Source organism: Molothrus aeneus, chromosome 13, assembly GCF_037042795.1.
Source record: "Molothrus aeneus isolate 106 chromosome 13, BPBGC_Maene_1.0, whole genome shotgun sequence".
NCBI classification, from domain to species: Eukaryota; Metazoa; Chordata; class Aves; order Passeriformes; family Icteridae; genus Molothrus; species Molothrus aeneus.
Window position 1 is genome coordinate 4120746 of NC_089658.1, and position 576716 is coordinate 4697461.

The 576716-nt window shown below is 42.7% G+C and overlaps 11 protein-coding genes across 14 annotated transcripts; 5 read left to right on the forward strand and 6 right to left on the reverse strand.

Annotated features, from left to right (window-relative positions):
* The first annotated feature begins 6555 nt into the window (after positions 1–6555).
* On the forward strand, positions 6556–69941 carry PEAK1 (pseudopodium enriched atypical kinase 1). 2 transcript variants are annotated; one of them, XM_066558541.1, is made up of 7 exons: positions 6556–6651; positions 23140–23230; positions 33089–36354; positions 42553–42669; positions 44455–44651; positions 51839–52587; positions 62594–69941. In XM_066558541.1, the coding sequence occupies exons 3-7, from the start codon at positions 33200–33202 to the stop codon at positions 63746–63748; spliced, it is 5373 nt and encodes a 1790-aa protein (XP_066414638.1). In that variant the 5' UTR covers positions 6556–6651; positions 23140–23230; positions 33089–33199; the 3' UTR covers positions 63749–69941. The 2 variants fall into 2 exon arrangements, with proteins under 2 accessions (XP_066414638.1, XP_066414637.1); XM_066558540.1 differs by lacking the exon at positions 42553–42669.
* Positions 69942–87027: 17086 nt separating this feature from the next.
* On the forward strand, positions 87028–108846 carry TSPAN3 (tetraspanin 3). The gene is made up of 7 exons (XM_066558829.1): positions 87028–87181; positions 97932–98123; positions 99150–99224; positions 102662–102763; positions 103084–103236; positions 103490–103573; positions 107900–108846. The coding sequence occupies exons 1-7, from the start codon at positions 87119–87121 to the stop codon at positions 107990–107992; spliced, it is 762 nt and encodes a 253-aa protein (XP_066414926.1). The 5' UTR covers positions 87028–87118; the 3' UTR covers positions 107993–108846.
* Positions 108847–117063: 8217 nt separating this feature from the next.
* Positions 117064–173841, reverse strand: PSTPIP1 (proline-serine-threonine phosphatase interacting protein 1). The gene is made up of 16 exons (XM_066558513.1): positions 173633–173841; positions 167456–167690; positions 150981–151081; positions 146914–146988; positions 136390–136424; positions 135355–135461; positions 133422–133484; positions 132323–132421; positions 130625–130670; positions 129755–129834; positions 127344–127442; positions 126748–126844; positions 123461–123542; positions 121889–121959; positions 120588–120685; positions 117064–119055 (listed from the first exon to the last, which is right to left on the reverse strand). Exons 2-16 carry the CDS (start codon positions 167486–167488, stop codon positions 118924–118926), a joined length of 1218 nt encoding a protein of 405 aa, XP_066414610.1. The 5' UTR covers positions 167489–167690; positions 173633–173841; the 3' UTR covers positions 117064–118923.
* Positions 173842–173948: 107 nt separating this feature from the next.
* On the reverse strand, positions 173949–185126 carry RCN2 (reticulocalbin 2). Of its 2 annotated transcripts, none has more exons than XM_066558515.1 (7): positions 184991–185126; positions 184768–184873; positions 181790–181986; positions 179194–179295; positions 178375–178471; positions 176548–176690; positions 173949–174747 (listed from the first exon to the last, which is right to left on the reverse strand). In XM_066558515.1, the coding sequence occupies exons 1-7, from the start codon at positions 185090–185092 to the stop codon at positions 174595–174597; spliced, it is 900 nt and encodes a 299-aa protein (XP_066414612.1). In that variant the 5' UTR covers positions 185093–185126; the 3' UTR covers positions 173949–174594. The 2 variants fall into 2 exon arrangements, with proteins under 2 accessions (XP_066414612.1, XP_066414611.1); XM_066558514.1 differs by having other exon boundaries at positions 179194–179307.
* Positions 185127–189477: 4351 nt separating this feature from the next.
* SCAPER (S-phase cyclin A associated protein in the ER) lies at positions 189478–330744 on the forward strand. Its single transcript, XM_066558860.1, has 32 exons — positions 189478–189529; positions 191334–191409; positions 193795–193912; positions 200341–200411; positions 205461–205658; positions 214127–214227; positions 214676–214792; positions 216689–216849; positions 222916–223178; positions 223593–223811; positions 225404–225574; positions 226035–226110; positions 226921–227038; positions 227361–227472; positions 227934–228074; positions 230434–230589; positions 230713–230855; positions 234332–234413; positions 234528–234680; positions 235839–235946; positions 248871–249007; positions 252146–252211; positions 260768–260894; positions 278060–278175; positions 286464–286587; positions 293589–293818; positions 297422–297577; positions 307127–307364; positions 310322–310471; positions 326030–326221; positions 328697–328748; positions 330309–330744. Exons 2-32 carry the CDS (start codon positions 191347–191349, stop codon positions 330401–330403), a joined length of 4254 nt encoding a protein of 1417 aa, XP_066414957.1. The 5' UTR covers positions 189478–189529; positions 191334–191346; the 3' UTR covers positions 330404–330744.
* Positions 330745–332240: 1496 nt separating this feature from the next.
* Positions 332241–335558, reverse strand: ISL2 (ISL LIM homeobox 2). Its single transcript, XM_066558972.1, has 6 exons — positions 335495–335558; positions 334315–334504; positions 333862–334121; positions 333468–333751; positions 333212–333382; positions 332241–333080 (listed from the first exon to the last, which is right to left on the reverse strand). Exons 1-6 carry the CDS (start codon positions 335550–335552, stop codon positions 332964–332966), a joined length of 1080 nt encoding a protein of 359 aa, XP_066415069.1. The 5' UTR covers positions 335553–335558; the 3' UTR covers positions 332241–332963.
* A 9107-nt stretch (positions 335559–344665) lies between these two features.
* ETFA (electron transfer flavoprotein subunit alpha) lies at positions 344666–374415 on the forward strand. The gene is made up of 12 exons (XM_066559152.1): positions 344666–344723; positions 350391–350540; positions 352287–352368; positions 352476–352558; positions 354014–354113; positions 355312–355422; positions 356824–356925; positions 357738–357806; positions 358793–358875; positions 370108–370173; positions 373425–373505; positions 374318–374415. The coding sequence occupies exons 1-12, from the start codon at positions 344685–344687 to the stop codon at positions 374354–374356; spliced, it is 1005 nt and encodes a 334-aa protein (XP_066415249.1). The 5' UTR covers positions 344666–344684; the 3' UTR covers positions 374357–374415.
* A 161-nt stretch (positions 374416–374576) lies between these two features.
* On the reverse strand, positions 374577–459314 carry TMEM266 (transmembrane protein 266). The gene is made up of 12 exons (XM_066559150.1): positions 459256–459314; positions 432157–432257; positions 431072–431177; positions 428957–429145; positions 418794–418948; positions 414120–414193; positions 404986–405042; positions 403119–403257; positions 401547–401662; positions 392691–392877; positions 382953–383003; positions 374577–375596 (listed from the first exon to the last, which is right to left on the reverse strand). The coding sequence occupies exons 3-12, from the start codon at positions 431083–431085 to the stop codon at positions 375037–375039; spliced, it is 1542 nt and encodes a 513-aa protein (XP_066415247.1). The 5' UTR covers positions 431086–431177; positions 432157–432257; positions 459256–459314; the 3' UTR covers positions 374577–375036.
* A 268-nt stretch (positions 459315–459582) lies between these two features.
* Positions 459583–480765, forward strand: NRG4 (neuregulin 4). 2 transcript variants are annotated; one of them, XM_066558462.1, is made up of 7 exons: positions 459583–459788; positions 463801–463961; positions 464930–464984; positions 468925–469018; positions 476491–476640; positions 480359–480438; positions 480531–480765. In XM_066558462.1, exons 3-7 carry the CDS (start codon positions 464975–464977, stop codon positions 480545–480547), a joined length of 351 nt encoding a protein of 116 aa, XP_066414559.1. In that variant the 5' UTR covers positions 459583–459788; positions 463801–463961; positions 464930–464974; the 3' UTR covers positions 480548–480765. The 2 variants fall into 2 exon arrangements, with proteins under 2 accessions (XP_066414559.1, XP_066414560.1); XM_066558463.1 differs by lacking the exons at positions 480359–480438; positions 480531–480765 and adding an exon at positions 478053–478093.
* A 908-nt stretch (positions 480766–481673) lies between these two features.
* FBXO22 (F-box protein 22) lies at positions 481674–489678 on the reverse strand. The gene is made up of 7 exons (XM_066558461.1): positions 489537–489678; positions 489315–489447; positions 488489–488576; positions 487968–488063; positions 486937–487101; positions 486440–486605; positions 481674–485393 (listed from the first exon to the last, which is right to left on the reverse strand). Exons 1-7 carry the CDS (start codon positions 489638–489640, stop codon positions 484964–484966), a joined length of 1182 nt encoding a protein of 393 aa, XP_066414558.1. The 5' UTR covers positions 489641–489678; the 3' UTR covers positions 481674–484963.
* Positions 489679–489825: 147 nt separating this feature from the next.
* Positions 489826–536665, reverse strand: UBE2Q2 (ubiquitin conjugating enzyme E2 Q2). The gene is made up of 13 exons (XM_066558636.1): positions 536260–536665; positions 520820–520924; positions 514214–514318; positions 512531–512587; positions 510349–510489; positions 503937–504021; positions 498520–498580; positions 496350–496440; positions 495965–496023; positions 494649–494697; positions 493676–493771; positions 493172–493238; positions 489826–491441 (listed from the first exon to the last, which is right to left on the reverse strand). The coding sequence occupies exons 1-13, from the start codon at positions 536443–536445 to the stop codon at positions 491410–491412; spliced, it is 1134 nt and encodes a 377-aa protein (XP_066414733.1). The 5' UTR covers positions 536446–536665; the 3' UTR covers positions 489826–491409.
* Between the last annotated feature and the right edge of the window lie 40051 nt (positions 536666–576716).

The window sequence follows — 576716 nt, forward strand, 5'->3', positions numbered from 1 at the left end:
AATTCAATAAGATTTCCTGATAACCTCTGTGGTACATCCAGGAGTGGTTTTTCCTGTGGGAGGGAATATTTGAGGCTGGCAGCCACAGTTTTAATGTTAGAATTGTTTGGATGTGGGCCTGCACTTGGAGCAGAAAATCCACTGCCATTTCACAGCATTATTTGCTGAATGGAAACCAGGGAATTGACATCACCTATTCAAGAGCAGGAAAAATGGCATTAACAGCAGGGTGTAATTTTTTTTACAGTCCCAAGCCTTCCTTTGTTTGCAATTTTAGCTTAATATACTCATGATACCTTGAAACATGGGTATGCATTGAGATGGGGGTTTGAAATTGCTTTTGTGGTTGTTTCTGGCTTATATAAATGTATACATTCTCTAAAGATCAAAAGTGACTGGAAAAGAGGATTTGGAAGAGATTATTCATCAAAATGGTATTTTTTTGGAATACATTTGGGGGAGGGGGCAGGAAGAGAAATTTCAAGCTTGGTGTCTCAGACTTTGCTTTTGTTCAGCTTTCTTGGACAAAGAATGTCTCATTTTAACCAAAACTTCTAATAAGCCACTGGAGTGAATATATGCTAACAAAAGTAATGTCAAGTGTTTCAATAAAAATCTCTCCTGCTAGTTGATCACAGAAGCACAAACTCTGTGGTTATTCCATTAATTCCCCTGAGAGATTCCAGGGTGCTTTTTCAAGAGCAGATCTACTTTTTTTATATTATTCATTGAAATATATGGATTTAGTTTAATATTTTCAGGTCTGTGTTTTTAATTTTTTATTTGCATATAAAATTTATAAAGTTAGATTATGATAATGCTGTTTCCAGTGTTTCTGAAAATACTTTTAAAGTCTGCCTTGCATAATCTGTCAACTCAAATTATTACATTTGCATCTTTTTTTCTAGAGCCTGTGCAATTAAAAACACTTAAATTATGTTTTATCATAAAGTTCAAGGGAGAAGATAAGCTAATTTGTTCATAGCAGTTTTGAAATCCTGCTTAATACTTTTATTTTAAAATGTTCTATTAGGATTGAAAGGAAAGTGTGGGAAGAAAATGGCAAATCCCAGTGTAGAAGCTGTAGAAGTCTTGTCAGAGTGCTTGAGAAGCTTTAAATGGTCTTGTTTAGTTAAACAAGGAATTAGGAATTTGCTTAGGGAAGACGTGGGCTGGAGGTTGTATAAAACAGAATCAGAGAGGTCAGGGGAGATGACAGCAGGGCTGGGATGTGATGGAGAGTTAAAGGATTGAGGTTCTTGTGCAAACGTGGAGAAAGTGATTTCCAGCATTGCTGGGACTCTGGGAGACTTGAAATAGTTCAGTTCATGTCACAGATTCCTCAAATTTACACGTGTACAAGCAGTGTTTGGTGGCAGGTGAATGTTGTCTGTAGTTATTTGTTACCTTTTAAACAGCAACAACATAAGAAAAAAGAAAATGTTTGTATTAATCTAAACAGGAAAGTAGGAGTGGTGTTCCTTGAGTATTTTGTGTTCATTCTTGAAGTGAATTTGCTTTATTAAGAATGTTTTATAAGAACATTTGGAGAAATCTGGGAGAGAATTCTCTGTTAGTACCCAAAAGTGAAGGTTGTGCCATTCTTCTGCAGAAACAATTCGGAGCAGAAAAATGCCCAAAGCAATGAAAGGCCCAGGATTTGTGCCATTTCTCAGCCCTGCCCTGCCCAGTGCTGCAGCAGGAGCTGTCCCATCAGGATGGAGAGCTTGGTGACAGCAGGGATATCTGCCCACAGAAGGGAACAAGGATCTTTAGGAGGGTTGCAGGGAAAGATGGAAGCTTAAGGACCAGCTAATGAAAGGGATTGCAAAGCATGTTGTATTCCAAAGCTTGTAATGCTTGTATCATGTTTAAAGAAAATAATTCAAACCCTACAACTTCACCAACATTCCTCCTTCCCTTTGCACTCCCCTCACTTATCTTTTGCCAAGAGCTGCTGTAAGGAAATACTTCTCTGCATTTCTCTTGTTCTGTCTGTAATAATGGTGAGCCTGAAACCCTTTCTGCAGTGGCAACTTGCCGTACTTCAGTAAATTGTGGCTTTTGGCAGATAAATAGAGTTGGTAAAATTTTTTTTGATCCCCAAAACCCTCATTTATCTTCCCATTAAAAAATATATATACATACATATATATATATATTCCATCTTCCATTCTTCCTCTTCAGTCTGTAAAGAACAGCATATGATGTGGTTTCTGTGTTGATTTTCTTGATGATTTTTAGCCTGTCAAAGACCTTCTGTCTCAACAACTTTGAAACAAAGATTTTTTGAATAGATGAGAAAGTGCAGCTGCCAGATGAACCGACACAAGAAACTGGAAGGGGAGGATCTTGCAGATGGTTCTAATAAAACTGGGCAAACAGCAAATGGGGGCGGGGGGAGAGGGGGTTGAAATGCAAATTGCAATCCCAGTGCAAGTTTTGGGGTTAGTTTGTGAGAGAAAGTTGCATAAGCAGCCATTTGAGGCTTGGGCACTGGGGGCAGTTTATTGTTGCTCTCAGTTTTTCCTGTTGCCACGCTGCTGCCAGCTTCTCCTTCTCCTGTGTCCGTGCTGCCACCTGAGCTGGGGTGGCTGTGCCAAGAGCCCTCCTCTGGAAAGCCCCATTCAGCTATTCACAGGGCTTTCAGGAACATGAAATACCAATAACCATTCAGCTATTCACAGGGCTTTTAGGAACATGAAATACCAATAACCATTCAGCTATTCACAGGGCTTTTAGGAACATGAAATACCAACAACAGGCTAGGTTTTCAGGAGCTGCTGGGAGAGGAAATTGTGCTTGTTGGAGCACAGAGCAGTAAAAATGGAGCAGAGGCTTGTGTTGCTTCATTGTTCCTGCCTCTGCTATCCCAGAGCCAAAATTGCATTTTGGCCAAGCCTTGATAAACTCTGTGTTTGAAGTTTGTACTACATGATTCATTCATAAGGATGGAGGGTGACTCCATCCTTAGTAGTTGTAATTTCTGTCTTTTCTGCTAATTTTCTTCTCTTATTCAATGGTATTGGGTCTCCAATATTAGGCCAACAATTAATGAATAAAATTGCAGTAGGAGAGATGCAGATGAGGGCCTGGATAGCCTTTGGTGGTATCAAATTCAATCACTACTTCTTGACATGATAATTTGGGGTTCTTTAGTGGTTCTTCGGGCCAGAAAATCTTACTGACACCTCATTTCCAAAGCCAAAACAACTAAGTCTTTCTTTTTTTTTCTTCCTCTTGCTAATCTTTCCCTTCTTGAATGAAAGGAAGAGTGTTTGAGAGCATACAGGCTTTCAGCTCACACAGCAGCCCTTGGGGATGTGTCTTCATCTTGCTGTGTCAAAAGCTTTTCAAATCAGTAGTTCGGGAGCAGCAAATCCTTCCAACGCATGAGTAACAGATACTTGTTTTATTTAAGAGTCCTTAAGCATGAGCAAGTCATTAAGTACTTCCTTTCTCCCCATGAATCAGTTCTATTTTAAACAGTCATCATGTATTTAATATTTTTTTAAAGTATCAGAAGTTCTGACTTTTAAACTTTTCTGGAGTCTCTCGTGTACCTCTGTGAATTTGTATTAAAAACAAATCTGTCAGGAGCTGCACATTCCCTACACTGATGCATTCCCTTTCCCTTTCTCCTCCAAAAGTGGAAATGTTGTGTGTGCAGCATTTCTTTGCCCAAGGAGACAATTTGGAAGTGAAGCAATTATTGCTCTGAAAGCAGAGCACATCTCTCCTGGTCAATGGCTGTGTAATGCCACCTCAAATGCCACCACCTGAGTGGCCTCAGGAGCTCAGCAATGTCCCCCTGGGGGCTGGGAGTTCCTGGGGGCAGAGTTTGCTGTGCCAGGGGGTCCCTGCAGCCTCCTGGGCAAAGCTGCCCTGCTCAGGATGTGTGTGGGATTCCACTGAGGGGATCTCATGGTTTAATGGAATGCTTTGCTCGTGGATATTGACCCTGTGATGTTGTCATGCTTCTCTGATTCAGTCCATTTGGAAAGAATCTGTTTCCCCTCTTTTTACTGTATCATGCAAAAAGGATAACAAACATAAATATTTATAGTTGGGTATTTTTGCAGGGGTTTGTGTCCAAGATACAACATGCTGAGACATTAAACAGCATAAGTGTTGCCAGAATCCTACCAGCCTGGCAAATCTGACAGCCAGCTGAAGGCCAGGGTAAGCTTTTATGATAAAATCAGGCCATGTACTGAATGCTAAAGCATCACCAGTTGTTCACAGCTCAGGAAGAATTCACTTTCAACCATCATGAATAGGAAAAATCTTTCCCAAATGAATGGTGTGTGAGGTGTGTGCAGGGATGGTGTGTGCAGGGATGGTGTGTGAGGTGTGTGCAGGGATGGTTTGTGATTCATTTGTTGAGCATTCCTGCCCTTTGTGCTGCAGGGACAGCAGAGGGGACCGAGTCACATGGCAGCTCTTCACACGGGGCTTCTCCTGCCCCAGCCTCCAGGGAAAGCCAAGGGAGATGCAGGGGGACTCATCTGCAGCATCATTCACTCCACCCATGTGAATTGCCTCTTTGGAGCAGCTGCTGAAAAGAATTGCACATCATCTTTATTAATTAACTTCAAATGTTTTAAATCAATCTGTAGTACTGGGCACGGGAACAGAAGTGAATATGGAGTGGCTTGAGTCATTTCTTTTTGAGTGCTAGATTGTGTTTTTCAAGTCCCTGTGCTGCTTACGAGTGCAATGACAGCTGTATCTGTGATCTCTGTGCCACCTGTTGCCTTAGCCACCATTTAATGTGCACTCTGCTGGTGTTGGAGATAAAATGTTTTCTGTGACACCTATGAAACACCTCAGTGATCCTCACAAGCCACAGGAACACCAGATTTATATCCAGCTGTGGCAGTGAGTCTCTGCTATCTCCAGCTGTGCAGCTCCACAAGTGAAGGCAAAGGGCAGGGACAGCCCTTTGTACTGCTGGGCAAAGCCTGCAGAATTTTAGGACAGAAGTACAAACACCTGCATGCAGCTAAAATTTAAAAATGCATGTAACTGTTGATATTTTATTATATAGCTACAGCTCTGGCAATGTTTCCTGGCTTGGAGCTCCCTATAGAGATGTGCCAGGGGCGCCCACAACTTGGGAGCAGGTTCTGCAGGCTGGTGGGCACTAAAGGAGTAGAAAAGGAGTAGAAATCCATCTAAAGGAGGAGAAATCCATCCCCCCTCCTTCCCCAGCCAGCTCCTTGAACTGCAGCATCCTGCCTGAATCCACAAAGTTCCCAGTCTCTTGTTCTTCTTGCTAATAAAAAATCATTTTGGAAGGGGTTAAAATTTTACACAAACAATGTTTCCTTATGCTGAGGCTTTAAATAATCTTTCATTGTGGCCATTCCATGCCACCAAGTGTTGGCTGATTTCTTCAGGGCTCTTTTCTCTATTTCAAAGCACTTGATAATATGCAAAGAAAAAGTTTGCTGCTGTGTGAGGATCTCAGAACTATGAAGGATTGTGGTGTTCCCTTAACATTCCTTCTGGAGGCTTTGCAGGGCTCAGTTCTCATCCCTGTTCTTCTCCTGCATCCTATTTCTGCCTAATCCCATCTGCAAAAGTAAATTGGTTGGTAACACTGGGTTAGGAGAAGATTCAATCTTCTCCATCCAGAGGAAGCTTTCTCCTCATCTCTAATATCTCTATTTAGATAATGAGCCACAAGTTGAAGTCTGATTTAGTGGTGATTCCCTTACCTGCCTTCAATGCCAGGATGTTCACCCTTCTCATTAAGTCCATTGTCAAGCACATAATGTGTGTTTTCTCTTTGGATAATTCTTATTCATCTCACTTGTTGCTGCTCATCTGCAGAGCTATTTCAGAATCTTCCTTTCAAATGTCCTAAAAAGTCCTTTTGTGGTGATAATCGTTGTCAAGGAGTTCTGGTTGTGCTGCTCAGTCTGTGCCCTCACCAGGCTGTGTTTGCTTTGCACAGAAGTTTAAGTGCTTTGCTCCTTGTTATTTGTGGCTTCCCTTACACAAATTATTTGTGTTTGCTTTCTTTCTGCCAACTTTGTCACCCACAAACGTGTTCACACTTGAAGTCACAAGAAGCAGAATACCAGAGGAGGGGAAAAACCAACCCCACAAACGAAACCCCAGGAGATCTGGACAGAGCTGTTTCCTTGAATAAGCTCTGCTCCTTTTCCCAGGAAAAGTCCTTCAGTCTTCCAGTGGGTTCTAGAGGCTGTTCCTCAGCCTGTGCCTCCAGTCTGTGTTCCTTTCAGAGCTGCAGCACTGTGCTCCTGGGGAGTGGGAAAGAAATGGGAACCTTAAGGACAAAAGTCTGGGGTGCCAGCTATGCAGCCAGTATTCTGAAAAGAATTCAAATGTGTTTTTTGTAAAAAAAAAATGCTTTCACAGCATTGAAGAGATCAGGAGGTCACTCAAAAAAATTTACAATAAATCAGATTTGAAGTTTGTTTGAAATAATCTTCTTGTCTGTCTTTCACAGAAAATGTTGCTGCCCTGACCAGCAGTAATGAAGAGAAGGGGGTGAAGTCAATTTGTCTGGACAAGTGGGAAGTTTGAAATTTTCAGCAGGATTTATTAGCAGTGGCTGCAGGAGGTTTTGCCAAGCCAGCTATTGACATGAGAATGGATTCAGTGCCTCAGACTTAAGTGGTAACTCATTTTTCTGCCATCTTCTGATTTCCAATACAGTACAGCAGGGTAATTTATATTATAGATGATATTGTTTTACTACTACCAGAGTTTAAATAGACAATCTTACAAGAGGCAAACATGATTTTGTCAGCTTCATTCATTAGCAAAAAGTTGAAATTTTAGTATCTGGTGCTTTATTCAGTAGTTGAAATTTCTTCCTGTGGTTTCATCCCATGTGATCATCTTTGAAAAACAAAAAGAGTTTTATCCATTACTTACTGTCTTCCTACCCAATGTCCAGCAAAATGCAGTTTGGAACAGGGTGTAGATGTAGCTCTGTCCCTGTTTTTTGTTATATTTCAAGTCCTTTGTGTGACTCCTGAAACCTGTTGAAAGATACACTAATTTGGCACACTAGGAAGTTTTCTTTTTTCTCCTGACATTCAATAATTCTTCAAAAATCTTTTTCCATTTTCTTCTTTTCTTTGCTCTTCTTATTTACTTATCTTTTTCTCTGCCATTCATAGGTGGGTATTAAACTTCTGAATACTTCTATGCCTGTTCTCCTGAGGTCAGTCAGAAATACAAAACTGTGCTACTTTTTAAAGTTAAATTGGGAGCAGAAAGACCCCCCCAGCTCTGTCTTGCTTCCCATTTTGGGCTCTGTGCCTTTGTAACAGTGTAGAACTGGCCACTAATAACAGAAGCTTTTAAAAGGGTGGAAGGGAATTACCATATCTTTAATACCACACCAAGATGATGTTTCCATGTCTTTTGAGGCAAAAGAGTGAAAGGAGGTGTTTGTGCTCTCCTCAAAGCCTCACTAAACCCCAGCTCAGGAGAATCTGCCTTAGTTTGAAAACTGTGATGTAACTGCATATATCAAAAATGACATCTCACCACATTCCTTTCATTTGTCATGAACAAAACAAAGGAAATCTGTTATGTGCTGTGGCTTTGTTGGAAATGCTTATCTCTTACTCTACCCTCTTTTATTTAGAGGGAGAGTGAACAGATCTGACAGTGGTTTTATGTGACTGATGGTAGAAAAATTAGACCAGCATTTCTGAATCTCACAAATATAGCTGTTCTTATTTACCAGTCCAGGTGAGGTATTCACTCCACCCCTGTATCATAGGCTGTGTTAGAACTTCAATGGGAGAGCAGCCGGTGCCCCAGAAGGATTCTGTGAGGTTAAGGGTGGGATTTCAGAAAATGGTCAGCATTAAGGTAGCAATTCTGTCTGAAATCCACACTGCTGCTGTGTCTGTTGTGAGAGCACAGTCAGAGCAGCACTTAGGAGCCTTCCAGCCAAGAGCTTAGAGCTCAGCCAGTGCACCAGGTGCTCAGGAGGCTGCCAGATTCCTCCCTCACTGAGTTCCCTTCTTTAGGAGTTGTCTGGTTTGTTGCCAGAGTTGTTTCTATACTGTGTCAGTGTCCTCTGCTGCATTGGCAGGAAGGGAGGGCTTGCAGATTCCATCTGTCTGCAGTGGTGACAAATGAAGCTCAAAAAGAACTTAAAAGAAAAAATGTTTTTCTTCTTTCAAGTTTTCAGATTTACTGTGCTCTCCTTAGTGCTTTTTCTCTGGTGCTCCCTGTAGCCCAGCAGTGTTTTCTCTTTGAAGGTGTGCACAGATCCTCAGATCTGATTCACTCATGTGTCTAATGAGAACAAGAAAAAGACAGTTCCAGCTCTCATGTCTGTTTTGCAAAAGTTTTGGAGCTGGAGCACCTCACTGGGATGTTTGGTTTCTGTAGGGCACTTCAGAGCCACAAATATGAGCAGCACAAGGTACAAAGCAGCCCTAGTCACAAACGCTTGCCCATTCTTACAAAAGAAAATGCACCACCCTGGCTTGTCTGTGTGCAGGCAGTCAGGAGGGGATACAAACACATTCTAACCACCATCATTAGAGGAAACATTCCTAGGAAACTTGAAGGTGATGTTTTTTCTGCTCCCTTGTACATCCCTGCCTGGCAGAGCAACTTCTTTGTGCATCCAGCCTTTGACAAAACAGCACTAACTGTAAATCTGCTGGGGACAAGGACTTCAGCTGAGCAAATAGGCTCCCATAATTGTTTCTGCATTCAAATTACTATTATTTAGCTGATAAAAGTGACAATCAGAGGCCCAGAAACAGGGAGAACAATGCTATGGGATAGATTCCTCTGCTGGCACAGGAAGATGTTCATCAGCTGAACACCAAGGGGGTTTTGCAGTTGAGGGAAGAGCTGGGTGGGATGAGGCCTGGCAAGAGCCAGGGATTGCTGCAGGGCAGGTAGGTCTGCATCTCCTTCCTGCATCTCCTTCCTGCTGGAGATGCTCTGGAGTGGCCTAGGTAGGAACTGATGGAGTGCACAAATTCTTTCTGTCTCTAAGAGCAGCTGGAGGATGTTGCCTGGGAGGTGCTCTTGGCTCAGGGATTTTACATGGGAGGGTTTTCTCTCAGCTTGAGAACATTTTTTCCGCTTGACTCACTGACTGAAATCTGAATGAGTGATAAAATTTCTAAAAGTAATGTTGAATTGGTTGGAAAAATAAAAACTGCATTTATCATCAGGAAGGAAGGACAAAGTAAGGGGAAAGATTCAATGAAGAGGAAGTCACCACCTTCCCAGGAACAATGGGAGGCTGTGGGCAGCTCACACACCTCAGCCTGCCTGGCTCTGCAGCCACACTGAGGATTCTTCTGAGGCCCTGTCAGGCTCTTGTCCCACACACAGGACCCACACACATTCTGTGGGATGCTTTCATTGAGAAGGCTGCCCAGGAACGTGTTTGCAGAGGTTCCCTCACTGTACAGAGCTCGAGCCCGTGTGTGCATGAAAGGAGACTGCCCACTGACTCCTGCAGAAGCCATTCCTTGCCAGGAACAACAGCAGCCTTTGTTGCTTCTCTTTGGCTTGGCACAAAGAGCAAGGAAGGAGCAGAAAATGCTGGCACTGAAGAGGAGCCATATGAGCTGCAGATAAAGTGAGGTATCTGCAGGGACAGGCAGGGGCTACTGGCTTAGATGGATTTTTAGGATAATAACCATAATAACATTCTTTTAATGATCTTACATTTCTATAGTGCATTTCCTGTGTGCATTCCTGAACAGTTTTCCAGACTCCAAGTGCTGTATCATTTCTGTGTGCTTGCAGTTTGGAGAAGCTCTGGGCACAGAGCTGGGTGTGCTCCCTGCAGAACAGGCCAGCTGCTTCCCTCTCAGGGTAAAACAGGCAACACACAGGGGAACATTTGAACTGCAATTGCACATGCACAAAAGAAAGATGCAAAATTGAGGATATTGATCTCAAAATCAGAAGCTGAAGATACTGAAGGCAGGATCTGTTGGAGTTGGGGGTTAAGGAAAAATTACTTTTTTTCTTCCTGAGACCTGGCTTGTTCATTTGTCAAGTTCAACCAAGCTTTTCCAGCTGAGGTTTTAATGGCTGAAGGCTGATTCCAAATGGAAACATTGACAGACTAAGCAACAATAACTTAATAATACTTTTTCCATGTCTCTATATGCACTTCTTTCCAGAGGGCAGTTCAGATTTTTCACGCTTGCAGTGTCTCTGTTTTCACTTGGACTTATCTCTGAAATGTGCCCATCACAGGTGTGTTAAAAATTCTGTCCTTGTCAGTTTAGCTGATAGAAGGCAGCTAAACTGACAAGGCTGTGGCTGAGGCTGTGTTTGCTTGGATTCATGCTGGTGTGATGGCTGGAAATTTCAAATAAACAGGACAAAATGGAAAAATTATCCTGTAATTGTGTGGGGCTCCTGGTCTTCATTTTGGCCATGCCCCTGTAAGTTCCATCCAAGCAGATCTGCTGCTGGGGATCTTGTAGCTCCTTTTGAGATGGGATGGCAGATTGCTTATTGCAGGAGGAGGGAATTTTCAGTGGCTGGGAGGTGAAAGGCCTTGCTTATGGTGAGGTCTCTTCATTTGCTCAATATTTGTAACAAATTCACTTTCCCTGAATTTCCATCATGTAAAACTTGTGTCTTTTACTCTGTCATTTCTTTTATCAGCTGCTCAGTTGGTGATAATTGCATTGTGTTTTTCATATTGGTTTCTTTCATTTTTCTCTAGTCTGTTATTATGTGATGTGGCCTTGGCAAGAAACACATTCCCATTCTTCCAAACAAAAAAAAAAAAAAAATCCCAAACCAAAAAAAGAAACCTGCATACAGTTCAGACCCTGCTAATTAAGAAAACTATGAACTTCTAGGTGAAAAAGATAATTATCACATTTGAACCTGCTGCAGGCAGTAATCATTTCCATGGAATGCAGGTAGTGCCACTGTGCCAAGGTTCTGGGCAGTGCTGGATGCCCCTGGGTACTACAGCAGCCACCTCATCCAGGGAGCTGCTGCAGCAGCACTTCTAATGCCCCCTTTAACACAAAATAATTGGAGTTTTGGAGGCTTCTCAGATTCCAAAGGTTTCTTCACTTTATCCAGAATGCAGCTTTTCCTCTGAAACATCCATTTCCCTGGAGCTGGACTAGATGACCTCCAGCCACCCCTTCAGCCCTGATGAACCTGTGATTCCTTAACCCTCCCCAGGATGTCTGAAAATGCACTCAGAACCAGCTGCTGATGATGCACAGTCTTTGTTCCTTTGCTCTTCCAAAGAGGAGTTCTTTCAGCCCAATCATCTCTATCTTAAATATGAACATTAGCATATCTATATTTTAAGCAGGAATACTTCACAGGCAAATAGGCAGGGCTTTAAAGAGACTTCAAAATATTTCCAAAAATACCTGCCTTGCTTTCTTTTTCAGCCTTGTCTTTATGTATCATTCTCTATATGAGTTAACCTACTTTTTTTTGCTAAGCTTTTATTTTTGTTCTGTTGCTTTCCATTTCTGGTGATATAAATTCTGTGTATTCTCTTGGGGAGAACTGCAGGTTACACTTTAACTTGCACTGTGGTGGCAGTGCTTTGTGATTTACATTACAGTGGCATTCCAAAGATATTTCACAAAATTCAGACTTTCCCTGCTGAAGGAGTATGGTCGGCCATGTGCAAACATAACTGGGATTGTTTATTTTCCCATTACTAGATAAGAAGGTGCAAGGACAAATAAAATACAAAATGAAAAGAATCCCTATTCTGGATTCTTTGGATTCCTGCCTCCCCACCCCGAAGTTTGGAGAGCACTGCAGGCTGCTGAGGTGCCATTATCTGCTGCACAGCCCTGCCCAAGCTCTAACAATTCCTAAATAGTTCTGTTCCTATTTTACTGTGCTGCATTGCTGTTCTTATGAACATCTTTGCCAGGTTAAAATACTTCAGATTCTTCATGGTGATTTCTTGAATTAGTAACTAGGAATAAAAGTGCCACTTGATAAACAGTAGTGACACCTTGTTTTCTCCTATCAGTGCAGCTGTAAACCAGTCAGAGGGACTGAATCTGTCCAAAAATCCCTGTTTCCAGGGAAAGCACTGCTGAAAGTGGAACTGAGACAGACAACTTTCTCTTGTTGGGAATGACTTCCTCTTTCAGTTTTTTTTGCTGACAGCACAGTTCAGGTACCTCACAATCTAAACATGTATTGTTCCATGCAGGAGGAGAAGTGCATCAGCAGTTCTGACTTACAGACATTTCAGACTTCTTGAGCACTATCTCTGCTGTCCCCTCCTGTAATTGTTTCAGATATATGCACAGTCAAATCAGGATATTTGGTTTTCGGCATAGAACTGTTTGCTTTCAACATTCATATAAAGCTTACTGAGGAGGATATACACACACACACCAATTTAAAGATGCCATACTCTGAGAAATAAACAGGTATTACTCCAGTAATGCCCACTGGAGCAGTCTGGGGTGTATTTTATTACATCACTGTTGTGATTTCAGTGTATTTAAGTTTAGGGCTTTAAGTGAGTGAATTTACAGGTATTAAATGGATCAAAATTTATGAGTTTGCCTTGTTAATGTAAAAGACATTTCTTCTGCAGCTAAAGAAAGATGGCACCAAGCTCACTGAAGGAAAAATAGTCCTTGCCTGACTATGACTCTGTGCTACTGATTTTCAAGAGTTTAGCTGATAATATCCATTAAGCTTGATGCTGGTGATGGATACAAAAATTAACCTTGAATATCTGGTAGTGACATACTTGAGTCTTGCATCAGTCAGTATTCAGTTAATTATCTAAGTATCAGTGCAAAGAGAGCAGGCTCCAGCTGGCTGTAATTAGGGCTGGATTGTTCCATGCCTTCAAGACAATTTTTACATTCATGGGATCTGCAGCTTTCTGTTGTCCTCATTTCCTGCAACATAAAAGCACTTGTGTGTCAAAGAATGAAAGGGGGCAGAGAGTGAGAGAGGCTGTGCAGATAAATCTCATTAACATCCCTGACAGTTTGGCTGAGAAATAGGCATTGCAAGATCTAAATAATTTTTTTTAAAAAATAAAGATGGAGAACAAGCCCCAGGAGCCATAGACAGAAAGTGTTATTTCACTTGCCCGGAAGACAAGGTGGATCTTTAGAAAGCACAGGGGGTTTTATAAAAGCTGAAATCTGCTCTGTAAATTTTGGTCTTAATGAGAGACCAGCAGGCTGTGCAGGAGGAAAGTTGGATGGCAGCTGAGGAGTGTGTGACAGACAGTGGGTGAGGTGCCCTGGGATGCAGCACTGCCAGTGCCAGAGGTGCCAGCCCCTTGGTGCAGTGCAGGCTCTGGGCTCTGCCCTTGTGCTGCTGAGTTCCCAGCTCTGCAGTGTGCACTGCCTCCCAGGGATGCCCTGGCTTGGGGAGACACTCCTCAGCTCCCTTCAGCTCTCAGGGCATCATGACCTGTGTAGCCTCTATTTCAGCTCATGAGCAACACTGGCAAGTTTTCAAATTATTCCTCTATTTAGGGAAAAATAGCCTTCTGTGCAGTTTGCATGTAAAATTGCATGTTGGTATTTCAGTGGGATCCAGTGGGGAAGGTTTGTGCCAGCAACTGGGCAGGGGGGAAGGGGCAGTCAGTGTGAGCCCAAGAACTTCAGGACAGGATCTGTGCAGGCCATGATGCTGCACAAAACCTGCTGCAACCTCCCCTGGCACTTCTGGGGAGCAGAGGGAGGCAGAGGCCCAACAGCCTCCCATGTTGGTGCTCACTGCTGATGTCCTTCCCTCCCTGGTCTGACAGAAATCCACCCTCCCTCCCCACCCTCAGTGGAGCTGCTGCAGTTTGAAAGCTGGGGCTGTTCACAGGTGTCATGGAGGTGAGCATGGCCATCTCATTTTAGCTTATGGAAGGTAACAAAACCAGTAGTTGATAGGGAAAGGTGTACAAGTTAAATTCCTTCTTTATTGGATGCAGATTAAATACCGTCCCAAGCAGTTGCATGTGTGTTTCTGTTCAGGTTGGCTCTATGCAGGCATCCCCAACAGTGCTGTGCCAGGTACCTGAGCTGCATTTAGCAAATGCTTTTGCCACGTGGTCATAGAACTGCAATACTGAGCTGTGTCTGGGCCATCCTGCAGTGCCCTGGCACTGGCTGAACACAGACAATCTGTGTGTCACAGCACTTCACTAGGGCAAGGCTGAAGTGTGCAATATACACCCAAGAAAATAATTTTATTTTGTGTGCTGAAAAACACTTTGTACATTTTCTTTTGTGCACTTGATTATTAATAGAGAATCAATGTTTTGCTACTTGGACAAGAATGCTTTACTTACTGACCTTCTGTGAAAGTTTCTATGCTCTGAGTATAGAGTTTAGAATCACAGATTCTGCTGATTGACTGAAACAAAGTCTCTCAATCCTCAGTATCTCACTAATTTCCTTGAAACGTTGCTATGACAGCTGTGCAAAAGCAGCTGGACAGATAAGAAAGTGATACCCAGTGTGTAAGGACAGCCCTGCCTCACTCAGCCACACAGCAGAGCCATGGTTTGATGTCAGTGATTCAGCCTAGGGATGAGCTGTGAGCAAGGGCACTTGGTGGGCTGCTCTCCCCCATTACAGAATCAGAGAATTAAGGTTGAAACTAAAGCTCCCCTGCACTCTGTTCTTCCTTGTTGTGAGGGGCCCCCATGTGAGCCCAGGGTGTGAGGAGTGGCCTCAGCAGTGCCCAGCACAGGGGGATGGAGGTCACTGCCCTGCTCCTGCTGCCACAGGACCTGGGGCCATTGGCCTTGTTGCACACCTGGGCACATCTGGGTTCATGTTCAGCTGTGCCCAGGTCCTTCCTGCTGGGGAGCTTTGCAGTCCCTCTGCCCCAGCCTGTAGCACTGCAGGGAGTTGTGAGCCAGGGACAGGACTCAGCTCTTCTCCCTGCTGAACCTCATAGAGTTGGCCTTGGCCCATGGATCTGGCCTGTCCTGGTCCCTCTGCAGAGCCCTCCAGCAGATGAACATTCCCACCCCACTCAGTGCTGTCTGCCACCTGGCTGAGGGTGCCCCCAATCCCCCCAGGCCAGCCCTCCTCCTTCCCTTTAGCCTGGGTTAGCACTTGGTGGCCAAAGGACAGGGAGGCATGGGGGAAGTGCCTGAAGTCCTTTCCTCCCCACAGAAACTCCCTTTCCTCAGTTTGATTTCCAGCAGGGGACACAGAGCCACAGGCTCCATTTTGCATGTCTGTATTTCAGTGGTTTCCAGAAAATCTAAAGATATATTTTCCAGGAAATTAAGAGAATTCAGTTATGATGGCAAAATGTTAAAGGTACAAGTTGCAGCAAAATTCAGGAGCTCTTGAGAAGCTCCTCCACTCTGATTTGAGGTTCATGAGGTGATTCATCCCAGAGACCCTGCCTTCCCAACTGCCTCAGCTCATGCAGAAGTTTAAGCCTGTGTCTATGTTGCAACTTCAGCATAAGGGATAATGGTTCCTAATTGTTGAGTAGCACATTGAGTGCATAAGTGCTGACCTCTCTCTGCAGCACTGTGCCACAGAAGGAATGGCTTTCGTGTTGAAACCCAATTGGAGTAGCTGTAATGCTTCATGCATCATTTTAATGGCACTCTCAAAAAGCCTGGTATCTCCGTATGTCATTATCTCAGACTCTGCAGTTGTTGTTTCTTATTTAAATGTCCTATCTCACTTGAGATTTAATGTAATTAGAACCAGCCTGTGGAAAAATCTTTTTCTATTATGTCTTAGCTATTGTTCCAGTCAAGATGGTAAAGCAAATCAAACAGGATATAATGAAAATGATAAAACCATTTGCAAGAGGCAGTTTTCCTGAGGGAAGCAAAAGGCAGCACCACTTTTCATTTTGCTTTGTAATTCTAAACATGGCATGGGCCTGGAGTGACTCCACAGAGACCTGTCCAATACACCTGAGAGCCCAGACAGGTACAGCTGGCAGGAATCTGCCTTGGCTGATCCAGCAGGGAACCAGAGCACCACAGCAATAAGCTTCTTCCACTGTTACTGCTGCTGTCCCAGCCTCTTCAGCCAGCACTGGGTCTCCTTGCCAGCCAGGGTGTGTGTGAAGGAGCTGGGCCTGCAGTAATAAACATCTGAGATTGTTATTTTTTCCTCAAGCTGCAGCATCCTGGCTGGGGAGGGTCATCCAGACTGTGGGGTCTGCAAAGGCACTGGCACCCACAGCTTCAGTGGAACACAGGTCTGCAGCAGGAACTGCTGTGTCTCCTGTGGAAGGAGAGGAAAAAGTGGCCAAGGCTTTCTTGGTCTGGCTTGGAGGCCACATCACAGCAAGGCAGGAGCCCTGACTGCTGTCTCTGCTGGGTGATTTCTGAGCAGTTCAGGTGTTACTGTTCCACATCTCTTGGCTTTTCTATTAGGTTTATCATTTGACATCAAAGCTGTTTTACAATGTATTTTCTCTTTTGTGCACAAGCCACTTGTGAGCAGGCTTTTGTATTGTCAGACGTGTTACAGAAATCCATATTCATTCCCAGCAGTATTGATAAATTCAGCTCTGGGAGGCTCTGATGCAGGGCTGTGTGCCAAGGCCAGAGCTGGACAGGCAGTGCCTGCACAGAGGCTGCCAGGGCTCTCAGCCCTGCTGGGTCAGAGGGGATGTGTGGGATTCACATTCTCTGAACCTGAGAGAAGCAGACAAGAGAATGATCAAAACAATTCTTATCTCATTGGCTGCTCCTGTGTTGTGCCAGAGTAGAAAGCAATATGGAGATTGTTTACCCACAGTGATGGTGATTTGTTTCCTTGGCCTGTCAGTCAGCAGTCACAAGATTCTGTGCAGTTGAGTTGAGTTGGGTGCTTGTGCAGATTCAGTTTAGATGTAGTGTAATATAGTATAGAATAATATAGCATAATAAAGTAATTAATTAGCCTTCTGCTATCCATGGAGTCCTCCTTGTCTTTCTCCCCCTTCATTGGGGTTGCCTTGTTTCCCATAGGGATGGATCCAGTGCCCATGGCACAAAGCCTCTGCTCCAGGCAGTGCTGCTGCTCTGGTCTTGGCCTTACCTGGGACCATGGGCTTTGGAGTGCAGAGTGCAGCCAGCTCAGTCTGTCTTCACACAAATGTCAGAAGCAACAGATCAGGCTTGTTTTTCAAAAGCCATTGATGTAAAAATTCAAACAATCAAAAAAATCATTAGGCTAATACCTGTAAACTATTGCATAACTTCAGATGTAATGAAAAAAGAAAATCTACCTGGAAAAATTCTTTTGTTGTAGGTTTCTGGGTTTGGTGCTGACTAATTTATAGATCACCTGTGCACAAGTTTTCCTCTTCTGTTACCTTGATCTCTTTGGAATTCAAGAAACAGTAGTTTCTTCTTCTCCCCTTCTCCCTGCTCCTTTCTTGTAAAGAAATGATTAAATACTCAGAGTACAAATGCTGCACATGAATATTTATAAGAACTTTTATAACATTTAGCAAGGCAATGCTTCATGGCTGTCTCTTTCTGAATGCACATAAGAAAGTGCCATAATTTCTTCGAAGCTGCACTGAGTCCTTATTTGCTACTGGGTTGGCAGGAGCTGGAGGCTCCTCAGGGCTGCAGTCACTGATGATGACAGAACACAGAAACCATTGGGGTGTTTCCTACTTTTCTGTTAAAGCACTTGGCTTGTGTTTAATATCTCATAAGAACACATTTTTCATGCATCATTTACATTTAAGTTGTAGAAAATTGCTAGGTAGAAATCTTGTAACTGGCATTGGATAAATACCTGATTCCTGTGTTGATCCTTTGGTCTGGGAAGAAACAGAGTTAAATGTCTTCTGCTTGGAATACTGACACTGTGGGACAATTGAGTAGCCCTGGAGCACACTGTGCAAAGCACTTGGAGGGTCCTCCTGTTAATGCAGAAGTGCTTTAGCCTCCACTTCTCAGCATATTGTCTCTCTGGAGTAGGGCATCCTGTGCATACCTAATTGCCTGTGTAATGCCTCAGAGTGTTGTCACACACCCACTTGTAAAAAGCAAATGGAAACTAGTAGCTCTTAATAGCAGATTTATCCCCTTGACATCCTGGAAGAATTTAGATCAGATTAAGCACAAGAGGAGAAAGAAGAAAGGCTTTAGGAATAAGCAAAAAGGAGAGAGGGTTAGAGTTGTGATTTGTTAAAGCTGAAGATAATTTTAGAAGTGGGTTTGGAAGTCCCTTGCTCATAATCCTATTGTAACCTTTCCCCTTCTCCCTTATAGACTAATTGCCATAAAGTGCATGTTCTCATGTCCACAAGGTTACTATAGGAATTGGAGACTTGCAGTGTTTTTTAAAGCTGGAGTGCATGATGTGGATTGGAAGTTACCTGTTGGAGCTTGGCACAGCATGTGTGGGTCTGTGTGAGGGGCTGCTGAAATGCCCCCCATGCTGGCAGACCCACTGGGGGCAGAGTGGGAATCACCCCCAAGCCAGGGCTGTGGCACAGCTGTGACCAGAGCTGTCACCTCCTGTGGGTCTGCCTACTCACCCTCCCCACTGGCCTCTCACAGGCTGCTTTCTGTGGGGTGGCCTTTAAACCATCCCCACTTTAACATCTTTCACTGGATCAGCTGGCTAAGTTAGTTCTTCCTGGAATTCATTAATAGTATAATATTTCTGTTTTGTAATCATATTTTCTCAGATTTAAGTCCCCTTTCATCTGGTCACACTTACTTTAGCTTTCTGCCTGGGATGTGTGTGTCTTCTGTAGATCTCAATCTGAAGATGTCAGAATATCCCAATGGATCTGATACTTGTGATTTCTTCCCTTTTGTGTGTGTGTTTATAAATATGTCTAATTTATACTTCTCTGCTACAGCACTATGCAAACTATAGAGATGTATTTTTAAAGAAGGCACCATTTATGTGACTTTAAACCCTGAACTACTACTGTACTTAATTTTCAGATAGTGATTTTGATCTTCTTCCCAGATGTTTTGGGCACAGTAATTATTAGAATTATTTTCATCATTAGCAAAGGACAATTGAAGGAGACTATCAACAAACAGTTTTGTTTACATTTCAATTAAAGCTGTACACTTGTGGCATTACATTTATCACCAGATATTTCAATAATGAAATTGAAAGACAATAATGCTCTCAGTTGGGCTTTACTTGTGCAAAACTTTTGAACCTGATGCATGACCTCTGAGCATGTCAGAGTCAGAACTTGGTTACCTCTGTAAGAAAAGTGTGTACTCACCTGAGAACTCCTGAAGTGTGTTTTGCAGCAGGCATAATTCAGGATCTTGGGAAGATGCTCCCATGTTTGCATCTACAGGAAACAAAGGTATTGTCCACATTGGTGTGGAGCAGCTCATCAAATCCAACCAACCAGATTAAACAAACTGTAGTCCTTGGATACTAATATCTACAAGAGTTTTCATATCACATTTTTCATAGGGAAGATTGAAATTGCATTTCCAAAAAAAATTATGTAGTATGACAGCTCTTCCTGATTTATTTCTTTGCAGTTAATTTTCAGTAAAAATGAAGCATGCACCAGGGAATGCATAGGCATAACAAGTGGTAAAATTCCAGGGACCTTTAGAGACTTTGATCTGTCTCTGATCCCTGGCATATTACAGGTTTGTGGAGATTTGAGGCAAATTTATTTTATTACTTCTACAGAGCCTCAGACTGAACTCTTCCATCATAGCTTGTGAGACAAAGGCCTTGACTCAAGCAGGGAACTTGCTGCTGGAGCTTGGTGTGTGACTGCAGAGCAGGGGCTGCAGGATGTCCTGGAGCTTGGTGTGTGACTGCAGAATGTCCTGGAGCTTGGTGTGTGACTGCAGGATGTCCTGGAGCTTGGTGTGTGACTGCAGGATGTCCTGGAGCTTGGTGTGTGACTGCAGAGCAGGGGCTGCAGGATGTCCTGGAGCTTGGTGTGTGACTGCAGAGCAGGGGCTGCAGGATGTCCTGGAGCTTGGTGTGTGACTGCAGAATGTCCTGGAGCGTGGTGTGTGGCTGCAGAGCAGGGGCTGCAGGATGTCCTGGAGCGTGGTGTGTGGCTGCAGAGCAGGGGCTGCAGGAATTGCTGCCACGAGGGAAGGGAAGGGAAGGGATCTGCCTGCCCCTCCTTCAGCCCAGGCATTAATGATGCCTCACTTCAGCAGGCAGCCATCTCATTATCTCTGTCAAGTCTCCTCTGCCCTTTTCCTTTCCCGTTCTTCTTTCTCCAAGTTTAGCAAGTAATTAAAAGAGTACAGTGGCTGAGGAGTGAAAAGGGAATTTTTCCAAATGCTGTTCCTTGTAAAGTGTAATCCATCGCCCACACCTCCCAGGGCAGTGATTGAAGATCTCCTCACATTTGTCTTACTTGAGATTTAAGCAAAATCATCTGCTGAGCATTTCAGTCTATCCATGTGCATTACAATCCATCCAGGCTCCCTGAAAAGAAAAATGGGAAAAAAAGACATGGTTAATGTCCTGGGCTTTATGTGGAGAGAAGAGATTTCACATCGGGCACTAGAGGCAGAGGCTCCAGCCTATCTCCTGACTACACAGAGCTAATTAGCATGGAGAGCCCGTCCTTTTGTTGGATTAGCTCAGCCTTGGAAGGGCTCTGGGCTGGAGCAGCAGTGCAGGGAGCTGGGGCTGCCTGGCTGTGGCACTGCCTGGGGCTGCACTGTGTCCTGGCAGGGCAGGGCAGGGCAGGGGCTCCTCTTGGAAGCCCCCCAAAACCCAAGCCTTGCTTTGGCACAGCCACAGGTGAGCAGAAGTTGTGCAGAGCTGCTCCTCACAACCACTGTCTCTCCACTTTTCTCTTTACTCTTCCTGTTCCTGCAGTACCATATGGAAGTAAGGAAATTACTTTGCTCTCTACAGAAAGGAAGAAGAAACAAGTATTTTTATGTAGCAGAAATTTTTGTATTAACCTGTAGTTTGAAGAGCTGCACAGCACAGAGCAGATCTGCTTCAGTTACTCAGCTCTGCTGTATGAAGCAATCAAGAGGCCAATCCTCCACCTGTATCCAGGCAGCTGATAAATCTCCCATTATTAACTTCACCTTTTTGATTTTTTTTTTTTTTTACATACATAATTCTGGCATCTAAACAACTCCTCTGCCTTTATTGAGTTTGACATACTGCAATTTCTCTCAAAATTAAGGCTTTGGGATCCCTGTTCACATACCAGGTTTCAACAAAAGGCTTTATAAAACAGCTGGCTTTAAAAGCTGAGTGATTGTCAGATGAGAAATGATTTGTACTTGAAACAGTCATAGAAGGTGAAGTTAGTAGTGACTCATTTTCTGGTTATGCCAAAAAATATTTCTGCAATCACTGAAATTCAAAAAATTTAGCATTTAATCTTTATTCACATTACTGAGACTGGTTTTTCTGTTGAATAACTGCTGGATACTATTGCAAACAAAAGACTTGCTTTTTAAAACAGCTTTAAAATAAACCACCAATTCCTTGTGTTTGAAAAACCATGTTGCCTGTCTTCCTTGTGCCTCTGTATATCGTCTTTGCAGATGCTGGATTTTAGTGAGGGATAAATAGATAACCTGATTAACAAGTATACAAAAGGCTAAATTAACTTTTAAATCTAGTATATTTTAGTTTCGTTTTTCTATGTTGTTACTGAGAAACCAAAATGATGAAAATGCAGTGGATGTTCTGTGGGTTAGGCCTGGCTATAGGTGACAGGTTTGAAACTGGGTGTAGGTAGCAGGATGCTCTGTATTAATCTTTGTCCTAAAATTAGTCAGGGGTTTTTATGAACAGTCTGAAAGAAAATGTAAATAGGGAGAGAGGGAGATTTGAAAGCAGAGATGTGCACTGAAAAAAAAATGGAGGAAATACATTTTATTCATTATGTACAGCTGTAAACTGGGAATAAAAGATTTTAGGCCGGGGTTGCCTGATTGCACTGAGAGAAGTGAAGCTGCTGAAAAGCTTGTGGAAGGCGTGAGCACATCATCATCATCATCATCGTGAGTTCTGGCTAACAGTCTGGGCTGCAGAGGGCAGTGCCTGGCCTCCAGGTGTGCAGGGATGTGCTGCAGCAGTGGAAGGGCTGTGCTGGTGGTTGTCCCCAGGGTGGAACACTGTGCCCAAGGGTGCTGCTCACAGTTCACAAGTGGCACTGGGGGTTACAGCTTTGGGCAGCTTCGTTCCCAGAGAAGGCCAGAGAGCTCCATTTATTCATGTTTGTGTTTGAAAATAGCAAAGTAGAACCAGAAGTGCTGCTTGAGTAGGGGGAAAGGGATGAGTAAGGCAGCGTTGATGGCTGTCACAGTTACCATGGCAACCCCTTGGCCACCGGTCGGGATGCCATCCCTGTTTATGTAACCATCACAGAACATATGCCACCACCACTAATTAAGCCAAGGTTGAGCCCAGAACCTCGAGCTCTGCCATACCTCTTTTTTTTCTGTATAAATTGCAGGGTTAAGCACTACAGGGAGCGTGGGGTCTCCTGTGTGACCATCCTGGGGACACCTGGCATCACCTTCCCCTCCTGGGCAGCAAGGAGGTGGCAGCAAGGCCAGGCTGTGCTCCTGAGCAATTCCCTCAGGCAGTGGAATGTGCTGGTGTGTCGTGGCCAGCCCCTGGAGACTGAGCCCAGGAGCTCAGAGGGAGCAGGGACAGAGCTTCGCTGCTGCCGTGCAGCTTGATGCTGCTGCTGTGGCTTTGTCTCGCACTGGTTCTTGTTATAAACAATTTACTTCCAAATGCCACAATGTTGCACATGGCAGGAATAAACCTCCCTCAAGACCCTGCAAGAGAGCAGGTAATAGCAGCCTGTCCCATTTCACTGGAATGGCAGTGACAAAAGGTAATTGCCCTGGGCTTGGTGTGGCTCCTGGTTGGCTTGCAGCAGCCCAGTTTGCTAATAAAGTATTCTGTCATAAAAATCTCGTTTGAAAGGCAAGGAATTCAGATGAGTGTGGTTCTGCTTTTACCTTCAGATCCCTGTGGACTGGTATTGAGTCATCTCAGCAGTACAAGAGTAGAAAATTCACATTGTTTTTTCTGGCTACAAAAGGCTTTGGATTCTCAGGATTCTGTCAAGCACAAGTAGGAAAATTTGTGTCTGGCAATCAGCTCCTTTAGGAAAACATTTCTATCTGTAAAGAAGAACAAAAGAAAGGGAATTGAATGTTGGTGGTGATTTTCTTTCTCTTTCCTTTGCTAGAGCTCGTTTGCTGTGCTTCAGCTTTGTTGTTTCCTGCTGTGTCCTGCTCCAGGAGCGAGCGCTGGCCGGGCTGCAAGTTCGGTATCCCCAGGTACGATCAGCAGCGCTGCGGGCCGGCCCGACCGGGCAGGGGCTGCAGGGCCGGGCTGGGCAGGGGCTGCAGGGCCGGGCTGGGCCGGGCTCAGCCCTACGGCCCCGAGGAGCCACCTCTGGTGCCAGGCTGGGCTGAGCCCTGCGGCTCTGCTGGGCCACCTCCAGTGCTGGGCTGGGCTGGGCTCAGCCCTGGGGCTCCGAGGAGCCCCCTCTGGTGCTGGGCCGGGCCGGGCTCAGCCCGGCGCCTCTGCTGGGCCACTTCTGGTGCTGGGCTGGGCCGGGCTCAGCCCTGCGGCTCTGCTGGGCCACCTCTGGTGCTGGTGCCGGGCTGGGCTGAACCCTGTGGCTGCTCCCCGGGGCCACTTCTGGTGCGGGGCTGGGTTGGGCTGGGCTCAGCCCTGGGGCTCCGAGGAGCCACCTCTGGTGCTGGGCTGGGCCGGGCTCAGCCCTGCGGCTCTGCTGGGCCACCTCTGGTGCTGGGCCGGGCCGGGCTCAGCCCTGGGGCCCTGAGGAGCCACGTCTGGTGCCGGGCTGGGCTGAACCCTGTGGCTGCTCCCCGGGGCCACTTCTGGTGCGGGGCTGGGTTGGGCTGGGCTCAGCCCTGCGGCTCTGCGCTCACCTCTGGTGTTAGGCTGGGCTCAGCCCTGTGGCCCTGAGAGCCACCCCTGGTGCTGGGCTGGCCGCATGCAGCTGCCGGCTCTGCCGGCTCTCCTGCCTGCTCTGCCGCCCGGAGCACACGGGCAGCGCGGGCAGCGATTTCCCGCCTGGAGCAGCCCGCTCAGGTTCATGCTTCCCCTTACTCCTCCTTCAGCACTGGCTAAAAATTACAGTGGTTTACACACTTGATAGGTATAAACATCTGTCTGTGAAAATGCAGGCTATTTCTTTTCTCATGGAGTAAATTGAGCAAATTCCCCAGCTGCAAAAACCAGTCATTGACTGTAAAGATAAAAACTAACACAGGATTTCTGTTGCATTTCCTTTCTGATTCTGTCCTTGATTGTATTTAATGATGCCTTCACTGCATAGTTTTCCATGTGTGGATTATTTTAAAGTATGGAATCAGATTTGGGAAACTAAAATAAATTACTGGGTTTTGCTGAGGTTTTTTTCCTGCCCTACATCTTGTCTCTTTTGGTAGCCTAAAAAGCTGATTACTGACTGTGGGATACCCCGGCTTTGGCTGTTAGTCCTTTTCTGTCCCCATGGAGGGCAAGGGCTGCACACAGAGCCCCCACGATGTGCCTGGAACATGGGGTGTTGTGGGCTAGCAGGCACAACACTTAATCATCAGAATAAGGAAAAAGTCAATTCTTATTATGTATGCCAAAAGCATCCAATGCCAATACCTCCTAATTCCTTTTCTGAATTTCATCTAATGCTGGTGCTTTTTATCCCTAATAACATTCTTATCAGTGGTGGCTTGCCATTTCATGGGAATGGATTTTAGGCAAAGCATAAGTAGAATAAGCAAAGAAATTATCTGTTGTAAACTTCAACACTAGTAAACATTAATATCTTTAACCTTTTGACTTGGAGCTCATCATTCATTTCATTGCTCTGGCTTATGAGTGCAGATTAAAATTTCTTGCATTCATCTTGCTTGGTGAAGTAGCTTATTGGGATGAATAAATGACACCCTAATTAGAAGAGTAGCCTGAGTGAGAGTAAGCTGCTGGAACCAGCTTTGATGGTCAAAAAATTACCTGTAGCTAGTTTCTCAAGATTATCAAAGAGGCCCTCAAATTAGAATGTCTGTCTTTGATCATAGATGTGAGGAATGAGGCAAAATGAGTGCACCAGGCAGATGGCAGGGGGAGGAGATGGTTGCTGTGGAATGGAAAACTGGAGGAGTTTTTACAAAGATTCAGGCCCTTTCCAGGCATTGCTCTACCACATAGTGAATGAGACTGCAGTATAGGGCTTATTTTTATTTATATTTTCCACCATAAAATAGTAATGTATGTGTCTTTAAAAGTTAAATTGATTAGGTTATTTTTAAAGAAAAATCCCTCTTCTATCATTCCTCTGTAACCTTACCCTGATTTTTCTAGCCTGTAGTATGCCAAGCTTCAAACAGTACTAATCTTTAGTAATCTCTTTCCACCTGGCTTCCTTACCTGGCTGATTCCCACTGCCTGTCCTGGCTGTGACTGTGGGTTTGTCCTGCAGGACCTGTGGGTGTGGCCCAGCCCCTGACAGGGTCAAACATGAAGTCACAAAAGGTACAAATGGGATGGCCCAGGACTGAGTGACAAGTCTAGGACAGAGTGACAAAGTGTGGGAGGAGGAGAGGAAGGCCTGACCTTACCTGGGAGATGGTGGCATCTCAGTGCTCCTGCACCCTGGGGTGATTTTGCTGGCTCAAGCTGAAACCACAGACAAGCAGGATCTGCTAAGAGGAGGAGCAGTCAGCCCCAGCCCTCAGCCTGCCCAGACTGCTCCAGTGGCCAGCACGGGAACAATCTGCTAATGAGCAAATCCTCTTCTCCACTGAAAGGGTTAATGCTGCTGTCAAACTCTGAAATTGGGAGCTTTGGGTTCACCCCACCTCGTACAACTGTCATGGCTCATCCCATGTATAAATGTCTGCTTGTTCCTCTGAATCCACTGACCCCTTGATCTCAGTGCCAGCTTCTTTCAGGAAGTGTTTTATGTGGAATAATTTTCTTTTTGGAGATGTAAATATGCTGCATTGGGTTTATTGCTTTTTTTTTTTTTTTGAGACAGACACTAAATGGGAACACCCAGTCTGTCTTCTTTATGTGACAGATCATTTAATATACCATTACATTATTTTATTTGTCTCAATTCTGAACTAAACTATCCTAATCTTTTTGTTTCACTGAAGGGATGAAAAGCTTTCCATATTAAAATATTTTTGTGGCTGTTTTATGCAGCATTTCTTCCTGAGAAGTCATAAATAGAACTGAGTGCAATACTCAGTAAATCATGTCATTGATTTTCTCACACAGAAAGCATGTAATCTGCTGGTTGCCTGGCCTTTGCTGTGACACCATTTACATGCCCTGCCATTAGGAATTGGAGAGAACTTCTTAAAAGCTTAAAATAAAATTGTGCCATTTCTTTTTTGCCCATTGGTTCATGGTTTGGTAGGAAGAGCAGGTTTCCTTCCCAGAAGTGATGATGAAGAGCAGGTGCCTTTACCATGTGCTGTACTGATGCCTGGTCCTGATAAGGGGCTGTAATTTTGCACAGCTCAGCCACCTGGTTCCTGAATTTCTCCACAATTCTTGGCTCTGCACAGTCCAGCCCTGCTGTGCTGTTGCTGTAATTTATGGGTTATTTTTAATACCTCATTTTTTTATAACGGCTCATGGCAGTTTATTTTTAAACTTAATCCTGCCAAGTCTTTATTTAATGACTCCTAAGGTTCCCGGGGGGGACTGGGACCACTGGAGGGTGCCCCCTGTGCTGCAGCCTCGGTGTTGTAGCTGATCCTGCCCTGGCTGTGAGCCAGCCCCTCCCTCCTGAGTTACCTGCCCTGATACTTCCCTGTGTCTTTGGTGCCTGTTTAGTCACTTCTTGCCCATCCTTTCCAATGCTGTTTTGTATTTTGCTATCCACAAGTTATTTGCTAAACTGAAATGGGGGTTTTGGGGCCTTCTGGGGGTTGGCACTTGTGGGTTTTGCTGCCTCAGGTGTTCAGCACTCAGATCTTTGGAGCCAGGGTGCAGGAGTGCAAGGGAGAGAAGTGAGGCAAACAGAAGTTGCAGAATTGCTGAACTCCACAATCCAGGGGTGATCCACCCTGTTTTCCTTCTCCAGCTGTGCTCAGCAGAAGGATAACCACAGCTGTTCCCAGCTCTCTGACTGTAAGAGCACTATAATGTTTCTCAGGTATTGCTTTTTTGTTTATTGTGAGCAGCCTCTGGAGAGGTTTGGTAAAGTTCATTCTTCTCCACGAGTGTTTGCATGTGCTTAAACAAAAGGAAAAAGATCAAAGGGCAGAATTTCAAGTGAGCCCAGGAAGGGTAAATCAAAGATAATTAGATTGGTCAAGATACACTCTTACAGGTGCACTTCTAAAATGCTGTGAAGGGCTTAATTCTCATAGTTTTCCTTAAATAAAGTAGGGAGTAACTGAAATGCAATGGAATTGAGGATGCTTTTTTGAAATTATAATTATTGTGCTTTTTTCCTGTCAGCTGATATGCACACCCATAATTTGCTGCTAAATCTTAGAATGTTGTACAGCCATTTTCAGAAAGCAAACAATTTATAGTTTGGCTTACCTCATTTTTTTAAAAGTAGAAAATAAAATCGATTTTCCATGTAAATAAAAAAGTATTCCTAAAGAATATACTGTACTGCTGTGTCTGAGTGATCATCATTATAAGAATTTATATATGTCTAAATGGACCAAATAAATTTAAAATTTTATTAATGCTAAATTATTTCTTTTTTCCAAAAGGAAAAACATCTCCAGTTTAGAATGTCAAGAATTCTTATTATTGGAACACATAAGAGTCCCTTTTCAAATACCTGCCTTGGCTGGCCCCTCAGCACCAAAGGGCAGAGCTCGGCCTTGTTACAGCTCTGTGTGTTCCAGTGTGGTGATGCAGAATCCATTCAGAGTACCTGGGCACATCCCGAGGATATTCCTTGCCTTTTCCTTGCTCTGTGGCATTATCTCTTTGGGTTAGGTAAATTGCAAAGAAATGCCTGTTTTCTTCTGAAGCATCACAGATTGTCTAGCCCTGGGCAGGTTTTTTCTCCAGTTCGTTGGTTATTTCCATCTGGTTTTATCCTTGCAAGTTTTAGGGAAGAAAAAAAACTCCCATATTTAAGATTTTCCTTCACTTACTTAGTATTTTGAAATACTTCTGTCATTTGAGCTGTTTTTAAAGAAGAGAAAATACAGTGGGAAACATTAAAACAGGAAAAAAATCCTATCTGCAGCAAGATAAAACTTCTTTTTTAACAAAAGTGGTAATGCCCAGCATTTATGGAAATGTCCATCTGTGCTCTCTGCCGGAGTCAGAGCTCTGGCTTGGTACTGCAGTGAGCTGATATTTAGCAAATATCCTTCACTTTGGGAAAAAGTAGTGCCAGCCCATAGTGCTTCTTGCAGTCTTTAGTTCCTTGGCTTTTCCTGGCCCAGGCTGAGTGAGGGGAGTGCTGGACACTCCCTGGGAGCATTCCCACAGCCACTGCCCCCCAGGCAGGACCTGCACGAGGGTCGGTTCTAAAACAGTCTCTTAAAATGTTTATGATTGCATTAAAATTTAAAAGAAACAGAAATCAAATCCTGGCAGAGAATAGCCATCCCTTTTTCCCTGCTGTGTGAGACTTGCACTGTTGTTTATGATGATCAGTGACTGTCCAGATGCCTCTAAGTGGTTCAGACAAACCACAAAGCCGTGGTGGTTTTGTGGCCTTTGGGCACTCCCATATAGGAAGCCCAGGTTGAATTCCCACTGCTGATTTTTTCAGTCTGAGGACAGGCCTGGCAGTGGGGAGAGGTTTGTGGTTGTGCAGCAGCCCTGACTGGACTGGTGCCCAAGAAGGCTGATCAATGCAGTTTATTCTGCAGCATAAAAATTGCAGCCCCATTGTCAGGGCCAGCAGCACTAAAGGTAAATGGGTTTTCCCTGGAGGAGGACAAACCAAAGGAGCCCTGTGCCAGGATGTGGTGATCCCAGAGGAGACCAGAGGGTGCTGGTCCCAGCTCAGGAGTCTTTCAGTGGGGGGAGATTTCTGCAGCACACAGCATTGCAAGCACATGTCTAATAGGTGCATTCATTTTCATATGCTCTTCATTGAGCAGGCCTGATTAATTAGTGCGTGTCACCATCTGGTACTTACAGAGACTATTCATTTTTAAAATGTTGAAATTGTAGGGAATGTTGCACACCAATTAAGTTCTTTTTAATTGGATTATTTTAGTATAAAGTATTACTGGAGAAGGCCTTCATTGTGATTCAGCCAGCATGCATCCAAAGGAGACCTGCCAGCCTGAAATTACCTAGAACAAAGGCAAAATGCCTGAAATGCATGTTTATTACTATCTTCATGCACTCAGCAAAGATGATGTCAACAAATAAAAGCTCCACAGAGACATTTCTGCATTGCTCTGCAAGCTTCCTGACACGAGGGTATCTCAGCTGATCCCTGCTTCATCTTTGCACTGCAACTCCAAATCTGTCATCTTCTCCCTCTGACCTGAAAACTGAAATATGCTTTTTCCTTCCTGACTGCTTGATACCAACTCAACAGGGCGAGGCTGAGCCCTCCTGTGCACAGCTGTGTACCTGCTGGAATGAGGGGCATTAGTCTCACATACCCAAAGAATGATTTGGCCTTTAAGGTTGATAAATAATCTGTGCTGACTCAACCATTTAGTGAATGAAGTGTCACGATCTGCTGTTGGGAGCAGAAGTTGTCTGTCTGTGGTTGCTCCTGATACTGACTCACTGGGTGAATTTTAGTTCCTTAACGTCACTGCACTGCAGTGGTTCCCTCTATAAATTGTGAATAGTTCTGTTTACCAACTTACATAAAAGGCTTTGAGATACAGGGATGAAATGCAGACTGTTGATGTCACGTATTTGCTATTAATACTTTCTTTACAAAGCTGATGCTGTTTTGTAAGTAACATCTTGTCATTGCCTTGATTTTGCATGGATTGAGCGTCTTCAAATAAGTTTTGACATCTGAGCTACTCATTTCAGAACAGCCAGGAGCTCTGCAGGGTGCACATTCCTGTTCCTTAGCAGGCACATGGAGTGTCAGTGGAAGCAGGGAAGGTAGGGAAGAAAAGACAGCAGGTCAGCTGCAGCTGGAGAGATCTGAGGCCTGACTGCCTGGATCTCTCATTGCCCTGCTTTGTTTTGGAGGTAGTGTAGGAATCCAGCAATGTCAGGGTGATTTTTTCCTTGTCTTTGTGTGCATTTTCAGTCCCTTCGATGGCCTCTGCTGCCCCCTGCCAAGCTGCAGCTGGTGACAGCCATGGAAGCAGCAGCCTACTGAAAGATTTCATTTCTCTTATCACTCCTAATTACTCTCACCATAATTACCACACATGATAGAGAATCTGTAGTTGAAAAAGGAATTCTTTTTAAAGGAGAAGAAAGCAGCAGAATGATTGCTTTTAGTTGTCCTGCAAGGAAGAAACTGACTTTTTTTTTAGAATGCAAATGCTTGCTTCAGCATATAAAGGTCACTGTGGATTTAGTTTGAAATAGCGTAGGAGTGCTTCTGATTTCAAAGTACAAAAGTAGCACAGTGTTGGAATTGTTTTGGTTGTTTTCTTAAGATCCATTTCCTCTGGTTGGAAGGTGGCTGTTTCCTCTGTGGTGCAGCTGCAGGCAGTGTCAGGGCCTGTGACAGGAACTGCTCGTCCTGCTGTGCCCGAGCCAGTTGCAAACCCAGCTGGGGTTCACAGACCAGGGAGTCAGTGGCTCTTCTGTTCCAGACTGTCACAAATCATCCTGGGGTCAGGGCTGTGTTCAAACCACTTCTATTGGCTGTTGGAGACCAAAAGAGCTGGGACATGTACACATGGCTTGTATATACTGTGTGCAGGTTCCCCAGCTGCATTTCCACAATCCCAGGTGTGTGATTGCTGAGGGGAACTGCTGCAGGCAGCACTGCTGGCACACAGGGTGGGGGTTTGGGATGAAGGACAGGGCTGGAGTTGTTACTCTCTCTGGAGTTGTTACTCTCTCTGTGGTTCTGCTGAGTTTCCTGTAGTTCCCATTCTCAGGTTGAGTGTAACCCTTCTCTGGCTTAGAGGAAGTGCCAGCATCAGTGTCAGGGCAAAGGAGAGTGACAGGTGTGACACAGGCAGTGGTGTCATCACGTCAGGATGTAGCCCCAGGCAAGTGGGCACTGCAGAGCTTCCTCAGTGCCCCCCTGTTCCTGGCAGGAAATGCCTGGAACACCCTAAAACTGCCTGCCTTCTGATGGCATTCTAGAGCGAGTGCAGCTTATGCAATTTCAGAATCACACGGGTAAATTTTAAAACCCACACACAAGCACAAACCTTTTGTTTAAATTGGTTGCTCAAAGCTTTTATGTGATGGAGAAATATATTTTTCAAGAAAGCATTTCGTTTAGATTCCCATTAGTGTAACTTTACTCCTTCTGCTTGTTAAACACATGAAAACAGGGAGCTAACCAGAGTATAAAATTCTTGTACGTGCTCTCTCTCTGGTTCTAGGAGAACTATTTCTTAATGTAATTTTTCTGCTTACAATATATGGCCTTGCAAAGTGTTGAAGCAACAAAACTTGAGAGAGATCAAGGAACATACAAAGGCATTTTACTCTGTATATGTAAGATAAAGTCTGAAAGTTTGGGCAGATCTCAGTCTGGCAGAGTTTCTATCTCTTAGGTCATACAGAGAAAGCTTTTGGCAGTGGCTTTTTGGCAAAAAGCTTTGTCTGGAAACATATTTAGTCAGCATATGAAATGTGATAGCCCTGGTAGCACGGCTGTGTCTGCAGGCACTAATAGAGTTAGGCTTCAGCCCCATCTGCTGTTGGATCAGGATGGCTCTGTTGCTTTGCCAGCACAGGCCAGCCCTTGCCAAAACACAGAGCAGGACGTGAGGAGACTGACAAACCCCTCCTGGTGTCAGCTCTCCTCATGATCCTGTGTTGGCCACGCTGATGAAAGGCAGTGGTGCCTGAGAGTTCCAGCACAGCCTCCCTGGTGCTGCTCCCAGCCCAGCTCTGTGGGGGCTGCAGCTGGACCTGCAGGGGGGTGGCCCTGCCCTCTGGGTGTACCTGGGGGAGCAGCAGGGATATCTGCACCACAAGGCCTGTAAGGATAGAGCATTATTGATTCCCAGTGCCTGTGCTTACAGAAGTAGCAGTGGACACAGAGATCCTTTCCCCTCAGTGAAATGTCTCTGATAATTTGAGTTATGCAACAGTGACGAAGAGAACAGACTTGCGGATTTGGCTCAGGAGGCTTAAAATCTTCAGGCATTAATTCATGAAACTCTCAAATCCTGGATACTCTGATGACTATAAAGCACAGCAGATTCGTGTTTGATTTTTACTTAAGGCTGATTGTTTCAGGAAATAAAAAGATTCACTTTGAAAGAGATTTTCAGTTCTTCTTCAGTTGTTATTTCTGGAGGGGTTAGGTAGAAAAGCTACATGTGAAACAAATCAGGGACTCAAAATCCTTAGCTTTGTTTTGAGGATACCAGAATGGTTTATTGCCATTGTGGTAAGCAAAAGGAGAAAAAACACTGACTTTCTAGAAAGATTTCCACTGTATTGTTATCTGACTTTTGCAGGACATCAAAACAGCCTATCTGTTCAGCCAAAATACCTCTCCAGTTATCACTTGACTCTGATGAAAAAAGTGCTAAAATGGCAGAGTTTGGGATTGCTTGAACACATTTACTCACTTAAGCTGAGCTTGTTCACATTCAAAGCTAGAACAAATTATCTCAATTGCATTTAGGAGAGTAAACAGACTCTTACTCTTCTCTCTCATGTCTGAGTAGTTATGGTGAAAGGGTAATGTGTAGTAATCTTTGGGTTTATATCCTCTTCCTGCATTTGTTTTATTGGACAAAATTAAAGGTCAATGGTCCTGAACTAGTCAAGAGAATTACTCTAAATTCTCAGTCATTGCCATTTTTCCCTCCCTCTGCTTTAGGTAACATAGGACTTAACTGGCAAAGTTTTAATTCTTTATGTATGAGAAGAATGATAGTTGCAATTTGGTTTTGCATTTCAATTATATAGTTTTGTAAATGAAGACGTCAGCAAAAGGCTACTTGCCCCTTCTACATTATCCCTAGTGTGAAAAATGTAATGATCAAGCAGATTTTCCCCCATTCTCATCCTCTCTGTGTTTGGTGTTCTTGCAGCATGATCACTGCTCCGGGAAGTGTCGGTGCCGGGTGAGTGGAGCAGAGCCCATGGAGGAGACTCCTGCCATGCACTGAGCAGCAGGGCTTCAGGCACAGGGCTCTGGGAAAATGTCTGCTTGCAACACTTTCACTGAGCACGTCTGGAAACCCGGTGAATGTAAGAACTGCTTCAAGCCCAAGAGCTTGCACCAGTTACCCCCGGTGTCAGAGAAGAAGCCGCTCTCCCATGCCAACCTGAAAGCCAATGCGAGCCAGAGCAGCGGCCAGCGCCCGGGGAGGGGCAGCGGCAGCTTCCGCCCGCCTGTGGCCAAGAAGCCGACGATAGCAGTGAAACCCACCATGATGGTGGCAGAGGGGCTCTGCGGGGAGCTGGCCACGCTGGAGCAGTGCGAGAACAAAGCCCTGCCCGGGGGGTGGAACCGCAACAAGGCGGTGCTGAGCAAGAAACCACTGAACAATAACAATGAGGAGGAGATCGAAGGTTACAGCCATGTTCCCAGGCCGTATGGCAGCAGCGAGGGCGTGGGGAAGGTACCCAATAACAATAATAATGGGCTGACAGAAGTTCTGAAGGAGATTGCGGGTTTGGATACCACACCTCAGCTCACTGGAAATGAAACAAACGCGAGAGAAACCTTCTTGGGAAGGATAAATAATTGTTACAAAAAATCCTTAGAAAGGAAGATCCCTCCAAGCTGCATGGTGGGTGGAATGAAGGACTCACAGAGTAAGCATGTTATTCTGAGTGGAAGCACTGAAGTCATAAGTAATGAAGGTGGACGTTTCTGTTATCCAGAGTTGTCTAGTGGAGATGAGAGTGAGGATGACACGTTTTTTGGCAGCATGCAGGAAGAGCACGAGAGCTGGGATGAAAGTGATGAAGAGTTGTTAGCAATGGAAATCCGCATGAGGGGCCAGCCTCGCTTTGCTAATTTCAGAGCTAACACCCTGTCTCCTGTTCCGTTCTGTGTTGACAAAAAATGGAATACTGTGCCCCTTCGGAACAAGTCTCTGCAGCGGATCTGTGCCGTGGATTATGACGACAGTTATGATGAAATTTTAAATGGTTACGGGGAAGAGACTGTGATTCTTTATGGGCAAGAGAGCATGCAGAGCATGGTATCTTCTGATTCTACATCTCCTGATTCTTCTTTGACAGAAGAGTCTCGTTCTGGGACAACCAGCAGTTCTTCCCAGAAGCTCTGTAATGGAGGGTTATCTCCTAGCACTCCTCAGGATCTCAAAGTGATTGAACCAGAATATGAAAGTCTTTGTGACAATCAACAAGTGAAGGACGTGCCAAAAGCACCCAGAAATGCTCTGAAAAGTCAGGAAACTCACAAGGCAGTCCTTGCACTTCGCCTGGAGGAGAAAGATGGCAAAATTGCTGTGCAGACTGATACGCAGGAGAATAAAAATTCTTCAGATGTTGCTGGTCAAGCTGTGACTATTAATTTGGTGCCTGTGGAGGAGCAAGCTAAACCTTACAGAGTGGTGAACATGGAACAGCCAGTGTGCAAGCCATACACAGTAGTGGATGTATCAGCTGCCATGACCAGTGAATGTAAAGAGAACCAGACTGAAACCTCAGAAACCAAAAAGGCATCATCTAACCCAAGCTCACCAGTAACCCCAGGCACACCTATTGCATCCTCTGCAGCATCACCTGTACGTGTACATGCCAATCTGAAAAAATCCAGCGCGATCAGATACCAGGAAGTGTGGACTTCCAGCACTAGTCCAAGACAGAAGATACCTAAGGTGGAACTGATTGGAAACAGCTCAGGACCTTCCGTTCCTCCCAGGAAGACAAGCCACAAGTCAGCTCCTACTTCACCTACAGCTACAAACATTTCTTCAAAAACCATCCCAGTGAAGTCTCCCAATTTGTCTGAGATAAAATTCAACAGTTACAACAATGCTGGCATGCCACCTTTCCCTATTATCATTCATGATGAGCCCACTTACGCTAGGAGTTCCAAAAATGCTATTAAAGTTCCCATTGTAATCAATCCAAATGCCTATGATAACTTGGCAATCTATAAAAGTTTTCTAGGGACAACTGGGGAGCTGTCTGTCAAAGATAAAACTACAAGTGTGATAAGCCATACCTATGAAGAAATAGAAACTGAAAGTAAAGGCACCGAAGCCATAGGCAGCAAATCCACTGAGTTGCCCCAAGCAAAGGGGGCAGCCAGTAGCTCTGAGTGCAGGCTGGGCTCTGTGGCTCAGAAGGTCCAAGAGTTCAACAGCTGCCTCAGTAAAAGCCAGATATCCCCACAGAGAAGTCACAGTGCTGAACACAGCTCCCCCCCCAGAGTTCAAAAGGCAATGCAAGAGCCTACAGCAAAGGCAGATGTGACCCCAGACGGTTCTGTCGGCAGCGGGGGTGGCAGAGAGAACGCGAGCACGGTGCTCTCACAGATTGTGGCTTCTATCCAGCCTCCACAATCTCCTCCAGAAACACCTCAGTCTGCTCCCAAGTCCTGCAGCGTAGAAGAACTGTATTCCTTACCCCCTGAGGGAGATGCTAGTAAAAACACCCTGGTACGACCCAAATCTCTGTTTACATCGCAGCCTGAAGTGGAGTCCTCCAAGATGGAAAGCACTGCCATTAAAATGCAGAAGGATCCTCTGTCACAGCCAGCTGCCACTCCCTCTCCAAAGGCAGCGCGAGCCACCCCGGGCGCCACCAGTCCCCAGGCAGAGCAGGCCCCGCCATTCCCCCCTCCACGCTCCACCTCCTCTCCCTACCATGCCAGTAACTTGCTGCAGAGGCATTTCAGCAACTGGGCCAAGCCCAACAGCCCCACCAGGTCCACAGAAGCCGAGTCCATCCTGCACTCAGAGGGGCGGCGCCCCGATGCCAAACCCAAGCGCTGGATATCGTTCAAGAGCTTCTTCCGCCGCAGGAAAGCTGACGATGAGGAGGAGAGGGAGAAGGACAGGGAGAAGGGGAAGCTGGTGGGTCTGGATGGAACTGTGATCCACATGCTCCCCCCGCCCCCAGTGCAGCGGCACCACTGGTTCAGCGAGGCCAAGTCGGAGTCGAGCGAGAAGCCCTCGATCGTGTTCATGTACAGGTGTGACCCTGCACAGACCGAGCCCCGGGCTGAGCTCCCAGCCCAGCCTGGGCTGGACTCTGCCATCGCAGAGGCACTGGCCAAGGACAAGGGGGAAACACAGGAAAAGCCTCCAGAGAGCTCGGAACAAAACGCAGCCAGCCATTCCTCACCACCTCAGGCTCCCAAGAAAATCCCCAGGTACCACTCAGCTGTTTTAGTCACTTACTCTGTTGAGAGCTGTCCTGTATATGCTGCTGAAAAGGGAGACACTAAGGAATTTTTTTACATTAACACCATTTTTTCAAAGTATATTTATTTTAGGTAACTTAGAGAGTATTTTAAAATCTTTCTGCTATGTTAGATAGCAGAAAAGATGTAAAGCATTTACTAGAAGCAGTACCTGATATTTAGAGTTTGTCTTGCAGGCTCACTCATGTGTCACAATAGTCATGTTCCATTGGATCAGATCCATTCTCTTGAATTTCTGCTTTAAGAAAGTGTTTCTGTGTTATGGGAAACTTGAGAATTTCTCAGCAGAAATAGGAGGCAACTATTGAGAAGTACAATAGAAATGCAAAGATCTGTGACTCATGGAAGGTGTTGTGCTAACCTTACCTCACATGCCCAAGAATTCAACAGATGCTAATTAACCACACTGCAGCATCACTGCAGCACTCTCAAAATAAACCTTGTAAAAAGGTAGTAACAGAATTAGGGTACCTACAAAATAGTGTTATGTCTGTCTTGCAAGGCCTTAGCAGTGACTGTACTTTGTCACCTGGCACAGTATTAGATCCAGCAAGAGCTGGTCACATCAGTTGCAGTCAGTCATGTGGGCAGAGTAGAATTCCCTGAGTGCTGGACCACAGCTGTGGATCTGTTAGAATTTGTCCTCCAGTGTTATTACACAAACCAATTCCAAAGTAGCCTCAAACTTGAATTATTTATTTCTTTATAACAACAACCTAATGGGAGGAAATAAAAAATTTTGTGAAGTGTGAGCCCCGGAAAATGTATCATGGCAGTGATTTTGGTTTTCTTTCTCCATATTCTGTACAAGAAAACTGCAATGTTTTTTAGCTAAAAACAGTTTTAACCTAATAGAAATCTCTGTGTGAGCATAGTCAGAGCTTACCATGGACTGACTGCCCCTTGTCCTAAAGGAAAATGACTTGTTTTCTTCCTCCATACAAGACAAGTGCCAGAATAGTGCAGTCTCTAGATTTGCCCTAAATGAATTGGTGAGAAGTAGCTGCCTTTAGAGGGCAAGTTAAAGGATTGCAGGAGTTTGTTCCTTTACAGGAATCTGGTTTCCCTCTCCTGTCTCTGGGGCAAGCTAGGGAAAGTGAGGTTGATTTTGGTTCCAGTGCCATCAGGAGCTTGCCTTGCTCCCAGCTCTCAGTGCCCTGCTCCTGTGCTTTGGTGAACCAGGGCAGAGGTCCAGGAGAGAAGGAGCTTGGCAGTCACTGCTCAGGCACAGCAGCTGCCTCTGTGGGTGGTGAGAGGAGCAGCCTGCCAGGGATCCTTGCACTGCCCTGGAGATGGTGCTGTTGGGATGTGTCCTGTTCTCCTTCTGCCCTTCCTTTTGGAGGTGGTGGGTCACTGATCTCTCATTCACTCATTCCAAAAAGCATGTTTACTCTTCAGTTTTCTTCAAGTCACAAGGATGTTGGTCAAAATCATATCTCAGAATTTTCCCCAGTGAAAACTGGAATTTCCCAAATGTTAGAATTGGATTTTCTTCTTTCTGACAACATTGTTCCGTGGTTTCTACAAATTTCAAAGAAAGTACACTGAGGTGCTGAGTTGTGGGAGCACTGGGCATTGGGTAGCTTTATGCTTCAGTTCTTATATTCTTGATGCCTTGAGTTATTTAGGGTTTTTTAATACTTTTTAATGTTGTTAATGAGACCAAGTAAAGCCTTATAATGCCACATAATGAAGGGTTTTATTGTTGTTTAAGGGGTTTGGCTTTCGTTTTCAATATCCTGGTGGGTGAGAATCAGGAATTCTAAATGCCATTTTTGCTCAAACAGGAGGCATAACCCATGAGAAGCTTTGCTTGTTTTGTGTTAACCCTCCAGGTATTAGTACAAGGTTAGCTGTAATTCAGGCTAAAATATGTGCATGAAAAAGATGTTTAGAATGTTCAGTTAAGCCTGCAGAGGCTTAGAGGAGAATGGATGACCTGAAGATAGCCATCAGTGAACAGGACACTTCCCTAACTCAGAACGCCAAGAACAGCAAGCTCTCTGAAAAAACAAACTGATGCCCTGGAAAATAAGATAAGCTTTAAAAATGTCAGATTACTGGGGGGGTCTCAAAAGCAAATTTAATGAAGATCCAGTATTTCCTTACTTTGCAATGGATTACAGAGCTGCTAAAGATTGATAACACAACTACAAAACAGCTGAAGGTATTTCAAGTTATCACTAGAAAGGTCAGTTTTCCCTTTGAACAGCACTTGCAAAACTCTATCAGTTTTTCAGAAACCTGAAAATGATCTCTCATACAGAGGAACTTGGTTTTGATTTGTCAGTGTGGTTGTTTCTGTTTGATGGCAGGATGCAAATATGCTAGTTCAAAAGGAGCTGGCAAATAATGATATATTAAATTTACTGGAATTTGTAGATAGATAATTTTTGCTAAAAATCAGCAGTCATGTCATTTTTATCATTAGTTAAAATGTGAGAACACCTTTAGTTCATGAGCCAGCAGTTGTTCTCAGGTGCAAAACCTAAAACTGACCAAAAGATACCATGGTATTTCTGGCCTGAGTCACTGTAATTGATGAAGGTGGGACAGCACAGCTGCAATCCACTCATCACAGGCTGAATAGAAAGACCCTTCAAAGGCTTTGTTATCTTATGGATCAGAGTGTTCCTATTGGAGTTTCACAAGGTAAAGGTTTCTCTCCTCATTGAGACATCACTGCTCATACCCAGCAGCAACTTGTTAGATTGAGACATTTCCTCAAAGCAAAGTGCAGCCCAGTGCTGCTGCTGCCTTGGCTGTCTTCATAAAGCACATCAGAGCTGAACTAATCTGAGCTGGGCACAGCCATCTCCATTTCAGTTACAGGCTAAACTCAGGAGTTTCCTTTCACAGCTGCAAGTCAGCCATAACTTTCCTTTATGGGATCTTTGGGCCAGCCTTGGATGAAGTGAAGATAAAACTCTGTTTTTCCTGAAATACTTCCTTCAGGTAGTGAGGTCTGTATATTGATTTTGTTCTGGTTCAGATAAGGAAGCATTTCTTCATAGCTAAATTTGTGATCACCAATCTAAGATTGTGTTAGTTATTGCAAAGGGATTTGATCTCATAACTGATAGATCTGAGCTCTGTATAGAGGAATATGAGTGTTGTGACAGATCACTCACTGGAAACAATGGGAATCACTGTTCTACAACAATGTAGCCATACATTAAGATCAGGATTTCATCCAGAGACAGGCAGGAATAACCACCACTGCCACATTCCACTTTCAAATTGTGTCTGATCCAGTCCTGCAGATTCCACAGCTGCTTCAGAAACTGCTTGGGAAGATAAGAAAATTTGTGAAATCACAGTAGGGCTCTGTTTAAAACAAAGTCCTTCCCTGTTTGGAGGGCTTCTGGTATAACTCTTAGGGTGAGGGTCTCACATGAACCCAGAACTGTTTAGGTACAGCCCAAGTAAATTGATGAGCATTTTCAAGGATGTTCTAGATGAAAAGAAATTCCTTGCTTGAGCAAGTCTACTGAAATGGGAGAAATTCTCCCTGAAAATTTAAGGTGGATCATCTCTTCCTTCTTGTCAAATCCATGTTAGGGCTTTTCTTATCTTGGTGTCAGCAAGCTTTATCTACCTTACTCAGCAGTGCTTAGCAGTGCTTTTAAAAGTATTAACTAGCTTTCTTCTACCATTTCATCTATTAAAAACTTATGAGGTTTTCCTTTAGAACATTTTCCAATTCTAACAGAATTGGAAATTCTGCATGTGCATTAAGCAATAAGTTTGGTAACGTCATAAGTTTGGTTTTATGTGAGAACTTGTAAACACCAAGAACTGTTAAAGATCCAAGTAGAAGGGCCTTTACCATTGATTATTTTATAAATTTAGATTAGGAAATGGTAAATCATGTATTATTGTTCTTAACTCCTCTAATACAGTCTGTAAAATGGAAAGACTGAGAACCTAAAATGGATAAAGAAAAATATCTTCTTTATAATGCACAGTTAATCTGTGAAAGTCATTACCATTAAGTTTCAGTGACACTAAAGAGCTTAACAGAATGTCTTTACTGGATTATCAAGTGTACTCCCTTTATCCGTGCAAACATCGCATTATACGAGATCTAAAAAAAAAAAAATTCTCAAGCTTCAGGACTAAGCCAGCTTCTCAATAATCAGAATTAGGAATGAACTTCATGGCTTAGTAGTTTCAGGTTGTCATTTGAGAAGTTTGTTTTACTTTCCTCTTCAGTGACAGTTGATGGTGGTGAGGTGGGACTGAGCTGCAGGAGCCACTGGAATGTTGGAATGTTTTCTGTATGCACAGTGCCCTGTGACTGAGACCTGGGCTCTGCCTGTCTCTGCCCAGGGCTCTGCAGGAGTGGAGTGGGCAGTGTTCTGAGGAGAAGTTCCTGGGCAAGGTGGCCTCTGACCTCCCTCCAGCCATTCACCTCTGCATTTTTCCTCAAGCATTATTCAGTCAGTTTAGGCTTTATGTTTGCTTTATTAGCTTAAACGTGCAGGGCCTGAGGGCATCTCAAAGCGTTCTCTTTGAAACTAATACAGCTACAAATTACACAGTTGGGTTTGTGTGTGTGCAAAGCAAAGTCCTCTTCCTTGTCATCTCCAGCTGTGCAGCTGCCATTGATGGCTGCTGTGTTGATGTCCACTCGGGGAGGAGATCAGAGTCTGTGCTGGCCCCAAGGCCACATCTGCTTTTCTCTGTCTCTGTCACTTATTCCTGCCACTGGGATTTATGTGCTGTCTTGCACAGAACTGTGTTCCCTCACCTTTACCTCTGGATCTGACCCTATTTCAGGATACACTCTCACAATCACTTCTTATGAGCCTTCCACTTTATCTCCCTCGTACTCATTGCTGTTTATTAATCTCCCTAATTGAGCAGGCGTGCTCTGAATAGAGGAGAACACAGGTCACAGAAGAGCTGTGATTCCAGTGTCCTCACCAAAATTAGCACCCTACACAGGCAGCTTTCTGCATCCTGCTGTTCCTAAAAGACTGAGGCGAGTTAGACCACATCATCTTCTGGCTATCATCCAAAAACCATGCAGGAGGAGAGCCTGAAGGAAAGAGAGGCATTTGTCCCTGCAGAAAAATAACACTTTTAAGACAGTTTTGAGCCTGTGCACACGTGAATGACAAGTATATGAATTCAGTGGGGTGTTGTCTGATGGACAGTCATTTTTATGGCAAGTTTTTTTGCTTCACATAATCTCAGCTACTTAGGAAAACAGACACATTCTCTGCATGCAGAGGGCTGCTTCCTCCACTAACTGAGTAGTTGTTTAGCTTCAGCCACTTGTGCCCGAGGAGCAGAGTTCTCTAAGATAATTAATTTCTATGAAGTTTGTTTTTGAAATAAAAAAGGGAAGAGAAAAAAACTTGGACAGAGGAGGCTGCGCCCACTGTGCTAGATGCTAAATATGTGCTCTTATGCAAGGCATCAAAGAATCCATCCTGGCAAAATATCTATAAATATCCCAAATAAGGAGATAGCTGTAAGTATGACTTGTTACCAGTAAGCAGATAGAAAGTTACACAAAATCAGGTTTTAATGGTTCTAATCTGAGAGAACTGCCTGTTTGTCAGCTGCTCCTCTTTCCTCGAAAAACCAGCCATTTTAACTGTTTAGTTCATGAAGCAGCTGGGGATGTGGTTCTTGGAGCTCCCTGAGTGAGGATGGTTCCCTTTTTATTCCTCCTGTGTCCTGCCAGCACCACTGAAGGGCTGACATTTGCACTGTGTACACAAGCTTGATCTCTCTGTTCTCAGCGTTAAGATACTGGGAAGCATTTCCCCATGGATTTCATGACCTGACCTCTAATTGCTATGGTTTAAAATGTATTCTTTTGAGGCCCTGAGTACAGATTTGAGATACTCTCTAACTCTTAACAATAGGTTAGTGTCACTTCCTGAAGCTCCCGATGAGAGCTGAGCTGTGCTTTTCCCGGAGCAGTGGGATGAGTGAGGCCATAGCCCATTCCAGAGCAGTGATGCAGCCGTGCCCTGGCCCTGCAGGGAGGCAGGGCAGGAGTTAAGGAGGCAGGGCTGCTGTGCTGGCTGCTGGCAGGGCCCAGCCCCCGAAGGTAAACACTAAGGTGCAGTAGGTGTATCACTCTGTGCAGAGTTCAGCCCTCTTGCTCACAGCTTGCACAACTTGTAGCACACCAGAACACTGTGGAATCAATGGCTCGCCAGAGTTTCAAGACATGATTAAAAGACTCAAGAAGGCCCTGAAAGAATTTCCTTTAATGGGGAATTGTGTGAGTGAGTACAGTGGGTGAGTTGGTATTTTTTTTTCTTTCTTCCTTTCTAGCTGTTGGTTTACTTTGGCAAAATGCTTCTGAGCTTAGGTTTAGTGTATGTGCATGCATGTGTCTGGTTTGGAGAATGAGTATGTTCTTACCTCACCAAGTGATACTAAAAAGTTACTTTGAGATGTGATAATTCCTGGTTTGTGGCAATGACAGAACTGTGAAGCTATTAGAACCTATTTCTTCTTAAAGAAAACATTCCTGTTGAGGAATGCAGGTATGTATATTATTTACAGCAACTACAAGCCTTCAGTTCAATTATCCTGAGAGCCTTGTTACTGCTTTAATTTTATGTCTGCTTTACTCTGAAATTACTGAGGTTAACTCTTTAATGTGGATATATTTATGGCACATGGAATGTTCTTCACACCATTCCTATGCATGGTACTAAAATGGAACAAAAACTGGTACGCTGATTAAAGATTACATCTTTTTGAACTGATGCCATTTTTTCTCTTTTACTAACAAGTTCTAATGAGTTTGGTTTGTGTCAGCCTGCAGTTAAAATTCATGAGTCTGAGCAGAAACAGCATGTGCTCACTGCACTGTCCTGGGTCTTGTCATGTAGAGCATTGGCATGTTGGAACCTTTTACTGGGGATTGCTACAAGATTGTGTCCCAGGATTTTCAGGGGGTTGGCTTTGGTATAGACAAATACCTTTAATTTATTATGTTAACTCTTTGTGAAAGTTCAAAATCCTTATCACAAAAAATAAGTATCTCTACAGATACATGATGTGCTGATTGTTTTTTGATGGAAGTGTGTTACTCCTGTCCCTAATGGAAGTCACAAGTAGTTCAAATTCTTTCTGTTGTATTTGATCAGGCTGTAGTAATGAGAGCTAGCAAACAGCACATATGCTCTTGAGATTTGGCCTCTAATGAGTATTTGTTCCTGCAAGTGAGAGAACATAAAGGCATGGAAATTTTTTTGCTCTGACATGTTTTTGTGCCATATTATTGATAATTGCTGTTATATTTTCAGTATGATTGTGGGGTTTTATTAAGTCTCGGCTTTTTTTCATGCATATAATGCATCATTTTTAAATTATACTGCAATAAATATATCCATGGAAACCAAGTAAATGCACAATTTTCAGAGTTCTGTGCTGTAAGTCATCACAGTGTGATTAAAACTTCATAGCTAAGAGCAGGCACGGAGGAATGTCTTCAGTGCCTTCTGCAGTTGGCCTAATGCAGATAGATTTTAATGGTGGAGAATTTTATATGGGAAAGAGATTATTGGCCTAAATGAGGTCTGCTTCCCAGAGTGTCGGTTCCCAAAATCCTACCAGGATATGAAAATGTATCATTGAAGTTTTATGCCTTTATTGGGACTTAATCCTACTTCCTATACCCTATTATATTTGTTTGAGGCACAATTGCTTGCACTGGCAAAAAGCACCCTAAACTCTGCTGCTGTCCTGAGTGCCACTCACTTTACCCAGAATCATGCCTGCATATTTATGAGCGTGGATGTTGATGTAGTCAAGCTGTAAAACATTTTATTGTAGCTTTTATATCAAAGGCATGAACTCTTATATGCTATATATTATTATAATCATGATAATAGTAACTACCATGTTACTATTTCAATCACGAGTTGTTCCTTCTCACTAAGGAAAATAAAAACTGTAGATGACTGTTCTTAGAAAAGGAGGGTGCAAGAACTTCCTTCTTTCCCAGCTGAGCTCATCCCCGCAGGTGTGCCCAGGCTGGCTGTGCAGGTGACCTTGTTGTGTCTGTTTCAGTCAGGTGCCCGAGGAGCCGGCCCTGGAGGAGCTGTCCCCGCGTGTCCCCAGGGCGGTGTTTGTGAAGCAGGACAATGGGGGCAGCGCCTCCGTCATCCCGGCCTCAGCCTCCCGCGGGGCCCTGGGCCAGGAGGAGAAGGAAGAAGCTCCAAATTCTCCTGATCTGAGTACCTGCAGTGCTACCTACAGCAACTTAGGTGAGTGGACAGGAACTGGATCTGATTTTGGAGACCTTTTCAGTGTGTGTAGAGCCTTTTCGTCTAAACAGCTCCATACATCTTCATAAGGGTGGCTTTTAACTGCTTAATATTGATTTACAGAAAACAAAGATATATAGTCTCATTCAGAGGTCATAGCCAAGAAAGTGAAGATTCAACAAACTCAAAGGTTTGTTTTCCCGTAATTTAAAACAGTCTTTTAATTGCCCTTAGTGATGAATATCTCAGATGATTTTTAAAATCAACATTGATTTATCTCTTTGGAGGAATTTTTGTCAAAGAGGTTTAAAATACAGAGCAAGTTACCTAGTTTCTTTAGAAGGAATAAATAAAATTCAGTATTTTTCTAAACTTCATCAAAAGATAGGGCTTTTTATTTTAGAGCATCAATAACTGCTAAAATATTTGTACCCATTTCTTGTTGGCTGAAACTGTTCTTATCCTGGTCAGAGAGTTCAGTTTTGGTCCTTCCCAATGAGATACAACTGTCCTAAAGGTACTACTCAAAGATTACTGAATTCCTGACTCCTTAAGAGATCCATGGATGCAGGGCTTCTCTGGAAGATAAGGGAGCAAGATAAAGCAGCATCTCCCAGTGCACAGTATCAATATCATCAGCCTGATTTTCTAAAGCATTTTGATTTGCAGTACTGTGAATTCAGGGATACCTAGAGCCAGGTTTTCTAGAACAACAAAATATCTAATTTATTTACATTCCAGGATATCCCAATACAAGTTTTTTGAACATCCCAATCCTGTACACAGCAACTCATTAACCATTTGGCCAAGAGTAAAGTGATTGTGTTGAGATGGCTCATGAGTACAGAGAGTTTGGCATGTCCACACAGGTTTCAGGGATCAAGGACTGAACTTTAAACCCTCAGGTGCACACATTCCTTAGACATTCAGTGAAAGTGTTGCATTTTTTTGCTTAAATGTGAATTAGTGGTAAGCTTATTAGTGCATTCTGCTATTTAAACATTAATTAGGTATTGTTTATAAAGCATAAGGAGGAAAAATATCCTGTCCAAGTGTGATGCTAACATCTACCAAGAAATTCTCCTCTAAGGAGGAGAACTAAAATCTGTATCTTTATGCTGAATTACTCATAGATCTAATGAATTATTTTCAATTTAGTGAGGTATGTATCTGTATCTGTATTTGCTGTATTTAGAAGACAGGGACGTTGCAGACAGAATCCTGGCAGTTGAGGTCTGGCTGCATCAGAACTGCCTGTACCATGTTTATCCTGTGCAGCAAAATACCATCAACACTGGAACAGCTTGCTCAGAGGAGTTTTGGAATCTCTGTCTGTGGAGATATTCACAAGTTCCAGCCCAACTGGAGAGGATCTGGACAGCCTGCTCCAGCTGACCCTGCCTGCCTGTCCCAAGAGATCCCTTCCATCAATCCTGGCCTGTATTAGTGCTATTCCTAAGTTTGAATGTTTCTTTTTAAAACCATAAAAAATTCAGCCCCTTAGCAATTTATTCAAAACCTTCTCCTCACTGTGGGTTCACTTGGAGCTGTGCTGTCTCCAAAGTTCCCTTTGGTGTGAAAGGGTTAAGTTATCTCTGGGGCTTGCCTGGCTCTGGCTGGGAGAGCTGCCTGCTGCTAGGAGAAATGCTTCCCTAAATGGCACTGAGCTCCCTGGCTGCCCTTCAAAGGCTTCCTGCTTTATTCAGGCAACCTCACTTTCAAGTTCAGATGGCAACAGAGAGACTTCTAGGTAGGGACAGAGAATAATCCCTACTTGTTTTCACATCTTGCATCACCTGGGCAGCAAAACCTTATCTTTTATAAAATTAACAAATACTGGTATGTGAAACTGGAAGAAAGGATAAAATGAGAAGTTACATCACATTTGACTCTTGCCTCAGCTGCAGTTAGAGCTGCCTGCTACAGTTTGGAGTTTGTAAAATGCATCACGTGCACATCCCAATTTGCAGCATTATGCACAAGGTTCACCTTTTAAACTGATCTGATACATATTCTGTGGTTTTTATTAAAAAGCAGATAATATGGCTCTACTCTGATAAATAGCTAATCTTCAATTCTGACATGTCATGATGCCTTAGCACTCATGAAGTGTCATGAACAGAAATAATTGCAAGCCTTGGTGAATTTTCACCTGCAGTCAGGTAATAGTTTATGTCAGGTACTGCCCTCAAACATATTTGGTTTGGCCTCCCAAGAGACAAACGTTACAAAGCAGAGGATTGTCCTCCAGGAGTCAGGTACAACATAAAAGAGTTGGGCTTTTATGATGATAGGATAAGGTGTGTTCCTGGCTTGTGGGAATCAGAGGAAACTTGAGTAGGGGGAGAGAGGTTCTTGACTGCCATGGTCACAGTCAGGCTCTGGTGCCCACAGTTTAAGAAGAATGTTTTAAAAATTGCACAGGCTCTAAAGAAAAGCTTTGCAAATGGCTGGTATTGTGGCAAGCACTTCATAGGGACTAATTCAGAATCTGAATCCATTCAGCTTATCAAAGTAAGAGTCTGGCTTGATCATGGTGGGGCTGCTCATGTGGTGAGCAGAACTGCAATAGGGGGACCTGTGGTATCAACAATTTAACAAAATCCAGAGGCTGCCACTTGAATCAAGATGAAGAAACAAATGTTCAGATGTGTAAGGGAGGGCCTGGATGTTTCTTTTGCAAGGGGTTCTTTTATTGTTACAGAAGTTAATTCAGGTAAGCCCTGTAACTGATGATAAGGAAGACAAAGCCTTTCCTTTACAAATCTTTAAATTGTTCTGTCTTTGTCTGAATTTGTTGGGGAAATTGACTTGATTGAATTTGCATGGCTGTAAGTAGATTAAGGTATTCTCAGTATACTCAGGATAGTTTTTCTACCATTGAAAAAAAGAATAGGTTATTTCTGCCACTGAAAAAAAATAGCTTATTTCATTATCAGCTGGTTTTTTCTTTACACCTAAAGAAATGGGGAAAAAAGGAGGCTGAGTTTCTAGGCTTTGTGACTGCTGACACTGGAAAAAAATCCCAATCACAGTGTCTGCCATGGGGCATTGCCTCAGTCAGTCAGTTGGACCAGGGCAGAAAACAGTGCTTTAGCCAGGCTGTAAATAAAGTAATGAGATCATTGTTGATGAAAACAGACAGTTCAGTGACAGACAGTGATTATAGCATCAGTCTGGTGCATTTTGTGTAGTACATAATTAGCACAGGTAATGTCTAAGGTGGTGCAATGGAGGGTGGGCAGCAAGACCTGACAAGTCACCAAGCAAACAAAGTGAGACTTCTCTTACTGCATCTCCCAGGAGACCTGTGCCAGTCTCAGGTTACTGCTGAGACACTGCACATGCACCACCGTGTTACTTAACAAATGTTACCTTCCCTTTCTCTAACATCTCTAATCATTCTGGTAAGATTTTCACTATTCAATGAACACTGCATGTGTAAAGAGTGGAGGATTTAGTGCAAATCTGTACAGGGCAGTTTCATAGCATGGTGGTGTACATGCACAGCATTTATTGGAGCTGGGGCTGTGAAGCATGCTGGTAGCTTTTGCTGTGGTTGGAAGGTACTTGATGCATTTGTGGGTTTGTTTCATGGTTTGGTTATTTTTATCAGCCAGCATAAGTGTTTATTAAGGAGTGATGTCAGATTTGATAGTTTCAGCAGCTAGCATAAATAGGCTGCAATGCAAAGTCTGATGATAAATTAGTTACCCAGAAAAATTAAACTTAAATGCCTTTCTCAGATGTCTTTCAGAGTTTCAGAACTCTGCATGGTGTCTGGAGACTTAAGCATTAATATTTAAATAGTGTAGTGAGATTCTCTAATGGAAGATCTTATTGAACTGTAGAATTATTTAAAGCTCTCTAGAAATCTGCTGTCTGTAAAGAGTTAATTTTTTTTCTTTCATTGAGCAGTCTGGAATCCACTTCAAAGATCTCTCAAAGTGGTAGCCTAATATTGTCCCTATTCTTCCTTTTCATTTTGCCTCCCAAGAGTGTGGCTCAGGCTGAACTTGCAGTGTTGGAGAGTCTGTGCAGTAGGTAAGGCAATGATGAGTTTAAACATGCAAGGGGAGAAGGAAAGGATAGACAAGAAAAAGAAATTAATGCTCTGCTGATATTTCTGTGCAAAAGGACATTCTTGTGCCTTTGACAGGGACAACATTTAAGAGGATCTTTTTCTTGCTGGGCAATGATTTTATAAAAATTGGCCCTGTAGTTCCTGCCATGCTTGGGGAAAGCTGAGCTGGAGACTGGCCCAAGAGCTATGAAAGAAATGTACAGTGCTGGAACTCAGCATAGAAATAGTGCAGACAGGAAACTTTTCAACTGGATAATACAGATGGTTAGATTTCAATATGGAAAACTTGTTCTTGTGGGAAGAAACCACACTGTAACATAGCATGTTATACAAACTCATTTTTTCTCAGCTGAGACTACTTGAAACAGTAACTACAGAATGACTTGTACATTCAGTTCTCTGGAACCTGCCACCCCCTCCAGACATCTGAAAAAACAACTTCTGGTTATGAAAACCTTCTCCAATTCTGTTTGGATGTCACAGTGCCAGTAGCTGTGCAAAAGCAGCCCTGGTTGCAATCCCAACTCTCACCTCTGTGTGAGTGACTTTTGGAGGACAGAGTCATTAAAGCAGACAGAAAACAAGAGAATGGAGCAGTAGCACTCTTATAAATCTTACCTTTCCTGGAGAGAGCTGCTGCTGCTCAGGATGTGCATCTGGCCCTGTTTCCCTCTAGCAGCTGTGCATCCTTGGGTTAGCAAGTCCCAAAGCAAGGCCCCTTAGCAAAGTGCCTCCTGAGCAGTGTCTGTAAAACCCAGCAGCCAGGCTGTCCCAGCAGAGTGGGGAGCAGGCTGAGGAGGAGAAAACAGGCAAATGATCTTTAGCACAGAGTGTTGCTGGGGAGAAGTACATAGGTCACAGGTTTTGTAAGACTGAGCAGCTGCAGAAGGGGACACATGTTTGCATGAGTAAGAGAATTGGGTATCAAGTAGAAATAAACTTGTCTCAGGATTAAGCAAAAGGCATCTGGATGTGTGTCTGGCACACAGACATCAATTCTACTTCTGACTTGGACTCATACCACACTTCACCTCTGCAAAAGGAACTTCAGGACAGAGCTCCTGTAGTGCCCAGCTGGCAGCAGCATTCGATGCTGTGCACAGCAAACACTCACTGCAATACAAAGGAGCAGGAGGGTCCCCCCAGCCCTCCAAGAGTTACATTTCTTTCAGCAACCTTTACAATGATTTGCAGTCTTCCCTGAATATCAGGTATGTACAAAACTGATAGAATTTCCTGCTCAAAACTTGTTTTTTTAAACATCGGAATAGCCAGACTTATCATTAAATCCATAAGGCTCTTCTGAGGCTTTCTGGAGCTTAAACAAAAGATGGGGATAGAACTTTCATTTGGGATGCTGTCTCCTTGGAGTGACTGACAAGAGAACAATTGTTAAGAAAGCAGGGTGTGAGGCTGTTTTGTTTGTGGATACATATAGAAGTATGATCCTCTCTGATTTTCTGAAATTAGGAGACGTATTTCAGCATTCTATCCCAGCACTGCAGGGTTTGGTACATCCTGGCCATGTGGATTTCGGGTTCTGTAGTGTTCATAAAAACTGTAACAACCTCTCTTAGCATGCAGAGGAAGCCAATATTTCTTTTTGCAAACTGCAAATTCATTAATTATTAATTATGGGTTGAAGTGATGTAATTCAGATCTGAATCTTAGATCCCCCTAGTCTTCCAGTTTAGTCCTCTCTTTACAAGATTTTGTGGGCTTGGCAGTGTAAGGTTAACAGCTGGACTCTGATCTTAAAGGACTTTTCAGCCAAAATGATTTTATGATTCAGCACATTATAAATAGTCAAATAGTTATAGTGTCTGTTCCCTTACTAGAAAAGATGCTCAGCTGCAGTTATTCAGAACATCCATTTCAGGTCTGCTGTTTTCAACTGTCAGAGTTGGCTTCCTACCTCACCATGACAGTCAGTGAACCTCCCAGGAGAAGTAGAAAGCTTATAAAATAATTTCTCTGAAAATAGCAGTTGATTGGAAGGATCTCATCTTGATATGAGTAACAACAATTTAATTGTCCCAGAGCAATGAGCTGGTCTTTTGTATTTGTGTGTTTATTAGTTTTTATTCTCCATTATATTATTGTCATTTATTATTCTGCATTTCCAAGGACTCTGGCACTTATGAAACATAAATGTCCTTGATAAAAGCCATCCACAACACATGACAGGAAGTTTATCTTCCCTGGATCCACACAAATGTCTGAAACTAGAAAATCCCAGCCTGTGTGTTTGTAACTTGCCATTTAGAATCTCTTGAGTAAAGCCAGGTCTGGTTATCTCTGAATGTAACATTGCCAGCAAAGGTACCTGTGGCAAGTTAGGAAGGGAAATGCATTAGAGAAGTTACAGTCAGGGGGAGGGCACAATTTTAATTGCAGGGTAGAAACTACTTCTGTCAAATTATGATCCTGCTCTTGATGGCACACACGTGTCAACTTGAGTGAAAGTTAGCTTGACTTCCTTGATTTCTCTGTGTGAATCTGCTGGGGCAATCGTGACTGCCTGATGTGACCTCCAGAGTATCTAAGCTGTTATTTGTGTCTGGCAGTTTCTGGATTCCATTCTGAAATAGGATTTTCATGTAATAGCATTTCCCAGTTGTTTCATGGACTGTTATCCACCCTTAGTTTTAGCACATTTGAATAGAAAATAAGAAATAATATTACAGTCAGTTGACTGCAGAAGAAATTATAGGACACTGGGTGTAATTGCTGAAACTGGACTTGGCCAAAGTGTCAAATGGAGGGGCTTGGTTTTGCTTGCAGTTCTTGTCCTTGGTCTGCTGGATGTAAAATGGCAACTCTGCTAGCACTGAAGCTGATTTCAATATAAATGCCAAGGTCAAATCAAGACTGGCTGGATGTAATTAGGTATATATGATGCTGATTTGGTCATTTACTTTCTAATTAGTTCATCTTTTCATATATGTATCTAGGGGTTTTTGAAATGTTGGGGGGGGGGCAGGTCCTAGTCAGGTTTTTGGGAGTTTTTTGCCCTAAACTTCTTTTCAGAGTGCAATCAGGAGCACAGGAACAGCACATATGAAGTACTTTAATCTTCTCTCACTATTATCTTATTCCACAGGGCAGTCCAGAGCAGCTATGATCCCTCCAAAACAGCCCAGGCAACCCAAGGGAGCTTTGGATGATGCCATCGCCTTTGGAGGGCTGGCAGACCAGGAGACAGTGAACAACTTGCAGCCAACACCACCTCCACTGCCAAAGAAAACAATTTTGAGAGCGAACACAGAGCCAACTCCCCGAGACCTCCAGAAGCAGGCTCTGGAGAACAACCTGTGCATCATGGCCAACCCCACCTATGACATTGACACCAACTGGGAAGCGAGCAGCGCCTGCTCCTCGGTCAGCCTGGAGCTCAAGGTCCTGGACAATGAGTCAGGAGATTCCTTGGACAGGCCCTCAGAGAAGCTGAGGGCGGCCACCTCGGCCACGAGCAGCGTTTCCAGCCTGGCCACCGGCAGCATCAAGGAGCGCTGCTCCACCAGCATGGAGTCCCTGAGCGGGCGGCGCCTCCCGCAGGCCAGGCAGGGCCAGGGCGTGCAGAAGCCGCAGAGACAGGCGCTCTACCGGGGCATCGAGAACAGGGAGGAGGTGGTGGGCAAGATCCGCAGCCTGCACGCAGACTCGCTGAAGAAGCTGGCGCTGAAGTGCGAGGATCTGTTCATGGCGGGGCAGAAGGACCAGCTGCGCTTCGGCGTGGACAGCTGGTCGGATTTCCGGCTCACCAGCGACAAGCCCTGCTGCGAGGCGGGCGATGCCGTGTACTACCCTGCCTCCTACGCCAAGGACCCCCTCAACAACTACGCCGTCAAGGTAGGAAATGCACAAATGCTCACCCATTGTCGGGGTAGGAGGGGCTGCAGAAATGCTAACCCATTGTCAAGGTAGGAAATGCAGAAATGCTAACCCATTGTCAAGGTAGGAAATGCAGAAATGCTAACCCATTGTCAAGGTAGGAGGGGCTGCAGAAATGCTAACCCCCTGTCAGGGTAGAGGGGCTGGAGTGTTGGGGAAGATGAAACAGGAAAGCCTTATAAATATGATTGCCTGGCAAAAGATTTTGAGAATATGGAAACTATAAGTGAGATTGAAATGAAAGCAAGCTTTGAGATCCCTTAGTTACTGAACAACGGGAAAACAATGGTGTGGCCGGCTGAAGGTGATCCCCTTTTGATGAAACAACACCCTCTGCTTGCAGGCAGGCCCAAGGGTCAGAGCAGACCCTACAGCTTGGCAGAAGGGGTCCAAAGAGGAGTTTTTAGAGTTTAAAATGTAACACAGTATGGGAATGTAGTTATTCTTATAGGTTGTATGGAAATGCTATAGGGTTTGTATATTGTACTAGATTGGTTAGTGAGAATCAGAATATTGAACACAGAAGATGATTTATTGTATTGTAATGGGAACTTCGCCCTCTTGCCTCTTACCCCTTCTACTCTCTTACCCCTTTTACTCTCATACGCTTTTGCTCTCTTGCCTCTCTGGTGCTCTTACCCTCTCATCCTCTCTACCCCTCTCTTCTCTCAGGCTCTGAGCTGTGGCTGGCAGCTCCCAGCAGGGCCCTACACCCAGGCCCTTTGCAATAAACCCCAAGTTCCTGACCTGGCTGCAGAGATCTCTCGTCTCTGTCTGTCCCGACTGTGCTACCCCCGACGCTCCTACACTGGAGCAATGCTGACCCATGTCAGGGCAGGAGGGGCTGGAGCAATGCTGACCCATGTCAGGGTAGAGGGGCTGGAGCAATGCTGACCCATGTCAGGGTAGAGGGGCTGGAGCAGTGCTGACCCACTGTCAGGGCAGAGGGGCTGGAGCAATGCTGACCCATGTCAGGGTAGAGGGGCTGGAGCAATGCTGACCCATGTCAGGGCAGGAGGGGCTGGAGCAATGCTAACCCATGTCAGGGTAGAGGGGCTGGAGCAATGCTGACCCATGTCAGGGTAGAGGGGCTGGAGCAATGCTGACCCACTGTCAGGGCAGAGGGGCTGGAGCAATGCTGACCCCAGGCACTAGTGGCAAACTGTGACAGCAGCCACTCTCTGCAGCACATCCCATAGTGATAGGGCTGCTGCTGGCAGAGGGTAAGAAGGAAGGTTCCCAAGATACAGGCTCTTCTTCTGTCCACACCCATCTGTGCCATTGGTACCTGCTGTTTAATTGCATGTTTTTGTTGCAGCTCTAAAATGACTGAAAGAAAAATCAACACATCTTAGTCTTTACTATGGTCACTGCTTAATGACATTTTGAAAGAAAAGCTGTGTTCTTTTAATGTGTGCCAGCGATTTTTTGGAAACTCACAATAACAAAATCCTTTGATTCACCTGCATGCAGAGGAAATTAAATCATCACTCCTAGTTAGGAAAGGTTTCCTAAAAAATTGAAAAGTTCTCCATTTTCAGAGCCATGTAATTTTAAGTGTAAATTCTAGGGCAATAGACCTTTCTGTTCCCATACAAGGTCTTAGGTTTTCACCAGTGCTCGTTACCAGCCTTTCAGAAGCTCTGCCTAGCCATCAGTGTTTGCCTTATAAATTCTTCAGCTAACACATTAAAGAAATAAGATTTACTAGATTTACTGCTAATGTATGAGTGCCTAGCTGGCGGCTATCTCACTAGATATTGTTATTTCATGGGCTTTTATATAGGTAGTTCTTTCTGAGTGCTGTAACTCTGCATCTCTCAATGCTTATCTGGTAGGAAGATAGTGAGAAGGACAGCTGAGACTCATAGCACTGTCAGGCTTCCTGTGTGACCTTGAGTAAATCACTGAACTTCTGACTCCTCCTTGTTGAAACTAAGATAAAACATTTATTGCCTGACCCAGATGTGTGAGGCCTGAGCTGTTATTCCTTTGATTTCACATTCTCACAAGGGTGGTGCTTTACAGGAACCAAATGTTGTTACCACTCCTACATGACTGTTTACAAGATATAAAAAACTGAAAGGTAAGATTGGTGAAGCTAATATGTTTTTCTGAGACCTGAAGAGGTATCTTTTTAATGCAGATATCTGGGTCTAACCATTTCTATGGTGTTAATTATTAAGGACTTCTTATTGGAAAAGATGTGAAATGAAATGTAGATGTGTTGGAGCTGCCATGTGCAGTGGTACAGAGCAGGCAAGGAGAGCCAGCCCATGAGCCTACCTGCAGTCAGCTGTGCTTCACAATCAGCATTGGCATTGCTCATGGCTGCCTTGGAGGGTTTTACTTTAATACAATGATGTAAAATGATTGCTTCTAGGGCCCAAAGTGGTATTTTTCTTTATTGGCAGGTTTGAGTTATCACTAGTGTGATATCTCTTTGCACATCACAGATGTGCCTGTACAATATTCCCTGACAGGCAAGACCTGTGCCATTGGTCTGTTATCTCCTGTCCTCCAAAATACATTTCCCTTCTAGAAATCCAAAGAGAAAAAAGAAAGCAGGGTAGCATGGTCAAATAGGTGCTAAATTTTTTTTTCATAATTCAGATTTCTTAAAAATAGTTCTCTGACTAACAAGGCCTATTGCCTGGTAATAGATGTGAGTGAAGTATCCACAAAACATCCTTGAGGCAGAGGTCACCAGGAGCTGTTGTGCTGTTAGGATGAGAGGAAAAGTTCCTCTTGAAAATACCCCCCTGGCACTTACTGTGGTAGAGGAAGGTGTTGGCCCCAAGCTGATCTTTGACTTATAAGCCATCAGTCCAGGATCAGATTTGTCCAAAAGCTCATAACCACAGATTGCTGTTTCATTATACAGAGATTTGGGAATTTAGCTTTAACAAATATGCTAGTTCTTACTGCCATGGGTGTATTTTGTGTGAGCCAAATTACAATAATCTGCCTTCAACAAATAACCTATGTCTTCCTGCCACTTTAAATCCCTTGTCCCCAAAACAGGGTGGAAAAAGCAGTGAGATGAAAATTGCTGGTGTGCCAATTGAATCCAAAACAGTCTTCCTGTTATATTGGATCAAGTCTTAGAAATACACTTTGAAAGTGTATATGGAGCCACATCTCTGGATGGTGTAAATTAATGTAGCTCTTTTCAGTTTTACAGAACTACCCAAGCAACACTGGCTAACAATTCAGACAGTTCTTAAGTTTTATGATTTTAATATTAGATCTGAGAAACAACATCATAATGAGATTTTTTTAAATTATTATTCTCTTCGTAGAAAATCAGAGATTCACCCCCAAATAGTGCTATACTCTTGATACCTAAATTTGCATTTTAATATTCTATTTCCAAAAATATAATTACAAAAGCATTGTTAAAAATTCAGCTTTGACCATTTAACTACTGCTGAATTAAATTTAGAACAATTAATGATTTGTAGAGGTGAATATACCAGTGCACTTTTCCATTCTGGTGGTTTCACCAGTAAAAGATGCTCTGATAAATTTGGTGGAGAACGAGCACAACTTGTTCTGTTGGGGTGGATATGAGAGGAAACATTCATAGGGGTGTGTTGTTTCACAGCACTTTATTATGCTTTTTGCTTCAACTCTCACCTAATCTGCTAGTAAACAGCCAGTGCAAAAATAGCTGCAGGAAGCCATGTGGAAATTATTTTGACTGAAACATTAGAAATAAAACCAGTACATAAGTCGTGATCAGAAAAGTAGGTTTTCAAATGGAAAAATATAAGTTCCCTTTCATGAAAGGTTTCCATAAAATTCCAGCCCCTGAGGTGTTTTTCTTTCACCTAAGTGCAGTACCACCTTCTAAGTTGTTGGTACATCTGGGGCAATATGGATGAACATTCCCCTGAAACCACAGTCTTATCAGTAATTCCAAATATGTGGTGAAAAGGTTACACCAAAGTAAAAGCAGCACAGAGCACCAGCTCTTTGGGCACAACAGATTGGGTGAGTTCTGTTCTCAGTGTCCTGACACAAATCAAATAAGGCACTGATGTGGTAGGGACATCTTTTATTAAAAGATAAATAAATAAATTAGATTACTCAGAAGGAGTAACAGACACTATGACTACTGTGTCAGTGCCATAAACTGGTTCCACTTTCAGAATGAAACTCTCAAAGCAGACCTGTCCAGTGTCACAGGCTGACTCACAGAAGCCATGATTCAGAGTGCAGACAGAACAACAGCCATAAAACCCAGCTGGCTCTGGCCACAGGCACGTGTGGCAGTGCTGGTCAGGTGGGTAACAGCAACTGCAGAGGTGCAGACAGCTCACAAGGAGCAGTTCAAATTTATTGCTTTGATTGCTGCAGGGCAGCAGAAGCTCTCCTAGCAGTAAAACCCTTGGATTCCTGGTAATGTTTGTGTCCCAGGTATAGAACAAGGAATGCAGAAGTAAGCAGCACTGGGCTGAACTTGGTAGTTTCATACTGCAGCTGACAATTACTTCCTAGTCATGTTTAGTTTGTCCCAGTGTGCTAAGGTGGTTTTATTTGGTAATGCAGTTTCCTAGTGGAGCTTCCTGTCAGAAGGTTAAAGGCTGTCCCAGAACTTTGTGCTTCAGATCAAAACAAAGCAATGTGCATTCAACTTCCAGCCCATTCCCAGTTCAGTCACAGCAAAACAGAATTCTGTGTTTTGGCACATCATTAAAAAGTCAAAGCTCTATTCCAAGGCCAGATGAAGAAAATGAGGTCAATCAGAGATCAAACTGGCCTCCTTGGAAAACAAGGTTGTGCCAAGAACAAGCTATCAATTTGGGATTAGCAAGCTTTCATTCTACACAGAATTTCATTTGCAGTTGTCCCTCTGTGCAATCCAACAAAGTGGCACAGATGGTGCAGTCTTTGTGATCTTCTGTGTTTCTCATTTTCAGTGCTTGTAAATTCATTTCCCACAATCCTGGTGGTGCTGTGAGTTCACTGCTGCTGTGTGAAATGCACGGGACAGAGTGGGAATGAGATTCCCTGCTGGGGAAGGGAGAGTCAGCTGATGGCACTGTGAGCCACAGCACTCATAAAGGAAGAAGAAAAGCTAACACAGAACATTTTGTAGAAGCTCTGAAATGTTCAAATCCTGCATCTTGGGCTGGGAGCACTGAGGAAAACTGAAATGGCAGGGTATAAAGAAACCTGTCCTTGTCCCTATAAAGGTGACAGATGTTTAGTTCATGTGGATGCATTAAGGAAAAGATACATGATGACAGTGCATTCCAGTGAGAAGGAAGTTGGATACTTTGCATTCCTTCCTACTTGTACTCTCCTTTTTTCTCATTGCTTTCTTGCATCATATGGAAGGGGTTTTCACCAACATTGCTTCATCTTTTGAGCAACCAGCTCTTTATCAGCTCATGAAATAAGGCTGGCCAAGCCCTTATCAACACCTTCCTTTCAGCTGTTATCACATACCATATCTTCATAGCTCAGCTGGATGTATTTCATTAAAGCAAATAGTAAATGACTCATTGATCCTACTTTCTGTGTTAGTGTTTTAGTCATAGTATTTTCACCTTTTCTTCCTGTGCCAAAAACCAGGTATTCAGCATGTTCTGTATGTAAAAGGCAACAGGATTGCCATCTTTTTGAGTAGATGACTGGAACAGAAAAAAGCCTTTAAAAATGCAAAGGAAAATAGGCTATATATTTTTTCCCAGCTTTGACACAGAATTAACCATCACAAGCAGAAAAGCAGCTCTGTGTGCACTCCTTTAGCAATTCATCACCAGCAGTTGAAAATACTTGCTAGGGGGGCCAATAAATTTCACAATTTTTTCCCTATTTTTTTTCAAATGTAAATACTGAGTCCAACTCAAACCATTTTGAAAGTTTAAAATCTTTGTCATTCAGATGGTAGTTTTAGGTGATAGTGGAGTTACTCCAGTACAAAAGGCTTGGGTGAGAATAATTACCCATTGATAGTATTAAACACCAGTATTTACTGCTCTATTGCAAAATCATAATATAAAGTAGACTTCTGAGTAGAACCTGCAATGTAAAAGAATCTTGCAATGTAAAACCCCAAGACTTACCTGAAGAGAAGCCAGACACTTACAGGAACATCAGATTACTGCAGGTCTGTCTTCTAGAAACTGCTTTATGAATTCAGACAGGTGTCTGATTTGTTATCACACTCTGAGTTTGGGTGCTGCTTTCCCTTCCCAGCTTTCCCTTCCTCCTGACAATTGCGGAGTGCCCAGTGTACAGATTTTAGTGTTTGTGTAGTCAGCAGTTTAATCAGCCTGAAATAACCCAGCTGCCTCTTCCACTTCTCACTTCATGGTGTTTGTAAACAAAAAGCAAGAAGCAGAAAACACATCTCAAATCAGATCCCAGCTCTCGTGTCTTTGTAGATACTGAATGCAGGTTCATGTACCCATCTACTTCTCTGTACTAAACAAGAGGGCTGGAAGTGTCCAAAAGCCATCAATGTTGGCCATTTGTGGGATTAGAGATTTTTTTCCTATATTGGTTAGATTCCTTAACAGCACAATAAGGAGGGAAATTCTCTTTTAATGAATGCAGTCATTTTAGTATCAGTTTTAATCATTATTCTATTTAGTATTTAATGTCTGGTTCGTTGTTAACTTAAATTCTGTTTTATTGATATAGAGAGGAGTCTGAAGCAAGACCTCATGAAATTTAAGAACTGATTTTGGGGAAAGTTTAGCCCTGCTGTGGCTTCCTGCTTTAGAGTGGACAGTGCTCTGAATGTTTTGAAGCACACATGGAGTTAGTAATGTAACTTATTCTTCCTGCAAAGTGTTCTTGGACAGTTGACAAAAGGATCCTGCAAAGAGGATCATTGGACACAAAGCTTTGTTCTGCTGAATGCTGGAGCTGCAATACTGAATTCATTATAGGTACCACTCTTCAGAAAGATCTAATACATGGGGAGAATCCAGAAAGAGCAACACAAATCAGAGGATTAGGAACAAAGATAGGAGAAGTAAGGGCTGGGTATTTTCAAAAATAAACAAAGATGGGAAAAGTTGCATTTTCCCCAGTTGTAAAGGTATCATATTCAAGGATGGGAATCAGGAATCAATTTGTAGCCAATCAGCAAGGAGAAGGGCTGTCACTTTAATTTGAAGTGAAGTTGATTTAGGATTGAATAGTGGAAAGAAAAATTAAGAAGATAGAGAAGGAGAACTGCTTTGGGGTGGGTTTAGTAGGCTGGAGAAGTCATCTCAGGGATGACCAGACAGAGGAGACTGGCATTGCAGGCCACTGGCTCAGGGAAAACATCCTCTGCACCAACAGCTGGGTGCCTTTGGCCAGCCATTCTAGATGTGCTTGGCCAGCCATTTCTAAAAGAGAAGAAAGCACCACCACATCCATAAAGCATGGATGAAAGTGTGCTTCTGTACTCTCACAGGTCTGGGGTTGGCCATGCTTACTAAAATGAGGGAACCAAAGCTGATTTTGAGAGGTGCAGATCCTATCTCCAGCTTTACCTGAAATAGTAGTAAATTTGAGAATATTCTCTGAAGTAGGAAAAAGAGGCTGCCTAAAATTAGAAACTAGGGAAATGTCTTGGTTCCTTTGCTTTTCTTTTCTTGTTGGCAAGGAAAAATCTTTTCCATAAACTTTTAAAAAAGCCTTATATTCACCAAACTGAGATGTGTATATTGTTTTCAGAGCACATACTTTGTGGATTATATTTTCCTAGCAGAATATCAATTTTAGCTGACTGGTGGCACTAGAAATCCTCTGTGGATTAAGAAATAGAGTGCAGTAGCTAAGGCCAAGTGTGGTTCTCAACATTTTTTATCAGCAAGTAAACTTGACTTTAAACTCTTTCAGAATGAGGTTTTTTGTTGGTTTTTTCTTATTAGGTCACTTAAGTATTTTTAAAAACTGAAGGCTGAATTACAACATGCTGAACCTTTTCTGCAGTTGGAATTGAGTATTCCCTTGGCTGGCTGTGCAAGAAAAAGGCCATGGACTTGAAGGGCATAGAAGATGGAACAATTTTGTTTTCCTTAATAGCTCTTCTCCCAGTCAGATTTGATACACACCATGTGTATAAATTCAACACATATATATCAGTCTGTCTGTACAGCTTTTCTAGTTCTGTCTTCTGTGCAGTATTAAGTATTTAATCAATCTGGGGACTTCAATCTCAAAGACAATCAGCTAGCATTTTCTTTTTCTATATAATTCAAAGGTTATTGCTATATCTTTGCCTCTATAACCCTTGAGAGGAGGGACCAGGGGGCACACGAACAACTGAGAACTCATTTCACCTCTAACAGGGTAAAATACATTTGAAAATTTAAGTGAGCAAAAGCCACTGTATAAACAGGGTAAGGATCAACATTTCCTCTCATAAATAAAATAAAATTGACTAGAAAATGGGTTTTTCAAATCAGTTTTGTGGGTTTGTGGCAGCTACAAACAGGCAGTTTTCGTGTACATAATGAGTAGGGAAATGTGAGTGCTTGTGAAGTATGGAAATATGCAGAGTCTCAAAGATAAGAGGACAATCAGAATGCTGGTACAAATTTTGTCTGGGTTCCTGTAGTTATCTGACAATGCAGTTTTCTGATCAACTACCATAAAAGATTAAATCTCACATTTATATTTCTTAACCACATAAGCATGTAAAATATGAAAAATTTATGTGTGTGTTACTGAAAGATAGGTTTATAACTTAGCTGCAGAAGTTCTGAGAAGGGGAAAAATGAGAAACAGGAAGAAAAGTCACCTAATGCTTACATTTGGGGCTGGGATGAGATCCGGGTTTCTTGGTGGTGGTGACTGTGTATAACAAGTGCTGACCTCAGTTATCTGGCTTTCCTTGGTTCCAGAGATGAGCTAAGGGAAGCTGTAGCTTCATCTGGAGAGAAATGACTTCCTCCTTTTTTCTTCTCTGAGCTTTGCACTTAAAACCTGTTGGTGCATTACAGCAAGTGAATATTTAGACTCTAACCATGTAAAAGATCAAAACATACACCTAACCTTACATGCTGTGAATGATCTCTCTGAATTTAGTAGAACAAAGGTTAATATGCAAAGGTCAAGACAGCTGAGTCTTTGTAATTTTAATCAGTTAATGCCTTAGAAGCAGAGGCCCTAACAGGGCTTGTCCAGTGACTTCTGTCAGAGGTTGGAGCTGCCAGTTGTTATGGGAGTGCAAACAATTCATAAGGATAATTACTATGTTGATAATGTATATATCAATAAGATACTTCTGGACATAAATACAGTATATATGGCAAAAAACCAAACCATATTTTGGATCTTGATAATTGATTGAAAGCAAGTAAGGTACCATGTTCTACTGATTGTCCATTCATCACCTGAGCCAAGTCTGCCTGGCAGCAGCCTGTGCATGCACACCTGCCCCCCTCAGTGCAAACACACTGCACTGCTGCAGCTCATGGATTTCAGTTCCACTTACCATGGGCAAGGAGCAAACATCAGTCACCCAGCTGACAGGGCTTGACTTGTTATGCCATGCTCACTCAGCCATGTGCAAATGTTTGGTCAAATACTTTATGCATATTTCTTTGTATCCCCTATTGCTATTGATTATTTTTATCTTGTTCAAGCTTCACACAAAGCTGAGAGAATAAAATTGGAATAAAATGATACAGGTAAACAAATAACTGTAAAAAAAGCTTTGCTGTGCATTTACCATGTACCAGCTGCTGTTCTGATTAAAAACCAGAATTGTATTTTCCATTGGATCATCTGTGCAGATGCCTGCATGTATTGCTCTGCAGTTGCTTACTAGCCAGTGAGAACTGTTTGGGTGCCTTAAGACAGTCTGCCAAGATCAGTTCATTAAAAAAAATGTTCGTTGATTGTGTTTAGACCTAGACTGGAAATCCCATCAGCAAAGTACATATTAAAAAAAAATACAGAATTTAGGAATTAAAGAATGATGTCCGTTGTGTTTGTTTTCCCCCAGATCTGTAAGAGCAAGGCTAAGGAGTCCCAGCAGTATTACCACAGCCTGTCCATCCGGCAGAGCCTGGCTATCAACTTCAACATCCAGCAGGACTGTGGCCATTTCCTGGCCGAGGTGCCCATGCGCCTCCTTCCCTGGGAGGATGACGACGCAGCGGACGTGGAAGAAGAGCGGGAGGAAGAGGAGAAAGAGCCTGAGCAGAAGAACAAAGACACTGCCTGCAGCCCAGAGGCCTCGTGCAGGGACAGCCCCAGCAGGCAGGGCACCCTGAGCAAGCCCCGCAGCCGCGTGGTGGTGATCACGCGCGAGGTGCCGCAGCTCACCGTGGCCGACTTCGTGCGTGACTCCGCGGCCCGGCACAGCAAGAGCCCCGACCTGTACGAGAGACAGGTCTGCCTGCTGCTCCTGCAGCTGTGCCTGGGCCTCGAGCACCTGAAGCCCTACCACATCACCCACTGTGACCTGCGCCTGGAGAACCTGCTGCTGGTTCACTCCAGGCCGGGAGGCAGCCCCCTGAGCCCCGAGGCCACAGAGCCCAATCCCAACACTGCCTGCCCGGCCAGATTAATTGTGAGCAACTTCTCCCAGGCCAAGCAGAAGAGTCACATGGTGGATCCTGAGGTCCTGCGGGATCAGTCCCGCCTGGCTCCAGAAATCATCACTGCAACGCAGTACAAGAAGTGTGATGAGTTCCAGACTGGCATCCTCATCTATGAAATGCTGCACTTACCCAACCCCTTTGATGAGAATCCAGAGCTGAAAGAGAAGGAGTACACTTGTGCCGATCTCCCCAAGATTCCTTGCCGTTCCCTCTACTCTCAAGGGCTTCAACAACTTGCCAGCTGCCTGCTGAATCCCAACCCTTCGGAGAGGATCTTGATATCAGAAGCCAAAGGAATCCTTCAGTGTCTGCTTTGGGGCCCACGTGAGGACTTGTTCCATGCTCTCAGTACATCTTCCAACCCCTCACGGAGAGATGCTATACTTCAGAACTGGCTCGATATAAAAAGGACGCTGCTGATGATCAAGTTTGCAGAGAAGTCCTTGGAGAGGGACTCTGGAATTATTCTGGAAGACTGGCTTTGTTGTCAATATCTGGCTTTTGCCACTACAGACTCACTTCATCGCATTGTGAGACTCATGAAGCAGCACTAGTTGTAGAGCCTGTTGCTTTTCGTGAAGCATCCCCACCTCTGCCCCAGCCCTCACTCCAGCCTGCGCTAGGGCTCACACTTTGTACAATTGTTACAAAACAGCCTAGACAACAAAGCCAGCAACTCTGAGCAAATAGGTTCTAATTGGAGAAATTGCATCCTGTACCAAGTATGACAGAAACTTTACTTTTTTGCCAGGCCTGCTAGGGATTGATCTCATACACGACTGCATTTGGATCAGACAGTATGTAACTTGATTCATATCTGGCTGAAAAGGAGAGCAAGCTTTGATACCACTATTTCTACCACTACAGTAAACAAATTGCCCTCCCCTTCTGGGTAGTTTCTGTCATTTCCTACATAGCATTGATTAGTGAATAGCAGTGACCATAAGCAGAGATGGATTCGTGGTGAATGTGAGATGAATTATCCACCATGCCACAAAACACTCATTTGCTTTCACTCCAAATACCACACATTTCCTCTCAGCTTAGTCAGTCCCCCACAAGCAGGCTGTGTTCCTCTTTCCTTTGGTCTCAACCAAACAGGTTCTGATCTTTCTCTTACACTTTACACCACCTGTACTTTCCTCCCCAGATGTGGTTTTCCCACTGAGCATGGCAAGTGTCAGTGAGCAGTAAGCACCTGTGTTCAGTCCTCTTCCCTCCTCCTCTGCCTCATTGCCTACCCATATCCTTTCTAACCATTCACAATTTCATCAATACTGCCTTAATCACACCATTACCCTTAGCTTGAGACATGTGCATTAAAAAGCAGCATATGCACACTTTATCTATCCTATTTCCTAGGCAACTTTCACCAGTCTGAACTGTTGATGTACTGTAGCCATAACCACATTTATACAAGAACAATACAACACATGGTAGACCCTTGAAATTCCCCTTCCATTGCAAAAAGCACTAAAGCCTGACTTGAAATGGATGGGACATACATAACCTTCTCTGACAATCACTGCTATGAATCAGGGACGAAAATAAAAGCCACCTCTTCTGTTTTGGTTTGGTCTGCTCTTGTCACTTATGCCATACTGCAAAGTGAGACTGAAATTGGCTCTGCAGGTTTGTTGGCAGGAGATAGAAATGTTTAGAGCTTGTCTGTGTAGCTAACAGGCAACATGGAGATACTTTCACTGCAGACACAGTTCTCTGAAGGGTAAGAACAAGGGTGCAAAAACACTGTTGTTTAATTATTGAGGGAGCTGCTGAGTTTGGCAGCCATGACCAACAGCATCATGATCCACATTTCCTGCAGCAGTGCTTGGCTGCCCATCTCTTGCCTGTTGTAACCAGTGTTTTCTAATGTTGCTATAGACAACACCCTAAAAATGGAATGTTGTCAGAAGAGCTCAAAGAGCATCACAGACAAAGTTTTGGACTAGAGCAGGAATTAGTGAGGATTGAAGAGTCAGAATTTTTAAAACCTCAACTTGAAGGAGCTTTTTCACTTTTCGAGGCCACTGCTGACTTCCTTCTGTGCCCTAAGAGCCATTTCCCATGGAACCTCTGTACAGACAATATCTTTGCTCAGTATTGGTAGGCTAGGAGTTGTTTTCCAGGTTGCTCTGAAGAATGGATCTGGATGCAGAGGGAAAAGCAATCCTGAATATTCTGACCCGGGTGATGGAAAGCAGACAGCCGTAGTTATGAGCCTGTGCTTCTCTCCTATGGATCTATGTGCAATTCTTGTATTATTTTTTAAAGCTGTACATTACAGTGTTCACTTTACACACCAGCCTTTACCTGATGCTAGATCTGCAGCCCCTTCCTTTACTTTCCTGGCACATAAATGCACAGATATCCATGTGTTCTTTTTATGGATTGATGTTCCATTGTAATTGTTAAAACTGTGAGGAATCAATTCACTTCAGCCTTGAAACAAATAGCCACTTTATACAACATATGCATTCTTGGACCACATGCATGGAAACTGAACAAACAGTCCTGCAGGCTTAAAGTCAGCGAGAGTAGCTCTGGATGCACGGCGCTCATCGAGGGCTGACGTGTCTGTGATTCTTCTCTGGCACCTCTCAGAGCTCAGCTCAATGGCCTGTGGAAGCCTACATTGATTGTGCCCTAGTATAGACTGTCTTCGTTACCTTTCTGAAGATTTTTTTGAAACTTCTGATTGTTCTTTTGTTTGATTCACCTGTATCAGTGAAGGATCAGGCAAGGATGAGGATAATATATTTTAATGTGATATGTATGTTTTTCTTTCTCTTTTTGGCAAGAAGGTTAGGATGGTGGCATTGATGCAGAAAAACAGGACAGTGCATTAAAAGCCCAAGTGCAATGTATGTAGTTGAAGTACTTCCTCTACATCAGGAAAGAAAGTTTCTGCACTACTGCTGAGCAGCTTGTAGAAGAACCTTTACAAAGAATCTCCTGTTCAGTGCAGCCCTGCTTCATCTGGACACAGGAGGGCAATGCTCCCATAGTTCACATCCACCGAGCATGGCAAGTCACTTGTGTACTACCTACTCTAGCTATTAGTGCCAGTGTGCTGAGCTGCCAGTGGGGCTTCTTGTTCTCTGTGGTCTGGTTTTGTGTCTGTTCCGTGGTGTGTGTGTGTGTGCACCTGACTTCCCAGCTAGCTCACATAGGCATAGGAATAACTCTTGGACCACTTGGCATTGCAGTGGGGCAGTCCCTGGATCCTCTGGGTGTTGCCATGTTTAGGGACACGTGTTCCCACTGTCACTGTGATGTCAACACGCACATGCAGAGTTGGATTTTGAATGTTGTACAAGCATAGGTATTAATGCAGCTGGTCCAAGGCCTTTGTATCTCTAGCTATCTAACTTCAGTTTGTATCTTTTGTGATGCACCAATACTCATTTTAGCTCTGCAGTATAACCAAGCATGGATAGATGTTCACTACCAACCTCTTTCTTGTGCAGCACTGGGTAAACTTTAGCAATTTTTAATGTTGTGTGGTTTTTTTCTTTAAAAAAGAAAGAATGGCCAATGTAATCGAACCTGATCTGGCCTGAGTTCTTCCCTGAGGAGCTTGAGGCTGACTTTGCAGATCTGCCCATAACTGATGATTGCAACTGTGTTTGTGGTGGTTCTCCATCCTGGCACCAGATTGTGCCACGTAAATACACGAGAATGTATGCATTAAACTGATTGTAAACAAATCCTAAGAATGCTACAGCATAATTGCTAAGCAAAAGGAAAAAAACCCGCTCTGTTTGTAACAGGATCCTGTGTATGGCAGGAACAAAACCCCTGGCTGTGCACATTAGAACGTACTTGAATATGTGCACAGATCTTGAATTTTTTTTAGCAATGTCGCACTTTCAGTTGAGCTCAAGAAATAGGAAGAGCTGCAAATCTAAGATAACAGTATTGACTGTAAATATATATTTTTCTATTAATAAAAGCTGTCATTCAAATATTTTTAACATGAACTCTAAAGATTTTTCCAGTGGAAACTAATTTCTGGAAAAATCAAATGCTTGTTTGAAGAATTATGATTGAGTGGTTTCTGATCCTTTTAGAGCCATTAAAACCCTCTCTAATATTACAGAGAGAGCACAGTGATTGGATTCACAATATTTAGTGCCTTGTCAAAAACCTGAAATGTAGCTGGTCAGTGGGTGGAAATCTTATTCTTTTCATAATACCCCTAGAAATATTACTGCCCATATAAAGATGCAAAAGACTTACAAAATTAAATGCTGTACTTTGCATGATACTGGGTTGATCTATTCCATAAGATTTGTGTGAACGGGTTCCTTTAAGTTGCTTGTAGTACAGCATAAACCTGAAGTAACAAAACTGTGGGCTTTCAAATTTGGGATCTGGAACAGGGAGAATACCAGTGGATACCAAGGCAGTTGTTGCAGCCTGAGCAGGCACAGGAGAAGCCTCTTGCTCTGACAATCTCTGCAGACACTCGGTGCTGTGCTGGCCAGGGGGGTCTGTCTGGGAGCAGTGGGGAGGGGGGAACGTGCTGCTCCTGCTGCACAGCACCCTGGGCTGTGGTGGGAAATGCAAACCTCTGTTCCAACAGGAGTGCTACAAGAACTGCTCCTGAGGTGACATGGAAAGTGGGTTCGTTTTGTATTTCTTAAATGGGAATTACTAATTGTCTGTCAAGCCTCAGACCTGATCCAGTCAATATGCATAACCAGGTGAATATGAAGAGACTCTACTGGTAAAAGCTTGCCTATAAATTTGTAGGAGTGAGGGAATCCAGAATTTTCTTCTGGAGCCCCTGGAATGTCCAAATACAGAAGCCTAGTCTCACTTCAGTATTCAGACTGATGAATTCAGTTACTCCAGCCAGGATACCATGTTGCTGCCCCACAGAGAAGAGTGCAGGTAGCATTTACAAAAATGTTCCACCTTAAATCTTTTATTCTCCACACATCCTACCCAGAAAGTATGAATGGATCATCTTGATGTGTTAATACAAGAGAATTCCTACATGTTATAGAGAAAAATATATTATTTAAATAAAATATGTGTGTTAGGGTTCAGCTACCTGCAGAATGTATTCAGTAGCTTCATACTGTAGGTCCTTAATTTTAATGTGTATTTGCTGCTGAAATAAAATGTATCTGGTTCTGAATTCTTGTGCTGAGATTCCCATCTAAATTAATTTCTTTTTTTTTTGTAATAACAAATCCTTATGTAAATATAAAATAAATGATCCTGTTTTTATTTAAATCAATTTTAAGTTTTCTGAGAGATACAATTGAGACTGAGTCAGACCTTGTAATGCACTTTCTTTTCCCCCTTTCTCTAAATTGACTGTTTCTCAGTACAAACAGGACTTTACTGCATGACTAGACCATCAGTTTTATTCTGATTTTGCAGAGGTGGTGCTGGTTCTGCTAAAACTCCTGTAAGACCTGGAGCACAATCAGAGCCCTCCAGCCAGCACAAAGATGTGATTGTGATTCAGTTATGCAGTAAGATAACATCAAAGAAGTACGGAACAGAATTTTAAATACCTCTATAAAAATACACCTGTGGAAATATTCTGTAAACAGTCATGTGGATTACAAAGACTTCAAGCAAAGAATACACAAAAAATACTTTTCAAAAAACACTGGGGAGGAATTTCGTAAGGGCACCCTCAACTTCAAAAGAAGGAGCAAGTCTTTTTCCCTGCTGTGTTGCAGAGAATTTCTGGTAGACATTTGGATGGATTTTCTTACTCACCTGGATGCAGTGTTAGAAGGATGGGGATTTTGAGTAGGTGTAGAATGTAATTCAGATAATTTCCTGTAAGTCTCCTTGCATTGGTGCTCCACTCAGAATTTACCTGGAAACCACAGAATGCTTTCAGATCAAGCAGAGTTGCCAGTGAGAAATGAAATACTCAACTTACCTGTACATAAGCATTTTACCACTCTACAGAATTTGAGAATTTGGTTTTTACTTCAGACTATACAGATTTTTTTTCCATAAATTTAAGGGGAAGATTTCAGGGATTTAGAAGAGGTTGGACCTTTTTTTTTAATATGGAAGAAATATTTGTTCATAAATATATATATACATACATATATATATATATGAGTGCATGTGGGCATGTTTTAATATATATGTATGTATATGAATTTTTTATCCCAAAAGTATTCTTTGCCCCTTTTTGCTTGAAAAAATATATATATTATATATTGTATATATAATATATATTTTAAGAGTGTGTAAATTTTAATATAGTAATTTCATAAATAACACCTCTTCAAAAACTACTCAAAATTTCTGTTTCCTTGTCCTTTGGATTGTTGGTATTAGAAAGTTTTGCTGTTGAAATCCTTGGGTTTTTTTCTTTTAAAACTTAATTATGCTGAGCATTTAAGAATATGTTCTTGTTTTTAGTAAAAGGGGGAAATTTATTTTTAAATTGGGGATTCCAAAATCAGCTAACTTTTATAAATGGGATTTCTTTAAATGCCTTGAATAAGGGAATTTCTTTTAATTTCTTTTTTCAGTTCCATTCTTGTGGGTAATTTGTATTCGGAATTCCTGGTTGCATTGCTTTATCTGGTGCTTCATATTGATATTTACACATTTTTATATAAATAAGTATATAAACTTCAAGCCTTCCTTTGTGATCAGGGGCAGTTACACTCTGGTTTGCTGTGGTACTTTGCTGTGTACTCCGTGGCATTCATGTTACTGTGTAAATAAACTAGTTTTATTACACTCCAAATCAAACTTGCTGTTGCTTCATTTTCCCCCTTCCCAGGTAATGAAACAAAACCATGTCTTTCTGAGGCAAATGCATGTGGCCAGTGCAGCTGAGGGTTTTATCCACGAGCAGCTGGGTTGGCAGCAGCAGTGCAGGTGTGGCAGGTGCCCACCTGGGCGAGGCCACAATCCCGGCTGCAGGAGCTGCCAGTGCTCGGACACTGCCCCAGCTCCCACCTCTGGCATTGCCCCAGGAGCCTCACCATGGCTGGCACCATTTCAGCTCCATCTGGCAAGTGGCAGCAACAGCTCAAAAATGAACTGGCCACCAGTGGCTGCTGTTGATTGAGCCAGTGTCTTGTAAGGCCTGCTTGGAGAGAAGTGACTTGGCACGTTAATGACAACGGCCACGCTGGGGACAACCCTTGGTACGTGAGGAGCTGAGCCAAAGTTAGAGATTTCCCTAGAGTGGACAGGGTTTAAATGACCTGCTGTGAAGGAATAAAATTACTCTTAAGTCAAATTTTTCCATGCAGGGACAAAGCAGGAGGATGCCTCCAAGGCAGTCGTCTGCGGTGGAATTCATTGTGTCTGATCTGTTACCTTGAAGCATCCGACCTGATGGAGGGTCTGTGGGAAACAGATGGGATAATGTGCATCTTCTGCAGTGTGCAGACACACTTCAGTGGCACTGAGATCAAACAGCTCAATTTTGTACCCACATTTGACAGGCAGCAATGGTAGCTGCAGATGCTAATTTATTAGCATAGAACAGATGACACCATAGACGTCAGAGCAGCGCCGTGCCTCTGCATGGCAATCACACTGCTCACAAATACTCTTGAAAGAAAAATAAAAACAACCCAAAAAACCAGCCTGCATATTGTCCCCACTGTCACAGTGGCTTTGCACAGGTATGTCATCATTTCAATGATCAGAATTAGTTGAAGTGTAACTACTACCTGCCCTTCACATTTATTCCTTAGACACTGTATGAAAGCCTTTCGAAAACAGTTTAAGCTATTGTCCTTATCCTTTTGAAAGTACAAAGCTAGCTGACTCCAAAGGTGTCACACATAAATACACAGCACATTTCACAGCCTGACAGATACTTTGGCTTTGCCAGAGTAATCCCTGCTCACTTCAACAAAATGCCATGGACTTCAGCTAAACAGTTCGATTATGCCATTTAGGTCAGTGGCAATCATCACTCTGCAGGGAAAAGATATACAAAAATAGACTGAACCCTTGTCAAGACATGATAATTATACTAGTTTAACTAAAATCTGTTTGAAATTAATTTAGTTCTGTTAGTGCAAACTCTCTTGTGGGTGTCCTTAAGCAGTCGCAGTCTGGCGTTCTCATTTCAGCTTGTGCCAGACATGAACACAAGTGGAACAGATGCCTGGTTTCAGCTGATGCAAAAATGTCTGTATCAGATTCTTCACCAACTCAGAAAGTCACCCAATAGTAGAGCTATGTTCTAATTGATAAACCTTTCTTTTGTAGAAAGCCTCCCTGCATGACTGGAGCTCTGCAGGCTGCTGCTTTTGCCCCAGTTAATGAGCTTCTGTGGTGCCCCACAGGAATCCCAGCGTCCTCCTTGCCCAGAGGTGCTTTTAACCAGGCCTGGTGGAAGCAGTTCCCAAGGCAAACTGCTCTGCAGAGAGAGGCTGGAGTTTCAGCCTTCAAATCTGCTGCACTTGGTGCTGTCGCTGCTGTCTCAGGAGGCAGCACTAGAGCCTGGTGGTTAGCTCATCCCCAAGGAAGATGGGGGCAGGCTCCTCGCCATCAGTTCAGTGCTCCAGATGAGCAGAAAGTCATTGTCTGGCAAACAGACACCAGGGGAGTCACTGGGACAGCAGCTCAGAGGCTCTGAAGCAGATTTGCTTGTGTAAAATCAGAGAACTCAGAGTAATAGCTACTAAAGGTGCATTTTCTATTACATCTCCTGTTCTCACCCTTTGTTTTGTTGTCATTAGAGTGTTCCTTTTGTTACATTGCAGCTGGCAGACTCAGAACATGCACAGAAGGAAGCACTGGAAGTGATAGTAATTTAAGGTAAAATCACAAAACTATTTCTTATCCTCTGAAAAGAGAAGGATCAGGAATGGGGGGGTTTCTTGCTCAGGTAATTATCTGTCTGCTCTAGCAACAGATCCACAGAAAGCTCCTTCTCCAGCTGCTGCCTGGTGTTTTACAGGTGCTGGGAGGAGCCCATGCTCTCCTGCACAGCCCAGTGAGACAGGACAGCCCCAGGGGCAGAACTGGTGTGCAGTGGGGCTGGGGGGCACTTACAGATCTCATGTCAGATGCCAGGTTTTGCCTGGCTTCACTGGAGTCTTAATGGTCCAGATAAACTGCAGTGAATAGCAGATTACCCTTAAAAAACATGAAATCCCTGCAGTGTATCTACAAGAAGCAAGCTATTAACTTTGCACCTCTCCAAAGTGCAGAAGGACATAAATGTTCTTGTAAAGAAAATGAAGAATTAAATCAAGGTGATAAAATTCTCCTGGTTCCTACATGGGCACTAAATTTGAATCAAGTTACTGTTGGAAATGGGCCAGAGGTCTGCCCATGTAGAGCCACGACTGCAACCCTCAAAAGAAAAGGAACTTCCCATAACCTGTGAGCCAGACATGCAGCTTCTCTTGGCCAGGGAAGAAAGTCTCCTTTGAAATTCTTTCCATTTTCATTACTGGGAAAAAAGTTTTATATGCTCTGCTACATTAGTCCTTATGTATTTGTGTTTGTACATGAGTAATTGCTGAAGCTGCAATCACAGGACACCAGGGTGTGCTTCAGCTTCAAACAAGAAGACCCAACAGAAAGTCAGAAGAGGTTGTCAGATACTACATGACAACTGTTTAATGGCATTGGTTACAAATGTTTAAATGCCACCCAGACCCAGAGCTTGACCATCTGCACTGAGAGAGAGAGGGTTGCAAATGGTGTAGCCAGAGCTCAGTGGAGCTGTGCCTGCCTAATAACTCTAAGAATCCAACCCCCAAATCCCATTAGTAAGTTTAAATAAGTCTCTGGAGAAAAGGTGTCAGATTTACCATAGACCTGACTCTGGAGTAGTCTCTCTGCTGGGCTGAGCCTGTCGCCAATGGCTGACACCACGGGCTGTGCATCTTACAGGCTTGTACCAATAACAATCACCAGCAAAAACAACATTTCCATAATACTTTCTTTAATGTTGCATGCCTTTGTAAGGCTCTCTTCTCTTATCCCTCTTCCTCTTTTTATTTTTTTCTCCTTTGATTGTTTTCCAAATTTTCCCTGTTAGTTATTAAGTAAATGCCAACTCACTGTGTATTTAGTAATCAGATTATCTGCTAATACCTGCCTAAAGCAGTCACCATTGATTAAAATAAAGAGTGGTCATTATGTTATTTTTAATACAAATTATTTATGTCCTGAGGCCGAGATTGAATTAAAGGAGAGATCAAATTAATGAGGGATTGAATTAAATTAGAAACATCTGATTGCAATATTTCCTATATCTCCAAACTGCCAGAAGAAGACAGTGGTATGGCTGTGAATTTATGTTATTTCATGAAAAACATCAACAGCTTGTTTTAACTGCCTCTGTGTGTGCCTTACCATGGATACAGCTGGGTAAGTGCTCAAAATCCACAGCAATTTTCAAAGAGGATATAATGCAAAAGATTTAATCAGAACATGAGCCACAAAATCTCTGCTAATTTCTTGTTTCACACAATGTAGGCCAGATTTGCAGGCACTCTGTTCACCCACTGCCTCCCCCGCAGACATGGGTGCACACAGCCCCTGAAAGCAAAGCTCTGGGCCACCCTTTGGATGCAGGCAAATTTAATACATTCCTTCAGTTATTAAGATTGCTTTTGAATCATTTTATCTTTTCCACCCTACCCAAAGTGTCTTAATGAGGGATATGATGTGAAAACCCTTCCCTAGCTTCTAATTTGGACATATTAGTTCTAAATAGCTCAGGGAATGAAGATTTCAAGCTTGCTCTCTACAGGGAGCAATCAGTGAGCTCAGGACGTTGTCTGAACTGAACTGAGCTCCTCAGTTTTAAAAGTGGTCTTTCTAATCCTGCTTCTTATCCTACTAATCATCAACAATCCCATTGCCATTCCTGCCCTGAGTCTGACTTCATCACAGCAGCACTTGTGTCGCCCTGCATTTCAGTCATTTTAGTGAGACTCTGAACTGCTTGTGAGAGATGCTTTAAGTGGCTTGATTGATTGTTTATCTCCCAAACTTAAATGCTAATTACAGAGCTGAGAAGATTGCTTTGTCTTTATTGCCATACTTCCACATAGAAATATAGAAAATTAAATTTTTTATGATTTCAGTGAGTTCCCTTTATACTTTGATCCAATGAGTGCAGAGGACAGATTATTCCTTCCAGTGTGAGAGACTGCTTTACAGAAGCAGTAAGCCAATCAAGAGAAAAATCTTGGCAGATTTTGGAAGTTGTGACCTAATTCTATCCTTCACTGCATTTCCTCCCCTCTCCAAAACATCCAAAGTTCAAAACAGCTGCCCTTATACAGAACAGTTCTTCTCTCTACTGAAATAGGTCACTTACAGAATAAAGGCCACAACTGCACATAACCCTCTCAAACACAGTCCAGAGTGCTCCCCCCATGCATGGCTGGGCTCTAGGATGCTCCACATCTCTGGAAAAGGCCTTCTTTGTGGGAAATGCAGCTGGGTTTTACATCCAAGGCAGAATGACTTTTCCCTGCTGATTTTAAGAATCAATTGCAATTACAGTCAGAACAAATGCCCAAGTTCATTGTGCAAGTCCCCAGATCCCAGAGTCAGAGAATGCCCCTGCCTATGGCAGATCCCTGCCCAGGGAGGCTCCATTTGGGATAGAGATGTTCATTTTGCCAAGGTGCATCTTTTGCTCTGTGGAGGTCTGAGTGTAAATTAAGAAAGCTCCACTGCAGGCCCCAGAGCTAGGCTGGCTCAGGACAGCTGAGCCCTGCTGGTGGCAGGCAAAGGAACAGCTCTAACATGTTCTTCCATGGGTGCTGTTTATCAAATGGTGAAGCAGCATGACCATGAGCCTCAGGATATCTAAACTGTTTGGTGACAGCTATAAAAATTGAGAAGTTAGAAGCTCTTCAGAAAAAGGCAGCAGATTCCTGGCAAAGCTCCCATGTGGTGGGACCCACAGTTGGAGGTAGCAAGGTTCAGTGGCTGGACACTCTGCAGCCATTTGCCTCACAAATCCAGCATGCTCAGGAATGGCCTTATTAGTGTGCTTCAGAGGGACTGTTTTTACAGGTGGAAATTTCCAAATCCAATGTTTTGCTTCTCTTTTCACTCTGTTTTATTGTTGGGGTTTTTTTTTACCCTAACTGAATCAATGACAGTAGTGTAGCATGTTCTCCCTATTGCTTATATATAAGTATAATTTAAAGACCTAAACTAATGTATGCCTTTCACTATACAGAAATTCCCAAGGGATTAAACCAACAAAAAATTAAGATTAAAATATGAGCTTTCAAATGATGAAATATGTATATCTTCAGTGGTTTACAAAGCTACTGGCTTCTATATTTACAATAGGGTTCACCCTTATCATATTAAATCTCAGTATAAGGCTATATTTTAACATTCAGCAAGTCCTGTACCCTTCCAAAATATCCTCACAGCCTCCTTGCAGGTTTCACAGTCGTGCAAGTTCATCAGAAAGCAAAGGTGTTTGGAAGGAGATTTGAAGCAATGCAGGATCACTGTCAAATGTGTGATCTCTGAACCTCAACCCTCCCTTCCTGCTCAAACACAGACATCTGTCTGCTCCAGCAGAACAGGGCATCAGCTAAACTGCTGGCACTTCTCTCTTTCTCACATACAATACTGACTGATTTTGTAACCAGTCCACTGTGCTAAATTATAAGAAAATTTTCTCTAAGGAATTAACAAAGTTGCCACATAAAAAAAAAAGAGCCTTAGTAGCACAATTCATTCCTGCAGTATTTGTGTGGTTACTGCTGGAGAAAGCCTTTATATGCTGTATCCATACTCAGACACATGATCCTTTTGCTGAGTCCATGGGCTTTTCTACTGAAAAAAGGAGATAGGCTTTTTCAGTGGTAAGGTGATTCAGAGATCCACAGGTGCTGAGGTGATTGCCTGACATATGTGGGATACAGAGGATTATGGGTTAAAAACATGATATTCAAGACAATTACCTTGAGTTTAAGGTTAAATAGAACTGTACTGAACCTTATAGTACTATGGTATAATGCAGTGGAGAATTAAGCTTCCAATCTTTTTACTTGCTCAATGCTTACAGGAAAACTAAAACCTCTTGAAGTCCAACTGTTTCTGTAATAAGACTGCTCAAAATCCACGTATCCACAAATAGTTAAGGCACCCAAGAATGATGCTTACAACTGGGTCATCCATGTTAAAAATAGAAACTGTTGTAAAATAGTTGGTAATTGTTAAGCATGTACTGTTAGTTTGGTTACTATATTGTAAAAGGGGTTAAAAGGGTTATCAGAAATCTGGTATTCAAGGTACCATAACACACCTCAGTAAAGTGCATCACCACCAAGGGAAAGCCAGCCTGGACAGAACTGCAATGGCCAATTGAGCGCCTTAAACCTTCATGCAAATGAAGGATCCAAAAAGAAACCAATCCAAAGGGACAAAAAACAGGATAAAAAGGGGCATCTGACCCACTGAATCTCTGCCACTCCACCTGGAACATCAGGGCCATCGCTGCTGAGCAGCCCCAGGGCTGCAGCATCCTTGAGGGAACGCTCCTGCTCGGCCCCCCTGCTTTAGGCCTTTCTTTTCATTTTAATAAATGCTGAAATCACTTTAGTACCAGGAGCCTGCTCTCGTTTTTAACAATCCAGTTCATTGGTTTTGTGGAAATAAACAGCAACCACCACCACCCTCCACCACCCCCAGCCAAAGAGCCAAGCAGGCAGGTTCTGCTGGGTTTGTTCTGTGTCAGTGACTGTGGTCCTCCCAGGACAGCTGTGACAGACAGGACAGGCAGGGACAGTGGCAGCAGCAGAGAGGCACAGAGTGAGTGGATGTCTCAGGCAGGCAGGAAGAGGGGCAGCCAAGAGAGGCTGGCTGCCAGGCAGTCACCTCTGTGCTGGCTGCCTGCTCTGAGCCTGGCACTGAACAGTGAGCCCTGTCCCTGGAGCCCTTCCCAGGCAGAAGGAAAGCCTGCCTCTGGATAGACGTGAGGCCACAGCAGCAACCCTCCTGCTCCCTGCACAAACAATGGCCATGTCCTAGGGTGGATATTATATTCTGTGCCTTCAAGACTGGCTCTGAAGAGAGAATGTTTTGTTTTGGTTTTGCTATCAGCCTGCTCCCCCACGGCTGGTGGGACACAGAGATGGGGCAGTACATGGATGGTGCTGCTTTGCTTTTTGCTTGGCTTTCTGCTTTGTTCTTGCTCTTGCTTCTGCTTTGCTCCTGCTTTGCTCTTGCTTTTTGCTTCTACTCATTAGTTAGTTTAGCTAGGCACTCTGAATTTTCCCTGGACTGTTTTTCCTTTCCCTTTTTTGGAACCATTCAAACCTGCTCTGGACTGGGACCTGGGAAACACCTGGGAAACACCTTGTGGCTGCAGCAGCTGCCCCAGCACCGGAGGGACTGATAACAGAGAGACCACTCCCAAGAGAGACTTTCTGAATTTGTCATCTTTTTCAGAGCGGTGAAAGAGTTTTGTCATCTGGTATTGTTCATTTTATGTGCTGGGGGGTGCTGTGCCTGTTAAATAAACAGGTTCTTTCCATTTCTCTCCAAGGAATCCTTGCAAACCTGTCAGGGGAAGGGGCTGTGTGGGTTTGCTTTCTGGAGGGGCCCCCTTTGGAGGTTTTCTCCCAAATTTGCCCAAAACCAGGACAGGCAACAGCAGCCAAAACCTGGGCACATGAAAGCACATTTGTGAGGGAGTTGTATCTGGCAGGGAGGACATCAGGAGCAGCTCTGCTGGGGGATGTAGCTGCCCCGCTGTCTGGATGTAAATCCCTGCCTTGGGATCCTGCTGTGCACGAGTCACCAGATGGTGCTCTACATACAGACTTGAAAGTTCTTTATCTTAATGTGGGAACTTCTATGGCCTTTGAGGAAATAACGATGTTATTTTTGTGAAGCCTTTCCTTTAAAGTTTCATTTGCATCTTAGTCTTTTCATGTCAAATAGGTTTTTTGTGAAGCTGTTTATTCGGAACAGCTTTGGTGCTGGGATTTTTGAGACAGAATTTACAGGCATGAGACTTCCATCCAGGTCTGCTGAAAATATGGGAGTAAAATATAAGCTGCAACAAGAAAATATTTAGTCATCTAATTTTTACATCACTTATTTTGCCTGCAATGGGAAATAAATATAAAGAATCTTCTGCACCACAGTGGATATGACACCACAGAAGTGGTTCCATGTAAGAAAAGAAATCCGAGGACGTGGTGAGGATTAAATAGTAGGTGGAAAAATTTTCAGATTAAAATAGCTACAGCATAGTAGAGCATTCTTATCTTCTAGATGTATAATGCCAAGTGTATCCACTCATCTTCCTACTCATCTTCCCTCTGAAATCCTATACCCATCCTGCTTCAACTAATAGTTTTAAGACAATTAACAGAAATACTGAGAATATGGATGCCTCTTTTTCTTTTTCATCACCTCTTAAAAGAGGATTCATGTCATTCAAGTATCTATTAGAAGTCACGTGCACTACGACTGACGATCGGGACATCAGCAATTTATCAGAGCACCCATTTGATTTTCTCCTTGAAATGTTGGGAACCGCCCAGGAGATGGCAGCAAATGAAACTCCGGGGGCAGGAGCTCCGGGTGAGCCTGCGAGATGCTCAAACCAGCGCCCCATTCCCAATTACACCGGGTTTATCTTCTACCCAGCACGAACTCAGCTCATTAATTTTGTTCTTTGCAGAGCGGCAGAGAGAACAAAGCCGCATGAGACTTTCACAATGTTGCACTCAATCGGCGGGTAACGTAAAAATATAGTAGCACTTTAAAGCTACTTGTCATTTTCAGAAAATTTATAATTACTCGAATCATTTATTTCCCTACATGAATGCTATTAAAAATAGTTTCACGGGGAGCACAATTTGTTATGAAGTGAAGGTCAATCTCATTAGATCACTGTAGCAGGGAACCTAATAACATCCTGGCAGAAATGAGGTATCTCATTACAGAAGTTGTATTTTGTTTGAAATATTAGGTCATCATTAACTGAGCACTAAAATACACATAATATTGGATGACATCAATTATTCCCCTGAAAAACTGCCACATACAGAGGTGGTAAAACAATGATGAGGGTACCACACAAATCTTAACATTTTCTACCTTTTCTAGCTGGATTCACCTACTTAATATCAGCTTGGTTTGCTGCTGCTTCTGGGTACTGAGCCACAGTTGGGTTGCTGGAATTATACAGAAAGCTGGTTTCAGACTGTGACACTGCAAACTACAAGCAGTAAGAAAGATGTTTAATTTTCCTTGTAACAGCTGAGTAAGCTGCCATCCAGGAAATAACAAAATTTGAAAGGAAAAACAATTCAAAACAGAGAGAGTACAGAAGTAAACATTGCTTTTAGAAATACAAGAGAAGGAGTTACTTTCCCTTTAATTATCTTTACCCATTTGGAAAGTACCAGTTGGTTTTTCTAGGCCTTTCATTCTACTGGAATCACAGCTGAAGGTATGGATGTGTTTGAATACTTCTCTGGAGCTGGATCACAGCATTAACACCTGGCAGGATCGTGCTGGGCATCTGCTCCAAGCCAGTCAACAGTACCCACAAAGGGATCACAGATGATCCATGGGAGGGAGCTCAACAGTTACAGAAACCCTGCTTTCAGAGGCTTCAGACCTCCATGGCATCAACTAAAGACCACAACACACCTGAGGCACAGCAGCAGCCTCAGGAAACCGTGGGCAAAGCAGAAAAAGAGGTTATGCTGATTTCCCAGCACCATGAAGTGCATCCAGGAAAGGTTCTGCATCCATGGAGTGCGTGCTGTAACAGCAACACCCCTGTCCTTTCAGCAGAACAGGTTTAACCACGGGTACTGTGCAGAGGGTGTGGTCAGAAGGTGTGTACAAACACACACACTCGGCCTGGAGCAGCTCACAGCAGCTACAGATGGCACTGAGACAACACTTTGGTGTTTCTGTTTTGCAGAAGCAAAGGCAGCCCTGCTGGTTTGGGATTATAGCTTGGGTTTTTTAAAAATTGCCAACTGGAAGTTGGGATTTTTTTTAAAAATATTGATCAAATTTCCAGATAGAAAAATGCTAGTTACAAGAATGAAATATTTTAATTCTATTTTCAGCTGCAGATTATGAACTCAGACAGTAGTGCTTGGCATGTGAGGCAGGGAGGCCCCACAACATCTTACAGAGACACCCCACATCCCTGTGCCCCCAAGGCACATCCCCAGGGTGTGCCACCACATCACCAAAATGAAGTCCTACCCATCATGTAACAGGGACACAGGGACAGGCATGTTGGATGATGAGCCCATTGTGCAGTGCTTACAAAGGAAGTCTATTTTTTTTTTAATTTTACTTTCTGCCTGTCACTGACTTACTATATTTACATCAGCTTTAAAATTTTCTTTTTTATCAGTTTTCTATGTGAGACACTTTCTTAGTAGGTAAAACACAAACATAAATAGCTACAGCGAGATAATTGTAAATTGGCTTGAAGAAGGTGCTGCAAAAGGGAAAAGGCAATGCAGGAATACAGATCATGTGCAAGAACAGGCACAATGCTGTCTATAGAGCACAACAGCTGATAGAAAATGACCTTGACAGTTGAATTTAGAACAAAAAAGCAGCAAGCAAACAGCAAAGGATGTTCAGGTAAGATGAAACACTTTAAGGTTCTTGGAGGGTGAAGTCTCAAGAACACTTCTGCTGAAAGCAAGTGAAAGTCCACACCTGCCCAGTGTTTCTGCCTGTGCATGGCCCTGAGAGCTCAGCTTGTGCACTTTCTCCTGAGGACCATTCAGTGAACAGAGTGCATAAAAATACAACCTTCTTTTGCCTGAGTTATTTTTTCCCCCAATCTGCTGCCTCCACTTGGTCTCCATGGTTACACAAATACTTCTAGGGGTACCTTTGCTCCTGTCATGCAAAGAAGGTTGAGGGAGAATGGAGAAGCCAGCAGAGGGCTGCTGAAGCTGACACTGCTGCAGAAAGGGAAATCTCTTCACAGGATGCTCTGAGATTTCACAAGCCTTGCCTTTCCAGCAGGTGTGATTAAAGAAGTGCCCAGGCCAGTGCCCTGTGCAGCAGTGGCAGCTGTTTGTGGATGGAGCAGTGTCACCCTCTCCTCCAGCAGTGCCCTGGTGCAGCAGAGAGGATGCAGGGCAGTGCAGACAGGAGGGATTTGCCTCTGCTGCCACAGAAAAGCCATGGAACACTGAGGCCATTTTCCAGGAGACAGATCCTGAAAACTGAGCTGACTGGAGCTGGCAGAGAACTCGTGCAGAAAATGTAATGATGGGGGAGCCAGGAGGGAGAAGGTGCTATTTGTAATTTGGTGCAAAGGACTCCAAAGAACAGAATGGACAGTGCCATGATTTCTCACTTTTTCTTAGAGCAAAAAATGGATGAACTACACAGATTCAGCTCCTCTCCAGCACCAGAGTGGACTTGGAGGCCAATCTACACCTATTTCTTAACAAAAACAATGCTAATGTACCTCTGGGGAAACTGCCAATGCCAGTGACATTTTTCTAAACAGAACTTCTCACCTTTTGTTTTTTTAACTATTATAGCAGTCCTTTGGATCTATATGCAGAATTGCTGCAGAGTTTGTCTAATATCAGACTTTTAGCTTCCAACTGCTTTTCTGTGATACTTCTCAAATCTGAAAGGTCTGCCTGCAGCATGCCAACCCTTAGCATGACACAATGACTGCTATCAAATATAAATATAGAAATAAGTAGAGATTAGAGCACACAAACATCCTTTATGTATTTGAACAAGGATACATTATTATATCTGTTCATGAAAATTGTATTTAAATGCAATGTATATATCTATTAATTATTAAATATTGTATTTCATGTAGGTTAATAGATGAAAAAGATAGAAAGAAAATACAATTAACTAATCTCAACCTATGTTTTTCCACTTCCTCAGTCATGAAGAATGCTCCTCATTCCTTTAGCATCCCTTCAGTGGCAATAAAATGGACCTTGCTTCCAACATTTGATCATTACGAGAAGTCCCCAGTGCTCAAGCCCATCAAAAAGTGAAGAAATGCACAGAGTGACTCCTATGAGATCATTTACTCCCAGTGAAGAGCAATTAATAGATTGCAAGTCATGACTGGCATTCCTGGGAAGCACAAAGTCAGGTGGGTGGGATCAAAGTGGTGAGAGATCTCTTCTGCTCCAGAGCACAGCAAAGACTGGATTTCACACTGCTGCCCTCCCTACCTTACACTGACAGTCCCAGTTCCCCCTGTATTCACTGGTTTGCAATACTGTGATATGGGTGCTCTCATTTTCTAACTGTACGTCCAAATACTGAAAAGATTGACTGGGAAAATATTTGTCAGGTAATCAGTCATTTTTACTATGCATCCTTCAGTGTTCATGGACCTTTCCAGGCTATTACACACTTCAAAGAAGCTTATGATTACCTCCTCAGGAGCTGGAGAAAAAGCATGAGCTCATTCTCTACTACCTAATTCATTCAAATGGAGCTAACTCATTTTTATAACATTTGCTAAATTGTTCGTCCCAAAAGCAAGAATACACTTTTACTTTTGCAATGCATGCCTGCAAATGAAAATTACTTCTGCTATGGAATTTTCTACAGGCCTTGCTAGATGAGTGATTTATGGCAGTTCACACCCAACTGCACCAATGCAACATGCACTGTGTCCACAGAAATTAACTCCTGGTGTTTAAAACTTCTGAGAGTTGAATTGGGCATCATTAAACTGGAGGTCAGACTACATCATTATTGCATTTTCTTGCACATTTGTTTTTGCTTTTCTGAGTCTACAAAACAGCTTCTGCGGCCACTTACCTTAACCAGGCCACCCAGGCAAGCTGCCCAGTGTGTGCCACTGGGAGCAGAGACTGAGCCCTGGTGAGGTGACCACGGGCACCCCTGGGCCATTCCTGCCCTGCACCCATCCAGCCTCTGATCCTCTCCCTCTGTCAGAGGCTGTGGAAGTGCAGGATATCCTTGTACTCATTTCTGGTACATCTTTCTGAAAATACTGCTATGATGACAGTCACAAGTGGTGGAATGCTGAATAAACATTCTCTGAGGAATTTTAAAGAGGTTTAAACTGTATTAAAAGCAAAAGCATATCTTGGCAGTCAAGCTACCTGTCCACATCAAGAAAGGTGGAGATCTAAGCAGCAAAGCTGTGCTGGAGACAGTTCAATCCAACTCAGTTAAGCCAGATACTGAAACTGCAGCCAGTGTTCACAGTACTTGTTCCAACCTGCTTTCCAGCAAGCCTTGCTACCTGCTCTCCTGGGAATTGCCTTGCCCCACCTCACTTCAGCAAGCCATCCACCCTTCCTCCTCTCTGCAGAGAGCTAGAATTCCCTGCCTACCCCCCCATGTATGGAGGAGGGGCAATTTCTGATGGCATCTTACTATTCACCCCATTTTCCCCCTAAATGTCACTTGGCTGGTGCGCCACGCTTGGCACGAGATGCCAGCACAGGCCCACACCTTATCCCAGACAGAGCCCGTGGACTTGAAGTCTTAGACTGACAATACCCAAAAGTTTTGCACGTGTTCTCCAAAGAACCAAGAATATTTCCCTGCACAGGAGCCTGCAACGACCCCACCCTGGCACCCACCAGCAGCCAGCACTCTATGCATGAGAGCAGAAAGGCAGCACTGCAAAGAAGAGTGCCAGGCACTGTTGTATTTATGTGTTTTTCAGGAGCCATGCTTAGAGGAACACTTGGCATTTATCTTTCAGGCAGTGTGAGTCCAGCCCACACAAACCCTGTGCCAGATCAAGGCACTGCAGTCTCCCCACTCCTCCTCTCTCTCCACGAGTCCCTGGTGATCCCTGGATGCAGAACCTGCAGCCCCACCACAGCCCCTTGGATCCCCTCCAGGCACAAAATCCTGGCCCTTCCTTGCCAGCTCTCAATGTCAAATGAAAAATAAGAACCCCAAGAGTCTCTACTGAACACCAGTTCCTATGAATCTATTAAAATTTATGTGAGATATATCTATCTATCTAATCTATCTTTCTCTACCTGTGAAGGCAGAGGGAATTAATACAGAAAATCACATAAGACTGTTAATTTCAACGTTGAAATTGTATAAAAGCATTGTACTACAATCTTTCTGTGAGTTTTTAAATATCATTGATCCTCTCCCTATCAAGTCCCTCTTTAAAAGGCTTTCCTTCTATCAACTTTTAATGGCTTTTTTGATAGTATCGTCTATATAGGCTTTTAAAAATACCATATGTCACAGGATTGTAATATAAAGCGCATATAAACAGCACATAAAAAGCAGAAATTAGAAGATAATCACACCCTAAAAGCCATAAATTCAGTGCAAAACCTCATTAATTGTGCAACCAACTTTAAGCATATCTTCTGGGTATATAAATTAATTTTTAGTGTCAGAAAATGGTCTGATAACACTTGCAAGATTGGGAAGTTTCATCCATGAACATATAAGGACTTGAAATGAAAGCTGAAAAAAGACTTAGTATCTCCATGGTATCCAGAACTGGGTCTGGATATAACTTCCCAAACTGTAGGAGGAAAAAGAACTAACTTTGCTACCATGGAAACAGAACAGTGCAATATAACTGGTTGTTACTTGTCTGCCTTTACAAGACCAATTGCTAAAATGTTAAGGCCTTCAATAACATGGGTAGTTTTGCTTCCACCTGAGAAGTAAATCTGCAGGAAAGGACCAAGAACAAGCTCACCAAACAAGGGGGAGCACCCCAGGAATGACAGCATTTCTAGGAAAAGCAGGGGATTAGAAAGGAGAAAGAGAGGAAGAGGAAGATGGAGAAAGAAGATATCCTGGTGCATGAAGGAAGAGGGGAGGGAGGGTTTGGTTCGATTAGTGAGGCAGAAAAAAAAAAGGCCATTAAAATGAAGGGCTAGATCTTGGCCATGCTAAAATAAACTTTATGATAAATTGGGCAGCAAATCCTGGATTGGTGTTACTGCTCCTAGAAACCATGCACTTCCTTAATTTCTTAACTTACTTTTCCTTCGCTCTTCGCTGGAAAATGCCGCCCTCTTTGGATGCGTCCAAAGCACCCCAACAGTTACCACCGCCTGCATTTTCCCAACAGTTTGTTTGCAACATGAGCCGCAGTGTTTTACTTTACTGGGAGCATTCCTTCTCCACAGTAGACAAATGTCCAGGCTGTAAAATGCTGGGTGTTTCCCTCACGGAACACCCGCCCTCCCTGCCTGCCGCCCAGCTCTGCTGCCCTCGCAGCCCCTGAGGGCACAGGCCCGCCCATCAAACCTCCCCTCAGGCGGCCGTCGGGCATTGTGAAATACAAAGCTGTGTCTCGTGTCAGGTACATACAGGCAATGTGTGTATTTGTGATTGCCATGTGTGGAAACCGACCATGGGACAGTTATAAAGACGAATTCTAATAATAACTGAAGAAAGTAAAGCATGGAAGAAGGCCTTTGAACCTATCTTTTGTTCGCAATTAACCATAGTTGATTTAGGAGCATTTGAATTAAAGCGTTAAGGATGTTGCTCTTTGCTTGTAGTTAAGCCTTAAAGAGTTTTGCAATAATAACTTTTTGAAGTATAATTTTAGAATATTGCTGGTATCCTTGGAACTATAGCACGGAATACCTGCCCTCCCCGCCTGCCGCCCAGCTCTGTTGCCCTCGCAGCCCCTGAGGGCACAGGCCCGCCCATCAAACCTCCCCTCAGGCGGCCGTCGGGCATTGTGAAATACAAAGCTGTTTTTGTCACGTACATACAGGCAATGAGTGTATTTGTGATTGCCATATGTGTGGAGACCGACCATGGGACAGTTATAAAGACGAATTCTAATAATAACTGAAGAAAGTAAAGCATGGAAGAAGGCCTTTGAACCTATCTTTTGTTCGCAATTAACCATAGTTGATTTAGGAGCATTTGAATTAAAGCGTTAAGGATGTTGCACTTTGCTTATAGTTAAGCCTTAAAAAGTTTTGCAATAATAACCTTTTGAAGTATAATTTTAGAATATTGCTTGTATCCTTGAAACTATAGCTTTGGAATATATATAAAGGAAACTTGCTTATCTCAGGCCTTAACAAAACAGAGAAAAGCAGCTTGAGAAAGGAAGATGAAAATCAACTCAAGGATTTATAGTTTCGACCAAGGGAAGCTGGACATCACTGTTATGAGATGTATAGTCCTTGCAATTAAAAGGTGGACCCACATCTGGGGAGCTGGACTTCACCAGATAGGATTTGTCTTTCTTCTTTTGGAAACCAGACCACCACCATCTGGGGATAATCCTTTTTGGGATACATCCTGAGAAAAACTAAATCACAATAGTGTATAGAATTGTGACGTAAAAATTGGAATAGAAACTGCTGAGAAAGCTTATGAGTACCCCTATAAATACCTGTAAGCCTCAAATATTGGTGTGCGGTTGGAGGGAAAACTTCCCCCACTGTACCCAGCACTGTATTGCTCATACTTTACCATATTAATTAATAAATTGATTGCTGCTTGAATATTGGCCTAGTCTAAATAAGCTTCTTATTTATAACAGCATCTTATTTCCCTCAGGAGCCGAAGGTCTCCAGAGGATGTCACCGGCTTTACGGTGCTTTTTGAGGGAGGATGTGAATGTTTAGAGTTTTTTATCACCTGTTTTAGTACCGTAAGGTAGTCGGAAAATTATCGCTTCAGGCGCTGAACGAGAAGCAGAGGCTGTGTTTGTTCCACTCGGCTGCCTGGGTTCCGAGGCTGGAGGACAGCACCAACCTCCCCCTCACAACAAGGCGCTATCGGGGCTGCCCAGGCGGTGGCTCCGGAGGGCGGGACCGCTTTAAGGGGGAGCGGTTCGCCATCTTAGGTGCCTCCGCCCCCTGGCGCCACGTGACGCGAGCGGCCGCCATCTTAGGCTGCCCGCGCGGCCGGGCGGTCACGTGCGGCGGCGCTGAGGGCAGCGGGGCCGGGCCGGGCCGGGGCTCTGCGGCGCCATGGGGCAGTGCGGCATCACCTCCTCCAAGACCGTCCTCGTCTTCCTCAACCTTATCTTCTGGGTGAGTCCGGCCGCGCTTCGCCAGAGATGGCGGCTCCGGGGTTCCAGGTCGGAGCCTGGCCCCGAGAGCGCTGCGGGCCTCGCTCAGGAGCCGGGAGCCCTCCCTCCCCGCCACGGGCCCGCATGGGTTCAGTTCATATTTAAACTTTTTATGTTTAACGGGCGTTCCGAGCCGCTTCGCGGGCTGTGGGGGTTCGGAGCTGGGTGCAGTCCCTTCCCTCGCAGTCCTCCTGCCGAGTTCCAGGCTGGGGGAGCTGAACCCGGCCTTGAAGGTTTAACGAGCATTAGGGATCCTGGGGTAGAGGCTGTTGTGTAAGCGCATGCAGCTTTTCTCTTTTGCATTATTGAGCTTCTGAGGTCTCTGGCAGTTTAATTTGTGTAGCCAGGTTGGTTTTTGTAGCTTTTTTGGCCATCTCGGGTTGGGCTGTCCGCGGCGGGACATCCCGAGCGCTCAGTGTGGGCACCGATCTCTTCTGAGGCTGTAACACAAAATCAGGACATAGCTCTTTATCTATTTATACTTCACGTATTCCTCTAGCATTGTCGTGTGTATGCATCGCTGAAACTTCCCACGGCTACAGTGACAGTAAGACAAAAGCTTACAAAAGAAGGACAGGAGGTTGCTGTAAGTGACCTTTTTCAGGATGGACAAACAGGCTCTAGCTTGGCATTGTATTCGCTGTAATAATTGGCTTGTCAGAACAGCGTAATTCTCAAATAAATCATAATTAAGAATAGTTTGTAGATTTTTAAGAATTCCCTTTGTGCGTTTAGGTACTGCGTTATTCCTGCTCTAATCCCAGCTCCAGGAACAGAATATCTGTTGTCCCAACTGTTCGAGATTACATCTTCGAAAACGTAATAGTGGGTAACAAGCTGTTGGACCATAGAAGTGTAGCTATATATAGCTGCTTCATTTACTATTGAAAGTCATGAGAAATCTTACTAGCGTTACAGAATGACTGTTCTTGTCTGAATTTTTACAAAGGAATCCTCCTTAAGGGTGCCTGGAAATGAATCATGGTCAGGGAAAATTCATATCTGTGCATTCTTTCCGGCATTTGCCTATACAGCTCTTCTGGGAGAGGAGCAGGGAAGGTGAGGCATATTTGGCCTTAAGTGGTGCAGATTAGGAGTTTGTAATTCTGGCTGAGGTGCACAGGCTCCATTCTTTATCTTTAAAGTAGTGACATCAATCTCATTGCAGCAGTAACGTTGGAATCTGCTTTGTTGGGTGTGGCTTTTTGTTTCATGCATACTTGCAAGTGACATTTTAAAAGCTCTTTAACGACTCCTACATCATACTTAAAAGTTTTTGACTGGGCACAGTTTTTGTGGGTTGCCTTCTTAATGGCACCTTGAAGCAGGTTTTTCTGTAGTTGCTGATATAAACAAGGCTCTGTTTGGAGTAAATGAGCACAAGTTCCATGTGCAGTTTCTCCTCTGCTCCAGAAGCTTAGTGATAGGTATTCTTCGTTGTCTGCTACATTTAGCGATTTAGCTGCATGTTGGAGTTTGCAGTTACTCATCTCATACAGTGGTGGGGTCAAAGGTATTTTGTGTAATGCTGAACTTCGTGCTTTACAATTTTTGGTTACTTTTTTGAGACAAACTTGAGTTAATTTAAAATGGGCAGACTGTATTTAGCTAAGATGTACTTCACGTCAAATGAAAATGTCATCAGTCTTGTGTTCCATAAACCACCTCCAGCCGAAGAAGTCAGCAAGTGCTGATAGCTTTTTGGCAGATCAGCGACTGGGTTGCTTGTGTTGGAACAAGCTTGCAGCTCATCAGCTGCATGTAGAATGAGGCAGGCTTTCTGAAAGTGAGTTACAGAAAGCAGTGGTGTTCCCTTCTTTCACAAGGTAGAGTCAATAGCTCATTTGTTGACTGAGCTGTGCATGTTAACATTTGGTGCTCTTCTGGTTGGCAATGTAAGTGCTTCTGTGCTCTTACAGAAATCTCGTGCTTGTCGTGCTGTAGTTCCAATGTTGATAATTAGATCATTGGGATTTCCCGAGACTTGGCAGTAGACAAGTGCCTAGAATTGGTCAAGTAACTATGAAATCTCCTTTGGCTGCTTTTGTAAATTTACTCTCTCTCTTTAAGGTTTCATATACCAGTCTTATGTGTTATCACTATCTTCATGGTCACCTGTAGGAACAGCAAGTTGTGACTACACCGTGGGTTATAACTTCCCCCCTCAACCCGGGGTCTCTTGCTTGTGGGAGGATGTGAATGTTCAGAGAGATTTTATATCTGTCTTATGACTGAGATGTTTAGAAAAGTATCAGTGCTGTGAAGAAATAGAGATATGCTTGTTATGCTTTGAAGTCTTGGTTCTAACTTTTAGGAATTTCTTTCAAGTCTGAAAGTGGCAGATCAGACCTTGCTGACAGGTGACAACTGCTTGCCACCTACAGCTACTGATTGCAATTCTGCAAGTTCATCTCACTTTGAAGAGCCTTGTGCTACTTGTTCAATTTTCGTTGACACTGTAGAAAGTCATTTATTGTCTTGTGAAAGCATTTTTCTACTGTGTAAAATTCTTACATTAACTATACTTTCCTACGTGTTGGTAATACTGCAGGATTTTTATTTCTTAATGAAAATAGGCTGTGGAAGCTGTCTAAAAGCAGGGCAGGTACTAGTTTATCATGCAGAAAGCTGAATGGACCTCACTCACCTTTCCACATTTTTGATGTGGTATTTTGACAGTTCAGCTCAGTTGTATTTGCAGGGGTGTTGAGCATTGAGTGCATCTCCTGTAGGTGCCCATGTTGCCTTTTAAATACAGTTCTGTAAGAAAGCAGCATCATGACTGTAGTCATAAAGAGTAGCAGAGTGTAAATTTTGTGTGGCACACGTGCTTGACTTTTGGGTGATTGTCAGAGAGTGTTGAAGGTCAAAAATACTTGACCAAGACATGCATTGATGTGAAGGATCAGTTAAAACTTGCCCTCCTTAGACCAGGGAGTACTGATCTGGTTAATAGTTTCTTAGTGTCTCATTTCTGTGAGTTAATTTTGGGGTAGGTATGATTAATGGCAAAGGAAAGCCAGTCCTTCAGCTGGCAAAGGAAAGCCAGTCTTTTACCTTAAGTTTGCCCAAGATTTATTTGCTCAGCTGGTGACTTCATTTAGGGGATGCTGAGCCCTTTAAGGAGGGGTGTTGCATAGGAAGTCATTGTGATGTGAAAGACTATGCAGCTCAGAAGTAATGTAACTTCTAGTACATATGTCTTCCTAAGCAGCAAGATTTTTTTGTTACCTTGATGAAGTGTAGATAATAACTAATTACAAAAAAAAAAAATTATAGTAAGGTATTTGAGAAAAGCATGTTCTTCAGGACACCTCCTAATTTTAAGGTCTGCATAATTTTGAAAGAGAAAGAAATATATTTACCTGGAACAAATACCTAAAGACTGCTGTCAAATGTGTTTATTTGTGTGCCCTTAATTTAGGGCTTCATGGTGTGACTTGCATAATTCAGTTGAAACCAGTGTGAAGAGGAGATGAAGACAAAAATGCTAAAGAAATGTTTTCAGTCTTAGTTTAGTTCATAGGAAAGAATGATAAAATATTCAGAGTTCCATGTGGTCTTACTTCAGAAAAGGGAATCTATTTTATATTCCCAAGGAATCTATGTGCTTTGACAGCCTGCTCTGCTAAAATAGTGCCAGATATCCTGTGCTTGCTGAGGTTTTTATCTTTCACCTCTGTCCTTCTCCTTGAGAAAAGGAATAAGCTCTGCTTCTTCAATACTTGCAACTCAGTAGTTGCAAACTGTTTAAGTTCTTGTAGTATTCAGCTGGCTTGAAATCATTACTTTGACAGTTCATTTGACTAAGCTGGTATAAAACATTCTTGGTATGATTGTTTAGAGATTGTAGAGCACAAATACTTTCTAGATCTGTGCTCACCACAATGCAGTGGCCAAAGTATGGGGAAATGGAGGATTTTCTTAGAGGAGCTGCAGCAGTCAATGTGTATGTAATATGTTTAGGGATTTCTGGTAGAAAAAAAAATAAAATGAAGCAATGGGAAAATTCATTCAAATTTAGTAATAGAAAGGAAGATTAGAGTTCACTTTCTCACACATAGCAATAAGCCCAGTAATTTCTCCAGTTTGTTGTGAGCTTGAAAATAGTCACTGCTCTGGACTTCAAAACAAATTTCTTTAGAGTTCTTTGGTGATCAAAGACTCTAATTGATAATTAATCCAAAAGGTAACTTCACTGGGATTACTTGTCCAAAGCCCTTTTGTCTTGACAGACCGTTGCTTCTGGATGTCAAAATGTAACATTTTCTGCTTCTGCCACTATGGTAGTGTGAAGAGAGTGTGTTCTTCAGGATGCTATAATAGTTTGGAATCTTGTGCATTAAAAAAAATCAGTTCTTTTAATTAAAAATTAAAGATTTAAAACACACCAGTGTTGTTCCCTCTGAGTAATTTTTCTTACAATATTTGAATATGAATTTTCAGATAGCAAACGTGGGCCAGGTCCTGAATTTTAGTATTAAATACTTTGATTTGCTTTTAAGCAACATGGTAGTGTCATTCATGTTTCCTTACAGGATGAGTTTCAAGTCTTTGCCTGGGATTTTTCAGGATTTTTGGCATCTGGACTTGAGCTGAAAAGGTCTAATACCTAACAAAGCCAAGTTGCAAAGCTAAATGCGATACCTTTGAATAGTACAAGGAAACTGAAATATCACTTTACCTGAACTTTGACGCACAGAGCGATCATCGTTGTTCTCCTGCAGAGCAAGGAACCTGGGAACAGTGGAGCACAGCTCGAGTTACAGCCCTGGTGACTAAATAGGTGTAAAAGAATGGCTGTGTTGTTACCTTGGCTTCTAAAGAGGTAGAATACTCACATGCTCCACATCTTGAAGTTAGTGGCACTTGGAATGTGTAATGCTGAATGCAAAATCAGCCTAGCTCAGCCTTTTGCTTTTGCCTGAAAAGCCTCGGGATGTGAGGTGTCCAGGCCCGGTGCTGCAGAACTGAAAGTGGCTACTACAGACAGAGCAGTCTGGCTTGCTTGAATTTTACAGGGCTTGCTTGTTTTCTAAGCCTTTAACATAGCTTTAACTGTGTTACAGAGCTGAATGGAATTGCTGTCTTTCTTCTCCCAAAAGATTTTGTAGGACAGAGCTCAGTGTTCAAGTTAAATTACTACTGTTGAGAACAAAGATAAGAGTGTCAGGAAACCATTGGGTTCTAAACTGGTTATGCATCAATTTCAGGAACCAGAGGAAATATCAAGTATGGGTGTGGGTTTGTTTGGGAGGGGAGTGGAGAGAGAGAGATACACAGCAGTGAAGTGCTGAAAAGACTATAAGAGAAATAAACCCCAGAGAGATCCTGTTGAGCCTCTGAGGTTAAGGAAATAAATTTTGAAGAACAGAAAACAAAGGAAGACTTCAAAATTTTTGTCATCCCCTTCTTTTTATGACAGTAATCAGGCTATGAGTACTCTAGTGTTGGAAAGAACCAAAAATGTCTGAAATACCCTAGAAGTCAAATAATGGAGAAATGTGGAAAAAACCCACTTATTTAGGTACTGTTCTAAGAAGCCCAGAAATCTGGAGGCAGACCACAATACCAGTGTTCTTGCTTGTGGGTAGGAAATGTTCAGGAGTTGGTATGCATAGACAAAAGCAGCATTAGAAAGGATGAAACTGATATAACTGGAGACTCTTAAAAATCTGTCCTGGAATACACATGTGCTTTGTTTTTCAAAAAATCTGTTAGAAAGGCAGTGAGAACAAAGATACACTCACATTTAACATGAGGAAGGCAATAGACATGGTGGGAAAATTGTCCTAGGATAGGATCCAGGCAGAAAAGCTGAGTGTTTGTTAGTGTAGAAAGCTTTTTTTCTCACGTTATCCCTAGGTTCTTTTTATCAAAGATGATGTAGATGATCTGTCAGAATATATCAATGGGTGCAGTTAACAATCCCATGCTTGAAAGATATTTCCCTAATGGAATGAATAATTGGTTTGGAGTGGTGTCTGTGGTGCTGCCAACATTCACCAATCAGCAGTGGCAAAGCTGGCAGCAGTAGGAAGGACACTTTTATAAGAAGGTGTCCTTATCAAAAATGTGAAATACTCTTCTTGCCTAAGAGGAGCATTCACACCTTGAATATCAGGTGTGGTTTCTCCTAAGATACAGTACTTTGCTGCTACCTTCATTTTCTTGTTCAGAGAGTATGTGTTTTTCTGAAAACAATGGATAAAACATAGACTCTGAAGGGACAAATACTGTTTTTTGTCCGAGTGAATTGAAACAGTACCACAAAAGAAAGGCAGAACTTCTGTGTGTTCTATTAGGGTCTGTCCCAAAGTGAAGAAAATTCCACAGCAAGATGAAGAGTAAAAGTATGAACATGTAAGTAGAGTTGATCTGATCTCTTTGGCAGTAACATTATTAGGGTAGTGTTAGGAGGAATTTGCTTGTAAATGAAGCTGCAGTGTCCATGGTTGATAAATAAATGATCAGTGGAACAAGTTTAAATATCTTACACTCATTATCCTAGGTAGCCACAGTTCTGGCTTTCAAACTGCTGTAGTGTGTGAGCATTACTGAAAACATGAAAACTGTTCTTGGTGTGTGTTTGCAGCTTACTTGGAAAACAAACAAGCGAACTAAACCCCTGAAGCTGTTGCAAGCTGCAGCTGGCCAGTGTACAGCCTTGTACCCCTCAGGGCTTGTGGGAGGTGAAAGTTGACTTGGAGAAGTAGCCATGAGCTTAAGAGGCTGTGTCACAGCAGCCCAAAGACTGCTCAAAGAACCTCCATTTCTAACTGGGCTTTTCCAGAATGTGTTGAGTGATGCTTATCATTGTGTCATTGGATCTTCCAGTTTTCCCTCCAGTTCTGTGCATAATTGTTGACCTTTTAATAACTCCACAGAGGTTCCAGCCAAAGCAGTAAAATCAATCATTTTCTGAACTGTGAGAGGTCTGTGTGTCTGTGAAACTTGCTTCTGATGAAAAGGATGTTGAATTGCTCAAGCCTTTTGCAATGAGCTGTGTTCATTGACTGTACTTTTATATCAGTGTTTTTAAAGGTTTATTCATCCTAAAATAGGAGTGTGCTGCTTTAGGCTCAGAACCATGAGTTAGATGCAGACAACTGTAAAAGGATGTGTGAATGCTGAATAACCAGTCATGTCCCTAGAGCATGCATGCTACCTGGCACAGATTCAGGAACTGCTGCCATCTATTCAGAGCATTGAGCAGATTAAGTTGGAGAATTCTTCCTTCAAGCCCTGTTTATCAAAGACTTGTTTGAACTGTGTGCAGTTCATATATTTGGCTTCCATTTAATGATAGGAAGTACATGATTGTAAACACAGTAGCTTTATATTTATTTGTCTTTGACTTGAGCAAGGTTGGACTTTGCAGATTTTCTATTTACTCTGCAGGATGGTAAGCATTGAGATCTAGGTTATTTGATAATTTTTTTTTTTGTAAGCTATCCTTGTGTCTGTATAGACTTTGAGTTCCTTAGATGGTTTCTATCTTGAGATGGGTGGTTTAAGCACATGGTACTATTTTGGGTGGTTTGGGGGGGGTTGTTTGGTTTTAGGTGGGGGAGAGTCAGTTGGTTTGGGGTTGTTTTTTTTCTTTAGAAAACACATGTATTCAACTTTGTACTTGGTTTGCAACAGGTAATAAATGTGCATTTAACTGGTGCAGCCCTGGTCAACATAAACTGCATACTTTGTGTGGTTAGAACTGTCTTCTCTGTCACAGTGTTTATGTTATTTATATCAGTGGATGACACTGTCCTGTGTGCTGAGACCTCCTGCTGGAGCTGCTGAGCTCTGAGGAGGGAGGGACCTCGGGCCTGTGCAGTCCCATTGACTGAACACCTCTGAGCAGTCAGCACAGGGACTGTACCTGACTTCTGGCTTGGTTTCACCTCAAGTCACTCCTCTTACACCCTCCTAAGATGCACAGTCCAGTGATGCAAGCTAGAAGGTAGTAAGAGAAAATCATCAAAAGGTGGGCAAAAAGGATTGCTTCAAAAGCCTTTTCTCATCCCACCTAAGGCACTTGAGATCTCCCCCTTGCTGACATAGAGCAGGCTGAAATAAACAGTCCCGTGGTTGTGATGTGAAAGGAAAAGGGAAGGGAGGTCGTCTCCAACTTGTTTATGTAAACTAACCTGGTAGTGTTGCTGTTTTCGTTGTTCTGTGACAGACTAAGTCCTGCACCTGTTCAAAAACAGTGTTCAACTGTGATACATGGGGAAGGAGTTTTAGTCTTCACAGCTTTTTAACCTTGTGCAAGCTCCAGCAGGTACCTCTGCTCTCAGGACCTTCCCCCACTGCACGTTACTTGTTGAAGAGGTAACAGCAGTAACTCTGAGGAGTATGGTCACTTTATCATGGGGGCAGTGTCTGTTTCAGAAACACCAGTTCCTTGACATTGTTCAGAAGTAAACCTAAGGCCCAGTGCTGTCCTGCATGATTAGTCATTCTTGTACCATGTGTGGAAGGGATTTAATGAAGTATTCAAGCCAGGCAGCATTTAATCTGTCTAAAGGCTGCAAAAGCAATGCTTGTTAAAATGCATGTGTTTCTTGAAGTAGGGAAGGAAAGATAACACCTGTAGACAGATTTTTTTTTTTTAAGGCTAATCTCCTTTTACTTCAAATACGTGCATTCTTCAAATGCATGTGCTTATGTAGTTTATGATCCAGATTTTTCTTAAACAAAGAGGAAGCCAATTAAATTCCAACAAAAGAAGGACAAAGGAGTTCACAAATGGTTCTGATTTCAGCTTTGTGGTATATGTGGATGCCATCCACAGCTGTGGGTTTTCATCAGCTACCTTGTAACATACCATATTTCTATCAAGCATTTTAGTTCTTAGAAATAGGGGATTACATCACTGGCCTGCCATTCACAGGCTTCATTGCTAGGCAACAGTTAATGTAATTCCATTGTTCAGTGACACTACTTTGAATCTTTGCTTTGTGTACAGAAAGTGTGTGTCTGCATTTTGCCATGTTGTACCTAATATGGCAGGGTTTGTACAGATGGATTAGCATTTCAACATCTTCTGTGCAAGGGGGTGATTCTTCAGTAGCTTGTTCACTCTTGTTTGGAAAAGATGTCTTGCTCTTGGTCTTTGTGACTGAATTTTCAGTTTTCCTTCTCCTTATATGTACATAGCACCTTTTATTGGATGAATGTGAGCCTCCTGGATGCCTTTAAGATTCCTGCAGAGTACACAATTCTGCTGCAGAAAGAGAGGTGGGGAGGTCAAATGTATTGCTCAAATCCATGCAGATGATGATACTTTTGAGCTGGCTCTTAATATCTTTTTCTTTAACATAGTGTTTCTGTAGCAAAGTGCTGCAGGGAATATTCCATACATAAAGTAATGTTCTGGTAGTGGTTGTGTGCTATTGTTTTATAGAAAGCAGTTGCAGTAATGTTGCAATACATGTGGTATGTAGTGGCAAACAGGGCTGAAATCCTGGGTACCTTTTTGTCTTGGGGCTCCTCTTGTTCTGTGCTACACTGAACAGGCTTCCCAAGGAGGGCTTCCAAGACTTGAGCAGCCTAGTCTGAATTCATTGTCGAGCCTGCTTTGTGCAAGCAGCTGGGCTAGATTATGTCCTCCTAGACTGCAATCTGGAGTGAGTCTCAGACTGTACACCAGCACAATGCAGCCTTGCAGTACTACAGCTCCTGGAAGCTGCTGTATGTGTGCCTGCCCTCCTCTTCACTGGCAGGGAGGAGGGGGTAGGTGTGAGGCCAGTGAGTGGGAGCACTGGCTGCAGGCAGCCTGCAGTGTTCTCCCTCAGACTGGAGCTGCAGTGTGTCACCTGCCAGCTGAGAGAGCTCGGTGTCCAGGGGATGGATTGGTTTGTAATAGGGACACCACCCTTCACAGGAGAATGAAATTCCCCAGCTCAGCCGAGCCATTGGCACCTTCTGGGTGCATTGTTCTAGCTCGGCCTTCTACTGGGGCATTGGAAAAGCCTCTCATGAAACATTCAGATTATATTGTCCATCACTGCAAATTGATATTTCGTTCTGCAGCAAGTGTGAGGGTGGTTGGGAAGGACATTGGTAAAGCACAAACTGATAAGGCCCTTGTATTTAAAAATAAATGTGTTATTTGGCTCCTCAAGCAACAGTTGTCTCTCTTTCACTAACTCTGCTCAGCCTAAAGATAGGGAAGGTATTGATGTCTGGGGATCCTTGTAACTGTACGGGAGGCAAGGTCATGGCAGATGGATGTGAGAGCTGTGTGTTACTGTTTAAATGTGTATAGTTAGAGATTCATCCTACAGGGCTTATTTTGCAGTACCTTTAAGTTGACTTTTTGTTTGTTTAAAAAGGACCATTTTGTACAACAATCCTTCTGAGAACATTGATTTTGCAAGTTTATGGTACATTTCTGTAGGCAGTTGCTTCTGCCTTTTAGTAGTTGGTGGTTTGCATTTGTTTCTGCCTGCTTTCTGGTTGGAATCAGATTTTTCCAGTTCTGTGAACCCTTCAGAAATGCTGTTGTTTCTAGCAGTTCATCTTTCTCTAGCAGAGGCTGAAGTTCACAAGGTGTAGGTCTATTTTATTGTAACAGTAAGTCATAGATAGTAACTGGCAACATTTCTGAGGAATGCTACTTTATGGTGTTTGTTAAAATAATTGTTACCTTACTGAAGGAAGGGCTTGGGTGCTCCAAGGAATTTACCATGTTTTTGTGCCTGTTGTAGGCAGCAGCAGGCATCCTGTGCTACGTGGGAGCCTATGTGTTCATCACATATGATGACTATGATCACTTCTTTGAAGATGTCTACACACTAATCCCAGCTGTTATCATCATAGCTGTGGGAACGCTGCTTTTCATCATTGGGCTGATTGGGTGCTGCGCCACCATCCGAGAGAGCCGCTGCGGCCTGGCTACGGTGAGTGCACAGCTCCTGCAGAGCCTTGGCCTGGTGTATACCTGCCTGCCTTCTCTCTTAATAAACTCCTAAAATATTACTTGAAGTTTTCTCTTTATGGCCTTAAAAGTTATCTGCTTCATTTTTTTAGGAATGTCTTACTTAAATTTTCTGTTCTGAATAAAGGTGTTAAATTAAACAGTTGTAGCAGCAGAAGGCGTCTCAGTTTTACATTTTTTAGAACTGTGGTAATCTCATTAAAAAGTGTAGAACCATATGATCAAGTCATAACGGTTTTTAAATCTCACTTTTATCTGTTGTGGTTGAAAAGCTGAATTGGAGGGAGAGAAGTGATTCAGGAGCCTTCTTGCTATAAGTGTCTTGTATCAGGGTAACTAAGGGTTGTCATAAGGCCTGATCATTTTCTTCATGGTTTACTTGGGGCACTTGGTTGGCAGTATTTTATGCCCTGTGTTTCCAGGTATTTGAGCTGTAATTTTGGCTTGAAAACTAGGTAGGGAAGAGGAGAGGCTGTATTTGAATTGTTCCCACAGGAGGGTTTGGGGCTTCTTTTGTTGAGTGCTGTGTAGACTTCTTTAAAAGTGCTCTTAAATACAGCAAGACAAATGCATAGCTTCTGTCTTTTCCAGTTGTCACAGAGCTTAATCTGAAGAAACATTCCCTTAGTCCATCTACCACTCTAAGTAACTGCCTGGGTAGCCTCTCTGATGAGACATTCCTATTTATCTAACAAAGAAAATTGAAAGAAGCACTTGATTAAAGACCTGCAGTATGGTATTTTCAGTACTAATGACAGCTGGACTTGCCTGACTGGGCAGCTTCTTATTACTTGGTGAAGCTGTGAACACTAAAGTTTCTTGAATGAATTCTGGGCTCATTTGGTCAATTTAAGTGCCTGCATTAAATTATCTGTTAAATCAAGACCTTGCAGCAAAAATAACTTTCAATAGAAAAATCTACATGGAGCCTTTCATTAGGTGAATGAATGAAACTATTTGCACAAACACTTTTGATTGTATTTTGCAGTTTGTGATCATCTTGCTCTTGGTTTTTATCACCGAAGTTGTGGTCGTGGTTCTTGGATACATTTACAGAGCAAAGGTAAGAACTTCTCAGCTTCAGTAATGTTTTGTTGTGAATTCTGACCATAATACAGAAGTGTAATCTTTACTGTTTGATTCTGTAGAACTGTTAATGGGTGTTTAAAGGATTAAAATCAGACATCTGAGTGGATTAATTTGTGATACCAGATCCTTAACATTTAGAACATGAATGCAGAGAGCTATCTTGTAGGCAAAAGATTTCCTACATCATTAACAGTTAAACAGGAGAAGGGAGTCACAGTAATTAATACCTTTACATTTTTCCAGATGGTCTTCTAGTTCGTTTATGCTTTGACTTTGTGAATGACTGAGGCTATGCAATGTTTGAACATGGGGCATATTTTTTTGATATGCAGCAACTTCAGGGTTGTCATGTGTTTTGGTGTGCAAACTAACACTGCATAATAATAAAATGAAATAGATTGAATGTGGGTAATGTATGCTTTCCAGCATTACTCAGGTTGTTGACAGGGATTATAGCTAAACAAATTACAACTTTCCCCATTGTTTGTTTAATATAATTAAGAAACAGGACCAGAAAAAAATGAAATTAGATGTGTTTCTTCTAGCATAATATATGATAGAAATATATTACATGGTTTAAGGGATGCCACAGAAGTCATTTTAGCTGTGATGTGGAGCATGTTTGCAGTGTAGGACACTCAGGGATATCTTACCAGCAAGCTAAACTACACTACCATTTCTTTCTTTGGCCTTTTGTGAACAACACAGGTTCAGCATTCTCTCCTCCTTGCCTTCTCCTGCTGTCCTGGAACAAATGGGGAGACAAATGGGGAGAGCTTGGAAGTAAAAGTGGTGGTTTTGCTTGGGCCCCAGGGAAGGCTGCTTGGAGCCAGCAGTGACCACACAACCTTGAAGTGTTTGTGTCAGAGACCTGGTGCATGACACTTAGAACAGGCTGCTTCAACAGAAGTGCTCTACTGGCCATGCTTGAACTCACAATATGTTTTCTCATGCTTTGCATTTGATTTCTGGTATCTTGGCAGTGAACTGAGATGATCTTTGGGGATTCTTAGGTTTGTAGTGGGAGTAGGCCTTAGAAGCCACTGAGGAAAGCACTGCAATTCCAGGGGGGTAGGAAGTGGGCTCTTACATGTTGATCTGAATGGCTTTCTTCTGTTTCAGTACTTGCAGAGGAATTCTTTAATATGTGCAGGAATTACCATGGATGTGATCTGGACTAAGCAGTAGTCATCTTACTGTCTTCCATGGTCCCATCTTGAGTGGACTTGCTCTTTTTCAGTGAGCAGTATTCACAGCAGATCCGTGGATCAGCCTTGCCCAGCTGTGTGTTCCTGTTGCTTCTCTTTTTTTTGGTTTGCTCTCATGCAGTTTTCACTGCAGTAGGTAATGCAGGGCCAGAGCTTGGGAGAAGAGGGAAGGTTGTCTGGTTTTGGTGGCAGCCTGTTAAGCTGTTTGTGGAAGTCAGTATTTGAAAACTGAGCCTTAAATCTTTGGAAAGGACAGACAGGTTTTGTTAGTAAAGATGGCAATTTTCTAGTACCCTACAGTATCTAGCATCTTAAACTAATGTTTCAAGTGCAACAGAAATAAACAGAAATAAATTTATTACCAGTGAGCTGGGAGGGGAAGTCTGCTTAGCCTTCTGATTATTTTTGCAGGATAAATAAGTCAGCTTTATGCTTTGTTAATTTTGGCCTGTTGTTTTTGACACGGTGTTTTTGCATCTGTGGGAGCCTTGCTTTGGTTTTTCTAAAGGCACCTGAATCATGTTAGAAGTACTTTGTGTTCACCTTACAAACTTGCAAACAAAGGAAAGATTAAAGTCACAGCAGTTGTAACATTGGGCATAATGCTTCAAGGAAGTGGCACTGTGCTTTCTTAAGATACCATTATTGATCTTTAAATTGTTTAATTTTCCAGCACACCTCTGTAAACCTGTATGCTGATCCTATTCAGACTCTTTCAGAACTGTGTGAAACGTGCCCAGGCTCTGCTGAGATGGGCTGAGCTGCTGCAGAGCCTTCCAGCATTGCTCCTTAGCTGGAAAAGTCAGACTTTTTGGAAGTGCCAGTAGGGATTAAACAGGCTTGGTTGTTTGAGGACCTGCAGGTTTTTTTCCTCTGGGTGGAGGGCTTCATTCTCTTCATTTTTCACTAAACCTGCCAGTTAACTAGAGCTTGAGATTTCTCTTTGGATCTTATGGAATTTGCATGGTTTTCAGGCATAATGTTGCCCTGATTGAACTGCAAGCCAAATGATGCACAAACAAGCACTTAAATAAATTATTTCAAAATGTATATGACCAATTGAACAGCTGTTTTGTTACGAGTTGGAGTTGTAAATCAAATTAGTTAAATCATCAAACAATTGATTTTGAACTGGTCTGAAACGAGTTGCCTATGCAGGCTAAATTGACTTTTATGCATACCTATCTTGAAATAAGCAGCATTCTTGAAGAGGGGGTGGTGGTGGAATTCAGCTTGTGCTATTGCTGCATAAAAATCTTCCATTGAAGTATTTAAAGGAATGATGTGTTGACAAGACCTTCCTACTGTAGCTTGCAAATGTGAAGAATATGCATGCTTAGTGCTCAATCCTAAAATTGCATTCCTTGCACATAATTCCTGTTGAATGTGATAGAAAAAATCAAATCAGAGCTAATCTTAAAATTGCAGAAATGTTTATCTATGCTAAACTGTGTATTATTTAAGTAATAGTTTACAGTAATATATAGTATTTAAAAGATTCTAGTAAGATTTCCTCCAAATCAGGCATCATAGAATGCCTTTAGAGGGAACAAGTGATGATTCTTAAGTGGCATCCATCTCTAACACATGTACTTGACAGCATCTTGACTCAGTTACAGTAGTTCTAAAATCTCTTGCAGTAAATGTTGCTATACACAATGTACTGCTCCTTGGGAAGCCCTGGAGACTGGGGCTGAACAGAGAGCCTGGTCACTGTAAGGTCAGCCAGAAGGCATCTTTGAGAATTTATTTACCTGTGCTTCAGCCAGAAGAGTGGGTGGTATGACTTAGTACCTTTTGATCCCAATATCCTCGTAGTTCCAAGGGGAATGAGTTAGCCCAGATGGTTATAATGGTTTTGGTTTGGGACCTTGAAGTAGAGAATGGAGTGCATGTTCTTATGGACAGCCCTTAACTTCATGAAATCTCTTCCATGGTGCCACAGGACAAGTGTGTTCCTTTTCTGAGAGACAGGGCAAGATCTGGAAGGTAGCTGCCTGGATTTTCCTTCTCCTGTAGCTGCAAGCTGGCAACATCTTAGCAAAAATCAGGGTTGAACTTTAGGGAGCTGTACCACTGAGTTATGGTGATTTCAGGTGATGGGGAGTTACCTTGAAATGCTGCAGCTGGAAGCAAAATGATGTTCCCTAAGCTGTGCTACTGTGCTGGTGAGCTAATGCAGCTGCTTTCCTGCCCCTCCTAGGTGGAGGATGAAGTTGATCACAGCATTCGGAAAGTGTACAATCGATACAACGGCACCAACCCCGACGCAGCCAGCCGTGCTATTGACTATGTACAGAGGCAGGTGAGACAGCAACACAGGCCAGTTTTCCACTCCTTTCTGTCCTTAAAACACAGGTGCTCTTGCTCTGCTGCTTGTGCAGATGTCCTCCCTCCACTCTGACAAGTCTAGGAAATTGCTGAATAGACAACAAATAGTTCAACTTTGTTAAAATTAATATTACTGCTGATGGGGAGATACATTTTTATATAATTAGCTATCTCTCAATTTGTGCTTGTATTCAAATATGTAGTACTTAAGTGTTTTTCTGCAATGGAACATAATATACTTGTCTTCCTGGTATTGCAGTTAGAATTGAATTCTTTACCTGTCTGATTTTCCAGCTGCGCTGCTGTGGGATCCATAACTATTCAGACTGGGAGAATACTATCTGGTTCAAACAAACTAAAAACAACAGTGTGCCCCTCAGCTGTTGCAAAGCAGCCCTCAGCAATTGCACTGGCAGTTTGACCCGCCCCATGGACCTTTATTCAGAGGTAAGGCAGCCACAACGTGAACTGACACAGCCACAATTCATTTTCTTTAGGAGAAATAAAATCTTGGGTGTATTTGCTTTAACAGAAAGTAGATGTAGTTAATCCTCTCTCTCCTCTTTTCATCTCTAATTTTCATGTAATTACTTTTTTTAGTATTAGGATTATCTTTCTGCCCTGTGTGATGCTTTTGGGGTGTTTTGGTGTGTCTAAAGATGGTTGCCAGATTGATACATAAGAAGCCTACTTGTTTCAGGGGTGTGAGGCTCTGGTTGTAAAGAAGCTTCAGGAGATCATGATGTATGTCATCTGGGCAGCTCTAGCATTTGCTGCTATTCAGGTAAGAGAATGTTCTTTATTTGTTAGCTTCTTTTAAATTAGATCTGAACTTCAGTACAGATAACTACAGGTATGCACATACAGATATTACCCTTTAGTACAGAACTTCCCACTGCTATGGGATATATTCTGTTAGAGCTGAACAGTCAGTGTTATATGCAGTAATCAACTCTGATGTAAATGGTAAATTATTTCATGAAAACTTAATTATCTAGGTATTAAGTATCATAAATGTCCTCTGATGGCATTTAACACTCAAGGAGTTTGCATAGTGTTTAATTTCCAACTTTTAAATAGTTCATTTTTCATGCTGTTTAAGAGGTACATTATCTTAACTATGCTTCATGGTGTATAAATAATGTCAGGACCACACAGAAGATACACAAAGGTTTTTGATAGTGTGCTCTGCTCATATGCAACTGAGCTTTGCTGTGTGTCTTGGGCTTTGGACTTGAACAGAGAGGCTCTAAACTGCACACTCTTCCATGAACCTTGTTACAGTTACCCTGGCCATAAAAAAAGGTAACTGAGGAAATAAACTAATGTGTGTATTAGTATTTATTAAATTTTAAGGAAGAAAAAGACTAGAACTGTCTCCCAAGCATATTTGTAAAATTGAAATTTTCAATGCTCATCACCTGGCAGACTTAGTACATTAATAACATTCTTTTCAGACTGTGCCTATGTTATGGTCTCTGAGCAATGTAGTACATATGCTGGATCCCAGGAGACTTAAAAACTAATTTCAAAGTTACTTTAGTGCTCTTAATAGCATTTGAATTCAGAAAACATACCTGTCAAGTCTGACAATGTAAGCACTTTTGTTTTCAAAAGCAGCCTTTGAGCTGGAGTGTGTGTTTGAAGGTAAATAATCTTTTGCAAACAGTCTTGTGAAAAGAGAGTTCCCTCTGTGCTTCAATATTACAAGGATGTACTCATAGTACTGTATACAGTCATGTTGAATGTTCAGACCCAGACTACTTCAGCTCTGGAACTTCAAATTTGGTGAGATCTGTGCTCAGTCTCCTGAAGGAAAGGTATAGTTTCAATTGTTTTCCTTAAAACTTTAGTTGTTAAAGTAATACTTGGTCTGCTTGAACAATGAAATGTATTTGTGTACTGAAAATTAATGTCTTACCACAACCATAGTCACTCTGACCAATTTTTATGTCAGGATAAAAGTGTATCTGATGAAACTGGCTGAGGAGAATCCCAAGAGGAGGCATTATTCTTAGTTCTGGAGTTTGCAGGTTGATGAACAGGCCTGCCCCAACATGCAGCACAGTTAGAATCCTTTCTGGCCCTGGCCCAGAGTTTGACACATGCTTGCAGTGCCACTGTGGCTGCTTGCACCCTTCTGTTCAAAATGTTCTATTATTTATCTCCTGAAGTTTGAGACAAAACTTCTGACATCTTTGTCTTTGCCATACAGAATTCAAGTATGTACTTGGCTCAGTTCTCAGCAGAATGGTCTGTGGGCTAAGTGAAAGGGAGATAGAATGGAAACTTCAGCACATGGCTGCAACTTGGGTCATACCCTGTAAACTTAGAGGAATGATTATGTTTTTCTTACCATTTGTAAATTTTGCTACCTTCCCTTTGCTGGCTGCACAGTCCCCTCTGAACAGATTATTTTGTTATGCAATGAGCTGTTCAAAGTTCATTACCTCTGGTAGCCTATAGTCAACAAATTTAACCTTCAGTAATTGCTTTAAAATTAAAAGAGTGAGAGGAGTATTTTTGCAAGGTTTGAAATTTATTAACAACTTAGTCTTTTCTGCATAGAAGCAATTTTTGGTATGTTCATGTTTCAGTTACCATGGGGATCTTCCAGTGTGCAATAATTCCCTGGTCCCAGCCACAGTGACAGCACAGAACTATTAATAGCTAGGAGCAAACTGAAGGGAGCAGAGACACAGCTTTTGTGGCTGGTGATCATTTACAAAGGGCACCTGTATATACAGCCAGTGAGTTTTTGTACAAAACTGGTTTGAGGAAAGATTGAATGTCGTTATTGCTAGCAGGCAAATTAAAGCCAAAATTAATAAAAAACCTAAACAAACCTCCTGAATGAAGGAGGTGTTTAAACTTCCTTGAGTGCTGTTGAAGAGGAGGATGGATGGATCCTTCCTCAACACAGATGTCTAAAATAGCAGTTCACAATATTAAATAGCAACCAAAGAAACAGACTCAGATGCCTTGAAATGTTTAGAGGTGCTTGCATTTTTTTAATGACATAATACCTCAATGTTCTCTACAGACATTATTTATGTGAGTCACTTTGTTTATAGTGAATTCTAGGAATATGCTCAGAGACCTCCTAAAGGATATAAATGGTTTAAATAGTAACTCAGAAGTTAATTGCATGGGGTTTTACTGTAGTACCTGAATGTTTGAGATTTCACACAACTGTATAAATTAAATATCTCCAGGGAGTCATTGAACAGGGTTGTCTTTGTGCAAATAGCTGTAAATGTGCTGGATCTATTTTTATTCACTTGATGTACATGGCTAGAATGAATTCTAGCAGAAGACTGAAGGAGGTGTTGCTCTGCATCACACTTCTCATTTTATCCTGCTTGGAACAGTAGAGACATTTTTGTACTTGCAGACTGTGAGCCTTCTTGAGAGTTCTGTAGCCACTGGCAGCTCCTATAACTCCATTTTACAAGTGTAACTGAAGTGGGTTTAATTGTAGATATTCCCTCCTCACTGAGAAGGGCTGTGTCCATGACCAGTCACTCTCCCATGTGACTTGTTTCCTCTTGCTCTGACACAAATTTATGAACCTAAGCACCCTGATGATGTCTCTGCTTGTTACAGAAGGGCTTGACTGGATGGCCCTTAAAGGTCTGTCCCAGCCTAAACCATTTCATGATTCTGTGCTAATATATTTAGGAGTCAGTCTGTGAACTGGAATCACCTGAGTGAAGAAAGGTGCTGTTTTTAACAACAGCTCAAGTACCATCTTTATATGCTTTTTAAACCTGAGCTGGTTTCTGCTATAGATCCAAAGCAGATAATGCACTGCAGACAAAGAAGAGATCTTTACAGCTTGTTTCTTTCCAGGAAATTAAAAAGCTTATACTAGAATTTCATCATGCCTCTTCCTAACCACTGCATATTTAGACTTAGCGTTTTTCACCATTCTGTTTTCAGTCTTTAGTTTTCACCATTCTGTTTTCAGTCTCAGTACCATTCAGTACTCCAGTCTACTCCAGTACTCAGCAGACTGGAGTACTATAATGTGTGTACCATCATTTAGTTTTAAAACATGTTACACATCTGATGTTTGCATTGGCCTGTATTTTTAAAAAGTCAATAATTCTCCTTTTGTCCCAGTACTACTTTCACTGGGCTTTTGCTGTATCAGAGAGGAAATTCTACACTTGTGTGCTCACCCATTTCATTCTAGTTTGCTTTCTTGTCTGAGGGGATTTTTTGTGGTGTCTTTTTGGAGTGGGTTCTGTTTTTAAGAAATCAAGTTGTGTTCAGAGTGGTGCTTTACAATCCAGAGATACTTCAGGAGGCTCCTGTCCTATTTGCATCTGTGAATAAACTTTCATGCATACAACCAAATCAATACAATTTCACACTTTACCAGAAGCTATTGCCAGTTATTGTAAACCACAGAACACTACCAACACTATTGTAAACCACCAACACTATGCTTGCTATTTTTTAGTTGGTACAGTCTTATTCTACCTTCAGATGCAGCTTCTTTAAAATACCATGCCCTGTATCCCTGATTATTCACATGGTTTAAGTCTTGTAAGTGGACACAGGGTGATCATACCCTAAATCATGGTAAGCATGCCAGCACAGTTGTGGTATTATGAATTTTAACATGTCTAAAAGGGAATTATTTGCCTTAGATTTAAGCTTTCTAATATGACATGTTCACAGAGAGATAGTTCCCTGAAATCTCTTTCAAAAGCCCATTCTCATCATAGCAGTTAAGCTGATACATTTGAGTTGCGCTTGAATTTTCTATACCAGATACGGTATCTAAAAATCTGTACCTTTCATTAAAAAGCATTAGGAATTTCTTCCATCTGAATCTGAATTACTGAGGCAGAATACAAGTGGCTGACAAAAAAAAGGTCTTGTTTTAGATGTCCAGGGTAATCTTGTAAGAAAATGAGGCTGAAATTTGTGGCCCTGGGAGTTGGCAGCAGCAGCCTGCAGCAGGAGGCTCTTTCAGGAAGGGTGGTTTGTTGCCATTTGTTGGTTCCAGTCTTGAAGCATGCTGGCAGTCTGTGCTGAGGCTGAATCTCTTGAAGCATCTCCCTTGTTCTCAAGCTTGTTCTCTGTTTTTTCTCCCCAGCTTCTGGGCATGTTGTGTGCCTGTATAGTTCTATGTAGGAGGAGTCGGGATCCTGCCTACGAGCTGCTTATTGCTGGTGGAACCTATGCCTAGAAGAGAATTCCAACATGCAGTTCAATCTTCCCCCAGTTCCCTGGAGGGTGAATGGGCCAGGTTTACTTCCATAGCTTTCTTGCCCCAGCTTATTCCAAGCACACCTTTCAAACATGAGGGCAGCCGCACTGTGCACTGGTGACGGGCAACAACAGCTTTACACAACCCATAGAATTACCTGTGACTTTCACTGTTTTAGCCAGCTATTCATGTATCTAAATGTTTTAGTATGCTAGTAAACTTTCTAATTTCAGAACCATTTGCAACTTAAGTGTAATTTGGTTGATATGAAAGTCAAAGGATGTGTGCCTACTTTGGTAGATTACCTCTAAGCATTAACTGGCTGATTCTTGCATATATAGAGAGAGGAAGTCTTAAACCTTCACTACATGAAACTTTTCTGGCCAAAGTTGTACAAAGGAAGCCAGCTGTATTTAATTTGAGAAGAAAAAAATGTTTTAATCTTGCCCCTCACCAGTGTCACTTTTAAAAAAGAGGAAAATACTTAAGTCCTGTATACTTTATATATAAAGAAATTGTAGGGAAAAAAAAACCTAACCAATTTTAGGATTATGTGACTGCAATTTTGACCTTCAGAGATCCAGTCTTTCAAACATTAGTGGTTTAAAATACAAGCTGGCTTTTCAGGAGTATAATGTATGCACTACTGTTCTATAATGAAATATTTCATTTTTCTATGAAGAGCGTTTTATGTGTTGAGTGAACTGTTAGACTGTAGACCTTCAATTGGTTTGGAAACAACGTAGCCATGTAGAGTAGCAAAGTAGTATGTGAAAGTGATCTCAACTGTAAATAATAAACCTGATTAAATAAATCTCTGTATATCCTCCCTATCAACATGTCTTGTTTTCTTTTTAAGATTCCAGTGTGTTTGGTTGAATGGAGTCTGAGTGTGCTGGATACACAAACTGTGTGAAAACAGTTTTGGGTGGCTTGGCTTCAATAGATCTGTATTTATGGTTTGCTGGAAACCTGATTGTATTGTGTTTGTTCTTTTTATTTGAAACAGTAGCAGTGAGACACAGAACAACAAACGTGGCTGAACTTGATGGAAAGTTAACATCTTGTGCATACAATTAAGGAAGAATCTTGCCTCCAAACAGTGGGTAATGAATAGCTTTACTGTAACTGCTGTATGTTAATTATGTTTTAGTGTGTCTTGCATTATTCAGATACTTAGTCACTGCACTGCCCTACTTTCAGTGTCTTCAGGTTCTTCCTCCTTTGCAGAAGCCAGGAACGCTCAGAATTTTTACCAGTTGCTTATGTACTAAGCTGATGTGCTCGGCTAAACTGACCTCAAGATAATCGTAAGTAACTAAAGAAACATCACTCAGAAAAAGAAAATTCTGATGTGTACACACTGTTGAGGCCAGCGTGGTTTATTGGGGGATTTTTCTCAGTGCTGTTAGACTGCTGTAGAAATGTACCTGTGGAATTCTGTTAACTTCTAAAGGTGGGTTACAAATTGTACTCCCTTGGGACTTAGATTTTCATTCTTAGTACAGCATGTGCCTCAACCCAGAAACCTCCTGACTGTGGCATCAGATTTCCCAGATGTGGCAGCAAGCCTGCTCACTGCATTTGATTATCTTCATATTATATTGCAGATTGTAAATATGGAACTAATAAGATTGAGATGACCCTAGCTTGGAAAAACCAGTGTGGAGAGGTTGTATGACAGACCTGTGTTGCACAAAATAAGGCTCAGGATGCTTAAAAAAGTGGTCAGCTCTTACCAGCTGCAAGGCAGAAAAAACTCCAGTCATGAGCCTACATAAGCCCCTTGGAAATGAGGATAGCTTGGGGGAGATAACAGTGCTTGTTAATCTGGCTGGAAGACATGGATTTGAAGTACAGATGACTTGACAGTACTTGCATGTAAATGAAGTCTGTTTCCTCTTTAAAAAGCAGAATATTTGTCTGGAATGTGGAAACTACTCAATATTTTACAACTTTTTTATAGTCTAAACAAAGCCCAACTGAACTTCTAACTGCAGTGGATTAGTTTTTTCTAGGAACCTTCAATTCAAGTGACCTTTTTGAATTGCACAGTTTGTAGTTGGTCTTGGATGTGTGAATGAAGTTTCAATGGTGTTTGGGTTTTCTAAAATACAAAATCCAACTTCACACATCCCCACACTCCTCCCAAAAAGCCAACCAAACACAGACTTGCAAGGGTCTAGTACACCACATTTTGTGTGGTTCACTGAAGCTGGGAACAAGTGGTGTAGGTCTGTGCCTTCCCTTACTGAACAAAATGAATAAATGTTTTTATTTATTCTTGCTTGCATTAGGCAGGAGTGTTGGTGTGGCTGTAGTTTGGCCTTCCTAATTCATACATTCCTATCTGGCAGTTCATTTTAGGGGACAAGGGCTGATTTAGTTTCATTATAGCTCTTTTTTTTCCCCTTGATTCCTTTGTCTGGTTTTTTAAGTTCTTGTTTTAATTTCTTCTTGGCTTTCTTTTAGCTGAGGAGTCTGAGAGGGCTCAGACTGCACAGGAAATCGTTCAGACTGAGTGAATCTGTGTGTGCTGCATGGAACACACAGGCATGGAGCTCTCCTGCAGCCTGATCCACTGGGGTTTACACAGGAAATTAGAATTGCCTTCAGGGGTGGTTTTAATTGGGTTCTGTTGTTCTCGCTGCTGTTAAAGTGACTTAAGTACATTGCAGTGCAAGTCCTGTGCTTTCCTGCCTTTCAGCACCCTAATAGGAGGCTCATGAGAATTGGAGGGTCTCATTCAGATTGTGGTTTAGTAAAGTATGATCATCTCTATTTAGCTTATTAAACAGAGGAGAGGTGGTCTAACAAGCTCAATTTAACAAATTTAGTGAAAAAAGAAGTTTCTGCCTTGATAGCCAAAGAGGATAGTTCATGAGATTCTTCAGCGCTACAGTTTCAGATGAGATTTGAGATAAGTACTTGTGATAACAGTATCAGTGATAGCCTTCAGAGGACAGTTAGTGAATCTTGTAACTGACTTAATCTCGGGCCTGAGACAAATCCCTCCGGAATGCATGACAAGTCTGCAAGTGCAGTGGACCTTTGGCGTTCTGTGTGCTGTGTCCTGCAGCAGCAGCACACTCTGGGGTGACTGCAGTGCTTGGAGAATGCCACCTGAGCCTCTACCCTGCCCCTTGCAGTCTTTGCTCTTAGGTGCCCCCCCTACTGACTGGGGCAGCTGTCCTTGCTATACATAATAAACTCGGTTTTACTTCTTTGGGCCTCTCATAGCTGATCTGTTCCCCTGGAGCTGCATTGAGCAGTTGGAAAGCTCTCTTGAGGGCAGCCTCTTTTAAACCATGATGTAAGCTTGGGCTTTTGCTAAAAGGCACAGTGCAGACTTCCATCTGTGCCACATCTGAACTGATGTGAGCACAAAGCTTCCTCTGCCAAACTGCTGATGTGATGCAGTGCCTATAAAGTGGTTGCTGTAGGCCGTGCCTGGCTGTGGGAGGGTAAGGTGCTGGCAGTCTTGGCCTGTTTCCCACTGTCCTGCAGATCAGTCTCCTGTTCCTGGACTGCTTCAGCATGGATCTCTCATGTCTGTTGTGATAACTGGGCTTGCTATTTGTCAGTCTCAGTTTTGGGACTGATTAGGAGAGAGCAAACTGATTGGTAGATAGCAGAATTATGTTGCTGCTGATCTGTTGAAAGTCAGGGTATGATGTGATTTTGATGGGGCAGTCACAGTTTGCTTGTGCCCTACACAGCAGTAGGTGTAAACCTTGCCCTTCTACTGCCCCATGGAAGGATTATCTGCAACAAACCCACAAGATAGTCCTGAGGTAGTCCTGTAGCAAGTTGTGTTTCCTTCTGTATGCCTTAATACAAGGTTTGGTGTTTAGGATAATGCTAAGTAGCAGGACAGTTGTTCCTAGGTGGAGGAGGAGGTGCTGGGGAAGCACAGCTGCTCCATGGCCATGTGCTGCACCCTGGACATGTTTAATGTCCTGGCAGCTGCCCAGGGTGGCAGAGGTAAATGTTAGATTTGCTCACCCACTCCTTTATTTCTTCAGTCTGGCAATTGCATTCACAATGCAGGTTTTGTGCTCACAATACATATTTAGTCCAGGCATATGCCTTTGATTTGGTCCTTGCTGTGGCTGCAGTAATCCCTGCTGGATCTGTGCCTGGCAACAGATGTTGCTTCTTTCAGTATCTGCACTCCAGGACAGGAGTTCGGTTGTTCTGTGTGGGGTTACACTGTAGATGAACATGAAGTTTATTCAACATTTAAAAGCAGGCTAGAGTTTGTAGATTAAGTGTGAATGTGAACTTAAACCTGCACAAGTGAGAGTATCAGAGCTCCTATATGGGGACCTGAGACTTGAGCAGTGTGGGACCATGGAGTTGTTCTTGTTGGCACTCCAGAAAATAGCTTTGCCTGCATTTGGATGTGTGGTGCTTCAGCTACCAGCTCTTTTCACTAAATGGGCTCCTGCCCCATTTCAGAGAATAATCTAGGCATTTTTCAACATAGCTGTCCTGTCAGACCTTTGCTAGGTCAGGCTGTGACTGAAGAACTGGAATGCACTTCCCTCATGCAAATAAAACACTTAGGCAAACCACTGGAGTTGTGGGGTTTGAGAGTATCTAGGATGCCTTGCATGCACAAGCAGTCTGCTCTAGAAAACCACTTCTGAAATGGAGTTCTGAAGTTTTTCTCCCAGCTGGCCAAGGGAAGCAGCAAGCTCTGCTCCTGCCTGAATGAGTCTGCCCTTGAATTGCATTGAACAAGTCTGTCACACATGAGTGTGTGCAGGGGTAGTGTTCATACATTCTCAGCTGAGAGGAGGAGAAGGATAAAGCCCCTGTGGCAAAGGTGGCATTGAGTCCTGTGCCAGCCTTCACCAAGCACCTCACAGGCAACAGGCAGGACTCAATTCCCAGTACACACTGCAGAACTAAGCATTCCTTGGACTTCCAGCCCTGCAAGAATGCCCCATCCTTGGGAAGCATGCTTGGTGCAGTAGTCTTGCACTCTGTAAAGTGTTTTTGCCCTTCGAGTGCAATGGCCATTTTGAAAGCTTAAATCCAGCATTTATCCTGATAGCTTTGTTTCCCCCTGTACAGTAGCACCTTCAGCATTGAGAAGTGGTGCACTGAGGATACATTACAGACACTGAGGAAACAGAAGTTAAATTTAGAACTTGTGCTGATAAGTGCTGTGGTTATGAAAGCTGGCACAGGATTCTGCAGAGCAGGGAGATGCATTTCTCCAGATGCTTTCTCTCCCTCTTCGGTTTTGCATCCTCCCATGGCTGCTGAATTGAGCAGTGACCTAGTGAAACCTTTAGCTGCCACTTAGCGGAACAAAGTCACTGTCGCTTCAGTCTCCCTTCCTCAGCCAGGGCTCAGACACAAGAAGGGCTGTGCAGCCTTTCTCTAAAGACAAAGCACTTCTCACGTCTATCAGTGCATTGAAAGCTTTCCCATTCACACTTAGGTTAGCATTCTTATCCTTGCGAGGTTAAAGTTCACCACTTTCCCAAGAAGTTCCTCCATGGACTGTTCTCGGCTTAAAAATGCAGAACAATCCTTCTTTGGATGCAGCTGTTGAGCATTTGTGTCCTTGCAGAGTGGAGGGGAATGCTCTGAACTCCCCCACAGGCTCCCTGCACTGAGTTGTGAGCGTTATCTCATGTCTGCACCCCCTTCCTCAGAGCCAGCCAGTCCTGTTACAAAACGAGCACTGTGTACACAATAAAATTTGTCCTTTTGTACGAGATTTTCCATTGCAAATATTGATCCGACCACCACCCAATGCTCGCTTGTTTAGGCTGGGTCTGAGATTGAACAATCACCAAAATGCTGAGTGTGCCAGGAGGATTTTCAGCTCGGTGTCAGAGTGGATTACTACAAGCCCCCCACGATGACTGGGGAAGTTGAGGGGTGAGGTGCGACTTCTCCAGTCATACCTTTGCTTCACGAAGCCACTGATTTATTCAAGAGTTTAGCCTGGGCTGCTTGAACAATCCAAGTGTGTAATCCGACACGCAGGAAATTTCATTCAAGTTCAGGCTGGAATGTCTTGGGCTGTGCTGTGCGTCCATTTACCCTGAGGCAGAGGCAAATGCCTGCGTTTCAAAGACCATTTCAAAGCACCACTTTCGCAGCTGTAGCTCATTCAGCATTGCACCCATTAACACACTGGTTACTTCTCTTTATGTCTGCCTTGATTTGGTGTTCGGTGGAATTCTGGTAAGGGCAGCAAAGCTGGGATACGAGTGCTGGTTTAAGCTTCCAAATCTGGTTAACAATGGCTCTTTTAGATCTGGTAAGTAAAATTCCTCCTGCTTTCAAACATCCTCTTAGGGTATGTGTTCCCACTTCACCTCTGCCCCCAGCTGTTTTTGTACCCTCAGTCCTCAGGATGATATGTGGAATCCCTGGTTATAAACTCGAAGCTCTGCTCCAAGCTGAGTTCTGTTGCCTGGTGATTTTGGATGATACTGTCTTTCTCCATAGAAATTTCAGGGATGTCAACTCTGATTTCTGCCGATTTTGTTGGGAGTACACAGTGATTTCTGTTAGAGTTTTCTATCTAAAAGCGAAATTTAGTCTGTGTTTTCAGTCAGAATAGAACAACTCAGTAAAATTGCCTTTGGGCCAGTGTATGGGACAGAATGGCTGCAGCCACATGTCACCCAGCAGTGATAGGCTGCAAATGTGCTCTTAATGGTGCCCCTGCAGCTTTGTGCCAGATCAGGTGTCAGCCGTCCTTTAGCAGCTGGCAGAAGGACAAGTTGAGCCCTGTACCCCGTGGAACTGGCTAATTTGATGGAAATATGATTATCCAGCTATTCTAGAAACAGATCAGATTTGCACCGTGCAGGATCCAGGAGTGCACAAATCTGGGGATAACTGTGGCTCTGAGCAAAATGTGAGCTGGCTGCTGAATTTAGGTAATTGCTAACAAAGGATAGATGATGGCTAACAGTTTGAGTAGTTCTTTGCCCTCTCAAGTGAATGCAGCATTGGCATTTTGTTAATAACATAATCACAGGCAGGACACTAATTCCTGTCCCAGAATCTCATTCTCCATACAAGCATTCTTCCCCTACAAAATCCAGCCCATCAGCCCTTGTAGTCCCTCAGCAGCCAAAGTTGTGATGCAGATAAGACTCAGCATCACAACTCTGTTTCCTGTCTTGCTCACTAACTCTGAGTGGAGTTCCTGTGTAAGGACATGGGAAGTACTGGTATTTGTGTGGCTGCTGACTGCTCTTGTGTCCAATGCCCCAGCCCTGCAAGCTGGAGAACAAGAAAGCCAGGGGAAAGAGATGGTGCTGAGCAGTCCAGGCTGCAGTTCAGGCCTCTACAGTTTGTCCTGTCCCTTGCAGAGTTGTTGCCACTCCATACTGGAGGTGAGCAGTGACTTTCCATACTTTTTTGGATAGCACTGATGTAGAGTCCCCTGTGCTGCACAGTTGAGCCACAGCACTGTGATACTGCCAGGAGGTTCTGTGGTACCCCAGAGTGTGTGAGTTACCCACCAGAGCTGAGCTAGGTGTTCCTCAATGCCCACCCAGGCTCCTGTCAGACACCCACCTGGTGCTTGGCTGAAATGATCTCCTCTTGGATCCATGTGCTTCCACTTCAGCTGCATTCAGTAATCAGTGAGGGATGAGCTGCAAATGGGAGAATATTACCTCTGGAGAGGAGGCTCAGACCATGAGTTCAGCCCTTGAGACAGGAAGGAAGCCAAGGTAAGAGTTCCACTGTTTATGCCCATCATCTGTTACCACTCTGGCTGATGTGTGCTGGGCTTGTTCACACTACAGAGCTCAAGCCAGGGGTCCTGGGGGAGGTGGCAAACACTTCAAACCTTGATCAGTCACTGTGCTCCTGCTGTTGCTACATGCCCACCTGGGAAGAGGTTGATTTCTTCCTCTTAGTTGCCTGGTTGTTGGAAATGCTGGAAGCTGGTTGGCTCTATGGATCACTGAGCTTGGCAGGAGGCCTGGCTGTGTTGGCTGTCCAAGAGCTGGGTCTCTTGGATCTCTGTTTCTAGTCTGATACTACTTTGTTGTTGCTACTGGCTTGTGGGCTCTTAATATGCAGAAATCTGTTCTGTGCAGAGATGGACCTTGCCCTACACTTGCAGACATTTCCTAATTACATGTGGTTGTCATTGGTTAAATGTTATTTCATACAGGTTTTCCTGTTCCTCTCCTTAATTGGTAGTAAATGGTAAAAGAAAACAATACACATTTTGACTTTAGTATAAGAATGCCACTGGAAAGAGCCCATTTCAGCTTCCCACCTTAGCTGAAAATTGAATAATAACTTGATTGTGTCAGTTTTATTGCCCAAATGTTACCAAACTGGAGAGGAAATGTTAATAAGGGCAATGTTATTAAGGCAGTAACCTACAACTGACCTTCCTGCTTTCCCTACTGATGGGGGTGGTAGATGGATGACACCTAAAATGTGGCTGTTCTCAGAGGGTGTGGGTATTCCTTGATATCTCTGTTCTATTTGTGACAAGTGCTGCCATGCAGATAGGGCAAACTGAAGCATTTGGCTGATAAGTAGTTCCAAGCCATATCTAAACAATGTGAAGCAGAGGATTCATGGGAAAACACTGCTGCTGCTTTTTCATTTCCTGAATAGTCTGGAGTTAGCATGTGGAACCCAAATGCTGTGACACTGGGGAGATTTTGAAATACCTATAGCCTCTTGCCATTCAACAGTGTTTACTTGACAGAAGAAGAGACTGGTAGAAAGGAAATTGGTATCCTGACTTTAACAGCAAAAATATGGAATGATCTGATGTGAGAGAAACAGCAGGCACCGTTCCACCAGCTGTCCATTGGTGATGCAGACCATGTGGTCCATGGAAGCAAAGATGATCTGCAGTTGGATCTCAGGGCAATCAAGAGCAGGCCCTGCAGTGCCTTGTGTGAAGTTGGGCCCCCAGGGAAATGAGCAGTCCTGCAAAATCTCTGTGTCCCACCCACATCAGCGGGGAAGGTGCATCTCAGTGGGTTTGGGGTTTTGGGGTTTTTTTCTGTTTAATTAAGATAATCTGCAAAATATCTATCTAAATTTCTTTATTTATTGGCTCATTACAGTCTTCTTTGTGGAAGATTGAGTGTTCAAGAAGTGAATACATGAAATCTCTTGTGCTTTTGGTTTCCTCTCCTGCTGTAGCTAAGAAGGGATGCTGTGGTTGTTGGGCAGCCTGCACGAGTGCTGTCCTTTGTGTCACCTGAGGTGTGTCACAGAGGCCTCTCCTTCCCCTTCAGCCTGGGCAGTGCTGCTGCTCTCACTCTGCTGCCTTCAGTGCCATCCCAGCCCCTGAGCCTGGGCTAGTGCCAGGGGCTCATGGCCCTCCAGCCCTGCTGTGGATGTGCTGGGGGAACTGGGGAGAAGGACAAGGGCCTGTGCAAAGCACTGCAGGCAGCCAAAGGGAAAGGGCCTGGAACTTCTGTTCCATCCTTGAAGGCAGAATTCAAATAAGATACTGCATGTACCTCTGACCTTCACTGTGTTTCATTTCAGAAAAGATTGCATTGACCATTACACCTTTTCCTTTTGTCCTGATTTCTCTTGTCCTTTTTGTATGTCTGAGCTAACAGTCCCTCTCTCCTCCATGCCTTTCAGGTAGCAATAGGATTAATTTTCATTGTCAGTTTTAAGGCCTGAAACCTTGGCAAATGGTCATTCTGACCCCAGAAATAGTTTGCTCTGATTCAAATTAAATCACCAGGTTTAAATTTTTTTAAACTATCTTGAAATACTGAAAAGGGAAGAATGGCAGAAACTATCCACCAATCCCTTGTACAGTACAGTAACAGTTGGAAACATTCTTAAATAATAAATTAGAAAGACTGATAGAGCTGAAATCTGTGAAATACAGTGAACCTGCACAGTGCAACACCTCTGAAGAGGTTTTGTTGCAGAATGAGCACATTAGAGGTGACTGGAAAGGCCCAGGGTGTCCCTGTGGCAGCAATCACAGAGGTGCAGAGGCTGAGGCAGCCCAGGGAGCCAGAGCAGCCTGGGCAGGAGGGGCTGAGCAGTGGAAGGGAGGGGAGGCTGCCCTGCTGACATTGCAGGGGAGGTGATTGGCAATTCTCTGGGGCTCACAGGAGAGGAATCAGGGCAGTGCAGCACTGCTGGAGGCTTGGCTTAGCTGCTGTTTGTGTTGTTGGATTTTTAAACTTCATAATCCCAGAGAGGTGTTAGGGAAACCTTCCAGCCAAGGAAAAAGCAAGCCTTGGGCCCATCATCTGTCCCAGAATGCAGAGCAAAGCAGAGCCCATGGCTAGCATGAATTCCATTGTGTTAGGAGATGGTTGTGATGGGGAGTGCATCAAGTTTTCCTACAAGGGATGTGTCCTGGTCCTTCAGGTGCTCCTCTCTGGGTGCATTTGCTGTTTTTTGTATTTTCATCCGTGACTGATAAACCATCCTCTGTCAAAAATGCCAGCATGGCCTGTGCATGGGGAGAAAGGGATCCATGGCAGAGAATGTGGCTGTCATGACCATAAGGGTGGCTCCCAGGCTGGCTGGGGACAGTTCTCCAGCCTGCAGAAACTGCACTTGCTTCTGTGATCTTTCCCTTTGCACAGCTGAGATCTGGGTGGGATTTTCCTCCCAGGATCACCAAGCTTTGAAACACTGCTGGCAGCACAGTGTGCTGAGTGACTGTGCCAAAACATGCAAGTCCTAATCTCTCAGAGGAGGTTTTTCAGATAGTGTAGGCCAGGAGAATAATGGCATGAAGCAGGAGCAAGGGAGAGAAAAGCATGGTCAGTTGGTTATTTCCTGACTGGTGGTTGTAGAAAACATTATTATTGGGATGCTCTTGAAGGTCCTGAAGCAGACCTTGTGTGCTGATTGTTTTCAGTAATAGAATATTTGTAAAGTCTGAGGACTGGGGCTCCTTTTCATCAAAGCTTTTCAAGGTAGGAGCCTGGCACGAAGCCCCTCTGGCCGTTCCTTTCTGCTGTCCACCAGCCGTCGTCGTTCTCCGCGATGACAATCACCGTGTCCCCCTCACTGATGTCCAGCTCATCCGTGTTCTGAAAGGAGACAGGGAGACAAATGGGACAGCCTGACAGCACAGGGGGGGCAAGAAGTATCTGGTGGGGTTTTTTAAATCCTGCTCTTCATCAGCAGTGCTGGTTCTGAAACACCACACAGTGAGGGATTAAGCATTTTGGCTTTTTCTTTAAAATGCTCAGATTTCCCCAGCCTCCGGGGTGCCTCCTCCTGCACAACCTGATGCTTTTATCACTGGGGAAGTCCAGAAAGGGTTAAACACCACTCTCCTAAAGCAGCTCACCATGACCTGCATAGTCTGCAGGTGTTGCTAAATAGAGCACAGCTTAATTCCTAAGGGGGGTAACAGTGCCTCTGCTAATCCCTGCCTGAAATAGGTCTGTCAGTTCTTTTAGCAGGGGACAGCAGTGACCAGTGGGGGACAGTGACTCTTGGACAGCAGTGACTTTCATCCCCAGACAAATGCAGTAGTTGCAAATAAGCTCTCCCTGAGCTCCCAGGCAGCCATCAGTGTTCAGTGGTGCTGTCCTATTTTCCATAGGAAACCACTTTGCTGCCTACAGTGTAGAAAACAGAAAACAGCATAAGGGAGGCTTCCAGAGATGTTTGAGGTGTCAGCTAAAACTGAATTTAATGCACCTGAGTCGGTAAGAATGGACTCAAAAAATGAGAGGCCTCAGTGTACAATATACTAAAGGTAGTAACAGGCTCTTTTCTCAGCAGGGAATATCCCTGTGTGGCACAGTTTTAAGGGACTCCTGCAGAAATGAGGAGATCCAGTAGTCTCCTTAGGGGAACTGCCATTAGCAGTTGAGGTGCTTTCAACTATGCTTGCATGAAATTTCATGTAAATAATAAAAGAAAGTTTAAAATTAAGCAAAAAACCCCAAACAACCCAACATCGAATAAAAGATGTTGGAATACTGCTGTACCTAAGGGAAAGTGCTCCTTTTGAGCTTTTTCTCTGTTTTCATAATTTATCTGGCATTTATCTATTTTGTCACTGTCACATTTCTTCAATGTTGGTGGCAGGTCCCTTGGTGTGAGGCTTTCTGCACTGAGACATGAAACATCCTGGATGCTGTTTCTTCTGCTGATCTAAAGCCAATAAAAGGAAACTTTAAACTGACATGTAAAACAGGAAGGGCTGGAGTCCAGCTTCTGGAGTCCATCTGAATTAACAAATATTTATAACCAGTCCATTCACAACCTTTTACTAATGGTATTCTGCCTAGTTAGGACTGGAGTCAGGGAGAGTTCAATATCCCAGTTCAGGATGTAGATTGTTCTCTTTAAGCTGGCAGATGAACCACATCCACTGTGATTCTGCAGCTTGCAACATGGAAGTACAGGAAGGAATGTCCCTTATGGGATTCTGCCCCCTCCAGCATGGAGAACCAGTGTGCTAAACTGGAGCAGGACAGACCATGTCCCTGGCTGTAAGATGACAGTAATATCTCCTTCACACAATTTACACTTCCAGGATGTTTCAATCAGCATCACTTATTTTAAATGTGACTCTCTGAAGTGTTCATTTTGAGGCCTTTTTTACCTGGGCTGTGTAGTCATAAAGCACTCTGTAGTCCTGTGATGATGTGATCTCAGCTTTTTCATTTACAAAGATGGATGCATAGACTCCTTCTGTTCTCTCTGCAAGGGGGTGGGGGAAATAAGAAAGAAATACCCAGCACAGAAACAAAGAGTTCAGTTGCTTACAAAAGCATGGGATCATATGCAAGACTTCACAAATACAAAGCTTTCTGTTCTCTCCCTGCCTGGAGATGCACACATATAGAAAAGCTGCTGTGAGCTGTAGGTAAATCTTGCACAAAAACTGTCCCCCATTGATGGGATGACAATACACCCATTGAACTTTGTGGGAGGTCAGAAACTAGCTTCAGCCTCAGGTCGGGAAAAAGGTTTCCCCTGGTAAAACACAATCCAAGTCATCCAAGGAGGGAAACACTGATTAAAATGGTTTAACAAGTTGCTACTGGGGGCATAAAATTCTAGCAGTTCCCTGGCTCACATAAGACTTTCCTTTTCTCCTTGAGAAAAATGGGAAATACTGAGCCAGTGGGTCACCAGACATTTTCCAGGGGGGTTTTGCAGTTCTCACGTAGCTATTTGTCATGGACATCACTTTTTTTTGCAGATGTTTTGTTTTAATTCAGCTTGTTGTAATTAGGGAAACTTCTCCTTTCTTCCCAGCATCTGTCTGGGGGCTTCCCCTGCTGAGCACCAAGAGAGAGTCTGGGCTGTGCTTCTGGGTGCCCAAGCAGGCAGGGCTGGCAGAGGCAGTTGATTTTAAAGCTGTTTGAAAACAACTTTTTCTTTTGGTAAGAACTACAGTTAAAATGCTTTTGTTTAATATCAAATCAATAAAAATGTCATAAACTGTTACCTTTTACATAGTCAAAATACTGTGTTTTAAATATCATCTGATAAATTCCTAGTTATAAGGATTACAAGACAGCAGTGTAACTGTGAGGTGAGATGGATATTTGTATTCACAAGCCATGTACCTGGTGTGTTAAAAATTGTATGTATTCTGTGGGGCTTTTTAGTGGTAGTTATGGTACACAAGGAGAAAACTAATAGCTATGTCAGACTGCTGCTCTGAATGTACAGGTTCCCCCTGCCTAGATGGAAGTTTTGAAGACTCTGTGGATTATTTGGCACTTTAAACTGGGAAATTTGTTAATATACATCCAAGCAAAATTAATTTCCAGACTACTCTTGCCTGCCAACATGTGAATATCTGCTGTAGACTTCTGCTCCATGTCAAAGCCTGGTTTAGCAACACAATCTAAAACAAACACATCTGGTAAACTGATTTCCTGCAGAGCATACCCAGAGGAGGGGCTGAAGGAGTGGCAGTTTCTGTGTTGTTTTTGCTGCTCCCATGCAGTAGTCCAGAGAATCTGCAGAACCAAGAGAAGCCAAAACCAAAATGAGTGAACAGGCCTGGGTATGAGCATTCCTTCATCTCAGCTCTGACTCAGCCTTCCCTCCATCTGCTTCACAGAGTAGATGTCATCTCTTCCCATGGCCTTCTATTTTCTTTTATGCTATAGATATATTAATCTTCCTTTAAAAATGTGTTTTTAAAAATGCAGCAGACTATTGAACCATCAGCCTTCACTAAATTGTGCATGAAATGCAGCAGATAATATTTTTTTGTTGAGCCAAAGGCTCATGGTGTGAAACTCCAATTATTCCACAATGTTAAAATGATGAAAATTGTCAGTTGCTTATAGGAGATTAACATCTCTTTGTGTTTGAGGAAAACCCTGATACAATTTAAAATACAGAGCTTGTGTAACAAGCCTTTCTAAAAGCTGTGAGTTTAAGTGAATTTTTATTTTAATCTATCCCTAGTTATTTCCTATATCACAGCTGGGTACTGAAGACTAAGCAAAGTGAGAAAATGGATTAGGATTCTCAAGCAGAGATAGAAATAGCATTGCATGCTTAAGGCATATTTAAAGGGTCTGATTTTTCAGCTAGTGAACATTCAGTTTTTCTGGAAAATGGATTTCCTCTCTCAAGATTTCCTGAAAGACTCAGGCTGAGTCTCTCCAGGCTCCTTGCCCATGCTGCTCACAGTTGTGCTCTGAATGGCAGGACAATTGTCTTATGTAACTGCACAGGATGCAGCACTGAATTCATTATTAGAGAAGATCCAGTTTCCAACTGAAAAACAAAGCCCTGTGTACAACCCTGAGCAGCTCCCTGGCAAGCCTGGACCACATTCCAAATGGGAGATCACTGCCTGCTCCTTGTCCTTGCCATGTCACAGGGCTTGTTAAATTTTAAATCTCTTCTGCTTTAACTGTGATGCCCTCCCCACTGTGAATTTGCCATTTTAGTATAAAATATTTAAACCAATAGAGGCACCATGCTCTTCTGCTGTTATGACTGCATCCATGTTCTAACATTTACCAGCAGAAAGGGATCAGAATGAGGAAAATTGCCTCCCTGATCATCACAGTTTTTCCATCCTGTGTTTTCCCCCTTGGATCCTGACAGAGCAGCTCTTTGTTCTGTTCAGCTGAGTGGTGCTGTAAGCATGGAGGAATGGCCCCAAAGGAAAGCTCTTCCAGCCTCTGCTCCCAGCCACATTCACCTTCACCCTCCCTGGAACAAACTGGTTTTGTTGCCCTGTGCCCTGACTCAGTAGCAAAGAGGAAACTCTGGCTGCTCCCCCCTGCTGGCCCAGTAATTGTGGGATGAACTCATCCCCTGTCCCTCCTCCCACTGGAGGGACGCCAAGATCACTCCCACTGCATTTCAGTACCTTCACTTCTTGTCTCAAGTCACACTCACTGCTGCCTCTTGCTACTCTGGGGGAAGCAATGGCTTCCCAGTGGTGTTTAGTGCCCAGGCAGGGCTGCTGCTGTGGGAAGGGACCTCTGGCCTCACCTCTTGATCATGCCACAGGCCGGGCTGGGGCTGGGGCTGCAGCTGCGCTCCCGGCTGTAGTAGCTCTCGTAGCCTATGGCATCTGCACAGGGCAAGAAAAGCAAAGTGTTCAAACAGGAACCACTGAGAAAACTCTGTTTGCTCCCTGCCACAATGTGCCCTGGGGCTGCTGGAGCAAACTCAGGGCAGCACCTGCCTGCCCTCACCTGGGTTATAGATGGATAATGAGATGATTGGCTCTTGCAATTAAGGGCTAACTATTGTGTGAATATTAGGAGAAGCTTTAGTGATGTACAGTTATGTTATTGTAGTTTAGATGTCCTCTGTTCTCCTCATAGTTCCCTTTCCCCCCTGTATTGTTGCCATCAGACAGCCAGGGCTGTCTAGCACAGGTAAAGGAAGGCTGCACAGGTGTCCCTTGCATGGGGCAGGTGGGAATGGAAAAGCCTGGGGGTGCATAGGGGGTGGGCATGGCAACATCTGACCTCCAACCCAGTTACAAAGCAGTCTCCATTGATAAATGGCACAGAAGAGCTGACAGACAGACTTTGGGAAGGGCCAGGGCTGGCTGATGGCACCCCCAAGGGTATAAAAGACTGAGCACCCATCTTGAAGATGAGCTGGCTGCATGGTATGCATGAGGGGCAGTTCCCAGCACTGCAGCTTTTTCCTAATGTAGTCCTTTGTTGTCTTTTTGTTAAGGTTTAATAAACCTCTTTAAATTTTCAAAGTGAGCAGTTGTCTGTCACACCTGGAATGAGGCTGGAGCAGCTCAGGGGAACTGAGTGGTTCCAGTGGCTGTGAACAGCCATGGCCCTGGTGGCCAGGCACCCAAGGCCCATTCCAGGATCTGTGACTGCCCTAATGAGGAAGGCAGTTTCCTCCATGGCTCTTTCTTCTGTGGCCTCAAAGCTCAGGATTTAAGGGGACAGAGTATGGTCACTGAGTGCCCTAAACCGTGTTCATGACAGAATTTGCTGCAGCGCATTTTGTTTCTTCTTTCCTCAGTCAGGAATTTTTGCCGGAGCTGGGGATGTTTCTGAGTGTTATTGCCTGCAGCAATAACGAGCAATTTCCTGGTGTTTGCTTGTGTGTTTCCCCACCTTTCATACCTCCCCCATCCACCTCCTGAGAGCTTATTTGCTGTTTACCCAGAGATATTTGGGTTTTGTTCTCTCAAACACATTTAGATTGCAGTTCCTTCGCTCTCCCCTATGGTGTTGTTAAGGGTGAAATTCAGACTGTTTCCAAGTGTAACTTTACAGATGAAATAGTTACAGAAGGATTTATTTGTCAGCTCAGAGCTCCCGGTGCAGTCTCACAGCTGGTGGCCACACAGCCTGCGCCAGTGAGAGCCAAGCAAACACGAGTGAAGCCTGTGATAGTGTTTTATCTCAGCCCTGATAGCAGCACCTTAACAAAGACATTAGACTGGGGCTAAAGGTCCTGTTGACATTCTCACACTGTGTCAGCCAGGATACTGAGCAGAGCAGGCACCCAGAGCTAGAGAGTGTGAAGAATCCCTACAAATAAAACTCACAGTAATTAGGGAGTTTTCTGACCAATTTAAGGGTCTCCTGTTGCCCTTCTGCATTGTCACTTTGGTGCAGTTTCCAGTCTAGAGGGCATTGTAAGACTGGGTAGGAAAGGAAGGGAGCAAGACCATCAGGAAGGTTTGGTCAGGATGAAGGTCTGCTGCCACACAATGCAAAATGACACCTGGGTTTCCTCCTGCCTTTTGCAAATAATAGCACAGATCAACAGCTCACCACGTGCTACAGTGCACACTCATTAGCCAGAACTGTGGAGAAATTGGGATATTGCTTCCAGAACATTTTCTGTAATTTTCTAGAAGGTGACAAAAATAAACAACAAAAAACCAAGTCAGGTTTTTCTTTGCCTTTCATAAAGCTCTCAAGGGTTTTTTCCACCTACTTCTTACTAGAAATGACTCTGACATGGCCAAGAGCTTTTTGTAGAAATTTCCTAGGTGACTGGAGAATGACAAATCTTAAATAGAAAAAATCCCCAAAAACCTAAACCAAGAAACACCAGCTGAGAATTACACATTTCTTAGTATACAGAAGTGGTTTTATACTGTTGCAAGGCACAGTTCTCCTTTCCACCACTGAAAATGTAATTTTTCCTGGATAAATTCTTTTCAGTGAATTTAAATCCCCTATGTGAAGAAGAATAAACTATAGCAGCAAAATGGCATCCAGTGCACTAATATCAATATACTAGTTTAAAAAAATTCCCAAAATCCCATTTTTTAGCCACCGTAAGAGTAATGGCAAAAAGGCTGAGTGAAAAGCAGGCCTCAGATAGCTCAGTGCTGAGTTAGTGGCAGCACCCAGCTCTGCTGAAGAAGAGCCTGGGGTGCAATTCCTGCCAGCTTTGAGCTCTGCAGTGAAATCAAAGGGGTGGAACTTGTTCTGGTAGGAGATAATTATCCCCAGGGATCAGGCCCTGATTTTGTACCTGTACAACTCCTAGCATGAAGGGCTTTATGTAACTCTCTTGTGTTGTCTGTTGAAGTACAGGTGTGGTTTGTGTCTGGCCATGTGACACATCTGACAACTCCTTTCCTGCAGGGTGTTTGGAGAACTCCTACCCTGGAGCAGCAGGTTTTCATTCTCCACCTGCTCTTGCCTCATGCTGGGTCAATCTCCATTTCAGACCAGAGGTTTTGAGCACTGAAGTCAAGGAAAAAGCAGCTTTGGCTTGAATGGCCAGAGCCTGTGAGCCTGACAGCAGTTCCCTGTGCTGGGACAAAGCCAATTTCATTCAGAATTTCTCCCAGCCAAAGTCTTGGCTTATGCAAACTTCCAGAGAGCAGAAAATTTGTTATTCCCCATTGGGCATGTGGAACAGAATAGAAAACTTCTCTGTGCTGTAAATGAGGAGGCAGCACCTCTGCCAAGGGGACACTGGGGTGCAGTTACTGGTGAGGTGGCTCTGTCTTGTCACACTGCAGGAAGTTGAAGTTGCCATTTCTGCAAGGCAATTTGCCACCTCCTTAGCAGTGTCAATTCAGCTGTACTGTGAAATGAGCCTGGCTCCAAAGCCAAAACAAGTTTTTTCTTCCTTGGAGGGTTATTTTTAATCTGGATCATTCTGCTATCCCACTTAGAGCATCACTCAGGCAGTGATGGCAGCACAGTGTGGGGGAAGTGAGCTATGGCAGGTGGGAATGAAAAGTTGGAGCAGGAATTCCTCCAGCTGGTTTCACCTCCAAAGGACGTGTACTGCACAAGCCATCTGACAAGATCAGTAGGAATAATTACCTGGAGGTTGTGTTCCTGTCATTTTTGTCTTAATAAAGTAGTCTATGTCTGACTCTACAACACAGTTCTCCAAGCTGACCCGAACCTCTTCGTACATCTACAAAACAGAATCCAAGAGTTCAATTTAACTTTTAACATTTCACATTGAATTAATAAACAACGCTATTGTAGTAATTGTCCCCTTAAGAAACACTTTATATTTGGTAGATGTCTGACCTGGCTGCTCTTCAGCCTGCCCCCTGTACCAATATTCTTGTAAACACACCTATTTGTGCTCTGGATGGTCTTTAAAGAGAGCAGGACAAAGGCAGTCCAGAACTCTTCAATAAAGAAATTAATAGCAGGAAACAGCCATTCAAAGTCAAATCTAGTGTATTCTTTACATCTTCCACTTTTGAGGCCATGACTGGATGCCTTTTTTGAAATTGAGTCAGAGCCCAGGTACACTGAGCAGTGTTTTGGGAGCAGGGAGCATTTCCCAGCACACCAAGGAGTGCCACCAAGTGCCACAGCCTGCCTGCATGCAGACATGCATCTGGATGGCATCTGGGAGAGCAGGAGGGAGACATTTCCCTGCAGGGCAGGGCGGGCTGTACCTCGTCATCCTTCACACACTGCAGGGACAGCTGGTTGCAGTGCACCCACAGCGAGTTGCGCAGGATCGTGATGCGGTCGCACTCCTGCAGCTGGAAGACCTATAGCAAACAGGAAACGTGATGGAGCTTTGTGGTATTGAGTTCTTGGTTCTGCAGGCTGGGACAGGGCTGGGGATGCAAACCTGTGCTGAGGGCACCATGGTAAAGGATGTTTTTTCAGTTGGTGGAGAAACTACATCTACTGTTCATGCTCAAAAATTTGTTCTAATTGGTTGCACCAAATTCAAGTTCTATTTTAGAGACAAAAACAAAGCAGGGGAGAGGATTCCGGATCTGGATTTGACTGCTACCTCTGCTGTTGAGGATTTCAGAGGCAGGGTCCTGTCTGCCCATCACACTGAAATCTGGATGTTTAACAGAGCAGTAGAGTACTGGCACAAAAGGATTGTATTTATGTTAGAGGTAGAGGCAAAACTCAAAACTATCCACCTCTGCCATCTAAAATGCTGCTGTAAACTTTTCTCTTTTGAAAGTACTTGGGGCTCTCTGGAATTGACTATCAAAGGTTACTTTTGTGGTAAAGAGAAGACGATTTTCTGTCTTCAGAGTTATTCCCTTCCTTTATCTGTCTGGCTTCCTCATGTTGCTGCACTGCTTAGGGAGAAGGAAGGGAGAGAGAGAAGTGTGAACCGATTTGGGGGAAGAGGCAGATAAGCTCTTTCTTTAAAAACTTGAAAAAAACCAAATCACCCTGATCTCTACGTTGTACTGTTAAAAGTAGAACAAAGTTTTGGTTTTCTATGAGGTGTGAAAATCTCAGATGCTTCCAGCCATCTGTCTCCATCTCTATTTGCTAGTAATTATGTCCAGAACACCACAAATGTATACAGCATTCAGCAGAACACTCAATTGGGTATGCTTCCTGCCATCTAATGACTTACCAAGTAAAGAAACCCAGAAAAAGGAATCTGTCAAGGAAGCAAGCTGCTGTGGGGTCTGGTTTCTGAGAGTAAAGGTTTTAAAGAGAGCCTGCAAGGTGGAGGATGAGTATTTGGATGCTCGTTCTGAACAGAAAGCCTGTGGCCCTCGAGGCTGCTGAAACAGCACCAGAGCCAACAGGGAATTTTCCAGATAAATGGTGCCCTGTCAGGAAATGCAGTTAATCCAAGGAGGAACTGTAGTGACTCTGGCCTTTCAAGCCCTTGTCAGCACCCAGAAAAGCACAGAAAAGCCAGAAAAGCACAGCTGGGTGCTGTGTTTGACACATCCCTGGTGCTGCTGGAGAACCAGGGCATTCCAGGACAACGTGGCACAGCCCCTGTGACAAAGGCCACCCCAGAGCTGCCACTTGCCAGGCAGCACTTTCAGGCTGTGGTTGTCCAGCACTCAGTTACAGACCCAAGCAACCCCAGCACTTCCAGATTCCCCACTATGCAGCCACAAGTGTAGGATTTTAAGCTGCTTTTTGTACTAATTGCTAGTTTAAAAAAACCCCAAAGAGTATCAGTTCTTCTCTCTACAAGCACTTTTAAAAGAAGGCACTGAAGATGCCCTTGCTTTATGAGTGGCTGTTTGGATTAAGCAGTGGTCACAAGCTCTGTGGGCTGGCCAGGATTTAGCTATATGGGACAAAAAAGAGTGTGAGGTTGTGGAATGCTTCACTGGTTTGTTGGCTTTTTAAGAAGAGAGAAAATATGCATCTTTGGAAGACTAAGGCTTGGCATAATATCTGTGGAAATGTCTGTGCCAGTTGTGGGGCTTTTCAGTCCTCTCAGATAGGGAATATTTAAGAGGAAGCAGGGAACTGGAAATGTATCCTCCTGGCATTTTATTTTATGTGGAAATAAAGCCTGCAACAAGTAAATATAGCAAACTTTAGCAGATGGGCAAATGTACTTGAAGAATTACTGTGATCAAATGAGTGGCTGATTTGGATGCCAACCAGTTCCTGTAAATTGTTGTGCAAAACTTAATAGCCAAGTGCAAATCTCCTTGTCCATCCTCAGTAAAATGGAGACAGAGACTTCTCTACCACTGCCTTTCAACTGAAAGATTATTTCATTGCAGAGGACAAATATTCTTGCAGGTGAATTCAAAGTGCTATAAACATGAAGAGTGACTGGGGTATGTACCAGTTCATATATTGCTCCACCTCTCCCACCTCTGCACTTATTCCTCTCCTTCATTTTTACATAGCTGTGCTGACCAAGCAAGGAGAATGTCAGTGATACAGGAGCAGCTATGTCTAAACAAACTCTAGTTTTTGCAGTAATTTTGCAAAGACCTCTGTTGGAACTCCACATAAAGCAAACAGCAAAACCCTTGGGATGGCATTTCAGGCCTTAGACTGAAATCTTCCAATGGGATAAAATAAAGAGTGTGCAAACACCTCTGCAGAAGTCAATGTTTACCTCACAGGTTTTGATGTGTTCCTGCTCCCACTCTGTCCTGACCTTATCCAGCTGCTCAATGTTCTGCTTGTAAACGTTCTCTGTAAACACAGAACACAAACCCAGCAGTCAGGGAAAAAGTGATACAGCCTTTTTCTCTTTCCTCCTATTGAGCCTTTCCTGTAATTTCCTATACTTCAGGCCTGTGGTTTGCTTGAGTATCACAAGGATATGTGAGCTTGGGACTGGTGGGGCACAATAATTATTGGGTTTTTTCTTTGTAGCTGTATACTAGAGTAAGGATTCTCTCAGTATGGTTTGCAGGTCAGTTATAAACTGTATGGTAGGGATAACACAATTCAGAGATGAAGAGCCTGGACCTTGCTTGGGCACTGAGCATCCTGAGGCCCTCTCCATTCCCAGCCAGCCAGATGAGCCATGTGATTTGGTGGAAGCTGTTCCATGGCGAGGGAGGCACAAGCCAGAGCTCCTGAGCCAGCTCAGGTTGTGCTGGCCTGTCCTGCTGGCCATACACACGTTTGTGGCTGCACATCACTGCTGTGCTCATGCCCATGGGCATGGGGGATGGGATTTGGGCTCTCTCAGGGCAATTTGAGCTCTACTGTGCTTTCAGACTTGCTTCAAGAAGAGCTTTTCTTCCCTGGTGGAGTCCCTAAAGGAAGTCTTCTGTAAATTCTTTAATGTAAACAGGACACTGGCATTTCCACAGAGGGGAGTGTCAGTGACTCTCAGGTTGCTGCTCTTTCATTAATATTTGGGCAGGTGACTCTGGGAACCCTGGCAGCCTGGGTGATTTGGATGTGCTCTATCAAAAGCCTGTGCTGGTAGATCTTTGCTGAGAAGACTCAGTTCAGCTGCAAACAGCATCACCTGCTTCATTTGCTGCATCTCTGCATTGCTTGGCTTTGTTCTGGCTCTGAAACAGAAAAAGAAACACCCCAAATTAACTCCTGACATATTTTTGCTTCTGCCCCACTTTGTTGTGCTGCCTGCTCTCTTTTCCCCCCCTAGGGGAAAGGCTCTAACTTTCAAGAACTTCCTGGCTGTCCCCCCTTCATGCACAGTTCTGCTGAATGGAGAAGGGACCAGGATTTCCCAGGTGCAGCCACAGGTGCAATGACTTCAAGGGAAATCTTTCTATTCAAACATCCCTGCCGGAGGAGCTCAGAGCCAGGGTGATCCAGCCTGAAGCTGTGCCTGCTGGCTGAGCTGTTTTTTCTCAATTGTTTGATGTGCTTCTCTAATAGATATTTATAAGCAGAAATAAATGGCAGTTAAAATTCTTCATCTTTCAAGCTCCTCATGTAATACTCAGATGAAAAGCACACAACTTTTAAAATGCTTTGCAAATGCCAGATTATTTCCCACAACAACTCAGAAGCCTAAAAGTGAAATTCACTCTAAGTAGAAGTCCTCTGTTTTAAAAACCTGCAGCTTTCAGCAAATGAGAAAACAGCCATCAGTGACAGGTCTGTGCTCTCAGGTCCTTCTGCACAGATGGGGTGACAGCACAGTAATGCTCTGCTCTAGACATCAGGGCCATGCATTCTTCCTCCTGCCCTTGCAGACAAGGCTCAGGTAGGGGCTCTTATGATCATATTCCTCACCACAGCTGGCTGGGAAATGTGGAGTAAGCTGGGAATAGAAGTTTCATTCTTATTTGCTTCCTGGCCCAAACTGTTTGCAAATGCTGAGCAGAATTAAACAGCTTGAGCTGCCTCTGTGCATTCCCAACGTGCTGGCACGTTCAGGGAAGAACTGGCAATGGAGCACCCTGGGATCCTTCTGCATGGAAGGAGCTGGGTCAGGTTTAGCTGCCATTGGAGCTGTGAAATGTTTGGTGTCATTTTGGCAGGGCCAGGATTCCATCCCCTCTTTGCAGCTAAGCTGCAGGGGTTTGCTTATCAAAGATTAGGGAATGCTGGAAATAAAATGTAAAGTTCTGATGCTGTTTTTAGAGTCTCCACACAACCAACTCCCTCTCCTTGAGATGATTTTTGATCCTTTTTGCTTACACTGCACTGGTTTTTATCGAGCCAAAGGGAGTTCATTTATTTTGTTTTCTCCATCTGTTTCACTGTAAAATGTTCCCATTAAAAGTTAGTGAATTGTCAGCTGCAAGTATCAAGACGATGCAATGAAGGACTGCAGTGCCTTAATTTCCAACGATTTATTTTTGAGTCTGTAAATTTAGTTGAAATTAAACTCACCATGAGGAGGAAAATGTTGAGGAAAAAGATGCATTTTAATGTAAGATGCTACACCTACTAATTGTAAGAGACCAAAAGGCAAAACTAACTGCATGACATATTTTTGACTTGTTTCTTTTTTGTAATGAGTAATTTCAGAAAAAAATCCCATTCAGTTTCCTTTCAGGATTCATAGAGCAATTGGATCACAGCCTGGTATAAATTAATTAGATAACTTCATCCCTTCCCAGAGGACTCTTTGGGGTTAATTTCAAAACAAAGCCCCTGGCATCCTGTAGAATGGATTAATTGTATTCTCTTGTACCTGGAGAAGGTAAACCCCCATTTTCCCCCTGGACAGCTGTGTCCTCTCAGGTACCTTTTCTGTTTGCTTGGGGTTGCCTGTGGCGCTGGTGCGTTCGAAGGACTGCTCGGCCTCGTCCGCCTCCCTGCACTTCTGCTCGTAGCTCTTCTTGGACTGGTGCAAAGAGATCACACATCAGGCTCTGCCTGGGGCAGCAAGGCTGGATTCCCCCCAGAGGTGCTCCAGCCACTTCCTCCTCTGCAGTCTGGGGCAGCAAATCAGTGCCCAGGGTGGGCAATAGAAAAAAAATCCCAATGGCACCGTAAGGAGGCAGAAAAATAGAACTGAAACATTGGAATGGGGCTGACAGCACAGATTGAATCCTTTTCCTGCAGCCCTGAAATTATTTGCTTTGTACAACTGCAGGGGTCAGGAGTGCGCAGGCTGCTCTACCACCACTGGTGCCCCAGGTATCTGCCCAGGAGCCAAGGAGAGACGAATTTGGGATCCCACATTCCCGGGGTGCCTGTGGGGTGGGTTGTGAGGTGCTGCCTTGGCCATTGCTCCAAGCTGTGAGGCAGAGCCACCACCCCACAGGCAACAGTCTTGGGGTAGTTCTCAGAAGCAGGAGAAATCTTTATTTGCACCAAACATCTCTGTATCTTAGAGATGCACTTAGAACCACCACATTTCAAAAAAAAAAACAAACCCATTTGTACACCTCCAGCTGTAGCACTGACAGGTCTGCAGCTACTTTCCTTTAGAGGCAGTTGCCCAATGGAAACCAGTCCCAGCTGCCTGTAGTTGCTGTACCTGCAAGCTTTCCAGATGGAGAGGATTCCTCCTGCCTACAAGATTCCCCCACTGTTCTTAAAATTGTACTTACACACATTGAAAAATTACATTTACTCCTCTAAGCACCCTTGCCTAGAGAGAATGAAATCCTGTTTGATCTGGGGCACCATTCATCCTGCATTAACCTTCTGGAGACTTTTCAGTGGGTGCAGCAGGGAAGATCAGCTTCCTCCTCACAGCAGGAATGACACCTTCCCTCCCTCACTCAGCCTTGCACAGTCACACAGCTTTGACCTTTCTTTAAATAGAGGTACATGTGATACAGATTTTCCTGGAGCCAGTTTGCATCAGGAAAGCTGCCCAAGCCCTCCCTGCTTACCTCCATGGTTTTCTTATAATGGGACAGTTTGCTCTTCTGCATCCTCTCCATTGCAGACTCGTACTGTAAGAAACACACACAGGTCAGCATTTCTTGCTTTGGACTTTTCCTCCCCTTTCCAGCAGCAGGATTAGGAGAACCACAGTCAGGGCCTTTCTATAGCCACCTCCCTGTGGGCAAAATTACTTCACTCTGCTTTTGTAAATGACTGGTTTCTAAGTGATACAGAGAACATCAAAGTGCCAGGTAAAAAAATAGTCCCAGATAATTCTGCTTCAGTGGTTTCCATTAATAGCAGAGAGGATGTAGATCTTCATTGTCTTCCTTGCTTTTTGTTTGTTTGTTTGTTTTCTTAAAGAGATGAAATGCTGCAGCACCCAATCACAGGGGGCTCTGCCAGCAGAGCTCCTTTGCTGCTGCCAGAGCTTGATCCCACATCTCTGCAGACCAAACCCCTGTCTCACCCACAGGAGCACAGGTAGTTGTCCATTTTCAATCCAAACAATTCCTGTCTCTTGTATATTCACTGCTTCTGGCACCTTTATGCTGAATGTGATTTGATTTCCATGCTGGAGTCATCAGGGCAGGGTTGGGAGGACAGTGCTGGATTCTCTTCCATGATTTTAGCTGGGAGATGCCCAGCTTTATGTGACAGTGAGATATGCTCCTACTGGCAGGGGATGGCTTTCCTCAGGGGGACTTTTGGTCCTGTAATCTTTACATTCTGCTCAGGCAAAACTCTCTCCAGGGCTACCCAGATGCTTGTTTCACACTGGGCACAGTCCTGGGGCAGCTACGGTACAACACAAATCACAGCATTTTGGGAGGCTACCAAAACTGCTGACACCATCCAGCATGTCTAATGCTGGCTTCCTCACATGCTGGACAGAGAAAAAAGCTTATCTAAGACTCCAAAGCAGTTTTTCCTTTTTTTTTTTTTTTCCCTAGGCCCCTCTATCTGTTCCCAGTTGAGTTACAGGCTTACAGCTGTCAGCAGGACAGAGCCTCTCTGCACATCCCAGTGGCAAAGGGAATGGGGACAAACACTGATGAACCTGGTGCCCACTGTCTGTCTTTTAATGCCTCATTTAGTTCATCAGATCACTGTCAACCTCAGATCTCAATAGTAGCACTGGTTTCACCCACTTTCATATTCAGAATTCTTTGCTATTCCAAGTTCCTGTGTGTCAGGGGCTTGGAGACACACGATTTTTGTGGCACTGGGTACTGGTTATATGCATTTTCACCTGTTTAAAATTAGCAAAGAAAGGAATATTTATTTTACTCCTCCATCACTCCATGCTGTCAGAGTGAAGGGATGGTCCTGTCTTTGTCTTCAACCCCACAGACCCAGTGAAGGTGTGAGAGTGGTCCCTGCTGTCTCTATTGAGAGCTATTTTTCAATAGACTTAGGGCTTGATGAGGTCAAAGGGGATGAAATGGCCATAAATATACTCAATTTTTTTATTATATAACATCAACTAGATGCTACTTATTCCATGTATTTGCAATTCAGCATATATTGCTGTTGCATCCAGCATGACATTAATTTGCTTTCATGTTTTAAACATTTGTGTTACGCCTTTAGCTCGTGTTGGAGATTGTGCAGGGTCATATCAAAGAAAACATCAGCAAGGGTATAAAAAAAAGAAAAGGAAGGTTTAAGTTCTTACAGAAATAATAACAACAGCATCTGCAGTTACACCAGAGAGAGTAAAAGGGACTAAAGTCTCTGGCTCCTGAGTTCAGAGCATTACTTTATTTCCAGCTGGGATCAGAAGGAGATTTTTGTTCCACAGTTAGTCTATAGGGGGAGCAGGGCATGCTGGTAATGCTTTATGATCTTTTGCACAACTCCCAGCCTATGGCTGGAGACAGGTCATCAGCACAGCCCACTGACCCAATCTCTTTCAACATTTCTCTAGTTTCTCACCTTTTTTCTTTGCTCCTTCTGCCTTTCTCGGAACTCCTCTATTCCTTTCAGTTCTTCCTTCAGCATTACTGCCAGCTGGATGTGAGAGTTTCCAACATTTTCAATTTCTAAAGCAAATCAGAATTCATATTCAGTCAGTGGGAAAGTCTTTAAAGATAAAGTCACATTTTTTAGGAGATGTTTCTGTGATGTGACTGCTGTATGATTTGTCAGAAGCACGGCAGCCTTAAAAAAGGTTTTTGTGTTTCTGCATGCCCTGACATCGCTGAGGGCTCAAGAACAGAGTGAGTTTCTTCATGGCCCCATTTACCCCAGCTGCCCCCCATTCTTTGGGACTGAGGGTCAGGGGTTGTGGTGCAGAGGGAGGGAAGGAGCTCTGGCCTCCATCATCCCTGGGTGTGCTTTGGCCTGGGTGTGCTGCTGGGCTGTCCCTGCTCTTGGGAGCTGCTGCCAGCAGTGGCCAATCATTAGATGGTTGCATGCTGAGAATTTCCAAGGATTAGCCAAGATGGATTGAATTTCAGAGCACCTGGCTGGTGCTGTTTGAAATGGCTGGGAACTGCTCTGCATTTCTCAGCTTCAGTGCCTCTGAAATGGAACCCTGCATTTTCCAGAAATGCTGAACTCCCCCACCCAGGCCCTAAAAATATCTCAGTCCAGCAGCTGCTTTTCAAGAGGGACTTTTGGTGTAAACAGCAGGTGCCAGTGACCAGGTACAGTGTCCTATTGGCTCTCATGGTGCTGCATTTTGTGTGTGTGAAAGGGTTTCATTAAGCCTTGGGCACATTTAGGAAGCTGGTTTGCTGTCAGTGGTTTGCAGAAGAGGGGACAGAGTTCCTATCTTGTGACTGGATCCAGATAAAATTTATGTGATGAACAAGCCATTTTCTTTACCCCCAGACTGAGTAGGCACCCTTTTCCTCCCCTCTTTGCACCACAGCTTGTGAAAGAAAAGCTGGGAATGGTGTGGGGAACAGGATGGACACATTGGGTGCCTGTGTTTCCCAGGTCAGAAGGGAACAGGGAAATACTTACGTTGCTTGAGCATCTCAAACGCTTCCTTCAGTGTGCTGTGGGGCAGAAACAAGACACTGTATTAGTACTGGCTTCTAAGGGTGGATTGGGAATCCAGGGAAAAAGGTTTCCCTCAGAACCTCAAAGATCCACATAGAGATAAAACCCGTAATGGCCTCGTAATAAAAGCTGACCATGCTAACAAGCACAATAGCATCAGTCTGCTACCATCAGGAAACGCAATAAAATGCTCCATGAAGCAGGGAATTGCACCTCTCCTTCTGTGCACCCTCTTCCTCAGTCATACTCTGTGGCCGTGAATGTTTACAACAAAGAGAGAATGTTTTCTCTCTTTGCACCTCGCAGGTAGATACGAATGAAGCGCCGGGGGAAATGGGGGTTTTTGGAGCAGTAACCTGAGGGGTGCAGCGACCCCTGAAAGGTGAAGTAGCCTGAAGGGTGGAGCGCTGCGTGCGGCCCCATTCCCGTCCTCGGTGCCCGGTCCTGCGCCGCAGCAGCGCCCGCAGCGCGTCTGCCGAGCACCCCCGTGCGGCACCGCTGCTGCTTCCCATCCCTGCCCTGTGCATCGCTCCTGCTTCCCATCCCTGCCCCGTGCACCGCTGCTGCTTCCCATCCCTGTCCTGTGCACCGCTCCTGCTTCCCATCCCTGTCCTGTGCACCGCTCCTGCTTCCCATCCCTGTCCTGTGCACCGCTCCTGCTTCCCATCCCTGTCCTGTGCACCGCTCCTGCTTCCCATCCCTGGCTGTGCACAGCTCCTGCTTCCCATCCCTGCCCTGTGCATCGCTCCTGCTTCCCATCCCTGCCCTGTGCACCACTCCTGCTTCCCATCCATCCCCTGTGCACCGCTCCTGCTTCCCATCCCTGGCTGTGCACAGCTCCTGCTTCCCATCCCTGCCCTGTGCACCGCTCCTGCTTCCCATCCCTGGCTGTGCACCGCTCCTGCTTCCCATCCCTGGCTGTGCACCGCTCCTGCTTCCCATCCCTGCCCCGTGCACCGCTGCTGCTTCCCATCCCTGTCCTGTGCACCGCTCCTGCTTCCCATCCCTGTCCTGTGCACCGCTCCTGCTTCCCATCCCTGTCCTGTGCACCGCTCCTGCTTCCCATCCCTGTCCTGTGCACCGCTCCTGCTTCCCATCCCTGGCTGTGCACCGCTCCTGCTTCCCATCCCTGGCTGTGCACAGCTCCTGCTTCCCATCCCTGCCCTGTGCATCGCTCCTGCTTCCCATCCCTGCCCTGTGCACCACTCCTGCTTCCCATCCATCCCCTGTGCACCGCTCCTGCTTCCCATCCCTGGCTGTGCACAGCTCCTGCTTCCCATCCCTGCCCTGTGCACCGCTCCTGCTTCCCATCCCTGGCTGTGCACCGCTCCTGCTTCCCATCCCTGGCTGTGCACGGAGCTGCGGGATGTAGCCACACTGCCCCAGGATGGGGACACTGCGGGACACAGCCACACTGCCTCAGGATGGGGACACTGCGGGACGCAGCCACACTGCCCCAGGACAGGGACACTGCGGGACGCAGCCACACTGCCCCAGGACAGGGACACTGCGGGATGCAGCCACACTGCCCCAGGACAGGGACACTGCGGGACACAGCCACACGGCTCCAGGATGGGGACATGAGAGACAGCCCCAGACCAATGTCCTGCCTGTGGCCAGCGCAGATGCAGCTCTAGAGGCACCAGAGGTACCGGCACAGATGCGATGAGAGGGCACAAGGTGTGTGAGAGGCTTTTCCCGCTGAATAGATTCCTCCAGCTCTGAATGTGCAGGCTGGCAGGGCCTTTGCATACACAGCAGCCAGGGCTGGGTGTGACTTGGAAGATTTTCAGATCTGGAAATGATCTCCTCAAGGCCCAGAGTTGTTCCTGGAAGGAATCAGTGCTGGGCTCTCCATGGAGCCCCGGTGTGCCCCAGGCAGAGCCCAGGGAAGAGCTGGTGAATGAAGAGCCCCAAATCTCCCCAAATCTCTGTACCTGGAGAGCCCAGGAGAGGCTGCTATGAGTTCTCAGCCACGTGCACCCACAGCTGGGCAGGGAAATCTGCATCTCCTGGGCCATCCTGGGAGCCCTACAGGCACAGGAAGGACCCTAATTGCCCTGTGTTAATTGTGGCTGGACATCTGTTTGCTGATCAAACATTCTCCCAGCAGGGAGGCTGCCTTGCCAGGAATAAGAAAAATGCACAAATGAGGGGAAAGGTTGGGCCTGTCCTCATCAAAAACTGCCTGGAAACCCATTCCAGATCTAAGTTTGTAGAAATGTAAGGAAGACTTTCAGACAGAAAAGAAGAGCTGCTTGATTTTTTTATCATGTTTCAATTAGATTGTGGTGAATCTCCTGAGATAAGCCAGGGAGAACATTCTGTTTTGATTTTTAAATGGTTTCCTAACAATACTTAGACATTTGAAGTTTGCTTTGTAAAATTTAGTCTGGTGTGAAATTTTGATGGAAACTAAATTTTCACACCATAAAGGAAACAAGTAGCATTAGTTTCAGCTAATTAAAAGCTTGGCAGTAAAAGACAAGCTGAATATCAGCAGCAGAGATAACTTTTCCTAATGGATTATTTTGAAAAAATAAATATATACAAGGAATAAAATTTTCTTTTCCAGTCACTAATTTCCAATAGGAGGTGGGGAATGTACTAACAACTTCATGCCTGAAACAGTTAAATACTGGAATTTAAAAAAAACCAGAGGGCAGTTGCAAACTGGACATACTGTTTGCATTCTGTGTTGATTTCTCTTTCTCAGAGACTTTTTTCCCTTTGTTCTTGATGATTCAAGTTATGCAAAAACTGACAGAATTGCTGCAGTAGATAATGAAGAATAGCACTTTCTCAGTTTTTATCAAGGACAAAGGCAATTTGCTGCTTTTTTGGTTTCCAGGCCCCGGAGCTCCCAGAGCAGTTCATGGCCACAAGGCAGCCATGGAGCTTTCTCCTTTTGCTGGCTCTCTCTAAGGCCAGGGGTCTCTGTGCAATAATGCACCTGGCTGTGACCCAAAGAGGGATCCATTTCTCTCCTGCATGGTCTCTAATGGCCTTTTCAGAAATCTCTGGCCTTTTCTTCCTTGTGTGAAGGATTTGTCCAGCCAATTCCATAGCTGCTGACTGCTGCAAGTAGGTTGAAATAGACTTCAGCCATTTTCTTCCTTATTTTTATAATAATTTTCTAAAATCAGTTAATTGGATCCTTACAGGGCTTAAAGGGCCAGCAAATATGTCATCATGCCAAATTATACACTTGGGTGAGAATAAATCAATCAAATTTTGACTTGTGGATCCATCAGGACTCCCTTTATGACTCCTGGGCTGCAGCAGCAGTGCTGTAGATTTGCTCCTGGATGTTCTGATTATATCAGTGAAATATTTCAGTGCCTCACAGGGTTTAATGGAAGTGACTCCTGTGGCTGATCTATGAATGAGTTTTAATTCTGTCTGTGCTGGTGTGGATGTACAGCACCTCTTACTGATTGCTTCTGGGTGGGTTTGGCTTTCCAGTGGGACTGATATGGGCTTTACTCTGAGGCATCCAAAGTGAGGACATCTCACTCGCCTGGACACTCTGAAAGTCTTTCACCCTCAGTAGATGCTGCTGCTTAGCATTCTGGTGCTAATTGATTTTTTGGGGTTTGTCCTGTGGCTAAATTAGAAAACCTAGGGTTGAAAACAATTCAAGCACCACTGAAAATTTGATTTTTTATTTATTTTTTTTTAAAGTTGTTCACTTCTGAGATTTTCACATACATTCTGGAAGACTGTTAAATAAACCACTCTGGCTAAAGCCAGAGCTTCAGCCTTCCCTTTGGGCACCCCCACGTGGAGAATCCCGCAGGTGTCTCCTTGAAAATAAGGCTGCACACAAATTCACTCTGTGTGTTTGTTAAACGACTCCCTGTTGTACATTTAAAGATTGGATTTGTCAAAATTAATTCCGGAGGAAGCAGGAGTGCCTGACTGGAGAGGAAGGGAGCAGGCAGAGCCCGTGCAGCAGCCTGGGGGGGGTTTGCCATCTAGTGGCTGCGATGTTCTTACAATGTTCTCAGTCTTGCTTTGGCTTTTTGTGCTTTTTGTGCTTGTTGTGCTTTGTTTGTGGACCTTGTTTAGGCTGAAACACTGAGCTGTGCTGGGCAGTCCTCTGTGCCACGGGGACCATCAGGAATTACTCCCATCTGCTTCCCAGCCATCAAAAGCAGAGTTTTGTTTCACCTGAGTGTAATCAGCAGAGCCCCGTTACTGGCAGGGCTTGGGTGACAGCTCTTCTCACCACGTACACTCTTGCACCACACTGTTTCATCTGTTCCAATTTTTTCAGCCTTAAGCTTGATAGTTTGGGCATTTTTTCGCCAGTACTTTGCCTTTAGACCCTGGGTTAACTGAGTCATTTAGAGAGTCCCTTTCTATCTTGCACACAGGAAGGTAAAACAGGTTCTTCTAACCGGAAAACCACAGATGCTTTTTCATTTTCTTTCTTTGCTACCTTTGCTTGGTGAATAGAAATGTGAAATAACCCCACCTTCCTTTCTGGGAGGTTTCTATTTTGACATTGGTACGATCTATAACGTTCAGTTGTTCTTGCAATTTTCAAAAATACCTTTAATGAAACTGAGAGGAGTCTGTGCCAGATGAGCCCTACAGAGAGCTCCCAGCAGTGCTGTCCCCCCTCAGCCCCAGAAATGTGGAGCCCAACAGCAGAGCTGTGACACCCAGCAGTGATAGTCCCCTCTGAGGCCACCCTCAACATCTGCCTTTCCTCCTGGCACACAGGAACACCCAAAAATTGTTGTTTTACCAACAATTCCTTCTGTGAAGCCCCATGGGGGTAGCAGAGTGTGGGGAGATGCATCTGAAATCATCTGCTCTCAACTCATTCCCACCTGGGGCTGTGTCTGCACTGCAGAACAGAAATGAAGGGGAGGAGTTGTGCTCTTTGCTCTTTAGGAGGTTCCTGAGCACAGCCCAGTCCCAGGCCAGGCTCACAGCACTGTCTGACCTTCTTTAGTGGGCACAAGGCAAAATCACTGAAGAATGAATTTTGCCAGGGCGTTTCTTGTTCTCAGAGGAGCTCTAAACAGAAAGGCAGCAGCCCTGGGCGCAGCTGGAAGGGCTGGTGTCAGCTCCCTGACAGCTGGGCTGTGATGTGGAGCCACAGGAGCTGTTCTCAGCTGCTCAGAGGCTGCACTGGGCACCAGGCTGGGCTCAGGGACAGCTCTGGCATTTTGTGGCTTTCATGGAGGCAGCAGCAGCCTCTGTGCAGGGCTCCTCTGGTGCTGAGGGGGTTCACATCCACCTTCTGCTGCTTGGACATCCCCAGGTGTGTGTCAGGAGTGCCCTGAGCTCAGGGAAGGGGCTGTGTCCTCACTCGCTCCAGGGCTGGGGGCACACACATCACCCCAGACCTTCCTGGGGCAGGGGAGCAAACAGGAAACATCTCCATGTTCCCTCTCCTCCCTGTAAACCTGACATAAAATTAGATCCCTTGTGGCTCCAGAATGAGCTGTGCCATCCAAATCAAAGGTTAAAACAGTCAGAACAAATTTTGTGCCTTTAACACAAGACTAAATTTCCTCACATCTCTCAGAAAGAGAGCAGCACTGCTCAAAAATGCCTGTCCTCATCAGCAGAGAGCTTATCTAGATCAAACTGAACAGGGACTGAGCAGAGGCTTAGGTCCATTTTCATAGTCCTGAAAGTTCAAAGTGCTAGTGTATAAATTCTGGGTGGGTTCAGAACATTTGGGTGGAGAATAAGCAACCATGGAAGGATGTGACCTTCCACACTGACTTTTAGCTTCAGTTCAAAAATGCCTGCTTTGTGTGGAGTAATACAGAGGATTTTGTATATTAAGTGACAGATGCACTATTTTTATCCACAGGAAACAGCAATTGGCATTTCATTACAGATGCCCTCACCTCCCACTCACTGAAATGTTCTATTTCAGGCACCACAGAGAAGAGCAGAGCACACATGGGCTTGAAGGAGCTACCCTTTCCTGAGGTCCTAAGGAGGTGGTAGTAGAAAAAAGGGATGAAAAATGTAGGAAATCATATACATGAGAAGAGACAAGCAGAGCAAATGACAAAAATAGCTGTTGTCAGCCTAGGCAGAGTTTAACCAGCTAGTGTGTGTTTGCATCAGTTATTTTACAGAACAGAGTTCCCAGAGGGCCTGGTTTGGCTGAAGCTGAGCCTGCAGCTCAGAACTGGGCTCTGGAGCATTTTCTGCTTTCCTGTTGCTGTGCTGAGGAGCTGCCCAAAGCCACTGCATGGAGATTCCCAGGCACCTTGCAGCCAGAAGGGTGATTCCTCTTAAAGGCACTTGAAGCTCTGCTGAAAATCATCTCCAGTGTGAGAGGCATCATTGCTGTGCACACCCCCAGGAACAACTGCAGCTGTGATCTCAGTCTGTAGCTTGGCTGAAAATCCCAGTTTCTGTACAACCCCTCCCATGTGTGCACCACTGAGAGTACAAATACTGCACTTTAAACTTCAAAGCCTGTAGTTCTTTCTCCTCTGCTGGATATGGTATAAGCTGTCATTTGCCAAGAAAACGTGGCTGTAGGTTTGTCATCACCTTTTTATAATTTCTTTTATGAGTAGAGACTAGGAAATGGTGATGCAGATTTAATTTTTTTAGCTTTAAAAGTGGGATACCAGGCATACATTGCTTTACCTATTGACTCAGTGGATGCTAAAATGTTTCAGGGCTTCAAATAAGAACAAGAAAACAGTGGAGGCTATTCCTTAGAAAGGTGCTACTGGTGTGGCATCCTGTGAACTTACTGATTGCTATGGCCAGGAGATTATTTAGAAGAAATATCTTTATATGCTTGCCCTGTTGTTCTACCCTTCCCTTGGGACCCAGTGTTGGGGACAGAATATCCAGCTCAAGGCGTTAGTCTGAGCTTGTGTGATCCTTCTTGCAGCCTTAGATTGAAGTGTGTGCATCCTTCTGTGCCTTGGAATGGCCAGGGCCTGTGGCAGGTGCTGAGTGAGAGCTGTGCCCTGGCTGGGGAAGAGGGAAGGAGTTTTTGTACCCCTGCAGTGCTTTGGGAAGGAGCAGCAGCCTGTGCAGTGCTGCTGCCCTTTGGCTGTCAGCACTTGGAGGCAACTTTGACTCCTGAGCTGGATTTGTTTGCTCTGTCAGTGGTATGCAGCACCAGCTGCTTTTAGAAACCCCATCCTGGCTTTTTCTGGAAATAAGAAAAGGTGCAGTGTGTCTGCCCTGCTGGTTTTGGTGCTGTCAGACACATTCTGACCTCTGGGCTCCCAGGGCCAATCCTGACCCTGCTGTGCACAGGAGCAGCAAGCCCTGGCTCAGTCACTGCTGCTGACACTCAGGACAGGCCCTGTCCCTGCTGGCCCTGAGCTCAGAGTGCTCCCACATTCCTGCCCTGGGCACTCCTCAGAGGACACAGCCCCTCTCTGTCCCTGGTCACTGCTGTCACTGCTGGCGCTGGCCCTGCATGCCTGGCCTGGGGCTGTCCCTGCCAGGCTTGGGCAGAGCTCTCCATCAGAGGGGCTGGAGCCAAGGGAACACCCAGGGATGCAGGAGGATACAGGGATATCCCAGGGATACAGGAGGGCATCCTTATGGCTGCTGCCACCTGCAGCCTTCTCCAAGCAAGAGAGAGTGGCCCCAGAGTTGCTGCTACATTCCAGTGAACCCTCCCTACAATCTTTGGAGTCAGCAGCATATTCCTTCATCTGTGTCTCTGGTGAACAAAAAAGGGCAGTAGAATCTATTTATACATTTAGCTGAGTTCAGCAATTGCTCCAGCTGAAGCAGAATCTGGGGAGTGAAGGAGCAAGCCTGAAAAAAGGTTGAAATTATTTTTTTCTTTGATTCAAGCATAAAAGCATTTAAAATATGGGGGAGGCTTGGGAGAGAAGTGTTTTCTGCAGCAATGGCCACTCCCTGGTGCAGTGTGCCATCACCTTCTCCAGGCTGCTCTGGTCCTTGCCATTTACTCATTTGCTTATTCTCTGTACCTTGTTTTGTGCTACCCTGACTGTGCTGAAATATCAACCTCAGCCTTGCAGTTGTTTCTCTTAAGGTCTTCTGGGAATGTTGTCCTACTGGAAGGTTTGGGGTGTTTGTTGTGGATGCAATTTTTATGTTCCCTTTATAGATTTTTTTGAAAGGATATCAGGTATCCTGATATTATGGGAACTACTGTGGTGTGAATTTCCCAGGAGAAGTAACAGAAAGCCTCAGTATCTGAGATATTTAAAAGGTAGCTAAATTTAAGACTAGAGGATAATAATTTTGTATGAGCAAGAAAATGACTGAGTAATTTAAAATTAGTAATTCCTGCTCCTCTTCCATACATAGCATGGCACAGGAAGGTCTGCAGAAACACCCTGGAAGCTACTTTTATCCTGGTGATTGTCAGATGGAAGTTTTAGGTACACATACATTGGACTTTAAGAAATACTGCTACCCAAAGCTGCATTTGAAGATGTGAACAGCCCTGCTCAGCCTATCAAGTACTTGTAGCTCTATCAGGACCTAGTATGCTAGATGAAAATAGGAGTCCCATAAAGAGGAAACTCTTGGAAAAATGCACTGGCACAGTTGCAGCATAGTCCTTTCAAGCTTTTCTTATTATAAGGAGTACATAGATTCCCTCCCTCAAGTCTCCCTGGAGGACTGACCTTGAGGGCAGAACTGCTGCCAGCAATCAATGTCATAGAAACAGAAATTTCACACTGAGGAGAACACACAGACGCAGAAAATTCAACCACTTTAAGGTATCAAAACCAAACACTGCATTTTCTTGTGTTGTTCCAACCCTGGACAGGCTTTAGTTTTCTCTGAATTTTGTTTGCCCTAGACAAATGCCCTTCACTATCTGTGTAACTCCTTAAACAATCAGAGGATGCTGGATGACAGAAAGTGTCCTCTCTGCTTCAGACCAGGCACAGTGAGACACTTGCTCTGATAAAAGCATCAGAGCAGAGCTGCTCTCTCCCTGGCCAGGTGTGGGTTATGGAAACAGTAAATCAGCCCCACAGCACAGCTTGGTTTGTGTATTCAGCCTTCCCTCCATGCCAAGCTATAAAATTGCTGGATCAAAGTGGAGCTGGGCCCAAGTCCGAACTTCCCCCAACTTGAGGGGAACTTGGATCCATATCCCAACACTGGGACTTGGCTCTGCTTCTAAATCAAACTCTCATAATCTCTTGAGGAAAGGCAGACCCATGAATTGTCACTGAGCTACAGAAGGGCAGCCCAAGATGCTTGTTGCTGAACACATTTGCTCTGCCTGCCCTGTGTTGCCACTAAAGGAGTTGAGGTGAAGCCTTTCTTTGATCCTGGAATGCTGATCTTGGCCTTTGGGTTGAGAAAAACCCATCCATTCTTAACCTGATGCTTTAATTTCAGAATATTTCTTCTTTTCCTTCCTTTTCCCCCATGAGGTCAGTGAACTGAGGCACCAGGAAGGCAGAAGGCATCTCCTGGCACTGAGGCATCCCTGGGTGCTGCTCAGGGGCCAGGCTGGAGCCCTGGCAGGGAAAGCCTTGCACACTCCCTGGCATTCCCAGCACTCGGGGAGGCCCAGCAGTGCCTGTGCCAGCCTTGCTGTGGCACTGCCTGCCATGGCAGGGCACAGCTCTGGGGTCAAGCTCTCCCATAAAACATGGACAGAAACCACTTGCACTGGGAGTGATAAATCAAGGTGAAAAGGAGACTGCAATTAAGGAATGAGCTATGGGGAGGAGGAGGGGAGCAGGCCCCAGGGATCAATAGAGCTGGTTTGTGTTTAGATTGAGGTCTTCTCTTTCAGGATTGTCTTCTGTGACCCCTCATCTTCATCCTCTGCCACCTTATTACTTGTTACAATAATGACAAAATGTCTCATTATTGCTGCTGCCATCAATAATAGCAGCAGTTTATCAGCAGTGTTTATTAAGTTAAATTCCATACCAATATCTATCTTCCCTCCCAACACAATTTATACATAATTTAAGATAGTAATAGAGGAGACAGAGAAAAATATATGTCATCTTAGTGTATTTCAGTAGTCCCATTGAATTATTTCAAATTAGGTCCCTTCAAAGAGATTTACATTTTGTATTCCTATGGTAAGCCTTTTTTCTGCTGCAGAAGCTGATTTTTGGGGTCTTTGTATTTGTTCTGTCACAGTCTCTCAGTGTTCACCAGCTTTCCAGAACTGTCAAGCCACCATCCCACCATCCTAAACATTTCACAACCTTTTCCATTCTCTTTTTTCCCCTTCACTTGGTCTGCTTTTGGAAGCAAACATTAAACATTAAGAATCTTTAAATAAAAAAAAAAAAAAACTCAGGAAAGGACCTACTGACAGTTTCTAAATAGAAACTATTCACAAACAGTGAATCCCACTGTGAAGGACTGTGGTGTTTCCCCACTTCCCTGGGAAGAGCTGTGTAATGCACTGAAATGAGTGGTTGTGACTTCATCCACAGGCAAAACACAGGAGTCTGCTATTTCTTCCAAAATAATTTTGTTTGCAGTAATAATAAAAGAATTCCTTACTTGATTTCTGTTTGTCCTCCTGCTTTTCGGGCTATTTGAACCAGCTCTTTCCCATATCTCTCTTCTGCTTGTGCTCTGTTAAAAGAAAAACTTACTCAGTTTCTCTTAGTGGTACCAGGATCACATTTACACAAATCCTCTAATTGTATTTGAGGTGCAAAACATCAGAAATGCAACTTAGTTGATTTCTCTATCTCCTCAATCCTAGTGCTGTTAGTTAACCTCTGAAATGCTTTGGGTAAGTTATTTCTGGAAGAAATGAGACAAAAATGAAGCCCCTCTTCATGGCTTTGATTCCTGTGGAATGCCATGTTCAGCTCTGCCCCCAGAACATGAGTTCATGGGAAGAAGGAGGTGAACAGAGATGAGATGAAGGTGTTCATAACAGAACAAAAGGAACCTAAAAATGATGGCTGACTCAATCCATGAAAACACCAGCTGTGAGAGCAGTGAAGAGCAGGTTCCAAAGGATCCATTCAAGAGATGTTGGGAATAAATGGGAGCCAGGGGTAGCAGGAGTTTTTCCATCCTTTGGAAAGATGAGGCACTGCTGGAAGGGCTGCCATGGAGGCTGAGGACAGAGGAGCCCTGGTGGTTGTGTGGTGAGGCTGGGGCAGCTTTGTGGAAGGGACAACCTCACCTAATGGGGAACTGTAACTGGTGACTCAGGACAGTGGCTCTGTTTCTATGGTTAATAAAGAAATACAAATATTTCCTTTGCTTTCCCTTCCCCTAGCACTGGAGGAAACTTCTATTCTCTTTTAAAACAGTATTTGTACTAAATGCGTTACTTCCTTTCTCCTGAGTGCAAGACCAGGGTGGAAACAAGCTGTCAGTCTTTGAGTAGCTGCTAAAAACTATGGAATGGTCAATAATAAATAATGAACAGAGAGCCTGGTGCTAGCACCTGGGGGGAGGGATGATTTTGTTTAGGGTCCAGTTCTCAAGAGCAGTTTCAAAGCATTTCAAACGGTTTTGGCCTGAAACTTGGCACCTTAGAGAAACATACTCTTTGTTCAAAAAACGAATTTGATGTGGGTGCAAGGCCCCACAACCCTGCTGGGTTTTAGTCCCATCAGTCTTCCCACTTGGCCAGGAGGTGCTTGGTCTGCCTTTGCTGAGTTCCAGCAGTTTGAATGCTGCTCTTGCAGCTTTGCCCCGTGGCAGCTGCTGGGGTGGGTTCCTGAGAGGGTCCCATGGCCCCTCCTGCTGCCCCTGGCTCTGGGAGCAAATCCCCATCTGCTGGAGCTGAGGCAGGCTCATCCTGGGACTCTCCCCAGCCCTAGGAGATGTGTCAGGCACTGGAGCAGCACTGCTGGCCCTGCAGCAGGAGCTGAATGTGCCTGACCTCTGCCCATGGCTCCCGCTGCATGTGCTGCCCTCCTGCACTCAGAACTGCTGAGTTGCACTGGAGTCTTCCTACATCACTGCTGGCATTCCTGTTAGAGGAACAGGGTGCAAAATATGGTGACAGGCCATGCAGAGGCACCACTTCTTTTTCATGTTAGATGAGTGAAATTCCATCAAAATGGAAATATGCTCCAGACACATAATGCTGCAGAAGAAGAATAGATTAATTGTCTTCTGATTTCAGTATCAAGAAACACTTCTGAGTCAGAGGCTTTGCTTAGTGCCAGTGCCTGTGCAGCAAGAGAAAATTACTCCAGTAATTACTCCCACTTTGCTTGCTCAGTACACAAGTATCTCATGGGAAAAAAGCATGGCCAGCTTTTAAGCCAGTCCCAGCTCCTGAAACCTCTGCATGGTTGGGACTGGACTAGCCCAGGGTCAGATGAATTTCACAGGAGGCTGACACCATCTCTTCACATGTGCTGCTTGTCCCACTTTACAGCACTCCTGCACACAGCTTCTCGGTTTCCCTGCAGCCATTCAGAGATAGGACATACTTTGTGTTTTAACCCTGGGCTTTGTTCTGGAATACAATTGCTTTCTCACTCCCAAACCTCTTAGGCCTTTCTCTGGGCCAGTTAGGGGATTTGTGGTTGGAAAACTGATGGAGTGTTAGTGTGGCCAGGGCCAGGGCAGCTGGCTTCAGGGCTGTGGGAGCCCTTGTTGAAATTCCAAGGTGAAGCACATGGTATGGGCAGCCTCTAGAAGAGAGATTCATCCCATCCTTTGATCTTCTGCTGGGTCATTCCTATGAGTGACGTGAGACTGAGCTGAAACAAACATCTGCCAGCAATAAACTGGAAATCACATCTTTGACTCAGTGCCCACTTCTCGTCTCCTGTTCCTCCCCCCAGCAGGCATGTACCCACACAGGCACACACACATACACACAATCTCTGCAGTGTCCTGGGATGTGAAAAACCTCATGGAAATACTTGCAAAATGACTGTACATGTATTTTTTCTTCTTTACAGAAAGAGCTTTGTGCCTCCACCATTAACCAGGAAAAACCTCATCCTGCAACTTTCAGAAGCCTCTGCAATATTTTGGAAGGAGCACAGGCATGTGCAGCATCCAATGCAGAACTGCACTGCCCAAGGCCTGCAGTGCACTTCTGAGCTCTGTAGGGTTTGATATTGTATTTGCAGAGAGCCCTGTTGCAGGGAGGAATAATGCATCTGACTCCATGTTCTCAGAAGGCTCATTTATTATTTTATCATCTATATTATATTAAAGAATACTAAACTAAACTATACTAAAGAATACAGAAAGGATACTTACAGAAGGCTAAAAAGATTATAATGAAAACTCGTGACTCTTGCCAGAGTCCCAACACAGCTTGGCCCCGATTGGCCAATGAGTGAAAACAACTCACAGCAGAATCCAATGGAACAATCACCTGTGGGTAAACAATCTCCAAACACATTCCAGACAAGCAAAACACAGGAGAAGCAAATGAGATAATTATTGTTTCCTTTTTCTCTAAGGCTTCTCAGCTTCCCAGGAGAAAAATCCTGGGTGAAGGGATTTTTCAGAGGATGTGAATGCCACAGTATGAGGCCCAAAGGAGCTGTTTTAAACACTTGCAGCTAAGCTGCCATCAGGCAGATGTGACTTCAGGATGGTGTGATGTGTTCCAATACCACAGTCTTCCACTGGTAGTTGAGAAAAGCAACTTAAATAGCTTCAGCTTTTGATTGGAGACTTCACAGGTGGTGAAACGGCCACCTTTGAGTCTGACAACTCACACCCCCTTGAAAGTACCAGGGCTTTAAAATCAGTCTTCAGAAAACCACCCTAAACCCAAAAAACTAGATGGGGACAGCATGGGAAGAAAAAGCAGGAAGGCAGAGCAATATTCATAAGGGGACAGTGCTGAGATGAGCTGCTCTGAGATGCCTGCTGGATAAATAATCCATATTTGTGTGGTCTTTCCTACATGTCACACCTGAGTACGTGTGTGCTTCGTGCTACATGCTGAAACTGCTGAAACCACCTAAAAACAGAACCAAATTTCAGAGCTGTTTTTCTAAGTCACAACTACAAAAATGAATGGCAAAGGAGCCAGAGAAGCAGTGTGATACATATTTTCTCACCCATAAAATTGTCAGCTGTCCATAGTTGCTGTTGAGAAGCAGCAAGAAGCACATAATCAGGAGCATGAACTACAACATCGTTACTCAAAGCCTGCTAAGGTTGGTGTACAACAGGGGCTGGTTTGGGTGTCTGGGTAAGGCTTTAGGTAGCATTTTATGTAGCTTTGTATTTGAAAAAAGGTCTCATTTTTGGCAGGAAACTGAAACAGTGCCTATGGCAACTGCATGTTCAAAGAGAAACAAAAATGTGCAAGTCATTTTTGCCCTGCAAAAGGGGAAACTTAAAAATGTTACTTGTGAATGTAGGTGCTACTATGTACTTCTGGACCCATAACGAGGGGTCTTAGTGGAGCTCTGGGTTTCTGACTCTTTCAACCTCTTCCCTTCTCAAGTCTTTGAGATTTTTATTGGTCTACCTTCACATCACAAGGCTGGGATTCAAATTATTCAGGCTTTTCTATGTAAGCTCCTAACAATACCAAACTGAGAAACAGCCTGCTATTCCCTTTGGATGCCAAATGAGACAAAAAAAGGAGGCTGTTCACAATCTGATTTTCATACCTCTGCTTGAGCAAATCCTCCACATCTTTGCACATCTTCTTCCCCTCCAGCAGCCGCTGAACGAGCACCTCGTAGCCAGTGTGGAAGGTGAACTCCTTGCACTGAAGACAGAAAGAAAAAGTAATAGCTGTTCAGCACATGAGTTCCTCTTACCTTAATTCTAATTCTTATTCCTTAATTCCTGTTACCCTGTTTCTAAAAGCAAAGGTCAGAGTCAGCTCAGTACCAATATCAGCCTGTGGGGCGGTGTCTGTGCCACCTGGTCAGTGGTGTTTTCATAGCACAGGCAGACAGGATTTCTGTGTTCTGCTCCTGCTCCTCCCACTGCCTCACAACAGGATCAGGACAAGCCATTTTTCCACAGGGAGCCTGAGTTAACCAGTACATAGTGATAATGCTATTGAAAATGTAGTGGTGAATGTTTTCTGAGCTTTATGTTACAGCATTATGGTAAAATCACGGGCTGTGAAACCATAAAGAGAATGAGTGTGTTCCTTCCCTCAAGCAGTTTATCTACAATACAAGCCCTTACATGTGAACTGAATGCAGTTTATACATCCATCCACTGTCCCCATAGCAGTTACCATTTAATAAATGGGTTACTTTATTGCTTTCCACCACCACTGTGAAGAAGACAGCTGTTGAAGTTTTGGTACTTGGAAAAGATCCTCTGGCAAGCAACTGCTGGGCACTTGAGCTTGTGCCTTTGCTTCCTTGTTGCTGGGACTGGAGAGGAGCAGGGGAGCTCTGGGGATGAGTGGAGGTGGTTGATGGCAGCCTCCACCAGGTGAGGTGCTGCTCACACAGGCCTTGGGGCTTCCCAGGAGATTTGCAGATCTAGGAACAATTTTTTTTTGGTTCTTCAAGAGCTAGGATCCATTTCTGCAGACAATCCCTGTAAACCTACAGGCTGTAGTAATATTTCCAGTGCTACAGTCCATTGTTAAAGCCATCACCCCTGAAGAAACAGGATCTCAAGCCCCAAAACATTCGTTTTCCTAATGTTTCCAAGGGCAATTTACACACACATCACAGGAAGGGATCCTGCTGTGAAATAAATGAGAAGCAGCAAGTTTTGCCATTCAGAGAGAAAAGTAGGAAAGGTTCTTGATAATACCCAGGCAATGGACTTAGCACTTCCCCCCTCTCTCTTTTTTTTGAGGACATTCCAATGGCAGAAAGCATCACTGCTGTAAAAAAATTACCATAAATGGGTCCCTCTGCCTGGCAGAAACTCTGGTCAGATGCTCCACAACCAGCTCACACCCCCAGCATTTTAATTGTACATTTTCAGATGCAATCAGCTATCTCTCATAGCTGTGTACACAGCTTTCTTGTCCCAGAAATGCTGCCCATGAGGTAAGTGAAAATATCCTGTGGGTTGGTATCACCACAGCAGTCAGCCACTGCCACAGGCAACAAAGGCAGTGATAAGCTCACTGTGAAGTTAGTCTGCCTTTCTGTTCAATATCTCTCTTTGTTCAGTAAATGCTAAAACTCAACTGGTGCCTTCCCCCACCTCTTTTAAACTGGCACAGTTGTTACACTGAAAGGATGACAAATTCTTTATGTCTGAGAGAATGCCTATTCAATTCCCTAAACAGAGAAGGCAACCCTAACTTGTTATCAAGCCAAAACCATGCACACAAGCACAGCAGTGTGCTGGGGGCAGCCTGATGGGCTGAGTCCACTGGGAATTTCACCAGACCCCTGGAAACATCACTGCCTGCCAGGTTCCTCTGGGCTTTGCTCCCCTGGCTGGCCCTTGTAGAGAGATTTGGCTCCTAAGGAGAACTCCTACTTCAGACACTCAATCTATCTTCATTTTGGGGGGCAGTCCTCTCAAAATTTGCTTTCTTGTCCTCCTCTGTGTTCCCAAAGAATGTGGAGTCCTGTTTCAGAAGCAGCAGGGTCAGAAATGCAAAGCAGGGCGCAAAGGGAGCAGCTCTGGCTGTGCCCTGAGCAGCTCGTGCCGCCTGCCCGGGCTGCAGAGGGACAGGAAACGCACAGCCAGGGTGAGACACAAGTGTGAGCTGCTCTGGTCACTCACCCTGGAGCTCTGCTTCTTAATTTCCAACCACAAGGGAGCCATGAATCACTCAGGCCTCAGCTTACTCGCACAAATGTTTCCCTTTCATTTCAACAGCTCTATTTCTTTTTTCACATGTTGTACAACTGCATCTCCTCTCAGTCTCTCCTTGCATCCAAACAAACCTCCTTTGCCCTTTCCTGACATTCTGCTTTGTCATCCCATTGGTTCCCATGTGTTGTTATAGCACTTCTTCAAGGCTGAATAAATCCCTGTTGGACAAGGATGATGCTTTACCACTCCAGTAAAGACCAAGTGATGCTTTGTACCATGGCATTAATGTCAGCTCTCAAAGAAACACTTTTGGTCCATCAGAGGATTGTATTTGCCTTCTTTCACTATCAAATCATAGCAGTGGCACTTAAATGAGCCATGATCTACAGATATATCTGCAAATCTCTCCTCTCCTGCTCTTTTATTCAACAAGGTCTCAGAGTATATTGGATTTTTTTGCTACTGATCTCTTACTCCCATTTTGTACTTTGAAACTTTGATTTTTATCTGTTTTCTGTTACCTCACTCTTGAAGGTTATCAGATACCTCCTGCAAAATATTTCATTCTACCTTTTTGTTTCAAGCACAGCTATTTCCAGCCCATTCTTCAGGTCTTATGGCAGGATCCAGCACCTCCCCCAGATCAGTGGCTTTGCCCATTTTAGAGTTCTTCCCCTGCTTTGTCTGTTCAGCCCTGTTTTGTTTTTATCTAGTGTCTTAAGGATTTCCTGTGTAGCACCATAACTGACCCCACATTTTCTTTGTCAAGACAATCAGACAGCAAGATTGGATCTCATTAAACAACTGTCTAGCCTTGCTAAGCTGTCTCGCCTCTATTCTATTTTCCATTTACCATTTTGTGTTATAATTAGCACTCTCATGGAGTGGTTTTGCAAAAGCTGTTAAGCTGCACTAGTCAGACAGTGCTTGGTACTTCTCAGAAAGGATTTTGCTATGATTCTAAGAAGTAATGACTAGTCAAAGAACTTATTTTATATTTTTTAGAAATTAAAAAATGCTTTAATTAGATAATAAATATAGGCATTAAATGTGTAAAACCTCATTTGCTTATACTAAAATCTAGTTGTTTGGAAGAGGGCAATTTGACTCACCACCAGTAATTTCTCTCATGGCCAATAAAGGGATTCTGCTTAGTCAAAGCCTGTGTGGCTGTAAAAGAGGATTTAATCCTTGTTGCTAAAAAAGATTAGTTATTCCTCGTTGTCCAACAGGCCTATAATTACCAACAAGAAAGTGCTTGACAGGGATTTCAGTGTTGTGAGCAGAGTTGTGTTGTCCTGAAATTCACCCCCGAACTCTGCACGTGTGCTCTGCTCTCTGCCTGGGGATTTTCTTCTTGTTTTCTTCTTGAAGATCCCCAGTAAAGGAGGGGCAGCCTTTCCTCCCCCCTGCCCAGTGACAAAAGTTGCTTCCCTCCAGTGCAATGAGCAGCACTGCTCCTTCAGAGACAAAAGAAATGTGGAGGGGATTCTAGGACTGGAACCTTATAAACTACCCTATAAACCCTTATAAACTACAACTTCTGTGCTGTAGTTAAAGCAGAACAGTTTTTCCTAGAACACTTGAAAGGAGCCATGGAAGTCTGCAAGCAGAGTTGATGACAGTGAGCACACTGGGATACCCATTCTTCTTTCCCCTGAGGATGAACAATGCTGCTCCCTCCCATCAGCATCTTCCTGTGAGATCTGTGCCTTGAGACTGTGCCCTGTCCCTCCTGGTACAGGTTTTCCCATGGGTAACCACCCAGGCAAATGGGGGGAGTTAACTGTGGCAGAGATGATTCAGGGCTGGCTCTGGTTCCTGCAGCCACCAGGGAGAGGCTCTGAGGATTTTGCTTTGGTTATGAAAGCTGCAAGGGAAGACTGGCAGTGTCAGTTCCCTGCCCAGGGGGTAGGAAACACCAGGATTGCTGGGGGGTGACATAATTTCTTCTTACCTTCTGGTGGCACCAAGGTGAGGAACCTTGTGTCTAACTCCCTAAGGATCAGCCTTATTCCAGAACATTCCTCTAAGCCTCCTGCTGCTGGGTGCTCAGAGGGAACTGCAAGGCTTTTTGAAGTACAAGAGTTCACATTTTGAAGTGAAAAGGCTCCTATTGTAATAATATCAAGGAGGAAAGACTAAAATGCTGTCCTCATTACTGAAGCAGCTCTCAATAAATAGCTTTTCCAATGGACTGAACTGAAGCAAAACGATCCAAACCCATGCACAAAGCACTCATGGCATATCCTGCATGTCCAGCTGGTGATGGTCTGCAGCAAAACGATCCAAACCCATGCACAAAGCACTCATGGCACACCCTGCATGTCCAGCTGGTGATGGTCTGCAGCAAAACCATCCAAACCCATGCACAAAGCACTCATGGCACACCCTGCATGTCCAGCTGGTGATGGTCACAGTGACATGAACTCATCAGGCCCTTGTGGCCGTGGTGAGGCAACTCTGGGCTTTTCTGCAGTGGCTGCTCTCCTTGGAGCATTCCTAACCATGCTGGCACCTGGCTTGCTCACCCAGGGCTTTGTTTAGAGGCGTTTTACATAGCCCAGCTCAGAGCTCTCCCTGCTCCTGCAGGATGAGCCAGCTTGGCAGCACCTCAGCATCTCCCCAGGGCAGCCTGTGCTGCTGAGGCTGTGTGTCCTGTCTGGGGAGTGCCAGAGCTCCACCTGGGCTTGCTGCAGGGCTCTGGGAGCTGCAGGGCTCTGGCAACTCTGCCTCTCAGCAGGAAAGGGCTCATCCCAGCACCTCCAGCATCTCCAGCACCTGCTCAGCTGCTCTCTGTGGGGAGCCGGGTGCAGGAGGGAAGAGGGACAGTAACCCCAGGGTACAGCTGGGCAGTGGCACCACCCTGATGGGCAGGAAGGGCTGGAAAAGGAAAATCTCCACAGCAGACACTGGGTGCATTGCTCAGTACCCAGCAGGACAGTGCTGAGCTGGTGTGGTGCTAAACAGAGCAGAATCCACCCCCAGTACCTGCTCTGCCTCTCAGGGGGGCTGGCACAAGCAATGACAGCCACAGCAGAGCTCTCAGGGCTTCCTTCAGCCTAATCTGCCCTCATTTAGCAATTATTTGAAATGTATTATCTGCTAATATTAAAAAAAAAGCTTTTAAACCCCCTCTACTTTCTCCTAAATTTCAAAATATTTAGTTATTAAAGTTCGTTCCTCATCTGGTTCCTAATGATATTTTTCCAAAGCTTGTATCAGAGTGTTCTCACATAGTTGTGGACTGAAAATGCTAAATGCTGCTACCTGATCCAAATAAACTATTAATACAGATATTCAAAGAGAAAAATAACTGAATCTGTTATGAGTATGTTTGGAATTTTTCTCTAAATCAAACTGGTTTTGCATTCATATTTGTTTAGTTGTAACAGTTTTAGTAAAACAAAAACTTAAGATCCACTTTTCCAGAGTTAAAAAGGAAATAAGTACTGGTGTGAGGAGGAAGTTTAGTGAGAACAGGGCACAGTGAAGTTTTGAACAAGCATCATTTTGACAATATCTTTTTCAACTGTCAGAAAGAAATCCTTTCTATCCACAGTGATATCACACATGATATCTCAGTCCTGGACTGAAAGTAAGTTGTTCTGACTGAGTTAAATCAATTAATTGTATTCTTGCATCATACCACTGGGTACTGGCCCTGAGTGTTTCAAATCTTGTTCCCTTGATCTGCCAGTCTCCTTGTCAAGTGCTCTGCCAAGGGCTTTGTATGTGTAGAGGAGCAGCAAACAGACTTAAACATGACTTAGAATCTCCAAGTACCTTGGACTGGATATTTCCAGTCAAGGTCATGGCATGGCCTTTCACTGTAATTCAATCACTTGTTTTATGTTTGGTGGTTTTTCCCCTGGTATACTTTAAAATTTCATAGTGTTTTTAGAAATATACTCCTGGTACAAAGTGTTTTGGGAAGTTTACTGCTGCCCTTCTGCACGTGCTCTCCTGGAATGAACAGGACAGCAGTGAGCACCCTGCTGTGTGCGTGCTGAAATCCCAAGTGCAGCTCTTATCTCGGGGTGCCTTGCTGTGATAAGAGCTGCTGTGCTGCTGCTTCCTGTTCCTGTTCCTGTTCCAGGGCTGCCTCCCAGCTCTGCTGCACCACAGGGGCACTCAAAGGGCCCTTTGCAAAACCAACCCCAGCTTTTCAGCCTGGCCCTCCTCTGCGTGGCCCTGGGCAAGTGCCAGCAGCTGAAAAGGCAGCTCAGCATCCCCACTCTGAGCCGAGCACACTCAGGTCACCATGCCCAGAACAGAGCGGTGCCACATCGGAAACCTCTGACCAAAACCTCCTCCCCTGACCAGTGCTAGGTGTGATGTGAGGCCTTTTTCACACATGGTCATGTCATAATCAACTGCTTAGTGGGTTTAAAAGCCTTTGCTCATGCTGTACTGTGTAAGAGTTCCTTCTTCCTACTGGCTGAAATCAGTTGGAATGGATGGGAATGTGATGGGTGCTTGTGCTTTCCAAGACTGACTGCAGAATTTATACGAGCTTAAAAAATCTATTTTTTTAAAGTATTGATGTTTTTTCCCCACATAAGCAGAAAAAGCAAGAAAGAGTAGGTGGGTTGAAGCTGGCTGTACAAGATTTCTGTCATTTCTTGTAAATTCACTCTTTGTGTATCAGAAACATAAATGTTTGCTCAGGATGTAGGTAGGGACATTTTGGTGATAATTCCACGAGTTGACTTGGGCATTTTCCACAGGAGCTTAGTTTGCAGTTTTGCTGCAGTCTGTTACCTAAATCTGACATGCAGTACCTTTCATGGGCAGCAAATGGTATTTATTGTCAGAAAATAGCAGAGAGGTGAACCTTGAATGGGACCTTCAAAAATTAAAGGGGAAACCACTGCCTCTGCAGCATTCCAATTGCTGGGCTGCTGGACTGCCTCCCCCACTGCCCCTGTAGCAAGATTCTCACCAGGCTTCAAACCTGCAGCAGCCAGGATGGTCAGAGGTAAAACTGAAATTGAGATCCATAAACTGTACAGGAGCAGTGCAAATGACACTGAGCAGAACAGTAACTCCTCAGTGGTCTTTTGCTCTTGACCCTGTGGGTTTTCTCTGAGAAGGAAATGGTTGATTTCGAGTTCTGCTGACATAGGAATTTGCTCCTCAGCTTCTTGAGCCCTCGCTTGTGGCCACATTTCTCTTCACAGACAAAACCAAGGCACAATTCTTCCCAAGAATATTTCTGGGTTTCACATTCTCTGAACCTCAGAGAAAGGAAAAACAATTCTTATAATTTGCTGTGCCTGTGTTTGTGCCACAGTAGAATGCAATGTGGAGATTGTTTACCCAAGGTGATGGGGTTTTGTTTCCTTGGCCTACCTGGGCCAAGCATGTGTGTGTGTGTGTGTGTGTGTGTGTGTTGGGACTGTTGCTCATGAGATTCTGTGCAGTGTGTGCAGAGTTGAGTGCTTGGCAGTTTAGATTCAGTTAGCATTCAGTTTAGATGTAATGTAACATAGTGTAATGTAGTGTAGAATAATATAGTATAATAATGTAATTAATTAGCCTTCTGATATCAATGGAGTCCTCCTCATCATTCCCTCCTTTGTTGGGGCTGCTTGCAAATATTCTACTCACGCTCCTCACTGGCATTCTGGACTGCTCATGTGTTACGTATTAGGCATTCTTACAGTCACAGCATATTGTTTGGCTCTCTTCATGTTTTAATGCCCCCTGATTTGCACAGATCCAAAGTGATGCCTGCCTCACTTTTGCAGGTGGTTTGCTGGCTGGCAGACTCATGGCACAGAGGGAGCAGCCTTGGAAAGTCCCAATTCCAGTCTACTAAAAGGACTCTGCTTGTGCTTATTACCTCTGTTTTAAGTTGTCTTCTTAATAATTTGATTAAACATTGTTCTGAGTGCAGTTCAGAGCCCCAGTGCTCCTGTGCTAGCAGAAGGAGCCAGCAGACAGATATACATCACAAGAAAAACCATGACAAAAACCTAGGAATCCATTCAGGAAATCCATATAGAACAAACTTCTGGAACACCTCCGTGAGGGGGATAATAAGAAATGGGACAGGAGGCAGCAGAATCCCTCAGCAGTTTTTAATGGGAGCTTGATGTGGCTACATGACACAGGTCTGAGGTGGCAGCATCCCTTTGTATTTTCTCCATATGACTTCAGACAACAGCTAAATCCATAATTAAAGTGGCTTCTCCTTGGGAGCCAACAGAGAGGCCAGAGTGAGAATTTGCACCTGTCTTTCAGAAGGCACAGCACTGTTGTCCTTCTGAAACATGACAGATAAACCTGTCAATGGTGAGATCAGATGTTCCTTCAGTTTCCTACTAAGTAACATTAGCTACACAAGAGAAACTGGAAGAAAAATGAGGAGAAATAGAATCTTACAAGTAGAGGATACTTCTGTTTTGTTCAAAATAATGGTCAGAGATTACTTTTGTTTCTATTCCTCTTTGGTTCGTCCACTTCCAGTTTCCTTCTCTGTTATAAGAGGGCTCCTCTCCTTCTACAAGCACTGTGAGCTCAAACCCAGACCACAGTGAGTGAAACTGAAACAGCCCTGACCTGCTCAAGCACAGAGATAACTGTCCACCAGGTCTTACAGAGCCACTGGAACCAGACCTGCTTAGGTAGTACACTAATTTATTAAAAAAACTATGTGTCTTTCCCCTCCTTGTCTTAAAAGGCTTAGAATTGTTTCCTGTCAGTTCTGAAAAAGGCACTTCATAAAGTCACTGCTGAACCTATGCTCCCTTTGTTACTGGTGTCCCCTGGCACATGGGGAAGGGTAAAACTTCAGGAAATATTCCCAGGCTCTTGCTGTAGAAGGGGAATGAATTCAAGATTTACTTCACTTCTTAGTAAAGATTATTTCAATATCTACATGTTACCAATTCCATTTCACAAGAGATCTTCGCCACCTAAATGATAATTTTCAACATATCCGCTTATTCGACATGATGCAACATTCTTACACTCCATTAGAGTCTGATTGAGACACCCCTGCCACAGCTCCACACCATCCCCCACGTGCTGCCTGTACAGGGAAGGGGAACTGCATTTCAGTATCTTTCTCCAGCTGTTTTATGTGGGGCTGAACCTGGTGGCAGGAGGACTCCAGGCTGCAGGCAGCGGCTGTGGGCAGGGAAAGCTCCAGTTCCTGGTCCAGAGTGTGCCTTCCCCTGCAGAGCTCCCAGAACCAGAGGGCTTTAGGAGCCTCTTCTCCTCCTCCTCCTCCTCTCTGCTTAGCAAATGCACCTTCATTCTCCATTGTCACCCTGGTTTTTTAAGATTTTCTAAGCCTTCTGATGTTGACATTCTTGTAACAAACTTTCTCACACACTTTCTGTAAATAACTCATTGTTTTGCATTCCTTTATGGAGGAGGAGAAAGTTGATGGACTGTTGGTTTGTCCAGTGTCATTGGAGAGGTGGCACTGTCACCCTCCAATCCACTGTCACTCTTGGAAAACTATAAATGTTGGAGTCAGAAAGTAAACTTCCCTTTTTTCTTCACCTTGAGAGCAGTGGTGTGAGCTTGTGTTATTTCACGTCCTATAGCAACACTCCATCTCCAGAGAAAGCCTTTACCAGGTGAGAACTTTTTCATCAAAGCCCAGCTTCATCTTCCAAACCAGCACCCCTACTTCCAGTAAAGCTGTGTTTTCCCACAAAAAAAGACTCTGTCAGAAACCCATGTCCTAACCAAATGTTCATCCAGGCTCTCTCAATGGCAGGGCCCTCCTTTCCTTCTCCTGGTGTTCCTGGGGATTTCCATCCCACTGAGCAGCAGCCCCAGGGCTGTTTGTCAGTCCTGGTTTGTTCATTACCCTTCAGTAATTACAGCACCCACTGCAAGGAGCATCGAGTGATGAGACTCAGAGCTGCTGACCACCTACTTTCCTTTTTGTCTTTGTCCCCACCTTTTATTTTTTATTTTTCTTTCATGTTAGGAATACATTAGGCCTGGACAAATCGAGAGCAGCACAAAATAGCTTCTGGATTTGAAAAGCTCTTACATTAAAGGGAAAAATCTTGTGTTTATTTATTCATTTGCTCTGAATGAAACCACAGGAATTGGTATCTCTAAGCTAGCCTGAGCTGGTACATTTTCACTTAATTCCCAAGACTGTTGCCTTTCATTTCAAGCAAAGAAAAAGTTGCATGAGGAACTATGGAACTTTTCAATTCCTCAGTCTTGTTCAGTGACATTTTTCTACCACTTTAAAGAATTACTAAACTCTGTGTACAGTGAGGGAATAATTCTCTGGGGAACTGAAAAGCTATTGGGATCCAGATGTGTATTTTCAATGTGGGCTTTTTTCTTCACCTTGACACCTTGAGCAAGGTTGAGTGATCTCCATGCAGAGCTGTTCCCCTAGCCCTCACCTCATCTCAGCCCCAAATCCCCAAACTCTTACTGAACAACACAGCAAGCTTTGTACATTATTGAACTCTGGCTGCTGAGGAAAGTTTTATTACAAAACCTAGATTAAACTGGAGATGAAACCAGTGTTTTCTGTGCCAAATGCCCACTGGAATCTACCTTGCTGTGGCAAGGCAGGAAAATGAAATCAGATAAAGGTCTTCTTGAGCTAAAGGAGCTGAAATATAATCAAGCAGCCTAACTTGCCTTCCATACAAGTATGCAATGAGTGTTACTGGATTGAAATTCCAAGTGTTCCCCTGTGCCTAGGAAGCAGCCCAAGTTCAGTGTCTGCAGCCAGTGACTGAAGAAAGAGAGGCAGCTCTGCAGGAGCGTCAGGAGAGTCAGCCCAGAGGGAGGAAAGGGACAGGCTGTGAATCACCCAGTCCTGCCAGGAAAAAATCTGTTGAAATGAGATTCCTAGGGACACTCTGAGATTCACCCTGGAGAAGCTCTGGGTGGGAGGAGAGGCTGAGGGCTGGCACTGCTCAGCCTGCAGAAAGGGGCTCAGTGTGTTTAAATTCCTGTGGGAGGGAGCAGGGGAGATGGAGCCAGCGCAGGGGCACCCAGCGACAGGGCAAGAGGGAACAAGCACCTGTGGAAATTCAAGAAGTCCTGTTTAAGCACAGGAAGGATTTTGCTGAGAGGTTGTAGGGGGATACAGTATGGGTAAATGAAGGTGGTATACAATGTAATCTTATTCCCCAAGGAGTTGCAGCTGGACCAATTACTAAAGATTAGGAGCAGGCCTGATGTTAACAGGCCACACCTGTAGCCAATAAGAACAGTGGTATAAAAGAGTGGATTGGTGGGGTCTGGAGTCAGATGGCTGCTGCAAGGACCAGGAGCAGTCAGTGCTTAGAGGAGCTGCCTGCGGGAGACATTGAGGAGGTAAGAAACTCTGATGATATGGAATCCTTGCACTATAATGATAATAGAACTCTTGCTATATAAGACAAAAATAATAGAACTCTTGATATATAAGACAATAGGAGGTGGTGAGACACAGTATCAGTTTGCCCAGAGAGGCTGTGGAGGCTCCACCTGTGGAGATGCTCTGAGCTCCTACTGCAGTGACTGGGCCTGTGCTGGGTGAGGTGAGGCTGGAGATGTCAGAGGCCCCTCTCAGCCTCAGCCACTCTGTGACTCTGCCTCACAAAATGCACCTCAGTGGGCTGCTCTAACAAGCCAGAGGACACCCTCTGATCTCTGAGTGAGGCTCCATTTCAAGCTAGGTGTGACAAACACTCTGTAAGTGGTGGTGGTTAGATGTAGCTGTGTACATGTGGGCAGAGTCCATGACTCATCTATTCCATATTTAAAATACAGACTCATGGCACACTTAAAGTTGGCAGAAATAAGAATCCTCCCCTTCCCTGAGCCCAAGTAAAACCAACCAACTTTTGCAGAGCAGGATGGATCAAAACAAACCAGATACAGCTGTGTAAAAATATTAACAAAGTTGTCACAGTGACTTAATTCATCAATCAACCAATTTTAATATTCAAACCTCTCAGTTGCAACATGGTCATCAGAAAATTATAATAAAGTGTATTTAACTGTCTAATTATCTCAGTCACTGACCCAAAATGAACTCTCTGTAAATCCATTCATCTAGTGTTAGTTCATTTGAGCTTCATTTTAGCTGTTGTGCTCAGCTCAGAAGTGACTTGTGAAACACCAGTGTTTCCATAGCCACAATGACTGCTCAGGTTTTCTACTTGTAATTTCCTCTGGTTTCAATGACTGTTGTGATTGCTCCCCCTCCACGGGTGCTTCTCATTGCCTCAGGGAGCCAATGTCTCTGAGCAGCTGGGGAAATGGAGGAAGAAATTACATGTAAAAAAAAGAGTAGAGCAGCCTCTTCTGTGGAGATGAAGTCGACCTCACAACAAACACAGACATCAGCTGGGCAACCAGTCCAACTTTTCCAAGCTGGTTCCCCCTTTATTCCCCATTTCCACACATCCTGCAGCAATGCCTTGGCCTGGATGTGACCAGCACTGTGGCCATGCCTCTGCCTCTGGAGCTCAGGGAGTGCAGGGCCATGGCCATGGCCCCACCTCTGGAGCTCAGGGAGTGCAGGACAGGCTGACAGCAGATCCCACCTGTGTGCTGCTGTGCAGGGAGATGATTGATCTTAACCTGCCTTGTGTCAGTAGGGCCAGATGCAACTGGTGCCATGCCATTCAAATCAAACTCAGTGGGACCCTCTTGCAAAGCTGGGATGCCAGGCTGGAAGGTTTGCCAGCCTCATCCCTGCCTGTCCAAGCTCAGCCTCAGCCAGCAGGAGCCTTCCCAGCTCCAGTTCCTCCCAACAAACCTGCCCAGTATCACTTCCTCCTCACATACCTGCTGCAAAACAATGGGCCCTGCAAAGCTCAGCCTCTACAGGAAAGCAGGGTAGCTCCTGCTATATAAAAATACTTCCTATATTGAGTAAAACAATTGATGTTGTATTTCTTCAGCATGTTGCCTAATAAGTTTAGGAAATAGCTTTACTGTGACTTTTATCACCACAGAGCTCTTGTTCCACAGTTAAGAGTCTCATCAGAAGCTAAATTATTTGTGAAGCTAATTACATCTTTTTTGGCATATATAACAGACCATTGTGTGAAAAAGCTGAAGTAGAAGTTGAGAAGCTCATCTACAAAGTCAGCTTCACACTGAACCTGAGGCTGAACATGGCCTGAAGCCAAAGCCAGAGACATTAAAGATCTTTGTAAAGTCCCTGCTCCTGGAGCACTCCCATGGCTCCCACAGCTGCAGTGTCTGACCACAACCACAGCTCCACAGGCAGGGATATGAAAGGACCAGCCCACAGCAGGGCAGGGAGCAAATCCCCCCTGCTCATGTTCAAGGCCTGCTTCATGTTTCCTGGCCTGCATCTCCCCCACACTTTTATATGTGAGCTGTGAGAATTCACAAGCCCCAAGCTCATTCCACAGCTGAGAAGGAGCAAGCATTTCACACTTCGAGCACTTATTTTTAAATCCTAAGTACCTTAGGAGCCCATGACACGTTTTCAGAATTGACTTGGCTGCTTGAGTTGGATTCAAAGCTGTGTGAAGGAACAGATTTGCTCCCACTCAACTCTGGGCACTTTGGAGCCTGCCCCAAAACCAACCAGCTCCTCTGGAAGTTTTCCTCATTCCCTGTTCCCAGGTGGGTATGGCAAAGCCAGGAAGTGGTACCAGTACCTTCCTATCTCTTGGCCAGAAATAGGTGCGTTTCAGGGGCTGCAGCTGCAGTTTTGAGCAGGAGGATGGAGGGAGACTAAATAGAAGGAAAAGGCAATGACAGAAATTGCAAAGGAAAAGCAACAATGAATGTGAGAACAGAGAATGAGACTCAGAAAGACACTCTGTGAGTGAGGGGGAAAGATTTTCTTGGATAGTGGTTTTTGTAACAAACAAAATTACTGTTGCTCTGCCTGTTAACATAACCCCATTAACATGGAACATGCTGGTGCCACACACACACTCTCCTTTAGCACGGGAATTTCCCTGCCTGTCTCATGTGATGCTGGAGAAGTCAGGTAACATCTGCCAGGCTTGTACAGCAGCCTAGCAGAATATTAATCCATCAGCAACTTCCCTGCACTGGCTGTCAAACCCCATCTGAATTTCCATCTCACTAACATTTTCCAAAAAATATTTTCAGAGGATAGAAAACTTCTGCTAGGAAGCACATTTTAGTGCAGACTTTGAGCAACTGTCCCTTAAACCATTACAGAGAGTGTGGAGTATAGAGAAATAAAAACTGTAATTTAAAAATCCATGGGTTTTTTGCTCAGGCCATGCTACAAAGAAAATGAAAGTGAACTAAATGTGGAAGTTTTAGTATAGTACTATCACTGCTACATTTATATGGAAAAGAGAGGATAAAATTTAAACCTGTTATGAGGAGCAAGTTGCTTTTCCCTGGAAGACAGCACAGCCTGTTCTATGAACAGGGAGAACTTTGGAGAGGGATTCTCTGCTTGTTGGGAGAGATCTCCTGCTTTAAGGGTTTCTTTCCATATTTTACATTGAGGCAGGTCCTGAGGAAACCCCTGCTTATCCAAAAGTTTCCTGATGGTGGAGCAGGGAGCAGCTGTTCAGGGTGAGGCACAGGGAGGGGTGCAGCAGTCAGAGGTCAGGGCTCTGTGCTGAGGCACCCACCAGGGGCAAACACCTTCTGGGTGTCCATCAGAAAGTTTCTGCTCAGTGTACAGACCAAATACAGGACATAATTGCTCGCTGAAGCAAACCACATGAATACATTTTCCTCTCACAACAGAACCTTATGAATGCAAAAATATTTGCTGATCTTGTGATCTGGGGGGCATGCTGCACGCTTGTGCTGTGTTGTGCAACATCCTGTAAGTTTTCACTTTTAAAGACTTACTGTATAGCTATAGCTTCTATCCTGCAACCTGATACATTTTTGCCCTCCTAATCAATCTGGGCAGTACATTTCCAGCCAAAAAATATGAAATCCAAAGATGCTTTCCTTTAAATAAGGTGTTAGCTTCAAAGCTAAGCAAGGATTTGAGTCATGGTAATGTGACTAAGCACAGGGCAGAAGTTTAGGGAAGAAGAGCCATGAAGAACCAGCCTGGCCAGATTGTCAGCTGGCATTAATCACCCTCACACTACTGCCATAGCTTGATTGATTCTCCCTGAAGACCAAGGCGTTGAAAAGTAACTACCCCAAATGTCCCAGCCCTAAAAGTCAGCTGGTTTGTTTTCCTAGGAAGCTCAGCAATGCAAGGGCTGGAGCTCCCAGGGCAGCCCTGGCCCCCAGCTGTGTCCCACCCTGTGCACTGCACTGTGCAGTCAGAGGGTGCAGAAATGAGGAGAATCTCACATAGCTGTGGTCATGCACAGTTAGTCCCAACATCAACAGCGACTTTCGTATTTCCTCATTGTATTTTTATTCTTTTTAACTGTTCAAATCTAGTCCTGCAAAGGGGGTGGGGAGGGCTTCCTGGAAGTGCCCAGAGGATGGTGTTTCACTGAAATGTGTTTTTGCCTCTGTCCTTCTGTTTTCTACCAAGAGAGGGTTTACCCTGAAGCGTGGGTGGAGAGAAAGTGAGCACAAGCAGAAAGAATTCATACAGCTTCATGTCTTTCTTTAAGTCAGTCCTTGATGCTAAATAACTGATTGCCCAGAAAAGAGGCAACCACATAACATCCTGTTTACTCAACTTTCATATGATAGAATTTTGATTTTGAACTTTCATTCTCCAATTGCAAGAGAAACTCAGATTATCACAGAGAAATTACTAAGGTGCTTTTACCTTGTAACTGCAGGGAAAGAGCTTAAAAACAGGGAGACCAAAGGGATTCTCAAACAAAAGTCAAATAACAGGTATGGAGCAGATCTCCTCGTTTCAGTATTTGCTGGTTTAAGGTCAGCTGTGAGGGTTTCAGCTATGGAGTGTCACTGCTGGTCCTTTCTGACCTGTGCTGCCTTGCAGCTCCTGGGCTCTGCATGCCTGGGAATGCTCCTGGCAGCAGGGTGGGAGCCTGGAGGGAGCTGAGCAGGAGCATTTTACTCACAGCTGCTGGCTCTGCTCTTCAGCAAACAGGAGGGAATTCAGCTTATAATTAGCAACAGCTCACCTGGGAGCCACTTGTAGAGCTGAGGACACTCACTGCAAGCAGGTTCTCACTGTGACACAGACAAATCCATGTCCCTTTCAAAAGAGGCTTCTGGCCCTAGCACAGGAGCTGGGAATGTCAGTGGTTTTATGGGGACTCGATATAGTCTCTACACTGCATCCTTCTACCCAGGATCAAACACACTACTAAACACTATGTTTTTGCTTGGAGACAAATTTGGATTTTTACTAAATTAAATTGAGAACAGAGAACAGCATTAAATTAGTTTAAACTATATATAGAACCAAGTTGTATTTAAAAAATATTAAAATACAGATACATTGAATACAGGAAACACATAGTAAATGCTCACTTACCCAAAAAGCATCTTTAAACTGCAGCTGGGTCATTATTATTGCTGTGTGGAGGGGTAGGAATCCTTCAGCAAGTCTGTTGTGGGGTGAGAGTGGCAGCAGGCACAGCTCTGAGCCTTGTCACTGCACCCCAGCCCAAGCAGAGAGTGCAGCACATCCACAGACCCGTCCCTCCTGAGGTCAGGCTGGTGCCAATAGCATGGGGCTGTTCCAGGCAGCTCAGAGAAATGACCTGTGGCTGTGAGGGACAGAGGGCAAAAGAGCTGTTGCTCATACACAGAGACAGGCTCAGCACCCGCACCCCAAACCTGTTTCTCTTCTGGTAAACAGTTAATATTGAAATGAGGAAGCAAGGAGATGTCAAATGGTGTCAGGCTGCTCCTTGCCATGGGTGTGTGTGAGCGGGCAGGAAAAAAAATAGAGGGGAAAAAAAGGCACTAAGTTCAGTAATATGATTTGATCAGCTGCAGGAAGAGAGAGGACAATTACAGTGCAAAAGAAACCAGCACAATACAAAGAGACAAGCTATTCTCTAATGCTGTGGTCTTGCAAAGAAAAAGAAGCAAAAGAAACATAGGTGCCCCATTTCTGCAGCACCTTCTGGGGCTAGCTCTGCACATGGGAAGCTTAGCTCAAAGCTGCATTTTGCAGCTGGAAAGGCTTTTCAGGACTCAGGTTAAATTAAGAACCCTGAGAATTGTGCAGGTGTCTGCACACATTTCGATACCTGGATGTCGATGTAGAGAACAGTCCTGATTTGCATGCCCTCACATAAATGTTCATATGAATATGCAAGATATGTGGAATTTAGAAGTAAAATCCAAAGTCTTGAAAAAGAAGAGAGCTAAGAGTTTGTTAGCACCAGGACCTGAGCAAAGCCTCACAGACCAGTGAAGGAGCAGCACCCAGACCACACTCAGCACACTGCTGACACCAGGTATTTCAGGCAGCTCCTCAAATCAGCTCCTCCAGTTCTTATAACACAGCTGCAAATACCTGAGCACAGGGTAACACTTCTAAAGCTTCCCTGAAACCCTTTCCAAAGCACCTGTCCTCCAGGTGAGGTTGCCTCTGTTCACCTCCTTAGGACGTTTTAAGCATTCTTAAATACTCACTTGCATTTTTGGGGTGTAGGAAAAGAAAAATAGTCCTGTGGTGGTTGCCTATGTGAAAGCTGTCTGTCCCCACCAAGAACACATCAGGACTTACTGATTTCCAGCTGACTGACTGACACTGCTCTGGGTGCTGCTGTTCCCTGCTGCCCCCAGCAGCAGCCCTGGGCAGATAATTTCCGAGTGGGGAACTCTTGCAACTTCCCTGGGCTCCAGCAGGACTCGGGGCTCTGCTCAGAGAGCTCTGCAGCAGCTGGGAGCTGCAGTCACCCCATCTCATTCCATGGGCAGTCTGTAGCTGCTGTTTAAAAGAATTTGCAATGTCCCTTCCTGATGGTCTGAAGAAGACAGGGAATGTGCAGGGACTTTGTGAAGTGCAAGCAGAGGAGGGCAGACGCGAGTCTGGAGGGTCAGAGGTGTAGCAGGAAGAAATCATGATTGCATAAGAGTGGGAGGAGAAATGTGAGGATTCACTTGCAGACAGTGTTGAGGAGAAAGGAGTGAAGCTTTCTTCCAGAAGGGAAAGTTCCTTGAAAAAATGTATTTTGAGGGCATGGGCACTAGTCATACTTGATCTGTATCGAAAAAGAAAAGGATCTTTTTAGAGAGTTTTATCTCAGTCCTTCCAAACCCAAATGTTTCCTGTTACTATTTCCAAGTTACAGCTGTGTTTTGAAACCATCTTTGCTGCTGTTGGGGTTCATAAAAATAAACTGAGTGTGTTTTAGCCCTCTAAAATGTTACACTTCTTTCCTGTTATTTTTAGTTTGGCCTCCAGCCACAAAGCCAATTATTTGACTGAACCTCACATTGGGCTGAGCCTGCATCCATCCCACCCAAGAGCTCTGGTGCAGCACAGTCACCTCCCAGCAGCTCCCAGCTCTCTCTCTCTCTTTCCAACACCATCAGCATGGGCAGCTCACTGTGTTGTGGGTTATAGCTGATATTTTTGTCTGACGTCCGGGAGGAATGATGAGGAGGACTCCATCTTATCAGAAGGCTAAATAATTACTTTATTATACTATATTATTCTATACTATATTACACTATATTAGATTACATCTAAACTGAATCTGCCAAGCACTCAACTGCACAGAATCTCGTGACTGTCAGCCGACAGTCCTGACACACACACACTTGGCACTGATAGGCCAAGGAACCAAACCACCATCACTGTGGGTAAACAATCTCCATGGTGCATTCTACTCTGGCACAACACAGGAACAGCCAATGAGATAAGAATTGTTTTGATCATTCTGTTCTCTGCTTCTCTCAGGTTCAGAGAATGTGAATCCTGCAGTGGGTGAGCTCCTCAGACCAGCCCAGAGCAGGTCTCCAGGCCGGGTGCTTTGATGAGTTGTCAGAGCAGCTGGTGTGAGTCCCAGCCCTGGCTGTGATGAAGCACATTTGGGTTGATTTGGGTCCCTGGCCCAGGCCCTGGTGGCGCTGGGTTATGTCCATGGGCGCTGCACCGTGCAGGGGTGGCTTTGCAGGGCTTTACAAGGGGGACAGGATTCTGTATCCCCTCTGCTCCAAACAGGAACAGGCCATCAAGGCTGTGGTGGCTAACAGCTGGCCTGAAGGCCTCAGTTACACATGATCCCGATGTTATAACTTGTGAAAAATACCTATTTTATGATTGGCTTTTTGCAAATATTAAAATGAATATTATATGTGTTATGTTAGAAAGTTATGCTGTATTAATTTTTTTAAGTAGTGTGTTAAATATAGTTTTAGGTTATAACATAATGTTAAAATAGAAACTATGCTAGGTAAGATACTGTTTTTAAAAGAAAGGACTTGCAGTAAGATAGCAGCCACAGGACACCTGAATCTTTCAGAGAATTTATTGCTCCATTATCAGAAGAAACTAACTTCTTCCTGCCTTGCTCAGCCCTGAGATGCTGTGAGTGTTCAGAGGAAGAAGCTGACACTGCCCTGACAGAATTCTGTGTTTGAATGGAATTTATGCATCATGTATGAGGTGTATGAATATGCAACAGGTTATTGTTTTTAAGGGTTAATCCTCTGTTAACGTGTGTCCTTTTTCAGGCTTATGTTGCCCAGAAAAAGGTACCCAGACGTCCATAACTCTTTGTTTCTATTGTCTCATATTGTCCTAATCCAAATTGTCCAAATTATTATTACTCCAATTATATTGCTATTTTTATAACCATTTTATTACCGTTAAACTTTTAAAATTTTAAAAAGAAGTGATTGGCGTTTTTCACAAACTGAAACACAGCTAATGACGGCCATGATGTACCCAGAGTGCCGTGGGCTGCCAGGGAGGGTCCCAGGCCGCTGAGGACACGAGCAGTGATTGGCTGGCTGGCTGGGTGGTGATAGGATCAGCCAATCAGGATTAAGCGCGCAGACCACCAGCGCCATATTGGAGAACGGCGCTCCAGCCAAGCCGGCTGCTGTGCCTCAACCTTGGGGAGCTTTGTGATGTTCCTGGCTCCAGCGTTAAAGGGATCTCAGCCTGACCTGACAGGCTCACTCGGAAATCCAGCAGTGCCAACAAGGAGCCTTAAGTGGAACTCTTTCCTGACAGCCACTGCATCTCCTTCCACCCATGCTCTCAGAGGTGTTCTATTTGATAGCGCCAAAACCACAATTCCTGAGGGGTTTTCCCCCCAGTAATTACATTTTTTGGCAGCAGAATGTACCATTTGAGTCCATTCTGTAGTAAAAAGTGAGGATAAAAACATTAATTCTTTAAAAATATTGTTTTAAAACCCCTCAAATTTTCTCATTCTTTAGAATGGAAGTTTCATTTAATTTTTAACTATATACTACTTTAAGCAAAGCTTTTTATCAGGGATTTGGGTGGCAGGTTTGGATTTGAAAGTAGGAAAAATATGAAAATAGCATCTACAAACATTTTTGTGCACATCCAGGATGCCAAGCAAGTGATTCTTCAGAGGAAATGTTTCTGATTTTGGGGAGGCTGATCAAGTAGAAAGTAAACCTTTTATTCTACATAGCAAGAGGATGAGGGAGTCCATGTAGAAAGCATTAAGGCAGAAGACAAAGAAATGCTGAATACTCAGATAATCCCTGAGATGGTTGGGATTGTCAGAAGTCCTCAGGTGTATTGTGGTCCCTTGGAATGGTGGTTTGGGAAATGCCAATGGAGACTGGAAGGCACTGGTGCAGTCTTTCCCAGCCTCCAGAACCTTACATATGAGATACAGCTCCCAAACATGTCCAAACTCCAACAGCCCAGCCCCCAGTGTCCATCTGAGCCCCACAGCCTGGGGACAGCAGCAGCAAGGGAACCACTGCCAGAGGAGAGCCTTGGCTAAAATAGACACAATTCAGCCACTGATCCATTCTCATTCCATACGAATGGATCTCTGAATTTCCATGGAGGCAAAGTCAGGGGCTTGCAAATTATCCCAAATCATACCCATTAAAAATGTTGAAATCACCTTGCCTTCTGTGAGCAGCCAGTCTGGGTTCCCATGGAAACTGAAACTGCAGCCTCTGAACACCTGCCTTGGTTTGTTCCAGCTGCTCTGGGCCATGGTGGCTGTGGCTGGAGGCTCCAGCACGGCCCTGAAACTCAACTCCCTCTGCTCCTGTTAGAGGGAACTGCTGGAACAGCCTTCCAAAAGCAGTCTCACAGTGTAAGGCAGTCCTGCTGGCCTTCTGCTTCAGTAAAAATCCATAACTGATAGAAAGATTGATTGCACAGGCTCTGTTCTTACCTCTTATCTAACATTTCACAGCAGTTTCTAACAGAGGCCATCACTGAAAGGTGGACCCTGTTCTGCTGTTTTACCCAAGAAAAAGATCATCAGCCTCTGCCATAATCATAAAGAACATGAATGGATTTCCTCTAGAATTAAATTGTGATACTTTGTATATAATATACAATAATGTTTGTATCATAGAAATGTGGGGTCTCTTTGTGCTCCCTATGGGTTTAAACTATCATTAACCCTGAAGGCAAACAAAGGAAGAAGGGAACTGGAGAAGTGCAATGTCACTGGGGCCTTGAATAGCACAAACAGGACTGGGCTCTTCTTGGGAGAAAAGTAGAAGCACTTTGTGAATGAGAAAATGAAATTATTTGGGTTTTTATCCCCCTCTTCTTGGTATAAATTCAGGTACCTTCTGAAAGATGTTTTTAATATCTCTGACACCTTTTGAATGCTTTATCAATACACTGGCTTTGTCCATGCCTTAATTCAAAGCAAATCACTACTCATGTGCAAGTACTGCACATTCATTAGCCAAGCAGGCAATGCTGGTGCTGCTGAGGAGGTTTCTATGTCTCAAAAGGACCTGTGTCCCAAACATCATCTGCAGCAGGTCTGCCTCTGGACCAAATGCCCCTTCTTCAGCAGCAGTGACTTGTTTAGCATCATGGGAGGCTGAACTTTAGCTTCCTTCAGCATATTTTAGCCAATACTCAGCATATGTGCTCATTTAGAAACATCACCAAAATATATTTTTTGTTTGTTTTAATATTCCTGGGCACTGGATTTATTAGACATCATTTTTTTAAAAATCAGATCTCACCACCACTATGGCAGGAGCTGTACTCATATTCCCAAGGAACTGACATTAAAAAATATGGGTAGAAAAACATCCAACCACTAAAACTGAAAAAGTGTTTTGAATTTCTATTACTATGATATCAAAAAATATAGTGTATGTGGTTTTGCTTTGAATCAAAATTTCTAACCTTCTACTGACACATCAGCAGTTACCCCAAAAGGAATTCCATTTGTTCTGAGCATAATTAAGAGGTGGTATCCTGGGAAAAAAACAAGGCAGAACTAGCTGCTTTTACTCAATAGAGCTGGAGGAAGGAAAACATTAGTCAAGGACAACACTGTGAGAGCATTACCAGAGTTATTTATAAAGGAACTAAAAAACCCTAACACACTCCACACAAGCTGTTCTGTGAGGCTTTGTCTTTGTCTGGAATACTCAGCTCATTTCTCTCCAGGAGACAGAAGGGAATATCTGGACTTTCCTACACTGAACTGTAGTGTCATTAACCCTTCATTAACCTTTATTTCAAATAATCACAAAATGGGACAGCACTCACCTGTGGAGCTTTCAGCTGAGGTTAACTTTTAGAGGTTATTACTAGAAATATTATCTATGTAATGCCTTGATGCTTTAGCATTCCATATACTGCAAATCAAAAAATAAACACAATTGCTTTTGCAAACTTGTCCAGAAAATGCTAAATGCACACCTTGCTTTTTTTTTTAATCTTCTTTAGCAGCCAGATAAGATGACACATCTCTGGTTAATAAAGCCAGGAATGCTGCCACTGGACATTATGCACATTGCTCACATCTCCAGGAGCTGCTATGGGTGACCCAAGGTGAGAAACAGATGTACAAAACACAGAAAGATAGAACATTTTAAGTTTTAATCCAACAAATGAAGAAGGTCTCGACACAGTAAAATACCACTGCATTGCTAATGCTCTACAACTGGACATTAAAAATAATTCTTGTCTATTGATGTAAAAATAGCAAGTTTTATGATAGAGTAAAACACAGTATAGAAACCATTCAAAATCAAGTAGAAACCTCTTAAACAACTGAGGCATTTATGTAAGTATTTCTCCAAAGGTATTAAACAAAACACAGTTAATACTAACTCTAAACATCCCCCCACCTTCCCCACACTCTGCCCTAATTTAATTGATTAGAAAAATAGTAGTCTCAGTTACTATATTTTGCATTCTTTCAGAACCATCTAGATTCTCCATTTTCTTCAAGTACAGTAGAACAACTCTTCACAATACAGTACTACCCTGAAGTAATTTATTTCCCAACACTACAGAATTTTGACAGCAAGTATTACAAATTAATTGTAAAGGCTAGAAGAGGCCCAGGAAGTTTGCAGGAGGGCAATTTAATTTTGAATGCAAATTATTTACAAAAACATTAGTGTACTGTAATTACAGCATGAAACTTGCAATGCAGCTGATGGGCTTTTAACAAAAGCTTCAAATGAAAGAAAGGGAAGAAAAAAGATTACAAAATAAATAATCTAAAGTTCTTCATGGTAGAAACGTTCATCATGAAGCTGCCTACCATAATCTGTTGCTTCACTGTTAAGAAACAAATCCTGGTTCTTAAGAATCTCTGCTTCAGAAAGTTTTTTATCATCATTCAAATCCATCTCTTCAATGAGGTGCAGAGCCTGTAAAAGAAACAGACCACCACATGCACCAAGTTAAAACAATTCTGGTTTTTGCTTATTTATATATTATAAAAAGAGGGAAGTTCAGCAGTAAGATGAAGAACCAAATGCAGAGTATTTTATTTGTAGCTCATTCACCAGTATTTCATAGTTCAAAGCTAACAGGCTGTGCAGCAGCTCTACTGGACCACTTATTTCTGAGAAATAGGAGTCCTGGTATTACATGGGCTTTGTTTTCATTTGCTGAACATCTACAAATACTGTGATTTAGAGAATCCTTCTGTTCCTACTTTTCCTGATTGGTTTGGCTCAATGTAACTGAGCCAAAAATAACTGGGACAAACGTCAGCCAAGAGGATTTTAAAAGGACTCTGCATGGCAAAAGCTGAAAGATTAATATGACAAACATCTTGGCCAACACTTGTCAATTCCTGAAAATGGAATAGATAGTAATTTCTCTATTTTTATGTTATTTAACTACCGGGTTTCTCAAGTCATTTTGAAATGCTGAAATGGAAGTGTGATACTCTGACTTCAAACAGCAGTTTATGACTGAAGCAATGCTACCTTCTCTTTAGGACAGGTGACTTTGCTAAGCCTTTATATTACCCAAAGGAAAAAAATGAGCAAATTAGAAAAACAAGTAAAACAAATTATTAGTTGCAGAATTGAACTGTTACTACAGTATGGCCTTGCTGTAAGCCAAAATCTGAAAGATTGCTAAGAAGAGCTAAATAAAAACCCAAACCAAGGAAGCTAACACAGATATGAACAGCCCCAGCAGCACAGAGCTCATGTCAGAACAGTGCTATTTCTGTGAAGTAAGAACTGAGCACAGCCAGAAAAGGCCATGCAAAGGCTCTCAGATCCCCATTTACAGCAGCACTCCCAGAACAGCTCAGCATCCCACAGGTCCCACACAGCAGCACCCAGGGCTGCTGCTGCTGCTGCTGCCACAGGGCTGCTCCTGGCCCCAGAGCCCAGCAGGGCACAGCTGGCAGCTCAGGGAGCAGCTCATGGACTGTGTGTCCGTGTGTCTGTGTGTCTGTGTGTCTGATGTCTGACACAGGGAGATGCCTCTCTTCCCCAGGAATATGAGACCATGGGAAGACCTGGCGTTCCTGCCATTCTGAACACCAAAATCCTCCAGGGTAAAGCAATGGAAAATTTAGCTGAGAAGTTACTAGAAGAAAGGCAGAAATCCTCTCTACTGCAGTCAGGGACTGGAAACTGCCACAAAAAAAAAAAAAAGCTAAAATGAGAATCCACTTAAAAGCTATTATGCTGTTCTATCCCTGATTAAACCATTTTAATTAGCATCATCAAAGTTTTACACCATCTTGAATCACAGAGTATTTCCATTTTCTTGTACTCAAAACCAGTTTTTAGTTCTACAATTATGATGATTTATCCAGTTAGAAGAATTACAATCAATTTCTTATTTCAAAATTATGCTGTTTCTTTAGGTAGTGCATCTCATTAGATTTACCTACAACAACTAAAAATGACTTATTAAAATTCTGTACCCTTGAGTCAAAGCAGATAAGCTATTTAAACATGTACAAAACCACTTTGTTAATTTACAAACATTTACACAATTAATAGGAACTTCACATTTGCAGTTAAAGGACCTGCATTCCTTGTCAAAGTGAAAAGAAATTAAAAACATATGCAAAGATCTACTGATATTTTTTTTCAATAACTAAGACACGATAAATCTGAATGCTTCTCTCATTTCACTGTGATTCTTCAAAATTCTCCTGCAGTAATTAAAACCTAACCAGCATTCAAGCCACGAACCTCCTCTTGTGCAATCCCCTGGTTGTTGGGTACTATCCAAGACAGCAGCTCTTGAGGGTTGAGTTTTCCATCATGATCCTTGTCATAGTCATTCACAAACCGGTCCTTCTCAACCAGGATCCATTCTGGATCTTCCCTTGCAGCTAGTAAGACACAAGTGTAAAGTTTAAAGCTACTCTTCACTTTAAAGCAGAGGTTTTCATCTTTTCTCCTAAGCAGATACACTTATTCTCATAAAACATTACCTAAAAGTGATGTCACTAAACAAAAACAAACCATTATGGGCAGAGGAAAGTAGGGAAAGCAATTTCATTTACTGTCAGTATTTATTTGCATACTTGTTTTATACTTAGCCAATGTAGAGGTATTGCATCCTGCAGTCTACAGCAATCTTAGACTTGTCCTTAACTCTTCAAGTAATTGAGAAGTAATTCATCAAAATTATAAACACTGCAGACAAGCATGAACTGGCTTTCTAAGCCTTATGGAAGTCAGAAGTAGCAGGTATCACAAGCAGGTAAGTAACACTTTCAAAATAATTACAATTTCATTATGAAAGAAGAAAAAATGAAGTCTCTCCTTCCTTTCTAACATTTGGTTTTGCAAGGAGATTTTCCCTTTATGCCACAATTCACCATACAGTGTTGCCCCAAACCATGAGCTAATTATGAATCAGAGCCCCCATGCAGCCTATTAGTCATTGTAAAGCGTGCTGCAGGAACACTGTCTGCAGGAGAGAAAAGCTGAAGTAGTTTGTACAATCACAGGTGATTCTCAAGTCTTGCTAACAAGTTGTAAGACAAAGCTGTTATCTTCTTTATTACTGCAATAATTTCACTCCTTTCCAACAACATTTATAGACTGGCTTGGAAAAGCTTTCTTTAATGTTAGAGCAGGAAAAAGATAAAGAATTCTGTAGCTGCATCAGAGATCAGTTGTTGTTACTGGCTCTGACAAACAAAGATGGTTATAAAACGTGAAATTCCAGGTGGCTGATTAGAGTGAAGAAAAACAGATTATTCCCCTGGTTCTCCATATCCTCATGTGGATTACACAGTTCTCCCCAGCTAGGATGCAATTCAGAATTAGCCCTCCTTTGGGACAAGCAGACTTTCCACAAAACTCAAGTTACTGGGCTTTTTGGAATGGGAAGAATTATTTGCCCTAGCTTTTAGCAAATCAAATACAGTGTGTAAAATATTCATTGAGAAATATTGATAAGCATCAGGTAAGTGTCCTTCTTCTTGTTAAAGAAGGAACAGATCGAGTTTAAGGAATGGCAAGATTGGAAAAAAACAAACCCAAGCAAACCAAAGAGTGAAGGCAGCAATCAGGCTTGTGATAGCTGGAACAGTGCAGTGGCTCCTCACACTTCCCCTCCACCCCTCTCAACACACTCAGCTCAGTCCTCCCAAAGCAAGGCTGGCAGCTGCCTGCTCAGGCTGATCAAGGCCAGGGCAGTTTATCCTTACATTCCTGCTAGCTGGATCTGCAGATGTGCTCAGCTGGCAAATACAGCTGCACCTTGTTTCAGCTGCATCCTCTGTGGTCAGGAATTCATTTCAGTCTTTCAGAAAACAAGAAGCAACTTGCAAGGAAACTGTGGAATGGGCTACACACAAATCACCACCAAATACACATGGGGCAGACTGAAATAAGGAGTCTACTGTGCCCAGTTCCAGAAAACAAAATTATTCTAAGACAGAAAATCTTCCTCAGAATCTGTAGGTCTAATGTGAAAAGCTGAAAATAATGGTGCATCCAATTCTCCCCATACCAAAAGTTTTTTTGGTTCCCTCTTTCATGCCCTTTCCCGTTTTTCCTTACTTGGGTCTCTTCTGTAATCACCAAGGAATTCTTCCAGGCTAACAAATCCATCACCATCTTTATCATGTTCTTCTAAAGCCTCCTGAATGACAAAGTCCTTTTGTATACATACAAAGAGCAAAATTAGCAACTCATGATCAAGAGAAACAGCACTGAATCATTTTAGAGCAATGACGTATTCCTTAAATTAAAGACTCACTCATTTCAAATCTCTTTTTGTGTTTTATGCAGACTAGTGCAGTAATTGGTTCCTGTGGAATAAAACAGATCTGTCCTTAAGAGTTTAGAATGTCAGATTTCATGAAAACCAAATCTGAAAGGTGTCTATAGAGCTGGAATCCTTCAACACAATTCAAAACTACAAAAGCAGCTGAGAAACATGAATATGTACAAAGTTCTATCATCCAATTCCACTTTTCTTATCTGGTGGATTCACTAATTTGCATTCTTGCAACTTAATTGAACTGTTAGGAGAACTGGCTGGTCTTTTGTCCACCAGAGAGCCAAAACAACGAGCTAAAATCTCACTGATGAATTTGCAGCCTAACAGAGCTGTGAGGTGGCTAAGTCAGTCCAGTCCCCAAAGCTGGGGATACTTGTGCAATCCTAGCTCTTGGAACAGATTTCAAAGCAAGCACTGAACTCCTGCTTCAGCTCCCGACCTCCAGCACTGGATCCACAAGACATTACCCAATTTTAATTTGGGGTGTCCAAACCATATCCATAACTGCTCCACCTCCTGTGCCACTGAGGCTCAGGACACACATTGAAAGGACCCCCCCACACAGGCTGATAAAGGTTTTCCCCCATAAACCTTACCGTCATGTACTCCACCTCTTCAGGATGCTCAAATGCAATATATTCATCCACATTTAGAGCAGGAACATCATCTCTATTAGCTTTCTCAAAACGTTTTTTCTCCTTTAAATGAAGCTTAGAAAATAGATTTAGTTAGAGCCCTTACTGGAAAGGAAAAACAACATAATAGTAGCTGGCTCATTAGGGTATTAATTGTTTCACATTATCTACTCATACTATACTGATGTTAAATTTTCACTAAAAACAGCTCACTGAGAGCAATAAGAACAACACTTTTAATTGAGGTGTTTTATTCTAAGAATCACAAAAACCCCTGTTTTTTCCAATTTAAGGAGACATTTAAAATGAACCAAAGAGAGATGATAAAAAGACCAAGAATTCTCATTTTGATATGTGCATCCTCTTCTAAAAGTCACCAATTTCTGAAATAACAAACTGGAGTACAATTATTATAATTAAAGGCAGCCATTGCAAATTCCAAAACCTACATTTTAAAGACACTTCATAATAGATCTACATCTTATTTATGTCAAGGGCTATCTGTAGTTCAGAGAAGGTCTTGAAAGATCATGTATGTAAAATGTCTTTTCTGAAGCCATTTTAAGGCCAGATTCCTTTACTACAGGACTGCTGTCCATTAAATGTGATCATTTTAAACATTTTAGTGTTTATGTTTATATTTTATGTGATCGTTTTAAAAGTCACTTCTCTAACATGTTTTAAGTATATGTATTAGTATGCCATTAAAAAATAAATAATATCTGATATAAGCAGGCAAGTTCTTATTTCTGAATGTCTTGCACTTTCTGTCTTCCAGATGTGCAAAGATTTCCTATTTTTTTCTTGGTTTATTTTGTACAATCTCTTTACAAAATACAGACCCGCATCATTGACAACTGATCTGTGCTCAAACCGCAGATCATGTGAACTATAAAAATCTTGGAATCCCATCCTTAGGTGTGCTGTGTTATCAGTGTGAGTGATCTGGGTACAGGAGTAGCCAGCAAATCAGAGATCATAAACACTTTACAAATAACCATTTGAAATTGTACTTTTGGTTTCTATCTCACCTATTGACACCTCTCAAAATCAGGCTAAGCTGATGAACACAGAGCATAACATGTAACAAATGAAGTGTAAGATCTTAACTATTCTGCAAAATAGTTAGATGTCCTCTTAGAGAAAAGCTGACCTTAGCTGGGAGTTTAACTAGGTAGGCAATCCGGAAGGATTACACAAAGCACTATACTGCAATGTAAGCTTGAACCATTGAGGGAGAAGGAAAGTTTTCCAGTGTTTTTTGGGAAGTGATGAGCAAGGCCGCCACCTTCTGGTAAACTCCTGTTCTTACCTGAGGTCACTTCTAAACTGTATCTTACTCTTTCATCTTGATCAGAGCAGGACCACTAATCTGAAAACCTAAGGAAAATGCTGAAGGTGCCTGACCTGTGATGCTTGTACGATGCTGCTGATTTACAATCTACGTTGGAGAAGTCAGCAGGCAGGAAAATGCAGCAAGCAGTCAAGTCATAACATGAGCAAGCAGTTCTATCCCAGCTTAAAGATTTACAGCTCCCTATGTATCTGTGATGGCAATGGCTCAAAAATGGTATCAATATTTTGACTGGAAGTTCCTCTGAAAGTCTTGTGGTATTTACAAGCTATGTAATTATTCAGTTATGTGACATTCTAACCTTTACAGTTTGTTTCTTCAGTGTGCAAAATTCTTTGTTCACTACATTAGTTTAACTTCTGCTAACATCCTAAATTATCTACTACTACTTTACTAAAAGCAGACAAAGCAATCCTCACAGAAAAAAAATAAACCTCTGACTAGAATAGTCTAAAACACACTTATTCTCTTTCTGGGAAACATTTACATGTACTTATAAATGTGGAACTTGAAAGAAACAAGTTTTGCTATGTGGTGGTTCTTGTGAACCTGTTCTCCCTGTCTCTCTTGCCTCTTTCCCTCCTTAAGCATCTGCTTTCATAGACCTGACTCACACTCAACTTCTGTGTTTAAACATCCATTTTTAGCTGTGGGAGTTGCATTTTCATTGCTTAAAACTGTTTGTTTGAATGGCTGTTTCTCTCTGTGGGTCTCTAATGGACAGGCAATGTTACAGCAGGCAATACTGACAGCCCACACTGAGTGCTTGAGCAGTAACTGAAAGAATGGCTGAAACAGTGCAACCAAGGGGTTAAAGAGCTTCCTTCTGCTCCAGCCCCAGTGGTGCTGGCCCCTGCTGAGGGCAGGACTCTGTCAGGCTGCAGACCTGACCCAATGGATTGCACCCTGGGTTTAAGATGGTGGCTGGAGACCATGCTCTGCTGTAAGACTGTCAATAGACTTATGCTCCACTCAGCCAGCAAAATACACTCAGGAGGTACCATTTCACTGTGTCTTTATTTTGTCAGTAGCAGCTTTAATACTCCACTACTTTCCTTTAATTACTCCCCTATCTCAGATAGCATAACATGTTAACCATATGCCAGCTGCTCTGCTTTCTCTACCCATCTTGTTCTGTCACAATAAACAAATATTGCTGCCTTTGGCCAGCAGCTTACAGGAGCTGCTGCTGAAACATTTTACCTGGCGAAATGATTCTTCTTCTTGATCCTCCAGGACAGTGTTCTCATCAAAATCAATGACACGATCATACATTTGCAAGTTGTACTCCTTCCAGGACACCAGTCCATCACCATCTTTGTCATAGTCACTGAAGTGCTGCTTAGCTTCTTGTGTAACATAATGCTTAAAAGACTGCTGTATCCAGGAGCTCAGCTCATCTGTGGAAAACATTAAAAATATAACAAAAGAAAGAGAATCAGAATCATCTGCACCATAAAAATTGTGAAGATGACACAGATCTATTCTGTCTGAAATACACTTTGCAATTCAGATGAAAGCATACAGGCAAGAGGTTACTTGAAGCAAACCAGTCTGTTTGCTCCACGCTGTGGCTTTTCCCAAGGTAACTGAATGAGGGAATAGATCACAGCTACAGACTTCAGGGGGTTTGTTAATGGTTATGTGGCCTTGTCTTTTCTAATCTGAAGGAAATCAACAGTATAGCATCATTTCTCATTTCTTTTTTCTCCTGAGCTTTATGAAAATGATGCTGAGTATGGTTTAAACGGACAACTCTAAATCTAATTTGGTATCCCAAAAAACCATTGTTCCCATCACTCTGGGGTTTCTTTTGAAAAATTCACAAACTGAAATAAAAACCACTTTATTTTGTGTCATTGCCTTAATTACCCAAAATAAAATATTAACTACTTTTGTAGTGCTACTTTCCCTTTACTTGGGGCTGAAATCAAGCCTCACATAGTTTGGAAAGGTTTTTTAGCTGCCTGTTTTTATACAAATGTAGCTAAAAGAAATAAAACTTAATATACCAATGAACTGACAGAAATACATTAAAGTTACTTCATTTAGAGAAGATTGGGAGAACATATTCTCCCAGTATCTCTCAGTTATTTTCAGGTGCCTGGAAGGGAAAAACATCTCCCTCTGCATTGCAAAAATTATACATCCTAATTAACTCAACTGAAATCCTGCTCTGAAGAGTCATGATGACTAAAAAGGAGTCCTATAGAAATCACTACTTTGACGCAGAAAAATCTTACAGCATTTATTAAATACTAAAGTATCTTATCCTCTCCTTCTTGGCAGAGGCATCAATACAACTTTATTAGGTTTATTTAAATATCCTTGAAAAGCAACAAGGGATTTTTTAAAATACATTTTGAGTACTGAATTTATATTAGCAAAGGGACCAGCTTGCTAACAGAGTCTGTGAATTGACTGAACACGCAGAGGTGTGTGTGCCAGCAAGGCTTGTGCACAAACCAGCACTGCCTTACAAGAAACTGCAACATTTCTTAAAGATGGGCACCATTAATTAATGGTTTCTTTCCCAGCACTTAAGGTGTGAGGCACAGCCATGTGACCACATAATATCCAGTGCCATGAATCAGAAAAACTTAATATTCCAACATTAGAGAAGCAGCATTAATATATTTCATCTTCTCTCACTGTCAGCCTCCAAATGGAGGCACTAGTAAGGGAGATGTTCTCAAGAGTTTTGCAATACACTGAGGAATAACTGAGCTCAAAAAGCTTCAGTACTGTAAGTTTCTTACTGTAAAAACACATTCCACTGTGAGTTTTACCTTTGGGAAGTGAAAGGAAGGCAAGTTTTCATTAGACTGAGAATCAGATGCAGTAAATACACCATGAGCACCGAGTATGGCTGGAATTCCTAAACTTTTATACAGACCTTTTTCCTTAAAGCCTTCATGTTGTGAGCTGCTTGTGGTGTATGACTGGAATTAGCCATCCACTGAAGCTACAGACTATCTCACCTCTACACAGTCCATGCAGGAACACTGAAATAAGGGTGCAGTTGATTAAATTCAGTGTATAAATTGTAAAGCATTCAAAAGACACTCGATCTTGTCTTTAAAACTGCATTTTGTTCTCTCACCTACAAAGCTTCCTGCATGTTTAATGTCATTTTAATGAAATAATGTTCTGGCATTTGACCAAGGATTCTGCTTGCTTTGTGTGAGCACACAAGAGACTTTTTTGTCAAAATCGCAGCAGAGCAAAAAAAACTGTTCATAATGAAGTTTAAAATTAAATTTAGATTATCATAATGATGTACTGAGAGGACCTGAGTTTACTATGGAGCTCCTAAATCTGACTGACAAAAACCTGTCTGAAGAGCCATTTGATACTGTTCTATGATGCAATATGATCCTTCAATGTCACTTGGTGTCATCAGGTATTGAAGCACACCTATGCAGTGTTATGGCTGCATATGTAGTGTTATGGCTGCAGTACTTTCTTTCCATCTTACACCTGCTCTCTGATTTGCACAAAACAGGATGACAAACATGGAAACCCACTTGATTCCAAGTAGCTTCAGACATGCAAGATGCAGGTACAAGTGCAAAGGAGGTACCTTCAACTCGATACTGCTCTGACCTACACTAACTCTTGCTGGCCACATTCCTTCCATCACAGAACGAGTCAGGTTGGAAGTAAGCACGGTGGGTCATCTGGTCCACCCTCCCTGCTGAAGCAGGGTCATCCCAGAGCACATGGCACAGGATTGTGTCCAGAAGGTTCTTGAGTACCTCCAGTGAGGGAGACTCCACAACCTCTCTGGGCACTCTGTGCCAATGCACAATCTCTGTACAGGAAAGAAGTTCTTCTCATATTGCGGTGGAATTTCCTGAGCATGAGTTTCTGTTCATTGCCTCCTGTCCAAGTAGTTGGCACCACTGAGCAGAGCCTGGCTCCATCCTCTTGGCACCCTTCCTTTAGGTATTTACACATATCAGTGAGGTCCCCTCTCAGTGGTCTCTTCTGGAGTCAAACAGAAACCTTAGGCACAGAGGTAGCCTCTGTATGAGCCTGTCAGTGTTTCTAACTCACTGTGCAAGGGATCGTGAGGTTTTCCACAGGGATTCTCCCCAGCCCAAGAGCCACGGGCTGTGTCACGGGTAGAGCGCGTTCTCCTCCCGGAGCAACCCGGCCCGCCCGGCCCCCGCCGTTACCCTCGCTGAGCAGCCCGTCCGCGTCCGCGTCGATTTTCTTCACGATGTTCCTCAGCCGCCGCTGCTGCTCCTCCGGGCTGAGCCGCGCGTACTCCTCCGCTTCCTCCTGCGGCACAGCAACACGCCCCGTCAGCGGCCCGGCCCGGCCCGGCCCGGCCCGGGGAGCGCGCCCGCCCCGCGGCCCCGCCGGAGCGGCGGCCGGCCCCGCCCGCCCCCGGCCCACCTGCCCGCCGAGCAGCGCCTCCCGGTCGTACTCGGCGCGGTGCTGCCCGCTCGCCGCTGCCAGCGCCAGCGCCAGGCCCAGCGCCAGCAGCACCGGCCGCATCGCGCCGCCCGCCCAGAGCGATCCGCGGCGAGGGGCGGGGAGAGGGCCGGGGGCGGGCGGGGCCCGCGGGCGGAGGGTCGGGCCCGCGGGCGGAGGGTCGGGCCCGCGGGCGGAGGGTCGGGCCCGCGGGCGGAGGGTCGGGCCCGCGGGCGGAGGGTCGGGCCCGCGGGCGGAGGTGTCACTTGCGCGCAGTGGCAGCGATTCGGGAACAGGAAAGGGCCTCTCTCGCCTAGGCTTTTCTGGTCGACCAGCGAAAGGTACCAAATAGCATCAGGATATACTGAGAATTATCCAACTGTTAAACATCAGTGAGGCCTGTCAGACTTGAAGTGATTTACCACGGTCTGACTGAGGTCGAGGAGCGTTTGGACATGGTAGGAGTGACTATTCGAGATGCCCTGCACAGGACACAGAGTTGGGCTGGATGATCCTGATGGGTCCCCTCTGTCTCAGCCCATCTTTAAGAATCACATATTCTGTGATTCTATGATTACCAGAATTTCAGGCAAGCATCAACAAACCCTGCAAGGGGAAGATGATCAGGAAACAAAGTGTGTGAAAGCTTTATACCAAAAAGGAACAAGCATTAGTCTTGCTTAAGGTCGCAACTCACAAGTAACGTTTCTGAGGCAAAGAGAAAGGGAAGCAAGGCTTTGTAAGAGTTATTAATAACTGGATCAATACAAGTTTTAATAACTGTTCAACACAGATAATAGAAAGCTGTAAAATAAATTTAACCTCATTGACCACTCAGACAAACTGAAAATACATCGTGTAAATGAGCAGGGGCCTCCCCAAGAATATCATTCCTAACAGCTGTCACATGAAATTGGGATTGCTCTGATCCCAACCCCACTGCGGTCAAATTAATCATTGTTACTGGGTTGAGATTTATGTGGGACCATTGTTAGATTTGGTTTTTTCTCCTTTCAATACAAGAGTATTTTCAAAATTTCTCCTTTAGCCAGAAAGAGGTGAGATTAAGCTACCTGTGTTTCCATGAACACCATTGTTTAGGCAGAGCCACAAGGTAATGGAAATTGCTGCACTGTCCAGTCCCTTCCATGGGGACAGCGATAGACTGATCCCAGTTCACCCCCAATTCTATTAACTGTGAAGAGCTACGACAGTTCATTTTGAAGATCCGAGAGTAAAATATTGCAATAAATCAGTAAATGTGTTATTGCAATTTCCTGCCTGTATAAGAAATGTCTTTCCATTAAAAAATCTAATAGTGAGTTAAGTCTAATATCTTTTATTGGTTTAAATGTCAAATTTCCCATCACTATTTAATAAATCACATGTACAAAATGTGAATTAAGTCCTACTACTTGCGGCATGTGTAGACAAAGCAAATCCTATGAGCAATCAAGTCAGAAATATGATTTGATTAGTTTCTGAAATAGCACTCAGGATGCTTTGTTTTCTTTGTCTGATGCATTACTAACACTACAAAAACCCTCTTTGCTGTGTATCTCAAGGTTTGACAAGTGTATCAGAATGGACATTTCAGTGCCTACACAACCAGCAAGACCACATTTATTATTATTATTTATTATTATTATTTATTATTATTATTAGGAAATTCATTATATCCCATACAATAGGAAAAAAAAAACAGAGAAAAAGCAAAAGAATCAGAGAAAAAAACAGAGAAAATCATATTCTTCTCCATGTCAAAATACAACAGACCCTTTCCAGCACACAGTTAGACTAGTTTTGTAATAAAATTCAAGACCATTCTGGTATGAATGCAGGGGGGGAAAAGAGAGAGGTTTTTCTGTTCCCTCCATTATTTTAACCACTTGCATAGCAAATGCATCACTATTGTAAGGAGTATTTAAAAATAGTGAAGCTATTTTTAAATCAGAATATCAGTCATGCTATATAAAAACTTTTTTATGTGGTGAACTTCCTGACTTTTCTGGAAAATCTGCCCTTCCCTCAAGCCAAATCACATGCAGTGTGTCACAAAATCTATTTGGAGCCCTTCTTTTGGTCACAAAGAAAAAGAGAATGTTAGAAGATCATGTTCAACACAACTTCTCTGTGAGATCTGCAAGTGTAAATTGGGTCTGTTGGACTGTCAGCATGAGAGCAGCTGTCCAGCAGCACAAGCACCAGTTCCTGAGCAGTTATTTCTAACAAGTCAAGTTATCCATCTGGTGTTCACTGTAAGTTTTTGACATTTCTACATTTCAGTTTTATAAATCACTGCTTGACTTGAATAAGCCTTACTTAATTTTATTCTAATGTATGTCATTTATACACTGTCAGAATTGATTGACAGTAGCTTTATTTAGATAGGCTTCCATTTTGACATATTTTGTTATTATCACATCAACATTTTAAACTGCAGGAGATGGTTTATCTAAGACCTGCATGCAAAGATTATCCTTCCTTTTTCCATTATAAAAGTTGTTGATTTTAGGTTTAAATAAGGGAAAAAACTGAGCAGCAATTTATAAAGATCATCACATTTAAATACCCTGTGTTTGGATTTCAAAGTGACAGTAATTTGCTTTGGTAGTACCCACATATAACTTCTTGAATGTTCCAATTGTTTCATAAGACTTTGTAGAAAGTATTTTATACTCTGCAGACATTACTGGCCTGTTTTTCTAGTTCTTTGCATTTAGTGCAGTTATTAATATCTGAGGAAATAGGTTATGAGAGGAGATTCTTCTGATGCTGTATCTGATTTGGTATCAAACCAGAACAGCAGGATTTGATGCAACACAGTATCAGGGCACTTAGCCACACACCGAGGAGGCAGCTGATAAATAATAAGTGCATTATCACAGGATGGCACTGTGAGGGATTTGGATGGGACCTTCATGGCTCAGCTCTCTGCTCTGAGTCCTGGGTAAGTGATGTATCATTTCTGAGAGGTGCTGTTGCTGCTGCAGGTCCAACTGAAGTGTGTATGATCTCCCAAGCCATCTATTGCCATCCTTGCAGGACTTTTAATGTTTTAGAGATGACAGCCTGAGCTGCCCAAGTTATCATTTAGGCCTCTTTCTTCTTGCTATTCCTGTCACACAGAAGGAAACAGATTATTCTCTTCACATCATGCTTTTACATGCTTGAACACTCCTACCACGTCCCCTTTTGTCTTATTAGATTCCACTTGTCCAGTGTTTCCTCACAAATCACATTTCCCAGGCCTCAGATCCCATGAGGAAGGCTGGCAGCCCAGGTGGGCAAGCTGGACACAGTAGCCCAAACCACCCTTCAGTGTTACACCCCAGGATTAGGTGCCTGTGTTATACCTGTACCCCATGTACTGCACACAGTTATTTACTGTTCACTTTTTCTCTGCTCCCAGCAGTGGGGAGGGGCTGGATGCTGAGGGGCTGACTGCCATGACTCAGTGATCGCACTGGCACAGTCACATGTCAGGCTGACAGCAGCTGAACATGAGCCCAGGTGGGCAAGAAGGCTGCTGGCCCCTGGGCAGTACCAGCAGCGCTGTGGCAGCAGGAGCAGGGCAGTGACCTCCATCCCCCTGTGCTGGGCACTGCTGAGGCCACTCCTCACACCCTGGGCTCACATGGGGGCCCCTCACAACAAGGAAGACATGGAAGGGCTCCAGCGTGTCCAGAGGAGGGAACAGAGCTGGGGAAGGGTCTGGAGCACCAGGAGCAGCGCCCCGGGGGGACAGGAGGTAAGGGTTGGTCTCTCCTCCCAGGCAATGGTGACAGGATGAGAAGGAATGGCTTCAAACTGCACCAGTGGAGATTTAGGTCGGACATCTGCAGGAATTTCTTCACAGAAACAGTGATTAGACATTGGAACAGGCTGCCCAGGGAGGTGATGGAGCCACTGTCCCTGGAGGTGTTTAAGGAAAGACTAGCCATGGCATTTGGTGCCGTGGTCTAGGTGACAAGGTGGTCTTCGGTCATAGATAGGACTCAGTGGTCTCAGAGGCCTTTCCGAAGCAGATCGATTCTGTGACCGCACCCCAGCGTTTCCTCAGGGGCTGAGGGCAGCCCCGAGCTTGGCCTTGCCCGAGGGGACGCGGGAACCTCCTCAGTGGCTCCCTCAGGGTGGGGCGAGGCGCGGGCAAGGTGAGGGCACCGCTTGCACCGGCGCGGAGCGGGTGGAAGGTGTGGGGCCAGGTGTGCAGCCAGGTGAGGGCACCGCCTCACCGGCGCGGGCCGGGCATGGCCGGGCGGGGCGGGTGGAAGGTGTGGGGCCAGGTGTGCAGCCAGGTGAGGGCACCGCCTCACGGGCGCGGGCCGGGCATGGCCGGGCGGGGCGGGTGGAAGGTGTGGGGCCAGGTGAGGGCACCGCCTCACCGGCAGGAGCCGCGCATGCGCGGGCCGGGCGGGCGGGGCCGGCACGGCTGCGGGCGGGCGGGCGGTGGCGGCGGGGTGCGATGACGTCAGCGCGGCGGGACGCGCGCGGGCGGGACGGCGCGGCGCGGCGGAGAGCGTGAGTGGCCGGCGCGCGGGCCCGGCGCGAGCGGGCAGCGCGCGGGAGGCGCGGGCAAGATGGCGGCGGGCCCGCCTCACCCCCCCTCGGCCCCACAGCCCCGGCGGGCGGCTCCGCCACACGGCCCGGCTAGACGGGGCACGGATAGCCTGGTTGCTACAGGCGACCGGGAGCGGTGGGTGTGGGTCAGGCCGTGCCTTGAGGGAGAAACGGGCTGTCCGTCTAAGCCAGCCCCTCGCGGCGTTCCCGCACCGCCCGTGGGGAGACTCGGACTCAGCCTGAGGGGGGTCCCGGTGCTTGGGACCCCGCCGGTCCTTTAGGCTGTACAGGCCCACCTGTCCAGAGCGGGAGTTGTGTGTGGGGGGAGATGCAGCCGTGCTGAGGAAATTCGCTGTGAACCCGTGTCAAATGCCACATGCTGTATGACTGTTTGCGCCTTAGAAACTGCTAATGTCGTTCCTAGTGTAAAGCCGTGCTCTTCCTTTGCTGTCAGGGACAAAATCACGGCTGACAGCACGGAAGGTCTCGCAGTGTACTCAGGGTCTGTCTTCTCTGTGCAGTTCTCTAAATACAGATTCTTATTTCTGCATTATTTGCAAATGAACTGCGCTACTGGGAGAATACATGGATCCTCGTATTCTCTCTTCAAATATATATGTCAGTTTAATGAGCTTTTATTATCCCTCGATTACAATCAAGTTTGGTGTACAAGAGATGTTTTCTAAGATGCTTCAGTGTTTGAAGACTCCGTGGTGGGTCTGTTCTGATGGTTGAAGTGATGCAGAAATACAATCTCTGTTTTCAAAAACTCCCTTCATCCAACTGCATTACATTTTGGTTTGTATGGGTTTAGTAGGTTGTCTTAAGGCATACAGAGATCCGTGGGCTTGTTGGCACAGGCTGGGCTAAATCCTTATAGAAAATTCAGCTCTTTATGTAATGTGACAACAGGTGAACAGTCTGCTAAAGCAGTGTCATTCATGGTAAAGGCCAACAGAATCTGACTTTGGATCTGATTAAAGGTTAATATTGTCTTTTTACCTGATTTTGAATAATTTAGAAGTGTCTTTAATTTCCTTTTAGTGTCTGATTCTTCAGATAAGTAAGATTAGACTGCACTCAAAATAGACTGCACTCAGCTGTTTAGAATTTATTAACCTTAAAGCCAAGGATTTAACTTTATTTCAGAATTGTTAACACTGTTCTGGAAATTCTTGATAAACCTATAAATATTTGCCCCTGTGGACTTTCTTCATTTGTGGCAATGGTTCTGTGTTACAGCTGCATAAAGTGTTGACTCTGCCCGAGCTGACTTGTACAGGAGCCTTCACATCTTATAGTTACATAAGAACAGAAGTTTCAGTTTTATTTTACTTCATCATTAATTAGCTGATGCTGATTGTTAGTGCATCTCTGATCTGTTTTTCTTTCTGAATTGATCACCAACTTGCCCAGTTCTCTGTCACAGGAAAGATGATTCTACTTGCATCACTGCTGTAGAGCAGTCCATGCAATGATTTGTTTGAAAGTTTTGATAGTCTTTGTACTGTTTACTGTCTAACCACATAGAAAATTACATTTTTCCGTAGTGTCAGTCTCTTTTTGTTTTCTCCTTGGACTTTTGGCTGTTTTTAATAAGGAACAATGCAAACACTTTGCACAAACACAATTTACAAATAAAATTATCTTCTGACAACCTTACTGTGCTCATCTGATGTACATGACCTAAATGCTGCCAACAAGTTAAAAGTAGTTTTAAAAGTGGTTTAAGGTAAAATTATTAATTGCATTTTTTTTGACACAGGTATGAAAACTCAATGGGGTCATCCAAAAATGTAATAAGTGAGCCTGTTGATGCAGAGGAAGGCTATAACATGATGGTAAGACATTCAGTAGCTATTACACTGTATGGTATTTTTTCAACAGCAAGAAAAACTAATTTTTCATGTTGGGATTAATTAATAAATCAGTTCATTTGTACCTTCTATGAAAGTATTGATTCTAGGAGCTTAATAAATGTTATTCATTAATACTGTAGAGAGGAACCTTCAAAAAGGAATTTTACAGTAGAATAAATCTGAGCATTACTTCTGTTTTGCATCATTTCTAGTTGTGTTAGTATGGGGGGATTTTTGCATTTATTCTTTTTCAGCTGGCTCCCATTTTAAGCTGCTTTTATCCAAGCTGTGCTGTGGTGTAAGACCTCAGTGTTTGGTCACACTCAACAGTGTGGTGTTCCTGGAAGGGGCTGAGCTTAGAGCTGAATGACTTTGGGAATGCAGTGGATGAAACTGCTCGGTTTGTTTGCATCAGTGTATTTATATCTATGAGCATCATTTTAAAAGAATCCTCATAAAAGGTCCTTTAGTATTTATACCCATGACAAGTAGCACAGACTAAATAAGAAGCATTTGCTGTTTAAGGCTGAGCTGTTTCTGTCCCTCCTTTGGCCTGAGGCCTGATTGTATGCAGAGCAGAAGGAAACTCCTTTGGACAGCTGAGTAGAAAACAGCAGGGATTCAGTCAAAGCCAGGGGTCAGTGTGTGAGGGAGGGGACTGCAGTGAGCTCTTGTCAAATGGAAAGGCTGTTCCTAGCCCCTCCTGCCCTTGGCACGGTGATTCTCACAACTGCCTGTTCATTGCTGACTCCTGCTTGGGCCTCCCTTTTGACTCATCCAGGTTACAGAGATCAGAATTTTAAGTTAGGCTCTAGTTTCATTATACAAAATACCTTGAAATGTCATGATGAGATACTTATTGTTTCCTTTTAGGCTTTTCTGGCCTGTATAAAAATAAATAATTTGGGAAGTTAGTTTGTTGTGGACTAATGCAAAGTTTTAGACTCACTTCATTAAGCAACAAGGGATTAAAAACCCAAACCAAACTTGCTGCAGCAGAAATGGTCATGCTTACTAAAAACTCCTAGCAAGAATAGGCAATTAGTTTTATAGAATAAGGATAGATTGGAGCCAGTTCTGTACAGGTTCTGGGGGTTTTATGTGCTTTATTTGAGTTGCTTTGGGCCAAGGTATGTAATTTTGCTCTGTTTTCCAAAACTTCACAGATTCAGCAGTGCTATTTTTCCTCTGTTGTGTTGCCTGGTCGTGTGTCTGGGCGGGTCTGTGAAGCACTAGATGGCACACTGTGCCTTCCAAAAAGGCAACTGAGGACATCTGGATGAGAAAAACCCAAGTTAAAAACTATTAGATTAGCATTAAAGAAAAGGACTTTCTCATTTGTGTTATGTTTCCTGCTGCCTTAAAAAATTCTAGCCACTCATCTTCTATATTTGTTTTTAGTGTAACTTTACTGTATTTTCTTTCTAAAGATGTAGAAGTGGTTGCAGGCTTGAGCTATATGATGGTAAAAATGAAAAGAGGAAAAATGTACCTCCTGATTAGTTCTACAGAAAATCAGTCTAAAATAATTAGGTTTGTTTAACTTCTTCATGGTTAAGTTGGCCAGTGTTTAAAGCTAACGTGGTCAGCAGTTTGTGCTATCATGGCACATAACTGTATCATCACTGTACATCCTTGGGCTTTGTTGCAAGTTGTTGTCTGAGGATTAACTCTCCTGCACTGTAGAAGAGGCAAGATTTTATCTGATTGACATCTGTCAGTTATACAAATACTTCCTAATGTACTTGGTTTCAAGTGTCTTGTGATGGTGCATGTCCCCAGTGCAAAGAACTGTGTTTATTAGTAAATGAAGGGCATCCCCAGTGTCTCTTATTCTGTCTTTGAGTGGTTGCAGCTTTGCAGTAACAGCCCATCACAGTTGCCAGGAAATACTTTCTAGGTTCTTCTCAGTGAGAGAGCTGGGATTTTAGTCATGCTTCAGATGCTTCCCATACAGCTCATGCCTTTCTCCAGGCTCTCACCCATCAGCCAACACATGTATTTGGTCTCTGCTGCCTTTAGCTTGTATAATTAGTTCTAATTGACACAGGGTAATTAAAACATTTGTGAAGTCTGCTGTGATGTCCCAGCAGCATTGTCAAGCAGTTAAATGAAAGTGATGTGGTCTAAAGGTACCCACCCTGAGGGCTGGGTAGTTACTCCCATGCTATGCTGCTGAGTAAATCTGCTTCTGTGCAGAAGAATGGCAATGAAAATGAATGCATCCACCTGTTTCAAATATTTGAGGAAAATTCAGCAGCTGTGCACCCCACATTGGATGGTGTAGCCACATACTGGATGAAATCAACATGTCAAACCAAAGATTTCTCTTTCTTTTGTGCCCATGGATGTATTTCTTGTTTTCAGGCTTCTTTCCAACGCTCCAACAGCCATGACAAAGTGAGGAAAATAGTGGCAGAAGAGGGACGGACAGCAAGGAACCTGATTGCCTGGAGTGTCCCACTGGAAAACAAGGAAGATGATGGTATGTGTTTAATAGTCTTCCCAGTCTTTGCACTTCCATCCCTCTGTCATCTGGAGTTCCTCATCTGGAAATATTTTCCTTATGTAAAATTTCTCTATTTAAAGATGTTCTGTTTAGCATACATAGTGTAATTTAGAAGTTTTTTTACAAAATGTGCCTTGTAGTTGGCAGATCACTTTGTAAAACCTCCAGTGGCAGATTAAAAACTGTTTTAATTTATCTGCAAGTGACATCTAAGACTGTTTTCTTCTGCTGATATTGTCAAGATAGTTGTGTAACACAATGATGTTGTCCTAAAGTGCTCTCTTGTAACTGGGGAATTCAGAATTGTAGGGATGACTTAGAACAATCTAACAAATTGCTCTCTGTGTTCTAAAACAAAGAAATTTGGAAGTTTCTTTTGGGATCATTTCAGCTTTGGTAAATGCCAATGAAGACTTCTCTCTAAAGAAGGGGATATGTGGGGACAGCTTTCCCTAATGCAAGTCCTCAGAACAGTTTTATTACTGTTTTAATACTCTCTTGTGGTATGATGACTTAAGGAGCCAGGAATTGACTTTTATTTTTATCCTACTCAAACTGTTCCAGATGTCTGAATGCTGGTTTTGAGAACTTCATCTCAAATATTTTTGTAGCTGCATGTCCCTGTCCAGGTGCTGCTGCTTTTAAGTGTCTAAAAGTAAATTTTTTTATGCTGTGAAGATGGTTGAACATGGGAACCAGTTGCCTTGAAAAACTGTGGGCATCATCTTCCTTGGAGATGCTCAAAACCTCCCTGGACATAGCTCTGGGCAGCCTGGAGGTTGAGTTAAACCATCTCTAGAGGCTCCTTCCAACCTCAGCTGCTCTGTGATTCTGCCACTGGAAAAGATATTTCTAACAAATGTTATGTCTTAAGGTGCAAGATAATTCACCCTATGCCTGATGCAAAGTTGAAACTGTCTTTAAGCAGAGTAGAACTGGGGCCCAAAGTATTTCCAGTTTCCAAATGACACTTCTGGGGAAGGTGGTGATAGTAATGTGTGTGAGGTAAGGGAACATGCAGTGTATTTCCAGTAGTATTTTTGAGCAAGTTGTGAGTTGATTCACTTTCTGTGTAAAGAGGCTGTTATTTTTGAATACTACCTTGCTTGTAATATTATTTTAGAAACTTGAATGCTTTTTCCTTAAAAATGTCTGTGAGTTGTAGATTAATGTTTGCTCTAACAAATTCTGCTAAACCATGATAAATGAATGTAAAAGTAAATTTTTAGCTTTCATTAAATAGTAGTTATGTACAGTAATTAAAGTCCAAGTAGCTGTATTCATTCCCTTCTTTTGGTCATATTAGCCCCATTGTAGTTTTAAAACTTAGTCAGTGGGGCTTTCTTTTTAATATTTCTTAAATTATAAGCTGACCTTTTTGCACAATGCAAAGGATCTGATGATTATTGCCTGATGGAAAGTTTCCCTGTGAAAAGGAACTTGTGGTTAGTGAAAGCCTGGCAGAGGCAGATCCTTTATCTCTTGACCCTTGCCTGGTGTGGGGGTGTTTATGGTGAGCTCTGGTTCATTTTTTACTGATCCTTCCATAGGTGCTGTGTCCCTGAGGGATGACACAGCAATATTATGGATTAGGACACTTCTAACTTGTTCAAGGGTTGTGTAAATCAGGCCAAAGGTTCAGGGTGCCTGGGCCAATCCTGCCACTCTCCTGTACAAAGCAGAATTTTGTGTTTGGGCAGTTTCTTCTGCTCATAATGTTCAGAGGTATTGATTTGGCAGCACCAGTGTGTGATTTAACATTTTAAATTATAAACTGTTATTCATAATGAGATTTTTTTTCCAGACACAGTGAAGGTATAAGCACTTTTTATTACTAGGGTTATAGAGGGTTTTATAGAGGATTGATTAATTAAAATGCTGAATTCACCTTTTCCATTTGTATCCTTTTTCTATTTCCTTTAAAAATTGTGTGCTTTGTTCTTCTTCCCATTTTTTTCCTCTTGCTCTGAAAGACTTGTGTATTTTATATAGCATACATACATAAAAGAGAAATCAAAACCTTCTGATTCCATACATAGTTCCAGCCAGTAAGCAGTATTTCCTTAAAAAGGAAAGAGATTTCTGGAATGGCAGGTGATAGGTCTGTTGTGTGTTTTGGAGCAGTGTGCACCCCAGTTATGTCAGATCTGAAATTCTAATTATGAATACAGATCAATGCCATGACCAAATCCCAGGCACGGTGGGGATGCTCTAGGAGAGTGACTGTAACACTTTCCAACCATTGACATTCAAATACTCCTTCATAGAATTCAGTAGTACACAGCAGATTCTGTTGGATAAACTAATCAACCCTATTTTCAGCTTGGTTTCTTGGAGGAGTCTTGAAACAGAAATATTCACTCTTCTGGTATTCTGTTTCCAGAATGGAATTTGTATTCCAAACCTGCAGCCAGCAGTCACCAATTGCAGTCACATTGCTTTTGCCCACCTTGGAAGGCTGTGATAATTCCAATGGAGGGTTTCAGAATTTTTTCTTTTGTGATTATTTCACATGCTTAGAATTAAGTTTGAGGCACTGAATGCAGATAAGCAACTACACACAAATTTTATTACAAAATCTTAGGTATTATATTAGCAACAGTTAAAAAATTGCAGAGGCTTGACATGTAAATGTTAATAGATGGGAAGATATCTCTGGAACTTTGAGATGTGTAGAAAAATTGGAAAATCTGGTATTTGTGACTGTTCTCTTCCTATTCCCTATTTGTTTAAAATCCCTTGGGCTCTTGCCATACAGAATTCATTTGCAGATTAAGCATTTCAGGGTAAAGAGACATATTTTAGTGGTTGAAAGGTACCTGGCACACTCTGGGGAACTTGCAGCATATTCCACTGTTTTAGCAAGCAACTGCTGCAGATAAGAAGTTTTGTGGGTTGTGATCAAAGTGATGAACTTTGTCTCTCTTTGGCCACGTGAGGCACTGTGAGAGTCCTGAGTGCACACATTGGGGTGAGCCCTTGCAGCAGGGTCTGAGGGGCCCTGGCAGAATGCGGTGTGGAGGGAAGGGGACTCTTTAAGGCTCATCAGTCCCAAACCTTGAATTTCACTGGAACAAATGGGCAATCCAGTCTAGTGCAGGTAGGTGAATACAGGGCCACTGTATTCTGGGTGAGACCCTGACGGTAATGCATAAAATAAATTTTGTGCAAAATATATTGCTGTAATTTAATTTAGAGGTGGGAAAACACGAAGAATTTTGGTTATATCCATCCTTGAAGGCAGTCATTTCTCCAGGTCCTATAGTAGAGGTGGCCTTTGAGTCATGGAGAAATATGTGTGTTGTACATAGCCTTTGAGTCATAGAAAAATATGTGTAACATAGCCTTTGAGTCAAGGAGCTGTGAAAGAGTATGGCCTTTGAGCAAAGAGCTATGTGTGTTGTACATAGCCTTTGAGTCATAGAAAAATATGTGTATTGTACTTGAATATCTGTACAACTGTTAACAAGTAAAAAAAGGAAGAACTATAGTAGAGGTAGCCTTTGAGTCCTAGCAAAATGCACCTATTGTACTTGAATATCTGTCTAGAGGCTTTGCCCCAGAAAGTCCCGGTTGTCCTTAATTGAGCTGCAGCTGTGACCAATGAAGATAACTGGGATAAAAGGGGGTGGGGTAGCCAGTCAGGGAGAGCCTTGAAAGAGCCCTGAGTTGAGAAAGGACAACATGCAGAAGAAGGAGTCTGTGCTGTGAAGATCTGCAGCTGTAAGAACATGCCGAAGAGGTATGGGACTTTAGGAATCTGATAACAACAGTATAAGACTCCAGAAATAGAACAACAACAAGGTCCTTAGCACAGTACAGTTAGAAAAATAGCATCTACTGCTGCTGCACAAACTTTTAAAAGATGTGGTTCAAAATACAATTAGAAACTTCAGTATGGTTCCTCAGTATAAAATTACCATTTCTGCTGAGGGTGTGATGATGAACAGTGTCAAAGACATTGAACCAACATACGCAGTTGATTTCTGCCATAGCCAGGACAGAAATAAAGGCAGCAATTAACTCCTAAATGTGAAGGCAGTTCCCACATTTCCCATACCAGTAAAAGTATCCAAAAGAGGGAGGTGAACAGGATGGTTGTTGAGGTTGTTAGGTAAAAGATAGCTTTTGAAAATAGGTTATCAGTGGGGGTTTTTGGCAGGTATTGGCACCTCTGCTTTTTGGACAGGAAGATTCACAAATCATAAGCCCTGTGTGCTTCATATTTAAACACCAGACAGGGAGGAAATGGACTTCTAGTGTAAAATATGGCTGTAGCTCCTCCAATGCTGCAGAACTTTGATACTTTATATATTTCACATGGGCAACTTAATAGCTAAAGGAGATGATTTTGGGGCACAATTGTTCTCTCCTTACAATTCAGTCAGCTGCTAGCAGGGGGTGCCTTTCAGGTGTCAGTGAAGTCTGTGCCTCTCTTAGCAAAGCCAGCATGGTGTAGCTACACACCAGTTACACACCAGTTACACTGCACATACAAACAGCCATTGGGCAGTGCTGCCACTGCTTGGGAGTATAGAGAGACAAAAGGAGAAATAATCTTCTCATTACCAGAGCCATTATTGTAAAGTAATGAACAAGAAAGCTTGAAAATGTGGCTGCTGCTGAAATGCAAAGTTTTCTGGCCTACACACCTTAAGAAAAAGTTAGTCCTTGTCCCACACTATATTGAGTTTGCAAAACCTGCTATTGTGCATCTAAATGTCTGCCCCATATAGGAAGTGCCTGGAAACTTGCTTTTGTCTTTAGAAGGGACTTGTTCAGACATTTCACAGATCTTAGATGATGGATTGTTATTCTGGATTTTATAGAATCTAAAAAGTCTGCAACTTGATGTGTTCTCTGCCCCTTTTTATTTCAGTAAACCCTTACTTGTGGCAAACCTTTTCACTGTGCAAGTCCTGTATGCCATTGCCTTCAAAACCTTGTCTTTGCAGAATGTAAATCACATCAGAAGAGAGATTTGGGTGATTGAAATATTTCTGTTATCAGAAGTCTACCATGGAATATTCCCCAGTTCAAGCTTTTTAGTGACTAGGAAGGTTTTATACAGGTAGTACCTGAATGATTTTTTTTTTCCTCAATGCTGCTAAATTGAGTTCAATATATTAGTTTATACCTGTTTTTTGGCTAATGTAGCATTTTAAAAATGAATTACCAAGCAAATCATTTTTAATTTGTTTTAAATGAAAAGCCTTGTTGCCTGGAATAGCCAATGATCCAAACCAGCTGTGCAAACCATCTGTACCACTGCTTGATTAAGACAGGTTTGCAGCTACTTTACATAACCAGAGCAATGTAAAACAGCTGGGCTGCATTTGGGAATTTGGCCTCATCTGTTAAAAACTCAACTGGACAATTCTGAAATTTAAGAATATCTCCATGGTCTAGGAAGGACTATATTCAACTAATGCATTGCTTTGCTTGGCTTCATCCAGCTAAATAATCTTGAAACTTCTCTTTGGATGTAATCTTTGCTAGAGAAAACTCTGGCCGTAGTTACTGTTTTGTCTTAACTTGCTTACATTTTTGGTAACTGGATCCTATGAGTTTTGTGTTGAGCAAGTTTAGATACTTGGAGGAATAATTCTTTTTACATTACCCTATAGCAAATCTCAAAGATTAAGTGCACACAGATCAGGTTGGTCTAGGCTAACACAGATTTTTCTATGCAAAGATAACTCTGAATCAGTTAAGTGCCACCAGTGCAGCACTGAGAATAACCTGGAATCACCCCCTCTGACTGGGAATTTAAACTGATTTTGGAAGCACAGTTGCTCAAGTTACTTTGTATAAACAGTGGAGGAAGACAGGTATGTTTGAGAAGGGATTTCATGTCTAAAGGAGAAGGACTTGTGTTCTCTGAATGTTTTTCTCTCTTCCTTTGGCTATCTAAATGTTGATGAACTAAATCCTGACCTAAGTTCTGTTTTTTCCCATCTTTCTTGTCAGAACAGCTCCAGAAGAACTAAATCATTACATTTAGTTTTCCTAATTAATGTATTTCTTGTTTGAATTCTGTAATAGCTGGTGGAGCAATCAATCAAAAGCAGACTTCTTAAAATTTATATAGAAAACTAGTATCATGTTTGACATGTAGATTGTAATTTTATGATTTTTAGAGGCACTGAGAACTCAAAGCTTACCTTTGTTTAATAAAGCCTGTGTGTTTTGCCTTTCTTGTATTTTTTTCATTCTCTAGTGTTTTCTGGCATTATCCACATTCTAAACAGTGGAATATATATTTTGAATATAAAATTTGCCAAACCTCTTAACTCAGAAATTGTGCCCCTCTCAGTACACTGCAAGATGAGATATGTGCATTTTAGAGTGCTCTATTTAATTAAAATCATTATTGTTGATTAAAACAGTTGCTTCTCCCACAGGAAAATCGAAATGGCAATCTGGTGGAAAAACAAAAAGGGTGACTCAAGGAACACACAAGACTGCAAAACAGGTATCTGCTCATTTCTTACTGTGACATAAAATAGATGACATAACACTGGTTTTTTCTGTTAGATCACTGGTATATTGGTGGCTGATTAATGCTTTTCTAAAACTGTGCATACATTGTCTTTTCAAAGCATATGAATTTCAAAGTCAAGTATTGAGAAGTTAAAATTGCCAGAATTTAGGTTATCTTGCTCAGCCTTTCCTTTTGGCACTTCCCTGCCTCTGCACACATGACTTATTGGCATTGAAGTTATTTGAAAGAAAGTGCTGTTCAATAAAATGATATAGGATAGTCTTGCTGTAATACACTGCTTATACAGGGGCTGCCTTTCTTCCCAGTTTCTAGTTAAAGGAAATTTCTTGACCTTATGTGTCAGTGGCTCAAGTCAGTATATCTTAATTTGGAGAAGAGTCCAGGTGAGTAAAATTTCTAAGAGTTAGGACTGGAGAGCAAATTTGACTGAGAATTGTAAAGAAGACACCACTCCTATTTTTATTCAGTTTTTTTTTCCCTCTGTGAATGACAACCTTTATTACATTAATAAAGTAATACCTTAATCTTTCCTCATGTTTAATATTTTTAACCACTGTTTTTCTTTGATTTATGGATTTAGCCATTAGTACAGCTTTAGCCATTTAATGTTTTGAGGCAGCCTGTCAGAATTTGGTAATAAAGCATATGGAAGATGTTATTTTTTGAAAAAAATAAAAATGTTCTGCTTCCATAGAGATGTATTTGCATCTTTCAAACCCAGGCATTGCTTTCCCAGTGCAGTTTGGCATCTGTGTTCCCTGCTCACACAGTGCTGCATTACAGACATGGTGTGTGCTGCTTCCCTTGGTGAGGCAGGGGGTGTCACTGGTGTCCCTGGGGTTCCCTTGGTGAGGCAGGGAGTGTCCCTGGGGTTCCCTTGGTGTGGCAGGGGGTGTCACTGGGGTTCCCTAGGTGTGACAGGGGGTGTCACTGGTGTCCCTGGTGTTCCCTTGGTGTGGCAGGGGGTGTCCCTGGTGTTCCCTTGATGAGGCAGGGGGTGTCCCTGGTGCTCCCTTGGTGAGGCAGGGGGTGTCCCTGGGGTTCCCTTGGTGAGGCAGGGGGTGTCCCTGGGGTTCCCTAGGTGTGACAGGGGGTGTCACTGGTGTCCCTGGTATTCCCTTGGTGTGGCAGGGGGTGTCCCTGGTGTTCCCTTGGTGTGGCAGGGGGTGTCCCTGGGGTTCCCTTGGTGTGGCAGGGGGTGTCCCTGGTGTTCCCTTGGTGTGGCAGGGGGTGTCACTGGGGCTCCCTTGGTGTGGCAGGGGGTGTCCCTGGTGTCCCTGGTGTTCCCTTGGTGAGGCAGGGGGTGTCCCTGGTGTTCCCTTGGTGTGGCAGGGGGTGTCCCTGGGGTTCCCTTGGTGTGGCAGGGGGTGTCCCTGGTGTTCCCTTGGTGTGGCAGGGGGTGTCCCTGCTGTTCCCTTGGTGTGGCAGGGGGTGTCACTGGGGCTCCCTTGGTGTGTCAGGGGGTGTCCCTGGTGTTCCCTTGGTGAGGCAGGGGGTGTCCCTGGGGTTCACTTGGTGAGGCAGGGGGTGTCCCTGGGGCTCATTTGGTGAGGCAGGGGGTGTCCCTGGTGTTCCCTTGGTGTGGCAGGGGGTGTCCCTGGTGTCACTGGGGCTCCCTTGGTGAGGCAGGGGGTGTCCCTGGTGTGCCTGGGGCTCCCTCTCAGGGTGTGCCCCCAGAAGAGGGAGGTGGAGGGCAATGTGTACTTTGGGTTCTGTCTCACCTGGGGGTTAGGTGAACCCTGAGTTTTCAGGAGACTGCTTGGTTGCTACTCAGGGTGGGATTGTTGTGCTGAAGCTCCTGTCACTGACACAGTGCATTCCTGGTGGCTCAGTTGAGGTTTGAGCACTGCTGAGTGTCTGTGCAGCTTGGCATCTCAATTTGGCATTCAGCACCTTCATTTCTGCTGCTTTTCAGACACTGGATTCTGCTGTAATTGGTGGCTTTTTCTTTTTTGGCTTAGTTTTGTTGAGCTTTCACATTTAATTTTCCTTTACATATAAATGGGCCACTAATCTCAAGAAAATAAACTTACAAGAGCTGTTTCATATGATCTTACCAACCTCATCTTCCTTTCAGTAGGGTGCTGGCAAATATACATTCAATAAATTTTGGCATCCCAGGAGTTTAAATATACATTGCATGCTTTCCACAATTCCTGAGATTACTGAAACTATTAGGAGAAAAAAAAAAACAAATTAAAAAACACCAAGAGATTTAATTTAATATCACTTTCATTGTCCGTGCTGGGTTACTTGGGATGTAAGAAGTGGTGTTTCTGTGTCTGTTAACTTCAAAGGTACATCAGCTTTGCATCTTCTGCACTTGAAGGTTTGAACTGTTGCTGCAAGTTAAAATACTTTTTCTGATTTAATGCTAACCTGCTTGTGTGATAGTGTCTACAAGAAATCAGGTAGGTTAGAAGGTTTTATCCTTTCAAAGGTGTTCTGCTGGAACACTGGTAGCAGTAAATGTTGCTTGGGTTTTACTGAGACCCTGAAAGTCTGCTTACAGGATAATGATGGAACTGCTGTGGCTTACAGAGCCTACACAAGGTGTTTTTCTCATTAAAATTTGGCTGATATATAAGAGAAAAGATAAATGGGTGCCAAATACAGCAGATGGATAACATTTATTGCTAAATATCAAAACATATTCCATGACATTAAAGATAGGTTTGGACATGTGTCTTTCAGAGTGGGAATTATGCATGTTTCCCATTCCAAAACAACTGATCCTTTTTTATCAGCAGTATTATCTGAATGACTGTAAACCTAATCACTTTCCTGAGGTCCCATTTTATAAATACAGACAGCAATAGGTAACACTGTTATTTTAATGTAGCTATTTATGATTCTGTAGTTGTGCTTGCTTCATTATAAACAGTAGTTTCAAGGAGCTATAAATTAGCCAGAATATAAGCTTTGCTTTAAATGTTTTTACACAAGGCCTCAGCCTAGGAGCATCGTTTTTCCTAGCAGTTTTTTAAAAGGTGACTTATGTAATGGAAGAAAAAATATGAAACCCTTCTGAAATTGCTTTTCATTGGTTGTTTATGCCATGCATCTTTCTGAGCATGACTCTCATGCATACATTAACTGGGGTTCATCTGGAGTACAGTTGAAGCACTTGGAGATATATGTAAGGGTAGCCAAGATGTTGGTGTGATTGTAGTAAATCAGGTGCCCATTCTTCTGCAACTTACAGAAAAATTAGCATCTCACCACAAAAGCAGATGAGAGCATAACCACTCTGAGGCACTGTGTCTCCCTCCCTAAGTGCAAAGTGGAATTTGTTTGATGGTGTGTGGTACAGGACAAAAAGGCTTGAATCCTGGCCAATTGTTTTGAAAATTACAATGTTTCTAGTTAGTGATTGGATATTCTAATTATAAATTTGTATTACTATGTACTGTCCTGTGTGGGGTCAGTTTCAGCTGTTCTTATTCAGTCCCCAAAGTAGAGCATTTACAGTGGGACTTTGCATTAACCCCTGCAAGAGTACTCCAGTAGGAATTGATGTGCTGCAGATACATGCCTCAGTGGAGCAGTGCATCAAAACTACATTAAAGGTGCTATTAAATACATGAATGTAAAAAGCCCACCCAAACCAGACTACCTTAACAGGTAGCTGATAGCTCCATCAGGACATAGCACACAGCTGGGTGTCACCTGCTGTTCACTGAGGGTGCTGGTCCACTGGATATGGAATGCACAAGCTTATGGTAGCAGCCTTTTACAGCTTGTTTTCTTCTGTGGGAGAGAAGTTTAGGTTTAATAAGGGCAGTGTCACAGAACCAAGTAGTGATTTGGTATTTTTAGCCAAATAGGTGTGTTTCAGAACTCTTTGGAATGTCCTGCACACCCATTCCATTTAGCATGTTTGTGGGGGTACCAGTCATTGGTTTTTCTGGGTCTGGATTGAAGACACTTGAGACAGTAATTTGTGTTTGGACTCAAGTGTTTATTTCTTATCAGTAAAACAGTCTCACTACTGTGAGTTCAGCTTTTCATTAGAAGGCACAAAATGGCCAATAATCTCTTGGTACAAGGGCTTTTAAGACTAAACTATCCAATTAAGAGCTGACACCTAGATTATTTTCCCTTTTAACCCAGTAACTGATCCCAAAGAGCCCCCAATGCAGACTTTTCTGTCCAATTACAAAATGCCACCCAAACCCATGAAGAAGAAGGAAGAAGAAGCAAGAAGAAGAAGAAACCCAGGACAGCACCCTGTGCCCTCCATCTTGCTTCCATCCACAACCCTCTGGTTCACATTTTAAAAATCCAAAAACCTAATTATCTCACCAAGTGATATATACCCTGCTCTCTATAATCTATTCCACACTTTTGTGGATTCCAGTCTATCTTGAAGTCTAGGAAACTTTCTCCATGAATGAGGGTCAAAGTCAGTGCTCCCCTGGGGATCAGGACACCCCAGAGCAGACACAGAAATATTTCTGGTGCCCTGGGTTTCCATACATGTTGGCTGTCCCCTGCACCTGTGCAGCAAAGCAGTACTGGGTCATTTAAATCTGTGGTTTAGGGTGCATTTCAGTGGCATTAACACGTTTTACCATGAGGGTTTAAAAACAATCACATCATATGTAATGTCTTGGTAATAGAATTTCTCTGTGGTGTAATATTGCTGTTATGTTTTAGTAAAATGCTATTTTCACCTCTGGATATACACATCTGTCAGAAAAAGTAATACAGGATATGTAATTAGAAAATGGATCTTTCCAGTGTGCTGAGAGGCAGAGTATCTCATACTGTTGTGGAATGCAAATATGATAACTGTCAAAGAAACAGAATCTAGTTGATCATAAGTGCTGCCTATATTTAAGAAAGTGTGTGTTAAAAACCTCAAGTGAGTGCAATGATGTGGTGATCTTCAGTGAAAATGTTCTTGTTTACCAGGTGTTTCAATAGGTTGATGAAAGGTGTGTTGCACAGAGACCCAACTCCTTACCACACTTCTGTTTGTTGTTCTCCTTTCCCCTTGTACCTTCTTGCTTTCAGAACAGTTCCTTGGACTGTAAATTAACAGCAGCAGGAGCTGGAGACAAGAACTTTGACAAAAGCCCAACGAAAGCCAGGCAGCCTCGGAAGGTGGATCTGCGGGCTCGCTACTGGGCCTTCCTGTTCGACAACCTGCGGCGGGCGGTCGATGAGATCTACGTCACCTGTGAGTCAGACCAGAGTGTGGTGGAGTGCAAGGTAATGCCCCAGCTGCCCTTTGCCTATCTGCCTTCTGTCTGGCTTTTTTATATTTTGCAAAAGAGGTAAATGAGGAATTAGAGCTTCATTTGCATTTTGTATAGGCTTTTAGATAAGAAAGCTGAGGATATATGTATTCATATTTAGGAAAATGCTTTCATCTTGAGCAAGGACTAATTTTTAAATTATATAAAACTTGTCATGTTGTACATGATATTATTAGAGCTCAGCTGTTTGGTGAAATCAGATTTTGTTAATTGAGTTCTGATTTTGTTATTTTTGTGACTAAGCACTGATTGATTTCTTTTTCCCAGTAATGTCCTTTACTGTAGGTGGCACTGTTGTAGTTCAGCCTTCTTCACATTCATTTGCTTGCTGTTAAGTGGCTTAATTACACTCTGCTCCCTTTTTCTGCAGTGATAGTTATCACTCTTCTCATTCTCCCTTTGTTAAAAAAGTGATTGGTGGTCGAGTGTAAGCAATGTCTGGTTGGGATGTCACTGTAAGACACTTCCAGTTTCAAATAACCTGGATTTGTAATAGCTTGTGCATCTGGTTCACATTTTATTGTGATTTTCTAGTAGATCTTTAGAAATACCCTTGTCATTTAATAAAAATCACTCATGCTTTGGCAATGGAATTTATCACAAGCATTAAGAGAAGTCAGAATACATTATAAAAGAAATGTTAAAGAGATGACTTTGTTTTCATATTAAACGTGGCTGGAAACTCAACACATTCTGGAAATGATTATCTAATCACTGTAAAAAAATTCATATATCAATTTAAGTAAACTTTTTTTCTTATCCTATGCATCTCATTCTCTGCTGTAATCAGACACAGCCAAATTGCTATTGAGATTAGTGTACAAATACATTTCATTGAAAGCAGCTTTGAGAACTGAACAGTAGCTCAGAGGCTTCCAAATCTCTGGTCTAACACAATTTAACATTTTGTTACTGAACTGTCTTCCTGCTCAGGAAACTTTCTGTAGAATTTTTTGGTTTAAGAAAGTCAGCCAACCTTGCACTGTAATTAAATTAGCATTTTAAACTTTTGTGACTGGAAGAACAGAAGCGTTTTGTGTCATTATCACATCTTTTGGGGGTTAGATATCGTTCAACATTTTAATCGGGCTGCTTGATCTGCTTTAGGATGGGGACACGACGTAGCCTGAGTGAAAAGTCTTCATTTCAGCAGACTCTTGACAATGATGTATGTATCTGTGTGGATCAGGGTCCTTGTTTGCAAAACAGAGGTGAAAAAAACCAACAATGAGCAAACAGGGCAGTCCAGTGTCAAATGCTGTGAAACTTATGTAATGTTCATATTACTCTTACCTTTCAAAAAGTTTTTTTTCTCAGCACAAGTGTGCCTCACCTAAGCAGCTGGAATATGTGTGCTCTGGTCTTTTCTCTGGGATTTTCTTTTACAGGTTACTGTTAAATTATGACTATTCTTTTGATAAATTACTATCATTTCTGTTAATTAAGTTATGAAGTGTGAAACTGCTTAGTCTTGCAAAGAATTTTTACTAATGTTTCTCTTCTATAAATTCTATTATTTGTCATTATTTTATGATGGTTTTGACAGACAGTCCAGTTTCTCCCATTTTGACTGTAGGTAGGAAATAATATTAAATAAGAAACCAAAATGGTCCTACTGCTAACCTTTCCTTCATTTTTAAGTGGTATTTTGAAAAATCCTTTCAATTAAGATAAATTCACATTATCAAAAACTTCCTTAATTTTGACCCTTTAAATTTCTGTCTCGGTCAAGTGGGCAGGTGCTATTCCATTTAACCATTGTAGTTGTGTAAAAGTTGTCTTCTAAGAAGACCCATTGTGAAAATGAAACATGACAACTTCTGGCATTTTATACCTTCTGTTCAACCTGGTAGAAAAGTATTAGTTGGGATTTTTTGGTATTTTGTGCCTTTTGCTGTCCCCTGTCCTAGGAGCTGTTGCAGTTTTATCGATCGTGTTGTCACTGAAGATGTTTGATGGTCCCCGGTGGCAGAGGGCTCTGGTGGCTGTTTGTGGTTGAAACTGCAGACAGAAGGGTTGTGGTGAGGATCCAAACAGTGGCAATGTGTGTAAGAGGATCAGTGCTTGTGTGTATTTTCTCAGCCTTGGGCTCTGCTGAAGTTGGTATTCTGCTATTGATTTGGAACTGAGAACTCTCAAATCATGTATGTAGATATATAGATATGGCTTGGATGCTTTGTGTGGAAAGGTGTAATCAACATGGTTGAATTATTTCTGAAATAAAGGAAGAGTTGTCAAGTTAAAGCATCATCTCACTGTACATAAATCAGCTTGTGCAATAGTGATAAAAGATTAAATATGTCCTAGTAGATATGGCTGTAACCTTCAACATTTGAAATGCAAATTGTTTGGATATTCTCTATATTAGCTGGGGTTTTGTGTGTTTATATGAATATTTTGTGTATTTATATGACTATTTTCTAGGTTTGGGTGGCAAGTGTAGGCAGAGCAGAAATGGTAATGCCTTTAAATCTCCTGCTGTGTAATAAAAGGTATTAAGACCAGAAGATCTGTAGCTGGGTAGAAGGCAGTTTCTGTAGTCAGTTTTGGTTAATGCAGCAGATGTCTTCAGCTGCTGTTCTTCTCTGGTGTTTTCAGGTGTCTCAGCAACTTTGTATTTATATATATGTGTGTGTGTGTATGTATATATGAACAGAAACACTACACACTTAGATAAACCCCTTATTGATAGAGTTTGAGCAACTGGATCCAACAACTAATGATACAGCAAGTATAAACTGCCTTTAACTTAATTTTGGAGGTTTCTTCCTCCTAGAATGAATTAACAGCTTCAGCTGTGTAAGAATCCATGTCTACACAACTGTTCTTTTCCTTTCAAAGGAGCTGAATTTTATAATTTAAAAATTTAGTTCTATATTCTTTTTACATTGCTGTTTAGCATTACTTAGAGCTTGTACAATCTCTTACCTTTTCACCTAACATTAGTTTCTGGTGTGTTTCTGGAAGCTTTTGGCCTTTTCTTGTTTCTGAAGCTTACAGATACTTTCTTAAATCAGTCTGGTTCCGTGAAAACAGTTTAATTTTGCTTGAGATTCTTATTCCCTCTTACAAAATGGAAAATTCAGCAGTGGAGTTCTGTTGTTCTGCTCCTCACAAACAGCACAAGGTGAAGAGATGGCTAAAGATTTCATTAAAAGTTTAGACACGTTGCATGACATTCCTCAGTGAAAGAACCCATTGAATCAATTTTGGTTAAGGCCTTTGGGTCAGGGGATGTCTGTAGAGGGCTTGAGTTGATTGAGGCCTCCCAGGAGCAGGGAGGAGCCTCTCTGAGGGCTGCTTTTGGGCCTAGGTCTGCAAATTCCACAGCTTTGACTCTCTCTGTGCAGCCTGAGAGCCCTGCTCATGCAGCTGAGCCATTGCTGGCATTGGGACAGGCAGTACTGCAGCTGGAATGTGGCACAGGAGTGCAAGGCAAGGAGTTCATTACACCTTTCCACACAAAGCATCCAAGCCATGTAGCACTCACAAAATACACCTTCTAGTTCTGAATTTGGGGATATTTAACAGGACTAAATATCTTCCTAAAGAAATAGCTTATGGCTGTGTTCACTGGGCAGTCTGTGCCCAATGAAAATCTCTGTGAGCTGCTGCCTCTTTATGGGCATTTACCTTTTCATTCATTGTCATTTTCCATGGATGAGTCAACAGAGGAGGACAGGAAAATGGGTTCATGATCAAGCATTCAGTGTTACAGATAAAAAGGGATGAGGTCTTTCAAAATGGAGATCTATTCAGATCTGTTCAGAAAAGCCAGCATGTCTTTTAGCCTGAGTATTCCTTTTCCTGCCTCTCCATCCTTTGCACCAGACATCTAAGTGTATATGTGTGTGTGTGTATTTAAGTTTGGTGTGATTGAGTCCTTGCATGTGCCACTGCATTAATTCTTCTGGAGAAAATTTCCTTTGGAAATGGTGGTGGTGCCTTGGGGCACATCCTTGTCAGGCAGGGGATTGTGGCTGCCATGTTCAAGGTGCATCAGTGAGGAGCAGCTGAGGCCAGATGTGCTGCATTTAACACTTGGGTCTAGGAGACCATGTGCTTGCTTAAAATATTGTTTGTCACATGCTGAAGTTGATATAAGGAGAGTCCTTTGTCTAGAGGAGCTGCTTCCCTTCATCCTTTCCCAAAGCTGTAAGAGTCACTTTGACAATCATGTTGGTTGAACCAACCCCAGAGCTGGCTTTAATTATCTGTAATTCAACTGTATGAAAAGGCTACAAGGAATTTTTGGAAGCAATTTTTGTGTCAAATTACTGAAACACCCAGTTAACCTTGAAAACATACATTTAAAAAAGAAGGAAGGAACTTCGTTTGTGTGCTAAAAGCATGCTCCAGTATAAAAAAGAGTTTATTTTGGTAAAAGCTTATTTTGGAGTTTATTTTGGTAAAAACAAACTAAAATATTCAGTATAGATAATGAAACAGCATAAAGTGCAATAGTGATAGTAGCCATGGTTTGTAAAATAGAACCCATATTTCTAGCTTGGCTAATAAGCTAAAGTACAAATGTGGTGACTGAATTAATTTCCCTGATTCATGTGCTACTGTTTTGGGTTGGAGTAACCTTAAAATCCTACAGTCTTTGGTACTTCCCTGTTTGCCTCTTCCTTTTTTGAGAATGGAGAATAAATGCATGAAAGGACATTTCAAAGTGGTTGAGGGCTTTCTGAAGTGCACTTCCATTCCGTAAAATGGGATTTCAATGGGCCTATCTAGGGCCTGAGACCTGACTGAGGATTGTTCCCATGTAGCAGCTACTCTTGAAGATCTTTGTTGGTTACAAAGTCATTTATAGGATCACCTGTCAGGGTCTCCAGCTGCTCACAGTGACCCTGGGATACGTTAGAAAGTCTCTTTGCCCAGCCCGGCGGTCGAAGAAGGAGTCAGGGCTCTTCATTTCTCGGTCTCAAGGGTGTTCATTGTTTCTTATCTATAAAATTCTTTTTCCTGCTGAGGTCAGCTCAGCAGGACAGACAGAGGCACTCTGCCTGCCCCCAGGGTGGTGTTATGTCTTTATACTAAAAACTACGTGTACAATGTTTACAATTACTTCCCAATACCCATCACCTATGTTAGACAGTGAGCTTCTACTCTAAACCAATCCAAAAGTGCCAACATCACAGCAGAAGATGGAGGTCAAGAAGAAGAAGGAGAAAGGCTGGACACACTCAGATCCCTCCATCTTGCCTCCTGAACCTCCATACCAAAAACCCCAAAATCTGCTTTTTCACCCCATGATAACTTCACTATTACTCTACCTAAACTGTTGTGGCTTGCAGATCTTCATCTAAGGTTGGTGATTTGCTCCACGGGTCATAATCAAACCCACAGGTGTTTTGGGCTGCGTGCCAGGGTCTCTGAGCCCCCTGGCTGGGGTCTTGGCTGCTCAGGACAGCCAGAGGGATGCCCTGGGTCCCGACAATCACCCTGTTGAAGAGACTAGAGGTCCTACTTTGAGATAAATACATGGCAAGCAGAGTGATCAATTAAAGCTGGAGAAAAGAAGGGAAAACAAAAAAGAAACATGCAGAACTGGTGATCAGAGAACTGATGAGAACAGAGAGAAGGTAACAGGAGTTACATTGTGTCTGGTTTGAGTCTCATGTCGCTGATTTTCCTTGAAGGGTTGTTTTCAGCAGTATTGCTTTCTACTCAGCTCAAACTGTCTTTAAAAACCGTCCAGGATGGATGTGACCTTGAGAAATCATGAGCTATGGAACGGTTCTGACTCCAGTGCGGCCGCAGCACAGCGGCCCACGGAGGTTCCTTTTTGTCAGCAGCTTCTCGGGTGGTGCAGCTTGCCTGGCTCGGCAGGGCTGAGGGAGTGCCGCAGGTAGCGGGGCTGGCTCGGGGCCCCGGCGGGATCCTGTGTCACAGGACAAAGGGACGGCGCCGGCCCGCCTGCCCCGCGCCAGCCGCGGCTCCCTCGCACACCAATCGAAGCCGCTGCAGCCCATCGGGGAGCTAATTGGTAATTTTAGCTGGACATCTATATGGAGTTATCTGCATGCCTGCAACGGCGCTTTCTGAGCCACTTTTGTTCTGCTCCATCCTGCTTGACAAAATGGCCCTCATGGCTTTAGGGAGAGAGATGTGCATCAGTGAGTGTGGGGCCGCTCCAGCTGCTTGTCTTGTTTGTATTCCCTTGTTCATAAAACATGGCTCGGGTTACAGCTGCATGGGTCTGCTCTGATCATTTCTGATAGTGTGGAGCTAAACATTCCTTAAAATAGGTTAAACCATTTATTGTGGTTTTTCCTGTGCTAGCTAACTTCAGAAATATAACTCATATTCACGTTAATTCTTTTTTTTTCCTTCCTGAGGAATATGTAAGTGGCTGACTTGAAAAATAAATTATTCAGAATTAAATTTTGGTTTCTATGCTCTCATTGTTAGTCACAGTCAGCACAACTTAGCATGGGCTAACCTAAATGGACATGAATTGGATTAGAAAGCTGAAATTTTATTAGTGGAACAAAAAAAGAGAACTGGTTGAGACACTTGAGTTTTTCATTTCTTGTAGCAGACTTAATTATTTTCGTGCTGTAAACCAACTGCTTTGTAAGAAAGATTTCTGTTAGCATTTTTGGGGAATATTTCAAAACAAAGAGGAACTTCTGCATCAGCAGTGGGATTCTGTTTGATTTCCCTCCCTGGTGTCTGACTCTGGTGCCTTTCCCTTACAGCAACCAGCATATGCTATGTGTGTGTCATAAGGAGTAGTTAAAAGGATGCTCATGTCAAAACTGAAGCTGAATTTCAACGTTAAACAAAATGAATATTAATCCATATGATTTTATATGAAAAAACATTTTTCATGTGTTAGAGGCCTTTTTTCTGTTAGATGGACAATTAAAAGTAAATATGTATGGGATTGATATTGCAAAAATGTGCATTAGTTACCTGGACTGTAGGAGAGTGTTTTTATTGGTTTTGGTGTCAAAGGTTTTGCTGTTAAAATTTGTAGTTATACACTTAAGAACCAATACCTTCTTATTTGTAATTGTTCCCAAAATTTCTAAGTAATAATTACTCACTTTGAGCAGAAAATCTGTCTTATTACCAGCAGGACTGACTTTGGCATAGTAAAGAACTTGTGAAACAGCAGCATTTTGTCATTAGTGTTTTTCCTTATACCATAAAATTATGTCTGTACTTTACATTCTGCATGTGAAGCTCATTGAAGTTTCATATTGAAACTTCATTCATGGATTTTGATTCTTTTCAGCACGTTGTCACCACAGAGTACAGGACACATTTTTCTTGTCTGGGATAGAGTAGTTATGAAAGCTGCTCTTTCTGACTGCCATGAGCTCACACTCTGTCCCTGAGAGGGCCATTCATGTGCTGTGTTGGTGATATTCAGCTTTGCTGAGGAGGTGCCTTAGGTCTGTGTTTTGTCATGGTCAGTCAATGATTTTTGAGTTCCTGTGTGGAATATAAAGAATTGCTCCTTTCCCTGCCAGTGGCAGCAGATGGCTGTGTTTGCCCAGGTAACACAAGTGAGAGTTCCATGATATTATGTTTTGCTCTGCCTTGCACTGAAAAACTGGTGCCATTAACTGAGTAGAGGCAATTTACCTTGAATTTTTCCTTGTTTCTGGATGTAATCTGACCATACCATAGGCACCACACTCACACATTTGTGCCAACTGGGCATCAGTAGACACAGTCAAAATTTCTCAAAGTTCAGGTTGTTTTAATCAGAAACAAGTCTCTTCAGCCACTGCCATTTTGTCTGTGATTTTCTTCCTGGTGTAGTGTGAAGTTAATTGATGTGTCCTTTTGTAACAGTTCATTTTATTTGTTGGAGACCAACATGTGGTTCCAGATTCAAACTGCTTCATCAAGGTTTTGCATATTCTGAGTAAATCCCCAGCATGCCCACATAGTTTCTGACAGTGTCGGTTTTAATCCCACCTAGGTTCTGATGCTGCTGCCTTTGTGTAGTTTTGTCTGCTTTTACTTCACAAACAGATTAACTGTGATATTTTTAGTTTTCCACAGGCCTGTTAGGTTTTATGCAGTTTTGCTTTCTTGGTGATGTATGTTCAGCATATTTCAGAAGATAACTGACTGAAAAAGGGGCATAAATAATGAAACAGGTGTCCTTATGTGTGTTAAGAATTATTTTCCTGCAAATTTTGCTCTTTTGTCCTTATACATTGATGCTGACACAGACCTTGAAGAATGTGCACTTTTTTTTTAGGATAAATGTTTTAATGGTTGTTCACATAAAAATCTTAATTATCTGTGCCTTCTTGTTTTCAGGGGTTTTCCTGGGTTCATTTTTAATGAGAAAGCTAAATAGTAAATGTCCTTCTTTCTTTTCAGGTCCTTTATTGGGGTGGGGGATTGTTTTTAAATAGAAAGATTGATGTGATGGTTGCTTTTCAGGAAGTCCTGATGATGCTTGATAACTATGTAAGGGACTTCAAAGCATTGATTGATTGGATACAACTACAGGAGAAGCTAGAAAAAGCTGATGCTCAAAGCAGGTAATTAGATTTATATTTTTTTAATCTACAGTGAGAGTAAAGTTCACAGTAAACTTCATTTTCTAGCAGAGCTTCAGCAAATAGAACCAATTTTCCTTTTGGACAAAGTGGGTGTGAGGACATTTTATGTGCATTGTCACTGTCACTTAGAAGTAGAGGATGTTTCAGTCCTTCCCTCATCTTTTCCTTTTGAATGGTTGGTTTGATGCTTTGCTCTATACTGGAATTTGAAATAAACATTGTAATCTTGAGAAGAGACATTATTTTGGATATGGGTCTGGCTGATAGGGTTTGTAGTTAGTGTAGAAACAATTGCTAAGATGAATGATTCAATTCAGCAGGATTTGTTACTATACTGAGCATTTGTTGGTTCTAGCTTTGCTTTAAGATGATAAAGGAAGAGTTATTGTGAATTGTACTTTTAAACTTTTCTTTCCTGGGTTTGCAGACCAACTTCCCTGGCTTGGGAAGTAAAGAAAATGTCTCCAGGACGCCATGTGATCCCAAGCCCCTCCACAGACAGGATTAGTGTGACATCAAATGCTCGAAGGAGTTTAAATTTTGGGTATGAAACCAACTAAGAAGTTTATTGAAGCTAAAATAAAGATTAATTTGAAGCAAAGCTCATGAATGCACTATTTTTCTGTAGTAACCAATCTATTGTTTTCTTGTTATTAAATCATATAAGCAATTTTTTGCATTCCTAAAAAGAGCCCATGATCTCTAAAGGAAAATCCTATCAAGGACTTACTTTTTCCTGACTTTGTAATACATTTAATTACTGGTCATTACAAAGACCTGAAGATAAAATACTGTCAGTGTATTTCATGTGATCTGTTTAGTACTCTCTTCTCTCTACAAAACAAAGGTCAGAATGTCTGTAACTGGATTTTAAAATGGCCAGTGCATGCAATGTGAATGGCCAGCTGAATGAGCACAAGTAAATACAGGTCAGAAAGAGTGAGTGTAAAGTGAGATTATGATGGTTCTGATGATGAGTGGCAAAACTGATACTAGTTCAAATGTAGAGCATGTTGTATACTACAGTAAAGCATCTTTTACTTGTTGAAATGAAACTGTCTGAAAGCAGTCCAACAAAAATGTGCATAGATTTAGAGCAGCACTGCCTGGCTCTGTCTCAGTCTGGAGAGCACAGATGTGTGCAGTTGAAATCTTTCTCAGAGCATGCGCTGAAAAACAACAACCTTCAGGTTTGTTGGGATCTCAGGAACACACTGCCCAGTTTCCTGAGTGCTTGCATTGTCCTCAGCAGAGATGTGACACTGGACTGTTTGGTCAGCACCTCTGAGGACTGAGCTCTCTGAAAATCAGGTATTTCTACAAAAATACTACAAAGTGTGTTTGGTGTAGGCCCTGTGTAGGTGAATCTGTTGATTCTTACCTGACAACACCTGAGAGGTGTCTGCTGAAATGCCTGGTGGTGAGGAGAAAATATGCACAAGCACTCAAATGAAACACTTGAATCTGGTGGAAATCAATGCTCTTTTATTTTTATTTTTATTAGAACACAACAGCTCAGCACAATTAGTCTTTCAGCCAAGCCTTATTTGGCTGTAATAACCTGTTGCTGTTGCTGCTGGAGCTGTTTTATTCACAATCACAGGAACATGATGAGAAACTGTGTGTTAGAGCAAGGAACAGCAAGATGAGTTTTCTGTCCTTCACACTTGCAAATCTTTTTCTTCTTAGTGTGTGTCTCAAAGCAAGGCAACCCCATAGGGCTACAATATTTTGCGTGTGAGAGAGAAAATAGGATGGAAAATAAGGGCTGAGACATACTTGGTGCTACAGAATTTTTTGGCAGAATGCTAGGAGTTACTAGGAAAGGAATAGGGGATAGAAGAGCAGGTAGTGGTGTACCTCTGTAGAAATTCATGATTCATACCTGTAGTCATCTTCACATCTTCCCCAAAGCAGTGTAGAAAAAGTAGGAAAAGTACAGAAACTAGAAACAGGGACAATCAGAGGTATCCAACAGCATCGATGCAAAACCAAAAGAATTTGGAGAAGAGATTAACAAGAAGGGTGTGATAAATAAAATCACTTATGTGGAAGATGAGTAGGAAAATCTGTTCATTATTTGTCATGAAAAGGAATTGGGAGTACTAAATGGTCAAATGCCAGGCTTGAAATGACAGGAGTATTTTTCAAGACTTAGTATGTAGAATTTATGATGCATTGCTTTGGTTGCCAAAAACATTAATGCCTTCAGAAATTAGTATTACAACAATTAAATTTAATCTTGTTTATTAAAAACAGCAATTAGTTGAGCAAATTACACAACTTTTCAGTGTAAATTGCTGCAAGCTGGAGAGTTTGCCAAAGGAGAGGTTGTTCTGTTCAGCACTGTTCTGATGGTCTCTGAGACTCTGATAAAGCTTTCTAACAAAGCATTCTGTTACTTGACCAGACACTAAAAAGAGCTGTGACTTTCATTTAGGAACCCTGCAGTGACAATTTCTGCAACACGCCTGGCTCCCTCTGGAGTAAGTTGGGCCGATAAGGTAAAAGCCAACCATGGAACTAAAGCTGCCAATCCTGAGCTGGCAACAGCACAAGCCTGCCTGGCACCTCCTGCACAGAAGGCACTGCGGAAAAATGGCAAGTCCCCTTCAGTGGCCTCAGTTATTTTCACAAACTCTGTGGGATGAAGTGAATTCAGAATGTGATGATCTGTGTTCTAAGCAAAATTAAACCTAGTTTTGCAAAGTACAGTGTTTAAATTCAGTGTGGAGATAAAAGATTCGTGCAGCCTTTTATTGCGATAGTTAAAGTTTGAGCCAAAAGTGGGTTTTCATGTGAAGATAAAATTCTGCTGTATTTTCACAAACTAGAATTTGATCTGCTAAAACCAGTTTATAACATCCCAAGAAGCAAAAGGTCTTAGGTCACAAACTGCCAATCGAACTGACTGCAAGTTGGGATGGCTTAACAATATCAAGAGTAATGCATGTCCAGGAATCTGGGAAGAGCTCAAGATAGTTTTATGTGTCCTGGAAGAACATGCTATTAGAACTATGCTGAAGTAACAATTGAGGCTTTTTTTGGAAGACAAGAGTTACCACATTTAGTTATGAATTTTTTTTCTAAAGATGCTCTTTGGAGAATGCTTGATTCAGGATCTTTTGTTCTAGAAAAGATTGATTTAGTTGCAGACATAGAAAACTACCATTTGTTTATAAAATCAGTTTCTTTGCGCTGGATCCCTGAGATTGTCTTCAGAAATGCATTCTTTTTCATTTATTTTCTTCATGTGTGGTCTCAGATGACTTTCTGCAAAACCATCAGGCAGGATGTAGAAATGGATATTCTGAAAGAAAATTAAAAGTTCACTGCGTTTACTGCCTTTTTTTTTTTTTTAAAGTTTCAGGAAGTGCATGTATCAATTTAAGATAGTTGTATTTTCAACCTAGGAGTAGTAGAAGCTCTGTATGGTGACTTGCAGACTTGTGGCATATCATGGAAGTAGAACACCTTGTCCAGGGGTCTGGCATGTACTCTGAATGAGTTCAGGAGTGGGTTCCTCTGCTCAGAGCAGAACCATCACAGCCATACTCCAAGGGTGCTGGTTGCAAGGGGGATCCATGGCTGCTGCCTGTGTACAGTTGCAGTGAGCTGCTTAGAGAGCAGGAGCTGTGTGGCTGAGTTTTCAGCACTGTACTTGATGTGTAATTGCACTTTTGAGATAAACCAGTGGTTGAAGTTGCTTGTAACAAAAGCTTTTTCTGGTGGTTGTCGCTCGTAATAGAGTGAGAGGGCTCCAAGCTGTTGCTTAATTCCTTTATTAGGTGTTCTTGTGCATAGGGAGAACGTTGTTATCTACACAGGGAATAAAAGTGATCTGTATTTCAATATGGATAATGTATTTTAAGGGACTAAGAGGAAAACAAAATACTTTGTTACTTTCAGAGGCTTTTAGAGGGCTGAAGAATCAGTCTTGTGCGCTGTTTTATTGAATGTTGCTTTCAGCTGATGAGCTCCAAAAAGAGAGAAGCCCCTTAGGTCATGTAGTACTGGCTACAAGTGTTCAGGAATCTTCAAATCAAATGGAGGATGCAATCCAGACTTGAAACATTTCATTTTAAGAAACAACAGTCATTCCTCTAGACTTTGTTTATTCTTAGGAATCCCTAATTGCTGACATTGAGCATTGGAGAATTTTTTCAGTGATTTGCTGGTGGTTGAATTGTTATGTTTTTAACAAATCAAGTTCTCTGTGGGAGCATGTTGTCCTGTGTGTGGGAGGTGGAATCACTTTGGTAAGATCCAACTATCCCCACTGATGAAAACAGAAGAAAATCTGTGGAGTTTATGTGAAGGGAGCCACAGGGGCTCTTCACATGCATTATTGGAGCAGCTCTGAGGCTCGTGTATCTGCTCTGCCCTTGCCCAGCTAATGCACTCCCCAAACAGCTGTTTGGGACATGTGGGCCTTGGGGGAAGGGTTCCCCCACCTCTTGTAATGCTCCCTTGCCCACCCAGAGCCCAGCTGGGGCTTGCAGCCACAGGATTTTCCCAGACACTTTTTCTCCAGTGATTTCCAACAACGTTATCATTAGGTCTCACAATGGTTTTCTGATGAGGATGAGTGGTATGATACTGTATCTGTTTCATGGTTGATGCAATTTCCAAATTTAACTAAGTAAGCCCTTAGGGAGAAAGAAAATGCATTATTTTTCCATATAGTTCTTTAATCTTTCTTTTTCTGAATGCATAATTAAATGAGGTTCAATCATCTTATCTCATTTCCCTCATTAAACTTACTGTTACCCTCAATATTTTAATGAATTTTAAAAAATTGTCTTTCATGCTTGAGTGTTTTTTACAATATGAAATGTAATCTCTTCTTACTGTCTGAGCAATTTCTGTTCATGAATTCCCTGGTGCTTGTGGTAAAAGGTGAGATGAATTATACAAGTTTAGAGTGTGTATTAGAAATGGAATAGGTGCTTACAATTAAAATAATGTTATTACAGGATTTAGGACAAAGAACAGTCTAGAACATGTGAACTTCTCAAAAGCACTAAATTTTTTTTTCTGCTGCCATACTTGAATCTGGTTGGTTTTTGTTGTTATTACTATCATTATCGTCTTTCTTGGATGAATTGCTCATGTCCATAGCTGTGAATAGATGTCCTCTGTAATGTACCTAAGACTGGAGACCTTGCAGGATGTCCAGCCCTCTCAGGCAGCTGTCCTGGTTTGGCTCAGATGGGGCTGAAGTTTATTTATGTGGGGGTTTGGGCAGGAAGTCACCGGTGAGTAAATTTTTTAGAGGCACTGTGCATCTCCTGAGGTGGAACCCCCAGGAGCTTGCACACAGGTGCCTGGATTTCTGTGTGTGGTGTTTCCAGTGAGCTCCTTGGCCAGGTCTTCCAGATGGAGCAACTTGCCAAGAGCCTGGAGGCTGGAGGGCCCCGAGATGACAGATGGATGATAGACAGGCTTGTCACATCCATGTAACACAAGAGCAGGCAGGGACAGCCAAGTTCACATGAAACTAGAGAATGATCAGGGCAGGCACATGAATTATTCATTCACAAAGCTCTGGGAGTAATCAAACCCAGCATGTGATATGTAGGCTGTGGAGATGGCTACTGGGCTATAAGAATTCCACACAGAGGGGAAAAACCATGGAGGAAGATTGGTGCCTCACTGAGTATTAACTTTGTCTCTCATTAGATGTGATCTAATGTCAATAAACATATTAGCTTTGCAAACTCTTATTTAAAAATGTGCCTGGAAGTGACTGAATCCTGAACTGCTTGGTGAATTAAAATGAACAGAATCTTCTGGTGCACTGCAATTGTCAGGTGGCATCACACTGTTAAACTGGCTCCAGGTAGGTCAGGAGTCTGAATACATCCATGAATTAAAAACTGCTTTGTCTTTAAAGAAGTCACCAAACAATATTCTTTCAAATGCAAGTATTTCTGTGCTGTTAAAATGCTTGGTTGAGTCTTGGGTAATAAATATGAATCTGACAGTGAACAAATGCAAATTAAAAATTGAACATGTGTGGCTTTTATGAAAAGATTTGTTCTTACTTTAGTAAGTGTGATTATGGTTTTTCTATGCTCTGAATAATTTTATTCTGATTCATTCTGTCATTTTAGACTACTAAGAAATATGCCACGAGACAAAGAACAACTAGGCAAGACAGGCAAGAATATTCTTTTTTGGTAGAATAAGCTTTAGTAGATATTAGTAAAAGATACTAGTATGATTATTAAGATACATTTATATGATTAATATATCTTATTATCTAGATGTTAGTAAAATTATGTTTAGGTAGTAGATACAACAAAAGGGTATCTTCTGATCCTTTTAATGTAGAAAAGATGCTTTTATGTAAAAGGTGACTTCAATTTTCAGAACAAATAGCAGGGAAGTGTTTCAACAATCTTGTTTTGCAAATGACAAGCAGAAAGACTTGCAACCCAAAAGTTGCTGCAGTAAAGCAGTGGTGGTTTTTTGGTTGATTTTAGCAGTTCTTCAGACCAATCTCTGCTGTTACTTGCCAGAGAAATTTCTTGGCCAGATTGGGTCCTAAGCCAGATACAGCAGAGTCTTCGTGGTCCCATTGGTTACCAAAATGGGTGGGGTGGGAGACAAAGTGCCTGGGCAGTCCTTGTCCCACAGGGTGCAGAGCCAGGTGCTGCACAGGCTGGGAGCTTTCTGCAGTAAATCTGGTTGTGATTCCTGGGGAATTAAACCCTGTTCCCTGGAGAATGGCTGCAGTTAAGATTGTCCCTGGGAGGGCAATATGTTCCAATCACCATGTCCTGGAGATGATATTTTTTCTATATGAAGATGAAGAAATTAAAGAAGGCCAAAGTTGCCTCCAGGGGTCAAGTGGGAAGTCTGTGGTAAAGGAAAATTTAATTGGTGTTTTTTTGACTGCTATTCTTGTCAGTGGGACACACTGAAATGTGTGCAAATGCACGTGAGGAGAAGGAACACAGAAAGGCTTTTTGCAGACTCTGGTACCAGCAGTGAGCTGAAGAGATCAGCCATATTCACTCTGACAGTTTGGGAATTTTGTTTACTTAAAAATACACAGTAATTTTTCTAGACTGAAACTGTCTCAACAGTAAAATACCAAATTATTTTTTGGTATCTATCATTGAGGTTTGTGAACAGTTACATAGTTATGTAAAACCAGCTGTTGCATGAGCTGCTCAGCAAAGATAAATTCCACTACAGTCCTGTCAAATTCCCTGGTAACTCAGGAGTTACACCAGCTGTTGGGCCAGGCTGCTGTGTTTCATCCTGAGATGTTAAAAGCACCTCACAGTTAAATAGCAGTGTTTGTAAAATGCTGGATGCCAAGGGCAGCGAAGGATAAACGTGCCATCAGTTCTGGGTTTGGCTCATTTCCAGTTTTCTGGTTACTGCTGCTGTTGGACAGCAGTTCAAGTGCACCTAAAGGCTGTTTAATCCAGGTCATGTGTTAAACTTTCACGTTTGAGCTCCAGCTCTGATCTTTCTGCCTGAGCTGTATGACTATCTTTGTTAGTAAAAGCTTTAGAAACACCCAGAGAATTAATTGTTTATACAAGTTTTATTCTAGATTATTACCTTAAAACAGTGTTGGGATTTTTTGCATCTCTACTCCTCCAAGTAAAAATCATCTCCTACACCCTTCTCCTCTTTTCATGTGAACAGTCTTGAAAGCAGCTTTTTCCAGTATGTTGGACAATATATACATAGTTAGTTCTTGAGTTTTTTGCAAGAATTTTTGTTCAGCAAATAGACAGGCCTGAGCTTACCTTTCACACTTCTGAGTTGTACTGTCAGGCTTCAAAAAATCACTTATGGTTCTTTCAAGATGTGTGGGAAATTACATGCTGCTATTAATTGCTGGCCACAAAAATGTTAGGTATGGAGAAGGAGTTCACCTTGAAATCTGGTCACACCTGGGACCTGATGCTTCAGGCAGACAAATGTAACTTTAAATGGTTTTCAAGTACTTAACAACATCAGAAATATTGTTTAGAAAGTTGTATGTAACAGCTATATAGAAATCAAAGTAATTGAAGAAAACTGCTTTTCTATTTTCTCCTTCAGCTTGCAGTCCTAGTCTAGCAATATTTTGCTATTTCCTGGAATCCAGGAAAAGCAATTTTCTAAAAGCTGACACCAGTTAGTATATTTTTGTTACCAGAGTGAAACAAATAGAAAAAGATGTAAAGAAAGCACTGGCAGAATAGTAAGGATAGTGAGCCACATTTCTGCCTTCCATGCTAAGTTGTGCTATTTTGTCTGTACTTGCACTTCCACAAAAGGCCTCTAACGTTACTGTTGCTGCAGAGAAGAGCAGATGCTGTTGCTTTGTTGTGCTTTACCATCTCATGAAATAGCAAGGAAACACATGGCAAGCTTAGGTACACCTTGCCATTTCCCACACCTTTTTGTGCCTGAGCTGCTTCACTCTGCAGTAACAGAACGTGTCCCGTGAATGGAGTTGTCTGTGTCTGTAATACCAATAGCATTCCTTCAAGTAAAAAGCTTTGCTGAAGAATATCTCATTGATTTTTTTGGTATTGATTTTTAGAGAGAATATCTTTCTCCCACAGCTTGTGTAATACTGTAACAAAGCAGTTGTTTCTAGTGCTTTGTTTAGAAGTGTTCCTGTCTGAGGGTGGGGGTGTTTTTCTCCCGTAGATCGGAAGGACGCAGAGGGCTGGGAGACGGTGCAGCGTGGGAGGCCCGTTCGATCTCGCTCCACTGCTCTGGCAGCAAAAGCTCCTGCAGCTGCAGAATCACTCAAGTCCAGAGGTGACAGTGACAAAGAAAATGTCATTTCACCACCAGCAGAAAACAAGCATGGGAGCTCAGTCACTGGCAGTGCTGCATCTGAAAGCACAGAGCTGGTACAGAAGGATCCTTTGCATCACTCTGAGGGTCCCCTTACTGAGAAGACTCAGGTCAGTCCATCATTTTGAACTGTTTTCTAACCTTAAATCTTGCAACTTTTCTTCAGAGCATTTTCTAAAGGTGGTGTTTGCTAGAGCTTTTGTGAACTTACCAGATCGGGAAAGGCTGTTCAAATAATGGTTATTTCAGTTACATTTATGGGAATGCAGTAGGATGTCAGCTTAAGAAGCTAATTAAAATTATGGTGCTGTGGACAGCTTTTCCATGTTTTCCAGCAAGTCAACATTCAACACATCTCATACATACATTTCAGGTAGAAAGTTCCAACTTTTGCAAGGTAATGAGCACCTGAAATAAGTGAAGTTATTTGCATCACTCACTGTTGTTGCCAGTTATTTCCTTAAAATTTGACTTTAAAAATCAGTATGTTCCATTTTGTTAATTTTGCAAATGCCTCTTGTTAGTTCCCAGCCTCGGAAGCCAATGGGAGCACTGGCACAGCATTGCAAGGGGATTCCTTAGAACCAGCTCCTGAGATGCCTCCAGTTCTCAGCAGCACTGACTGCAGTTCAAAAACTCTGCAGATGAATGAGGCTTCCCCCCAGAGCACTGGCTGTGCAGACTGGCATCAAACAGAAAAAGCTAAATCTGAAACTGAAATGGATCCTGCAGATATTTCAAATGTGAGTGCTGCCAGATTGGTAAGAAACCTCATAAGATTTGTGAGTGAATAATAAATCTAAGCCTTAATTTTCTCAGTCTGTGTTGCACAGTGTTTGCTGTTAGCCTTATGTAAAAACTGTAGAAAAATCTATGAGGTACCTACTGTAGGAAAAATAAATTGTTGCACAGATACTTTTCTTGTAAAATTTAATTCTGGTAAAGTTTCAGAACTTAAACTAGAAAGATAGAAGTGTGTTACTTGGAATAAATAGATCTTTTCTCTCATTACTTATTTTAATAATGTTTGTGCTAATTTTTCATTTCCTTCCACTAGCAGTCATTTTAAGTCACGCTCTCATTAAAGTCTTACTTCAGTTTTGCTCATCATTCAAACTGGAAACACATGGGATATCAAAATTCTGTTAGAAACAGAGTCAGACCTCTGCCTTTTAAGTCTTGCTGAGCTGCTCTGCTGGGTCTTCCTTTACAACAAGCAATTTGGAGGAATGCCATTCTTAAAGCAAAAAGCATGAAGTCAGTTTTCTGTTTTTATCTGGTTTCCCAAAAAGAATATCATTTCCTGTCTGGAGAATTCTGCAGGTCTCAGGGTGTGTCTGCTTCACTGGGATTCTCTGAGTGGAGAGTTACAGTAATGTTACATAAAACCCAGGTTATACTTTCAGGTGCTTTGTTTTGGGTTTTTAGGGGGTTGTGTTCATTTCGGTTTGGTTTTGTTTTGTCAGAAACTAGATTAAAATTCTGATTTGCAGAAGTTTTCCTGTAAATCACTTTCCCTTAAACTTTTGCAAACTGGAGTCATGCTAGGTAATTTCCAAGCCAAGTACCTGTTTGCTTTTAGAACAGATTTCAAGCATCTCAGCCACTAACATTGTTTGAGATGCTTAGTTCTTAGCAGTTCAGGATGCTGCCAGGTTGGTGGGATCTGTGTCTCTTGGAAGGGTTTTACTGCCCCAGATTAGCCTGCTTTAAACCCCAGTTTGTGTATTGTGGTGCACTGTCTGGTACTGGAGTGGAAGTGGTCTAGTTAATGCTGGACACTAAAGAAGGAAACACAATCAGCATCTCCAGGCTTACATTTTTGCCCCACTCTTTTCTCATTCATGTTGGAAATCAAGTACAGCCTGAGATTCCATTATATTAACTATGGTGAAATTTCCAGATACAGTTCATGCAGATAATGTCCATCTTTAAATAATACTTTGGGGCACGGTTACTTTTGTAGAGGTGGCAGCATGGCATGCACTCATGTCTCAGAGTATGCCTTGCTTAGTCCCTAAGAGTAAGTATTTAAAGCAGTAATTGCAGGAGAACTGTCTTTGTGCTTTTAATGACAGTGTTGGCAGAAGAAGTTTTTAAATTATGTGAATAATTAATTTTGTGTTCCATGTAGTTACTAAGTGAATTAATAGTTGCTAACACTTTTTAGTGGGGTTTGTATTTTCAGCTACTTTGACAAAATATATCAATAAAAAAAAATGTAAGTAAAGAGAAGTTGAACAAAATACCATAGAATTCATGTTAACTATGTAGAATCCTCCTTTTTGTCCTGCTACTGATTTTGGTTATTTTTCTGGTGTCATGTTTGCTCCAGTCCATGGCAGAAGTCCTGGCTAAGAAGGAGGAGTTGGCAGATCGGCTGGAGAAGGCCAATGAAGAAGCCATTGCCAGTGCTATTGCAGAGGAGGAGCAGTTAACCAGAGAGATTGAGGCAGAGGAGAACAATGACATTAACATCGAGACTGACAATGACAGTGACTTCTCTGTGAGTGTCCAGTTCATTGTACTGTACCCTGTTAAAGCTGTGTTGTCAGTGGAGAATGAATATAGAATTTTTAGTGGTTTTTTTGGCATTGCAGTAACCTGTTTGACATGTGCCATGTAATAATTGTCCCATACTGAGGGATATTTAGTCTTACTAAAGTCAGCAGCACTGGGCTGCTGAGTGGTGCAGAGCCCTCTGAGCTTACAGTCAGTGTCCTGCTGCTGATTTCTGGGTGCAAAACAGGGGGAGCTGACATTTCTTACATTCATTGCTGCTGTGGAAGAGTAGATGAAGCAAAAGTCTTCATTTTTACTGTCAGAGTGGGAACAGCATTGACCTTTGGGGAGGCCAGTTCTGTTTGGAAACATTGCTGAATATTGCTAAGTTGGCACTGTTTAATGTGTGTGCACCTGTGAGTTAAAGTTTATGTTTTTACTCTCTGGTTCATATTAAATTTCAGGCTAATATGGGCAATGGAAGCATATCCTTCTGTGGCTTGTCTATGGACTGGAATGATGTTCTGGCAGATTATGAAGGTAAATTTTTGTATATTACTGTGCTTACATGGAAATCTAAAATTTCGAAAAATGCCTGTTTTATTCATGGCCAATTAAGAAGTTTGCCCAACACATTCCAAATAATGTTATCTTCTCTGTTGTTTCCTGAGGAAAGATGGACTTTGTGTTCAGACTGTCTCTGTGTCTCATTGTTCTTCAGTTCTCTTTCTGCATCTCTCTATTAGAATTTTATGGTTTTTAATCCAGATTTATATTATCATCTGGATAAAAGTGTAATAAAATCATTAAGCATTAAAAAAGGACAGGTATTAAAGATGCTTCAGTCTGTATTTGCACCCTGGCCCAAGGAAACCCATCTGAGAGAGAACTAGAGAGACTAATCCTTATTATTGGCATTTCTTGTAGAAAAGTGTGTTTAAATTATCCCCACTGTGGTGGTGTTCGGAGGGGTCCCAGGACGAGGGAAGAGATGAGGATCTGACTCCATGTTTCAGAAGGCTGATTTATTATTTTATGATAAATATTATATTAAAACTATACTAAAAGAATAGAAGAAAGGATTTCATCAGAAGGCTAGCAAGGAAAGGAAAAGAATGGAATGATAATGAAATCTTGTGACTGACCAGAGAGTCTGAGACAGCTGACTGTGATTGGCCATTAATCAAAAACAACCACAGGACACCAATCACAGATGCACCTGTTGCATTCCACACAGCAGATAATCATTGTTTACATTTCATTTCTGAGGCCTCAGGAGAAAAAATCCTAAGGAAAGGATTTTTCCTAAACCATGTCTGTGACACCCCACCTTTGTTTGTACCTGTGCAGCTCGTGAGTCGTGGCGCCAGAGCAACTCCTGGGGAGACCGAGTGGAGGAGGAGCCCGCGCGTCCCCCCGGCCACGGCATCCACATGCACGAGAAACTCTCCTCACCCTCACGCAAGAGGTGCTGCCCTTGGAGCCTGCCTGGCTCAGCCAGGGAAAACAGGCAGCCTAACTCATGGCTGCTGGAAACTCTTCCCAAATCTGCTCTGCTTGAGTCTCTGGGTGGAAAGTGCTACAGAAATCTGTATTTTTTCATGAGTAGGCTCGTACTTCATTGTCCGCTAACTAAAGAAGTCTAGAAGAACAGTATTCACATTTACAGGAAATAATTGCCCTCCAGTGGCCTATTTGTTTTCTCTTAGTGAAATGGCATAGAAATGTTTGCTGCACTGTCAGTTAATATTGTCTAACTTGATTTTACTCTTCTTTGGTTTTATTAAAAGAACAATAGCAGAATCCAAAAAGAAGCATGAGGAGAAACAAATGAAAGCTCAACAGCTGAGAGAAAAGTTACGTGAAGAAAAGACACTGAAGCTTCAGAAATTAATGGAGAGGGTAAGTTTTCTGTGAGATAAAGGGCTGCTCTGCTGCCTAGCAGGAAAGGATTTTTTTCCACATAGTAGACATATTAGAGATTCAAACTAATGGTGAAATGAAGTTGTCTAGTGGAAATGAAGTTGTCATCTGCATCTGAGTTTACATAGTTTTCACAGCTGACTTGTGCATCACAGCAATTAAAGAAAGCATTATTTCAAATCATGAACTTCTTGACTGTTTTATAGGCAACAATCTCAGATTCAGGGAAGGTATGACAGGAGGAGAAATGTGTTGCATGTATTCAACAGAAATGGTAAAAACTCACCAAACTGAAGCAGTGTACTTCGAATTAAACTTAAGGCAGGCTTTGTGTAGGGCATGAAAATACTTTATTACTGTGAAGAAAGCTTCAAGGATTAGAAGATTCAGGCCCTATTGTCAGAGGTTGTGTTAGTAATGACTTGACTCCTTGTGTGTAGGAGAAAGATGTGAGGAAATGGAAAGAAGAATTGTTAGATCAAAGGCGCAGGATGATGGAGGAGAAGTTACTCCATGCAGAATTCAAACGTGAAGTGCAGCTACAAGCAATTGTGAAAAAAGCACAAGAGGAAGAAGCTAAGGTGGGTGACTTTGTTTTCAAAGGAACTATATAATAGCTATGCTTTTGTAAATGTTGTACTCAGAGTGCTTTGAAGTAGTTTGTGAAGGACAGTGCAGTTTAGATATGAACACTGTGAGCCATGAGGCAGATGAATGCTGATGCCTAAATGGTGCACTTTTCTCTAAAACAACTTAAAATTAATTAGCTGTTGTTAGACATCATGGTGGGTTGTTGTGGGAGAAAAGATGGGTTGAAAGAAAGAGCTGATCATTATCTTGCTGCTTTTGTTCCTCACAGAGTGTGGCAGCATTTTTGGTGATACCTAGTCCTCCTGGAAGGACTAGAAGATCTGATGATCAATTCTCTGCTTTTCCAGCTCCATGGGGGAGCTCATTTTTCTTCTCATTTGTTAAAAAGCCATTCTAGATCCAGCATTCTGTGTCCTTAAACAGTAGTTGTGTTGCTGTGTTTTGTACCACTGATGTTGTTGAGCAGCTGGGAATAGACAGAGACCTGCAGTTAGTATGTGGCAGCTATTCTAAATTAAGTATATTTAGTGCTCTTCTGACTTAATACATAATTCCATAAGGCAGTCACTAGATGGATGCTTTTTCGTTTGCTTCCTTCATAGTACTTTGATGAAATTTTTAGTGGTTTAACCCCAGCTTGCAGCTAAGCACCACACAACCACACACTTATTCTGCCTCCTGTCCCATGGGACTGGGGGAGGAAGAGAGAATCAGAAGTGTAAAGGTAAGAAATCTCATGAGTTGATACAGAAACAGTTTAATAACTGGATGGGGAAAAATCAGTTCAAAGAAAAAGGAATATAACAAAGAGAGAGAAACGATAAAGAAAGACAAGTGATGCCAAAAGAAACAATTGCCAGTCCCTGAGCAGTGTCCCCACACCAACCTCTCCCCAGTTTTGTTGCTGCACTGATGTCTTGTGGTCTCAGATATCCCTTTGGTCCCTTGGCCTTGATGCTGTGCAAGCCCTGCTCAACAGTAATTAAAAGATCCCTGTGTTGTCAGCATAGTTTCCAGCACAAATCCAAAACATAGTCCCATCCTAGCTACTGCAAAGAGAATTAACTCTATTCCAGCCAAAAGCAGCATAAAAGAAAAATGAAGTATTTTATTTTAAAATCTGTTTTTCCTAGGTGAAGATACATGCATCTCCTTGGAACTGTTTCATTATATGATGAGCATGTATCTCAGCTGTGATTGATGCAGCTGTTCATTTGTGTTTCAAGATAAGCACAGCAAAACTGATTGCACTTTCTTACTTAGTTGCTGTTTCTCTCTTGGATTAAAAGGGTTTCTAGACTACCTAATTCAGTCTGCCATACATTGATTACTATTCCATTACACCAGTGTGACTTCTGTAATTGTACTAACTAAATCACACTTGCCATAGTTCCCCAGATAAGCAGATGTTTCAAATATTGTGTGTTTAACTGTGTGGGATCTGCTGGCTCATGAGGTTCTTGTTTTCTGGAAATCAAGGTTAATTGGGCCAGAAGGCTTTAGAGAAATAGCTGATGGGTAGGGTAGCTGCAGACCATGGTGACTGTTGCTGCCCAGTTGGTTATCTAAATTCCCAGTGCTTGCTTGTTTACTGACCTGTAAAAGCCATCCTGTAAATGGATTCCAGTCAGTAAACAGAATTACAAACATAATCCTACCACCCTTTTTCATGATCTGTTTTTGTCTGTGCCATATGTGTTCTCTTTACCTGTTTTATTTAGTGTACACATTGAAGTTCTTTTGAGCTAACCTTTTCTTACTAATTTTTTTTTGTTCTTATGTATTGCACTGTCCTGTGGTTGAAAAACATAATATATGTTCATGAAACAGGCTATATGGATAAGAAATATTAGACTATGAGCCTGTTTGGTTTTTTCTTATTCATACTATGTATACTTACACTTTTTTGATCAGTAAGCTGACAGGTATTTAAAGTTAGCTCAAAAGCCCTGTTGGATTCTACTAGCACTTGTGTATTTTACTGATTCATCCATCTGGGTTTTAATATTACACATTTTGTGACTGAGAGAATGGACTGATGAAGTCTCGATGCTGACAGGAATTGAGAGAAATTTTCTGTATTTTACCCAAAGTTTCTTGTTTCTCCGATACAATTCAAATTTTCTTTTTATATTCCATGGGCTGTCTTGGTTAAAGCAAACAAAACAATAAAAAATCATTACAAAACCTAAAGACTTATCCTCAAGTTGATGATTTTCCAACTCATTCTGGAGAAATGTCCCACCGGTTTAATTATCAAATGAATAGTTAACAAATAGATGAAATTCCCCAAGATGAAATCTATTTCAACTTCTTGGGTCTTTTCTTACCCTTTCTGATTGTTTTCAGGTCAATGAAATTGCTTTTATAAACACCCTGGAGGCTCAGAACAAGCGGCACGACGTGCTGAACAAACTGAAGGAGTACGAGCAGCGCCTGAACGAGCTGCAGGAGGAGCGGCAGCGCAGGCAGGAGGAGAAGCAGGCACGGGACGAGGCAGTTCAGGTAGGGCAGGTCTGCAGCTGCAGGGCACAGTGAAATACAGCTTTGTGTTCAAGTGCAGCTTCTCTTAATTCCTGTGTGTTTCATGAGTAAAAGAGCAATGAGAATTCTCTTTTCCCTGGCTAGGAGCGCAAGAGAGCCCTGGAAGCGGAGCGGCAGGCCCGGGTGGAGGAGCTGCTGATGAAGAGGAAGGAGCAGGAAGCACGGATTGAACAGCAGAGGCAAGAGAAGGAAAAGGCACGAGAAGATGCAGCACGGGAGAGAGCCAGGTAACTTTGCAATTGTTTCTTTGGTTCCCTTCACCGTTATCCTCCCCAGCAAACTGCACCTTCTCTGCAACAGCAGTACCTTCCTGGGCTGTCAGACTTAGGATTTTCAAAAGTATCATTAATAGGGATGCTTGATGAATGGCTTGACAGAAGAAATCAGGTCAGTCATCATAAATTCTGCATTATGTTTTTGTATTCCTTACATACATGCACAATATAAGCTGTAAGGCTGTATTTTATTATATTCTTCTTAGTTTTATTGCAGACAGGACCTTGTAATAATTTGCCTTTTTCATATTTCACCTTAGTTTTTAAAGGAAACAAGAGTTATGTACCCATGTTCTCCATTTCCTCCGCTCTCCAGAAACTTTTGGACTTACTGGCATCAATTTGATTTCACATTGTTGTAGACACCAAAGATGACATTTGTGAAGCACACAGCCAGGAAATCAGGCTTCATTAATTCTGCTGCCTGTGAACTATAGGCAGCAGAATATAGTTATAGTTATAGTTTTGCCCATAATTAAAAGTTCATAAAGGGGACTTCACATGGACTCTTCTCTCTCTTCCTTTTGAGGTGCAGGGAGAATGAATGTTGGTGTGCAAGACAGGTTTACTTTCCAGTCTGATGCAGTCTGATATATTCTACTTGTTTAATTTACCAAATTCTCTTTATATTCACCTCCTATTTCTCCCTCTTTTCCTGCAGTTCCCCTGCCACAAGCATTCCTTAAAACCTTGGGAAAAGTTAAGGTCTTTTCTATGATGGGTGTTTGCTAATGGTTCTTGATACATTTTTAATGTCATGGCTTGTTTTCTTCAAAATTGTCACAAAGAGGATTTTTTTCCCCCAAGTAAAATATTCAGAAATGCATTGATCCCTTTCATCTTCTGAAGTCCTGAGCGACATCATAAAGAGAGTCAGCTTTCCATTAGAAGTGTAATGAATTCTGGGCAGGATCTGTAGCCTTTGCTGGGACTTCATGGACCTTTCCTCATTGTATTGAGCCCAAATCACCTGAGGTTGAGTGAGTTGGAAGGGATCCTTCAGGATCTTACACTCATTTGCAAATACTTGAGGAAGATTGGGACTAATGGGGAATTTGGTTATGCTGTTTTGGAAGATAGACCCTGCATGTGTGAGGTTTCTATATCTTTCTGCAATTTGAGGAAACCCTCAAAGTAACCAAATGGCTAAAGCCTTCTACAGTTAGATCCTGTTGAAAATCTTCAAGCAGAAAATTCCTTGCTCTTTGAGTTTAATCAGTGTTAAATCTGCCCCATCCCTTTGTTGCACCCCATTAATTTCCTTATGACTTGTAAGGAGAAGCAGTTTCCATTTGCCTTCTGTTGCTATTGTGTGTCAGCAAATCTCTGTGTTTGTTGCTCTAACACTCAGTTTTTAAACCCTTTGTACTTGATATGGCAGTACTGTGCTTGCACTTGTTTTTCTTTTGTTTTCTTTGCCAGATACTGATTACATGAGACATTTTTTTCTTTTTTTCTTTTCCTTTCTTTTTTTTTTTTTTTTTGATAATTTTGGGAAAGAGTAGGAAAGAATGCATATGGTGCCTTAAAATGTGGTGATTCTGCTCTGTCAGTCATTACATCCCCTAATAACAGTTCTGAGGTTTCTATACCATAACAGAGTGAGGGGGGGACTCGGGGTCCTGGGTTTGGAGCTCAGCTTGACAGGAATCTGGCTGTGCTGTCCCTTCTGTCCTGGACTGCAGTGTGTTTTGGTGGAACCTTGGAGGTATCATTGGGTGTTTTGTTGGGTTTTTTTTCCTGCAGCTAGGATTTGGCTTGTATCCTGAAGATTTAATACTGGCTGGAATGAGCAATTTTTGCAATATCTGGTTAAAGTTTCTTGAGTATAAGCTTTACCATGTGCATCTGTGGGTGATTAAAACATCTGTATGAATGGAATAGTGTACTTAAAACTGACTTCAAAAGCCCCTCTGCCCTTAACTTGTTTCCAGTAAAGCTTTAGTTGTAATTTCAAAGTATTTTATATTCCAGAGAGTTGAAATCCACATTACAGAAAATGTTGTTCTTGTCAATAGAAATCATAAAACTGTAAAAAGTATCCTAACTATGGAAAAAGAATGCTTTTCAGAAAGGCTTGTGCAGGAGTTGTGTTGATGCTCTATAAATGGGAACTTGAAAATTTTGTTTCAAAGACAAAACATTATTAGCCCAAACTATGAAATGGTGATAATCTGTTGTAGTTTGTAGCATTAAACAAATATGTAAAAATGCAGACTGAAAGAAACAACTAAAATAAGCTTGTAGTTCAGTTTTCCTTTCTGTACCTCAGGGGTGATAACACATAAAGTACCTAATGCTTCTCACTCAAAATCTCCTCCCCACCCTTCCCACACACACAGTGATTGGAAGAGTTCATTCACTTTTTCTCTCTGAAAGAACAATTTTTAGTGTTTATCATTTGATTTACTTCCTCTGTTTCCTTCTTTCCTATCCACTTTTATATTTCCTGTGGCTTTTTGTTTTAAAAATGTTACTTCTACATTTATGGAACTGATCTTGTTTCTTTCTATCAGATTTCTGTTTAAAAACCCAGACAAACAGGAATCCACACATGACAAAATCCATTGCTGTTTGGATAATAGTCCTTATGTCAGGCTCTCTAGTTTTGGCACTCAGGCTGCTTTAATTTTGGAATGCTTTTTGAAAAGATGGCTGGTGGCTTTGGTTGACTCCTGCATAGCTCAGTTTTACCCAGAGCCTTCATCATGTCTTTAGAGCTGCCAGGCTTCTCTCCCACCACATTTTACAAATTTTGTTTGTATAAACAGCATGAGTAGCTGACTTTCTTCCCCTTCAGGATTTAGTTGCTCCCTTGGCTTACTGACCACTGGGAAGTTGGTCTTGATGAAACTTCTACCTGTGGGTTTCTCCTTAATGGTCATGGTTACAAGTCAAGTTACACCCCTTGTTCTTCCTTAGAAAAAAAATCTAAATCTCTTCAACAGGGTGATACTGTTGGTCAGAGTTTTCTCTGGGAGTTTCTGTATTTAAATTTGTACCAATGAACATTTTATAGAGCACTGCCCTGAGTGTTGCAAAGGGGGCTTTTCACTGTGTCATCTGCTCTTCCCCTTTGATTCAGTGACTGCAGCCCTTGGCTGAAGAATGCAAGCAGTGACAGGGTGTCACAGTCATCACTCTTTTGTGGCATCTTCTTGACTATCACTCTGATAGCCAGTGCTCTGATTGGGACTGAGCTGTGATCCTGGTTCTGCTACAAGGTTCAAGTGTTTGTCTTGATTAAGTCTTTCAAATGAAAACATCCATATTCTCTAAGTTGTTTTTTGTTGTTTTTCTTTTCTACTGAACCATCTTCAACTTCATTTTTGGGTTTTCTTGTTCTGCATTCCAGACATAAATGTGTCAGTATTATTAATGCTTTACACTGATACAAATTCTCCCTGTACTTACTATCCTTTGGTTAGAGATCGAGAAGAGAGGCTGGCAGCTCTTACTGCAGCTCAGCAAGAAGCCATGGAAGAACTGCAGAAGAAGATTCAGCTGAAGGTATAAACAGACACATTAGTTGAAAAAGACATCAATATTTCTTTGCACAGTTCAATTCCATTTGCTGTCATTCAATGTGTTTTCTCTTCGTTGCTTTGTTTATTTTCCATTCAGCATGATGAAAGTATTAGAAGGCACATGGAACAAATTGAGCAGAGAAAAGAGAAAGCAGCTGAACTCAGTAGTGGAAGACATGCTAATACTGACTATGCACCCAAGCTCACACCCTATGAGCGAAAGAAGCAGTGCTCATTGTGCAATGTCACGGTGAGTTGGGCAGAGGGGACACTGCTGGAATTGCAGGACAAACTCAAGGCATGAAGCTACAAGATCTGCTTCACTCACTTGCACATTTACTGTATCCCTGCTCTGCTTTTGTAAAAAGTGCATCTTATTCTTCTGTCCATGAGTCAGGTGGGTTAGGGAAGATTTAAAAGAGCTGTAGAGTTGTGGGTAGAATGGAGACTCTGGGCAGTGCTCAGTTATTGGCTGTCTGCTGAGAGAAGCAAGAACTCAGGAGCATCAGATGGAAGAAGGTAGTTTAAAGATAGATTAAAGCAAAGTCAAGAATGTGATCCTTTACATAGCAGGCAGCTGAGCTGGGAACACCTTGTTGTAAGATTCTGTGGGTATTTGAATTTCCTGTGAGTTCAGGAGCTGATTAGTTAAGTGTAGTTGGACTGAAATTCACAGAGAAACCACATCAAGCTCAAGAAGTTCTTGAATTGAGTTTGGTTGGACACTTGAAAGTGTTGGACAGGAAAAGGAGTGTTCTCTTTGTCTCCTCTCTCCCTTTGGTGTCTGATTTTTTGGTCTCTGTTGGAAGCCAAGGACATTGCTTGGCAGTGTCCCAACCTCAGCTGGGGCTCTCTGCTTGTGCTGCCCTCCCTGTCCCAGGAACGGTGGGGGAGAGAAGCCACACAGCCACTGGGCCAGAGCTGGGAGATCTCCTACTGATAACTCTGTCAGTGCTCTGCAGAGGCTGTGCATTATCAGGGCCTTACATGCCACTGAGCATTATTTCTCTGTAATTGCTGCATTAGGCAAGATTGCATGGGATCACCTCAGGCAGTGCTGGAACAGAAAGTCAGGCTCAGCAGGCTGGAGTCTTGTGTACTCACTGATGTTGCATTTCAGAATGAAACTCCAATATATAAAATTAGATTGAAGTGAAAATGAGAGCAGAGCCTAACTTATTTTTTTATCTATTATTACACTGCTGGCTAGCAAATCATTCTGTAATTTATTGTTAAGTCTTGCATAAAAGATGTTTATGTAAATTAGCTTGAGGAGTAAAGTACTGTACTTGAATTTCTGAACATACCCCTGACAAATTAGCATGTTTATATTACATTTAAAGTACTGTTATTTATATATTATTGAATTTGCAAAGGAAAAATAACTATTAAATTATTATCATTACAGATTTCATCAGAAGTGTATCTTTTCAGCCATATTAAAGGGAAAAAACACCAACAAGCTGTGAGAGAAAACAGTAGCATACAGGGACGAGAGCTTTCAGATGAAGAAGTGGTAAATTTTCTGCTATTTTTTCTGTATTACTCGTGGTTTTAAATGCCATTCAGCTGAGCAGCCTATGAAAGTCTTGGAAAAGGAGTTGAACAAAACTGTTTCTGTTAGCATGGGGATCATAGCAGACTGCCCATGAAAAGCAATGAAGGAAACAGTGCATTGACATACTGCAGGCAATTGCCATTTGAAGTTGATTCTTTATAAAATGTGGCTAATTGCTTTTCTGTTAATCAAAGGCATTTTCATGACACTACATTTATCTTTTCATCCTAAAAATCTTATACATTACAGTTGTCACCATCCTGCTATTTTCTTTTTCTTCTTGTTGCTGAAAATCTCTTAGTCCTTTTCTAGGTGAGCAGGTGTGCTATCCTGTATATCAAGGTCCATCATGCTGAAAACTGTAGTGCTAAATTACTTCAAAATGTAAGATTTGCAACGTTTTGGAAGTATTAATGTTGCTAAGAAGAATAATAGTTTTTCAGTAGCTTCTTTGGAAGAGTTGGCATTTAGAGTGATTTTGAGGAAACACTGAGGATTTTATACTTTACCAAGAGGCTACTCCTCTGTAGGAAGGACATCTGCATAGTTGTCTCATGTAATTTTTTGTTGCTGATGCCAGAATTCAACTACAGTATTAAGTCAAGGGCTTTTTAATGAGAATTTGGGTTCTGCCACATCCAGAAAAAATTATGACTGCCCCTGTATTATATCTGTCAGGTTTTAGGAGGAAATAGTGGCATGCAAGCCAGTTCTTCAGCACCAATTCAGATTGAACTTGTATTTGGAAATCTGTTTCTAGCCAGGCTGATTCAGATGGCACTGTCCAGTAGTTCTGATTTTTTCACTTTCCTTCATAGTTCTTTTACTATTTTTATTTACTGAAATCTTCTCTTTGTTTTCAGCTTCTTACATCTGGTTGTAACATGTTTTCCTTTTTAAAAAGCTTTGCAGAGTTTGGGTCTCTGACGTACTGGAATCCACAGAGGTGGTTATCACTGAAAAAGCAGAAAAAGATAACTGGAGAGGCACAGTAGTCTGGAGGAATAAATATTTGTGGAGTTGCACTTTCCTGCCTTTCCCTTCCCAGCTGTAGTGAAAGTACCTAAACTGGTTTATCAGTTTCTTTCTTCCTCTTGGACAGTGGTTAGTGGGAGTTGGGTGGTTTTGGGTTTGGATTTTAGGTGCCAGCCTTGCTGGTGTACATATGTGAGACATTTCCATACTGCACCTGTTTGCCTGGAGATACCAGCAGTGAGATTTCCCAGAATCTGTCCTGTTGTGGGCACTCCCAGGTATGGATTGATGTTTTCTTGGATCTCTCTGGCCTTTGCTGGTACCTGTCTGGCCACTTCTGGTGCCTGAAGTGTGGTTCTTGCTGGGCAGCTGGCTCAGAAGAGTCTGGAGGAACACTGGACTGGATTTCCTTGTGACTGGGCATTCCACGCTCTCCACATCTCATTTGACAGCTGAGCAGTTCCAGTTTCTGGAGAACAGTCAGCTACTGACAGCTGCCTTTGCACCCAGCTGGGGAAACAGAAGTTCCACTAGAGGGCACAAAGATCCTGATTTTTGTGCCTAAATCCAGGGTTTCTTAGCAAAAAAATTTGATGAAAACTTAAGACCTAGATGAAGGTTATTTCTTGAATAATGCTTAGTGCAAGAGAGAAAGGAGAGAACAATTCTAAGTGAATGAACAGCTTGAGAGTTACTATAGCAGATTCCAATATCCTTAATCAGGATGGTGCACAGTATTTGGCATACTGGCAATGTATGGATGCCTCCATTCTTAGGTATTTTATATATTATTCATGGCTATATTTCACTTAGTCCAAGTATAAAATTCTGAGCTATATTACTGTAACCTGAAATTTTCCAGGTCTGAGGCCTTCTCTGCTTTTTATTACCTTTTTTTTTTTTTTGTTCAAAGAGCAGTAGTAAGATGCTCATTATAGATCTGGGCAGTGTAGAGGAGGAAAGCACTTTTACTAACCAGAGCAATCTGCTTTGTGTATCCATTATTCAGCAAGCATAGTTAATGCCAACTTCACAACTAAAGCATTCAGTAACTTCTCAAGTTTTGAGATACTTGAGAAAAAAATTCCCAAGTTTTATACAGAAGTGAACCCACATTCCAGGGCAGCTTTGTAATAGTCATAGTTACTTGTTTATCACCCGTTTCAATTTTTCAGTCAGTGAAGCTAACTCTAGTGAGAACAAACTTGTGCTACTTAAAATTATTACTTGTCATCTGTGATGTCTTTAGGTTATATATGTCTTGTCTGTGACCCTTCTTGTTTGACATAAAAGATTTTATTTATATCACCTTTGACCTAATAAAATTTCACCTTTAACCTTATGCACTTGACACCTCAGATAACTTACTCTTGATCTTTGACTCATTTTGTGTTCAGCCTCTTTAGTATATTAGGTAGCTGCCTGGAAAGAAAGCTTTTATAAAATTCTAATCTGATAATAGAATTTCTTTACTATTACTTGGGAAATCACAAGATTTGAAATACTTTAATTTTGTCCATATTGGTACCTCAGATTTAGGTGTCTCCTCAAGGCTTTGGAAACTGATTGAAGCAAATGATTGTATAATTTTTCTTCACAACGTAAGGATTTTTCTTGGTTAATTTGACTGTAAGCAAAAAGTTAAAAACTTCTTAATGGTCATGGACACTGGTTCCTCTGGGCCAGTTGGGTGGTAGGAGTTGATCTTTCCAGAAATAAAAAGAAGCTGTTGTATTCTAGGGGTTTTCTCTTTGCTGTAATGTCTATAAATTCTGTAATTTTAGAGACATTTTCAGAGGTAAAAGCAGACTTCATGTTGGAGCAATGTCTCACTGGTTTGGCATTAAGTGCTTATTGTGCTTAATTCCAGCACGTCTGGTGCAGGAGCTGACAACTGGGATTACACTGTCAGGAAGGGGAATTCATTTGTGGATGTGAAACGTGCAAAGAAAATAGTTTTGCTGTGAATGAAGATACAAAAATGAAAAGCATGGAGTTCATTCTCAGATTGTGTGGCAGCTTCATTGCACGTCAGCCTTTTGGATTTTCTTCATTTGGAGCTTTATTAATCTGCAGCTGAAACAGTTGTAGCTTTCTCTTACAGCAAACAGCTCTTGGTTTTCTAACAGTGTTATCCTGTAAAAGCAAATTAAGTTCTGTTCACATTGGTTACTCCCTTTGTAACTTTGCTTTTGTCTGGCCTCTTGTAGATGCATTAATTCACCTAGGTGGTAAAACTGGCAGCAGGCTGAAAATCATCTTCAGTGCATTTCTGAAGCTCTCAGAGCTCCCACTGGCCCACATCCTTTCAGCATTATCTGCTGTGCAGTAAGAGCTTGCTGCCTACATTATCTCTCTGATAAGTGCCTGGCTGCTTCCATCAAACTCTCAGCTTCTCCTGCTTCTGCAGTGCCATTTTCTGTGCTATTGATTTCCCGTCCCCTCTCTCAACATCCACCTTGCTTTTAGTTCAGCAAAGGATGTAAACAGTGTAAGCAATTTGCTTTCATTGACTTCACTGGAATCAATTAGTATGTTGGTAGTCCTGACTAATTGCTTTGCTGAATGAAAGCCTGTGTGGCACAAAGGCCTCACTGAAAAGGTGCCTGCAAAAGCCACAGGACAACACCTGGTGATTTCATTATGCTGAGGAGTCTCTGCAAGGACCTTGTGTTTTCTCCTACTTGTAGCTCCTACAGATTTTAGGAGCTACAGGCACAATTTAGGTATTTTTATGCCCCTTTTATGCCCCTCTGCTTTCCCTTTTGCCTTTGCCTTTCTTGTCTCTCCTGGTTTGTTTGGAGAAATACACCCAAGAGCTCCCTTTGAACCATTGTCCCAGCTCTCTCTGTATCTCCTGGCCTTTAAATGCCATGGTTTAAAGGGACTTTCAGAATATAAATCATGTCATTCCATGTGGTCTATGAATGTTTCTAATAAGTGAAAAGCTCTTCTAAAAACCAGATGCAGTAGATAACTGGGCAGGATTTGGTTAATTTATATAAGGTGCATGCTACAATTTTATGTATTCCAAAGAAGGATGGAGAAATATTAATGAACTGTTGTTTGCACATGTGAAAAATGTGCTTTTTCTTATCAGGAGAGAAAACTGATTCTTTTGTCATTATATAAAGGCAACAAAGGACTTCTAAGAGGTGCATTTAGATCAAATGAAAACATAATCCTATGATGGAGTAGAGGGGTGGTTGTTGTCTGAAGACTGACAGCGTTAAAATGTGGGGATTTATATAAAGACCTGGTTGCTTGAGCCCACACACGTTCCTTTAAAAAAAGCTGCTGGCCAGTGACTAAAGCTCCCTGTGGAGTGTGGCTGCCCAGCTGGCTGGGGCTGCAGTGGGAGCTGTCCTGGCCCAGCTGTGCCCAGCTGTGATTTACAGAGTGCCTCCTGTGCTGGCAGTGCCCCAGGTAAAGCCGTGAACCCCGTGAGGCTGGGGGTGCTGGGAGCCCGAGGCAGAGCTGTGCTGTGCCAGCCAGCACCACCCACAGCCAGAGCTCCTGTTCACAGCACTTGGAACTTCTGAAAGGTTTTTAGATTTTAGGGGCAAGGAGCTGTTTTCCTAGAGGTGTGTGCTGCTTCCATTATTTCTTGCAGAGGAAACTTCTGAGGGGAAAAAGATGTGGCAATAGCTTAATGTCTGACCCTTGTTGCTCCTCATCTGTATCTACAAGGATTTTTCTTGTCTAGACACATGGTGGTGCCAGGATTTTGCTAATTTTTTTTTTTGAATACACTATGTTTTCATTCCAATAAAATTATATATCACTACTGTTTTGTTGCTTTAGCCTTTGCAGTATTGAAAAAATGCTTTTGTTTTCCTTTCTGAATCAGACTGTTTTCAAGTTCTTGTATTTAAATGAAGAGTAGTGTTAGTAACAATACTAAGCAGGGTCACATTTTTAGTTTCATCTAATAGAGGAGTTGGAGAGGTTTATACCTGTGGGTATGTGGCTTTTAAAAACCATTAGACACAATTAATACTTTTTTATTCTGGAACATTCAGATGTATGTTACATGTCTACCTGTGTTCACAGAATCAGACTGGTTTGGGTGGAAGGGATCTTACAGCTCCTCAGTGCCACCCCTGCCGTGGCAGGGACACCTTCCCCTGTCCCAGGCTGCTCCAAGCCCCGTCCATCCTGGCCTGGGGCACTTGCAGGATCCAGGGGCAGCCCCAGGGGGGTCAGTGTGTCCAGCCTTGCTCTTGCCCTGGTGTTTGCCTTCACCTCTCCTGGCATTTGGCTGCTCCATGATGACCATTCCAGCTCAGGGAGATGGCCCTGGCCCAGCTCTGGTGGTGCTGCAGCCATTTCTGGGCTGTATGGTGCTGCATATGGTTTGGTCATATGTAGAACAATATTCCTGTTTGCTTTATCCACAGACTTCATAGTAGATTCAGTTTTTTTCTTGGCATCTTATTATAGTTCTCCAACAGTAGCCCATTTTTCTTCTCTGTTGCTCAGGGGAAGCAATCTGTAAATCACTTGCAAACAAGAACTTCCCATCCCAGTAAAGCCTCGGGTTCTGGTTGAGTTGGCTTTACTCAATTTTTTTTTTCCTGAGGAAGGAAGGATGTCTTTTAGAGCAGAGTTGTGTTGCTAGAGGAGTGGAATTGTGCCAGGCATCTGTGGTTCATTTTTGTTTATGGATATTTCATACCTTGTGGTACCTGTGGTCCTTTCAGTCCAGGAGCTCTGGCCATGTCATTCTGCTGTGAATAATTCTGTCCTGGAAGACATTGTCATGAAAATCAATGATTCTAAAGTCTGATCCTTGTTGCAGCTTGCAGAAGGTCTCTCAGTACCCCATACATCAATTCTAGTTTTTTGTACTTTGCAGAGCAATAGCTTCTTACCTATAATTTATTATAAAGTATTGTTTTTCTTGGCAAAAATGGCTGTGATTAATCGCGTCTTGGCTGTGCCTTTAATTGGGATAGATCACTGCCAGCAGCTGCACCCTTCCTGTTTTTGGCTTGGGCATCTCCAATATCCACAACCAGTAAAAGAAACTACTGCTGGCAGGCCCAGCTGGACTCTGATCTCCCCCTTCCCCTCAGCTTGATCTGTCCTTGCAGCCAGGTGATAAAGTCAGAGCCTCCCAGCCTTCCTCCCTCATCTGCAGGGATGCTTTCCATGGCCAGGATGCAGAATTCTCATCACACAGAACTGACACCTTTACTTCACTTTCTGTTCCTGCATTTTGGAGTTCCAAGTGGGAATGGTATTAAAAATCTGAAGAAATACTCAAAGTTCCTATTAAGAATATTATTTATCTTAGTGGCAGACTGTTGTCATTGAATCCATGGACAAGCAAGGTGACTGAAAGTGCAGTCACTATCAGCAGTAAAAACAATTTTTCATTTGGGCATGCTGAAAAAAGCAGGATTAGTCCCTCATGGAAAAAAAAAAACCTAAATCCCAGATGTCAAGGAAAACCTAGTTGTACAACGAAAGGTCACTCTTCAGTTTTGAATGAATAATAAAAGTTTTTTAGTGCTCTCAACTCATCTTCTAAAGTACAGTCTAGCATAGAAATGGGAATAATTAAAATCTTGATTTTGAGAAAATAACATATGGAAATTCATTGCATTATAAGCTGTTTCTTATACATGTGGCACCTCTAGTAACATTTATTAATAAGGATTACCTTCCTTGTTATGTATGATTCTTCATATTTTGGAGTGGATCATCACTTGTGGTCTTATAATAGTATTTGATCTCTTCATGATGAAGAATTACTGATCATTTGTGTTTCAGGCTGTCATTGTTTAAAATTGAAGTGTGCTTTTGATATAACTCATAGTCTGCTTCAGCATCTGTTTTCCATATTAAATATTGTCCTAGATCATGAGGAAAAAATAAGATAGTGAGGAATTCTGTTGGAACATGTAGTAAAATCATGAACAAATATTCCTGTGGTAGTGTGATTTAGAAGTGAACCCTAAAAACCCTTCAAAAGTTGGCAAATATATCCCTTAAGGGATTATATACACAAGTAAGAAACCATTATTCCTGACATTGGTAATAAATAGTGAAAACACTTTTTAATGATTTTCTGCAGTTGCAGGCTATTGTTTATTTTGAAACAGGTAGAGATGTAAATCCAAAAGATATATGTAGGCTTCAGAATAGTTACCTATTGATTTGCTAGAATATATTCCTTATGTACATTACCTTTATGGCAAATACTCAGTTTGATATATGTATTTTCTATATAAAAATGGTAAATGAATGACAGCTATTATTATGTGATATAAGCTACTACAAGTATTTCTTTATAGTCTTCCTCATGTTTATATTTTAATGCTGATGTGAGAGGGCAAGTAATAACAAGTATTTGGAAGTTCTGAAGACTCAGTTTAGATAAAAAGCTGGAGACAGATGTTTTTGAGGTTGCCTTGGTCTGCAGAACTGGGTTAGAACACTTAGAAGAATGCCTTTTCTTTCAGAACTTGGGGATTCAAGGTTGGAAAGAATACAAAAATAACAGAATAACCAGCCTTACAGTATTTTGGCACTTCTGCTTCAGTTCTGGCCAGAATCCAGAAATATAGAAAGGAATGAAAATGAAAAAATAACAGAGGGGGAAAAAACCTACAGGCTCTGAGATTCAGCAAGGTCATTTTGGCTCGGATTTTGTGGGTGAGAGTCCAATGGGCAGGAAGGTTTTGCAGATCTGTGGCTTGGTGAGTTTGGGAATGATGGAGCACAGGTCAGCAGCCCTGGGTGGCCGTGGCACTGCCAGCCTTGCCCTGCCCCTCTGGCCAAGGATCCCCCTGCAGAGCTGCCTCCTGAGCTTGGAGCAGGTGCCAGCAGCTCCTGGTCCCCTGGGTACCCTGCTGCTCCTGCCTTCTCCTGCTCCAGGGATCCCAGAGCCCCCTGTCCCTTCCTGTGCTCGGGAACTCTGTGCTTAGGGAGAGCAGGGATAAATAACACAGAGCATCTGCACTGGGGCTGCCCTGCACCAGCACTGCCAAAATACTGTAGGGCTGGTTATCCTGTTATTTTTGTATTCTTTCTTGGCTTTGCTGCAATATTGTCCTGCCTGTGCAGGCATGCCCCAGGCAGAATTCATAAAAAGGCAACACTTACTTAAAAAGAAAGGAACAGGAAATAAGTATTTGTGTTATGGTTACCTCTAATTTTAGAAGGAGGGAATTTTGTTAGGAAGAATTCTCTTTGGCACACTTCACAATTTAATAAAGTTCCTATTAATATTTTCTGAGTAGTGAAATGAATAATAACTTATATGTAATACAGAGAGCCAAGTGTCACGGTGAAAAACATGGGGTAGGAACATAATTTTGCAGTTGTGTTCTGGTTTGAGAAATACATATCCAAGGTTTCACCTGCCAGGGACAGATCCATGGGTGCTCCTGCTGTAATTAGGACACTAAATAGGGAGAGCTGCTGAAGAATATTGGTCTTGTGAATGGCTGCTGTATGGAGAGGATGTCAGTTGGGAAATTTCTTGTGCAGCTGTATTTTATACAGATTACTGAGGTTCAGAATCCAGTTTAAGGTATGGTTTTCCTCATCCAAGCAGAAGTGGACCCTGCTCAGCTATATAGCATTTCAGCATTCTGTAGCATTTGCTGCACTGTGCATGGAAAACTTTGCAATTATGTTTGTTCTGGAGTCTGAAAAAAATTACTTTTATTTCAGGGGATATTGATTATAATGCTGTTATCCTTGTAGTGTAAACATATCATTTAAGAAACAGAGAAAACATTGGTTATAAGAAGTGCTTAGTCAACTAAAATTATGAACTTCAAGATATCAGACTAACAGGGCAGATTTTCTGGTTCAGGCAGTTGAAGGGGACTAGGCAATAACCAGCAAGAATGTGACTTCAGGGGTGACCTTATTAGCTTTAGCTTTAATGCTTTTGGCAACTCAATTTCTCATGTAGTTTGTAGATGAGGCCCATCTGTTGCATTTGGAAAGCTTCAGGATTTTCAATGACTTGACCAAAAGTGAGAACAGTTGAGAATGGAGGGAGAAGGAAGGAATAGCAAAGACATTTTTTGTAAATAATCTAATTTCTGTCTGCTTTGTGATGACTGCAGTTTTACATGGGCAATAATACTAGTCTTTATCACCTTGTTTGTAAATAAAGTATTGAAACTTCTACAGAAATTTATGTCAGTTGTTCTAAAAATTACTTCAGTGTTCTGTAAAACTTTAAACAACAACATGTGTCTGAACAAAATGCCATTAAATATCCCATGGTGGATGTTTCCTATCTTACTTTTACTTCATGGCTTTTTCAGCTGGAGACTGAGGGTCTCCCCCTGAGACAGGTACAGGATACCTTGGGATTTTTACCAGTGGTTCTTAGCTTTGGAGAATGCATGGCAATAACACAGGAGAGAAGGAGCAGGAGTATTTCTACTCTAATGGGTCACTAAGCCATCATCACACGAGCAGAGAGGAACATCCACAGGTGCCCATGAGGAAACCCATGTCAGCATTCAGTTCTTGTTTTGTTTCTTTATCTTGCAGCTGTACATCCCAGCACAGAGCAGTGCCTGCTCTTTGTGGCACAGATTCTGTCACCTTCACAGGAGCTGAGCCCTTACTTTGTGATGTTGCTGATCTCAGCTGTGCAGCTCAGAGGATGAGTAGCAAGTATGAAAAATGATGGCAGAAGTACAGAATGACCATCGTTGCTGGCTCTGGTTTAATCCTGAGATCAAAAGTGTTCTGTTAGGACAGAACTAGCAAAATTAGTATATTGTACATAAGCCTTTAAAACAGAGCTTCAGAGAAATTGCACAGCTAAAATTGATGTAGCTGAAACTAAAACTGCGCTGGAAAGTTTTGGTAGGCTGAATACAGATCATAATGACAGCAGCTTCCCTTAAAAAAGAGCCTCTACTTATAATGTTTTGCATTTATAATGGCCTAAATTCTCCAAAGATCTGGTGGTTTCCCAGTATCTGAGGATTTAGGGCCAGAATGTGCTTGGCCTAGTGCAGGACCAGACCAGTGATGACCCCTCACGTTGCCATAAGAAGAAACCCAGAATGCTTTTAGGGAGAGGATAAATTAATTTAATCTCTGAAATTCTGACTGCATTTAGCATTTACTTATATAAAAATAATAATTACAAAGAAGTGAAAGGCTTTGAGAAGAAGTGTGCTGATTACCCCTTTATCCTGCATAACATTTATTAGAAATACACTCACCCCAAACAGATGAGTTTCATTCTTATTTAAATGAAAGGATGGCAAAAGTTTGCTTTGAAAACACTGCACTGGCCTTACTCCCTTTTATGCTCTGATGGTTGTTATTTTTGTGGTGTGAACTATGGCTGTGCAGGTAAAATTACTCATGAATTTAATTATTTAAAGGATTGGACTTCCTGTACTTCAGTGTGACTCAGTGGATTCTAAAACCTCAATTTTTTCAGGTAACTGGTGAGAGCTCAATAAAACACACTGATAAATATTTTCCCTCTGCTCTGGAGGGTGATGTAGCAGCAGTTCTCCTCAGGTGCCAGTTGTCACCCAATCCCAAGCTATTTGTTATTCTTGTTTCACACCTGAATGGTGTCAGTCTGCCCACGGTGATAATCCCAGGCTTTGATCTGTACCTTCAGAGGGAGATTGTTTTTGTGACACAAGGCATTATTACTCTGGTCTGACTTTAATGAGCTGTGTGGATGAAGTCTGATATTAATCCACAGTGCCCCGCGTGAAAGCTGAGAACGCTGAGAACCGTGGTGCACAGAGGTGCTCGAGTTCCTGTGAACAAATGTGTTCAACCATCATGGCTGCTCTCCTGGCCCCACAGCCTGGGGCATGAATGTGCTTGTTGAACCCTGCACTTCTCTTCAAGTCAGCAGCTAATCACAGATAAGATGATGAAAAAAGAGATGAGTGTCTGTGCAGGGGGGTGCAAAGCTTTGTCTCCTTGCTTTGTGCCCAGCACAAGTGTGACCCCACGGTCACAGCTGCCCTGGTGTGGCTGCACAGCAGCCTGGCTGCCCTGGTGTGGTGTGGTGGCCATCCCAGAGTGCAGTGGGAACTTTATTCCACTTTGGGGCAGTGACAGATGTGATGAAGCAGAATGCCAGTTGCACTGTTGAAGGGAGATGCAGAAGCACAGTAGCAGCCCTGGTTAGTTTTGTGTGTTGCCTGTGCTGCTGCTCACAGCAGAGACCTGAGGTGGGCTCCTGGAGGTGCTGGCCTGTACCCTTTGGAAAGCAGGGATGTTCATCCCAAATGCCATGGGAATCATTCAGAAATACCTTGCTCAGTAGATGTCAAGGTACCCTGAAGGCTGGTAGCAAAGCAGCAGTGGCATGGTCTGTTCTGAGGAAGCCCTTCCTTTTCTTAACGCTGTCAAACTCCAACCCACCTGTTTCCTGTGCAGTTTGAACCTAAGGACTGGATTTCTGGTTTTAAAAAGAAAATTAGTGCAAAAGGTATTTTTAAGTGGGTGTTGAGGGATACATCTCTTTGATGAGACAGAACTGAGCTGCAGGTTCATTACCAGGACAAGGATGGTTCATTCTGCACTGCAGCAGCTTGGTGGAGAACTCACTCATTGCAGTGATGCTCCAAGGGCACAGCCTCTGGAGGTACCTGAGAAGGTTTTCTTTTAAGTCCTTCTTGCTAAAACTAAATGGAAACCATTAAGGGCAGGGAAAATGCCTACAAAAGCTGTTAAAATTCCCTTACAAGCCACTATAGCATTCTGTGGCAATGTGTATGGTTTGAGCAAAGTGGACAGTTCATTGAGGAAGACTCTCCAGGTGTGCTGGGACTTAGCCAAGGTAGGCAGAGGAGCAAAGAGAAAGTCAACATTACCTTTAGAATTTGCTTAGAGGATAACATTGGATTTCTTTCAGTAGAATTAGACCTACTAATTCAGTATTCATTTTGCATTCCTGTGATTTAAAATGGATATTTCATTTACTGTTTCCACCAGATATATATTCCTAGGTTATACCATGCAGCACTGCTTTCCAAAAACTAAATGCTCTTTTTCCAGGAAATTTCACTGAGATTTATTTTGTTTTCAGCAGGCACAGTATTTTCCTGATCAATGAAAGAACATAGAGGTTGTTTTTTGGAAAATACTGTCTATAAATTTTTGTAGCACATCACCATTTACTTTGAATTTTAAGGGTACTTACCAAAAGGGAAAGAACAGCTACATCTGATTGTGGCCATAATAATATTCAAAGATAAATGATCCTAATAAGCTGTGGTGGGCTGTACTTCATAATAAGTTTGGTATTTTGTAAGAAAATGATACAAACCTCAGTATATTAAAAATTGTGTAAATTGTTCTAATAACTGGCATTGAACTGGTTGTTTAGCATTTCTTCTGTGGGGAACTGAAATTTTACCAATATTTTGCCTAAATTCAAATTTTTTAATGTGAGAGGAAAAGTAATAGTCCTATTAATAAATGGTAACCTTGTAAGTAGTGAAGAATAAAATACATTTCCATATATTTTAATGAAGGTTAAGACACCTTTAGATTTTGATGAAGAATTAACATAAAAAACAAATCTAGCTTATTTCATGTAATGAGTTATGTTGGTAGGGCAGGTTTTCTGTAGCTGTAAAAGGCAGCTTGGAGGAGAGAGAGGATGTCAGCTTGGAGTCCATACTTGCTAGGTAACAATTTCTTGAAAAGAAGGCACACTATTTATTGTTCTTCTTTTAATAATTTTTCTCCCTTTTTAGAAAATGCACAGCTTGTTCTCTCCAGTGTGAAATAATCTCTTTCCCAAGATTTTTTTAAAAATTTGGCTTAATTTTCATAATCTTCAAATAAATATTCACCACTGTTCTTTTTCCTGGGAAGATAATCTGTGATCTCCATCACATACTGTACCATTAAATATTATTCCCCTATTTTCTGCAGGAGCACCTGTCATTAAAAAAGTACATTGTGGACATTGTGATTGAGAGTTCTGTTCCTGTGGAACCATTAAAAGATGGAGAGGAGAAACAGAAAATTAAAAAGAAAGCCAAAAAACTAAAGGCACGGATGAACTCCAGGTAGTACCAATTTCTTTTTATTTTTTTCTAAGTTTTGTTCTAAACTTTACCTTCTGTCCTCTAGTGTGAGTGCAGTGGAAGGCTGAAAAAAAATGTAAAATTATTTGCTTTGGGAGTGTCTTGCAAATAACACTGATGAGCCTAATTTATGGCCACTTTCTCTGATTGAGAAAGAAAACTGAATATCGATCTGGAGCCCTTGGTTTCACCTGTTAAGAGCTTTTCTCATAATTGGATGCCAGTGCCCTGCCAAAACTGTAGCCTCTTCTAGCATACAATAGCATGTTTAAATTTGTGTAAACCATGCCTATTTTTCTTTCTAGCTATTGATTTTTAAATGAAGCATCAAAGAAAATCAATAGTAATCAACAAATAGAAGTCAGCCTGCTGTAGTGTCAAATCCCATGACTAAATTTAATCTTTTTTTTTTGCCTGTCACAACAAGAAGACAGTTAAAAATATCTTCAAGTGGAAAGTGAGTTGTCAGACGTGCAATTTGTTCTTAGTCTAAAAAGTGACATCTGCAAATCAGTGTGATGTGCAGGACATCATTACACCATGAACTGGCACTGTCACTCCTTATGGCTGAATGGTCCCAGCTCAGGTTAATGCTCAGCTGAATATTGTAGCATATTTTGCATTTCTCTCTAAAAATACTTCTCACCTAGGTAAGAATCATTGTTACACATTTTCTCTGCCTGTTTAAGCAGGAAGGGTTTCAAATAAGAGAAAAAAGCATGCACAGATTTTTAGAACTCCAGTAAAGTGAGATGTTTCATTAACTCCTAGCAGGCACATCAGCCTGCAAAACCACAACACTCTTAGAGTGTATTATTGTTCTGACTGCTTTCCTCTTTGGATGAGCAGATCACTTGCTGAATATCACTATGGGAACTGGATAATGTTCTTCAGGTTTCTGGATGTTCAGGATGCAGAGTTATTCACAAGACCTGTTGATTTAATGCAGTATGTGTGTCCAGTTTTAATTATTTCTCCAGGGTGACTTCTGTTGAATTTAGGCAAAGATTTGTCAGACCCTGGAATGCAAGTTGACATAATAATTTATTGTTGGCACAAACAGGAGAAAAATTTCTTCAGAACATTTTGAGTTTGTATGTGTCAGACTGCTGGTGAGTCAGCATATTTGTCATCAAAAATTGTGAATAAAACAGTAATAAGTAATAAAGGGCCATCATTTTACAATAGTGGTGTGCTATTGAAAAATACAGTGGAAGTTTCAAAATCTAAGTTATATTGAGGAGCTGTGAAGTTCATGTTCATTAAGCTTGGTTTTACTTTTAAAGGGTGGCTAGAGTTTTCAATGGCTTTGCTGTCCTTGAAGATAACTCAGAGTTAAACAGAAGATTTTCTGATGTTGACACAAAGGACTTACTAATAAAAATGTCCAGTAGCAACATAAAGCAGAGGTATTTTGGTGTTGCTAATTTAGAGTTTCATAGATGTTGGCAGATTATCTGCACACCATGTTTTAGTACATATTTGCAGCTCTTCTCTGGGAAAATAAATAGTTACAACGAATGCCCCTATGCCTCAGCACTTGAAATGTCACTTCATTTCAGTTTCTAGGAAGCTGTGATACTTTAAACTGGGAAAAAATAATAACTGCAACCAAATAGGTTCCTGTTACGCTCCTGAGTTTCCAGATCTTAAATCACTCTTGCAGTATCAAAGCAATGAAGGGCAGAGGTGAATGAGGGGACAAATGGTGATCAGTGGGATATTAGATGTGTTGAGAAGTTTCACTAGTCTTATTAATTATATTTATAACCCTAAGCCATTTAACTGGTGCTATCAGTAACAACTGATATATAGATAAGTAAATTAGCTGAGGTTATCATGTACGTGCTGCTAGCAGGAGGATGTTTGGATAGTGACACAGGAGAGGCAGGGCTGGTGAAAGCTGAATGGAAGCATCAGAGCTGTGCTTAGCAGGAACTTGGTCCAGGCTTTGCAGGGGACTTAAAGCACATTCCAGCCATGTGCATTTAGTAACAGGGGTTTGGGGTGATAATTCAGGTTTGACTGACTTGTCTGTACAGAAGCTGAAATGTGTTGTTTCTGGTGAAGAAGGCAAAAGGTTAATAAAGGAATTTCACCTTCATGTTTAATACTAAATTCAGCTGTGATTAATGGCTTTATTAATGACCCACAAATCAGAGCTGGTGGTGATGTAACAATATTTGTGTGGAGCTTAAGTTGGAATGGCGAAGCAAACGAAAGGAAAATCTGAGTAGCTTTGGGAAACTTGAGCCATTAGGGTGAACAGAAAATATAAAGAAGGTTTAATATATGTATCTGAGAGAAATGCATCTGCATCCCTGCAGTGCCTGGGTTAGCTTTGCTTTACATGTGTGCTGTTAGAAATGGGGGGCAGGATTGTTGCTGTGGGTCTTGCCTTGCTCCAGGAATGACTCACAGATTTCACCTGTTGGCACAGGCTGGCTGGAGTGAAAACAAGCAGTGGAAAAAGGTCTTGTCTCCCTCTTCCTGCTTTTTGGCATATGGCCAGTGTAAACAATACTTTTAAGGGACTAAAGAGGTCGTGTTTCTCTTTCCAGCAGTAAAGGAGTCCTTGGTGGAGGTGTTTCTGTGCTGCTCACCTAACATTCATTATGTTACACCACAGTCAGTAGTTACATAAAAAACGCTCTCTGCCTGCAAATACAGCCAATTATTTGTATGTTCATTGTCATCTTCTGATGTACTAATCTGGTCTGCACTACGTGTCTAAGTCATTTATATTTTATATAATAATATTATTTATATATTTTTCATAATATTATATCGCATTATTTCACTAATCATTTTATAATATGCAGTAGATTACTACAGTTGTATATATCACTTGTGAAATTTTCTACCATTTGAAAAGTCAACTGAAATATACACTTTGTGTACTGGTGTTATTTTAAAGTAGTGGTGTTAATCATAAATTGTTAATGGCCAATGACCAGTAGTTAAACACCAGTGGATTATGGATTATGACAGGGCAGCATTGACAGAAATGCTGTGCTGTACTATGAAGCAGAAAAACACAAAGGTTTGAACTTGCTTGCTGCTCTTACATCCTGTACACTTTAGACAATAGTCAATAATAATGAATATTTTCTCCTCCAGGGCAAAGGAATATGAGAGCTTGATGGAAGCAAAAAATGCTGTGTCTGATTCACCATTTAAAGCCAAGTAAGCATTTATCTCTATATATTTTAGACATAAGCTTTTTCCCCCTGTATGTCACAGAAGTGCCCCTGAAATTTCTGGTGGAACAGGTGTGGAAGGTTTCCCCCAGTTTGGGACATGTTTCCATCCTGAATTACAGATCCATCCCTGATACAAAAGGTCAGACCTCGATAAATGCAATAAAGACAATAAATGTGTCTTTTTTTCTGAAGACACTGTATATCTTAACCTGTATATCATACCTCTATATCATCCTGCAATGGTAAAGAGAACATACACTTACCTTTTTCTTACCTGGAAAAAAGAGGGTTCCAGTCTTTTACTTTAAGACTGATGGGTGAAAATTCAGCTGCACTTCTGGAATTGGAAATCTTATGTTTGACCTCCATTTGGTTAGAAACAAAGGTACTTGTGGTGGAAGCACAGATGCTTTAATGCACAGCTGTCTTAGGCTGACATTGGGCTTTTTTAAGAATAGACCTTTTTATTGTCAAGGAGAAGGCACAGATGAAAACAGCTGGATGGTAGATGAAAACAAGATCTGTGATCACTGACAAATTCCTTCTGCTTAGTTTGAAAGTGGAAATTGCTCAGCTTTTGTTTTCTGATTCCATTGAAACCAGTTGGGAAAAGATGCAAAATATTTGGATTTCCAAGATGATTTGGATAAGTTCTATTGCCTAAGATTTTAAAAGAAACTATACAGCTGTAGTTTAAGTGCAAAACAGTTAAGAAATTGAAAAGAAGTGGAGTTTCATCAGTCCTTGGCAGGACAGGGAGGATACCAGTAGAGTTCTGCAGTTTTGTGATGGTCAACATATTCTCAAATGACTTGGAAAATGAGGGCCAACAGTGAGGGGACAGTGCAATGTTAATGCAGAGATTCAGCACAGTAGAGACAAGAATTGGTGCTGAATGCTAATTTTGAAGAGAGTGAGTGAGCAGGCAGTAAAATGGCAGGTGAAATCTAGTGTATATTGAGTGCTACCCAATGGAGGGGGAAGACAGAACTCAATTATATCTTCACATAAAAGTGTGGGCCTTGAATTAGCAGATGGGCTAGGTAGTTCCTGGAAAATATGAGCTCAGTACCCAGCAGCTCATAAAAATTCTTCAGTAAAATTACTTAGAAACAAGCAAAAACAGAACAAATGTCATCAGGTACAAATACCTGGGTCATCTGCATCTTTTGAATAGGATGTGAAGTTCTTTGTCTCTGAACAGATAAGCTACAATTGCTAAAAGTTGAGAGATAGCAGAAAGGGAAATATGTAATGATTTCAGGTATGTCTTATGTATCAGGAAATAAGTAAACTAGTACTACTGCTGGAGGAAAATGTGGTAATAGGGAGAAGTTCTTCTGGGGTTATGTTCTAGAGATCTGCAGTGTCACAAATGGCATGGCAAAGATGGATGGTGATTGCTTGCTGTCTCCTTGGTACCAGGACGAGGGAGCACAGGGCACAGCTGGAGGCAGGTTCTAGAGAAAGCAGACCCAGTGTTGTCAGTGCAGCATGAGGGAGATGTGGGCAGCTCCCATGGGTGCTCACTGCCAGCTTCCCTGCGTCCCTGCAGCTCTAGGAAAGCACAGCCAGCCTCACAGACTCCTAAGCCAGAAGTGGGGAAACAAACAGATTAGGAAAGAGGATTATGCAGCCTGGGCTGTGCTTAGTGTCCCTGAGACATCCACTCCCTGTGGGCCCAGGGGGTGTGTGCCTTGCTGGGAGCTGGGCTTAGGGAGTCTGTGGCATCAGTCAAGGGGCTGTGGGGTCTCCAGAGCTGGAGTCAAAAACCCTCATCCTGGAGTTGCAACAACTTTCAGATTGGGGATATTACCTCTTCAGACTGAGGTAATAACTTGTACCAGATCCTGTCTGTTTTGTGGTTGTTTCCATCACTCCTAAACTGCTGAGGAAGGTGGCATTTTGTACAAGCTGCTGGTGGTTAAGCAGTTCAGATTCTTGCAGTTAGACCTCCTTAATGTACATGCAACTAGCCTGTATGCAAGGATATTTTACATAGGCTTTTCAAAAGCTTGAAAACTGCTGCTGAATCTTCGATGTATTTTGAAATAATAAAAATCCATCACTGAGGTTAGACACAAGAAAATGACCCATCTCCAGCAGATGGCACACCTGCATAAACACATGGGAAAGAGTTGGCTTTGTTTCTTGGCCATCAGCGCTTCAGTTTGCAAGATGAATTTCATGGTATATTGAGACTTCCAGATTTGTAGCTTTTGTGTTTTGCTTTTCTTTGCTGCTAGAAAATAAAAAATTAAGTTCTAGTCATCAGAAAATAGAAATGTCTGCATTGGACTCTGAAGATATTAATAAGCTCTTGTGTCTCTGTGTTAAATTCTGACATTATCAGTGATGTAACTTGGTCAGATCTGTCTCAATTGTAGCGCTAGAGAAACTCAGATTTAAAATTTTTTTTAAATGTTTTCAAATCTTTTGGCTGATCCTGAATTTACAGTTTTCATTTCTCTTTATGTAATTAATTGCTTATTTGCTTTCAGGCAGAATCTTCTGTTCCATCTGCTTTTTTAGTTTCTTCCTTTATTGCCTCTGGTAGGGCCATGCCCTTCAGGTGCGAGCTGGTGATGGCCACTGTGCAGCTCACTTCCATCACAGTCTGGGGGGTCTCTTTGCAACCTTCATGTAAAAACCTAGAGCTCTATCAGCTGCCTTCATCTGAATTATTTAAAATATTGTTTCAGGAACCATAGTTATTGTTATTTCCAAAATTACACAACTTTTTACCTGCTATGAGGGCTTAAATGTTTTTGAGCTTCTTTGAAATCAAGCAGGTTAAAAATGGGACCTCAAGTCTGAACTGGCTTTTAAAATAGAGGAATGTCTGTGAGTCAGCCAGAAGCCCATTTATTTCTGTTAAAATGTGTTTACTTTGCACATCACATATTAGAAAATGGAAGAAGAATAGGGAAGTATTATCTCTTTCTGTAAGAGAAAGGATGAGAGGGCAAGAAATTTTATGAGGCAAGAGTTTTAGCTTAGACTGTATCTATTAACATGGGACAACCTAGTCTTAATATAGAGAAAAATAATAGGAAAACACAGAACTAAAAATTCCAAAATGTTGTGGAAACTGTAGAAGAGCTAGAGTGTAAATAAAATAAAGTAGGGGATCCTACTTCAGCCAGGCCAGCAGGAAGAGGAGTCAGCACAAAGAAACAAAGAGCAGTAGGTCTGAAGGAAGCATTGTTACCTTGAGAAGCTGTGTGGGCAGTCAGAGGACACCGTGTGCCAGGGATGCTGTGCCTGACCTGGCTGGGTGCAAGCTGCTGCCAGCTGGGAGTCTGCCCAGCTCTCAGGAGATCTGCACAGCTTCTGAGTAAAGTCCCACCACAGAACAAAGGGGGTAAAAATCACACCTTTGAATGCTAAATGCAATCTTTGGGTCAAAACAAATGGGAAGAGTTTTTGTCTTTCCCAAGGGAAGGTTTGAGGTACTCAGATTGGAGTGAAGTGTACCAATGAACAGAAAATATCTTTTGACTTAGTGGGCTGTGGAGCTTAAAAATGTAGAAGCTCCTTTTTAAAATCTATTTAAAATGGGACACAATTGGTAGGTTTATTTATTTGCTTAACAGAAGCAATGTGTTTTAGAATTAAATTCTTTTATGCTTCCTTTCTTATGCCACATTTCTTTATCTACTCCTCTCTCTAGCCCCAAACTGAGAGTGTCTTCACAACCAGAACCACTTATGGAATGCAAGTTCTTATCTGATTTTAGTTCTTAGTCATGTTGTCAGTTGTTACAGAAGAAAGACAGAAACCAGAGTTAGTCTTTGGCAGGTAAAAAGCCTTTTTAGATCACCTTTAAGATTAGGCCACTTTAATATTATGAGACCACTGATTTGCTGATGCAACTGATAGACTGTTTCAGTGGCTCTTATTAGTTGAAGGTTTGCAGATTTATAAAAACTTGTGCACTAAGGAAGCACTGATCCAAGTCCTTTCTAAGCTCCACTCTGGTACTACGCTAACAGCAATAAGCTGGCAGCCTTTGTCCTGCTGTGATAGACACTGGGTGTCCCTTGCTCAGTGGTACAGCACTGATTCATGGCTGGGATTGTCAGTGACTCTAAGGAGTTCTTCCACAGAAATGACTTCTAAAAGATGGCTGGGACAGTTGGGTTTTTAGTATCTGTTAAAAAATGGTGTGCATTAGGGAGAGGGGTGGGATAATTCCAAATATTGCCTTGTTGGGTCAGTATTTTGGTGTCTGAACTGTTCCACCTGCCAAGAGGGACATTCAAGGGAAGGACTGTGGGCATTGTCACCGGGAGAAGCCAGGTGTTGCTCCCTGCCTTTCTCGAGTGTCTTTGCTGGTTGGTCCCTGCTGGCACTTAGGTAATTTTGTAGGTGCTGGTCTGGTGGACTCTTGGTGGGTTTGTAGTATTAATTCATATTCTCTGGGAACTGATCTGAGCAATTATTTAGTGTCCAGTGTACTGGGATAACGTGGCAAAAGGTGTGTCAGGTGTCCATTGGAGCATTCTCAGGTGTCCATCAGAGCACATTTTGAAAAGGGAAGGAAAACATTTTCACAAGAGGGTTATTTGCATCTGTTTAATATTTTCTAATGCAGAGGCAGGACCATGTATTTCAGTGTTAAATATCCAAGTAGCAAAGAATAATTGTCATCTTTCAATACAACAGGGAAACTAAAGTAATGAAAGATTGCCTTGTGCCTGAAGGGAATTAGCAGGTTTCAGGGGGAGAAGTTTTGTTCTAATATTTGAACTAGTCTCTCCTCACATAACAAGGAATTGTTTTAATGTATTCTTTTTATTTACCTTTTGTTTTTAATTGTAAAGGGATACTTCAGATAGTATGGATATTGGAACCACTGTTATCCTGGAAACAGACTGCAGCACAAAAAGAAGAGGTAGAAAAAGAAATATTATTTCCTGTGACAGTCTGCTGCAGACGAGATGGGAATGTAGTGTGAAGTTTGTTCTTTCAGAAGCCCAAAAATAAATGCCTTTAGATGATAAAATACTTTCTTTCCTTCATTAGAATATATCAGTGTAGTCACAGGATAAACTTACCTTGTAGGTTTTCCTGGTATAGAAGGCTTAGAGGCCAGTTAGGCCAGTTATAAGATATTATACCAAAATACTGATTACGGAGGAAAAAAAACAGACAATCTCTGAAACTGGAAGTACTTGTACAAAATCTAATTTCCAAAATGTTGTGGAAACTGTAGAAGAGCTAGAGTGTAAATAAAATAAAATTCAGGTAAACTTAAAAACAAGATAAGTAACGGGTATGATTGGGCAGGCAGTGGATTTCCTCTTCAGAAAATAGCTAAAATATTAACATGGGAATGCAAATAAATGTATTCAGAAACACACCCATCCTTCCCTGGGCATCAGTGCCCAGCCCAGACATCAGGTCAAACCCCCACATGCTGGGTACATTGATGCTGCTATTTCAAGGCTTTTTGGCATTTTTCTGGAGATGAAATGTGGCCTAGAAATACTGACAGATCTTTTTCCTTTGGCCTATAAAATATATTAAACCTGCTTAAAGTATTTAGCCCATGTTAGAAACCTTTGATATGAATAGCCCTTGTTTTGCCATTTGCAGTGGAAAAAGTTCAGATACTGTATTTGTATTTGCTGAACATACAATTTATTAGTTTACATTATGGTGGTGTTCCAAGACAAATCAGGGCCTTACATCCTTCTGATACTTCTTCTGCATTCTGAATTATCCATTTGTGAGGAGTACTAAAACCTTAATAAGTGAGATGTAAATAATTTAATGGGAAAAAACATTAACTTTCTCTATTATCCTGCACAGCAAAGTTTCAATTATTTATCATTCTATGTATGGCTTAGTAAGCATTGGAGGAGTAAAAATTGGGGGACAGAAAGAAGGCTAATTAATTGTCTTGAGATGCTTGGATTTGGATTCAATGGTATTTTTCCAGAATCACTGGATCAGGTGTGGATGCCATGTCCCAGTAATCCCTGGTGCATACCAAGAGTGTGCCAGGAGTCCAGTGTGTACAAAGAGCCCTCTCTTTCCAAATCCATTCGTAGCCATGGCAAATTCTGTATCCAAGCACAAGTCCTCTAGCATAGATTTCTAGTCCTTTGAAGCAGTCCAAAAATTATTCTTATTTCCCTGACGTGGCCAAGAAGTCAGTATGAAGGATATTTAAGTAATTACTCCAAGGCTCACTGGTGGGAGGAGGCAGGTTTTATTTCCCCTCTCCTCCCCATGTGATCACACAGCACCTTTGACTGGTTTTGGTAGAAAACTCCCTCTGCAGTAGAATATGAGGCTGTAAGAGGTAATTCTTTAATGTGGCAGAATTGGAAATTCATTCTTCCAGTTTCTTACTCTGTGATGCTGAACACATGCTTAGAAAGTTTGAATTTTGCTAAAAGTATCCAGAAAGACTTTCAGAAGAAATGGAAAGCTGGAAGCTTTCCCTGGGGAGTTAGTACTGTACAGGTTGTTTTTAAAGTGAGGACAGAAACTGAACCTATGGAGCATCTTAACAGACTGAAGAGAAAGACTCCTGTGTTAGCTGTGCCAGCTGAAGGCTGTGTAAAATGATGATGTTCTCTTGGAGTCCCTGTGAGCAGTGTTTTGATAAACCTTACACATTTTGTATGCTGATGCCTGATGGAGATTAGAGAAGTGCCTTTCTTCAGCCTCTGTGGTTAATCCTGGTGGAATTCCATTCCTGTGATGTTAAATGAAGCAAATGGAAACCTGTCTTGCTGTCTTTTGTCAGATGAAGTTACAATATAGGGTGGTGGGCTTTATATAGGCTTTAATAGTGGAATTTGGGTAGATATACCAAAGAAATAAAGTATTTTTTGCTTAATGTGCTAGGATATTGCCAAGGCAATAGCCATTCTAAATCCCACTGTGAAAATACTCTGCTTGTGGACTGCAGCAGTTCCACTTCTCATTGGTGCTGTGGTCTTTTGATTTACTGTCCAAGTCCTGCAGTTATTTGGGCTTTGGCTTTTAGTTTTGTTTCCCATTTTAGCTTGTGGCTTATGAAGATAGACAGAGGTTTCCTCCAACCTCATTTTCCACAGAGGAAATAGCAGTGAAAAAAAATCTCATCAGGATGTAATCTCCTTTTATTTTTCTTGTCATACAAAAATCCTGGTAGTATATTAGTGGGCTCAGCTGACCAGATGATAAGAGTCCAAGACTCAAAATTCTACAAATCATTTTTATTTGTACTTCAAGAACATATATGTATCTTCAGCATGTCTTGAAAGCTATTAATGAAGCTCCTAATTTTTTCAAAGAGAAGACACAGAGTACCTGTTGTCTCTTGATTAAGTGGAAACTCCCTATTCTTCTATAAATTAATACTCTGATTTTGGGAATTTTTTTTTAATATAGTGTGACTATTGTGGTACATTCTCCAGCTATTCCATCTCCTGCCTCACTTCTGGGAGACTGGTTAATGTAATCTTTTTCTTTTCCAATACTCTGTGGTCACTTTGTGAATGCCTTCTGGCCCTTTAACCCTGACATCTCCATTTTATGATGAGCACTCTTACCCTTCCCCTCTTTTTCCTTCCTTTAGACTTCTGTGTGTAGGCTTGCAGTCCCAGCAGTGTCTGCCACTCCTCCTACTCAGTTACCAGCTCTGTCCCACTCACTGCAGGTGCCCAGTAGATGAAAGCAGAGGTCCAGCAAGCCCTGAGCCTTGTCACTGAGGGCAGCAGGAGGGGACACTGAGGCAGTGGCACCAAAGCCACGGCAGGGACAGAGTGACACCTCCTCCTGACTGCTCTCAGTCTGCAGCTAGGGGACTCGAGCAGCCTTGTCTCCTCTGCCTTGCTGCTCCCACTGCACCCTCACACTCTGGGCACAGAAGGATAAAAACTCTGGCTCTTTTCACTGCTGTATTTTGTATTTTGTGCCCTGGCACTGGGTGTTTCCCCTCAGTGCTGAGCAGCAGAGCACAGGTGAATAGCCCAGGTGCAGATGTGTAAAACTGAAATGAAACCCAACTCATGTATGTCTACATCATTCCCACCTCTGCATTTTGGCTTCATTACTGACCCTTGTTAATAAAATGCCCTTTCTGAGGTAAGCTGCAAAGCCATTGCTTTTCTCTTATTCAAATAACCCTGAAGAGCCATTTCTTTTATGATGCCTATAAGAAATCAGCCAAGTGGTCCTGCTGTTCCATTTCCCTTACTCATCTTAAATAGGGTGAAACCATTTGAAAATGAGGATGGCAAAAACTACCATGATAAGCTGTGGAAGGGGAATAGGGAAACAGCAGAAACAAATGTAGCTCATAAAGCACCTTTATGGCTGTACTGTTCACTCTATAGCTGTGCTGTTTCCTTGAAAAAGTAGATAATGAAATGTCACTCCAAGCTGACAGTATCTCCTTGGCATCCTGTTCAGAATGGATGATAACAATATTTAACATAGATTTTCATGATTCCTTCATTGGTACCTGAGGTTCATTACAAAGATGTAGGTTAATAAGGCAGTTTTTGCTTTAACTGCTCTTTGTTTTCTGTTGAAGGTTACAGAGATTAGCAAAAGACCTTCTGAGGCACCTCCAAATGCAGGATGGCTGTTCCTTGGGGAACCACAAAGTTCCTGGTCTGGACAGGACTTTAGGAGAGATCTCTCGGATTCTGGAGAAAGAGGTATTGTGACTTTTGACTGACCTAGAAATTGTTCTGCCCTCAAGTCTCATCAGGGTGGATTTGGGAATGTTTAATGTGAGATGTTGAAGAATAAATGACCTCTATGTAACAAGCAGTGTCTGCTATAACACTTTTCACTTTTTTCCCCTGTATTTTCATGAGGATTGTTTTTAACCTGGGTCATTTCAGTCATCTAGCTTGTAGTGCTTACCCACAAACAGCTTTTACAATAAGGGGCCAAACCAATTAGCAGAAAACAGAGGAAAGAATTGGATCCAGGTTTGCTGGAACACCAATCTGTTGAGTTTTGCCAGAGTTCAACAAAGTCAGTGGGTCTTCACTGGAGGAGGAAGGTATGATGTGCATGTATGTGGGATATTCCTACATTTTTGACTTTTTTAAAGTGACATGATTGCAGAGCATGTTTTGCTTTATGGTAAATGTTGGATTTTTTTTTTAATTTATAGCACTGCATTTGCATCTTTTTTCCTATTTCCTCATTGTCAGTCTGCTGCCACAGTGCTTTCTGACTTGTAATGTGTTTTTTTTGCTCCATTGGGACCACAGTATTTGGGTTTTCAGCCGGAACATTATGTTCTGTTCTCTCTGCAACCACTAGAAAATACTTCTCTTTCTTATCTGTAATCAAGACATAATGAAAATTAGTTCTGGAAGAAACCAAATTAATGAAATCTGAGGAGGAGATTGCATCATTGTGGTTCAGACTTGATGTTTGTGAAAATGAGAGCTCTGCTTGATGCTTTTCACAGCTTGGTCAGTGTGGAGAAGACAATTGTTAATGGCACATGCTTTTAAATGCTGGAGGCTGCCTGGGATGCACGGGCTCCTCAGCAGCCTTGGAGCTGCTCATCAAGCTTAAGAGTGTGTTTGAAAGACTTGTGCCATTTTCACATTTCACAGGGCTTCCATTAATTATTGAAAAACTCATTTTTTATTGATTTCAAAATACAGAAATCATGTTGTTGCATGACTGTGATGAAAAGATGAATCTGTGTGAAAGTTATCTAAATAATCCTTGGAAGTTCTTTGGAATGTGGAGTTGTATCCAGCCTTTTTACTAGTAGTCATCTGCTGAGATTTTTTTAAAATGCCATGTGAATTGCAGCTAAGTTTACTCATTAATTGTTTACATGGTTTTGCTAGTTGTTGAGTCTGCAGTGGGGAATTAAAAACTAAATTTGATAGTATTAATAAATGTGGGTTATTTTGTTGTTGATTTGGGGTTTTTCCCCCAAAACATTTACCTCCCTCTGGAGAAGTATTTTCTATCTGAGTGTCCTGATCAATAAGGTCAGGAGGGATTGATTTCAGTAACTGTTGCAGTGTTCACAGCACAGATCTTACATGGCCATTTACAGGAGGGGATGGGAATTCTCTTGTTAAGCTGGGAGTCAGAAATCCACAGCCACATCTTACATGTGAGTGGGCACTGAAAGAGCCCTGATGGTGTCAGTGGTGGACTGAGAGGAGGAGACTGACACTGTTAATTGAATTTCCCTGGAGAGCATAAAAATATAACCTAATGTGGGGGGAGGAAGGGGGAGTGGGAACCACACAAGCTGTCAGTGTGTGTGAGCTGATAACATTGATTTACCCTTGCTAATGGCCTGGCTTGAATAAAGAATTGCCCTGAGGGAGGACAGGGTTCACTACAATAGATCCTTGCCACTTACTAGAAATTCTTCTTACTCACAAGAAGTCCTGCAAAAGTATTACAAAATATAATTGATCCAAAACCCCTCTTTTCATTCATGCTGTGAAACATTGGATTTTTCTTTTGTTAATAGTTTGCACTGCCAGAAAAATTTATGTATTCAGGCTCACCAGGAAAAAAAGGATTGGTTTTACAGATTATGAAATGAATTGCTGAGCTGGTGTTTGTAACAGTAAATAAGAGAAATATATACCATTAAATTTCTCAACAGAAGGAAGGGCTATTCAGCTCATTAGAAATTCCATGACTGTGCTAAAACAGCCTGAAAGGGTGGGGTGTCATATTTATGCAAACTTGAATCACAGAAAAAGCCACACACAAAAGATTTGCAGCCGTGTCTCAATGGGATTTGCCTCCAGGTACAATCAGATCACACTAACAATTTCTGTTTGGACTTAGCCTTCATCTGATGTGCTCCACTGTACTGAATAAGGCTTTCTCTCACTTCTGAACCTCTTCCATGGTGTGAGAACATTCTAGGCTGCTGCATGCCTGCATGCTTATTGTGGTCATACTTGCTCTTGTTTCTGCCTTCCTGCTCTGCTGGACACAGCACATTCTGCACCTGGGGCCAAGTGATCCCACTAGTACAGCAAGAAGTGCTTGTTTAATGCAATTTGAAAGGTTTATATATCCTCTAGGTACTCAGATTTGAGAAATCTCTCTCAGGCAAAGATGCATCTTAGCCGCTGTGTATTTTGGAGTCCTGGCTGTTTATTGCAGCACTTTACCTGCTCCTCATTCACTGCTGCTGGATCCCTGTGCAGCCCAGCATATTTGAGTGCTAACAGATGAAAGAGATGTGCTTTGCTTTGCTTCAAGTGGTTGTTAGATCTCCAAACACTTCCTGATGTGCCCACATTGGCTTAGTTGGATGAAGCTCTACAAAAAGCAGGAGCTTTGTGTCCAATGCTGGAAAAGGATTTGTGAAGAATAAGCAAATTGAAGTGCAGGTTTTGAGGATCTGACTTGGAGTGTGGCCATTAAGCTTCATGAAACATGTGGCTCACGTGCCTTTAAATTAAATATGCATAAGAGGTACTCTAAAGTCATAAACCACCATATGCTTCCAGTTTTCAATAGTTTGTGCCCCTCCAGCCACGTGTTGGTAGGAGCAAGGAGCACAACTCCTGATGTTGTGTATGCCTGGAGTGCTGTTCCCCAGGTGTGTCCAACCAGGGGTGCTGCTTTGGGTGTGCTCTGGATTATTGGAAGGCAGTCCTTGGGTTTGTGTATCTCACCCTTTCTGGCAGAAATCCTGGAAGGAAGCTGTATTCACTTTCACCTCTACTTTGTTTAAAAGGACATTAGGAAAACAAACACACACAGAGCCACAACAGCAGAATGCATGCAAATATTTCCAGAAAGCCCTGGCCTGAGGTTGGCAGATGTCATATGGGACTCTTCAAGCTCTTAGTAAGATCTGATAACCCTCAGTTTAAGATCTCCTATGAATGGGCCTTTGATGCTAAAAGAAAAACTCTTCCAGAAGGCGGAGCTGATGTTTGAAGTGGCAGGGCTAGAGCACTTGTCCTGCCATGATTCTTTTGATTTTATGCATGTTCATTCCTTGAAGGACTAATTTTCCCCATCCATCACTGAGGGTAGCTGTGTGTTTCAGATGCACAGTTTCCCACAGTGAGTGCTGGAGCCTGCCTTCAGCAGTCCCACAGAAATGTCCTGTGATGGGAACTCTTAGGAACAGGGTACTGAGAGCAGTGTAACCTGTTAGTGGGACTGCAGCTACACTTTTAACTTGCTTATGCTTATAGCATGTATTTCCCTATTATGTAAAGAGGTGATATTCCCTGATTTAAAACTTCCCTGATTGAAAAGATCAACTGATTAAAAAATGTCTGCTGCATACACATGAGGCCCTGACCTGACTGAAGTACATACATTTCTAAAGGTTGTGACCCTGGCCTGGGTCAGAGGTTGCTGCCTCTCAGATGGTCATCCTTACACTTGCCAACAGAACATCCCTTCCCTAAAGTTCTTCCTAATATTTGTTCATAGAGGGTTGGGTGTGTCTTCAGGTTTTAAAAGTCCTGCTTTTAAATGTTAGAAGTGTCCTGTGTGGTTTTGGATAGGTCTGTGCTGGGCAGGGTTGGCAGACACTTGTTCTGTTGCCATTGAAGGGATGGTGACAGCAGCTGTGGGCAGTGGCCTTTTCACCTGGCTCAGCTGCAGCTAAAACACTGCAGTTAAATCACTCCAGCTAAATTTGTACAACACTTACATGTGACATTTAGACAAGCCCTTGATGTGTCTGTTCTCCATCTGACTGGGAATACGGCACACAGATTCAGCGGGATTCTGAAGGAACCTCATGATTTTTGGAATTCAAGGGCTACAGTTAATCTGCTTAACTAGAATTGCTTTTTATATGATGCTTATAGCTGATTACTGGTTTGAAAAAGATCTCCACCACAAGAGGAGTGATAAGGTTCCTTTAAGTGAGTGGTTTGTCTGCAGCTCTCCTGACTCTGCTTTGGGAGAGGGCTGCAGAGCAGGGTGCAGGTTTAATCCATGGCCCAGCACAAACAGGACAGCTGAGGCTCTCCCATATACTCACAAGGCACAAAGTCCTACAAAGAAGATTTCACTGCTTCTGCTCATAAAACTTACTGTGATTTTGGATGGGTTTGAGGATAGCTGTGTCCCTGATCTCCTTCAGGCTCTCTATGTGATATAAAAATCTCAGCAAATAATAGTGAGTGCAAAATAAATTGTTAAAGTGTGGAATTAACATGGAACCACAAAATAAAACAGGAGGCTTTTAATAAATTGGGCCACAGTGCTTATAGTTACTTACCAGCTCTCTTCATGCAAATCTAGAAGCAGCTGCCTCTGAATAGGCTAAGTTTAAGTATGATTATTTCCATTAGTAATTCAGAATAATATTCTTACTGGAAACAGATTCCAGGGGGAAAATATACTTCCTTAGAGAAGGATATAATTTTGTAACTGAAAAATGTGTGAATATGAGCTAGTAATTGACTGCAGTGGTTTAATCCATTTTCTAAAAAAATGGTCTCAATGCTCATGATCTCTAAGACATGCTCTCTCAGTGACCATTAATGGTTTGTTTTGTGTCAGGCAATGTTTTTGGGTTTGGGATTTTTAGAGAGATTTTTCAGCCTCCTGTTTGAGCAGTGGTGATGTCAGTTATTTACATTTCAGTAAAATGTTTGTCGTAGCTTTCAAATACATGGGGGCTGTAGACAGACAGTGTTTATCCCATTGTAAAGACTGTCAGAAATGGCTGGCTCTAACAACACACTCAGGCCCTGTATTTATGTTTTATTCTCTAAACTCTTGGGCCCCTTGGGGATGGTGACCATAGCCAGGGTGAAGAGGGACAATCCCCCCAATAATACAAACTCTTCATCATCAGAAACAGAAACAATAAAATTGAAAACTGTTGAAGAACTAATGTATGGAACCAAAGCGGTGTTAAATGGAACATGGGATAAGGTTCTTCAAATATCTCTACAGAGATTTAAAATTGCCCTGTGTGTGTATATGTGTGAGTATGTGTATATAAACAGATATATGACATATATATACAGACAAAATAGATTTGAGAAGCAAATACTCTGTTATAAAGACTCAGTATTGTTGCTTAAAGTATATTGAAGAATACAGTGAGAATTGTGATCCCCAAGCTCTTGCACATTGAATTTTGGTGCTGCAGATATTTGCACCCAAGGAACTGTGTGTTCCTAGTGTAGCAGAGAGCTATGGCCTTCAAAGAGAGAATTGCCATCCTATCTCTCACCATCTTACATAAGTCAAAAAAAAAGCATTATGTATGAAAAAGAGTGAAAATTGCAGTCACTGTGAATTTACCTTAATCATGAAGCAGTGGCTTGACCCACAGTGTATTTTGGGATCTTGCCTATCTCCACGCAAGTGCACAGAGGCACAGTTCCTGTATGTAATTTAACTGACATTATTCTCTAGAGCCTCACAGTGAATTCATTTCTTAGCTGGCTGAGGATTTCAGAACTTGACCTGTGGGCGTTATTGTAGCCATGAGCAGTGTGCCAGCAGGTTTGTGAGCAGGGCTGCTTCTGGCAGGTTTGTGAGCAGGGCTGTGCCCAGCAGGTTTGTGAGCAGGGCTGTACCTGGCAGGTTTGTGAGCAGGGCTGTACTGGCAGGTTTGTGAGCAGGGCTGTGCCCAGCAGGTTTGTGAGCAGGGCTGTGCCCAGCAGGTTTGTGAGCAGGGCTGTGCCCAGCAGGTTTGTGAGCAGGGCTGTGCCCAGCAGGTTTGTGAGCAGGGCTGCTCCTGGCAGGTTTGTGAGCAGTGTGCCAGCAGGTTTGTGAGCAGGGCTGTACCTGGACAGGTTTGTGAGCAGGGCTGTACCCAGCAGGTTTGTGAGCAGGGCTGTGCCTGGCAGGTTTGTGAGCAGGGCTGCTCCTGGCAGGTTTGTGAGCAGGGCTGCTCCTGGCAGGTTTGTGAGCAGGGCTGCTCCTGGCAGGGTGGCTCTGGGCCAGCCCGTTCCTGTCCCCGTGTCCTCGGCATCTGCCGCTCTCCACTAGGGGACACCACCGGCAGAAGCCTTTGAATCCTTACAAGTCATGAATCTATTTAGAAGTAGAACTTCTCTCTGACGCCAGGTTCAGACACCATAGTGCTTGGAAATCACACAGCTCTTTCTCCTGCTAAGCTGCTTACAGCAGCTGTCTCCTGGTGTGGGTGCCCAGGGGAATTACCTGGATAATCACTGCATATCCTGACAAAACCTAAACCTGCACTCACACCGAGTTCATTCTGCAGCAAAAGGGGAAGCACAGCTATGCACAGCTCTCATTTCAAAAGGAAGCAGTTGTGTGCCCACAGTCCGAGGGCACTCTGGGGTGGCAGGGCTGTCGGTGCTGCCCTGGCGTGGCAGGGTGGGTGAGCACGTCGGGCTGTCTGTCTGTCCGTCTGTCTGGCTGCAGCAGCCCTGCAGCTGGGCTGCAGCGCTGCCAGAGCAAGGGCTGAGCTGTGCCGCAGCTGGGGGCACGCCCAGAGCTGGGCTGGGATCAGCTGCAGAGTCCCGAGGCTGCTCCTCTCCCCATCCCCTGGCAGCCCTGCTGCTCTCAGGGCAGCCTCTGCCTTTCTCTCCCGTGGCTTTTTGCCACGTGCAGATTTTCTTGCACAGTGCACTGGTTCACACCAAAAAGCCTTCTTTTCTATCAGACAGGGGGCATTTCCTAGCCAAAGTTTTAAAAAACAAACCAAACACCCACATGCCACCTTAACTGTGCTTTCATCCTTACAGGTTTTGTTCTCTGGGAAAGTAATCGATACTCTTATTTGTTACAATGAACAGTTAAAACTTTAAGGTTCATTTTAGCTAAACATATGATGTATTTCTATGCAAATAGTGGATTCATATTTTAATCCATCCATTAATTTTTCAACTCAGGATACTCCTGCAGTAGCCAGTTCCAGAGCTACAGTGATGTCACATGAAGGGAAGTATTTAATCAAATGTAAAGTTGAATTATAACTGTTTAAAAACAATTTAAAGTTCAAAATCCAAACATTAGGAAGGGTATTGAATTACAAAGCATAAAAATAAGTTTTAAAACTTTTTTTTTAAAGTAAAAAACAAGTTTAAACTAAAAAGTTTTACCAGCTAAAACTAGAATTTGGACCCTTGGAACTTTGTATATTGCCAGTGAAAATCTAATAATTTTGCAAATATAGAAAGTAACATAGGGAATTCTGTATTTATGCTTTTTTTGGTGCAAGTGTTAAGTACAGAGCATGAACTCCACAAAGGATAAAGCAGATAGAATTGTTGGAAAAGATGAGGTGTAAGTAACCCTCCTGAAAATTAATTTGCTTCTTTAAAGACTGTAACAGTGAGAATTAGAGAATTTTAATGTCTAGGTGATCATCACTGAGTGCCAGTGATGCACAGAGCCACTCAAACACAGCTTGAAGAAGGTTCAGCAGTGTTCAAAGCCTGGACTATCAGCATTGTCCTGCCAGCACCATTTTATCTGCAGATGGTCCAAGCTGCTGTTGGAGTAGAAAAATCCTCTTCTGTATCAGCTGCAGCAGCAGATCTGATAGTGCCAGCACAGAGGCAGTGGGCAAGCACAGCAGGAGCTCTGTGGACAGCATTTCCTACCCCAAGAGCCTTTTCCTGTCACTGCCTGGAAGAAGTCAACAGGTCAGGTGTGTGTCATGTGCCGCAGGTTGGGCAAGGCAGCTTTATCTCATCAATAATTCCTTTGCCCAGAGTTTCTGTAATCTCTGGATTAACCTTTTACCCAAGAAGAACATATAAATAGGAACTTGTAACTAGGGGTCAGTCACAGAATATTTTTTAACTTGTTTGCTGGAAATGGTATTTATAAGGCAAGTTGAGTTCACAGATAAGCTCTGCAGTGTTCTTATTCCAAGATTATTGGGAGGTTAATTTCTGTGCCCAGTGGGTGTAGTTGAGAACTGCTGTCAGCTTCCAGTGTTGTACTAATTGTGGCTTTTTGCTGTCAGATCAGGCTTCTACATCAGTTTAGAGCTAATCCATCATAGCAGAATGGATATAATGGATATTTATACATTGCAGGGTATGCAAAGTTCCTCCACTACAAGACAAGAGTTATGTTTTAGTGTTGTTAAAGCCCAGGCACTGCTTTCTCAGTGAGGAGAACTGCCTGCCCAGGCATATTTCTGCCAATAGCAGAGGCCAGTTTAGAAATCATAATAAAGTAATGATTAGTATGGTTTCTAAAGAAAAGTTTTTTGTTTCATTTAGTCTGATGGTATATATATACATATATTTTCTTTGAAGTATTTTTAGGTTCAACAGTGATTTGAGACCATCACTTCTGACCTGAGAACACATCACCCAGAGGTCTGTTCTGATGTTGCAGCACCTCACAAACCCACCCTGTTCCTGTGCCCCACAGTCCTTTATGGCTGTCCTGGAGGTGGGCTCATGGTCTGAGAGGTTGGTCACAAGAGAGGACCCAAGGCAATCAGGGGAAAAGCTCTGTTCAGGGTTTAAGTGCTCTTGACTTCATGACAGGTCTTTAAACAGCCACAGCTCCCTCTCCATATGTCCTCTCCCACATAATTTTAGTATCTTCACTTTGGCTGGCTTGCACAGTCTGGGTTCAGCAGAAATAAACTGCTTTCTAGTGGCTGCCAGCTCTCAGCAGTCACCTGTCAGATTCAGTGTTCAGAGAGACCTGACTTGCCTGCTCACTGGGCAATTCATTGTCCAATAAATGTTGAGAGAGGACAGGATAAGATTATGTAATTTTGCTTTCTATTTACCTGTTTGGGAACTTTTATTTTTGTGATTAATCAGAAAAAGTCAAATTAGCCTCAGCTAATGGAACCATCTGTGGAGATCCAGGAGCTCTCTTATTGTTCCTCTTATTAAAGCTCTGTTGTTGCTTTCCTCCTCTAATTGATGCACTTACTAGAGACCCTGTTATTTATAAATAGACCAGACATTTATTTTTAATAAGCACAAGTGCTGCAGTGCTCAGTGCTGTCTCTCAGGGTATCCATGAGGGTAATTCTTACTTTCCCAAGCAATGTTGTGTGTTTCTTGTAATGCTGCTTGGCATGGCTGAAAGCAGATGAAAAGAGAGCATGGAATTCCCTGGTTTACCTTTACCTGTCTTTCCTTTATGGCTTTCACAATTAGGATTGTGAGGGTCCTGTCCTCATCAACAGAAGTACAACAGGGTGCTTCTCTGGGACTTCACTGGCAAACTGAAAAGCCACTGCAGAACTTGGAAGGAGATTGTGTAAATAAGGCTCATCCTGTTCAATTAGATCATTCAGTGAGTCAGTAAGGAGTCCTATTGAATTTGGTTTGACCTCACAATGTGGGCAGATGTTAGCAAGCAGAAAAATGAGTTAAGTATACGATGGCATAGACAGAAATTAGGTTTATGTGCACAGGATGCTTAGTGTTTTCAGGGCAGGCTTAAGAATCAATTTTTTAGTATTGGTATTGTCCCTAGGCCTGAACAAATTTTGGGTTGCTTGTCAATGGTAGACTTTCAGAGAGGATAGTCCAAAATGCCTCTTCTTCTTTTATTTTTGATACAGTTAAAAAGTAAGGTGAGCCTCATTTTTTATATTGCATTTGAATGCTGTATCAAGTGCTTGCTTTTTCACCCTTTTGGTTCTTAGGTATTTGTCTTGCTGTGTGCTAAATGCAGGCTGTGAAGTTGCAGCTGGCACAGCTGAGCTGTGGAGGTGACAGGCCAGTGTCACCCAGATGGCTCAGGAGCCAGAGGCACCTCTGCAAGGCTGAGCTGGAGCAGGGAGTGGAACACCTTCCCCAGGTGCCAGGGACCCTCTGCTCCTGCCTGAGGACACACAGACACAGCAGCTGCCTTTCCCCAAGGCCCCAGAATCCCCTTTCAGGCTCAGAATGTGCCCCTTGCTGTGCAGGACAAGGTGGGAGGGGGTGTTTGTCAAGGCCTCTCTGCTCGGGCTTTAACACACAAGCAGTGCAGGAGGAAGGAATGGATACAAATACAAGAGATACTTCTTGATGTGAGTAATGCCTCCCTCCAATTCAAACAACATTAGCCAGTTCTGGCTCGTGTTTTACTCCTAAACTAGTTGTTCATTGATATTCAGTGGTTGAAATTTTATTGTGGGTGAATTCAATTATGTTTGAAAACCCGTTTGAGGTTTACACCTGGAGTGGGGGATTATTTTAACACTAATTTCACTACAGAGAAGGGTTGTAGGCAGGAAAATTGCTTATTTTAATAGAAAATACTCCTTTGGTGTACTCTCCAGGGATTTTCACTGTATAAAGTCTGGAGACCTACTCAAAGAGTGTAGGTTTTCTACAGTCAGAAATGTGTCCATTGGTGTGTATGTGCATGTAGACATACTTGTGAATTTGTTTAAAGGGAGAGGAAAGGTGAGGAAAAAAGGAGAAGCCAGCACAATATTCAGTTGTCTGGTTTGTTTTTCTAAGCAAGCTTTGAACTGCATTTCTTAGCCCCTGGCATTTTAGATAGAATCTTCAAACAGTAGATAAAAGGAAAGAAAAAAATTCTTAAGATGGATTTTACTATATTTTACTAATTAGTTATTATTTCTTCCATGAATGAACAGTTTAAAATAGAGTTGCACAAGTGTGTTCTTTCAGAAATAGAAGTCAGCATGTTTCAAAGTATTTGGTTCCATTCAGAAATAATTTCTCCTGAAATACTTTATTTCCTGAAGTCTGTTCAAACGGGCTCTCCAGATCAGCTTCTGATTTGGACATTCTGCAGGACCAGCAGAAAACCTTCTTTGGGTTAATGAAGGAAAAGTAATTTTTTCTAAATTTCCTTTTTAGTCTTCATGAAAATATTTATTTTGGAGGTTTGCCTTTGAGGGAGGGTCTGCACCAGAGTATTTCAGTTAGTTCAAAATATTTCAGATAGTCAAAATGGGCTAAAGTCACATAGAGCAGAGATAGCAATGCTGGCATTAAATCATTTCAGCTGTTGAAGCTCAGCATTATTTCTGATTCTGCTCTACTTATTAACTAATAATAATACTTTAACAGGAGAAATGTATGGAAGGGAGTACTTTGGTCCAGTATTGGATTTCACCCAATAACTCTTGCACCAAATTAATAAATTATGATTTAACTGGGATAATATTTTTCTAGAAGGTATTCAGGTTTGATTTAAAAACTTTAAATGATTGAGAGTCGACTATATATGCTAAGTATATTATGCTCATCATTAATTACTCCTGGCATTAAAAACCCCCATTTTATTCTCACCCGAATTCATTCAGTTTCAGCTTCCAAATATTGGTTGTTCCTGTGTATTATCAGACATCTTCCCATTCAGGTCCTTCCACAATGTTATCTCAGCATTTTTTTACTTTCCCCAGCATAAACTAAGTGGCACTTCTGTTGTGCTTCTGGTGAGACAGATTTCCTGACCTGTGCTGCTCTGCAAGTGCTGTGTTTGCCAGTGCCAGCAGTGCAGGACAGGCTTTGCTCTCCCTTCTCTCCTGGAATATTGAACACACAACCCAAAAGCTGTTGCAAAGCAGTGCTGCCTTTATTTTCCTCTGTGTTACTTAGTGTTACCCACTGCCTTGTATAAATTCAGCAGCATTTTCCCCCAGTTTGGTTTCATTTCTGAAGCACACAGTTCACATGGTGTGACTGCTTTAATGAGTGCAACAAAAGCCAGCCAAGTACCAGCACAGGCCAGTTGGCCTTTTCATGTGTTTCTTTGTTGGCCACGTTGGATAGGATGTGGCATATGTGTAAATCACTCTTTTTGAGCTGTGTGTATTTTCTGTACCAAATGTCAGATAATGAGATGAAAACTTTATATTGAACTTTCTATTTAGTCTGCTCATTTTCGAATTTGCCAAACATACTTGTGTCCTCGGGTAAGTGGTGCTTCTGAGGGTGCCACAGATGCCAAACCCTGATAAAATCTACCCTATCTTGTTAATGAACACACAAACAGTTGTTCCCCATCTGCTGCCTCTGTCTGAAAGGTTAGGAAGCCCTTCCTTCTTGATCACAAAGGACATAATTATTGTCTGTAGAGGAGTCAAGTACAAAGACAGTCCATCCAGTCTGACCGCTACTACACTGCAGGCCACCAAAGATTAACAGCTGCTTCTCCTTTGATTAGGTTAGGTAATAACAGTTACTTTAGTTAATAATTGGATGGATTCCCAGGCCATGTAATTCAGGTTTAGGCTGTCATTTTTTGCTGGCATGTAGCTGAGCTGTATTATTGGAACAGAGCCTGTAATCCTATTAGTCAGTTGTCACTCAAGCCATAGGAGAGAAGGCAAATTCAGATCCATTAAGGTGTTGTAACAGGTAGGTAAATAAGTCAGCCATGCTTGCCCACTGTGCAGGGAGCTGTCTTGATTCTTTGTCCTTTTATAAGGATTAAGTTTACATTTTTAAGTATGTTTAATTCATAATTAATCCACAAAATGGTTACATGGTTTGTCTAATTTATCACGGTTTCTGTTTACTGTGCCACATGCATTAGTGTACACACACTTCCCACTAAGTTACTTGATTCATGCAGTGTTCTGCCTAAATTAGTGGCTGTGGGCTTCAAATGACAAGTTTATAATGATCCAGAGATTAAATACATGCTTCCTGTCACATCAGCTGGGTTGGCTTTCCTCCTGTGCAAACATGACCACTGCAGTTCCCAACGATGGACTTGGAAGGGATAGGGAAAACAGGCTCTTTTCATGGCTTGGGTTTGAGTGCTGTGTCTGCTGCTCTCAGGAGCTGCATCTCTGTTTTTGTTTTCCTAATGTTTATGACACATCTAGGTAGCCTCCCCAAGGTTTTTGTGCCTCATCATCTCTATTAAAAAGTGCAGAGATGACAGTAATAATTTTTGCCTACTTGTTCATTTGTCTCTGCTCTCCTGTGTCACCAGGTAACTTCAGAGCACAGAAATCCTATTGTGTTTAAAAATCAAATTGTTTATAAATGTTATTTGAATAGTTGTGAATTTTGAAAAATACATGTAGCAAATCAAATTTTTACACACTTTAAAAACAATGTATAAAAACATGTTTATATATTTACTGTTGTTCAAGGAACACGAATCACATGGTATCAATTGCAGAATAACCCTCCCAATCTAAATGTGCAGCTACTCAAAGAACAGTGAAATTAAGAAAGAGGTTTCATAAACAGGAGAGCTAAATCATTTGGTAGACCAAGTTAGAAGTTTGGAGGCTCCTTTCAAGCAGCAAAACCATGCAATGTCGGTTTATGCTCTTTTCAAATAGGGATTTATAACTTATTTCCTGTAGGATCTATCAGTTTTCATACTCACATGATGCCTAATCTGCTCAGAGCTTTGGGTGCCACCAGAATAAAAGTTGTAGTTACCTTAAAGGGTCTTTCATTCTGATACAGGTTCAGGCAGGGAACAATTTGAATAAGAAAAGTATGTGAGCAAGGGCTCTGAGTAACTGAGATGCCTCAGTCCACTTCTTTTGAATCCCTGTTGCAATATGTATCAGCTAATGCAAAGCTGACTCTTCAGGACATCATCTTTTCAAGGATATTAGTTCATTTTTCAGAGAAAGACAATTGGATAAAATGTCTTGCTCATGTATTTCTATGACCCAAGAAAGATTTCTTTAGATGAGTATAAAAATACTTAAAATTTGAAAAATGCCTTAAGTAGGAATTAATTCAGACATATTTTAAAAGAATTTGGTGTGATTTGGCTGCTTCAGAGATGGAATGACAATATGTTTCAGCCCTGGGGAGATGCCTTTATAACAGCTCTCAGTGAGGCCTTGGCACGGGTGGCTCAGGGACAATTTCTTGTTCCAGGGTTTCCCCAGTCCCAGGTGTTCACCCTGCAAACGCCAGCAGTGCGGTATTGAAGTGACTCTTGTGCTCCTTTGTGGGCAGGGCACATTTTGCTTTCAGCTCCCATGGCCAAGCTCCAGGAGCTGTGCCTGATGCTGGCATTCCTGAGAGCTGGGCACTCGCGTGGGGACCGAGGTGGTTCACACTGCCAGATACCAGCAGCGACTTCAGCATCAGCATTGCCTCCCAGGACATGGGGTAGGAGCCCTGGAAGTTCTCCATCTTATAAGAATCTCTGGAGAGAAATGTATTAAATGTGCTAAAAGCCATGTATCCCTATGTGGCAGTTTTCCAGACCTCTGTGAGCACAGGTAACAAATACAGCGCTCATGGCTCTAACCCAGCTTTGCTGCTGGTTGTATCTTCCTTTTATTGAAACTTCTCCCTCTCTTCCATGCACATCATTAGGAATTTATTTTCATTCCTAAGTATCAAAATGCTAATGAATTTTTATGAGTAATCTAGAAAGAGGAGGGATAGGACACGTAGCTAAATCATATAAAATCAGAAGAAATTACAGACTCCCTTCTGCTTGGTAGAAAACTGTAGTAGTAACAGAAGGTTTTAAAAGGCAAATTTGTATTTTGACAAGTAGACTTGTATTTTAGTAAAGTATTAAACAAAAGTGAACTATGCACTCTGTCTATAAAGCAAGTGATGCTCCAGATTGAAATGGAAGGAGAACACATAGGAAATGAAACAGCTTCAAAAGATTTATATATTTTTAGAATAGAGATGTGAAAACCTCCCCTCAGAATAGGGAGATGTTGTTGCTTCTTTCAGAGTGGCTCTAGTGACTGATCTGGGATAGGGGGACGTTCCTTTCTGGATACTTCATTACTGGGTACTTTTGGAAAAAAGAGGAGTTCTGGGGAAAAAAAAAATCACAGGTAAGAAAAGTTCACATGAAAAAATAGAAAAGATGGGGTTTAGCTTTAAAGAGAACATGGAGTTGAGAAACAAGCCAAGTAGGAAAAGGAAGCAGTGTACGAGCTCAAGAATGGAGCAGTTGCTGAGGGGACAAACAAAATGAATGCAATAAATTGGATATAACTCAGAGTAATGGGATGAAATAGAGAAAGGGCATACTTGGTCTGAATGACAGGAAAGACTTCTTGCCTCAAGAGCTAATAGGTTGTGGCATAATATCCCATGAGAAATAGGGAAAGTGAGCAGTGGCAAGTGCTGGGCACATTTGGAGCTGGAGGAGCAGTGACAGATAAATGAGCAGTGTCAGAGCCCTTGCTGCTGTGCTGCACAGCCCCCTCGGAGCTCCCTGTGTGCTCCTCTCTGCCCTGCCAGGCCCTGCCCGTCCCAGGGAAAGGCACTCTGCGAACAGCAGCTTCTCTGATACCTGGGGGTGTCAGCTGAAGGGAGAGGGAAGGGTTAGAAAGGCCCTGGGCCCTGTCTGGGGCTGTGCAGCCCTGGGGGAGCAGGGCAGGAGGAGGCCTGGGAGCTGTGGCTGTGAGCCAAGGTGCTCACATGAAGTCAATAAGGATGATTTATGGCAGGACTGTTCCTTTGCTGTTTGGGTCTTTTCTTTATGGCTCTACCAGGAGTTGGTGGAAAGTGTTATTGGGAGCCAAGGGAGCTTAAGGAGGAGGCAGGGGCTTGGGATTTTTTTAGATGGGAGGAAGAGGAAACAGAGGACGAATATATGAGTGAAACTCAAAAATAACTCTGCAGTTAAGGCACACTTATTGGGCTCACTGGGCTAAAATTAACTGCTAGAAGTTTTACTTATCAACTAGCCAGTAGGAAATCTCTGGTTGATTTTCTTAACTGCTTGGTGAGTTGGCACACAGATTTCCACTCATTTGAGGCCAGTTATTCCTTGAAAGATAAATCTTTTGGTTGTCTAAAAATCTAAATGCAGTTCATATTAATTGTGGAAAAGGCTTCCCTTTTGAATATCTGCCTTCTGTGAATAGCTTTTCTGTAGCTTGTAAATTAAATACAATGTAGCTGTTTGCTTGACAGAAACTTAATGGAGAGAAAGTTACATGATTTAAATAAAAAGTAAGATATGTACTTCTGTGTGCAGTGTCTGATCTCATAGGGAAAAATGTTGCCCATCTAAATCATATTACAGCTGCTTAATTATTTTTGTAGTTGTTCAAATAAATATTTTATTGTCAGAGTTATTAGGGTTTTTTTTCTGTTATGCAGTCTGTTACAGTAGAATACATTCTTTATAGACTAGTAATAATCATGTTTATAGAGGATTTCCCATTTTTTCCCCATATGTGAAGTGCTTGCAACGCTGGGGGGAAAAAAGAAGAAATTATTTCTTATTAACTAGTATATCATCATCACTGATAAAATCAGAATGATCAAATACAAACTGCCAAAAAACTACAAAATTAGCAGCTTAGAAGTAGAGAATAAGATGATTTTACTTGCTTTATTGTAAACAGAGGACACTAAACCAATTTTGTAGGAAAGGACAAAAGTATAAGTTCTAAAATACTGGATCTGCTGCAGCAAAACCCCAGTCATTTGCAAACTGTGACAATAATGATAGGATGGTAATTAAGTGTAAAATTCTCGTATGTGCAAGTTCCAGGTGGATACCTCGGAAAAGGGATCTGCCTAAGCTATTTTGTGCATATTCATAAACCAAGCCTGGAGGTTGTCTTCTGTTGGAAAAGTTTGTAAAAAGGAGGAATTACCCATCTGGAGATTGTCTATATTTTTAAAATCATACAAAGCAGCATAGCTCCAAAGGTAATAGCAACAGATAAAGGTGAACTTTATTAAAGTCCCTCTAATTCTATGTCCTTACAGAAAATATGGTATTCAAGTGTATTACCTGTGTAGTACTGGGTATGTATATATGATAATTGAAACCATAACACCTGAGAGTTTCAACTCTTGCTCTAGAAAGCCTCTTCCTTGTACATGGACAGTGAAATGCTCTTTTTCAAAGGTGTCCAACATGATAAATGAATGTATTAAGGACTTTGTACTTTGACAGAATCCACAAGTGTCAGATGTACCCTTTATGTAAACATTTCTTTAATTTCTGTTGGTTCTCTTCTGTGTTTGTGTTTCTCCAGAACACAGCAGATAAAATTGCATTCCGGGCTGCAGGAGGACTGACTGCTCTGGAAAATGTTCTTCAGATGGTGACTTCTCCCACCAACCTGAATGCAGCTGCCAGGGTTCCCTTTAAGTGAGTTTGATGGGTCCTTCACCTGCATTTAGAATCACTGGAATATTCATTTCATATCTGCTGCTTCACTGCTTCTTCTTCTCCTAGTCCTGGGTGGGACTTGAGAGCAAAAAACTGTGCTGTTCTCTATGTCATGGAAGGGGAAAGACATTTCCACTCAGCTCCTGGTTTCCTAACTTGGTGGTTTTAGTTTGAGCTATGATATATTTGAGCAGCAGCTAATTGTGTAAAAAGAGAGAAGACAAAACTGTGTTTTAACAGAGGAGGATATCCATATCTTTTGAAGTTAGTCTGCAGAGATCTCTAGTGGGAAGCAGGGGAACTTTTTAAAGGGTTGTAATTCACAGGAATCTGTCTGCTTTTAAAATTAAATAGTTGGAGGATACTGCTAGCTGAAAGGGCGCCTACAAACAGGTAAATCAAAATTCTTGTGGATTAGAGAAATTCCTCTTTACAGAACAGAAGAATGGAAGGGTTTAAATGCCTAATCCCTAAAAAAGAAGGTGGTGACTATGCAGAATTCCTGCAAAGCCTGGTCCCTCAAAAGCATGCTCTTTTCCCTAATCTCTCACTCTAGGTTTTATACAGTCAAGAACACATAGGTGCTTTCAGAGCACACTAGGCATGGTTTTAGTGCAAATCCAGGATATCCTGGTATGTACCATTGTCATAGTTTGTTTGTAGATATTTTGTAATATTGGTGTAATTGTAATTACTGCTGTAATTTAGTGTGAGAGTTTGGATGAAAACTGGCTGATAATGCATTATGGGACATACATAAGTGTGAAGTGCTAGGAAAGACCACTCAGGAAAAAACATTTTTAGATATCTCGACTTTGCACTTCTAAGAGAATAAATAAAATTCCTGCATTTGCTGCAGGTCCAGCCAGCTCCTCTGGTGAGCAATCCTGAGCTGGGCCTGTGGGGAGCAGCTCACAGACAGCCCTGGGGCTTCTTCCTCTGCAGAGTCTCTAATTTTGAGTGATCTCATCAGTGTGGGATAAACTTCACTAGGGACAGGATTGCACTGTGTGCCCACATAAAGCCTCGTTTAAATTGAGCTTTAAACTCTTAGAATGTGCACAACCCATACATCTTTGATTTTTGTTCTTTCCTTTTAAGAATAGTCTTGTTTTGGTAACCTTTGTTGAGAAGGTTTGAGAACATTGTGTTTACATTACTGAAAACATTGTGTTTGAAGTTTGTGAGGCATTTTGAGGATGTATTAGGTCTTGAAGGAGTTTGTGTGCTGATAAATAAAGCCCCATGTCAGCCACATTTGTGTAACAGAAATCACATCCCAACAGTGGATCAGAGGTTTTCCTTTCTCTGACAGTCCCTGTCTATCTCACAGCCCTTTCAGACCAGTGATCACTCAGATTCCTGGGACTGTTCATGACTGAATTATAAAAAGAGTTTTTGCATCTTTGAAAGATTCTCTAAACATTGTTTTATTAAGACAGATTTTCTACTAGCTGTATTTCCGAAGGAAGTACGGGGGCAGAAAAGAGATTAATGTAAACTGTTCTGACAGCATTGTGTGTTAAAAACATCTTCTGAAGAGCTTTGCTCCACTCCTGAAATACAGCATTTCATTCAACTTCACAGCAAATTGCACTTTCCAGTTTGTAGGCACCTGGAAGTATGGAAGTTATCCATCAGCTTGCACGTAATTTGACACAGAATCCTGCTCTCTAAAGCAAACTGCTCTTGCAGGCTTGGTCTGTGAGAGTCTGGCTTAGGGAGTCTGGAGTCAGCTGGAAGTGGCCCAAGGATCTTGGTCGTGCTGCATGGGATGCAGAGGCTCCTCTCTTGGTATTTCTGTGGCCTTTTTGGTGGGGAAGAATGTTCTGTGCAGAATCTGCACCTCAGCTGTTGAGAGCAACAATAGTTCCAGAGGGTGAGACTTGCTATGAGCAGTTTGAACCAGGCACAAACTGTATTCACAGGTATTGCTAGGGTCTCACTGAAAGGATTTAAGAAATTTTTTACATACAGAGTGTTCAAGGGAGGTTCAAAACCAAGGACAATCACAGAATATGTTTAATTCTTTAAACAAGGAAGAAAATTCAGATCACATTTCTCATTTAACGTTGAAACAAGTTTGAAGTTACTTTTCTTTCTTTTGTGCAAATGTCATTTGCATCCTGATTTCTTGAACTTTGAATCTAGTGAAGGAGCAGTTTTCTCTGGCAATTTTCTCTGTTTAAAGACAAAGCAAAGCCCTGTGGAGAGACGTTGAATGAAGACCTTTCATGAATTGCCCTCCAGTCTTCCCCAGCCAAATATGCTTTGCTAAAGGACACTGCTGTACTTCAGATTGTTTGTGGGTTCTTGCAATGTTTAACCATTTGTACTCATCTTAAATTGGGAATTTGTCTGTTGCTTTGTGATGAGGATAAGCTATTTACAAGTAGGTGAGGAGATTACATGGGCTATTATCTACATCTCTCTTTCCCCAAAATCCTGGCTGTATGGTGCAGCTCAGAACTTTAATCCCATGTCTACAAGATAAAGCTTTATTATCAGAAGATTTAACAATATGCCTGTTGTTTTGTACCACTGTCCAGCTCAGTAGTCAGAGCAGCAGGATGGGAAATGCTGTGAGGAGCACATGACATTTATGAGACAGATGATACATTTGGTGTTGGGGCAATTTTCCTCCCCTTCAAATAAATCACTAGAAAAGGGGAAGAGAAAACAGTGGGTTATAGTAAGTTTTATTTTTGGTGTTAACATAAAGATTAATGTCCAGCCATATTATTTCTCAAAGCAGCATTTTGTAGTATTCCAGGATTTGTCCACTTCTCCACCAAACAAGACAGAGTCAGCAGAATTTGTAAAGATTTTGGAGCCCTATGATATTCTTCTTGTACAGAAAAGCAAATGGGAGCTGCACAGCAAAGCAATTGAATGCCTTCAGATGAGGAGCAGGAGATGAGTCTCCTCCCCTGGGTTGCCCTGCAATGTGCAGCTCATTTACCATGACATGTTGGTAACAAACCTGCTAACAAATGAGGCTTGTAGGGTTTGTTTAATTAACATTTGGGAAATGCTTTGACTTCCTTGAGTGATGAGTATTTTAAAAGAGAAATTGGCAGTAATTGTGTAAGGAACAATGTTGGTCCTTTACAAGTTAAGATGGGATTGAAGTCAAGTTTAATATATCTTCTTCTATTTTCATACACTTTCTTGCATCATATATTTAAAGCAAATATTATCAGGGTAAAAAAGCTCAAACCATAATTACATATATAAAAAGAAGAAATTAGTGTCCCCATGATATTTTGGAAAGCATTGATACAAGTGACATTTTTCAGTAAGAACTATTTTAAGCTAAGAGCTGGTTTTATATGTTGTTCTCTGTAATTTTTACTTGCATTTAGGAGCATACACTTTTTAAGCTGTAGTGTTGCTGTTCATGCAGTTTTATTGTTGTTTCAGTCCATATTCTTACCCTGATGGTTCCTTACCCATTCCACTCTACAGCCATACTGTGCACCATTTTTCAGTCATATTTCATTTCCTAATTCATTGCAACTGAGCAGGTAATTTCCAATACTGATCTCCTTTCCCATCAGACTGCTGCATAATATTCAAACTGGTTAAAAATGAGCAGTTTTCTACTGACTTAACACATCCTAAATTTGATAGTGTTTAGAGTTGTATTATTGCGCTGCCAAACTGAGCTTTTAGGGTTATTCATTGATAATCAAAGTATGTTCATTTGTAACATGAGAAGTTGTAAGAATAGGGAAGAGCTTTACACTTGAAACAGGTAAATTGTTGTATGTTGATGATGCCCTGGTTTTTGTAAAGCATAAGTTGAGTTCTTGCCTCTGTATCCTGGTGCACTATCATGGATTAGTTTTCCATGGTTGCATATTGTTAATGCCTCAGTATTTTTAATAGAAGTTTAAAGGTTGTCAACTTGTTCATATCAGGCAAATTGAGGAAATGAAGATGAGCTAACATTAAAAAATAATCACGTGCAGATATACAAACTCTTGAGATCTAGCTTTATTAAAATGAATCCTCCTCTCCTCCTCCTTCATATTTGTGTAAAATAAACATAACATGCAGATGCGTATTTTTGTCTAGTTAAAAGACAGATTTCTTTTTTGGCTCCAAGCTTGTGTACCATAAGGAGGTTTTTATAATTGGATTTACTCTGGAGGAAAGCTTTGCATCCGAGGGCAGCCTGGCCGTGGGCTGGAGTGAACGTGCAGGGGCCAGAGCTGAAAGCTGATTTGTGGCTGTGATACAAAGTTTAGAGCAACAGCCGTGATCAATAACCACCTGCTTTGCAGAGCCTCCTGCTCCAGCCCTTCAGCTGCCTCTGGCATCTCTGGAGATGACACCTTTGCAATACAGAGCAGTTCTTTTCCTCCAAAAGGGAAGAAGAGGGTGGGAAGTGCATTGGGTTTTCCATGCCAGCCAGTTGAAGGTGTGGGTGAATAAAGTTGTAGCTCTGCCGTTCGCAGCCCCTCGCTTGTCTCGGCAGCCTTGTGCAGAAATGGTGACAGTTGACAGCTGTTGTTCTCTTAATAAGATTAAAGTAAAGAAATTAGTTGTGCTGTCTCTAATCTGCCATTTAACACTGCCAACCACCTGGGGACACTTCTGTGTGACACTCGTGGTGCTGGATTGCAGTCAGGCTGTGGAGCTGCAGCAGAGCTGAGCACGCCGTGATCAGAATGTGCTCAGACGAGCTGCTGGTAGCAAGCCTATAGTATCAGTTAAGGGAACCCTCTTTATTGCTGTGAAAAATTCATTTGACATCCATTTGCTTCCAGCACCTTTTCAAAGGCATTATCAGAGTCTCTGGAAGCAGCAGTACTCTTTGTGACATGAGGGTCACTTGGGAAATACAAAAGCGCGATGCATTCGTACAGTGGAACTTGGTCTTTAGATGAAGTGAGAAGTTTTTGTGTTTTCAAGTGTAAAATAAATTATCCTCTTAGGAATTAGGAATGCCATATATCAAAAAGCATTTATTGCAGTGAATTAACTAAATCACCTCAGAACTCTGAAATGCTGTCAGAATTAACCTACAAGTTCATATTTGACACTTTGGATGAATTATAATGTTTATATTTAAATAGAACTGATCTTTATTTTAGAATAGCTGATAAAATGACAGAAGTTGATTTAAAGCATCTTCTCAACAGAAAATAGATACTACCAATATAGTTTCTTCTCTCTCCCCCTCTAAACATACCTACACAAGGGAATAATCTTCATGAAAGATAGAAGGAGGTGCCTAATGAAAATATTTTTCAGCATTACTGAGAGAAGGGAACTAAATCCCCTTTAGAATAGTGTTGCAGACAGATTTGTAAAAATGCACGTGAAGCATCCTGCTTCAATTATCTCTAGGTATTATCCTTGTAGGGTAAAAATTAGGTGAAATAGATGAAAATCAACCTGCCTTTGGTCAATGAGTAATTATTTAATATTGTTTTCATGTCATGTAAGCTGCAGATTGAAATTGATTTAATTAGGCAGTAGAGTAAAATTAATTACCAGTATAGTTAGATTAATATAACTAGTGATACGGTGATACTCAGGAATGGAGGGAAAGTATAAATGTTCATTCACTTATTTTCTAAATTCTCCACCTGAAGAGAAGACAATCCAGCCATACAAATGAAAGAATTTTACTCCACTTTTTCTGGCCTCTGAGCATTTCCAGCTTTCCTTTGCCTGAAAAATACAATGTATGTGAGAGGCTACCAGTTCAGCTCTGGGGAGCCAGGCTAAGTGACCAGATACCACAGCAAAGAGCCCAGCATCAGCAAAGCCACAGTCCTTATTGTGTAAATTATTTTGTTGTTCCAAAAAGTATTTTAGGAGAAAGATAAAGCCTAAAACTCAGCTCCAGAAGTATTCTGAATTAGTCTGCAGCTTGTTCTGTTAAATACCAGCTTTGATGGTTTCAGTGCAGTAACTTGGTGTTTGTTGCAGCCCCACTTTTTGTATGACCTTTCAGCAGTGCTCATAATTTATTTTCTTCTTTGGAGCTTGTTTGAACTTAGTCACATTTTTTCATATGTTGAGAAAAACTCAACAAAGTGAAAGTTCTTTTTATTTTGGTTTACTTTAGAGAAACAGTTTGAATGTCCTAGCCATCTGTATTTATATTGGATGTATTCATGATGCATTTGTGTTGTATGTGTGTTTGTGAAGTAACAGTGATGGCTTTTGTGATATGCAACAAAGCTCAAGAAACAAACTTTTTGTTTATTCTGAAATAGGGTTCTCTTTGGTAAGATTAATCTTCTCTGTGACAATATTCTCTAGGACTGGTCCCAGCTTCCCTGCAGGGCCTGTTTTGAGGAGAACACTTTAATTGGAGCAGATGGAAATCACTGCCCGTGCTGCAGAGAGCAGTTGTGCACGTGCTTCTGTTTTGTGTTGTTCCCCTTGCAAAGCTGTGCCCTCTCCCCCAGGCACAGGTGGGGCTCCCCAGTGCTGCTGGAGCTGCACAGCAGCACTGCAGGCTCTGAGGAGAGGGGAAATGGAGCTGCACATCAGCACTGCAGGCTCTGAGGAGAGGGGAAATGGAGCTGCACATCAGCACTGCAGGCTCTGAGAGGGGACAATGGAGCTGCACAGCAGCACTGCAGGCTCTGAGGGGACAATGGAGCTGCACAGCAGCACTGCAGGCTCTGAGAGGGGACAATGGAGCTGCACAGCAGCACTGCAGGCTCTGAGGGGACAATGGAGCTGCACAGCAGCACTGCAGGCTCTGAGGGGACAATGGAGCTGCACAGCAGCACTGCAGGCTCTGTGAGGAGAGGGGACAATGGAGCTGCACAGCAGCACTGCAGGCTCTGTGAGGAGAGGGGACAATGGAGCTGCACAGCAGCACTGCAGGCTCTGAGGAGAGGGGAAATGGAGCTGCACAGCAGCACTGCAGGCTCTGAGAGGGGACAATGGAGCTGCACAGCAGCACTGCAGGCTCTGAGGGGACAATGGAGCTGCACAGCAGCACTGCAGGCTCTGTGAGGAGAGGGGACAATGGAGCTGCACAGCAGCACTGCAGGCTCTGAGGGGACAATGGAGCTGCACAGCAGCACTGCAGGCTCTGTGAGGAGAGGGGACAATGGAGCTGCACAGCAGCACTGCAGGCTCTGAGGGGACAATGGAGCTGCACAGCAGCACTGCAGGCTCTGAGGGGACAATGGAGCTGCACAGCAGCACTGCAGGCTCTATGAGGGGATAATGGAGCTGCACATCAGCACTGCAGGCTCTGAGAGGAGAGGGGACAATGGAGCTGCACATCAGCACTGCAGGCTCTGAGGGGACAATGGAGCTGCACATCAGCACTGCCGGCTCTGAGGGGACAGTGGAGCTGCACAGCAGCACTGCAGGCTCTGAGGGGACAGTGGAGCTGCACAGCAGCACTGCAGGCTCTATGAGGGGATAATGGAGCTGCACATCAGCACTGCCGGCTCTGAGGGGACAATGGAGCTGCACAGCAGCACTGCAGGCTCTGAGGGGACAGTGGAGCTGCACAGCAGCACTGCAGGCTCTGAGGGGACAATGGAGCTGCACAACAGCACTGCAGGCTCTGAGGGGACAATGGAGCTGCACAGCAGCACTGCAGGCTCTGTGAGGAGAGGGGACAATGGAGCTGCACAGCAGCACTGCAGGCTCTGGGGAGAGGGGACAATGGAGCTGCACAGCAGCACTGCAGGCTCTGAGGGGACAATGGAGCAGCACTGCAGGCTCTGAGGGGACAATGGAGCTGCACAACAGCACTGCAGGCTCTGAGGAGACAATGGAGCTGCACAGCAGCACTGCAGGCTCTGAGGAGAGGGGACAATGTGGCCCCAGAGGACCTGGGCCAGCACCTGCTGGGTTTGCCAGCTCCCTGGGCTTCCCTGTCCCTTGTGCTGAGCACAGGCCCTGCTGAGCTGGGAACTGCTGTCAGGGACTTCACACAGGGCTTGAAGGTCCTGCCAGGGAAAGGTTCAGTGTGTTCTATAGCTGTAGCCACACACAGAGAAATGTTACCTATCCAGCTGTGAAATTGGCTGATGTTCTGTGTCAGTTTTGGTCAGAGTTTTGATTACAGGAGAGTCCAGTACCCATAGAATGTGTGGCTTCTGATAAGTATGGCTTTACTGTTTTAAAGTTATTGAATTGATTTCATTTAAGGTATTATTTAAAGAAAATAAATGTGAATTCCTGCAAGCTTATTTTTTGATGCTGCCATTTATTTGGTTTGAATTTACGGAAGGAAGTAACATTCTAATTTTTCTTCCCTTCTGACTTTTTAGGTCACTGTGCAGTACAGTAAATGTTTACAGCCTCACCTGCAGCAACTGCATAGAAAACTGCACCTATGTTCTTTTTAGCAATAAGATCACTTTTCTGATGGACCTGTTGATACACCAGTTTACGGTAGGTAAAAAAACTTCTTTAATTTGTAAATTTTTGCATGCTTCACAAACATGTTAAAGTATTTAGAGTATAAGAACACCAGGAGGTAAATAAGAATAAAGGCTTGAAAGGTTAAAATTCATTTGTTGTTTGTATTTAGTGGCTGTATATACTGTACTCTGTAGAAATTGATGTATTTGCTTCTACAATGACTTCTGCAAAAGCATGTGTACCAGGAACCCTATGAGTGGATATTCTATCTTTTTCTGAGATTGTTTTCTTTAATTCACCCTATAGGAATATTTAGAGTGTAGACCACAATGAGTTGTGACCATGTGCTTGATTCTTACTCGTTTCAGTGTCATGAATCTAAGTCAGGTCAATACATTGCCAGAGTCTGATTTGCTGAAGTGCTTAAATAGGACTCTTTAGCAGTGAAAGTTTTAATTTTCCAATGTTTCATTTAATTTGAAATGTCATTAAATATTTTATTTGAAAACTCATTTTTAATTCATAGTGACCTGCTCATCATAAGATATTTAGTCCTGTTTTTTTACTTATAAATTGTGTGTATGTATTTTCATGAGCCAAGCAGTTTGTTAATTGAAAAGTTATGTACATACTTTGAATAATTTAAGCGACGCTGTTAGAATCAACAAGCCATAGGGCTGTTGATGAACACTTTGGAAGGAGGGTCCGAGTTGTGTGACACAAAGCAAACCCGAGTGCGGGCTGTGCGCTCTGTCGTGGGGTGTCAGGTGTCACTGGAAGGGGCGGGACAGCTGGGGAATAGTTGGGAATAACCCCCCTGGACAGATTTCCGGGGCCCAGACAGCACTCTGGAGATTAAGTAGAAAAAAAAATAAATTAAAAAGAACAAATTCGAAGTTATAAAATTAGGAGAGATGAGTCAGAATCAAGAGTTCAAGTTGACAATCAAGAATAAGGCTTGGGAGTCCTGTGACAATTTACCTCCCCTGCCTCAGCCTGTAGAGGAAGCTGTAAGACCAGCTGCTCCTCCTAAAGCTACCTATTCTTCTTCTTCAAAGAGAACACAGAGGCAAGCAAGGAAAGCATCAATAGTGAGAGTAATAAAAATGAGAGCAGAAAACACCACCCACTTTTACTGAGGGTACCACATCAGGAATTGTTAAATTTGTTAATGCTCCCTTTTAACACAGGGGATGTAAAGAAAGAATTTAAAAAGTTGGATGATGGGCAAGAGAAAAGATTACAAAAAGAAGGAGAGCTTGAGAAGTTAGATGAGAAAGATTAAGAGAAAAAAGGAGGGTGCAAAAATTGTGTAAAGAAGCACAAAAAGCTTATGTGAGAAAAAATAAAGAAACCAAGTTAATTAATTAAGGAAATTAATTTGGTATGGTACCAGTTAAAGTTATTTAGAATAAGTACATGAACATAGAACAAAGAAATGTAACCATACCAGACCCAAGAGCAGCTGGGCTTTACCCAACTTGAAAGAAAAAGTACCTTTCTATTTGTGTTGTCCTATTGTAAATAAAGGTGAGTAAACCAATTTTATTGCAAGGGTGCTCTGGCAGGCAGGCTGGGGAATCACCCCTGGCTGGGGAATCCCCCAGCAGCTCCCCCTGTGCCAGGGCTCTCTGTGCTGCACCTCCTGCAGGACACACAGGGCATTTCTCAGGCACAGCTGGCCACCTAGAGCTCACAGATACTGCAGAAGGGAAATTTACTGCACTTAGAGCTCTTTTCAGTCTGTTGCCAAATACTACCCTTGAATTGCAGCAAAACTGTAATTAAAGCTTAATGTTTCCCATGATCCACAGTGGACTTTTCTTTTCTATACAGAAAGTCTCTTATGTTCTCTTCATGCAGAATTGGCCCTTAAACTGGGATATCTTCATAGTTCCATGAAGTGCATATTTGAGTACAAAACCCAAAAACAGTGCTGCTTTTCTAACCCTGATTTTTCTCTCTTGAAAATATAATAAATCAGATCAAGTTTGAATTTTTTATTTTTTTTTTTTTACAAAAAAGAAATGTACAAACTGAGAGCAGCTCTGAATACCAAAATACTAAAATATACCCCCAGAGACTTTTAACTGCCTCCACTTTTCCTGGTTGGAGGAGCCATGTGATGCAGTCTTTGCCTATGTCATGTGTATTTCCAATTACTGTTGGAAAATAAAACCCAAAGTAATACCAGGAGTAATAAAGGAGAATGTATATTTGCAAGGTTTTAACAAATTATTAAACAAGTCCACCAATATTTGCTGAACACAGAAACAGTACTGTTTTGAGAAGCATTTCAATATAATCTTGAATACATCCAGTATGAACCTTGTTTCCAGCCAGTTTCATGTGGATTTAGTTTTGGTTTGGGTTTTTTTGTGTGTGTGTGTGTCATCCAGCCTGTCCAGGTTCATAGTTTGAAGTATCCTGTTCAGACCTTTCTTTGCCTCCTACCTTGAGGCACTGCTAGGAAACCTTCTGTAGCCTGACTTACCCTGTTACCTTCCTCAGCCTCCTTAGCTCTGGTAATGCCTAAATCAGTGTCTGTTGAGGACAGCAGGGCTGTTTCCTGATTTCCATGATTAATGGATCAAACCTTCCCACCTACATTCCTACAGCTCTTGTCCTGGAGTTGGAGTTTCCTTTATTCACTGCTGTCTGCTCTTCTTTGTCTACTGTAGCCAGAAAACAGTTGTACAATAATTGTAGCTTTTCTAGTTGTGTGTTTTGGAAGGTTTCATACCAACAAAACCAAGTCATTAATGGAGCTATAGGCATGGAAGGTTCATTTCATACTTTAAGGGTTTTATTTCCAGTCAAGTGACAGCTGTCATGTACTTTCCAAAAGATACCTGAGAAGCCATACACCTAAACCATACCTGGCTGTGGGATACCATGGCAGATCCCTGTGATTATTTTTTAAGGCAATCTTTAAAGGAATAGTATCTGAAAATGCTAAGACATCATTAGTGAATGTGCAATGAATGTTAGGTGAGGTAGGGATCAAAACCCAGTTGCTGGTTACTTTTTTCTTCTCCAAAATACAGTGCTTAAATTTGGACCATATTTTAGGTTAGTGGCCTATGAAATTTTGCTGGGTTTAAGATAATCTGGCTATCTAGTCACAGGAAAGTAATTTTTCTCCTCCACTGCTTGCCTGGAATATGCTGCCATTTAGTTGGGATTCTTCAGCATGACAGTATACATCCTATTGCAGTTTCTTCACCACTTGTGGCCAGGTTTTTTTAATCTTCTGTGTTGCATCAAATAAGGCAGCTCCATGTTAGCACTGATGATGCCAAGAGCTGTGAAATCCAAGGTACATCTGTGCTGCTGGACTTTTCCAGTCCATTTTGAAATTACACCTGTCTCCACAGGGTTCAGCTGTGAGGCACTGACAGCTCCCTCAGTCCCTAATAACAAGCTGACCTGGGGTGACTTTATGATGCTCCTATCCCCATTGGTCTGCCCAGAAAAAAGTTTTGCACTTTTAAGACTGGTTCTGAGAGCAAAGTGGGGAGAGAAGAAGTGCACAGTTTGCTTGCAGACACTGCTCTCACTCCTCCACATTCCTGCTCCTGGACTGCATTGTCTGCGGACAGACAGACAGCAGGACAGAGCTCTCCTTTGCTTTTAGTTAGTTTTAGCTAGCTGAGGCAAAGAAGTTCCCTGGACTGTGGGGTTTTTTTCTTTTTTCCCTTTTCTTTAGAGCTGTTCAAGCCTGCTCTGGCCTGAACACCAGCAGAGCACCCACAGCTCCCACCTGTGGCCACCGGGCTGGGCCTGGCCTGTGGCATTTCCAGCACCAGAGGGACTGATCAGAGACTGAGTGAGCTGAGCACAGCCCCCAGAGGGACTTGCTGAGTGTGTCTCATCTCTTCAGAGCAGCAGGAAGTCTTATTGTTTAATATTGCTCTTCTTTTGTGCTGGTGAATGCTTTGCCTGTTGAATAAACAGGTTTTTTCTACTTTTCTCCAAGGAAATCTCTTCCCAAACCAGATGGGGGAGGGGCCTCTTGAATTTGCTTTCCAGAGGAAACCCCTTTAGAGGTTTCTCCCACATTTTCCCTAAACCAGGACACAAGCCCATGTGGAGAGTAGTAAATCCTGAAAACAAGGCTGGAGTAGAAGAGGTAATGGCATGCTGAAGTGTTCAGGGGTGGGGAATTTAGAATTGAAACCTTCACCTGCACCATCTCAAGGCCATGCCCTCCCTGAGCCATTTCCATTTCTTTGGTTCACTAGTTACTGCACAGAGAGTCTGACATCCTACTGAGATTTCTGAGGTGTACTTTTCAGTGTTTTTGAGGCAAGCCCAATGACTACACATGCAAAAAGCACAAAATCACTCGTGGTAATGGGAGAATTATATGAAATAATTGACCAAATGAAGAGAAATCATGTGCTTCTAAAGGTCTGAAGTCTTTCCATTTAGGTTTACCAACTCTACATTTGAAATTCTTCATGGCTGTGGAGGACTATGCCTTTATGAAATAAAAATATGAATGAGTTGTCAGTGCTGGACCTCTGCATTGCTAACTGGAAATTGTTTGGTGTTTTTTGTTAGCACAGAAGGAGAATGTGCTCTGATCTGCAGAGGTATTTTGGTGATGTGAGTCAGAACAGAGGAGCATTTTCAGCTATATTAAATGCGTGCCTAAGTGCTTTACTGGATTGGGGCCATATTCTGCAGCATCTTACAGGATTAAGCCCAAGATGCTGGGCAGAGCTGAAGAGATAATGGCAGCTCTGCACAAGCATGGGAACCCCTGCCCAGGGTGAATTCTCCAAGGAATAGTTTATGACTTGTGTGGGGTCTGTACCAGAGCTGAGTGTCAGGTCACCAGAGTGTTCCAATTCAAGAACCAACTTAAAGAAAGGAGGACTCCTGATTAGGCCCAGCAAAGCCAGCCATCACAAAAGCTAAAGTAGCATTGAGATGTTGGATGTGTCAGATATTTGGACAGTAGTTACAATTTCCTGATCTTCCATTGTGATTTAAAAATGTTTTATTCTAATTACTCAACAAATCAATTTAAGTGTGTAATCACACCTGTAGATTTGTGTCAGAGAAACTGTTAAACCTCAGGAATGTGGAGTGTTGTTACATTTACCCATTCACAGCTCATGTTCAGCACAGTTTCTCTGAATGTCATTAACTCTTTGTGTAATTGACACAAAGAAACCAGAGCCTGAAAGCTTTCATAATTACACTATTAAATCTTAAGATTTCTTACCCCCTTGCTTGATATAATAATCAACAAGCAAGCACCCCAATTAATTTTGCTTCTGCAAGCACACCAATTAATTTTGAACATAAATCTCAACACACTTTCACACTATCCCATTAATTATTTCTTCAGTAAAAGAGCTGATCTGTTGTCACTCATTTGAGTTAGTGTAAAAGAAGAATCTTCAAGGAATTCAGTTCAAATTTACCTATTTTCTGTCAAATTTACCTATTTTCTTCTATCTGTTGTTGGACATAACACTGTGTAAAAAACCACATTTGTTCTCACTTGATATTAATTAACATGCATTTTCCAAAAAAAGTGAACATGAAATAAGCTCTGCAGTAAATTACTCTAGTAAGTGCCAGATCTATTTATTTTACAAATTAGGAAGAGCAGTTTTATTTCAAAGCATGAACTGTCATAGCTAAGGACTATATACTTAGAAAATATATTTCTCCTATGTACATTGAACTGGAAGACAAAACCAGGCATTATCCACTCATAGTACTGCTCATTACAGCAAAACAAAGGCTCTGCTGCAAGATATTATAAAATCTTTTTAAAAATAGCACATATAATTTTTTATCTAAGGTGAAAAAAAGCAGTAAGTAGCATTTATTAGCAGTTTTTAAAAGTTGGTGTTCTGAGCACCAAGCCCCATTTAAGTTGATTTCCACATGGCAAAGCTCAGTCCCTCTGTTTCAGTGAGCAATTGGTGTCATTAGGCATTAATTAGTTTAATAATTACCAACAAATGGTACTGGAGCCACGTTGCATTGCTTTTCCTATTGAACTTGAGTAAGCAGCTAAAGACTTCTCACTTGCTCTCTTGGCTCAGCACCAGCAACAGGCCATTACAATGAGTTTTAAGTACCAGCACAAGGCTCAGAGCTAATGAATAATAAAGAAATGTGCATGTTGTTCTTTGTCACCAAGTGTCACCAAATCCCTCCTGTACGAGGAGGAATGCTTTTCTCTGGCCACGCTTGCATATTCTGAGTGTAAATGATTTTAACCTGGAAGGAAAATGGCATTGCAGCCAGCATTGATCCCTGGTGCCTGTGGCAGCCCTCAGGCTGTGGCAGAGCAGAGGGATGTGGCTTTGGCCCAGCAGCATCAGCCATGGGGATGTTCCAGGAGCCCCGAGCTCTGACTGCTGCCAGTGTCTGCCTTGAGCACTGCAGGACTTCACACACACTCCACTTACTGTTTGATGGTAACAGGGCAGGATTTCAGCTGGATTCATTACCTTGCATTGCAGAAATGGAAAAATGAAATTAATTTTTTAAAAATTATGCTCTCCATGAGTAATAATCTCCTTCCAGATCTGTATCCTGCATATAGATTGTCGTCAGATTTACATGTTGTACAGCTCAACTTCACCTTTTTAGGAGTGGGATCTAGTGAAATGATTTAGAAAAATGAGATTCCTCTGAGGTCTGCTCAGAGAGAACTTGGGTGTTGTGCTTCTGACATGATTGGCAGGTGGGTGACCTCTGATGGACAAGTGCAGTGGTCGCTGCTGATGTTTCATGCATAAGAACACAGTCATAGTAATGGCATAATCTGCTGCTGTTGGCTTCCTTGCTTCTTGTGACTTGATTTATTCTGGTCCAGCTTGGATTATGTGCTTTACCTTACCTTGTACCTGAAATGGTTTCATGTTCATCAGCACTGCTAGAATGTTACTTTATTATTACTTTCACTGTAGGCCTAGGCGAATTTGTAAGTGTTTCTCTAAAATCTTTGGTTAGTTTTACTGAATTCTGGTTGTTTGTGTTTTTTTCTCTTTACTTAGGTTAGTGTTCCAGATGACCATAATGCTACTGCAGGCAGAAGTGTAAATAAGCAGGTATTTGAAGGTTTAACAACAGGACTTCTGAGGGTAACTGCTGTGATCTTCAGATGTCTCATCTCCAGCTTCCCAGATGGAAACAACCACTCTACTGCACTGAAGATATTACAGGAAGTGAAAAGTAAATCCTCACAAGTGGAAGCCTTCAGCAGCAGAGTCCAAGACCTAATCAGGTTTAAAAAAAGATGATGAAACTTTTTAAGTATTCCTTATGAGAGAGAAAGCAAATTGCATTGATTTAAGAGAGGAACAAACTGCTTTAACCTTGATGCACAAGTGAGAGTAGTTTGTGTGGGTAGTCAAGAAGACTACTGAAATACTATATTCTCAATCAAAAATGTTCTTCAAAAAACTGCAGACAAAGAAATACAGAAACCCAAGATTTTTTTTATTTCTGGACTTGTTTTTAGTGTTCTTTCCATTAATTTTCTCTCCTGATTACCTAGGACCTAGTTTCCATATATTTTTCTCTCACTTCTCTATGCCAACTGTGTGTGCCCATTGCCTGTGGTCTCTCATATCATGCATGCATTCATATAAGCTGGTCAAAAAAAAGTACATTTCCTATTATAAAAGTCACCCAGTCATTCCTAGAATCTGATCTTATCGTGTAGCTGCATTTTAATAGCTGAACCTAAATATATTAGTACATACATAATTAATATATATTTTAAATATATTAAACTAATACATATCCAGCAGTATACTAGACTTGCTAAAAGTGCACAGTTTCACTGGTAAGCTATATAAATAGTTATCAATAAATTATCATATAAATAGTCACCAGTGTGTCTTCAGCTCCCTGAAGAAATGCAGTTCTTCTTTATATGCTACTGAAAACATGTCACAGTGAGCCCTGAGACGTTTCAAAGTCTGGTGTGATGCTGATGGAGACAAAGAGGACATCTGGAGGAGAAAAGCAAAACAAGTAGTTGTCATAGATACCAGTGACCTCTAAAACTTCTGTGTTCTCATGTAACTCTCCTTCTCCCCAAACAGGTTTTGATAGAGTGTGAAATTTCAGGATGTTGTATTCCACAATTTATGAATGGGAGGGTGGGAGGTCTGTGCTGAGCAGACATCTGACACTGGCTGGGCCCAGCACAGGCAGACCCTCAAGATAAGGAGAGACATGAGAATCTGAGCAGGTCCCTCACCTGAGGCACTTTAGGGGATCTGGTTATAAATGGGGAATGAAAGGCATGATGACAAGGTAATGGTGCAATTAGGAAAAAAAGAGAGAGGGCATTTTAAACCAGTCAAAAACAGACAAATTCTGTCATTAATGAGAATCTTTCACCTCCAGGTCATTGTATCATATGTCATGGGGAGTTGATTAAGTGAGAGTTTTAGGAAGATGGGCAAAGAAAGAGGAGCACTGAATTTTTTTTTTTTTCCTATTTGGGACTATTAGACCTGATGCATAAACACCAATTATCTATGTGCTGTCTGGGTATCATCAAATGGGTAGCCAGGTTATTTCAGCTGTGCTCCTGTGGGTAAAAAGAGATAGAGGCAATAGATTAGAGAGCTTTGACATTCCACTTGTGTGTGTGCTCAGTTCCTCAAGGAAGGGAGGGCTCCATGCATCTTCCTGATGTCTCCGGGTGCCAGGGAGGAATAGTCCCAGCAGACTGAAAGCTCACATCCATTTCCTCTCTGCCAGAGGAGCAGCTGCTCTGTGCCCAGGTGTGGGTGGGAAGGAGGGGGACAGTGGGCACAGTTTGCAGGTGTCACACTGTGGAGATGCTGCTAGGGAAGAGAATGCTGATGAGAAAGGTTGTGCCTTTTTGTGAGCCACTATCTATCAGCATGAGCTCTATTTTATTTAGTTATTCCTCTTCCCTCCTATTTCTCAGAGCTGTTTCCAGCACTCAGCATTTCTCTGTGACTGTGATGTATCTAACACCCAGCTCTGTTCCTGGAATTATTCCACTAATGCAGGAGAACTTGTTTATCACCTGTGTGATCAGGTGGATTGCTTAGATCAAAATTGGCAAGAAACTTAATGCTAGTAACCTTTCATGTTGCTAAATAGAACAGACAAATTTACCTGCACAATGAGTGTGCACTTAATAATCTTTGTGCTTCTTTATGTGTTTTTAACTGCTGTACTTCAGTAGCTTTAAAAATCTTCTATGCTGCAGTTCAACTTCTTGCTTTATATCCGGTGTATTTTTATTCTTAATTCCTTCACTTCTTCCAAAAGCTTTGTGTCACTAGGGTGGACATTGGCAGAGAAATCTGTCTTTGAGCAACAGCAGTGTCTGAAAAATAGGTGGTTTTCTTCTCTAGTGTCAAAATCCCCTGTTCTTTCAAAATCAGACTGTAGGACATGTTGTGAGGGAATAGTTATTTTTAATAAACACTTGTACTTCTGTGAGAAGCATTATCTAATCAATAGTCTTTATTGATAGAATCAATATTATTTAATAATGTTCCCTATTGGGTCAAGTTAGGGTGGTCTAGTCAAGTCTGGCAAACTTAAAGCCAGTGGTGTTCCCTTCTCCAGGAGCTCTGTCCTTAGAGCCATCTCTGCCAAGTGCACTTGAGGAGCAGCTGCTGGGACAGTGATCTCAGGAGGGTTGGTGTAGGCAGGGCAGGAACAGGGGATCATTTGTTGTTGTCTGAAGGCAATTGCTTCCCCATGTCTTTTCAGCACAGGGTAAAACTGCAGTTCTTCTGGTTTTGACAAGAGGTTTCTCCTGCTTCTTAGGAGTGGAGGAAAACAGAGAGAAAATTAGAGGGGAAAGAAAGGGAGATGATTACAATGGACCTTTGTGTCCACAAAGAGAGTTGATCTCACCTAAGTCAGCAGAATATGGTGGTTGAGAAGGGCTAAAGTCTGAGAAGCTGGATGTTTGTGGTAGAAAAGGAAAGTAGGTAAAGTGAGGTGATATCAGCAAAGTGACATGGAAAAATACATCTGTGCATGGTTTAAGTGGAGTTGATAATGATCAAGGTGTGAGAGAACCTGCTGTGGACAGAGAGATCTTGGTACAAGGGTGAAGAGCAGATTTTTTGGACATATGTTTCCAAGCTATTAGCAATTCAAAGAAGGAAGTTCAGCAGTTGTGATCTGAGGATCAGCAATGATGATCTGGTTAACCCTAATAAAAAAGAAGGGAGTTTTCAGTTTTTAAAAAAAGTCACTACATGGTTTTCTCTGTATTGAATTTGATTGAGTCCTGAGGAGATTTTTTGATCCTGATCCTTCTATACTGATAGAAGGTTGTTAATATTCTATTAGTCCCTGAGCTGTTGCATATATGTATTTATAAGAGGGGAACAAAGCCCAACAATTGGCCAGTGGTTGCTATGATGTGTGAATTGCTATAAAACATTATCTGGATAACATCATTGTCTTCTTGAATTAGTGTGTTCTACAGAGTTTACCTCTTCATGCTAAAAAGAAATTGTGTTGTTGCAGAGCTATCAAGATTATTATAAATCATCTAACTATGGCAAAATTCCATTGTCCTCCTAGCAGTATGCTAAAATAAACATTTACACTCATCTTTCTTGTACAATATAATACGAATTACCCTACAACTCTCAGATCTCATAACAAAAACTACTGATGGTCCAGAGAGCCAGATCTGAGATTATTGTAATTGAAATTGTTTTATTGAACCCTTTTAGAAGGAGTATTTAAGTGATCATAACCTACTTTTTGAGTGGTTTGATAGCAGAGAAGCAAAAATGACTTCTTTTGCAAAGTTACCAAAACTGTTGTGGAACTGTGTTTTGTAATACACTTTTTCCTCTGATTGTAGTTACGTGGTGAACATAGGACTGGTGGACAAGCTGTGCTGCTGTTTCCTGTCTGTGCAAGGCCCTGTGGATGAGAACCCCAGTGTAGCAAGTTTCCTGCAGAGTGCCACAGCAGTGCTCCATGGGATGTGCCAGCTGTGCCAGGCTCTCAGTGGAAGGTGGGTGCCCTGCTCCATGGGATGTGCCAGCTGTGCCAGGCTCTCAATGGAAGGTGCTAGCTGTGCCAGGCTCTCAGTGGAAGGTGGGTGCACTCTAATGGGATGTGCCAGCTGTGCCAGGCTCTCAGTGGAAGGTGGGTGCACTCTAATGGGATGTGCCAGGTGGGTGCACTCTAATGGGATGTGCCAGGCTCTCAGGGGAAGGTGGGTGCACTCTAATGGGATGTGCTAGCTGTGCCAGGCTCTCAGGGGAAGGTGGGTGCACTCTAATGGGATGTGCCAGCTGTGCCAGGCTCTCAGTGGAAGGTGGGTGCAGTGCTCCATGGGATGTGCTAGCTGTGCCAGGCTCTCAGGGGAAGGTGGGTGCAGTGCTCCATGGGATGTGCCAGCTGTGCCAGGCTCTCAGTGGAAGGTGGGTGCACTCTAATGGGATGTGCCAGGCTCTCAGTGGAAGGTGGGTGCTCTGTCTCTGGCAGCTCAGAGCGTGGTGCTCAGGCAGGAGCCTCCTGCTGAGGCTGCCAGCCTGAACTGTGAGACCCACAGGGCCAGAGACAGTGCTGGAGATCGCCTCTGTTCAGCCTCTTACCAGCAATCTGTAATGAGTTATTTGCACTGAACCTGCTTCCTCTGAGCCACCTATCAGAATTGCAAACTTTGCCTCCTTTACTCATCATTCCCCACCGCCTTTTATCACTGATAGTTTGAATCTTCAGTCTCAAAGACTTCAAGAGGAATTCATTATGGGTTAAAATCAACTGTTAATTGATTTGTCTCTATGATTTGTCTCTAGAGCAGCCAATTCAGCTCTTGCTCTTTGAAATACCACTGTCAGTAAGGGAACTCTATTTTCCATAAAGAAAGCTATTACTAGATTTGTCAGGGAATTTTCTAATGCAAAATGCTTGTTGTTGTAACCTAACCAAGGCTGTGGGACGTGTGCATGAGGGTTTGTGCCTGCCAGCAAATCTGGACTTCTGTGGTCTGCAGTGTAGGACAGCTTGACACTCATGTGGGAGTCAAAATTTCAGAGCTTTGGGCTGCACTTCCTAGAACCTACCACACCATTACTGTTACACATTTCAGGAAAAAATCAAGGCTGGCAGAACTTCACAATGCATTCCTGAAGGGTAAAATGATGCTAGGATTGAAAAAGTAGAGCTAATAAAACATAGGATAAGAAACAAAGCTTTAGGTAAGAGCTGTTGCTGGTAGCCAGGGACACAAACACATGGAAAAAGAACTACAAGAAATATGAGCCCAAAGAGACCATCCCAACTTACTGAAATTTCCCTTTCTGAAAACTGCCAACTTGGCATTTTAAACTCCAGCAGAGCACTGCCAGAAGTCAAATACTCACTAAATAAAATAATAAAAATATCACCCTTCTGTTAGTGGAATAATAGTTCTAGCTCAGAGTGAGTAATACAATATTTGCAATTTCTGTAGCAGGCACACACTTCATCAAAATATTAGAGATCTTTGCACCCCAAAATATTACAGCACTGCAGACATACATCCATCAAGAGCATCTGTTCTTTGCAGCACCAGGATAATTTTGGGGGATTGAGTGTTTTTCTTCACAGTTACACCAAGAAGTATCTGATCCTACCACATCCATAAACAGCAATGCTCTGGATTTTATCCAAAGGTGCTGGTTGTTCCTGATTCCAGGTTACATCGTTCATTTGAGCATGAGAAGAAATGAGAGGAATGAACCTGGAGATTTCAAAACTGTTGTCTTTCACTTCAAGATCAAAAGCCTTGAAGTAACTGATTAGAAGGGCAATTTAAATCACATGTCTTTCATCACCTGAGCCCCTGTCATTTAAGCAGTGTATGCAGAGTGTAATTCTGTCTTGTTACAGCAGTCCTCGGTGCTGGAGGTGATTTAAGTGGAAAAAGGTACTGCCAAACACAGATTAAGGTGGCAGGAACAGAGCTCAAATTTATTGAATTGTTAAATATGTCACACTACAGTAATACATGATGTGTGAGACCTGTTTGCAGCACAAAAGGCAGCCCCTCTGTGAGAAGGACAGATGCCTCTTTCATTCCTGGTGAATGGGGTGGGGGCACTGCAGCCTTTGCAGTGAGCTTTTGTCACTCAGCTCAGCTGATCCAGCCTTGAGCACCAAAGCAGCCTGCTTGTCACAGCCCTCTGTGCATCCCAGCCCTTGATCAGCCAAGGGCTGAGCTTGTTACTGAGGTTTGAGGAGCCCAGCAAGTATTTCAAGTATTTCACTGCAGCATGAAAAGAAGTTTTGCCAAAATAATGGCAGGCTTTTGCCATTGTTGCAAGAGCAATTTTGAAATGTTCTTTTCATATATCCTCCTATATAAGATGGTTCCAGGTTGGAAATTTCTTTATGCTCCTCATTGGTAACCAGAGGATGGGGATATAAAATTAATCTGTTTTTTTGTTTTTCAGTGGAGCTTTTCAGGCTGTTACCTGTCACACAGGAAGTTGTCATTCCATATGAAATCCCTGTGGTGTTGCTGTCTGGCTGTGTGCAGATCTCAGCACTCAGCAGTGAGTGGCACAGTGGGAAGCTGACACAGGACAGTAAATACTGGGTGGGGTACCAGGACCACCCCAGGGCTCAAACCAGCCCAGCACAACTGGGAAATCCCCTATGAGCTGTGGGATCCTTCTCCTGTGCATTCAGATCCCACCAGATTGTTGGGAACTGTACTGCAGCTGTAATTGCCATATCCCCAGAGGGCCAGAAATTCTTGTTCAAAACTCAGGTTTGAAACAATTAAAAGATCGAGTCCTGTGGGTACAAAGTATGTTGGGCCATTTCTGGAGCTCTGAGGTAGGAAGAGCTGTCAATCTGACTTTCCTGCCTTCCTCAAAAGCACATCTCATGAAACTCCAAATTCTGCAGAGTATTTCTAAACCAAGCTCTGGATTGACACCCAGTGTGTATTTGGACAGTTCCTTCATGGAAAGAATTCTGCAGGCAGTGAAGAGATCTCAGCCAGGTCCCTCTCTGCATGTGCCTCTACATCAGGCAAGGTATCACAAAAATAGTGATTATTAGAGAATAGCCTCAAATTATATATATATATATATATATAAATATAAATCAACATTATGTTTTAAATGAGGTCTGTGGTTGATATAATGTAGATGGTAAAATTTTAAGACATGAATTAAGAGACTTCTTTTATTACTGTGGTAGACTTGTAGGGAAAAAAAAGTCCAAAATCATAGAGTTAGATACAGTAAAGAAAAGTCTTACTAATGTAGAAGCATAAATTGGAGGATTTTCAATTTTAAAATCATAAAATGTTATTGAAATAAGGGAATATATTCTGAACATATGTTATAAACATACCCTATTATAAGAGAGGGATTTTCTTTCCATTAATGATCAAGGTCTTTAAAAAAGATTTAACTTTGATATTGATCTTACTTTTCAAATTATCATTTTTGATACTGGCTAATAAATGCTTGATTGATTCTTTTAATTGAAATTTTGCTGTGGATGGAATAGCACATTTTCCAAACACGGTGGAATACACATAAAAGAACAATTGTTGAAAACCTTAATAACTTGTTATCCTGTTTCAAGCTTGTTTTGATACTTTTTGTCCTCTTCTCTTACACAGAGAGAATCATTGAGGGTGACTTGAGACCTCCAACTGGAAGTCCCATTTTTCTGATGCTGTTTTGCATCTATAGCTAACAGTGGAGGTGAGAGCTCCTTCCTCCCTGATGAGTTTTTTAAAAAAAAGGCGTATGAGAGCTGAAAAGAGGACATTGTCCCTTATTGTTTGTAGGGAGAAATCAGAAAATGCAACAGGTCTGAATATTGAGCTCTCTCTGCTGAGCAGGTGAACCTGGCATTTGATACTTAGACTTGAAAATTGTGACCCTGGTAATGCTTAACTGACTTTTGCTCACCATTAGGAGTAACAGTAGCCAGAATTGAGAACAGAGACATTTTTATTAACCTGAAATAAATCAAAATATTAAATACACTTTGTATGGAATAACAATGCTGTGTGGCCATATAGACCTCTTGGAATCTGTGTGGAATTGCAGATGTCCAGTAGCAATGTTCAAGATGACAGCCCTGTTTTCCAAGTGTATCACTGTAAGTATGAGAGATTCAAGGCCTCTTTTGAGCCCTCAGGTCCTGACTACACATCTGGAATGTGCTTGGCTTGTACCCACAGGACAGAAAACAATGAGCAGCCTGGAATGCAAGGAGCATTAATGAAGGCATGGGCCTCCCTGCAGCCTCAGCTCAGCCTTCCCTAAGAGCAGGGGGAGCACTGAGTGAGCATCTCCATGGCAGGTCCTTAATCAGCATAGCAAAGGTTCTGCTTGTGTTCCTGTCTTCTCCTCCACTGCCCAGAGTTCATCCAGCCTAGATCCCCCTTTCCCTAATTCTCTGGACCTAAGGCTGCTGTCCCAGAAGTTGTTGCTCTGTGGAGGGCTGGAGTTAATGCCTTGTTTCACTTTTGCCCATGAGTGTGAGTGAATAAAGTCCCCCTGGCCCAGAGTTAGTGCAGGGAGCAGGGGGAAGCAGGGCAGCACTGCAGGGTGAGGGTCAGTCACTGGGGCAGCACAGCAGAGAGCAATAACACAGATCCAAGGGGGATACTGCACTGTGCATCAGGGAATATTGCAAATAATAGTCTCTCAAATTATGTAGGTCCTTGGGAGCACCAGCTGTTCAAAATTTTTGCTGTTTTCTCTATTTAAAAATTGCCTTCAAGCTTTCTCATTACCCCTGGAAAAGACAGTGCCAGAGCAGTGCAGTAATGAAATAGCTGCTGTTCTATCCCAGAGCAGTGGTGGGGTGTATAAATGTGTGTCAGCAGCTAATGAAGCTGTGGTTCCCAGCTGCAGAGGCAGAAAGCTGCAGATGCAGGTCAGGCCCAGGGAAACCCTGCCTGTCCTGCCCCAGATGCACAAGGGGAAGTGGCCTGGGCTCACTTTTATTGCAGTCATTAAGATAATGTCTGTTTTGGCTGCTGCATGGGGAATCAGATGTAAGCCTGTCTGAACCTTGGTTTTGCTGTTAAACTCACTCTAACTTGGGTCTGAAGTTACTGGAAGGCTTCAGTTCATCACCTCTGTGCAGCACTGCGGTCCCTGCTTGACAGTGGGAATTGCAGCAAGGTCTGACAGGTGCTAAATACTTCCTTGTTCTTCTTTTATTATTATTATTATTTGTCCTCTTTATTTTGACATCTCTTTCTAAATAAAATAATTTAGAAGCAAAAAGTACCGATGATAGTTTTTAAATCCTAATAATAAAAAACCCCAACAGATTATATTCTAAGCCTCTTGGAAAGTCATGTTTTCATTTCACTCAGTGTTTTTAATCAGGAGTATATATTTCAAATATACAAACATTATAATGTATACCCTTAGAGGGGCTTGTCTGCTTGTTAGCTCAGCCAGTTTTCAAAACAATATATTTTCAGATATAAACAGTTTGCTCATATTGAAGCTTGGAGAAATTGTAGTTTTATACTTGTTCTGCAGAGTATGCTGTTTCTTATCAAGCTGTATTGAATTCCTGTTTTTAATAAATAGTGGTGTATTTTAAGCAACAAAGTAACACTGCTTAGTATCTTTCTTTCTTTCTTGTGATGGATATATCCATATTTTTTAATTCTTAAACTCTTTTTGTATGTCATAGATCACATACCAATTCCTGAAAGCCCTTGATGGCCAAGCTGAAAATCACAGTGGCAGCCCATAATGAAAATTTGTGCATTTCATTAAACCCTTTTTTTTTTAAGATAGTGCAGGTTGTTTGACCATAATATAAATATTTGTCTGTTCTTCTGTATTTATATTTAAGACATAATTATTGTGACTGTTAAAGTCACAATAATTATGAAAGCTTGTTTGTTTTCCCAGCTCTGTCAACCAGTGTTAAAAATCCAGTGGGTCTTGCTTCCCTGCAGGAATTAATTGAAGAGGTTTTGTCCATAGTGACTATTTTACTTTTGCAGCTGTTACAGACTCAGAGACCAAATTCCTTTAAATAGGAGAATTAAGAGGAATTGCAGCTCTAGGAATCTGATCTCTTAACTTCAGTTATGTAAAGTCTGATTTTCTGGTGTGACATTGTCATCTTATGTTATGAAGGTTTTGGGGGTTTTTACTTCAGTCTGTCCCAACAGAACTGAATTTTCATTGGGCTCATGTTTTGAGGTGAACTAAAAATCTGCTAAATGTATGAAACCCAGTGTTGTGCAGACTTGACAAAAATCACTCAGCAGTAGAGGCAGAGGTTCATGCTTTATTTTACATCATTTCATTTAGGTTTTTTTCATTCTAAAGCCCATAGCAAGTACAAGTAACTTTCTTTTACCTTTTTATTGTAAACATTTATGATTAAAGTGGTGGAACCAACAGTTCAACAGGAGCCAGTGTTCTGTTCACATGCACATTAGCTGTAGTACAGGCAACATCCAAAATAAATTTTTTCTGGCATTTCCTTCAATCCATCAAATGTAGCAGACAAATTTTTAATTTCTCTTTAACAGTTTTGTTCTGTACGAACTTCAAAATTTTTCATCTTTTGTGTGAAAAAACTAATGCTTGCATTTAGTTATTTTACAATTGACTTTTTAATGTATATTTTGATTCATTCTCTGCCCCAGAGCAGCACAAAATGGTAAAAGGATTTCATCCAGCAATGTAAGCTTTCTCATATGGAATTGTTTAAAAATAATGATGGAGTGAGAGTTGAAAGCAAGCTAACTTTAACCTTTGGTAAAATTGGTCAATCTTCTGATTGCACAGAGTCAGAAAAAATTCTGTGAGGTATCATATGCAGTAATTAATTTGGGGTTATCATTTGACTGTGAGTGTACTTTTCTGTTTTGTACAGCTGAAAAAGCTAAGAGTGAAGTTAGGAAATCCTGGTTGGCAGGAGGAGCTGTGCTCTCATGTGATCGTGTGGCAATAAACATTCTAGTTAGTCCAGTGTAACTAAGTGATGGTTAGCACATTTTGGCTACTGCATCCTGCAGGATAAATCCTGGGATACCAGGGAGCCCAGACAGAGCAGAGCTGTGCTCAGGGTGGTCCCAGAGCTGCCAGCTCTCCCTCCTCAGGCCTGTGCCTCCCTCCCTGCCAGGCTGATGTGCCAGCACACCTGGAACTTTGCAGCAGGGATCTCCAAAGGCACAGCTGGCACAGGCAGGTGATGGCTCTGGGAGTGTCTCTGCTGACTCCATTCACACACACTCACTTAGAGACCACAGAGCTTCAAAATGAAGATTTGGGGCATGGATTCCAGGCATAAGGAAAGCAAAGCCCTGCCATAAATTGTTGTGCAGCATAGCCCCACCCAAACACACTTAGAACTCTAGGGGTTTTTTTCCACTTTTTATTCTTTGTGGAGTAAATCTCAGGGTCTTAAGGAGAGCAGACACAACTGTGTTGCTTTTTTTCTTACTGTGTGTTTTACTAAAGATCTGATTTTTGTGTCACAGGCTTGTGGACTACTCATGCAGTGTGGGGTGGTTTTTGTGCCTCAAAGCTTCAGGTGTCCCTGGAGTGGGTCTGGGACACTGGTCCTGGGGGTAGCAGCAGAGGGTACAGCACTGAACAGCTTTTTCAGCAGCACTGAATATTCACAGACTGTAAATAGAAATAATTCAGAAATTGTACTCATTAGTGCTAATTTCAGATGAGAGCACTGCTTACATCATCTGGTAAGGTAAAGGTAAAGAGGGGACAGTGGTGGAAACAGATGGGTGCCAGTAGAGCAGGTTGTACAGCCCAAATACTGCCCTGTCATATTCAGCTGAGCCCAGGGCTGCTCTGGGACCTGGGGAAAACAGGTTCCTCATCCTGCGCTGCCTCTTTCCCTCCCTGAGGTCCAAGGAAGGGATGGAGTGCTGCTGACAGACAGAAATTCTTGTGGGCAGACATTGGTTTGGGTAAGGTGGTGCTTTCTTGCCTGCTTTATTTGCTTCACTAGGAAAAGTGAAAAGGACAGAACAAGATGATGGTTGCCAAAACGTGGTCATTGCTGAGCTCATGGTTTAGTTTCTCTGTTGAAGAAGTCTGTCTGCAATTGTAAAAAGCAGGATTAGTCAGCCTGCCTAGAATCTGTGTTGGAAATGTCACTGGAGCCAGTGTTTGTAGCAGAGGAGTGCAGGGTGCTCCTGGTACAGATACAGAGAGATTATTGAGAGCTGCTCTAGTCAAGGGAAATCCTTCCTGATTCTGCTCAACAGGAATATTCTGAGCCCTGTGAGTGTCTGGTCTTTGCTTTCTTAAACTGAGGTCTTCAAACTTAGAGATTATTTTAGAAAATGGTTCTGATTTTCACTTCCATTTCCTTTGCTTTTAGTAGTTATAAAAGGGGAAAATACCCTCATTTAAGTTGTCCTTTTATAATGTTTTCTCATATAGTCTGTCATATTTTCTTTTAATTATAGCAAGGAATCATATATACATTCAATCTGTGTAGTCTCTTTTGATATTGACACTTCCTTTCTTTTTTTCCTTTTTTTTTTCTTTTTTTTAAGATGGAAATATAGTAGATGAGGTAAAAAACAGTCCTTGATGTAGCATATTTTCATTGTTACTCTTTGCTGTGTTTTATTATTTTAGTGTTTCCTTTGATTACCAGTATTGACAAAATATGTTTCCAAAATGAAATTCAGGTAATTTATGTTATTGGTTTGAATTAGAATTCAGAGAATATAAAACTTGCTGAATTATTTTGAGACTTCACTTTGTGGTTGCCTACCCTGCACATATTATTTAGCCTCCAGGGTAGTGATACTCTTAGTCTTCCTTAGTAGTTGTCCTGCATCATCCTCTGGATTATTAATAATGTGAAAAAACATGAGTAGTAAAAATCATGAAGGATTATGTGAAGTATTTTTGGAAGTCTGGATGTGAGAATGGAAAGGGCAGTCCTGAGTTATTTGCCTATCTGTGCTGATATCCAAGATAACCAAAAACCTTCTCCATTATTTTATGTGCACACCCAGAAGGCAGCAAAGGGACCCAGTTCCTGTGTGCACGAGCTGTGCTGGTTTGTGCTTCCCTGTGCTTTGGTGCCCTGCTGCACTCTCCCATAACAGCATCTGCCTGAAGTCAGGAGCAGTGTGTTTTCCTACTGCTCCACACTTCATTCTTGAATTCCTGCAGACCCGTTTGATTAAGATCATCTGTTCCCAGTAACTTATTTCGCTACTTAGGTAGGCAGTTTGTTCCAGTGCCTGCAGCCCATCACTGTGAGAGGAGAGGCTCCAGGGAGTTCTCCCACTGCTGCTGGCTGCTATTGCAAGCAGCAAAGGTGAGAGCAGGCTGCTGACCCGAGGCAGGGCTTGCATGCAGTCCCTCCGTGCTCCCAGTGTCCCCAGGCTGGGCGCTGGCAGGATGTGAAGCAGGATCCCGAACGATACAGCTGCACTGCAATTAGAGAGAGCATGAGACGGTGCCCCAATCATTGCAAGTGTTTTCTGGAAGTGCTGTGGTTTCGGGGCACTTGCAGGATCAGGCTTGCCCTGGCTCCCAGCTCAGTGTGTCACCTGGCTGTTCCCTGGCAGGTGCTGCAGCGTGTTTGACAGCGGGCGGCAGGAGCCCACGGGGCTGAGCGCGGCTCTGCAGGCCACGGACCTGGTGGGGGTGCTGCACATGCTCTACTGCGTCCTGTTCCACGGCACCAGCTCCGACCCCAGCACTGCCAGCCCCAAGGACAGCTACGCTGCCAGCACCGTGCAGGTGGCCATCCAGAGCTTACGGTTCTTCAATAGCTTTGCTGTTCTTGACCTGCCTGCCTTCCAGGTAACGGGTGTTTTAAAACTTTTCGTAGTGGGATGATGTTAATTATTGATTATAGCTTTGGACTAAGTTTTGTCTTTAAGATCTTAGTTACTGAAGGAGTTTTTAAATGTTAGATTTTGGGCATGAAATTTCTAACTGTTGTTATGTCTGCCATATAGCTGTGGCTGATGACTTTAACCAAAAAGTGAAAATTTAGAATACTGAATCAAATCCATTATGTTTTCCAACTTATTTTTTACTTGTTTCTAGCATAGTGCTTTTTATATTTATTAAGCCCCAAAAGTGTAAAAAGAAAAATCTTAGTCCAAAGGACGAAATAACAGTTTATTTTATGTGAAAGGATTTGCTTGTATTATAACCACATATTATAGTTTCCAGTGCTTTTGGGGGCCAGTTGATTTAAGATTGTGCAGCTGAAACTGATAATCACTTGATATAATTTCTTTACCAAGTAAAATTTTGTTGACCAAAAATTGGAAAATATGTTTTCATAATTTTTATTAAACTAAAAAAAAAAAATTAGTCCTGAGAAGGACTATTTACCTTTGTCTATGAACAGAGTTCAAGGGTAAATGAATGATTTTGCCATACAAATAGTGGTATATTTCTCAGGTAAGTTAGTAAAGTTGTATTGTTAATATCAAACTTGTCAGAAGGCATTGCTTTGAAAACACATTTAGCAGCATCAATCTTACACAATTCAACAGAACAGTTTTCTTTTCCATTTAATGTGTAATTTGTAGTGTGCTGTACCACACTCTCCGTCTGAAGTGCATTAAACTCAGCAAGAGCTTTTCACAAGTGAAGAATTTAGTGTGGCTCCTTCAGCTGGTGTTTCTTGCCATGGACTTTCAGTACGTTTGGTATCATCTGTAACAGCATCAAGACTTGTGTGTGCAGCAGAGTTCAGCTGCAGCACCAGTCCAGTCAGGGTTTGTTGCAGGGACAGAAGCAGGATATTGACTGGAGTTTGATTGCACACACTACTGACTCCATTTCTTTCTGTCAGTCAAGGCAGTTCCCTCCTGACCTTGGTTCAGCACTCTGGGTCTGTGACAGACTGGCTGTTTGTGTGCTGCTGTAGGTGTTACAGGTGTATGCCAGAGTCAGCCTTGACTGGAACAGGTACACTTGGCAGGGGAGCTGTAGCAGATCCCACTGGCTGGAGGGCTGCTCCCTGCTATCCCAAGAAACCACTGGTGTTTTAAAACACCAGCTCCTGCTTACCCTGTCTGTATTTACCCTCTACCCACGCTGTTACATCCCAGCATTTGTAATAAACAGTCAGCATTAACCTCCAAACCCCATGGTCTGTGTTAGTCTGTTCTACCCAAAATGGTTCAAGTCAGTAACTCTTGCATGAAGAACCCCAGCAGTGGGAGCTGCTTCTCTCAGTTCAGGGGCACAGGGCTCTGCTCAGGAGGTGTCCAGCTGTTTGCTGGACTGTGGGGATGCTGTTGTGTGTGATGGACAGGCACCCTGGGCTAGCTCAGCAGCTCTCCCTTCCCGTGCATTAATGGGATTTGTTTCTGTACTGTTTAAAATAACATCCACCTGAGGCAGTTTGCTGGACACTGACCCCATGGGCCATGGCAGGCTGGCAGACAGAAGAGGGAAGAGCCTCCTGTGTGATCATTATCTCTAAGGAATAGTTTTATCACAAATTGGTAGGACTGTGGAATAGGAGTTCTGATTAGCAAAAGAGGTCTGGTATTCTCGAGTTTGTATTAGCACAGATGGCTCATGGGTATATATTTCATTTAATTTGACAGTATAAACAATTGAAAGATGGTAGTGAGAAACAGCACAGGGTCCTGAGCTGATATTAATTCTGGCTAAAAAGGAAGCATAGTTTCCTTGAAAAATTAGTTTAACTTTTATACACAAACTCAGGTGCCCTTTGACCTGTTGTTATCAGAGGAGGTCAAACCCAGAGCACTGGGTCACAGCATGCACAGGCAGCACTAATTAAATAAGGATGGACCTGAGAACATGGCATTCACATGACATAAAGCAGTAAATGGTGGCTGTATTGGGCATTAAATTTTGAAAATACACTGACTTACCAGAATGCTTGAAGTTCAAGATCGAAAGCATCCACAGCTGAGCCTGCTTCCACTGTCAAGGATGATCCTGCTTTTCTGGGTGTATTTGGAATTCAGCAGGACTAAACTATGCCACAGCCTGGGATTTATGTATATATATTTACCACAGGCTACAAGGTAGAAAATGAAGAAAACTCTGAAATGAAAGAGATTTTCTCAGGCCTGCATTGCTGTTTCATTAGAGCTAGGAGACTGTCATGCTCATTCCTTGTGCTTTAGTTTTCCCCTTTGACCCTGTGTCGCTCTGTCTGCTTGACATGTTTATTAAATAGAGGCTGTAGGCTGCACAGATAAAATCTAATTCTGAAGCTCCACGTTACAGCTATTTGCCTACTTTTAAAAAACATCCCAAGAAGGTTTGCAGCTGACTGTTCTCTCCTTTTGGATGTTTCTAACTTTTTGTAATGTTTGAAAAGTCATTATTTGTTATTAATCATTTTATTCCATTCAGAGCGTGAGTTATTAATGAGAAATGCATTTTGCTCTGTTGCAGAAATGAAGATGGTTTGGTTTCTTTTGCTTATTTCTAAGAGATATTACTAAATATTCCTGGATCATGTAATGTATGTCAAATGAAATGGTCAACCTAATGCTACACTGAATGTCAAATAAGCAGAATCGAGTTTTTTCTGTGTCCCTTGAAAATTTGAATTTATTCTTGCTTCTGTGGCTTTTAATATTATATTCCAGTTGTGAACAGTAAGCAGCTGAAAAAAGAAATCTGATTGTGGCCTTTCACAAGGAAGAACATAGTCTGTACTTTGCAAAAACACCCCAGAAGGGTGCAGTTGGTGTGCACAAGTTCTAGAACATGCTGCTGGAGTGTGATTTCTGTTTCTTGGTGTTTTTCAGTCGATTGTGGGAGCTGAGGGGCTGTCCCTGGCCTTCAGGCACATTATCAGCTCCCTGCTGTGGTACTGCTCTCAGCATACCTGTGAAGGATTGCTGCACGAAGTCATCATTTGTGTGGGCTACTTCACTGTAAACAACCCAGATAACCAGGTAAGGCAAATGGAAAAGGGGCTCAGAAGTTATCAAGGGCACATTTAGTCATGGATCTCTCATTTAGTCAGGAAATTCATCCCCTCAGCATTGCTTTTGAAGCACTTGGGATTCTGTGAGCACAAACGGATGTGTTTGCTAAAGAGAAACTGAAGTTGTTGTTAAGACAAAGACATTGATTTTGTGTGTCCATAAGCAAACTCCATTTGTAGTTCCTCTGCTGCCATTGCATTGATTTGAACTGGCCTTGCACCCTGCCAAGGCACACTTAGCCACTGATATTTTTAATTCTAAGTTAGCTTCACATCAGCTTAATCAGATGGTTGTGGTACCCAAGTTAAACCTTTTTAAAGCCAACTAAGCTACTCTCCCATGAAGACTTGACCTTGGATGCCAATGTAGCTGTCTCCCTGCTTGCCAGTGCTCAGGTCTAAGCCATTCTTCTCCATGAATCTTTTCAGTCATAAACTAAATGCCCTATTCAAGAAACAGTGAAAATTCCCCTTTAGCTTCCTTAATTGTTGTCCACTTTTGCCACTGGACTCCGTGACCTCTCTTACTGGCTTATAAAGTAAAACAGACACAAAACTCAAAAAATATTTCAAATTTATTGGTCTTAAAAATCTCATGGTTTCCTCAGCTTATCTGTAACATCTCAGGGTGTATTGGGCAGGGCTTGGCACTGGCTCTTGGAATATGAGAAGCTGACTCTGAGTGTGTAGGTACTGCATTACAGTGCCCATGTGTTGGGTATGATTCAGGTGAATGCTGCATTTTGGGAAGGTACTCACTGTGTTCTCTCTGTGTGCTCGTTCCCTGTTCTGCTCAGCTTTTGGGATAGGGGTTCAGGGTGAGGAGCTCAGTGCCCTCAGTTCAGCTGATGAACTGGAGGAAGTGTTAAACTTGTCAGGAAAGGTTTTAGAGAAAAGCTGCTCTATAACATTCTTACAGTTATTGGCTGTAATTGGAACACTGTAATATCTTAAAGCTGACAGTGCTGTCACAAGTATTATATAATTATACAGTGATGCTTCTGTGGGATTGGCCACAGCTGGAGGGAGGATGCTGCAGCCTCCCTACCCTGTGTAACCAAAATCCCACTCGGGATCTGGATCTGCCTGTTGGCAGCACTTCAGAGTGGTCATTTTTAACCCTGTGTGGTGCTGATGCCATTTTGAGTCCCTCTGCTGCCCCAGGGTCGAGCTGGCCCCAGCAGTGACAGCAAACCCTGTCATCTTCTCTCTGCAGCTCAAGGATTTCTGTTCTGGAACAAAGTCCAAACAGATGGGATTCATTGCATGCAGGACTTGGCACTGCAGGAGCAGTGCAGCAGAGAGGTTTCCTGCAGCACAGGGGCTTCCTGCAGCACAGGGGCTTCCTGCAGCTCAGGGGGTTCCTGCAGCACAGGGGGTTCCTGCAGCACAGGGCTCCTGCAGCACGGGGGGTTCCTGCAGTACAGGTTCCCTGCAGCACAGGGTTCCTGCAGCACAGGGCTCCTGCAGCACAGGGGGTTCCTGCAGCACAGGGTTCCTGCAGCACAGGGGGTTCCTGCAGCACAGGGCTCCTGCAGCACGGGGGGTTCCTGCAGCACAGGGGCGCATGCAGCACAGGGCTCATGCAGCACAGGGGCTCCTGCAGCACAGGGGCTCCTGCAGCACAGGGGTTCCTGCAGCACAGGGGCTCATGCAGCACAGGGGCTCATGCAGCACAGGGGTTCCTGCAGCACAGGGGTTCCTGCAGCACAGGGGTTCCTGCAGCTCAGGGGGCTCCTGCAGCACAGGGTTCCTGCAGCACAGTGGTTCCTGCAGTACAGGGTTCCTGCAGCACAGGGCTCCTGCAGCACAGGGTTCCTGCAGCACAGGGGCTCCTGCAGCACAGGGTTCCTGCAGCACAGGGCTCATGCAGCACAGGGCTCATGCAGCACAGGGGCTCATGCAGCACAGGGGGTTCCTGCAGCACAGGGTTCCTGCAGCACAGGGTTCCTGCAGCACAGGGGCTCATGCAGCACAGGGCTCATGCAGCACAGGGTTCCTGCAGCACAGGGCTCATGCAGCACAGGGGGTTCCTGCAGCACAGGGGGTTCCTGCAGCACAGGGGGTTCCTGCAGCACAGGGGGTTCCTGCAGCACAGGGGTTCCTGCAGCACAGGGGTTCCTGCAGCACAGGGGCTCATGCAGCACAGGGGCTCATGCAGCACAGGGGCTCATGCAGCACAGGGGCTCATGCAGCACAGGGGCTCATGCAGCACAGGGCTCCTGCAGCACAGGGTCCCTGCAGCACAGGGGATTCCTGCAGCACAGGGCTCCTGCAGCACAGGGGTTCCTGCAGCACAGGGCTCCTGCAGCAGTGCCAGCAGTGCCACCCTGCCATGCCAGCAGTGCCAGCAGGAAGCTCCCAGGGGGGAGCCTTGGGCTGGGGCTGGGCTTTCCAGCTGGATCCTGGAGCCTTCAGCTTGTGCTCCTGGGGCTGAAGATGGCCTCTGCAGCCCTCAGTGTCGGGTTTAGGGTTTCCGGCAGACAGCCCTGCTGTGTCAGTCCTTCTCATACCCTAGAAGCTCTCTTTTAGGGTGCTTTGCTTTGGAGCCACCAATGTCAGATGTCATGACGTGCTTAACTTTTTATGTCATTTCTAATATTCCTCGTTAATAAGATTTTAACTGAGGCAGTTGGGTTTGGCTTTTTTGTTTAAAAAAGCATTTTGAAAAACTGCGGCTTTCCTCACTCAGGTACTTGAAAAATACTGGGAAAGATTTTTAGTGAAAGGAAGTAATTTTTCTTTTACTACCAGGCAAAGCAGTATGACTTGCTTATGGTCATTATTTTAAGGTGCTCTTTGTGTTGTGACTTCTACTAGACAGGCTGCTTTTCATGGAGGGGGAAGTGCTTTCTATTCATTCAGTTATGGTTGAATTTTTTATTATGTTAAGAGCTTCCAATTTTTTCTTCCCTTGTTGATCATCTGGGGAGTCCTACTAAAAATAAAAAATTGGTCTCACAGTGAAAGTTTTCAAATAGTAGGCTTGAAGTCCTGGCAAGTACAGTGTAATAAAAATAGATACACTAGACTTGAGCTATGAAAACAAATTTCTATAAAGCCAGAAAGCTCTATTTAGTATTTGAATCAACTTTAACTGAGTCCATAAATGATGTATTTCAAGGCAGATTCAGGTTCTTCTTGCAGTCAAATACGCATTTGTTTGTAGTTTAAAGTCCTTTCCTCTCTACATTTGTATATTTGTATTTCTTATTACAAACGGAGGTATGTTTTCATTCCTTTCCATACTCAAAACAGAAAAGGACAAACAGTTTGGAGTTTTCAGCATCCCTTTTTGTTGTTCCTTTTTCTATCCACATCAACAGATAAATATCCAAAGCAGCATACTGGAAGAAGGAAAATAAAGCAACTTAAAAAAAAAAAAAAAAAAAGTGAAGCAGTTCCCCAGTTTGGAGAATAGATAGATTTCTAAAACAGAAATTTTACGGCCTGTCAACCTCAGCATTGACCTTCTGTAGTAGTACTGTGATTTAAGTAAGTGAACTACTACCACTATGCAGTCAAAATCATAAGAGGGCAATTTCCTAAACATTTCACATTCATAGAACAAAATCTTCCAAGAGCATCATATGCCAGTCATTTAATATAATACAGGGTTGGCTTCATTTGTTATGCTGTCTGTAGAAGTCTTTAGAGTTAACTGAGTAGCAAATGAAGAAGGAATGAGGAAAGTGCTTTTCTCTTGTGCAGCTTGGAGCCTGAGATTTCCCCCCAGCTCCTGCTGGGTCCCACCCAGAGGCTCTGCCTGGGCTCCCACTTGGTGTTTGCACCACGCCTGGCTTTGGGCAGCCCCAAGTGATTCTGTCAGGAGCACTGAGGACAATGGATTCCTGAGGAACACATTCCTGAGTGTTTTGATAGTGCTTGCTCTGTTTATTTTAAAAAGGCTGTGATTTTGCTGACTCTGCCCACATATAATATATTAGTAATATTCCCTTCCTTCGTTCCTATTTTGTTTTAACATTCATAAAGCTTTTCCAGGGCAGCTGCTGTCACTGAAGAAATAAATCAGTTATGGAAGTGCAAACTGCAGAAGGCAAGGCGTGTTTCTTTAATATTTGAAGCTCTGCAAAGCCAGTGGTGAGCCTGAGCTGCCCTGTCTGTTCTGTATCCACACGTGAGCTCTGTTTACTGCAGAGCCAGACAGCCCCTGCTCACAGCCTCACTGGGCATCTGCTCCTCGGGAGGGACCAGCAGGGAAAAGGGATTCTCTTGTTCTGGCCACCATTTAATCTGCTGCTATACAAAAACAGGTCCCATGATACCAAGGATGGACATTAAAACTAAACTGTGTAATAAAAATAATGTCCAATCTTTCAATAGCCAACCCTACTATATCAGACTGTAGAATTACAGTTTCTAATTAAAATAGTCTTGTTAATTTAAATTATCCTTCTGTTTCATTACATTTTTATTCCCTTTTATTGTTTGACTTAATTAGTATAATGAATATAATTATCATGTGCTGTCAACTCACCTTATTTGCATATTATATTGAATAATTGAATGTGGTCCTGTAATTAAATTAACAGGAATGACAGATGATTTGCTTTCTTTCACATTGCTGCATTGGGAATAGAAATCTTTCCATATTCATTGCAGTTAGGGAATATTTTTCATCTGGAAAGTCCTCACAAATCAGATCCTCAGACTCAGGATCTTGCTGATAGGCTCCAAAAGAAGTTGCATTGCTATGCCTTTCTTTAAATAAAAATAGCTTTTGTTCTGCCAGTCTTTGGTACACACTGTATTTAGAGTGCTCTAGAAGAATCCCACCAACTTTAAAGGTTTGTAAGATATGAATTGGATGTTTCTAGAAGATACAGTTGCTAGACTGCAAAATAAAATCTCTGCCGAAAGAGTTAGGAAAAAGTGTGTGCAGCTTTTCAGAACTTTGTTATAAAAATAGGCTTGTAGATAGAAGTAAAAAGTTCTCTCAGAAGTTTTTCAAAAATTTACATGTACACTATGTGTCCTTGAAGAAGGAATTTCATTCCCAGAAGTCTTCCAGCTGCATAAGTCTCACTTACTTCTCTGTCCAAACCCTCTGTCCCCAGACATTTGTGTCCTTAACAAGGTCTGTTACTATAAACTCTAAATAATTGAAATGTTAATATCTGATGATCCATATGCTGAAAATAGAAGCACGTGGAATTAGATTTAATAGTATCAGTCACCTACTAGAAATTACTCCTTGCTATACAGGAAAATTTGTTGCAAAACATGTTTCAGGCATCCCTGCTAACTCCAGGTAAAGGAGTAAGGAGCAGTGAGAGTACAGGATATTTTGGGAGGGAATTTCTCCCATGTTAAATATGTAAAATACCACACAGCAGTATCACAAGTAAAAATATAATGTGTAAAGAAATAGAAATACTGTATGGTAGGCATAGTTCTGAAAGGACCTTGAAATTTAGGACTCACTTGTGGCACCCAAAGCGTTGGTAGTTAGTCCCCAATAAAGGTTTCATTCCAAGATTATTTTCCTTTTTTTGTTAAATGATTGCCTTATGGTCATATTTTCTTCTAAGCATTTTTCCTGTGTGGTAAGTCCTTCTTTTGTCATAAAGTAGCAGGAGCCTTTGTCCCACAGTGTGTATCACAAATATCTATCTGTGTATGACACATCCTAGCTGTGGTTACAGGTATTGGGCTGCAAGGAACACTTACAAAGGGATTTAAGATTAAAAGTGACCTTCTGGAGAGAAATTATTTTGTGGTTTTGACAGAGTTAGTACATACTGAGTTTTAGGATGGAGCCAGTTTTCTCTAGTGTTAACGGGAAGGAAGAAAAATACTTCTAAAATGGAAAAATTGTGAAAATAGAAGTCAACAGGAAAACTTGCAAGTTATAAAAATATGTAGAGTTTCCATATGGGTTGTTTACTAGAGGCAATCATTAAGCTTTCATCGTTTATGTTGCTTTTGGGGCTGTGGAGGAACTGGAACAATTTTGATCTGGTAGGTGGACTTTATGAAAATATGGCAAAGAGGCAGGAATTGGTAGTTACCATGCAGTTAACATCCCTATCTGTAAGTAAATAAGATCTAAATTTACTTAATTCTGATTTTATTAGTTTCTTCTCAAACAGGGATTTTTAGGAGTATTGATTTCATGTTGAGGTTACAGGTTTTTTCATTAAAACTTCTTTTAAAAGCCCCACACCCTGATGTTTTAAAGCTTTAGAGGTTTGAACAAGAAATACCTGGTAAATTTTGTGGAATATCTGATTTTGGCAAGTGAGTGATTAATGTGAAGTTGTAGTCTTGACTCACATTTAGAGGCACTTGAGCTTGTGAACAGAAATCCCCTGAGGATTAAAGTGCCCGAGTTAGAGCTGAGTACATTAAGGCAGCTCTGTAATGTATGCCTTGGCTCTCACAGCCTTACATCCTCAGCCACATAAATTCACTTAAGTGAACCAATGTCTTCAGGAGAGATGGCATTCCTGTCTGGGCAGTCAGGCAAAAGTGGGGATGCCTTTTAGGTAATTTGTCAGACACCTTTGTTGTTGTTTGAGCTTCCTGATGAACTTTTTCTTTTAAAGAATGATCTATGACAAAGCAAATCAAGTATGTCAGAAGCATTTGGGACTGCACATTTCATGTGTCACATCCTGATTGTATTTCTAACATTCCAAAATACATGCTGGATTTTTGGGGGTTTTTGAGAGGAGGTGGGGAAGGTAATTTAATATGAGCAAAGACTTAACATGAAGTAAAGTGTATTTAGTTTCAGTTCATGATGACTTGCTCGTTCCTGTCTGGAGGAGAAGAGAGAGTGTATGGGAATTAGTGTGAGAAATTAATGCATTTGGATTTATCTTACTGTCTTCCTCTCAAACTGTAAACACGGAAGGATAAACTTATCTCTCAATGTCATAAAAGCCAGTAATTTCATCAGCCTTCAATACAGTCCCTAACTGAGGCTTAGAGAAGAGAGGGAGCTGCTGCTGCCTCCGGACAGCCGTGTTCTAATCTTACTCCTGGGTCAGGATAAAAGGAGTTTGGTGGTCTCGGCTTAATCCCCGGTGGAACTTCGTCCACATCGAGAAAACACCGCAGAGTTTGGCGTAGTCCTGCTCCATCCGCAGTTTGTTCCCGCTCGGAGCTGGGCTCGGACGGAGGCAGAGCTTGCGCAACTCCGCTGCCGCTCCCACCCAGCGCGGCGCTCGCCCTTCGCTTGGGAACCGCTTTTCACACGGACACTTTCAACATTAGAGTCTAAAGCCTGCAAATCTTTAATCAGCCTTGCGAGCTATTGTCTGTCTCGCCTGATGTGTGAGGGAACTCCCTGTGCCTCTCTCATAAAGTCTCGGCTGCCGCGGCCCCGCAGAGCCGCCGTGGCTGTGCCCGGCCCCACGGCGAGGCAGCGGCGGCTGCTCTGTGTCCCGGAGCTGACAGCTCTTCCTCGGATGCTGCTCCGAGGCTGGCAGCCTGCGAGAGCCCCGGAGGAGTCTCTCCAGCCCCTTGGCTCGTGTTCAGCTCCGGTCACACTTGTTTGAAGCGATACTGAAACATAAAGAACAAAATGCATTAATGGAGTACTATGGAAAATGTTGCTCGTCTTCCTCTCCCCTTAGTAAAGGGTAAATTGGAGCTTGTTTTTCATGGCAGAAAAGAACATTTTCTTGCTCTCTCTTTGAAGCTTTGTCTCAGACAGCTCTGTAATATGTCCAGTGGCTCAGTGTTTCACAAGCTTTTTAGTTGATGATTGGGTTCTTTGACAAACCCTTTACATTTCTTGTGGAAACCATAAGACAAAACGTGCTAGGAATAATAATTCCAAGACTATATAGCTTACTTGTGAGTAGAGTTCCAGAGTGTGACAGGAAATATTTGCTTTTGAAGAGAGAAAATGCTCTGAGACACACAAGAAGATTTTATGTGTTTTAGACTGTAATGTTGGAATTATTCACACCTTCTGGGGATTTTGACCCAAACTAGCAGTTTCCAAGGGTGCTGGCAGAAACCTCAGCCAACAGTTTGCCTGAACTTCTGTTGACTGGTCCTGTTTCTTCTCTGCCCTTTAAATCATCTTCATTCAGATCAGTTGGATTTCATTCACAGTAAATGACTGCAGAGCCGTGCCCAAAGCAGCAGCCTGAGTTTAAAGGGGTTCATCATCGAGGCTGGGGATGTTATCTGAATGTGAAGATGATTCTTCAAAAACAGTGCAGGGCTACAAAGGCTAATTCTGATCACTTCAGGGCTCAGAATAACCCCTGAGGATCCGAGATGTGTCGTGATGGATTTTTAATTTTATCTGACAGAAGATAGGTATTTCTCATACATTGGATGTATAATAATACTTTCTGATTTAAAATTATTAGGCCAACACTTGAACATACGAATCTTCTGTTACATTATTGTGGAAACAATGAAGCTTAGAATTTTCTAGAAAGCAGTGATACCCTTTGGTTTAACAGGGTCCTTAAGTATATCATTAACACAAAGTGTGAGAACAACCTCACATTTAAATATTTATTTTTATGTTAATAAATGCTAAAATGCTGTCACTCCAGAAGTTAGGCTTTTCCTTAATACCTTCTCCTGGTCAGATGTTGGATTATTATTTTCTCCTAGAGCTTGGGACAAGTATTAAATTCACAAGTAACCTCAATGCATATTAGAATTGCTTCCATTTTCCTTTCATCACATTGTAACGAAGTTTATATTTTACAATATTTGTTTAATATTATTTATTTATTGTTAAATTTAATCTTACATATACTTCATTTATTGTCTTATAACTAAGAGGACATGTTAGTTGTCATTTTGGGCTGCATTTTTTCAAAAGCTTTGTATAATGACCTTTTGCTAGATTTTCCACTAGCATCACTTTTGATAAATATTTTTACATTTCCAGTGCATCATTGTCCTGGTGGTTGGCCCTTGTCCTATCTTAAATGTTCATATGTCTTAGGATAGTTACACAAAAACTGATGCAACAATTTTTTTCTGTGATGTATACACAGAGCACCCTTGAATCTGCTTAAACCATAGAGCTCTAAAAGGACAATGCTTAGAATGTGCTTTATAGGAAGGCTGATGTTATTCCTGAACCACTCTTATCTTCCCTCTGAAGACTTACATGTGACACTAAGAAAATAAACACTGGAATTTTTCAAATAGACAAAATTCTTATTTCTAAATTTCAGTGTAGCATTCTGGAACTTTCTTTTTGCATGGAAATAGTGCTGTGATTCCTGAGAAATGCCAGGAGGAATTTAGAACATTCTTTGCTCAGAGCTTTGCCAATAGTGGAGTTTGCAAAATGGAAAGAAAAGAGCTTGACCTTAAAACAGAAGAAGAGCCTAAGTGGTGACATATTCTGCTGATTAAATACTAGCAGTATGAGATCTGTTTATATAGAAGCAAAGAAATAATGCAGATCTAGCTTTGAAGAGAACCTCTGCACTACTAATATAAAGACTTATTTCTTTTACAAAGTTGTAAATAACCTAACATCAAACAAAAGGATTTAACTGCTTGATAGAATACTGGTACAGGAATTAGATGCACAGTTCCTGTTCAATGAAGTTATTACTTGTTAGTACAAATTAGAATTGGCATTTATATAAATGAAAAATCCATGGATTAGAAATATTAGTGGTTCCCATAGGGAGTACCATTTGAAGATGCTAATGTTTGTCATGGCCATGTTGAAGTTTGGCAGCACAGGTCATCTGAGATAGCAGAGAAGGCAGGGAGTGCCCCTCAGAGAACCACTCACTTTTTAAACTGAGCTGTTCTAAGAAAATTGCATCTGAACATGAACCACATAAGAGCAGAAGAGCACAGACAAGTAAAAGGCACATTTTAATGCTTGGTTTCATAAAAATGAAAGGGAATTCTATTGGGAAGGATGTTTTTCTAGAAAGTGAATTCAGCTCCTGCTAATAAGCACTGTATTTGTTTCTGAGTACCTGTGGAACACCCCATGTCACTGCCAGGTTTGTCTGCAAGAGCCAAAGAAAGTTTTGCTTCAGGAAGTTCTGAACTTTCCAACTGCTTGTTCCTGTATCCACATTAGGAGAACTTTGTCTCAGTTTCAGTTTTTCAGGCAGAGTCAGTCACACAAGAGCAGTGCACTTGGATGGCTTGTAAGGTTTTGTTCAAAACTCCACGTTTGGGTTTGTGCCTACAGATTTCAGTTCTCTCCTTGGCAATCTTTTTCCTTTCTCTGCTGCCCATTTTCCCCTTCCTGTGTGGATGAAAGGAGCTGATGGGCTGCAGAAGGCAGGCATGGTTCCCATGGCCTGGCTGGGAATGGTGCTGGGAGGCACTGCCAGGCCTCAGCTGCTGGGTGTTGTCTCCTCTTGCCTTGGCCATGCCCCTGTGGCTGCCATGTGCCCCAGCAGTGCCACTCCTGCCAGCTGTGCCTTTGCTCCCAAAGTTTCTTCCCAAAGTGAATCATTTCAGTTCTTTGTTTTGCCCTTCCACAGACAAAAAAGTTTGCTGCTGGATTACTCTTCTACCTAATTCTACCTTCTACAAAATTAATTAGCTTCTTTAAAAGATCATTCTGGTGGGTTTATTGTATATATTGACAGAAACAACTCACGTGAATGATGTTTTTACAGAGCTGCAAATGTCCAAGTGAAGCAAGAAAACCTAAATCCACCAGTAGAACTAGACTAAATATTGCTCTAAAAATCAGCACTTCCAGTCTGCAGTAATCCTGGGCTAACCTTGTGTGGTACACAAGTGGTGAAAAAGTTCTTGGTCTGACACTGAACCCTTTATTTTGTTTTTTGTAATAAAATATCTGACAATATTTAACATACACACAGAGAACCATTGGAAAACAATCTGGGATCATAATATTCTTTAAATTTCTGGAAGATTGCAAGCAGAGTTTTATATTCAGTTAGTTCCTCTTTTTTGAATGCAGTTACAACTTGGAAAAAGAAACTCAGATTGTCCCCAAAAGTGCTACTCCATAATAAATCTTCACAGGGCAGTTTAATTGAACTGTTAGCTCTTGACAAATTACTAGCATGCATCTCCATTACATGTCTATTCAGAACATATGAATATATGAATGATATGAATCTATGAATTATCAATTCACTTCAATGTAACTAATATTTGTCAGTATTTTACATACAGACATTCTTCAACTTTCTAAATGGCATTTTAGTTTTGTTGATGAAAATCCTGTTTGTACGCTCAGTTACCTGATTATGAAAATCCAGTTTCAAAGGCAAGAAGATTCTTATTTTAGTTTTCTGTAAAATTAACTGTTGAATTGGTAAGATTTTACATCTGATTTGACATGTAGCTGCTGAGACATGCTGTGTCATTGCTGTGCCATTCCAAAGTTCTGGAACCTGTTAAGTATGAGGATTTTATTACCGTCCTTTGACAACAATACACACATATGCATTTTAAAGTAATGGTAGTTTTCACTGATAAAAGGAATACAGAGAAAGATGAAGTGAAGAACAAATACATATATATGCAGTATATAAATAGAATTAGGAGGTGTTCAGCAAAACATCTTTCCTTTGCTAATTATTGGGCAAAAGTTGTCCCTCTGTGTGCTACTCATTGTCTCCCTGCAAGGAAGGAAAGGAGCTGCACTTTTATGATTCTCATTCCTGCAGCAGCATCAGAACATTAATTCTGGGGCCCTTGGAGCTGACTGAAAAATGAAATGAGCTGCAGCGTTTCCCTTTGCTACCCAGAAGAAAATCGTGCCCAAGTTTTTTGGATTCTTATGGTCTGTTAATTCCTTAGCAAAGGCATTCAGTCCTGGGAAGTTCTCCTTTGCAAGGTGCCAGGAAGCAGTGGCAGCAGTGCCAGGCTGCTGTCCTGGGGTCATACAGGGAAGGACTGAGTACCCAGGATGGAATATCCTTCTGGAATATCCTCCAGCAGTCACATCAGGTCTGGAGCCAGACCCTACCTGAGTGACAGGGGAAGCCTTATCTTGCAGAGAATGATGAGTTCCCCTCACTACTTTATTACTGTTTCATACCACATGGAGCTTTTAATTTTTTTGACTGATTGTCCTATTTTATTGCTCAAGTGCTGTGTGGCATATTGCTGGCTTTTGTCATTGGAGTCTGTTTTGAAAGACTGACTTTTATACTGCTTCAGACTTTCACAGTGAGAAGTGCAGCAAATGGCCAAGCAATACACTTCACAGTGAATATTGGCCTGAGTAAATGTAAGGAAAACATGGATTCCATCTAGAGACTTCAGAAATCATGAATCATGCTTTCCTAAGTGATAAACTTCAGAAATACCAGTGCAGTGGATGGGGATGGTGATTGCACTGGTGAGAGCAGAGTGCATTTCCCAGAGAGTCACACAGGAGCAGGGATTGCTGCTAGGGCAGGGGAGAGAGCCTGACCCGCTGGCTATTGGAGATTAAGTCAATTAGCAGGACCTGCAGAGGGCTATAAAGTGGTGGGAGTGACAGAAGATAACTGATAGGCAGCCCTGCAAGGTGTTGCTCAGTGGAAAGTTCCCACAGGTCACCACATCACTCATGGTGCTGGACAGTTGGCTGTGGGTGCAGCCTGCGTGGTGTGGGGGACCTGGACGTGCAGACAGACACCAACCAGGCAAGGCTGCAGTCCTGAAAGTGAGCATCTGAGTTGCTCCAGTCTCTCCTCAGCAGGCTTTTACACTGAGAGCAGTGTGGGCCAGTGCTCTCTGCTGTGCTGAACCTGAATTCTCACCCACTCTGTAACAGGGGCTCCACCTCCAGGATGGACCAGGGCCTGGAGTTTGACTGGTGGCACAAAGGAAAACTCCCTTCATTCAGTGAAATAGCATTTCAGAAACCTATGTGCTATGTCTCCTACCTGTGTGTTGTTTGGGTCTTCACAGGATTGTTCCAGCATTTAGTACATGTTGGGCCATAAATAAGATAAACTAAGCTGGAATTAATTCCAGCTAAGCACAGGCAAAACCAATAAAGTTGTATGAATATGTGTAAATTTTGAGAATAAGCAAGGTTTTAAAAAGAAATACAGAAAACATCAATGTGAGTTTCCTGCTCTGATTTAAAAACAATAATTGCAGTAGCTTGGACTAATTTGATAGGCCTCAGTTCAGAAAAAGAAAACCACAAGGAAATATTAATGGAACATAGGCACATAGCTGAAGTTAAGCAGGTGCTTAAATGCTTGGCTGTACAGAAGTGCAGTGATTTAATTAGGATCTTGTTACATTTGACAGGCATATCTGATTTGCAGGCTAGAGAGAGAGCAACAAGAAAAGCTAATTCTAGGTAAATGCATCTGGATCCCAGTCTGTGGCGGAGGAGAGGCAAGCTGCATTTCAGCAAGGAGCTTGTATCTCTTGTATGAGAGCAGTTTGTAAGATGAGCATTCCATATTCCAGGCCTGCAAAAGTCCCTGGGATTATTAAGCCAAGTGACCATTCAAAAAAAAAAAAAAATCAAGCAAGAGAAGTGTAAGTTTTTCATTTGCTTTCTTTGATGTTCATCTGCTAAGTCAAGTGCTGGCCTTCTCTTTCTCCACCCACTGACAGTGAAGCAAGGAATATGTGCTCTGCTGCAGGTTTATTTGATTGGCTTCTTTTCCAGTAAGGGGTGACTCATGTTTTTTTCAGAGTACATAATATAGTGTATCAGGTTTAGTAGCTGCATTAGTACAATGAGCTGAAATCATTAAATTGATTCCACATGTGATAAATACCAGATTAAAACAGCCAGCAACCCCTCTATATCCCTTCCTATCTTTAATGTTGATAACATCATAGTAGTAAAGCTGTTGAAAATAAAAAGATAATGAAATAGTAATTCTGTGGAAGCTATTTTGGTATCTGCACTGTGAGTGTGGCAGGACTTCACTAACTATCCATGGCATTTTTAGGACAGGTAAGGGAAGTGAACTGTGAAATGAAAAATAAAAAGTCCCAAAAATGTATTTTCTTCTGCCTATTCATCAAAGGTATGGTGGCCATGAAAAAGAAACCAAGAGTTCTCTTGTTCTGTCCTGGATCAGAAATGCCAATTGTAGTTATTTTAGTAGCAATTGTGATTGACTTTAAATACTTTTCTGATTATAGAATTTACCACTGCAAAATAGAACAGTATAATAGCCACTCTGGTTAATTTAAAATTTCAACAGTACTCCCAAACTTGGGGGCACCTCTTGCTTACAGGGTGGGAGCTGAGAGTTTAGAATCATCCAAATGCTTCAGTGATATTTTCCTCAAAACAATGTCTGAATGTGTGCTTAATTGTCACTTTTTTTGCTGTCTTTTAAAAATTGCTCCTGTCTTTAAGGACATTAAGACATTGCTACCAGTATTTTGAAAGGTTTTTCAATGTCTTTTTTGACTGGTGAACTGAAAAAAAAATGCAAACTATTATTTTGTTCATCTTGTTTTTAAATTGAACTGCATTATCAACTTAGTGTGTGCTCTGAAGGTATTGTTAAAAGTGCTTTGAAAACTTGTAAATCCCTGTAATTTATGTTCCTGTAGTCTCAACTGCTTCTTTCTGTCCTTCTGGTTTTAATTTGAATGCAGTCTTGTCTGGGTGTGTACCTGTAAAATTGTGTTTTTCCAAGTACAATTTACAGTCATGACCCTCAGTTTTACAGTGTTCCAGCCTTATATGAGCTTCCTCCTATGCTGAAAAGCCAACTTTGGGTCAAACAGCTCTTTCATATTGTAATTGTCTAATCAAGGTTACTTGGAACAGATCCGATTTGGGCATTTTTTAGTTTATGGCAAAGATTTTATAAGAATATCAAGTGAAATGGAAAGGTTCCTTTGTAGGAGACCAGTGATAGCATTGCCTTATTTCTTCAGATGTATACAGTTGTAAACTTAGCCTTCTTCATGACAACAGTCCCATTTATCTAAACAATTCTCCTTTTAGAGCCAATGGCACTGATAGAAACCGAGATAAGGAGCACAGATGGGAGGATCTCTCTGAGTCTCTCCTTACAGAAACTCCTCACTGGGCAGCTCACAATCCCCTTTTCTTTTTGGTGCCTGAGAATTCGTGGCAGACATCTCCCCTGAAACACAGTCCTCTCGAATTGCCAGCCCCAGGAAGGATGGTCAAGCTTCGGGAGGGTTTTTAAAATCCTGGATTTTTCTTTCCCCTGTGCTAAGTGCGTTCAAATGGCAGGGGTCGGCATTTTGTCTTTCATGGCTCTACCTTAGAACAGTCCCTGAGCTGTAATTCTTTGTCTTTTGAATTAAGGTATTAAATTATCTATTTTACTGTAATCTGTAAATTAATCCCTTGCTTGTTTGTTGTCTTTTTGGGTGATACAGAAAAAAAGAACTTTCAGAGCTCTGTATTTTTTATATTACTCCACAATAAAAATAGTACTTGCACACTGAAACAGAAGTTATCTGAAGTAAATGTTATGGGCTTTATTTTTAGTACTTACTCCTCATCCGTGCTCATTTTTTTAGCATGACTTCAGCACCCTTGGTGGTTAAGAGGAAGAGAAGAACAGATAGATCACGTGGTTGAATTTTGTTCTGTTTGTATTTTCAGATCATTGTACAGTCTGGCCGTCACCCCACGGTGCTGCAGAAGCTCTGCCAGTTGCCTTTCCAGTATTTCAGTGATCCTCGTTTAATCAAAGTGCTCTTCCCTTCACTCATAGCTGCATGTTACAATAACCCTCAGAACAAGATCATCCTGGAGCAGGAGATGAGCTGTGTTTTACTGGCCACCTTCATCCAGGTACGGCTGTGCTCGCCTTTGCTCTCAGGGTGGGGATCCTCACTGCACTAGGACAAGCAAACAGCACTCAAGTGCTTCCAGACTCTCTGCAGCTCTTCTCAAACCACACATGATGCCTGTACTTGAGGCATTTTATCACACTCAAAGGTTACTGAGTAGTTCAGGTTCTCACTGTTCGTGCAGATTCCAGTTTGCATTCAAGTTTCTGGATGTACGGGGAAGATGTGATGTAGATTTTAAAATATTTATTTTTTAAAAAATTCTTGCCCATATAGCATATCTGAAATCAGTATATTAATGTGTTTACATATAAATGTACAGTTGTATACTGTGTACCATAGATTTACAGGGAGCTGGGTAAGTGTATGCATTTTATGCAGAAAATACACAAAACATATGTTACCAGTCTAATCTTGCAAGCTTTATTTTTGACAGTAAGCCACCGAAGTCATTACAAATACTGTTTTGAATAAAGATTTGCGTTATTTTTCTTCCCTTTGTCTAAATTTATATATTGTTTTATCCATCAGATTTTTTGCCTGCCTCATGGTTTTCAAGCATTTTATTTGCTGTTTCCAGTGAATAAATGTAGTTTTCATAAACACAGTACTGTTAAAAATAATACTCTTTTGGGAGTCTGTAACCCTGTATCAGTCACCTGAAAGTTACTGCTGTTGATAAAGAAATGTTAATCAAAGTCCTTTTTCTAATGCTTTACAGCTAGTCCAATAATACACTACATACATTTCAAAGAGAAAGTACAAGAACTAAATATTTACTAAAAGTCTTTGCATAACATCAAATTTATGAGTGCAGCTACTTTTTATCCTTTTAATTCTAAAATAATTGCACAGCAATTTTTAAAAAGTTTGGAACTTTGTATTAAAAACATTTGCCATATAGTAATGAACTTCTGGTTAAATACACAGCTATAATTCATCTTCTTTGCCTTTCTTATAGTGAAACTGAAAAATATAATTTATGCATTATTAGTTATTGCAGCAAGTTTAGTTTGAGTTTTTTTCAGCTAAAAAACAGGAGAGTGGAGGAGAATGTTCCCTATATGAATAATTCAGGTTGTTTACGTTGATTTCTGTTCTGTAAGAGATGGAATGGCACTAAAATCCCCAGTAGCTACAGTAAAGTGTAAGTATATTTATAAGGGTCAACGTTACTAATACGATTTCCAGTTAGTTATATCCTAGATGACAAGTTCATGTACTATGCCTGTAGGCTTTTAAAAAAAGGTGTTCTATGAAAATATGGAAGAGCTGTGTGTGCTGTGAAGTGTGCTGTCACTGCTGGCTTCGGTGGTCCTTCAGTATTTTGCCCACACGCACACACGGAGCGTGGTGCTGGCAGGATCCAAGGAATGCGGAGATCCCGTGCACGCAGAAGGGACTCGCTGCTCCACTTCTATTTCAACTCGCTGCTGTTTGTCAAGCAAATCTCTCATTTGCTTCAGTCAAAGGTTTGGGAAAGACTGGAAAATGTTGGCCTGTGACTAGAAAATGAGATTCTTCCTTTGCCAGGGAACGCCAAAAGAAGTCCTGTTTGCATAAAAGTTTGGTGGTGTGTACGAATATAACACTTAAATACAGTGTGTTAAATGTGCAGCCAAAATCAAAGGAAGAGCATTTCTGCATTTTACAGCACTTTCCCTACCGATAGATTTATTTCCATCAACTGAAGTTTGCATCAGCCTGTTTATTTTTGTTACTTCTGTTTGGAGATGTGCAGGAATAAGTAGAAACATTCAGGAGTATCCACGATTTGCTGTGCTGTATCTTATCTCGGGTAGTCCCTTCTTCAGTATTCTGCTGGGTGGAGACTCCAGCAAAGGACAGGATCTGTAGTGGGGAGCTGGCTGGTTCCAGGCCAGGTCTGTGTCCGTGCTGGCTCCGAGGATGCTGCACCCCAACACCCCACAGCAGTGAGATCGTGTGGTGCCCTGCGCTGGGGCACAGCTGGGGCACAGCTGGGGCACAGCTGGCTGCCAGGGCCAGCAGCACTGGGCAGCACCTCCACCTTCTCCCAGGAGATAGCGCCTCAGGCTCCCAGGTTGCTGGGAAGCACGGCCATTGAAATTGGGATCAGTCATGAATTTTGTAAGAGTGTATTTGGAGTCGGGAGCAAAAGTCTGAAACACCATTTGTTTTACAGAAACATTGCTATGGTTAAATAGCTAAATAAAAATCACAGTAATAACTATTTCCTAAGAAGACATTCACTAAAAATATATTTTTTGAAAACAGATATAAATAAATGTGTAAAAATCCACTGTAAATTACAGAATTTAAGTGCTGGCAGTACTGTGTTATGATATGTAGAAAACAAGCCAGAGTTTGTTCATTTACAGATTACATGAAGTATTAGTATTTTTGAATGACTGTGAAGACTTCTAAATGTTGTTTTAATTCCTCAGATATAAGATCTGAAAACCTGATGTCTTTTTTTGTTTGTTTTCCCCCATAGGATTTTGCACAGAGCTCAGGCCAAATGGAAAATCAGTTATCTCAGCAGAGGGGTACGTTCCCTGCAGTGTAACAGAGTAACAACTGGGTAGCAAAATGTGGAGTTGCTGTGATTTAAGTTCCTTGAATCGGCGTGGCTGAGGAGGAATACAGTAAATGTACAGTTTGGGGTGGGCTCCCTGCCTCACATCCTGACCTGCACATCCGTGTGTTCCAGCCTGCTGCTCCTCTGTCGGGGATTCAGGCTGTTAATCTTTATTCAATGCTATGTGGTGTCGTGTCTTAAAATGTGATACTGTACCTGTACATATTTAATTAGCTGACACAAAGGCTGCCTTCAAAAGTTTTAGGTTGCAGAAGCTACACAGCCATGCCAATACACTCAGGGAGCCAAAAATCTCTAAAATACTGTCTGTAATTGTCCTTTAAAGTCTGTCAGTTTGCAGAAGAGTCGGGTTTTTTTTTTCCCTCCTCAGTTATAGATATTATTTTAAATGCAGTCAACCTTTCTAGGCTAAACATTTGAAAGATTCTCGGCTGAGATGGCTGTTACTTGCTAAACACATCTGAAATTCAAGTGTCGATGGGCATCTGGTCTTGAGAATTGTGCATAAAATGTGACGCTCAGTCATTTCTCCCTCCCCATAAGTAGAAATCCACCACCATTTCCTCAGCATTTGCTAGGAGATGAGTGGTTCTAGGTCTAAAGCATCAAGTTTTTGTTTAAAAATAAATTATAAAGTGAAAGTAACTTTATGGACATTGTTACTGTCAACATCAGCCATCTCAGTCTGAAGCAGACTCGTGCAGTGTCTGCAGCACCAACTTTCCAGGATTGTATTTCCATGAGATTCTTCTCAAGAAACATCTAAAATCCAAGTAGAAAATTTGCTTTTTATTTTCACTATTCAAACTGGAGGAACTTTTAAACAAAAATGTGGTAACGTGTGAGTGTGATTTCTAAACATTCCCCAGTTGCAAAAAAGTTAACTTAGTAATAGTGTAGGCAGGATTATTTTTATCTCTTCTATCACTTGAACGTAAAGGATGGTGTCCCCCCAAAAAATGGGAATAGTAACACTGATGGGAATAAAACCTGAAAGCACAAACTTCACAGTTGGGTGCTGCGTGGAGGGTCAGACCCTCAAACCTGGCACAGTGCAGTCCTGTCCACGTCACTGCACACTCTCAGGAGTGAAAGCTGCATTTGTGCCCTGAGCTCTGGGCAGTCAGGAACACAACTCTTCTGCAGCCCTTTGTAAAAAAAAGAAACTGCTGAGCAGAAAATGAGGCTGCCCAGAGTGTAAGGAGGCTGAGTGGTGTGCCCAAGAACATGAAGTGGGCAAAGATGTAAAATGTTCCTCTGCACAGGGCAGAGAGCCTGAGCAGCTAACAAATGGAAGCCTTTGCTCATCAGAGCCTCTGCTCCCATTCTTAAAGGCAAGCATAGATGCCATGAGCTCCACAGAAGTGTCACCCCACGGTCTGAGGAGATTTGGATAGGGGGAGGGGAGTAAATCACTTAAATTGGCTGCACATTCATTATTCTTGTTTTACTGCCATCTTATCTTAAGAGGGAATAACTTGGTAATTTTATGTTCTTTCTTCAACAGAAAAATTTTTCAGTTCTCAAGATTATCTTGAGCTCTCCAACAGATTCCCCCGGCAGTCCTGGGAAGAAGCTCGACAGTTCTTCTTGAAAAAATAAGAGTTGTATTTAGCTTTTAAATCCCTAACATCGTCACACTGACCAGTTCCTGCTGACTACCTTCTTTAAAACGCTGTTCCAAAATGGTTTTGATACTCTAAATACTTATCCTATAGATATATAATTTGCACTATTTATATAAGTACTGTAGATACTTCCAAGTTCTGTTTTGTAATTTTGATAATTTGAGTTTATTTCGTTCTTGTATCCAATGTCATGATTTTTGGTGTTTTCTGCCCTGTGGTGGGACTTGCACTGCAGAACTGCTGAAATAAGGTTGCAAACAGAGAAAATATGTTCTATATATCTTGTAATAAAATAACTTATTCTGTCTTGTGTGATTCCTGTGTTAAAATCATCAGTATGTTTGAGTTACCATAAGCAACACGGTTCAGAAAGAGAGAAAAAAACACTCATAAGATGTTTTTCTCGGTAATCAAGAGTCAATCGGAATCAAATCAAAGTAATTCGTCAGATCTGGCCCCGGGGAAAGTTTGCTTATATTTTTTTGGGTGATTGAGGACACGTCACCTAGGACAGATATTTTAGAGCTCATGCATTTTTAACGTCTCGCTTGGACTCGAGCGGGGCCCGCGGTGCCCTCTGGGCTCCGTGCGCGGCGGGGGCTCCGCGCGCCGGCTCCGCCCGGGGCCGCTCCCGCGCGCGGCGGCGCTGAGGGGGCGCGCGGAGGCGCTGAGGGGGCTCCCGGCGCCCCGGCTGCGCTGCGCCGGGGCCGCCGCCGATCCCGGCCCGCGGGCACCGGGAGCACGACCCGGGCAGGACGGGGACCGCGACCGGTGCCGGAGCGAGGACCAGCACCGTGATCGCCACCGGCAGCGGAACGGTCCCTTCTCGGCGGCCCCAGCGCCGCCCATAGCTGCCCGGCCCGGCCCGGCGCGGGCCTGAGGCGAGCCACGCGCCGAGCTCCAGCCCGGCCCCGGGAGAACGCGCCGAGCTCCAGCCCGACCCGGACGGAGCCAGGTAACGGCGGGGGCCTCGCGGCGAGGCTGGGAGGGCGGCAGGATGCCCATCCCCACCTGTCCCTAGCCGGGAGATTGCTCGTCCCGGCGGTGCAGGACAGCCCCGGGCTGAGGCGGCCCCGCAGCCCGCGCCGCTCCGTGCCCCCCGACGGCAGCTCGCCCTGGGAGCCCGGTCCCTGCACCCCTCTCCGCAGTCTGTCGGGGTAGTGGAGCGGCCGCGGCGCTGCGCTGCCCATCCCCTGCAACCCGGAGGGCTCCGGTAGGGCCCGGCTCTCGCCCCGCTGCCCAGGGATGGGATAAGGGAGCGGCTCCCCGTGGCTTGAGCTTGGCCGGGCCTGCGGTCCCACGGGGAGCTGGCCCTGAGCAGTCCCGCGCGGGTAAGGGGGAGGGCGCGGGAGCTGCAGCGGCCCTGCCGCGCTCCCAGGTGATGCCAGAGGCAGATAAGGAGTCGCCGCCTGGGTCTGGACGGGGGGATGGAGGCGCGGGAAGGTAGGGCTCGCCTCACCGGCCCGGGGGAGCGCCGCCGCCCAGCCCCGCCACCCCCGGGAGGAGGCGAGGCGGCCCCGCACCGCGGCAGGTGCGGACACGGCCGGGCGAGCCTGGGGGCTACTCCGAAAGGGAAACCTGCGCTCCGCCTCCCCGGCTATAAATAAGCGGCCCCGGTTCTGAAAGCCGATTAGCGCGGTGCGGTGAGGCCGTGCGGGAGAAGCCGGCGCTGTGCCCGTCCCGACCCGCTCTGTTCCGCTCCCGATCCGTATGGCCGCGCCGCTCCGCGCCTGGTGTGCCCCTTCGCCTCCCTTTCGCGACGTTTTTTAGTTCGTTTTTGGTTTTTTCGTTTAAAACCATTTTTGTTTTCTTTTTTCTTTTTTTTTTATTAAGTCCAAAATATTTAATCCCACTATTCAACCGCTGACTCTGACAATAAATAACAATAACTTACTTTTGATCGTTAAAGGCGCAAACAATCCGTCCTTCGTCCATTGATAACTTAACATTATTAGTACTGGTTTTCCCGTTAAAAAGTCTCGTTTCCGTGTCCCTTTTTTCCAGCGATCGTGGGGGGTCGGGCAGCGTGGCCCGAGTGAGGCATCGGTGTGAGATGAGGCTGGATGGCGCGGCTCCGCGGAGGAAGGTCCAGGCCAGCTCCGCGGCCGCACGCCGGAGGAGTCTCTCCCCATTTTGTAGATTTTGGTTTTACTATTTATTTTTCCCTTTCAAAAAGGAAAGAAAAACCGTCCCCAGCTCAAACAGCGGGCGAGGAAGCCTGTCACTGTGCCGGGCTTCGGCGGGGAAATCCGAGTTTCTTTGGGGAAAAGAAACACCGAAATCCGCAGGGCAGGAAAAAACCAAACCAAAACCACGAAAAAACCAGGGCGAGGGCTCTCTCTCCGGTCTGGTGAAGGCAGCGAGGATCCCGGTGCTTTTTTGGCCGACAGTAACATATTTTTTGTTTGTTTTTAAATAAGAATAATTAAAAAACAAAGGCGTTTGTCCGGCGCTCTGGGAGCGGCCCGGGGCCGGGTGTCTCATGCAGGGAGCGCAGGCATGCGGAGGTCCCGCGGCGGGGCGGACCGGCCGCTTCACGTCTCGGCCGGGCTGGGTACCATGCTGTTGGGGGTGTCGGGGAGCTGGGAGGACAGCGAGGTCACGTCGCTGCCGGAGGAGGTGCCCAAGGAGCCGGACTCGGAGAAGGAGACCTGGGGGAGCAGCGGCGGTGAGGGCCTCGCGCGGTCGCCCCCTGCCCCGTCCCCCTCCCTCAGCACCCGGGCCCGGCGGGCCGGCATCTGCCCGTCCCTTGCGGCCCGACGGACGGCCCGGCGCGGCTCACCAGCTGCTGGAAGGCGGCGGGCTGCTCCAGGTCGCTCTGCAGGGCGAACTCGCTGAGCGCCTTCCAGGGCGGCTGGTAGGTCTGGACCTCCACGGCGGTGCCCTGCACGGCGCTCTCGTGGCGGATGGGGCTGCCGGCCACGAGCGGAGTCCCGGTGAGGCCCTGCAGGCTCTGCGGGCACACGGGGATTCAGCGCGACTGCCGCCCGAGCCCCCCACCCACATCTCCCTCCCCGCCGGGGAGGGCGGGCGCTCACCGTCTTGTCGCTGTGCTGCTGCTGCTGGAGCTGCTTCATGAGAATGGACTTTTTCTTGTCCTTGCAGCGCTTGTTCTGGAACCAGACGCGGATGACGCGGGGACTGAGCCCCGTCATTTCCACGAGCTGCTCCTTCATCAGGGCGTCGGGGCGCGGGTTGGCGGCGTAGCAGGTCCGCAGCGTGTGCAGCTGCTTCTCGTTCAGCACCGTCCGCACGCGGGTGGTCTTCTCCGCCGCCTTGTGCGCCGGCGGCCGCGGGGCGGGCGGCCGCCCGGGCACCGGCTCTGCGACGGGCGGGGAGGGCGCGCACCGTCAGCGCCGCCGCCCGCTCGCCCGCCGCAGCCCTCCCGACACCCTCCCCGCCCCGCCGCCCGCCCCGCCGGGGAGCCGGTACCTGCGAGGTGCGCGGCGGCGGCCGGCGGCAGCGCGGGGCTGCGCGGTCCGCGGGCGGCGGCGCCGTCGGGGGGCGGCCCGTGGTCGGCGCGGCAGAGCAGGTCGCGCTCCCGCAGGCAGAACTGGTCGCCGGGCAGGAGCTGGCGGCCGCAGGCGGCGCAGCGGAAGCACTCCAGGTGGTAGACGTGGTCGCGGGCGCGCATCACCAGGTCGCTGCTGCTGAACGCCGCCCGGCACTGGGCGCACTTGATGCCGAAGAGCCTGCGGGGACGCGACGCGCCGTCAGGGCCCGCGGCCGCACCGTCGGGACGGCTCCAGGCGGTGCCGCGGGGGCGGGCAGCGGCCCAGAGTCGGGCTTTCGTTGGGGGAAATTCGGGGAGTTTAAGGGGCTTTTGTGCTTTTCCGGGTCTAGGTTATTTTTTTGTCTAACGAGCGCCGGCGCATTCGGGGTCACCTGCTGTAATCCCGTTTGCAGTAGGCCTTGCCGTCGCGCAGGAAGCATGTGCAGGTCTCATCGAGGGGCTGCCCGCACTCGGCGCACTTGAGGCAGGCGACGTGCCACTCCAGGTCCGGCGACACCCGCAGCAGGAAGGGGTCCTGGATGCGGCCCCCGCAGCCCGCGCACAGGGCCAGCCCCGGCCGCCCTGCCGGGAGCGAGCGGGGTACGGTCAGAGCCAGCAGTGCCAGAGCAGAGGTCAGCAATTAGGGAAAAGCACTTTTTCTTTTTTACACTTCATCCTTTTTTCTTATTCTGATTTGTTTTGGTTTTATTCCAAAATAGAAAGAAAGAGAAATAAAGACAGACACACGGACAGAAAGGATGGAAACATGAAAGGAGACAAATTAATACGGTCAGGAAAAAGGAAAAAAAAAGAAAGAAAGAAAGAAAAAAAAAGACAGAAGCTTGAGCAAGGCAAATAAATGCAGAAAGACAGAGACGTAAAAGTAGAATTTTGGAAAAGGAAAATAAAAGCAGAGATACAAAAACAATAAAACAACGGCTGAGGAAAACTTGAAAGAAATAAGGAAAGAAACAAATAAAGAAGAAAGGAAAGAAAGAAGGAAAAAGAAATTAAAACAGAATGACGGAAGGAGATACAAAAGCATCGAAAACCCAGAGACGGTTAAAATGGGAATATGGACAAATTGTAACCGTAAGAGACATGGAATCAAAGAGACAGAAAGAGAAATAAAACTAAACAAGAACAGAAAGAAAATAATTGTTTTTAAAAACGAAAAGAGAAATTTAAAAAAAGACAAACAAACACGAAAAAAATAAAGAAAGAAAAACGGTAACACGACCAAAGAAAGAAAGAAATAAAGGAAGAGCAGAGGGCAGCAGAGAAAGAAATGGAAACAGTCGAAAGAAATGAGCTCAGCGGCGCGGACAGCAGAAAGGACAGAGGGGCCGGGAAGCGCTGGGCACGAACGGGAATAGCGGCACCGGAGTTGACGCGGGCCGAGCCCGCAGCCGCCCGCGCCCGCCGTGGGGCCGCGGCCCTTCCCGGCGCTGTCAGCGCGCCCGCGGGCCGCCAGTCCCCCCGACGGCAACGGCGGCGCGGAGCTCGACCCGCAGGGTCCCGCGCCCGCCCGCCCGCCCTGGCCCCGCGTTTCGCTGAGCTGCGCGCACTTACTCTTGGAGGGCTCCCCCATGGCGCCCGGGAGCGGCCGCGGGAGGAGGATGTCCACCATGCGGGCGGCCCCCTGCGCACCGGCAGCGATGCGGGATGCGGAGCCGCCGCTCCACCACTACCCGCGCGGCGCGGGGCGGGGGCCGCGCCCGCCCCCCCGGGCCCGCCCCGCCGGGCCGCGCCGTGATGTCAGCGCGCAGAGGCGCTGACCTCACCGCGCGGCCCCCGGAGGCGATTGGCGGCCGCGGGGAGAGCCCGCGGATTGGCGGTGCCGAACAATGGGCGCGCGGCGGGCGCGGAGCGGGGCGCACGCCCCGCGGGACCCGGCCCGGAGCCGCACGACGCCGGCACTGACGGGACGCGCGGCCCCGCGCCCCGCGGGAGAAGCTCCCCCGCGCCCCGCGCCCCGGGCCGCCGCGGGACCCTCTCTGCCCCGCCCGCCGTGCTGTGCCTCGGCCCTGCGCGCACGGGGAACGGCGGCATCGGCAGCCCGAGGAGAAGGAGATGCATTGTAGCTTTTTTCCCTCCTCTGTTTTCCCTGTTATTCTTCTTGACTTTTAGTTCGCCTATTTTTTTTCTCCTTTAATTTCCCTCTTCCTTCTCTTTCTCGTCTCTTTTGCATTTTATTTCGTTGTTCTTTCCCCCGCGTTTCGGCGTGCCGCTGGCAGGTGCCCGCAGGCGGGCTCGGCGGGACAGTTCCGGCGCTGCGCAGAGGAGCATCTCCGCGGCAGACGGGAAGGGGCTGCGCGCTGGCCGCCGGCTCAACGCTGCGCACCCGCGGAGCAGTTCCCTGCTGAGACCCGCGTGCGGGAGAGCCGCCCCAACGGACCCGAACAGAACCGACCGCATCGTCGGGCGGCCGTCCCGGGCAGCAGCCCCGTGACGAGTTGAAATTAGAGGAGAAAAATAGTATTTTACCGCATTTTCATGCACCTGGTTCCATGCTGTTCCGGCAGCCGAACCTCTCCTGTTGCTTTTTTCTTCCTTCTGTTCTTTTTTCTTCCTTCTTTCCCCCCAGTCACCATGGGCTTCCCGTGCGTTAGCAGAAAAATAGGGAGAGCACGTCCGTGGCCTTTGACTCAGTGTTAAATTCCCAAAGACTTTGCAACACAGCAACACGAGTGCCTCTTAAGGTCCAGGAAAGCTTAAATATGCTGGAATTGGGATTGCTGCTGTCTTGGGGCTTTGGTCCTTTCCTTCACCCCCATGCAATCACCTTTTGAATTTTATACGTGGAATTTGACAGACATTTGCCAACCTGTATGGCTTGGGGAGGACCTGGTGACTTTGGATGTTGGCTCAGGAAGGGCAGGCTGCGCTCATTTTCCTCAGAGGAGGGAGGCGGGATGGGTTTCCAGCTGAAGCACTTGTCTCTTGTGCGAGACAGGCACCCTGCAGGTATGAAGCCCCAGAAGCTGGGGAGGGGGAGAGGACTCTGGCTAAAGTGCTTCACTATTTGACCCGCTCTCCCAGCCTGGTCACAGCCCCTGCTTACCCCTTTGAGGGCCCCAAATGCTGAAAGCAAGCTCTTAAATTTGTATGATAGCTGCGGGGGAAAGGAGGGTGGATGGCATTTGAAGCACCCGCTTCAGCTGGCACGCATGTCTCCAAGGGATTTTGGTATCCCTGCCTGCTCCTGCGTGTGCGAAGGTGCAGAGGAGCGGTGCAGCAGTGACATCCTCAGGGCAGGGTGAGCCCATGTGTTCCCTGCCTGTGTACCCTGCTGGGGGTTGTGGTCTGACTGCTGCCTGCCGCTAGCGTGGCTCGCTGGCCAGTGGCAGAGCTGGGTGCAGGGTGAGAGTTACGAAGGCAATTGGAAAAGTGTGGTCAGTTCTTCAAACTGGGGTCACCCTGAGGGATAGGGGATGGGAACCTCTGCAGCACTGTGGGGCACCACAGGTCCATGCCTGGACACCTGCAGAAAAGAAGGTACAGGAAGGTGACTTCAGCCTGAGCCAGAATTCAGATTCCTGGGTGAGTCAGTATCTGCATGTGTTAACAATAAAATGCAAAAATGTCAGAGTGATAGGAGAATGAGACATGTCTGAGAATACAGCAGCTTGGCAGGGATGGTCTGTGTTGCATCACCCTTTTCCCACTCGAGGGCAGGATCCTGTCTTCTCTCCCAAACCTCCCACCAGTTTAGGAATTTGTAAAGTTACAGCTGAGCCAACCAAACTTTTCCAAACCTATGCAAAGCTGTGCTGCAGTCACACCTGTATCTGAACAGAGCAATGTGCTCACACCAGGCAGGTGTGATTGGACTGGACTCACTTCACAACAAGGCAGGTAGGAACAGGGTAGCAGTGCTGCACAGGCAGTTTAGTAGAAAAGCCAAAAAAAGTACTTGCTAGAAAAGTGTTGAAAGCCCTGCATCTCCTCTATGAAATACAAAAAGCTTTAAAATGACTACAGGTAATGCCATGAGGCATTGAACCAGCTTGATACCGCATGTTTTACAAACAGGTTAATTGTACAATAATTGGTGAGGGAGGGTAAGGGAAAGCACATCATGAAATCATGGAATAATTCAGTCCAGGAGGCACCTCTAGACCCCTGCATTCAGGTGACTTGGAAGTGCTGGAAGCATTTTCTGGTCAAAGCCAAGAGCAATCTCTCCTGCCACACTGATTCCTCCTCGCTCTCCTCCACCCAGTGCCCAGAGATTCCAGCCTCTTTTGCAGCAGCTCCAGTCGGGTTTGGTGTGAGAGCTGGCAGGGGCTGCTGGCCACGGGCTGAGGCTGCCTAAGGGTGCTCCCTGCTCTCTACAGAGCAGCTCTGGGGTTTGCTCCCAAATAGATGTACAAGTTCCCTCTAGAAGGGGGAAACGGTAACAATTTTTTTTTTTTGTTTGCAGCAGATTGCAAAGGCAGTAAATGCTGATTCTTTCAGAGCCAACCGTGGATTAAGTCCATTATAAAATTAAAACAGATGGAACGCAATTTCACTTACATTACAAAAAAGGACAGGAACCATCTGCAATAAGATTTAGCATTGCAAAGCTATTGTTATCATGTTACCATTAAAACCTTTGATGAAGAGTTTTCTTTCTTTCACAAACTTCTTCACATGAAACAAATGTTTCATTTATCCATCTTCCTAAGATAGTCATATTTTATTAAAAAGACGATGTCTCTCAAAAAACCTCCCTTGGTCCTAGCAGAATACGGCAAAACAAAGAAATGTTGTAAAACTCCAAGACTGAGACACTGGGAGCTTCAATGGGGAAGATGTAGCAAAATGAGAATTCCCTATCCATTTTCCTTTAAAAACATTTCCTTGTGTTTAGGCACAATGTCTGATACTGAAAATAGATAATTAATGAGATAATGGGATACTGCATGTCACCTCCTGTCCAATGGGATTATCTGATGGCTAATTATGGACAGATTGTGATTAATGTGATTATGGATTGGATATTAATCTGATTCTGGATTGATCTAGTTATGTTTTAGTCTGCTCCAAATGGTTAATTGGATCTGAGATAATAGAAATGCAGCTTGCACCAGATTTTGCCACATCAGTTGATGAAGTATCTTTTGATCTGGGTGGGTTGCGAACAATAAATTATTTACAGCTGTTGAGAAAATGACTCTTCCTTAGAATGTAGTCATTCATTTTATTTTCGAGAGCCTTTGAAAACAAAATCAATATCCTTTCTAAAAGGAGATGTTGACAAAAGAAAGGCACGTACATAACTCACAAACAAATGTGACGAAATTAAACAGTGGTTAACCCGGTGGCCTAATGTCTGGTGATGCATTTGAATTGCTATGTGGAGCTTTGGGCTCAATTCTTCTGAGACCAGCAGGGGTTGGGAGCATTGCAGGGGAACAGGGCCCAGTGCTGGGGAAAGTGGTGTTGCACAACAGCTACTGCCAGCCCTGCTAGTGATTAAGAGTCAGCCATGGTAACATGGCAAAGGGAGCCCTTGCCATTTTTCCCCTCCGGATAAGAAAGATTCAGAAAGTTCATGAGTGCAGAAAAGACTTATTGGCCCATCTCCTCTGGTCTCCTTCATATCAGACCATGCAATTGGACACAGAATTATTCTTTCCTCCCTCAAAATGAGCCTGTTAATTTATGGTTGACCTCAGTCATCTGTTCCAGAGATGCATCTGGTCTTGGTGTCACCTGCCAGTGCAGGAGAGGCTGCCTTGCTCTCACATCCATCCATCCTACTTTCACTGGAATGGACACCTAAGTGTATAGTTTAGGTTCAGCCCCCAGACAGTGGATCTCGTTATGCTGTTATCTGCAGGATTAAAGGCAATGGGTAAATTGCAGACTTTGTAGACTTCATCTTAGACTTTGTGACAGGGCAAGCAGGAGGTACATTAGCCCTTGTCACCAGGTGCTATAAGTGGCAGGTAACTCACCAGAAGGTTCTCCTCCCTAATGGGCTCTGCAATAAAACATCAATAAAAATAGCAAAAATCAAGCAGGTTCCAAAACACTGAAAACAAGGCCTGCTGCAGCTCTGTGCTTACACAAAAGTGCTATTGACTGAGCTGAAACAGAAAGAAAAAAGGAAAAAGCAACTTTCCTTGAAAAGTCCTTAGAGACGGGGAAAGAGTTTTTCCCCTGGAGTGACTGTTCCTGCTGCTGCAGGAACGGCTTGGGCTGGTGTGAGTGGGAATGCAGTGGCATCTGGATTCCTTACCAGCAGTGTAATGGCAAAAAACCACAGCTACCCCTTTAAAAATATTGCTGGTACAACCTGTCAGAGAATTTTACACATATCTATCATTAACAACAAGGTGAGCTGCATGGCAGAAGGAGGTTGGCAGGTCTTAAAACCCCATCCAGCTGTCTGCACTGGGAGGGCAGCAGAGCTCTTCTCACCAGCATTGTTTCTCTTGTCCTCCACAAACCAGCATCACTCCTGGGCAGGACAAGTTGCCTTCCAAGGTAACCTGAGCCTTTGCTTTCAGAAGGTTATGAGGGTCCCATCTTGCCTGTGAGCTTGGTAGAAAGGGTTTCTTGAACTTCTTGGGTGATCTTGTTCTTTAGGAATATGCAAACTGATGTTACTCCCAGGCTTCCTGCTTACTTGACTGGCACATGGAGATTATTAGCGAGGGAGAGTAGTTCATAAAAAAGAGAAAATACCTGTCTGTGGCTTTGTAGGCTCAGTATTAGAAGATGTCCCTGCTATGGGGTAGCTTTGGGGGAGCTCTTTCCTCTGTCCTGCACTTTGTAAACAGGGCTTGTGGCATTGCCCCCTTCCCAGGCTTCCATAAGGCCTCATGAAAGAGCAGCTGCTGCTCTGAGCCATGCAGGTGAGTGGCTGGAAGGTGATCTGAGCAGAGCACTAAGCACACCTGTGGTGGGCTCTTAGCAAGGACCTTCAATGTCAGACATGTGGAGAGGAGCCTTTGTGCCAGTGCTGATGAGGGGCAGAGGACAGGGCTCTGGGGACACACGTCCCTCCTTGTGTGCAGCCTCTGAGGAGGTGAGGGGTCACTGGCAACATCCTGGGGTGGCTGAACCACTCGGACCCTGTGAGCTCACAGCACTTGGGCACAAAATATTTCAGCAGCAGAAACCTCTGCTGCTGCTGCTTCCCAGGTGGGTGTTAGTCCTGTCCGGGGCTGGGCTGTGGGTCCTGCCCATTGGTTTGGGGCCCTGCTGAGCTGTCAGCAGGTTGCAGTTGCTTTAACGTTATTGGATTTTGACAGATTAGGAGGCGAATCCTTTCGTGTGCTGGGGAAGCTTCCCAAATGAAGCTCTTTTAATTTATCTGAGTCAGCTATCCCCAGGGTGATTGCAGGAGCAGTAAGCTAAGGATGACCTGTGACAGAGGGACCATTGTAGCAGTAATAAAAAAAAATTCCTGCTCTTCACTAAATCCCTTAGTCATGAGGCTGTATTAGCTGGATTCCATATGTTTTAATTAGGAATTATGTATTTTAAGAAAACCAAAATCCGATTCCAGGGAAGACATCATTACATATTTGTAATGGTCCTTGTTTCATTTGGCTTCTGTAGACGTATCAATACAGGTACCTCTCCTTGTTTGCAACCATATTTTTAAAAGTTTGAATAATCTATGTTATTATTTTTTGTTTTCCCCAATCCCAATAGTGTGAAAAAATGTAATTCTCTTTCCAATGCAGAAATTAGGTCAGCAGATCCTAATGAAATAATCCTGGATAACAATGCACCATACAAGGATCTGCTTCCACTAATTAATGACTAATTTTTCTTTCAAAATACAAAGTAGTAATTTCTGCCTGCAGTGGACAGTGATTCTACTTCAGCGGCATCTGTTTGTTGCATGTTTTCCATTTCTGTTATTGTCATGGGAAGGTCAAATAGAAAAAAGCTTTTTGCCATCGTTCAGCTTGTATGGATCATGCTGATATAATCCCTACCTGATTACAGTTATAAGCTCCTAAAACACTGGCCATAAGTGATAAAGACTTCCTTTGTGCTTCAGGCTATAATCCGCATCAAGCCAGTTTCAATAAGGATTTGTGCATCTGAAGTGTTGCTGAGGATTTGAATCAAAATTATAAACAGAAAATATAATAAAAAGTCTGTCATGTCTCTGAATTGGTGATGCTACCCCTTAAAATCTGACCTGAAGAGCAGCAATATCACCCTGCTCATGAAAATATGATGTGTGTGCTATGAAGCCAGACACACAGCAAATGGATCAATTTATTATTGGCTATGATGCATTTTGTTCATTTTGATAGCAGCTCACTTTTGTTTTAGTGTGAGGCAGTAAAGCCCCAACTTGAACGAGATAATTTTGTTTATTCTTGTGGTCTGGGGTTTTTAGGTGTATGTTTGTTGTAAAGATTTCATCTGCATGAGATGTGCAGGTTGGAAGCTTAGTTTTGGAGCCTAAAATAGGATTATGAAATTACATGCCATGCTTTTAATGAGTAAAACACCCCAATTAAAAAGACATAATGGGCAAATTAAGGATGCCTAGGATGTTCTTATTTTGCCTTTGCTGTTGATTTGTTGGATTACCTAGGGTGCAGGTAGGGATTTCTACGCTGTATAAAACTCCGCATCTCTGAAGAGTTACACTGCACCTTAACCATCATTCAAACTGGTGATAAAGAGCCACAGCAAATATTAATCCTCTTTTTAAACCCCTCCCAGGGTACTGTGGTTTCTGCAAAACCATTTCCCCCCTCATCCTCATTTAAACAATTTAGTTTTATCACTTGGTCATTTGCACAGACCAGACGATGCACAGGCAGCTCCAAATACTCATTTTGTTTTCTTCCTTTTTTTTGGGACTGAAGGGTGGAGCCAGACCAGGCAGAAGTCAGAGCAGCCCTGGAGCTACTTTAATCCTTATAATCAGGCACAGGCCCCGAAGGAGGTTTGCCACCTCCTTTAGCTCTTCCCTTCACAGCCCTCCTTTGGGGCTTGAGGAGTTAAGGTTCTGCTCTGGGGCCAGGGAGCTGTAATATGCAGGACAGCTGCTTTTCCTCTATTCTAGAGACATTTGAGACGAAGTAAATTGTCCATTTAGATGCTTGAGTTGCTGGACCTGGTTACCATTTGCTGTAAAGCAGCACTTTTTGGCATCTGATGTGAAAATCACATGGCAGAATAAATTTAAAAGGTGATTCAGTGCCAAGACTGTGGCAAAGTCGAAGAGCATTTTTGATCAGTCTGCCTTTTGCCTTCTTATGCAGCGACCCAGCAATGCAGAACAAATCACTGATGTGCTGAAGATCACCGCTGATTCTTGGAGGAACAATCCAATGGCCATAATTGCTGGGGGTGAGGGGGGATGTTTGGGGTTCTTTTACACTTCAGGATGGGAAGGAAGAAACTGCATTAGTGGCTCACTATCCTGTGATTTCTGTGATGGGCATTCCATCCTGGAGCATCCCAAATCCATGTGTGCTTGGGGCTCCTGGGCTGGCAGGACCAGTTGCTCCATTGTGGCAGCTCCTGCCAGCTTCTCCAGGACATCAGGTTTTCAGAGAGCCATAGCACACAGCTATGAATTTGTGAATTCATAGTGAATTTGGCCTGAAACATTTTGCTTCATTGATTTTTAAATCCCTATCCTTACCACCCAGAAAAAAGTACAGACGTATGGAAAACCAGCAAGTCTCAGTCTGGTCCCTGGAGCACCCTGCTGCCATGTAAGGGGCAGGCACAAGATGTCTTGCCTTGGTTCTGGGAAATCAGAATAATAATAAAATAGATCTATAAATTATTCAGAGCTCATGAGCTATTGCCTAATGTTGCTTGGGGCCAAGCACAGGGGTGTGGGTGAGGCAGCCAGAAATCTGTCGTGGTCAGAGGATGCCATCCAGGGCTCGTGGTACCTGACTGAAGTTTAGGTGTGGTTTGGACAGGTGGTGGGGCGCGACATTTGGGAAGCACGGTGACATCTGGCCTTTCGAGCGTGCCACGCACTCCGTCCCTACATTATCCCTCCTGCCTTTGCTGCGCCCGCGGTGCGGGGAGCGCGGCCGGGGGGATCTGGCAGCGCACGGGCAGCCACCGGCGGGGGCTGGAGTCTCCCCGGCTGCTGTTGCCTCCACAGCCGTAAATTAAATAAGGCTTCTCCTTTCTCTTCGCAAGGCACATTTCATTGGCTTAGGATAGGATCTGGCAAGGAGCACCGGCATTTGAAGGCATAACTCTGCTCTCTGATGTTTTCTTCTCTTTCAAGGCTGTAACCCTTTGCGGAAGCAGTGCAGTGGAACCGCGCAAAGGCGGCCGGAGGAGGCCGGCGCTGGTACCAGGTCAGTTTGGGCTGGAAGGGGTCCGCTCCCCTCGAGGCGCTCCGCGGGAGCGGGACGGGCCCCCTACGGCAGCGGCAACTTCGCTCTTGCCCTCCGGCAGGGCCCGGACCTGTGCGGAGCGGGCGGATACAGCCAGCCGGGCCGCGGGACAGGGCCGGCTGTACCGGGGAGCGGTGCAGGGGCCAGCCAGCTGTGCGGGGGGACAGCGGGCGGTGCTGGGGGACACAGCCATTAGTGCGAGGGAACGCAGTCGGCAGTGCGAGTGTCAGCGGGCGGCTCGGAGAGACAGCCGGACGGTGCCGACCGTGCGGGGCTCAGCGCGCTGCGCTCCGCGCTCTCCGCTCCGTTCCGGCCGCGCCGCCGCTGCCGCGCATTGGCCCGGCGCTCGGTCCAATGGGGCGGCGGGGCGGGGCCGGCCTGGCTCTCGCGAGAGCGGCGCGGTGCGGGCTGGCGGAACCATGTTGCGGGCGGTGGCGGCGCAGCGGCTGCGGCGGGCGGTGAGTGCGGGGCGAGCCCCGGGCCGCGCACCGAGCGGGGTCTTCCCGCCGCCCCGGCCGGGCGGGCCCTGCCCTGTGGGGCGAAGGGGGCGCGGGGCGGGGCGCGGGCCGAGCTCCTCCCGCCCGGCAGCGGTGGTCGAGGGGGTCTCTGAGAGGCGAGCGCCCCGCGCCGCCGGGCTCGGACTTCTCGGCTGGACTCCCCTCCCACTCCGTCTGTTAAAAATAAAGTTTCCGAGTGGATAAAGGGTGTTCCACGAGGCCTTCCAGCGGTCCCGGCAGGCAGGAGTTGCGGACTGCTGTCCCGTGTGGAAAGCTAACGTAGGTGTCAGGGAAAACCTGAACTTCTGGCAGTGTTCGCTCGTATCCACCCTTGAGCAGGACAAGCTGAGCAACAGGTGGAGAAGACTTCTAAAGTTTGTTACTGTAAACTCTTAAGAGTACTAGAAGAATATTAGTGGCTCAATGAGAGGCTTTCTGCAGTATTGTAGTTAATCCACCGTTTTTCAGTCACACCTGTGCAGAAATGTGATTGCCTTAATTGTCACAACCTGTGCATGAAGCTAATGCAAAGCACCTGTTGCTTCTCCGGTTTGACCTTCATATTGCTCAGCTGGGAGGAGTACTGGGCTGTTGAAGGCCATTTGCTGCTTGGTGTGTCAGCGTGGCTGTGTTACCAAGGTCTAGGTGAACTCAAGGTTAATTGGGGTAGATGATTGATGAGATGTCCCCGAATATCTGTTCAATCTCTTACTGTGCACTAGGAGATGCCCCCTCCACTAGAACTGTGTATAAATAGCCCTTGTAAACAACTTTAAGTCTTGCAAGTCTCTTTTTGAGCTCTTCAAGGCTTTTACACGTACTGCAGTTCAGTACAGCTCTAAAATAGTAGTTATGCATATATTAAATGGCTTCAGGTGATAAAAATCTCTTAAAAGATGAGCAAAGGTGGAGAGGTCAGACATGATTGAATTAGCAGAAAATTCTTACTGTTGTAATCATGGGCATGTTTCAGTTGTTGTTACGCTGCAGGCTTTGTAGAGCAAAGGTCTCAATGATCTCTGAATCATGGTACTGCTGTGTAAATAGTACTCACATGCTCACTGCACAGTTCAGTTCCATAGCCTGGATGTGTGAGTTCAGCTGCTTGGTTTTCAGCCATACACATCTAAACTAGTAACTTTATAAAATAAAGCCAGTAAAACATCCTGTGCATCTTCAGTGTATGTGTAACAATGTAGTCTGTGACAGAAGTGAAACAAACTCACAGTTTGTTTTTGTTTACTATTCTAAAGTGAAAAGTTTAGCCCTGCTGACATAGCTCAAGAGTGAGTGGAGTTTAGAGAAAAAGATGAGAGAAACCTGTGAAGTACGAGCAGGAAGGAAAATTGAATTTTTGTGCAACTTAAAGATGGGAGTACTAAGGAGGAATGAGACTGCAAGTGCACAAAAACTTGGTGCAGAGGTGGGAATAAGCGATTTAGGGACTTCCCTGTGTTGAAATACAGTGTTGTATTTCAAAATAGCTTTGTTGATTTTGAGTATTGGTTTGCAAGGGGTGTATTTGGAAAAGTTTACTGTGTTTCATCTTTCTCTTGCTGCTTCAATCCCTTTGTAATATTAAATCTTTATTATGATTGTCAAATCGTTTTTGCAAAGTGGTTTTATTTTTTTATCACTGTTCTTTGCTGCAGTTATAGGTCCTTTTGAATTCAGATGCCTTTAGTGTTTCCTGGAGTTATAGAGCTGTCTTTTAGACCTCTTTTGTAGCCAGGTCTTTAGAGAGGTTCTAGAAGTATATGCTTGAGTTTCCTTCTCTCTCTGAGTTTACCAGATTTATTTAGTTAAAGTTTTACAGCTACAAGATTGTGTCTTAATAGAATTAGGCATTGCTTTGTGTTTTAGGAATGTAGCCTTTATCTTTAGTAATACCCCAGTTCCTAGTTTCTGGAGTTCTTTCTTGGGAAGTTTGCTCTGTGTTAATGGCTCTCCATGAGATCCACAATTCCTAATAAGCAGTTTTAAAATTTTATGTTCTGGCCAGTTTGCTTTTACAGCTAAGAAAATCAGCTCTAGAGATACCTTTTAGGTCCGGTTGTTTGGTGCTCTGCCTTGTGAATGTCTGTTTTGGTTTTGTTCCTGTAACTTCCAGTGGCTCTTCTAAAGAGAAACAGCCTTCATTTTCCCACGTGAAGTTTCTAGCACCCTGTTTCTTATTGATGCATATTTGGAGCATGGGGCCATGTAGAATTCACCTGCTGCATCTCTGGCATTTCTTGGAACAACTTTTTGGCTGACTCATCTTGTGTTGCTGTGCCTGCCACATGTTTTGGTTGGAGCTGCTTTCCCAGTCCCGGTGTCAATGAGTGTCCTTGGAGCAGGCTGCCAGCAGAGGCCACGGCTGCTGCACACCCATCTCCCCAGGCAGCCAGCACGGGTTTACCACACTTCTCTCTGGGTTTTCAAGCTCTTGGTGCAGCTGGTTTTTAGCATACAAGCAGAAAATCTGTATGTAAGAGGTGCTGGGCACGTGTGCTGTTCAGGAAGCCTGTCTGTGTGCTGGCAGAGATGCTCAGTTTGCAGTGGCTTTGTGTGGACAGCAGATCACCTGTGCCCATTCAGTGGGTGCCTGGCTGTGTGTGCTGTTGGCTTCACCTTTGCACATGTACTGGATGTGCCCACATTGCTGATGTTACACTGGGACAGTAGCAGGGACCAATATCTGGTATTTTGTCTGCAGTCTAGAAATCCAGATATTGTACTTGGAGTTTTTTGTGCTCTGGTTGGGAGATGTTAATGGGTTCCTCAGTGGGTAGCAGCACGGTGCTTTGGGGAAACTTGAGACAATCAGTACAGTGAACCTGTGGCTATTTTGCAAGTGGCTTAATTGATCACTACTGCACATCTGAGTTAATCTTAGCAACTTTTAGACATCTGGATGTCAGAGGCCAAGTTTGCTCTACAGTAAATACTGGGGAGGGAAGGGGAAGTTGGAAATTCTGGGTGATTTTCATTCACAAATGTTTTGGTATAAACTGAGTCACTGTCCAGAGTTTCCACCAGAGAGGAGGTGCAGATGTTTCTGCTGTAGAGGAAACATAAGGTGTGTAGCTGTGATTTGTGTGATTTGTACCTAAACTTGAGGAAAAGAAACTTCCCAGTTCTACCTCCCTGTGGCTGGGATGTCATTACCTGCTGTCATGGTGCAGAAGCTACTCAGGTGCCCAAGTTGGTGGGATGTTTATCTGGAGGTGATTTCTGTGGGTAGCCTCATTTTCCAGAGCTTGGTTTTCACCAGGAACCTTCTGTGACACAAGCACTGAGTGCTATTCCTTCTTAAGGCATTATTTTCAACAGCTTGATTGATCTGTGTGTCTTATTTCTTGTGCTTTCTTTCCTTGCTGCCAGCTGGTTAGGTTTATTCTCTACCTTCCTATTTTATTTAGGCATCCTGCCCAAGAGCAGCAGTGATGGCAGTGAAGTGATGGGCTGTTCTCCACACGTGCAGCTGGGCAGTAACTGCATCAAAATAACCACTTGTCCTATCATTGACTCATTGCAGCTTCTTAGTTTTCAGGACCATATGACTGGATGAATTACCCTCTGGTTTTACTGCAGATTCCTTATTATAACAAACAAAAGTCAGTTTGGTTTGGTTTTGTTTATAGAGAAAATTATTTAATATGTCCTAGTATATAAAATTCAGACTCACATAGAAATCTCGTTTGTCATCTAGATTTTTACCCATAATATATAATGTGACTTTAAATTTATTTTGAATCTGGCCTTGTCTTTATGTTCAGAAATGTCATCCATGAAGTAACCTTCTGGTGTGCATATTGTGTATATTCCTACAAATATAAAATGTGGGATTATTGGTTTAGAAATAATACCTGATTAATGCTGTAATAGCCTGCTTAAGCAACTTCTATTGCTCATATTATTTTTGGTTAAAAACCAATTATTTCTCAGTTTATTCTAGAATAGTTTGACAGAATGATTGTGCTATTTAGGGAAAAAATGATAATATAGGCAGAAATAAATGTGTGTTTAAAATGCATGTGTCTCCATTTGGAAATTTGAAAACTTGAGGATTTTCCAGGAGTATGGTCCATTTTACCCCATGACACAACTGTAAATCATTGGAGAGTGGGCTTTTTGCCACAAAGGCATGGATTTATTCTTCAAATGGTGACTAAAATTTCATAACTTTTATTGCAGATGATGTGTGAAACATAATCAAAAATACAGCCTCTGATCTATAGTGGCAGTAAATATTTTGTTACTGGCAATTGGTTTCAAAGGAGCTTAGACTATTTAATGACAGCAAGCATAAGCATTATGCTTAACCTTAAGCATAAGAGATTAAATGCAGAGCACTTCTACAAGAATCCTTATTGTTTTAATCAGAAGGACAAATTATGATCCAGATTCTGCAAAAACTTATCTTTGTATTTTTTTATTTGTGCACTGTGATTAGCTTCAGGGAAGTCCTTGGGATTTGCTTTCTGTGTTTGAAATTCAGTTTGTTGGTAGGCTTTGTGGGGTTGAAGTCCAGATGCAAATTTTAGCCTCTCATATTTTCTGAAGCTTTTTATATTTGAAGTTGTAGGCAAGTGCGTGTTTGGCATGAGGGGAGATGGGGTTTGAATGTAAATTTTAAAAAGTCGTGTTTGGCTGTGCATCTTCAGGGTTGTGTTAGTATTTGTTCCTTGGTTATATTAATGAATTTACTTGGTTTTGCACGTGTTCCTCCATCCTACACTGATCATCGCTCAAGTCTTCAGTGGGGCTTTATGTGGGGTAAACAAACACTTGAGGGACAATTTTCCTGTTCCTATCCAAAATGTTTTCTCTACTCTAGTATTAGTCTTGGAGGAATAAGGCTTTTCACACCTGAATATTAGAGAGAAAGGTCCCAGAATTTAGAATAATTTGCTTTGGTTTTATGACAGTTTTTTGCCTTTTTTTTGTTTCTTTCATTTTTGCTTTAGAAGCTCAAGTTTGTGTATGAATGGTGAATTGGTCAAAGCTGTTATTTAAGGACCATTAAATTGTGGTGGTAGACTAAGTGCTCAAATGTTTTGAAGGAAAAGAGGGAAAAGTGAACCTGATGCCTGTGAAGATTTCTCCTAGTGTGTTTTCAGGCTGTCAGCCGCTCCTGCTTAATTTTCATTCAGCCACTGCATAAAATTTTGCCCCTAAATATAAAAGTGGGTTCTGTAGCTAGATTTTGTTTAAAACTTCTAATAAAACGCTGCCAGAGAACACCCTAGAAAACCAAGTAAACATTTATTTGCAACTGTTTATTTCCTTGTCTAATCCTCAGTCTTTAAGGCACTTGGTTAAGTTGATCAACTGAGCTTGAATGTAATGTGTTAAAATGTTTTTTCTTAGTTTTGTTCAGTATTTTCCTGTGGAGTTTCAGTTTAAGCACAGCATGTTACAGACAAGCTGAAGTCAAGTGGGTTTGTCCTTTCCTTTTTGTATCACCCTATGGATTCTCTTTAATAATAAAAATTATCTAGAATGAGCCTAGCAGTGTTTTACGACTTGTATGAGTGATGAATTTCCCTGAAGCCTTGGATGCCCAGAGGAGCAGGTTTTTATTTCAAAGCCAAGTTTCCCACTGGTTTTTATTTCAATGCAAGTTTCTCCCTTGCTTTGCAGGCGTCGGTGCTGCGGAGGTCGCAGAGCACCTTGGTGGTGGCAGAGCACAACAATGAGTCCCTGTCAGGCATCACCCTCAACACCATCACTGCAGCTAAGGGCTTGGGAGGGGAGGTCTCCTGTCTGGTGGCTGGTACCAGCTGTGACAAGGTAGGAAATGCTATTTTCATACCAATGAAATAAAGATGCAGTGAAACAACACTTGGCAGCGTCTCAAGCAGCCTGAAAAATAATCTGTAGTCAGGAGAAACCGTGCCAGGAGTTGCTAATCTGCCAGAAAAGTCCTGCACTTGGAACTGCTTCTCTTCTAAAGAGAAAATACGGATATAGATTTCATTTCACAGGGGACGGTATCAATAATGGCTGTTACATGCCTGAGCAAGCAAATTTTTATGGGACTAAAGGACAATTCACTTTGAAAACAAGATCTATCTCTGTAAAGTTTAAATGACAAACATTGCAGTGCTAAGAATTTGGAAAGAAGCTTTTGCTTGTTTAAATGGAAACCAGCAGAAGTGAAACAACAGTGATAAATTGGGCTTTTGAGCAAGTTGCTGTTACTAACCAATCTCTAGTTGTGCAGAGAGTGTTTGCAACCTGAAATTCTGAATTTAGTGCTTCTTGACTGCATCACACAGATCACGTATGTAAAAAGTTCCTTGTACATTAGCTGTGCATTTTTAGTGTAATTTTGATGTGCCAATTCTAGAGACAATGTAGTTGGTACATTAGTGGCACTTTTACTCCAACATGACTTTGTGTTGTGTGAGCAGTAGAAGCACAAAAAACTATGCCTAATATTTACATACTGTTTATGCACTGTTATTTTGAAAGCAACATGTAGTAGCTCATGAAGAAGGCATACTTAGAGCAGCTTATTCACAAATAGGTGGAGAAACATCAGTAGCTATTCAGGTGTTTGAGGTGGAGAAGAAGCAAATATTTGTCTAAATCAAGAAAATTAAAAAGAAAAAAAAACATAATTGCCTGACATGTGTGTCTTTAATTTTCCTTATTCTATGTAGGAGAAAAATGATTGTGAATTTTTTGTTTGTTTTTTTTAATGCTAAATATATGGAGTCTGTGTGTTATGGTGGGAAAAATATTTTATAAAAAATGAAGGTTTAGAGATTTTTATTTAAGAGCCAGTGACTCAAACAGATATTCTGCAGCAGCTACTAGGGATTTTTTCTTGATTTCCTTTTGTTAATTTTTGAGGGTAAACTGATACTCATCAAACTCAGTAAAACTACTCTGTTTCTGGACGATGCATGTGGTCTCCAGACCTTGCTGTCAGTCCTCTTCTCTCTGATCTGTAGTAACCCTTTTATCATTTAAACTTCACTTGTGCCAATTCAAATGAAAAAAATGCATAAATATAAATTGAAAATACACATTGCTTCAGTGGGCAAAAAGTCAGATGCAAACAAAGGGTTGCTCCTAGAATTTGGACAAAAATCGTAACAGCATTGTACATTTGTATTTGTTTGTATGGTAGTTACTGACTGAACTTAAAGTAGGGTTTGTTTCTTGGTGATTGTATTGGAATACTGAGCAATAATCCTCCAGTGTGGCTGTTGCTGGCTGCTGTAAGAAGTGCTGGGATTGCTGTGGAGCCCTGCATGCAGGAGGCAAGGTTGAGGCAAGTTTTCCTGAGGCTGATTTGCTCCATAGTTCTCTGATTGACAAATTCATTTTCATGATCCCATAAGGAGCTGTGGTGTGGATCAGAAGACCTGCATTTTATTCTGTTCAGATCTGTTCTGATTTTGAAATTCATGTACTTTTGGTTCTGGTTTTATGAATCTATAGACTGTGAGCAGTGGGGACTCCCTTGTTACATGTTTGTGGTGCCTGTTAAAACACAAACTAATAATAATTTACTTGTAATCACAGGTAGCATCAGAACTCAGCAAAGTGCAGGGTGTTGCAAAAGTTCTCGTGGCTCAGCATGATGTGTACAAGGGATTTCTAGCAGGTGAGAGTTGTTCTTACCTATTCACAAAAGAAATTTATTTATGTATTTGTGTTTGTGACTGGAAATAGGATGGTTGTAAATTCTGAGCAATGTATTTTTATTCTCAGAGGAGCTGACTCCCTTGATTGTGGAAACTCATAAAAAATTCAATTACACCCACATTTGTGCTGGAGCATCTGCCTTTGGGAAGGTGAGTAGATCAAAGAGCATCAAAAAGTTTTTGTAGAGAAAAGAGACAGACACTGTTGTATGTAAGAGTGTGAATCTAAGGCCTGAGAGAGATCAGCCATGCACAGTTCTGCATTTGCAAACTATTTTACAATTGTTTGCTTAAGAAGTCTTAGTTAGATTTCATGATTCATGTTTGAGTTCTTTTATGAGCTGATGTGAAAAAAATAGTGTAGAAGAAATAATCTGTGGTAACCAGCCAATCCTATGGACACAAGGCAAAATGTGCAATAAGGCAAACCAGATTAAGTGATCTGAAAGCATGAAAATTGTAAGGAAAAGCACACCAAATTGGGATGAAAAATCTGTTATTTGCATGTTGAAATGAGAGTGGGCAAACCTATTGGAAGCAAACTTTTTTTTGGAGTGGGATTTGCATCTGTGATATAAGTCACGTGCATTAAAATGTCTGTAAACATATATAAATAATGCAGAGCTAAGTTCCAGCCAGGATGGTTTGTAATGAAAAGACAATTTTTATTTTTCAAAACTTTTTTTTTAATGTGTTTGTAAGTACATGAAGAGCCTCGGTACTAAGAATCTGGGCAGCATTGTGGTGCAGTAAATGAGAGGAAAAGGATCTTGCAGAAATCTTGCCGCTGTAGGACGAGTAGACATCGGCCTTCCATCTGCCTGCTTTCACTTCCAATCAATAGCAATCCATATGCTTGTGTTTTTGCTAGGAGAAATTAAGCCTTAGGTTTTAAATGTTTTTTTTTTAATTTTCTTTTTTTTTTAACTGCAGTGTCATAGGAGTTAATGGCTTTTGCTTACACTGCCATTTTTGAGTGCTTCATGTGAGTGAAGATTTCAGACCTGGGCCTTTTTTTCTTGTACCAGATTAGGAGGCAGACAAAAAGCAAATAATCATCTTATCATTGATTTCTTCATAATTTCTGCTGCTCTTTTTATCCTTTTTCCCACTCCTAAAGGTGCTAAGTAATTTTCTAGAGTAAGTTTTGGAGCAAGAGAATATATACTTTAATATTAAATTTATTTTTTTGTTTTGCTCTGGAGGGAAGAGTGCAGGGTTTTTTTCCTATAATTTCTGGCATCAAACTTCCAAAAGCACCATTTTTTTTCCTTTGAAGTGCCAAGAGCTCAACAATCCATAACTGTCAATTTTCTGAGTAAGTGGCATCTATATTCAGTTTTAGAATATTTGAAGCAAATAAGTCTCCTAAATTAAGATATTGAATTACAGGTTTACTTACAGTAAGTCTCATAAAATGTCTAATGTTATTACAGTAATGGGGTTTTATTTGGCTGCTAAGGCTACATGAGTAGCCCTTCAAAAATCTTAGTTCTATATGTCTCAGAGACAGCATTATACGAAATCAGGTCAGCAGTGTTCTTTTACTGACTGTGGACATTTTAGTTAGCTTACTTTGCTAACTTTTCATCTCTTAATTTCTAGAATCTTATTCCCAGAGTGGCTGGCAAGCTTGATGTTGCCCCTGTTTCTGACATTATTGAAATTAAGTCCCCAGATACTTTTGTGAGAACTATCTATGCAGGTGGGTAGTCACAAAAGCTGTGTGGTATTTGTCCAATGAAGAACCCAGTAGTGCTAATTTTTCTACATGATCCTAATGTTAAAACCTTGGAATATGATAGGAATTTTCCCTTTACAATCTCAATTGCTGTAATTCATAAAAAATGAAGCCTGAGGATGGGCAGGATGCTCCCTGTGTGAGAAAGGAGGTAATTCCAAGGGCTTTGGTGGAAGCATGTCAGACCCATGTCTGTCACCTTAAGGAACAGAATTTGATCCCATCCTTTCCATGTCCTGTGTTTGTTTATGCCCTTCTGATCAGGTTCTGGAAAGCATAAGACATCAGGTTAATTGTCCAGCTTTATTTAATAGGACTAGCATTAGCTCTGATTTAAGATACCACAGGGTTATTTTTTCTAATTACGAAGACATTGAATGAATTATTTCTAATATTTAATTACCTTAATTTGTAATTATTTTTTCAGTCTTGTTTCTCTAATGCTTGGCTGACACTGTGTTTTATTTTAGATATTAGTTTATTAGCTTGTGTTTCTTAATTTTGCTGTAAAGTTGTACCCCATGTACCAGCAGGGTATTACATTTTGAGTTATGCTCCTGGAATGTGGTTTAGTGCTGCACTTTAAGTTACTTTCCAGTAATTCACAGTTTCGAGATGACTTTGTTTATGAATAGTTGAATGTTTATGAATGTTGCAGCAATTTTTCTTTTAGCATTCCCTGTAGCCTCCAGTGTGAAGTATTGTATTATATTATAGAGAGAAACACAGTCCCACAGATACATGGGGGAGGCCTCATTGTCTTCAGTTCTGATGAATTCATGCAACAGGATAAAAGGTCTACTTTGAATTATAGACATTCTTTATGTGTAAGAATGGCATTTTCAAAGTTGTTTTTTCATCCCTTCTGAAATTTAAAATCTCATTCATAAGAGATAATTTGAATGCTTTGTATCCTTTAAAAATAGAGGATTTGTATTTATACTTTAGAAACACAGGGCTAAAACATCAGTGAAAGTATTTTTAATCTCTATTTATTAAGTGCTAAGATTTAGTCATCTAAAACTGCATTTTTGGGAAGTACCTTGGTGAATGTTGCATATTCTAGTACAACTGCTAATGTGGTTTTGATATTAATTTTTGGGGTTTTTTTAAAGCATAATATGTCTGATAATCTTTAAATTTTTAATGTCCCTTTTTTTAGGAAATATTATCTGCACTGTGCAGTGTGATGAAGCAGTCAAAGTGTTTACTGTACGGGGAACTTCATTTGAGGCTGCACCAGCGAGTGGTGGCAGTGCCAGTGTAGAAAAGTGTGAGTATTTGTTCTAGGCTGCTGTTGTTTTGTTTAATAGAGTTCGTTTTGCTCACTGCCTGGTGATGCTTTGTAGAAGGATTTGTCAAAGCAAAGTGATTGTCACCATGTAGGCTTTGTATTTTTAATCACAGGTGCTTGCACTTTTTAGTGATGTCTGATAAGAGAAGATAGAGATTATCTGCACAGTTACTTCCTTTTCTTTGGCCAGAAATGGAGATGATCTGTGCTGAAATCCGTGCTTGTTCCACTCGCTGCCTAAACGTCTGCCACTGCAGTCTTGAAACTTTAAGGAAGGACAAGTCATAGCTGTTTGAATAACCAGATTGGTTTTCAAAACAAGACTGAGCAAAAATAGAAGTTTTGGTTTAATCATATTGCAATTGAGATCGGTCATTACATCATCAAGCTAAATTAGTGGCAGTTTAAATTGATTTGAGAATAGAGAGTTTTAGATCAGTTTTAACCATATCAGTTTAATTTACAATTTAATGAAGCCAGTGTAGCTTGGATAATTGAGAAATCCAGTCAAGAATGACAAAGTAATAGAGGTTGGAAGGGATCTCTAGAGATCATCTAGTCCAGCCCCATGGAGCAGGTTGCCCAGGACTGTGTCCAGTCAGGCTTTGAGAATGTCCACAGGTGGAGACTTCACAACTACTCTGGGTAATCTGTTCCATTTTGGTGACCTCTGCTGTTTTTCACTGTGAGCCTTTTTGTTTTGTGGCTTAGTCCTTGCCTGTGACCCATCTTGTATTTCCTGACATCTGTGGGTGGCAGGAGTCAAACGTTCCTGAATGTGTTGTGCTGCTGGACTTGTCTGCCTGTGACACTGAGGCTCACACTTGTTGTGCTGGGCTGGTATCAGTGTGTGGCACCTGTAGAGCAGGATTCCTTGGGGTGAAGTTGGTACTGTAGTTCCCTGAACACAACAGAATTCCTTGTGGTTCAGTTTGGACTGTAGTTCCCTGAACACAGCAGAATTCCTCATGGTGCAGTTTGGACTGTAGTTCCCTGAACACAACAGAATTCCTCGTGGTGCAGTTTGGACTGTAGTTCCCTGAACACAACAGAATTCCTCGTGGTGCAGTTTGGACTGTAGTTCCCTGAACACAACAGAATTCCTCATGGTGCAGTTTGGACTGTAGTTCCCTGAACACAACAGAATTCCTCGTGGTGCAGTTTGGACTGTAGTTCCCTGAACACAGCTGGTGAACGAGGCTCGTTCCTCCGTGCCAGCAGCAACTGCAAAAGCTCACGGCAGAATTGGTTCTAGAGGAACTCTGAATTGGGCTTGAGCTCAGGTTTCAGCTTGAAAATACAAGCTTGAGCTCAGGTTTCAGCTTGCAAACACATGCCTTTTCCTTTTCCTTGTGGGGTTTGCTGATGTGGTGGATGCAGTGACGCCCCTGCCGCCCGTGGGCATCTCGGAGTGGATCGAGCAGAAGCTGACGAAGAGCGACCGGCCGGAGCTCACCAGTGCCAAGGTGGTCGTGTCAGGGGGTGAGTGATCACAGAGAAACTGACTGATGCTGCACTGCACTGATGGGACCTCTTGGTAAATCGTGTCTGTAATGGGATACATTAGGAAAAAAAAGAAATTCTGATGTAATTCTCAAATACTCCATGGGAGCTACTGGGGAAGCACCCAACGTGTATATTGTGTAAAGAGGTAATACATGAGTTTAGCATATGCTGGGAGGCTTTGTTAGAACATTTTCATATTTGATGAGCCTCTTTAAAATTTTAGCAATATGAATTGTTTTTTAGATGGAAATTTATAATGTTTTTTCATGTATCAAAATTTATCATGTATCAAAATTACTGCTGATAATTTCAGTCAGTCTGAACATTATTATGTAATGACCTTAATGATTTTAAAATGTGTATTGATTGTATTCTGCTCCTTAGGTATCAAGTGATGGACTGTGATTTTTACTGTATGCTTACAGCTAAAATGATTTCTTACTAATCCCACTACAGTGTTTTGTTCCTGAAGCCAGCAGAGGGAGCACAAATTAGTTAAAAAAATTCTGTTTCCCTGGTTTTGGAGAATGACCTTGATGGTGCTGTGTTCAGGAAGTAAACAAGACAGAGTGGTGTTGGTTTATACATATGAAATACTAATGGCAAAGACAAAAGCTAAATCTCCAAATATTAAATATTGGTTAGTAATGTATCCAGAAATACCCTGTGCAGCCATATCTTTGAGTCTTTGCAAATGCTAATATTCATACAGAAAGTTTACATAGGCCAAAAAAAAATCTTAAAAAAATGTGTTCTTTCTTGATCTTCTTTTGTTCTTAACTTTTAAGGGAGGGGCTTGAAGAGTGGTGAAAATTTTAAGTTGTTGTACGAACTTGCGGATCAGTTGCATGCTGCAGGTAAACTTGTTTTCCTCCTTTTTTTTAAACCCTGTTTATTATATTTAAACAGGTCACATTAAAACCAGAATTCATCTTAAGTCTTTTATTTTCATATCTCTATCAAATGGTTAAAATGCTCTTAGTTTAGTAATAGATAAAGTTTGATCAATAATACTTAAATGCCTGTGTATGAAGCAAAATATTAACCTGTAATATTCCCTGTGCTTCTCAAATCTCCAGAACAGAAGCTTGCAAACAAAAAGTGAAGTTGTCATAGCTCATTTTGAAGAGCTAATACTCTCTGCATACATCCTTTTCTAGTGCTTCTATACAGAATCCCACTCACATTGTTGTAGTTTGAGTGGCTCTGCCCTTTTGCTGTGCTTTTGTATTAACAGGAGAAAATCAACTATATACAATATCTCAGTGAAGTTTTTTCTATAAAGGCTGGGAAAGAAGGAGAAACTGTTTGCTCTAATGTTTTAATTCCATTAATTTTAGCATTTACATGATTGGCTTGTTTTTAAAGTGGTGTTTTTGCTAACTAAATGTCCATATGGAATTTTTGAGTTTACTGTGATATTTTTCTTTACCACGCCTGATTTTTGAGATTCACAGCAATACAAGATAGCACATATGTTGCATTCAGACTTGAAGGAACATTTTGGGAAGGCATTTATGGGAAAATCTTCTTTTGACAAAGCAACAAGAAAAAAAATCATGGAAATATGCCAGATTGAAATCCTTGGTTTAAATATATGGCCCTTTGGGCTGGGAGTAGGGATTTCCTGTTGCTTATGAAGTGCATTAGCACTTAGTATTTGGATGTTTTTAGCTAGTGGTATAGAGAGGGATTACCATAAGAGCTTTTAAGAGGGAGGTTTTTAAATATGTGCCCTTAGAGTGTGGGACTCTTCAGTAAAATACATGGGCTTTTATGGTGATATAAATTTGGCTTGCAAGTATTTTAAAAGAAAACATTGAAAATATTTTCTTTCAACCAGTTGGAGCTTCCCGTGCAGCTGTTGATGCTGGCTTTGTTCCTAATGACTTGCAGGTCGGACAGACGGGCAAAATAGTAGCACCAGTAAGTATGGAAATATCTCTCATCCTAGGGCTGGGATGGTTTCTAGCATGCATTTTCCTTCAGAGCAAGCACTTAGAGATGAGCTGAGTCTTAATTCCAGGCCTGACAGGAACATCAGTGTGCCCACTGTGATGCTGTCACTTGATGGTGCGTTTACAAAATGACAGAAGCGAGCTGGGATGGAAACCTGTGCTTTGGGTGAATGGGATGTGTTCTAACACAGCTTTCTCAGGGGTTTGCATGCTGCATTCTTTCATAGCTGCCTGAACCTTCCTTAGCTTCCTAGCAGCTGGCATTGATATGCTAAGAGATGTCATTACTGATGTATACTCAAAATTACATCAGTCCGTGGCTTGATCTCTTGCAATTGGGTGTTCTGGGTTTTTTCAGGTGATGATTATTAAGAAACTTTTAGTAAGTGTCACTGAATTATTGCAGTACAGTCAAAGCAAAATTTTTGTAAGAAATGAAAGTGCAAGAAATTTAAGAAAGGAATAATCTGCAGACTGGCTGCTGTAGAATACCAAGGACGTTCTCTGAATGGCTCAGTATTGGGCAATAGCATGCTGCACATATTTTTCTGCTATTTCTGCATCCCTTTATCACAGGGAACTGATTTTTGTGTCTGTGTGGGCCTTTCTGTCCTGGAGAAGTCTGAGACTTCTTTCATTGTTCTTTATGACCCAAGGACATGCAAGAAAAGCTGGAGCCAGCCAGATGAGGCACATTTGAGTGTTTGTGAACAGGAAGGTACAAGTGTAGCACATTTGAGTGTTTGTGAACAGGAAGGTACAAGTGTAGCACATTTGAGTGTTTGTGAACAGGAAGGTACAAGTGTAGCACATTTGAGTGTTTGTGAACAGGAAGATACAAATGTAGCACATTTAAGTGTTTGTGAACAGGAAGGTACAAGTGTAGCACATTTGAGTGTTTGTGAACAGGAAGGTACAAGTGTAGCACATTTGAGTGTTTGTGAACAGGAAGGTACAAGTGTAGCACATTTGAGTGTTTGTGAACAGGAAGGTATAAGTGTAGCACATTTGAGTGTTTGTGAACAGGAAGGTACAAGTGTAGCACATTTGAGTGTTTGTGAACAGGAAGGTACAAGTGTAGCTCACCTGGTGGGGCAGAGCCCACATGAGATGTGAAGGTCTGTCAGGGGTACCCTGAGCTCCTTTACTGGAGTAAAGGTTTTGCCTCTCAGTAAGGAGCTCTTTGTGTATGGCACAGAAGGCACCCAGGAGCAGCTTTTTACTTGTTAGTGGCTTAATGAGACCAGAAGGGAAGACAGAGCTGAAACTTAGTAGGAAAACTCATTGTATTTCAATTGCTGCATTTACCAACTCACAACAATTTAAATAATACTAAAAAGCCATGCAAGTTCAAAACCTTGATAGGATCCTGAAATGTTTTGCCTTTGCCCTTGCTGCAAATTTAAGCAATTGAAGCCATGACCATTATTTTTCTAGTAATAAATCCAGCAGGACAGAGTAATACTTCGATGTCAAAGACAGGAAATTGTGATTCTGTTGTCAGCTCTGTCTGCTGGATTTTCTTGATTTTCATGGAACAAGATGTTCCATGCTTCTGATTTCTTCTGTCTTGAGTTGTGGATAGGGATGTTTGCTACTTTTTTGGAAGTCCTCATCAGAGGCCATCTGATGATGACCCTGTGGGCCTGAGTTGAGCTATTCACAGACGTGCTTGTGTTTAAACCTGTAAATCTATGTGATGACCAACTGCTACAAAACACTCCTTCTGAGAAGCAGACCTATTGATAAGATTAAGGTCATTCCAAAATCTTGATTGCAGCGATATTAACCTCTGCTGTGTAAGGAAATTGGGAGGTTCTGTGGATTATAAATGCAACCCCAACTCTCTCTGCTTACCAGGGTATAAGCTAAGTGTCATTTAAAATGTGTATTTTGAAAGGGCATGAGATGGGACTAACTATCCTTAGTTCTTTTCTACCTAAATATCCATTAATGAGGTGGAGAATATTAATTTGAAGACAGCTCAGCTCTGGTTTGTGTATTAAGGCTCAACAATGAACATTCTTTCCAGAGTCAAGGGCATATAAACAATTATGTTGAAACAAAAAAGGCTGGTTTTTGATGATGATACAATGCTGTATTTTGCCACAGATGGCCCATAGCAACATGTGAGAGTAGTAAGAACATAAAGCCACATCATAGGATCACATCAGTGTTGTCATTGTCCTCTTCTAGAGGATTGTTAAATAGCCTTTAGTCAGGAGTAATGAATGAATGTTAAACTTGGTGTCATAAATGATCTGAACTGGCACACGTGTGTGGTGCTCTATTTGTCTGCAGGCTGATGCATTTTTCTCTCATCTCACTTCTTAACAAGTGTTTGTTAAATAGTGAGTTGTGCTGAGTACTGGAAATTACATGCCTCTTCTTTCAAATTTCAGATATTTAGTGTGGATCTTAAAATACATGCAAGGATAGCATTCAGTGCCTTAGAAATATAGAAAATATGGAATGTTAATTGTAATGGAAGTGCAAGTTGAATTGATATTAAGCCCACAGAGTTGCTTACTAGAGGTTTTCATTTTTCTGTGTGTTGGGTAGGCATCTTAAATATGAAGCAGTTGAAAGCTGCAAAATCTTAATTTAAGATTCCTAATTCTACTTCACCATCTTTTTGGTACTTCAACTAGAAGTGGAAAATAGAGTTGACTTGAAGAACTGAGCTCTTTTGGTCAGGTCAGGATGGCACTGGCTATTTTAGCAGCTCTCAGAAGATGCTTTCTCCCTGCGTGAGCCGTGCTCGGTGTCAGTTCAGGGAGACCTTGTGATATTCTGATATTCTGTCTGGGGAATTGCAAAGCAGCTTTGGACACTGGGCAGGTGGAGCGGCTGAGAGCTGAGTTTTGTGTTCAGTTCTGAGTTGACATGGTGTGTGTGTGCCCTCTGGGCGTGTGGGTTTTGAGCAGGGGAAGAGTCTCAGATCCAAGAAGCTCTGGAGTCTGAGGCACGCTTGTTCTCCTGTGCAGCTTCTGCTGGGAAAGTATCTCAGAGTGTGCTCTGGCACTCTATTAATAGCCTGCCCAGTCTCAGAGGAGGAGTGGAATGCATTGTTTTCCAGGACTCTGGAACTGGGTCAGCTTGAGACTGCAGAGGGACAAGGGTTAGTTCCAAGCTCAGCAAGAGGGGAGGTGCTTCTGCTGCTCTTTGGTTGCCTGCTGGGGTGTTTGTGCTCATCCCTGGGTGAGAACATAGCAGAACTGTCTGAGAGGGCTGCTGGTTCCTTCAGCTGTGCATGTGGGGAAGGAAGGGTAGCCTTGGTCATTGCTCCTTCATAATTCTGTGACTGGCTTCAGTTTTTGAGAGTGCAGCTCAGACAGTGCTTCACAGAAGCCAGGAACTCACAGGCACAGCAGCTTTCCAAAGGGCTGAGGTGTTAAACACAAACCCTGCCACTCCAGGAGCAACTGGAGTTCATTGCACTGAAGTGATGGGAGAATGCAGGTAATTAAAGAGCACAGATTTCACCTTGTGGCTGTTTGAGCCCTGCTTCTGCACAGCACATCTGCTCTTCCAAAGTAACCTTGGACACCTAAACTTCAAGGTGTTGATCATGTTGGTGTTTAGGCATATTGTTGGGTTTGACTGGATCTTTGGCAATTTTTCTTTTGTACGGTTTTAATCCAGTTGTTAAAATATTCAGTGTATTATTTTTGTTTCTGTTAGTACCTTTTTTTTAACCTCTTGCTTTCAGGTGATTGAGGCTCCTATTTGAACATTGTGTCTTATGAAAGAGAAGGCTGATTTGTATTATTTGATGAGATGGAAGGAAATTTTTAGAAGTGGATATATTAAAATATAAAATGTTTTCTTCCTAATTAAAAAAAGCAATTTAGTAAATTCAGTGTCTTTAATCAGTGACAGCCATTTTAGCATATTTTTTACAATTAGAAGCCAGTTTTTCCTACTATTTCTTATATGCAGGTGTTCTGCAGAAAAATGAAATTTGATTCTCAGGTTAAGTACTGTATGTATTTTCTGTTCAAGGAAAAAGCACTTGTAAGAATGTTAAAAGTAGCTGGTTTTGGATAAAAATATCCTTCCTATTAGTGTTTACTACTAAATATTAGTTAAGTGTATCCAGAAAATTTAGTATTTAGAAAATACTAAATTCCCTACAGAAATCAAGCCTACCACAATTACCTCAGAGTAACTGCTGTTTTTAGATAAGAAATTTCAAATAGTCAGGGGTGTTACCTTCCCCAGTAAAAATCTTCCCAGTTCTTTCTCTCATGCTCATAAAGAAAGAAAGAAAAACAAAACAGGTGTGGGGATGGATGGATGGATGGATGGATGGATGGATGGATGGATGGATGGATGGATGGATGGATGGATGGATGGATGGATGGATGGATGGATGGATGGATGAAAAGTGGTTTTTTTCAGTCAATTAAAACTTGGAAATGGAACATGAATGCTTCATTTACTAGTTCAGTATTAGCTTTCCTTACCCAAGGCATAATTAGCAGATTTCTAACATGCAAAGCAGTGTGTAATCTTTCTCAGGAACTTGTGCAGTTTGTCTGATATTCAAGCAAACAATAAACTCTGACTTGTGAGAAAAGGCAAGGAACTGCTCTAAACCTCTGCTGCCTTCTGTGGGACTGGGCAGGAGGAGTGGGGGGCTGAGGGTCCCTGCTGGGGTCCAGCAGTGCCACTGAGCCAGCTGGGTGTGGAAATTGGAGATGCTGGGCATGGCTGGGACCTGGGCACTTGTTGTGCAGTGTCCACGCTGCAGGTGGGCAGTGCTGCACTGCAGTGCCCTGCAGCTGCTGTCCCTGAATGCCCAAACTGTCCCATGCTTTCCTAGGCTTGCCCTTGCAGCCTGCTCTGATGAATTATATTCTTCCCTCAGGTTTTGAAGGAAGGTGGGCTTGTACTGGGGTTATCTCACACTCAGCTTCTTATCCCCAGAGAACAGCCAGAATCTCAGTGACACTGAGAGGTGCTTTTCTTGGCAAGTGTGTGTGTATTTTGTTATCCTCTGCCCTTGTGAAGGATTAGCTGCTGTCTGAAAGGTGTCCTTCTGATTCAATCTCTGCAGAGTCTAAATCTTCATTCTTCTAAAATTGGTTCTCTTTCAGGGTCTAACTCTAGAACTGCCTTAGTTTCTGCTGTAGGATTTCCTAGCTGGCAAAAGTACTTTCTTTTTTAATTTTTTATTTTAAGTGTTCAGTTGCTGCTGTCTTGTTACTTTCAACATTGGGTGCAAAACACTAATAGATGGCAAGAAACTGAGGTGGAAGATTCAGGAAGGCACAAGTTAGGAAATATGTGATGTAGCAATAATTGCCACTGGATGAAATGACTGTGCTAGAATGTGACCTGATGCACAGAAGGTGGGTGCATGCACTGAGAAGGCTCCTGTGGGCAAGGTAGAGGGGAGCTCAGTGTGGGTCTGATGTGGTGGCCAGGAGGAAACTGCTTGGCTTCAGTGCTTCAGCTTTGTGCTGGAGGAGCTCTCTGGCTGTAAGAGACAGAAGGAACTTCACAAGGGAGGCAGTTTACAACTGTCAGGAGTTGACAGTAATAATGAGAGGAAAAGAGGCATGGGAGAGGTGCAGCTTCAGGTGAGACACTGAGGACTGAGATGTTGGTTCACTGGAAAGGCACCAAAGCTGTGTAAGAATGCTGGAATTCTTGTTGCTCCCCCTCTTCTAGAAGAGGATGGGATCCTTTCTGAGCCTCTCTGTGCCCCCAGTACTTTCCTGAGCATCCCTTTCACTGCAGTGAGTGGCTTTTAGCACTTAGTGTAGTAGTCATCGTGCTTTGGGAGGAGCAGGCAGGGAGAGGCACAGTATCACATCATTTACACCATTCCTGTATTTTCTATTTCTTTGTAATAAGTGAATGCTAACTGTCCTTGAGTGTTACTTCCTTCCCAGCATTTTCTTAGGGATCCTTTGCTTGTTCAGATTAGCTTATCTGCTGTTTCCCTTCACTCTCTTATGAGGAAGCATAAGGAAAGTGAAACAGGGGATATTTTATTCTAGTATTTTTCTTTTTTTTTTTGTTCTCTGGCCCTTACCTAAAATTACTAACAACAGAACAAACTAATTAGTTCACTTGGCATCATGAGAATTGTCACTCCTCTTGTCTGGATTGTACTTCCTTAAAAAAAGTTCTACTCTTTGATAAGATCTTAATTACTTCCTCATTTGCTGCACATACAAGTGAATATTGAGATAGCAAAGTTTCCCTCTTGAAAAGCATGGTACATAATGTCTGCTCTCTTCAGCTTTGTAGGAATGTGTTATTTGTCCATCAGGTTTGTGGGTGTTATTAACAGGCCAGCAGGTGCACTTTGCATGGGATAAATGGTTGGGGCTGTTAGGTAGGTGGCAGATGGGAATAGCATTGGGAAAACCAACTGTGCTTGGGAAATTGTTTTTGGAATATCTCCTCTGACAATTCACTGTTGTTGAAAAGTAGCTTTATGGTGGCAAACTTTAGAGAGCTGTTTGTATGCAGCTGGGACTGAATTTACAGACTGTCTTTCTCTGACTTGCTAAAAAGCTAAGGATTGACAACCCCTTTCATCCTGCATTATCCAGTGTAGCTTTTAACTCCAAGAAAACTATGTTCACAAATTGATGCTCTGCTCCTTTGGGGTTGGTGCAGAAACATTAAATTGTACTAAAATATTCATATGTGAGTGCATTTAGCTGAAAGCAATTGATGTGCTTTTCCCTGGAGAGAGAGGGAAAAAAATGCTGTATGGCCCTGCACTCCAGCAGACACCCTAGCCATGCTTAAGAGTAATTACACAGCTTGGCTGATCAAAGGTTCTTAAAGTGGAAAAGAAGCTGCAGTTGGGCTCTGGTTTAGTGATGTGTGCTTCCTGCATGGAGTGGGTTCAGCTGCACCAAAGCTGCAATCCTGCAGAAGTGTGTGAGGTACAGTGGAACAGGCATGAACTACTGTCAAGCCAGAAAGTATTTTATTGGCCTAATAGCTTGTAATTGGAAGGAATCTCTTGTACAAAGCAATTTTGATCGCAAAGATTTCTTTCTAATTTCATTGTCCTTTCACTCTTGCAAAGAAAATAAAATATCTGAGCTGCCTTTAAAAATAGTGTGTATCCAGAGGGGTTTATTAAAGTGGCCTGTTTAAAAGCATGCCATTGGTAGGATGATAAATTCGTGTGTGTTGGAGGTTTTCAGCATAATTCAAAAATTGTCATAAAAATCAATAGCAGTTGACAGCATGCTTGCAAAGTAGCTACCTCAGCTTATGGGCACCTGTGGCTGCCCTGTGGGCTCTCACAGCACCATTCAAGGGCTCTGGAGTTGAAATAAAAACTGTTCTTGTAGTTCTCTTGAGCAAATGTCCCTTAACAGCCTAAGGCATATTGAAATATTCTCATAAGTATAAGCAAAGTAATATCACATGCCACAAATTATTCTATAAATAATTGCAGGAGTCTGTATGCACAGGAAAATAACTGCATTGGTATTTTGGTAATTGCAATCATCCACATGCAGCACTCTGTGCATTTGTCCAAACAGCAGGTACCTGGCTGTATGGATTCTGGGGCCAGATGTGCAGATGGGTGCATGTGAAGTCTGCCAGTGAATAAATTGGGTATGTCTGAAGCAGAAACAGAGTTTAGGGAATGGCCAAGGAGGATTTTTTAATTCATTTTAATGATTAGCATGTAATGACTCTAAGACATACTACAGTCATTTCTGTTGGAAAAATATAAGTCTAGATTAATACTTTAGCAACTGAGAAAGTGGATTTTTGATTTGGAATCTTGCCTTTGAATAGGATCAGTTTGGGAGTTGGGAGTTGTGGGGTTTTTTAGGGTGGCTGTGATGTAAGTCTGTGCTAATAAACTTGGAGGTCTCTGTGAGGGTCCTGCCTGCCACCAGCACTGTGCAGGACATGTGGCAGGACAGATGGAGCCCCTTGGCCTCTGGGCTGCCAGAGACACCTTGGGCTGCTGCTGTGGGCCTGGGAGAAGCCTCGTGGCTGCTTCCCATCTCCTGATGTACTGAGCCCCCCCAGCAGCACATCTGGAGTGTTGGTCCCTCCTCATGGTGCCTCCCTGTGCTCTGCTTTGCAGAGTCTTGCCTGGTTGGTGCATTCAGTGTCCTGTGCAGTGTGTTCCCTGTTCCATCTGCTCTCTCCTCTGGTGTCCCTTCCCCATGCTGATGTCTGCCAGCGACTTCATAAAAATATTTGTGGCATGGCTGTGATGTTTGTACAGTATTTCCTATGTGAAATGAAGTTACTGAGAGCCAAGACCATTTTCTAAGCTGATGTCATGTCCATATACCACCAAAACGTTTACTTCCTTGACTTCAGTTGCTCTTGGCACTCATGTGTTCAGAGTGCTGTGAAGCCTTTGCTCTGCAATGTGTGTGTGCTGTTTTGCTGCCTGTTCTCGTGTGGCACAGTGCTGGCAGCAGCCCTTCAGTGGAAATCTGCCTGTGCCCAGCTCTGGGGAGTTGACAAATGCTGCTCCATGGCCTGGACTTTGCTCTAAGTGCCTGTAGCTGGGGGCTGTGGATCAGCTGCCTGGCAGCAGTAATTAGAGCAACTTCCAGGCTTCCAAAAAGCTGGAATTTGACATTGGTGTAAAGCCGTATCTGGCTCCTGAGAGGTGTGACCCAGCCTTGGGTTCATCTGCTCTGTGCCTTGCCTGGGTGTCCTGCCCAGAGGAGGAGCTCCTTGCAGAGCCTGTCCTGTGCTGCCACGGCCCAGCACCCTCTGCAAGGGACTCTGCCCTGGGCTACCCAGCTCCTTTCTGCTTCCCTTCCTCACATGCTTCACAGGGCCTGGGGCTACAGTCCTGACCTGGGACTTGGAACTCTGACACTGCAATGGCAGGACTCAGCAAAAGGCCTGACAGAAGTTATTTCAGGGAAAGCATCAGAACAAGGTTGTTACTCTGAAAAGAAATAAAGATTTGAATTTCTCAATGCTTTATGTCATCTCTGGATGACCAGTTGAATTCTCCTCAGGACAGCAGTGAACAGTCCTGAAGCTTTATCATTTAGACATTGTGGGTCCTTTGGGTCCCTCCTACTGAACTGCAGAATAGATTAAAACTAAGATTTAAGCAGTGCTGTCCCTTTGACAGCACAGAAGTGTTGCTAAGAACCTGCTGTCCTGTGTGTTCTCTCCATGAAAACACTGCTGAGGTGATCTCCTGTCAGGGTTAGAGCTGGCTGGCAGCACCACTTGTCTGAACCAGGGAGCCCAGAGCACATAACCTGGAAGGCCATGGCCTAGATGCATAATAAGGGCTTTTAGACAAGCCTGGTGATTTACAAATGTCCTTTTAATGAAACATCCTTGTCTTTCCTAGATATTTTAATAGAATATATTCATAGGCATCTGGCTCCTGGTTAGCTGGATTCTTTCCAAAGATTGAACTTCACAATGTTAAGCAGACTGATAAGAGTATCTGGTAGTCTGGATGACTGGCACTTAATGAATTGCTCTAAAAAAATCAAATTACAGTAATGTGTCTTTAAAAAGAGCTTGTATTAAAGACAGCATGATGTTAGAATAATTTCTCCTGAAACATCTGTTCTCTTATTTGGTATAATTAAAATATCGCATTCTTACCATGAGTTCTAATGTGGACATATTAGGTTACATTGCAGCTGTGGTTAAAATGGATTGACCTCCAATAGTAATCCACTTGGTAAAAGCCTGTGAGGCCAAGGAGTTTCTGAGTGTGTTCACCAGCTGTGTGGTTTTGTGGAAGGACATGGACTAGATTCCATGATTCAAAGGAAGCCTTTTTGATAGGAAATACTTCGTTTCTGCTTTATTTCCCCTCCCCTTCAGTTTTTACGCTAGAGAGTTTTTCTATAAAAATACAGAAGAACTTCATAAATTTCATTTATCTATTCCTATTTTACAAAACCATAGTGAGCAGAATCTGTGGTTGGAGAAACAAGAGAAAGCATTTTTTTCTTTCATTGCTGTACTGACTCTGAGGCCTGTGTGGCAGAAGCCTCTGTGGGTCTGTGTTTGAACACCTTGGTTTGCCACTCCTGTGTAGCTCTGTGCCTGTCCCACAGCTGGGCTTGGCTCTGCCATGCTGAAAGCCACATAACTGTAAGGCAGTTTCAGCTGCACAGTGCTAAGATTGGTTTTGATCCTCTTACCCTCCCTGTGGCCTCCCAATATTATTTATTGAATTAAATTAGATTTATATTTTCTTAGATATGGAATACCCTTGGTATTTTTAAAAGAGAAATTATGTTAGTATTTGGGGCTGTGTCTTTTCTAAGCACATGTGAAGTACCAACTTTTGACTGCTTTTGGTAGAGGAGCCACTAACTAAATTGATGTGTTAATTTTCTGTTACTGAATGAGTTGGTGAAAGGTACTTTCCTTAGTTTGCTTCTGTAATATTACTTAGCTGAAGAGTTCAGCTCTGACTGGAAGAACTGTCAGGGCCCTGAAATACCCTTGGTTTTGGGTGGATGATAGAATGGATGACTTTCAGCCCAAAGAGAAGTAGTAGTTTTCAGCTGTGAATAAAACAGCTGACTCAGATTTATTTACCTATAAATTGCAATCTCTTTTGACTGTAAGGCTCTTTGGAGATGTGAAAGTGGATCCCCAAAATGTAGAGCTGTTGGTGTGGCTGGTGTGCCCTCTGTACCCATCCTGTGTGGGAGTGGGCAGGGAGGCTTTGGGAGGGCTGGTGAGGAACACAAACTGCAGATGTGCAGGGCACCAAACCTCAAAGGTTTATCCTGCTCTAAAGGGAGACATTTAAAGGCCTAACACCTCCATTTCAGCTTTGAGCATTCTGTCTGAGGTAAAGGCTCTGAGGGGCTCTGAAGAGCCCTGCTTTGCTCTTCAGGCAGCTGCATTATCCATCTGTAGGTTCTCTTCCCTAATATTTGCACTGGGAATCTCCAGGGTGGTGGAGAACATGGACTGCCCTGGCCTTTAGCTGAGCATGGCAGATGTTTTTGATGCAGACTTTGTTTATTATTTTCCCCTAATCTGTCTTTGCTCCTTTGGGATTCTCCTTTTGCAGTCACATTGCATCCCCAGGTGGGGAGGGAACCAACCATCAGCTCCTTTAGTACTGGAAACTACTGTAATGTAAGAACTGCTGCATGTAATTGTTAGGGTTAAGGTTTGTGAGAGCTTAGTGAGTCTGTGGTATGGAGACCAAAAATGTCTGTCTCTTGTTTTTTCCTAGGAACTTTACATTGCTGTGGGAATATCTGGAGCAATCCAACACTTGGCTGGAATGAAAGACAGCAAGGTATGTGAAGGTGGATGCACTAGAAGAGATTTTTGAGGAAGGAAGTGAGCTGACTCCCTTGCTTTTGCATCAGTACTTTAGTACTTTAAAACACTTTGACAAAAAAAGATCCTGTGGCAAAACATCTCATGCAGTAGCAAAACCTTTGCACTACAACCCACAGTGATCAGTGGAAGCAGCTAATTGACTTTGTTTAAAAAAAACCCACCCCAAGCACATATGCCTGAATTCTATACAATAGTTCCATTTGCCTTAATTCCAGACTATGACATATTAATTCATGCATAACAATGCACAATTTGAATTATGAACTTACTATTCCATAAAGTAAAAGATGTCTCTGACATTCCTGCATTTAGCCATTCAAATGGAAACCTGCAATAAAATGGCAGTAAAACTTTAAAAGGTTTAACTCATTAGCTGCCAAAGCAAATAATCCAAAATTGGAATTGCCAGTTTGGCCCACAGTGCAGTGTTTGAAAAGAGGAGCAGAGTTACCTGCTGATTGATACTATCAAATGGCAGACATCAAAAACTGGAGGTCCTGCCTCCCAGAGAAATTTTTTAAAAAGGCTGTGTGGCTTTTTTTCTATTTTCAGACAATGAAATTAACCAAGCCACAGTTTTGAATAGTTTATAAAGCTGAGGAGGAGGGCTTCAAAACTTTTCAGGTAGTTTCTTGTATTTAACCAGGGAGTTTGTGACTGGTAATTGTCCTCAAAACCAGCCTGAGTGGAAGGATGATCTCTGCTTTCTTACCATTTTTTTTCCTCATGTATTATATAAATATTTTGGGGGGGAAATGATAAGCTTTCTAAAAGCAGGGACCTGAGTGGTGTTAGCATTAGTTGATGCACTGGAGAAAAAAACAACCAAAATTCAAGATGTTAAGGGTGTGTGATGGGCAGAGGTGAAGGTGTCTCTTGAGAAGTGGGAATTGTGGCAGTGTATTCCCAAGGGTTCTGGTGACCAGCACTGCCACAGTTTCTGCCACATTCCTGCTTGCAGTGCAGCAGAGGGAGAGTCCAGGCACAGCACTGCTGCCACGGCCACCTGGGCTCCTCTGGCACTGCTGGGCCACAGGTGGCTTTGTTTGGAGCTTTGTTTGCAGCAGTTCAGTCTCCAGCCCTGCATATTGGAAGCTGCATGGACTTGATGTGACCCTCTCTGTGTTTATCTGCTACCTTAGCTCACTTCAGACTGCCGGCAGCACTGGGAACCTCTGACTTGAAGATCCAGAATTTCTTTTGTTACAAAAACACTGAGCAGTGATATTAACCTGTACTGTCACAGCAAAACCTCTGCTTTTATGGCTTTTCCAAAGGCATCTTTGATATTTTGAGGTATTCTGCTATAACAAATAATGACAGAAATTCATTGATATGAGATGCTTATTTAACCCTTCAACTTCTCCCATATCTGAGTTTTTTAGCGTAAGCTGATGTGTCTGTTGTAAAATTCAGATTTAGTTACTGGTATTTGGAATGTGTTCTGTCTTCCTTTCAGCTAAGGCATTTAGGTGGGGTAGTTATGGAGAGGATCCAGTTTTCCCAAACAAAGAATTCTGCAGCCATGGGAGCTCTCTAGAGCGTCCCCTGTCCTCCCTCAGCACTCTGAATTATCTGGCATTGTGAACTTGCACACTTCAGGATATGTTTTCCAAAGCAGTTGGATGCTTTCTACCAAGTGAGATGTATAATTTATTTGTTCTTTTACAGCAAGGTAGAAAATGCAGCTTTTGAGGAGACCTGAAGAATTGTTGTTGCTTTCTTTCCTTATTTCTAATTCCCTCATGAGAGTTCCCCTGTCTTTTCTTACTCAGATTTAACTCACAAAGTTCTGTTGTGAGCAGGGTGGTGCTTTTGCTGCTCACCCGAGTCAGCAATGAGGTAGGGACCCAAATCATACTGAAGTTATTTCAGCTAAAGGAGGCAGAGGAAGGACTAAGCTGCCAAACCAAAGCTTCAGACAGTTTTGCAAGCAATTTGTTAATTATTTTTGTGATAAGGACAGAGCTGGCAGCCCCTGTGGTGCTGGCCTTGGCTGGGCTTCAGCATCAGCCCCTGTGGATGGTTCTGCAAGGGATGGCAGGGCCTCAGAAGGCTCAGAGAAAGGCTTTGCTCAGGGATCACAGCCTGGATTTGCTCCCTGCTCTGCAGCTTGTCTGGGAGCCTTGCATTTGCAAAGAGGGGTAACTGAAGTAAAACTGTAACAGAGGAGAGCTCTGGGGAGAACATTTCAAGGGCAGCATTGCTGCAGCACTTGCACGTCCTTGGCCATAGGGCAGGGCAGTGCTCTGGGTACTGCCCGCTTGCATTTGTGGTGGGGTCCTCTGCAGGGACTCTCAGGGGACAAATGGCCAAGAAATAACATTGCTGGGGGCCTAAAACCACAGGATTTGTCAATGTTTCTCTTTGAGTTACTGCCACTAGGCCCCTGCTTCCCAAGCCATTAATTTTGTTGGATTTTCAGTGGAGGGAGTAGAACAGAGCAGGGAGTCGTGGTTCCCTGGGTGTGGCAGTCAGGACCTCAGCTGCCTGTTGGGTCACAGCTGTCCCCAGCCATTGTCCCTCTGGCACTGCCCCAGTCTGTGCTCCAGGCCCCTGGTTGGTGAAAGGCTCCTTCTGGGAGCTGCTGGCTTTGCTTCAGGCTTCCTTTCCCTTCCTCTGCAGAGGGCTCCCCAGCCTGCTGCACATTTTGGTGGGGACACCCAGCCATGCTGATCTTGCTGGGAGCTGTCACAGGCAGTTCAGGATGATTCAGTGTAGGGCAGGGTTTAAACTGTTGTTTTCTGGATCATTGTGTTGGGATTTGTTGTGCTGTTTTCTACTGTGTGACAAACTAAATGCTGTCCCATTGTAACTACAGAGGCCTTTGGGCAGGGCTTTATTGTGCTTGTTGTAAATGCTGCCTCCAGGTTAGTTCTGCAGTGCTGCAGCTTAGAATGTGCAGATAATCCTTTGTAGTAATTTTTTTCTAGGCTTTTCTACAGGGAAGGATAGAAGAGATGTGTATGCTGAGCAGGGAAGGAAGGGTTTGTGGGTTTTTTTCAGGGGGATTGTGATGTATGTGGAGGGAAGGAGGTGCTTGTTTTTGAGATGGAAAAATATTAAATGCCCAGATAAATCTTCTGCTTCTGGGGACTTGGAGAGAAATATAGCCCATTTCCTGGCTAAGACCTGGCCCTGTAATCCAGCCCCAGAGGATGATCAATATCTAGATTTCATATGGTGCTTTAACTTTCCTTGCAGACCATTGTTGCTATTAACAAGGATCCAGAAGCTCCAATTTTCCAAGTGGCAGACTATGGACTGGTAGCAGACTTATTTCAGGTGAGGCTAAACTTCATGTAAGGGTAACTTTGGGAGAGCTGACAGGGGCTTATGTAATATAATCCCTTGAGTGTTAACCACGTCTGTGTGAGGGTGTTTGTTGTTTAAAGATTTGCTTTCTGATGTCATGATTTGCATGCTTAAAATCAAATCCCTGCAGGTAGGTTGTGTTGGGGGGTGTCACAGCCAGCCTGCCTCAGTTCCCTCAGTTCTGGTTTCCTGAGGTTGAACCACTTTGGAAATAACCACACATAGGTGCTTGCATGTATTTTTAAGCTTCATAAAGTTTGGAAGTAGAGAGTTGGCAGGAGGTGTGATTATTTCTGCCTGGGCTTGCTGCCTCTCTGACTGAGGCCCAGGAGGAGCTTGCAGCTCCCTCTGGAGCTCCGAGCCAGCCCTGTCCCAGTGCCTGTGTGTGGCCACACGTGTGAAGGGCGGGAGTGGCTCTGTGGAGGCATGGGCAGAAACTCTGCCAGCACTTAATGCCATTCCTGAAATAATGCCCGCTGGCTCCGTGGTGAGCACGGGCCTCTTTGTGAGCCAGAGACAAAGTCACATTCTGAAGAAACACCATGTAGACAATTTCCTTAATAAATTTTGTACGAATGCATTATTTCCACCTAATGGAAATGTAGCTCTCTTAAATAATTAAGAGGCTTTATTCAGCAGGAGAGAAGTGGGGAGTGCTGTGAGCCTGGAGTGCTGTGCTGGGTGGGAGGGTGGGCAGTGTAAGTGCAGGGCTGGGAACTGCACAGGGTCAGTTTGTGGGGGTCAGAGGGGAACATGCACTACCCTGGCACTGGTGTTTGCAGGCGGTGCCAGAGATGACGAAGCTCCTGAAGAAGAAGTGAGTGCTGGTGACGGGACCTGGCACTGTGGAGTAAGGGCAAATAAAGGATTTTACTGGAAAGAGGTGGGGTCGGTCACTGCGGTGTTGGGATGGTTGTTTTTCGTGTTGGGGTTTTTTTGGTGGTCAGTTGCATGGCACATGGAGTGGTGGGGTGGAAGAAAGCAAGACAGGGAAAGCAGGTAAGAGAAGAAGGCAAGAGCAATACAAGGCAGGAGGCTGCATGTGTTTGTCAGTGTTTATTCCCATCTCCACACCCCTCCCAGTCACGCTCAGCCCCTGGGCAGGGTCAGGCTGGGCCCAAGCTGTCCAGCAGCTCTGTCCTGCCTCTGGCACCATGGGGCTCGTGCTGGCCCTGGACCGGTGGGAGTTCCACGGTGTTCCCGGCCCAGTCTGTTTGTCCCTCCAGGCCCTGTGGGTCCATACTGCCCTAAGACTGCTGGAAGGTCCATTGTTCCCAGATGGCCACTGTAGGTCCCAGCTGGCCCAGAGCTGGTGGCAGGGCAGGTAGGTCGTGTGCACACAGGCACAGGGGAGCAGAGGCGCTGCTGGCCTCGCCCTAGGCTGGTGGCCATCGCAGCAGATGCCACAGGTGTCTTCAGCACCGCCACCTCAGCTGTGGCAGCCTCATGGCCAGCGTGGTGAGCGTGTCCCCACAGGAGTCCCCATTGTCCCAGGCGGGCTCTATGCCTCGGGAACCCTGCCCAGCCGTGGCTCTGGGGCCCCCAGCGCCCCGTACTTCTCCTCGATCGTTGGGGCACCCTGGGGGCAGTCGAGGAGCGGCTTGAGCTGGAAGACATCAAGGCTCTCTTGGTTCCTGCGGTTGTAGACGCCGAGCCGGTGGCCCAGGTCGGGGCTGGCCCCCACCGAGCCGGCCGGGCTGGGCAGCTTCAGGTTGACGGGATCCAGCCCCTTCTGCGCCAGGCACGCCTCCTCCGACAGGGACGAGAGCAGCTCCTGCACCGCGCGCTGCCGGGCGGGCGCCATCGCGGCCCGGGGCTCCTCGCAGGCCGCGCTGCAGTCCGGGGACGAGCCCAGGGTCGGGCTGCTCTCGCTGCAGCCCCGCGTGCCCGAGCTGGCCGTGGAGCGAGAGGCGCTGCCCGACGTGAGGCTGGCCGAGGTCCCGGTGCTGCCCAGGCGCAGCGGCACCTCCACCGTGAACAGCTCCGAGGAGATGTTGGGCCGGTGCACGTCGATGGCGGCCGTGGTCACCACGCAGATGGCGGCCTCGGGGACTCCGCTGTCTGCAGGGACAGAGCACAGAGGGGCTGAGAGGCCTGTGGGCAGGGGCTGAGAGCGAGGCCATGTGCAACACTCTGTACCTACAGTGATGGACACACAGCCATCTGAGACACCCATGTAGCACACAGACCCCTCTGAGCCATACATGTGTATATGTCATATACAGATACTCAGCAAGGCGGCCCTTTTCTCTATCCCCAGCTCTCTGTGTTTGTTCATAGAGATGCACTGTATGCCTAGATCTGTGTGTGTAAATACACCAACCCCTAGAGCTTTAGTCACACAGCTGGTGTGTACATGTGCATAAGAAACTGCACATCCATTTTGCCTGCCTGTACATGGACAGGCAATAGGTGCCTATGGGCCATAGTGCCTCCCTTAAATACCTGGAATTAGCTACTGCTGCACAGCATGCAACCCCCCCCAAATTGTACTCATTTTTCTGTACGTGGGTGTGTCCCCACAGGGATATACAGATAAAAATGCACATTTATACCCACACAATAACAGCCCCCCTCTCCTGAGCCAGTCTTTAACTTAGGCACACATGCCTTTTATGTATCTCCTGTATCTATGCTGGGGCTGCACAGGCAGCGAGGGATACACAGCCATACCTAATGCCACATACCTGCATATACGTACATGAACACACACATTTGTTACATACAATACACAGGTGCAGAGATGAAGGCTCTCACCCCCTCCCCACCCCATTTCATATACACACAGCCTGTAGATACAGAGATGAGGAATTATGTTTGTATGAGCCCCATATGCAATACATTGTACACAGACCTTCTGTTATACACACACAAGATACAGTGTCCCCTTGAAAGGCAGACAGCTGTCTACCACTAAATAAAATATATACAACCCCTCTACCTTTCTACAGAAATGTGTACATACTTCTCTGTATGTATATTCATTGGCTAGAGATATATGTAGAACATGATACCTGTAGATGACCCCATCTATCTCTGTATTTACATTGCTATTTATCACAGAATCACCAGGCTGGCAGAGACCTTCAAGATCATCGAGTCCACCCAGCCCAAACACCTCAAATAAACCCTGGCACCACATCCAGGCTTTGTTAAACACATCCAGGGATGGTGACTCCACCACCTCCCTGGGCAGACCACGCCAGAACTTCATGGACATATTTTATTGATATATTTTTTTATTTATATACACATCTTTAGACTATATGGAGGTCCATATATGACAGTGCATATACATATAATATATAGACCAATAATACCTGCCTTCCCTTTAAATACATAGCATTATCTATTAATTGAAAACACTTGTGCTTTCACTCACAAGTATACTTACCTTTAAATATAAATACATAGATTTCTCACTGTGTGTGTATGGCTGGGGAACACAGTTATAGAGACATACAGAATATATTTTACCTATACATGAACAACCCCTCCCCCTTTTAGTCTTTTGATATGTACATCTATGTAAATAAGTAAATAAATAAAATATACACCCATGTATCTTTTTACATCTTTCCAAGTATGTTATGGGGATCTAGACATACATATCAATATATAATACCATATACCTCTCTAACCATGTGTAGACACACACATATATAATACAGAGGTGTATCTACACAGTCTCACCCACTTAATTTTATACATACCTAATCTTTATATATAAAGCATACAGATAGGGGGAAGAGCTGTATCTGTGCACACACACACACACACATATATATACATATACATATACATATATACACATATACACACATATACATATACATATATATATATATATATATATATACACACACAAGCCCTATATGTAATACATTAGACCTATACATACATATGTACATTTTCTGCATACATAGCTGTGTGTGTGTGTGTGTACATCTAGGCATAGATAAATAAAAACATATAGAGGTACTAGCTGTAGAACAGTTGTTGTCCCCCTTTGAAAATGTAATTGTTACACTTTAAATAGAATGTATACAATTACACACATGTATACTTACCTTTGTGTATGACTATTTATGTCTTATGGTGTATATATAAAAATCTGGAATGTATATACAGGAACATATATCTAACATGTATCAAATAAGATAAGATATACATGTAACACATGTATAGCTCTACATGACACCTCCAACCTTCATATTATGTTTTAAATTATATACAAACACCCTTTTACAGACAGCAAAATTTATTATGGGGATGTGTACATAGGGATATACATCTATGTGTACTACAATATGCACCTACATAGATGGGCCTGCCCCAGTTTAAATCCTTATAACATACCTGCATAGACTTCTCCATGGAGATATGGGGACTGTGTGTATAATATATATATTATACACAATATATATATCAAAATATACTATTTATAAATATAAATATCCACAATAATAGGCTGCATATACATGCACACACACACTGTAGAGCAGGGTCCCCCCATAACAATACATCATTCCTATGCTATGCAGCCATTTTACAGATGCACTGTGTAGTCCCCTCTTGAATTCCATCCGGTTGTCACTGGCAGCTGCACAGCCTGACCTTTGTGCAGAAATGCACAGGCTTGTCACTGTGTGTACATACAGGGACAGTGTACAGATCAGGATATGCACTGCAGCCACACCTGCACACCCAGACACACACGTTCCCTGGAACAGGAGCTGCCCACAGCCAGTGAGATGCGTGTACAGACACACACCGTGTTAGAGAGAGACACAGGAATTCAGAGGTACAGAGGGAAATCCACAAACATCAACAGTGCTGTACACCTGTACATACATGCACATCATACATGTGCTGTAGGACACACTGCTACACACATACAGTCTGTCTCCCCCTCTCCCTTTTTATACACATAATCCTTAGATGTCTCCAGACAGATATGGGCAGTATGTGCATACATGAGCTCCATACAGAGTATTTTACATACACACACACGTGTATATACACACACACATATACGCTCTAATACATAACTCACACCTTAAATATATAGAATTATTTATTACTAAATAACAAAGATCCCACCTCTCTGTGTATATTTATTTATAAGATGCATGTATTTATATACAAATATATATTAAAAATACATTGTAACTTTATGTGAGAACTTAGATATATCTTTATTGCTATTTGTATAATGGAGGTTAATATCAAGGGACCTGTGTATATATACACATACATCTGTAAATAAATAGGATATGCCTATATATACCTGCTCACTACATATATATACATATATATACATATATATGTGTATATATATACATATATATGTGTATATATATACATATATATGTGTGTATATATATATATATGTGTACATACATATATATATATAGACAACACACAGAGTCTCTCGCACACAATCATTCTGTAGACATACAGGCAGTGTGTACATGGATGAAGAGTCCCCTGTAAAATACAGCATACATGCATATGGACTTTTGGTACATGGAACACACAGTACTCCCTCTGCTCTCCTTACCTAGAACACAAATCCCCACATCTGTAAGTGTATGTTCATACACACATACCTATACACACCTATAAATTTGTGTGTACATACACAGTGACTGCAGCTATAAGGATATACATATATTGTACATTATACTTAACACCAATGATACATATTATACATATAAAATTCTATTACCTCCCCCTTTTAATGTTTCTCAATGTATAGCAGGGGGATATACATCTATAAACAGTACTGTGTATATAAACACAGTATATAAACACATCTATAAACCTGTGTATATATATATATCTCTCTGTATACACATACACACAAAATAAAATACATAGATATATACAGGGTGTCCCCCCCAAATTTATATATTCATTTATCCACAGAGCTGGGGGAATATATGTGTGTATCTACCCCATACATAGGATACAATATATACATCTGTAATGCTTACATACACATATGTGGAATGTATATATACAGGGATACAAACATGAAATACATCATTGCTATATGTGAACACACACACACACACACACACACACACATACACATTATGTATATATGCATTTGCACAGAAATGGTCTCACACCTTTCCCTTTTTACATACCCTACAGCTATGTATAGATTCATACATCTTTATACATAGTCCTGTAGAGCTTGGGGATGTGTGTGGAGGGATAGACACGAATAAAACCAATACTTTATACCTCTATATGCACGTGTGTACATTTTTTAAATAGCTCTCTATATAATTCATGTGTCTATGGATTCAAAGGCTTTGTCTCTCACACACACACATGTACAGACTTTATATACCCATATACACAGCTTTATATATAGACATCCATATTTTTAGAGGGAATATCTCTATGCATGTGTTTCTCAATGTTCCCCCTTCATAATATATCTACATATGTACACATATTCTATATATAATACATATGTCTCTATATATACACACTCATGTCCTTTCTAATGTATAAACCATACACATATTTAAACAGGCTCTCCCACATATATCTCTCCCTGTATCTATATATGTATCTTTACTTATATTTATACATATACAAAGTACTAAAGTAGTACACAGATCTTTACCTGTCTTTGTATCTGTCTGCATATATATGCATAAATAGCTTCTATACATTTATACAGATGTAGGATAAGCCTATATATAAAATTCTATGTGCTTATATAATTATAGAAAAACAAGTATATTTTTATATGTAAGATATAATAACATGCATAAAATAGATTAAAAAGAGATGTATATGCAGAAAGTCTTATACACACTTCTAAAACAGATATAATTATGTTTTAAAATAAAATATATGGACATTTTTTCCCCTTTGTGTCTATGTGGGGAATTTATATATATGGGGATATAATTAATAATATAATATATATACTTGATACACAAAGACGGATCCATATTTATGTCACAGATATGATACATATTAAAAATATATGTATATAGCCATTCACACCCCCTATATGACCTAAGATATATAAAATATGAATATACAGTTTCTCTCACACATGTATAAATATGCATCTATCCCCATATATATGGGATAGACATTATACCACACTGCAAGTACCTTTATATGGACTGTGTACAGACTGCATGTATGTATATACAGACTACACAGTCCCATCCAAGCACACAGCTCTGCATGTATGCATGTGGCTAGAGATACATCATACATTACAGCTCCATATGCACACACATATAAATGTAATGCATATAAAACAGGAATCTATAGACACAAACATGTACAAATGCCTTTACAGATCTTTAAATACACGGGACCATACTGCAGCCATATTCATATGCACATATCCTGATCTATGAACACACACAGAAGCCATCCTCAGCAAGCACATCTATCTGCCCAGTGATACAGTGTAGGTATTCAATACAATATCCATGTGCTCATAGAGTCACCGAATGGTGCCTCCCAGCCCACCCAGTGCCACCCCTGCCATGGCAGGGACACCTTCACCATCCCAGGGTGCTCAGCCTGACCCTGGGCACTGCCACAGGGCTGTGCCAGGGCCTCATCATCCCCTCAGTGCTGCCAGCCTGACCCAGGGCAGCTCCGGAGTCTCGGAGTCGCTGCAGCAGCTCCAGGTCCTACTGCTGGGTCAGCGCTGCCGGTGGGGCTGAGCTGATGCTGATCCTGTCAGGGCCAGCTCTGTAGGTGGGGCAGAGCAGGGCAGGCATCTCCAGGTCCTTTCCTCAGGGCTGCTCTCGATCCCCAGCCATGGCTCGTGCTGGGGAGTGCCCAGGGACAGGGCCAGGCTTCCCCTTTGCCCTGCTGAGCACTGGGAGTGTTCAGGAGCCCCCCTCTCCAGCCTGCCTGGATCCCACTGAATGCCAGCTGGGCGTACAACCAGACACTCACACTCCCTTCTGGTTAGTATTTATGTAGCCTCAGTTCCATATGAATCTATTTCCATTTATATACAGGATTAAAGATATACAATACATTATACAGAGAGATATTTTCATTCCTGTAATATATACACATGTATTTCTATAATATATACACATATATTCTGACCACCTCTCACACTCCTTTCTACATTTAATATATGCATTCTAATAAAATATCTCAGTATGTACAGAGACACAGTCTTTCCCATGTCTTTATATTTAGATAAAGCTCCACCTATATGCAGACACAAAATCAAAAATACCTTCATATGTGTATAAATCTGCTTACATAATACCCATATGGGGATGTGTGTATGTTTGGAGAGACATATATGATACATTATATACATACATGTAGAAACATGTATGTTTACTTACATCTTTATCCATGTATATGTATCTGGGTTTGTGTGTGTATACAGATATGTATAACTATATCTATGGATATATAGAACACAGTATAGATTTATATGCATACACATACATTATATATATACTAGGCATATCCTTATATAGAGAAATATATCTATATATGCCTATATTCCACTATGTATGCATACTATATATAAAGTATGTAACACACTCTACTTATGTATATATACACGCACATACCTTGTGTATATTCTATGTACATGCATATGCAGGCACACACACATTGTTTTCTTTCCTATAACTCTGTATAATATATATGGGGATGTGTATGTGGAGATACACAGTTATAACACATTATATTTAAGCACACACACATTTTTAATATATATACAAAATGTTATATTCATACCCCACCTGTCAGAGCCTGCCTTCCTCAGCCCCCCCTGCCAGCAGCCAGACCACGGCCAGCCCCAGCAGGGCTGTGCAGAGCCCCCAGCACGGGCAGAGCCCCCTGTGCTGCCCAGCAGGGCTGTGCAGAGCCCCCAGCACGGGCAGAGCCCCCTGTGCTGCCCAGCAGGGCTGGGCAGAGCCCCCCTGCCAGCAGGACTCCTGCCAGGAACATCCATTTGAAGGCTGCTCTCGGGTCAGGCCCAGCTGCTGAGGTTTCCCACCATTCCGTTTAACCTTTCTGAAAGGTTCCCAGCATGGTGCTGGGCTAAGCTGTCTCCCCACTTCTTTTCTCTTCATTTATTTTGTCCCTACTGTTCATTCTCAGATCCATTTGAAGTGCTCTGTGAGCTGGACAGCCCAGCTACAGGGAATTAACCCCTCCCAGATCTCCCAACTATCCTGAGTTAAATACACAAGTTTGCAAGAGCAAACTCGGGCCTTTCAGAGAATGACTGTTGGCACACACTTCCAGGGACCAAACCAGAAGACTCCGTGGTGGGTTTCATTTCCAGGACAGATCTACAGCACTGCCCAGTCTCACCTGGTTTACAGCACACAATGCAATGCAAACATAGCACTCATGTTTGTGTTTGTAAGCAACACTCACCACTGCTGGGCTCGTTGTAGTATCGACTGATGTAATTATTCATGTCATCCTCTGAAAGAACAGAAAAGCAGCCCTTAGAAGAGCATTTATTTCATTACATGGCTGAATCCCACCCCACAGAAAGCTTTCCTCTCCCTGCATGCCCAGAGCCATCTGCTCTGGATTTTAGGCTACAAGGCCTGTGTGCATCACACCCCATCCACGCTGTGGCTGCAGCCAGCACAAGGACTGGATTATCCTTTGTCACAGTCCTCTGCAGCACCAGCCTGGGAATGAGGCACTTTGGGCTCCAAAGGAAAGGTGCTCTGTGATCTTTCCAGAGGCTGACACAGAGCTGGCCATTTCCCCTCACTCTGTGCAAACAAACACAACACTGGCCTTTCCCTGGTCTGCAGGGGCCTCCTGTCCCAGCCAGGGCACACAGATAAACCTGGATTTTTCCCGACAGGCTGAACCAAGGGCACCAGCACAGACAGAGCCATTGCTGCTGCACACTGACATCCCCAAGTCACCTCCTTCCCCACAGGAGAAAGGGAGGCACCATGTATGATTTTAATGTGCAATTCCCTACCTTCAAATATAATGTCACTTCTTTTCCATGAATGAAGAGTTATTTTGGCGTATATAATACATGCATATAAGTATACAACATAATATTAACATTACACTATCTGTTGGCTTAAAACCTACTATAAATAGTTTTACTAATTAAGGGTGTAATACTAAACCTCTAGTACATGCATGAGAGCTACACCTGAACTTCAGCAGCGAGTTAAAAATGAAGATGTGACCACAGAATGGAAAGCAGCAGCTCCATTGCATGTACAGATTTTAGATGCTACAGATGACAGGGGGTTTACTGTTATCTTATGGAAAAGCAGAACATTTTACCATTGTGGAAAAAACCATAAAGTTCTCTTGTTCTGAAGGCAAACAGTGCTGCTAAGAAACAGTATCAGCAGGCCCAGACAACTCAGGCTTCCAGGCAACCTGACCTGCCCAATTTGTGGTGTATCTGTGCTCTAAAAGCACTCTCTCCTTTTAAGTGCTCTTTTTGATACCATGTTTCAGAAAGCCGTGCTCATCCCTTTGAGCCAGATTTCCTTCATCCCCTGGGTCTCTGTGGCTACAGTCCTGCCTCATCACAGCACATTGCGGTTTGCAGGTGAAAGAAACAGATGTTTTCTGGGGAACACTTTCCTCACACAACAAGACCCAAACCACCAAGCACTCTGTACCTGAAATAGCTGCACTCATAAGAAGGCAATCTAACCTGACACTGAAAGGAAATGTCGTTGTTTTCCTGGTTTCATTGGATCTTAAAAGCTTTTTCGGCCCTTGTTGATCTTTAAATGCCTGCAGTCAGAGGTGTGCTTTGTGCTAATGTCTGAGTTTAAAAAAGAGGCCTCAGAGTAGCTCAGGGCAATGCCACTGAAGTAGGAGTACATTGCAAGGCTTTTCAGCTATCTGCTACTAAAATACACTTCATTTCAGTCGTGCATAATTGATACTCTCAGTGCCACCAAATCTGCCAGCTACAGACACGGGTTCTGGTTCAGAGAATGCCTCTGGAGCTGCACTTCTGGCAGGGCACTTTCAGCATCTTGGAGCCCAGTTCTAAGCACACAAATGAAAACAGCACACTTGTACTTGGGTGCTCCCAGTACAGTCTCTCCAAAAGCCAAGACACTTTGCATCAAAGAGAGGAAATGCTTGGAGAAGTCACTCACCTGCTTTTTGTGTCTCAAAGACAATGCTCAAACCAAGGCTCCCTTGGGACTGCACACTCTGCTGACAGGATGTCCCAGGGCACTGCTCCCAAACACAGCAGCTGTGTCCAAGCCGAGCCAGCAGAGAACCAGGCTGCTCTGCATGGCAGCAGTGGGCACTGCCAAACACCAGGAGAGGAGCTCCAGAAACGCCCTGCCCCTGCTCCCTCTGAGCTGGCCTGGCCTGGCCCTGTGTTGACCACTGGCACACAACACTGGGGGAGCTCCCAGCTGCCTACTTTAATGTTATTTTGTGATGGCTTTATTAATCTTATTGCTCACCAGTGCTGATCTACTTAGCTATAAATTAAAAATATATGTATAAATATATCTGTGTATGCATGTGTATGTAAATATAAAATACATATATTCAACCTTAAGTAGTTTCTCTTACAATAAACACCAACGAAGAGTAATGGAATAACAGCAGCAGAATAAATATTTCAACAACAGATTAAGTTTCTGAATCATTACATTAAAGCAAACTGACAATTAACAAACTCATCTGAGTCATATGAGAGTCTCAGCTGCTTTGGGCATTGAAGGTTATGAACAATTCCAGTTATCTCCCATTATATTCTACATTGCTGAAAAAAGAAGTTCAAAACAATGCAACAAATACCCAACTGAAAGCATCCATCTGTGCATATAAAATGTACCCCCAAAGCCACAGTTGTGCACAGCACCACAGACCACTGCTGAAGGGATTGTGGGGGTTCCCAGACGAAGTCCCTGCTCGGAGTGGGGCTCCCATGGGATCAGGATCAGCTGGTGGCACGCAGGGGGTTTGTAGGAGCAAGCAGGGAACACCAGCTTTTACACAAGGGGCTGAGCACTTGTATTATTTACACTCTACACAGTTTTTCTGCTGTCAATCTAGTCCAGTTTCAGCTGCAGAAAGGAAGTTGTCTTAAGAAGTACTTAATTTTCACAATTTCCATGGGGTTTTTTTAAATCCTTCTTTTAAAAATTTTATTTTATTTCTACCACCTTGGAATATCCAGGATCCAGATTTAATTTTTCTCCTTTCCTAGAAATAAATCCATCTCCTCCAATGTGATGAAGTTCCAGAAGGTGTGAGCTGAGAAGGAAGAGTGTGGCAGCTTTCCCCATGTGAAACCCTGTGGTGAACAAGGATTTATCTACAACCCTCCTGCAGAGGGGGAGCATGGGGGCAGTGAGAGCCTGGGGAGGGATTCAGCTGAGAGTTCTGCAGAGCAGGGGAAGGAAGGAAGGAGCAGAGCAGGCTGCTCTCTGCAGCCCACAGCAGAGTTTGCTCAAGCAGTGTGGGCTGACAGCTCCAAGGGGGAGGCAGCAGACACCACAAAGGGACAGTGGGGCTGACTCCAACAGCATCAGAACTCCCACCCCCAGGAGGGAATGTCTGACTGCAAGGCTGCTCAGACTCTGCCCCATCTGACATAAACCCAGCCTCCCCTGCAAGGCTGCTCACTGCAGGGCAGGCCCAGCTCTGCCTGCTGCCCAAATCCCAGTTATTGAAAAAACGTGGGGCTCTCAGTCAGGATCTGTCTGACAAGCACTGGATTTTGTCTGATGAAGGTTTCCAAGTTATCTGCTTGTTCTTTTCCTGCAGGACTCCAAACACACACTGCAATGGCTCAGGGAGTACTAAACTACTTAGAGTACAGTGCCATATAATCTCATCTGACCCAAGAGACAACATTGCAATCTCTCTCTCTCGGCCCCATAAAAACCTCATAAATTTGGTGAAATATATCAATGACATTCCACCCAAGGCAGAGCTCTTTCAGTTCTGTAATGCCTCAACAGTGATCTTTAATTGTTTCATCAATGCCTTCATGAGTGATCTGCAACTCCCCTGCATACAAGAAAAGGCCTTAAAAAGGGGGTTTTATTTAGAAATATTTCATGATTAGAGTATTCTATTTCATATTTTCATTGCCATTGGTTGTACTGCCTTCTGTCTCTCCAAGCTGAATTTTCTGAACTGGAAGGTTCTTTTTTCTGCTGTGCAGCCTCCCACTGAGGAAGTGAGTCCTCAGAGTAATGTCTCACCCCAACTTCCTCCCAGAAAAGAGTCTTTACTAGGAGGTTTCTAAAGAAACAGATCTTTCATCTGTTTCAACAGGAACCAAGAGCAGCCAGCTGGCACTTTCCAGGAGACTTCCCCTGCCTTTGGTTTAAGACAGATTGCTACATTACTGCAAGCTGCAGTAGTCACACCACTGTTCAATTCACACACACATCCAGTCCCTGCAGAGGCTGGATGGATGCCTGGGCACATGGATATTCCATCTTGAGAGCAACTGTAAAGTCAGCTTGCAGAGAAAACAGAGCCACAGCTTCAGCCTGGTTCTAAGTAAGAAATCATTCTGTGGTCAAAGTCATTGTGCAGAAGGAAACCGGGGATATGCAACAGGCTCCATTATCAGCAGATGCTGCTGGGATAGAAACCCAGAATCCTGACAACAAATGGGGGACTTTGGGCCTCACTTGAGCAGATGATGCAGCAAGAGCACTGTGAGCTGGCTGGAGCAGGGCTGGGATGCAGCACAGCTCTGTGTCAGGGGGGCACAGCATGGCCTGGGGGACTCCCAGTGCTCTTCCCAACCTTGTTCCCTGAGTATGGGTCAGCAGAGCCACATCTGAGCTGGCTCAGTACAGTCAGCCTGAAGCAAACTCAGAGGAACCTGGGTTTGTCTCTATGAAACAGCAACATTGGCCAAGTCTGCAATACAAAGCTAAGGAAGAATATGGCTGCCACCAAAACAATCATCAAGATAAGAAAAAAATAAGCAAAAGGATTCAAGAACAAACTGTTGTAAACTGGTAACAAATAAATGTAATCTGAGAATTAGGAAAAGACTTGTATCACTTGAGAAGTAGGCGTCTGGCAGGGCAGCAGAGGGCAGAGCAATCGCTGCTGTCAGGGGAGCACCATCTGCTCATGAAAGGGATCCTGCTGAAAGGCTGCCTGCTTGGACAGTGCAAAGCATTCCAGTTCTGTGCTCCTCTACCTGTCAGCAATGTCTTCACACCTCCTCACACTAATGATGAGAGACAACTTCACCCTCACAGCCGTGACTGCAGGCTCACCCCTTCTGGGAGTGAGCAGTTTCCACCCCACCCATTTGGTGACTGTGAAATACAAGAGCCTGACTCCACTAACTGCACACACATTTCTCTAAGTGTTGCTCAAGGTTTAATTCCTTTGGTTCCTGCCTGGCTGGTCAGTGCACAGAGAACCACAAAGCCTGGAAGAGGCACCTAGAGAGAAGTCAAGCTGAAGTGGTGTGCACTTAGATACTCCACTTCCAGGAGTAGACTTCAAAGTAGATACATTTCAGCATTTGAAAATAACCATAAATTATTTTTTATCTATTGTTTTGCACTAACAGGGTTCTTTTAGAGCACTAACAGATGATCACCAAAGGAACTGGCTCAGAGTTTAAAAGCATCCAACCAGCATAGACTGCCTTGCAAGGAACAACTGACAAAATCCTTCCCAGTGCCCTGCTTTGCCTTCTCAGACAGCTTATGAATAATGCTAAGGGAAGCCCTCTGAAGCTCCACAAGTTTTCATGCTCTCCTCCCAATATCCTACTTTCTTCACTTACAAAACAGCGGGTACCTACAGGGAGGGCAAACTTTACTTTTCTTTAAAGCATGATCATAAATTGCAGCAGTCCCCCAAAGCAAAAGACTTACTGCTAACCCCATAAAAATGGAAATTTTACTCAGAATAGTGAAAAAAGGTTTTTGGCGATGCGAAGTTCCGGTTCTTGCTCCAAGGAATAGAAGGGTGGTATGTTAATCTTACAATATGGCAGTACTGTAGAATTTCAAAAACCAAAATGATATATGCAGGAAAATGAGGAATTTCCACTAGGGACTCTAATTCATATGTTATGGGACAGATTAAAGAATAATAAATTTTGGAAGGAAGTATTAATGGCTAGAGGGGGCACTGTGAACCTGGCATTCCCTGAAGCCTGGAACTTTGTATACCAAACACTAAAAATGATTTGTGCAGAGCAAGAAAACATTAGCTGTTATTCTCACCATGACCAGTTACATACTGTATGGGGTAGGAACTGCTTTATCATTTAGAACTTCCTTTATAATTTAGAGATTAATAGATAGGATGATATTTGCCATTATGTGAAATGGCAACCATCTCTGGGAAGAAGAAAGGAGCACTCAGGGTATTTCCCTGCTCTCAGAGAAAGGCTGACCACAATGCTCCTGAACATCATTAGCGATGCTGCTGTGCACTCACAGGCAGCAGCTTTCAGCCCAAGCTCTTCACAAACAGAGCTGAAGTGCTCTGAGAGTGCAGCCAGTGTCAGAGCTCTGCCCTGGTTTGCAGCTCCTCCAGCCCTGCCCTTCTCTGGGGTCTGTTTGTTTCCTGCTGCTGATACTGGTACCCTTTGACCTGCAGGCTGAAAGCTCTTTCAGCCTTCACATTTGTCTGGTCTGGAGATAAAATTCTTGGCAAGAGAATTAAAACCTCAATTCAAAGTAAATTAAAGGTGAAAAATATTCCTGCTTCTTTACCATATTAATTAGGAAACACCATATATCCATACATTGCCCACAGTGTTATTCCTGCTGTGTCAGGAGGTCTCTTGGTGAACTGCACTGCAGAGACAGAAGTGGGAGGCAGCAACCAGCTCATGGTTCCCAGAATGAGCACAGGACTGGCCTTCAGGAGGAGGCATGAAATGTAAGCTGGGGAGTTAAGGGACTCCTTCAGAGCCCACTGTCCATCTGACCAGAGCTCTTGCTTCTCCCAGTCTTGTACCTGCAATTAAGGCACTTTAAATACAAAGAGCAGGAGATCTGCTGCAGGGAAATCTGGGTGAAAACATGGAATTGAAAACTCCCAGATCAGCCAGCACACACAGAGCTCTCCTGGGGCAGGTCACTGTGTATCCTTACACAAATTTGCAGAGGTGCTGCACGTACCATGTGATACTGGGGTTACCTGACTGACTTTACTGAATGCTGTGGTAAATGGTTGCACAAAATCCTGTGTAAATACCAGAGACAAGCTACAGCTGCCCCTGAGGAGCTTTAACTTATGCACTGTCCCATAAAACTTCCAGGTAGGGAAATGAGTAAAAAGTCTCAATGCCTTCTCATTCCATCAGCCCTTCATGGTGAAGAATTCTGCACTGAATGTTTCCATTGTTCAATACAGATGGGGGAAATAAGATTAGCCTGAGATGGAATATCCCATTTTCTCATGCAGTATGTTCTCTAGCCAACTCAAGCTTGCTGGTTTGGCAGAATTCAGAGCTCTCTGAAGACAGTGATTTTTTTGAAGGCTGACAAAGTTTCATTTGGCAAAAACACAGGCATTCCATTCCATCCCCCAGCCTCAGGTGTTGTATGTAGGGCTAATGTTCTGCCAGAGCATAAAAGAACAGCACATCAGAGCGTGTTCTGCCAAACAGCTGAATGGTGGCTTTGAACTGTGCCTCCCTCTCCACAGTGAGGTGACCTGGTCCCTCATTTCTCCTCTCCCTAGCAGGGCAACAGGCCATGGCAGGTATGTTCCAGAGCTCACAAGTGCCAAGTGGCACTCAGGATGATTAGCTGCAGCCCTCACTCTGGAATCTTTAAGGATGAACAACACAGCTTAGAGAAAAGGGTTGCAAAGCAATCCCTGATGTGGTCTGACACACAGGGAGGGTAACTTGCAAAATATAACCCTTGACCCAAAGGTTAAAACATTGGTGGCTGAAGTTCCAGGCAGAGCAAGTGGTGTGGGAAGCCCTGAAGGCAGCACAGCCAGTGTGACTGCAGGAGAGCACAGGAATTGTCTTGTCAGCCTGTGCTCTGCAGAGCCACATCTCTGATATTTCACATGCCCCAGCAGATGGGGAGATGGGAGATCCCACCCAGAGGACATGGAGGCACCTTCAGCCATGCCCTGCTGCCCCCTGGCACAGCACAGGCAGCTCTGGCTGACACCTGCACTGCTCAGGAGGGTGCAGAATGAGCAGATACTGCCAGCATGGCAAAGGGAGCATGGTGGAAGCTGCTGCAGCCACTGCCAGCCCATCACTGGGAATAAAAGCTGGTGCCAGAGAGCTGGAGAAGAAAAGCCCCAGTCGAGGTGGGGAGGGAGAACAATGAGGCAGGGCTGGCCCAGGATCCTTACTGCCTTCTCCAGCTGTGAGCTGAGATTCCCAAGTTACACAGAAGCAATCCCTGAGCCAGCACTGCAAAATAATCCCAGATGCCGTGTGAAATCCTCTGCCTGGACTGCCTGTGCCCTGGGCTGTGCACTCTGAACACCATTGCTGCTCTGGGGTGTCTCAGGCACTCTGACTTGGGCCCCAAGGGATGCCAGACTATCACAGACTGCTGCAGAACACAGGGAATTTCTCCTGTCCAGTGCCTGCCTCATTCCACAGAAACTACTTGTTCAAATACTGTCACCCTAATTTAGGTTCTGAAAACAAGCACTCAAGGCATCTACAAAGACTTTGTATGCAATATATAATACAGGGCACAAGAAACATTACCTCTGGTACTTTTAGATGATCTCCAGGAACTGGAAATTTATTCTGCAAATTCAGTATAAATGTTTAAATATAACATAACTGCACCTGACCCAATAAGTAAAGCAATCCATGTTTTCTTATTTGCTCAATGTCTTTTTTATCAGTGAAAAGCACAAATCCCTCTAATCATGTAACCTAAGTGCAGAAATCAATCCTGAAGATTGGGAGTTTACTTTGTTGCAAGTGTGGGCAGCATTTTACAGGAAGCCATGAATAATGAGTAATTCTGTTAACCTGGATGTTGGAAGGAATACCTTGAACAGAAGAATTTTTAGACCAACCTCCACAGCACTAAAATTTCAGCAAACCTCCTTACAGTGTGCACAACACTCTTCAGTTCCAAACGTAACCCGCAAGGAACACATGCATAAATTATAATCTATCCACTGGGGAAACCTCTGAAATACTACAAAAAAGAGGGAAATGCATTTTAGGGGTCAGTCTGTTCAACTGTCTGCTTTTAAATACAATTTCATATCAGGAATAATTAATGGCTTTACTGTAGTTAGTGCTTAGATATTATAAAGTGGAAAAAAACAAAACAATTTTCTACATGCTTTCACTATTCTGTAGAGAAAGGAAAGGATTATAATTTGAAAATGTCTAACAGCTTTTAAAGTATCTGTGCCTTCAATTCTAAAGAGTTTGACCGACATAAAGATACTGTGCAAACTTTGTATTCCAACAGATCCACAATAATTAAGCTAAGATGCCCAAGGAATACTAACACAGCACTAAGGCAGAAAGTGTTGTCTCCTCTGGAATATTACATTAAAGCAGGAGAAGGGCTGATGAATCACAGGAAAGGAGCTTTGTCTTTTCCAGAAAAAAAATCAGGTCCAGCACTTACATAATAGAATGTGATCCAAGCAGATGTAAGTGCTGTTATCCCTGAAGCACAGAGCTGCCCAACAGACACCCTGGGCAGCAGAGTGCTCTCACCACGGCCCTGTGGCACTCAGACATGCAAGCAGGATGCCCACACTGCCCTTCCCTCCTTGCCTGGCACCAGTGCTGCCCTGCCCAACACTGGCAGCTTTAGGGAACTGCTGAGAGCACAGCCTCCAGGCAAGGCAAGCCCCACAGCTGATGCAGGAGTCCTCTCCAAACCACAGAAAGGCAAGTGGCCAAAGGCTAAACTGTTTTTCAATGTTCTTACCAATATCCTTGCTTTTACCTGTGAGTGATTATCCTTTGGCCAACTTTCATTTGGCTGCTGCTCCTCCAGTGTTTGATGGATGTGACCATGAGGACACTGGGAAGGTGCATCGTAGCCATTTCTTTGGCTCTGTTTAGAACCCTCTTCCAAATACAACAACTCCTGCCACTTGAGAGCAGATGCAGCAATGAATCCCTGCAGGAGTGAAGGGGTTCAGTGGGATCCCCCTGTGCAGGCTCAGCTGTGCTCTCACCTCGTGCAGGTCGCAGCTCAGAGATGTTCTCGGTGCCTTCGTCGTCCGAGTCTTCGGTGGCCACCACCTTGTACCTCTTGCTGCTCTGCTTGTTCAGCACGTGTGGGACCTGCAGGGCAGCCTCTCTCTCTGCAGCCAGGTCCAAGTCCTGCTGAGCAAGGTGCGCCCTCAGCTGCCTGATTTCAAACTAGAGGAAAAAACAACACCACAAACCGTGTCTGTCATGTGAGCACAGCCAGAAGCTGAAATGCTACAGCTGGGGATCTGTTACTCATCCCTGAACACTGCAGGTCTGGTAAAACAAACACTGGGGTTGAGCCAGGACATGAGTCCAAGCTGGTGCTGCTCTCCCAGAGCCAAGGCGAGCCAGACCATTGCTCACATATCCAAAGACAATGACTGCCTCATGCTGCTCCTGTTCTGCACAGCTGTGTCCTGAAGGTAATTTTGGACAATTTTAACAATTCTTACTGCAAACCTCATGTAACCTTTATAGCAAGAGACCACTTTTAACAGGCATTTAGGGAGTTAGGTTCATGACAAATATCCCTAACCAGACTTTGTAATGAGGCTTCCAGTGGAGGGGAGGTTCTCTGAGCAGCACCCAGAATGGTCCTCCCTCGCTAATCAGACAAGGGGAGGATACCACAGTCCTCTTCCTACAGTCCCTCTCCTGACTTGAAATCTTCTGTACTCAGCAGTGTGCAGAAAACCCTGAGGAAGGTTGCCACTTTTCTGGCCATTCCTCTCAAACATGTTAAAGAACTTCTGCAGCCACAAGGGGATTTGCTCATGACTGGTGTTATAAAGCAGACACCTGAAAACAAGAAGCTACCAGGTACAATTTGACTGAGGAATACAGCAGATTTTGTTTTTGATGGCCAGTATCTTCTACAATGCAAGAAGAAAACCAGTTTGTTTTGAGAGGCTGCAGAGACCCTTTAAACCCTTATACAAGCAGGAAAAAACTCCCTGTGCCACACAGCACAGCTGTGGGGCTGCAAGGAAGAGTTTCTCTTTAAAAGAGTAACTCTTTAAAATCAGTAGTACAGCAGTGACCAAGTCATGTCTAATTCTAGAGTTGGAGAGGGAAACACAAATGAGGTAACAGGCAAACACTCAAATGTGGCATTGCTGAGCCTCCCCTGGCTCAGGGCCTGCAGAGCCACGGCAGAGCAGGAGGACACAGCAGTGCCACAGCACATCCACAGCACACATGGAACTGGCACCTCCATGCTGGAAAACTGCTGTGGAACAGCCCTGGCTGAGTGCACCTGGCTGTGCCTCAGCCTCAGATGTGACTCAGATCTGCTTCACTGGCAGATTTTGGAAGCCATCACCACACCCCATTTCTTCCCCTGCAGTCAGACGTGGTGCAAACACAGGGAGGGGAAACCAGACAGAATTTCCACAGATTCAGGAAAGGAAAAGGGATTACAGTTTGCCACACCTGGACACTATCTGCTTTCCAGAGCAGCTGGGAAGGAACTACACTAACTGGAAGGCCTATTGCAAAACTCAAATCTAGAAAGCCAAAGGGCAGCTCAAGCTTTCCAGATCCCATTAAAGCAGCTAATCCAGGGCTCTAACAAAGCACACAGCTTTTCCTCCATCTGCAGTCCAGCTGCAAACAGCTGGCTGCAAGTGCTCACTGCTTTTAACCAAAGATCTTCTGGCAGTGGCAGTCAGGAGTCAGGTGGAATCAGCAAATGCAAAATCCTGCCCTGCTCTCTGATTTCCTGCAATGAAGCCTCCATGGCAGATTCTTGTTATTGTCTTAACCTATTGCTAGGAAGAACTGGCACTGCTAACTCTGTTCCCAGCCAGCCTGAAGCATCCTGAACCTCAAGGTGCTTGTGCCAATATGAACATAGAGAATTTCAGGTTTTATCCTTTACTTGAAAACAAAACAAGGAATCACAAGGAATACCTTACATTCCACCTTTAAAGAGAGAAAGATACCCTTTCAGACACCCCTTTGGTTTAATGGAAGAAATGCACTCAAACAAATTAGCCAAAAAAGAAATTTGGTGATTTTTTTCATGTTGTCTAGCTTAAACATAATTTCTGTTTTTCTACATTTCACCCCCCAAAAACATTCACAGGTGTCAGAAAAAGAAATAACTGTCATTGAAATGCTTAATTCTGGCCTAGAGGTATGGTACGATTTCCTTTTTTCATGCAAGACAAAAAATTTGGCAGGTGTTTTTTAACACAGACAGACAGAACTAGCTAAAAGTCAGCTCAATAACAATCTGCATCAGATCCAATTCAAGGAGCTTCAGCATTTACAAGGTTTGCTGAGCATTGTAACAATCAGAACCTGAACGCCTCAGTGCGTTATACAGGTGTGAAGGAGAAACGGGGAGAGCCCAGACTCCTGTGTACTCACAGCTCCTGGGACGGAGTGAGCATTTCCAAACAGCACAGGGTACTGCCAGGGTACTGCCAGGGTACTGCCAGGGTACTGCCAGGGTATTGCCAGGGTACTGCCAGGGTACTGCCAGGGTATTGCCAGGGTACTGCCAGGGTACTGCCAGGGTACTGCCAGGCTATTGCCAGGGTACTGCCAGGGTACTGCCAGGGTATTGCCAGGGTACTGCCAGGGTATTGCCAGGGTATTGCCAGGGTATTGCCAGGGTACTGCCAGGGTATTGCCAGGGTACTGCCAGGGTACTGCCAGGGTACTGCCAGGCTATTGCCAGGGTACTGCCAGGGTACTGCCAGGGTATTGCCAGGGTACTGCCAGGCTATTGCCAGGTTATTGCCAGGGTACTGCCAGGCTATTGCCAGGGTACTGCCAGGGTACTGCCAGGCTATTGCCAGGGTACTGCCAGGGTACTGCCAGGGTATTGCCAGGGTACTGCCAGGCTATTGCCAGGTTATTGCCAGGGTACTGCCAGGCTATTGCCAGGGTACTGCCAGGCTATTGCCAGGGTACTGCCAGGGTACTGCCAGGGTACTGCCAGGGTACTGCCAGGGTATTGCCAGGGTACTGCCAGGCTATTGCCAGGGTACTGCCAGGGTACTGCCAGGCTATTGCCAGGGTACTGCCAGGGTACTGCCAGGGTATTGCCAGGGTACTGCCAGGCTATTGCCAGGTTATTGCCAGGGTACTGCCAGGCTATTGCCAGGGTACTGCCAGGGTACTGCCAGGCTATTGCCAGGGTACTGCCAGGGTACTGCCAGGGTACTGCCAGGGTACTGCCAGGTTATTGCCAGGGTACTGCCAGGGTACTGCCAGGGTCCTGCCAGCCCTCAGGCCGCAGGGCCGGCAGCGGTTCCGGGCACAGCCGTGAGGGCCGCGCTCGGCTCTGACCCGGGGACACGGGCCCGCCGCGCGGCGCTGCTGCCACCTGCCGAGCGCAGCGGGAACTGCAGCCGCGCCACCAACCGCGGGCACACAGCGGGCACGGGGACCGAACTGGGCTCCAGTGTCACCCTGTCACAGCCACAGGACTGAGGCACTGGTGTGGCAGGCACTGAACTGGGCACTGGAGTCACCGTCTCATAGATACCAAATCTGGGTGCCAGTGTCACCCTGTCACAGGCACTGGTGTCAGCCTCTCACAGATACCAAATCTGGGTGCCAGTGTCACCCTGCTACAGACACGAATCTGGGTACCGATGGCCTCTGCCACAAACGAGAAAAAGTTTTTGTTCATAAGGGATCTACAGAGAGAATTGGTTGGGTAGGAATTGTTTCCTAAGCATTATCCCAGGATCCTGCAGGTGCTGGAATCCAGGAGCCCCTAAGGCAAAGGTTAATTCTAAGGGTGTGTTCCTTACAGGTGAAATGCAGTGAGAGGCTGCATGAGCAAATTAAATTGGGCTGTAGGTGCTTCTATCTACTGAAGATTATATTGCACACTGACCTCAAGCAGTTCTAATGTGTACAAGAGCTAATGAGATTGCTCTGACTGCATTCAGGCAGTCCAGAGGAGCTAAAATAAATCATTAGGAGGTATGTGTAACAGTCTTTTTAAGGTAAAATTCTGGGCCAAGGTAACATGTCAAATTTCTTTTTGCAGTAGGAGCTGATGTAGCAATCTGAGCAGAGACCTGGAGCAGCACAGGTGGACTGAGGAAACCATGGTCTGTACTTCAGGTACACCATCCTCTCCTCAGCCTGTAGGGCAGGAGCACACTGTACATATCATCAGATGACAAAAAAAAAAGCATATAAATTTCAACACATGCTTTGATTTGCTTAAATTAACTCATAGGTATCAGTTCTGTGGAAGAACCTTGCAAATCTCAAAGAGAGCCAGTGAGCAAAGAAATGCTGTTGTGTAGAAGATAACTTGTGACCAAGGAGACAAAGGTAAAGCACCTCCTGACACGCAGGACATTCATGTTCCTTAACTACACCTACTTTGGTAGCTTCTGGTGGGTATTCACCACTAAGTTCCAACATAGTCTGTAATGGAAAAAGTATTTTTGAAAACTTCATAGAATCCCAGCATAATCAAAATTGCAATGGAACTGGGAGGGCCATCCAACACCTTGCTTAAAGCAGCTCCATTTAGCTCAGGTTGCTGAAAGCCTGTCCTCTCAAATTCTGCCTATCTCCAGGCTATGTGTACACAGCACCACCTCCCTGGCAAGATGCTGCAGTGCTTGCCCATTCTCACAATGGAAATGTTTTGTTCTTGGATTTCACAGGAAGTTTGCCCATGCCATGCTTGTGTACTGTCACCGTGCACCTCTGAGAACTGTCTGGGTACACCCAGCACGATGGAGCTGGAGACAGCAACAAAGGTGCAATAATAAATGTGGCTGATGTGAAAATACACTTATTACCAAGACAAATGGAGATACAGAACACTTTATAGAAGAATGAGTAACTAGATTGTCTGGCATGAAGAGAAAATTCATCAGTGGGAAATTTAAACTTACCATTTTCAAAATCTGTTACATGTCCTCTTGCAGCACAAGCCTGGCAATATTTTGTCAGGAAACAAACCAGAAATAATTATGGGGCACTCCTGAGCACCTCCTCACTCTAATGATGCCTTAGGTGATTATTTCTAAGCAGGTCAATTGACAGACCTACCTGGAGCTCTAGATAACACCTCCTTTCACATGCCTGGTTTTATTAAGTGGGCCACCCATCCTAGCTGATATTTTATAATACACATGTAAGTCTTGAAAAGAGACTTAGCAGTGAATCATGGAGTATTCCCCTTTAATGGTCTAACAACAGACTAGGACTGACATAGTTTCTGAGAGATCAATGAACATTTTAGAAGCTTATTTGTGTCTAATGCAGGAGCAATAACTTTGCTCAATTCTATTAGTGCTGTCTGTACAGAATGCCCTGCCCTAAAACTCATCTACCACTGGGATACAATCCAATGTTTATTTCCATTAGTTTAGCCATTGTTGGTAACAATAAAAATCAGGAGACAGTTGCAAACTAATGATTTATGTGTAGAATAAAACACAGGATGACCTTGGCTGCCTTCCATCCACCAAGCAAATGACTGGTAGTTAGAAATAAATTAAAATTATTGTGAGAGGATAGCATACGTTATTTCTCTGATAGGTAATTTTACCACCTAAATAGCCCTGTCATTAAACTGGCAGCTGTTGTACAAATTATATTCCAAGATAAAAAAAGGAATTACAGCTCCCATAGTTGCTGCACTGGTAAGAATGCTGAAAACCCCAGTTCTGCAGGAACTGACAGAAAAGGAGCTCTGGTGTTACAAGGATAAGCACATACTCCTGGCTGGGCTGTGTTCAGCTGGATGACTCTTCTGAAAGCTGAGCAGAAAAGATCAGGTAAGTATATCCATTATCACAAATGGAAATTCCTTTACAGGTGATTCCAGAGAAAAAGAGCAATCTTCTCTGACTGGAATTTGTAGGTAAAGAAACTTTGGAACTTTGTTTTGCAATTTAAGTTATTCCAATAAAGCAAAACCATCAGCAATATACTCTGCATATTCTTGACAGTGACTGCAGTGAGACTTTTCCTTTTACCTTTACTCATTTTTAGAAATCCCTCGTGCTCCATTCCTGTTTAATAACTTCTTCTTTTGGCCAATGGAGAATAAATAAAAAGCAAACTATTCAAACAGCTGCAGTGGGGTACTACAGAGAACAAAGTGGTGATCTGTGCAAGTTTAATTTATAAATATATTCTGTTTTTCAGATGTACAGCTAGCCAAAAAGCAACATGTGGAAAGAGCAACACGTTTGCAAAAGTACATCTCCAATGTCAGTCAGGAATGGAAATGTACTTTATAGCTGTGATACACCATCACTGGTCAAAAAACCCACAACTGACAAAAGAAAGAGAATTCAAAAAGATGAAGGGAAGTTGTATCTTTCCTGCTTTTAATTTTTAAAACAGAAATCCTGGTTTTGTCTGCCTAGCATTAAGCACCACCTTCAAATCAGCATGGGACTTCTCAGAAAACCAGCCACCAATTATTTTTGTTTTAAATCCCAAGCAAAACAGGCTAACTATTTTTCCCAATTCCTCTAACAAAATAATTAATACTTTGCTTGAAACTTTCAAGATCATTTCTTCTGCAGAATAAGCCAGAGCCTGAGAATTCTAACCCCAATTGCCTGAGCAGCAGCAAAGCAGTAAGAAACCAAACCCTCAGCAAAGGAAGTGCTGGGAAACCTTTCCAGCAGGAATGTTCTCAGCCCCACCTGTAACTACTGAATAAATGCAATTATTAATGCCAGTGTGGTCACAAAGGTGCAGCCCAGGGTGAGTCCCTGCTGGGCTGCAGGGAACCAGGGTGACCTGTCTGCCCCAGCACCCCCTGCCCTGGCACCGCTGGCACCACAGGCACAGGGCAGCCTGGAACCCTCCTGGCACAGCCTTCTGCAGGCAAACCTTCCCCAAACAGACAAGCACAAGGAAACACCAGGAACCAGCAATCCTTTGGAAAGCTCAGGAAAGATGATCAAACGAAAAAGCAAAAACCTGGCAGAAATTTAGACATTAAATACCATTAGGAGCCATTTTCCCCATCAGATGCTGTACACAACAGCATATTAATGGGAATATTATAATGCTGACAACTTTTTCTTGACTGAATTATGAAGCTAATAATTTACAAATAAAGGATGCAGTACTCCTGTCAATGTCTTATGTTACTAACTGCAGCAAATTAGTACATTTACCTGATATTATACAGCTGAGACAGTTGTTTGGCAGCAGGTCAGGCCAGTAAGAGGGATTTAGCATGCTGTCATCTTTCTATAGACTGTATTTTTCCATAGCAGATGACACTTGAAAGCTGCAAGAGAACCTGCTCTGTTTTCTCAGATTGACTCCTCTCCCAGTGCAGCATTTCTTTGCTTGCTGTGCAGGTTGTGACCATCAGAGCTCAGATTTAGGGTGATTCTGGTCAGACATTCAGGAGTACCTGGCTCAGAATGAAGAGCAGCAAGAGCTGCTCCTGAACCCCAGCTGGGATCAGACTATAAAACTATAACATCAAAAATTGTTTAGAGATTGAGAGTGTTATCTGGCTGTATAGCAAAGTTCCTAAAAACCAATGTTTTACAATTCATGATTGTCAAGACCTTTAATATGGTCTGACAGACAAAATACTGCACTGGGACTCAAGAAATCACTGATTTCTCTCCCTGGTAAAATGGGGTATATACCATTTACCTGGCAATTCCACAACCTTGACAGAACCCAAATCACCAAGTATCATTGTGCAAAGGTGTTATGAAGAGGGCAGCAGTTTTGCCACCCAAGATAACACAGTTGGCACTTACTAATTTTTGACAGAAGCCAACCTTAGGTTTAGAACTTGTTATGGTTAATATGAGTGACTCAAAAGCAGCATTATGAAATGACACAGTGTCTATAGCTCTCCCTAATGCATCACACAGACAAAGCAACTCACCACCAGCAGCAGTTCATTGCAGAACCCTAGGCTGACATCCAGGAGATCTGGACCTAAACTTAAAATACGTTTGGGGACCCAAATATTGATGGTTTTGTATTTCAAAAGTACCTGCCACAAGCCAGGAATGGTAGTTGAAGCTAGAAATCTCCAGGATTTATTTGGACCATATGTCATAGTTCCCCTTTCACTGAAACAAGAAGTAAATCACCTGGGGATCATCCTGTTGTGGTCTGATGGTCACCTCAACACTCACTTATCTCAAGCCTCAACATCCATCCCTGCTTTCTACTTTAAAGCAAGTTAGTCAAGAACTCATTTGCATAAGACAAATGGCAAAAACTCCTGGCTCATTGCCCCAAAAATGGTTTTACACCTTTTTCATGTAAAATATATTCACTTGTGATATTTCAAACTTCACCTTCCCTTACCTCTAGACTGAATCACTGAACATTTGGGGGTCTGGGAAGAGTCTTAAATCTTGACTTGCTTCCAGGAACTAGAAGCTTCTACTGCAACATTCTGAGCTTGCCAGGAGTCTCTGACTGACCTACAGGGAAGCCACCTCTTGCATTTAAAGCAGGGAAATTCATTTCTTTAAACTGCACATCCTTTTCCTGGGAATGCTAGCTGCAGTCTCCAACAATGGCTTTTGTATGTTAGTACTACGTCAAGCTAGCTATTCTCATTTAACAAATGACATACTGGAACCATTTATTTTCTGCTGCTCACATTTGTTTTCCTCACCTCTGAAAACACAAGCCCAGCAGCAGAGGCAGCTGACTGCTGTTTGACAAATACCATGCTGACAATATCCTGGCTGCAGCTAAAGCTTCCTTAGCCCTGAGACCTGTCACCCCCAGCACAAGTCCCAGTGGTACTTCTCAAAGCTCAGCCTGCAGCGAAGTACATGAGCTGTTTGACTTGCCTTGGCAAGATATGTGTAAATAAAGACAGAAATGAACTTTACCCCTTGTTCTTGGCAGATCTGGGTTAGTCTTTCCAGCTGCTCATCTTGAATAACTTTTGCCTTCTCATATTGCTGAATCATCATCTCCATCTCCACTTTCACTGGAAGGACATAGGCTGGAAAACACAAATAACACTTAAAACAACCCAGCTGTGATTTGGTTTTTTATCAGGAAGAAAACCTTTACAGGCCAAAGAACATCATCCCTTTCCCATGCATCTGGAGAACCAGAGTATTTCCAATAGAAGCAGCACTAGAGTACATTTTTCAGGGAAGGATTTCTATCATAGGAAATGCAGGGTCAGACCTCCATCTGCCTGGCTGAACTGAAATGCATGCTGCCTGCTCTTCCCAGATTCCATACTAGTACAGCTCTTCCCCAGGGTTTACCACAGATTTCCTGAATACTGGATAGGAGGATTTTCTCTTTAGAGTCGGTCCCATACCCTCTAAACCTTGACAGCACAGTTCCCTCAGGAAAAGAACTATTCCACAGCCCTAACCTAGAATTTAATTCCTAGACTTTGTGGTAAGGCATCAGTTCTTAATGAACACAGCAGACCAAGAAAGATATTTTGAAGAAACAAAAAGGGCATTTATCTTCTATGGCTTTTCAAGCTACAGCCCAGTTTTCAGTACGTTTTCTGAATGGCTCTAGAAATTTTGCTCCTGACTCTCCTGACTTAACTATGGCAAACTCACACTGATCAGGAAAGCTGGTCAATACATACTGCAATTAATGTTTTCTGAAGCTACACAAAATCCTGCAATTTTCTTTTATGCTTCAATCAGAGGGCTCTGACCTCTTCTGAACTCTGAATATGAAGTTTCCTGGACATTTAAACCCAAAATAACAACTTAACTCTGATTTTTCACACATGAGCAAAATGGCCATTCATTAATTTCTTTTCCCTAAGCTGCCTGAAGCTGCTGAGCACACAGTAATCTACACTGAAGTCCAGACTCTGCTCTCTGCAACCTTGACTTGCTGGAGACTTTTCATCTCCCCTGGCAAATCCCCACAGAGGTTTCTGCAAAACACCACCAATATGCACTTTATTTCCAGGATGTACAGCATGCAGAGAGCAACTCCTGCTGGGAATCCCCAGGGCAAGAAAATCCTCCTGGAATCCCACATAAAACTTATTTACTGACAAAAACTGAGAAAAGAAAGTCCCAAGACAGAGCTGGCTGTATGGTTATGAGGAGGGTGCAGCAAATACCAGCAAAGCAGAGAATCAATTATTTTGCAGAAACAGGAATGACAACTGGTGGCAAGAGACATAAAGCAGGTAAGGACATTTACTTTACAGGACAGGGGATAGGAAGCTGCCTAACAGGAAAACCAATCAATAAATTATAAAGGCTCCTAGAGAGCAGGAGATAGAGCCATGATCTCCAGACCTACTCTCCTCCATGGGAGCCATAACTCTCTTCTGTTCAGTGCTAGCAAAATGCAAGAGAAAGGACAATGACAGGAACAGTGGTAGCAAGCAATCTTCCTGTATTTTTAAAACCTCTTTTCCCCAGCCTGGCAGGTGATGTTGCAGTCACAAGTGAGTCCCCACTCACCATCAATGATCCTCTTCACTCTCCATATCCTCAGAGTGATGATAAGGCTGATGGCATCCCACGGGCTGCTGGGGCCGTTGGCCACTGTTGAGGCCACCATTGGTGCCAAGGACAAGATTATGACAGCACCATCAAACACCTGGAGAGAAATCAGCTTTTAAAACCTTTCCTTAAAATCATATCCCTGCCATTCCTCTTTGAAACCTGGAAGGAGTCTCTCTTTGTCCAAAAGAAATGCAATTATGTACCTCTTTGAAAGGGACATGAGAGGTGGCCAAGCCACAGAAAGGCTGCATCCTTTCTGGGTAGCACAACAGAATTCCTCAGTGCTTTTTATGAGGTGAGGAGAGATAAACTGTGATGGAAGGGAGGGGGGAGAGAAAGGTATTTGGAAATACTGGCCAAAATCCCCAAGGAGAAATGATAGTCTAAATGTTATTGCAGCCAAAGAGTTTTATCATCACTGGTATTTATTACCTGTTACTTGGCATAATGTCATCTAAAGAAAAGGCAGTCCCTGCCCATAGATCTTATTGTCTGAATGAAGAGATCAAGAAGACAAGCAGAAAAAGATGGAGCCAAGAGATTTGATGGCTCTTGGCCATGTCCTGGCTACACCACACGTGTGGGGAGGGCTGTGCACCCCGACAGAAAGGCTGCTCTCACTTCCATGGGGCAGGAGCTTGTGAGGAGTCTGACAATTGGGACTGCTCTGAATGATTCATGTGACACTGGCTGCACTGGGATTAGATCAGAACAAGCAATTGTGCAAAGCATTAGACAGAAATGAGCCAGCAAATGTGTTCCAGGGCACAGTGGCAGCAGTGCTGTGCCTGTCCCACACTGGCCCAGCAGAGCAGAACAGAGCACCATGTTCTCATTCCTGCTGAAAGCCTCCCCTGCTGCCAAGGCCCACTGATTAACTGTTTGCATAGAGGCAGGGCACAGATTTTTGTGAGAACTACATATTCAGAACTGTGTGTAACAATTCAGTGTATTGAAAAGAAATACTTACTGCAGCCACTCAATGGGCAGTAAAAGTATCACTATTGCAAATTACCAAGATGAATTCTCAGAAACTGCTCCATTTAGCCTCAGTAATAAGAAACCCTGAATCAACTATTTAAGTTTCATTTATTTTTTTAGCAAAACAAGTTAAAATATTTACAACTTCATTACAAAATATGCAAGTCTCTATACTGATTATGCTCCAAAAACACCCAGATTGTCTTCTGGTTCTTCCTGCACAGTAGTGGTTTATGAGGTAGTATCAAGAAAGAGCTTTTAATTTTCCTGATCTCCAGATTTCTGCTCAAATCAGGATTATGTATTATTTATTACGCACGAATTTCCTTTTCTTTCTCTACAAGAGTATATACATTCTACATAATTTTTAGTTTGAGGCAGTAATTACAGTGTTTATCAAAACAATTTCATAATAAAAATGGGGGTTTTGCCAAACTAGTATTTACTACTAGGAAACTACATGCAATTCTTCCACTAACTCAACTAATTTCAACTCAATTATGGCAATGGGGATATAAAACTCAGGTGGCAGTTTTTACATTTCAGGGTAGCAGTATTGTCAGACCAGCACAGCTCTAACAACAAAAGTCACACAAAGAGCAAGAAGACCAAAATCCCTCCCTTCATAAAATATTTTCAAATATTGCAATCTTCTGAGTCTCTCACAGAAAAAGGGACTGCAGCACTCAGCTATTGATAATGCACATAATGAAAAGAATATGTGTATTTATCTGCCTTAAAAGATACTGTATTGCACAGGTTAATAACAAAGCCATCTAAAGCAGTTCTTCATGGTCTTACTGGGGCTGCCTGGAAAACAGTACCAAGAGAGAGAGCTTACCTCTATTTTGTTTTCAATGTAATCCCATATGCCAAGGACCACAATCCTCAAAACAGTCTAGTAAAATAGATTAGGGGGAAAAAAGATTATGAATGTTATTGCAGTCTTAGATAAACATTTAGTCCTTTACCTATTTAGGGAATAATTTTTGTCTTATTTAAGAATTATACATTTCTTCTAAATAATAATCAGCTTCTAGAAATGGCTAAACTTCTATATTTAAAAAGCAGATATTGCTTCCCAACCAGTATATTGACTTAACAAAACCTCCACAAACAAGTTCCAAGTTCAAATGCTCATCAGTCTTTCCATCTTCCTAAAATGCTGCTTTCAGATTTGTGTGATTTAGATTACCAACCCTCCCCAGCCTCCTGACCCAAGCCTATGTAAGATCCACCATGGGGCTCCCTCAGTCAGAATGGGGGAAAATTCTCTTTTCTGGCCATCTTTGATATGCCAGTGCTTACTGATTTTCTAAGAGAAGAGGCCCTGTCCTGTCCTGATGCCTAAAGGTACTGACATTTCCTCAGCATGAAGAGCAGATGCTCTTTACTGCAGTTGAAGGCAGTTGCTTTATTGTAAGATCCCAGAAAGTCATGGGATAAGGGAGAAAAATATCTCTGAGAAGCAAAACAGCAATAAGTAGCCTCAACAGCTAAAAAAGGGGAATAAAGAAAAAAAACAGAATGAACCAATGGTGAATTCTTATTTAAAATCCAATGGCACCTTTCCCAATTTTTCATTTGGCTTTCAGAAGACACAATAAAAGAAAAAATCCATCAGTTAACTTGCAATTGATATTGAATTGACATAAAAGCCTAATTGGTAGGGATGTTTCCTGCCAACAGCAACAACAAGGTCAGATTTTGACAGACATGAGGAATCTGCAGCTGAAGCCTTACAAGGGCCACCAAACTGTTACTTTCTCCATTGAGGAGCAGCATAATGACTTAGTGCTCAGCAAGCCTGTATGTCAGGGGTAACCATGCCCAGAACTGCACAGAAAAAAGTGACTCTGATGAATACATGTATCTCCTCTTCACTACAACTCCAAATCTCAAATCCCAAGCAGCTCTGAACTGATGCCAAACACACCAGCAGTACCTAATTGCAGAACAACACAGAATTGTTCTGTGCTCCTGTGCATGGCTCTGCCACTCTCCAAGTGCCCCAGCTGGCTGGGATGACTGTGCCCCATTCTCCTGCACTGCAGACTTGGATAACAGCACTTCCCCTGCTCAGCCAGGGGGACACTGCTGCTGTGGGGCAGATGGTGCTCCCAGAGCCCAGTCCCACAGCACCAAGGGGCAGGAAAGTGAAGCAGCCAACACCTCAGAAATGGGGGATGCAGAGGCACAGGCCAAGGCTGGCTGAGAAAGGGAGGCATGAGCCAGAAGACAAAATGCAGCATCCTCTTTCCTCTACAAGAAATGATGATACTCCACAGAGACAGCAAGATCCACCAATGCTGCCAGTCTGTACTCCTAAAAACACTGTACTTCCAAAGCACTTGACAAATGCAGCATGGGAGTAAGGCTCTCTCCATAATAACCTATAAATAAACCTCAAGGTTTGTTTATTATGTGGAGGAAGAGATGCACAATAGCTGGTGCTCAAGCCCCTTAATGACCCCAGACTGGCCAGCACAACGTGACCTGACACAGGCACAAGGTCTAAGCACACGTGCTGCTGAGCAGCCAAGGCACTCCTGCAGCACAGCTCAGCTCCTGAGCTGAATTCTGCCAGGAAAAGCATCCCAGCTCTTCTGCCAGCACCTCCCTCATTCCCCACCCAGGAGCTGCACAAAAGGCTCAAGTACAAGTGACCTGTGAGCCTGTCAGTTCAGCTGTAGCAGTCACCTGGGGTCCATAGAGGTTCCACAGCAGGCAGCCATGGGTAAACACCTGAGGACAGGCAGAGCCTTCCTGGGGCACCACCTCTCCTACAGCCACCCTGCTGAGAGCACAGCTCAGGCTCTGCTCTGGCAGGACTTACAAAGTGCCAGGTGAATAAGCAACTAACACAGGATGGCTGAGCACTTGACAGCATTACAGAAACTGAGGGTGAAAGTCTTCCTTCCTTTGGACAGGTGTGCACAAAGGTATTTTCACCGAAATGAGGCATATCTGCACAAAGGAAACAGAAACACTGCCTCACAACCCTAAAGATGATTTAGCATCGGCCTGGTGAGGGAATGTAAAAAGGTCTTTTCCTTCCTGCCTTTTTAATTCCTGACTGCAGCATTTCAATCAGACTGTGCTACTGCCACCTTAACGGGTGTGAGCAGTTCCAAGGGCTGGAAGCTACCACAAATGTTTTCATTGCCACTCTGCTGCTGTGAATCAGCACAAGCCAGCAGTGACTGGAAGCCCACTTGGCAGACATTTAATGCAGGATTGGGTGTTGCTGTCCAGCACAACATGCCCAGATGATCAGCACCTTGGCTCTGAGCCCGAGCAGACACTGCAGGAAGGTGAGTGTAAGGGTGGGATAAGCCAGCTCCTCCCACCCCAGAGCTGGGCACAACTGGGGGTAAGCTTAGAAAACATTTATTCTGCATGGAGGCTCTTCAAGCTGTGCATCAGCACTGTCACTCCTCACACCCATCCCCACTGAAGTGCCAGGAGGCAGGAAAGGCACTCTGCCCTTGGTGACCTGAGTGAGCCCCAGCCTGGCCACCCCTGTGCCAGTACAGCTCCAAGCCAGCCCTGGCTGTCCCCACTCTGCCTCTGTGTGCCCATGGCAGGGAGAACATCCACTGCTCTCACCCAGAAAAGGTGGAACCAAAGGAATTTGGATTTACTGGGCACCTCCTTGATTGCTTAGTATAAGAAATGCTTTGACAGCAAATGAAAGCATTGGTATTTCTTATATATAACATTTTAGCATTTTTTGCAAAGCAATCAAAAATACGTTTCATACAAATACATACATATTGCATTTGATTGTACACTGCCCCTGTACAGAACTTTAAAAATGAGGACCTGTAGCAGAATCTGAAAAAACACAGAGACAGAAATTAATAATCCAGGAAACTTCCTAGCTACTGTTCAAGGACCAAACTGAAAAATGCACATGAATTAGAAGAGAACTGCAACTGTAAAACATTCATCACAGACAAAACCAATGTTAGTCACAATTCTACCATTTTTAAGTACAAAAATCTACAAGAAAATGAGAAAAACTGGGGTAGCACCACTGTTTCCTACTGATGTGCAGGCATGTACAAATACACAAAAACAGTTTTGCATTACACCACAGGCATTCTGCACTTTTGAATACAGATTTGAAAAAAACATTAAGTATCAATGGGAGCACTTTCTGTTAAAGGAAAGTACTGCCAGATTGGATTTTTTTGTACTTGAAAAAGAAAGTTTTAATTAGAAAGTCCTTAACACATATATTTTTTCTTCTACATTTTTCTTCTGCTAAAGCTAATTTATTAATGTGCACTAATAAAAGGCAAATGACTGAACAGCTGTGTTAATTTCTTTAAGCTAAAGTAAACCCAGACAAAATTTTAAATCATTTTTCAGACAGAAATCCAATTTCAAAACTGACAAAGTCTCCTGGTTATACAGAATTGTTTGCACGACAGTAACTGTCTGCAGTGAGGTTTAAATGCTGCAGGTTCTCTCTCTAATTTTGTAGGGAAACTTGGCCAAGTCCTTTGCTGAGCCAGCTGTGTGAATTCCCACAATCTGCATTTGTCAGCTGACTGCATGGTACATTAAGTAATTTTAAGTACTTTTCTGCTTGCACAGTTAATATTCAATTTACTGCTCAATGAGTCACTGAGTCCAATCCCTCTGTAGGGTGAAATCAGCAGGAGGCAGCACAGGAGGGACCTTGGCCCAGCAGCACCAGGCAAAGGAGAGAGGAGAGCACCTCTGCATTTCATGATGGGGCACAGCTTGGGCAGGAGAGAGACAGGATGGAGGTGGCTGGAAGGGACGTCTGTCTGTCCTTCCTTCCTTCCTGCCTCCCTTCCATTCTCTGTCACAGGGGCTCCAGAAACTCTGTCAATTAAGCTTTTGCCTTTTGCATGTATCTCATAAGATGAAATAATTATTGAAAGCTTTCCCAGAACACCTTGTACCCAATCTGTAATTTATAACCCCTCTCATCTGGGTCACTCCCAGAGGCTTTAGCTCATGCAGTCCTCAGAAGAAGCCCCTTTTGCCAACTCCTGGTGTGCCTGTACTGAGCTACTGCACGAGCTGTGCCAGCACACGCTGTGCCCAGGCCAGCAGAGCCCAGAGGAACGTGCTGGCACACGTAAACAAACACATCCTCCTGCTTCCAGGGCACAGGCACCCTCCTCACACAGCTCCTCTTCAACCAAGGCTCTGAAACTACAGCCACCATTGCCCAGTACAACCCAACCCCACGTCCTGGCTGGAACTGCTGGGCTCCATCAGCTCCTGGTGCCACAGAAAGCATTCCCTGCCAAATTCCCATGAGCAGACACAAACACACTGGCTTCTCTCTCACCTGTACATCACATACCCAAATGCACCTTTGCACAACCTCTGCACTTCTATTTCTTCTTGTGTTCTCCCAATACTCTCACAATCTTAATTCTTGGCATACAGGGAAAAGCAATGAATTTTCAACTGACAATTCTGTCTAGATTTGAAAGGGCTTTTCAGGCATGGGAATGGCCCCCAGAGACCCCACCACAGGTGCAGAGTGGCCAGGGAACTGGGCTTAGGCAGCCCTGCATCACAAGCTCCCTCTGGGCATGGTCACACAAGCACTAACAGTTCTCTCTGAAACAAGCGGGGTAGGACCTGCTGCACTGCCACTGTCAGGAGATGAAAGCACAGGTGAAGCACTGACACAGCACACTGTAAGTCAGGTATATTACTGGAAATGAAATGGGCAGACTGGCATTCAAGCACATGTCCAGCAAGATTCCCAGAACTTTATGGGACCAGTTTCCATGGTAACTACTTCTTTGTGAGGTCAGAAAATTACTTAGTAAAGAAATTTCCCAGTATATTAAAATTTATTTCATACACACTAGCAAAGAAAGAAGCCTAAATTTACCTTTATAAATCGTATTAATATATAAAATCTGTATCCATGTTCCTAGACCCCACTACTCACTCCATTTAGAAAACAAAACTTACAGCAATGAAGTGAATTTATGCACCATAAGAAAAGTTGTATGTACATGGAATAAAAGTAAACCCACAGAAGAGAAACCACAGCTTACAGAAAATTAATGGTAGATTATTATCTTCCCACTCAGCTCTTTGAAGCTCACAAATAATATAACAAAAGTAACACAGCCAAGTTTCTCTAATGTAAATTATGTGTTTCTTAAGGGAAAGATGTTTTTATTTAGTTTTGTCATTTAGGATGTTTTTCTTTTTTAACAGAACCTTAACAGCAGAGTCTCCCTTTGGAGGTTTTATTCCTTTCAAGGGCTGCTATTAACAAACAGAAAAATGGCAGGTAACTAGGAACACTTCCTTTAAATATACAGGATGAGGAAAGCCTTGGAGTTTTTCCTACTGTGAGCCACAGCAATGAAACAGATTGTTTATCAGCTGGGAGCCCAGACCCACCCCACTAAATCTGAGAGTTCACTTCTTGGCCACAGTTGCCAGAAGAAAGCTGCAACTGGGTGCTTGCCTGACTGAGAACACAAACTTGGTTCCTCCCAGGGAACCCTCAGGTGCTTCCCTTCAGCAGAATGCCTGAGAGCTGGGCTGGCTGTGGCACACAGGGCAGGGCACACAGGGCAGGGCACACAGCTGATACCAGGAACTCCCTTCTTGCATAGTCTCATCAGTCCCAGTGGGAAAGCAGAGCTGAACAACAGCCACAGAACCAGGCAATTGTGGCAATGGGATAGAACTGCCCAGAGCAGACTTTAGTCCACTTACCAAAACTCTGAGACATTCCCCATCTCCTTTTCTCAACCAACAATACCAAGGCTGAGTTTGCCCTCTGGAGAGGGTACAACCCCAGCCTTGCCCTGCTGCTGATACTGGGATTTCCCCCCAGTGCCTCCTTCTCCTCTTCTGTCTTAATGTCTGGGTAACATATGGTGCACAGACAAATCACAGTGATGTATGTAAACAGAGACAAACCAGTAGGAAATCCTGTTCAAATACTTGGAAAAAAGCAAAGCTGATGTGCACTTCACTTGAATATGATTTTAATGCTGGAAAGTCACAGACAGTGACAGTATAAAATGAACAAAGTACCTTTAAGGCTTGTGGCTGTAAGACAAGCCTAGGGAAAGCAGGAAGATGCTGTGAGAGCAGCTACTCAGCTCTGCTGGCAGCTGTTCTGGTGGCATTTGCCAGCTGCTGGCATGTTCAGCCCCCTCATTTTAACCAAGCAGAAAGCCAGTGGCTGTTTAACTTCAACTGCACTGCAATTACTTGTAATGCTTTGAGAGCACCACCTTTAATCAGTTGTATTCTTCTAAAACATTCAGATTTTGTGCTGAAAGTTTTATGGGTCTTAACAAGTATTTGACAACTTTGTTTGTTAAGTTGAGGTCCTCCTGAAGAATTGCATACCCATATTTACAACTAAAAGGAACCAAATTACAGAATAAACACTAAACATTCAAACTCATAACAGGGTACTTGCTATGGAAACCTTGAATCCTTGCTTTGAGTTGAAAAGCAAGGACTGAAGGGCTCCTCAATCCCCAGCAGTTGCCTGTTATAGCCAGGTAAACTAATTAAACCTGGTGATCTCTGGAATATCATCCTGGCATGAACAATCACTCACTGTAACATATGATCATCTCAACAAATGATCCCAAAAACAGCTGACTCATGGTATGGGAATCAGAGGGGAAAAAAAAAAACAACCTGAAGGGACCAAAGGAGAAAATAAAATTAAAATCTCAGGGGGAAAAGCCATTTGCAATTTTTGCAGTATTTTGTAACCTCTTGGAAAAAAATTATTTGGATGACAGAAAATTTTACCCTCTGTTTTTGCTCTCTTAAGACACAATTCAGTATGAACTCAACCTGGCATAAGACCAACCCCAGCAAACCCAGCAGGAAAGGTACACTTGAACTCTTTCCCACACTGGTGGTCTCTGAAGCCCATCCAGCTGCTCTGTGGAGCCATCTCTATCTCTGAGCTGCCAAATGAACCCCTATCCAAAAATCTACCCTGGCCTGTGCACCTCACATGGCTGTCTTGTGGCCTCATTGTTCTTTGATCTAAATTCAAACCATAATCAAATAGCTGAAGGAAGCTACTTTGGAAGACAGAAGTAGATAATGAAGTGAGTGATAAGTTTATAATAAATGAGAACAGCACGTAGACAAAGTAGTTCCAAATATCTGGTAAAGACAGAAAAGCCAATGCAGATCCAAAATGAGCATGGTGAGTCAGGGAAACTGTTTGGGCTCTGTGAAACACTTCTGTTACTCTTTTCCTGAAAAATACTTCTGAACAAGTTCAACCACTTTGGAGGGTACCCTGTCCCAGTAGAACTGAAACAACCAATTCCTTCCTTGAGCCAGATGAGCCCTGGCCTCAGGGAGTGTCTGCAGTGCCACAACCAGCCCAGGAGCAGCTGAGCACTCAGGGAGGGCCACAGGAGAAGACACTGCCCCAGGTGTGAGCAGAGTGTGGTGGGGCAGGGAATGAAGCCAGAGCTGCAGACTGCAGCAGCAGGGATGGAGCACAGGAGAGGCTTCTGGTGAGAGCAGCTGCAGAAAGCCAAGGGGGGAACGTGGCTGTGCTGCCATGCTGCCAGCAGCAGCTACAAGCTGATCCTGCTGGGAAGCTCAGGATCACAGGGAGCTCCAGGGTGCTAATCCCCACTGAGGAAAGATTCTGGAGGGGAGAGGAAAGTATTTCTTTGAAGGGAATGGACACCATCGAGCAAATCTGAGCCTTTGTGAATTATCCTCATTCCCAAAGGAAAGACTACAAATTCTTTTAATTGTTTAGAGATTATTTTTAGTCATTTTACAGGTAACCTCCAGCCCAGCACCACTTTCAAAGGATGGGGCCAGTAATGGGACCTCTCTGTGTACGTGCAGCAGAAGGCTGGGATGCAGAGTGAGATCCCTGCCTGCATCACAAAGCCCCCTCAGAGAGCACCCACTGACAGCACCAGCTAAAAAACCCTGCTAAGAAATACAAAATGCTACATGTAAATGTTTTTCATTAGGAGCACCATGGAAATTACCAATCATATGTGATGAGTATGAATTCAATACAAGTGGTCCAGTAAATAATTTGCAGATATCATAGCTTTGTTTTTTGATTATTGTTTTTTTTGTAACCTTCACCTAGTAACTATCTAAACTTTCTACAGAACAAAATCATTAACAAACCTCTCTGGATTATATTTTCTCCTGTGGAACCTGAAAATATATTTTAAAATATTTTAAGTCCAAGTTGTATTCCAATTAATAAACATAAAACATGTTATTGTGACAAGTAACATATTAAAACCTGAAAAATAGCAATAAAAGCATTCTGGAATATTTCAGGAGCAGTCCAAATGTCTCAATACCAATGATTTTTTTCTGGAACAAAGCTGAAAGCTCAAAGGCAGATTATCCCAGTTTGGTCATTTGTTACATCATGACTAGAACCTTTTCCAGTGCATACATTCATAAACATTTTGGCAAAGAAATTCACCATTTGTTTCATTCTCTGGCTAGGTCTACATGCAGCAACCTAGAATATCTAAACTACCTTAATAAATTGTGAGAGGAGATAACTCCATTCTCAAAACAGATCTTTTTGTACAAAACTCCCATGGATCTTTATTCTTGAAGAACACATCTTCATCTTCATCAAATCCTATACTTTATACCCAGTGACACTGGTAACAAATGGATCAAACTATCCTGTCCAGTGTGCCTGTAGATTCAGGGGTAATTATTTCTTTCTGCACCTTACCAATTATAATTTTTAAGGCAGTATCTTCCCTTCCACGTTGCCTTACCTGACATACAGTGCTAATTTAAATAACACCTTTTAGTTTGCTAAGTAGAGGCAGCAACAGTACACTTTTATTGGTTTTTTTCCTCAAAATACACTGTGCTACATTATTTGCAGTCAAACTCCTGTAAAACTCTTGCAAATTCCAGTGACAACATAATGTGGTGAAAGACTTTGGTTATACATACCTCTGAAAAGAAAACAGAGAGGATGACTAGGCTGATCCAGTGAATTACTCCTGCAAACTGGGAAGCACTTGAAACTGCAATTAACATAATACAAGGAAGGGTCATTACAGTAGCAGAGTGCAACTTAAGTTTAGCATAATTAGTACGGCCACAAGTTACATATGGTAAAGCTTGCTTTGTCAGATTTTGCAATGAAGTACCAGAAAGAGGATGGGATGCAATGGACATGGAACTCCAGCCCTGCCAGCTGCTCACCTTCATTCACCATGTTAGCAGCTCTTCACTGGAGCTTTAACAGATCCTGCTGCTGGTTAGCAATGGCAGACACAGTTCAGGTCTTTGATGCTCTGCCACTGCTTCATGTTCTCACCCCAGTACGAGATGTGTGACTAATTCCTGTGTACCTAAAAATCCAGATCTAGGACTCAGTAAGGAAACAAAATGCTCTGCTATCCCCACATTATTCCTTGTGTTCAGTCTTTGACAATTCATCTCAGATGATCAGTATTTATCAGGAACAGGTGCTTAAAAACTAATCCTCAAAATGGGCTTCAAAAGACATTTCATGCTGACAGAAAAATGCAGAAGGTTGACAGGGTCCACTAACTGAGCTGCTGGTGATTCCTACTCCCACATGCTCCCAAGTTTGGGCTAAGGGAATGGAGAGCAAACACTCTCTCCCTTCCTGCAGGGTATTTGTGAGTCTAGCATCTCCACAGCAGAGCAGTCTGTGCAGGCTTGCAGTGTCAGGGGATGACTGTGTAAGGCAAGCAGTGGCTGTGTGCACAGAGGTGCAGGGCTGCAGCAGACTTAATGATTTCCCAAGAACATACTGGGCACATAATAAATGCAGAATTTTATTTTAAAATCAGAATCGATTAATATGGGAAGGAGAGGAAAAGGATGTAGGAAGAAATCAGGATACAAATAAAACTGAGTATGCCCTGCCACTGGAACCCCCCCACTGCTGAAGCTCTTTTGGGGCTTGATGAGAGCATTTGCTGCGTGGCAGCAGAGGAACTACTTAAAGGTGAAACAAATGGGCAGAATACAATACAACAGAATAAAGTTTCCTAAGGCACTTCTCTATCGGGCAGCCTGAAGAACGGGAAACCCTTGAGATGCAGTTTTTCCAACAGGGCTCGACTGACAGACAAGGCTCCAGCTGCCCCCTGGCGACACAAACATTCAGCAACCAGGAATCTGGGGGGAACACTCCTCCTGCCAAACCCCGAGCGAGCACTGCAGGAGCTCGGAGCAGCAGCACCTGCTCTCAGGGGATGCTGTTCCCGATTTCCTGGCAGATGCACATTGCAGGGTGTGTGTGATGCTGCTGCTTCGGGCAAGCCCTGACCCCGCGGGGCTGAGGCTCTGCTGCGGCCCGGAGGCGTTTCCTTTGCACGGCTCTGTCGGGACACAGCTGGGCACAGCCAGGGCTCTGCCGGGACACAGCTGGGCACAGCTGGGTACAGCCAGGGCTCTGCCGGGACACAGCTGGGCACAGCTGGGTACAGCCAGGGCTCTGCTGGGCACAGCTGGGCACAGCTGGGTACAGCCAGGGCTCTGCCGGGGCACAGCTGGGCACAGCTGGGTACAGCCACAGCTCTGCCGGGACACAGCTGGGCACAGCCAGGGCTCTGCCGGGACACAGCTGGGCACAGCCAGGGCTCTGCCGGGACACAGCTGGGCACAGCCAGGGCTCTGCCGGGACACAGCTGGGCACAGCCAGGGCTCTGCCGGGACACAGCTGGGCACAGCTGGGTACAGCCAGGGCTCTGCCGGGACACAGCTGGGCACAGCCAGGGCTCTGCCGGGACACAGCTGGGCACAGCCAGGGCTCTGCCGGGACACAGCTGGGCACAGCTGGGTACAGCCAGAGCTCTGCCAGGCACGGCCAGGGCACAGCCCCTCAGCCCCACACTGCTTAGGAAGGGCTGCTGCCTTCTACCCATGCATCGACTGCAAAACAAGGGTGGTACCACCATCATTTCCCCAACTCCTTTTCCCCAAAACTGCTGAAGATGAGGAATGGATAGCATGGTCTGTATTCCTGAGGCACTGGAACCTGCCATAAGATTTTTTTTTTTTAATTTTTAAAATGAGGTGCAAGTGAATTAATACTCATCTATTTCTGCTTTCACAGAACATCACAAGGTAATGTGATGTTATTTTGTTATTGCAAGTGAGCAGCTTTGAAGACAGACCTAGAAATCCTGATTACAGAACACAGACCTAAAACAAAACACGTGTTATATGTCCCTTGCTTTCCGGGGTTTCTAATTCCAGTATGAATACACTTTGTGCTAAAATACCCTAAAAGGTCTCTGATGTTTTCACGTGTGTGTCCTACAATTTGTAAATGTGGTGTCGACCTATGAAACCACCAGCTTTGTGCATGGGAGAAGTGATCATGCAACCAAAGACTGCACAGAAAGCAGGAGAGAAAAGCTATACTCTAAAAATGTACAGAGAATAGAAAAGCTATACTCTAAAAATGTACAGAGAATAGAAAAGCTATACTCTAAAAATGTATAGAGGATAGAAAAGCTATACTCTAAAAATGTATAGAGAATAGAAAAGCTATACTCTAAAAATGCCACAGCCAAAGAAAACACCAGGTTTCTTTTGCTGTGTTTTTTTTTCCAGTTGGTAGGTTTGGATTTCTTCTAATAAAGGGAGGCTTCCTAAGTAATTACCGTCTATAGCATGGATTAGCAGTTGTTATTAAGGACAGAACTGGCAGTGATGTGCTGTAAGGTATCCTAATGCACTGCATGGTTTTATAAAGAATAAGGAACCCTTTGAAACTGTAATTACATTTTTGAGAAAAATAGTTATGGGCTAATAGCTTTTCAAAACCTCAGTGTAAACGACACACATCCCTTACAAGGCACAACCAGAATACTTAGATCAGCCTCACTGAGACAGCCTTTATCTGATTTAAAACAACATAGAAGGTATTCAAACTTGGGAAGGCAAAAAGCCTCATGGCAGGATTCATTAGCTAAAATGTAAAGGAGTAACACAAGTGGAATGGACCTGAGAAAATCCTTCCTGGTGCCAGGGGCCACCTCTGAACCATGAAGTCACCTGGCTCAACCAAACACCTGCAGGTCATGCACAAGGTGTAAGCTGCAGAGCCTTCAGCAGGGTCATATGCACCGGACACACAGGGGAGCAATGATTCCTAAAGTAAAGCCTTCCTTAGAAGGGTCTTCAGAAAATAAATGGTGAGAAAATGATTGCTTCCAGAGGAGAGTAACCAAAACTGTTAAAACTCAGAGAAATCAATAGTCTTTTAAAAACCCTTTGTCTTTACAGGAAGTGAAAATTCTCTACATAAACAGAAAGATGTGACACCTCAGTAAGTACTGTTGAAAGCTTCTTCCTTAAGGCTTTATACCCATAATTCACATTCCTGACTTTTTTCAAAGTGGCAGACTTGTCCAAATCCTGGGCTTCCTCATCCAAAAATGGTGAGTGACCAGAGAACAGAGAAAGTAACAGCTGTAAGGGAGTGGCCATGCCCCAAACAGTGTGTGCAGTATGGACAGATGGGTGGAAATGGGGAGCAACAGCATGGAATGACACACAGTCATTCACATCCATCTCACAGAGTTTAAGAAATGGCTGCAATTACCAATGAAGTCCCTTGAAGTCATCTCAATACAACTGCAACACCTGAATCTTTATGCCGCTATCATCAGTTGAACAAATTCCAACAGTAAAAGGACTTCAACAGAATAAAAATTTGGTTTGCTCATTTTAAAGCTGCCACAGGAGACACCAGGCACTCTTTTGTGCTAAGTACTCTTGCATTTATGGGATTGTCTGAACCCCAGCTGCCATTTCAACACATCTGAGATTGCATGAAGATACTAGAGGCTGCTCCTCAACATTTAGCTTAGAGGAAAGTGTTGGTGGTGTCTGTGGTCATGTCAACTTCATATCATAAATGAAAAAGAGAAAAAAAAGAAAAAAAAAGGGTGCAATGGAGGAAAAGAAGAGTAGGGGGAAAAAAGATGAATTAAGAAGCAAAACAGCAGCATTAAAATTTCCATTGTGGAACCCGTGTAGAGTGAATTCAGATAAAGCAAAACTCCATTTAAGCCATGATTTGATTCACAGTGTGTTAGCAAAGTAGAATGAAAATCTGTCTCATTTCAGTGCATTACAAGCTAGAAGGCTGAAATTTCGAGCAGAAGTAATTAATAAGAGGTTAACATCAAGTACCCTATTTATTTTTGTATGTGCATCACTTTTGTCTCTCCACATGTGATGGGTATCAGAGATTAATGATGCACAGATTTTTCTCCTGTGCATGTATAACATGTCTGTAAAGGACAGAACTTTGCAAGTACTACTGACAATACATGTAAATCTCTGCATGTACACTCTGCTTGTAATCTTTGAAAATTTGTCCTGTACTGAAATTGTTATTTGACCCAGCTTTGGTCAGAATAATAAAGAAGAGACTGACTTCACTATACCAGGATTCCACAAAAACACATTTCTTACCTAGCCTAGCAATCATTTAAATGGTAGGGAAAAAACATTCCCAACGTCCTCCCCCTTCAAAAACCTCCCAGCAAGTTAAGCCTTTATTTCATCAAAATTAAAAAAAAACCAACCAAAAATTAAAAAAATCAAAATTAAAAAAATCCTCCTACTCACACTGGAGAAGCTTTATATCTATTAGGAGCTCCAGAGTCAGAAGAATCACCACCAATACTACACAGGCTACCAGGAAACTGTTGAGACTTGCACTGAGCAAAAATACCTGCCACACAGCTGCTCGTCTCCCACAGCACGGTTTTAGCCAGTTAGATCTAAGGAAATAAAATTAAGGGAAAAACAAGAAAAGAAAAGAAGAAGAAGTGAAAAAGGAAAAGAGCTAAAGAGCAGTGAACTCAAAATTTTAAGTTCTGCTGTTATGGATACACTCAGCAATAATGCACAAAGACTGCAAAGTTCACTTTCACTGGATTCTTTTACTGAGAGAAATGTAAGAAAAACCTTCAGCCTGGGACCTCCTCAGCTCTGGACTGCATTGGTGTCCAAGTGCCTTCAGTGTACTGAGTCATGCAGCCCTAATTACCATACACACATTTCTGCTTTCCTCCTGTCTCACTAGTTCTCATGTGCTCTTATTTTGACACACATGCTGCATTCATTTACCAGTGAGTACCAAGGCACAGCAGGACTCTGCTGTTTAGAAGCTAAAGAGTTTTTTAAAATAACTTCTCTGCTACTGAATTTTCTGGCCATGCACCTTTATCCCTGCTCTACTGTGAGACAGATCTGATAAGGGCTGCCAAATCTGGGATGCAACAATCAGTCCATGACATCAAGGAAAAGAACAACAGGAATCTGGGAAACACCAAAGCAGCAGCTCAGTGACTGCACAGCTACACCTGACAGCAGCAAAGGCACACAACAGCCTGGCAGTGTCCGGCCTCTGGCCAGGCTCTCTCACTTGGTTATTTGTCCAGCTCTCATCAGCCTGTTTGTGGATCAGGCCAAGAATTACCTTGTCAAAGTTTGGGGGACAGCATGCACCAGGGACCACTCCCAAGCCTGGTTTGGATGAGGTGACCCTTTTTCGGTGGAAAAATAAGGTTTAGGCAGGATGCAGGAAGCTGTGAGGAAGCTGAGCTCTGAGGAGCAGAACTCAGGAGGGAAGTTGGTGAAGCAGTAAACGCTGCACTACTGTTGTGCTAATGCAGATACACATTTACAAGAGGGCTGCTAAATTTTTTTTTAGGAGTACTGGTAATAGGAATAACAGTAGCATGGACTTCAGATGCATAAAGTCCATCCCGGTTCTGTTCATCTCCTAACTCCTCCCACCTCAGTATCACATCACCTCTCATCACACTGTTCTGCAAGGTTCCTGTACTGGCTCACCTCACAAAGTTCCTGACACTTCAGATTTTCAAAGCACAATAAATACACATTAGGTAATGAAAAGCTGACATGATTTATTAGCCAGGGTTTAAAAAGCTGCAAGTGTGGTGCAGTAACCCCACTGTCTGACTAAAATATCACAACACAGAAATCAGAGGTTTACAAGAAGATATGGTGATACTGATCAATTCCTAATAAACAGCTCTAGACTCAGTAACTCACACTATAATCAAACACTTGGAAAAACATCACAAAATGTTCTCTGACATACTCACAAATGAGGGAGAAAGCGATGCCAAGCAGTGCTCAGAGACTTGACACTTTCAAGCAGCTTCTCAGAATTAAGCACATCAACAACACTTATAGTCAGATTGCCTGATTGCCTGACTGCAAAAGACCTCCTCAATTGACTCTCAAAGCTTGAGAGAAGATTTGACAAGTGTTACTATCAGCACCTTGCCCTTAGGTTAAACTTGGTTATGGCTCCAGCCTGAATACAGAATGCAATAGATTTCAAATAGGCTGTGTAAAAACATAAGGCAAAAAAAAAAGGCATTGGGATAGGGGCCTTTTTGCCTGCTTGATCTTTTAATGGGTTTTATTTTACATATCTCAAAACAGGGTCATTTGTTTTTAATGCAACTATGATTTTAGGCTTAGGGCTGAAGTTTTTTTAGATATTTCTAAAAACAATCAGGGGGATAGCTCTGTTTAAACAGAACAGGCTTTAGTTCTAGTCTCTGCTTACATTCATGTTCCCTTTTCCAAAAGGCCCATTATGCCAGTATTTTAATATTGCAGGGCAGCTTTTCCTATTCACAGAATCATCAGTAGAGGGCCCAAGTACCTATCTCTAAAAGCTCTGCAAAGTCAAGATTTTGAAATATACCAAATGCACCAGTAAGAATAAATCAACTGTAATACTTAGCATACAATACACATAACCATGATAATTATTACTCAAGCTGCTAGTTACTTATAGAATCCTAAATAACATGGCATCATTTTGTCTGTTCAGCATTAATACTCAATATTATTAACAGCAATTCTAAAAAGCTTCTGAATGAAACTACCAGTTTACAACTGATAAAGTAATCAGCTTAAGAGGTGAAGTGCAGCTCATGTGCTCATTTCCACCTCTACCATACTCATAAAATATATAAATTGATTTCAAAGACACAAAAGGATTTGACATTTAAGCACTAGAGAACCACCTTCAGTTCTGTATCTAACTTGCTACACCAAGGTGAGTTTGCTATCACCTGCACAGCCCTGTCTGCAGGCTGGCACATTAACAAGCACCCTGACCCCTAACACACACACACCTCACCTCTGCAACCTCTTCTAGCAGGGGAGCCTCTCTCTCCCCCCTCTGATGGGCAAGGGCTCATCTATTCAGAGAAATCTGGGTTTGGAGAAAAACAAACCCCTACCAGAATTAGTGTGGGTTTGAACTTACCTTCCAAATTCTGGCCATTTCACCTGTGACACTGCAAAGCTACACTTGAAATTTTAAGCTCAGATTAGAAAGGCAGCTACACAGAATTTTCAAAAAACCCAACAAACCAAAATATAACTTACACAGCTCATAAATTTATGAAGAGATTTCATACTAACCATAGATAAGTAAAAGACCTTTTTCCCCTCACTTCAGACAAAAAACCCCAAACCAAACAAAAAAACCAAAATTGCCAAAAATCCACAAACTAGCAAAAAAAGTCCCCTATTCTGTTCAGAGAATAAGCACACATTCTATTGGTGTCCTGACTGTGTTTGCTTGAATTCACACACAAGTGTGACTTTGGAAAACATTCCTGCATGATTTCAAACAGGTCAATCAGGTATTTCAGCTAATTTGTCTCTACAGCAGAAATACCATTTACCTTTCCTGCAATGCCTGGATGAAGTAAGTAAACATACTAGCACAGGAAATTTTTAATTGTTGGTGACATTGAGCTGTAAAGCTCTGTTCTGAGACATTAAAATATATTTAGTGGAATTTTACCAGGGGTAGTTTTTTTTAAAGATACTTTCACACATGGCTTCATCCAAACCCAATCTGTCATCATCCTGCTAGCCTTAGTAATAAACAGCTTGGGAAATACAGAACATAAGGCAAAACTGGTAAAGGTTGAACATATTTGTCTGGTAAGGAACCACTACAAACAGTATTTTCAAGCTGCTAACAGCTGTCACTGTTTCTATTTTCTGGTATTGTAAACAAATACCCCAAAGTCTGCATTATACCTTACCCTGTCTTTTTTTTTTGCTTTCTTTCTTTTGGCTAAACAGCAAGTGTTTGCACCTCACAAGATGGTTATGATCAGAAAACAGAAGGATGGATGAGATCCAAATTGCTATCTGAAGGAGCAGAAAGGCCATGGTCAGGAAGTGGCAGGAACACAGGCTAAATAACAAACCAAAATGTGGCTGAGCCAACACAGACAGCAGAGCCTCGGAGCAGGGAGCAGCTGGGCCCTGGAGCAGGAACTCCAAGGAACACACACAGCTCTGCACCTCTCTTATGGACTTCTACCAGCCTGCTTTAACTACAGAACTTTAAATATTGACAACACTCTCATCTTTTTACCCCTAAAACTTGTACTATTTCAAACCCCATGGAAGACTTCTTGGAAGACTCCTGCAAAACTCTGCTGCTCAAATGGCAAGAGAGATTTGCCCATTTTTCTCCCCAAGCTCACCCAAGGCCAGTTGATACACACTCATTCTTGTGCCAATTTTATTCTTTGCTTGAGGAGGTCTTTTCCCCAGCTGGCAGCCTGTCCACGAGGCACTGCACACAGTAATGGCAGCCACGTGTGTAATTCAATTAAAGCCCATGCTTTTTGTGGAACACTCAGCCTCTGTGACTATCCTAGCAGCCTCTTCTGCATGTGAATACAGACAACTGGAGCAGGAGATAATATTTTACAATAGGCTTAATTAATTAATTACATGAATGCTTCCCAGCTCTATTTGAAGTACTTGAAGCTTTCTAGGATCATTTGTGCTTTCTTTATAGGTGTGTATCACACCATTTGCTCACTGACATCCAGCGATTACCTGGCCTTTTACTCCTCTCACTAGAAAATTGCTTGTTAGATTTTGCCTTTTTATGCTAAAATCTTTAGTGCATATATATAAATATAACATCAAATAAGACATCAGCCTCAAAAACTTCCTTTAAGAAACATGGGAACAGCCATACTAGAATATACTGAACCAAGGCTTGGCACCCTGTCTCCAACAGTGGTCACGAGCAGATGTCTCAGAACACAGCAAACATATAAATCCTTCCCCTTAACATTCTCACAGAATCCAACTCTTTTCCATTTCGTCACTTCCTGAGACAGATGTGTTTTCTCAGGCTGTATTTAGTGAACTTCAGTGACTTTCTCTTCCACAAACTTGTTCAATCTCCCCTTGTGGGGATAAGCTGCTCTCAGCCACACATCCTTCAGAAAGTAGCTTCAGGCATCTACTGCCCTCTGTGCCAAGAGCAAACTCTTCTTGTTTCTTTGGAACTGGGCTTTAATCTATTAATGTACCTTAGAGACTGTACTGGGAGGGGGGGGTGTGGGTGTCAAACCTATTTTAACCTCTATGTGTCACAGACTTTGTATTATCAATCAAATCTCAATCAGCCTTCTCTTACCAAGCCTGCAGAGTCCTAGTTTACATTAATCTCCAATGGAAGATGTATCACATCTTTGATCACTGCTTTTCTTTGATTCTTTTCCAGTTCTTTTATAGCTACCATATTCTTTCTGACAGATCAGAACTGCACTCATGTTCAAGACATGCAAAAAGCTTGGATATATAGAGAGGCACAACAACAGCCTCTTATTCTCTGCTCTTTTCCTAAGCAATCCTAAGATCTGATTTGCTTTTACACTGCTGCTCAGCATTTAGCTGGTTTTATTTTACAGACCTGCCTTCCAGACAAATAGTCCTCTTTTCCACATTTCCTCTTTGTCCTATGGCTTATCCATATTTCAATATTTGCCCTAAGTCATATCTTCCCCAATTTAGACAATTAATTCCACTGTCAAGCCAGACAAATTAGACTCACGTCATTTCCAGTCTCCAATAAAGAGCTTTGAAAACAATGATTTGTGGGCTACAAATGCTACATTTCTATCCTCAAAAACTGTCTGGGAAAAGCAAGTTCTGTTGGAAAAATACAGAAAAATCTCCAAACCAAAAAACTCCTAAAATCACTGAGCTAGAAAATTAATTCTTTGTCTTACTTACAGTACTGCTCTCTCTACCAATTGATAAAAGACATGGAGGGACACACTCAAAGCACTGAGGCACTGGGATAAACACAGTAATGAGCTACTCTGGAAAACAAAATTTACCAAGAGAAACACTTGAAAGGCTGTACAGAAACAGAAATTTCTAAATCACTGAACACCTCTAACATAGCCCAAAATTTCATGTTTTCTCTACTGAAGAGCTGGGCACCTCAGAGGTTCTGTTGAGCTGACTGCTCCTTTTCTGCTGCAGTGCAGGTCTGTTTTGGACCACAGCACCGAGAGCAGCAGTGATAAAGTGCTGCACAAAGAACAGATCAGCACTACAGTCTCATTCACTGCATCCTCATGGTAGGATTTTGCACTATCTTTCTGGATTCAGACTATGACTGGCAGCTAAAACTAAATTACAACTCGCTTTTGTAAGTAGGAGCTTACTTGCTACATGAAATAGTTGTGCCCTCCAAAACCCTTGCATTTATCTTGGGCTTGGACCTCATTATTCACAATTATTCCAGATCCAAGATCTGCAGAGGTGCAGAAAACTTTTCAGAAAATGGACTGTTTTTAATTACACCACCAGATAAAGACAAGAAAAGTGGAAAACAAGAGAAATGTGATAACTTGATCTTTTAGATAAAGCATCTTTAAGTTTTGTAGAAAGCACAAGTAAAATACCTCAAAAAAATCAAAGTAACATCTGAAAGATTAATCTGAAAAGCAAAATAACAGCACCTACTTGGTACAATTACAGAAGACAGACTGAAGGAACAGACTTTTTTCCCCCCAGGATGGGTGAATACATTTACCAGCAGAATCTTGTAACCAGTTCAAAATGGGAGCTCCCCACTCTTCTCTGTGTTAACTCCTGCATCTCTGTAAACTCCTGTTCAGTTTTGGTTTCCCTTCCTTTCTCTCTCTCCCCTTATGGTTTTCTTTGATATTCCCACTGTTTAATGCACTTTCTAGCTGTGACCATACAAATCTAAGGCTATGAACAGATGATCATAAATTATTAAATTACAACAGCCTATTTACAGCTAATGTCAAATGAGTTGCATTAACTGTGAACTCACAAACTTTACAGTTTTGATGTAAAACACAGGATTTGAAAACACTTTCATGTTTCAAATGTTTAACATTAAAACTCAAGAGCTGCAATTTAAAACAAATAAAACAAATAATTAAAAAGTTGGCGTACATCCTCTCCCCCTTGTTTCTCAACTCCAATAAACACAGATCTTCATCAAGAGAGAGGCTGATTGTCTATCTGCATATTCACACAATAAAATACACTCTGTAGTGCAACTATCTGTCAATTTTTTATCATTTATTGTGATTGATACCTATTAACTGGAACTTATATAAAATATAGGAAGGAGAGCTTTTCCTTCTCCATGTATTACTTTCTGCATTTTGTCAATTTTTCTGCAATTATCCATCACTTTTATTGGACTTGATGCAAAAAAAGCAGAAGAGAGAAACTATTTTTTGAAAAACAGAATACTTGATTGGAAAAAAAAAAACCCTAAGAGTGGCATTTAAAGCAATCTTAATATTTAAAAATCATCTCACCTTTCTGGGTGATTAGACTCCTTAAAGAAATGCTGGCATATTCTTTTCATGCAAACTGAGTTCAATTCAACCACAGCCTCTCCAGTAAATTCAGGACAACACACTTTGTATTTTGTTTGAGAGTTTCAGGTAGAGCAGAAAGGTTTTTCTTGCCTGATTACCCTTTCACTACCTACAGGTGTACATCAGGGACAGGCATGACTTGCCTCTAACCTGCAGTCCTTCCTTTCTTGCTTAGCACAGGGATCAGCATTGTCATCTAAATGTCCACAAAATGCCTTCAACAACAGCAACAGACAGGAACTGACTGCCCTGAGAATTTGATATGAAAAGGCAAAGACCTCTCAAACTGCACAAAGTAAGGCTTTATTCCAGTATTAAAGCCACAGGAATGGCAGCTTAGACACAGTCTGTCTAACAAGTTAAAGACAGACCATAACTTACTTTCTTTTTCCTTTTCCTTCTCATTTCTTTCTTTTCTTGTTGGAGGGGTAGCTAGTGTGATGCCATGCTAATGAGAGTTTCCAGGCACACAATGAGGGTCATGACCCACCTATTCCTGATCACCTATTAATATCAGCTTTATTAAGAGAAATATTCCCTCAGATGAAACAAAAAGCTCCCTCAGGGAGCAACCAGGTCAAATTTGTGCTTGGACCCTGAACACCTTGTAGCCTTAAAGAAGAAAAGGTTGAGGAAAACCTTGTGTGTTCCTTGGGGTGCACAGAGCATCACCATTAAATCAGGAGACTCCTTCCTGCCCTCTCCTTCATGCCTAGCCTGAAGTCTCTTCTGAGAGAGGAAATGGAGACTTACTGGTGAATACCCAGAGTATCTCCACCTGCACTCTGCACAGCAGCACTGGGGTAACAGAGCCCCAGTTACCAAGATGGATGCTGGCAGAAACTACAGGGATTTTTGCCATTTTCTGCCACCTTTTGTGCTGCCCTCCCCACATCCCCCTCTTTGCACCTAAGGCAGATGTGGCTGGATCAAACTGATCTGACCTGCCCCACCTCCTCCTCACTGGGATTGGAGCCATTCACAATGAACAAGGCCATGGTTAAGAAATGACACCACATCCATAAAACCAGACAATATTCCCAACCAAGCCAGGAGGTGGCACAGGGTTAGTATTTCACTTTGCTGCTGGGCTTATGAAGCCCAGCTCTGCTCCTGAATTTCTCAGGGCATCAGTTGTCATGGATGCTTCTGAAAGGAAGAAGCCACCATTCCCACAAGGCAGCTGAAACACATTTAGCCAAAATGCATTGGTATGTCCAAACTTAAGCTCTGAACTTTATTCAGAGAATGTGCTCTACAGCTGGGAGGTGTGGAGGGCACCTGCTTATTTCCATTCAGACTGACAAAACCACAAAAGAAGTCTAAGTGAAGGGAGAGATCTCTGCTGAGGAAAAGAATAACAAGCCTCTTTCCATGTTTAAGACTGCAAAGCTTCTCAAATGGTTCTAGTGAGAGACCTGTGCCCTATGGCACAGTGAAGAATTGAGTTTCAGATCACAAAAATCTATAAAAATGCATATTTGAACTAAACTGGTACTGACTCAGCACCAAAATAGCCTGAGGATTACACCTGCATACTTAAATTAATTTTCAAGTGCCTCTTTTGCTATGCAGGGTGTTTTATGTTACAGTTGTAGCGTACTTATATAACCCACTCGAAATGTATTTCCCCTTGTTTGGAGTAACAGCCCTTTGGAGAAGTCTCATAAAGTCCAATTTGGAAAGCAATTAAAGGCAAGAGCCATCCCCACATCTTGCTTCCTGAGTACCCCCCAGAATACCTGCTGAGCTCAGATCAAGCAGGTCTCTGCTGATTACAGAGCACAGGTTGAAACGTACTGAGCTGTTAATAAATGGAGCCTTATATAAAGCCTTTCAAAGTCTTGAGCAGTGAGCATTCTCCATGGCTCACTGGGAAGGGCTGTCCCCGGACCTCAGTGACAGTGGAGTAGCTCTGTGCTCAGTGTGGCACCCAGGGGAACAGCAGGCACAGAAGCAGGGAGGGCAGGCCCCAGTGCCCAGCCCATTTCTGTCCCGAGGGATGTTAAACACAGTGTTACCATTCCTGGCAAATGCACCTTCCTGATCAGCAACCCAGCAATTGTAGCTCTATCCCCCTCCTTCCCACACACACCAGCCCTTTGCTGCCCTCACTGCTCTCTGCTGCAATTCAAGCTTTTTACTTCTTGTCCTACACATCATGGAGATCAGTACCAGGCTGCTCCCTTCCTCACTGAAGGCTCTTGGAAGCTCCCTCGAAGTCTCTCTGTCATGTGAAACACAGTTATTTCAATCAGTACTCCACAGCAGGTTTTCTGAGCCTCTAATCATTCTCACTGCCTTCCTCTGGATTCTCTCCAGCTGACCCAAATCTTTCATAAAGAATGTAGTACAGCAGTCCACCTACAGCCACTTCAAGCCTGAACCAGGCATAAGGGTGACTTCTAATGTCCTGTAGGACATCAGCGCTACATAATCTGACACTGGGCTATGTTTGGGCACATGCTATGAACTGTTTAGGATCTTTTATTGCAATGAACCTGGAACCACCTTTCTATGAAAAAGGGAGCAGTATGTATATACTGTGTACAGTACCAAAGACAACATTCTCACATTAGCAAATGACATAATTCACGTTACTGGGGGGCAAGTACACTCTCTGTCCTGGAATCAGCAGCACCAGACTTTATCTCTCAGTCAGGAGATGTACAGTTATGTCCAAGAGTCACAGCAGCCAACTCTCAGCATCCTCAAACGCCTTTCTCAAGGAGCTTTCACCAGACCATTCTGCTTATCTGACAGGCCAGGTATTTCATCTGTTTCTTCCTGAGATAAAGCTTCCTGACTGTGGTCAAAGAGTACCTATGAACCACTTAAAAAGATAAAGATAAAACGGCTCTGAACCAGCCCAAATTAGTGATATCAGAAAAGGTCTCTTCCCTCCTGTGACAATAATTTTACATAGAGTTTAAGGACAACCGGCTGCACTTCTCCAGCTTAAGGTTTGCTGTTTAACAGGCCATGAAAGTCCTGTAACCTAAAAGTACATGACAAAAATCTGCCCTCTGTACTTACCCTTCTCTTTGGTACTCCTCATCCAAATTTGGCAAAAGCTGGGACCCAGCCACGGACAGATCAAGTGCAGCTAAAGGTAGATCTCGATAAGCAAAATTAACAAGCTGCACAGGAGCAATGCTTTTGGTCTCTTCTTCCACTTGTTGGGAAATGATCTCAACTTCTGAAACACTGCCTTCAATTGTGGGCCTGGAAATGTAATAAACACACATACACACAGAAAGAAATAGAAATGAACAAGCAAGTAAAAGACAGTTAGAGACAAGAACTTCATGGAATCCTAAAGAGCCAACAACTTAAAAGGCCTCTGCAACGTCATTGAGGAGGTGTTGTCATTAAAGAGGAAGGTCAAATCTCTCCAAACTTCAGTAGATCTCACTGTAATCAACAGAAACCTCACACAGGAGAGCAACTTTCACTCTGCTGAATCTGCTTCAGAAGCACTAAAAAGAAATGGCTGTGTATAAACAAATAGAGAAAAAATGCACGAGCCCAAAAGGAAAATATTTATGCAAAACAGAAAGAAGGCATGTTAACTATGCCAACTAAAAACTCACTGCTTTCCAAGTTACATTGGTGAGCAGTGAATAGCCAGGCTTTTTAATTACTATATACAAACCAACTGTGAGCTACTAGGTGCAATCAGACCCCTCTTCCAGCAGATTTGAATACTGATTCAAACAGTTTTGAAAGATGGCAGCTTTGTTACACTCACCTAAAAAGGATCATTCTGTCACAAGTTATTTCAAAACAGTACTGAAAGGGAACAGTGATTCAGGAGAATTCTGGCCTCCTCCGTAAAGATTATCTTAAGTAACCTTATGTACAGCTTCTAAATCTGATCAGGTATTCTTACAGCAGCCCACTCTAAATAATGGGAACTCCATGCAGCTAAAAACAGTCTGACAATGTGTATGTCTCCCACATTTAGAACAAGATACTACTTCTGTAGGAATTTTATCTGTTAGCATTAGTGCATGCACAGGATGACTTGGCTTATTCCAAGGATGTGCAAGCACAAACTTTTCCAGCTTTCTTCTAGGGGAGCCTGGTAACTTTGGAAGAAATCTCAGGGTACTGTCAGAGGTCTACAGCAGGTGTAAAGATACTCTTTTTCTACAGGGATATGGTTAAAAAGTTCTTAGCACGCTGTATTATTTGACTGCAAAAATTGCATTTTATTTTAAAGAAGCTTATTAAAATCTTCCAGCAATTTAAGCAACCTGGTTGGCAGTTCCTTTTTTTTCCCCAAAAATAAGAGGCTACTTTAGAAGATCACTTAACTGGTACATCTTGTATAAGGATATCATTTAGGGATGTGGATGAAGGAACTAAAGTTCTATGCTGAAAGTTTCCACTGATCTGAGTCTTACCATTAGACTAATTCTTTCAGATGGAAGACATTATTCTTGAATTAAAAGGAACTAACTGCTGCCAGAATTACCAAGAAAGTAAAATGCTGTTATGTGTAGAGTATTTGGCAGGGAAAGGCTGCAGCTGTGTCATACTGTGACAGAAAAAGAAGGTAAAAGGAAGTACTACCTGAATTACCTAAAAGCTTTTATTTTATTCATGTCTAACTAATAATGGAAAGTAATGAGATTCTTTAATTTCCAACAGAACTGTATTCTTCTGTCAACAAGAATCTTCTGATTCTGAAATCAGAAACCCAGAGGTAAAAGCTAATTTTAGCAAGAATTTTCTTTGCTTTTCCCCTTTAATGCCATCCTGTGGACATGTACCTTTGTGAGTCCAAGCTGGTTCAGTTTTGCATGAAAGAGCATGCAATGATCCAATTTCCAGTAGTATAAAAGAAACAGGAAATGGGTTGGTGCAACCTTCCCTCCCCCAACACTATTGAGTTTCTGTATTCTTAGACAAAACTATATGACAAATAAAGCCTGATCTGATTGAAAAGAAAACCAAACAGATCTGAAAATAACAGCCACTGCTGTTAGTAATGCACATCAGATATGCTTACAGCATCATCCATGTAGTTTCTGCTAACTCACAATCTTTAGACAAACACAAAACCTCCAGGATGTCACATCATTGTCCTCCAGGTAGCAGCCTGTTCCCTTTCATTGAAAGTCATTTGTATCACATGGTACTTACTGAGGATTGGTCATGTTGGAAGATGCAACCAAATCAGCAGTGTTTCCAATGTTTAACTACTTCCAGCTGCTCTGCATTAAGGGTCTAGCTTTGCAAGATTAGGTCTCTGTGAGAAGCAAAACAAGGTTATCTGAAACACAGCTGAAAGAAATCCAAAGGGCTACAACTGACTTCTGTTGTCATGTTGCAAATGTGATTAATAGGTTAGTTCCCCCCCATGATTCTTTTATAAGTATTTTTATTCCAGGTTAATTCCTCCATATTATGGAAGCTGTAAAGTTACAGTGCATTTACTTTTACACACTGACACATATATAATTCCATAAGAACACAGGTCTTGTTTCAATCCACTAAGTTGTTGAAAAAATAACCAAGATCAGAGGGGGAAGGGGATTTTCAGAGAAAGCTCACAGCTTCAGGAGGGTAAATTCTATTGGAAGACAATTTTTTACATGCTCTAGACATAAGCATTAATATTGTCAATGAAGTTTGGGGGTTTGCTCTCCATTTTCCAGTTGGAACTGTTCCTGACTCACTTTGCTATCTTAGGAAGTCTCTTCCAAAACTCAAATCATGTCATCAAACATTCTAGACGGGCTGTTATCAGGATAGTATTCTGATCAACAAAACCCAGTAACACATTTGGAAAAGGCAAAATCTCCACTTGTCCTGTACCTGGAGCAATGCATGGCCACCAGAGAAAAAGTGGACAAGCCTGTGAGAATGAAACCTACTGATACACAGGTTTTGGAAGCAGGAAAAACAAGGAATACCACACAACAAACCAAAGCTCTTAAAAATCATGAAAGACCTTGTGAAGCTATTGTGAAGATTAGATGCTACAGAATTTTTTAAAGCAACATAAAAACAGACTCTAATTTTGATTACACAGAAATAAATATTGGCAAATTGGAATTACTTACAATAACACCAATGATCATGAAAAATGCTCTTATACTAAACTTTACCCTAGAGTCACTTACAGGCTGAATTGTTAGTCAAGTATTTACAGTGGAGACATACAAATGTAGCTACATTAAGATGCTTAACAATCACTTCATACAAAAAAGTAAAACTGAACTTACATCTTTTGTAGAGCCATTTCCAAGGCTTTATTTCATGTTTTGTAATTTTACAAAAATGCAAAATGTAGCCAATGCATTTTCACGTTTTCCAGATAATGTGCCTGGAAAAGATGCAAGAAAAAAAGTTCTACACTGTGATCACCCTCCTCAGGTAGATAAGTAAGCCAAAAACTTAACTTCATATGAAGAGGACAACTTTAAAACAAAAGACTACACATACTTTAAAAAGACACAAGCCTTCCATTTATCTACAATCTTGTAATACTTTTAAAGACAGAGTAAGAAGGAAATGTTTTTCAGATAAAGCTTTGCTAACACAGAAGAAACTTGATTTCATATCCATTCAAGTATCAATGGGAATCTATTCCCTGGTCTTTGTACACCTTAAATTATTTCATTTACTATACCCCCTAAGGCAGCAAAATACTGAAACATTTGCCTAAATTTATGAATATTTCAATCACACAGAGCTTTCTGATGCAGACTCTTGCATCTACCAGCACAGCAAAACTACAAGACTCAGACTTGTTTCACAATGTTAGCTCCCTAATATCTCACTTTCAGTCGACATTTTTACAACACAAAACAACCCCAAACAATTCTGAATGAAAAATTTCACCCAAATCAGTTCTTCTAAGCACTCAGCATGAGAAAATGGTCAAGGCATGAGATACTGTGCACCTGTCTTCTGAGAGTCAGAAAACTGAGAATCCTGCTCTAACTGCATTTGCAGGCCTGGAGAGCAAAAAGTACATGGGGATCCAGCTGATTTAGGAAATGGGAATAAAACTGATGGAAACTGGCCTCAGAGGACAGACAGGCAAATGTACATGTGGAAGCTTCTTAACCCAGTAGAACCTCACCATTTGTTCAGGAGACACAGCACAGTGCTGGTAACCCCAATCTCACGTCCAAAGGGGACTTAGAAAAGAAAGCAGTGACACAAACTGTACCTCTAGGTTGTAAGAAATCTTATTTTTTAGATTAATCCTAAGATTCTGGGGAATGGACCAGGACACAAACATGAAATATTTGTCCCTCCCTTCTCTTGCTTTCCCAAAGCTGGAGCACATTTGCAGTCAAACAGAAGAGTGTTTTCCAGCTCAGAACTGTGTTTCCAGCTTGGCATGTAACTTTGAGATTGTCTTTCAGCCATTGGCCTTCAACCTTAAGACTCTTCCTCAAGCTATCAAATTTAATTTTCTGGGCCTCACGGATTCTGGAATTAAAGGCCTTTAGAAATTTCAGAAGTATCCTCTGGTTTTCTAGAGAACGTAACGTCAGTGAAAATACAGAAGATTCACAACACTACAATAAGAATGGCAGAAAGTGCAGAGAAAAATCTCATAAGAAATTGTTGGCATCTCTTGAAGCTGAGGATTTCAATGCATCTTGCCAATTACAACTCTGTGAGGCCCATAAATATTATGTTTCTAGCTAGGAAACAGAGTGAGAAGTAAGTTCTTTAGACCAATTCTGGTTTTCACATAATTAGCAGTACAGAATCAAAAGAAACCTAACTAGACTGGTACTAAATCCAGTTATTAGACAAATCAAAACAAACCTCTGGAACCAAAGATTTCATTCTAAGAACTAACTGAATCACAAATATATTTGTGAAAAATATCTGTTTTGTCACTCCTGGAAAGTATCATGGGCAACCCTCCAGGGAAAATGCAAGAAATTCAGATGAATTTATGGCTTTACTGTGCACGGGACCCGGCTGGGGGCAGAGGCAGCAGCCCCAGGGCAGGCCAGCCCCTCCTGCCGGAGCGGCAGCGCTGCAGGCAGAGCCGGGCTGAAGGAGCAGCTCCTGTGCAGGGAGCAGAGTCCAGCTCCAGCCCGGGGATCGCTCCGTGCCCCCGGCAGCTCCGCGGGCCGGGACAGCCACAGGGAGAGACGGGGACCGAGCTCCTGGAGCCCTCCTGCAACTCAGAGTGCCAAACGTGAGTAACTGCTGGGGAAATTCCTGACGGATTAGCTGATCTGGGGAACTCAGGAGACAAGGCAGGAAGTGCAGTAAGAAGACAAAAGAGATGTAATAGGTTGTGTATATGTATCTATCTCCTAAATGGATTACTGTGATTCATGCTTCTTTCCAGGCTTTATGCAAGCAACAGAAAGAAGTATCTTAACATATACTGGTATTCTGCAAAAACATTTTTTTTACCGTCCACTTCACCTCATCTGTTTTTAACTTCCTTTAAAAAATTCACATTTCAGAGCAACATAAACAACTTGAAACTTCCACAAGAAATTTCTTTGCAACTGACTTGTGCTTAAAGGCAGCAGGGATCAGCAGGGAAATTGTATTCTTTTAAACTTATCTCCTGCTTGCATTCCTACAGGATTTTCCTGTAGGCAAAGTGGAATGACATTGCTCTTCTCCCTGCCAACAAAGAGCAACTTTTGGGTATTCCATTCATCACCTGAGTGAAAATTTTTCCATGCAGCCCTTTCCCCGCCTAATATACTCAATGTTCAGTAGACAAAAATGCCTCATCTCTCACAGTCTCCTCTGATGGAATTACTAACAGGTCCAGAGTTTCTGGCTTTTTTCCCCACTTTGCAGAATTGAGAGTAGGCAGCACACAGCACTTGCTGAGCTGCCACGTGAGCACGGGCAATGCCCAACCCCTGAGAGCTCAGCAATTCTGCTTGTTCGTGGTTTTCCAGGTGAGATGGTGCAGCAGGAGCAGTCTCCAGAGTTTAACAGAAACAGTTCAGAAGGGAATTCTGACAGAAAGGAAAGAATTGTCCCACTAGTTTCTAGTGCAAGCTTTCAAGCAGTGTAAAAACCAGAAACATTCAGTGCACTAAATGACTGACACCTCGTGTGTACCAAGAGGACACTGCAATCTGATGGGAACCATGTAAGTTTGCAACTGGTAGCCCAGCTTCAAACGTGTGGGATCACAGCTCCTCACCCTCTTAAGCAATGAAGGGAGTTGGAGCCCAACCCCTGAGCTCTTTCTGAGGCAACATCTTCAAAATGCTTCCAAGTGCTGTCCTTGCCTTGCAAGCCCTTCAGCTCTGCTCTGTGCACCCTCACTATCCATGCCAGTGCTCCTAAGGCTGCTGTCAGGTGCTTTTGGGCTGGCTGTGCTGTTCCCTCTCCTGTGCAGGGCCCTGGCAAACACCTGCCCCCAGCTCCTGCTGTGCAGGCTCTGGGTCATGCCCTGCACTGGAGCAAAGGTTCTGCTGCTGGCCTTGCCCAGCCACATCCTGCCCCAGTTCATTTGTTAATGTTTACATCGATCTTCTATTGTCAGTCACCACACCTTGGCAGGAGCTTGCTAACAGGAGATAAAATCTCGCTGAAACAACAAAAAGCATAGAACAGAGTTTGGAAAGTATATGCTAAAGCATAGCACATGGCATACATACACTAAGCTAAAACAAAAAACAAAACTCCAATAGCAAACTTTAAAAAAATAAAAATCTATACTCCACTGGTGCATGAAAACCATGGCTTTTAGCATTGATTCAAGCACAGTCTTACAAAACACGTGTCACAATGTAGTGGGCCCAATTGGGGGTGGGGAGTAGGAAGATTATTTAATTTAAGCCTTTTGCACCAAAGTCCCCACTAACTTGTACCCTATTCAGCTGAGCTGAAGTCAAGACATGATTCAGAGCTGTTTGCTGCACTTGCTCATGTTCTGAGGCGTAGCATCATGAATCTGTAAGCTCCTGTACAAAATTCAGATGCTAACTGAAGCATCCAAGTTTGTGCCCTTACAAAGCTACAAAACCAAATTCTGACATGTTCTTGTAATAAGTCCCCCAATAGCAGCTTAGACAGCTGGACAGGCTCAGAGTTTGCATTCAAAGGAAATGCCACAGGCCCCACTCAAGGAGACACTGCTGTTGCTGCAAGGGGGAGTTTTGTGCTCTCACCAGCTCCATCTCCTTCCTCTGCCCACAACCCATCCGTCAAAGAAAAAAAAAAAAAGCAGGATGGCTTCTCTGATACAGGTCATAGTACAGCTCAAAAATAGCTGTGCCAGCAAAAGTGAGAGTGCAGGTCAAGGCACTGTGCACAGCCAAAGAAACAAAGCACACAAAGCAGAAAGACTTTAGATCAGAAATAGTCCAAGATGATGTGCAGAGCCCTAGCCATTGGCAATATCCAACTGGAGCAAACATGCAGCATAAAATCACTGAAGAGACTCAGGCAGGGGTGCAGAGGAGGAAGAGGGCTGCTCTGGGGGTTTTTCTCCCTTTTGTGTCTCACTGGAGCTTTTTACTCTGAATTTTGTCCACATCAAGAAACAGAATTTTGCCTCCTTTGTGCAAACAAGTTACATTCTTATCTCAGTCTAGAGATTGAAAGCCTGATACACTTTGAAGCCTAAATGCCAATGATGGCTACTCATGTGCCAGCTGGGCAATCCCAGAGATGTCAGGAGCTATCAGAAAAACAGGAAGAAAAGGAATAATCTGAAATAAGAGTAAGAAGAGTAGGGGACACACCTAAACAGACATTACCCCCGATGCTTTCAAAGTGAAATTGCAAGAGTGATTTACACATTGAGCCCTTGGGAATTAGCCAAGCCAGGTTTTTTGGTGACTGACACCATGGATATCGTCCTGAGCATCACCACAAACCTGATGTGATCACTCATTGCCACTACTGCAAGCTGCATTTCTCCAAGAACTGAAATTCCCAGGCCCCCTGGGATCACAACTGTTTTTGTCCTGAGAATTTTAATTGGCTCCAATCATCTGCATTTAGAAAGTTGAATTGGTCACATATGCCAAAACTGTTCCCTTCAGGAATCCAGCAACTTGTACGTCTGAAGGGGAAAAAGTGACAAAATTGCCAGCATGGTTCCTGCACTTCCTTGCTTTACTTTGGGTTAAACAAAATTGGTTCTTCTTTTTCCCCCAACAGGAAAAATCACAGGCTATGAGATTAAAAAAAATTCTTTTGATTAAACTGACCTTCCAAAATGCTTTATGTAAGACAAGAATTCGATGAGGTATTAGATTTGTCAAAAAATTATGAATGCAGAGATGCCACACAGAAAACAAAAGGCAAATAACTTCCTTAATCTTTAACATTCCTATGCAGTGTCCAAAAGAAAAGAGGCACAAGAGAAAGAGCTTTTTATTTCAAGGAAGAAGGGACATTTGAATTTTGCATCTTTTTCATGGAGGGATTGACAGCAAAGTTTTTTAATTTACCACATTAAAAAAAAAAGAAGGAAAAACTCCTCCATTGCAGGAAAGGTATTTAGATTGGGAAAAAAAAAAAATCAGGCATTCACAAATTAGGAAATGGCAGATTTGCACTTGCTCATGCAGTAATAATTCTATTCCCTTGTGGAATCAACCTCTATGCTGAAATTAAGCAGAACACTTCAAGGAAAAAAAAACAGCATGTAACTATGTAACTAAAAACCCTTATTAATCCTAAGTGGACTCTCACTTTCTAGAGAGAAGTCTAGATGGGCCAAAAGAGAGAAAAATTATCTTGTGCACAGTTAATAATCTCATCACAAATGCAACAAGATCATTGGCTGAATCCTGAACATTTCAGTACTGCAAATCTGGAGTACAGAACAAATAAGAGTAACTGGAACCAAGGCTTTAGAGGAGCATTAATCCAAAACAGATCTGAGGAGAGCCCAGTCAAGCCCAGCCTCTTCCAAGGAGCTTGCCGGTGTGCAGCACATGGCACTTCCAGACCAAAAGAAACAGGAGGAGCTGCTCTGTTTTGGAAGGTTATAAAAAGACTCCACTCAGGCTTCTTCCTTGTGCTCTCTCTCTCTACACATGGAAGCTGGGGAGGAGGCAGGGATTGTGCAGCAGGTCTCCAGACAGGTTCTGTGACCTGCAACTGCTCCAGCATCAACAGACTTTCAAGACAAGAGCTGCCCACAGCTGCTCTGGGCTCTCATTCAGTTTGTGCTACATGGTGCACACCGGCACTGCTGGAATTCATGGCGCTCACACACTCCCAACATTCTCCAGAAAAGGCACAGGTCTGGCAGGTACTGCAGCAACTCACAGTGCTGCTAGTTCAGAAGATGCCATGGGGCAAAGAAAAGGTGCTCTCTGCACTGAGGGCCTTCTGCTTGAGGAAGTTTAATAGTAAGGCAAATACTGAGAGCAGTATGGATCTCAAAGATGTGCAAAACTTGTCCATCCACAAAGGCTTTTCAAATAGCACGCTTGCTCTTAGCTCCTCAATACATAAAAGGCATTCCTTCAGCCAGATTATTCATTTGATCTCTTTCTCTGGAGTAATTCCAAGCATGCCATTTCCCTTTCCATTTTACAAACTGCTTGTATTTAGCTGTAATAAATTGGTGATCCTCACAGTTATCTATAGTTCCTGCATGTGGTAGAAAAAAATCCCCACAGGGTTTCCCCTGGGGAAAAAGAATACCACAGGGTTCTCGAGGCCAGAGAACAGCCACATAGCTAAAAGGTCCCTTCACAGATTTGTCTGGCCTTCCCATGTGGGCCTCCTGAGAAAGGGAGAGCCCTAAGCAGGCTGTTCCCCAGCAGGACTGGGCACAGGGCTCCCAGCACTTCCCTGCGCCCCTGAGCATCCCCTGCTCTGCCCACAGCTGCAGCTGGGGGACTTAGGCTGGAATGGGAGGTTAAACCTGCACACAGAGAGCAGCACCTGGGCCAGCCAGGGCTCCAGGGAGATGGATGAGTCCTGTGCTCAGCTCAGCACAGGGATGGAAGGGACACCGCGGGCTCGGGCGCCTGCGGATGCTGCCCTGGGCTCAGCCCTGGCAGCTCAGGATCAGTTTGCATTTGAAATGTGCCACTGCACTTGCTGATAGGAAGGAGCCTGGCATCAACAGCTCCACTGGACTGAAAACATCTGACTTTGTCTGCTCTGGGAAACTAAATGGACTCAGCATATAGTCCAATGATCGTTTGGACAAATTCATAACACAGGCACTCCCCCCACAAACCATGACCTTTTTATGTTGCAAATTCTGTTTCTCATAACAAAGAAACAAACAAACCCCCTCAAACAAAAAAACACATCCACACCCCCCCATCTGAACCCCAAAGTTGGGTTTATATTTCCTTGGCTAAAAACAACTGCATTTCTGGGAATGCCACTAACCCAGTCAAGCTGCATTAAACCAAACTGTTACTACTGGAAACAAATCAAGTACCAATTTAGTTTCAAAGCAGTTTGGTTTGCTTTGTCTGTCAAGAGTCAACCCTTGGATGTTGTTTTTAGTTCTTTTTTTCCCCACTCCCCTGGAAGCGCAGTGAAAAGCCAACCCAGAAACCTGCAGCCACATCTTTTTGTTTTCAAGCCAAGAAAGATCAGTCTAGCTGCTCTCTAGAATAGTGTAGAAAAAAATATGTACCCTTTTGAACATGCCAGAATTAATGTTTTTAGGTCTATTTAGAGACCTGGCAGGTAATCTCTGACTAGATTTGAGTTTATCACACATGGACCTAATTTTTGCAGCCCATTGATGGCTTTTGAGGGAAGAACATAGGTCCATTTGAATCCAACAGCAAATTTTATTTGGACAGAGCTGGAAATTCACCCAGGCTTTTAACAGCAGCAGAATAACACAAATCCTTGAGACACCCTGAGTAAGAGGTGTGTGTCAGTTCAGGGCAATCTGTCTTAGTCACCAGTGTCTGTCACCAGCTGTCAGAAGAACAGACAAAACTCACTACATTTTAACTTTCATCAGCCATATAGCCCATCTTACTTGGAGCTTAACTCTTCCCTGAGTTTCTGATCGTACTCTTAGATTAATGTAACTTTGAGATTGTCTTTCAGCCATTGGCCTTTAACCTTAAGACTCTTCCTCAAGCTATCAAATTTAATTTTCTTCAGATCCTGGGCCTCACGGACTCTGGAATTAAAGGCCTTTAGAAATTTCAGAAGTATCCTCTAGCTTTCTAGAGAACGTAAGGTCAGTGAAAATACAGAAGATTCACAACACTACAATAAGAATGGCAGAAAGTACAGAGAAAAATCTCATAAGAAATTGTTGGCATCTCTTGAAGCTGAGGATTTCAATGCATCTTGCCAATTACAACTCTGTGAGGCCCATAAATATTATGTTTCTAGCTAGGAAACAGAGTGAGAAGTAAGTTCTTTAGACCAATTCTGGTTTTCACATAATTAGCAGTACAGAATCAAAAGAAACCTAACTAGACTGATACTAAATCCAGTTATTAGACAAATCAAAACAAACCTCTGGAACCAAAGATTTCATTCTAAGAACTAACTGAATCACAAATATATTTGTGAGAAATATCTGTTTTGTCACTCCTGGAAAGTATTATGGGCAACCCTCCAGACAAAATGCAATAAATTTATATGAATTTATGGCTTTACTGTGTATCTTAAAAGCAAGTATATAACAATTAGCCCATAGATGTGAAATTTATTGTTCTTCTCTTGGACAGTGTTATGCTTTGTAATTCAGCTTTTGGAAACAACCAACCCAGCTGTTTTGAATGCAAATTTACAAACAGTTGCAGCATTTAATCCTGGTGATGTACACAGGACAAACTCCACTCTAAAAACACACTAAATCTCTTGAATTCTCATCTGTCTTGTACTTCAGAGGCAAGTTATCTCACAGAGGTATGAGGACACAACAGCTGTACTGCTTTTGGCTGTCACAGTCTTTCCTGATCACCAGGAGCCTAAAATGCAAGATTTAACCACCTTATTCCAGCACGCAGAGTACTGACAGCCATTATTTAATATATGTCTGGTGCATTTAACCAGGTCACCCTGCTTCCCTCAGCAGGTGATGGAATGCACTTACTGCAAATTACAGGCCAGCTTTTTGCCACAAAGTACTGATGCTGAGACACTGGGTCCAAGCTGTGAGCAAGCAGGCCCAGCCCAGGCAGTCCTGTGAAGCACTTGGAGCCAAGGCCACCCAGTGCAGCCCTGTCAGCTGGGGCAGATTTCCCCTGCAGCAGAGTGTGAGAGCGTGCCCTCCCCTCAGCTCTGAGTCTGTGTCACAGGGACACACACACACACACACACACACAGTGCCAGGGATCCCCCTGCAGCACAGTGTGCCTTCCCCTCAGCTCTGTGTCATAGGGACACACACACACACAGTGCCAGGGATCCCCCTGCAGCACAGTGTGCCTTCCCCTCAGCTCTGTGTCACAGGGACACACACACACACAGAGCCAGGGATTCTCCCTGCAGCACAGTGTGCCTTCCCCTCAGCTCTGAGTCTGTGTCACAGGGACACACACACACACATGGCCAGGGATTCTCCCTGCAGCACAGTGTGCCTTCCCCTCAGCTCTGAGTCTGTGTCACAGGGACACACACACACACACACACAGTGCCAGGGATCCCCCTGCAGCACAGTGTGCCTTCCCCTCAGCTCTGAGTCTGTGTCACAGGGACACACACACACACACACACAGTGCCAGGGATCCCCCTGCAGCACAGTGTGCCTTCCCCTCAGCTCTGAGTCTGTGTCACAGGGACACACACACACACACACACAGTGCCAGGGATCCCCCTGCAGCACAGTGTGCCTTCCCCTCAGCTCTGAGTCTGTGTCACAGGGACACACACACACACATGGCCAGGGATCCCCCTGCAGCACAGTGTGCCTTCCCCTCAGCTCTGTGTCATAGGGACACACACACACACATGGCCAGGGATCCCCCTGCAGCACAGTGTGCCTTCCCCTCAGCTCTGTGTCATAGGGACACACACACACACATGGCCAGGGATTCTCCCTGCAGCACAGTGTGCCCTCCCCTCAGCTCTGAGTCTGTGTCACAGGGACACACACACACACATGGCCAGGGATTCTCCCTGCAGCACAGTGTGCCTTCCCCTCAGCTCTGAGTCTGAACACACCCGTGGCCAGCAGATGTTTGGAGCCTGCCTAGTCTGACCACTGCAAACTGAACAGATAAGGCAACAGTTCTTCCCACTGGAGCTGGAAAAGGGATAGGAAGCAAGGGCTCTTTTTTACTAGAAGTAATCGATTCCTTAGTTATTTTGTATGGAATACAAAAAGGATCAGTGAAGTATGCAAGAGAAGTACTTTCTGAAAATGTTAAAAAGCATTTGATCTACACAGGCATGCAGAATTCCTTCAGAATGAAGCTATTTGCTTATTCATATAAATACGTATTGAACTGCATTCAGCTACTGGTAATAAAACAAACCACACATGGAAAGTAAAAATGTCCAAATTATCTTTTTCCCCTCTCAAGAATACCTAACATCACCATCCCTGCCCAGCACTCATCTTTTTCAAACTCTGCAAGAACAGAGAGGACTGATATTCTTGTCACATGAGGAAATGCAGAGTATCACAAGCTACTGAATAAATTTCAAAGAAGATGCAGGAACACCCACCCATGCACTCCCTTTGATTTAGAGGGGAGAACTGTCAGCTTGTGCTCTTCCACTGATAGCATCAAGATAAACTTAAAATCAACTTCTCAATTGCTAAAGGCTCACAAAGTTCACTATTCACTAGGAAATTGATCTTATTGTGATTCAAAACTCTGAGCCTAGAACCAGCTTTTCCTGTGGGACACTGATTTGGTGCTACTGCTAACATACTAAGAAACCCATGTTGTGAAGCAATGAGGATGGTACTCTGGGATAATATAAAATTTAAAATAAATATAAAAAATAAAATTTAAATTTAAAATAAATTTAAAATAAATTTAAATTTAAAATAAAATATAAAATTTACCTCAGTATTCCCTCAGGCTTCTGCAATGCACTTTGAACCACAGCCTTAAAGACACGTGGTAAAACTACAGCCCCAGAAAAACATGAGCAAGAGTGGCCCAGAGCAGTAAGAACAGTGATATCTTACAGGCAGATATAATATGCACCATGGTTCAAAGAGAAGTGTTAATGCTCTGACACTGTCTCAGCTGCTTGGACTTCGGTGCCTGAAACCACAGCAGGTGCCTCCACAGGACCAGACCATGGCTGCTGGACGCCAGTTCTTCCTTTATGGAGGGGGAAAAGAATGAGGAGAGAGGAAAAAACCAACCAACCAACAAAAAAAGAGAACTTTCCTGCCTTAGAAAAGTTTTGGGAATAAATTTAGAGGAACTGTAGTTATAAGACACAATGATAAGGGAAAGCAAACTGATGCATTTAGCATGGATCCCTGCCTGGGAGCTGGTCATCCTCAAGCGTCCCCAGGAATCCCAGAGGTTCTGCCCCAGCAAGCTCCTGCTGCCACTGACAACAGCCAGAAAGTTCAGGGCAGGGACTGGCACAGAAAGGGACCTGCCCTCAGCCTCTGCAGCAATTCCACAAGTAAACTTTGGAGTAACTGTTCTACCCAACACTTACTACATCATAGCAAAATGGGAAGAAACAAATAGCATATACAAACCTCTCACGTATTTTCAATTAAAAGTCATGCATGTTAATTCCTAGGCTTCTCTTTCAATATACAGCCAGAGTCGTTCAATTGCAGTTAGGGAGATGATGGAGAAAAGTTATTCTCATTTAAAATGCCTGGCACTAACTTCAAATCAGACTTCAGTGGCTTTTGCCAGTGTATTAAATAATTATAACAAATATCTATGAAAGGAGCCACAATAATTTTCTGTGAACACTTCTAGCACAGTATCTGCTGGAGAAATGTACAATGGACGCTTATGCAACAAACTCCGCTACCCTAGGGCTCAGCACAGGCAGTGTATAAAACACATGTCTTAAAAAGCTTTGTTTAGTGACTATTTTCATCAGAACAGGAGATCATAAAGAAAACAGAGTCTTCCCAATGTGGCTGGGAGACCCCAGCCACTTGCCCCACAAAAAAACCTTTGTCCTCTGTCCTTCACTATTCAGTGGCAGCACACAGGCAGAAAAGCTTTGGCCACTGTGTGACCCAAGGCCATCCTGCCACCCTCCCCAGCTCTACTGCACCTGTATCTTATTTAGTACCTCAAGTCCCATGACCCATTTCCAATAAGGAGGTTCTGTCTAATACACTGAGCAGATAAAAGGATGCTTTTCAGGCAAAGGTTATGCAACAGATCCATACTGCAATGCAAGCCCCAGAACAGTAAACAAATGTCAAGATATAAATAAAACACATTTTTGCTCTTCAACCTGTAACACGTACCAGTCACCTGCTTGTAACAGAACCGTGACTGTTGCAGCTGCAAACAGAAATTTTTGTTAAGATTTATCAATTCATCTTTATTAAAAATAAAAAAAACCAAACCAAACTACTTTACCAGTATATTCACTAAACATTTTTAGGATATAAGAAACTCAAAAACATGCTAAAAACAGATGAGAGCAAAGAAGCTACATCTGTATTAGCTTTCTGGATTAAGATCATTAAAAGCTCGTGAAACAGCTCTGAAAATTTTCAGAAATAATTTGTGTATCACCATTGCACTAACCCCTCCAAACCAACTATTATCTGCTAAACAATCTATCAAACTCAGCTGAAGACTCCCCAGCACTTTCCATAGAATTTAAATAAACTACTGAAAACATACTTCCTAACTAAACACAAAGCACAAGACCACATAGGAAACAGATGCTAATATCTGGATTAGTATTCAAGTTTCTGACCGTTGATCTAGCATTCTGTTGATAAAAATCCTGCCACTTTCCAATAGAAGGAAAAACCTCAAGTGTTGTAAGTGTAGGTTTTTGAGTTTTTTTAAGATACATATGAAAATATTCCAAAAATAAAATTAATTGCTTTTGAAATCTTATTTCAATCAGAAATATAAAAATCCAAATCCATACAAATTTTCCAATAAACCAAGAATATCTGTGAGGTATTAAGATGATACTGGCATCAGGTGAGAGATTTACTGCACCTGTCACTGCAAAAACAAGCACTAGAAATGAGACAATCTGCTGCAAAGATTTACAGGATTTAAAGGGGCAATATCTTGTGAGCCTTCATTTCTCATCTTCATAGCTCCAAAACACCTGTCCTTGGTAAAACATTCTCTTGTATAATTCTTCTCACTATCAACATACACTTTTAAAACAACGTTGACAATTGACAGGTTATGAACGGTAGAGCTCACAACACTTGAACAGTGGAGGGCAGAAAGCTTTCAAATGGTCCCAGGCATCTGCTCTCAGTGAGAGCTGCCAAAATCCACTGCAAACTCCACTGCAGCCCAAGATGGGAAAGGACAACAGAATCCTCTGGTTTTTAAATGAACAGAAATGAAACCCAGAAATTAACACAAGAAAGTTATAGCCCATACTTCAGTTATTCACATGCTACTTAGAGACACATTAGATGATTTAGAATGTGGTTTTTAAAGTGAAATAACCCCTGGTCCAAAGTACTTAATCTAAAGTGAGGCATTGTTTGCAGTAGTAAGATCACACTGCTCTGAACAAGCATAGATTATACACCTTATCAAGAGAGGCTGCTTTAATGGACCTACCACACTGAGGCTAACAGAGAGAAACTGCAGGACAGACAGCATGAGAAACAGGGAGTGCTTCAGGATAGGAAAATTTGTCTTGAATGGAAGATATTCCATTAACAAGTCATTTCAAGAGGCAGTAATATTGGAAACACTCTTCTATAGAGCACAAAACACAGAGATGTCCAAAGGAAGTGTGATGCCACTCAGAAGTAGTATCAGGCAGCATCCAAAGGGCAAAAACACAGGCAGGCCAAACCAGAGTTCACCCTCAACCAAGAGCAGAATCCTTCAGGAATGCATGGGACCAAGGCAACCACTGAGATGAGATCAGTTCAGGCATCCCCACCCTTTACTCACATTTCACCACTGCCTGCCCACTGCTGCAGGCAGAGCACACAGCTGCAGGGCAGAACTATTTTCTCCTGCTATTAACAAGAACGTGCCTCCTTTCAAAATCCCAAGGAATAGCTGTACTCCAGTGTGCTATGTAACTGCAGCATCACATTTCACTCATGTAAGGAGTCAACCCATTCATTTTCCATTAAATTACTATGCCTCCCTTTGTTCTGGGAAAAAAAAATATGGTGAGCCATAAAAACAAAACACACAGACACATTTTTTCCCATCTCTGCTTCCAGAGGCCATGGCTAAGTGAAAGAAAAAATTGCTTTACTGTGTCCAGGCTAATAGTTTTCTCTCTGAATTAGCACTCAGGATTACCACAGTTTGTGCTGGGCTTTGTGACTAGTTGCCATTGCCCAGGTACAGCTGTACAAACTGCACTCTGCAATGCAGCACAGAATTAACTATTTAACTTAAACCCAAATCCATTCTCCCTGCTTACTGAAAACCAGCAGCTGACGAAGTATGGATCTGGCATTCACTCACATGCAATAAAATTTGCTGCAAGTATCTAAAAATACACTTCCTGGCTGGCAGCCCAAGGAACCAATCAATGAAAGTTCAAGAGGTGTGTTTCACAGTCCAGATGTTCTCAAACTCTGCTCCACTGACAACTTATAGCTGGTCACATTATGCTGACTTTTCTCCCCTTTGTTGTACCAGCTTGTGTCCAGAAGATGAAAAGCACATTTCAAATTCTTTAAATATTTCTCCTTAAACATCTCCTTTTGCTAGAGTTAGCATAAAAATATCACAGCAAATCAATGGGATAAGAGGCTATCCCAAAGCCAACTTGGTGGAAAGTACAAATCAAACTTGAAGCTCTGCAGCAGGATGAACTTAATGAGAGCTCTGAAGGCAGAAAAATTACAGGATCCACATGTGCATACACACATTACAGATAATGACAAGAAGTCCACGTGGCTGAAATGCTTTTCTTAACCCCACCTACTCACTTTGTCAGCCTGGAGAAGGGACAGAGTGCTTACCTGCTTATTTAAGGATAAAACTTAGTAGGACTTTCTAGGTAAATAAATTGTAATTGTGAACAGTGTTACTAAATCTTATTTCATTAAAAACCCATGCCTGAATGATTTCCTCTAACAGTTCAGTTGTATAATATATAACTTAGAACAATCAGTTATAAATTATTATAGAAATGCAAAACTATATCTCAGAAAAAAGATGAAAACTAATTTAAACACGCTTATCCATGCACCAAAACAAACACAAAACGATCAAAACTGACAAAAACCTAAGCTTGAAAACACTCCATACTCCTTGCACAGGGGATACACAAACTCTAGCTTTGGACATACAAATGTTGTCATCCATCCTTTCATCTGGATTTTAAATTAACAATTAGCAACTTTAACACCTTTGACACCACACACCACGACAGGCACAAGGGAAGCAGCTTGGTCCAGCATGCTGCTGCTACACAGAGACCTGCCCTTGCTGGAATCACAAGAATGCTCATAGCTCAGTCCTTAGAGAGAAAAATGAATGGAATGTTTAGCTTGATACAAGGAAAAATCGTTAGAAATTGCATACCATGCAGCTTCATTGCCCTTAGCAGAGAAATTGAAAAACAGGTCATGTATGGCACCTTTTATACACCATTTTTTATTTTGATCTTGGCTTGCAAGTCCTTTGTCTCTCCCCTCCTTGCAAAGGCTCACCAATCTGTGAGCATACCCAGAGCAGCCTCTGAGGCTCTTCTGCTGCATTTTCCAGGGAGCAGCCCTAATCTTGCCAAGTCAGAAGAGTCACCGATCCATCATTTCTGCTAGCATGTTACAGAGCAGAGGACTAAAGCAAAATTCTAATATTCAGTGCTTTTCCATGAAAAAAAGTGCTCTGCAACTTAACTCTGCTCTGTCTTTCTTTCCCTGAACAGAACTTTTGCCCTTGGTTTTATGTCTCTGCTTCAGACACAGGGCTGCTTGATGATAGCAGGACATGCATTACATTCTGTGATTTCTTCAATCCTAAATAAGCCAGACAAACTCCTTGCTTTTAGTAAAACAATTGTATGCACTACAATTTCTCCTTGAGCACCAAAATTCCAACTCTTGCCCACTAGGCCACTGAATTTTCAAGTAACCATTTTCAATGTAAGCCACAGTGCTCTAGCCAGGTACTCAATTTCTGCTGTGAACAAGAATTTGTTTTCACCCGGAGGTTCACGTGTCTGCAGCACAGGTCAACAGCTTCATGCACTACACAAACCCTTCAGCCAATATTCTGCTAGCAGATTCCTTTACAGACAGGCTTCTAAATCAACCCAACCCAAAATTATTGCTGTGGCTAAATATGGGGCTCAGGTGAGCAGGGGAGAAGTGATTTCCTTAGCTCACCATCAGTCTTGTTGTCTGAGGAGTTACTGAGATCATGGATGCTGCTGCCTTGGTCTCTATTTTTCACATGTCTTTTAGCAGATATATAGAGCAAGACAGATTCCTTTATGTATGATAAATGCTACCATCACTGCCATCTCCTTAGGGAAGGCAGAGTGCTGATCACAGCTCAAATGGGTATTCAGCTCATATGGAAAATACAACTTCCCTACTGCAAGGCAGGCTGATCTTCTGCAGGCTAAACAGCCACAGATAGAGAATATGTGTTTTGATTAGCTGACTACACTGCACTTTATAAAAAACCCATTACTTTGGGTGGGTTTGATCACTTTTGTTGTCCTTTAAGGCAGTAATTTTATCACCTTACTGCTTTTCTTTTAAACTCCATCTTGGGAAAAAGAAAGTAAGACAAAACCCAGAGGAGCAAGGTCTGTTCACCACCACCTGCTCCCCAGCCTGTACAACACAGGGTACTGTAGCACTGGGGATCCTCCCAAGCTGACAGTCACCTCCAAGCATAAGCTTACAGAAATGAGTGCCCAAGGAACCTGCAAACTTACTTGAGCTCATATTCTGACATACTCATAAAAATTACCAGCTATTGACACTGCAGTCAATAATTTCGTATTACACCTTGGGATCGTTAAGGATTAAAAAGCCTAAGTAAATATTCATGCAGCAGAAATACTCTCTCCTCTAGATAAGCAAAATAAGGTGTGGTGTGTGTGACACACAAAGACATGGCATTTCTCTCATAAATCCTATTTGCCTGTAATCATACTCTTGGTCTACTTCCCTTCCTGCCCACCAGCAGGTCAGAAAGCTTCCAAACTGTTTATTCTTCTGGGCATTTTCTGTTTGGTTTGTTTTTAATACTGTCTGTGTTTAAACAGTCTATATGGTCCCAAGCATTGCTGCAAACACCCATACAAAATTAAATTCAATAAACCAAAACAAAATCTCTTTAATGCCTTCAGAACTGCAGGTATGATACAGTCAGTGAGACATGCACAGCAGAAGAGGCAGTCTAGCATCCTAGAAGCTTTTACTGAACTGTGTTCTATTTAGTTCTTACATCAGCTGGATAACAGATGATTTAAAATACAAATATTCTATATCATATACTTCCAATCTAGGCTCTGAATGCAAACAGTACCATTATCTGCTTAACAAAGACCAATTATTCACTGAATAATCAAGCTACTGTGCAAGTTCTGAATACTTGTAATATGTTATTTGATAATATGGTGCCTTCTGACCTAGACAGTGCTGCCTACAATATATAATTAAAGGTTTCAGATACATTCTGCTTCTCTTCTGCCAAATGTTGTTCATGCAGTATGCCTTATATACTCAGTGAAACTAAGAGAAAAACAGCCTTTTTCAGACTGAAGTGCTTTGCTAAACCATTTAAACACAACCAGTAAAAGCCCCAAGCTCAGATGTCCATCTAGGGAAGGAAAGTACCACTGTCATCAGTTTTTCTTGCAATATCGAATCCTCCATTTTATAACTTCATATCTTGAACACTGGCCTTCCCTTTTTTCTACCTTCATTCTAGGAAACAACACTTACTATTGCCTTATGATAGCATGATAACCAAGATAAGTATTTCATTTCATTAGACATCACCAGAAGAGAAAGCTCCTGCCCCACACAGCCACCAACAATAAGGGAGTATGTTTAGAAGTGATTTTTAAAGCTTGTGAAATACACAGGCACTGGGGTATAAAGTCCTCCCTCTCTTGACAAAATGCACTGTGCAAACCTGTATTTCCCAGTCAATTTGTCCCATGTACCTTAATCCTTCTCTGGAGGCATGAAGCAGAAGAAAGCTGGCTGACTTCACTGTTCACTCAGCCCATGAAATCTCTCCATCAAGGCAGCCCGTGGAAGCCAAGAGTTTACAGTGCTTTTAGATGAGACTGTGGAGCCTTTCTCTCCCACTAGAGATGCACTTACTTCATTTAACCCAGCAAACATCACTCACATCCCAGCAGTCACCCAGGCACTCAGAGACCTGGCTGCATTTGCAAATGCTTCAAACAAATAACCAATTAGTCTTTGCTTGCTAGTTCACTATACCCAGTGCTTTCAGATTTGGGCCTTGGCAGGCTACCACCTACTTGGGCTGCAGTCCTTTCCCCCTGAAAAAGGAAATCATCTTATACTGAAAGAAGTTCTTCAAAAGCAACAAGCCTATCTATGCTTCAGAATGAAGTGCTGCAGTCAGATTGGGTAAAATACCCAACTGCTAATGGAAAAAAATCCAAGTTTCTTGCCATCACTCCCAAATTTCAGAAAAGCACTAGGGAGCTGCTGCTGAGCATTTTTAATCAAAAGAGAATGCAATTAAAAAATAAACCAAACATCGCCCTTACAACTGGACAGTCCATAGCTCGAGATTCAAAGGGCTGAAACAATCCCTGAGCTCCTATTCCTTGGGCTCTGGAGGGAACCCTTTGCATGGCACTCCAGGCCTTCCCAGCATTTCAAAGAATACCTTCATATACCTTCAATACCTTTACACATCAAAACTCCTGCCTTCTGGCAGGATATGAAGCCTGGGTACCAGCCTAAAAGCAGCACTTCAAGACAACTGTCATAGTCTCTTCCTTAGCTAGAACCATGGCTCTTTACCTGCTCAACAGTTACTTCTTTTTCTACAGCAGAATAATAGATGCAGGAAGATGGCCAGTATCATTAAACTCAAACTCTTTAGAATCTTTAACTAAATATAATCTTTTTCAAATGTCAGTCTCAGGAGTCACTATGGTGACTATTCTGACTTCCAAAGCAGAGAGAAACTGCCTTACCAGTTACTTCTATCTCATGAGAAGCAAGCTACTAAAGGAATTCTTTCTCATTTTCACATTAAAAAACAATAGCAGGGAGACAAGTTTGGTGAATATGCCCATGAATCTCACTCAGCATGTAACATTTAGATTCATCACAGATTTATGCCACAACGAACTTTGAAATAAAATATATTTCAGAAAACTTCAATACAAGTCATATGACACCATGCATTTAAAAACCCCAACTACTACTCAGGAAGTACCCTCTGATGCTCTGAGCTACAGAAATGGGCCTAAAAGAAAAGCTTTGAATTTTTCTGTGCTAGGCATCCTTATTTTCTTCTTCTTTTGAACTGGAAAAAAAGTTCTGCAGGGCACAAGCCATTCACCAAGGCAGCGCAAGGTGCAGCTCAGCAGGGTTTTAGCAGAGCTGGCTGCCCCAGTGCTGCTCCAGCAGGGGCTTGGCTGCGGATCAGCAGCACAGAGGCCACAGCTCTCCCCCAGATCCAACAGAAGCCATGAAATATTTCCTCCTCCCCAAATCTACTCTGAATCCCCACTGTCAGCCCAGTTTTACTGCTGTGTACTGAGGGTTGAATTCCCATTTTAAAATACTTGGAAGACATATTAATGCAGAGAATATCTGCTCAAAAACAGTTCCTTTGGAGCAAATCTCAAACTTTGGAATTTTTTTTTTTTTGAAACTTAAAATGAACTTTTCCCATTGTATGATGCAGTACAGAACAAAAGTTTTTCAGAAAGCTATCTATAATCCTTTAAATAGGCTCTTGGAGGAAAAAAGGCAAAAAATCTCAATACTTACAATATTTAAAAACTTGACTGCACTTCTATTCAAAACAAAATGAAAACTTTAAAGAATGCAGTGAAGAAACTCTAGCCACTGCCCTCCACAAAGAAAAAAACTCTTCTTTCCAGTCCACAAGCACTTTGATATCACAGTGGAATCACTGCAGCAGTACTATATAATAAATATGCATGTAATAATCCAAAGTCAGGATCCCTGATCTAAAGAGCAAGGAAGATTGTTTCAGATAAATTACTTTCTTTTGACTGATCTTCTACTTGTGCAGCCAGCTGTTCCAATTTAAAAAAATATAGGCTTTTCCATGGGGCTACACGAAAAACAAGCTCTTGACTCACGCAATAGAAGATGTACAAAAGTTAACCTTCCTAACTGTAAAATAAACTGAATTTAAAAACTGCTTTCACAGGTACTCTTGTCTGCAGATAAGGTATGAGAATATTACAGCATAAACATCATCACCTAGGTGGTTTTTTTCAGTGGTATTTCTTTAGATAACTAGAGGAAAGCTAGGTTATTACTATTTCAATGTTTGCAATGTGAAATGTGATAACAAAAACTTACATGGTGCTTATGGTGCCAAAGACAGTAAGACTTTTTTTTACCACTGTTGATCCTTGATATGCAGGTAAACAAGAAATACCTGGGTATCCCCAAAATGCACAGACCTGAATTAACATCTGCTATGCATTTCAAGAGACTATGTGACAAGCTTGTGCTAGGATGCAAAGATGCCAATGGAATTTTATGCAGTATTATCTCTGTAACTAGGGGGCTCCTAAGCACCTATCACCATTCACTATATTCTCATTAAAATGTATTTAGACTGCAGATCCTCTGGGACAGGACCTGTCTTTTATCTGTACTTGAAGAGTCTACTGCTCACACAATGAGGATCCCAGCCTTATTTGCTTTAAATACTAGCATAGCACAAGTTGGGGTTTATTTAATGTAGAAGATTGAAAATATTCAGAAAGAGCCCTTTGTAATTCACATTTCCAGCTCAGTAGAAACACTTCAGCTGTCATTCTAGTAACAGTTTCTCCTACCTAAGAAATTCAAGATGGGGCCAAATTTGCCTGCATAATGATTTCACAGTAAGTGGCAACCAGATGGACAGCACACTGCCATATGCTCCCCTTTGCTCAGAGGTGGAAAAGTGAGCAAACAGAACCACAAAAAAAGAACAGAGAGTAGGGAGAAAAATATCTCTGCAGTGTGCCCATTAATTCATGCACACATCCCTTCCTACCAGGAGCAAGCACCAACTCACTCCCCTGCTCCTGAGAGGTGAGGATGTGAATTCAGGGGAGCAGCGATCCAGGCACCCTGAGCAGCTGCCGCCCCGTGGGGAAGGGAACCAGCAGCAGCATGGCCCTGAGAAAGGAAGGGAACAAGGGCTTCTCTCTGGAGCCTGCACTCGAATGAAGCACCAAGAGCCCAGAGGCTCACAAGTTCTACCCACTCTGCAGCCTCCTCTCAATTTATTTTTTTTTTTTTGCCCAGAGATAACATGCATCAAAAACTTTTAAGTAAACCTTGCTGCTGTCCATGTCCTGTACTGCTCTTTAGTTGGAGGAGACAATCTGGCCATATTAGAATGTCTCCAAGGAGTACCTGCCCTTTTGAGCTAGTTCTAAAAATAACACCTTTCCAAGTTAAACATATCTATTTAATTACACTACTGCCCCTGCTCCAAAAGTCCTTCCTCTTATGACTGAAAAAAAAAAAAAGAGAGCATTCAGATTTCTGGATGTGGCAGCCGGTAGCAGAAGAAAAGCAACAAATATATGCAAGAAAAATCGTTCAGATTGGCTTTTTTTTTAATACACTTGTGCAATTAACACGTGAACTTTGACTGTATCTCCCTCTCCTGTTAAAAACTGCTTTCAAAGCTGTCTACTTTTATCATTCCAGATAAAAATGCAATTATTTACTACATCTGGGTTGTAAAATGCAGGCAGCTATTACATACAGAGAAAAATTATGCACTGCTTGCTGAGACACACCACATGCCTCATGTTTACATCCTGTATGTTTGCTAACTTTAATTATTACAGACAGACAGGAGCTCTTTAGTTCACTCAAAGAAGAGCTTTCTTTACATTTGTGCCATCAGCTAAATTGACTGGTAGTCCAAATAATCACTTTTCTGTAAGAAGTAATTCAATAAATTTGAACAAAAGCATTGAAGGAAGAATTATAAAATAATTCAACAGTAAAGGTCTCACTAACTTCAATAAAACTTGTATTTTGCTATTTTTATGCCCGAATTTTCATTTTCTATTAGTGGAAAAACCTGGTAGGCACACTTAAATATCAGACACATAACACTTTCCACTACAAAGACTTTCACAACTTTTTTGAGAAGCTCTGACACTTGCCTCGTCTGCAGGCAGCCTTTGAAGTTCCCTGAGCAGCAGAGATGATCTTTGTCTCACAGCAATCCATTCAAGTTAAACTGAACTGTTTTCCTATGCCTGCTTGCTTTTTTAATCAAGTATTAAAAAGGGTGGCCTCTCAAAAGCCAATCCAAATGGACACAAACTCCCTGTGCAAAGGGCTGGGCACCTGGTACCTCTGAGAGAACAGAGGCAAGCGTGCTGGGAGCACTGCAGGCTGCTGAGGCAGGACACAGAGCACAAAGGAGGATGAAACAGGTCAGACTTCACCTCTTGTTCCCCTGCACAAAGCACAGACCCAAAGGTCCTTTCTCCATTCATCCAGTAACAACCTCATGAAATAAGGGAATTACCCGAATTAGAAATCGCCACTGAAGGCTCAAATCCCATTTAGGGATTTTTTTAAAGTCAACAAGGGAAGTTTATACCTCCATGTAGTGTAATTTTACAAAATGAAACCCAAACCAAACAAACACACAAAAGTGGCTAAGCCTCCCAATACCAAGAGGTTCCACGTTAGAAACTAATTTGCAAGAAGGTTATTTGGGCTGAAAGTAAAGCTCTTGAAAATTCAGAAGCACCATGTTTAGAACAGCCTATTACTTCAGCTCCATTTGCATTAATCCTCCTCTCAACTATGAAGATCACATACCACTCTTCCTGCAAATCACTGCCTCATTCACCGAGCAGGGTGGCTCAGAACACAGAACTGTAGCTGCACAACCCTAATTCAGGTATTTGCTGATTTACAGGTCTAGCACTGCAACCAATGGATTTGAACATTCATTTCCAAAGGCACTTTTATTTGTGTGTAATGCTATAGGCACACACACTGCTTTACAGATCTAAGGAAAGATACAAAAAATGCCCCAAAGAAATTTTGGTTGAAACACGTCAAAGCAATGCTGAACTCTAGAACATAATAAAATGCAAGTGAGACAGAGGAATAAACCAAGAAATGAGCTGATGTTGCATTTTATGATGCTTACTTGATAAACATTATTGACAAGTATCATCAGAAAGCCTCCACTGCTATTTGAATTTACAAGGCCTGACTTCACTCTATTCACGCAAACCCAGTGATTTCAATGGGATTACATGGAGGCAACAGGTTTCACTGGGACCTTGTAACAAAATTAAGAATTAAACCCTAATACATCAACTTGCCACACCAAATTCTACGCCCAGCAAATGGGTGGGCTGAAATATGACAGACTGAGGTGACCCTGCTGCTGCCCACAACACACCAGCTACAAATCTGGAGGAAAAAAGGTTTCAATTTGTTGTCATTGTATTTCAAAAGTCCCACACCTTCTCACTGATTTCTCATGGGCAGTTCCTCACAGCACTGATTCCTCCTTCTTCACAGCACAGCCAACAAACTCCATCTCCCTTCACAGCACAGCCAACAAACTCCATCTCCCTTCACAGCACAGCCAACAAACTCCATCTCCCTCCTCACCCAGCTACCCCACTCTTTTGTAGCACTCATCTTCTTATTGGACACAGCTGTGGCCTATTAAGGGCAGGCCTGTTCCTAATCTTTGGTGATTGGTACAGCTGCAACTCCTCAGGTGTGACACTACCTTCTTCACTATATTTTCTTACATTCTATCCCTCCACATCAATTCACCTTGGACAGAAACCTCTAGAGCCAAAGAATGAACAACAGCAAAGTTCTACCCCAAAGCAGTAAGAAGCCAACCTTTTACTATTTTTTTACTCCTCTTCTCTTGAAAATGGAATTTCACCAAGTATGCTCATATCCACCTACTTCAAAAATAGTCCCAAAAGTTCAGAAATTTTTTACAAGTCAAAAAATTCAAAACTCCCCATTTTCCAACACCAGTGATTATTCCAGACTTATCCTCCTACTACTGAACCTAACAAGAGTGTGGCAAATACCCTTCAGCAGCATACACAATCAGTCTAGAACCAGTGAGGAGAGGAAAAGGAGGAATTAAACCTCAGTCCTCCTCTCATACACCAACTAGAAATGTAGATTCTGCAAATGGCACTTATTGGACACTTTAGATGTTAACCCATGCAGCAGAAAGGACTCCAGCTTGGTCTCCTATGTCAATATTGGTTCTGCTCATAGGGATAAAGTATTTTTTCTGTTTGTTAATCCCATTGTCCAGGAAGCAGTTTAGCTGAGCACCACTGTGATTGAAGTAACACCCCGTTTGCTGCTCTGATAAAAGATGCAGTTTTGTCCTGTGTAACACAATTCAATTAATTCTTGTGCTATTGCCAGGTAATGCAACTAATTTACACGAATCCTGATGATACAGGTAAATTTTAGTCGTGTCAGGATCTCGCAGGGCAGTGCAGCTTCTCCTCCAGTGTGGAGCTGATCACGTGCAGGAACAGGGTAACCATGAGCTCCATCCTGCTGGAGATGTTGTGAGTCCTGTCCCCCTGTGATGCAACACCACTGCAGCCTCAGGCTCCGCAGTGAGAGCCCAGCAGAGACAAACAGCAAGCTGCAGGTAGCCAGGTTTGGGGGAGCCACCACTGAACCCACCTGGTGGAACAGCACTGGGGGCCAGGAGAGCATAATGAGCTGTAAGCATCTTGTACAGGGCACCTTCAGAACTGTAATCACACTTACATCCAACTAACCTTTGGGAACAGGCACAGTGAGAGGGGAGACAGCTACTGTTATGTTCTGCATTTATGCTGTCAGTCAAGATCTGAAAATACTTCAGCTGAGTAGCAGGCTTGCACTTGTACTCACACTGCAAGCATACGTAGCTCACATCTTAATTTTCTTACCGGCCTTTTCATAAACCAGTGCGAGTTCAGATCTTTATCGTACCTACTACTCCAGTTTTGTGGCTGAAATAGCAGATGTGTACTCTTGCTTCACATCCCTGCTGTCCACTGCTGTCTTTAGCACAATTACTACCTGATAACCACATCTCAATTTGTATGCAACTTCCACCTCTTTTCACCCTTCAGGCGAAAACAGCATCTTGCCCTAAACACTTTTGCATCAGGACAGAGCTGCAAAAACTCCACTTTGTTCAGAAACCCAGAGGAATGAGTAAGATGAGTACACACATGCATTGCTTCGGGAATGGGCTCCTCACTCACACCATCCCCTCGCTGACTGTGGGCACACTCTTCCCAGCATTTAGGAACCATGACACGTTTCAAGCAGCACACACTTGCTTCTTATTCTGCATCCTCTGTAAATGAGAAGTATTCCTCTCCTTCTCTGCACAGAGTATTCTGCCTCACAAGACAGACATTGTTTGCAGCATCAAGACACACATTTTACCATACAAGATACCTGGTGCACAATGCTAATTGCAGTATCTCCTTGCAAAGCACCTATGTGCTACTATTTTGTACAGTCTAATTTATAACCCCCAGCTAACGTGACTGTGGTAGCAAAAACCCTTTTACAAGTGTCCTGCAGGAACTCTCAGCATCTTCACAGGAGCTATCAAAAATTATTATCAGTACTGTTTCATCTAATCCACACTTGGTTAGTAATGTTATTACAGCATGTTAAAAGTACAGAGGCTGCTTACCCCTCCTTTGTTCAAATTCCAGTAATAAGTGTTGCAAAAATAGCAGGATTCCTAAGAGTCACATAGCAAAGCAGCAGTTTCTGACTATGTGCCTGAGAGGGGTGCCCTGCGTTCCAACAAACGAGCCTTCTCTGCTGATTGCATTCACAGCTGTAAATACCCCCACACCATTACACATTTTACTTCTTTTACACATAAAATCTTCTGCAGCTGTTACAACTGGTGTCAGGTGCATGCTCTAATACAGAGCTTGTACATCGGTTTGCTCTTAAAACTTTCATCTAAGAACCAAGAAATTCTGGAGATACGCTTAGCAGAGCCTTTTCCTAACTTCAGAATGCTAACAGTCTTTGAAACCATGCATGTTCACATACTACTGTTTTTAAGAAAAGTTACTCTGACATGCTGTCCCATTACAGCTCATCAGTCCCCACAATTTAGATTTCATCTGTACAAATCTAACAAAAAGGCCTGTTTATTACACATTAAGGAAGGCAAACCGAAAATTCCCTAGTAAAGAACACTCTAACTGGATTTCGACCCCAGAAAAGACACTATTATTCCTTTTCTCGTTGGGGCAAGCAATGATGCTACTCCAGGACAGGGGGTTTGCAAGAAGCAATGCAGCACCTTACAGATACAGAGTACTCTTGCGTGAAGACACTGCTGAGGCACCACCGTTAGGTGGGTTTGCACACACACACACACACACACACACACACACACATACACACACAATAAAAGCAACTTTCCCGCTCAGGCATTACCGGGGCTGTTCGTATTCGGGATCCGCATATCCGAAGTTGTCCGGCCGGGCCCGTCCGGAGGCGCGCGGGCCGGGCCGCGATGCGTGAGGCGCCCCTCAGCGCCCAGAGCCCCCCCGGCCCCGCCGAACGCAGCTCCGGCCCCGCAGTACAGGCGGAGCGACCCTCGCACCGCCCCGGCCGGGCGGCGGCTCGGCTGACCCCGCGTGAGGGGGCTCGGGCCCCGCCGCAGGCCGGCCCGCGGCACGGCGCCCTCGGGCCCCCGGCCCCACCGCCGGCAAGTTGGCGGGAGGCGGCGCCCGCCGCCAAACTTTGTCCGCCGCGGAGGGGCTCACCCGCCAGCGCGGCCCCCGCCGCCGCGGCGCGGGGAGCTCGCCGGACCGCCCAGCCCGACCCCGGGGACGGCGGGGCGCGCGGCGGCCCCGGGAGGCGGAGGGACCGGGATTCCCGAGCCGCGCACGGCCGCGACGGGGCACGGCACGGACCCGCCGCCCGCGCTGGAGCGCGGTACGGTCCCGCGGCTCGAGCACGGCCGAGACCCGCTGCCCGCGCCGGGGCACGGCGCGGACCGGGGCTCCCCGCTCGCGCCTCCGTCCCCGGGGCTCCCCGCACGTACCTGCTGCCCGCGGCACCCGCGCCGCCAGCGCCCGGCGCGCGCCCCGCGCGGGACCGGCGGCCGCGCGGGGAGGAACCCGGGGACCGCCCGCGCGCGATCCCGCGCGCGCCTCCCGCCGTTCCTGCCGGGTCGCCTTGGAAACGCGGGGCCGACGCGCGGGGTCGGTCCGCGGGAGCGGAGGGGGCGCGCGCGCGTCCGCCGCGCGTCACGCGGGCGCGGCCGGGCCAATCGCGGCGGCGGGTGGCGCGCGCTGGAGTACTACGAGCCGCGAGCCCCCGGCCCCGCCCCCGCGGCAGCGCCGCGACCCCCGCGCCGCGCCCGGCCCGGCCCGGCCCGGCCCGAGGGGAGCGCCCGGAGCGCCGCGCTCGCCCCGCTGTGCCCCGGCCCTGGAGGCCGGGATTACATAACGGCACCGGAGCGAGCAGCTGCAGGATTCCAGCATGCGGATTAGGGATTACGTTGATTCAGCAGATTGTCCTGTGCATGTCTGAGAAAGATTACACCAGCAGAGTTAAGAATACCCGTTTGCTGTGGTAAGCCGTGGTTTAAGTAGAACAAATTAACTCAATACAAAATTAAATGCACAAAAAAAATGAAGTAAAATACCCCAAGGTTAAGAACTTCTTTAGTGCTTTTATTTTAGGTGTTTTAAATGGTCAAAATGATAGAGACTGAAATTCAAGTTCTGACAATTATCTCCCCTGTGTTTTGGAACAGCTGATATTAGCATCAACCAGCTATTAGTGCTGGATGAATCTTAAAAAATCAAAATCATTATTATGAAGACTAGTTACACTTGATTCTTGATGGCTGCCAGGTAAATATCAAGCTCTTATGACATACATTCCTAATAACTCAAGATTATTGAAGTGGCACTGGTCTATTTTATTGTGTCACCATGTGCTAAACTGTCTCCTTGTATATTAGCCTGTAATATGGATTTTTGAGTTCTGATTACTGGATCCGAAATTATTGACATTTGAGAGCTGACATTATAAGGGACACTACATCTGCCACTGAGGTATGAGTAAAAATTAACCATGCAGAGACAAACTTCAAGTTGCATTCATTTCAGTTGATTTCTTACAAGAGTTAGGGATGAAACTTGGAAGCAAAAGTGCCACAGAAGAAATCAGTAAGCACACAGAATGATAGAATAGTGGTGGGGGTTGTTTTCCAGGACTGATAGTGATTTTTTTGAATTCAAGGGTCTTGTAAAATTTAATAATTCCCCTCACATAAGCACACACAGGCTTGAAACTGGAATCTCCATCTCAAAATTACAAATCTGTGGTGTGACTACAGTAGTTACATTGGACAGAAGCCTCAACTTCGTGGCTTTGCCAATGTCTGTATGAATATCTCATACAATAAAACTGGGGTTGCAGATGGAAATTTGCAGTTGTTTGCAAGCTGCTTAGGAAATTTTGGCAATGGGAAGTTTTCCCTGAAATTCACTGTAATGTCTCAAATTTCAATTTCAACACCATGATGAGAGCTTTACCCCTGTTTTAGTATATCGTTAATCCTAGACATACTTTAGTGGATAAAAATGAAAATGTAAACCTAAATATTTGCTGTAGGGATTTCTAAGATAAGAGGACTCAGCCATTTGTTGTCATTTCAGAAAACTGCAGTGGAAAGAATTTTGAAGAACTGTGTCCAAAGAAATTACCCTGTCAACCAAAGCACGTTGAGATTTGTCAGCTATTTGTCATCTGCTTTAGCTTCATGTCTTTTGTCTGAATTTCCTGATATTGTGGTTATCCCAACCTAAAAGAAACTTCCAGTGTATAAATTTGAGTAAAACATTGTTCTTATACATATTTGTTATAAGATCTTACCTGGAATTCTTCCTTATATAGATCTTTATTTGTTTTGATGCCTTAGGTTTTAGCTTTTCTATTTTTCAGATTCTGTACTGCTTTAGTGTGTAGTTCTGAGCTTGATACTAAGGGATGGTGATCTCTCCTCACAGAGTAGGGAGACAAAACAATTCCTTTCCTAGCTTGGGACCAAGGACAACCACCTAAATCTCAGGCCCAAGAGCATAAACAACATGGACTGAAGAGAGAAAAACAAGGAGGATGGGACTCCATAACCTAGAGCTATAACTGGACAATTAACCCCAATATGCAAATGGAGCAGGACTTATAAAAGTGAGAGCCCTTGTGACCAGTTGTCCATTTTGGCTCACCTTGGGTGCAGGCCTGGCTGGGCTCTTGTGCTGCCCAAGGTGGATCCATGGAGGCCTTTTAATAAATCCCTTCAACTCCATCTATCCTCTGTTCTAGGCCAGCCTTCACAAGGCCTCAGTTTCAGGCAGTTTGATGGATTTTTTTTTTGATGCCTGATGATTTTCTGTGCTCAGATCAGTTATGAGCTTCAGGCACTGAAGGTATGAGAAGTTATACCTAGGTGAGAAAAAACAGACTGCTTTTAACAAGACTTCAGGACAGTTCCTAGCTCTTGTAGAAAGTATGAGGTGTGGACTACTGACTGCTTGACAGGTATCAAGGTCATCTCAGAAGGAAATTTCTATTTAATCAGCATAATAAGCAGTTTTAAAATTTTTCCCCTTCATTATTTTCATGACCAAATATTTGAGCTCAATATTGGGGCAGAATGAGATTTTACCTTTTTTGATTTTTAGAAAGAATACATAATGCAGTAAAATCCCATTCTCAAAGACAGCTGTAAGGTGCAACTTAATCTGAATGTACAAACAATGTGTATTTGAAATAGCCACATGACTGAAACCATCTTCTTTAATTTGGGGGAGCGTTTATATAGAGATTAATTTTAAGAGTGTTTGAATAGCAAAGATCCATAAACCAAAGCACAAATCATTATTCAGTGCTTGATTTTATCTGCCTATGCTCATTAAGACTTACAGGTACTGTGGATGCTAAGGCCAGCTAACCAGTAAAAGTACACAAAACCAAGAGGCAATACAGATTGTGATTTAAATAGATGGGGAGCAAAGCGCACAGGTTCATTTAAAGACAAATCTAACGAGTTCCAGACTTGTTTCAGTATATCTCAGTATACACAGGTGACCCAACTTTCATGTACAAGCATTTCAAACAATGCATTACTATTCTTAGCATTGCTTCAGATGACAAAGATGAGGGGAAAAGGGTAGAACTGATAAGATTTTTCAACAAGCTGGCACAGAGCAAAACAGGCTATATTTTAAATTTCAGATTAAAATGCTCTTAACTAGATATACAAGGTAACATTTCACAAACTCCCAAGATACATGGAAGATAAACATTTGAGCATTCATACAATTGGATTTTTAGTTTCTGTGAGCATAGGCTATATCTGCATTAGAGGAAGACTCAGTTTGGAAAGTGCAAGAAAGGTGCACAGATGATCTTTGTGTTTCTAGTATGAACTCAGTGCACACACAGACGTGAGTTACAATCAAATTTAGCAACGATTTCTGCTGCAGTGCTTTCTTTTCTTTAAATATATCATCTTATTATCTAATGAGATAGAGAGTCCATTCTTTTTAGAACACTGATACATCTTGAACTTCTGTTCAGAGTGCAACACCTCAGAGAAAAACATCGAAATACATCATTACCTAATTATGTACTTTTCAATCTTAAAAAAGTCAAAGCTGTGAATACTGTCAGCAGCACCTTTTCAAAAAAACATCTTTAGACCCATATTGTGATACTTACTATCAGAATTAAAACATAACGTTATGCTTTCACAGTGGCAGGGAAGTATTTTCACTCCCTCCCTTTGTCACCCCCTATTTCCTTGAATACACAGGCAACAGAGTTTGAAAAGAAATGATTAGCAGTCCCACAGCCTTCCTCAAGCTGTCTTGCTCTCTACACTCAGCTTATAAACAATTTGTCTTACATGGAACAATTAGTCCTAGTCCCAAGAGCTGATGAGCTGCAGAGCACATCCATTTAACACACTGATGCAGTAGAAAACCATCAGCTTGCCCTAAGGGATTTTCTGCCAGATCATTGGATTTAAGCATCTTCTGAAAAAATTGAACTTAGACCAGGAGCAGCACCAGAGGTCCTGAGGTACATACTGACTGTCAGATGAAGGAGAGGAAATGTGAGATCTCCTTTTGGCAGTAGCAAAACTCAAGCTGTTTTGTCAATTCAAGGATTCATTTCCTAATTAAATCTAGTGCAGGAGCTAGTTAATTTAAATCAGATTTTTGATGCCAGTGTGAAATATATGTATGGTACAATTTACATGTACTACATTTTGTGAGTATTTTGAATTCAGCAATAAACTCTAGTACTGGTAACCCTAGAAGAATATGCAAGTATTGCTGTGAGCATGAGGGGTGTTACCCTATTCTGTCCTTGGCCCCTATACATGTGTTTGTCTTTGTTGTAACTTCACCCCACTGCACTGAATGTAAACTGGAAACCTTTTTAACAGCACATATAGAATCCAGATCTTGACTGCTAGAAAAGTGAATCTCCTGATTTATTTCTTTTGAAAAGATTTTAGTTCTGAAGTGCCACATGCTGTGTTAATTGTTCTTGCTTCTGTACACAGAGCAAAGTGGAGCTGTGAGCCACCTTTGGGTGGGGACCTTGCTGTTACAGCCCAGTGTCACAGGGAGCTGCCAGTTGTCATTGTCTTGGATGGACAGGACAGTTAAAAAGCTAGAGAAGCCACGAGAGGTCCCATGAAAACAAGAACCAGCTGCTTATAAAGTAAGTACAAATGCATTACACCTTTTGAAATGGGCCTCTACAGAAAGTCAGCTGTTAGTTAAAGCTGCAGTATAGGCAACTATTTATCATAAAGCTGATGGTTTACTTGATCATTTAATGGTTAAAAAAAAAAATCTTTCTTCCAATATAGGACAGTTTGCTTAAGTATTTACTTTGCATACACTCTGAAGACAGAAAGCAAACATGACAAAAGGATCTATTATGTTAGACTTATTCAGTAGCCTATTTGGTACAGTAAATCTTGGCTATATAACAGAAAACAGAAGATAGCTAGGATAGATGGTTATAGAGTTGGCATGTCTACAGAATAAGATTCTTTTAGCGATGTCAAGTGAACACTGGTTTCTGTCCAGGCAGAGGGTTTCTATTGAAGATTTAAAAAATCATTGTACAAGTTTGATAAATTCACAGCTTATATTACAATTTCACCTGACATCCAGACATGAGGGACACTCAAGTGAAACACCTATTGACTCTGAGAAATGACAAATTAGAAAGTTCTTGTTTGTGGAATGGAAGAGCTCTACCACCAAGATCTTACCTGACTAATTAGCAGTCTGAGGAATGGTTCAGTTGTGTGCACTGTCTTTCAAGGTGCAACTGTCAATCTATTTAGCTGGCCAGAATCAATCAGACTGCCTAAATGCATCAGATATTACAATTCTGAATAAGCATGGCAGTTTTTAAAAGGTATTCATTGTTTAAACATGCTTTAGTCTGAATTTAGTTTTATTCTGCCTTCAGGGATTCACTGAACTTGACAGCAGACTTGAATGTTTGCCATTAACTGTGAATTAATGGAACTTACATATAACAGTGCATTACTGTCAGAGTGCAATGGATGTCTTAGCAGAAACACTGAAAGTTGCATTCCAATAGCTATTTCTTCAGGGGAAAAAGACACCAGCTTCAAAAATTATATGCTTAATTTACATGTTTGTCTTTAGGTGCTGTTGCCTCTGACCAAGAACAAAAATTGTTGTGGGAATAATATGCGAACAGGTAACTTCAGCCAAGTCTTTATTTGGATACATACATCTAAATAATTGGAATTCACTGAAATGGCATTGATTTTGATAGCTGCCACTGGGACTGTCACAACTGCTCTGCAGAGATGCCATCCCTCACCAGAGTTTACCAGCCAGTGGTACAAATCCTGTAAGGAGATGTTTGCTCTGATCAATACTAATATTTCAATGTGGGACTGGTTAGTGTGCAGTGTAAAGCTGCTTACAAGTGAGCATGCATCAGCCCCCTTTTACCTTCTGCTGACATTTCCCACTCCTCTCTCTCCCTTTTTTGTGTTAGCAGTCCAGTATTGTAGCCTCTGGACTAGGCAAGACAGCTGAGTCTACATGTGGATTATCAAGGCTGGCTGGCTCTTTGGGGTTAAGATGATATTGAGCCTGCATTTGGTTGTTTTTTAAAGTCAGGACAGTCAGGTTACAAAAGTTTAAATACAAACAGACGAGACAGTTTAGGGACACAGCACTGTACCAGCTACTAGGAAGAAAATTAACTCTTTCCCAGCTGAAACCAGGATACCTGCATGTCCTCAAAAAGAATAATTAAGTATAAGTGTATTTAGAGGCTGCTATTACCTCAGTCAGTTTTAAGTATTCAGTCTAGCATTAGAAAGAACAACCTCATTTTATTCCTCTTCACTTCTACCACCAAAATCCAATTTTTTAAAGAAGCTTTTGAATCCTACTTCTCTTAAATCTCTCATTAGAGGATGGTATCAAAATACTTATATGTTATGTTCAACATAGATTGATAGAGTATTATTAATTTTAAAGCTAAATCTTTTGTATTTTTTTAATTGCCCATCATCTCGTCTCTATCTTCATCATGGAGTCTGACTGTAGTATACATTTGACTTTCAAAGCATACAATTTGCATTTTTAGATTAATATAATGTATTGACTTACCTCATGAAAAATCATAACACATTCACCAATGCTAATGTAATTGGGTTTTGGCTTGTATTGAACCCCATCTGATTCTCCAGTATACTCTTTTGCATCATTGACTATTGATTTAAAGGGGTAAACTGGTGCTTTCACACTTTCCTGTCTACAAATACAGAACTGTAACTTTGAAATTTGCAGCAAGCTACTGCATTTCAATATCACAGGTGTGGAGTACAATAATACCTATTATTGTGTTGTAGCAAATTACAATTTGTTAGTTATATTTTTTCTTGGTGTTAAAGCTTCCTGAATTTCTTTGATTGTCTTTCATAATTCTAACATCTACATTATACTGTGCTACTCAGATAGTTTTACTAATCACTAGAAAAGTATTAAAACACAAAATAGAATTAATGAAAAGCACAACTGGATGGAAAAAAGGGGTACCTGATCAAGGTGGACATAGACATTTCTTCAAGTTTCTCATTACTGCTGAAATTAAGGTTACCATTTTCCCCTTAGTATTGGAAGAAAAGTCTATTTCTAGAAAGAAATAGCCTATAGAAAAATTGTCTGTAATTACAATCAAAAAGATTTCAAAGACTTCCTAGGCACTTTTTGTTCTCTCTCTCCACCTCTCTCACTTTTCTCTAATAGACCTAAGAGAAAGTGCCTGAGGTATTTTGCCAGAGCAGAAATGCCTGGTTGGGCTGCAGAGCTGGTCCTTGATACAAAGATCACACCTTAGCAGTGTTCATTCTCCCAGATGTTCCAAGGCATGAATGACTGGAGGCATTCAGCATTCTTCAGTGCTCTGCCCCTGTGCCAGTGTGAGGCAGGTCTGTTTCTGCATAAAGATGAAGAAATAGAAGCAACGAGGCAGGAGTTTAAGGAGGCTAACAAATTCTCATTAATTCTCATGAGAATTCCTTTGAAACCTTTCTGTGAGCTGTTCAAAAGGATTTTTCTGCAGGGCCCACCTTCTATCATCTTCCTTTTCTGTCTGCTAGAATTTCAACAGTTAACTCCCTCAGACACTTAACAGAGTTGAGAGCAGGTCAGAGTTGGGAGTTTTGTTTTTCTCACTTGATTCTTAAAATTGTATAGATATTCTGATACACTGTTGATGTGTTCAGTGCCCTCTCTTGATTTAAGGAAGGATGTAGCCTTCAACTGAATTAAACTCTCACAGGAGGTCCACTGTTATGTTTGAATAGAATGAAAATCAGCTAAGGTGTAGTTCTTGTTTAAAAACCTCCTTGTTTTCTCCCATTCCCATTGTATTCCTATTGCAATTGTACAGTTACCCATACAAAATAATTTTTAAAGTCTTTTAATTGTGAACTTGCAGTAAATGAATTGCCAGCAGACAAGCACAGAAAGCTTCAGAGTTAAAATAAATTTCCATTTAACTTCTAACAAGGTAGGACAGAGCACACATTTCTGTGCAACAAGGTCAAACATGAACAATCTTTGCAGCCTTTCTTCTCCCCTCCTCCAGCTTCCTAATTTATCTGCACACAGGCAAGAAGGTCCAGTTACCATTTGGATGCTGGCACTTCAGTAACAGGAACATGAAACTGAATTCCTCTTGGGCCCTGGGGTATAACTGTCTTCATCTCAAAATAATGTAAGGACTTCCTCACACTTCTGCATCAATATGATGTCATAGAAAGGGAAGAATGTAGGAGAAGGAGGGAGAGTAAAATTGGTAGAGCTGGTCTAGAGGATAGCAGGATGCACAATGATTTTTTGCACAGAAGTAGAAGTAGCTGAGCATTTCTGCCTCTCTTAGAAAAGCCTGACTTATTTTAGATAAGTTGTAGAAGGTCTCTCTAGGGTAGAGTGTCTTACAGCCACACTTCTTACTTTTTATTTTTCTGCATGAATAAAGGGGAACCCTAACTCTTTTTCTTGAAGGACAAATAAGAAAACTAAAATCTTGATTCCTCTTAACTCTGTTATGTATAGAACATGTCTTCTATACATAAATAGTGACACAGCAAAATTCTGGTTTTCAGAACTTCTGAGAGAAATAACAGCAAGAACACCTAAAGTGTGAGGCAACACATGACTATCACCCCTGTGATGTCAGAAGACTGCTCTATTTTTGTTTTGATTGAGATACTGTGGTTTCATAAGATAGAAGAAATATATAAAATATTAGATACATATATATGAAATGAGTTAGTGATGCATTAAATGTGTCATAAATATATTCAGTCCAACTTCCAAATTTAGACTGCTTTCAGGAAGAATGAAGTGGTACAGTTAGATGAGCTTTTTAAGCACAAAATGGACAAGTGCTGCTGCAAGTGCCAACATTAGTGTCCTGTATTTGGGGTGTTATCAGAATGCCTAGTTATGTTTAACACATTAAGAATTCATCTAAGAAGCCTACTGAGTTAGAAAAAAGCCTTTTTGAGATCTGTGGAAATGATATTGTAGCCAGCAGTCCTGTACATAAGTGAGTGCTGCAGGCTGTGCCCTGGTTTGGCCATTGAGAAATTGAGAATTGGGGTGGGGAAGCCCAGGAGTGTCCCAAGGTCCCATTGCAGCTTTAGTGCAGCCCAGAGCAGCCTCACAATGTCCTGGCCCTTACCTGGCACTGGGTGCCTCTGCACTGACTGACTCTATTGCTGGAGCCAGTTCAGTTAAGGGGGTTTGTGCCTCTGCAACAGGAGAAACCAGACTGCACCTAGGTCATGGGGTGAACCACTGGACTCACTGTCTGAGTGCTCATGAAGGGCAAAGGAAGTAATGGAGAATTTCTCACTGCAAGAGAAAGTTTGATTTATTCATCCAATTTATCTGTTTCACATCTGATATGGTGATAAATTTGTGATCTTTTCTCCATATTGTTACATGAAACTGTTCAGCAAAACAGTGCTCTGTGTTGCTGGCCTGGAAGGCAAGACCTGTACCTTTTTTGCTCATAGGCTGATTTCATTTGTGTGGTAGTTTGTCTTTGTGGTTTTTTTGGTTTGAAGTCTTTTTTTCTCAGTGTTTCTTTTGGTCTTATTTTTAAGATCATGAAGAACTCTGTGGCACCAGTTATGGATCTTTTTGTCTAAATGGAGGGATTTGTTATATGATTCCTACTGTATCCAGTCCATTCTGCAGGTCAGTGAAACTGAAGTTTGTGTGTCTAAGTATTGGACAGTAGCTGTCTAAAGACTGTTTCTCCATTTTCCTTCTTTAAGGAATCACTTCTAAATACCAATGACCTATTACTTACCTAGTTTACAGAGACATGGTGATATGAGAAAAAGAAATGTGTATACTTGCTTGGCAGGTGGAACAATATTCAGTTATATGCATTCAGGATTATATCTATAATTAGAGCCATATTTCCTTATTACAATACAGAAAGAACAAAATAGCCTTTGCCTCATGGAATATAGACTGTGGGAAAGGCATTCAGAAAGGCAAAGTACAGTTTTTCTTACAAGTTAATCACATTGCAAAAATTTTTATAATATAAAATGGCCTGACCTGATCAAAATGCAGAGACACAAAAAATAATATAATCTTTTAAGAGGGGAAAAAAGAATGTAATTCAAGACTTACTGTGTTCTTCGAATCATGCTGAAATACTCAAAGAGCAGCTTTATAGTGACAGCCAAAGACTACTTGATAAAGAAACATCAAGGCAGCAAACAGAGATACTTCTCACAGCACTCCATAACAGAACCATTCTTCCTGCTGAAGCCCACGTAGCAAACTGGAAAAGATGCATTTCCTGGTTTTGCATGTGGATACATGTCCTGCATAAATACTGCCCTATCTTTTTATTCTCTGGTTTAACAAGAGATAAGATGCTAAATAAAACCGTCACTTTTCAGAGTCCTGCATTTACTAATTCTGAGTTATTCATCAAAATAAATTATGGTTGATTTAATGGCTTTGCTTAACAAAAAAATAGGCATTCAGACAAATATTAGATACACTTAAGGATATTATCTTTTTTCCTCTATGGCAACTTTTGTTCCCTCTTCTGTCTTGAGCTATAACTAATGATAACTGGATAAAACAGTTGAAGAAGCAAACAACATCTTTTCCCAAATGCTTAACTAAAATATTACTTTCTTTTGTTTGGGACAGTTCAATCTAAATACTTAAATTCAAGCATGTAAACTCATTTACTTAGACAGGGAGAAAAGAGGCAATTTTGTGGTAAATGCTCACTGAAAAATATACACAGCATATCACTGTCATTGTTCAGTGTCACAATGAATCAGATCCAGAAGTGAGATTAAAGCTCTGAAGTGCTGTCTGATGATTTATTCTATGTGCTAAACCTTGCAAGCTTATGCAATATAAAATGAATTCTACACAAAAAAAATAAAACATTTTGAAATACATATGTTTTTTTTCCTAGAAGGAATCCTGTATTATTGTACATAAATGAAAAATGCATGGTTAAACTGAAGAGCAGCTGCTACACAATTTCAAAGCACCCTCTCAACTACTACTGGACTGTGTAACAAGAAATATGTATTCAATGCAATAACTATAAATATGAAGTAACAAATACTCAGAAAAATTCATTCTTCAGGAGCACAAACCAGTCAGCATAGATCATTTCCACCTTAACAGCTCCAAATGAAGTAATTTTCAATTCAGGTACTTTAGGATTTTATAATCTGCTGAAACAGAAAAGTAACATCTTAAGAGCATTTTTGTTATATTCAGGCAATCTTATTGCATTTAAGTTATCAACTATTTTTTTCTGTATCTAGTGGTTGATTATGAAGTTAGATGGGTTTAAATAGCAGCATTCTATTTAAGCACATCCTCATTCTAAGCATGTTCCTTAATCAGTCAGAGAAGGCTAATTATAGATGAGAAAGGTTTTGTTTACACACAGATATCTTAGTAATCAGCAGTGATGTGAATAGAAACAACAGAAAAAATGCATCACTATTCAGCAGAATTCAGAAAATATTTGGTGCTTTGGAACTTCATGACTGCATTGTCACACAGTTGCGCAGTTTCTTTGATTAAGGTTTCTGCCAAATCCCACCCAAAGCTCCCCAGTGCTCTCAAATGGTCATGTCCTACTGAAAGGAAACTCAAAGCACTTTTAGACTCAAGGGCTGAATGATTGTTAATTAAAAGGAGGAGATGGAGAAAGAACAGACTAGCAAACTGTAAAACTACCTTAAAACACATGTGCCTTGACGTGGTGCTTGGTAGCACATTTGTGTTGTGCTCAGCAGAGTTAGTCCAGATCACCCTGTGGAACATCATTGGAAGTAATTTCACCATGTGACTAAGAAAAATGCATCATTCTTTAGAAAGATGTGCTTTGTAGCATGCTAAAAATGAAGAGCTGCTGTTTACCTTTGGAATTTCAGGGGGTTTTTATCAATCACAAATAGATACATACAAGGCAGAGATTTAATATCTGTTGAACATTAATTGACCCCCTCCATGTGCAACAGTAGCAGATTTTAAACACAGCTGATGTGTTAAAACATGAGGTTGCTCAGCTGCCATCTTCCCTCATGCTTTCCCCACAAAGAGTTCATGTTCTCAGCAGTAAAAGGCACACCTGTAACCATAAACCAGATGAGCTTCAAACCCAGGAACACTCAAATGAACTAAATAAACAGGCAGCAGGACAGAGGAGGATGGAAAAGCAGCTGCCTCAGGTGCATCATAAAACACAAGGCAGAAAGCTGTTTGCCTCAGCACCTGATGCACAGCTGTCCCATAATCACCAATTAATGCACTGCAGAATTAAGTGAAGATTTTGGTTTCTGAGGGGAAGCTCTGGTACTCCCATTTTTTTCTTATACTTGGCAGATTTCTGAGAGCATTCTTTCTGTATTTCAAACAAAATACAGATGGTATAAGACAACATGCACAGAGCTCTGCTTCAGAGGGCAGTACACACAGAAATTAACAGTGAATGCTCTCATTTTGGGACAGGGATCCTACTCTGCCCAGAGCTAAGAACTGCAAGAGACACAGGCAGGCCTTGCAAATCTCCTCCCTGAAATGCCTGTGCATCTTCAGGGATATCTCTTCCTTTTTCCCATCCTTTGCTTCCATCCCAATGGAATCTCTCCTCCACCTTTCCCACAGTAATTCCCCTTTCAGACATCCCCACAAGTCACACACTTGCTGTGCTTTCAGCCTTCAGAATATACACCCTACAAGTTGCCAGGGAACTTCCCAGTCATCTGAGCTTTTCTTCTTTCTCTGCCTCCAAAAATACACTTTAATGTACCTCAGGTTCTTTTGAAAACAAACTGACCAATTAGTATTTTTCAGTTCTGCTTTTGTCTTGGAAGGTAGGAATGAAAGTTAGAATACACACTAAAAGTATAGCTAAAAAGAGTCAGTAATTAGGATTTCTTTTTAATGGGACATAAGATATAAAATGCAACACTCTCTTATGTGTTTGAAAACTCTTACCAATCCAAATTTATATAACTGCCAGATAGGGAAACCTTCCCATATAAACACATAGCTAAGGGAGGGGAGATTAAGCCTTTCTTTTAGAGAAGAATAACCCATTCTTTCAACTTCTCTCCAGTAGGAGCATTTGATTTTACTCTCAGTGTCTAGAGAGTAACAGTTTTGAAACTTCTCTAAATGCAAAGCTTTTTTAAAGAGTTGCTTAGTTGTCCAATTAACTTTGCCACTGCTTATTCACTTTGGCTCTAAATTATTTTTCATACTTACTAGATGTTCTTAGACTGCATGTATTAGGACAACTTTTAGGAGTCAGCTACAGACTGAAGATTATGTTGATTTTGAAGTTATCAGCCATGTAATCTGAATTGCATTGACAAGCAGATAATTTCTTATCTTTTTCTGCTCAGAGCTTTGTATTTACATGGAAATAGTTTTTATACCAATAAGTATCCAAAATTTTTCTGACTAAAGGAAGACTAAAAGTAAAGTCAACACCCTGGCAGTATAGTGCAAAGCAGTGAGAATCTGCATATTTGACTGAAATTCTACTTCCTGCTTTTACAGTCTGTTAGATACTTCCTTATGATGCCCACCTTAGAGTCAGGTAAAGAAAGAAACTTCACCTTCTTGCTAAATCCCAGTGCCATAGGATCACTGCAGTGTCCAACAAGCAGCATCTGAAAGCAGTGATGCCCCTGTTACTGCAAGGCTGTTATGCTTTAGTTACTAATCAGATTGTAAAGGATCAATGTAATTGCACACCTGCTGGTCATCTCCTGACATCTTATCCAATGCAGTGCATTTTCTTTCACCTTGTGATGTGATTAGTACCCTGTGCTGAAAGATTCTATGGATTTCTTTCCATATGCTGGTGTTTTGTCTGGAGCTCCTATAGGAAATTTGTATACAACATTTAAGGCTGGTTTATCTCATCTGACATGAGGTGTGGGTGTGTGTGCACGTGTGTGCAGCCATCTAGGAGAGCAGAAATCTGGATGCCAGCTGAAAATGGGAGGTTTTAGTCACAGATTTTCCTCAAACATTGAACTCTGCTGTCTTTCAACTCTGAATTAGAAATTCAATTTTCTTAGAGGGGGAAAGACCTTTTTTCCATTTTAAAAATCAGCTCTGGAATGCTGCATAGCAGGGCCATTGAAAGGGCCATGTGCAGCAGCAGCAGCAGCAGGTTAACAGCCTGCAGGTGACACAAACACAGTGAGTGCAACTCCCCCTTGCTACAGCCTGCCCCAGGCTCCTCTGGGGTTTGCCCCAACTCATTCAGGTGCAGGTGCAGCAGTGCCTGTCGTGTCAACAGCTGCTTTTAACTGGTGTGCTGCTTTGGGCATCCTTATAAACAGGACAAACAGAGCTGCCCCTGGCTTCTGAGGTGTGCACATTAAGACTGAGGCTGCACAGACATCATCCTTCTGGGTTATGTTCACAGCCCACATGCTGCTTAGAGACTGTTTCTGTCTTGCTTGCAGTCACTGCATGTGTAACTCCTCTGAAATTATTGGAGATTTCCCAGTGCAACAGGATAAGCAGGTCTGAGAGAATTCCACTGCTAATTACTGAAGTCTGCTTAGTTTCTTTCTCACCTATTTTAGCAAAGGACTTGCAGAAGAAACCTTTCCTGGTTGTCTTAAAGCATCAGTTGCTTCTATCTTTAACATAGGCCTTTACCTGTTTGTACATCAGGAAAGGTGACTTCATAAAAGCTTGGTCAAACCAATATTTGAACATCTGGATTTTCAGAAATGCCATAACTGTAGCACAGCTTGGTCACATTAGCTATAATTTTATTATTAAAATGTAACCCAAAACCACTTCATCTTAATTTTCCTGTTTCTATGAAAACCCACATAATTTTTAGGTTATATGACAGCATTTTCTAGGTAGCATGGAATAACTTCCAGCAAGTTTAGAGAAAGTGGATGGGTAGTTTGGTAATCCCTAATGCATTGCTCACAGTTAAACAGATACTGGCAAACCAGCTAGTCATATTTCTACAACTTGGTTTTGTTACAACCATGCAGAATTAAAAGGTTCAGCATCTAGGATGTCTTAAGTTTGGCATGTGCTTCTTTAGTATAGGCTTTTTTCTTCTTCCTATAACCTTGCATTCATATCACTATAGTTTTCCCCTTACCATCTTAGGCCTTCAAGCTCTTTTCCCTCTTAAAGACTTGTGACTACCTTAAGCATCTGGCTCTGTTTTCTGTTTTGTAGGAAGTGCTGTGATCTCAGTGACCCTTTTGCTGTGCTGTCAACACATTCCCAATTCTTTTCCTCCTGTCTTTGCAGCACATGAATACAGCTCCCATGCACTGTTCACACCAACTCCCTCTCCTGCATCACAGCAGTTCAGTAACCCTTACCCTTTACCTGATCCTCTCTCTGTGCAGCTCTCTGCAGCTGTGACTGTCTTGTCTTCCTCCTGCTATATTCTGCTCTTTAGGCTACTGACTACTCCCTTTACACTTTAGAACTTTTCCATGAGCCTTAATTTGATGCCAAACCTATTTTTTTTCTTCCGGTATCATTTTAGCCTTGCATTATTCTCCAGTTTTCATTGCTATTCAAGAATACTCCTATGAATTTCTTATTCCATTTTCTTTCCCTGCTACTCTATTCAGCTCTCCAAAGCATTTCTCTCTCACTTGCTAGAGAACAATGCCCCACTCAAACCACACTTCTATTCTTAAAGTATTCTACAGTATTTCAGAAATAGGCCACTGAAAAGCCACTACACTTAGAATAAATATCTGGAACATTATCTCAAGCAATCAGAGCAGTCTGCCTACCCTTGCTTCTCCCAGCAGTGAAACATCATGACTTTGAAAAGCCTCAGATTGTCCTTAGTAAATGCTGTCTGTTTGATCAGTTGCAGAGCTTTAATATATGATGATAATTAGCTGTCTTTTTTTAGTGCCTAAATCTTCTATTATACTTCCAAAGACAAAGAATTAAAATAAAAGGGTAGTAACTCTCTGTGCAGTGGTTGAGGCCAGCAGTACTGAAATACTGGTCCATAACCTACAGAAAGTGTAGTGGGAGTCACATCAGGCATCATGTCAGAAAACTCACAGGGATCCTTTGGTCTTAGTTAGATATGCTAAACATTCTTCTTTTTTGGCAGTTCCTCCCCTCTCCACCTTCTTACCCCTCATCTGAAATTATACCTTGCAGCTGCCAATGGCAGTTGAGAACTTCAAGTATGTTGCAGAGTTTAGCCCATTTTTCTCAGCTGGAGTCTGAAATTGCTTATGTCACAGATTATTATGACTTCAGTGCCAGAAATAGCAAGAAGGAGCAAGATCTTTAGTAATACAAATAGAGAGAAGCAAATTTACATATATTAAAAATACACACAGAATCTAGATATTGAAAGAAGTGCTTCCCATTTTCTGTAATGAAATCAATTCCTTAAAAAAACTTAACAGAATAAGTGCAAAATACATAATAAATTAAGATTAGTTTAACTTCAACCTACCTATTTTTGGCTGAATATTAATTACTAAGCCATTAATTTTATTTATTTTTACTTAAATATCATACCATTTTACCATGGTAAAATACCATATTTGTTTTAATCCTTTCTTCAGGAGAGGTTTTCAGAAGCTCAACACATAAAATAAGCAGAGTAGAGAAGACTTCTACGTAGGTCTGTCCAAGAGGGGGTTATTCACCAAGCATGTAGCATGTTCTGGCATGAATTATTACACTGCATCAACTATTTCTGCAGTTTAAGCTGTACTGTGCCTCAATGAATTCTCATTTCCTTGATCTCTTTAGCTGACACTACTATTTTCAACAAAGGAAGCCAGAAAGGTACCTGAAACAGGGAAAAGCAAGCATGACTACTGTGTGAACAGAGTTAACACTAAAGAAGTAGGCTTAATTAATTAAATCTGTCAGTGATGAGTACATTAAACTTAATATATAAAAGCAGGATGGATCAGAATGTCAACTTGATGCCCAACATGCCTAAGTCCCTTTGTTCCAGAAATACAAGGTGAGAGGAAATTCTGTAAGAAAACTTGCTGTGAAGCAAATATAACCTTTGAATTGAGTCATAACAAGTTCTCTAGCCAGAAGAAGCCTTTTGTGCTTTTCATTGTAGATGACAAGCTGCCATCTAATCCAAATACAACTTGGTTTCCCAGGTGTATTGAGAATTACACAGGAGCTCGTTGTGAGGAAGTTTTGCTGCCCAGCATCAAATCCCAAACAAAAGGTGACCTGTTTGCAGCTTTCTTGGCTTCCCTTCTTCTTCTAGGAGTTCTTGTAATTGGAGCATTCTACTTCCTTTGCAGGTAAAAGTGATTCATAAGGCTGAAGCTATTCAATCAAGTAGAAATGTCTTCTGGTAATCATGTACTAATTATTTGAATGTAAAAGTATGTAATGAATTATCCATAAGGTTGTATGGTTATTCAGCATAATGAATGGGGATGTCTCAACTTGTTGCTTGTAATATTTACTTCCTGGCTTGAAGTTTTCTCATTTCTAAGCTCTTACTTACAGCTGCTTTGTAAAAAACACCCATAATACACCCCTATCTGAGATTCTGCAGTCCATCTAGAGTTAGTGCTAACATTTTAAAACATTAGTCTGCCTTCTGTTGTCCAAAGACGGAGAAGTAGTGGTAAATTAACAAAGGATCAGAAACTGTTCCTACTGAATTGGTAACTGAAGCAGCTGGTGCCACTAGCTCCTAATTCTTCTACCACTCCCAGTCTAAAAAGGAAAAATACTAAGGAAAGAATGGCATTGAAGAATACTTCCAGGTAGATGTTTACTAGCATTTAGGACAACTCAGAGAGCTTACTAATCTGTCCAGGATGATCCAGGTTTGAGTAGAAGGCTAACATCAGTGCCAGACAGCAAGTGCTGCAGGGTTGGTTTTAGTAGCATTTTAGGTATATTAGGACTTGATTTACTGGGATTGAGGCCACTATTTGATGCTGTACATATATCACCAAACCCAAACTAACTCATCATCTTCACTTGCAATGCCCTATTTTGCACCTGTGCAATGCACTTGTGTCCCCTCTTTATTTTTAGAGTACAGCACTTTTTGTAAGAACTCATTTTGCCATATACCAGTAATATGTGTTTATGCATCTCTGTGTCTCTCTACAAGGCAACTTACAGCCCCTGTAATTCTTTACCATCACAGACTTGCAGAATCTTTTCTTTCCTCCTATACTGCATTTCTCCTAGGTTATGATAACCAAAGGTTCTTGCAATTCTGTTCTTTGTGCTCCCATGGTCACATTGCCAAATCAACTTTTCTGATCTGTGCTTTCAATGAGCGACCTTTGGAATAGCTGGTCTAGTTTTACCTCAGCTGCTGTCATGGAAACCCACTGAATGCCAGCTTCTCCCACAGCTGAATGTATTTAGAAGAGATAGAGAGCATTTGATAAAACAGTTGGTATAAAAAAATCCCTTGTTGTAAAGGATACCCCCCACATTAGCAATTTTAATTTAATTAATTTTGCTTAGCCATGGAATGCCACAGCAGTTGTTTGCTAAAAAATATTTGCAAATTACTATAAACTTATTAGAACAAAATACAGCTTAAACTAACTTAAGAAAAATACATTCAAGTCTCATAGAGATACAGACAGTATTTCTTTAGAAGTAAAATTGTCTCTGAGAAAAGGAAAAAAAAATCTTCAGAGAGTAATGTGTTAAAAGATCCCTTTTCTTTCACATACAGTAAAATTAGGGGAAAGCTGGAGACAATCTATTGAGTTTTATGGTCCAAATACAGAAGCTTGGAGTGATAGCAATGACAGGTCTGTGAAAATTCTTTTATTAGATAGTTAGAAAATCAACTTCTCTTTACTCACGCTTTACCTGACTGGCAGAACAAGTAGTAGTGCCTCTTTATTAGCAAAATAAAAAGGGCAACAACTCAGTTATAACACAGTTGTCCTTGAACTCCATCTTACACACCAGACTAATGTGGGAAATCTCATAAAACCATTATGAACCTCTTTAGTACAGATTAAAGAACCTAACTGGCTAAAATTTTCTTACCTTTACACTTCAGAGGCTGATGTAGGATGGTCATCTGCAAGAGAACTCATCTATAAATGAAACACTTTACATCTCTAAGTCCTTATCTCTTGGCTGAAGCAACCAACACATGAGGAGTCTCAAGTGGATACTTTAATGTACTCCCCTCTTTTCAGCTGAGTGAATGAGCATTATTGCTAAGAGCTGCCATTAATCCCCACTTTTTTCTCAAACTTCATCTATCACCTCTACCTTAGGAGAGGGTGGAGGCTTATAAGGGTTATGAGAGTTTGCATCACCTTTGACTTGGTCTACTGACAGCATATTAGTTTTAACATGTAACATTTTAAACATGTTAAGTTTAAAATGCTAACAGACATACTTTGCTAAAGTTTCCACTGCTCCACTTCATTAACAAAGACATTTGATCCACAGTCAGAGAGCAGAAAGGCTTTTTCCTGATACCGTGTTAGTGAGCATTGCCATGGCTCTTCCAGCAGAGGGTTCTAGTGGGGTTTTAGTATGAACAGTAATGTAATCTGGAGGGGTGCAGAAGAGGAGATACTAACTGAAGTTCAGGACAAGGAAACTGAATTCCTAAAATTATACATCAAATCATTTGGAATATAGAACTCAGTGCTCAGTTTTCTCTATTTTCTTGTCTGTATCACCGTACCTCCCTCCTTTCCAAGTTTTCTTTCTCTCAGGCTGTTTGGGGCAGATTTGAGGACCAAGCATGTTCAAGTGCATTTCATGCTCCCTAGAAACAAATCCATTCAACATACAAGGGTGGAGGTTGTGTCTGCTTATAAAACTAAATCATAACTTACAGTGAAAGTAATCCATGAAAGAGTAGCGCTGCACATGAAAGCTCTGGCTGAACAGTGGGAAATAATTCTCCTTTTGCATTTAACTGAGTCATCACATTTTTATCAGCTGATGATTTATTTTTTCCAGTCTGCAGAGCACATGGAGGCAGGGCAAACTCAGATCTAGCTGCTCTCCATCTTGAAACAACCCCCCAGCCTCTCCAACAAGCAGTGCTGATAAAGCCTGTCCTTCTGACATGGGCAAAACAGGGAAGTGTACAAAAACCCCTGCTATTATTACACTGCTACTGAGGAACAAATGGCATATTCTGCTTCCAGCAATTCACCTATCACACCAGGTCCATCTGGTCTTCTTCCTCCAGAAACATATTTTGCCAGGGTTACTGGAAGAAGAATAAGAAAGGTGATGAGAAGAGATGCCACATAAGCCAGCTTTTCTTTAAAAGCTTAGATAAGCCTAAATGCCACACATATAGCTCAGAGGAATAGAGCAAACCCTAGGAAAAACCAAAATAAATCTGCAATTAATTTCTCTATTTCACTGTGAGTGCATGCTAAAATGCCAAATGACCTGTAAAGTAAGTGTAATATTGATGAACAAGAACTGAGCCAGCCAAAACAACAGGGTCTAGGAACAAAGCCATTTAAGCTGTCCAAGACAACAGACTTTGTGGAGGAGTTCCATCACCACAGGACACAAACTGGACACAACAGAAAATAGCTCATGACTCTTCTCAAGAGAGCAGATGTCTGATTACTATTAAAAGAAAGGGAACTAGACAGCAAATGATCAGCTCCATTTACAAGATTTGCTTCTCTTCAACAAAGTGTGGAAAATTTCACATCATTTCCAAACACTATGAGAATTAATAAATAATTGTGTGCTATTTACCAATTTTTTAAATAAAGACCTAAGAAATCAGACAGTTCCCTTCAGGAGGGAAGCCATGTAATTCCAAAGGCTGTACTGCCCTCTGATCTCTGTTCTTCTCCCTCAAACACATGATTCTCAAAAGCAATGAGTTAATTAGAAAGTAATTGGAGAAAATCCATGACTCTTTTTCCAATGGAAAAATCATTCTATTAATTTGTCTCTTCCCTGATAACATTTTTCCCTCTGTGTGTATTTCTCTCTCTCTCTCTCTGTTGTTTCCTTTTTGTTTTTTATGGTCAGGAAAGTTTCTATTCCAAGGACAAGTTCTTCAGAGTGTGGTGCCAACCTAGCTGAAACTACAAGCAGCAATGGCTGCAACAGTGAGTACAGTTTAAAATTAAATGACTGGACTCCACAAGGCAAGTGGGGGAGGAAGTTTTTGTTATTAAAAGTCACATGTTTTATTTTTCAGAAATAACAACAGCCTAAAGCATTAGAGTGGAAGAATGGTGGAGAAAGAACATGCAGAGCAACCCTAAGAATCTTAAATTGTAGAGGGTGACATGATAAGCAAGATGAGAGAAGAAAGTTGACTGAAACAGGAGGCTGACATATTGGAGAAGACATCTAAGACTTAAACAGTTGCACTTAATGGAGTTTCTATGTACTTTTAAAACTGTCAATTATACAGAAATCACTATAATTTATGTTTGAATTCTGTGAGGTTTTTTATGCTTTTCAATAATGCACAGCTAGATGCATGAGATAATCTTGGGTTTTACTACATGGGAAATAAATAAAGTACAATTTTTTTTTCACTGCACAGAGAATATGAGATATCACAGGATTTTAGTGTGAGGTGATATGAATTTTTGATAGGGCTTTTTCATTTTTCACAGGATTTCCCCAGAGGAGCTGAAGCCTATCTTGATTCAATAGCTTCAAAATTGATATTTGTGATACATGTCCAGAATTTGGCTTGTTTCAGATACCCTTACCAGATGTAGGGGGAAAAACCCCACCTTTCTCCCAGCTAATACTTACTTTTCTTATTTTTTTTTCTTTTATTGTAACACAACATCAGCACGAGGTACCATTGGTAGTTTATTGCCCAGGTTCCTGGCACACTATTTGAATTAGAATTAAAGGGAAATATTAAGAAAAGAGATTGGTAACGGTTAAAATTTTTTAGGCAGAGTTTGGTGTACATTCCTAATATTAAGCAAGACTAACATCAATCTTCCTTGATGGTTTTTAATTTTGTCTGGCTTTCTTCTGAAAATCTCACTACTGAGGGAAATTTAAATTTTACCTTGAATATTCCAGCTGACATTTCAGATAGCAGAAATCAGAATTTCGTTTGGCAGGTCAATTTCTGACACAAAATATTATTGAGACAGGTATTTTGGCTGAACAAAATGCTGCCCTCTCCAAAGATTTTCTTTTATTCACATAAGCATCTGTTGATCACACTAATACATTGTATACCACATTTTGGTCCCTTACAGGATTCTCTTACTCAGACAAAAAGAGGCCATCTGCCATGGTCCATGTCTTTTCTTTTTGCCTTCAAAACACAAAGAGAATGTCTGGTTAGTCAGAGGCATAGAAAATGTGAACTGAACAGAACTGGTTTTATTTTCAACTTATTTCTAGCACTGGAGGCAGAAACCAGCAAAAAATCAGGTATGTTCCCATAATGGCACATTACCAAGCAGGTCATTATATGGGATTTATAAGGTTGTATTGAAGGGAAGATTAGCTGAGAAAATTCATTAATTGAAAGGAGAGAAGATTCAGAACAGATTTCTTATCTCTGAAAGAAACAATCTGAAGATGTATAAAACCATAGGTGTAGAGAAAATCTTTTGAGTAGTCCTGCTATTTACATTTGCCTCAATAGCTGAATACTCATTTAAGTAACTTTACCCACTTTAAAACCTCATGCTTGCTTCTTTGAAGAGACAGAAGTATAAATTTTGACACTGCAAAACTTTCTATCAATTATCTCTGCCTTTTGGTACATGCATTTTGTAAGTAAATATATTTGGGGTTCTCTCAGGGGTTGTTGTGGTTGAAGAGCAAATAACAGCATGGAGGCAAAATGAATCTGGATAGCAAAACACTTTAATCACAGATGTTGCAATTTTATCACTTAGACCATTTCCCTGTCACATGGAAGGCATGATGTGGCCTGGGACAGTCATTCTAGTGGTTCCAGCTATGCGCATGGCTCCAGGGTATTCATCTCCACACTTCCTGATGCTGGAGACAAGGATTCCTGGATTCTGATGCAGAGCCCCCCACCCTGCACTAGGTTTATCTCTGAAGCTTTCTCAGCTACAGGACCTGCTGAGTGTCCCCTGCAGACCACTCTGTGCTTCTGGTTTAGCTGTGCCACTGTCTGAGCTCAGCATCAACTTCTCTGACCTTCTGGCAGAGTCTTTATTGAGGACATGTGGTTGATCACCCTTCAACTGCTCTAACACAGCACCCAGTTAACCCTCCCAGGCTGCTCAGCATGGCTGCAGCACCAGGAATCCTATCTGCATCAGAGAAATGAAACATTTCCTTTCTGTCCCGTTAAACATGAACCTTAGGCACACACAAAGGGCCAAATGTGACATTCTGGTTATACTGAAATAACACAGTCACCTCCCAGCAAGGGGCTTCTCTGAAAATTGAACCACACTCTATTTCCAGATACATTTCCCTCTAAATGAACTGAATGTTGTCCACGTCACACCCACACTTACTAATCTTCCATCCACAGGTGGCCACTGGGAGTTCACAGCTCATTCTATCTTCTAATTAAAAAAACCCATCATCAATCAGTACAGCCATGGGGAAGTGCTGTCTGTGCTCAACTGACACAACAGTTAATGCTCAGGACAGATACACCCCTACTAAAGCTTGCTAGGCCAAGTGCAGGAAAAGTTTTAACTAGACATGGGAATAAAGCTGGTAACTGAAGTTTTCCTTGGTACATTTAAAGCAAAACTTTTTACTTTGTTGTACAACATACAGGTATTTTCTTTTTACTACACTGAAAATGGGCCAGCTGCTTGATTTAGCATTTAGAAATCTGGTGATATGGTGCAAAATCGATCTTATTTTCTTGTCATTCTATTACTACATGAAAATAAAAGGGAGGAAAGAATTTAAAAAGCAGCAAATATATTACTAGCTATACTGAGACTATGCTGAATTTACTTACTTGGTACTGCATGCCAGCTGCAGCAATCAAAACAGGTCACTGATGTAAAAGCATGGGAAAAACATGCAGAAGCACAAGTCTTACTTAAAGTCTCTATATAAATATAATATAGCCAGATCTTGTGTGTCCCACAATTCCAAATTTAAGAGCAAAAAACTTCCTGTAGAAATTCAAAGATAGATAGACTTATTTCTAAGCACTCTGGATTTAACAGATTGTAATCACACTACAGGAGAAGAGGCAACCACTATATTCTGAGCCACACAGTTGAGCAACTGCAATTCAGTTCAAGGTGGTGAGCCCAGCTGAACTCTTAGCTGGACAACATCTTTAAATAAAAGATTTTTCTCTAAGAATAGAAGGCAAGTTACTTAGACATACTTCTACCTTTATTTAACAAGTACTTTGTTTACTTTTCTCTAAAGATTTTAATTGATTTTATCTAGTAAAACTTCAGTTTTGTAAATAGGACTCTGGGAAAGTTCAGCATCTCTCTAGAAATAAAATCCAGGAAATGGTAGATTAAATGCATCAGTAGTTTTTCTAGAGTGCTTTATATGCATAAATAGAGCACATCAAAGTAGTTTCTTTCTACATTTGGGTTTGGGTTTGCCACTGACACTAAATTGGGAGGAGCTGTCAACTCTCTAAAGGACAGAGGTCCTGCAGAGACATTGACAAAGAGCAATCACCAACCACATGAAATGTAACAGTGGCAAGTGCTGGATTCTGCACCTGGACAGGGCAGCCCTGGTTGTGTGTATGGAATGGGGAGCAGGAGGGTGGAGGGCAGCTCTGGGAGGGGAGCTGGGGTCAGTGGCAAGCTGGCTCTGAGCCAGCCGTGCCCTGGCACCCAGGAGGGCCAATCATGTCCTGGGGCATCAGGCCCAGCACCGCCAGCCAGGCCAGGGAGGGACTGTCCTGCTCTGGGGCAGTCTCCAGTGCTGGGGCAGTTCTGGGCACCGCTGTATAAAAAAGGCATCAAGTTTAGAGGGGTCCAGAGGAATGCCATGAGGAAGTGAAGGATCTGGAGGGGAAGCCTTATGAGGAGGGGCTGAGGACACTTGGTTTGCTCAGCCTGGAGGAAAGGAGACTGAGGGGAGACCTCACTGTGGTCATCAATATCTCTTTACTCTCATGACCAGTGCCAGAACTCGAGGAAGTGGCATGAAGCTGAGTCAGAGAGGTTTAGGTTGGATATCAGGAAAAAGTTTTTCACCCAGCGTGGCTGGACACTGGAACAGGCTCCCCAGGAAAGCAGTCAGAGCACCAGCCCTGCCTGAGCTCAAGAAGAGTTTGGACAACACTCTCAGGCACTTGGTGGGATTCTTGGGGTGTCCTGTTCAGGGCCATGAGTTGGACTCAACGATCCTGATGGGTCCCTTCCAATTCAGCATATTCTACCATTTGTGGAAACCATTTTCATTTTGGAAGAAAGAGGCTTTCTTCAAATGCAGAATTCCATCAAATATAATTTCCTGCAATTCTGATGTGTACAGGGGATTACAAAAAATGCAAGGCTTTCTCACAGATATTACAGTAAACTCTATTGCAACTACAAGACTCAATAACATTACCAAAATGATGTTTATGTTTTGGAAGGGGCTTTGACTGCAAGATGTCCATTCTTCCAGACTTCTCAGCTCTCTGGAATGAAACAAACAGCTCACTGAAGCATTAAACCTTACTTATGCTTGGTTTGCTTTAGTTGAACCAAGGTGAATAAGAGTCATAACAGTAGTATAACCATGAAGCAGGTCATCCTTTATGTCATTACATTCTCTTAACACGAAATTCCCAGTAACTATTCGATCACATCCTATTTCCCCATGTCCGAAAAAGCCAAAGAGGGGCACATTTGGAAAGAACTTCCTAAATGCATCTGCTTCCATATTCCTTTTGGTTTTGTAATGCCGATATCCTCTGCCGACGCAGGCAAACATGAAGCCAATGGTGTTGTGCTCGGGGATGTTCGCTGCTTTGAGACGCTGCATGGCTGCTTCTGCTGTCCTCTCATCAGCCACATCCTGGTCTAGCAGGACAGTGGCACTCTGGATCTGGGGGCCGCTGAAAGCCAACCCAACCACACCGCAGGCGTCACCAGGCTGGGCGTGGTTACTGAAAGGCAACGGCACCGAGTTAGAGCGTTCTGGGGGAACCACTCCTCAGCAGACTGAACTGCTGCTGCAGCAGCCCTGGGTGCAAAGCAGCTGACATTGCAGTGATTCTGATACCAGCCAAAGTTAAAAAGCAAATCAAAGACTTCATATTTTAGCAATGCTTTTGTGTAGCAACCTTTCACAAAGAAACCTTCCATATCCATTACTAGGTATTGACCATAAACTTGTTTCACTCATTCCAAACTCAGTAGTTTGTGTATGTCACAGCTCTGCAATTCAACTAAAACATCAGTTAAACTCTGGACAAGCAAAGGCACTGAGGACTTATACAGTAAAGCAGGGCAGCAGTCAGTAAAGGTTTTGGATTCATGTTGCTTTAAATTGGTTGGCCAGGACACACAGGGTCAAGTAGTTACATACTTAACTTTTATCTGCAGGGACTTTACTTAAGGTCAGCTCTCTTATCTGGGGCAATGGCCCAGATTGATGGCAAATCAGATGCAAGGAACACGTTGATATTAGTATGGACTCCAGACCCGCGGTGGGACGAGAGGAGCTATGGGCATGGCTCCACAGGACGGAATGCCACGTCCTCCAGCAGCCAGGGCACATCAGGTGAGCTCCTGGGGCACAGCCTTGCTGTGTGTGTGCAGCTACTGCTCCGTGCTGTGAGCCAAACTGAGGCACATACACACACACATGTTCACATCCTGGGCTCTGTCACAACAGGCACTCATTTACCTGCACTCCAGAGATGAAATGCTGACTGCAATAAACACACAAAGGTATCTGAAGCTAGAAATCGCCTTTCCATTGGGTTTCTCCTAGCTGGGTTTCCAGAATCCAAACTGTAACACAGCCATACCAAGCTTCCAGCTTTTCTGGCTACATCACAGTGTAGTAGTTGTGGCATTTTTCCCCTTTAAGAAATTGTTATTTTCCTACTGGTAAAGGGGATTTTCAATATAACTAGAAGGCTATGGATCTGCAATGTTTCTCTCACATTAAATCTTTTTCATCATTTACCTTGAAAAAAATACCTACGTCTCAGAGGTCAGTGATGTAAAGCTCTCCACTTGTCCTCCAGCCAGGATGATACTTTTCTCATTCAATGGATTGACTATTTGATGAAGAAATCGAGTAGCTCCAGTCTTCCAGGAGTTGTAGCCAAACAGAAGAACAACACGGAGATCTGGGTTATTCTTCAGACCTACAAACAAAAGCCAACACTGATCCCCTTATTTTTAAATCCTGAACTCTGAAGTCCAACCATTCTAGTTTCTCCTCAAATATTACATCACACCTCCCTCTGAACAGCTCCACTTAAAATGTAACTGAAGGAACTGGAAACCGATACTCGGGATAACTTCTCCTTACTGCTCCAGGGACTGGGAGGAGCAGAGATGCACAGTCACCAGCTGGAGCCCCACAGAAGCTCTTGGAGCCAGTGCAGAAGCTGCTGGTTCTACTCAGAACTCCAGTGGCACCTCAGAGAGCAGCATCTCACAAAAAGCCCACATAAAGGAGAGAAAACGACATACCTGCTTCAGCAAACTTGCTTTCATCAAAGACCCTGTTCTTCACGTCTTTAGAAAAATGAAAGGTATGAATTTTCACCCCATCAATTTTGGGAAACAACAGAGCAAACCCAGCTTCACCCTCTTCAATTTCTTGAGGTTGATTGCTGCTTGAACCCATTGGAGTAACTACAGAGACAAAACCAAGAATCTTGTGTTCAGAGATTCTAATACATTCATTTACATGACACAGGCAGAAAGAGGTTGAACAGCTCAGGTGATATTAAACATGATAATCTATTTCTATAACAATTTATCTAACTGAAAACTGTGATTTTTTTGTTAATGTTTTGGAAAGATGAAACGTGTAGGTCCTGCTGGCTATTGATCCCACTGAAGTCAGTTTTGACATGGAGACATGGATATATTTACACATATCTCCCCAGGCACATCAAATAAAAACATTAGGAAAACAAGAACAGTGCAATAGAAGCTTTCCTGTCAACTTCTGCAGGCACACAGACATACTCAAGTTTTTAAGGTATCCAATAAGCATGTGATGACAGTATAAAGCAAAACTGACACAAAAATTGGGAGTGTACTATTAAAATATGGTAGTGACAACAATCAAATACCTTACTTATAATGTGGAAAGTGAATTTAAGGTGAGAAACTATAAAAAACCAAATTTCTAATGATAAAAGTGAAGCATGAGAAAAATCCTGCCATAGGAGGCCGTGAATTTTCCAGTTACTGCATATGCCTCCTGCTAGACCATTACAAACAGGCATGTGTACCAGGATGCCCTCTACAGTTAGTCACAATATGACTGAAATGTATCCATAAATCCAAGCAACATTCAATAAGTACATTAAGGTTCCAGGGAAAGCTGCCTGCCCAATTAAATTAACCCTTTTAATGATAACTGCAATACATGAAGTAAGCTCCACGTCACTTAGCAGCAACACTGAACACCTTAAAATTGAAGCCAGTGCTGAACAATGGAGATGACACCTTCAAGCTGACCTCTCAAAACCCACACATTTTGCTCCTACCTACAATCCCTGGGGTGACCAGTCCAAGAACCTGACATCGCTTTGGCAACAACTTTTCAAGTGCGAGAGCTGTTTCTTTACTGTTTCTTTTTCTGGCTGTTAAAATAAGAAGAAACAAAAAAAAAAAAAAAAAAAAAAAAACCCAAAAAACCATCAGAGAGCAGTAAAAGTGCGTTCTGAGCAAATCCCACAGCCAACCCCGTCCTGTTTAACCAATGCTGCCCATCAGTGGCCGCCCTGGTAACAGCACGCTGGTCTGTGCTGCTCCCTGAGAGCACAGAGCTGCCGGCAGGCAAACACACACAGCGTCCTCCACAGAAGGGAAAGGAACCCATCTGTGCACGTTAACAAAGATCTGTGAGCTGCTCCCTACCTCAAATGCAATACTACGCAGTCACGGTTTCTGCAAAACATTTCCTTTCCACTGAAACCAAACCACAGAGAATTCCCCCTCAGCTGACTGTGCTCTGCTTACATCCCAGCGTATCTTTAAATGGAAGTGAGTTAGGTGCAGGCTTTACCTTTCTTTTGCTCGTGACACTCCTCGTGCCCGCTGAAGGTCTCTGCATCAGCGATGTAGAGCACGGTCTGGGGCAGCACGTGCACCTTCTGCAAAGACACGGGTGGAGGAGTACATAAGACAGGGCAGAGTGGAGGGAAACTGGGGGCAGAAACGGAGGAGAAACTGCTCCTGCTCCACCGCCAACCCACGTCGGTCCCCTCCCCCCTCACCAGGCTCCTGTCAGCCAGCACATAACCTCTCAATAGCCTCAGAAGTGCCCAGAGGAACTTCTGCCGACAGGCAGGAAGCTGGCCCAAACCTCACAGAAGCGAGAACAGCTCAGTAGACTGGTCCATGACTCTACTCCTTCTTTTAGCACTGTCTAAACTCCTTGCATTCATGGTTGTTGGCATCTACTGTTCACCAGCGCTGATGCTGGGAAACAGTGTGGAGGCGCTTCTTGTCCCAGTTGGTTTAACACTGATCTGCTGAGGCCTGTCTACTGCGGAAGACCCCGACATGAATCTTTTGTGTAGTGAAGGCCCAGCACCAGGTTAATACTGAAAATAAATCCTGCCAGGCAGATTAATCCTGATGTGTTTACTCAGTGTCTCCCAGCCTAAGAGGGTTAACCTTTTAACAAGATTGTCGCGATGAACAGATGTGTCCTGAACTGCAAATCCTCGGCGTTTTGATCGGTGTATTAACACGCAACATTTGAACTGTCAAAACCACCTACGCCTCCGAACACGTCCCTTTTGCCGGGAGGTTGGAAGAAGCGCGTTCAGCGATTTAAACGAAGGCGCCGAGTCCTCGCCCCTCGCGCCCCCTCAGCCGCCCCTCACCTCGAGCTCGCGGGCCAGCGCGCGCACCAGCGCGTGGTTCTCGGCGGGGCCCGGCTCCAGCGCCGACACCCACGCGATTCGCTGCCGCGTCCGCAGCGTCCGCCGGGCACACTCCCTCCATAGCCGGCATACGCTGCAACACAACACGGACACACCGCGTCGGCCGCACCGCCCCCGCCAACCGGAGCCGGCCACCGCCCACCCCACGGCCCCAGCCCTTACCAGGCGGCGCGCAGCAGCGCCTTGGTGGGCAGGAAGCCGAGGACACGCTCCACCACCTCGGCGAGGTTGGCGAGGACGTAGCTGCCCTTCGCCGCGGATTCCATGGCCCCTCCGCCTCCCCGGCCCCGCTGCCCTGCGTCACCCGCGCGCCTCCGCACCTGAGGCAACTTCCGGTCAGCGCGAGCGGGCACAAACCCCGATAGTGGCGCCGCCTGGCGGCGGGGAGGACCCGTCCCGCTCTCACCTCCCCCCTTCCCTCGCGCCCCGGGCCCCAGCACGGACACAGCGCTTCGTAAAATGCTTTTTATTCATAAACTTGATGCAAGTTTACAAATTACTGTACATTGCCAAGGAACTCTGCCAGAAGAAATGGAACCCAAACCGAAGCGTGCGCCGCAGGGCGGAGGCCGGGGCCGCCGCAGCCCCGCCGTGCCCGGCCAGCGGCACAGCCCCGGCGCTCGGCCCGCGAACAGCGCGCACCGGGCACCGGGAGCGCCGCCAAAGCTCGCCCAGGTCGTTTCTTTCGAGCTAAAAACTGGATCTAGAAACAAATGCACAAGGACCCGCGGGCGCCTGATAGAGAAAAGAGCACAAGTTCGATAGTCAACTAAAAAAAACCCCATAAAAACATGCTTCTGCACTTCTGAAAGTGCTTAATCCATGGAACACACCCTTCGCTCGGCCCCGAGGAGTGCACAGGCCTAAGGACTAGTACTACAACCAAAATAAGAGTCGATTCTGGTAAGGCAATGGAATTGTGTAAGTACACAGACCCAGACTCATCTCCTAATAAAGAACAGTTCCCATTAGTCTTTCAATAACAAAACCACCGTCATGACTATGGCAGCATTTCTTATGCCTCTGAATTGGATGACATGTTTTTGTACTTTATTGTAGGTTTTATATAAAAATTTTTCATTCATGGACTTTCATCTCAATTTGTGCCAATCACTTTATAAGTTCATTAGTTTAGAAATGATTGCAACAGCCCGTTAATAAAATGGAACACCTAAAACGGTTTTTAGTATTTTAAATAACTTCAAGCTTCATACTGTGGCTCTTCTTGTTAAGGAGGTTGAGCCAACAAGTAGCAGGAACAGCCCAGCAAGTTCTGACGCCCCAGTGGAAGTGACTAGTTACAAGGTTTTATTGGCACAGCCTTGCTCTGCATAAAAACAAAAAACCAAAACAAAATAAAAAGGAAAAAACCAAACAAAAAAAAAATTAAAATAATCTAAACAAAGAGCATCTTTTCCAATAAACAGTTCATATTCTCATACAGCCATGAAAAATGTTTAATGACTTAACATACATGTGTTTTTCCTATATCATTAATTTGGAAAATACTACAAACGCTGTCATTTTAGACCAGAAAAACTACTGTGATTTGCAAGAACTGACATTTCCTAAAACAGTATTAAACAATGTATTAAACTTCTTGGCTTTAAATGAAACAATACAATGCAAGTCTCTGCAGTCTGCATTTTGCAAAAAGTAAGAAATACACAGAAGTGTGTGAACAACTCACTCCTATTGTATGATCTTTAGTAAGTTGATAGCCTGCTGCAGGGAGAGTTTATGCTTTCAAATAAAAAAAGGGAGAAGGGAGGGCGTGGCCCAAATCTGCCTAATCCATAAGAACAAATATGGTAAAGGCCCAAACTGCTCAGTCCAGATGCCTAAGAAGAGCGGAATGGTAAGGCTGTAACTTATACTGTACGTGTCAGTTGACAGATTATCCACTAACTTATCTAATAGCTAAAGTCCTCAGTACAGCTGTTATAGGGGCACTCATAGCTTGAGTCTGTGTTGGAAAACATAAAAAAGAGCTTGTTTTGTTGACATTGGTCCAGGTATACAACAGTCCTCAGCATTAGCCATCTTCTTTTGGAGGAGTGTACCAGCCTGTGGAGAACAGAGACATGTTAGGTACCAACGCTGCTGTGTCCAGACCATCCTACTCTTCACCTGGGAGATGGAACCTGGCTCAGTCCTTCCCTCTTGGGGCAGGCCAAGCTCAGCACGAGCTGAGCACCCTTACTTAGTGCCCTAAATGTGAGTAAGTCAGCAGTGGGAGACAAACCATGTGGCACATTCCAGGATCTGCCCTGGTATTTGGGTGTGCACACGCAGATTTGTGAACAGCAGCTATCCTGAGCTGGACAAGCTCAACACCAACAAGGGGAAGCTGCTGAAGGAGGAACATTGCTCTAACCAAACTTAACAGAAGAGAGGTAAAATCCCCAAGTCCTCAAGCTACTTAAAACATAGACATACAAACATGACTGCACTGGGACACTTATATAAATCCCATTTTGTGTAGAGTTAGGCATGCACAAGCAACCAAATGGTTTATCCTACTTCTGCCAATCTTACTGTAGGAATAAGCTCAGAAATGGCCATTGAATAACTGGTCTCCTGACATAATTTGGCAAGTTTAACAGCTGAATCATACCTGATCACGTGTGCACTGCTTTTTCTAGTAACCTCCAGAGCTCCAATCTAAATTCTCCCAGCCCCTCTTGTAACATTTCCTTTAAATGTGTGTACAGTGACTACAAGGCCTATTTGTGCTGGCCCAGAGAGCACATAGCAGCTCTAAGCTTAAGACATCCTTCACAGCAGCAGTGAGTACTGTGAATGCTTTGTGTTCAGCTCCTGAGGCAGCACTGATCACTTGTAGCACATACAAGTAAGCAGCCACGCTGGCTTTTGTAGCAAACAAAAAGAGCAAAAGGTTCAGTGAACGGCAAGATCAAAACACTGTAAAACTGGAGATGATGTTAAAGTCATGATCTTTGATCTCCCTCCCAAGAGTACAGGTGTTCTGTCCCGTGTTAGCAGCAGGGAAATTGAGGTGCTCACTGCAGTCACACAAACACTTTCACAATAACATCAATTCCTGGAGGACACTGTGTCCAACCCAGAGCCCTGAACATCACAGAAGTGTAACTGCACTGACTCCCTCATCACAGGACCAGAGTACCAGTTCTGCTGACTACCTTTATGTAACATGTAAGCTACTTAAACCTTCCAAAGCCTCGGGCTTCTCATACTGCCACAACAAATTCAATTATACCTGAAGCACTTGTACACTTGTTTTATGCAGGAGAGAGACTTTAGAGTAAAAAAGCCCACACTGAAACAGGTGTTTACCTATGCTATTGTACACTTTCCCAGCTAGTACACCTCACTTGGACTTGTATTTTTCAGTTTCAGGTCTTTTTCCCCACTTTCTCTCTTCATTAATATTCCACATAGGTTCTTGACACATTGAAACAAAATCTTCCAGGGAAAGGGATAAACTCCCAGCAGATACTCTGCCAATATGAAGAGTCCCTAAAGCTACAGTAACAATGAGGTTCCTAAATCGACTGGATGAACATGAAATGCAGCTGCCTCTCAAAAGCAGCAGGAACACAGACAACATTCAAGTAAACTGGAAAAGTTGCAATGATCTCAGTCAAGTTCTTTAAGCACTACTGTTTTTCTAGTGCAAGAAAAAAAGAAGGAAGAAACATTTATGGTTTTCCCAAGCCAAAATAAGACACTTTGTCACTTCAAGTTTCTCTGTGGCAAACACCAATTCCCAGGGTGCTGTGCAGACAAGAACAAAGAGGCAAGAATATACATACCATTTTTCTCATGTATTTGTACTAGTGACTTATAGGACTGCTGTGCTCTTGCTAGATTATATTGATTCTGAAAGGAGAAAAAAACTCATATAAAAACCTGCATCTAGACATGCAAGACTCAAAACTAGTTCTAACAAGGAAATTCTACAGTGGGCTTAAAAATAAAGTCCATGCACAATGTTAGAACATTCCTGGCTTTCAAGATTCCCTTCTTAGAGCCAGAAATTCCAAATCCTCCCGATTCTAATTGTCCTTCCCTCCCCTCCCTTGCCAATACAAGGATAGCAAAAGCCTACCCTGCCCATCCCAAGGCTTTATCTACCTCATATGCTTGTAATTACATAAAAAATATTTAATTGCCAATAAAATACTTAGAGAGTCCCCAGACAATTTGAAATGCATATATATATTTGCAATTCTGTCACTAAGCACCTTCTAAGCAAGCCAGCAAGTAAATGGAAGCCCAGCAGTGATTTGTGTAGTTGAGAACCACAGCACATTTACCTTATTGGCTCCAAACTGTACTCTGGCTTTTCCTTTGACTAAAGTGGCATTGATCTGCATGATGACTGATTCTATTGAGTAGGCACTGCTCCAGCCCTGGAGAAGGAAAGGAATGCTAACATACAACATGTACTCACTTCTTGTACTCACCTTGCAAATCTGTTTTGGAACACATGCTTTGGGATTTTTTTTTTCCTGCATTCCAGATCCAATTACTAATTTTCAGTTAACATTTATTTTCCAAAGAAAATCTGTAGAATTATATACAGTCCTAGTACTAAGAATTCTTAGAAGAATTAAAAGACTGAATTATATTTCCAAAATACAGCAAGACAGGAACAGAAAAATCTCCATCCTTACACCATTGACATATTTTCAGCAATATCACAACAGAAATTACAACTCCTTTTTCCAAGAAGTAGAAAAGACTGATCTCTAATGAAGTCAGCTCAGTAAGTTGTAAGAATTCTGCTCATCTCTGGCATTGCTTTACCTTCCAGAGCTCACAAGAGTTTCTGCCAGAGCCTGCAAGTAAGTTACTTCATTAATTTACTTATTTTAAAGAGAAAATCACTCTGTCTGCACAAATCATCTATGACTACAATCATCTGTATTCCTCACTTCTCCAGAGCTGACTTTATGCAGTTGAAGAGGCTTCTAGAGAAGAAAACAACTTGTCTTGCTCCCCAGAGCTCGCTCCCCACGCTGCCTTCCTCACAGAGATTCTGAGAGCTCCAAGCTGACCTGCTCACACTGCCTCCTCTTCCTCACATCTCCTGTAAGCTATCCAAGGCAGAAAAGATCCCAAACAAGATCAGTGAGGCAAATCTTGTGGGACTGAGGTTTAATTCCACTATGTTTCCTTTGGAATGTGTAATTTATTCCACACAGGGATTCTTCAACTCAAGAGAGGCACCTATTTTCATTATTTTCAGGCACGTTTTATTACCCAGATAACAGAGCTCATATTCACCTGTTTAGTAAGAAGTTCCATGCATAATGCACCTCCACCTAGGACATACCTAGAAACAAATGTGAAAGAAAATATACTTGCCATCAGCAGTTAGTAAAAAGGTACAAGGGCTCACAGCACTTTAAGCTCTTGCCAGCTTGTTTGTTCAATTCTTTGTTCATAAAGCTGAAATGCCCTTTAACCAGTAATATATTGTAACTAGTTAGCCATGTCATACCTGGGCAAAGAAAATTAGCATAGTGAGACAAAAAAGCTGTTTGCTAACTAGACTTAGTTTAAACCACTGACTGAGCTACTCTGCAAAACTGCAGAGACCATGGAAAAAGGGAAGTTACTTTTTATGGCTACTCTACATATACATGGTACAGATGTGTAGCTAAAAGAAAACAACATTCAATTGTGTAAACAAGTTCAACACCATTTCAAACAATGCAGGTGCACTTATAAATAACATGAGATAACCAGATCTTTTCTTGCTCTTTCTATGTAAATACCTTTTTTAAATTTCAAAAATACTTTATCTATTGTGCTTACTGGGACTCAGCAGAACACCTGAGCATGACAAAACCTGGACTGAGGGAAGAGAATTTACCACTGCCAAAATGTATTCTCCTCTATGATCAAGACATTTATACCTCATAGATCCATATGACATTCAGAGGGAAATGACCACTGAAAAGCCATCCTTTTTTCATTCTAAAAAGAAGTCTGACTACAATCAAATTAGAATCCAATTAATTTTCTGGTGTTTGGGTCTGCCTGTTAAATTTTGAGATAGCAGCACCCCTCAGGAACCCTATTTAACTGCACTAACCATTTACTGAATTAAAGAATACACAACAATTCAAATCACATAAGAACCAGCACCAGCTATCACAGACTGCATTTTCAAAAACAAGTATCATTTCCTGTCACCAGGAGATGCATGAAAGTCTTGGCAGGTGAATTTAATTGTCTTCCAATGGATTTATACAAGTCCAACAGACAGCACTTCAAACATGCTTTAGATGACATTTGGAGCATGTTTTCAATGAAATTTTGTGGTTTTGGATTAGCATTTGAGGGATTTTAAAACAAAAACATTATGGCAGTGCTACCAGCAAGAGAGACAGGTAAGACTTTACAGCAAACTTAAGGCAACCCAGGGATCAAGACCCATTCAAAGCACCAACCCAAAGCACCCTACAAGAGGAGAAGGAAGAGCAATGTTAACCCCCCCCAGAGGTCAGTTCTTCCACATATGGCAGGCACAGAGTTTTTCAGGTTGTAACATTTTTACCACAAAGCACAATTTCTGCAGGGCAGCTCAAACCTACCCTCCCGTGAGCACAGGAGACACCACTCGCACAAAGGGAGGATCAAAAGGGAAGTTATCCTGGGAAGAAAAATAAAAAAAACAGGTTAAGGAAAATACTGGGACATTGCTTCCCAAACAGAAAGTATTTCAATAGCCTTATTTGTCAAATCAGATCTGAAGTACTACAATTTTTCAGTTGTGTAAAAATTCACTTTCCATAGTATTGGCTAAAAAGCTTTTTTTGGGAAGCTTCAGAGATTAACTTAAAAGTTAGTTTTCTTTTTCCACCCTTTTTTTTAGACCACAGATCCATTATTACCCAAGTAATAGCTGAAGGTCATTTCAGTAATTTTCTATAGTAAGCCTCAAATTTAACTGCAGCTTTTTGTCTTACAGACACTTACCTTAAAAGAGAAGTTGAGTAAAATGTATTCTACACCTTCTTTTTCTTTTAAGACCTGAAGATCACTATGCAGTGGGCTATCAGGATCAACCCTGTAAAAGCAGCAGGGGGGAGACCATGGATCAAGTTAATATTTTCAATACCTGTAAAACAGTGGTTCCTCTTAAATACTTTCTTTATGTAATTGTAGTTTAGAAATTGCAGTTCAGGGTGAAATGTAGGAAATTCTTGCTCCTTTTACGAAGTAAAAACTTTGCCACAAGATCAGCATAAAAGCTTGCTACAACATTCCCAACGCTATCAAGTGTTGCTTAAACATAGCACAAAATAAGCTGTTTATTTGAAAAGAGCAATTTTAATTCTCTTCAGTTCAGTTGTGTTCAAATAAGAGGGGAGAAAAACAGGAAGACTGTAGTCATTTAGTTTTCAGCACATAGTTAGTGAATCCTTTATGGAATATGTAATTGTAATTCTGCATCAGCTGTTAAAAGTAATCTGCATCAGCAGAAGTACTAAAGCCAGCAGCTTAAGCTCAGCAGAATTTCAGCAACTGTTTGTTCCAAAATGCTGGTGGTTAGCAGCCTGGCCATTAATGCAGACCCTACTGGGTTAATCTGACACCTCATCTGCTTTTAAATAGAAGAGACTAGTCAAAAACACCTGCAGCAAGCCAAAGCAGATGTTAAAGGGACTGAAAGGCCCTTAAACCTAATCCCCTACTACAGCTGAAACTACAAAGTTGTAAGATCTCATTTCAGAACTTCTTGGGCAGGTAGTCCCCATCCTACCAGTGTGAAGTTATTTCAGAAAAAAATCTTCCAGTGCTTAGGAACCTCTCATTTCAAGCCATGGCTTTTGCTGTGCCAGTTCAAAGGGATTTGTTCTAAGTAACAATACTGTTCCTTCCTCACATGGGCTCTTTCCCCTGAACATCTACCCCTCAGCTACTCTGCACATAGTGCATTTGTTTCCAGACACTATTTGCTGCAATAAACAAACACAATTCTTTTCTTAGACATTCTGGAAGGCATTTGCTGCATGTACTCCATTTCCTCTTTTCTGAAGGCAGAAAATGAGACCTGTTCACATCACTTGAACAGAGATTTCAAATCACTGGACATGGTTTGAGCACTTGGTTACAGACACACTCAATAGGAAAGGCCTCCAATAACGTGACACAGATTTCTCTGATGTGTCATTCCTGCCACTTTCAGCCTCAAAACCTCTACATGCCCATGATTACACTAAGAAGGAAACAAAACTATTTCAGCAGCTGGTGACCCAGGTTGCGCAAGGCAACAATTCCTACACGCAGGTCAACTACTGTGCTGAAACAGCCTCTGTCCTTCTCCCCCAGGACATCTCTGAACCCATGGAAGCTCTTCCATCCGCTGCCAGCTGCTGCAGCCACCCAGCACAGCCTGGGTAGGCTCCTCCTTCCTTTAGGGTAGTGTACAGGGATGCCAGCAGATGATCCTGTTACCAGGAATAATTCCACTCTAACACCTCTAGGATTAAAGTTACAGGACTATGGATGTAAGAAGGTGAGTTATGTACTGCTTTTCACTTGGAATACTAGGCAATGACAGAAGACAAGGTACATAGTATTATATAATTCACATTTTTGTGATAGCTACAAGTCTCAGTCCTGTGTGTCTGTTTAACTGAACAGAAATAAACAACTAATAGAAATAAACAACTAATAGAAATAAACTACTAATGACACTCAGTTATGTTCTTTCCCACATCTTAAGTGCAGCTAGAAGCTGGATTTCCCTGTCATTCAAAACAAAAATAAAATCAATGCAAAAATTCTTGAAAAGAATGTTCATCATTTAAGGCTGCATCTTTTGGAGCAGTTTTAGAATTGAATAGTAATGACACTTAATGCAATACATATAGCACTGGCAGAGAAAAGCAGGTCTGTCTTTTTGCCAGCTCAATCACTACTGGTCTATCTCTAGATGTTTCTATGTATCAGAATTACAGCCACTATTTAGTGGCTACAATTACTCTTACTGTACTACTACAGTAATGGTGATTATATGCTATGGCACATAATGCAATGGTGATTTATATACTATGGCTAGAGATACTCATTTATCAAAAGAATCTCTCCAGCAATACTAAAACAAGATTGTACAGAACACGTAAAAACTTTATTAACTTACTTGAGAAGCTTAACATGCCATTCATACAAGCTGTCATTTACCAGTTCCACTGAATATATCCCTGTAGAAATATTAGATAGAATTAATTATGCACTAAAAGTGTAGATAGAAAACTTAGCAAAATCATTTTTTGTTTTAAATTTGAATACTGTCAGCAGGTGTAAGCAATGGGCAGGATACTGAGGCACATCCTTCCTCCAGTAGCAGATGCACTTCTGAGGAGCTACAAGGAAAAAGTGTTTTCACTTCTATTAAAAAATTCCACATTAATCACTTGTTTTTCTGATACTTAACCATTTCACCTTCAAACCTTCCACACCAACAACTCCAGCTTGCTTATTACTCACTGTATTTTACACCCAGTACACCACCAACATGTTTTTAGACATTTCACAACACAGTGTGAGTGTGCAGCAGTGTTTCCCAGGTTCTCATCAGTACAGACAGACCAGGACAGCACACAGGGCAGTGTATGCAGTAGAAACCCAACAAAAAGGAGATAGAGCAGTGGATGAAGCACATTCCCAACATGACTGAGGAAGCCAGAAAGATGCATCTAAAGAATGGAGTGGTCTGTGGGAGCCAGCTGTTGACTTTCAGTGGCCTGGTTGTTTTAAGCATGTTAAACAGCAGTTGTGCAATTCATTTCCCAGGGAAGGATGGAAATTATCTGCCATTTTCTTGTACATTCAAAGCTTCCTCTCTGCATAAATTCACAATCAGCTCTGGAAAAAGCAATAAATCTTTAACCACCCAGCAAGATTTAGAGCATGGTATCAGTCATGTACAGAAATTAAACTTCCTCTTTCACAGAATATTCATGCATATAGACTAACCCACTATTATTAAACTTGTTACCTGGCCTAATATTTAACAACATCCTTGTTGCTGACCTAATTATTTGGAAGCCATATACAAATCAGGAATTTGCCTAGAATTTCTGAAGGCAATACAACCACCACATTGCAGTCACCACATTCTTCCCAAGGAATGGGGGATAGTAATTTCTGAGTTTTATTATTCTAGCATAAAAATAATCTTACAGTTGAAGCTTATAAGCATTAGTACTTGGAGTACATGTGACATTTCAAGCTGTCCAGACACCATAATTTCTACAGCATTTCAAAACTTGCCACACAGGTTAAAGCACCCATGCTTGGTTCTCCTTTCTGAGTGCCACTAACAAGTGGGTACTGCAGCCAAGAGCACAATTTCTCATTTTTCTATGTCTAGAATAAAAATGTAGGCCTGAACACATACTCACTGTGCTATCCACGTCCCTTTTAATCAGTAGCTACAGGGACACAGCATCTCTGTTTGAGGAGCAACCAAAGGAGCTATTAAGGCCTTTTTCCAATTCCCCAGATCCAAGGACACTATTTTCTGAACTGACCTTAGTGTAAGTCACAAACTGTAAGGATTTAAATTTGTACTGCTCTGATGTAATAACAAAAGAGTTGACATTCAGAACTCTGCTCATTGTCAACTCCCATTAATGACAAATCTATTCCACGATTGCATCCACAATATTTTCCTCCACCTGCATCCAAGTGGGAGCAAACAATACTTATTACAGAGAAGGCAGTAAGTTACAGTAAGGCTCCTGACACCGTGCTCAACAATGGAAGATCACAAGAGACTTTCTATGGGAACCCAGGGCATCCCTCTGGCTGTCCTGAGCAGCCAAGACCCCTGCCAGGGGGCACAGAGACCCTGGCACACAGCCCAAAACACCTGTGGGTTTGATTATGACCCGTGGAGCAAGTCACCAACCTTAGATGAAGATCTGCAAGCCACAACAGTTTAGGCAGAATAATAGTGAAGTTATCATGGGGTGAAAAAGCAGATTTTGGGGTTTTTGGTATGGAGGTTCAGGAGGCAAGATGGAGGGAACTGGGTGTGCCCAGCCTTTCTCCTTCTTCTTCTTGGCCTCCATCTTCTGCTGTGATGTTGGCACTTTTGGATTGGTTTAGAGTAGAAGCTCACTGTCTAACATAGGTGATGGGTATTGGGAAGTAACTGTAAACATTGTACAGGTAGTTTTTAGTATAAAGACATAACACCACCCTGGGGGCAGGCAGAGTGCCTCTGTCTGTCCTGCTGAGCTGACCTTGGCAGGACAGGAGAAAGAATTTTATAGATAAGATACAATAAACAACCTTGAGACTGAGAAATGAAGAGCCCTGACTCCTTCTTCAACCGCCGAGCTGGGCAAAGAGACTTTCTAACGAATCCCAGGGTCACTGTGAGCAGCTGGAGACCCTGACAACCTTCCAGCCCTTTGTCCACTCACTAAGCCTTCAGCCCCACTCCTGCCCTCCTCCCATCATCCTGAGCCTCCTGTTCTCAGCCACAGTTCCTGTCCCACTCCAGCTCCAAGGCCCAGACACTTTGCCAGCTTCCCCAGCAGGAAGAGCTGTACCCCCACGGGCTGTACTGCATCTACTGCAGGAGGGTTCTCAGAGACAGAACACCAGTGCAAGACACTCCAGCAGCCTCAGGCAGCCACGTTCTGAGCCAAACAGCATCTGTGTCTCCTCAGGAGCAGCAGCAAGGGGACCCCAGGGCTTGATACAGAAGCTACTTAACACCATCCAAAGCTGAGGGAGGGTGTTTGGGGTTTTCTGAATAATCAAGGGGATGTTACTTGGAAGGAATTTATGTGGTTTTTTTGTAATTTTGACAGTGAGAGAAAAAAGGTTCCTGTCAAAAATAATTTCAATAATAATTTAAAATAATTTAATAATTTAACTTACTAACAGCAGTTTTAAAATAAGGACAAGTCCTTAATTTAGGAAAGGAATCAAGGTAGGTTCCTCTTGCTAAATACAAGGTGGGGTGGGGTTTTTATTACTCAAAGGTGATCAAGTATAAAGAAACCCACAGAACCGTGAAGCAAGCAAAAAAGTAAGAAATTGAAATGTAGAAAGAAAAACAATTCATTTCAAAACAGAGGCAACATCTTACTTAGGGCAACATTACTATCTTAAAAAGTAAATCCCACAGAGTCCTTGGATAAAACCAGGGAATTGAGGTCCATATGAACTGTATCTGAATAAAACAGATGCTAAAAATATGAACAGAAAAGATTTCATTTAATGTCCCCAAATTCTTTGTTTCTTGCCCTCCTTTCCCAATCCCTTAAATTACATTAAGTCATTTGTGAATCTCCAATCTGATATGTGGAAATGAGATAATCTTGTTTTACAGGACTTATGGCTCCCATTATCTGAACACGCTAATGAAACTAATTCACAACAGAGTATCTTAATTTTCTGGAGTATTTTTTGCTTCTGTCAGCTCATAAGAAAATTATTTTCTGTTTCTTTAAGGACAATTCTTCCCCTAGATTTCCCAGGTAGATAAGCAACTTTGCTGTTGAGGGCAAGTTTGTAATCTTTTGCTTGAACTCCACCAGCACTGCTTCATTTGATAAAGGAAATTAATTTCTAAAATAGATACCACCTTGAATGCACAGCTAGAGTTGAGGCCACTGTCTTTTAATAGTACTTTTTTATAAAACAGTCCAAGAGAAAAGAAAAAAAATTAAAATACTATTGCTACAAGTATTATTCACTTCAGAACTCCCAGTGTTCTACAGTCAGTCCTAAAAATATTAACCTCATGAAAACTAAATAAAGTAATCCTTACCTAACAAAAAATCAGCCTTAGCCTTTCTGGCTTGTCTTACAAAGAAATGAAAACAGCATTAAATTACCTTGCAACAGTTACAAGAACCTGGGAGTTTCACAATGGTTCCCTTTGTGCACTAGTAGGAAGAAATTAAATTTAGGGTAAAATAGACCATGGGGCAAGTACTCTAACAAAAATGACATTAAAAAGCCAATTACCTGCCACAGCCTGTGCACATGGTGACAGTTACCTAACAAAAGGCAGAACTAGGCTATGAAAGCAGGAGTTTTGTGCACAGTAAAGAACCAAGAACATAAATTTACTCAAGGTCGAAGAATAAATGAAACCATAAGGAATTAATCCAGGCAGGTTTTATAACAAACAGCATCAATTTACTGGCACAATGTAATAAATGTGTCAGTAGGACGGTGTTTCAAAGCAGAATTGCCATCATCTTTGTAGTGTCAACCTCCACTTGACACTACTTCATTACCATGTTTTAGAGATCAACATGAGGCATCCAGCTGCAGGGTTTTTACATATTTCCAAAGTCATAAGCTCTAAGTTACTGCCCCCACCCTTTAGAACCTCATCCTTCTGTAGAGTTTAGCAAGATTTGCTCTTCCTCATAAGTCAGAGTACGCTTTCCTACACCAAGATCAGTCTTTTGCGACTCATTAAGTCTTGCTTATCTAAAGCCAAGAAATGGCATTATTGGAGAGTCTAAGCCCTCCCCTCAAACCACAGCCAGCCAGGGGCCCCTGGCTGACCCCAGTGGTACCACCACATGACTGAGCACCCCACAGCACTCTTCACAGTCTGGTTTGTTAGAGCCAGCCTTAGCTCTGACCACCAAAACAAACCCTGAAGGTCAAAACCGGGCAGTAAGGCATCCCCCATGACTTCACACAGACCTGCTTCCAGCTCCTCCCTAGACCCACTAATCCATCCCTTCCCAGACAGGGGTCATTGGGCCACACTGGCAAGCACTCAGTTGTAACAAAGCTAAAAGAAGGAGGCTGCATTGGATCAACACTAGGTCACCTCATCAAATTTATACCCCAGACATTTTACCACTGTCCCCAGCATGTCCACACATGAAACAATTGACCTAAAAGTTAAATATGACAAATCAAAACAGGAACCTATTGTCTCTTCACCTCTGTTCTTTTACACATGATTAAAATGGCATCATCAAGTGAGGTTTAAGTCCACTAGAAATAAATATGGACAGAAGTCCAGAAAAATGAGAATGTATTTAAGTTTATACTGACTCCCTAATTAGGCATTCCTCCTGTTCTCACCCTGGCCTGCACCAGGGTCTGACACCTGGCTACAGTGATGGAGTTTTCTATTTGACCTGGAGGAATACAACTTGCCCAAAATCCATGTAATTTCTATTTCTCATACAGTAACACTCAGGCAATTCAATTTGCTGAATCCTTTGCTGAGCTTATTCCTATAAGGAATAAATGCAACAGCCATCCACTACCTCAAGATAATCACTGCTCATTACTCAAACTAATTTAAAATACAAGCTTGTTTTCCACTGTAATTCACATCATTATTGCAAGGAATGTATGTTCTGACTTTTCTCCACAAATAAACTACTTTATGTAATAAGAGTATACATAATGTATCTATGTATTTTTACATATGTGCACACATAAACATGCACTTATATACAGACACAGGACAACAAAACACAGAGAAGTTAACAGCAAGTGTTTCCCAAGAGAATTCATTTAAAGTATATTTTAAAGAGGGAAATCTGAGGCATTTACCTGTTTTATAACTCTGTGATCTATATATATCCCTGAGTTCTTTCATAAGTCGATCTGAAGCCTGAACTGACCCAGAGACTGCACCCTGAAATAAACAAAAAAGACTCCAAATAAGTGAAAAGTAGTATTTACAAACAACTTTACATTACTAACTAGAAGGTATTAACAATATATTAATTTCTGTAGGAGAATTGGGTTTCTGAAAAGTTAAATATTCTGGTGAGCAAAGTCTACTCCAAAGAAACAAGGCCCTCCATCTAAAGAACATTAATATATACTACTAAATGCTGTAGGTGATACAAACTTTTAATCAAGGTACAACAGGCATTTTTCTGTAAAGGAGCTAAATCTTTGGCAATTTAATTTCCAAGATGGATGCACAGTACATCTCAGAGTGAAATATTTAATTTTACATCCTGCTTTTACACACTGAGAAGAAAAGTAAGCCTAATCCTGAGAGTGAGCTTCTACACATAAGGTATTATTGCTTTCTCAGAGGTATATTTTTATTTGGTCATTGAAAAAGGTCCAGGAGTTGGTAAGTATCCACTCTAGAACAGCAGCTTCCTGAGGAATAAGACCAAGCAGTGAATTTAGAAAACGTGGAACAAAAGCAATATTTATTGCAATTGAGTGAAAAAAAATCAACATCTACACAGAGGAAGACAAAGGTATGTAAACCTTAAAATACAAAATATTTCTTGTGACTTGTCATAGTTCTTGTGATTTATGCAACTATGGCAAAATCTGTTCTGTTCTTTTAGAGTTCAGCTCTGTACTTCTCAGCACCTCAAAGTGAGAGAAACTCAAACCAATTTTCCTATGTTATGTGATTACTCTGCTTATATATCCCACCCAAAATACCACTTCAGGTTCAAGAGTTTTGAAAAACAGAGAGATAAAAGTTAGCATTATAAGATTTAAAATACAGAATAGGAACAAGGACTCCAAATGAGCTAAGGTAGTTACCACCCCAAACCCTGGCCCTGTGGCACTTGGGCTTTCACCATCAGTCTGTTTCCAAAAGGCAGATTATTCCATTATTATTCCACTGGACCTTTGCAGTTCCCTTCTGCTCCTGTTCTTCAGTCACTGTCACTGAAATACAGGCTAACATATGGAGCTCATAAGCATGGCTGGGGGGAGAAACCATGACAAAAAAGAAAACTGCCCCACTACCAAATAAAAAAGACCCACCTAGGATAATTCAGCCTGTCTCTATCAAGTACTAAATAAGTAAGTTGATGAGGCTGCTTTTTTACTCCATCTAAAAATTCAAAGATTCTTATTTTTTTCAGTTTCCTTCCAGACACTATGAACACCTATAAACATATCCTTTTTGGACACAAGTGTCAGAAAACTATTTCTGGAAGAACATGAAGCAGCTGTGATCATTACCTAATACCCAAAACATCCTCCCTGTTTGCCTGAAGTCCACAGTGATGTTTTATATTCTACAAGGTCTTAATTGTAAAACCAAATTATTTCTTAATAAAAATTAAGTATCAGTAACAGTTACTTGATGGTAAAGCCTCCATATAGTCCTGTCTTCTCTGTCCAATAATATCAAATAATACACTTAGCTTCACACTAGAATCTGTAGACTTTTCTTTCAAGGCTATTCATTTTCATACACCTTTGGATTTAATTATGCAGATTTCTGAAATTCCACTAGTTTTTCTTAACAGACCGGTATGAAGGATGAACCTTGTTATTAAACATGCAAATAACAGGCATCTCCTTTCATCTGATAAAACAAAAGCTACATACAAACAAGGCTTCAGACAAATTAATTTCTCTACTTACTCTGCTCCTCTCTATGGAGCAGTTTCAGACAAAGAAGGGATTTCTCAAACATCAAGTACATGAAATTTCATGGAAAAATGTTGTTTATATGCAATATCTGCATATTACTACTATCTACAGATTAGCTGAAAAGGAAGCATTACACTTAACCAGTTAACACAGCAGTGTTCATCACCATTCTTTGTATAGTTGCTGTGCTTTGTGAGCATTAACATTAGGACTCCTCAATATGTTGAGTCTGTAGGAAAGACATTTCATAGACAAGTGTCAAGACTTTGGTTTTCTTCTGAGCAGAGCTGTGCAGATTCTTGCCCCTTCCACTGTACTTCTTACTAAAAGAAGGAATTTTCATACACTTTACAGATTGTCAACCTATAAATACAGGCAATTTAAGAACAAGTTAGATGGTCAAAGACATCCTGTGGAAAACTACGTCTCTCTTTGCATCTCTATTTTCATCCAATTAAACTACTGAATTTCTATATATATAATGTTGGAAGTTCATCTTGGCAAATGAAAATTTAAGTATCTTCTGTACTGGAGACATTTAAAAACCAAAGCTTAACACACCCACATCCCCCTGACTTCCATTATAACAGCTGATAAATGAGGTGGTATTAAAGGAGTTGGCTGTAGTGTGTGTAAGCAAGCCTCAGCACACTCTGTCTTTGTCTTCACCCTTTTTCCCCCAAGGGTTTCTGGTTGGGCTGCTCACCCCTTATATAGCAGCAGTAAATGTAGTTACACTTGCTGCTCTAAAGAATCCGTGGACTGTAAACCAGTAATCTACAATCAGGAGAAAGAGGATAGCAAGCTTAACTTAAGGAGTTTAGCACAGGGGCTTTTTTTATGTGCTCTGAACTATCCTTGGAGGAACTTGAAGAGGAAGGTAACAGCTAAACCTGATGGGAAGCCTAATGGCAAACACCAGTGCTCTGAAGCACGTCTTTATTCTGGTGTCACTTGTGGGTTTTGGAGCCTCTGTAAAATGCAGTTTAGAAGAGAGCACGACTTGCATCCCACCACTGCACCACACAGAGCATCGAGGTCAGTTTTGACTACAGTGATACTAAAATTAAAAACTTTTTCCATAACTCAGTACACGTAAGTTATAATTTCAAAGACTGAACCCAGATATAAATAACATTATCCTTCTGGAAAAGTGGGACTTGACACTCCAAGGGAGATAAAGTTCCCATTTCTCAAATTGTGACAGTAAGATTTATAGTTGCAACTGCCTCAGACGTAAGCGGTCAATCATGGGATCTGATGGGTATCTGTCACATGGGGCTGATGCCAAGAGCAGGAAGGCAAAGCCATTTTATCTGAAGTAGTTAAATGAGCTGCAGGACCAGACCCAAGTGATTCTTTTTCCCAATAAGTAATCAAATAGGCACAAAAAGTCTCACTTAATCATCCCATCCTGTACTATGTTGTGGCTCTCCAGAACAATGAGCAGGTAAGCTGGAGAAATCCCTGCTGCAAGAGGCACACATCTATGCTGACAACACGCCAGCTGCTGAGAGCTGCACATAACAGAAAGGCCTGATGCAGGAATTCTCCCAGCCAAAACTGCTGGACATGAAAAATATTCATGAGATGCACCACTACAGGCCTGTCCTGCTCTCAAACTCTTCCCCCCAAGGATGAGCCACTGTTGGAAACAGGAACCTCGTGGTGCAGTCACACCAGCACTTGCCATTGCCCTGCTGTACTAAGGCCACAGAGACATCAGGGGCTCCTTTTCCCCTTCCAACCCTCAAAATGCACCCACAGCCTGCTCTCCCCCCTCAAGTTATAGGGGATAGGAGGTGCAGCTCGCTGCAGTTTTTTATCCAATGATCTGAGTGTTTTCTGTCTGATCACAAAAATACTGTGAACACATCAGAACACTACAGGAAACCTCTTCACTCAATAAATTTCAGAAGATTTAGCCACAAGACCAAAAATCACCTGCTGAAACAAAACAGGAAAACTTCTCCAAGATAATAAACTGAAATCTAAAGTAACTCAAAAAGAGCTAAAGAACATAAGTTCCATTTGTTACTGAACTTTCCCTATATTTGTGCAGAAGCACAATCATTCCTAGAAGTTAAAGTAGTTTCATACTTCCTTCAAGGATTAGACTAAAAATAGAAATGACACCTCAGATTTCATAAAATCTGAAGATGAAAGTACAGACATTGGAGACTTCTAAAGGGAAGTGCTTAAACTCCTCAGCATGAAACAGGAAAAGCTAATAGCATAATCTAAATAAGAAAGGCATTAGTCTCTGAAATGACTATGTGGGGAGAGACCTCTGAAAAGCAAGCAGCAGCAAGTTGTTAAATATTTGAAGTTAATGATTCCAGTTCAAAGACCTATTTAACTACAGGTAAGCAAGTGGTTCTTTAAAGTTATTACAATTTTAAGAGGAGGATTAATTCTTGCTCCAAGTTACATACTGTACCAAAAGCCAAATTTATTTCCTGATGCCAGCAAGAAGAATAGGATTAAGGATACTGCCAAAGACAGAACTCATTTACAAAATTAGTAAATACACATTCTTAACTTGTACAACACACATAAACACTAAAAACTCCTATGACAACATCTTAAAAAGCAGAAAAATGTCATTAACCTATGAGGAATAAATGACAATGGGAGTGCATGCACTGCTTTCCCATGAACAAGCCTTGAGCATGATCTGTAACTCCAGCCTGCACTGCAGCCAAGGGAGAGAGGACAGCCCATGGACTTGGGCCAAAGAACATGGAAAGGAAATGAAAAGTCTTCTGGCTGCACTGGGCACCAGTCAAAGCCCTGGTTTATGCTGCACATTCCCTTTTCCAACAAGCAGCATGTAAATGGCATGGGTTTGTTTTACTGGCCTCTGCTGAGGAAACAAAGTATCCCAAAGGGCTAAAAAACCACACTAGTTTAGCCACTGCATTTAGGTTTGTCAAACTCATAGTGTCCTCTAAGAAACCCAGCTGTGGGGGCTGTACAGATTTAAATTTTGCTTTGTGTTAGGACACTCAGCAAACAACTGCTCTTAGAGCATGGTTAACACATTCTATCAGAAGCCCCCTGTTTTGGCAGCATGGAGGACCAATAAAGTGCTGCTGGGATAGCTCTTTCCTAGGTCAGTAGCACAGCTACAGCTTTTGGTTCTCCAGCACCTAGGAGTAAACTTCCACAAGTCCTTGGAGAAATTATTTCAGCAGCACAGCTATTTCTGGTGACCCACAAAAATACCACAGTTCCTCAGCAGCAGTTGAATACCCTGTTCCCTGCACTCAGCTGACCTTGTTTATGCACCAGCATCAACGAGAGTGTCCTGGCATGAGAAACAGCTATTATGTAAGTTGAATCTGCTGTTGTCAAACAGAAAACCAGCAGTGTTCATTGCAGCTCCACTAAATGTGGAGGGAAAAAGCAAAAGGAAAGGCAGTATTGGCCAAATAGGAAAAGAATAGATAGCAAAAGAAAATCTGCCAGTTTTAAGAGGCTTTCTGCACCAAGGAAGAATGCTGACACCACAAAAACCTTTTTTCTGTTCTGCCACATTTTAGATGATTGTAAAGCAGGCCATGCCTTTCAGGATGCAAGAGGTTATATTTTCTTTAACAACTAAAGACTCCTTAGTATTAGGAGTTTGAGTTATACACACAGAAACACACAAAACCTCACTAGGCATCGTCTCAAACTGTGAACATTCAAGTTTAAACAAAACCAGTAAGTGACTGTTGTGCTTATGGTTACTCAAGTCTCAAAACAGGACTTGACTATACAGCCAAAGCAGTTTGGGACCTGATGTTTACCTGCTTTTAAACCCTGAAATGCCAATCAGGTTTAGGTGTGAAAATTTTAAAATCCTGTGGATGAAGCAGATCACAAACAGAGGTATTAAATTTCATGTTTTATACTTTATAAGCCTCTATGAAACAAAAGCTTTGATTTCTTTGGGAGTCAGGGTAAATAAAATTAAGGTTGTATGACATCATCACACCCTCCTACATGCACCTCTGAGAAGTAGAAGCCTCTCTGGAGCCTGGCACTTGGGACAGAACGTTTCTAAGCCTCTGGAGAACAAGCACCTTTTCTACAACTGCCTGCTGGTAAGATCACTCAGAAAACTGACAACAAAGCTGCAGAGCTGCTGAAGGCCCTTGACTTTATGCATGGCAATAAAAAAACTGCACAACAATCCACCACCCTTCAGTAACTTCCAGGTGGCACAGCTATTACTTAAAAATAAACTCATGCATAAAATTGATTTAAAGCACAGGTTTGCCAAGTATTTTAAGTCACCCGTGACTTTTAACACAGGCAATTTTAATTATGGCTTTAGTTTTTTACTTAAATAAGGGTTCAGCAACAAAAGTCAAGCTCAAAGCCTGGAGGCATTCTGCTGATTCTGCAAGGAGAGCTAATGCTTGTAACAAAGGCACCAAGCAAGAAATAGAGGGATAACCCATGGGTACCTCTGGAGATGAGCAGGTAAACAGTCAGCTACAGGTTAATTTATGTCTAGGTGTATAGGAGTGGGCTTTCTTTGCAGAAAACCATCTCTGTTTCAAAGTCAGAAGTATTGCAAAGAAGAAGCATGGAATCATTAACTCACATTTAAGTGATCTTGCCTTTGATTTTTTCTGATTTTTTCTAAGATTGCAAGGTTCTCTTTTTCAATGCCTTCATCCTCAGATTTCTTCCCATCAACTGGTTCCTCCTCCTTCATATCATAGTGATCCAGATCTTCAATGTCCTATGAAAGAGAGAGAGAAGTTAACTGTAAATAACTGTCCTGTGCTCTTCATTCAATGAAACCCTCTCCAAAGGCATGTGGGATAAAGTCACATACTGCACAGCACTACAGATTTGTGATTGTTGGATGCCATTTCTATTTTGTTCTAACTTCACCCTCAGCCAACATAACCACTGGAAATAAAGGGAACCTTCATAATAGAAATGAAACCCAAATTCACAACACATTTCTGGTCACAGAAACAAGTACTGCCTCTGCAAGAAGATAAGACTGTAGAGAATTAGCTCACTGAAGTGGGCAGCAAACTGGACTAGAGAATCCAAAAGTACCCCAAGGTAGGGTGGCTCCAAGATGTTTCTAAAAGGCCCTTTTGCAATTAGAATCCTAGCTATATTGCACTTCTCACAAGCTGTGATTAACCTGTCTGGCAGGGCTACAACAACCCTTCAAGAAAGTTAAATATTAGAAAACTATGTGTACTTTATTCAAGGCTAACATTTCAGCTAGAGATTAGATAAAGTAATTTTGGAATCAGGACATAAGACAAAATTCTGTGGTCAAGCATTCTGATCACCCAAGCCAACACTTCAGTTCTACGTTCTAGACCAAGGCACTAAAACCCCTCCACTCTGTATCCTGAGATGGGCTTATCTTTGTGGCAGAGAAGCATTCTGAGCTTCAGACAATTGCCTGAAGGTGACTCAAATGCTGCCTGTGGAGAGGAGGGGAAGCATGTAAATACCTTGACACGAGAAGGGAAGCACTGCAGCAGCCACACCAGCAGATTCTGGTTACACAACTACCAGATACACTCCAGTATGCAGAGCTCTGGCACACCTGGGGCTGCTCTCCATGCACAATCAGTTTGCATGGCAGAAAAACCCACATTCAAAGATGTCCTATGTAACAGGAAATGCACCTGGGTGCATCTGATAACTCTGTTTCCTTCAGCTGTAACAGACTTCAGACTGAGTATTCTTCAAAATGCTCATGTTTCTCCAATGACAGAGCTGAGGAATTGAAAACTGCTTCTCCATCTAGAACTTGGACTAGATTACAGGTTACAGATATCACTGCCACACACAATGCCCCCTGACAGCTGATAAATAATGGCAGACCATTTCTCTTTTTTACAAAGTAACCCAAACAGAATGCAAAAGGCTACTCTAGCAGTCTGCAAGCAACCAGAGCCTTGTGCCAGCAGGACATGGGACACAGCACCTTTAAGGAAAAACACAAGCTCCAGCAAACGTAGTCTGGATCAGGCTAAATATGGCATAAGAAAGGCTGCTACAAATTAATTTAAGAACTCAGTAGCATTGATATTTTCTATAGGAAGATCATTTATTCAGAGAGAGTTGTTCATTCTTACTAAACCTTAAATATCTAAATCTGAAGAAGTCAGAACAGTTCTACTATAATAAGGCAGTCTATAGTAGTGTAGAAAGCAAGAATCTCAGAGCTATTCTACAATGCAGCAGATGCAAGCAAAAAGGGTGATTCTTACAACTAAAAAGCTCATTAAAGAGAGCACCATGTTGCCAGAGATGGACATAAAAGTTTAGTGTGTCTGCTTCGATGTCCTTCCAGTCCCTTCAATTTATTACAGTCAAAAACTAGTTCACCCATTTAATGAGTCAGCAAACTGATTTACTCTTAGCAAGTCTGCTTCAGTCTGGGAGGCACTTCCAACTATATCAGAGCCAGTTCACATGCTGCTTGAAATAGGAGTTAACAATGCAAAAACTTACTGATTTGGCACACAATGTTATGTATTGTCTGACTAAAGCACAAACAGATGTCCAATTCTCTGTATCCAAGTACCTCACAGCTGAGATCTAGGTTTAAGAAGAAAATTTCACTAGGTTTCTGGTTGAAGGGAAAGCTGACATTCAGGTAAACATCCAAATTTTAATTATCTTTTCTGTTGAACTCCAGGGAGGTTACATGTTACAGTTTGGTTTAATTATTAGCCAGACATTGCAAGGCAAAATGACAAAATTCTACTAGATTAGGAAAACAATCTCATATATAGACATACTTCACCCATATCATCTTCCTCCTCCTCCTCTGATGTAACTTCTTCTGTTGTTCCATTCTGCAATACAACAATGAAAGGTCTGCATAAATTTTGCATACTTTCCTTGCTTTCAAAATCAGCAAGTCTACTCTCAAAGAGAAGCAGTAAATGCAAAAGTTACATGTCAAACTTCCGTCCTTTGCAGATAAGGGTAAGATGCATAAAGATGATTTCCTGGTATATGACACTGAAGAGACTTTTTCACGAAGCAAAAATAAATCGAATGTCTCAATTAATTCCAATTAAGTTGTAAGTAGAAGCTTTAAATTCAGATAAGGAACATCCTATTCTGAACACTGTCAAATGCAACAAACACATCAAGTGGGTTACAACCCACCATCCCTTAAGCATGAAATCAGATCATGGCTCTGACTAGAATCTATCTACAAGCTACACCCCTAGAAAGAAAAAACTCAATCAACTTTAGACCTCCAGAACCTAATGGATTCTTTTTCTCACTACCTGGAACTGCCATGCAGCCACTAGTATCATCATGTAGCCATTGCTATTAGCCTGTTTGAGGAAATAGCAAAACAATGCACTGAGTTAATTTTTATGACTCTCTTTCAGGATACCACTCCAAGCTCAGGAACTCTGAGCTGCAGAAATACTCAGGAGTATTCTGATATGCTTGTCCTCTGCTCACTCTTCCTTTGCCAAAGTAATGACACTGCTCTAGACAATATATGGGAGCAGATATGTCTTTGGTCAGAGTTACTAAGACCCCTCTTATTTCACTTGAAATTGTCTGACATTTCTGGCTAAGAAACCTTCCATGAGTTTGTTTTTGAATTTCACAGCACATGTGAGACCCCTCACAAAGCTACACCCTAATAGCACAGCCCATTGCCTTACAGCTGCACTGCTGAGTGGGTGGCTCAGAAAAAGGACCTACCTATAGGATTACAATGTGACCAAAAATTAAGCAAGTTATTTGTCATTACTATAGCACTGTCACCACAGGAAAGCATCTGTTAATCTAAAGGAGTATTTTAGCAATCATGTCATCTTAATGTGTATAAACAAAAGAAGATCCCATAATCTTATTAAAAAACAGAAAAGAACAGCTACTGTCAGTTACCAGTTCTGTTTTCAACACAATACAAAACATTTTGGTTAAGAAGACCACCTCAGGCCTTCACAATCCTTAATTTTTCAAGTGCACAAGAAATAAGCAAGGTACCTCCCTACCCAAAGTAACATATGGCCTTGATATCCCATGTCTCTGCAAGGGACTGAAGAAGGAAAACATCAACAGTAGTTCATCCAATTGCACACTGTGAAACACATACTCTTCCACAAAGAGCCAAATATTTCAGAAAAAGTAACTTTGGGAAGCACTCCAAGTGCACAGAGATTGGCTTGAATAGTGTTAAGGAGGGAATTAAACTTGACAGCACTGGTATCACATACACACCTTGCAGTGATACAGAAACTTCAAAGGGAACTGGGTAATATTATCACACCATTAGTAAATGGATTTTGTAAATAAAATTCAGATTGAAGACACCGTAATGCAAAAGTGCTTCGTATCTCAGTTCTGGTTTACACAAGGTTCAATCTTTCCCATTATCTTATTTCTTGGAGTTAAAAAAACAATTCCTTTATTGGCATAAGAAGGTGTCCAAAGCTTTTTTGATTTACCTGTCCAGCTGGCAATGGCTGATCTAACATTTCAACATCTGGATGCTGAGGAAGATTATATAATCTGCAGAGGTCACATATTAATCGCTTCAGCTGCTGAAGAAGCTAAAAACAACAAAAACACATGGTTAAGTTCATTTAAACCAAAGCACAGAGAAATATATTTCGAATTTTCTTCACACATTGATATTGAACTTGAAGTCAGTGTACAGCATTTAACTCTGCTAAGGCTGGAATAAAATATCTTCTGCAATCTTTGTAGTAAAGTCCCCACAACAGAAACTCAAGGACATGGCAAGTTAGCAATGACTCCCATTCATCTTCCTATGTATAAGAAGAAAGCCATGAGCAGAAAAAACATTTTTGGTCTGACAGCATCATCTATTCCAAGCATAGGTGTCTGAGCCACACATCACTATGGAATAAGCAAATGGTCACATTCCATGAGATAAAATAGCCTATTCCCATTTCCCAGCTTAAATAACCAAGGAGGAACAGTCTGGTTTTCCATGCCCTGAATTCCTTCACAGGGCACACCAGTGAGGCAGCAGAAGCAAGACCAACCCTGTCCAAGTCCCAGGAGCCAGGAGGGCTCTGAGCTGGAGCCCAGGCACTCTGCTTGCTGTATCTTGTGTCAGGGTGAGGCACAATCTGTTACTATCTCTGATTTGTGTTTCCAGCCTGTTCCACTGATTGTGCTCTGTTAACTGCAAACTATGCACCACCTCACACTCACTAATGTAAGGCAGAAAAAAACATTAAGTTTGCTCTTTGATCATCACACTAATGAAGATGATTTCTACAGCTCTTCACTTTCTGTAGGCAGCCTCAGATTCCTAGCTAAGGCCAAGATATAAAGATTATACTACTGCATTTCCTACCTTTCCAAGGTCTTTGCACAGCTATGTCAGGAAAACAAAAAAAAGGACTGCAAAATCTATTTGTAAAAGGGTCAACATCTCATCAGTTGCAAAATACTAACCTAGATGAAGCTTGCAGAAATCATACATCCATTTATGGACTTTTCTTCCCAAAACCAAGGAGAATTTGTCCTGCCACTTGTCGAGGGCAGCATGCAAGACAGGCATTTCTGCACACACACTCCAAAATACTTGTCTAAAGCCTTGCCATTGGCCAGTTTAAATGCTCTCACCTTACCTCACTGGAAGTGAAAAATTCAGTCTGTCCAGGGTTAAGAGCTCATTTCCAAGCCCTAATCACTAGCAGTGACAGGAAAATGTTGCCCTTATGCTATCTGAAAGCTTCAGTGCTTTTCCCTTCTGCAGCAGAATTCAACATTGTGCTCCATAGGAATGTTATTTATCCATCTGAGGCCATGAACTGAGGTACCAGCCTGCATTAGAACACTATCACACCAATGCTTCTGCATCATTCATGATAGTCAACCCAACCCCAAAATAAAGCAGATAATCAACCTAACTGAGAAATAAAGCAGGTATCACCTAAAGGACTGAGGCACCAGCACCACATTTCTTAGGGGTATATCCATGAGACACGATAGGTTTTGGCAAAAACCCTTCTTGTAACAATCACATTTCTCATCAGCACCAAGACTCTACACTCGTTGGAAGCTTCTCAGGTATCCAGAACATAATGAAATTGTTTAGCAGACAGGAATCAGGTTAATGAATCAAAAAGTTGGTTGCCAGATAGAACCACAGGTCTTAGAACTATTATTTTCAGTAAGTGCAAGATACTTAGAATTGCACTGCTATACATTTTGTTGAGAAACTTTGTCTCTGCACAAACATTGCCTCATGGAGAGCTGGAGCATAAACCATACAATTCCAGGAGCTGTAACTTTTCTCACAGAGCCAATAATTTGTTTAAATCTTCTATGAATCATACAAAAATAAATCTAAGCAGTGAGGGAAGACTGCCACCATTGGGCTGGTCAATTAGCACTGCCCTGGAAAAGCAGATGAATAGGGTATTAGATGTGCCTTGACAGAGAAACAGTAAGGACTGGAGAGTTAAGAACTGCTGCCCTGCTTCCTTCAGTCCCCCTCCTCCCCACAAATAGTCCTGTCAGCTGAACTGGAATTCAGAAGGGATTTCTGCAGCCAGGACCTACCACACTGTGAGCTTCCCTTGCTTCTGAGCACAGCACCACAAGCAAGGAACAGGAGCACCCTCAAAACAACAAGGTGCTGGCACAGCCTGGGCTGAGTTACAGCTGTGCCTGACAAGGGCCTCCAACAGCTCTTCACCACCTCATTTCCACTGCACCACAGATCACTCTGCTCTGTGGCACTTATCAGCCTTGTGGTAGATCAGTTCTGGTGTGCTTCAGCACACAAGCACATTTCATCATGAAGGGGAAGGCAGAGACCTGCTGAGAGCAGGGATCCCCTTCCCTGGCAGGATTCTACACTGCAGGGTTACCTTAATGCAACTCATACTGCAGTTCATTTTTATAGATCAGCTGCTTTATTTGCAATCAGTGTCTACAATTTGCAAAGGCGGTGGCAGAGCAAGAAGCTGATCCTGTCTGTACAACCTTTCCACCCTTTTTCCTTATTGCTACATTTTTCCTCCACAGGAATTAATTTAATACCATTGACCTTTCTGCCATGGGTCACTCACCATCACTGTTATCCCTTATCCTCTGCTCATCTGTATGAAAAATCACAGGGTAATTTGAGCTGAAAGTCACGTCTGGAAGACATCTGATCCAGCCCTGTGCTCTAAGCAAGATTTGGTATGTGTTGGTATGTACATGAACAGACTATCAAAAGGGAGAGCAGATTTCTGTCATGTATTAATAATTTAAATGTATTTCCAGGGTAACTTCACAGGCTTGACTACTGTAAAATGAATGCTTAACACACACACTTGGAGGCTACTACAGAAAAGTGAGCTATCAGCACACCAGGAGGTGCCCTGGAATACAAACAGCCTAGAGCACAGAGTAAACAGTAACCAGAGCTCCTAACCCACAGGGTAAAGGAGTGATGTGAATAGCCTGCAGAAAGGAAACCCTCAAGTGACCAAACACAACACACTTCTAAATTTGTTAAAATGATTATAATTAGTATCAAAATAACAAAAAATACACCATTAGAATACACAGCCTCTATAATTTTTAATGCTTCAGGAGTTCTGAGAAGTTGGTGGTTCTTTTGGACACAATAATGCTGGTTCAGAACACAAACACCTCTTGGAACTGTGTTTCCTATCTTAATGTCCTGCACATTTGAAAACAGTTTAAAACAATTTTTTCTGAAAAATTCCTAGCCCACACTAGGAAGCTTTTTTATGTATGAAGATTTCTTCCTAATGTAGTATGAAAGCATTAACAATTTTAGGATACCTTTGATGGTATTAATATCCTGCTGGGCTCACTATGAAACATCCTGTTTCCTGATTACGAAGAAAAATGAATTTAAGAAGTACAGTTTAAGCATAAAAAGACTTCATTATTCTGTGTGTCTCTACCTACACCCACAATATCTATATAAAAATAAATGCATCAATAAATCTTAGCCTACCACTGAGAAAGTGCTGAAGAAGGATACAAATGGGAACAGAGGGAAGCAGTAATTGTCACTTGGAGTATGGCCACTACTGGGTTATCAGGTGCCAGTGACAGTACCTGGCCTGGCCTCCCCCACACTCTGCAGCCTTGGGCAGCTTCAGACCAAAGCAAAGCTGATTCCTGCATTTTGTCTCCTCCACTCCCACTGCAGAAATAGCTGCTGCCACACTGGGAGTTTGCAGGAGACATTCTTCCCTGAAATGCCTCCATGTGGGACTGAATCTAAAATATTAGCACAGAAGCAGTGTATTTCAAGACAGCAGCTTACCCAAGCTGTAAACATACTTATGCCAGGAATTGTGTACTTACTTTTGACATCTTTCATGCAAATGTAAGGTCTAGAGTGTGAGAATTAAAGCTGCCTCTCTGAATTTCAGCCCATTTCCCTATTCTCTTTAAAAAGCAAACCTCTAAATAGTGTAGAGTTATAGTTAACATCTCATGAAATAAGGTTTGAGGCTTCAGACTCACATCATGTAACTTCCATCATATTAAACAGAACAAGGGAAATCACAGTAAGATTTCTCTTTTGCATAGCACAGCCACTAGAAGGCAGATGGCAGTTCCACACTTAGGAAATCTAAAGCATGGCTGATTTTCAGAAGGAAATTCAGGAGACACCAGGGGCTGAAAGAACTCTGTAGCCTCTTCATCTGCTGACTGAAACTTGCCTGACATTGACAACCAAGCAGCTAAGCTGCCCAAACCTGAGGATATCCCTGCTGATCACATTCTTAATCATCTTTCAACATTTTTAGTGTTTGGATGAATTTTCATAGTAAAAGCAACATGCTGGTGCAAGGTAATTAGCACAGTTTCAGACCCACAGAAGATTTTCCAGGAAACACATGTAGGATTTCAACATCATAAATCAGTTTTTGTGTTACCATGTCAAATGACAAGGCTTCCACATGTCAAACATTTATGCCTGAAGAGCATATTCTTCAGTTTCCCAAGAGCTGACACCTGTCCCATATTACAAAGCAGGTAGAAAGGGCAGTAGAATACCAAAGGCTAAAGCAGGGTACATGTGCTAGCACTGCTTTTAGCACAGCTGAGCTCCTGCAAGAGTCCTATGCCTTCTTCCATTCAAAATTTGACTGCTCCAGTAACTCTGAGTTTAGAGCAACATGGCACTAATGATCCTTTACCTGCAGTAAATTAAATGAAAGGTAGTTTGAAACATTCTAGATTATTCTAAATTAAACTAAGTGAATTTTTATGAGACTGTGATAAATTAGAAGCCTTTGGATTTGTACTCCTCTATCCCTTCTTTGCTGCAAAAAGTCTCTGTGTGAGTGCTCCATGCCATTGAAAGGGAGGGAGTTCTATGGGGAAGAGTTGAAGGGGAAAAAAAAAAACCAAATTAAAAAGTCACAAGCCATGTCTTTGGAGCAAAAAAAGAAATCAGATTTTGTAGTGCAAGTATTTGTCTCCTCAGCCACTCCCATCTGCCTTCACCTTGGCACAGCACTAAGCAGGGTGGATTCCTGAGAAACCAATGGGCCATCACAGGTGTCTATTACATCAACCCAGCAGCTTTTTTACATGGGCAAGTACAATCTTGATAGCAGAAGCTGTTTTCTTACCAGCTACATAAGCAGTCCGTGTGCATATGCAATTCAGCACAGTCCCTTGCATGTTTACAACAAAGCTTTCCAGCCTCTTGCAGGCCGTTGCGCACAGGAAATACCTCGTTCAGAACCTGAATATCAGCCACACCAGCTTCAAGCTGCACAATCTTCTGAAAAGTGTCTTTAAGCAAAAAGCTCATTTAGCCAGATTTTCTGCTACTGCCCCTTTCCAGGCAGAGCTTAAAGACTAAGATTTATAATATTCTCCTGAATGTAGTTCAGTCAAATTGAAGTAGAAAATACAGAGATGTAAATGTTGTGCAATCAGATCCAACAAAATGCATGAAAGCCCTAACGTCCCTTTACAATTGTTTTTAATTATGGCAAGGCCCACAAAGACTCACTTTTATTGGTTTCCTAATTATTTTTGCTAGAAGTCAAATGCATCCTATCTTCAGATGCAACCTATCTTCAGAAAAAGACACTTGTACATTTTTACATAAGGCTGGGTATCCTAGATGAACATGATCCCAACATACATAAGTAGTGGGTTTTCTGCAGAAAGAACATTCCAAATTTTTCCCAAACCAGACAAATACTAAGCACATAATCCATTCAATAAGCAGTATTCTGATTTGTTTAGTACGTATTGCATTCATGTCCACCAAAATAAACACAAAATGTTAATATCATCTATTAATAAAGATCACCTGAGTTTATCAGTATGCTGCAATACCCCTTTTTGAGGCACAAACTGCATTTGTACTGAAATTTATTTCCAAGCTCTATTCAAGGGCAGTTTCCTAGAGAGACTAGGAAATTAATTTTATATTAATGTGCCTCTCCTCTGAGCTCCCATCACTACATGAAATGGTATTTAAGTAAGATACAATGCTTGAGAGTTTTCTGAGCTACAAAACAGCCATCAGAATCTGTATACAAAGATTTCCTTTAGCAATTGTCCAAAGTCACAACACTGCTTAAATGTATCAGTACCTAAGAAACATTCTGATGAATTAGAAGCTCTCAGGTCAAGTTTCCTTTGAAAGAAGGAAAGGTTAAAGAAACCAAGAATCCTTGGTATTAGAGTAATGGTTTGGAGAATATACATTCTCAAGAGTACAAAGTTTTGCCTCTGCAATTGATTTCTGTGCAAAGAAAACTCTACAACAGCTCTCTTATTCAGCAGTTTTAACATTTTCATCCACTTCACTGTTAAATTATTTTCAGAAAACATCACACTAATTACTGGGACTGAAACATTACTTAAAAGCTTACTCACTAAAAGAAGTTATCTTTTTCTTCTTGCCTCAAATCTTTTGGATTACTTTTGGCTCCTAAGCTTTTTGGAAGAGAAAGTTGTGTTTATAAAATCCCCCAAATAACCCTAAAACTGAACTTGTTAATGTGACAAAGCCAAGTAAGCACACAATCCCAAATAAATGTCCAAAATAACCAAAATACTTCACTCACCAGAGTATTGCTCTTCTTAATATCTTCTAAACGCTCTAAGACTGAAGTCAGGTTTGGGTCATCTGATTCTACAAACCATATTGGTGATGAAGAGGGGTAAGATTCCTGTTTAAAAAAAACCAAAAAACAAAACACAAGACCCAACAAATAAGGAAAAAATCCCAAAGCTTTAAAAATCATTTACCCCCAAAATTTCATAACACTAGCATTAAAATCGCCTTTAATCTTATTCTATGTCAGGTAACACAGAAGCTTTTAACACCACATTTTTAGCTAATGCAAAAGAAATTGAAAGAAATCCAGCCAACTGGTTCTTCTAGTATTTCAACCTATTTTTGTCTCTCAGATGATGGATATGCATAAGAAACAGTGCTGAAATGTTTAAAACCTTGGGGGCAGGTAGGGCAGGAGGGAGAAATTTAAGAATGTGGTATGGGTGATAATTAGCAAAAAATGGAATCACAAGTAGTACATGTCAAAGAATAAAACTGATACTGATTTTTCATAAAAACACAGCTTCCTGCAAAGAAAAGTTGTCAAAGTGATAAAAGTTGGTGTCTTTAGATTTCCTCCTCAAACAGGATTATTGAAACTCTTCAGGCACCGACCCTCAGCCAAAGGCAATGCACCTTAAATGCCCTACTCTGGAGGACAGTTTAACTGGTAGATCACAGTTTAATGACAGATAAAATGTACCATTTTATCTTTGCACCACCAAGGCTCATTGAGGACGTTCCACTGTTGAAGATCTCTCATGCAATACCCTGAATCCAGGAGAGCTCACAGAGTAACTCCATTCCATCCAGAGTCCCACAGCTGGCAGGCAGGTGCCAGGACACAGCCAGGTGACACCAAATGGGCTCACAGGATTACCAGTGTGCTCCATTTTCCACAACAAGCCATGGTTTGGGCACATGGAACCCGTGGAAGAGATGGGAGCCACAGCTGCTCATGGGTGCCAGAGCATGCAGCCCTTCCAAAGGTGCTTGGCAGAGCCCTGCTACAGAAAGGTAAACACAAAGTCCTTGGCTCTTGCTCAGACATTCTAAAAACCAACTGAAGTTTTCTCCTCACACAGGTTTGGTAAGATTGTGAGGATGGAAAATACCATGTAGTTTCCAACTCAACAGTAAGTGTCCCTTCACATCATTGATGTGTGTGGATTTTACTTGTTTTGCTTTAGTTATTAAAGGCATTCTCCACTTCTCACTCTTTCAATTAAATTTCAGTAGTGAGGACAAATTGCTGAACCTCAGTTTTATCACCCAGATATTATCTTCATATCCCCGGGTCTTACAAAATAATGAGGGAATTTTCATTCATTTCCCTCACTGCAGTTGAAAAGGGAAAAAATGCATCTTTCTCATTCCAGAGACAATAAATTATGCTTCATTCTTCAACAGTTAACAGGCAAGGTTTGAAAATGAGAAAAATACATGAAGAAAGCATGTCAGAACTGGCTTTAATTAAAGCATATTTCCTAATTGACCTTCTATCTGAAGTGCTGAACCCCATAAACAAAGCCACATGACTAAAGGGCACCAGCTTTGGCAAAACAGACTGACACCATACTCCAGAGAAGTTCTAGATAGAGAGGTCTAAAATCCCACCTGTAAACTGAAGCCTCTACATAAACTTATTTTTTAACAAGTTCAATCCCCTCAAGTTTACGTATATTTTTTTTTTCTAATTCACAGCTAAAAATTCCTTAAAGGAATACTTGATATTCCCAGTATCTTTATGCAAAAACACATCTTTCATCTTCACTTCAAAGCACACTATACTATCCTTCACTTGCTCTTTGTATTTCTTGATGGGAATGTTGGTGTAATCTAAAGGCATGGCAGTAGTGTTTACCCCACTGCCTTTCTTTTAACTTCGTGAGCTGGACAGAGAAGTTTGGGTCTCAAGAACAGCTGGGTGGAACAAGTACTCAGGCAGTGGGGCCACAGTTAGCAGAGATTCCCTTGTGCTGTTCCCCCACAAAGCAGAGACCTCTGAGTATCTATTCTTGATTAACTAAGGCCTGACATCTCAAGGACCTATCAGGAAAGTCCAGCTTGCCAAGATTTACAGCTAAGGCCGGCTTACCGATGTGGTTTAATCACCTTCCTCCTTTACATAACACAGGGCTTCAGAAAAATGTATTTTCTCCTCAGTTTCACTGAACAGATTAACCACTATGTCTGTGGGAGAAACAAGGCTGAATTCCCCATTGCCACTGGGTTTCTAAACTGTTATTTTTAGGAGCTAAACTTCATTAAAGATATTTCAGGTTTTGTACTGATAACATCTCACTCGTTTTTAATAACATGCAACCTGCTTGTGAAGTCTTCTGCACTGGTGCAGCCTTCTCACCTCAAGCCCTTCCCACTGCACACTGATCTGGATGTGCAGGGGGAACAGCACAAGGGAATCTCTGCTACTGTGGCCCCACTGCCTGAATACTTGCTTCACCCAGCTGCTCTTGAGACCCAAACTTCTCTGTCCAGCTCACAAAGTTAAGAGAAAGGCAGTGGGGTAAACACTACTACCATGACTTTAGATTACACCAACATTCCCATCAAGAAATACAAAGAGCATGCAACATCCCTTTCAAGATTCACCAAGCCATCTATTTCTTTAAAATCCTCAGACTCAACAGAATAAAAATATTCTCCAGATACAGTCACATTTGGGTTGTGCATGCATGCACCATTCTGCTAAGAGGTATTTTTGGCCTTTTTTTTTTAAAACCAAGCATTTTTTAAATTATGTTAGCCCAGTTCATTTTAAAAATTATGTTATTAATTGCAAAGATTTATAGAAGACAAACACCTGCTAATCCTCTCTCCTAAACTGTATCTGGAATCCAAAGACTGCTTAGGAAGTGGAACTCAACTCTTCCCTGTCTATATTCCTTTTTTCTGACAATTTTATTTCTCCCCCTGAAGAATTTAAGGAACAACCCCACAGTAGGACACTCCTTACTGCGACCAGTATCTGTTCCAGTCTGGGGGCCTAGCTCAATACTCCTCCAAAACACTTGCAGCAAGTCTGTCATCAGCCAGGGACATGACTGACAGTGCAGATCTGATGATCACACAATCCCACTAGGAGTTGAAATACACTGCAGTGGCTACTCGAATGTGCTGCTGCCTCCTGCTCCGAGTGACAGCTCTTACTCACGGTTTACACTCCCTCCCTTTCGTGCCCTGAAAACAAGCCCTGCCCTCCCCTCCTGCAGGTGAGAAAACCTACAAGGACTCAATACTGCCTGGATTATTAGTGTGTGTAGCATACATGAATGACTGTGTCCTAAAAATTATTAACCATTCCAATTTTTAGTCTGATCTAGCTTTTGAAACATGAATGAAAGAGTGCACTTCTCAGAAAGGCTCCTCTTTAACACTGCAAGCACATTTACTCAGCTGTATCAGAAAATACTTCAAGTTTTAGATTTCTGGCATATGATTACTTAATTGCACATTCCAACTTTTTCACAACAGATGATTAATATTAAAATACAAATTCAATTAAACTTCTGTTTTGTTGCCATGCTTAATTCTTCACACTTACCAATAAATATATTCATTTAATTTAAAAATATAAATGGAATTAAGTTTCTTTAGATCTGTAAGCAATCCATATTTTTGGAACAGCTGATTTCCATGCGGATATGAGTCACTATATTTTGAAATACAGAATTCACACATGAACTTCAAACATTCTGAACTTGAGATATAAAAAGGCTCATGAGTTTGTAATAGCCACAGCAGGCAACTTACAGCTAAGCTTGTGGCTTGTAAGGTCAAACAACTGAACTTCACATGAGCTAATTCTGTTGAGAGAATTAAGGCAGCTTTTTTTTCTGTATCTGTATGCTACAGAGGTAAGAGGTGGGTTTGAGCTGTTGTGCCATGTAAGGAACACAGGCTTCTCAAAGACATTTCATGAGAGGAACCCTGAAATAGCAGTTATTTTACTATTAATTGTCAGTGGCTAAAAAGCCCCATAACTGTGAGCCTTTCATTAGAGAGCTGCCATGCAGTGATTTTGTCTCCATAATCTCTCTCAGCTGCACAGCTCTCCCCATATTCAGCACTGGAGATGTTTTATGTAACTGCTGCTTTTTTGCTGCTCTCCACAAGCGAGGGCAGGGGCTCATTGCCCAGGCAGGGCCGTGGGCACAGCAGTGACAGGACAGCAGTGACATCACACCTCCCTGCACGGCAGGACAAAGGCAGGATGTTTACAGCAGCACAGATACAATCACAATTCATGGCATCATCACTTCTAGAGACTCTTTGTATCAGCACCGGGACAGACTGGGAGCTTTGTGAACGCAAACGCTTCTGTGACAGAACGCGGTGAAAGAATTTAGCCCGCTAATAAACACACAAAATACAAAGGGAATAAAGCCCTGCACTCCTGCCATGGGAGCAATTTCAAAACTGATCAAAATCATTTAGAAAAACCACTGTGTTAGAAGAATACACACGGGATCTCACTGTTCAGACATTCCATTACACCCTCTGTAAGAGCTCTACTTACATTTAATAATTTTGCTAACCAAAGGGAAAAAAAATAAATAAAGCAGCAAAATGTGACAGAAGATTCCAGGAACACACACATTAAGACAGCTTTTCCTGGGCAGGATCTGTCATCTAAGTATATCCTATCTAAGCTTTCTCATCCTTAACAATAAGGCTGTTTCCTTGCCATGTTACATAATCTTCAGCCTGCTTTCTAAAGCTACAGTGACACAATTTTGACATCAGTAGGAGACTTTTAAATGAGACATTTCTAAATTACTACAATACTTTTAGAATTCTGATGTTGCTAAATCAAAACAAAACAACTTCCTCTGAGTCTTCACATTAGAACAACCTGTACTTGCAGTTTGCTGCAAGGCAAAAGAGTAATCATCTCTCCTTGTACACAACTGAGCCATTTTATCACAGCTAAATGGCAGGAACATACATTTAAACACATGGCTACAGCATCATGATTTAAAATCATGATGACGTGGTGACAGTTCCTTATTTTCTTTAATTTCCCAATAATACTAGATGGAAAAAAGTGTGGGGGTGGTTTCTTTTAAAAATCCTTAGCATACTGTCTGAATAAATTTCAACCGGCTTTGTTTCTTTTCTGTTAGTTTTCACAAAATCCCCATCATAGACAGAACCCAGTTCTATTCTTTTCATACCAGATACAATCAAAACTTAAGTAATTTTTTAACAGTCCGTCTAATATTCATTTTCTCAGTCCCAAAATTTTTTTCACCCTCCTTTACTTACAAAAAGCAGGTCTTTTAACCAGCTTAAATACTCAGAGAAGGCTGGAAAGAGACCATTCTTGCTCCCCCAGATCTTGGTAATGAAGTAAATCCTAATGGAACAAGACATCTCAGAAGCCTAATACAATCTTCTCAAGGTGAATACATTTGCAGCTATAAACACGTGCCAAATAATTGATTACAAATCACAGATGGCTTTCCAACTTTGTCCATTTAATTAAACAGCAGAATCAGATCTTTATTAAGGGTCTCATATACATCCTACACAAACATTCAATAAATACTGAAGAATAAACAACAATTAGGTACACTTTAGTACATGTTATTTGCAATTGTTAGTCAATTATTTACCACTTATTTTTCCACCTGTATCAAGCTGCCTTTAGAGGAAAAAACCCACAGAGTTAATATTAACAAAAATATCAGGATTTCAGAAGATATTCTTAAAGCTAAAGTTTAGCTTGGTGACCATAAAACACTAGTACTTACAGCTACTTAAAACAGCATTAGTTGTGATTACACAACTGACAGATTGTTTCCCATTATTAGAGGCCAAATTTTCCAAAGGCAGCTTAAGAAGCAGCAAGCATTTTCTATCACTAGCAGCTCAAGTGCCAGTGAAATCCACAGGCTTAAGAACCTTTAAAAGCCAGCAGATTGTCATCTGCCCTCTCAACCAATCCTTTATAATAATTAAGAAAGAAGAAAGCATGAAGAATCACTCTCATTGAAAGTAATCCAAGTCAAACTATTTCCCAGAAACCTCCTGTTACTTAAACCCCCCAAATTTTTACTTTCCAACATTCAGTCACCACCATTTGCTGTGTTGTGTAGATCAAGTCATTGAACACTACAATACTCTAACATTTGCACTTTTAGATATGAAAAATTTGCAATTTCTTAGAGAATTGAATATGTCAGTGATCCTGAGTTCTAAAATCTAAGAAAAGTGTTTGCAATGGAGGGTTTAAAATTAAATTTAGTATTTTTGGTAGCAAGGAAGCAAAGTGAATTTTAAACATCACTACCCAACAAGAGGAACTTGCTTTTTTCTTGAATTTTAAAATCATATAAAACATGCTATTCACTTGCCCAAAAGCCAGCCTGTATTGCTTTGCTTTTCTTCCACCCTCCCTAAAGCCTGACAGCCTCAGTTCAGTGAGAACACTTGTTATAAATCCTGCACTTAGTAAGGCACCAAGTTCAGCTGTCTGAAATACACATCTGTCTACAACATACAAAATTACTGCAATTCTACTCTCAAATTTAATGGCTGTATTGACAGCTAGAGCCTATACACGACAACCCCAGGTGAAGCATCACCCTTTGGTAGGATCCCTGGGATTGCAGGAGCTTAATCACCCTGCACCTTTGCAGAAGAAGGTGAAAGAATCCCCTAATCCTGTTCTATGTCAGTTCTGCTAATACGCTCAGTGCTGCAGAAGCCAACACCTTCAGGAGCACATTAAACCCACACAACCGACGGGGTCACAGCTGGCCTCTCCCACACACTCTCCAGGGAAGGAGGCAAGTGGAGCACAGGACCTTGCTCTAGAATTGTTCATGTCAATTAATACAGCCATGCTAGAGATGACAGGGTCAAAGGTACGTGCCTCATGGAGCAGAAAGACCATAACAAACCGTAACTCTGTGGATGCCACTAAGATTCACTCTGCAACCACAAATTGTCCCAAACAAAAATACAGTTCTCTGTACAGACAAATTCCATCGATTGCAGAAGGCTACCACAAAAGTAACCAGGAGGAGAGGTTTGCTGTGAGCATACAGAATGGTTATGGAGATCCCCTCTGAGAGCAAAGCCAGTGCCCTGCTGTCACATCAGGTGCCACAGGCACACGTGTGCTACTCTCACACTGCAGCTTCTCCAGCCACCTTCTGCACGAGTGCACAGGGACCACAGCATGGATCTGAATCAACTGAGTTAGATCATGGAAGACTTTTTGCAATACACAGATTCAGCAGCATCTGCCAGTCTTCACTGACAACCACCACAGACCTAAGGAAGTAGCAAAAGGCAATTCACTTGTGTACAAATTATTCCAAAATCCAAGCAGTTTGTCATCTGCTTCTTCATCTGCACTAATTTCCGGTTCAACCCAAGCTCAAAGAATTCTCTTGAAATTATTAAGGAATCTTTAACTTCTTAAATTTTTTATACACCCAGGACAGAAAATGACACTTTGAGGAAAAAAAAAATTCCTGAAAACTTCAGCAACTGCTGCTTTCAAACAGACAAATACAAGAGGCCAGTAACTTCAGAGTTTGTGGAATAATCTAAGATACTTGAGTGTTTTACTTCCATATCTCTCTGTCCAGGTACACACATCTCTCACTGCTCAGAACATTGCTACCTGATAAGAAGCCAAAACATCTACAACCAAAGTAGAAAAGGCACAGAACGTCACTTCAAATGGTCACAAATATCAATGCAAATGTAGCATTATAATTCTTACATTTCTTGTGGTCAAGTTTTTATGGCCAGCTGTTCTTCAAATTACTTAATCTATGCAAAATGTCCCAACAGCCAATTCCCATACATGAAATTGCACATAACCCTGGAAAAAACAGGTTTATCAGATTCTCTTATCAGCTGCCACAACCTCATTCTCACTCCATACCAAGCAAAAGGCAGGAGGGTACTTGTCCAGTGGAACAAAACTACACAGAATTACAGCACGAATTTGGAGCATAAAAGGAAAAAAAAATGCACTTTTCTGACAAAACACAGTTACTGTTTATCACTGTGAAGCAGCATTTTACTCTCCACATCATCCTAATGCAGCATGTAATCTCTCCACTCAAGGAAATTCACAGAAAAAACCCCAAACACTCCTAACACTTTTGTCCAGACCCAAACTAAAAATCCACCAAATGTTACTGAACTGCTGCTCAAACACAACTCAAGACTACAGGATTGCATTAACAGCACAGCAAGTCAGTTGTTCTGGGGAAGCAAGCAGTCTCTGAATATGTACACTATCGCAGAGGGCCAGCCTAAGGGAGTTAAGGAACATTGCTCTGCCAATGTTAACAGCAACAAATAAAGTTAAACATCCTCCACACTCAAAACTGAGCAAAGCACACAGCACTGCTGAAGACTAAGTGACTTGCTTACTGGGACCATGTCTGTAGACCTGAGACTATGTCCAGGTTTTTATTACAGCACCTTACAGCAGCAGGATGAAGCTGTCCGGCTCCTCACGCACAAAACCCCACTGTGTGCTCGTACCCTCAGCTTGCCAGTTGTCAGAGGCTGGTTGTTTGGGAGCCCTCAGACACAAGGGGTTCTCTTTAATGCACACATTACACACACACTCAAGCTGGCAGTGCTTTACCCAAGAGCAGCTACACACATGGGCTCAAGAGACAGATTTACAAAATACCTGATTCTGCAACACTCTTTACTACCAGCATAGAATCTGATGTGTCCAAATTCCTGCAGGAAGTCTAGTTACATGAAACAAATTATCAACACATTCTAATCATCAAGAGTTATTAATTACCTACTTCTGCAACTATACAGGCCAGTTATCATTAGCATGAGTGTCACAAAGCCAGAGTAACAAGAAATGGCTTCTAGTATGGCTAGAACAGAAGAACTGGTTATAAGTAAGTTGTGACATATCCCTCTCTCACCAGCTTAACTCCAGAAAGTTTTCTTGCAGACCTGCCCTCACCTCTATCACAGTACACAGTTATCCCACAGTAAGCAAATTCTGGTATCACCTCTATTGTCACCCAAAAGATCCAGGCTTCCCCTTCTTCTAACCTCAGGAATTTACATCCTTTAAGTGTTCAAACCACTCAGTATCACCTTCTATCTGTGCACCTTCACCTCTCTGAGAGCCATCTTCCTCTTTTCCACCTTTTCCCTTTGCAAAATTGCTGTACTCCAGACACACCTGCAGGCAGAAGAATTTTTTATTCTCATCCTTGGCTGAGGGAGGTCCTGCTGCCCCTGACCCCTGAGAGCATTCCAGCTGCCACTGCCCAGCTCTCCTCCCACAGTAACATGTACACAGCTGCCCTGATGCTGCTCAGCCACAGGCCTCCAGATTACAGCCACTTGGATGGAACTTGGTCCCCCACATGCAAAATTTCAGCACCACGGAGCTCAACCAGCGTTTACCATTAATAAGTTTAATACCACAACTCTTACCACAGTTATTTCCTACTTCAAAAATTCAAGGAAGCCTGTGGTATCTTGAACACCACTGCTCAGGAACGCTTTGATTTTTTTCTAATGCCACTATACAAGTTCTGACAGAGCTTATGCTCCTGCCCTCCTGAATACACACTGAAGAAGCCACTGCAAGATCTCCAACTGCATTGAATTCTTTTGCTGTAAGGGGACAAAAGATTATAAGGTCTGAGAGAAAGGAGAATACAGTTCATACTAAATCCTCAGAAACAACGTATTAGCTCTTTTACAGCACTTAGTACACCGAGATGTCTTGTAAGCAAGAGATAAAAAAAAATCCCCACATGTAAGGTCATTATTTTTATACCATGCTTAGAGATTACAGCTGGACACAAGACATAAGTAAGACATACTGGTATGCTTGATTCCACCAGAGATCAACTCAGAACTACTGTGATCATATTAGCTTCAAGTGTACTGCATACAGGCAGACTGATGGAAGAGCTACATGCTAAATAGCATCTTCTTACTTTAATCAGTCATTTAATTTTCCAGTTGCCTTCTAGGAGCTGGTGAAAGGTCATTTTTGCTTCTTCTACATAGCTTGTAGCTGAAGAAACACAGTAGAACACATACTAAATCATCAACTATCATGTCTCTTAAAAAAAGGGATATTACCATTTATATGAAAAAAAAAAAAAACACCCTAATACTCCAGCCAAGAATTCAGGCATTTACAACCTTTCACAACTACATAAAGGCAAACAACCTGACAGTACTGAACAGTAGTCCACACTGAGGCATAACTAAAATAGCAGTAATTTCTGTTAATCAACTTCTACAAACATTTGTTCCTATCAAGAAACTTCACCTCCTCTTTTTCTTGTCTAATAATAATGCTATTTAGAGAGGTGTCTCTATCTTTGCATCTTGCAGTCTCCAGGAAAGAGTCAGATTTTTCAAGTAAACAAACGCCTTGCAGTTAAGTCAGGTCCAGCTGCCACTGGTGCCACTGGTAAGAACACAGGCACTGGTGCCACCCCAGGCACTGGTGCCACCCCAGGCACTGCACCCAGGAGAGGCCAGTCCCAAGTGCCACCGTGGGCTCTGCCAGCACTGCTGGATGCAGCAGCTCCCACTCAGTGCTGTGCCCCTCCTGTGACAGGACAGATGTTTGTGCAGCTAAACCAGACTGGGAAACAGTTCAGATCAACATAAGAATTTTACATGCCAGCCAGGTCCTTAATGCAGCAAACTCAATTTCAGCCACAAGGCACACAGCCTCTGTTGGTCTGCAAGAAACAGCACTATTACCATCACACTTTGTTCTTACTAAAAATTCCAATTTTCAGTACATGTTGAGGATATCAATAAGGCGCCAATAGACAAAACCTCCTGAACACCTCACAGGAGGAAGGATGTTGAGTGAAAAGAATGTAATTCTTTCTACAAAACTTCTTTCATTATCAAAGTGCACAGAGAGCTCTTTCAAGGACCACAACAATCCCAGTTCTGATGTTACTGTCATTAACTTGCGAGCAACCCACCGGAAAAGAGCACAATTTACTGTGCATTAAGACCTCAGGATATGCCAGCATTTCTATTTGAAGCCCACCACTGTGGCTTCCTAGGATATTTTAGGAGCACTTCATACCTTGTAGGGAAGAACCATCCTTTAAGTCCTGAAGTACTGGTTACAGCCTTTTGCACATCACACAACCAGACTGTGGCATCAGAAAGGTCTTGTCTTCCAGACACAAAAGATTCCTACTCCTTTTTTCAATATTATTTTTCCAATTACAGTTTTGACATAAAAGGAGAAACTAAAGCCCTCACTAATCTTTTAGTAATTTTTTTAGCTTAATTTTGGTCTGCTAAATAAAACAATACTGGTCAATTCTATTGCATGTTATGTTTGATAATAGTTGCATGAGTGCCTTTTTAAAAATCAGCAAGTATATCTAACCCTAGCTAAAAAGTACATGTTATCAAGATAAAGCTGTGTATGCTTTTATACAGTCCTGACATCCACATGCTGCAAGACAAAGGTCTCAACCTCACTACAGAATGCCTAATGATGTACAAAAATAAAAAATAAAAACCCATGGTTGGAACAGAATGCCTCCTTCATTATGTGATTAGTTCTGTGTACAAATAAATAACCTGTTAGAAAGGTTACCAGCTGTATAGGAACTAGCTAGGAGGGACTTCAATATGAAAATCTGTCTCTGAAGAACTGTCCCAGGTTCCAATATACTCACTCTCTGTTATACACCCAACTTGTCAAAAGCTTCACAGGTAATATCTTTTCATCCATTCTGGTTTTAAGGGAAAATAAAGTCTTCTCCCATTAACTGCAGTTATCTGTAGGCAGCAACCTTTTCAAGTCTTTCATAGCAGCTTCTAACTCTGATTTAGCAGCAGGGTATTTTTCAGCAGAAGCAGAAGATGCTTCTTTCCAACAGAGAAGCAGGAGTTTACTGAGTCAGCCACATCACCTGAACTGAATTGCTGAAGTATGAAGGATATCACTGTACATCACAGCCCTGGATCCGTTTAGGGCAAACCTGCTCCCACATGGAATTGGCACAAACCCCCATTCTACCTGCAAGGGTCACTTGAGGATACAGAATTTCAACAGGAATTTTGCATATGGGTGGAGAAGTATTAATATGCTGTTTCTCTTTGAAGAGATGACAAAAAATACAAAATGTTTTACAGCAATCCAAACTTCAGTGTGGAATAATTCTAACACACCCTTTGTAATTCTATGACCTAAGTCTGATAAGGTACCAAACTGAAGCCAGAGATTGTATTGAAGGACACTTCCCTAAAGTCATGATCAATAAACACCTCCTCTAAGTAAGGCCATAGGCTTGATACTATTTCAAAACACATGAGGAACAGGACAAGGTTTATTGAACTTGATCAACTGGAATAGAGCTGTTAACTAAAATGGAAACCTGAGGAAAACAGAAATAAAACCTCAAATGGAGACACTGCTGTTGGCATAACAAAATGGGAATGTGAAAGTACACAGCCTGAACAAGTTCAATAATTGGACAGTTCTCAGGAATAAGCAGCAATATTTCTGACAGGGATGACTCCACCCTTAAGTGCCTCTTTTAAAATAATCTGATTAACCATGTAAGCTCTAATACAGGTCACTACCAGAAATAGTGAAGGACAGACTTGGACAAAGTTTGGCTGCCACTCTATAAACAGAGGAGCTATCAAGTAAAATGTATCTTGTTTTAATTTCTAGCAGTGTTCAGAGTCACAGGTACAGTGTCCCTGAGATGCTATAGCCAATACTGAACTTTGACAGTTCTACAGACTTATACTACAGGGACAATCAACAAATCATCTCAGTGAGAAATGCCAGGGGCAGACTTCTCAAACTCTGAATTTTAGTCTAGAAAACTTGTGGACACCTACACAGTTCCTAGCATATATGCTCCCTCACATCTCCAGAGGAATATTTCCTCTTCCCTCTAGGCTGGAGAGAAAAAAAGATTTGTTGGGAATTTCAGAGCCAGCTTAGTTATCAGATAACTTTTTAGCTACTGAAAGCTTCCTTCCCTACCAGATATTTCTCCATCCTGTAACTTTATAGCCTTACCAGTCTTTGCATGCTACTACTGCTATTTGAAGTCCCAGTTCCCTCAGTACCTGCAGAGCCACTGAAGCACAGTAAAAAAAGACTTAGGCTCTTCTAGTTTACAGTATCCACAAAAACATCTGGAGGCAATCAGGAGTCAGGGCCAAGGGACTCCATTCAGTGGGAAGGGGGAGAAAAAAAATTCACTTTTGTGACACTAGAGAATTCTAAAATGTATGTCAAAGAACTAGGATGGAAGCCCAGAGATGAGCTTGCTCTTCTCGGCTCTATCACCTGCTGCCCATTTGTTTCAAGGGAGCCACGTCTGTATCTCAGGTTGTCCGATCCCATTTATTTTTAACAGATGGGGAAAGTAGCCACCTGCCTTGAAGAGCAAGAAATTAGTCAACATCAGAAAGCACCAAGCTGCTCACAGACAACTGTAAGCAGAACTTTCAAGAAGCTCAGACACAGCCTTTCATCAAAGCAGAAGTGTCAGCTCAGAGGTTTCAAAGAGCACTTCTCCTGTTCTTTCTCAAGTTCATATGCCACAAGTCTAATGGCGTGTGAGAGAGCTGCTGACCTTTGGGACAGGTGACTCTAACAGCAGACTGCAGACACTGTTTCCTCATTAACACAAACATGACAACAGTGATCTAAGTGGTTTCTTGCCTGCTCACCTCAACCAAAGGCCTACAGCTAAGGTGGGTTATTTCTTTGCAGTAAGAATTCCTATTAGAAGTAATTGCAATGAAAGCAGTCCCAGAAGTAGATAAACACCACAGCACAAACCCTGAGCACAACTTCAGGTCTTACTGCTGGCTTAACCTGGCAGCTGTGACTTGACAAAGAAGAAATAACTCATCAAATTCAACTGGCAACCAAGGGTGCACAATCATCAGACCTTTCATTTTTTGTTTAGAGCGAGACTCATGAAATAGATCATGTTGTGTGGAAACAAAAAGCCAAATTTCTGTGCAATGGAACACCCTCTACTGAATAAAAAATATTTATAGGAAGTCACACAATTCATCATCAGATGGGTCATGTCTGGAAACAAGAACACCAACGTTTCTTGTTTATTTTACCATAAACCCCCAGAATTTTATGTCTTACAAGTACCCAGTAAAACAAAGACCTGTCCCATGACCACAGAAGCAACTTTTCATAACAGTTAACTGTGAAAACTGAAAGATCTACTTAACAATTCACCTTTAATTTAATAAAGGTACTTTAAGGCAAGTAAGAATCTGGTCATGATTATAATTAGACTTGCCTGGTTTGCACACACATTTTCATCTTTCAGTACTAAAATATTTGCATTTACATTAATGTTTTGACCACCACGGTGTTTAAAACTTTCATACAAAGACAAAAAAAGGCAGCAGAATCTGCTTCCTTAAACACAAACGTGCTATTTTCACCTGAAGTGTTTCAATATGTCACTGTTCAGTTGAATCTTGATAAGGCATTTAAATTCACCTAGAACTGCAACCAACCCAACAAAAATGAACCTCCAGCACTTTCCTGTACATGAGTCACAGATGCCAACATATTCAGATCCTTCTGCAAGTTTAGGCCTTAAACTTTTAAAGAACCAGAGGATTGTTACCACGTCACACAACAGTGAACGTTTTATTCAGCTTCTCTTCCAGTCATATAAAAAATATTAAGCCAAACGAATTTAAGGGGAAATAAAACCCGCAGACGGGAGAACCTTCAAAGCCCTCGGCAGGCAGCAGACCCTCAGCTCGGACACGGCTGCTCGCAGCCCCGACAAGTTTAAACGCCCCGTTATGATAAAGCGGCCCTTCGGCGGCAGAGCGGGGGCTCTGCCTTACCCCGCCACGACGGCGACACCGACAAGTTTCCCGTGGCTGCGGCCGCCTCGGGCTGCCCCGCGGGGGAGGCCGGGCCCGCCCCAGGCCGCGGCCGTGTGGCGCACTCGGTAAAGCGCCCGCCCGCCGCCTGCTCCGGGCTCCGCGCACGGCGCTACCGGCGACCCGCGAGCCGCCGCAGGGCCGGGCCGGGCAGCGGGGCCCCTCTGTTCCCCCCCGCCGCCGCCCCGGGGCTCTGTGCCCGCTGCCCCGGGCCCGGCCGCCCTTTGTTCCGGCTCGCGGCTCCCGGCCCCAAAGCGGCGGCGGCGGCCCCGGCCCGCGTCCTTCTCCCGTGCCTGGGTCCCCCGGAGGAGCCCCCGCCGCGCGCGAGGAGAGGCCGGGGCCGCCCGCCCCTGTAACTTTTGTTATGGTGGCAGCGGGGAGGGCGCCCGGAGCCCCTGAAGAGCGGCCCCCCCGTGCTGAGTCACCCCGGCGGGGCTGCGCCCCCTCCCCGCGCCCCGCGGACAATGGCGAGGGCGGGCCGTGCCCGGCCCTCCCCGCCCCGCGCGGCCCCCGCACCGTGATGTTGCAGTGGATGGTGAGCGGCGGCGGCGGCTGTGGGCTGGAGCCCGGCGGCGGCGGCAGGAGCACAAACTGGCAGTGGAGCTCGTCCAGCTTCCAGGAGACGATGCGGAAGCGCTCGTGGTCCTTGTCGAAGATGGACTCGAGGAACTTCAGCTCGGCCTTGAGCCCTGACACCGACATCCTGGCCTCATCTCCGGGCCCGGGCCTGCGCTGCCGCCGCCTCCCTCCGACTCAGCCGGCCCGACCCTGGCCCCGGCCGCGCCTGCGGGGCGGAAGATGGCGGGGCCGGGGCAGCCCCAGCCGGCGGGGCACGGCGGAGCTCCCTTTGTACCGGCCTCCGGCGCCCGCTCGCTCGCTTAAAAGGGCAACAGCGCAGCCCGCTCCCCTTCCCTTCCTTCCTCCCCGGCGGGCCGGGCCAGCCGCGCTAACCGCCCCGCCCTCGCCCTGCCCTCCTCCCTCTAGCCCGGCCCCGCGCCCGGGACACGCGCACCGGGGCCGGCCCGCGCCCCGCTCCTCCCCCGGGGCCGCCGCCCGGGTCCCCTGGCCCGGCAGGGCTGACCCGCAGCACGTGCTGGCGCTGCCCGCCCGCCCCAGCCCTGCCCGGGCACTGCCTCCTGCCCCCGGCTCGCAGCCCTCCGGTCCCCCTGCCGAACCGCAGGGACCGCTCAGCCCTGCTGCTCCTCCTCTCCCACCGCTCAGCCCTGCGGAAGGGCACGCGGTATTGCTTCCTCACCGCACTTCTGTTTTGCTGAGAAAAATCTGCAGCATTGGGTTTGCGCTTGTCATCTCAGAGTCCCGTCAGTCCTTCAGTACTCCTCGGGGTCAGTCGACTTAAGCCAGGAATTCCTGTCCTGACGTTTCTGGCTCATCCATACCCATAAAATCTGCTGTCAGTCACTGCAGGCTGGAAATCAGCAAACAGAGGCCAAGAAAAATTGCTTCTACTCCATTTAAGCTCCCCTATAATTGTTTGTACAACATTTTTATCCCCAGAAAAAGCATCACGATGCATGAAAGCATCCGTGGTGAAGTGAATACTCCCTACATTCAGAGACCAAGGTATTTCCTGACACTGGAAATACCATCTCTGCACCTTTATCTGTCCCTTCCCCTCTTGATTTTGCACAGAGATAGTTGTCAGTTCTTTGGGAATATGGAGTGGCTCTCACGTGGTGAGAAGTGTGATACAAGCAATGTTGTTGCGCCGTGTCCTTCATGTTTCCCAACCAGGTATTAATTAATGCAGTACACACATAAACCTGAAACAGGGGATTGCCTTTTTTAAAATTGATATTTTTTTATAGATCTTTAATTCCAGTCAAACTGGCAGCACTTCACAAACCACAAGCTGAATCTTGTCAAGTGGTGAGAACTCTAATCTTGATCCAGAAAAACAGTTACGCACATGCCCAGCTCCAAGCATATGGAAGTCTGACTGATTTGTGGGCTTCAGATTCCTACCCTTCCAGCAAAGAGAGCTGCAAAGAACATGCTTTGCTGCAAAAGGACTCAGGAAGGATTGACACTGGTTAAATACTCTGAATGAAAGATATCAGAAAGTCCACAGGATTTTTTAGCTGTTATATGAAAGACTGTGATTATCCAGTGTATGCAACTCAGCTCCTCTAGAAAGGCTGAGATATTGTTTTGACTGCATAGCCTGCAAAGTGAAGCCAGAGTGGATATAACTGTTGTGTGTCAATACATCAACAGGCAGGGCAAAGAACTTTGAGAGATAAGGGATGGTTTCAGTACAGGGACAAACTAGCTATAAATAAGCAGCAGAAAATGACTATACCTATTAGAAAGGGAGGACCTGGTAGCCTCCCTGTGGGAACCCCAGAGACAAAACCAAACAAAGCAGACTTTGTCAGGCATTGCATGGTGTGATGCATGAAACAGCAGAGGAATGAATTTGGTGACTCAGCCCAATTTCCCTTGTACAATAGGATTTTGGCCTGGAATGCCTCATTGCAGCAGTTAGGTGAGTAGGCTTAGCAAGTTCAAACTGCACCTTCTGTCATACCTTACCAGACCTGCCTCTATCACTCCCTCTGCTCTTCCATCCTCCTCGTCTCCTCATCTACCTTCCCTCTCCTCTGCCTCTCCACTGACTGGGACACCACACTTTTTTTGGCAGCTGCACAGCTGAGATGTGTGGATGTGCTGGCTGAGAGGACACCCTGCCACACTGTCTTCTGAGCACCTGGCAGGACAAACAAATTGTTTAATTGGCCAAGTGTGTTCTGCAAACCTGGTCTAGAACTTTCCCCAGCTCATTCCATCTGCCTTTTTGTTGCAGGCTTCAAGAAGTAACATGCAGCTGCACAGCCACCACTCCTCTGAATTCTCCTGCCTTTCTCAGTATTTAGTAGGCATTGTGCAAGCTGAATTAGTTTCTGTGATAAGACCTTGAGAACACATTGGGGCTGTCTCCTCTTCTGGAATTCAGAGACTGCTTCAGAGGTGTGAAGAGCTGTCAGACATGTGTGACTCATCCTGTTTCTTTCTTCAGGACTTGCCATGGGACATTGACATGAATCTCATGTTGGTCATAAGGTGATTCAGGAAAGCCCAGAGTTTCCCAAAGACCAAAATGATTGTACACAGGGCAGGACCTGACATCTCAGGTTAATAAAGGTCGTGAATCTTGGTACAGCCCCCAGGAACATTCTATCAGATTCCAGTAGTTACAGTTGCTCTTAAATTCCTTGATCTATATTGCCTGTAAGCACCATTGTTTTCTAACCTGCATCTTCAACATCACAATTACCTTTCTCTATCATACAGCTAAGTTACCTCTCCCAGGGGCTGAACTTTGGCCAAAACCCTGTTTTGAAGATAATATACCTTCATAAACTTTGTTTCTTTTTCCTCCTTTTTATTTAAATATAGGAAATTTCGTAAGAATCTTCAACTGAAACTTTCAGAAAAAACCCAGCAGATTCCTCATTGCATTCGTGGGTAGAACAAGAAGACGAACAGTTCAGACCAAAGTTGTCCTTCCCCTCAGCATTTACTGCCAGCCCTGTTTCCAACAGATCAGATAGGCATGTCCCTGGCAGGACAAAAGACCAGCAGCAAGGGGCAACGGGAACTGAAGGAAAGATGAGCTCAGAATGAGCCATTAAGAAGGAAATGAAGTACAATATAGGATGAATGGGCTTTGATGAAAGCAATAATTGTCTGTCTAAAGAAAGGATATTCCAGAGCACAAATGAATTTCAGTTTGTGTTAGTCCTTTTCTTCCTGTGAATGTCTTTTCCATGTCTGCTGTATTTCCAGCTTTACCCCTGAATGAAGCTCCTGTACATTCAGTTGAGTGTACCTAGCAGAGGATTGATTTGCTTCTCTGAGAGTAGTTTATAGTTTTGTTTTTTTGATCTCACTTTTCTCATTTACAGCCTAGCACTTAGAAAGGGGTCTTTCTGTCTAATTCTGATGTCACCTTCCCAAAAGAAATGTCAGGCACCAAAAAGGAACTGCCATTTCAGAAATAGGGAAGGCCCAGATCTTTTGTATCCCTGAACCTCAGCAGACAGAGAAAGTAAAGGATAAAGTTAATGAGATGGGAGGAAGTGTAAATTGATTTTACTGATGGATGATGCAGTTTGATAATAGTTGATTCCCAGAGAGACTCTTGAACTTTTTCACAGATAACAGCAGGACCTAAGACTAGAAAAGACAAATAATACCTGACACCCATAAAGAGAAGGACAAGAGAGGGACCCTACCTGAAACCTTGGACAAAGGCAGAAGGAGTCAAGAGGATCCTGCTTTACCAAAATACAAGTCAAGCTGTCCTGCTTGCCAAAGCCAGGCTTTCACACCATTCTGAGCTCACAGCAACAGTGTCATTGCTTCAATAATGAAGTCACCTTCAAAGCATTGAGAAAAAAACATACATCAGTGCATGAAAGCTGATTAAATGGCCAGTTTCAAGAAGCATCGTGTGCAGTGGGTGAGAGATTGATTAGGCCCTCAGACACCAATTTCCCTTCCAGCAGTTCAGGAATGGCATTCCAAAACCAATCCATCCTAGAGCAGCTTGGGACAGACAGGGGTATACTGTTGCCCAGATGTTCAGTACTAGGTGTCAAAGAGATGTCTGCAGGCACTTAAATACCATGGCCATGAATTTAACATTAAAAAAAAAAACAAGTTGCATGATTTTACCCAGGATGACTTCAGCAATGAAGTAATTTAGGTCCCTTCTTTGGAGTGCTTTGGCTCACCCACTGAGGAGTGTTTGTAGTCCTATACAGGAAACAGCAGTAGCCTGTTGGTGGAGATCACACTACTGTTTGTGGATTTCTGTGTAGTTCTGGCTGTACTTACATCCCTGGCTGAACAGTGAATATTTCTGAACTGTCAAAAGCTGGATGGTGTCTGCAAAGCAAGGTCAATGATATGTTCTTGTTCTATATGAAAGTTGTGGGAGTTAATTTATTAGAAGAAAGGTGCCCCAGGAAAGCCAAGCCATGCTAATCAGAGTCTTGCAATGCTGCAGATGGGGATTAAAATCCTCTTTGTATAGACATCAGAAATCAAACTCCTTGAGCATACAGTGAGAGAACACACCTAGTCCTCTCCTTAATGGCTCACACATCTTCCTGAAAACAGATTAAAAACACATCTCTGAAAGCAATAAGGAACCATACAGCCATATCTGAGGCATTCCATTTGATAAAATAAATGAACAATCTAGAGAAAAAAGGAAAATGTGGCATCATTTTTCCAAACCCAGCTAGGTGAGGGAAGAAGTAGTTGCATGGAACTGTTCAGAACAGAGCAACCTTCCCCTGACTCCCTAGGACCTGCACCCTTTCCTTGGGATCCACAGGCTCAGAAGCCTTACAAGGCTCATCAAGCTCATCTTCCCTTGCCCTCTCAGAGCCTAAAAGGGATGTTCAGAAGCCCAGGTCGGATGCCAGGCTCAGTCCTGCTAAATACATTTCTAACTGGATTGGGAGGCAAGGGAACAGCCAGACCCCCAGCTCAAGTGCAGGGCTGAGATGCAATCATAGCCACAGCTGAATACTCAGCCCCTCCATGCCCATTTTGATTTCTTATTTTGATAGGCAGTTAACTTTGTCTACATTTAAAATATCAGCACAGGGCATCTGAGTTGGCAGACAGTGAGGTGAACAGGGCAGGTCAGAGTTTTTGCTCCAGATTCTGCAACCACATCACCAAGCATGGAAAAGAGAGATCAAATGCATCTCAGCAACCCTACCATCCACAGCTTCTCATTTACTTTTATCTCTTTTTGTAGGCAGGTTTCGATTTTGGGGACCAGAGTTATGCCTGGGACAGTACTGTCCCTGTTCAAACCCTCCAGGGACTCAAGTGCTGCCTTACCAGTGTCACACCAAACCAGGTGTGAGAGGATGCAGCCTCATTTGATATGAGGGCAAGGACAGACTGGGGAGCTAAACCAGTGTTTTCAACCATTTCCTGATTTAGAAATCACAAGTGTCCACAGGCCACAAGTCAAGATCTACCAAGCCCCAGTATTTTTACATAATCTGCCAAATTTAAAATATCATATGCACAAAATTGAGTTTGGTAGATACAACACTGTAGATTGCTTCAGTTTTGTAGATACAACACTGTAAAAAAAAACAAAAAACAAACAAAAAACCCCAAAACCAAAAACCCCAAAAATACCCAACAACAACAACACAAAACCACAAAACCAACCAACAAACCCACAACCCCCTCCCCCCTCCAAAAAAAAAGGTAGTGAAGTACATCTGGAAATCTAAGCCATTTACCTTTACTGGTGAAAGAAGGACAGAAAATATAAGATTTTTTTCCATTATAAAGCTGACTTGAAGTCATCTTTTCTCAGGTAAGACCAAACCTCAGAAAAAGAATGACATAGCAATTACTTTCTGTAAATCTGACTCTTCTCCTGCTAGAAACAAATTCTAAGCACAAAAAGCTGCTGAAACAGGTGAAGGATAACAGATTCAAGCAGTTATATGTGCTCTGGAGTTTATAAGGAAGGGAACTTCATATAGATTTACAGTATCAGTGAGTAAAAGGAAAGTAACAGAACCAACATACTTGGCCTTAAACCAACATTTGGAAGACTGAATCACAGAATTCTGAATATAACTAATTCACGTTTCTTTTGATATAACAGCACCCACATAATTTGAGAACTGGCTTAAGAATTGTGAATAAGGAATAAAAATAGCAAATAACTCAGCAGGAAAAGGTACTTAATGTGTTTAAAATGGATCATGGTAGTGCTGTGTTAGAGTTCAGATCAAGAATTTCAGTGTGATTTAGAAGAGACTGTAATTGATGAAATTATCAGATGACAGAGAGAGACATTTGAATAGCAATGAGGAAAAAAAAATAATTACAACAGGTGCAGAAAAATCAATTTAAAAAATCATGTCCTTGATCTATAAAGCCACAAACCTAGTGATTCCTGCTCTCCTATAGATTGCATTTTTATATCACCATCACACTGGATCTCACTTGGGCCCATTCTATAACACCCCCCACACACCTTCCCAATTCCTTCCCATGCCTCCACACTTCTTACTTTCCATAGGATTCTCCATATTTCCACCCACAGTTACAGCCTGGTTTGGCTCGGGGAGGCAGAGCAGATGCTGTCACTGGTTTCAGAATTTACCCTGCTTGGTACATTCTATTGTGCTCTTTACCTGGAACACTGCAACTGTCATCTTGGCAGAAAATTATCAAAAACCACAGCAGAGTGTGGGACTTGGAGGACAGATTTCTGATGTGATTTCTAATAGCATTAAACTCCAGAGCTAGATTCTCTGATGCAGCCAATGTCCATTAGATACTCCTTTACACACCCCAATCCTAGCCCTGGCTTGCACTCGCTTTAGCTCCAGGCACAACTGAGCAACCTCAGAACAACATCTGTGTGACACCTGCAAGAATGTAGTATGGCAATGTACTCACCAAGGTGGTTTTTTTTTTTTCCTAGACAAGAGTCTTAACTTGTCCACTATCCGCTGAGATAAATCTGGGAGATTTAGCTGGCTTGAAGAACCAGTCTCATATAAACAGTTTTAACTAGGGAATAGTCAAATAGAAATACACTGTCTTCCCACAGGGACAGGGGGAGAGGAACAGGGCTGGAGGGAAGGAGCTAAAGGACCTTTATCATCCCCTCCCTTCATTAGTACATGGTTGTATCACATAACCAAAAGTACAGCGAGTTGTAGCACAGGCCTGCCTTTATGTTCTGGCTCCCCAAATCTGCAGGCTGAGAGCACTGTGTAAGGGATTATTTTGTTCTGGTGCAGAGAAGAAGCAAGGAAAGTTAAATTAAGCCAGGAAGAGGAAAACATGAGCTGAATGTTGGCCCAAAGATTCCTGCCGCTCTGACATAAGAGACCCTGGAAGGATTGCTACCTGGAGGATGCAGCGCCATAGGGCAAAAGAGCTGCCACCAAAGCGGGCCAAGGGCGGCCCAAGGTGAGCACAGCAGGGAAGGCCAAGGGAAAGGGCTGCGGTTTTCCAGTGCCGAGGCGGGCTGGAGCAAGCGGAGTGCGGGGCAGCGCCGGCCGTGGGGCACTGCCCCTGCCGGGGTCCCGCTGTGCCCGCTCCCGGTGTGCCGGGCGTGCCCCGGAGCTGCCCCGTTCCGGTGTGCCGGGTGTGCCCAGGAGCTGCCCGATGTCCTGGTGTCCCCGCTGCGTCCCGGGTGTGCCAGGAACTGCCCGATGTCCCGGTGTCCCCATGTCCCAGTATCCTTCCGTCCCGGTGTCCCTCTGTCCCGAGCTCTCCCCTCACGGCCGCGTTGCGCTCGCACGGCGCCCCCTGACGGGCGGTTCCCTCCCGGCCCGGCCCGGCGGGTGGAAGAACGGGCACACAGCGCCCACAGCCACGGGCGATGCAGGAGGGCACTGGCGCTCCTCCGTGCTCCGAAATTGATTTCACGCCTTCGGGACGGTCAGTCGCATTTTGTCCATCACCTCCGATGGACTTCAGCGAACACTCGGGAGTACTACGAATTCTTAGACTCAAGAGGAGCTGTGTAAAAATCAACTTAAGCCCTGTAAGTATAAAATAGAAAAGTAGCTTACTGTTCCCTTTCCCTATCTTGTTTTTATACAGTATTATTAACAACTAATCTGGAGAACTTTCCCTTTGTGGGTCTGCTGGTGAATATGGCTGACCATATATAATTCTTACTCATTTTTTGGTGTGAATCATGCTATTTCATAAAATGCTTCTATGGATGAGATTCTTTTTGTCCAGGTACTCTGAAATCAGCAGAATCAACAGCATGCTCATCAATTTACCTTTGCAGTCATACAAACGCTGATACCTTCTTCTCCAGGCAAGGAGATTAGTCAGGAACATTTTTAAACCTTTTTTCCACTCACAAAATTTAAACTTTTTACAAGAAGGGCTTTTAGAAATACACAGTCATTTACCAGCTGGTGGAGCTCAGTAAATAGCAGGAAGATTTGTCCACAAACATCCCCTGAATTGGAAGAGAGTTCTGACTCAGCCACCTTTATTAACCTTCTGCTTTAATTTCCACAAAAGCTGATGCCTTTGGGATATTGCTGCTTTTTTATTTCTGCTGACAGGAAGCATTACAAATGCACTGAATTTACTGTGGAGTTGCTACCACCTCAACCTACTGAAGTTCTACAGAACAGGTTTCCTTGGCACAAATGTAAATGTGCAACTTTATATAGAACAGCTGTAACAGATGTGGGTAGGCCCAGTTATCAAGTGCTGAAATTGGTCAAAGCAATACCTCATCTTTATCATGAGACCAAATATGAACTATAAACCACCCAATTCAGATAAAGAACCCTCTGAGCTCCAGTGGAAACCTGCCCATTGAGCCCAGCAAGCCTGGAATGAGGCCTTGTCTGCAGGGGAACATTTAGTCCCTGAAAAGGCATCCCAAACATTTCATTTGTAGTGTGATCTGGGGGGAAATACTGTAGTTAATGTAAATTAGTGAAATATCATGTTAATGTAAATGAGTGAAATATCATTGAAACACATTTGCAACAGAATTGAATATTCAACATGGACACCTGCTCAAAGACCCAGCTAAAAGATGTTTTAAAACTCCCAGAACTTCAAACTTTTCTTGTTGTTTTCTTGGAGACACAAGGGATATTTTCATACTTTCCTCAGCACTTTAAATGCTAAAATGTGCCTTAAAATTAACAAAGAAAGTGTTAAACATTTAAATCAGAAACTGAGTTTCCAAAGAAAAATACAAAATGCTTCATGAACAGCTACAATAAATAGGTTATTTAATTTGGGAGCATGAATGTTTCTGTAAGAAATTATGATTGAACTTCTATATGTTCTAGACTCATTGAAAAAAAATTCTCCTTACACAGTCAGTAGAATTAAGAGTTGTGCACTGTCCTAACTGCTGGAAGAAATTGTGAAAAGCATTATTCTAATGCTTTTTCAGGCCGCAGAAGCAGAGACAGTGATGTGATCTAATCAAGCATTCAATTGCCAACACATCTTTTTAAAAGTTCTGATTGGACTCTCTTTAGACCATTCCTGTGCTAGTAATTTTTCTGATTGTGAAACATGCATACTGTTTGTGCTTAACCAAAGAAACCAGGAGGTTTTACTGAGCCACATCACTCTCACACAGGAAAAAAAATAAAGTGTAGGCTTTGTTCTAGGCATACAAGCAGTGCCACAGAAACAGTTGGAATGTAAGCACATACTTTATATTAAAAGCAAATGCTCAACTGTTTTGCAGGATCAAGAGCTGCAAGTCTTAGTGATGCCATGGTTTCTATGACAACTAAGTGTGATATTACATGAAGGATTATGATTTAAAGGAAGACACATCTGGCTTTTCCACTGATGTGGTCCTAGTTTATCCTGCACATACCTTGTGTACAAATCTGCTCATCTTTGTGGAATCACTGAGCCCACAACCAGCAAGGGCAGGCCTCAGCAGACCAGGCAGAAAGTGAATGAAGTGCACTCTATTCCTGCAGATTTCAAGAAGAAAAAATAAATTCAGACTTGGGGCTGCACTGTCCTTTCAGGCACAGCTGCAGCCCAGGGGCTTGCTGGTGGCTGAGGATACTGCAGCAGCAGTGCAAGAAATGAAGTGCCTGGTAAAAGCAGCAGGTGCTGTGCACCCACACTCCCTCCCTTCACAGCTCTGACATGGTTTCCTGCACCCCAGCCTGCCCTGGGGTTGGCTCCACATCCTGTTGAAGGCTGGAGCTGTGGAATTGTTAACCAAAGCCTGGTCCCAGCAGTCACAGTCTCCCTCCTCCAGCCCAGCAGTGATCTCTGCTGGCTCACTGCTCCTCTCAGCCCTGAGCTCTGCAGAAACTCCACTTCCACCCTGCTTGCTGATTAACTTATTCTCCATTTGTCTCAGTAGGGAACATGTTTGATCTCTTGGAGATATACTCCAGCTACCTCCATGGTCCTCAGTGATCTCTGCAAACATAACCAGAGAGGTATTTCCATCCCTTGGGAGCAGGTGCCAAAAGTAATTCCCTATGACTTAGTGCTAAAAGCTAGCTCTGACGAGCTGGTTTGAACAGGGTAGGAAATACCTGAGAAAAAGCAAACTCTCTCCCTGTCCTTGGTGTAAGAACAGCAGCCTGCTCCTTAACTGAGAGTGCCTAAACCCACCCCTGCATGTCCCCAGCAGCCAGAAGGCTGCAGCACGTTCTCAGCTGCTCATGTGCTGTTGCCCAATTCATCTCAGCAGTTCAGCCATTTTGGGTAGGAATAGCTTCTCCTCTGTCTCACTGCCTCATTTTCACAGAGCAGCCTGGCTCTGGGCTGCTGTGCATTCAGGACACACTGATTCACCTGCTGCTTTTACAGGCAAATGACTGCCAGTGTTTCAAAAGTGTTCAATGGCCCTTTTAAGTACATGGCTGGCTTTGTAGCAAACAGCTCCCTTTAGATTAGGATAAATCCTTTACCAGGGAGATTAGTGCCACTGCACTTGTGAAGTCATGATATCCCCTGCAAATAAAATCAGTGACTATAAATAGCCAAAACATCTTCCATCCCATGAGATTATGAGCTTCTTCCTTGCAAAACAGATGAGCTCATTGAGAGATAATTTTGTGATAGCCAGATAGCTTCAACATAAGATTGAGCCCATCATCATTAGTCCAATTAAAGCTCCTTTTTATACCAGTAAAATAATTGATGTGCTGATAAACTGCTTCAGTTCATTGTTACTGCAATATCCACAGCTGCTCTGAACACATCCATGTAATCAATATGGCCCACTAAAAGGTTTCTAAATGAGTTAACTCTTCCAGGAATCAGCTGGATTTCTGAGGACTATCATGCTTTTTGTTCTGTGTTTCTTTTATTTACAGAGCTATTAAGTCAAATCACAAGCTGATCACACACACTCCAGCAGAGCACAATATGAATGTTGCATGCTATTACTGTAATAGAAGTTGAGCAAGAGAACCTGGCCTTGAGGCTACTTTTCCCATATTAAAAAAATAGCCAACCTAACCTGCATCATTCTGACAGAACTAGGTTAGGGAGTGACTGTGTGTGCAGTCACATTGGCAGAGCAGGATGTACCGTGAGGGACAGCAGAGCAGGAGCCAAAGACAGGGAGCTCTCACTCCAATTCAGCAGTAGCCAGAAAGGCCCCTCCCAGAGCAGCCTCAGCAACGTGACCAGGAGGGCCCATTTCACCTCCATGCCAAGCTGCAGCCAGCACTGGGACAAGCTGGGCTCCAGTCCTCCTGTTCCTGTTGGTGCCATGGCCCCCAGCCCTGTGCTGCAGGTGCCAGGAGCTCTGCAGCTCCCAGGGCAGCTGAGAACAGAATCCTTGTGCAAGGGTGTGGCTGTAGCTACAGCCATCAGATTCCTGCCCTGCTCACTGGGGTAGATTAGAAGCATTCTCAGGAGCCACAGAAAATCTCTCTCAATGCCTTACTTTACTCCAGGTCCAGAAGAAACAAATCTCTCAGGTCAGCCTCTCCCTGCCCTGCTTCAGGGACTGTGGGGAAGACAAGCCTGCACACATTTTTTTAGGGGGCATGGAGCTTTTGTTGTTGGCTGCAATTAAAAACCCCAACTGAAATGCCACAGCCTTTTAGAAGTTTTGTTAACCTGCTATGAGGCAAATGCTTGAACTTCAGACTTACTCATCCACCAATCTCTCTTCTGAATCACATATTTCATGGACTTGCCACATTGGGGAGATAAAGGGTTTTTAGCAGCTGTGGATACCTATGCAGAAGCAATTACTTCTTCCTGATGCCTGCAGCATTCCATGAGACCTTCACAGTGTAAAATGCAACTGCCCAGTCTCTGCTCAAGGTTTGCTGCCAGCAGCCTCACCAAGCACTAAAGGCTGGTGCTGCACATGCACTAGAGGAGCTAGAAGAGGTAGGTTTTCATACTCAAGAGTAGTCATCACATGCATACATCCCACTATGGGGGTCAGGCACTGACCTAAACAGAGATTTTCAGCTGTTTGTTGCTATCTGCTGCTGATGTTGTCACTAGAAATGCAAAAAGGCAACTCTGCATTTCCGCTGCTGAAACACAAACCTTTAATAAGTTTATTTTGAATTATGTCTCAAAGATCAGGCAGAGATAGGTAGTAAGCTGCACAGCTTTAAACAACTTGTCAAAATCCTTCCAGGAAACAAAATAGCATACATTTTTTGAGGGGTTCCCATCTGTCTGAATTTCTAATTTGACTTTTGCAGCTCACACAGCTCAGATGGGATTTAGCTGAGAACACATAACCTGAAGCTGGGTTCCTGAAGTTTTCTTCATACCAGGATGGCACCTACATAAGAAAATTCTTAAGCTGCTGGGCTGCAGCCCAGGCCCCAGGTCTCCTCTCTGCCTTCTTCAGATAAGGAGGGTCAGCCAGCCCCAGATCCCAGTGCCCCCAGACAGGGTGCCCCAAATGTGCCAGGCATAGCTGCAGGGGAGCAGATGGAACAGGGGTGCAGCACTGAGCTCTCCAGGCTGCCTCTGGCCACCTTAGCCCTCCACCATTCCTGCTGGTCCTGGTACCACGTTTTGTCAGCTGGTTTGGTTTAAAATCCCTTTGGAGGTTGTTTACAAAGGCTTTGGCTCATGAGAAGCACAAGGCCTACTTTGAAAGGGTGGTGTGCCCAGAGGCAGTGAATTCTACATTGCTTCAGTTGTGGAACTCCACCTTAGAGTTCCCATCCAGGAAAGGGAGCCAAAGATAGCTCCCTCTTCCAAAGAAAGACCTTCTGGAGTCTATATCACCCTCTGATGTTTTGAAATTTCCAGTGGACCACATCAGTCATGGTGAATTTAGAAGCAGCATTTACACTCAACCTTTCACAGTACAGCATCATCTGTGTTGAGGATACCATCTTGTTTCAAAAATCTCACATCTGTTAGAATCCTTTAGGCTGCTCTTATAACATCTAGTGACTAAAAATAATTGGTTTTTTCCTGGTGTTTCAGTCAGTTTGCTCTGTGTGCCTGGCAGCATTTTGCAGAGTTTCACTGTTTCCCCAAGGCTGTCAGTCAGTTTTCCCTGTTGTTTGTGTGGGCTTTTCACACACAACACAGAAGAGGAAAACACTAAAAAAAATCCAGGAAAATGTGATTATAATCCACTTAAAACAGCCAGCAGGGGGATGTGCAGGACCAAGAACTCCTTTGACTTTTTGAAAAAAGTGAATACATTTCAAATTTCCTATGCCTAGTTATCTGAAGAAAATATATTCTCTGTCTATAATAAAAGAGCACAAGTCATCAGCCTATCACTGTCTATGGCAATTTCAAAATCAGCTGAAGAAACACAATTTCATCTCTATTGATTAAATTATATATGGCTATGTAGGTTAAATGAGCATAAGAAGTCAGTGATCAACTTCTGCCTAACATTTTTAGAAACCCAAACTGGGTAATGCATTGCTCCTTTTAGGATGGGAAAAAAAGTATGTAGTCATCAAGGCAGGAAAGCCAGAAATTTTGGATTTTTCCCCCTGGTAAACAATAACTAGTTCTATTGTTTACAGATCTTTAGTTTTACTTCTGTTGGTTTAACCAGTTATGGGCTTCAATCCCCAAAGGTAAGATCTGCAACCCTCCAAGGAGGGGCACCTTCTTTGAGCTTTTCTGTCCCAGCAGCTCAAGCTGCTCCTCTGGACCCTGATCTGATCCAAGAGGCTGTACCTGAGAGCTGAGGCTCAGGAAGCTCCATGGCCCTTGGTGGGAGCAATTTCAGAGCAATTCCTTTTGTTAGAGACAGCTGCTGACTTTGAAAATTTTAAGAGGTTTATTAAACCTTAACAAAAAGACAACAAAGGACTACATTAGGAAAAAGCTGCAGTGCTGGGAACTGCCCCTCATGCATACCATGCAGCCAGCTCATCTTCAAGATGGGTGCTCAGTCTTTTATACCCTTGGGGGTGGCATCAACCAGCCCTGGCCCTTCCCAAAGTCTGTCTGTCAGCTCTTCTGTGCTATTTATCAATGGAGACTGCTTTGTAACTGGGTTGGAGGTCAGATGTTGCCATGCCCACCCCCTAAGCACCCCCAGGCTTTTCCATTCCCACCTGCCCCATGCAAGGGACACCTGTGCAGCCTTCCTTTACCTGTGCTAGACAGCCCTGGCTGTCTGATGGCAACAATACAGGGGGGAAAGGGAACTATGAGGAGAACAGAGGACATCTAAACCACAATAACATAACCGTACATCATTAAAGCTTCTCCTAATATTCACACAATAGTTAGCCCTTAATTGCAAGAGCCAATCATCTCATTATCCATCTATAACACCTTGTGACACTCCTTGGTGCTAATATCTGTCACCTTTTACAGAAGAGCTGCTTTAAGAAAAACCATCCAGGATATGCAGAGCTTCTATCTACACGGGCATGGAGCTCATAGTATTTTTTGTGACTTTCATGTCTGTGAGCAGACTTGGTGGTTAATATCAGCAGCTTTTCACACACCTCCTCAGCCAAGTGCCATCTCCATCAGGTACAGGCTGTTCTTTGCAAGCCAGGGAAAGCTGCAGGATACAAGAGGGAAAGCAGCAGGAAGAAGAGGGAAAGCAGCAGGAACAAGAGGGAAAGGGCCTGCTCATGGCTCCACCAGAGAAGGCCATTTCTCACGTTGATAAATGCACACTTTCTGTGTGCAGCAGGACGTGCAGGCAGTGCCAAAGGGCTGACCAGAAGATGGAGACAGAGGAACACTTTTGGAAGCACATCGCGAGCCTGACCCTCGGCAGGGCCCTCGGAAGCAGGGGAGGGGCCAGACCCATCCCACGGGCCACAGGGATGGATGGATGGATGGATGGATGGATGGATGGATGGATGGATGGATAGCTATCGAGCTGGTTAATTACAGGGACATTTCTGCCCTCCAAATCCCCTGTGCCCTAGGAATCTGAAATTTTCTGAAAATCTGTAAAACTTGAGTAAAAAAAAGAAATTACATCTACAAATCTTTTGAGGCAGAAGGGGAGAAAATAATTCTTAATATTCTTTAGACAGCATGGCTCTTTCTCAGAAGGCTGTGCAGACACTACACTCTTTGGCAGGTATCTCCACAAGAAACCAGTGACACTCAGGCAAACCTGGAGCATTCTTATGATAACACAGGAGCTACTATGGGTCAGTATTCATTCAGAGGAGATCAGAACATTCAAAGGACATTCAGAGATAATTCCTTATATGTTGCCATGGTTATTTTTTTCTCCTACTGAGCTGATGTACAAGTTCAGAAAATATTCCTCAAATTAAACTGAACTACTAAGTTCAAGCAAAGTGTTCTATTTCGAGACAACTTATTAATTTAAGTCATGCTAATTTTACTATTCAGTGTCTTGGCAAAACCACATGGTATTTATAGTATGGGATTAAATGCTTCTGGTAATTTTAGTGTTCCTGAGAATCTATAATGTACTTTGTATTCTGAAAAAGCACATAGAAATCTATTTTGCTGAGGTTCATAAAGCCTTCACCTGTTTGCCAGTATTTAATTTGTCTCAGGCTGAAGTCAAGCAGGGAGTTAATTCTGTATGATAGCCAGACAGAGCTGTGATGGAGTTTTACCATCTGAGTGCAGCACAGGATGGTTTGATGAACAGTTTTCAGTGCAGATCCATTGACAGTGGTTACAATTTAGTGTAAAAGGAAAGTATGCTCACATTAATGTTCCAAAACTAGTCTATTCCATTTTATTAAACTAGCACATTTTCACAGGGGAAAAACTCAGTTTGGAGAAACAGTGTTGCTCAATATTTATCCATGACTTCTTTCTCTTTTAATTTCCATTTATTTCACTTTTCCCACCCCATTTTCAACTGGAAACACTGGAAACTCTTCAAATCTGTCCTGATCAACCTTATGTTCCTATCTTGTATATGCTTGTATCTTAAATCTCAAAATAAGAAGGACTTCATAGGAATAATTCACATTATCTGTTAAACTGGAATCTTCAACATCACCTACTTCAGTTCCTGACCAAACATCCAGTGGCTTTGTGCTCCAGCTGGGCCCTCTGCACATCCACAGAGGTCCAGATGGCCTCAGTGTTAGTCCCAGCCCCTTGCCCTCTCACTCAGTTATGCACATGAACTCCAGGGGCCACACAGGTGAGAAGGTGCCCAGATCCCTGCAGGAACAGGTCTGGCAGCCCTGGGAGCTCCCTGCTCTGCACTGGGTCATTCCTGAGCCATCTGACACTCGGGATGGCACTGCCTGAGGGCAGGTCCTGCACAGTCCTACTCTAAGTAACTTTGCCAGGGTGGCTTTGGGCCTTTTGGGAAACAGAGAGAGCCACTCATCCTCAGAGGCTCTGTGAGAAGTGAGGCAGTGTTACAGACTGTGTTTTCCTCTGCACATGCAATGTTGGCTTTGGTACCTGCCACCCATCTGTCACACTCAGAATGGAGCCAACTGCTTGGCAGTCTGCTACAATGTTCTTCACTTTTGTTTGCTATTAACCTTTTGCATTACTGATTTAGTTGCTGATTGACTATGGTTTATTTTGCAGAACTTGATAAGAAATATTTGGAAAACACTCTATCAATGACATAATAGCATTTCAAGTGGGTTTTGTCAGTGCTACCTTACATAAACAGTATGCAAATATCTCCAGCTTCCTCCACTCTTGTAAGACACATCTGTTTGTAGAAACAGGGCTCCTAAATGACAGAGGTGGACATGGGAGACTCATGCTAAACACTTACCAGCTGTACACCAGCAAACAGTTCAAAAAGAACCTCTCTGAGCACACAACTTAGGTAACCAGTGGCAGAGAAAAAACACATGATCATCTGTGACCTACAGAGAAGGAACAAAGTTTCCAAGAGGAATATTGGGGCACACGAGACAGAGAATACATTGGATCTCTTAGCATAAGAGATCTCATAATCAGGATCCCTTGTCAAGAACAAACAGAGCTTTGAGGATTGAATCAGGACTGGCTGAAGATTGAACCAAGACTGGCTGACAGGAAAAGAAGATTGAATCAACTTCTGCAAGCAAGAGATGTTGCAAAATGTATAAGTTTGTTTATGTGATGATTAACCTAATCATTGTAGTAAAAAATTACTAGCCTTTCTAGAACAGTATATAAGCATATGTAGTCCACAGTAAATGTGGCTTCTGATCACCACTCAGCCTCCCCATCTCTCTAACCACTGCCAATATAGGAAAGACTGAAAATAGTCTCCAGTTAGGTTCTCTGGGGAAGATCAAAACTCCATCCATATCATCAGGCACCTAAGCACCTTTAAAATATGCTTAAAGTCTTCCAGCAGTTCACCTCAATAAACTCCTGGTTCCCCTTGGCTAGTTCTTGGCCAGGCACAGGGTTTTCCACACACACAGCCCTTGCCATGGTTCCAACCTTGCTGCTCTGGGGTTAACACAGCATCCACAGCCACCATCCTCTCCTGGCACCCTCCCCATCTGACCTTGGAAGTGCTTTAAGGCAGGAGTGGGAGACAATCCTGCATGCCTCAGCCATGATGGGTTTATGTCTGCAGAGCCAAGGCAGCAGGGCCAGGGTTCCATGGGGTGCAGGCTCACTGAGGCAGGGGGGGCTCCTCAGGGACACAGCTGCCTGTGCTCCCCCAGTTCTGCCCTTGCACAGCTCCTCTCCTCTAAGCCACACAGACAAACAGTTCTGGCAAGGCAGCTACAAATATGTGCCCAGGGGAACAAACACTGAGGCATGCTGAATAGCACCTGCTTATCAGAAGTTCAGAAAACAGAAGTACAAATCTACCCTCCAGCAGAGAAAACATAATGAGAACTAATACAAAACACTGATGCTGTAGTGAAAATTCCCTAGTATAGCTGATAATTTCTTCATTTTATTTGAGTATGAAAGTCTTCACTTTCCTAATAAACAGAAGGTGCTTTCAACTCCTCCTGTTCCCTGTACGGCACCTCTTTGCCACAAGAGTGCATCCTTGCAGCTTGCACCAGGCACACCCCTCTTGCTGCAGCATCAAGGTACCTTCAATCTTGGGTTGCCTTGTACCAGCAGCCCTGAGCACAGCCTCTGATAAGCAGCTGTTTGCAAGTGCTTAGTTTGATATAAAATCTGGTTTATAGTGTAGCAAATCAACGGGATGGTAAGAAAATGCCTTGTAACTAGATTTAAGATAGGTTTTGGATATTGGCACGCTAACAAAACACTGTTAGAAAAACAGTATTCAAAGCAATATTGAAATATCCAAAGCAATATCTCTGACCAACTTTCTTAGGATTTCCTTGCCACATTACCCTTTCCCTAACAGGCTAACAACAGAAGAATAACTGCCCTAAGTAGTTTAACTCACAGTTCCTTACCAGGTACTGGCCATGTCTTTGTCAGCATTGCAAAACACTGGTTTTGTAAATTAAACTCCTCAGCTGATGATCTCCAGGCATGTCTCTAGGAATAGGAACCAAGGTGAATAGAAATACCACAGTATCTGAAGTGTACTCTTGATATTACACAGTCTCACACACCCAGGACTATGACGCTTGTATGTAAACCAGGCAAAGGGAAAGCTGATGAAAGCAAAAGTCTCCTCAAATCTTCCCCTTCTAAAAGAAGCTATTCCATCTTTTTGTGGATTTTGACTTTCCTACCTGAGCTTGTTCACTCCTGTGCTTGACCTGCACTGTTGGGTACAGAGTTGGAAGCCTAAAAAGAATGCTGAGTATTTCCTGCTTTGGTCAAAGAATATTCTTGCTGAGATCCTATGACTTAGCAGGAGCAGCACAGCTGATCCCCAGACAGGCTATTTCATTTCACAGACATCTTTCTGGAACTTCACTGCTGTCTTCCCAGAAACCACTCCCTCTGGGAATGATCTTATACTTTACAGAAGTAGAAGCATCACTTCTGATATTTCCACAATTTCTCCATGATGACTGCCCTGTAAAAAAGCCACTATAAATAATCCCTAGCAATCCCATTTCAGACATAAAGGCTCTACAGATTAGATACTCGTTCCTGATCCTTTTTCCTGGGCTGATAAACAGTTGCATTGCTTTGATTAACACCCACACTGCGCTGTTGGACTCTTGGTAAGGTCTCACTACCTGATTCTTTGGAGACTGGCTGGTCTAGAAGCTGTGCCAAAGCCATGGGGACACAGACAGCTGGATGGCTGTCCCAGCTCTGTCACACACCCTGCACATGGCACCTCACAACTGCCACAGGAGGTCAAGCAAGTCACAGAGCCTGCTGGTGCCTCCCTCTCCTTTCCACCTGTCATCTGGCTCCTCTCTTTAGACTCAGAGCTCTGCAGAACAAGGGTTTCTTCTTACAACAAACTCATTCAAGATCACAGGTGTGGTTTCTAGACACAACTGCAGCACAATGGGAAGCACAAAAGCAGAGCTGAGCTATTGTCTGAGGCTGTGCCCAGCATGAGGATGGTGAGGCTCAAGAAGTGCTCTCAAAGGGTGTGTCAAGGGCAGAATTCATAACAAATAAGACTGTTCATTGGAATGTCTAAAAGCAAATGAATGTGCACATTACAGTCATTAAATTCACTTAAGAGGCAGACAACTAATGTGATACACACAGTTGTGGATAGAGGACAGACAGTGTAGTCACTGAAATCATCTAGCTAATAAATACTGGTGGCTGTTCTAAGTTTCTCAATGACCTAAAAAAGTTTTTGTTTTCACCTCCTTAAAAAGGAAGAAGAAAATGTTTTTGCAGAAAAAGGAGGATTAAACAGGGAGATCAATGCCCTTGGTTAAACAGATACATGTCAGAGAAAAATACTTGTAGCAATAAGTAGTGGTTATAAATATGGAACAGTGTTGGATGTGAAAAGAGAGGCAGGATATTGGTGTGAAGTGGTGGCACTCCTACTAGCAAGAAGACAACAGTTCCTGGATAAAAAAGAAGAACAGGGCCACAGAGAATGGCACTTAAAAAAACACTACAAAAATCCCAAATTTCTCATAGGTTGAAGAGGCCACTACTAGAAAATAGGAATAAGAATCTGATCCCAAAACAGATAGAAATATGTCCCAAATCTCACACAAGAGATTTTTTTAACATCTCAGTTCAAAAACTCTGAAACTGTGACTTTTCACTCATCAGCTGATAGGTTCTCCATCAGTAAAACAGCCAGAACAGTCAGTAGAGGATAGGAGGTACTCTAAGTTAAGAGTAGTCTGATTAGCAAAAGGAAGATTTCCTGCATCTCAGCAATTGAGAATCAGTGCTACAGCTGTATCTGCCAATTACTGGGTTTGGACTTTTAGGAAATAGGAATTATTATTCTTTACTTTTATCTCACATCACTAATGAACCAGTTAATCCAGAACAACTTCTTGTTGTATGCAAGAATATGAGCTCTCAAATGGAAAGTTTGTGACACTGAATTTGATCGCTTTGTTTGAAAGAAAATTCCCTCCTACAGGTAAGTGTGAAGCAGCACAGTTGTGTTCTCCCAGCATGCCACCAGGCACTGCCTACCATCTCTTTTCAAGAATTTCAGGCAATAGGTCAGATCCTGCTTTCAGGCATATGTGATTAGCTGGGGATCAAATTAATCACAGGTGAAAACATAGCTATGACAACCAGGTCAGTGGGTGTACTCATACCTGTCTTTGGAAGTCCAAACACAGGTAAACTTGTTTCCAAAATGTCACTGTGGTGTCAGAGGCAGGAATGTGACACAGCCACAGCCCAGCAAGGTTTGTGCCCAGCAGCACTTTCTGCCTCACACAGGGCTGAGGGTCCATCCCCATTGCTGAACCCACTGCTCCAGCCAGCTAATGCCTGCTCTCTACTCAGATTATATCATCAAGGAACTTGTACAATTTAGTCTTTCAGTTATAAAATGGGGATTAATTATTACTGTGAGGTCTTCAGGCCAGCTGTTAGCCACCACAATATCAAAATATGGCCTTAGTTTTCCCACAGTGCTAAGTCTGCTAAGCTTTTTTCCATGATTTACAGTGGGATTTCCATCATTTACCTGTGGGAGAAAATAGCATCCAAGCAGAGGGACAGGTTTCTTTTTTCTAGCCTCTTCTTGGCTCCAAAGACCTCTGAGAGAAAAGGTCAGTTCCACTCATTTTCTTCATTTGTGAGCAAAGACAGACACTCAGCAACAGGGAAGCAAAGGACATGGGTGCATGAAAGAGGGAACACTGTGACCTGTTCTTTGGGCTGGGCATCCTGCAACACCATTCTGTTACTACAACAAAATATGGTTTTACAGCTACTGCTAAGAAATTCTGATCTACTCCTAAACCTGCACAGTGGAACTGACACAAACTCAGACAGTGACATCACCTGTGGAAATATCAGCTGGAAATGGCTTCTGGTTTTCCACATGTCAGAGTTGGGGGAGGAAGCTGAAGACCTCACATTTGACTATTCTGGGCTTGGTCAAATGGACAAACGATGGGACACAGTATCAGGTTTTTGCTGGTGCCACTAGCAATGCACACAGAGCAGTTGGTGTCTGGGTCAGTGATTCTGGGCTTTCCCTTGACAGAATGGCTCCGTCTCAGAACTTTGCTGGGCTTTTGTGCACAGGGAAGCCCTTGGTGCCTGTCAGCAGAAACTCCAAGACAGTTCTGGAGATCTTTGTGTCAGCTGCCACCTTCCAGTTTTCCTGGTTTTAGGAAAGCCAAACAATAACTTGTAGGTCAAGATTCTCCACTGCCAAACAACACAGTAGGACAATTTGTCCTCCTTGTTTAGGCTCCCTCTATCAGTAATTGCTGCTGATATCTTTTATAGACAGGTGGATAAAGGAATGAGCTAGTAGCAGCCAAGAGCTGCTTTTTCCTTGCAATACAGGTTTAAGAGGCCCAGTCCTCCTCCAACCCCTGCAGCAGGTGCTTAAAACAGACAGTGAGTGATGAGTCATCCCACTAACAGCAGAAAAATTGTATTCATTATTTACCACTCCCTGGGGTTCTGTGCTGCTTGGAGAGGGCCTCCATCTCCTCTCAATTATTTAACACATTCCAGTTCAGTGCAGTTAATACAGCTCAGAGCACAAATCTTGTCCAGAAGAATCTCTCACTTACTGCTCTTTTTGTGCAATCTCCTCCCCAGTCTCATGTTCCTTCACCAGCCTTATAACTTACTGGCAATGGTTCAGCTCTTCTTCACTTTAAAAATTCATCTGGTGTTCATGAGAGGTGCCAAACTGCCAGCACTCAAAACTGCAGCCTGATGTTCCACAGAGCAGGCTCAGTAGGGACAGGGAGGTTGTGCTGTGTGGTACAGACATGATAATGCATCTCATTCATGCATCTCATGTGCCTTTTATGAGGCACAGTCTTCAGAGGTCAATTAGGTACATTTACAAACAAATTCATTTCTCACCTTCTAGCTGAGAGTATGCAAGGTCTAGCCATATAGAGTTGGACTAAATAAACCTCTGGCCTCACAATCCTGGATCTCTAGATGCTCCAGGAGGAAGACAAGAGACGAAGTAGCAGCCCTAAATACCCTTCTACAGGCTGCAGCTCAGAGACCTCCTGGGTGTCTTGGTTTGAAAAGACAGGTGTCTGCTAAGGAAAGCAGGAGCCTCTCTTGAAATGGAAAATATAAACCCCTTCTTTTTGAATTATTATAGTTTTGAAATTAAGGGGCTCTTTGGTAAAGATATGGGAGTTGGAATAACAGTTCTTTATTATGAAAAAAACCTCTAAAAAAAGTGCAGTAATACAGAACAACCCTGCCAGAGTCAGAACAGGCCCTGGCACCCTGTGTGTCAGGGTGGGGGCACAGTCCCATTCCATGGTGGCTCAGCCCTCCTGCAGTGCCAGCTGCAGTTCTGCTGGAGCAGGGATCCAGGAAGTTCCAGAGGTGCTGTGGATGGGCCTGCTCTCCCTCTGGCAATGCAGGCCAGCAGAAAGCTGCTCCTCTGGCAATGCAGTGGGCAAAGGCTGCTGTGCTGTCCCAAACCTCAGATTGTATCCAGGCAGGAATGCTTGGCTCCTCCCCTGGGCACAGCATCTCCCAATGGGATGATGGAATTTTATCAGCCAAGCAGGGACACTCACTGGCCATGAACAGAAGAGATTTCCTGGAGGGAGGATGGGTCATGGAAGAGATAAAGAAAACTGCCCCATGAAGAGAAGAGAACTGCCTCACCTGTAACAGATGGCAATAGAATACACACCCCCAGCCACACCTTGCATTTCCAACCTAAGACACTGGGTTTGAGGTAGTTAGCGGTGCCTAGAGAATATGAATATCTTTTTCACAAACTTGCTCCTGGAAGTCTTGGGCATCTGCAATCCTGCAGCAATAACCCCACAGTTAATCTACCTGTTGCAATAACCCTCATATTCTTTTTCCTGTTGTGGACCTCCCCACATGAGGTTCACATGACCAGAGAAGATAGTGATAATTGTTGCCTCATCTGCCAATAACCTACCCCAAGATGCAGGACAAAATACAGCATATCTCTAGAGCTCTGCTTTACCTGGGTCAGAACAGGAGTTAAAACAGGCAGACTTTTCTAGGACATCTCTGGATGAAGAGGTTTGCAATGTGCATTTTTGCCCATGAGGTGACTGCTGGTTATAGCTAACAGACAGAGAACAAGGTCAAACCACCAGGTCACTAAAAACTAAAGGTTTTGTAATGCAGCTAATCTGGAGCAAATACTAAACACAAACTTAGAAGTAGGCCTGGAGCTCCTTTCTGATCCTCCCTATTGATCCAAGGGTAACTGCCAATGCAACAGTGCTCTTACACCACCATCCTCCCTCAAGGAAATAGCTAAAAACCTTCTTGTGTCCCCATTCAGCATTTCTGGAAGGAAGGTGTACACTGAGTATTTACAGCAGCAACTTGGAAAGCAGTGCAAGTTTGAAAGGATTTAGAAATATTCAAAATTAAAGACATCTGGAGAAAAATGCCTATTACATGTTTGTCAAACACAAACAAGGTTTCCTGCAAAATGTTTTGAGTTTTCATTGCAAACCACAGTTGCTTAAGGCAAAATTGTAAATACAAGATTTTAGAGTGTTTTCCCTCTCTGGTTTTGACAGCAATATGACTGCATTAATAGAAAGATTGTTTCTTTATGTTTACTAAATTTTTGGTAAAACTAAACCAACTCAACTGACCCTTCTTAAAAACCTTTAACAAATGGAAATGCCAACAGACGACGAGAGAGAAATGAAAAAAGAAATTTTTGCCATTTAGAAGACTTGGTGCATTTAAAAAAAAAAAAAGAAAAGGAATTATGGAAGAAAGAAACTGGAAATTTTTTTTAAAGGTAGAATCCTGTTCCTGTACAAGCTGGCTCGTAATAGGCAGTTAATTTGGCTATAAACAAGAAATGCAGCTGGCTCCATAAACCAGCCCTGGGCTGGGTGACAGGAACCTCAGCCAATTCCATTCCACCCTCAGCTGCAGACATCCCACTGCTCTGGGAGCTGGGCAGTGTCAAAGATCAGACCAATGATCCATCAGACTGGGCTTTTCAAACTCCTTTATAAAGAGGGGCTGCAGGAATAAATTCTCTTTGCCACAGGGACATGGGGGTGTGTGTTGTCCCTGTCTCCAGCCCCCACCCCATGAAACACGTGGATGTTAAACCCAATAGAATCCTATAGGAAATCCAATGTCATGCACAGGGTTTTAAAGGGACAGCTCTGTGCCTGAGCACCTTGGCATAGATTTATGTGAACAAGGAAAGTAGCTGTTGCTCCTTCTCCTGGTGCAATTCCAAATTCCTTAAGTTCACTGAACAGTCTATTGGTTTTGTCTTACCCAGGCAGAGTAGAGCAAACTGACAGTGAGGGTATTTATTCTTCAGGGCTTTGGACAAAGCCAAAGTGCTTCAGTCTGCCTGAGAACCAGGGAATACACATGTGTAGGTTATGACTTCAGAAGAGTTTTCTCCAAAAAAGACAAACATGAATTACTCCCATGGAATACTCAGTATTTCACAACCACAGCTACTTCCTTGACTCATTTCTGCAACAAAACACAGCAATGCACTTCAGACAATACCATGGGTTGGTGTTTGCCTGGACTAAGTCCATTAACTCCAGCACTAGCAAGTGTTACTACTTGTGCCCATTTTCTATCCAAATATTTTGAAGAATTTTTGGGATGCAGGTCTGTATCTTCTGGAATACATAATGAAAAGAGAACATTTTTCTGATAGCTTTGGCCATTTTTCTCCACACTACCAACACTACCAATCACGAGAGGAACTTTCAGTTGTCTCCCAGACTTTTTCACAACGTACTTATGTGCAGCTATTCTGAACTCAATGCATTCTTCATGATTACACAGGAGACAGGCTGGCAAACACCCTGTATGAAGTAATCAGTTGCAGTGATCATGCTCTTAATGTAACATGACTCTTCACTCAGCCACCTTGCAAAAGAAGCTCTGCTATTTAGAACTGTTATTTTTATTTTGAACTTACCCAGTAGGAGATTATGCCTGAGTTATGCTCAGGCTAAAAGAACACAAAATCTGTGTGCAGTTGGAGTACATGAAACCTTGTGTGGCTCTGTTTTCCTCTGGGTTAGCTGGGAATGACACCTCCCTAGCCAATGGAATCCAGCTTGAGCAAGGCAAAATCTCTCATGATTTTACTCAACTTTAAGTTATAAATATTCAGAGTATAGAAACATAGAGTCAGGGGATAGTTTGGGTTGTAAGAGACCTTATAGGTAACCTAGATCCGACACCTTGCCATGGCAGGGACACCTTCCACTAAGACCAGGTTGCTTCAAGCCCCATCCAAGCTGGCCTGGAATATGTCAGGGATGGCAATTATACAGCTTTTTTCATTTAAACCATGAACATGGAAACCTTGCTCCACATGCAAAAATTTCAATTATGATCCTATGCTGTAGAAAATAGTCATGGGTTTATATTTTGCACAAAAAAAGGTGGGGGAAGGTTAGAATGAGCAAGAGCAAAATACTAAAGTAATTGAAAGAGAGAAATGAATCTCATTGCATCAAATACTTCTGATAAATGTAAGACTTGAATGCAAAAAGATAATACCCTGCCACACATGGCTCAAACTGAGCTGCATCTGCAGTGTGGTGTGTGAGCACCATGTCAAATCCAGTAAGACTCATGCTGCACTTTCATTCCACATCATTTCTTCAGGGAACAGCAGTGTCAGTACTCCTCACCTTTATGCTTATTCACAGCTCTTTACATGCATCTGCCTGCTCTCACAGGACTGCCACAGATCTGCACACTGTTCATTTTTCCAGAAGGAGGAGCACACAGAAGTTTCTGAGCTGGGCACAGCAGCCTCCCTCCCTCCCTGCTGGGCCAGTGCTGCTTTCAGGCACACGTTGGTGCTGCAGGCCATGGTGCAGGGCAGGTTTCCAGCTCACTTCTGTGAAAAATGCCAATCACTTGTTTTTAAAATTTTAAAAGTTTAATAGTAATAAAATGGTTATAAAAATAGTAATACAATTAGAGTAATAATAATTTGGACAATTTGGATTAGGACAATATGAGACAATAGAAACAAAGAGTTACGGATGTCTGGGTACCTTTTTCTGGGCAGCACAAGCCCAAAAAAGGACACACCTTAACAAAGGATTAACCCTTAAAAACAACAGCCTGTGGCATATTCATACACCCCATACATGATGCATAAATTCCATTCAAATACAGGATTCTGTCTGGTCAGCGTCAACTTTTCCCTCTGAGTCCTAACAGTGCCTTCGAGGTGGGAAAAACTTTGTTTCTTCTGATAAGAGGGCAATAAATTCTTTTTTTCTGAAAGATTTAGGTGACCTGTGGCTGCTATCTCGCTGGGAGTCCTTTCTTTAAAAAAAGTATCCTACATAGCATAGTTTCTATTTTAACATTTTTTATAACCTAAAACTATATTTAACACACTATTTAAGAGAATTAATACAGCATTACTTTCTAACACAACACATATAATATTCATTTGAATATTTGTGAAAAGCCAATCATAAAATAGGCATTTTTCACACTTGCCTGGCACTGCAGAGCTCCATAAGAGCTGCCCAGTACCTGAGAGCTGCCAGTGCACAGTCCTACCCCCAGCCACAGGGAAGAACTGAAAGGAGCTCTGGGCTGAGCCTGTAGGATTGGGCTCTTTAACATCCAGGACACACCTCCCCAAACCTGGGAGAGAACTGAGCTGGACCAGGAAGCTTTGGCTGTACCCACACTCGACCCTCACTGAAACTTTCCTTCTCAGCTGTTTCTGCTGGCTGCTCCCTTTGTCTCCTCCCATTCAACATTCACATGTGGCTCCCCCTGGGTGAGCCTCTCTCTGTGTCTGGCTCAGGCGCCTCTGTGCTCTCCTGAAAGCCCTTGGAACAGGCTGCAGGACCAAACACAGCTGCATCTGCACTCTCCAAGGGATCTAATGCACACTCAGCTTCTCTAGCACTGTGCAAGAAGTGAACTCACCAAAATTTTTTAAATAGCATTCCACGTTTTGATCTCTTACTTGAGCTCATCACTACATCAGCATGGGAGTATTGGCTTGACTGACAGCTGAACTGAAATTCAAGCAGCTCCATTTTTAAGGTGCAGGAGTGTTAAGAAAACCATGAATACTAATACACTTGATAGAACTGAGTGCATGAACCAACACACTTTTATGACTCATCTGTGACACTATTTAAACATTCCAAGGAGTGAGAAGTTGGAACACTGAACAGATGGTCTACTTCACATTGAAAAGAAATTTGTATTTTCGTACTTCATGAGAGTAGTTTGAATTCAATGAAGCATTGTAACAGATAAGCTGGAACTGCTGACATTTGCAAGCAGAAAATGGCTCAGTATTGAGTGCTGCAGGCACAAACTCCAGCTGACAAAACAGTTCCTCTCAAGTTTATTGGGAGGTTAATATGGGGTGGGTTGTGATGATAATGCTTTTCAGGTTCAGCCCTTTGTGGAAAGGTCAAGCCAGAAGCACAAATATCTTACAGACCCCAGCATTGCCAAAGTCACTGCAATTTAGCAGCAATTGTTATTTCAATTGTTGCATCTACAAGTGGAAGTAGAGGTCACAGGTAAAATGGTCCTCTTGGGTTCTTGCTGAGCATGCTGTATTTGCTCTTTCATAAATTGGGCTTGGAACAAGCACAGCATGCAGCCAGGAAGGCAAACTGCATGGGTGGATGTGGTTTGGATTTTTGGTGAGTTTTTTATTCTGGCTTGTTTGTTTTTTTTAATAAAATGCACCTCAGAAATATTTGCTACAAGTATTACTCAAGCCTCTATCTATCTATCTAAAGCATTGAGGAGAATGTTTGTTTGCCATGAGTGGAAGATGATCTCATGATAGCCAAAAGAAAGAAAAGGGTTTTCTAACTCTCTTAAGAAAGAAAATCTTGTTCCAATCCCCAGGTACATATACTTTTCTAATTGTCACTCTCTCTTAACTCTTCCAATCAGAAACTTAAATACCAGACATTTATTCTGATGAATGTTATAGATATTGTACAGGTAATTATCACATGGAGGTAATGATATGTTGTCCCAATGGAGTCTACTGATTCTAATTCTGAAGAAATTTTAGCAACATGAGACCTAGGAAATTTGGACCTTTGATTCTGAATCCTTTGATTCTGATGGATTCTGGAATGTTGTACAAATTTCCTCTGAGAGATCCCTCCCTTTTAGTCAGTTCTGAAATGCACTATAAACTGTACCACTCCCACAGCAAGGCAGGCAGTTAATCTATTACAGTCACTCAAATCACCATTTCTGTTGCAAAAGTAGTTGCTGAGACTGGGAATCTGAGAGAGAAAGATTAAATATCTGCTCTTAAAACACAAAGATCTTGAGCCCAAACACTTCATGATTGAAAATTTAATTCTAATTATTGCTTGCTTTTATAATAATTTCTGTCTTGTGCCTGAGAAATTTCCTGACAGATTTTGACCAAACTGAAATGTTTCTAGTCAGGTACAGCTGTAATACTTTGCAATGAGAAAGTTTTAATCAAAACATTCCTGGCCTTCCTCTCCTTTTAATACAATTTGTTTATTTAATGATCAAGCTTTTCTGGTAGCTCTAGAAACAAAGGCACTGAAAAGCCCAGCCTCGCTCATTATTGTGTTACTTGTTCTTTCTACCTGCAGCCACAGCTTTGTAGCTGTGTCCAGAGAGTGGCTCTGGAACTTGAAGAGCTGCCAAATTGTTAAATTCAAATTGTTAAATGTGCATTTAACAAGCAAAGTTTAGGATATTTACTAGCCAGGTTTCAGCACACCTCAGGCACTTGGCCAGTATCACCGGTGACAGAAGAATGTTCTAGCAACTCTCTTACAAGTTTCAAGCACACAATAAATAGAAAGACTTGAGCCAAAGAAAAAATATCACCTTTGCAGTCCTTGGCATAGAGAGAAGCAGAAGAAACAAATCTCCTGGAAATCCTTGTAACTGTGGGAAAGTCAAATGACACTGGAACTAAAGAAAGCACAATTTCTTTTCCACCTGAATAGCCTTACAAGGACAGAGAGCATTGGCAGCTGCTGCTGTCAGCCAAAGCTGATAAATATAAACAGAAGAAAGGGAAAAACCCCAAAATTTACAACTAGCATGGGAGTTCCAAGGAGAACCAATACACAACTTTCACACAGAAATGGCTACAGGGAATATCTGTCGAAATTCATGGTAAGGAATCACTTAATGTGATTTTAACACATTGAAGTCACATGGTTCTTTAATCCCATTAAGTGTGATATGAGTGAGAGCTCCTTACAGAAATTATGATTTAGACAAAGCATAAACTAGACTAGAGGATTACCTACCTCACAGTAGATAGGAGTAGCTAGCCCCTATAAATGCCAGAAAAACATCATATTTAGCTACTCTGCAGCTACAGGCACATCCAGCATAGATATTCTAAAAGCAGTAGGCCAGCACACTGGCACAAGGCACTCCTGGTGGTCTCTAGCCACTGTCATTTTTCTAACAACCCTCTCTACTTACCTCCAACCCATCAACCTTGTACTTGCTCTAAAAAATCCATCTAGGGCCAAATCTAGATGACTGGTCAGTATCAGAAACAGAGCTTCCCCATGGGAAAATATCTTTCATCAAATTTTAATGCTTACTTCCAACCCTGCAGCTTCAGCCACGAAGCACAGACAATAAAATTAATCTCCATCATCATTAAGTGTACAATTTTGAAAGTTCAAGAGTGCTCATAATTCCATTTGGATTTCCATTTAGGATGAGACCACTGCTCCACAAATTACACTGCCTATCAAATACGCAGCTCCTGTAAAGTGACACTAAATCTCGTTTCCTAATACTGTCTCAGTGATCTCATGTTGTAAGCACAAGCACACAGACAGAGAAAAACAGAGAAGGAACTTTTCAAAACCCTCTTGATGATTCCATTATTCTGCTCCTTCTACCAAAAATATTATAAATTTGAGAAACAGACAATTTGCATCCTGCATGTCTATTAGCAAAGTCATTACAATCCCATTATGATATAAGATTACAATGTAAAAACAACTTTAGTGCAATGCAGCAGAGACCCACTGATGATCTTTTAGAATGAAACGATAACAAGCTTCCTCTGAAGATGAAATCACAAAGAAAATGGAACAGTTTTAATACAGCTTGTACAGCTTTTCAAAAGGACACAAGGAATTAAAGACTGGAATTTGAATGAATGCTGTATTACAGGCAGTAAAGCCCAGCAACATGCAAGCCACACACTTTTGCACCTGGTTGTTCTGGGCCTGCCCAAGTGTTACCATTGCAGTGTCTGCTCTGCAGTGGATGATGGCACCTGAGCACAGCAAATCCCATTTGTGTGAGGTGGGTGCCACCATCATATTTTCTGGAAAAATCCCCTTGCCCAGGCTTATTCTCCTGGGAAACTGAGATGCCTCAGAGAAAAAGGAAAACAATATTATCTCATTTGCTTCTCCTGTGTTTTGCTGCTTTGGAATGTGTTTGGAGATCGTTTATCCAACTGGTGGTTGTTTCATTGGTTTCATGTGAATTGTTTTGACTTAATGACCAATCAGGGTCAAGCTGTGTCAGGGCTGTGGAAAGAGTAATGAGTTTTCATCTTTATCTTTATAGGCTTCTGTCTGTATCCTGTCTGTATTCTTTAGTTTGGTTTAGTATTCTTTTATATCATTTAGTATATTATATATATTTTAGTATCTTAAAATAATAAATTAGCCTTCTGAGAACATGGAATCAGATTCATCATTCCTTCCTGGGGAACCCTGTGAACACAAGAGGTGGGCACATGGCTGGACATGGACTGAGTCCCAGCCCTGCAGTCCACAGGGAAGGAGAGCAGCACAGAAAGGCAGCAAAGCTCAGAGCAGAGCTGGTGCTGCCAGGGCAAAGCACCCTTGTGAAAGGATGGTCTGCAGGACAGCACTCACAACTGTTCATGAACCACCTCAGGGCTCAGAGCCTAATCCAATATCACTTCTAAAGAGATGTTTTGTCTAAGCGTGCATTCACATGTCAGTACTTTTCCAAAAGTGGGTGGACATTTGTGCCAGGTCCTAATGCAGATGGAATAAATGCTGTATTTACATATTTCTTCAGTCTGATTAGACAAATAATGTTTGGATGATTTAACCAAGGAAAGATTGTTATTGATGTAATACATTCTGAGACCTTTTAAAATAAGCCAATCAATAGTCCTTCCATTTCTTCTCTGTCCCACTGGACTGCAGTAGCAAGAATATTTTTTTCCCCGATATTCATCCTAGTTTTCCATTAGCTTAACATTCACCCTTTGACTAATCCTTGAAATAATCTCCTCTCCTCTTCAGTGCTGGGATCCTCTAAAATGATTATATGATAAAACACACTCTATATCTGTTGTTTGTATATTTTTTTTTCAAAGATAAACCCAGGCTAAAGCCACTGTGGAGGGAAGGGCTAGAAGGACAGAGCTCAAAACAAACCTAATTCTTATACCTCTTTCTGGTCTCAGATGAGCTTTCAGTTAATGTATCAGGACCCTCCACTGGCCCAAAACAGAGCAGAATTGGGACAACTGTTCTTTGAAATGCTATAAGGGGGTGGAGGTGCTAATACAAAGCAGTGCCTGTAAAAGCTACATTCACTTCACTGATTACAGAGAGAGAAGATTTGTGTGAAATGATAAATGCCCAGATAACAATCTTCCATCCAACCATAAAATGTAGCTTATGCCCAGATGCAGCACTATCAATAAAGATAAAGAACATTTGCAAAGACCTGAGAGGACAGCATTGTAAATGTTGCTAAGAAAATGCTTTGGGCATTTTAATATAAAACATCTGCAGCAAGTGTATAAATAGAAAACACAATTGAAGCTTGAATGGTTATTCCAGAACAAAGGTTTGCTCTTCCAAACTCTTTCTGGGAGAATTTTCTATGTGTATACAATATATACACTAAGACATAACCCAAGAAGATATGCAAAAATAAATAATGCCCTCCCTGGATGACAAGTTTACTCAAGCACAGTCCTTGTCACAAATCCTGCAAGTCATTACATTCAATGTTCTCCTCTAGACATCCCAGATAGCTTCAGACACCAGCTCTGAGCTTTCTGAGTAGTCACTATTTCATTAAAAAAGAAGAAAAAATCTTGAATGTAAAGTTTAAAATTGCAAATAATGTCTCAGCTGAATATTGTACTGAGAAGGTCAGCTGGAATGCTCAAACCCAACCCCAAATCATCATGAACAAGTGCCAAAAATCACAAATGTGTCCCATTCAGCTGCCAACAGTTTCAGCTGGCACTGCACATCTTGGTCATAATACAAAAATCTGTGGTATGGGAAGTGCTGACAGTGCAGCACAGCCAAAATAATAACATCTATCAGTATCACAGGCCCAGCAATCTGCAGAGTAAGTGCTGTGTCTGTTCAAAACCTCATGCCCAATCTCAGATCCCAGTCATTAGAACCCAGGCTGGAAGAAGATTAGGAAAAATATTTGTCACTACAGAACTGCCTCCAGATGATTTGGAGCTGGGAGGAGCATCATGGATGTGTCATAATTTCCTGTAAAGCAGCCTGCACTCAGAAACACTGAGCCCAGGTTAGGCTGGGCTATACCCCTGCTGTATCCTTGTGTCCTGCTCAGGTTTAAGGTCCCAGTCCTGCAGGATTTACTCCCATGTTTTTCCTTATCTCTGCTCAGTCCAGACAAGTTCAATGGACCTGTTTGCATCTGAACACCAGAACACACAAGAATCTCTGCAGGACCAAGAAAGGACAAATTCATGTACTGTTATTGCTAGCTCGTGTGTTTTCTTAAACTGATCCTGGCCCAAAGATAGAGAAAAGGGGAAGAGGTCTGAATAATATTTTCAGTGTCACACATCTGTCACTGCTCAGTGCATAACAAAAAGTCACGCTGGGAATCCATGGAGATTGAGACACATACAGTTTGGCAGCACCATCATAAATTCCTGTTACCACATTAAGCTAATTGACTCTGAAGAAGGAAAAATAATTAGGAGACAGAATTCTCATAGTAAAAGAACACATAGCATTAATGAGCTTTGCTATTTATTGCTCATATTCCTGCCTATTTTTGATACAGAAGTGCTCTACTGAACACTCGCTGGAACTGCTACATAAAAATATAAGAATGAAAATCCACTTTCTTTAACTTCTCTCAGGTTATTCAGAATAGAAGTAGATAAGGTGACAACAACACAGATCTGACAAAGAAGATGACAGCAACACAAATCAGAAAGGAACAGGATATTTCAGGACATGATGAGGAACAAAATAGGGACAAAGTAATTTACCCCTTAAGGAGATCTAGGTTCTGGCAGCTGCCTCTGGATATTTCAGAAATTGTGCAAAAGAGAGAAGCAAAACCTGGACTTGGGACCAAGCCTGCATGTGAGAAAGAAGTGCAGTGTCTTTGCCTGCCTGCTGACAGGGCAGGTACAGATAGCAGCAGATAAGCATCTTTACAGTCTGAAGGGGTTCTGGTCATGTTGTCCTGTTCTCAGAACCCTGGAGCAAACCTGACAATCCTACTGAGCCACTTTGGTGCCACTGAGCCCTCTCCCCTCAGGTGAGTGTGGTCAGAACAGCTTCAGTGAAGGCAATGGAAACCCTGGAGCATGGCAGGGTGGTGAGCTCAGAGCAGACCAAACGGATTGTCAGGAATGGAAAATTGTGAGGGAAGCATCACAGAAGCCTGGTCCAAGTCAAAGAGAAACTGCAGCCTCTACTTGAGGCACCACAGGGCCCTCAGCTCCTGCCTGGGAACACGTGCACAGGCAGTCAGAGGAGCTGAGAACAAGGATCCCTGCCCTAAGCTGCAGGCAGAGGCCTCTCCCAGGCAAAGCAGAGCTGGCAGGGTCCTCACTGCCAGCACAGCCCCAGGGCTCCACACCACAGCTGAGTTCACACACCCAAGGTGTCCCAGGAAACTCCTCTCCCCCAGACAGGACTCCCTTGCTCTTGGATGAAGGGATCTTAAAAACTTGACCCTATTCTCCACCCACAGGAGGCACAGTTTAAGTGCTTTGAAGTCTCCCATTCTGAAGTGAGAAAGGGAGGGAAAGAGGGACAAGGAGGAAAGAGCTGTAGGAGTGACTGGGGCCATGGAGAAGCTTATCAGGACACATTCAGCTGATGTGGCCACAGATCACCCATCCAGAAATGCTGCTAGTGCTATTTTCCCTGATTCTTATGGCCAAGGGGAGATTTTGACACAACAGAACAAAACCCTTTCTTCTTTGTGGAAGAAGACCATTACTACCCTGTGACCATAGACCATTCCTACCCTGAGTGCACAGAGAGGCCAACAGCAGCATTTTGCTTGACTTTAGCAGAAGTGAGAACAGTCACATTGCAATTCAGATTAAAAAAAAGTGGGAGATCAGGTGGGAGGGAGAACATGCACACGTAAATAATTTCCACTCAAGCACAAGATTTAACCATGCCTCTTTTTCTATCCCTTATAGAGTTTGTGGAGTAAAATAGGAAAGACCAGATTGCATGAAACTGATAGGCTAATAAAAGATGTAATAATTACTAGAATTAACAAAAGCACTTTCCTATCTGGGCAGGCAAAATGGAATTTGGGATTTTCTTTGTGTAATTAAATGCAATTTTTAAGTTAAGTCTCACTCCAGGCATGCAAACCCCATCATTTTCTGCTTATGTTATATCTGCAGCAAAAATAGCAAACCAGAAATTTATTTTTGCAATTAAAAAGCTCCCTAAAGGAAGGCACTGCTAATCTGAGCTACTGTGGGAACAAAAGGCAGATTTAGAAGCACTGGACATGGAAACAATGACAGTTAAGGGAATGGCCTTAGTGAAGTGATAGATTCTTCCCTGTCCTGCCCCAGTGACACAAGGACAGCAGAAACTGTATTTCCCAGGAGTCAGGGATCCAGCTGCTTGCTACTCTGAAGTTTTTGAGAAGCAGAATCTCCTGGGATGATTTCATTTTTGAATGACTAGAACTGCTCTGTGACTCTTTCCCCTGTGCCAGGAGCAGCTGGGTGCCAGTTAACTGCAGCTGCTCCCCAAGGCTGGCTGAACCTAAAGAAGCTCCAGGCAGTGTCCAGGTCTTGCTCCCAAAGACAGACTTGAGCACAGTTCACTGAACCTAGAGGCAGGACCTGCATGGTGTGAGACAGGAGCAGGAATGCAGTCAGGGGGTGCTCCTGCAGCAGATGTGCAGCACCCAGGATCAGGAACAGGAGCCCCAGTGCAGCAAAGGCAGCCTGCAGGCAGCCACTGTGCCTTGAGCTTCACAATGCTGCCAGAAAAACAGAGAGTGGTTGCAGAGTAAATCCATGAGGCCTCATTTTCAGCTCACCTGCTCTCCTTCCATTTGAGTGAAGTTCTCAATTTAAATCAGGGGCAGAAAGAGCAAAATCTGCCTGAGAACAACTATTTCCATTAGATGAGCCAACAGGAACCATTCCAGTCACTTCTGGCCCATCTGGGACCTTCAGTGCTTTTAGGTCTCCAACAGTTTCTTTTCTAGGACCTGTCATCTACTGAGCTAAAACCTTCCAGCATTCCCTGAGGCTCAGTTAAACTGGGTATTGAAGTGGACACAGATTTTTAGATGGCTCATAAACTCTTTAGATCTTTAGTACTATTATTCCTAGTGAATGGTTTTATTACATGATTCAGGACCTCACGAGGAATTGCTCAAAACCATACAAGATATTATTAGCATGTGTCATGACTGGAAAACTCCTTTTACTGTACTATTTTCTAAATATGAAATTCTTCACTGTTGCTGTTTTCAGGAGAGCAGAGTTTGAGGGCTCTTAGAAATTCCCAGTATTTGACAAGAAACAGATTTGTCCATGTTATTTTTTTGACCAAAGAAGTAAAGCACAAAAATTCCCTTCTTACATAACTCTTCTTTCATTTCAGAAAAATGTCAAGATTCTTATAAAAAACCCCACACAGGTATACAGACAAAGAGCAACTCAAAGTACAGGTCATCACCATAAATCAGACACCAAGAAATCACTTTGTCAGCTTTAAAAACAAATACATTTTTCTTGGTAGAAGTAACCTTCATTGTCAAGGTGAACTGTTTTTCTACAAGTCTTTGGAGATATTTAATAAGTACTATGCACCCTTTTAAAATTCTCTTACACTATTACACTATATATTTCATAAGGCCAAGGAGGCAAAAAGAAAATAATGAAATGTCATTAGAGTATTTCCAGAAGCTCTGCAGATACAAAATCTGCAAGACTTGCATGTCCAGACATAATACAATCATCAGCAGCAGTGAAGTTAGAATTCTGTATTCAGATCTGCAGCTGCTTCCCACTCCATAACCAAATGGAAGGCAAACACAGTTATCACTTCCTTCGTTTATTTAAAAAAAAAAAAAGTAAACTCCATTGGTTTCTGGATTATGAGAGTCCAAGAAAGTTAAAATCCACAACACTAAATAAAACCCCATCCATTTTCAAGGGACAGAAATGGTTCAGAAATCAAAATGTGATGCATTCCCAAGACTGGTGCTGTGGTCAGACACTGGTTAAATACCTGCCTTTCTGTTAGGGGTTTCCATATGAAGGTTCCTCAGACAGACTCCCTTGGCAGTGAAATTAGTCCTTAAGGACAACATAAATTAAATACAAAAGAAACACGGAGCAGTGGAAGGAAACACTGTCCAACTGCCAGCTGGGTTTGCAGTGCTCAGGCTGCAGCTGCTGTCTGGGAGAATGCACAGAGCAGCTCCAGCCCTGCCTGTAGCTGAGCATGTGGCTGAGGGGCTGTGCCAAGCTCTGGCATCACCAGCTCTGCTCTGTGCCAGCTGCTGTGAGGTCTCCTGCACTGCAGACACAGCCGGGGCTGACGGGCACCTACACCCCCCACTTAGGTCTGGTCCACAGGAGAAATGTCAATGTCAGACTATCTCTGAATCTCTCATGTCATTTCCATGCTTGGCTTGGACTAGCAGCTATTGCTTTGAGTAGATAACTTGTTTCAGTTTAGAAGGATTGCTCATTTTTTTCCTTGCAAAGTTAGGTTCGCCCACGTGAATTTTCCTCCCCCTCCAACGCAGTTGTGAAAAATCAGTGTGTAAAGGGAATGCATCACCCCACACCACCTGCACAGCTGTGGTAGCCCTTTTTTCTTTGAACTGTGCCTCTGAGACCTGTTCAGCTCGATGCACGTGTCTGCAGACAGCAAACACACACTATGTGCCCCCCTGGAGATTTAGCTTTTCTTTCCTCTTTATTGTTAACTTTATGAGACTAAAAGCTCACTCTTTTGCTCTGTGTAAAAGAAGACCATACAAACCTCATTTTGCCCTGAAACTATATAAACTTCTACATGCAGCCTCTTTAGCCTAACAAAAATATTAATGAAGCTCAGTTTCAGCATCTGTGTTTGATTCTCTCACTTCCTTAGAGCTGATGCATTTTTTCTAAACCCATCCTTTTCTGCCTATCCATAAACAAAAAGAACAGGGTTCCTATGAGTGCTGTGCATGGTAAAAGATGACATTTGCTGACTTATTACTACTCCAGCAGATGAGGTTTGTTTGTATTTACCTCAGTGCATTTAGCTAACAAACCCAAGGGGAAAAGAAAAGCTCTGGGGATCTACACGAGAACTGCCTGACTGGCTGCACTGCCACTGAAACAAGAACAATTTTCAAAATGGAGTGTGAGCCTTTTTCTCACACAGAACTTTGGCATTTTAGCTATCTTGTTTATACACAGGCAACTGTCCCCAGTGTGTGTGCACAGGATTAAATCAGAAAAGCTTATTCCTGCATAGGAAACCAATCTGATAAAAGGCAATCTGATTCCAATTTGACTAATTATGAACTTCACAACTATCAATTTGTCATACATATGTATTTGTAAAAATATAAACCAACATATTTTTGCCTACAGACTTTGTTCCCGGTATGAAAACCTATGCATTTAGAGAGTCTGAAAGTGCTGTTCTGAGAGGAATGTTCTATTCAGTTCTCAAATTATCCCCCACCACTATCAGTCTTAGAAGTTCTGCTTATCTACATATTCAAACTGCACCTGTCATCCTCATGAGCACTTTTCTTCTTACATGTGAGGATACACAATTTCAGGAGCTTGCACTCCCTCTGGGACTGGCATGTGGAGTTACACAAAGAGATGGATCTGGAAACAGTTCTGTTCCTGTGGCTGTGGGAAATCTCACACATACTGCTGCCTTCGGAATTGCACGACTTACAGCATAGGGATCACAAGTAACTGTTTTCATAAAATCAGAAGGAAAGAATTAGAGCAGCCTTACTGATGTAAAAGCTGATGGCAACACATCCTGCAGGTGCAGAAAGGAAAGTAATGCTAACTTGAGAGAACACTTGCCTTGACAGTAAAGGCTGAGAAAGAAATAATCGATCTTCTCTCCCCTCCATCAAAAATTCAGCTGCTGAATGGTTTTGTGAGGAAAAGAAGGCAGTGGCAATTCTTCCTTGGTTTACTCCCAACAGAAGACAAGAAGATGGTGCTTTCCTTGCCCAAATGGCTCCCTTTGAACCTCCCAACAGAGCCACATCCCTGTTGGGCTGTTAGCAATTTTGTCTTTCAGCTTTACTCTTTGGCCTTAATGCCAGTGTTACCAAAAGGACACGAACACTCAACAGTTTGCCACAGGGAAGTTTGATGTGGACTGTGTACCACATCCAAATTCTTGTCAGCAATACCGAGCCCCACAATCACTTCAAACAAGATTATAACCCAAGCAAAGAAAACCAAACCAACACCAATTCAGCAGCTGAAGACCAGGTTCTAAAGAAATTCTTGCCTTGTGAGAGAACTACAGTACACAGAGTTAGAAAAAGAAAACAGAAATGCTTGAATATTTTGAGTACCTAAAATGTTAGGAAGAACCTTATGGCAGACAAATATAACAGGAGGCACTATCACTCTTGTCAAACCTGCAGGAGTTTGTAGTTTCTTCAATTTACAACCACTTCACAGATACCCTCCTCGGAGACCACCTCCCCACTTTTTACCTTGTTGTCATTACATTACAGAGGTTCTGTTGTCATTACATTGCAAAGGTTCCACATTGCTAGAGTTTCATACCTCCTTGATGTTTCTCGTAGGCAGCTCCTCTAAGCACTGACTCTTCCTTGTCCTCGCAGCAGCCATCTGACTCCAGTTCCCCTCAACCAACCACTCCACTCTTTTATAACATTCTTCTTCATTCTTCTTATTTGCTACAGCTGTGGCCTGTTAAAGTCAGGCCTGCTCCTAATCTTTACTAATTAACCCAGCTGCAACTCTTTAGGGGATAAAACTACTTTCTATACTACCTTTATTTACTTATATTCTATCCCCCTACATTACCTTCTTCAGGCTCCTAACAGAATGAACCAGGTAGAGAGCACCAGTAACCATACAGTACCCAAGCCTGCTTTTACAGGTAGGGGAAAGAAGAAATGGGACACTGGGAGAAGGAGGAGTTAAAGGGAAGTTCAATAATAAGGTTCTTTTCAATCCCAGGTAGAAGACATGT

Excerpts from the sequence above, each read along its gene's own strand:
- PEAK1 (XM_066558541.1), top strand. The coding sequence starts at position 33,200 with ATGTCTGCTTGCAACACTTTCACTGAGCACGTCTGGAAACCCGGTGAA. Across the intron at positions 36,355-42,552 it reads GCTCCCAAGAAAATCCCCAG|CACACCAGAACACTGTGGAA; the intron begins GTACCACTCAGC and ends CACAACTTGTAG. Across the intron at positions 42,670-44,454 it reads TGTGTGAGTGAGTACAGTGG|TCAGGTGCCCGAGGAGCCGG; the intron begins GTGAGTTGGTAT and ends TGTCTGTTTCAG.
- TSPAN3 (XM_066558829.1), top strand. The coding sequence starts at position 87,119 with ATGGGGCAGTGCGGCATCACCTCCTCCAAGACCGTCCTCGTCTTCCTC. Across the intron at positions 87,182-97,931 it reads TCCTCAACCTTATCTTCTGG|GCAGCAGCAGGCATCCTGTG; the intron begins GTGAGTCCGGCC and ends TGCCTGTTGTAG. Across the intron at positions 103,237-103,489 it reads CCATGGACCTTTATTCAGAG|GGGTGTGAGGCTCTGGTTGT; the intron begins GTAAGGCAGCCA and ends TACTTGTTTCAG.
- PSTPIP1 (XM_066558513.1), bottom strand. The coding sequence starts at position 167,488 with ATGACCCAGCTGCAGTTTAAAGATGCTTTTTGG. Across the intron at positions 151,082-167,455 it reads AGTTTAAAGATGCTTTTTGG|TGCAAGGAGTTCACCTTCCA; the intron begins GTAAGTGAGCAT and ends TTCTGTCTTCAG. Across the intron at positions 135,462-136,389 it reads GTTTGAGATGCTCAAGCAAC|AAATTGAAAATGTTGGAAAC; the intron begins GTAAGTATTTCC and ends GATTTGCTTTAG.
- RCN2 (XM_066558514.1), bottom strand. The coding sequence starts at position 185,092 with ATGCGGCCGGTGCTGCTGGCGCTGGGCCTGGCGCTGGCGCTGGCAGCG. Across the intron at positions 184,874-184,990 it reads AGGCGCTGCTCGGCGGGCAG|GAGGAAGCGGAGGAGTACGC; the intron begins GTGGGCCGGGGG and ends GCTGTGCCGCAG. Across the intron at positions 178,472-179,193 it reads AAGAGGTGGAGTACATGACG|GACTTTGTCATTCAGGAGGC; the intron begins GTAAGGTTTATG and ends TGTATACAAAAG.
- SCAPER (XM_066558860.1), top strand. The coding sequence starts at position 191,347 with ATGGGGTCATCCAAAAATGTAATAAGTGAGCCTGTTGATGCAGAGGAA. Across the intron at positions 214,793-216,688 it reads CGAAGGAGTTTAAATTTTGG|GAACCCTGCAGTGACAATTT; the intron begins GTATGAAACCAA and ends ACTTTCATTTAG. Across the intron at positions 227,039-227,360 it reads TCCTCACCCTCACGCAAGAG|AACAATAGCAGAATCCAAAA; the intron begins GTGCTGCCCTTG and ends TTTTATTAAAAG.
- ISL2 (XM_066558972.1), bottom strand. The coding sequence starts at position 335,552 with ATGGTGGACATCCTCCTCCCGCGGCCGCTCCCGGGCGCCATGGGGGAG. Across the intron at positions 333,383-333,467 it reads AGCAGCACAGCGACAAGACG|AGCCTGCAGGGCCTCACCGG; the intron begins GTGAGCGCCCGC and ends GTGTGCCCGCAG. Across the intron at positions 333,081-333,211 it reads CCGCCGCCTTCCAGCAGCTG|GTCTCCTTCTCCGAGTCCGG; the intron begins GTGAGCCGCGCC and ends CTGCTCCCCCAG.
- ETFA (XM_066559152.1), top strand. The coding sequence starts at position 344,685 with ATGTTGCGGGCGGTGGCGGCGCAGCGGCTGCGGCGGGCG. Across the intron at positions 352,369-352,475 it reads GTACAAGGGATTTCTAGCAG|AGGAGCTGACTCCCTTGATT; the intron begins GTGAGAGTTGTT and ends TTTTATTCTCAG. Across the intron at positions 370,174-373,424 it reads CTGGAATGAAAGACAGCAAG|ACCATTGTTGCTATTAACAA; the intron begins GTATGTGAAGGT and ends CTTTCCTTGCAG.
- TMEM266 (XM_066559150.1), bottom strand. Across the intron at positions 405,043-414,119 it reads TCTCTGTTTTCTTTTCAGAG|ACTGTTTTGAGGATTGTGGT; the intron begins GTATGTATAACC and ends CTATTTTACTAG. Across the intron at positions 392,878-401,546 it reads AGATCTGCCAAGAACAAGGG|TTTGAAATCAGGCAGCTGAG; the intron begins GTAAAGTTCATT and ends TTTTTCCTCTAG.
- NRG4 (XM_066558462.1), top strand. Across the intron at positions 469,019-476,490 it reads GTATCCAGTCCATTCTGCAG|GTGTATTGAGAATTACACAG; the intron begins GTCAGTGAAACT and ends TTGGTTTCCCAG. Across the intron at positions 476,641-480,358 it reads GCATTCTACTTCCTTTGCAG|GAAAGTTTCTATTCCAAGGA; the intron begins GTAAAAGTGATT and ends TTTTATGGTCAG.
- FBXO22 (XM_066558461.1), bottom strand. The coding sequence starts at position 489,640 with ATGGAATCCGCGGCGAAGGGCAGCTACGTCCTCGCCAACCTCGCCGAG. Across the intron at positions 489,448-489,536 it reads GCGCTGCTGCGCGCCGCCTG|CGTATGCCGGCTATGGAGGG; the intron begins GTAAGGGCTGGG and ends GTTGTGTTGCAG. Across the intron at positions 488,577-489,314 it reads CGCTGGCCCGCGAGCTCGAG|AAGGTGCACGTGCTGCCCCA; the intron begins GTGAGGGGCGGC and ends GTGTCTTTGCAG.
- UBE2Q2 (XM_066558636.1), bottom strand. The coding sequence starts at position 536,445 with ATGTCGGTGTCAGGGCTCAAGGCCGAGCTGAAGTTCCTCGAGTCCATC. Across the intron at positions 510,490-512,530 it reads AGGAAGATGATATGGGTGAA|GACATTGAAGATCTGGATCA; the intron begins GTATGTCTATAT and ends TCTCTTTCATAG. Across the intron at positions 496,441-498,519 it reads TGGCATGTTAAGCTTCTCAA|GGTTGATCCTGATAGCCCAC; the intron begins GTAAGTTAATAA and ends CTGCTTTTACAG.